The sequence below is a fragment of the Ascaphus truei genome, chromosome 15 (genome assembly GCF_040206685.1).
Source record: "Ascaphus truei isolate aAscTru1 chromosome 15, aAscTru1.hap1, whole genome shotgun sequence".
NCBI classification, from domain to species: Eukaryota; Metazoa; Chordata; class Amphibia; order Anura; family Ascaphidae; genus Ascaphus; species Ascaphus truei.
Window position 1 is genome coordinate 53,716,459 of NC_134497.1, and position 576,716 is coordinate 54,293,174.

General features: G+C 38.7%; 143 non-coding genes across 143 annotated transcripts; 71 read left to right on the forward strand and 72 right to left on the reverse strand.

Moving 5' to 3' along the window:
• Nucleotides 1–11,516: 11,516 nt before the first annotated feature.
• On the forward strand, nucleotides 11,517–11,599 carry TRNAL-UAA (transfer RNA leucine (anticodon UAA)). Its single transcript has one exon. It is a non-coding gene; the product is annotated as a tRNA-Leu (tRNA).
• Nucleotides 11,600–12,113: 514 nt separating this feature from the next.
• On the forward strand, nucleotides 12,114–12,195 carry TRNAS-CGA (transfer RNA serine (anticodon CGA)). The gene has a single exon. It is a non-coding gene; the product is annotated as a tRNA-Ser (tRNA).
• A 3,502-nt stretch (nucleotides 12,196–15,697) lies between these two features.
• On the forward strand, nucleotides 15,698–15,779 carry TRNAS-CGA (transfer RNA serine (anticodon CGA)). Its single transcript has one exon. It is a non-coding gene; the product is annotated as a tRNA-Ser (tRNA).
• A 3,319-nt stretch (nucleotides 15,780–19,098) lies between these two features.
• On the forward strand, nucleotides 19,099–19,181 carry TRNAL-UAA (transfer RNA leucine (anticodon UAA)). The gene has a single exon. It is a non-coding gene; the product is annotated as a tRNA-Leu (tRNA).
• Nucleotides 19,182–19,695: 514 nt separating this feature from the next.
• On the forward strand, nucleotides 19,696–19,777 carry TRNAS-CGA (transfer RNA serine (anticodon CGA)). The gene has a single exon. It is a non-coding gene; the product is annotated as a tRNA-Ser (tRNA).
• Nucleotides 19,778–23,096: 3,319 nt separating this feature from the next.
• On the forward strand, nucleotides 23,097–23,179 carry TRNAL-UAA (transfer RNA leucine (anticodon UAA)). The gene has a single exon. It is a non-coding gene; the product is annotated as a tRNA-Leu (tRNA).
• Nucleotides 23,180–23,693: 514 nt separating this feature from the next.
• TRNAS-CGA (transfer RNA serine (anticodon CGA)) lies at nucleotides 23,694–23,775 on the forward strand. The gene has a single exon. It is a non-coding gene; the product is annotated as a tRNA-Ser (tRNA).
• A 3,592-nt stretch (nucleotides 23,776–27,367) lies between these two features.
• TRNAS-CGA (transfer RNA serine (anticodon CGA)) lies at nucleotides 27,368–27,449 on the forward strand. The gene has a single exon. It is a non-coding gene; the product is annotated as a tRNA-Ser (tRNA).
• A 5,264-nt stretch (nucleotides 27,450–32,713) lies between these two features.
• Nucleotides 32,714–32,796, forward strand: TRNAL-UAA (transfer RNA leucine (anticodon UAA)). Its single transcript has one exon. It is a non-coding gene; the product is annotated as a tRNA-Leu (tRNA).
• Nucleotides 32,797–33,310: 514 nt separating this feature from the next.
• Nucleotides 33,311–33,392, forward strand: TRNAS-UGA (transfer RNA serine (anticodon UGA)). The gene has a single exon. It is a non-coding gene; the product is annotated as a tRNA-Ser (tRNA).
• A 3,322-nt stretch (nucleotides 33,393–36,714) lies between these two features.
• Nucleotides 36,715–36,797, forward strand: TRNAL-UAA (transfer RNA leucine (anticodon UAA)). The gene has a single exon. It is a non-coding gene; the product is annotated as a tRNA-Leu (tRNA).
• Nucleotides 36,798–37,311: 514 nt separating this feature from the next.
• On the forward strand, nucleotides 37,312–37,393 carry TRNAS-CGA (transfer RNA serine (anticodon CGA)). The gene has a single exon. It is a non-coding gene; the product is annotated as a tRNA-Ser (tRNA).
• Nucleotides 37,394–40,713: 3,320 nt separating this feature from the next.
• TRNAL-UAA (transfer RNA leucine (anticodon UAA)) lies at nucleotides 40,714–40,796 on the forward strand. The gene has a single exon. It is a non-coding gene; the product is annotated as a tRNA-Leu (tRNA).
• A 514-nt stretch (nucleotides 40,797–41,310) lies between these two features.
• On the forward strand, nucleotides 41,311–41,392 carry TRNAS-CGA (transfer RNA serine (anticodon CGA)). Its single transcript has one exon. It is a non-coding gene; the product is annotated as a tRNA-Ser (tRNA).
• A 3,322-nt stretch (nucleotides 41,393–44,714) lies between these two features.
• Nucleotides 44,715–44,797, forward strand: TRNAL-UAA (transfer RNA leucine (anticodon UAA)). Its single transcript has one exon. It is a non-coding gene; the product is annotated as a tRNA-Leu (tRNA).
• Nucleotides 44,798–45,311: 514 nt separating this feature from the next.
• Nucleotides 45,312–45,393, forward strand: TRNAS-CGA (transfer RNA serine (anticodon CGA)). The gene has a single exon. It is a non-coding gene; the product is annotated as a tRNA-Ser (tRNA).
• Nucleotides 45,394–48,712: 3,319 nt separating this feature from the next.
• Nucleotides 48,713–48,795, forward strand: TRNAL-UAA (transfer RNA leucine (anticodon UAA)). Its single transcript has one exon. It is a non-coding gene; the product is annotated as a tRNA-Leu (tRNA).
• Nucleotides 48,796–49,309: 514 nt separating this feature from the next.
• Nucleotides 49,310–49,391, forward strand: TRNAS-CGA (transfer RNA serine (anticodon CGA)). The gene has a single exon. It is a non-coding gene; the product is annotated as a tRNA-Ser (tRNA).
• A 3,319-nt stretch (nucleotides 49,392–52,710) lies between these two features.
• TRNAL-UAA (transfer RNA leucine (anticodon UAA)) lies at nucleotides 52,711–52,793 on the forward strand. The gene has a single exon. It is a non-coding gene; the product is annotated as a tRNA-Leu (tRNA).
• A 514-nt stretch (nucleotides 52,794–53,307) lies between these two features.
• TRNAS-CGA (transfer RNA serine (anticodon CGA)) lies at nucleotides 53,308–53,389 on the forward strand. The gene has a single exon. It is a non-coding gene; the product is annotated as a tRNA-Ser (tRNA).
• Nucleotides 53,390–56,706: 3,317 nt separating this feature from the next.
• Nucleotides 56,707–56,789, forward strand: TRNAL-UAA (transfer RNA leucine (anticodon UAA)). The gene has a single exon. It is a non-coding gene; the product is annotated as a tRNA-Leu (tRNA).
• Nucleotides 56,790–57,322: 533 nt separating this feature from the next.
• On the forward strand, nucleotides 57,323–57,403 carry TRNAS-CGA (transfer RNA serine (anticodon CGA)). Its single transcript has one exon. It is a non-coding gene; the product is annotated as a tRNA-Ser (tRNA).
• A 3,320-nt stretch (nucleotides 57,404–60,723) lies between these two features.
• On the forward strand, nucleotides 60,724–60,806 carry TRNAL-UAA (transfer RNA leucine (anticodon UAA)). Its single transcript has one exon. It is a non-coding gene; the product is annotated as a tRNA-Leu (tRNA).
• Nucleotides 60,807–61,320: 514 nt separating this feature from the next.
• On the forward strand, nucleotides 61,321–61,402 carry TRNAS-CGA (transfer RNA serine (anticodon CGA)). Its single transcript has one exon. It is a non-coding gene; the product is annotated as a tRNA-Ser (tRNA).
• A 3,320-nt stretch (nucleotides 61,403–64,722) lies between these two features.
• TRNAL-UAA (transfer RNA leucine (anticodon UAA)) lies at nucleotides 64,723–64,805 on the forward strand. The gene has a single exon. It is a non-coding gene; the product is annotated as a tRNA-Leu (tRNA).
• A 514-nt stretch (nucleotides 64,806–65,319) lies between these two features.
• TRNAS-CGA (transfer RNA serine (anticodon CGA)) lies at nucleotides 65,320–65,401 on the forward strand. The gene has a single exon. It is a non-coding gene; the product is annotated as a tRNA-Ser (tRNA).
• Nucleotides 65,402–104,567: 39,166 nt separating this feature from the next.
• Nucleotides 104,568–104,649, forward strand: TRNAS-AGA (transfer RNA serine (anticodon AGA)). Its single transcript has one exon. It is a non-coding gene; the product is annotated as a tRNA-Ser (tRNA).
• Nucleotides 104,650–106,690: 2,041 nt separating this feature from the next.
• On the forward strand, nucleotides 106,691–106,773 carry TRNAL-UAA (transfer RNA leucine (anticodon UAA)). The gene has a single exon. It is a non-coding gene; the product is annotated as a tRNA-Leu (tRNA).
• Nucleotides 106,774–115,185: 8,412 nt separating this feature from the next.
• Nucleotides 115,186–115,267, forward strand: TRNAS-AGA (transfer RNA serine (anticodon AGA)). Its single transcript has one exon. It is a non-coding gene; the product is annotated as a tRNA-Ser (tRNA).
• Nucleotides 115,268–117,996: 2,729 nt separating this feature from the next.
• Nucleotides 117,997–118,089, reverse strand: TRNAI-UAU (transfer RNA isoleucine (anticodon UAU)). The gene is given in 2 exon segments: nucleotides 117,997–118,032; nucleotides 118,052–118,089. It is a non-coding gene; the product is annotated as a tRNA-Ile (tRNA).
• Nucleotides 118,090–118,470: 381 nt separating this feature from the next.
• TRNAS-AGA (transfer RNA serine (anticodon AGA)) lies at nucleotides 118,471–118,552 on the forward strand. Its single transcript has one exon. It is a non-coding gene; the product is annotated as a tRNA-Ser (tRNA).
• Nucleotides 118,553–121,535: 2,983 nt separating this feature from the next.
• Nucleotides 121,536–121,617, forward strand: TRNAS-AGA (transfer RNA serine (anticodon AGA)). Its single transcript has one exon. It is a non-coding gene; the product is annotated as a tRNA-Ser (tRNA).
• A 2,983-nt stretch (nucleotides 121,618–124,600) lies between these two features.
• On the forward strand, nucleotides 124,601–124,682 carry TRNAS-AGA (transfer RNA serine (anticodon AGA)). Its single transcript has one exon. It is a non-coding gene; the product is annotated as a tRNA-Ser (tRNA).
• A 2,983-nt stretch (nucleotides 124,683–127,665) lies between these two features.
• Nucleotides 127,666–127,747, forward strand: TRNAS-AGA (transfer RNA serine (anticodon AGA)). Its single transcript has one exon. It is a non-coding gene; the product is annotated as a tRNA-Ser (tRNA).
• Nucleotides 127,748–130,214: 2,467 nt separating this feature from the next.
• TRNAI-UAU (transfer RNA isoleucine (anticodon UAU)) lies at nucleotides 130,215–130,307 on the reverse strand. The gene is given in 2 exon segments: nucleotides 130,215–130,250; nucleotides 130,270–130,307. It is a non-coding gene; the product is annotated as a tRNA-Ile (tRNA).
• A 381-nt stretch (nucleotides 130,308–130,688) lies between these two features.
• On the forward strand, nucleotides 130,689–130,770 carry TRNAS-AGA (transfer RNA serine (anticodon AGA)). The gene has a single exon. It is a non-coding gene; the product is annotated as a tRNA-Ser (tRNA).
• A 2,984-nt stretch (nucleotides 130,771–133,754) lies between these two features.
• TRNAS-AGA (transfer RNA serine (anticodon AGA)) lies at nucleotides 133,755–133,836 on the forward strand. Its single transcript has one exon. It is a non-coding gene; the product is annotated as a tRNA-Ser (tRNA).
• Nucleotides 133,837–136,303: 2,467 nt separating this feature from the next.
• Nucleotides 136,304–136,396, reverse strand: TRNAI-UAU (transfer RNA isoleucine (anticodon UAU)). The gene is given in 2 exon segments: nucleotides 136,304–136,339; nucleotides 136,359–136,396. It is a non-coding gene; the product is annotated as a tRNA-Ile (tRNA).
• Nucleotides 136,397–136,777: 381 nt separating this feature from the next.
• TRNAS-AGA (transfer RNA serine (anticodon AGA)) lies at nucleotides 136,778–136,859 on the forward strand. Its single transcript has one exon. It is a non-coding gene; the product is annotated as a tRNA-Ser (tRNA).
• Nucleotides 136,860–139,327: 2,468 nt separating this feature from the next.
• TRNAI-UAU (transfer RNA isoleucine (anticodon UAU)) lies at nucleotides 139,328–139,420 on the reverse strand. Its single transcript is given in 2 exon segments — nucleotides 139,328–139,363; nucleotides 139,383–139,420. It is a non-coding gene; the product is annotated as a tRNA-Ile (tRNA).
• A 381-nt stretch (nucleotides 139,421–139,801) lies between these two features.
• TRNAS-AGA (transfer RNA serine (anticodon AGA)) lies at nucleotides 139,802–139,883 on the forward strand. The gene has a single exon. It is a non-coding gene; the product is annotated as a tRNA-Ser (tRNA).
• A 2,467-nt stretch (nucleotides 139,884–142,350) lies between these two features.
• TRNAI-UAU (transfer RNA isoleucine (anticodon UAU)) lies at nucleotides 142,351–142,443 on the reverse strand. Its single transcript is given in 2 exon segments — nucleotides 142,351–142,386; nucleotides 142,406–142,443. It is a non-coding gene; the product is annotated as a tRNA-Ile (tRNA).
• Nucleotides 142,444–142,824: 381 nt separating this feature from the next.
• Nucleotides 142,825–142,906, forward strand: TRNAS-AGA (transfer RNA serine (anticodon AGA)). The gene has a single exon. It is a non-coding gene; the product is annotated as a tRNA-Ser (tRNA).
• Nucleotides 142,907–145,648: 2,742 nt separating this feature from the next.
• Nucleotides 145,649–145,741, reverse strand: TRNAI-UAU (transfer RNA isoleucine (anticodon UAU)). Its single transcript is given in 2 exon segments — nucleotides 145,649–145,684; nucleotides 145,704–145,741. It is a non-coding gene; the product is annotated as a tRNA-Ile (tRNA).
• Nucleotides 145,742–146,122: 381 nt separating this feature from the next.
• On the forward strand, nucleotides 146,123–146,204 carry TRNAS-AGA (transfer RNA serine (anticodon AGA)). Its single transcript has one exon. It is a non-coding gene; the product is annotated as a tRNA-Ser (tRNA).
• A 2,471-nt stretch (nucleotides 146,205–148,675) lies between these two features.
• Nucleotides 148,676–148,768, reverse strand: TRNAI-UAU (transfer RNA isoleucine (anticodon UAU)). Its single transcript is given in 2 exon segments — nucleotides 148,676–148,711; nucleotides 148,731–148,768. It is a non-coding gene; the product is annotated as a tRNA-Ile (tRNA).
• Nucleotides 148,769–153,104: 4,336 nt separating this feature from the next.
• On the reverse strand, nucleotides 153,105–153,197 carry TRNAI-UAU (transfer RNA isoleucine (anticodon UAU)). The gene is given in 2 exon segments: nucleotides 153,105–153,140; nucleotides 153,160–153,197. It is a non-coding gene; the product is annotated as a tRNA-Ile (tRNA).
• Nucleotides 153,198–153,575: 378 nt separating this feature from the next.
• Nucleotides 153,576–153,657, forward strand: TRNAS-AGA (transfer RNA serine (anticodon AGA)). The gene has a single exon. It is a non-coding gene; the product is annotated as a tRNA-Ser (tRNA).
• Nucleotides 153,658–156,125: 2,468 nt separating this feature from the next.
• On the reverse strand, nucleotides 156,126–156,218 carry TRNAI-UAU (transfer RNA isoleucine (anticodon UAU)). The gene is given in 2 exon segments: nucleotides 156,126–156,161; nucleotides 156,181–156,218. It is a non-coding gene; the product is annotated as a tRNA-Ile (tRNA).
• A 381-nt stretch (nucleotides 156,219–156,599) lies between these two features.
• TRNAS-AGA (transfer RNA serine (anticodon AGA)) lies at nucleotides 156,600–156,681 on the forward strand. The gene has a single exon. It is a non-coding gene; the product is annotated as a tRNA-Ser (tRNA).
• A 2,469-nt stretch (nucleotides 156,682–159,150) lies between these two features.
• On the reverse strand, nucleotides 159,151–159,243 carry TRNAI-UAU (transfer RNA isoleucine (anticodon UAU)). The gene is given in 2 exon segments: nucleotides 159,151–159,186; nucleotides 159,206–159,243. It is a non-coding gene; the product is annotated as a tRNA-Ile (tRNA).
• Nucleotides 159,244–159,624: 381 nt separating this feature from the next.
• Nucleotides 159,625–159,706, forward strand: TRNAS-AGA (transfer RNA serine (anticodon AGA)). The gene has a single exon. It is a non-coding gene; the product is annotated as a tRNA-Ser (tRNA).
• A 2,467-nt stretch (nucleotides 159,707–162,173) lies between these two features.
• Nucleotides 162,174–162,266, reverse strand: TRNAI-UAU (transfer RNA isoleucine (anticodon UAU)). The gene is given in 2 exon segments: nucleotides 162,174–162,209; nucleotides 162,229–162,266. It is a non-coding gene; the product is annotated as a tRNA-Ile (tRNA).
• Nucleotides 162,267–162,647: 381 nt separating this feature from the next.
• On the forward strand, nucleotides 162,648–162,729 carry TRNAS-AGA (transfer RNA serine (anticodon AGA)). The gene has a single exon. It is a non-coding gene; the product is annotated as a tRNA-Ser (tRNA).
• Nucleotides 162,730–165,198: 2,469 nt separating this feature from the next.
• On the reverse strand, nucleotides 165,199–165,291 carry TRNAI-UAU (transfer RNA isoleucine (anticodon UAU)). The gene is given in 2 exon segments: nucleotides 165,199–165,234; nucleotides 165,254–165,291. It is a non-coding gene; the product is annotated as a tRNA-Ile (tRNA).
• A 381-nt stretch (nucleotides 165,292–165,672) lies between these two features.
• On the forward strand, nucleotides 165,673–165,754 carry TRNAS-AGA (transfer RNA serine (anticodon AGA)). The gene has a single exon. It is a non-coding gene; the product is annotated as a tRNA-Ser (tRNA).
• Nucleotides 165,755–168,496: 2,742 nt separating this feature from the next.
• Nucleotides 168,497–168,589, reverse strand: TRNAI-UAU (transfer RNA isoleucine (anticodon UAU)). The gene is given in 2 exon segments: nucleotides 168,497–168,532; nucleotides 168,552–168,589. It is a non-coding gene; the product is annotated as a tRNA-Ile (tRNA).
• Nucleotides 168,590–168,970: 381 nt separating this feature from the next.
• Nucleotides 168,971–169,052, forward strand: TRNAS-AGA (transfer RNA serine (anticodon AGA)). The gene has a single exon. It is a non-coding gene; the product is annotated as a tRNA-Ser (tRNA).
• A 4,389-nt stretch (nucleotides 169,053–173,441) lies between these two features.
• On the reverse strand, nucleotides 173,442–173,534 carry TRNAI-UAU (transfer RNA isoleucine (anticodon UAU)). Its single transcript is given in 2 exon segments — nucleotides 173,442–173,477; nucleotides 173,497–173,534. It is a non-coding gene; the product is annotated as a tRNA-Ile (tRNA).
• A 381-nt stretch (nucleotides 173,535–173,915) lies between these two features.
• TRNAS-AGA (transfer RNA serine (anticodon AGA)) lies at nucleotides 173,916–173,997 on the forward strand. Its single transcript has one exon. It is a non-coding gene; the product is annotated as a tRNA-Ser (tRNA).
• A 3,881-nt stretch (nucleotides 173,998–177,878) lies between these two features.
• On the reverse strand, nucleotides 177,879–177,971 carry TRNAI-UAU (transfer RNA isoleucine (anticodon UAU)). Its single transcript is given in 2 exon segments — nucleotides 177,879–177,914; nucleotides 177,934–177,971. It is a non-coding gene; the product is annotated as a tRNA-Ile (tRNA).
• Nucleotides 177,972–180,410: 2,439 nt separating this feature from the next.
• On the reverse strand, nucleotides 180,411–180,503 carry TRNAI-UAU (transfer RNA isoleucine (anticodon UAU)). The gene is given in 2 exon segments: nucleotides 180,411–180,446; nucleotides 180,466–180,503. It is a non-coding gene; the product is annotated as a tRNA-Ile (tRNA).
• Nucleotides 180,504–180,884: 381 nt separating this feature from the next.
• TRNAS-AGA (transfer RNA serine (anticodon AGA)) lies at nucleotides 180,885–180,966 on the forward strand. Its single transcript has one exon. It is a non-coding gene; the product is annotated as a tRNA-Ser (tRNA).
• Nucleotides 180,967–183,707: 2,741 nt separating this feature from the next.
• On the reverse strand, nucleotides 183,708–183,800 carry TRNAI-UAU (transfer RNA isoleucine (anticodon UAU)). The gene is given in 2 exon segments: nucleotides 183,708–183,743; nucleotides 183,763–183,800. It is a non-coding gene; the product is annotated as a tRNA-Ile (tRNA).
• A 381-nt stretch (nucleotides 183,801–184,181) lies between these two features.
• Nucleotides 184,182–184,263, forward strand: TRNAS-AGA (transfer RNA serine (anticodon AGA)). The gene has a single exon. It is a non-coding gene; the product is annotated as a tRNA-Ser (tRNA).
• Nucleotides 184,264–187,004: 2,741 nt separating this feature from the next.
• TRNAI-UAU (transfer RNA isoleucine (anticodon UAU)) lies at nucleotides 187,005–187,097 on the reverse strand. Its single transcript is given in 2 exon segments — nucleotides 187,005–187,040; nucleotides 187,060–187,097. It is a non-coding gene; the product is annotated as a tRNA-Ile (tRNA).
• A 381-nt stretch (nucleotides 187,098–187,478) lies between these two features.
• TRNAS-AGA (transfer RNA serine (anticodon AGA)) lies at nucleotides 187,479–187,560 on the forward strand. The gene has a single exon. It is a non-coding gene; the product is annotated as a tRNA-Ser (tRNA).
• Nucleotides 187,561–191,376: 3,816 nt separating this feature from the next.
• On the forward strand, nucleotides 191,377–191,458 carry TRNAS-AGA (transfer RNA serine (anticodon AGA)). The gene has a single exon. It is a non-coding gene; the product is annotated as a tRNA-Ser (tRNA).
• Nucleotides 191,459–193,926: 2,468 nt separating this feature from the next.
• Nucleotides 193,927–194,019, reverse strand: TRNAI-UAU (transfer RNA isoleucine (anticodon UAU)). The gene is given in 2 exon segments: nucleotides 193,927–193,962; nucleotides 193,982–194,019. It is a non-coding gene; the product is annotated as a tRNA-Ile (tRNA).
• Nucleotides 194,020–194,400: 381 nt separating this feature from the next.
• Nucleotides 194,401–194,482, forward strand: TRNAS-AGA (transfer RNA serine (anticodon AGA)). Its single transcript has one exon. It is a non-coding gene; the product is annotated as a tRNA-Ser (tRNA).
• A 2,742-nt stretch (nucleotides 194,483–197,224) lies between these two features.
• On the reverse strand, nucleotides 197,225–197,317 carry TRNAI-UAU (transfer RNA isoleucine (anticodon UAU)). The gene is given in 2 exon segments: nucleotides 197,225–197,260; nucleotides 197,280–197,317. It is a non-coding gene; the product is annotated as a tRNA-Ile (tRNA).
• Nucleotides 197,318–197,698: 381 nt separating this feature from the next.
• Nucleotides 197,699–197,780, forward strand: TRNAS-AGA (transfer RNA serine (anticodon AGA)). Its single transcript has one exon. It is a non-coding gene; the product is annotated as a tRNA-Ser (tRNA).
• A 2,714-nt stretch (nucleotides 197,781–200,494) lies between these two features.
• Nucleotides 200,495–200,587, reverse strand: TRNAI-UAU (transfer RNA isoleucine (anticodon UAU)). The gene is given in 2 exon segments: nucleotides 200,495–200,530; nucleotides 200,550–200,587. It is a non-coding gene; the product is annotated as a tRNA-Ile (tRNA).
• A 381-nt stretch (nucleotides 200,588–200,968) lies between these two features.
• Nucleotides 200,969–201,050, forward strand: TRNAS-AGA (transfer RNA serine (anticodon AGA)). The gene has a single exon. It is a non-coding gene; the product is annotated as a tRNA-Ser (tRNA).
• A 2,941-nt stretch (nucleotides 201,051–203,991) lies between these two features.
• TRNAS-AGA (transfer RNA serine (anticodon AGA)) lies at nucleotides 203,992–204,073 on the forward strand. Its single transcript has one exon. It is a non-coding gene; the product is annotated as a tRNA-Ser (tRNA).
• Nucleotides 204,074–206,542: 2,469 nt separating this feature from the next.
• Nucleotides 206,543–206,635, reverse strand: TRNAI-UAU (transfer RNA isoleucine (anticodon UAU)). The gene is given in 2 exon segments: nucleotides 206,543–206,578; nucleotides 206,598–206,635. It is a non-coding gene; the product is annotated as a tRNA-Ile (tRNA).
• Nucleotides 206,636–207,016: 381 nt separating this feature from the next.
• On the forward strand, nucleotides 207,017–207,098 carry TRNAS-AGA (transfer RNA serine (anticodon AGA)). The gene has a single exon. It is a non-coding gene; the product is annotated as a tRNA-Ser (tRNA).
• A 2,468-nt stretch (nucleotides 207,099–209,566) lies between these two features.
• On the reverse strand, nucleotides 209,567–209,659 carry TRNAI-UAU (transfer RNA isoleucine (anticodon UAU)). Its single transcript is given in 2 exon segments — nucleotides 209,567–209,602; nucleotides 209,622–209,659. It is a non-coding gene; the product is annotated as a tRNA-Ile (tRNA).
• A 381-nt stretch (nucleotides 209,660–210,040) lies between these two features.
• Nucleotides 210,041–210,122, forward strand: TRNAS-AGA (transfer RNA serine (anticodon AGA)). Its single transcript has one exon. It is a non-coding gene; the product is annotated as a tRNA-Ser (tRNA).
• A 3,882-nt stretch (nucleotides 210,123–214,004) lies between these two features.
• On the reverse strand, nucleotides 214,005–214,097 carry TRNAI-UAU (transfer RNA isoleucine (anticodon UAU)). The gene is given in 2 exon segments: nucleotides 214,005–214,040; nucleotides 214,060–214,097. It is a non-coding gene; the product is annotated as a tRNA-Ile (tRNA).
• Nucleotides 214,098–215,995: 1,898 nt separating this feature from the next.
• On the reverse strand, nucleotides 215,996–216,088 carry TRNAI-UAU (transfer RNA isoleucine (anticodon UAU)). The gene is given in 2 exon segments: nucleotides 215,996–216,031; nucleotides 216,051–216,088. It is a non-coding gene; the product is annotated as a tRNA-Ile (tRNA).
• A 2,439-nt stretch (nucleotides 216,089–218,527) lies between these two features.
• Nucleotides 218,528–218,620, reverse strand: TRNAI-UAU (transfer RNA isoleucine (anticodon UAU)). Its single transcript is given in 2 exon segments — nucleotides 218,528–218,563; nucleotides 218,583–218,620. It is a non-coding gene; the product is annotated as a tRNA-Ile (tRNA).
• A 381-nt stretch (nucleotides 218,621–219,001) lies between these two features.
• Nucleotides 219,002–219,083, forward strand: TRNAS-AGA (transfer RNA serine (anticodon AGA)). Its single transcript has one exon. It is a non-coding gene; the product is annotated as a tRNA-Ser (tRNA).
• A 2,741-nt stretch (nucleotides 219,084–221,824) lies between these two features.
• Nucleotides 221,825–221,917, reverse strand: TRNAI-UAU (transfer RNA isoleucine (anticodon UAU)). The gene is given in 2 exon segments: nucleotides 221,825–221,860; nucleotides 221,880–221,917. It is a non-coding gene; the product is annotated as a tRNA-Ile (tRNA).
• A 381-nt stretch (nucleotides 221,918–222,298) lies between these two features.
• Nucleotides 222,299–222,380, forward strand: TRNAS-AGA (transfer RNA serine (anticodon AGA)). Its single transcript has one exon. It is a non-coding gene; the product is annotated as a tRNA-Ser (tRNA).
• A 2,468-nt stretch (nucleotides 222,381–224,848) lies between these two features.
• Nucleotides 224,849–224,941, reverse strand: TRNAI-UAU (transfer RNA isoleucine (anticodon UAU)). Its single transcript is given in 2 exon segments — nucleotides 224,849–224,884; nucleotides 224,904–224,941. It is a non-coding gene; the product is annotated as a tRNA-Ile (tRNA).
• Nucleotides 224,942–225,322: 381 nt separating this feature from the next.
• TRNAS-AGA (transfer RNA serine (anticodon AGA)) lies at nucleotides 225,323–225,404 on the forward strand. Its single transcript has one exon. It is a non-coding gene; the product is annotated as a tRNA-Ser (tRNA).
• Nucleotides 225,405–228,145: 2,741 nt separating this feature from the next.
• Nucleotides 228,146–228,238, reverse strand: TRNAI-UAU (transfer RNA isoleucine (anticodon UAU)). The gene is given in 2 exon segments: nucleotides 228,146–228,181; nucleotides 228,201–228,238. It is a non-coding gene; the product is annotated as a tRNA-Ile (tRNA).
• Nucleotides 228,239–228,619: 381 nt separating this feature from the next.
• TRNAS-AGA (transfer RNA serine (anticodon AGA)) lies at nucleotides 228,620–228,701 on the forward strand. Its single transcript has one exon. It is a non-coding gene; the product is annotated as a tRNA-Ser (tRNA).
• Nucleotides 228,702–231,442: 2,741 nt separating this feature from the next.
• Nucleotides 231,443–231,535, reverse strand: TRNAI-UAU (transfer RNA isoleucine (anticodon UAU)). Its single transcript is given in 2 exon segments — nucleotides 231,443–231,478; nucleotides 231,498–231,535. It is a non-coding gene; the product is annotated as a tRNA-Ile (tRNA).
• A 381-nt stretch (nucleotides 231,536–231,916) lies between these two features.
• TRNAS-AGA (transfer RNA serine (anticodon AGA)) lies at nucleotides 231,917–231,998 on the forward strand. Its single transcript has one exon. It is a non-coding gene; the product is annotated as a tRNA-Ser (tRNA).
• A 2,468-nt stretch (nucleotides 231,999–234,466) lies between these two features.
• Nucleotides 234,467–234,559, reverse strand: TRNAI-UAU (transfer RNA isoleucine (anticodon UAU)). Its single transcript is given in 2 exon segments — nucleotides 234,467–234,502; nucleotides 234,522–234,559. It is a non-coding gene; the product is annotated as a tRNA-Ile (tRNA).
• Nucleotides 234,560–234,940: 381 nt separating this feature from the next.
• Nucleotides 234,941–235,022, forward strand: TRNAS-AGA (transfer RNA serine (anticodon AGA)). Its single transcript has one exon. It is a non-coding gene; the product is annotated as a tRNA-Ser (tRNA).
• Nucleotides 235,023–237,490: 2,468 nt separating this feature from the next.
• Nucleotides 237,491–237,583, reverse strand: TRNAI-UAU (transfer RNA isoleucine (anticodon UAU)). The gene is given in 2 exon segments: nucleotides 237,491–237,526; nucleotides 237,546–237,583. It is a non-coding gene; the product is annotated as a tRNA-Ile (tRNA).
• A 381-nt stretch (nucleotides 237,584–237,964) lies between these two features.
• TRNAS-AGA (transfer RNA serine (anticodon AGA)) lies at nucleotides 237,965–238,046 on the forward strand. Its single transcript has one exon. It is a non-coding gene; the product is annotated as a tRNA-Ser (tRNA).
• Nucleotides 238,047–240,520: 2,474 nt separating this feature from the next.
• TRNAI-UAU (transfer RNA isoleucine (anticodon UAU)) lies at nucleotides 240,521–240,613 on the reverse strand. The gene is given in 2 exon segments: nucleotides 240,521–240,556; nucleotides 240,576–240,613. It is a non-coding gene; the product is annotated as a tRNA-Ile (tRNA).
• A 381-nt stretch (nucleotides 240,614–240,994) lies between these two features.
• TRNAS-AGA (transfer RNA serine (anticodon AGA)) lies at nucleotides 240,995–241,076 on the forward strand. The gene has a single exon. It is a non-coding gene; the product is annotated as a tRNA-Ser (tRNA).
• Nucleotides 241,077–243,817: 2,741 nt separating this feature from the next.
• On the reverse strand, nucleotides 243,818–243,910 carry TRNAI-UAU (transfer RNA isoleucine (anticodon UAU)). The gene is given in 2 exon segments: nucleotides 243,818–243,853; nucleotides 243,873–243,910. It is a non-coding gene; the product is annotated as a tRNA-Ile (tRNA).
• Nucleotides 243,911–267,561: 23,651 nt separating this feature from the next.
• Nucleotides 267,562–267,642, reverse strand: TRNAS-CGA (transfer RNA serine (anticodon CGA)). The gene has a single exon. It is a non-coding gene; the product is annotated as a tRNA-Ser (tRNA).
• A 5,099-nt stretch (nucleotides 267,643–272,741) lies between these two features.
• On the reverse strand, nucleotides 272,742–272,823 carry TRNAS-CGA (transfer RNA serine (anticodon CGA)). The gene has a single exon. It is a non-coding gene; the product is annotated as a tRNA-Ser (tRNA).
• Nucleotides 272,824–277,923: 5,100 nt separating this feature from the next.
• TRNAF-AAA (transfer RNA phenylalanine (anticodon AAA)) lies at nucleotides 277,924–278,005 on the reverse strand. Its single transcript has one exon. It is a non-coding gene; the product is annotated as a tRNA-Phe (tRNA).
• Nucleotides 278,006–296,598: 18,593 nt separating this feature from the next.
• On the reverse strand, nucleotides 296,599–296,681 carry TRNAL-UAA (transfer RNA leucine (anticodon UAA)). The gene has a single exon. It is a non-coding gene; the product is annotated as a tRNA-Leu (tRNA).
• Nucleotides 296,682–300,379: 3,698 nt separating this feature from the next.
• TRNAS-UGA (transfer RNA serine (anticodon UGA)) lies at nucleotides 300,380–300,461 on the reverse strand. Its single transcript has one exon. It is a non-coding gene; the product is annotated as a tRNA-Ser (tRNA).
• Nucleotides 300,462–311,868: 11,407 nt separating this feature from the next.
• Nucleotides 311,869–311,951, reverse strand: TRNAL-UAA (transfer RNA leucine (anticodon UAA)). The gene has a single exon. It is a non-coding gene; the product is annotated as a tRNA-Leu (tRNA).
• A 32,429-nt stretch (nucleotides 311,952–344,380) lies between these two features.
• Nucleotides 344,381–344,463, reverse strand: TRNAL-UAA (transfer RNA leucine (anticodon UAA)). Its single transcript has one exon. It is a non-coding gene; the product is annotated as a tRNA-Leu (tRNA).
• A 3,358-nt stretch (nucleotides 344,464–347,821) lies between these two features.
• TRNAS-CGA (transfer RNA serine (anticodon CGA)) lies at nucleotides 347,822–347,903 on the reverse strand. The gene has a single exon. It is a non-coding gene; the product is annotated as a tRNA-Ser (tRNA).
• A 513-nt stretch (nucleotides 347,904–348,416) lies between these two features.
• On the reverse strand, nucleotides 348,417–348,499 carry TRNAL-UAA (transfer RNA leucine (anticodon UAA)). Its single transcript has one exon. It is a non-coding gene; the product is annotated as a tRNA-Leu (tRNA).
• Nucleotides 348,500–351,819: 3,320 nt separating this feature from the next.
• Nucleotides 351,820–351,901, reverse strand: TRNAS-CGA (transfer RNA serine (anticodon CGA)). Its single transcript has one exon. It is a non-coding gene; the product is annotated as a tRNA-Ser (tRNA).
• Nucleotides 351,902–352,415: 514 nt separating this feature from the next.
• Nucleotides 352,416–352,498, reverse strand: TRNAL-UAA (transfer RNA leucine (anticodon UAA)). The gene has a single exon. It is a non-coding gene; the product is annotated as a tRNA-Leu (tRNA).
• A 3,750-nt stretch (nucleotides 352,499–356,248) lies between these two features.
• Nucleotides 356,249–356,330, reverse strand: TRNAS-CGA (transfer RNA serine (anticodon CGA)). Its single transcript has one exon. It is a non-coding gene; the product is annotated as a tRNA-Ser (tRNA).
• Nucleotides 356,331–356,843: 513 nt separating this feature from the next.
• On the reverse strand, nucleotides 356,844–356,926 carry TRNAL-UAA (transfer RNA leucine (anticodon UAA)). Its single transcript has one exon. It is a non-coding gene; the product is annotated as a tRNA-Leu (tRNA).
• Nucleotides 356,927–360,246: 3,320 nt separating this feature from the next.
• TRNAS-CGA (transfer RNA serine (anticodon CGA)) lies at nucleotides 360,247–360,328 on the reverse strand. The gene has a single exon. It is a non-coding gene; the product is annotated as a tRNA-Ser (tRNA).
• A 514-nt stretch (nucleotides 360,329–360,842) lies between these two features.
• On the reverse strand, nucleotides 360,843–360,925 carry TRNAL-UAA (transfer RNA leucine (anticodon UAA)). Its single transcript has one exon. It is a non-coding gene; the product is annotated as a tRNA-Leu (tRNA).
• A 3,751-nt stretch (nucleotides 360,926–364,676) lies between these two features.
• TRNAS-CGA (transfer RNA serine (anticodon CGA)) lies at nucleotides 364,677–364,758 on the reverse strand. The gene has a single exon. It is a non-coding gene; the product is annotated as a tRNA-Ser (tRNA).
• Nucleotides 364,759–365,272: 514 nt separating this feature from the next.
• On the reverse strand, nucleotides 365,273–365,355 carry TRNAL-UAA (transfer RNA leucine (anticodon UAA)). The gene has a single exon. It is a non-coding gene; the product is annotated as a tRNA-Leu (tRNA).
• A 3,315-nt stretch (nucleotides 365,356–368,670) lies between these two features.
• TRNAS-CGA (transfer RNA serine (anticodon CGA)) lies at nucleotides 368,671–368,752 on the reverse strand. Its single transcript has one exon. It is a non-coding gene; the product is annotated as a tRNA-Ser (tRNA).
• A 514-nt stretch (nucleotides 368,753–369,266) lies between these two features.
• On the reverse strand, nucleotides 369,267–369,349 carry TRNAL-UAA (transfer RNA leucine (anticodon UAA)). Its single transcript has one exon. It is a non-coding gene; the product is annotated as a tRNA-Leu (tRNA).
• A 3,750-nt stretch (nucleotides 369,350–373,099) lies between these two features.
• On the reverse strand, nucleotides 373,100–373,181 carry TRNAS-CGA (transfer RNA serine (anticodon CGA)). Its single transcript has one exon. It is a non-coding gene; the product is annotated as a tRNA-Ser (tRNA).
• A 513-nt stretch (nucleotides 373,182–373,694) lies between these two features.
• TRNAL-UAA (transfer RNA leucine (anticodon UAA)) lies at nucleotides 373,695–373,777 on the reverse strand. The gene has a single exon. It is a non-coding gene; the product is annotated as a tRNA-Leu (tRNA).
• A 5,205-nt stretch (nucleotides 373,778–378,982) lies between these two features.
• Nucleotides 378,983–379,064, reverse strand: TRNAS-AGA (transfer RNA serine (anticodon AGA)). Its single transcript has one exon. It is a non-coding gene; the product is annotated as a tRNA-Ser (tRNA).
• A 13,173-nt stretch (nucleotides 379,065–392,237) lies between these two features.
• TRNAL-UAA (transfer RNA leucine (anticodon UAA)) lies at nucleotides 392,238–392,314 on the reverse strand. Its single transcript has one exon. It is a non-coding gene; the product is annotated as a tRNA-Leu (tRNA).
• A 3,053-nt stretch (nucleotides 392,315–395,367) lies between these two features.
• On the reverse strand, nucleotides 395,368–395,449 carry TRNAS-CGA (transfer RNA serine (anticodon CGA)). The gene has a single exon. It is a non-coding gene; the product is annotated as a tRNA-Ser (tRNA).
• Nucleotides 395,450–395,962: 513 nt separating this feature from the next.
• TRNAL-UAA (transfer RNA leucine (anticodon UAA)) lies at nucleotides 395,963–396,045 on the reverse strand. Its single transcript has one exon. It is a non-coding gene; the product is annotated as a tRNA-Leu (tRNA).
• Nucleotides 396,046–399,233: 3,188 nt separating this feature from the next.
• Nucleotides 399,234–399,314, reverse strand: TRNAS-CGA (transfer RNA serine (anticodon CGA)). Its single transcript has one exon. It is a non-coding gene; the product is annotated as a tRNA-Ser (tRNA).
• Nucleotides 399,315–400,599: 1,285 nt separating this feature from the next.
• On the reverse strand, nucleotides 400,600–400,681 carry TRNAS-CGA (transfer RNA serine (anticodon CGA)). Its single transcript has one exon. It is a non-coding gene; the product is annotated as a tRNA-Ser (tRNA).
• A 2,040-nt stretch (nucleotides 400,682–402,721) lies between these two features.
• TRNAS-AGA (transfer RNA serine (anticodon AGA)) lies at nucleotides 402,722–402,803 on the reverse strand. Its single transcript has one exon. It is a non-coding gene; the product is annotated as a tRNA-Ser (tRNA).
• A 381-nt stretch (nucleotides 402,804–403,184) lies between these two features.
• TRNAI-UAU (transfer RNA isoleucine (anticodon UAU)) lies at nucleotides 403,185–403,277 on the forward strand. Its single transcript is given in 2 exon segments — nucleotides 403,185–403,222; nucleotides 403,242–403,277. It is a non-coding gene; the product is annotated as a tRNA-Ile (tRNA).
• Nucleotides 403,278–404,040: 763 nt separating this feature from the next.
• Nucleotides 404,041–404,122, reverse strand: TRNAS-CGA (transfer RNA serine (anticodon CGA)). The gene has a single exon. It is a non-coding gene; the product is annotated as a tRNA-Ser (tRNA).
• A 2,302-nt stretch (nucleotides 404,123–406,424) lies between these two features.
• On the reverse strand, nucleotides 406,425–406,506 carry TRNAS-AGA (transfer RNA serine (anticodon AGA)). Its single transcript has one exon. It is a non-coding gene; the product is annotated as a tRNA-Ser (tRNA).
• Nucleotides 406,507–406,887: 381 nt separating this feature from the next.
• TRNAI-UAU (transfer RNA isoleucine (anticodon UAU)) lies at nucleotides 406,888–406,980 on the forward strand. Its single transcript is given in 2 exon segments — nucleotides 406,888–406,925; nucleotides 406,945–406,980. It is a non-coding gene; the product is annotated as a tRNA-Ile (tRNA).
• A 2,742-nt stretch (nucleotides 406,981–409,722) lies between these two features.
• On the reverse strand, nucleotides 409,723–409,804 carry TRNAS-AGA (transfer RNA serine (anticodon AGA)). The gene has a single exon. It is a non-coding gene; the product is annotated as a tRNA-Ser (tRNA).
• Nucleotides 409,805–410,185: 381 nt separating this feature from the next.
• Nucleotides 410,186–410,278, forward strand: TRNAI-UAU (transfer RNA isoleucine (anticodon UAU)). The gene is given in 2 exon segments: nucleotides 410,186–410,223; nucleotides 410,243–410,278. It is a non-coding gene; the product is annotated as a tRNA-Ile (tRNA).
• Nucleotides 410,279–412,755: 2,477 nt separating this feature from the next.
• TRNAS-AGA (transfer RNA serine (anticodon AGA)) lies at nucleotides 412,756–412,837 on the reverse strand. The gene has a single exon. It is a non-coding gene; the product is annotated as a tRNA-Ser (tRNA).
• Nucleotides 412,838–421,766: 8,929 nt separating this feature from the next.
• On the reverse strand, nucleotides 421,767–421,848 carry TRNAS-AGA (transfer RNA serine (anticodon AGA)). The gene has a single exon. It is a non-coding gene; the product is annotated as a tRNA-Ser (tRNA).
• Nucleotides 421,849–422,228: 380 nt separating this feature from the next.
• On the forward strand, nucleotides 422,229–422,321 carry TRNAI-UAU (transfer RNA isoleucine (anticodon UAU)). Its single transcript is given in 2 exon segments — nucleotides 422,229–422,266; nucleotides 422,286–422,321. It is a non-coding gene; the product is annotated as a tRNA-Ile (tRNA).
• Nucleotides 422,322–424,519: 2,198 nt separating this feature from the next.
• Nucleotides 424,520–424,601, reverse strand: TRNAS-AGA (transfer RNA serine (anticodon AGA)). The gene has a single exon. It is a non-coding gene; the product is annotated as a tRNA-Ser (tRNA).
• A 13,863-nt stretch (nucleotides 424,602–438,464) lies between these two features.
• TRNAL-UAA (transfer RNA leucine (anticodon UAA)) lies at nucleotides 438,465–438,541 on the reverse strand. The gene has a single exon. It is a non-coding gene; the product is annotated as a tRNA-Leu (tRNA).
• Nucleotides 438,542–441,656: 3,115 nt separating this feature from the next.
• Nucleotides 441,657–441,738, reverse strand: TRNAS-CGA (transfer RNA serine (anticodon CGA)). Its single transcript has one exon. It is a non-coding gene; the product is annotated as a tRNA-Ser (tRNA).
• A 29,579-nt stretch (nucleotides 441,739–471,317) lies between these two features.
• On the forward strand, nucleotides 471,318–471,410 carry TRNAI-UAU (transfer RNA isoleucine (anticodon UAU)). The gene is given in 2 exon segments: nucleotides 471,318–471,355; nucleotides 471,375–471,410. It is a non-coding gene; the product is annotated as a tRNA-Ile (tRNA).
• A 986-nt stretch (nucleotides 471,411–472,396) lies between these two features.
• On the forward strand, nucleotides 472,397–472,479 carry TRNAL-UAA (transfer RNA leucine (anticodon UAA)). The gene has a single exon. It is a non-coding gene; the product is annotated as a tRNA-Leu (tRNA).
• An 18,062-nt stretch (nucleotides 472,480–490,541) lies between these two features.
• TRNAI-UAU (transfer RNA isoleucine (anticodon UAU)) lies at nucleotides 490,542–490,634 on the forward strand. The gene is given in 2 exon segments: nucleotides 490,542–490,579; nucleotides 490,599–490,634. It is a non-coding gene; the product is annotated as a tRNA-Ile (tRNA).
• Nucleotides 490,635–493,896: 3,262 nt separating this feature from the next.
• TRNAS-AGA (transfer RNA serine (anticodon AGA)) lies at nucleotides 493,897–493,978 on the reverse strand. The gene has a single exon. It is a non-coding gene; the product is annotated as a tRNA-Ser (tRNA).
• Nucleotides 493,979–535,333: 41,355 nt separating this feature from the next.
• Nucleotides 535,334–535,416, reverse strand: TRNAL-UAA (transfer RNA leucine (anticodon UAA)). The gene has a single exon. It is a non-coding gene; the product is annotated as a tRNA-Leu (tRNA).
• Nucleotides 535,417–576,716: the final 41,300 nt, after the last annotated feature.

The following is a 576,716-nucleotide window of genomic DNA, read 5'->3' on the forward strand; positions in this document are numbered from 1 at the left end:
TACATATTCCTTGGAAGGTGGAGAAGCGTGTTCTTCTGGGATACACATCCCTCTTAAGTATTGCATTTGTTTATTGCACTTAATTATATTAAGGTGTTTATTAGCGCCGGGACAAGTCATTTGGTTGCACTTACTGTACACAGGACATGCACAATTCCATTACCCGAGGGCCGCAAACAGGCCCGGTTTTCAAGGTTATCCTGAAAACTGGGCCTGTTTGTGGCCCTCGAGGACTGGAGTTGTGCAGGCCTGACTAACAGTTCTGTGCACCATCATACTGTAAATGTTTTGACTTTCTGTACTTTAATAAAGGAGATGTTGCGTTTTTTAAATTTTATAAATAATTTTTTTTTAATAACACATACTGTTGTGCTGTACATGTTTTGACTCTCTGTACTTTAATAAAGGAGATGTTGCGTGTTTTCACTTGTATTAATAAAGAAATGTTTTTCCTTACTGTACACAGGACCTGCACAATTCCATTACCCAAGGGCCGCAAACAGGCCCGGTTTTCAAGGTTATCCTGAAAACTGGGCCTGTTTGCGGCCCTCGAGGACTGGAGTTGTTCAGGCCTGTCTGACAGTTCTGTACACCATCCTACTGTAAATGTTTTGACTTTCTGTACTTTAATAAAGGAAATTTTGCGTTTTTTAAATTTTATGAATAAAGAATTTTTTTTAATAACACCATACTGTTGTGCTGTACATGTTTTGACTCTCTGTACTTTAATAAAGGAGCTGTTGCGTGTTTTAACTTGTATTAATAAAGAAATGTTTTCCTTACTGTACACAGGACCTGCACAATTCCATTACCCGAGGGCCGCAAACCGGCCCGGTTTTCAAGGTTATCCTGAAAACTGGGCCTGTTTGAGGCCCTCGAGGACTGGAGTTGTGCAGGCCTGACTGACTGTTCTGTGCACCATCATACTGTAAATGTTTTGACTTTCTGTACTTTAATAAAGGAGATGTTGCGTTTTTTAAATTTTATAAATAAATTTTTTTTTAATAACACCATACTGTTGTGCTGACTGTAAACCATACTAACATAATACATGTAGAATAAATGCATACTTTTTATTTTTACGGGTTTATTATACAGTATATTTTAAAAAAAGTATTGTATACGGTCTGAAAACATCAGCATACTGTTTCAGGTATTTTATCCTAATCAATAACAATGGCCACTAAACTGTAGATGTTTTTTTTTACTCAGATTCAGCAATGTGCAGGTATTGTAATACAAAGCGATATTATCCATCGAAATCCCTCCATTTGCCGTTTTCCGCATGAGATGACAACGTTTTCTTTTCTGAGGAACAAAAAAAAGTAAAAGTTTTACTGTAATGGTCAGTCATTCCCCTAAAGAAGTTCCCACAGTCAGTCCCACCAATAATTTTCTCGGGGGGCGTCTCCTGTTCACATGCGCATGCACCTACCGTCGATGTGATGACACGCATATGCGTTTCAAGAAGGTTCCAATGCGCATTCGCCTAGCTTTTCAGCAATTGTGCAGTATCTACTGTAGAAGCTGCTCAGCCAATGATATTGCTTACAGGAGAATCGCTTGACTTTTGAATCGCACTCATATTGATATTTTCAAAAAAAAAAAAAACAGAATAAAATACAGCAACATTACTCACTATAGACTTTCCCAATCAGCTGGCGCTGAGCCACTGCCAGTTCGGTATTCTTGATCATACACGTCGTTGACAGGTGACAGCGGGACTACTACACCTGTAGTCAGCTGATGAGGCTGGAAATCGCTTAGGTACATGCAAGCTTGCTCGAAACTGTACGTGAAATCTGGCTCAGGCTGCAGGTATCCGGGCAGGGACAGACAGCAAGGGTCGCCGGTCACCAGGTATTCACTGACGGTCGGACCGTTATTGGAAGCTGTCGCTGTTGCATTGCTTGCCAGCGACTGACATTTCTTAGTTGGTTTTAACACAACCTTTCACCTTTTGCCATCTCCATGATCATAGATACGGGAAAAACCTGGTGATACACACCAATACCCTCCAATAAAATCAGGATCAATACGAAAAAAACATGGATCGCTACATAACATTTTCCTTATTGCACGCTTCCACACATGAGCATCAGGCGGAAATTTGTAAAAGTCATAGTTTTCAATAAAATACTGATAAATTTGAACAACTGTTGCCATCTCATTATCTATTGCATTAATCGCGGCCCATATTAAATAAGCGTACGTTCTGTCGGGTTTTTGGAACACGGACTGCAGTTCTGCACTCATGGTGGGATTCTCAGGGCAATAACCAGACCAGAAAGTGTGCTTGTCTTTTTTTAATATGAAAAGTCTAAATTGATACATTATTGTAACTTCTTCCTTCAGTCTCAAGGCCTATTTACAATAGACCACTGTGGTATTTTTTAAACACCTGCAAGTCGACACATTACTGAAGCGCATGCGCATTACAATTCATGAATAGCTGCCATTTGGCGGATACTCGAAGAATTGCAACCAATTAAATCCGAACCATTATCAATAAACACATCAACCGCGCATCAACCGCGGGTGTGAATGCAACATGAATGCGGTATAAATGCAGTCAGAATGCGGCATGAACATGGTGAAGTGCGTGGCATTCGGAAAAAAATCCCGGAAAAAATTGGAGATGTTGGAGAATAAAAGGGGCCGCGGCTGTAATATTTTAAGAAATTAATCAAATGTAAACTTTATGGAATCTTTTGTGAAACAGAATGATTCTCATTAAGAACAAATGTACTTTCTGCTAGTATATCTGCCATATAAATTATTATTGGTAACCATTCAAATCTTCACCTGAATGAATAAAATGATTATGAATACAATCACTTCATTGCTTTTAATTACAGTTCAGCAAGAAGTACAAAAACTATATGTTCCTTTGTCCCTACACTATAATTAAGAGGGGTTTGTGTAAAAGACCAGACACTAGTTAATTCTTTAAACTAAAGTTAGTGTCATTTTCTATTGGTTTAGGAGATTTTGAAAAAATCAGGAAATAGTTTTCTATTTTTTTCCATGTAAATAGAATTAACACCATGCACTACATGTTACCAGTGGAACTTTTCTTCTGCTCCTTCTCTTTCTTCAATATTTCAATAAATGGTCTTGACAAAACAAAATAATAAAAATGATGACTCTTTGGTGGAAACTGCTTTGTCCTTGTTCTTCTTGCCCCAATTGCCCTCCGACTCTGCTCTTCTAATCTCTGACATCCAAGTTAGATCATTTTCCCTTTACTCCTTTTACATAGTTACATAGTTACATAGTAGATGAGGTTGAAAAAAGACGTACATCCAGCAAGTTCAACCTATGCTAAATTTAGACAACCGATACTTTATCCTATATCTATACTTACTTATTGTTACAGAGGTAGGCAACAAAGAAAACCCAGAGTCATATAATCCAATGATATCTCATAAGGGGAAAATAAATTCCTTCCGGAGTCCAAGAATTCTAGTGCAGTGTTATAACATTAAATCTATCTAAAAAGACTAACAATATGTGTATTATTGCCTAGACTTTCACATTCAATGTCATACATTATTCATTGGAAGTCAACTGATAAAAGCTCTGTGAAATAACAACACGAGTCTGAGGTTATATTTTGCAGAATAGACAAATAAGTTTATTGCTTGTGCGGTGCACACGCAGAGGAGAGTTTCAAAATAAAACCCTCCCAAAGACATGGTGCATACAGGCCTTATTTATACACAAAATACTAAACCCACGCCCCCTATACAAGGTTGCGTGTCGTCACTACGTAAGCGTAAAAGGTAAACAAATTATGCACACGAATACATTGAGTTGATGACATTATGGGATGTCTAAATGAGATGATTCAGCAATAATACTTTATTAAGCTGGTGACCTTTTCTCTACATACAGAACCCATCCCTATCAGTCTGGCCTTTTTCATAACATTGGCACTTTGCTCAAGGTTTTTCAGTTAGCTGCTTGGTTTATTCTCACTTGAAAGTTGAAAGCAAAAACCTCATTCAAAAACGTCCATCTCATAACCCGTTCACTCAGACAAAACCTAAGATGGATGCTGACTTAAAATGGTTGCATAGATCCCAGTGCTGTTATGTCAGACCCTCCCCTTACGTCAAATTCTCACTTTGTCACTCCCTCCTTTTTATTCTTAAAACATAGCTTTTGAGAATTAAGTTAATGATGATAGTCCAGGGATAACTCAGAGGACAAAGGTGCGTGCCCTTCACTGTCATAGTCTCGTAAGGCGCTGCGGCCAATATGTCTTTTGATGAATTGAATAACTGTGGTCGGCATCTTCTTTCTTCACGGTACTGCTGTTTTCTGGCATCTGTAAAGAGTGGCATCCGAATGGGGGAGGGGGTCGCACACCTGTGTTGATCATACCTTTGCAACACGTGACACACACATATAACAAGTAACACTCCCACACATCCAAGCATTCAAACGTTTTTGCTCCAAGTGATCTAAGCCATTCACCTAACCCCAAGGGTGATAATCTGTCACTTCCCTTTGTAACCCTCTTTTGAATCTTGTATTTCATCTAGTTCATGCTGCACATTGCTACACTGATCTGGAATAAAAACACAACATTGTCTTTAATCAAACACATACCCCTCCTTTTGAAGCTAAAACATAGTCTAAAGCAATTCTGTTTTGTAAGGCCATAAGGCTAATCTGAACCTGTTCTTGGTTTAATGATGAAATTAAAAACTGCAAAATTAAGGCTAGATCCTTCCTGTAAATTGTTATCTGACTAAACATACATTTTTACACAGGTTTCATTAGTTGGTGGAGACACTTCACCCATAAATTGATTCTTGTTCCTAGTGTGTGATACACCCTTTAAAGAGGTTCCCTTAAAAAATTGGGAAAATACAGAAATTATACACATAATACTAAAAACGTTATTTTATGCAAGCAACCTTTCTTTGGATATGCAGTTGCTAGATAAAAGAAATTTCATCTATCTCTATCATCATATTTTCAGAATCATCACAACATTCTATTACTGAGAATTGAGGGGGTTTGGTATCTGTGGAAGCGAATGCATGATCCTCACCCTGCACGCATTGTATACATCATTCACTCAGAATATCAGAACATACGATGTCTGCGATGGTCAACATGGCTGACTTATGATCCTTTCCTTGTGGCTGACACACGCCCCTGGGTGACCCCCTCCTTTCGGTGGAGGTGCAACACACTTCTGGATCAAAGTTTTGCTGCACATGACACATACATAGAGTGTGAAGAGTACTGCCAAAACACATACAAGAGCTTTCACAAGCCACGCTTCCAGGAAACCAATCCTCCCATCAAGTCTCAATTCTATATACACCTTAAATTTCTAACTTAACACACTCTAAAGAATAAAAATATTGAGTCTCTGAAAAAATGAAATGTTCTGATAAAACCTGGCCTTAGCCTGGTGTCTTATTTTCCTCGTTGGTTAACGGTTAGAGTTTTGACTCGGCAAGTCGTTAACTTGATGCGGCTGTGCTTTAGGTGACTTTTGTCTTTAGTTGCGCTGGAACGTTTGGTGGAGCTGGAACGAGCTTTACTGTACTTTGGGTCCAGGAAAATGACTCTGCCGCTTTAATTGCTGTATTGGTGATTACTTTAGGCCTTTTCACCTGAGATGAAAAGCATGCTTGCTCAGGAAATATGTGACTATTAACCCCATCTCGAGTAGGTGCACTTTCAACGTTGCCTAGAGAGACTCAAAAAATGTATTAGTTGATTGCTTATTGTTTTATTACCAATAACATGGTCCTTAATTCTTTCCTTGGACTGCTGATAGTCACAAGTCATCCCATATGTGTCTCATAGGGAGATAATTTATACCTAGGACTAAATTCTTGTATCAATGTGTTTACTCCTGTCTTAGCATCCACATATAGACAGAGGTATTCCCTATTAATGTTCCTAATTCATTCCTCAAATTAAAACTAAGTAGCCAATGTGAACCTGACTTTGATACAATCTAAGTTCCTGAAACTTTAGGGCCTCATCCCTTGCTAACCCACTTGTTTCAATAATTAATTATATCCTGTCTGCAGGCCATATCCCTAAGACCTGGGAAACTGCCAAAGTTTGTCCCAATCTTCAAAAGTGGGGACAAAAAACACTGTCTCAAACTACAGGCCAATATCCCTTTTCCCAATACTATCCACTGTTATGGAAAAATATTCCCTCCCAATTAAGCCATTATTTTACCCATACAAATTTCCTAGCCACTCCCTATCTGGCTTTTACCCCAAACACTCCACTGTAACGATTCTGTTAAAAAATTGAAATGCCTTCTACATAATGCATACCTTATTCACTTATGTAACTGCTTTTGCAACTATGTATCCCCTGTATTTAACCCTATACACAAGACACACCCACAAATGAGAGGTGACTCCCAAATTCACCACTTCCTGGCAAACCCATTCTAGATTACACAGCAATTTTTACAACAACCACTGCTTACGGACACCTTTGGAAAAAATAAATGGTTAATTCGTTATAACATACATCACATTCAGTTAATAGACAAATGATTTTGTATAAGACTTCACACTAATGTCTTGCTTTATATAATCTCTTTGCACAGTGCTGAGCACATGGTTAGCTTTATAATTTTAAAGACACTCTGCAAATTCATCTGACTAAAGAAAAAATATTTTCTATAAGACTTGTTTCCGGGCAAAGAGCCATTTTGTTTCTGGGCGTTTCGCCAATTGACCCTGAAAAGATAAGATAACGTTAAACCACGGCTTCTTCCTGAAAAATAATAATTATTGGATTGGAACTTTTGCTTGAAGTTTAAATACATGGAGCTTTATCCAGAGCCCTAAGAACTACATTTTTTTATGGCCTCTCAAAAATTAACCCACAGGCTTTTATATAGCTGAGGTTTATATAACTTCTTAACACACAAATAACTTCACACACTCATGCTATTTCCCTACACTCAGTTCTTTTTAATGCTTTCTGTTTTGAACTTTCATAGTTTCACTGACTTCATTCACTACAAATTTATGCTATCTTGTTGCAATTCTGTCCTTTCTCAAGCTACACACACCTATTTCTCTCCATTAGTCAACATTCACAAGTCTAACCCTCATTAACTCTTCCTTCATCTCACCTCAGGACTTTGCTGACTATTTTAAGCAAGAGGTTGAATCCATACACCAGAATATTCCCTCTTTTTCCTACACCGCTTCCTACTCTCTTCCTGCTTTCCTTGACTCTTTTTCCACTGTCTCAAAAGAGAATGTCACCATCACTGTAGATCTCCTCTTCTCCCTCTACTCTGCTACATTTCCATTCTCCTTAAAACATGTAATAGTTATACCATGACTCAAAAATAGCAAGCTTGACCTGACCTGTCTTTCTAACTACTGAACTTGTCTTGTATTCTCTTGCTTGCTCTATTTTCTCAACACCCATTCTCTCCTTAACCCTCTACAATCTGAGTTCTGCACTGCTCCCTCCACGGAGACAATTCTAACTAAAATAACTGATGACCTATATGCTGCCCCAGACAGAGGTCATTACACTCTGCTCCTATTACTCTCTGCAGCATTTGCCTCTGTGGACCACACTCTTCTCTTTTCTCTGTACACACTCTCTCTAATTGACCTAATAACATCTCTTGGGTTTAAATATCACCACTATGCTGACAACACCCTCATTTACTTTTCAACCCCTGACTTTACACCTGCCATACAACCCTAAGTTTCTGAATGTCTCTCTGTTATCTCATCCTGGAAGACCCTCTTTTGCCTTAAACTTAACATGGCAAAAACAGAGTTCCTCATACTTCCTCCCAAACCTGACCCTATTATCTCCTTCCACATTACTCTTGAATCTTCCATGCAGTAGCTCTAAGCACGCTGCTTAGGGGTCACTCCTTCAACTCCTCTCTCATATTCTCCTCTTTCATTCAAAACATTTCTATAACAGTCGTTTTTTCCTCCACAATATCACAAAGATACACCTGTTCCTCTGTTGCTCAACTATTAAAACTCTGATTCAGATCCTCATTCTCTCCCCTCTTGATAACTGTAATCCCCTGCTATCCCAGCTTCCTGACTTTCACCTGTCTTCCCTACTATCTCTCCCAAACGCTGCTGCCAGAATCACTCTACTCTTTAAACTCTGTATCTGCATTTCCCCTCCTGAAATTCCTCTCCTGGCTTCTAATCAAATTCTACTGTTTCTGTACGCTCTCTTTACCTACCAATTAGATTGTAAGTTCCTCAGAGCAGGGACTTCTCTTCCTTAATGTTACTTTTCTGTCTGGATCACTTAATCCATTACCTCTTACCTTTACCCTTTGCTAACTATATGATTACGACGTGCACCACTTCTGTGAAGCGTTGTGCATATTACTGGCATTATATACATGAAAACATACAATACAATATATACTTCAAACACTGCTTATGATCTTTTACCCACATTTTTGAACACAAAATATTCCCAAACATATCCTTATCCCATAGAAATAAAATTGAAATGTGTTTTTACTCGTTAAACACAATACAGAACACACACAATACAAAAAACTTCTCTCATACACAGCCAAACAACATCACAAAAATAAGAAACAAATAAAAGAAAGACATTTCTCCCCTATTACCACACAATTTCACCCTGCAACTATTAATAAAAGTTCTCTTCTCTTTCTTTATTCTCATAAATAACCTGACTTTAAAACTACTCTGATGCTCCGGAGCTTTCTGAGTTAAACTTTCGTATCTTAGCACATTCCTCGCGCTGGAGAAAAAAGTGGGGGCACGCTCTGTGCTGCTGCGATTTTGATTCTCTTTCTTGCAGACATTTGAGCAAAAAATATTCCTGTTTTCGTACGTACTTGCAAGTTTTTGGATGGTGATTTGTGCACACGTGATACTTAGCATGGTTTCTCTTTCACACAGGTAATCATTCAGGAAAAATTCATTAGGGTATCAAATCCATCTAACCACTCTCCATTAAGGGCGCAACAGTTTTACTTGCCGGCACCGAAACTTGAGTTTATATCAGGAAATGATTTATAACCACTTATTGCATGTGGGGAAATGGAAGGAAAAGCTTATACGTTCACAACTGATTTCTGCGGTGTCCACCAGCCGGTCACGCCATGCTTGACTTTTGCCACAAAAACCTCATAAAATCCAAAGATTTATACTACCACAGACACACAGGGATTACTGAAAGTTAGAAGGTTCCACTATGAGCCCTTGCGTTCGCATTCTTACGGATAAGAAAACCGGTGCGGCTACTCATAGTTTCACTCTTCCTTCAATAGTAATTTATTGCAAACAAACTTTTTTTCATTGGGGTGGCATGTTTTTCACTGGGACTTGCATGTGTATTTTCATTTGAACTTGCATGTATATTTTCATTGGCCAACAAAACATATTTATATTGTCTCTTCTTGTTCTCTGTATCCATTCTTTATTATTTTTGTCTGCATACACACAACCTCTAACGGCAAATTCTGAGAACTTTGGTTTCCCATTATTCTCCTCTTACAGTAATCAAATTTAATTGACCTGTACAATACTTCTTCGGTTACAGAAATCAAATTTAATTGACCTGTACAATACTCCTGATACAATAATCAGCGCAAGCTGATTACGTACAACTCTTTTGGCATGTTATTGTTCTGATTTTTTCACCATAACTATACCCAAGAAAACACTTGAATTACTTCAGCGGGTCCAACCCAGTCCTGATAAACCTAATAGTTTTATAACATGGATACAGATAAGACCTTCTAAACAGATATCCATAAATAAACTCACATGGTATGTTAATGACAAGACAGAGCAAATGTACAATCAGGGACCCTTCCTGCTCAGACAACAAAAATATTTATCACAACCCAGGACAGTCTGAAAAACAATCCCTTACGCATACAAACACTCACCTTTATCACCAAAACACCAAAAATTTTAATGGGACTCTCACCTTAATCCCAATAAAACTTAAAACTTAACACTTTAAAATGGATACAGGAACAGACAAATAAACTTATTTGACACTGCTAGGTTAACCCGTCAACACAGATTGAGACACCCTTCAAAACACATCTCTCTACACATCACTCAAAACAACTTTTAAACTCAGGCTTTCCTCAAAAGGTGCCTTTTACCTTGATTCTTACGAGCGCTCAGATTTGAGTGACCGAGGAGTGGTTTTTCCAGGTGCTCAGCTTCCGGTGTTTTTTGGGTTTCTATTCGGTGCGCCATCTGATAAAAGCTCTGTGAAATAACAACACGAGTCTGAGGTTATATTTTGCAGAATAGACAAATAAGTTTATTGCTTGTGCGGTGCACACGCAGAGGAGAGTTTCAAAATAAAACCCCCCCAAAGACATGGTGCATACAGGCATTATTTATACACAAAATACTAAACCCACACCCCCTATACAAGGTTGCGTGTCGTCACTACGTAAGCGTAAAAGGTAAACAAATTATGCACACGAATACATTGAGTTGATGACATTATGGGATGTCTAAATGAGATGATTCAGCAATAATACTTTATTAAGCTGGTGACCTTTTCTCTACATACAGAACCCATCCCTATCACTCTGGCCTTTTTCATAACATTGGCACTTTGCTCAAGGTTTTTCAGTTAGCTGCTTGGTTTATTCTCACTTGAAAGTTGAAAGCAAAAACCTCATTCAAAAACGTCCATCTCATAACCCGTTCACTCAGACAAAACCTAAGATGGATGCTGACTTAAAATGGTTGCATAGATCCCAGTGCTGTTATGTCAGACCCTCCCCTTACGTCAAATTCTCACTTTGTCACAACCATGGCCTTAAAAAATATCCCAACTTTATAAGATAACTCACCATGAAATGCTCCATGAAGGAAAACTATCTATAATAATCAAGAAGATTAAAAAATGGGTTAGGAGGCGCAAATTGTAATAAATGTATAATGCACTTCCCCTGACTGAGTAGAAGAAAGCTAGACATTTTGACTCCATTTATGATATGGGATCACTCTTTTACAAAAAGTAAATATGTAACCCTGTTCAGCATAATCTTGCTGTAAAAAAACTCTAGCATTTCCAGGAACAGGTGAAAAGGCTCCAGGAAGCACAGTTACTTAGCTATGTTGTTCTCCTTCCTCATATATGACTTTTAGGGACACACTGTACATTGCTGAAGTCCATTTTATCCAGATGACAAAATCTCTACGTCACCACCAGGATGGCTGAGTGGCTACGGTATTGGACTTAAGATCCAATGGACATATGTCTGCGTGGGATTAACAATATTGAATTCCTAATTCCTGGACATGTTTATATTGTTGATACTTTTGCCATAGTCCACATATTGATAGTTCATATTTGTCATCATTCATCTGTGAGTGTTACCCATATCCGCTCAAGAGCTTTGCCCTTGTTCTTCTTGCCCTAATTGCACTATGACTCTGCTCTTCTAATCTCTGACATTGCTGAAGTCCATTTTATCCAGATGACAAAATCTATATGTCACCACCAGGATGGCCGAGTGGTTAAGGCGTTGGATTTAAGATCCAATGGACATATGTCTGCGTGGGTTCAAACCCCACTCCTGGTATTGCTTTGTTTTGTCAATTAACAATATTGAATACCTCTTTCCTTGACATGTTTATTTTGTTGATACTTTTGCCACAGTCCACATATTGATAGTTCATATTTGTCATCATTCAAAAGTGAGTGTTACCCATATCCGCTCAAGATATTTGCCTTTGTTCTTTTTGCCCTAATTGCACTAAGACTCTGCTCTTCTAATCTCTGACATCCAAGTTAGATCATTTTCCCTTTACTCCTTTTAACCCCTAATCTTTTTTTTAATGCCCCAGATCTGTTTCATACTGGACATTGAATGTGTTTAACAAAAAGTATTTCTCGTCATTGTTCAAGAACCGAATAGCAGCTTCATTTTACAAAGATAATGTTGTTTAAACAATGTGTACAAACAAATCATGTATTTCTCTTTATGAAAATGTTCTCAAGGTCAGTTGGTTCATATTGGTCTTCATTCATTAGTGAGTGTTACCCAAATCCGTTCAAGAGCCAACTCTGTGACAGAAATCACAGTTTTCAGCTATGTAGTCATGGCCGAGTGGTTAAGGCGATGGATTCGAAATCCATTGGGGTTTCCTCGCGCAGGTTCAAATGCTGCTGACTACGTTTACATTTTTCAGCAGGGAAGTGTTTTTAAACCTTCACTGCACTTTTCATTTTGTTTTTATCTGCTTGTCAAAGCAATCTTTACTTACTGGAATATGTGGCACACAAAAGAAGAAAACACTGTGAATTCTTCAAACATTTCTCAAGTTATACATTTTAGGTTGCTGCTGACTGTAAAACATTTAATAAAGGACTCCATTTCAATCCATGCTTTGTTTTCTATAGATAAGTATCTCTATTCTGCAAGATATTGCTAAGAGGTCATGTGTGTGCAATACTTTGCACAACATATAATAGAGGAGAAATGGTTTAACCCTACAGAAATAACAATGTGACAAAGGATTGTGAGCACTTAAGTGTGAGAGTGAGGGATTTCTTCCACTTTATAATTACAGATAATATTTGACTTCTTCTTAATGACTGTGCTAAGTACTGCATGTATCACACTTCAGCACAAATAGCTTTTTGTTATGAAAAAGCATTTGTAATGTTTTATTGTTATCATTCACAAAAGCTAAGCAGGTCTTTCTAAACCTGTTGAAGGAATAAACAACTTAGCTTGAATTTGACTGAAAAATGGTCATTAATGTACTGTAATAATTGTAACTCCCTGAAGTTTACAGAAAATTAACAAATTAATTAAATGTAAACTTTATGGAATCTTTTGTGAAACAGAATGATTCTAATTAAGAACAAATGTACTTTCTGCTAGTATATCTGCCATATAAATTATTATTGGTAATCATTCAAATCTTCACCTGAATGAATGAAATGATTATGATAACAATCACTTCATTGCTTTTAATCACAGTTTAGCAAGAAGTACAAAAACTACATGTTCCTCTGTCCCTACACTATAATTAAGAGGGGTTTGTGTAAAAGACCAGACACTTGTTAATTCTTTAAACTAAAGATAGTGTCATTTTCTATTGGTTTAGGAGATTTTGAAAAAATCAGGATAAAGCTTTCTATTTTTTTTCCATGTAAATAGAATTAACACCATGCACTACATGTTACTTTTTGGTGGAAACTGCTTTGTCCTTGTTCTTCTTGCCCCAATTGCCCTCCGACTCTGCTCTTCTAATCTCTGACATCCAAGTTAGATCATTTTCCCTTTATTCTTTTTCATAGTTACATAGTAGATGAGGTTGAAACAAGACGTACGTCCATCAATTTTAACCTATGCTAAATTTAGACAACAGATACGTTATCCTATATCTATACTTACTTATTGTTCCAGAGGAAGGCAACAAAGAAAACCCAGAGTCATATAATCCAATGATATCTCATAAGGGAAAAAATAAATTCCTTCCTGACTTCAAGAATTGGCAATCGGATGAATCCTTGGATCAACATCCTTCCCAAGTATACTTATTTGGTATATATACCTTTCCTATCTAAAAAGATGTCAACCTGTTTTTGAACAAATCAATTGTATCTGCCATCACAGTCTCCATGGGTAATGAATGCCACATTTTTACTAAGTGCAGTATTGGCGGATCCGCTCATCCCCAGTTTATTTCCAACTTTTTGGGATTGGGCAATTTGGAGGTAAATTTGCCATTCTAGAGCCCCGAACAGCAGCAAGAAGCTGATCGGGGATCCTAGAATTGCACGAGTTTGAGAAACTGGCGATGTGCTGCGAAAAAAGGCTTCTCGCCAAACGTTTGGCGGATTTTTTTGTACGCCAAAAAAAAAAGGTGAATTTGATTATTTTCGCCAGGTTACCGCAGCTTCCTGAATATCTAGAGGCACTTTTGGCGGAAACCTGGCAAGAACTGATTTATCGGAGCTCTCTGCATAGGCCCCTAAGTCAGAAGCTGGGACGAAGTTATGAAAATAGAAGGTGGCAGTCACGGTTGGGTATTCTACCTGAAAAGAGTACCAAGAAGCCAGGGAGGATTTCCCAGTCAGGGTAAGCCTTTCAAAGAAGGTGCCCTGCACTTATTTGAGGCTAGTTTTCGACCCCAGACCCCTAGTAAGTGTGTAATACTTCTGTATATTTTATATTCATTGTTGTCCGTGAGTTTCACTCAAATAAACCCCATTTTATTCCACTATCTTGTTTTGCATATTGAATGATCCCTGAATGGTATAAAAAGTGTTAAAAGTGCTGGGCTCTTTTGACATTTGGCTAGACAATAAGATATCAGTACTGGAATACATTGTATATTTACATAACTTATATTTATACAGGCAGCAATATTATGTCAAAGGAAAATGTCATCTTTCTATCTATATGTAACTACTTCTTCAGTTACTGCTATGTACTGACCTTTTGTGGCTCTCTTAGTGGTTGTGGACAAAATAATGTATGCAGCTATCCCTGCCCATCTCAAACAGGAAAATACATCCTGCATGTTTGATATATATATATATGGTAAGGAAGAGTAGGCTTGGAAAGTGGAACTAATCAGTGCTTAGGGAAATCATAATTCTAGTGCAGTGTTATAACATTCAATCTATCTAAAAAGACTAACAATATGTATATTATTGCCTAGACTTTCACATTCAATGTCATACATTATTCATTGGAAGTCAACCATGGCCTTGAAAAATATCCCAACTTTATAAGATAACTCACCGTGAAATGCTCCATGAAGGAAATCTATCTATAATAATCAAGAAGATTAAAAGATGGGTTACGAGGTGCAAATTGTAATAAATGTATAATGCACTTCCCCTGACTGAGTAGAAGAAAGCTAGACATTTTGACTCCATTTATGATATGGGATCACTCTTTTACAAAAAGTAAATATGTAACCCTGTTCAGCATAATCTTGCTGCAAGAAACCTCTAGCATTTCCAGGAAAAGGTGAAAATGCTGCAGAAAGCACAGTCACTTAGCTATGTTGTTCTCATTCTTCATATATGACTTTTAAGGACATACAGTACATTGCTGAAGTCCATTTTATCCAGATGACAAAATCTCTATGTCACCACCAGGATGGCCGAGTGGCTAAGGTATTGGACTTAAGATCCAATGGACATATGTCTGCGTGGGATTAACAATATTGAATTCCTAATTCCTTGACATGTTTATTTTGTTGATACTTTTGCCACAGTCCACATATTGATAGTTCATATTTGTCATCATTCAAAAGTGAGTGTTACCCATATCCGCTCAAGATATTTGCCTTTGTTCTTTTTGCCCTAATTGCACTAAGACTCTGCTCTTCTAATCTCTGACATCCAAGTTAGATCATTTTCCCTTTACTCCTTTTAACCATTAATCTTTTTTTTAATGCCCCAGATCTGTTTCATACTGGACATTGAATGTGGTTAACAAAAAGTATTTCTCGTCATTGTTCAAGAACCGAATAGCAGCTTCATTTTACAAATATAATGTTGTTTAAACAATGTGTACAAACAAATCATGTATTTCTCTTTATGAAAATGTTCTCAAGGTCAGTTGGTTCATATTGGTCTTCATTCATTAGTGAGTGTTACCCATATCCGCTCAAGAGCCAACTGTGTGACAGAAATCAAAGATTTCAGCTATGTAGTCATGGCCGAGTGGTTAAGGCGATGGATTCGAAATCCATTGGGGTTTCCTCGCTCAGGTTCAAATCCTGCTGACTACGTTTACATTTTTCAGCTGGGAAGTGTTTTTAAACCTTCACTGCACTTTTCATTTTGTTTTTATCTGCTTGTCAAAGCAATCTTTACTTACTGGAATATGTGGCACTCAAAATAAGAAAACACTGTGAATTCTTCAAACATTTCCCAAGTTATATATTTTAGGTTGCTGCTGACTGTAAAACATTTAATAAAGGACTTCATTTCAATCCATGCTTTGTTTTCTATAGATAAGTATCTCTATTCTGCAAGATATTGCTAAGAGATCATGTGTGTGCAATACTTTGCACAACATATAATAGAGAAGAAATGGTTTAACCCTACAGAAATAACTTAATGTGACAAAGGATTGTGAGCACTTAACTGTGAGAGTGAGGGATTTCTTCCACTTTATAATTACAGATAATATTTGACTTCTTCTTAATGACTGTGCTAAGTACTGCATGTATCACACTTCAGCACAAATAGCTTTTTGTTATGAAAAAGCATTTGTAATGTTTTATTGTTATCATTCACAAAAGCTAAGCAGGGCTTTCTAAACCTGTTGAAGGAATAAACAACTTAGCTTGAATTTGACTGAAAAATGGTCATTAATGTACTGTAATAATTGTAACTCCCTGAAGTTTACAGAAAATTAACAAATTAATTAAATGTAAACTTTATGGAATCTTTTGTGAAACAGAATGATTCTAATTAAGAACAAATGTACTTTCTGCTAGTATATCTGCCATATAAATTATTATTGGTAATCATTCAAATCTTCACCTGAATGAATGAAATGATTATGATAACAATCACTTCATTGCTTTTAATCACAGTTTAGCAAGAAGTACAAAAACTATATGTTCCTTTGTCCCTACACTATAATTAAGAAGGGTTTGTGTAAAAGACCAGACACTTGTTAATTCTTTAAACTAAAGATAGTGTCATTTTCTATTGGTTTAGGAGATTTTGAAAAAATCAGGAAAAAGCTTTCTGTTTTTTTCCATGTAAATAGAATTAACACCATGCACTACATGTTACCAGTGGAACTTTTCTTCTGCTCCTTCTCTTTCTTCAATATTTTAATAAATGATTTTGAAAAAACAAAATAATAAAAACGATGACTTTTTGGTGGAAACTGCTTTGTCCTTGTTCTTCTTGCCCCAATTGCCCTCCGACTCTGCTCTTCTAATCTCTGACATCCAAGTTAGATCATTTTCCCTTTACTCCTTTTTCATAGTTACATAGTAGATGAGGTTGAAAAAAGACGTACGTCCATCAAGTTTAACCTATGCTAAATTTAGACAACAGATACGTTATCCTATATCTATACTTACTTATTGGTCCAGAGGAAGGCAACAAAGAAAACCCAGAGTCATATAATCCAATGATATCTCATAAGGGAAAAAATAAATTCCTTCCTGACTTCAAGAATTGGCAATCGGATGAATCCTTGGATCAACATCCTTCCCAAGTATACTTATTTGGTATATATACCTTTCCTATCTAAAAAGATGTCAACCTGTTTTTGAACAAATCAATTGTATCTGCCATCACAGTCTCCATGGGTAATGAATGCCACATTGTTACTAAGTGCAGTATTGGCGGATCCGCTCATCCCCAGTTTATTTCCAACTTTTTGTGATTGGGCAATTTGGAGGTAAATTTGCTATTCTAGAGCCCCGAACAGCAGCAAGAAGCTGATCGGGGATCCTAGAATTGCACGAGTTTGAGAAACTGGCGATGTGCTGCGAAAAAAGGCTTCTCGCCAAACGTTTGGCGGATTTTTTTGTACGCCAAAAAAAAAAGGCGAATTTGATTATTTTCGCCAGGTTACCACAGCTTCCTGAATATCTAGAGGCACTTTTGGCCGAAACCTGGCAAGAACTGGTTTATCGGAGCTCTCTGCATAGGCCCCTAAGTCAGAAGCTGGGACGAAGTTATGAAAATAGAAGGTGGCAGTCACGGTTGGGTATTCTACCTGAAAAGAGTACCAAGAAGCCAGGGAGGATTTCCCAGTCAGGGTAAGCCTTTCAAAGAGGGTGCCCTGCACTTATTTGAGGCTAGTTTTCGACCCCAGACCCCTAGTAAGTGTGTAATACTGCTGTGTATTTTATATTCATTGTTGTCCGTGAGTTTCACTCAAATAAACCCCATTTTATTCCACTATCTTGTTTTGCCTATTGAATGATCCCTGAATGGTATAAAAAGTGTTAAAAGTGCTGGGCTCTTTTGACATTTGGCTAGACAATAAGATATCAGTACTGGAATACATTGTATATTTGCATAACTTATATTTATACAGGCAGCAATATTATGTCAAAGGAAAATGTCATCTTTCTATCTATATGTAACTACTTCTTCAGTTACTGCTATGTACTGACCTTTGGTGGCTCTCTTAGTGGTTTTGGACAAAATACTGTATGCAGCTATCCCTGCCCATCTCAAACAGGAAAATACATCCTGCATGTTTGATATATATATATGGTAAGGAAGAGTAGGCTTGGAAAGTGGAACTAATCAGTGCTTAGGGAAATCATAATTCTAGTGCAGTGTTATAACATTCAATCTATCTAAAAAGACTAACAATATGTATATTATTGCCTAGACTTTCACATTCAATGTCATACATTATTCATTGGAAGTCAACCATGGCCTTGAAAAATATCCCAACTTTATAAGATAACTCACCGTGAAATGCTCCATGAAGGAAAACTATCTATAATAATCAAGAAGATTAAAAGATGGGTTACGAGGCGCAAATTGTAATAAATGTATAATGCACTCCCCCTGACTGAGTAGAAGAAAGCTAGACATTTTGACTCCATTTATGATATGGTATCACTCTTTTACAAAAAGTAAATATGTAATCCTGTTCAGCATAATCTTGCTGCAAAAAACCTCTAGCATTTCCAGGTAAAGGTGAAAATGCTGCAGAAAGCACAGTCACTTAGCTATGTTGTTCTCATTCTTCATATATGACTTTTAAGGGCATACTGTACATTGCTGAAGTACATTTTATCCAGATGACAAAATCTCTATGTCACCACCAGGATGGCCGAGTGGCTAAGGTATTGGATTTAAGATCCAATGGACATATGTCTGCGTGGGATTAACAATATTGAATTCCTAATTCCTGGACATGTTTATATTGTTGCTACTTTTGCCATAGTCCACATATTGATAGTTCATATTTGTCATCATTCATCTGTGAGTGTTACCCATATCCGCTCAAGAGCTTTGCCCTTGTTCTTCTTGCCCTAATTGCACTATGACTCTGCTCTTCTAATCTCTGACATTGCTGAAGTCCATTTAACCAGATGACAAAATCTATATGTCATCACCAGGATGGCCGAGTGGTTAAGGCGTTGGACTTAAGATCCAATGGACATATGTCTGCGTGGGTTCAAACCCCACTCCTGGTGTTGCTTTGTTTTGTCAACGAACAATATTGAATACCTCTTTCCTTGACATGTTTATTTTGTTGATACTTTTGCCACAGTCCACATATTGATAGTTCATATTTGTCATCATTCAAAAGTGAGTGTTACCCATATCCGCTCAAGAGATTTGCCTTTGTTCTTTTTGCCCTAATTGCACTAAGACTCTGCTCTTCTAATCTCTGACATCCAAGTTAGATAATTTTCCCTTTACTCCTTTTAACCCCTAATCTTTTTTTTAATGCCCCAGATCTGTTTCATACTGGACATTGAATGTGGTTAACAAAAAGTATTTCTCGTCATTGTTCAAGAACCGAATAGCAGCTTCATTTTACAAAGATAATGTTGTTTAAACAATGTGTACAAACAAATCATGTATTTCTCTTTATGAAAATGTTCTCAAGGTCAGTTGATTCATATTGGTCTTCATTCATTAGTGAGTGTTACCCAAATCCGTTCAAGAGCCAACTGTGTGACAGAAATCACAGTTTTCAGCTATGTAGTCATGGCTGAGTGATTAAGGCGATGGATTCGAAATCCATTGGGGTTTCCTCGCGCAGGTTCAAATCCGGCTGACTACGTTTACATTTTTCAGCTGGGAAGTGTTTTTAAACCTTCACTGCACTTTTCATTTTGTTTTTATCTGCTTGTCAAAGCAATCTTTACTTACTGGAATATGTGGCACACAAAAGAAGAAAACACTGTGAATTCTTCAAACATTTCCCAAGTTATACATTTTAGTTTGCTACTGACTGTAAAACATTTAATAAAGGACTCCATTTCAATCCATGCTTTGTTTTCTATAGATAAGTATCTCTATTCTGCAAGATATTGCTAAGAGGTCATGTGTGTGCAATACTTTGCACAACATATAATAGAGGAGAAATGGTTTAACCCTACAGAAATAACTTAACGTGACAAAGGATTGTGAGCACTTAAGTGTGAGAGTGAGGGATTTCTTCCACTTTATAATTACAGATAATATTTGACTTCTTCTTAATGACTGTGCTAAGTACTGCATGTATCACACTTCAGCACAAATAGCTTTTTGTTATGAAAAAACATTTGTAATGTTTTATTGTTATCATTCACAAAAGCTAAGCAGGGCTTTCTAAACCTGTTGAAGGAATAAACAACTTAGCTTGAATTTGACTGAAAAATGGTCATTAATGTACTGTAATAATTGTAACTCCCTGAAGTTTACAGAAAATTAACAAATTAATTAAATGTAAACTTTATGGAATCTTTTGTGAAACAGAATGATTCTAATTAAGAACAAATGTACTTTCTGCTAGTATATCTGCCATATAAATTATTATTGGTAATCATTCAAATCTTCACCTGAATGAATGAAATGATTATGATAACAATCACTTCATTGCTTTTAATCACAGTTTAGCAAGAAGTACAAAAACTACATGTTCCTTTGTCCCTACACTATAATTAAGAGGGGTTTGTGTAAAAGACCAGACACTTGTTAATTCTTTAAACTAAAGATAGTGTCATTTTCTATTGGTTTAGGAGATTTTGAAAAAATCAGGAAAAAGCTTTCTATTTTTTTTCCATGTAAATAGAATTAACACCATGCACTACATGTTACCAGTGGAACTTTTCTTCTGCTCCTTCTCTTTCTTCAATATTTTAATAAATGATTTTGAAAAAACAAAATAATAAAAACGATGACTTTTTGGTGGAAACTGCTTTGTCCTTGTTCTTCTTGCCCCAATTGCCCTCCGACTCTGCTCTTCTAATCTCTGACATCCAAGTTAGATCATTTTCCCTTTACTCCTTTTTCATAGTTACATAGTAGATGAGGTTGAAAAAAGACGTACATCCATCAAGTTTAACCTATGCTAAATTTAGACAACAGATACGTTATCCTATATCTATACTTACTTATTGTTCCAGAGGAAGGCAACAAAGAAAACCCAGAGTCATATAATCCAATGATATCTCATAAGGGAAAAAATAAATTCCTTCCTGACTTCAAGAATTGGCAATCGGATGAATCCTTGGATCAACATCCTTCCCAAGTATACTTATTTGGTATATATACCTTTCCTATCTAAAAAGATGTCAACCTGTTTTTGAACAAATCAATTGTATCTGCCATCACAGTCTCCATGGGTAATGAATGCCACATTTTTACTAAGTGCAGTATTGGCGGATCCGCTCATCCCCAGTTTATTTCCAACTTTTTGTGATTGGGCAATTTGGAGGTAAATTTGCTATTCTAGAGCCCCGAACAGCAGCAAGAAGCTGATCGGGGATCCTAGAATTGCACGAGTTTGAGAAACTGGCGATGTGCTGCGAAAAAAGGCTTCTCGCCAAACGTTTGGCGGATTTTTTTGTACGCCAAAAAAAAAGGCGAATTTGATTATTTTCGCCAGGTTACCACAGCTTCCTGAATATCTAGAGGCACTTTTGGCGGAAACCTGGCAAGAACTGGTTTATCGGAGCTCTCTGCATAGGCCCCTAAGTCAGAAGCTGGGACGAAGTTATGAAAATAGAAGGTGGCAGTCACGGTTGGGTATTCTACCTGAAAAGAGTACCAAGAAGCCAGGGAGGATTTCCCAGTCAGGGTAAGCCTTTCAAAGAGGGTGCCCTGCCCTTATTTGAGGCTAGTTTTCGACCCCAGACCCCTAGTAAGTGTGTAATACTGCTGTGTATTTTATATTCATTGTTGTCCGTGAGTTTCACTCAAATAAACCCCATTTTATTCCACTATCTTGTTTTGCCTATTGAATGATCCCTGAATGGTATAAAAAGTGTTAAAAGTGCTGGGCTCTTTTGACATTTGGCTAGACAATAAGATATCAGTACTGGAATACATTGTATATTTGCATAACTTATATTTATACAGGCAGCAATATTATGTCAAAGGAAAATGTCATCTTTCTATCTATATGTAACTACTTCTTCAGTTACTGCTATGTACTGACCTTTGGTGGCTCTCTTAGTGGTTTTGGACAAAATACTGTATGCAGCTATCCCTGCCCATCTCAAACAGGAAAATACATCCTGCATGTTTGATATATATATATGGTAAGGAAGAGTAGGCTTGGAAAGTGGAACTAATCAGTGCTTAGGGAAATCATAATTCTAGTGCAGTGTTATAACATTCAATCTATCTAAAAAGACTAACAATATGTATATTATTGCCTAGACTTTCACATTCAATGTCATACATTATTCATTGGAAGTCAACCATGGCCTTGAAAAATATCCCAACTTTATAAGATAACTCACCGTGAAATGCTCCATGAAGGAAAACTATCTATAATAATCAAGAAGATTAAAAGATGGGTTACGAGGCGCAAATTGTAATAAATGTATAATGCACTCCCCCTGACTGAGTAGAAGAAAGCTAGACATTTTGACTCCATTTATGATATGGTATCACTCTTTTACAAAAAGTAAATATGTAATCCTGTTCAGCATAATCTTGCTGCAAAAAACCTCTAGCATTTCCAGGTAAAGGTGAAAATGCTGCAGAAAGCACAGTCACTTAGCTATGTTGTTCTCATTCTTCATATATGACTTTTAAGGGCATACTGTACATTGCTGAAGTACATTTTATCCAGATGACAAAATCTCTATGTCACCACCAGGATGGCCGAGTGGCTAAGGTATTGGACTTAAGATCCAATGGACATATGTCTGCGTGGGATTAACAATATTGAATTCCTAATTCCTGGACATGTTTATATTGTTGCTACTTTTGCCATAGTCCACATATTGATAGTTCATATTTGTCATCATTCATCTGTGAGTGTTACCCATATCCGCTCAAGAGCTTTGCCCTTGTTCTTCTTGTCCTAATTGCACTATGACTCTGCTCTTCTAATCTCTGACATTGCTGAAGTCCATTTAACCAGATGACAAGATCTATATGTCATCACCAGGATGGCCGAGTGGTTAAGGCGTTGGACTTAAGATCCAATGGACATATGTCTGCGTGGGTTCAAACCCCACTCCTGGTATTGCTTTGTTTTGTCAACGAACAATATTGAATACCTCTTTCCTTGACATGTTTATTTTGTTGATACTTTTGCCACAGTCCACATATTGATAGTTCATATTTGTCATCATTCAAAAGTGAGTGTTACCCATATCCGCTCAAGAGATTTGCCTTTGTTCTTTTTGCCCTAATTGCACTAAGACTCTGCTCTTCTAATCTCTGACATCCAAGTTAGATCATTTTCCCTTTACTCCTTTTAACCCCTAATCTTTTTTTTAATGCCCCAGATCTGTTTCATACTGGACATTGAATGTGGTTAACAAAAAGTATTTCTCGTCATTGTTCAAGAACCGAATAGCAGCTTCATTTTACAAAGATAATGTTGTTTAAACAATGTGTACAAACAAATCATGTATTTCTCTTTATGAAATTGTTCTCAAGGTCAGTTGATTCATATTGGTCTTCATTCATTAGTGAGTGTTACCCAAATCCGTTCAAGAGCCAACTGTGTGACAGAAATCACAGTTTTCAGCTATGTAGTCATGGCCGAGTGGTTAAGGCGATGGATTCGAAATCCATCGGGGTTTCCTCGCGCAGGTTCAAATCCTGCTGACTATGTTTACATTTTTCAGCTGGGAAGTGTTTTTAAACCTTCACTGCACTTTTCATTTTGTTTTTATCTGCTTGTCAAAGCAATCTTTACTTACTGGAATATGTGGCACTCAAAATAAGAAAACACTGTGAATTCTTCAAACATTTCCCAAGTTATATATTTTAGGTTGCTGCTGACTGTAAAACATTTAATAAAGGACTTCATTTCAATCCATGCTTTGTTTTCTATAGATAAGTATCTCTATTCTGCAAGATATTGCTAAGAGATCATGTGTGTGCAATACTTTGCACAACATATAATAGAGAAGAAATGGTTTAACCCTACAGAAATAACTTAATGTGACAAAGGATTGTGAGCACTTAACTGTGAGAGTGAGGGATTTCTTCCACTTTATAATTACAGATAATATTTGACTTCTTCTTAATGACTGTGCTAAGTACTGCATGTATCACACTTCAGCACAAATAGCTTTTTGTTATGAAAAAGCATTTGTAATGTTTTATTGTTATCATTCACAAAAGCTAAGCAGGGCTTTCTAAACCTGTTGAAGGAATAAACAACTTAGCTTGAATTTGACTGAAAAATGGTCATTAATGTACTGTAATAATTGTAACTCCCTGAAGTTTACAGAAAATTAACAAATTAATTAAATGTAAACTTTATGGAATCTTTTGTGAAACAGAATGATTCTAATTAAGAACAAATGTACTTTCTGCTAGTATATCTGCCATATAAATTATTATTGGTAATCATTCAAATCTTCACCTGAATGAATGAAATGATTATGATAACAATCACTTCATTGCTTTTAATCACAGTTTAGCAAGAAGTACAAAAACTATATGTTCCTTTGTCCCTACACTATAATTAAGAGGGGTTTGTGTAAAAGACCAGACACTTGTTAATTCTTTAAACTAAAGATAGTGTCATTTTCTATTGGTTTAGGAGATTTTGAAAAAATCAGGAAAAAGCTTTCTATTTTTTTTCCATGTAAATAGAATTAACACCATGCACTACATGTTACCAGTGGAACTTTTCTTCTGCTCCTTCTCCTTCTCTTTCTTCAATATTTTAATAAATGATTTTGAAAAAACAAAATAATAAAAACGATGACTTTTTGGTGGAAACTGCTTTGTCCTTGTTCTTCTTGCCCCAATTGCCCTCCGACTCTGCTCTTCTAATCTCTGACATCCAAGTTAGATCATTTTCCCTTTACTCCTTTTTCATAGTTACATAGTAGATGAGGTTGAAAAACGACGTACGTCCATCAAGTTTAACCTATGCTAAATTTAGACAACAGATACGTTATCTTATATCTATACTTACTTATTGTTCCAGAGGAAGGCAACAAAGAAAACCCAGAGTCATATAATCCAATGATATCTCATAAGGGAAAAAATAAATTCCTTCCTGACTTCAAGAATTGGCAATCGGATGAATCCTTGGATCAACATCCTTCCCAAGTATACTTATTTGGTATATATACCTTTCCTATCTAAAAAGATGTCAACCTGTTTTTGAACAAATCAATTGTATCTGCCATCACAGTCTCCATGGGTAATGAATGCCACATTTTTACTAAGTGCAGTATTGGCGGATCCGCTCATCCCCAGTTTATTTCCAACTTTTTGTGATTGGGCAATTTGGAGGTAAATTTGCTATTCTAGAGCCCCGAACAGCAGCAAGAAGCTGATCGGGGATCCTAGAATTGCACGAGTTTGAGAAACTGGTGATGTGCTGCGAAAAAAGGCTTCTCGCCAAACGTTTGGCGGATTTTTTTGTACGCCAAAAAAAAAGGCGAATTTGATTATTTTCGCCAGGTTACCACAGCTTCCTGAATATCTAGAGGCACTTTTGGCGGAAACCTGGCAAGAACTGGTTTATCGGAGCTCTCTGCATAGGCCCCTAAGTCAGAAGCTGGGACGAAGTTATGAAAATAGAAGGTGGCAGTCACGGTTGGGTATTCTACCTGAAAAGAGTACCAAGAAGCCAGGGAGGATTTCCCAGTCAGGGTAAGCCTTTCAAAGAGGGTGCCCTGCACTTATTTGAGGCTAGTTTTCGACCCCAGACCCCTAGTAAGTGTGTAATACTGCTGTGTATTTTATATTCATTGTTGTCCGTGAGTTTCACTCAAATAAACCCCATTTTATTCCACTATCTTGTTTTGCCTATTGAATGATCCCTGAATGGTATAAAAAGTGTTAAAAGTGCTGGGCTCTTTTGACATTTGGCTAGACAATAAGATATCAGTACTGGAATACATTGTATATTTGCATAACTTATATTTATACAGGCAGCAATATTATGTCAAAGGAAAATGTCATCTTTCTATCTATATGTAACTACTTCTTCAGTTACTGCTATGTACTGACCTTTGGTGGCTCTCTTAGTGGTTTTGGACAAAATACTGTATGCAGCTATCCCTGCCCATCTCAAACAGGAAAATACATCCTGCATGTTTGATATATATATATGGTAAGGAAGAGTAGGCTTGGAAAGTGGAACTAATCAGTGCTTAGGGAAATCATAATTCTAGTGCAGTGTTATAACATTCAATCTATCTAAAAAGACTAACAATATGTATATTATTGCCTAGACGTTCACATTCAATGTCATACATTATTCATTGGAAGTCAACCATGGCCTTGAAAAATATCCCAACTTTATAAGATAACTCACCGTGAAATGCTCCATGAAGGAAATCTATCTATAATAATCAAGAAGATTAAAAGATGGGTTACGAGGTGCAAATTGTAATAAATGTATAATGCACTTCCCCTGACTGAGTAGAAGAAAGCTAGACATTTTGACTCCATTTATGATATGGGATCACTCTTTTACAAAAAGTAAATATGTAACCCTGTTCAGCATAATCTTGCTGCAAGAAACCTCTAGCATTTCCAGGAAAAGGTGAAAATGCTGCAGAAAGCACAGTCACTTAGCTATGTTGTTCTCATTCTTCATATATGACTTTTAAGGACATACAGTACATTGCTGAAGTCCATTTTATCCAGATGACAAAATCTCTATGTCACCACCAGGATGGCCGAGTGGCTAAGGTATTGGACTTAAGATCCAATGGACATATGTCTGCGTGGGATTAACAATATTGAATTCCTAATTCCTTGACATGTTTATTTTGTTGATACTTTTGCCACAGTCTACATATTGATAGTTCATATTTGTCATCATTCAAAAGTGAGTGTTACCCATATCCGCTCAAGATATTTGCCTTTGTTCTTTTTGCCCTAATTGCACTAAGACTCTGCTCTTCTAATCTCTGACATCCAAGTTAGATCATTTTCCCTTTACTCCTTTTAACCATTAATCTTTTTTTTAATGCCCCAGATCTGTTTCATACTGGACATTGAATGTGGTTAACAAAAAGTATTTCTCGTCATTGTTCAAGAACCGAATAGCAGCTTCATTTTACAAATATAATGTTGTTTAAACAATGTGTACAAACAAATCATGTATTTCTCTTTATGAAAATGTTCTCAAGGTCAGTTGGTTCATATTGGTCTTCATTCATTAGTGAGTGTTACCCATATCCGCTCAAGAGCCAACTGTGTGACAGAAATCAAAGATTTCAGCTATGTAGTCATGGCCGAGTGGTTAAGGCGATGGATTCGAAATCCATTGGGGTTTCCTCGTGCAGGTTCAAATCCTGCTGACTACGTTTACATTTTTCAGCTGGGAAGTGTTTTTAAACCTTCACTGCACTTTTCATTTTGTTTTTATCTGCTTGTCAAAGCAATCTTTACTTACTGGAATATGTGGCACTCAAAATAAGAAAACACTGTGAATTCTTCAAACATTTCCCAAGTTATATATTTTAGGTTGCTGCTGACTGTAAAACATTTAATAAAGGACTTCATTTCAATCCATGCTTTGTTTTCTATAGATAAGTATCTCTATTCTGCAAGATATTGCTAAGAGATCATGTGTGTGCAATACTTTGCACAACATATAATAGAGAAGAAATGGTTTAACCCTACAGAAATAACTTAATGTGACAAAGGATTGTGAGCACTTAACTGTGAGAGTGAGGGATTTCTTCCACTTTATAATTACAGATAATATTTGACTTCTTCTTAATGACTGTGCTAAGTACTGCATGTATCACACTTCAGCACAAATAGCTTTTTGTTATGAAAAGGCATTTGTAATGTTTTATTGTTATCATTCACAAAAGCTAAGCAGGGCTTTCTAAACTTGTTGAAGGAATAAACAACTTAGCTTGAATTTGACTGAAAAATGGTCATTAATGTACTGTAATAATTGTAACTCCCTGAAGTTTACAGAAAATTAACAAATTAATTAAATGTAAACTTTATGGAATCTTTTGTGAAACAGAATGATTCTAATTAAGAACAAATGTACTTTCTGCTAGTATATCTGCCATATAAATTATTATTGGTAATCATTCAAATCTTCACCTGAATGAATGAAATGATTATGATAACAATCACTTCATTGCTTTTAATCACAGTTTAGCAAGAAGTACAAAAACTATATGTTCCTTTGTCCCTACACTATAATTAAGAAGGGTTTGTGTAAAAGACCAGACACTTGTTAATTCTTTAAACTAAAGATAGTGTCATTTTCTATTGGTTTAGGAGATTTTGAAAAAATCAGGAAAAAGCTTTCTGTTTTTTTTCCATGTAAATAGAATTAACACCATGCACTACATGTTACCAGTGGAACTTTTCTTCTGCTCCTTCTCTTTCTTCAATATTTTAATAAATGATTTTGAAAAAACAAAATAATAAAAACGATGACTTTTTGGTGGAAACTGCTTTGTCCTTGTTCTTCTTGCCCCAATTGCCCTCCGACTCTGCTCTTCTAATCTCTGACATCCAAGTTAGATCATTTTCCCTTTACTCCTTTTTCATAGTTACATAGTAGATGAGGTTGAAAAAAGACGTACGTCCATCAAGTTTAACCTATGCTAAATTTAGACAACAGATACGTTATCCTATATCTATACTTACTTATTGTTCCAGAGGAAGGCAACAAAGAAAACCCAGAGTCATATAATCCAATGATATCTCATAAGGGAAAAAATAAATTCCTTCCTGACTTCAAGAATTGGCAATCGGATGAATCCTTGGATCAACATCCTTCCCAAGTATACTTATTTGGTATATATACCTTTCCTATCTAAAAAGATGTCAACCTGTTTTTGAACAAATCAATTGTATCTGCCATCACAGTCTCCATGGGTAATGAATGCCACATTTTTACTAAGTGCAGTATTGGCGGATCCGCTCATCCCCAGTTTATTTCCAACTTTTTGTGATTGGGCAATTTGGAGGTAAATTTGCTATTCTAGAGCCCCGAACAGCAGCAAGAAGCTGATCGGGGATCCTAGAATTGCACGAGTTTGAGAAACTGGCGATGTGCTGCGAAAAAAGGCTTCTCGCCAAACGTTTGGCGGATTTTTTTGTACGCCAAAAAAAAAAGGCGAATTTTATTATTTTCGCCAGGTTACCACAGCTTCCTGAATATCTAGAGGCACTTTTGGCGGAAACCTGGCAAGAACTGGTTTATCGGAGCTCTCTGCATAGGCCCCTAAGTCAGAACCTTTCCTCGCGCAGGTTCAAATCCGGCTGACTACGTTTACATTTTTCAGCTGGGAAGTGTTTTTAAACCTTCACTGCACTTTTCATTTTGTTTTTATCTGCTTGTCAAAGCAATCTTTACTTACTGGAATATGTGGCACTCAAAATAAGAAAACACTGTGAATTCTTCAAACATTTCCCAAGTTATATATTTTAGGTTGCTGCTGACTGTAAAACATTTAATAAAGGACTTCATTTCAATCCATGCTTTGTTTTCTATAGATAAGTATCTCTATTCTGCAAGATATTGCTAAGAGATCATGTGTGTGCAATACTTTGCACAACATATAATAGAGAAGAAATGGTTTAACCCTACAGAAATAACTTAATGTGACAAAGGATTGTGAGCACTTAACTGTGAGAGTGAGGGATTTCTTCCACTTTATAATTACAGATAATATTTGACTTCTTCTTAATGACTGTGCTAAGTACTGCATGTATCACACTTCAGCACAAATAGCTTTTTGTTATGAAAAGGCATTTGTAATGTTTTATTGTTATCATTCACAAAAGCTAAGCAGGGCTTTCTAAACCTGTTGAAGGAATAAACAACTTAGCTTGAATTTGACTGAAAAATGGTCATTAATGTACTGTAATAATTGTAACTCCCTGAAGTTTACAGAAAATTAACAAATTAATTAAATGTAAACTTTATGGAATCTTTTGTGAAACAGAATGATTCTAATTAAGAACAAATGTACTTTCTGCTAGTATATCTGCCATATAAATTATTATTGGTAATCATTCAAATCTTCACCTGAATGAATGAAATGATTATGATAACAATCACTTCATTGCTTTTAATCACAGTTTAGCAAGAAGTACAAAAACTATATGTTCCTTTGTCCCTACACTATAATTAAGAAGGGTTTGTGTAAAAGACCAGACACTTGTTAATTCTTTAAACTAAAGATAGTGTCATTTTCTATTGGTTTAGGAGATTTTGAAAAAATCAGGAAAAAGCTTTCTGTTTTTTTTCCATGTAAATAGAATTAACACCATGCACTACATGTTACCAGTGGAACTTTTCTTCTGCTCCTTCTCTTTCTTCAATATTTTAATAAATGATTTTGAAAAAACAAAATAATAAAAACGATGACTTTTTGGTGGAAACTGCTTTGTCCTTGTTCTTCTTGCCCCAATTGCCCTCCGACTCTGCTCTTCTAATCTCTGACATCCAAGTTAGATCATTTTCCCTTTACTCCTTTTTCATAGTTACATAGTAGATGAGGTTGAAAAAAGACGTACGTCCATCAAGTTTAACCTATGCTAAATTTAGACAACAGATACGTTATCCTATATCTATACTTACTTATTGTTCCAGAGGAAGGCAACAAAGAAAACCCAGAGTCATATAATCCAATGATATCTCATAAGGGAAAAAATAAATTCCTTCCTGACTTCAAGAATTGGCAATCGGATGAATCCTTGGATCAACATCCTTCCCAAGTATACTTATTTGGTATATATACCTTTCCTATCTAAAAAGATGTCAACCTGTTTTTGAACAAATCAATTGTATCTGCCATCACAGTCTCCATGGGTAATGAATGCCACATTTTTACTAAGTGCAGTATTGGCGGATCCGCTCATCCCCAGTTTATTTCCAACTTTTTGTGATTGGGCAATTTGGAGGTAAATTTGCTATTCTAGAGCCCCGAACAGCAGCAAGAAGCTGATCGGGGATCCTAGAATTGCACGAGTTTGAGAAACTGGCGATGTGCTGCGAAAAAAGGCTTCTCGCCAAACGTTTGGCGGATTTTTTTGTACGCCAAAAAAAAAAGGCGAATTTGATTATTTTCGCCAGGTTACCACAGCTTCCTGAATATCTAGAGGCACTTTTGGCGGAAACCTGGCAAGAACTGGTTTATCGGAGCTCTCTGCATAGGCCCCTAAGTCAGAAGCTGGGACGAAGTTATGAAAATAGAAGGTGGCAGTCACGGTTGGGTATTCTACCTGAAAAGAGTACCAAGAAGCCAGGGAGGATTTCCCAGTCAGGGTAAGCCTTTCAAAGAGGGTGCCCTGCACTTATTTGAGGCTAGTTTTCGACCCCAGACCCCTAGTAAGTGTGTAATACTGCTGTGTATTTTATATTCATTGTTGTCCGTGAGTTTCACTCAAATAAACCCCATTTTATTCCACTATCTTGTTTTGCCTATTGAATGATCCCTGAATGGTATAAAAAGTGTTAAAAGTGCTGGGCTCTTTTGACATTTGGCTAGACAATAAGATATCAGTACTGGAATACATTGTATATTTGCATAACTTATATTTATACAGGCAGCAATATTATGTCAAAGGAAAATGTCATCTTTCTTTCTATATGTAACTACTTCTTCAGTTACTGCTATGTACTGACCTTTGGTGGCTCTCTTAGTGGTTTTGGACAAAATACTGTATGCAGCTATCCCTGCCCATCTCAAACAGGAAAATACATCCTGCATGTTTGATATATATATATATGGTAAGGAAGAGTAGGCTTGGAAAGTGGAACTAATCAGTGCTTAGGGAAATCATAATTCTAGTGCAGTGTTATAACATTCAATCTATCTAAAAAGACTAACAATATGTATATTATTGCCTAGACTTTCACATTCAATGTCATACATTATTCATTGGAAGTCAACCATGGCCTTGAAAAATATCCCAACTTTATAAGATAACTCACCGTGAAATGCTCCATGAAGGAAAACTATCTATAATAATCAAGAAGATTAAAAGATGGGTTACGAGGCGCAAATTGTAATAAATGTATAATGCACTCCCCCTGACTGAGTAGAAGAAAGCTAGACATTTTGACTCCATTTATGATATGGTATCACTCTTTTACAAAAAGTAAATATGTAATCCTGTTCAGCATAATCTTGCTGCAAAAAACCTCTAGCATTTCCAGGTAAAGGTGAAAATGCTGCAGAAAGCACAGTCACTTAGCTATGTTGTTCTCATTCTTCATATATGACTTTTAAGGGCATACTGTACATTGCTGAAGTACATTTTATCCAGATGACAAAATCTCTATGTCACCACCAGGATGGCCGAGTGGCTAAGGTATTGGACTTAATATCCAATGGACATATGTCTGCGTGGGATTAACAATATTGAATTCCTAATTCCTGGACATGTTTATATTGTTGCTACTTTTGCCATAGTCCACATATTGATAGTTCATATTTGTCATCATTCATCTGTGAGTGTTACCCATATCCGCTCAAGAGCTTTGCCCTTGTTCTTCTTGCCCTAATTGCACTATGACTCTGCTCTTCTAATCTCTGACATTGCTGAAGTCCATTTAACCAGATGACAAAATCTATATGTCATCACCAGGATGGCTGAGTGGTTAAGGCGTTGGACTTAAGATCCAATGGACATATGTCTGCGTGGGTTCAAACCCCACTCCTGGTATTGCTTTGTTTTGTCAACGAACAATATTGAATACCTCTTTCCTTGACATGTTTATTTTGTTGATACTTTTGCCACAGTCCACATATTGATAGTTCATATTTGTCATCATTCAAAAGTGAGTGTTACCCATATCCGCTCAAGATATTTGCCTTTGTTCTTTTTGCCCTAATTGCACTAAGACTCTGCTCTTCTAATCTCTGACATCCAAGTTAGATCATTTTCCCTTTACTCCTTTTAACCATTAATCTTTTTTTTAATGCCCCAGATCTGTTTCATACTGGACATTGAATGTGGTTAACAAAAAGTATTTCTCGTCATTGTTCAAGAACCGAATAGCAGCTTCATTTTACAAAGATAATGTTGTTTAAACAATGTGTACAAACAAATCATGTATTTCTCTTTATGAAAATGTTCTCAAGGTCAGTTGATTCATATTGGTCTTCATTCATTAGTGAGTGTTACCCATATCCGCTCAAGAGCCAACTCTGTGACAGAAATCACAGTTTTCAGCTATGTAGTCATGGCCGAGTGGTTAAGGCGATGGATTTGAAATCCATTGGGGTTTCCTCGCGCAGGTTCAAATCCTGCTGACTACGTTTACATTTTTCAGCTGGGAAGTGTTTTTAAACCTTCACTGCACTTTTCATTTTGTTTTTATCTGCTTGTCAAAGCAATCTTTACTTACTGGAATATGTGGCACTCAAAATAAGAAAACACTGTGAATTCTTCAAACATTTCCCAAGTTATATATTTTAGGTTGCTGCTGACTGTAAAACATTTAATAAAGGACTTCATTTCAATCCATGCTTTGTTTTCTATAGATAAGTATCTCTATTCTGCAAGATATTGCTAAGAGATCATGTGTGTGCAATACTTTGCACAACATATAATAGAGAAGAAATGGTTTAACCCTACAGAAATAACTTAATGTGACAAAGGATTGTGAGCACTTAACTGTGAGAGTGAGGGATTTCTTCCACTTTATAATTACAGATAATATTTGACTTCTTCTTAATGACTGTGCTAAGTACTGCATGTATCACACTTCAGCACAAATAGCTTTTTGTTATGAAAAGGCATTTGTAATGTTTTATTGTTATCATTCACAAAAGCTAAGCAGGGCTTTCTAAACCTGTTGAAGGAATAAACAACTTAGCTTGAATTTGACTGAAAAATGGTCATTAATGTACTGTAATAATTGTAACTCCCTGAAGTTTACAGAAAATTAACAAATTAATTAAATGTAAACTTTATGGAATCTTTTGTGAAACAGAATGATTCTAATTAAGAACAAATGTACTTTCTGCTAGTATATCTGCCATATAAATTATTATTGGTAATCATTCAAATCTTCACCTGAATGAATGAAATGATTATGATAACAATCACTTCATTGCTTTTAATCACAGTTTAGCAAGAAGTACAAAAACTATATGTTCCTTTGTCCCTACACTATAATTAAGAAGGGTTTGTGTAAAAGACCAGACACTTGTTAATTCTTTAAACTAAAGATAGTGTCATTTTCTATTGGTTTAGGAGATTTTGAAAAAATCAGGAAAAAGCTTTCTGTTTTTTTTCCATGTAAATAGAATTAACACCATGCACTACATGTTACCAGTGGAACTTTTCTTCTGCTCCTTCTCTTTCTTCAATATTTTAATAAATGATTTTGAAAAAACAAAATAATAAAAACGATGACTTTTTGGTGGAAACTGCTTTGTCCTTGTTCTTCTTGCCCCAATTGCCCTCCGACTCTGCTCTTCTAATCTCTGACATCCAAGTTAGATCATTTTCCCTTTACTCCTTTTTCATAGTTACATAGTAGATGAGGTTGAAAAAAGACGTACGTCCATCAAGTTTAACCTATGCTAAATTTAGACAACAGATACGTTATCCTATATCTATACTTACTTATTGTTCCAGAGGAAGGCAACAAAGAAAACCCAGAGTCATATAATCCAATGATATCTCATAAGGGAAAAAATAAATTCCTTCCTGACTTCAAGAATTGGCAATCGGATGAATCCTTGGATCAACATCCTTCCCAAGTATACTTATTTGGTATATATACCTTTCCTATCTAAAAAGATGTCAACCTGTTTTTGAACAAATCAATTGTATCTGCCATCACAGTCTCCATGGGTAATGAATGCCACATTTTTACTAAGTGCAGTATTGGCGGATCCGCTCATCCCCAGTTTATTTCCAACTTTTTGTGATTGGGCAATTTGGAGGTAAATTTGCTATTCTAGAGCCCCGAACAGCAGCAAGAAGCTGATCGGGGATCCTAGAATTGCACGAGTTTGAGAAACTGGCGATGTGCTGCGAAAAAAGGCTTCTCGCCAAACGTTTGGCGGATTTTTTTGTACGCCAAAAAAAAAAGGCGAATTTGATTATTTTCGCCAGGTTACCACAGCTTCCTGAATATCTAGAGGCACTTTTGGCGGAAACCTGGCAAGAACTGGTTTATCGGAGCTCTCTGCATAGGCCCCTAAGTCAGAAGCTGGGACGAAGTTATGAAAATAGAAGGTGGCAGTCACGGTTGGGTATTCTACCTGAAAAGAGTACCAAGAAGCCAGGGAGGATTTCCCAGTCAGGGTAAGCCTTTCAAAGAGGGTGCCCTGCACTTATTTGAGGCTAGTTTTCGACCCCAGACCCCTAGTAAGTGTGTAATACTGCTGTGTATTTTATATTCATTGTTGTCCGTGAGTTTCACTCAAATAAACGCCATTTTATTCCACTATCTTGTTTTGCCTATTGAATGATCCCTGAATGGTATAAAAAGTGTTAAAAGTGCTGGGCTCTTTTGACATTTGGCTAGACAATAAGATATCAGTACTGGAATACATTGTATATTTGCATAACTTATATTTATACAGGCAGCAATATTATGTCAAAGGAAAATGTCATCTTTCTATCTATATGTAACTACTTCTTCAGTTACTGCTATGTACTGACCTTTGGTGGCTCTCTTAGTGGTTTTGGACAAAATACTGTATGCAGCTATCCCTGCCCATCTCAAACAGGAAAATACATCCTGCATGTTTGATATATATATATATGGTAAGGAAGAGTAGGCTTGGAAAGTGGAACTAATCAGTGCTTAGGGAAATCATAATTCTAGTGCAGTGTTATAACATTCAATCTATCTAAAAAGACTAACAATATGTATATTATTGCCTAGACTTTCACATTCAATGTCATACATTATTCATTGGAAGTCAACCATGGCCTTGAAAAATATCCCAACTTTATAAGATAACTCACCGTGAAATGCTCCATGAAGGAAAACTATCTATAATAATCAAGAAGATTAAAAGATGGGTTACGAGGCGCAAATTGTAATAAATGTATAATGCACTCCCCCTGACTGAGTAGAAGAAAGCTAGACATTTTGACTCCATTTATGATATGGTATCACTCTTTTACAAAAAGTAAATATGTAATCCTGTTCAGCATAATCTTGCTGCAAAAAACCTCTAGCATTTCCAGGTAAAGGTGAAAATGCTGCAGAAAGCACAGTCACTTAGCTATGTTGTTCTCATTCTTCATATATGACTTTTAAGGGCATACTGTACATTGCTGAAGTACATTTTATCCAGATGACAAAATCTCTATGTCACCACCAGGATGGCCGAGTGGCTAAGGTATTGGACTTAAGATCCAATGGACATATGTCTGCGTGGGATTAACAATATTGAATTCCTAATTCCTGGACATGTTTATATTGTTGCTACTTTTGCCATAGTCCACATATTGATAGTTCATATTTGTCATCATTCATCTGTGAGTGTTACCCATATCCGCTCAAGAGCTTTGCCCTTGTTCTTCTTGCCCTAATTGCACTATGACTCTGCTCTTCTAATCTCTGACATTGCTGAAGTCCATTTAACCAGATGACAAAATCTATATGTCATCACCAGGATGGCTGAGTGGTTAAGGCGTTGGACTTAAGATCCAATGGACATATGTCTGCGTGGGTTCAAACCCCACTCCTGGTATTGCTTTGTTTTGTCAACGAACAATATTGAATACCTCTTTCCTTGACATGTTTATTTTGTTGATACTTTTGCCACAGTCCACATATTGATAGTTCATATTTGTCATCATTCAAAAGTGAGTGTTACCCATATCCGCTCAAGAGATTTGCCTTTGTTCTTTTTGCCCTAATTGCACTAAGACTCTGCTCTTCTAATCTCTGACATCCAAGTTAGATAATTTTCCCTTTACTCCTTTTAACCCCTAATCTTTTTTTTAATGCCCCAGATCTATTTCATACTGGACATTGAATGTGGTTAACAAAAAGTATTTCTCGTCATTGTTCAAGAACCGAATAGCAGCTTCATTTTACAAAGATAATGTTGTTTAAACAATGTGTACAAACAAATCATGTATTTCTCTTTATGAAAATGTTCTCAAGGTCAGTTGATTCATATTGGTCTTCATTCATTAGTGAGTGTTACCCAAATCCGTACAAGAGCCAACTCTGTGACAGAAATCACAGTTTTCAGCTATGTAGTCATGGCCGAGTGGTTAAGGCAATGGATTCGAAATCCATTGGGGTTTCCTCGCGCAGGTTCAAATCCGGCTGACTACGTTTACATTTTTCAGCTGGGAAGTGTTTTTAAACCTTCACTGCACTTTTCATTTTGTTTTTATCTGCTTGTCAAAGCAATCTTTACTTACTGGAATATGTGGCACACAAAAGAAGAAAACACTGTGAATTCTTCAAACATTTCCCAAGTTATACATTTTAGGTTGCTACTGACTGTAAAACATTTAATAAAGGACTCCATTTCAATCCATGCTTTGTTTTCTATAGATAAGTATCTCTATTCTGCAAGATATTGCTAAGAGGTCATGTGTGTGCAATACTTTGCACAACATATAATAGAGGAGAAATGGTTTAACCCTACAGAAATAACTTAACGTGACAAAGGATTGTGAGCACTTAAGTGTGAGAGTGAGGGATTTCTTCCACTTTATAATTACAGATAATATTTGACTTCTTCTTAATGACTGTGCTAAGTACTGCATGTATCACACTTCAGCACAAATAGCTTTTTGTTATGAAAAAGCATTTGTAATGTTTTATTGTTATCATTCACAAAAGCTAAGCAGGGCTTTCTAAACCTGTTGAAGGAATAAACAACTTAGCTTGAATTTGACTGAAAAATGGTCATTAATGTACTGTAATAATTGTAACTCCCTGAAGTTTACAGAAAATTAACAAATTAATTAAATGTAAACTTTATGGAATCTTTTGTGAAACAGAATGATTCTAATTAAGAACAAATGTACTTTCTGCTAGTATATCTGCCATATAAATTATTATTGGTAATCATTCAAATCTTCACCTGAATGAATGAAATGATTATGATAACAATCACTTCATTGCTTTTAATCACAGTTTAGCAAGAAGTACAAAAACTATATGTTCCTTTGTCCCTACACTATAATTAAGAGGGGTTTGTGTAAAAGACCAGACACTTGTTAATTCTTTAAACTAAAGATAGTGTCATTTTCTATTGGTTTAGGAGATTTTGAAAAAATCAGGAAAAAGCTTTCTATTTTTTTTCCATGTAAATAGAATTAACACCATGCACTACATGTTACCAGTGGAACTTTTCTTCTGCTCCTTCTCTTTCTTCAATATTTTAATAAATGATTTTGAAAAAACAAAATAATAAAAACGATGACTTTTTGGTGGAAACTGCTTTGTCCTTGTTCTTCTTGCCCCAATTGCCCTCCGACTCTGCTCTTCTAATCTCTGACATCCAAGTTAGATCATTTTCCCTTTACTCCTTTTTCATAGTTACATAGTAGATGAGGTTGAAAAAAGACGTACATCCATCAAGTTTAACCTATGCTAAATTTAGACAACAGATACGTTATCCTATATCTATACTTACTTATTGTTCCAGAGGAAGGCAACAAAGAAAACCCAGAGTCATATAATCCAATGATATCTCATAAGGGAAAAAATAAATTCCTTCCTGACTTCAAGAATTGGCAATCGGATGAATCCTTGGATCAACATCCTTCCCAAGTATACTTATTTGGTATATATACCTTTCCTATCTAAAAAGATGTCAACCTGTTTTTGAACAAATCAATTGTATCTGCCATCACAGTCTCCATGGGTAATGAATGCCACATTTTTACTAAGTGCAGTATTGGCGGATCCGCTCATCCCCAGTTTATTTCCAACTTTTTGTGATTGGGCAATTTGGAGGTAAATTTGCTATTCTAGAGCCCCGAACAGCAGCAAGAAGCTGATCGGGGATCCTAGAATTGCACGAGTTTGAGAAACTGGCGATGTGCTGCGAAAAAAGGCTTCTCGCCAAACGTTTGGCGGATTTTTTTGTACGCCAAAAAAAAAAGGCGAATTTGATTATTTTCGCCAGGTTACCACAGCTTCCTGAATATCTAGAGGCACTTTTGGCGGAAACCTGGCAAGAACTGGTTTATCGGAGCTCTCTGCATAGGCCCCTAAGTCAGAAGCTGGGACGAAGTTATGAAAATAGAAGGTGGCAGTCACGGTTGGGTATTCTACCTGAAAAGAGTACCAAGAAGCCAGGGAGGATTTCCCAGTCAGGGTAAGCCTTTCAAAGAGGGTGCCCTGCACTTATTTGAGGCTAGTTTTCGACCCCAGACCCCTAGTAAGTGTGTAATACTGCTGTGTATTTTATATTCATTGTTGTCCGTGAGTTTCACTCAAATAAACCCCATTTTATTCCACTATCTTGTTTTGCCTATTGAATGATCCCTGAATGGTATAAAAAGTGTTAAAAGTGCTGGGCTCTTTTGACATTTGGCTAGACAATAAGATATCAGTACTGGAATACATTGTATATTTGCATAACTTATATTTATACAGGCAGCAATATTATGTCAAAGGAAAATGTCATCTTTCTATCTATATGTAACTACTTCTTCAGTTACTGCTATGTACTGACCTTTGGTGGCTCTCTTAGTGGTTTTGGACAAAATACTGTATGCAGCTATCCCTGCCCATCTCAAACAGGAAAATACATCCTGCATGTTTGATATATATATATGGTAAGGAAGAGTAGGCTTGGAAAGTGGAACTAATCAGTGCTTAGGGAAATCATAATTCTAGTGCAGTGTTATAACATTCAATCTATCTAAAAAGACTAACAATATGTATATTATTGCCTAGACTTTCACATTCAATGTCATACATTATTCATTGGAAGTCAACCATGGCCTTGAAAAATATCCCAACTTTATAAGATAACTCACCGTGAAATGCTCCATGAAGGAAAACTATCTATAATAATCAAGAAGATTAAAAGATGGGTTACGAGGCGCAAATTGTAATAAATGTATAATGCACTCCCCCTGACTGAGTAGAAGAAAGCTAGACATTTTGACTCCATTTATGATATGGTATCACTCTTTTACAAAAAGTAAATATGTAATCCTGTTCAGCATAATCTTGCTGCAAAAAACCTCTAGCATTTCCAGGTAAAGGTGAAAATGCTGCAGAAAGCACAGTCACTTAGCTATGTTGTTCTCATTCTTCATATATGACTTTTAAGGGCATACTGTACATTGCTGAAGTACATTTTATCCAGATGACAAAATCTCTATGTCACCACCAGGATGGCCGAGTGGCTAAGGTATTGGACTTAAGATCCAATGGACATATGTCTGCGTGGGATTAACAATATTGAATTCCTAATTCCTGGACATGTTTATATTGTTGCTACTTTTGCCATAGTCCACATATTGATAGTTCATATTTGTCATCATTCATCTGTGAGTGTTACCCATATCCGCTCAAGAGCTTTGCCCTTGTTCTTCTTGTCCTAATTGCACTATGACTCTGCTCTTCTAATCTCTGACATTGCTGAAGTCCATTTAACCAGATGACAAAATCTATATGTCATCACCAGGATGGCCGAGTGGTTAAGGCGTTGGACTTAAGATCCAATGGACATATGTCTGCGTGGGTTCAAACCCCACTCCTGGTATTGCTTTGTTTTGTCAACGAACAATATTGAATACCTCTTTCCTTGACATGTTTATTTTGTTGATACTTTTGCCACAGTCCACATATTGATAGTTCATATTTGTCATCATTCAAAAGTGAGTGTTACCCATATCCGCTCAAGAGATTTGCCTTTGTTCTTTTTGCCCTAATTGCACTAAGACTCTGCTCTTCTAATCTCTGACATCCAAGTTAGATCATTTTCCCTTTACTCCTTTTAACCCCTAATCTTTTTTTTAATGCCCCAGATCTGTTTCATACTGGACATTGAATGTGGTTAACAAAAAGTATTTCTCGTCATTGTTCAAGAACCGAATAGCAGCTTCATTTTACAAAGATAATGTTGTTTAAACAATGTGTACAAACAAATCATGTATTTCTCTTTATGAAATTGTTCTCAAGGTCAGTTGATTCATATTGGTCTTCATTCATTAGTGAGTGTTACCCAAATCCGTTCAAGAGCCAACTGTGTGACAGAAATCACAGTTTTCAGCTATGTAGTCATGGCCGAGTGGTTAAGGCGATGGATTCGAAATCCATTGGGGTTTCCTCGCGCAGGTTCAAATCCTGCTGACTACGTTTACATTTTTCAGCTGGGAAGTGTTTTTAAACCTTCACTGCACTTTTCATTTTGTTTTTATCTGCTTGTCAAAGCAATCTTTACTTACTGGAATATGTGGCACTCAAATTAAGAAAACACTGTGAATTCTTCAAACATTTCCCAAGTTATATATTTTAGGTTGCTGCTGACTGTAAAACATTTAATAAAGGACTTCATTTCAATCCATGCTTTGTTTTCTATAGATAAGTATCTCTATTCTGCAAGATATTGCTAAGAGATCATGTGTGTGCAATACTTTGCACAACATATAATAGAGAAGAAATGGTTTAACCCTACAGAAATAACTTAATGTGACAAAGGATTGTGAGCACTTAACTGTGAGAGTGAGGGATTTCTTCCACTTTATAATTACAGAAAATATTTGACTTCTTCTTAATGACTGTGCTAAGTACTGCATGTATCACACTTCAGCACAAATAGCTTTTTGTTATGAAAAAGCATTTGTAATGTTTTATTGTTATCATTCACAAAAGCTAAGCAGGGCTTTCTAAACCTGTTGAAGGAATAAACAACTTAGCTTGAATTTGACTGAAAAATGGTCATTAATGTACTGTAATAATTGTAACTCCCTGAAGTTTACAGAAAATTAACAAATTAATCAAATGTAAACTTTATGGAATCTTTTGTGAAACAGAATGATTCTAATTAAGAACAAATGTACTTTCTGCTAGTATATCTGCCATATAAATTATTATTGGTAATCATTCAAATCTTCACCTGAATGAATGAAATGATTATGATAACAATCACTTCATTGCTTTTAATCACAGTTTAGCAAGAAGTACAAAAACTATATGTTCCTTTGTCCCTACACTATAATTAAGAAGGGTTTGTGTAAAAGACCAGACACTTGTTAATTCTTTAAACTAAAGATAGTGTCATTTTCTATTGGTTTAGGAGATTTTGAAAAAATCAGGAAAAAGCTTTCTGTTTTTTTTCCATGTAAATAGAATTAACACCATGCACTACATGTTACCAGTGGAACTTTTCTTCTGCTCCTTCTCTTTCTTCAATATTTTAATAAATGATTTTGAAAAAACAAAATAATAAAAACGATGACTTTTTGGTGGAAACTGCTTTGTCCTTGTTCTTCTTGCCCCAATTGCCCTCCGACTCTGCTCTTCTAATCTCTGACATCCAAGTTAGATCATTTTCCCTTTACTCCTTTTTCATAGTTACATAGTAGATGAGGTTGAAAAAAGACGTACGTCCATCAAGTTTAACCTATGCTAAATGTAGACAACAGATACGTTATCCTATATCTATACTTACTTATTGTTCCAGAGGAAGGCAACAAAGAAAACCCAGAGTCATATAATCCAATGATATCTCATAAGGGAAAAAATAAATTCCTTCCTGACTTCAAGAATTGGCAATCGGATGAATCCTTGGATCAACATCCTTCCCAAGTATACTTATTTGGTATATATACCTTTCCTATCTAAAAAGATGTCAACCTGTTTTTGAACAAATCAATTGTATCTGCCATCACAGTCTCCATGGGTAATGAATGCCACATTTTTACTAAGTGCAGTATTGGCGGATCCGCTCATCCCCAGTTTATTTCCAACTTTTTGTGATTGGGCAATTTGGAGGTAAATTTGCTATTCTAGAGCCCCGAACAGCAGCAAGAAGCTGATTGGGTATCCTAGAATTGCACGAGTTTGAGAAACTGGCGATGTGCTGCGAAAAAAGGCTTCTCGCCAAACGTTTGGCGGATTTTTTTGTACGCCAAAAAAAAAAGGCGAATTTGATTATTTTCGCCAGGTTACCACAGCTTCCTGAATATCTAGAGGCACTTTTGGCGGAAACCTGGCAAGAACTGGTTTATCGGAGCTCTCTGCATAGGCCCCTAAGTCAGAAGCTGGGACGAAGTTATGAAAATAGAAGGTGGCAGTCACGGTTGGGTATTCTACCTGAAAAGAGTACCAAGAAGCCAGGGAGGATTTCCCAGTCAGGGTAAGCCTTTCAAAGAGGGTGCCCTGCACTTATTTGAGGCTAGTTTTCGACCCCAGACCCCTAGTAAGTGTGTAATACTGCTGTGTATTTTATATTCATTGTTGTCCGTGAGTTTCACTCAAATAAACCCCATTTTATTCCACTATCTTGTTTTGCCTATTGAATGATCCCTGAATGGTATAAAAAGTGTTAAAAGTGCTGGGCTCTTTTGACATTTGGCTAGACAATAAGATATCAGTACTGGAATACATTGTATATTTGCATAACTTATATTTATACAGGCAGCAATATTATGTCAAAGGAAAATGTCATCTTTCTATCTATATGTAACTACTTCTTCAGTTACTGCTATGTACTGACCTTTGGTGGCTCTCTTAGTGGTTTTGGACAAAATACTGTATGCAGCTATCCCTGCCCATCTCAAACAGGAAAATACATCCTGCATGTTTGATATATATATATATGGTAAGGAAGAGTAGGCTTGGAAAGTGGAACTAATCAGTGCTTAGGGAAATCATAATTCTAGTGCAGTGTTATAACATTCAATCTATCTAAAAAGACTAACAATATGTATATTATTGCCTAGACTTTCACATTCAATGTCATACATTATTCATTGGAAGTCAACCATGGCCTTGAAAAATATCCCAACTTTATAAGATAACTCACCGTGAAATGCTCCATGAAGGAAAACTATCTATAATAATCAAGAAGATTAAAAGATGGGTTACGAGGCGCAAATTGTAATAAATGTATAATGCACTCCCCCTGACTGAGTAGAAGAAAGCTAGACATTTTGACTCCATTTATGATATGGTATCACTCTTTTACAAAAAGTAAATATGTAATCCTGTTCAGCATAATCTTGCTGCAAAAAACCTCTAGCATTTCCAGGTAAAGGTGAAAATGCTGCAGAAAGCACAGTCACTTAGCTATGTTGTTCTCATTCTTCATATATGACTTTTAAGGGCATACTGTACATTGCTGAAGTACATTTTATCCAGATGACAAAATCTCTATGTCACCACCAGGATGGCTGAGTGGCTAAGGTATTGGACTTAAGATCCAATGGACATATGTCTGCGTGGGATTAACAATATTGAATTCCTAATTCCTGGACATGTTTATATTGTTGCTACTTTTGCCATAGTCCACATATTGATAGTTCATATTTGTCATCATTCATCTGTGAGTGTTACCCATATCCACTCAAGAGCTTTGCCCTTGTTCTTCTTGTCCTAATTGCACTATGACTCTGCTCTTCTAATCTCTGACATTGCTGAAGTCCATTTAACCAGATGACAAAATCTATATGTCATCACCAGGATGGCCGAGTGGTTAAGGCGTTGGACTTAAGATCCAATGGACATATGTCTGCGTGGGTTCAAACCCCACTCCTGGTATTGCTTTGTTTTGTCAACGAACAATATTGAATACCTCTTTCCTTGACATGTTTATTTTGTTGATACTTTTGCCACAGTCCACATATTGATAGTTCATATTTGTCATCATTCAAAAGTGAGTGTTACCCATATCCGCTCAAGAGATTTGCCTTTGTTCTTTTTGCCCTAATTGCACTAAGACTCTGCTCTTCTAATCTCTGACATCCAAGTTAGATCATTTTCCCTTTACTCCTTTTAACCCCTAATCTTTTTTTTAATGCCCCAGATCTGTTTCATACTGGACATTGAATGTGGTTAACAAAAAGTATTTCTCGTCATTGTTCAAGAACCGAATAGCAGCTTCATTTTACAAAGATAATGTTGTTTAAACAATGTGTACAAACAAATCATGTATTTCTCTTTATGAAATTGTTCTCAAGGTCAGTTGATTCATATTGGTCTTCATTCATTAGTGAGTGTTACCCAAATCCGTTCAAGAGCCAACTGTGTGACAGAAATCACAGTTTTCAGCTATGTAGTCATGGCCGAGTGGTTAAGGCGATGGATTCGAAATCCATTGGGGTTTCCTCGCGCAGGTTCAAATCCTGCTGACTACGTTTACATTTTTCAGCTGGGAAGTGTTTTTAAACCTTCACTGCACTTTTCATTTTGTTTTTATCTGCTTGTCAAAGCAATCTTTACTTACTGGAATATGTGGCACTCAAAATAAGAAAACACTGTGAATTCTTCAAACATTTCCCAAGTTATATATTTTAGGTTGCTGCTGACTGTAAAACATTTAATAAAGGACTTCATTTCAATCCATGCTTTGTTTTCTATAGATAAGTATCTCTATTCTGCAAGATATTGCTAAGAGATCATGTGTGTGCAATACTTTGCACAACATATAATAGAGAAGAAATGGTTTAACCCTACAGAAATAACTTAATGTGACAAAGGATTGTGAGCACTTAACTGTGAGAGTGAGGGATTTCTTCCACTTTATAATTACAGATAATATTTGACTTCTTCTTAATGACTGTGCTAAGTACTGCATGTATCACACTTCAGCACAAATAGCTTTTTGTTATGAAAAAGCATTTGTAATGTTTTATTGTTATCATTCACAAAAGCTAAGCAGGGCTTTCTAAACCTGTTGAAGGAATAAACAACTTAGCTTGAATTTGACTGAAAAATGGTCATTAATGTACTGTAATAATTGTAACTCCCTGAAGTTTACAGAAAATTAACAAATTAATTAAATGTAAACTTTATGGAATCTTTTGTGAAACAGAATGATTCTAATTAAGAACAAATGTACTTTCTGCTAGTATATCTGCCATATAAATTATTATTGGTAATCATTCAAATCTTCACCTGAATGAATGAAATGATTATGATAACAATCACTTCATTGCTTTTAATCACAGTTTAGCAAGAAGTACAAAAACTATATGTTCCTTTGTCCCTACACTATAATTAAGAGGGGTTTGTGTAAAAGACCAGAGACTTGTTAATTCTTTAAACTAAAGATAGTGTCATTTTCTATTGGTTTAGGAGATTTTGAAAAAATCAGGAAAAAGCTTTCTATTTTTTTTCCATGTAAATAGAATTAACACCATGCACTACATGTTACCAGTGGAACTTTTCTTCTGCTCCTTCTCTTTCTTCAATATTTTAATAAATGATTTTGAAAAAACAAAATAATAAAAACGATGACTTTTTGGTGGAAACTGCTTTGTCCTTGTTCTTCTTGCCCCAATTGCCCTCCGACTCTGCTCTTCTAATCTCTGACATCCAAGTTAGATCATTTTCCCTTTACTCCTTTTTCATAGTTACATAGTAGATGAGGTTGAAAAAAGACGTACGTCCATCAAGTTTAACCTATGCTAAATTTAGACAACAGATACGTTATCTTATATCTATACTTACTTATTGTTCCAGAGGAAGGCAACAAAGAAAACCCAGAGTCATATAATCCAATGATATCTCATAAGGGAAAAAATAAATTCCTTCCTGACTTCAAGAATTGGCAATCGGATGAATCCTTGGATCAACATCCTTCCCAAGTATACTTATTTGGTATATATACCTTTCCTATCTAAAAAGATGTCAACCTGTTTTTGAACAAATCAATTGTATCTGCCATCACAGTCTCCATGGGTAATGAATGCCACATTTTTACTAAGTGCAGTATTGGCGGATCCGCTCATCCCCAGTTTATTTCCAACTTTTTGTGATTGGGCAATTTGGAGGTAAATTTGCTATTCTAGAGCCCCGAACAGCAGCAAGAAGCTGATCGGGGATCCTAGAATTGCACGAGTTTGAGAAACTGGCGATGTGCTGCGAAAAAAGGCTTCTCGCCAAACGTTTGGCGGATTTTTTTGTACGCCAAAAAAAAAGGCGAATTTGATTATTTTCGCCAGGTTACCACAGCTTCCTGAATATCTAGAGGCACTTTTGGCGGAAACCTGGCAAGAACTGGTTTATCGGAGCTCTCTGCATAGGCCCCTAAGTCAGAAGCTGGGACGAAGTTATGAAAATAGAAGGTGGCAGTCACGGTTGGGTATTCTACCTGAAAAGAGTACCAAGAAGCCAGGGAGGATTTCCCAGTCAGGGTAAGCCTTTCAAAGAGGGTGCCCTGCACTTATTTGAGGCTAGTTTTCGACCCCAGACCCCTAGTAAGTGTGTAATACTGCTGTGTATTTTATATTCATTGTTGTCCGTGAGTTTCACTCAAATAAACCCCATTTTATTCCACTATCTTGTTTTGCCTATTGAATGATCCCTGAATGGTATAAAAAGTGTTAAAAGTGCTGGGCTCTTTTGACATTTGGCTAGACAATAAGATATCAGTACTGGAATACATTGTATATTTGCATAACTTATATTTATACAGGCAGCAATATTATGTCAAAGGAAAATGTCATCTTTCTATCTATATGTAACTACTTCTTCAGTTACTGCTATGTACTGACCTTTGGTGGCTCTCTTAGTGGTTTTGGACAAAATACTGTATGCAGCTATCCCTGCCCATCTCAAACAGGAAAATACATCCTGCATGTTTGATATATATATATGGTAAGGAAGAGTAGGCTTGGAAAGTGGAACTAATCAGTGCTTAGGGAAATCATAATTCTAGTGCAGTGTTATAACATTCAATCTATCTAAAAAGACTAACAATATGTATATTATTGCCTAGACTTTCACATTCAATGTCATACATTATTCATTGGAAGTCAACCATGGCCTTGAAAAATATCCCAACTTTATAAGATAACTCACCGTGAAATGCTCCATGAAGGAAAACTATCTATAATAATCAAGAAGATTAAAAGATGGGTTACGAGGCGCAAATTGTAATAAATGTATAATGCACTCCCCCTGACTGAGTAGAAGAAAGCTAGACATTTTGACTCCATTTATGATATGGTATCACTCTTTTACAAAAAGTAAATATGTAATCCTGTTCAGCATAATCTTGCTGCAAAAAACCTCTAGCATTTCCAGGTAAAGGTGAAAATGCTGCAGAAAGCACAGTCACTTAGCTATGTTGTTCTCATTCTTCATATATGACTTTTAAGGGCATACTGTACATTGCTGAAGTACATTTTATCCAGATGACAAAATCTCTATGTCACCACCAGGATGGCCGAGTGGCTAAGGTATTGGACTTAAGATCCAATGGACATATGTCTGCGTGGGATTAACAATATTGAATTCCTAATTCCTGGACATGTTTATATTGTTGCTACTATTGCCATAGTCCACATATTGATAGTTCATATTTGTCATCATTCATCTGTGAGTGTTACCCATATCCGCTCAAGAGCTTTGCCCTTGTTCTTCTTGCCCTAATTGCACTATGACTCTGCTCTTCTAATCTCTGACATTGCTGAAGTCCATTTAACCAGATGACAAAATCTATATGTCATCACCAGGATGGCCGAGTGGTTAAGGCGTTGGACTTAAGATCCAATGGACATATGTCTGCGTGGGTTCAAACCCCACTCCTGGTATTGCTTTGTTTTGTCAACGAACAATATTGAATACCTCTTTCCTTGACATGTTTATTTTGTTGATACTTTTGCCACAGTCCACATATTGATAGTTCATATTTGTCATCATTCAAAAGTGAGTGTTACCCATATCCGCTCAAGAGATTTGCCTTTGTTCTTTTTGCCCTAATTGCACTAAGACTCTGCTCTTCTAATCTCTGACATCCAAGTTAGATCATTTTCCCTTTACTCCTTTTAACCCCTAATCTTTTTTTTAATGCCCCAGATCTGTTTCATACTGGACATTGAATGTGGTTAACAAAAAGTATTTCTCGTCATTGTTCAAGAACCGAATAGCAGCTTCATTTTACAAAGATAATGTTGTTTAAACAATGTGTACAAACAAATCATGTATTTCTCTTTATGAAATTGTTCTCAAGGTCAGTTGATTCATATTGGTCTTCATTCATTAGTGAGTGTTACCCAAATCCGTTCAAGAGCCAACTGTGTGACAGAAATCACAGTTTTCAGCTATGTAGTCATGGCCGAGTGGTTAAGGCGATGGATTCGAAATCCATTGGGGTTTCCTCGCGCAGGTTCAAATCCTGCTGACTATGTTTACATTTTTCAGCTGGGAAGTGTTTTTAAACCTTCACTGCACTTTTCATTTTGTTTTTATCTGCTTGTCAAAGCAATCTTTACTTACTGGAATATGTGGCACTCAAAATAAGAAAACACTGTGAATTCTTCAAACATTTCCCAAGTTATATATTTTAGGTTGCTGCTGACTGTAAAACATTTAATAAAGGACTTCATTTCAATCCATGCTTTGTTTTCTATAGATAAGTATCTCTATTCTGCAAGATATTGCTAAGAGATCATGTGTGTGCAATACTTTGCACAACATATAATAGAGAAGAAATGGTTTAACCCTACAGAAATAACTTAATGTGACAAAGGATTGTGAGCACTTAACTGTGAGAGTGAGGGATTTCTTCCACTTTATAATTACAGATAATATTTGACTTCTTCTTAATGACTGTGCTAAGTACTGCATGTATCACACTTCAGCACAAATAGCTTTTTGTTATGAAAAAGCATTTGTAATGTTTTATTGTTATCATTCACAAAAGCTAAGCAGGGCTTTCTAAACCTGTTGAAGGAATAAACAACTTAGCTTGAATTTGACTGAAAAATGGTCATTAATGTACTGTAATAATTGTAACTCCCTGAAGTTTACAGAAAATTAACAAATTAATTAAATGTAAACTTTATGGAATCTTTTGTGAAACAGAATGATTCTAATTAAGAACAAATGTACTTTCTGCTAGTATATCTGCCATATAAATTATTATTGGTAATCATTCAAATCTTCACCTGAATGAATGAAATGATTATGATAACAATCACTTCATTGCTTTTAATCACAGTTTAGCAAGAAGTACAAAAACTATATGTTCCTTTGTCCCTACACTATAATTAAGAGGGGTTTGTGTAAAAGACCAGACACTTGTTAATTCTTTAAACTAAAGATAGTGTCATTTTCTATTGGTTTAGGAGATTTTGAAAAAATCAGGAAAAAGCTTTCTATTTTTTTTCCATGTAAATAGAATTAACACCATGCACTACATGTTACCAGTGGAACTTTTCTTCTGCTCCTTCTCTTTCTTCAATATTTTAATAAATGATTTTGAAAAAACAAAATAATAAAAACGATGACTTTTTGGTGGAAACTGCTTTGTCCTTGTTCTTCTTGCCCCAATTGCCCTCCGACTCTGCTCTTCTAATCTCTGACATCCAAGTTAGATCATTTTCCCTTTACTCCTTTTTCATAGTTACATAGTAGATGAGGTTGAAAAAAGACGTACGTCCATCAAGTTTAACCTATGCTAAATTTAGACAACAGATACGTTATCTTATATCTATACTTACTTATTGTTCCAGAGGAAGGCAACAAAGAAAACCCAGAGTCATATAATCCAATGATATCTCATAAGGGAAAAAATAAATTCCTTCCTGACTTCAAGAATTGGCAATCGGATGAATCCTTGGATCAACATCCTTCCCAAGTATACTTATTTGGTATATATACCTTTCCTATCTAAAAAGATGTCAACCTGTTTTTGAACAAATCAATTGTATCTGCCATCACAGTCTCCATGGGTAATGAATGCCACATTTTTACTAAGTGCAGTATTGGCGGATCCGCTCATCCCCAGTTTATTTCCAACTTTTTGTGATTGGGCAATTTGGAGGTAAATTTGCTATTCTAGAGCCCCGAACAGCAGCAAGAAGCTGATCGGGGATCCTAGAATTGCACGAGTTTGAGAAACTGGCGATGTGCTGCGAAAAAAGGCTTCTCGCCAAACGTTTGGCGGATTTTTTTGTACGCCAAAAAAAAAGGCGAATTTGATTATTTTCGCCAGGTTACCACAGCTTCCTGAATATCTAGAGGCACTTTTGGCGGAAACCTGGCAAGAACTGGTTTATCGGAGCTCTCTGCATAGGCCCCTAAGTCAGAAGCTGGGACGAAGTTATGAAAATAGAAGGTGGCAGTCACGGTTGGGTATTCTACCTGAAAAGAGTACCAAGAAGCCAGGGAGGATTTCCCAGTCAGGGTAAGCCTTTCAAAGAGGGTGCCCTGCACTTATTTGAGGCTAGTTTTCGACCCCAGACCCCTAGTAAGTGTGTAATACTGCTGTGTATTTTATATTCATTGTTGTCCGTGAGTTTCACTCAAATAAACCCCATTTTATTCCACTATCTTGTTTTGCCTATTGAATGATCCCTGAATGGTATAAAAAGTGTTAAAAGTGCTGGGCTCTTTTGACATTTGGCTAGACAATAAGATATCAGTACTGGAATACATTGTATATTTGCATAACTTATATTTATACAGGCAGCAATATTATGTCAAAGGAAAATGTCATCTTTCTATCTATATGTAACTACTTCTTCAGTTACTGCTATGTACTGACCTTTGGTGGCTCTCTTAGTGGTTTTGGACAAAATACTGTATGCAGCTATCCCTGCCCATCTCAAACAGGAAAATACATCCTGCATGTTTGATATATATATATGGTAAGGAAGAGTAGGCTTGGAAAGTGGAACTAATCAGTGCTTAGGGAAATCATAATTCTAGTGCAGTGTTATAACATTCAATCTATCTAAAAAGACTAACAATATGTATATTATTGCCTAGACTTTCACATTCAATGTCATACATTATTCATTGGAAGTCAACCATGGCCTTGAAAAATATCCCAACTTTATAAGATAACTCACCGTGAAATGCTCCATGAAGGAAAACTATCTATAATAATCAAGAAGATTAAAAGATGGGTTACGAGGCGCAAATTGTAATAAATGTATAATGCACTCCCCCTGACTGAGTAGAAGAAAGCTAGACATTTTGACTCCATTTATGATATGGTATCACTCTTTTACAAAAAGTAAATATGTAATCCTGTTCAGCATAATCTTGCTGCAAAAAACCTCTAGCATTTCCAGGTAAAGGTGAAAATGCTGCAGAAAGCACAGTCACTTAGCTATGTTGTTCTCATTCTTCATATATGACTTTTAAGGGCATACTGTACATTGCTGAAGTACATTTTATCCAGATGACAAAATCTCTATGTCACCACCAGGATGGCCGAGTGGCTAAGGTATTGGACTTAAGATCCAATGGACATATGTCTGCGTGGGATTAACAATATTGAATTCCTAATTCCTGGACATGTTTATATTGTTGCTACTATTGCCATAGTCCACATATTGATAGTTCATATTTGTCATCATTCATCTGTGAGTGTTACCCATATCCGCTCAAGAGCTTTGCCCTTGTTCTTCTTGCCCTAATTGCACTATGACTCTGCTCTTCTAATCTCTGACATTGCTGAAGTCCATTTAACCAGATGACAAAATCTATATGTCATCACCAGGATGGCCGAGTGGTTAAGGCGTTGAACTTAAGATCCAATGGACATATGTCTGCGTGGGTTCAAACCCCACTCCTGGTATTGCTTTGTTTTGTCAACGAACAATATTGAATACCTCTTTCCTTGACATGTTTATTTTGTTGATACTTTTGCCACAGTCCACATATTGATAGTTCATATTTGTCATCATTCAAAAGTGAGTGTTACCCATATCCGCTCAAGAGATTTGCCTTTGTTCTTTTTGCCCTAATTGCACTAAGACTCTGCTCTTCTAATCTCTGACATCCAAGTTAGATCATTTTCCCTTTACTCCTTTTAACCCCTAATCTTTTTTTTAATGCCCCAGATCTGTTTCATACTGGACATTGAATGTGGTTAACAAAAAGTATTTCTCGTCATTGTTCAAGAACCGAATAGCAGCTTCATTTTACAAAGATAATGTTGTTTAAACAATGTGTACAAACAAATCATGTATTTCTCTTTATGAAAATGTTCTCAAGGTCAGTTGATTCATATTGGTCTTCATTCATTAGTGAGTGTTACCCAAATCCGTTCAAGAGCCAACTCTGTGACAGAAATCACAGTTTTCAGCTATGTAGTCATGGCCGAGTGGTTAAGGCGATGGATTCGAAATCCATTGGGGTTTCCTCGCGCAGGTTCAAATCCGGCTGACTACGTTTACATTTTTCAGCTGGGAAGTGTTTTTAAACCTTCACTGCACTTTTCATTTTGTTTTTATCTGCTTGTCAAAGCAATCTTTACTTACTGGAATATGTGGCACACAAAAGAAGAAAACACTGTGAATTCTTCAAACATTTCCCAAGTTATACATTTTAGGTTGCTACTGACTGTAAAACATTTAATAAAGGACTCCATTTCAATCCATGCTTTGTTTTCTATAGATAAGTATCTCTATTCTGCAAGATATTGCTAAGAGGTCATGTGTGTGCAATACTTTGCACAACATATAATAGAGGAGAAATGGTTTAACCCTACAGAAATAACTTAACGTGACAAAGGATTGTGAGCACTTAAGTGTGAGAGTGAGGGATTTCTTCCACTTTATAATTACAGATAATATTTGACTTCTTCTTAATGACTGTGCTAAGTACTGCATGTATCACACTTCAGCACAAATAGCTTTTTGTTATGAAAAAGCATTTGTAATGTTTTATTGTTATCATTCACAAAAGCTAAGCAGGGCTTTCTAAACCTGTTGAAGGAATAAACAACTTAGCTTGAATTTGACTGAAAAATTGTCATTAATGTACTGTAATAATTGTAACTCCCTGAAGTTTACAGAAAATTAACAAATTAATTAAATGTAAACTTTATGGAATCTTTTGTGAAACAGAATGATTCTAATTAAGAACAAATGTACTTTCTGCTAGTATATCTGCCATATAAATTATTATTGGTAATCATTCAAATCTTCACCTGAATGAATGAAATGATTATGATAACAATCACTTCATTGCTTTTAATCACAGTTTAGCAAGAAGTACAAAAACTATATGTTCCTTTGTCCCTACACTATAATTAAGAGGGGTTTGTGTAAAAGACCAGACACTTGTTAATTCTTTAAACTAAAGATAGTGTCATTTTCTATTGGTTTAGGAGATTTTGAAAAAATCAGGAAAAAGCTTTCTATTTTTTTTCCATGTAAATAGAATTAACACCATGCACTACATGTTACCAGTGGAACTTTTCTTCTGCTCCTTCTCTTTCTTCAATATTTTAATAAATGATTTTGAAAAAACAAAATAATAAAAACGATGACTTTTTGGTGGAAACTGCTTTGTCCTTGTTCTTCTTGCCCCAATTGCCCTCCGACTCTGCTCTTCTAATCTCTGACATCCAAGTTAGATCATTTTCCCTTTACTCCTTTTTCATAGTTACATAGTAGATGAGGTTGAAAAAAGACGTACGTCCATCAAGTTTAACCTATGCTAAATTTAGACAACAGATACGTTATCCTATATCTATACTTACTTATTGTTCCAGAGGAAGGCAACAAAGAAAACCCAGAGTCATATAATCCAATGATATCTCATAAGGGAAAAAATAAATTCCTTCCTGACTTCAAGAATTGGCAATCGGATGAATCCTTGGATCAACATCCTTCCCAAGTATACTTATTTGGTATATATACCTTTCCTATCTAAAAAGATGTCAACCTGTTTTTGAACAAATCAATTGTATCTGCCATCACAGTCTCCATGGGTAATGAATGCCACATTTTTACTAAGTGCAGTATTGGCGGATCCGCTCATCCCCAGTTTATTTCCAACTTTTTGTGATTGGGCAATTTGGAGGTAAATTTGCTATTTTAGAGCCCCAAACAGCAGCAAGAAGCTGATCGGGGATCCTAGAATTGCACGAGTTTGAGAAACTGGCGATGTGCTGCGAAAAAAGGCTTCTCGCCAAACGTTTGGCGGATTTTTTTGTACGCCAAAAAAAGGCGAATTTGATTATTTTCGCCAGGTTACCACAGCTTCCTGAATATCTAGAGGCACTTTTGGCGGAAACCTGGCAAGAACTGGTTTATCGGAGCTCTCTGCATAGGCCCCTAAGTCAGAAGCTGGGACGAAGTTATGAAAATAGAAGGTGGCAGTCACGGTTGGGTATTCTACCTGAAAAGAGTACCAAGAAGCCAGGGAGGATTTCCCAGTCAGGGTAAGCCTTTCAAAGAGGGTGCCCTGCACTTATTTGAGGCTAGTTTTCGACCCCAGACCCCTAGTAAGTGTGTAATACTGCTGTGTATTTTATATTCATTGTTGTCCGTGAGTTTCACTCAAATAAACCCCATTTTATTCCACTATCTTGTTTTGCCTATTGAATGATCCCTGAATGGTATAAAAAGTGTTAAATGTGCTGGGCTCTTTTGACATTTGGCTAGACAATAAGATATCAGTACTGGAATACATTGTATATTTGCATAACTTATATTTATACAGGCAGCAATATTATGTCAAAGGAAAATGTCATCTTTCTATCTATATGTAACTACTTCTTCAGTTACTGCTATGTACTGACCTTTGGTGGCTCTCTTAGTGGTTTTGGACAAAATACTGTATGCAGCTATCCCTGCCCATCTCAAACAGGAAAATACATCCTGCATGTTTGATATATATATATGGTAAGGAAGAGTAGGCTTGGAAAGTGGAACTAATCAGTGCTTAGGGAAATCATAATTCTAGTGCAGTGTTATAACATTCAATCTATCTAAAAAGACTAACAATATGTATATTATTGCCTAGACTTTCACATTCAATGTCATACATTATTCATTGGAAGTCAACCATGGCCTTGAAAAATATCCCAACTTTATAAGATAACTCACCGTGAAATACTCCATGAAGGAAAACTATCTATAATAATCAAGAAGATTAAAAGATGGGTTACGAGGCGCAAATTGTAATAAATGTATAATGCACTCCCCCTGACTGAGTAGAAGAAAGCTAGACATTTTGACTCCATTTATGATATGGTATCACTCTTTTACAAAAAGTAAATATGTAATCCTGTTCAGCATAATCTTGCTGCAAAAAACCTCTAGCATTTCCAGGTAAAGGTGAAAATGCTGCAGAAAGCACAGTCACTTAGCTATGTTGTTCTCATTCTTCATATATGACTTTTAAGGGCATACTGTACATTGCTGAAGTACATTTTATCCAGATGACAAAATCTCTATGTCACCACCAGGATGGCCGAGTGGCTAAGGTATTGGACTTAAGATCCAATGGACATATGTCTGCGTGGGATTAACAATATTGAATTCCTAATTCCTGGACATGTTTATATTGTTGCTACTTTTGCCATAGTCCACATATTGATAGTTCATATTTGTCATCATTCATCTGTGAGTGTTACCCATATCCGCTCAAGAGCTTTGCCCTTGTTCTTCTTGCCCTAATTGCACTATGACTCTGCTCTTCTAATCTCTGACATTGCTGAAGTCCATTTAACCAGATGACAAAATCTATATGTCATCACCAGGATGGCCGAGTGGTTAAGGCGTTGGACTTAAGATCCAATGGACATATGTCTGCGTGGGTTCAAACCCCACTCCTGGTATTGCTTTGTTTTGTCAACGAACAATATTGATACCTCTTTCCTTGACATGTTTATTTTGTTGATACTTTTGCCACAGTCCACATATTGATAGTTCATATTTGTCATCATTCAAAAGTGAGTGTTACCCATATCCGCTCAAGAGATTTGCCTTTGTTCTTTTTGCCCTAATTGCACTAAGACTCTGCTCTTCTAATCTCTGACATCCAAGTTAGATAATTTTCCCTTTACTCCTTTTAACCCCTAATCTTTTTTTTAATGCCCCAGATCTGTTTCATACTGGACATTGAATGTGGTTAACAAAAAGTATTTCTCGTCATTGTTCAAGAACCGAATAGCAGCTTCATTTTACAAAGATAATGTTGTTTAAACAATGTGTACAAACAAATCATGTATTTCTCTTTATGAAAATGTATTTCTCTTTATGAAAATGTTCTCAAGGTCAGTTGATTCATATTGGTCTTCATTCATTAGTGAGTGTTACCCAAATCCGTTCAAGAGCCAACTCTGTGACAGAAATCACAGTTTTCAGCTATGTAGTCATGGCCGAGTGGTTAAGGCGATGGATTCGAAATCCATTGGGTTTCCTCGCGCAGGTTCAAATCCGGCTGACTACGTTTACATTTTTCAGCTGGGAAGTGTTTTTAAACCTTCACTGCACTTTTCATTTTGTTTTTATCTGCTTGTCAAAGCAATCTTTACTTACTGGAATATGTGGCACACAAAAGAAGAAAACACTGTGAATTCTTCAAACATTTCCCAAGTTATACATTTTAGGTTGCTACTGACTGTAAAACATTTAATAAAGGACTCCATTTCAATCCATGCTTTGTTTTCTATAGATAAGTATCTCTATTCTGCAAGATATTGCTAAGAGGTCATGTGTGTGCAATACTTTGCACAACATATAATAGAGGAGAAATGGTTTAACCCTACAGAAATAACTTAACGTGACAAAGGATTGTGAGCACTTAAGTGTGAGAGTGAGGGATTTCTTCCACTTTATAATTACAGATAATATTTGACTTCTTCTTAATGACTGTGCTAAGTACTGCATGTATCACACTTCAGCACAAATAGCTTTTTGTTATGAAAAAGCATTTGTAATGTTTTATTGTTATCATTCACAAAAGCTAAGCAGGGCTTTCTAAACCTGTTGAAGGAATAAACAACTTAGCTTGAATTTGACTGAAAAATGGTCATTAATGTACTGTAATAATTGTAACTCCCTGAAGTTTACAGAAAATTAACAAATTAATTAAATGTAAACTTTATGGAATCTTTTGTGAAACAGAATGATTCTAATTAAGAACAAATGTACTTTCTGCTAGTATATCTGCCATATAAATTATTATTGGTAATCATTCAAATCTTCACCTGAATGAATGAAATGATTATGATAACAATCACTTCATTGCTTTTAATCACAGTTTAGCAAGAAGTACAAAAACTATATGTTCCTTTGTCCCTACACTATAATTAAGAGGGGTTTGTGTAAAAGACCAGACACTTGTTAATTCTTTAAACTAAAGATAGTGTCATTTTCTATTGGTTTAGGAGATTTTGAAAAAATCAGGTAAAAGCTTTCTATTTTTTTTCCATGTAAATAGAATTAACACCATGCACTACATGTTACCAGTGGAACTTTTCTTCTGCTCCTTCTCTTTCTTCAATATTTTAATAAATGATTTTGAAAAAACAAAATAATAAAAACGATGACTTTTTGGTGGAAACTGCTTTGTCCTTGTTCTTCTTGCCCCAATTGCCCTCCGACTCTGCTCTTCTAATCTCTGACATCCAAGTTAGATCATTTTCCCTTTACTCCTTTTTCATAGTTACATAGTAGATGAGGTTGAAAAAAGACGTACGTCCATCAAGTTTAACCTATGCTAAATTTAGTCAACAGATACGTTATCTTATATCTATACTTACTTATTGTTCCAGAGGAAGGCAACAAAGAAAACCCAGAGTCATATAATCCAATGATATCTCATAAGGGAAAAAATAAATTCCTTCCTGACTTCAAGAATTGGCAATCGGATGAATCCTTGGATCAACATCCTTCCCAAGTATACTTATTTGGTATATATACCTTTCCTATCTAAAAAGATGTCAACCTGTTTTTGAACAAATCAATTGTATCTGCCATCACAGTCTCCATGGGTAATGAATGCCACATTTTTACTAAGTGCAGTATTGGCGGATCCGCTCATCCCCAGTTTATTTCCAACTTTTTGTGATTGGGCAATTTGGAGGTAAATTTGCTATTCTAGAGCCCCGAACAGCAGCAAGAAGCTGATCGGGGATCCTAGAATTGCACGAGTTTGAGAAACTGGCGATGTGCTGCGAAAAAAGGCTTCTCGCCAAACGTTTGGCGGATTTTTTTGTACGCCAAAAAAAAAAGGCGAATTTGATTATTTTCGCCAGGTTACCACAGCTTCCTGAATATCTAGAGGCACTTTTGGCGGAAACCTGGCAAGAACTGGTTTATCGGAGCTCTCTGCATAGGCCCCTAAGTCAGAAGCTGGGACGAAGTTATGAAAATAGAAGGTGGCAGTCACGGTTGGGTATTCTACCTGAAAAGAGTACCAAGAAGCCAGGGAGGATTTCCCAGTCAGGGTAAGCCTTTCAAAGAGGGTGCCCTGCACTTATTTGAGGCTAGTTTTCGACCCCAGACCCCTAGTAAGTGTGTAATACTGCTGTGTATTTTATATTCATTGTTGTCCGTGAGTTTCACTCAAATAAACCCCATTTTATTCCACTATCTTGTTTTGCCTATTGAATGATCCCTGAATGGTATAAAAAGTGTTAAAAGTGCTGGGCTCTTTTGACATTTGGCTAGACAATAAGATATCAGTACTGGAATACATTGTATATTTGCATAACTTATATTTATACAGGCAGCAATATTATGTCAAAGGAAAATGTCATCTTTCTATCTATATGTAACTACTTCTTCAGTTACTGCTATGTACTGACCTTTGGTGGCTCTCTTAGTGGTTTTGGACAAAATACTGTATGCAGCTATCCCTGCCCATCTCAAACAGGAAAATACATCCTGCATGTTTGATATATATATATGGTAAGGAAGAGTAGGCTTGGAAAGTGGAACTAATCAGTGCTTAGGGAAATCATAATTCTAGTGCAGTGTTATAACATTCAATCTATCTAAAAAGACTAACAATATGTATATTATTGCCTAGACTTTCACATTCAATGTCATACATTATTCATTGGAAGTCAACCATGGCCTTGAAAAATATCCCAACTTTATAAGATAACTCACCGTGAAATGCTCCATGAAGGAAAACTATCTATAATAATCAAGAAGATTAAAAGATGGGTTACGAGGCGCAAATTGTAATAAATGTATAATGCACTCCCCCTGACTGAGTAGAAGAAAGCTAGACATTTTGACTCCATTTATGATATGGTATCACTCTTTTACAAAAAGTAAATATGTAATCCTGTTCAGCATAATCTTGCTGCAAAAAACCTCTAGCATTTCCAGGTAAAGGTGAAAATGCTGCAGAAAGCACAGTCACTTAGCTATGTTGTTCTCATTCTTCATATATGACTTTTAAGGGCATACTGTACATTGCTGAAGTACATTTTATCCAGATGACAAAATCTCTATGTCACCACCAGGATGGCCGAGTGGCTAAGGTATTGGACTTAAGATCCAATGGACATATGTCTGCGTGGGATTAACAATATTGAATTCCTAATTCCTGGACATGTTTATATTGTTGCTACTTTTGCCATAGTCCACATATTGATAGTTCATATTTGTCATCATTCATCTGTGAGTGTTACCCATATCCGCTCAAGAGCTTTGCCCTTGTTCTTCTTGCCCTAATTGCACTATGACTCTGCTCTTCTAATCTCTGACATTGCTGAAGTCCATTTAACCAGATGACAAAATCTACATGTCATCACCAGGATGGCCGAGTGGTTAAGGCGTTGGACTTAAGATCCAATGGACATATGTCTGCGTGGGTTCAAACCCCACTCCTGGTATTGCTTTGTTTTGTCAACGAACAATATTGAATACCTCTTTCCTTGACATGTTTATTTTGTTGATACTTTTGCCACAGTCCACATATTGATAGTTCATATTTGTCATCATTCAAAAGTGAGTGTTACCCATATCCGCTCAAGAGATTTGCCTTTGTTCTTTTTGCCCTAATTGCACTAAGACTCTGCTCTTCTAATCTCTGACATCCAAGTTAGATAATTTTCCCTTTACTCCTTTTAACCCCTAATCTTTTTTTTAATGCCCCAGATCTGTTTCATACTGGACATTGAATGTGGTTAACAAAAAGTATTTCTCGTCATTGTTCAAGAACCGAATAGCAGCTTCATTTTACAAAGATAATGTTGTTTAAACAATGTGTACAAACAAATCATGTATTTCTCTTTATGAAATTGTTCTCAAGGTCAGTTGATTCATATTGGTCTTCATTCATTAGTGAGTGTTACCCAAATCCGTTCCAGAGCCGACTGTGTGACAGAAATCACAGTTTTCAGCTATGTAGTCATGGCCGAGTGGTTAAGGCGATGGATTCGAAATCCATTGGGGTTTCCTCGCGCAGGTTCAAATCCTGCTGACTACGTTTACATTTTTCAGCTGGGAAGTGTTTTTAAACCTTCACTGCACTTTTCATTTTGTTTTTATCTGCTTGTCAAAGCAATCTTTACTTACTGGAATATGTGGCACTCAAAATAAGAAAACACTGTGAATTCTTCAAACATTTCCCAAGTTATATATTTTAGGTTGCTGCTGACTGTAAAACATTTAATAAAGGACTTCATTTCAATCCATGCTTTGTTTTCTATAGATAAGTATCTCTATTCTGCAAGATATTGCTAAGAGATCATGTGTGTGCAATACTTTGCACAACATATAATAGAGAAGAAATGGTTTAACCCTACAGAAATAACTTAATGTGACAAAGGATTGTGAGCACTTAACTGTGAGAGTGAGGGATTTCTTCCACTTTATAATTACAGATAATATTTGACTTCTTCTTAATGACTGTGCTAAGTACTGCATGTATCACACTTCAGCACAAATAGCTTTTTGTTATGAAAAAGCATTTGTAATGTTTTATTGTTATCATTCACAAAAGCTAAGCAGGGCTTTCTAAACCTGTTGAAGGAATAAACAACTTAGCTTGAATTTGACTGATAAATGGTCATTAATGTACTGTAATAATTGTAACTCCCTGAAGTTTACAGAAAATTAACAAATTAATTAAATGTAAACTTTATGGAATCTTTTGTGAAACAGAATGATTCTAATTAAGAACAAATGTACTTTCTGCTAGTATATCTGCCATATAAATTATTATTGGTAATCATTCAAATCTTCACCTGAATGAATGAAATGATTATGATAACAATCACTTCATTGCTTTTAATCACAGTTTAGCAAGAAGTACAAAAACTATATGTTCCTTTGTCCCTACACTATAATTAAGAGGGGTTTGTGTAAAAGACCAGACACTTGTTAATTCTTTAAACTAAAGATAGTGTCATTTTCTATTGGTTTAGGAGATTTTGAAAAAATCAGGAAAAAGCTTTCTATTTTTTTTCCATTTAAATAGAATTAACACCATGCACTACATGTTACCAGTGGAACTTTTCTTCTGCTCCTTCTCTTTCTTCAATATTTTAATAAATGATTTTGAAAAAACAAAATAATAAAAACGATGACTTTTTGGTGGAAACTGCTTTGTCCTTGTTCTTCTTGCCCCAATTGCCCTCCGACTCTGCTCTTCTAATCTCTGACATCCAAGTTAGATCATTTTCCCTTTACTCCTTTTTCATAGTTACATAGTAGATGAGGTTGAAAAAAGACGTACGTCCATCAAGTTTAACCTATGCTAAATTTAGTCAACAGATACGTTATCTTATATCTATACTTACTTATTGTTCCAGAGGAAGGCAACAAAGAAAACCCAGAGTCATATAATCCAATGATATCTCATAAGGGAAAAAATAAATTCCTTCCTGACTTCAAGAATTGGCAATCGGATGAATCCTTGGATCAACATCCTTCCCAAGTATACTTATTTGGTATATATACCTTTCCTATCTAAAAAGATGTCAACCTGTTTTTGAACAAATCAATTGTATCTGCCATCACAGTCTCCATGGGTAATGAATGCCACATTTTTACTAAGTGCAGTATTGGCGGATCCGCTCATCCCCAGTTTATTTCCAACTTTTTGTGATTGGGCAATTTGGAGGTAAATTTGCTATTCTAGAGCCCCGAACAGCAGCAAGAAGCTGATCGGGGATCCTAGAATTGCACGAGTTTGAGAAACTGGCGATGTGCTGCGAAAAAAGGCTTCTCGCCAAACGTTTGGCGGATTTTTTTGTACGCCAAAAAAAAAAGGCGAATTTGATTATTTTCGCCAGGTTACCACAGCTTCCTGAATATCTAGAGGCACTTTTGGCGGAAACCTGGCAAGAACTGGTTTATCGGAGCTCTCTGCATAGGCCCCTAAGTCAGAAGCTGGGACGAAGTTATGAAAATAGAAGGTGGCAGTCACGGTTGGGTATTCTACCTGAAAAGAGTACCAAGAAGCCAGGGAGGATTTCCCAGTCAGGGTAAGCCTTTCAAAGAGGGTGCCCTGCACTTATTTGAGGCTAGTTTTCGACCCCAGACCCCTAGTAAGTGTGTAATACTGCTGTGTATTTTATATTCATTGTTGTCCGTGAGTTTCACTCAAATAAACCCAATTTTATTCCACTATCTTGTTTTGCCTATTGAATGATCCCTGAATGGTATAAAAAGTGTTAAAAGTGCTGGGCTCTTTTGACATTTGGCTAGACAATAAGATATCAGTACTGGAATACATTGTATATTTGCATAACTTATATTTATACAGGCAGCAATATTATGTCAAAGGAAAATGTCATCTTTCTATCTATATGTAACTACTTCTTCAGTTACTGCTATGTACTGACCTTTGGTGGCTCTCTTAGTGGTTTTGGACAAAATACTGTATGCAGCTATCCCTGCCCATCTCAAACAGGAAAATACATCCTGCATGTTTGATATATATATATGGTAAGGAAGAGTAGGCTTGGAAAGTGGAACTAATCAGTGCTTAGGGAAATCATAATTCTAGTGCAGTGTTATAACATTCAATCTATCTAAAAAGACTAACAATATGTATATTATTGCCTAGACTTTCACATTCAATGTCATACATTATTCATTGGAAGTCAACCATGGCCTTGAAAAATATCCCAACTTTATAAGATAACTCACCGTGAAATGCTCCATGAAGGAAAACTATCTATAATAATCAAGAAGATTAAAAGATGGGTTACGAGGCGCAAATTGTAATAAATGTATAATGCACTCCCCCTGACTGAGTAGAAGAAAGCTAGACATTTTGACTCCATTTATGATATGGTATCACTCTTTTACAAAAAGTAAATATGTAATCCTGTTCAGCATAATCTTGCTGCAAAAAACCTCTAGCATTTCCAGGTAAAGGTGAAAATGCTGCAGAAAGCACAGTCACTTAGCTATGTTGTTCTCATTCTTCATATATGACTTTTAAGGGCATACTGTACATTGCTGAAGTACATTTTATCCAGATGACAAAATCTCTATGTCACCACCAGGATGGCCGAGTGGCTAAGGTATTGGACTTAAGATCCAATGGACATATGTCTGCGTGGGATTAACAATATTGAATTCCTAATTCCTGGACATGTTTATATTGTTGCTACTTTTGCCATAGTCCACATATTGATAGTTCATATTTGTCATCATTCATCTGTGAGTGTTACCCATATCCGCTCAAGAGCTTTGCCCTTGTTCTTCTTGCCCTAATTGCACTATGACTCTGCTCTTCTAATCTCTGACATTGCTGAAGTCCATTTAACCAGATGACAAAATCTATATGTCATCACCAGGATGGCCGAGTGGTTAAGGCGTTGGACTTAAGATCCAATGGACATATGTCTGCGTGGGTTCAAACCCCACTCCTGGTATTGCTTTGTTTTGTCAACGAACAATATTGAATACCTCTTTCCTTGACATGTTTATTTTGTTGATACTTTTGCCACAGTCCACATATTGATAGTTCATATTTGTCATCATTCAAAAGTGAGTGTTACCCATATCCGCTCAAGAGATTTGCCTTTGTTCTTTTTGCCCTAATTGCACTAAGACTCTGCTCTTCTAATCTCTGACATCCAAGTTAGATAATTTTCCCTTTACTCCTTTTAACCCCTAATCTTTTTTTTAATGCCCCAGATCTGTTTCATACTGGACATTGAATGTGGTTAACAAAAAGTATTTCTCGTCATTGTTCAAGAACCGAATAGCAGCTTCATTTTACAAAGATAATGTTGTTTAAACAATGTGTACAAACAAATCATGTATTTCTCTTTATGAAATTGTTCTCAAGGTCAGTTGATTCATATTGGTCTTCATTCATTAGTGAGTGTTACCCAAATCCGTTCAAGAGCCAACTGTGTGACAGAAATCACAGTTTTCAGCTATGTAGTCATGGCCGAGTGGTTAAGGCGATGGATTCGAAATCCATTGGGGTTTCCTCGCGCAGGTTCAAATCCTGCTGACTACGTTTACATTTTTCAGCTGGGAAGTGTTTTTAAACCTTCACTGCACTTTTCATTTTGTTTTTATCTGCTTGTCAAAGCAATCTTTACTTACTGGAATATGTGGCACTCAAAATAAGAAAACACTGTGAATTCTTCAAACATTTCCCAAGTTATATATTTTAGGTTGCTGCTGACTGTAAAACATTTAATAAAGGACTTCATTTCAATCCATGCTTTGTTTTCTATAGATAAGTATCTCTATTCTGCAAGATATTGCTAAGAGATCATGTGTGTGCAATACTTTGCACAACATATAATAGAGAAGAAATGGTTTAACCCTACAGAAATAACTTAATGTGACAAAGGATTGTGAGCACTTAACTGTGAGAGTGAGGGATTTCTTCCACTTTATAATTACAGATAATATTTGACTTCTTCTTAATGACTGTGCTAAGTACTGCATGTATCACACTTCAGCACAAATAGCTTGTGTAAAACGCCACTGCGAACTGTTAGGTTTCGGTACTGGGTTAACTGGTGTGTTGTATGGTGAGACAGTTGGTTCTATCACTCCCTTTGTGAGTAACTCCTTAATGATCGGTTCAATACCTGCTTCCTTTTCTGCAGATAATGGATACTGTTTAATGTAAACCGGACTTACTCCTGGCTTTAGTGTAGCCTCATATGGTGTACATGAGATGAGACCTGGGTCAGTGTGAGAAGTAGCCCATACCCGTGGGTCAATGTCCTGTAATGATAAAGGTATGTCAGTAGAAAAAAGATTCCATTCTATATCCCATATCTCGTCAATAGGTAAATACTTGTCCTGTAATACAAGCTGCTGTCCTTGAGCCCATATGAAGGCTCCTTTGTCTGATGCAATGTAGACAGTCGTTGGTGTGATCCACACACCTTCAATGCGAGCAGACACATCTGAGTGTGCTTCAGGGTCATGCATCTCTGCTTCTGGATCATAGACAATACATGAAACAGGATTAGCAAATGTCATGCGTGTGTAAGGCATATCACCATGGATGGCGAAATCTGACAATTTGGTCAGTTGTTCAACTAATCTATCTGGCATTGTTAACCCTCGGACTTTGAGTCTGCCAGTGTCATGCTGAAAAAGAGAAAGATCATAATCATTGGGGGAGAGATGTGGAGAACTTACAATAATCCCCCCCTTGTCATCAATGCTTATGTCAATTTGCATTTTGGCCATGAGATCACGTCCTAATAAATTCACTGGACATTGTGGAATAACCCTGAAAGGGTGCTTCCAGTGTTTGTCAGACCTAGGATTTAATTGAACTGACAAAATGGGAGTGTTGTAACATTTAGTGAGAGTACCCTCAATACCCATAGAGGACTCGTCTGCTTGCTGCATTGGGCCCTTGTAAGAATGTTTATTAAGGCAAGAACGCGTTGCACCTGTGTCTACAAGAAAATCAGTTAATCTGCCATTGACATACAATGATAGTAATGGTATATCTAACCATCCATTAGACACAGAAACTTGTGGGCAGACGAGGGTTTCCGTCCTCGGGCATCCCTATTGGCTATAAGGCATCTCTTGGTTCCATGCAACATTATATTGAGGGCTGGAAACATTTTGGCCCTGATAATTGTGACTTTGTTGGGGCCTCTGAGTGTTTTGCTGCATGTTTCTGCTGCTATTCTGCTGATACTGTGGTTGGTTCTGCTGACCATAGCCTTGATGCTGCCTGTGATTTCCCTGACTTTGAAAATCCTGCTGCTGATAATTTTGTTGTTGGTTGTTACCCTGAGAAGGGGCCCAACATTCCTGTCTCCAGTGTCCCTGTTTCCCGCAGTTAAAACAAGTGCCTGGTCTGCGCTGGTTATTCCCTTGGGCTCCCCTACCCCTTCCTCTATTGTGACCTCCCCTGCCCCTGTAATGATTTCCTCTAGCATTCTGCACTGAGCCATCGTGAGCATGCATGACAGTTTCAGGCGGGGGAGGGGGTGGGGGCAACGGTGTACGATCTGGGAAAGCTCCTGCACCATCCTTAATGGCCAGGTCACCCATTATCTTATCGGGCGTCATTGTCTGCCAACCAGTCACAGTCATGTAAACAATCTGTCTATGTGTGTCGCATAAACCATTAAGTAAAGATTGTACATACAAAATGTTCATCTCGTCATCTGTTGCCTTAGGGTATTGCATACCTGCAGTATTAACCCATTCGTTCTTAAATCTGCGGCAAAAATCAGTAACTGACTCATCATCTTTCTGCTTAAGAGTCATAATCAGACCTACATTTTTCCTGGATCTGCCTTGCTCAAAAAAGTATGTCTCCAATAGTTCCCACATTTTGGCAATAACACCTGGATTATCCCAAACAAACTCACCTTCTGCTGGTGCACGGTCAGCAGAACTCAATACACTACTGAAGCTACCCCTCTTACCGGGTGCATCAAACTTCTTACTCAAGTATCTGTCAGCCTTAGACCAATCAATGTCAATGTGCCCTGTCAAACAATCTAGGCAAAATCTAATGTCACCCCCTGTAAATTGATAACCTTGACTTTTCTTTTTAAGGTATTTAATTGCACCACTTGGATTTTTAAAAGGATCCGGGCAGCCTTTAGCCCATGATTCCATTAATGTGGTGTCTACAGAGTGAATCAAGATATCATTTCCTAAAGTCATAAACGGCAATGCTAACTCAACCCCTGCTTCAGCACAATCCTGTCTGTCAGCTTGTTGTGCCGTTTGTAATGCCTGTCGTGTTCTATGTGATATGGGGGAATCCTGTTTCGGAGTATTATACATTCTGATTTCATCAGCGAGTTTAATTGAATCAGCTAAAGTGTCAGCTAACAATGATTCGTATTCGCGCTTCTGAGCGGTGCGAATTAAATCCTTCCTAGAAACATTTCTTGGTGTGAAAACAGATGATTGCGGTGTAGCTAGGACAGGTTTGGCATTACTATGTGCGGGAGTTAATTTTACGGCATGTGAATCATTGAACACGTCTTTAAATTCCTTGAGTTCCTCAGTCAGTACCCTTACAGAAGCACAGAATTCCTTAACTCTATCACTGCTGACCCCTGCAGCTGAATCAGATGTCACAGAAGCTGCTGAAACAGTGTTTTCTTTAAGTTTACTTAAAGGCAATCGGCTAGTGGGTGATGGTATGTCGGAATGAGATGAATCCGAACCAGAATCTTCCCCTTCACTCTCCCCGGAGACAGGGGGTGAACCATGAGAAGAAAGTCTTGTGGGGCTTACGACAGTGGGAAGCTGTCTTTTTGGGCTTTTTTTAGAGGGCGACTTATGATGCTCAGATTCAGAGCGGTGTACCACCTCTGATTCTGCATCGTTTCTCAACTCCACATAGGTGGATTGAGATGGCTGTGGGCAAATGTCATTACTCTCCTCCCTGCGTACGGGTGTAGTAGGTTTGTGGTGGCTTGCAGCATAGTGTGATAACACTGCCAACATGTTAGGATCAAAACTTGGAAATAGTGGCACAGGTGTGATAGGACTATACGGGGGTACTTGTAACATCACACAAGGCGGCGGTGGTGGGGGCAACACATCTGGAGGAAATAACTCCTGTGGGGGTGCATTAGGGGCTTGGGAATACATTGTAGTGAGATTATCGGGTGGTGGTGGCCAAATTGGCTCATCACATTTTGGGGCTTTGTTTCGTCTCGCCTCATCAATGTGAGGTGCAACTTTTACCCAAATGCGGCCACATAATGCCATATAATGCATGTCCCACTCGGGATCAGGCTGAAACCATAGCCATTCAGGATCTCCACCCAAACATAATCCTTTTATCATTGTCATATGATATGCGGCAAAACTACCTTCCCTCGGGAAAGGGTTGGACGATTGCATTCTCTCAGACCACCCAGCAATATTATCCACAAAAGGAACAGTGTAAAAATCTGACGTACATGCACTGACAAAATCTTTAGGCGTTTCTATGCCAGGGTTATATTCTCTGTTAATGATAAGTGTAACAGTCGGCTTCCTGCTGGGAGTTGTGCAAGCTATGTCAACAGATACATCGCTATTATTACAATCATTGTTTCCCTTAGGGCCACGTTTGGAGTTGGAAATTCCCATCATTCAGGCAATGCAAATCGTACTTGATTCACAAAACAAAAATCAAGCTCGGTTTTCACTGTAAAAAGGTATGGGCAACACAGCGTAATATCATGCACTTATATACTTAGCACTTATACACTTAGCACTTATATACTTAGCACTTATGTATACTTAGTACTTTATATGTCTTATATATCTTATCTTATATATATAACGACATGCCCATGCACAGAAAAAGAAAAAAAATCCCTTAAAAATCCCTTACAATCCTCCTCCCCCCTTAAAAAAAATACACTTTTCCCACAGACACTATAAGAGTTTTTCAAGCAGATACCCAACTATATCGCTTGTTCCTATCTCTCAACAGGGACTATAACCCTGTGTATATACTTCCGTCAAGGATTCATATAATCCTGACTTCACTTCGAGCCTTTACTCAAGTGTTTCTATGGTTTTTCCTTAACCTTGGATCATCCGGTGCAGCGGTAACTCTAAAAACTTCTAAAACCTTAAAACCTTATGGGCTCTTTGGGCAAGAAGACACAGACGGATAATATACAGATAAAATATATATCTTGTACACTTACCGCGAATGTGGCTTCTATCCCAACTTCCGACACCATGAAAATATTAGTGCCCTTTTGTATTCTCCAACGTCTTAGCGTGAAAATACACCGTCTGCCAGCCTTGGACGACTCCAACCTCCGGAGGATTTACCACACTCTTATAGCGCTGATGACCTGGGAAAACAAAATGGCGGACGAGCTCGGGAGAAGACAGTAATTGAGTCAGACAACCACCAAGGAAGCTTTGTCAGAAAACTGTTCTCTCTCATTTATTGAAGGTCTACAGCCGGTTTATATAGCCAACTTGAGCATAGAAAATAACACAGATATGAGAACATACTTCCCCTTTTACTTCACAGTCTGTCAGCAAAATGACAGTTAGACAATTTATGGTCTGAGAAAGGGGCTCAATAGAGTTAGGAGGCCGTTAAGGAAATGGCAGTATATTGTGAAATGCATTGTTGTGTAACTTATGCCCGGTACGGCTGAAGACAAGTTCCTGTTTTCCACAGGGCAAAAATAAGTCTGAATAAGTCTGAACAAACATAGTTCATCTAAAGATAATTAGGTGACAGGTCAAGTCACATTTCTCAGACCTGCCTGCACAGCACAATTACATATGGCATGTGATTAGTTCCTGAGACTTAAACGTTAGTTATAGAAAAATGGTTATCCAGCAATCAAAATGGAGTCCCCCCTTATATGCACATTTACACCCGCACAGGTTCAAATCCTGCTGACTACGTTTATCTTTTTCAGCTGTGAAGTGTTTTTAAAACGGAACTGCACTTTTCATTTAGTTTATATCTGTTTGTCAAACCAATCTTTACTTACTGGAATATGTGGCACACTAAAGAAGAAAATACTCTGAATTCTTCAAACATTTCCCAAGTTATACATTTTAGGGTGCTGCAGGCTGTAAAACATTTAATAAAGGACTCCATTTCAATCCATGCTTTGTTTTCTATAGATAAGTATCACTATGCTGCAAGATATTGCTAAGAGGTCATGTGTGTGCAATACTTTGCACAACATGTAATAGAGGAGAAATGGTTTAACCCTACAGAAATAACTTAATGTGCAAGGATTGTGAGCACTTAAGTGTGAGAGTGAGGGATTTCTTCCACATTATAATTACAGATAATATTTGACTTCTTCTTAATGACCGTGCTAAGCACAGCATGTATAGAGATGTGTACATTCTTAACAGTCTGCCAAAACTATATTATTTAAATATTTTGGGAATAATAAACTTTATAATTCAACTGCTTATCACACTTCAGCACAAATAGCTTTTTGTTATAATATGCATTTGTAATGTTTTTTGTTAGCATTCACAAAAGCTAAGCAGGGCTTTCTAAACCTGTTGAAGGAAAAAACAACTTAGCTTGAATTTGACTGACAAAATGGTAATTAATGTTCTGTAATAATTGTAACTCTCTGAAGTTTACAGAAAATTAACAAATTAATTAAATGTAAACTTTATGGAATCTTTTGTGAAACAGACTGATTCTCATTAAGAACAAATGTACTTTCTGCTAGTATATCTGCCATATAAATTATTATTGGTAATCATTCAAATCTTCACCTGAATTAATGAAATGATTATGAAAACAATCCCTTCATTGCTTTTAATTAAAGTTTAGCAAGAAGTATGAAAAACACATGTTCCTTTGTCCCTACACCATAATTAAGGGGGTTTTGTGTAGAAGACCAGACACTTGTTAATTCTTAATAATAATAAAAATGATAACTTTTTGGTGGAAACTGCTTTACCCTTGTTCTTCTTGCCCTAATTGCACTATGACTCTGCTCTTCTAATCTCTGACATCCAAGTTAGATCATTTTCCCTTTACTCCTTTTAACCCCTTATCTTTTTTTTCTGCCTCAGATCTGTATTTCTCGTCATTGTTCAAAAACCCAATAGCAGCAACATTTTACAAAGATAATGTTGTTTAAACGATGTGTACAAACAAGTCATGTAGTTCTCTTTATGAAAATGTTCTCAAGGTTATTTGGTTCATATTGGTCATCAATCATTAGTGTGTGTTACCCATATCCGCTCAAGAGCCATCTGTGTGACTGAATTCAGTGCTACCAGCTATGTAGTCATGGCCGAGTGGTTAAAACGATGGACTAGAAATCCATTGGGGTTTCCCTGCGCAGGTTCAAATCCTGCTGACTACGTTGACTTTTTCAGTGGGTAAGTGTTATTAAAAACTTCACTGCACTTTTCATTTTGTTTGTATCTGCTTGGCAAAGCAATCTTTACTTACTGGAATATGTGGCACACTAAAGAAGAAAACACTCTGAATTCTTCAAACATTTTCCAAGTTATACATTTTAGGGTGCTGCTGGCTGTAAAACATTTAATAAAGGACTCCATTTCAATAAATGCATTGTCTTCTATTGATAAGTATCTCTATGCTGCAACATAGTGCTAAGAGGTCATTTGTGTGCAATACTTTGCACAACAAAAAATAGAGGAGAAACGGTTTACCCCTACAGAAATAACTTAAGGTGACAAAGGATAGTGAGCACTTTAGTGTGAGAGTGAGGGAATTCTTCCACTTTATAATTACAGATAATATTTGACTTCTTCTTAATGACTGTGCTAAGTACTGCATGTATTGAGATGTGTACATTCTTTACAGTCTGCCAAAACTAAATTGTTTAAATATAATTGGAATAATCAATGTTATAGTTCAACTTATTATCACACTTCATCACAAAAAGCTTTTTTTTATGAAAAAGCATTTGTAATGTTTTATTGTTATCATTCACAAAAGCTAACCAGGGCTTTCTAAACCTGTTGAAGAAAAAAACAACATAGCTTGACTATTACTGAAAATGGTCATTCATGTACTGTAATAATTGTAACTCCCTGAAGTTTACAGAAAATTAAGAAATTAATTAAATGTAAACTTTATGGAATCTTTTGTGAAACAGAATGATTCTCATTAAGAACAAATGTACTTTCTGCTAGTATATCTGCCATATAAATTATTATTGGTAATTATTCAAAACTTCACCTGAATTAATGAAATGATTATGAAAACAATCCCTTCATTGCTTTTAATTAAATTTTAGCAAGAAGTACGAAAACCACATGTTCCTTTGTCCCTACACTATAATTAAGTGTGTTTTGTGTAGAAGACCAGACACTTGTTAATTCTTAATAATAATAAAAATTATAACTTTTTGGTGGAAACTGCTTTGCCCTTGTTCTTCTTGCCCTAATTGCACCATGACTCTGCTCTTCTAATCTCTGACATCCAAGTTAGATCATTTTCCCTTTACTCCTTTTAACCCCTTTTCTTTTTTTTCTGCCTCAGATCTGTTTCATACTGTACATTGAATGTGGTTAACAAAAAGTATTGTTTAAATATAATTGGAATAATCAATGTTATAGTTCAAATTGTTATCACACTTCATCACAAATAGCTTTTTGTTATGAAAAAGCATTTGTAATGTTTTATTGTTATCATTCACAAAAGCTAACCAGGGCTTTCTAAACCTGTTGAAGGAAAAAACAACTTAGCTTGAATTTGACTGAAAAATGGTCATTAGTGTACTGTAATAATTGTAACTCCCTGAAGTTTACAGAAAATTAACAAATTAATTAAATGTAAACTTTATGGAATCTTTTGTGATTCTCATTAAGAACAAATGTACTTTCTGCTAATATATCTGCCATATACATTATTATTGGTAATCATTCAAATCTTCACCTGAATGAATGAAATGATTATGATAACAATCACTTCATTGCTTTTAATCACAGTTTAGCAAGAAGTACAAAAACTACATGTTCCTTTATCCCTACACTATAATTAAGAGGGGTTTGTGTAAAAGACCAGACACTTGTTAATTCTTTAATCTAAAGATAGTGTCATTTTCTATTGGTTTAGGAGATTTTGAAAAAATCAGGAAAAAGCTTTCTATTTTTTTTCCATGTAAATAGAATTTACACCATGCACTGCATGTTACCTGTGGAACTTTTCTTCTGCTTCTTCTCTTTCTTCAATATTTTAATAAATGATTTTGAGAAAACAAAATAATAAAAACGATGACTTTTTGGTGGAAACTGCTTTGTCCTTGTTCTTCTTGCCCCAATTGCCCTCCGACTCTGCTCTTCTAATCTCTGACATCCAAGTTAGATCATTTTCCCTTTACTCCTTTTTCATAGTTACATAGTAGATGAGGTTTAAAAAAGACGTACGTCCATCAAGTTTAACCTATGCTCAATTTAGACAACAGATACTTTATCCTATATCTATACTTAACAAACACTACAAAACATACAATAAACATAAATGTCCTTGGCGCACTATCTGGTGAATAACCTGACAGTCAAAGAAGTCCAATTGGTCCTTGATGATAGGGATATTAAATCCGGAATCCAATCTTTTCTGGAGGTCCTTAGAGGTAGTTGAATCAAATCTGTGTTGATATAAAAGACAGAACAACCATTGCGCAGTACTTCTGGTCAAACTTCAACTCCCCCACCGTTGCCAGCTACTTACATAAAAATGATTATAAAAGGGCCTCAAAAGGTATCTTTCACTTCTTCCCCGTCACCTTAATTCTGCTATGTTGCCAGGTGGGATGACTCCTCTGATAAGAGGGAGGCCTCTCTCCAGCGTGATACCGGAAAATAAGGGAATAGGGCCAATGGTATGTTACCGTCACAATTTTAATACAATAAAAACAAGACTATAAATCAGTGCACTCACATGCTTATAGTCCCTATGTGCGTGGTACAATGTGCCGTCCGCTTGCGTGGCAGGATGCTGGGTTGCTGCAGATAGGGGTGAGATTCAGCGTGTGTCCCCGCTTCGTGGCCTCGATTCGGAGCGCCTCGTCTCACACCGATGACGTCACTGCTCAAGCTCCCCTTCTCCTCCGTGCATGCGTGGACGTAAGCAACGTAACACTGCTACAGAAACTCCACCCTACGCGCGTTTCGTGACTGCTGACGTCACTTCCTCAGGGGCAATGGAGTGTCCATGGTAGTAAGGGCTATTTAAACCCACCGGATTATCAATGTAGGGCTCCCATTGGATATAACCAAATTGGAAACCCCTGCTCATTACGTTGCACAATTTATCAATGTACAATCAAATGATATCATTAATACATGTAAATCAGATATTATAAGATTATAAAACCGCATCAGCACAAAATTAACTCAACAGAAGACAGGTAATTAATGTGTATGCTTATAAAATGAATTCGGAGGGGGTTAACCTATATTGCACAGGGGATTACCCTCTATTGCATCTAATAGAGAACTCAGAGGCAAGATGTTTATTGAGGTGGAGGAATATACTAGCAGATATCTAAACAATATTATATTGATCTATCCATTTTTTAAAAAGAAGCCAGATCAAACTCTATATTGAGTCCTTTTGGGGTCAGAGTTTTTAGAGTATATATCCAGAAGCTTTCGCGTCTGGATATCAGATTTATTTTATCGCCCCCTCTCCAATTTTGCTTTGGGCATTCAATTCCCTTACAGATTAACCCTGCTGGGTTCTGCCCATGCTTCAATCTAAAGTGGTTGGAGACACTATGTGTCTCCAAACCCCTCTTAATATTGAATACATGTTCTGCCAAGCGCCGCTTAAGTGGTCTACCTGTTCGCCCCACATATTGAAGCCCACATGGGCATTCTAACAGATAGACCACAAAAGGGCTCCTGCAAGTGATGAAAGACCTAATTGGGAATGATATACCTGTTATGTTTGATTTGAAGTCTTTACATTTTTGACCATATTTACAGCCTATACATTTATTACATAAAAAGTATCCATTGAGTTCCTTTAACCATGTTGTGTTCCGTGACTTTACCTGGTTGAATGGGCAACTTGGTGAAAGTTTTAATTTAAGGTTGTCAGCCTTTTTAAAAACTATCTGTGGATGCTGGGGTAATATATTTTTTAGCTTCGCATCACCAAGTAGGATACTCCAATGCTTTTTAATTATTGTTGTAATTTTATTTGCCATGCCATTATATTTCGTGATGAAAGGAATAAACTCTACCCCATCTTTTTTAATTATGGTCTTTTTATTCATTTGAATTAATTCCTCTCTATTTGTGTTTTTAGCTGCCTCTAGTGCCTTTTTTACCCTATTGTGGTTATATTCCCTTTCAAAGAACTTGGTTTTTAGTTCGTTGGCCTGTGTGTTAAATATTGCTTCCTGTGAGCAATTCCGTTTCGTTCGTAGAAACTGGCCTTTGGGAATATTATTTATCCATCTAGGATTATGATTACTCGATGCTAATAAGTAAGTGTTTGCATCTACTTTCTTATAAAAGGTCTTAGTTTCAATTAATCCATTTTCAATGAATAAGGTTAGGTCTAGAAAATCAATGGTGATTGGATTTATATTGAAGGTAAATTTTAAATTCATATTATTGTTGTTAAGATACTGTTGGAATTTACCCAAATCCACTTCATTACCACCCCAGATACATAGCACATCGTCGATATAGCGCCTCCATAGCACCAGGTCCGCCCCAAATGGGCTGTTGGAATGGATATAGTTTTCCTCCCACATGCCCATAAATATGTTGGCATAACTAGGGGCGAACCTGGTACCCATGGCAGTGCCACATACCTGGAGGTAGTAATCATTATCGTAATTGAAGAAGTTATGGGTAAGGATATATCTAATCCCTTCTATTATAAATTCCCTAAATCCCGATTCGAGACTATCATCATGCTCTAACACTCTCCTAATGGCCTCCACACCTTGGTCATGATTGATGACGGTGTATAGAGAGGTCACGTCACACGTGACCCATATATAATGATCCTCCCACTTAAGATCATTTACTATATTTAAAACATGGGTGGTATCTCGAAGATACGATGGTATTTGGGAGACATATTTTTGTAATGCAGAATCAATATACTGGGACAGATTTGAGGTCATCGACTTAATCCCAGAAATAATTGGGCGACCGGGGGGATTCCAGAGATCCTTGTGGATCTTTGGTATGAAATAGAATATTGGAATCCTTGGCTGTTCAATATCCAAGAATTCCAATTCCCCCTTTGTAATTATACCATCTGTGAATCCCTTATCTAAATATTTATTTAGGGCTAGCTTAAACTCAGCTGTTGGATTACCTGGCAGCTTTTGATAGGTCGTGGGATCACTGAGTATTCTCATGGACTCCTTTTTGTAATAAGCTGAGTCCATGATTACAATACCGCCCCCCTTGTCTGCTCCTTTGATTACGATTTGAGTATTACTCTCTAGGCTCTTAACAGCATCTATCTCTATTTTGGTCAAGTTGTGTTTATCAAACTTAAACTCGCTGGTGGCCTTTTCTAAATCCTGAATTACCAATTCGGTGAATGTCTCTATAAAATTACCCTTAACATGTTTAGGATAGAAAACTGAAGGTCTTTTAAATTTATTTGGTGGACTCACCTGAATGTTATTTGGATTATTGTTTGCCTGCATAACCTCTCTACTCACTGCATCTTTAAGAAAATATTTTTTGAGTGTTAGTCGTCTGACGAATTTTTGAGTATCTATATATAAATCAAACATGTTAGGTCCCTGGGAGGGGGCAAAATTGAGCCCCTTCGAAAGGACCCTCTCCTCAACTTCGGATATTTGTTGGCTGCTAATATTAAACACATTGCTGACCTCTACCTGTGGCTCGCTTGGTCTGACTTTTTTCTCTTTCCTCCTTCCTCCTCTTTTTCCTCTGAATCCTCTATTCTTTTGCGTCTCGCAGTTCGTGGGGTATCTTGTCTCCCTGTTGGATTGTCTGTCTCGCTGTTTCTCCTCGGGGGGAAGTCGTAATCCCTGTCGTGATCTAAAAAAGACGTTTGATGTTGATTATTTTCATGGTCCCTAGATGGTATATGGTAAGGTCTAAAGCCATTATTTGGTCTAAAAACATCATCATAACCTCTATGTCTTTCTTGTGGTCCTTCATGATAGTAGTCATGATGTCCATAACCTCCATGACCATTGGTATACCCTCCCTATGGTGGACCTTGGTATCTATAAGGTCCATTCCTATATGGTGCTTGTGGACGAGCTCCAAAAGAGGGGCGTTGTACTGCTCCCTTTTTATTAAGTGGTTTGGGTACTTGGTTACTATCTTTTTTAGATTTTTGTTCCTCCTTAGTTTTTGTTCCCTTGCTGACTGGGGTGGTTTTAACCTCCGCGGAGGTGATTTCTTCTACAATAAGGACTTTCTTCTCTGATTTCCAGTCCCTCTGTCTATTCTGTTCATAGTCTTTTTTATCCCGTATATATTTTTTCTGTTTTGTACTAATGACCTCCTTCTCTAGTTTTTCAATCCTTTGTGTAATTTTCTCATCCAATACTTTGTATTCTTTGAGTTCAGAGAAGTGGCTCAATTTACCTTGGATTTCTGTAATCTCTTTATCCAAAACATCTAGGGATCTAGTTCTATACTGAATAGACAGGTTCACTAAACCAAATGCACATGAGTCAAGGAGATGGTTCCACTCTTTCATGAATTCCTCATTCTCTGTCTCAAGTGTCGGTACTTTGAGGACCCTCAGTCCTCTCGGTATCCGTTTCTGTTCTAAATATTTTTTCAATGCTACTACTTCCCAGATCTGCCTCATTTCTTGCGTGAGGAGTTTTTCTACTTTATTAAATAGAGTGTCTAGAGTTTCAGTGTCAACATCAATATTTTCCACCTCTGTGTCCTCTGAAAAAATATTATCTAAATTACAACTGCGAAGTGCTCGACTAGAAAAAAGTGTCATTTTTAAATAATGGTTGGCTGCTGATATGTGTGATGGATAAAACAAGTGATGGTGATATTAAACTAAACTAAAACATATACTGAAGCGCTCAACCTATTAACCTAACTTAACTACCTACTTGTGATATATAAGTCTCTAATTATTATTTCCTCTATACATGAATTTATAATGAATATGAACTGAATCCTGCAATCTAATTATTAAACGGAGGAAGTGGCTGCCTATGGACGAGAATGACACACCTATCCACAAGGAATGCAAAATCAATACTGAACAAACACTACAAAACATACAATAAACATAAATGTCCTTGGCGCACTATCTGGTGAATAACCTGACAGTCAAAGAAGTCCAATTGGTCCTTGATGATAGGGATATTAAATCCGGAATCCAATCTTTTCTGGAGGTCCTTAGAGGTAGTTGAATCAAATCTGTGTTGATATAAAAGACAGAACAACCATTGCGCAGTACTTCTGGTCAAACTTCAACTCCCCCACCGTTGCCAGCTACTTACATAAAAATGATTATTAAAGGGCCTCAAAAGGTATCTTTCACTTCTTCCCCGTCACCTTAATTCTGCTATGTTGCCAGGTGGGATGACTCCTCTGATAAGAGGGAGGCCTCTCTCCAGCGTGATACCGGAAAATAAGGGAATTGGGCCAATGGTATGATACCGTCACAATTTTAATACAATAAAAACAAGACTATAAATCAGTGCACTCACATGCTTATAGTCCCTATGTGCGTGGTACAATGTGCCGTCCGCTTGCGTGGCAGGATGCTGGGTTGCTGCAGATAGGGGTGAGATTCAGCGTGTGTCCCCGCTTCGTGGCCTCGATTCGGAGCGCCTCGTCTCACACCGATGACGTCACTGCTCAAGCTCCCCTTCTCCTCCGTGCATGCGTGGACGTAAGCAACGTAACACTGCTACAGAAACTCCACCCTACGCGCGTTTCGTGACTGCTGACGTCACTTCCTCAGGGGCCATGGAGTGTCCATGGTAGTAAGGGCTATTTAAACCCACCGGATTATCAATGTAGGGCTCCCATTGGATATAACCAAATTGGAAACCCCTGCTCATTACGTTGCACAATTTATCAATGTACAATCAAATTATATCATTAATACATGTAAATCAGATATTATAAGATTATAAAACCGCATCAGCACAAAATTAACTCAACAGAAGACAGGTAATTAATGTGTATGCTTATAAAATGAATTCGGAGGGGGTTAACCTATATTGCACAGGGGATTACCCTCTATTGCATCTAATAGAGAACTCAGAGGAAAGATGTTTATTGAGGTGGAGGAATATACTAGCAGATATCTAAACAATATTATATTGATCTATCCATTTTTTTAAAAAGAAGCCAGATCAAACTCTATATTGAGTCCTTTTGGGGTCAGAGTTTTTAGAGTATATATCCAGAAGCTTTCGCGTCTGGATATCAGATTTATTTTATCTCCCCCTCTCCAATTTTGCTTTGGGCATTCAATTCCCTTACAGATTAACCCTGCTGGGTTCTGCCCATGCTTCAATCTAAAGTGGTTGGAGACACTATGTGTCTCCAAACCCCTCTTAATATTGAATACATGTTCTGCCAAGCGCCGCTTAAGTGGTCTACCTGTTCGCCCCACATATTGAAGCCCACATGGGCATTCTAACAGATAGACCACAAAAGGGCTCCTGCAAGTGATGAAAGACCTAATTGGGAATGATATACCTGTTATGTTTGATTTGAAGTCTTTACATTTTTGACCATATTTACAGCCTATACATTTATTACATAAAAAGTATCCATTGAGTTCCTTTAACCATGTTGTGTTCCGTGACTTTACCTGGTTGAATGGGCAACTTGGTGAAAGTTTTAATTTAAGGTTGTCAGCCTTTTTAAAAACTATCTGTGGATGCTGGGGTAATATATTTTTTAGCTTCGCATCACCAAGTAGGATACTCCAATGCTTTTTAATTATTGTTGTAATTTTATTTGCCATGCCATTATATTTCGTGATGAAAGGAATAAACTCTACCCCATCTTTTTTAATTATGGTCTTTTTATTCATTTGAATTAATTCCTCTCTATTTGTGTTTTTAGCTGCCTCTAGTGCCTTTTTTACCCTATTGTGGTTATATTCCCTTTCAAAGAACTTGGTTTTTAGTTCGTTGGCCTGTGTGTTAAATATTGCTTCCTGTGAGCAATTCCGTTTCGTTCGTAGAAACTGGCCTTTGGGAATATTATTTATCCATCTAGGATTATGATTACTCGATGCTAATAAGTAAGTGTTTGCATCTACTTTCTTATAAAAGGTCTTAGTTTCAATTAATCCATTTTCAATGAATAAGGTTAGGTCTAGAAAATCAATGGTGATTGGATTTATATTGAAGGTAAATTTTAAATTCATATTATTGTTGTTAAGATACTGTTGGAATTTACCCAAATCCACTTCATTACCACCCCAGATACATAGCACATCGTCGATATAGCGCCTCCATAGCACCAGGTCCGCCCCAAATGGGCTGTTGGAATGGATATAGTTTTCCTCCCACATGCCCATAAATATGTTGGCATAACTAGGGGCGAACCTGGAACCCATGGCAGTGCCACATACCTGGAGGTAGTAATCATTATCGTAATTGAAGAAGTTATGGGTAAGGATATATCTAATCCCTTCTATTATAAATTCCCTAAATCCCGATTCGAGACTATCATCATGCTCTAACACTCTCCTAATGGCCTCCACACCTTGGTCATGATTGATGACGGTGTATAGAGAGGTCACGTCACACGTGACCCATATATAATGATCCTCCCACTTAAGATCATTTACTATATTTAAAACATGGGTGGTATCTCGAAGATACGATGGTATTTGGGAGACATATTTTTGTAATGCAGAATCAATATACTGGGACAGATTTGAGGTCATCGACTTAATCCCAGAAATAATTGGGCGACCGGGGGGATTCCAGAGATCCTTGTGGATCTTTGGTATGAAATAGAATATTGGAATCCTTGGCTGTTCAATATCCAAGAATTCCAATTCCCCCTTTGTAATTATACCATCTGTGAATCCCTTATCTAAATATTTATTTAGGGCTAGCTTAAACTCAGCTGTTGGATTACCTGGCAGCTTTTGATAGGTCGTGGGATCACTGAGTATTCTCATGGACTCCTTTTTGTAATAAGCTGAGTCCATGATTACAATACCGCCCCCCTTGTCTGCTCCTTTGATTACGATTTGAGTATTACTCTCTAGGCTCTTAACAGCATCTATCTCTATTTTGGTCAAGTTGTGTTTATCAAACTTAAACTCGCTGGTGGCCTTTTCTAAATCCTGAATTACCAATTCGGTGAATGTCTCTATACTGCTGCGGCAGAGTTTATTCGAGCATTTGCCCGTTCTCTGCCGCAGCAGTAGCCTGGCGCGCGCCCGAGAGTGACGGGCGCGCGCCGAAGCAGCGGAAGAGCGCCCTCCGATCGGGGCGCTCTCCCTACCGCTGCCGGGTCCGCCGGGTCCCCCGGAACCCCCTGCCGCTGTCCCGCGATCGCGGGACACCAGGGCTCCCTCGGGGAGGCCCAATGACGCGCGGCACGCCGAGGGGCGGCCACTAGCAAGCCGGGAGATTTCCCGGCTTGCGGTACCGACCACACTCGAATAAAGTGTGTCGGTACTGTAAAATTACCCTTAACATGTTTAGGATAGAAAACTGAAGGTCTTTTAAATTTATTTGGTGGACTCACCTGAATGTTATTTGGATTATTGTTTGCCTGCATAACCTCTCTACTCACTGCATCTTTAAGAAAATATTTTTTGAGTGTTAGTCGTCTGACGAATTTTTGAGTATCTATATATAAATCAAACATGTTAGGTCCCTGGGAGGGGGCAAAATTGAGCCCCTTCGAAAGGACCCTCTCCTCAACTTCGGATATTTGTTGGCTGCTAATATTAAACACATTGCTGACCTCTACCTGTGGCTCGCTTGGTCTGACTTTTTTCTCTTTCCTCCTTCCTCCTCTTTTTCCTCTGAATCCTCTATTCTTTTGCGTCTCGCAGTTCGTGGGGTATCTTGTCTCCTTGTTGGATTGTCTGTCTCGCTGTTTCTCCTCGGGGGGAAGTCGTAATCCCTGTCGTGATCTAAAAAAGACGTTTGATGTTGATTATTCTCATGGTCCCTAGATGGTATATGGTAAGGTCTAAAGCCATTATTTGGTCTAAAAACATCATCATAACCTCTATGTCTTTCTTGTGGTCCTTCATGATAGTAGTCATGATGTCCATAACCTCCATGACCGTTGGTATACCCTCCCTATGGTGGACCTTGGTATCTATAAGGTCCATTCCTATATGGTGCTTGTGGACGAGCTCCAAAAGAGGGGCGTTGTACTGCTCCCTTTTTATTAAGTGGTTTGGGTACTTGGTTACTATCTTTTTTAGATTTTTGTTCCTCCTTAGTTTTTGTTCCCTTGCTGACTGGGGTGGTTTTAACCTCCGCGGAGGTGATTTCTTCTACAATAAGGACTTTCTTCTCTGATTTCCAGTCCCTCTGTCTATTCTGTTCATAGTCTTTTTTATCCCGTATATATTTTTTCTGTTTTGTACTAATGACCTCCTTCTCTAGTTTTTCAATCCTTTGTGTAATTTTCTCATCCAATACTTTGTATTCTTTGAGTTCAGAGAAGTGGCTCAATTTACCTTGGATTTCTGTAATCTCTTTATCCAAAACATCTAGGGATCTAGTTCTATACTGAATAGACAGGTTCACTAAACCAAATGCACATGAGTCAAGGAGATGGTTCCACTCTTTCATGAATTCCTCATTCTCTGTCTCAAGTGTCGGTACTTTGAGGACCCTCAGTCCTCTCGGTATCCGTTTCTGTTCTAAATATTTTTTCAATGCTACTACTTCCCAGATCTGCCTCATTTCTTGCGTGAGGAGTTTTTCTACTTTATTAAATAGAGTGTCTAGAGTTTCAGTGTCAACATCAATATTTTCCACCTCTGTGTCCTCTGAAAAAATATTATCTAAATTACAACTGCGAAGTGCTCGACTAGAAAAAAGTGTCATTTTTAAATAATGGTTGGCTGCTGATATGTGTGATGGATAAAACAAGTGATGGTGATATTAAACTAAACTAAAACATATACTGAAGCGCTCAACCTATTAACCTAACTTAACTACCTACTTGTGATATATAAGTCTCTAATTATTATTTCCTCTATACATGAATTTATAATGAATATGAACTGAATCCTGCAATCTAATTATTAAACGGAGGAAGTGGCTGCCTATGGACGAGAATGACACACCTATCCACAAGGAATGCAAAATCAATACTGAACAAACACTACAAAACATACAATAAACATAAATGTCCTTGGCGCACTATCTGGTGAATAACCTGACAGTCAAAGAAGTCCAATTGGTCCTTGATGATAGGGATATTAAATCCGGAATCCAATCTTTTCTGGAGGTCCTTAGAGGTAGTTGAATCAAATCTGTGTTGATATAAAAGACAGAACAACCATTGCGCAGTACTTCTGGTCAAACTTCAACTCCCCCACCGTTGCCAGCTACTTACATAAAAATGATTATAAAAGGGCCTCAAAAGGTATCTTTCACTTCTTCCCCGTCACCTTAATTCTGCTATGTTGCCAGGTGGGATGACTCCTCTGATAAGAGGGAGGCCTCTCTCCAGCGTGATACCGGAAAATAAGGGAATTGGGCCAATGGTATGATACCGTCACAATTTTAATACAATAAAAACAAGACTATAAATCAGTGCACTCACATGCTTATAGTCCCTATGTGCATGGTACAATGTGCCGTCCGCTTGCGTGGCAGGATGCTGGGTTGCTGCAGATAGGGGTGAGATTCAGCGTGTGTCCCCGCTTCGTGGCCTCGATTCGGAGTGCCTCGTCTCACACCGATGACGTCACTGCTCAAGCTCCCCTTCTCCTCCGTGCATGCGTGGACGTAAGCAACGTAACACTGCTACAGAAACTCCACACTACGCGCGTTTCGTGACTGCTGACGTCACTTCCTCAGGGGCAATGGAGTGTCCATGGTAGTAAGGGCTATTTAAACCCACCGGATTATCAATGTAGGGCTCCCATTGGATATAACCAAATTGGAAACCCCTGCTCATTACGTTGCACAATTTATCAATGTACAATCAAATGATATCATTAATACATGTAAATCTATACTTACTTATTATTCCAGAGGAAGGCAACAAAGAAAACCCAGAGTCATATAATCCAATGATATCTCATAAGGGAAAAAATTAATTCCTTCCTGACTTCAAGAATTGGCAATCGGATGAATCCTTGGATCAACATCCTTCCCAAGTATACTTATTTGGTATATATACCTTTCCTATCTAAAAAGATGTCAACCTGTTTTTGAACAAATCTATTGTATCTGCCATCACAGTCTCCATGGGTAATGAATGCCACATTTTTACTAAGTGCAGTATTGGCGGATCCGCTCATCCCCAGTTTATTTCCAACTTTTTGCGATGGGGCAATTTGGAAGTAAATTTGCCATTCTAGAGCGCCGAACAGCAGCAAGAAGCTGATCGGGGCTCCTAGAATTGCACGAGTTTGAGAAACTGGCGATGCGCTGCGAAAAAAGACTTCTCGCCAAACGTTTGGCGGATTTTTTTGTACGCCAGGTTACCGCAGCTTCCTGAATATCTAGAGGCACTTTTGGCAGAAACCTGGCAAGAACTGATTTTTCGGAGCTCTCTGCATAGGCCCCTAAGTCAGAAGCTGGGACGAAGTTCTGAAAATAGAAGGTGGCAGTCACGGTTGGGTATTCTACCTGAAAAGAGTACCAAGAAGCCAGGGAGGATTTCCCAGTCAGGGTAAGCCTTTCAAAGAAGGTGCCCTGCACTTATTTGAGGCTAGTTTTCGACCCCAGACCCCTAGTAAGTGTGTATTTCTTCTGTATATTTTATATTCATTGTTGTCCGTGAGTTTCACTCAAATAAACCCCATTTTATTCCACTATCTTGTTTTGCCTATTGAATGATCCCTGAAAGGTATCAAAGGTGTTAAAAGTGCTGGGCTCCCGTGACATTTGGCTAGACAATAAGATATTAGTACTGGAATACATTGTATATTTGCATAACTTACATTTATACAGGCAGCAATATTATGTCTTAGTGGTTGTGGACAAAATACTGTATGTAGCTATCCCCGCCCATCTCATACAGAAAAATACATCCTGTATGTTTGATATATATATATATATGGTAAGGAAGAGTAGGCTTGGAAAGTGGAACTAATCAGTGCTTAGGGAAATCATAATTCTAGTGCAGTGCTATAATAGTCAATCTTTCTAAAAAGACTAACAATATGTATACTATTATTGCCTAGACTTTCATATTCAATGTCATACATTATTCATTGGAAGTCAACCATGGCCTTGAAAAAATCCCAACTTTATAAGATAACTCACCGTGAAATGCTCCATGAAGGAAAACTATCTATAATAATCAAGAAGATTAAAAGATGGGTTTGGAGGCGCGAATTGTAATAAATGTATAATTCACTTCCCCTGACTCAGTAGAAGAAAGCTAGACATTTTGACTCCATTTATGATATGGGATCACTCTTTTACAAAAAGTAAATATGCAACCCTATTCTGCATAATCTTGATGCAAAAAACTCTAGCATTTCCAGGAACAGGTGAAAAGGCTGCAGAAAACACAGTCACTTAGCTATGTTGTTCTCATTCTTCATATATGACTTTTAAAGACATACTGTACATTGCTGAAGTCCATTTTATCCAGATGACAACATATCTATGTTACCACCAGGATGGCCGAGTAAGATCCAATGGACATATGTCTGCGTGGGTTCAAACCCCACTCCTGGTATTGCTTTGTTTTGTCAATTAAGAATATTGAATACCTGTTTCCTTGACATGTTTATTTTGTTGATACTTTTGCCACAGTCCACATATTGATAGTTCATATTTGTCATCATTCAAAAGTGAGTGTTACCCATATCCGCTCAAGAGCCATCTGTTTGACAGAATTTGGTAGTCATGGCCGAGTGGTTAAGGTGATAGATTTGAAATTCATTAGGGTTTCCCCGTGCAAGTTCCAATCCTGCTAACTTCATTGTCCTTTTTCAGTGGTAAAGTGTTATTAAAAACTTCACTGTAGCTGGACTTCCGGTGACGTCAGCCGGCATGGTTGCTTGAGGGAACAGCTCCCGAGACTCCCTGCCTAAAGGCAACTAGAACAAATAAAAAAAAACAATAAAAACAAATACCTTTTTGGGGACCCGACTGGGTAAACGCCTAGAGATGGCAAATAAACTCAAAAGAGCAGTGAATCAGCACATTGCTAAGTTCTGTGCGAGCATACAGAAACCGACGGGCCGAGGAACTGAACTCCCATGATGGAGCAGAAGAAAATTCTCAGGGGACTGATATGAACCCATGCAGGGTTGAGGGGGGGCTGCGGGAGACAGAAGAGACAGTAGAGGTTTCAAAAGCCTATTTGGAACAACTATTTGAACAATTTTCAACAAAATGAGGCACAACTTTCAAGAAGAACTACAAATGGCTATAACTGGGGTTAAAGCTGAAATAAAGGAATTGGCAGGGCGCACAGACAAGGTTGAAACCAGTCTGGAGTAGGTGATTTACTCCCAAACCGCTGCGGAGGACGAGATATGCCGCCTGGGAAATGAAATCAATTCCCTGAAGGAATCCATTGAGGATCACGAAAACAGAGATCGCCGCCAAAACATCTGGATCCGCAACAACCCTGAAGATATAAAAATGGAGAATCTAAAAACTTACCTGGAAGAACTGTTCCTGTCCCTGATCCCAGAGCTTGCCACCAGGGACTTAGAGATAGATCGCGCTCATAGAGCACTAGGTCCCCGCTCGGAGGATCCTAGAAGGAGAAGAGATGTCATCATACGGATGCACTCTTACTCCATAAAAGAAAAACTGGTGTCAGTGTGCAGAGAGAGAGGGGAAATCAATTTCCACAACAAAGCCCTTCAAGTGTATAATGATCTCTCCAGAGCCACCATACAACGAAGACGCAACATGAAGCTCCTAATAAAAATATTAAACATCCAAAAAATCCGATACAGGTGTGGATTTACGTTCAAAATTATCGTACAGCAGAACGGCAAGATTAGGTCAATCTCAAGACCAGAAGAAGCCCCTGCCTTTCTAAAATCACTTGGTCTGCCGGGGTTGGAAATCCTGGAAGAGGAGGAGGAGCCGAGTTCCCGCCACCCTGCGCTCCCGCATAGAGCTTCTGAGAGGATCGCCTCTCAGAGAGTCCCCAGAACCACGGAGTCTTAACAGCCAGGAACCAGAATAAGAACACCACCGCCCCCGGAGCTGCTTTGCCTCATCTATTACCTCCAGCCCCTTGAGTCCTGATAAAGAATCAGATGCCACCACCATAGCCTTGGGTCGCCCGGAATTGAGAGCCACATGAGAGCCCCCTTAACACCTCTCTATCTGGTCCCCATCCGGCTGGAGGGGAAGGGTTGCTCTTGCTTGTCTTGCTCCTGGCCTGCCCCCTCCTACCGTGGGCTCCCCTGGTGTCCTTCCCACCTTGCCCCTCTACTACTGGTCACATGGATGCTGCTCTGGATGGACGGTTGCCCCCCCCTTGGTGGCCCTTCCCCCACCCCCTCCTTGTCCGGTTCAAGTTGTGATTGCCGCATATCACTTGCTGTTCCTCCCGTGCTCCGGTCCCCCCACCCCCGTTCCTGACCCCTCCGCTCCTGCCCCCTCCACTAATACCATGTGCCTACTTGTCCTCTGGGGCCCAGCTTCTCTCCCCAATATTAGGGAGTGTCTTCCAGAGAGTGTCGAGGTGGCACCTACCGGTCGGCGCCCCCGGGGGGGGTTGTCTCCGTGGAGGATCTGTCTGCGCTCTATGCTCCCGGGGAGGAGGGGGGTTGGAAGTGCTCTCCTAACGAATCTCGGGACATTCGGGGGGCCCCGAGAAGGAGTACCCACAAATCTGCAAGGAGGGGGAGATATTAGGGCACCTGAGGGGAGGACACGTATCCTGAATCTCAATTGTCAGGTCTGTTTCTTTTCATACCTGGCCGGAAAATACCTTCAATGGCCTTTGGTTTTTTTCCCTGGGGGTTGTGCCCGAAGCTGACCATAAAAATCTCCCAGTGGAGACTGAGGTTTCCAAGGGGATCCCTCCTTGGGGGGGTGTAAATATAGGTTATGGGAATATTGAATTGAACCTCCTGTTTGTACATAGTTTTCACTGTTGATGTTTCTAAGGTTTTTAATTTATCTGCTCAGTACCTTCCTCCCCCCCTTCCTTCCCCCCTCCCCCCTTCCTTTTCACCCTCTTCCCCCCCTCCCCCCTCCCCCCCTTCCTTCCCACCTCCCCCCTCCCCCTTCCTTTACCCCCCTCCCCCTTCCTTTACCCCCCTCCCCCTTCCTTTACCCCCCTCCCCCTTCCTTTACCCCCCTCCCCACTCCCCCCTCCCCCCTTCCTTCCACCCCACCCCCCCTTCCCCACCCTTCCTTTCCCCCCTCCTCCCTTCCCCACTTCCTTTCCCACCTCCCCCCACCCTTCCTTTTCCCCCTCCCCCTTTCCTTTCCCCTCTCCCCCTTCCTTTCCCCCCTCACTCCTTCCTTTCCCCTTCCTTCTTCCCCTCCCACCCCTTCCTCCTGCCCTCCCCCTTCCTTCCCCCGCTTCCTTAATTCCCCCATTCCTTCCCCCCCTTACCTTCCCTTCCTTTGCTTCCCCCCATCCACCCATCCACCCATCCACCCTTCCTTCCTCCTCCTTTACTTCCCCCCCTCCTCCCCCTTCCTTCTTTCCTCCCCCCTTCCTTCCCCGCTCCCCCTTCCTCCCCCCCTTCCTTCCCCCCCTCCCCCCTTCCTTTTCACCCTCTTCCCCCCCTCCCCACCTCCCCCCCTTCCTTCCCACCTCCCCCCTCCCCCTTCCTTTACCCCCCTCCCCCTTCCTTTACCCCCCTCCCCCTTCCTTTACCCCCCTCCCCCTTCCTTTACCCTCCTCCCCACTCCCCCCTCCCCCCTTCCTTCCACCCCACCCCCCCTTCCCCACCCTTCCTTTCCCCCCTCCTCCCTTCCCCACTTCCTTTCCCACCTCCCCCCACCCTTCCTTTTCCCCCTCCCCTTTCCTTTCCCCTCTCCCCCTTCCTTTCCCCCCTCACTCCTTCCTTTCCCCTTCCTTCTTCCCCTCCCACCCCTTCCTCCCGCCCTCCCCCTTCCTTCCCCTGCTTCCTTAATTCCCCCATTCCTTCCCCCCCTTACCTTCCCTTCCTTTGCTTCCCCCCATCCACCCATCCACCCATCCACCCTTCCTTCCTCCTCCTTTACTTCCCCCCCTCCTCCCCCTTCCTTCCCCCCTCCCCCCTTCCTTCCCCGCTCCCCCTTCCTCCCCCCCTTCCTTCCCCCCCTCCCCCCTTCCTTTTCACCCTCTTCCCCCCTCCCCACCTCCCCCCCTTCCTTCCCACCTCCCCCCTCCCCCTTCCTTTACCCCCCTCCCCCTTCCTTTACCCCCCTCCCCCTTCCTTTACCCCCCTCCCCCTTCCTTTACCCTCCTCCCCACTCCCCCCTCCCCCCTTCCTTCCACCCCACCCCCCCTTCCCCACCCTTCCTTTCCCCCCTCCTCCCTTCCCCACTTCCTTTCCCACCTCCCCCCACCCTTCCTTTTCCCCCTCCCCCTTTCCTTTCCCCTCTCCCCCTTCCTTTCCCCCCTCACTCCTTCCTTTCCCCTTCCTTCTTCCCCTCCCACCCCTTCCTCCCGCCCTCCCCCTTCCTTCCCCCGCTTCCTTAATTCCCCCATTCCTTCCCCCCCCTTACCTTCCCTTCCTTTGCTTCCCCCCATCCACCCATCCACCCATCCACCCTTCCTTCCTCCTCCTTTACTTCCCCCCCTCCTCCCCCTTCCTTCCCCCCTCCCCCCTTCCTTCCCCGCTCCCCCTTCCTTACCCCCCTTCCTTCCCACCCTCTCCCCCTTCCTTCCCCCCTCTCCCCCTTCCTTCCCCCCCTCTCCCCCTTCCTTCCAGCCCTCCCCCTTCCTCCCCCCTTCCTTCCCCCCTCCCTCCCCTTCCTTCCCCCCCTTCCTCCCTCCCAATTAGGACAGTAGTTTTTATTAAGATCCCCCCGGAGGGGATAGTTGAGGGGAGGGGATGATGTACACAGAAGCTGCGGGAATGTGTATAAAATGGAAGTAAACTCCTTACTTGTATATAACCTCCTCTGCTGAAATAGCTAAAGTAACAAATGTATCTGCTGAAGACTGAGATAAAGGAAAACGGGTTTCTCCTCCCCCCTCCCCCCAATCCCTTTCCCACCCCCCCTCCATTCCTTTCCCACCCCCCCTCCATCCCTTTCCCACCCCTCCCTCCATCCATTTCCCACCCCCCCTCCACCCCTTTCCCACCCCCCCTACCTCCTTTCTCCTCCTCCCTACCCAACGAGGATAGTAGGTTTTAGTAAGATCCCCCCCGGAGGGGATAGTTGAGGGGAGGGGATGATGTACACAGAAGCTGCGGGAATGAATATAAAATGGAAGTAAACTGCTTACTTACCTTCTCTGCTGACATAGCTAATGTACTAAGTGTATCTGTTGAAGACTGATATAAATTAAAATGGGTTTCTCTTCCCCTCTCCCTCCTCTCCCTCCTCTCCCCTCCCCCCTCCCTACTCCTCCCATGTGTCCACAGAATACTAACGTACATAAAAGTATTAATAGAAAAAAAATGTATGATATTACTATTTGCAAGGTATACTGTGAATGCCCTGGGAATTTCATAACAATCCCCCTGCCCCTCCCCTCCCCGATGTCTCCACCCCCCCGCACTCCCCTGCCCCACCTCCCCCCCTGGCTTTCTTACGCCCCCACCCCATCCGACCCCTTTCCCCCCCCCGTGGTTTTGGCCTGCCTCCGCCCCTCCCCCTATGCCCCAATGTCCTGCCAAATCCCTATAAGGTTTAGGATTCAAGAGTTAAAAATACTCTCTCTAAGAAAGCTTAAATGGTTTTATTCACTTTATAAATCTGCAGGGGGGCAGGGATGTCTCCGTTGACCCACACCTGTGTGGACCACCTAGGAAGCTCTCACATGGGCAATAGGCCCAAAAACCTCCTCACTAGAGTGACGGAGGATACCAACACTGGATTTGTAAGGAACCCATTTTCATTCTGCTTCCCATCTCTCCCCTCCCCCCACTTGCTCCCAGCCTCCTCCCCCCCCCTTCCCTCCCCCCCAGGCATCCATATCTACCACTAGCGGGACTCTAAAAACAAGGAATGGAAAACCCCGGCATAAAAAGAGAACTACGACAATCGAGCCTCCACCCTGGGAAAGTGGATAAGCCCATACGTGCTCAAAAACATAGACATACATGGCTTCCCTAGATTCAATAAAATTAATATCTATGAATGTCAAGGGGCTCAACTCACACAGGAAAAGGAAAATCGCCCTTCAGGAGCTGAAAAAAACCAAGAGGGATATACTTTTCCTCCAAGAAACAAACTTTAATTCAAATACCCCCCCAAACTCATTCAAACATCTATATCCCCAAGCATATTATGCTTCCTACTCCGTGAAAATAAGAGGAGTAGCTATCCTATTCAAACATAATACTCCCTTTATAATGGAAAAAATAGTCAAAGACCTGGGAGGCAGGTTCCTTGTGATTCAGGGTTCCCTCTCAGGATCTCCTGTAACCCTATGTAACATATATGCTCTGAATGACCACCAAACTGAATTTTTGAAAGAGGTCCTAGAGTCTTTAGACCCGCTATCCCTCTCCTCACTGATTGTGGCAGGAGATTTTAATATGTCAAGTATCCCGGAAGTGGATAAATCAGACCCCTTGGAGTCTGGACACTCCAGAACTACTCTCAAAAAAGCGAAGGAGTTTAAAGAAATAATGCAAAGCTTCTCCCTGTTAGACATATGGAGAGCCCAGCACCCAGGTCAGCGGGACTATACGTTTTTCTCGGCCCCTCATCAGTCCTATTCGAGGATTGACTATTTTTTGGGTACCAAAAATATTCTCCAGGCATCCGCCCAGTCTAACATAGGATCTATATCCTGGTCGGACCATGCCCCTATCGAATTAGCGCTCTCCCTGCCCTTTAGCAAAAACAGTAAATATCCCTGGAAATTAAACGACTCTCTGTTAAATATGCAAGAAACAGAGAGCGTAATTAAACAAAAACTCAAAGAATATTTTCAACTAAACAAAGGCTCAGTGTCCTCCCCGACAACGCTCTGGGAGGCACACAAGGCCTCAATTAGAGGGGACCTTATTTCTATCGCAGCATATAAAAAAAAGAAAAAAGAAAACAATATAAAGTGGCAGAGGACAATTTGGCCAATATCGAACAAAAGCACAAACAGAACCCCTCAAATCCCAGCAATCCGTACCAAAACAGGAGCGACAACATACAAAGAAAAAGAAATAGCGAAAGAATTCTCAAATTTCTATACCAAACTATACAATCTAGATTCTAACCGAGGTGCACGAACAGGGTCTAAGGCAATATCAAAATATCTTAAACAATGCAACCTTCCAAAGCTATCAGAGGCAGATACGCAGACATTAAATAAAAATATCTCTCAGGAAGAACTTGCAGAAGTAATAAGCCAACTCAAAACTAATAAAACACGAGGCCCAGACGGCTTTTCCAACCTGTACTACAAAAAGTTCAAAACGGTGCTGTCCCCGTTTATCCTTGAAATGTTCAACACCTTTCTGGAAGGTGGGGAAATCCCAACCTCACTCTCAATGGCCAACCTAGTGATTATTCATAAAGAGGGCAGAGATCCTCTTCAATGTGGGAGTTATAGACCCATATCTCTGTTAAACTCAGATTTTAAAATCTTCAGCAAAATTATAGCGAATAGACTTACTCCAATCCTCCCAAAGCTTATACATTTGGACCAAGTGGGCTTTGTCTCAGGCAGATAAGCCTTGGACAACACCCGTAAGGTCATAGATATCGTGGACCATGTGCACCAGACCGGATCAAAAGCGATTCTATTAAGTTTAGACGATGAAAAGGTGTTTGATAGAATAAAGTGGGCATTTTTAGATCAGGCAATGTTACAATTTGGCTTCTCTGGCCCATTCCTAGATGGCATTAGAGCCCTCTACAGGACGCCCACTGCCTATGTTAACTCCCAGGAGGAGACTCGGATCCCATCAAAATGAAAAATGTTACTAGGCAAGGATGCCCACTGTCCCCTCTCCTCTTCGCATTATCGATCGAACCCCTGCTGGCAATAATCAGAGACGATATAAATATCCAGGGTATCCAGATAGGAGATACAAACTGCATGATCTCACTATTTGCTGATGATATAATACTATCACTAGCTAACCCCCTGATATCTCTTCCAAATTTACAATCTCAACTAGACCACTTTGGCCAGGTCTCAGGATACAAAATAAACAATGACAAGTCTGAAGCACTAAATTTAACGCTCCCTGCCCAAGAGGTCAAGCTCTTACAAGCAAACTTTAAATATAAATGGTCCAAAACACACATCAAATATTTAGGAATATACATAACAAACACATACAATTTATTATACCAATATAACTACCCACCTCTATTTGAAAAAATAAAAAAAGATCTTCAGACCTGGACCGACTATCAAATATCCTGGATCGGAAGGATAACAGCAGTGTAACAGGGGAGTTATCCCAGTTCAGGTAATGTATATCTAATCCAGCAGTGTGGTGGCTAACTGCTTCTAGTCAATTAACAAACACCACCTGCCGGATTAGATGCCTTAGAAAAGCCTGTCTTTTGAGACAGGAAGTGAGACTCTTTAGCTCACACCTGAGCTGAACTTGGAGACAAACAGTCTTGAGCCCTGCCAGAAGAAAAAGCAGAGCTGCTTTCAAGACACAGGGGAAACTTCTAAACCTGAATGCTGACACACCCTGAGGAAAAGGGAGCTGATCCAGGGACAGAGAAGATTTTCCCTCCAAACCACAAGGAACAGATAAGACTTTCATTTATGAAACTTCTTATATCTGCTTAATTCATGTTATATGTTTGGGGCTGGGAGACATGCTTATCTAAGGGAGTTGTGAACTGCATAGTATTTCACTAGAAATACTCCCAAGAGAATAGAAGCTTTGTTTACCCCTTGGTTGGATGGTTTCCTGATGTTAAGGAAACAGGCTCAATAAAAGGCCTATTTAATTTCACTATAATCAGTCTCCCTTGCATACCTCTGTGAGCGTCCACCTACATATGGTGTCCGAAGTGGGACGAGAGGAACTTTGAAGTTAGAAAGGACCGGAGATTTGTTCTGTGAAATTTTGTTATGCTTTTTGCCTACAAACAGTCTGAGCAACTTTAAAAAAAAAAAAAAAAAAAAAAAAAAATCTCATGCAGCAGAGATCAGAGTTAAAGTGATACACACCACTGCACTGAAACTTACAAAACCACGGATGGACTCTTTTCCCCAATCCCAAGAGGAGAGAGAGACTGCAGAAGCAGGTAAAACCTTATTTGTCTATCACAATAAAGTGTAATATGGTCATTGAAATAGGGGGTTTGCCTTCCAGCCATAGTCAGGGTTCAAGAAGTGAGTTAGCCCTTGAAAGGGATAGTCGTTTGTTATTTTCAAATGTTTAGCTGAAGCAGTGAATACAGATGGTGACCCATGAGCGGTACTGATTCTGCAAGTAAAGGCTGCCACACCGCATAGGACTACCAGTTGTGAATGGAGTATATGCAGAAAATGTGAAAATTGATGCAAGACTGTGCTGAAGCAGGGGAATTTTCAGTAAACAAGTGCTGAGGGTAAAATTGCCTACTAGAAAAAAAGGAATTGCTGAAAGTGTGAAGAGTGAATGTCATAATACCCAAAGTTGAGACTGAACTCAAACAGAAAATCACATTATTTGGCTGAAGCAGAGAGATTGCACCTAGCAAGTAAATGGTGTAAAGCAAACAGAAGTTTTTACCTAGCAACTACACATTCAGCATACCTAATGAGAGATTAAATCTAGCAAGTAAATGGTGTAAAGCAAATAGACGTTTTTACCTAGCAACTGCACATCTTGTATACCTGATAAGAGAAAATGCATGCACAGTGCTGCTGATATTGTAAAACTTACCCAAGAAAGAAAAAGTCTACAGAGATGCCTGTGAGAGCTACGACCTCTACAAGCAAAATATGCCCACCTGTAGGACTACCACAATTGGGGGTTCTAGCAAATACAGTGGCAACAGCTGCAATAGCGCCTCCTGAGGTCAGGAAAAAAATTACACCTGATAGCCTAAAAATGGAGGACAAGATGCAGCGTTCCTGTAATGAACCCTACCCCACGGAAGAGTGGCCCTTCCAGTCTAATAAAGAGGAAGACATCTCTCACAGGGAACCCAAACCGAGTCACAGCCACAAAACACCCCAAGAATGGTGGGGGTGCCTGAACTCGGCACGAACCGAAAAGAAAGCTCACTTTGATGACGAATATGATCAGCAGGAGAAAGAGCGGGAGCAGTGGATCACCGTATAATTCCGTCAGCTATTACAGTTGCAAGAAAAGCTGGATGGATCCAGTGACGCTGCTAACATTTCAATTGAAGATGGAGACCCCAGTATCCCTGAAGGGACAGTGTCATCCAAATCAAAAAGGCGGAAAAATAAAAGCGGTTCTTCACGTACCATGGAAGGAACAGACATGTCCGCAGATCCTGTGGAGGAAACGGGGGGCCGAGTTGCCCTGCAGCCTAGAGAAAATGGAGAATTCGTCCCGCGGTTAACCGAATATCCAGAGGGCCCAAAGCAGAAGTCGTGTACCCCAAAGAAGTGTCTGTCCGGTGCCAACAGTGAGGAACCCTCAACCAACCATCCCAGGGAAGCGGAGCCAGAACCAGTGAGTGTCGATCCCTTGGCCAGCCCTGAGGATGCCCTGAAAAATGCCAGGTGTGACTGTGATATACTCCGTGAACAATTGAAACAAAAGAAAGATGGTTACGCGGAGCTACTGAAAAATAACGTGAAGCTACAGGAACATGTGCTCGCAATGTACTCTGCAGCCAGGACAGAATTGGACGATCTCAAGACTGAGCTAGATACTGCAAATGCTACTATTTCCGCCATGGATGAAAAGCAGAGCCAATCTGATAAAATGATGACTCAGCTGAAGCGGAACTATGATGAGGCACTAAAGCAGATGACAGTCTTTCAGCAAGAGGTTCACACTCTTCGCATAGAGCTGAATGCCTCACAACAGGAGGTCAACAATGTCCGGACAGAGGTGGACGTATCTCAGAAAGAGTTTCAGACACTCAGCAGAGCACTGGATGCCTCACATCATGAGACCAACAGCTGCCGCACAGATCTGGAAGTTTCCAGAAAGGAACTACACAGTCTCACTGAGGAGCTGAACATATCTAAAGAAACTATTGTCAATCTTGATACAGATCTCAAAGTCTCTCAGAAGGAGCTTCAGACCCTCAACCTAGAGAAGGAAGTCTCACGCCAGGAGACTGTCATTCTCAAAGCAGATGTGCATAAATGGAAGGAGGACTGCAAAGAGGCTCTGAATAGTACAGAGACTGAAAAAGGAGAAAATTCAAGATAAAAAAGAGAGAACTTAATACTGAAAGAAGAACATTTTCAGTTGACAAACCAAGTCAAGGAAAAGAATGAAAAGCTGCACGAGCTTAAGGAAATAAATAGACTTTTGGAAGGTGAGAAGTTTGAAGCAGAGCACCGACTGTAGAACCAACTGCAAGGTCTGCGTATGCACCTCGAGGAGAAGCAGCGAACTCTGCAGGAAGAAAATCTGCAGGCTGTTAAAGAAATTCAAGTGCTGCAGGAACGTCTGATGACCCAGTATGTCCCCGCAAAGCAGCATGAGAAACTGAAGGCTACCCTGAGTGTCACCAAAGCATCACTAGAGGCCAAGCTTAGAACCCAGGTGACCCGGCACAAAAGGGAGCACAAGAAGGTCCAGAAACTAAAACAAGTAACTGTGGCCCGAGCAAAGAAATTCATAGTTCTTCACAATGCAATAAAAATGTGGAAGCAAGCTCAGAGAAAGCAAAGCGTGCAGATAAATTCCCTGAGAAGAGACTTGCAAGACGCATTCAAAAAACAGGGATCTCTCGCGGATTAGATTACAGTCCTACAAGGACAAGTATTGACCCTGACTAAGCGTCAGTATCCCACAGCCTCACAAACCCATGAAGACAAGGGTACAGTGAGAGCTGGGAATACCGCTCATCTGAAAGACAAGGTTGCAAAATTTGAACCACCTAAACAAGCACTAGCAAAACCTTCAGCCACCCAACAGGCAACAAAAGAAGGTACACGTGCTGAATCAAAATCAGAAGAATCCTTAGCTGATGAAGCTGAAAAGATGGGACATTCTCTGGAAGTGGGTGTGGAATTGCAACTTAACCCCAAAGAGGCTGAACTAGCAACCCCATTGAGTGGGAAAAGGGCAGAGAGACAGCTTCAAGAGCGGAAAACTCAAAGGGCTGTTTTTAAACGCTCTGCAACTGCTGCCATACAGTATGCCTACAATAAGACCAGCAACCGACGAGAGGGAAATCTCATGACCGCGCACATAGCAAAAAGACTATACTTAGAAAAAGTTCTCCTCGAGCGACTGAGGAGTGCTGATCTCAAGCACCTTCAGGAGGAGACACGAATAAACTGGAGAAAGGGCTCCAATCCCAGAAGGACTGAGGGTTCTCTTCCTCCATCCACTCTCATTCAAGTCACAGAAATAACAAGAATGAGAGTGGAAGGATGGGCTTTGGCCGTGGCAAGCCCGAGCTTCCCACAAACAGGGGAGGTATGTAACAGGGGAGTTATCCCTGTTCAGGTAATGTACCTCTAATCCAGCAGTGTGGTGGTTAACTGCTGGTAGTCAATTAACAAACACCACCTGCCTGATTATATGGCTTAGAAAAGCCTGTCTTTTGAGACAGAAAGTGAGACTCCTTAGCTCACACCTGAGCTGAACTTGGAGACAAACAGTCTTGAGCCCTGCCAGAAGAAACAGCAGAGCTGCTTTCAAGACACAGGGTAAACTTCTAAACCTGAATGCTGACACACCCTGAGGAAAAGGGAGCTGAACCAGGGACAGAGAAGATTTTCCCTCCAAACTACAAGGAACAGATAAGACTTTCATTTATGAGACTTCTTATATCTGCTTAATTCATGCTATATGTTTGGGGCTGGGAGACATGCTTATCTAAGGGAGTTGTGAACTGCATAGTATTTCACTAGAAATACTCGCAAGTGAATAGAAGCTTTGTTTACCCCTTGTTTGGATGGTTTCCTGATGTTAAGGAAACAGGCGCAATAAAAGGCTTATTTAATTTCACTATAATCAGTCTCCCTTGCATACCTCTGTGAGCGTCCGCCTACAAGCAGTAAAAATTAATATCTTGCCCAGGCTGTTATACTTCTCCAAAATCTCCCGATAAAAGTTCCGATCAGGGAGCTCAAAAATATTCAAAATAGAATCTTTAATATTAGAGGATATTCAGATAACCTTAAACTGCATTAGATGTACTGTTCCATTGGCTCACCCCACCTTCATTGCATTTTAATTCGCCACTTGATTAGGATTTATTATTTATTTAGGACATTTATTTTATTTGAGGACATCTCCCAATAAAGTTGCTTTTAATTATACTCACCTTACAATACTCAAGTACTACTGTGTTCTATATAAGGTTATTACATATATCTCTTACATCAGTATCATTGGCCAGTTGAGTGCTCCCACTATAGAGGTTCTTTATCTCCTTGTGTTTTGTACGCTCTGTAATGACAAGGAATCATTTTATAGGTACAGTACAGTTTCTTAAACAACACTTTAACCTCCTGTACTGTCCAGTACTAACCTCACATGTCCATATTTCCATCCAATTCTGCGTCTAATCTTCTTTATGCTGGTCTCGGATACAGTGAGATTGTGATTTTGCTGCATTGTGTATTTGACCCTTAAGGGACTCATCTCATCATTCTCTTCACTTATTTTGTCGACCAGAAAAGTTGTCTCCCTACAATGTACAGAAAAACAACAATCCGGTAAGTTACAGTGTAGAAGGCCACGAGTACAGCACATCATTTACAGTAAAAATAGTATAAAATGAGATAGATCTACACAATATATAGTTCTATTAATATGCAGCAATATAAGCTATAGATATACAGTATTATAAACTGTAATTATATAAATATACCGAAAAAATTATAAAATGAGAGATCTAAACAATATATAGTTCAATTAATATGCAGCAATATAAACAATAGATATACAGTATTATATACTGTAGTTATATAAATATACCGAAATAACTTTAAAATGAGAGATCTACACAATATATAGTTCAATTAATATGCAGCAATATAACAAAATAGATATACAGTATTATATACTGTAGTTATATAAATATACCAAAAAAACTATAAAATGAGAGATCTAAACAATATTTAGTTCAATTAATATGCAGTAATATAAACAATAGATATACAGTATTATATACTGTAGTTATATAAATATACCGAAATAACTATAAAATGAGATAGATCTACACAATATATAGTTCTATTAATATGCAGCAATATAAACAATACAACTACTGTATTAAATACTGTAGTTATATAAATATACCGAAATAACTATAAAATGAGATAGATCTACACAATATATAGTTCTATTAATTAGTTACCGTTGGTGTACTCGTGCGTTGTTTGGTTTTTCCGTGTGCATGTTAGCACACAGTGGTTGATGGCACAACTAGGCCAGAAGCAGCTAACCAGCGTTGGATATCTGCAATTCGTTGTCCGCTCATATACATTTCCCTAATTCTCATGCTTAGATCCTATGAAATCTTTTTAACAGGCATTTCTGCGAGTAGAAAGAAATACAAACACAAAAAATTATATTCCATGTTTAGTCGATGTGTATTCAATGTGCAGTGAATCCACAAAATGGATGGTGTATTTATACGTTAATTACTCACATTAGAGTACGCCGACTTTCAACACCTATACCTCGTCACCATGCATAAAAGGTTACACACTTTGCATAGCCCACCACTCGATGAACTTTATCTGAACTTGCCCTTGTCCAGATACTGCATTGTTCCATCTGCTTCCATGGATCAACCCCGATTCCATGGACGCAAGAAGCCACTCGCCTCTGCCGTGCCTATCACACAGAAAAAGCGAAAGGCAGCAGCCGTTTCCAAGCCAAGGCCAAAGCGACAGGCTAAGGCCAATAAAGAAAACCTTCTGCTGACCCCAAAGGCTAAGGGTTTTAATACACCTTATTATGTCAAGAAGAAATTCGGTGATGTACACTCAACGAAAAACAAATGGCAGCCAACCCATCGAACCCGCAGGCCACTTCCTCGTTTATTCTTCGACGACTCTGCCGACGCTCTCCCGGAAATCTACAGCCATACTTCTCCACTACTCATCCACGACGCTGCCGCCGCTCTCCCGGAAACCCACAGCCCATCTTCGCCACTGGTCTTCGATGACGCAGCCACTGGTGCCCCTAAAATCCACGGGTCACTTTCTCCATTACGCTTAGATGAATCTGCCGCTTCTCGCCCGGAAATCCACGGGTTGCTTTCTCCATCCCTCTTCGACGATGCTGCCGCATCTCTCCCGGAAATCCACAGGTCACCTCCTCCATCCTTCTTCGACGATGCTGCCGCTTCTCTCCTTGGAACCCCCATCTCATCCTCCGTAACACCCATCCACCCAGTTTTCCACAGCACGCCATGCACAAGAACCAGCTCGTTAGACCGCATGCTGAATGGGTTAAGTGTGGATATCCCCGGGAACTCTACTGTGCTGGTAAAGATAGATCTGCTTTTAGAGACCATGCTAAATATGGATCAACGGATGCAGAAGATGGATCAACGGATGGAGAAGATGGATCGACGGATGGAGAAGATAGAGACTGACATAGCGGGGATACATAATTTGCTTGGTGTTCATGCCCCTGTATCCCTGACGCTGAAGCAGGAGGGTGGCATGGATGTGATGAATAAAGCTTCCTCCCAGACAACCTACCCTCGCTCGCCGCCACAAGCACACCCGCTCACAGAAGAACACCCGCTTCCACAACCCAACCTACATATGCTTGCAAAATATACTGGACACCTAACAAGCTCCTACATATGCTTGCATTGATACGGTGCTCGACATCATCCTGCGCGAGCTGCAACCGACACTCAGGGAGAAGTATAGGGTGATGAGTGCTGGTTTACCCCAGAAGTATACCATGTTAATTTTTAAGAACCACGTGTCCTACTTTGAATTCTGCGGGTGGGTCTACAATGTGAACTACGAAGGAAATCGTGAAAAAAGGGTGCTTCCTGAAAATTTAAGAAGGACTATTGTGGAGGAATTGCGGCGCTATATTTCAATAACAGATCCTTTAATGAAAATCGTTCGAGACTCCATTAATGGCATTTTGCGCCATACAAGGCATCGGCCCTGGAAGGACAATCTGGTGGGGATCGAATTTGCGTGACTGTTCAACTTCTGTTTATTTTTTGTAAATGTTTTTGTAAATGTTTTGACTTTCTGTACTTTAATAAAGGAGATGTTGCGTTTTTTAACTTGTATTAATAAAGAAATGTTTTTCCTTACTGTACACAGGAACTGCACAATTCCAGTCCCAGAGGGCCTCAAACAGGCCCGTTTTTCAAGGTTGTCCTTAAAACCGGGGCTGTTTGTGGCCCTCGAGGACTGGAGTTGTACAGGCCTGACTGACTGTTCTGTACACCATCCTACTGTAAATGTTTTGACTTTCTGTACTTTAATAAAGGAGATGTTGCGTTTTTTAAATTTTATGAATACATATCCGCTCAAGAGTCATCTGTGTGACTGAATGCAGTGCCACCAGATACAGTAGCGACATACTTTATTAAAGTAAATGCCGGCGGCATGCCGGGATCTACCCCAGCTGCCGCCAGTCAGAAACGCGCGCCGCCGCGTTTCCCCCACGCACCCCCCCTCCACATCGCGCGCAATTACCCCCCCAAAGACACCCCGAACCCGGCTTCTACTCTGCCCCTCTGCTTCCCCGCACCCCCGCTTACCTAGATTTGAACTCCAGGGGTGTCGGGGAAGCCTGGGGAAGCCGGGGAAGACGGGGAAGCCGGGCGCGCTTGTGACCGTGACGTCACAGTGCGCCGCCACGCGCCGCGGCTACCCGCTTCCCAGCCTCATACAGCCAGCGGCATTTGCTCGAATAAGAGCTGCCGCTGCTGTATGTAGTCATGGCCGAGTTGTTAAGGTGATGGACTAGAAATCCATTGGAGTTTCCACGCGCAGGTTCAAATCCTGCTGACTACGTTGACTTTTTCAGTAGTTAAGTGTTATTAAAAACTTCACTGCACTTTTCATTTTGTTTGTATCTGCTTGGCAAAGCAATCTTTACTTACTGGAATATGTGGCACACTAAAGAAGAAAACACTCTGAATTCTTCAAACATTTTCCAAGTTATACATTTTAGGGTGCTGCTGGCTGTAAAACATTTAATAAAGGACTCCATTTCAATAAATGCATTGTCTTATATTGATAAGTATCTCTATGCTGCAACATAGTGCTATGAAGTCATTTGTGTGCAATACTTTGCACAACATAAAATAGAGGAGAAACGGTTTACCCCAATAGAAATAACTTAAGGTGACAAAGGATAGTAAGCACTTTCGTGTGAGAGTGAGGGAATTCTTCCACTTTATATTTACAGATAATATTTGACTTCTTCTTAATGGCTGTGCTAAGTACTGCATGTATTGAGATGTGTACATTCTTTACAGTCTGCCAAAACTATATTGTTTAAATATAATGGGAATAATCAATGTTATAGTTCAACTTCTTATCACACTTCATCACAAATAGCTTTTTATTATGAAAAAGCATTTGTAATGTTTTATTGTTATCATTCACAAAAGCTAACCAGGGCTTTCTAAACCTGTTGAAGAAAAAAACAACTTAGCTTGACTTTTACTGAAAATGGTAATTCATGTACTGTAATAATTGTAACTCCCTGAAGTTTACAGAAAATTAAGAAATTAATCAAATGTAAACTTTATGGAATCTTTTGTGAAACAGAATGATTCTCATTAAGAACAAATGTACTTTCTGCTAGTATATCTGCCATATAAATTATTATTGGTAATCATTCAAATCTTTACCTGAATTAATGAAATGATTATGAAAACAATCCCTTAATTGCTTTTAATTAAAGTTAAGCAGGAAGTACGAAACCCACATGTTCCTTTGTCCCTACACTATAATTAAGGGGGTTTTGTGTAGAAGACCAGACACTTGTTAATTCTTAATAATAATAATTATGATAACTTTTTGATGGAAACTGCTTTGCCCTTGTTCTTCTTGCCCTAATTGCACTATGACTCTGCTCTTCTAATCTCTGACATCCAAGTTAGATCATTTTCCCTTTACTCCTTTTAACCCCTTATATTTTTTTTCTGCCTCAGATCTGTTTCATACTGTACATTGAATGTGGTTAACAAAAAGTATTTCTCATCATTGTTCAAGAACCCAATAGCAGCTTCATTTTACAAAGATAATGTTGTTTAAACAATGTGTACAAACAAGTCATGTAGTTCCCTTTATGAAAATGATCTCAAGGTCAGTTGGTTCATATTGGTCATCATTCATAAGTGAGTGTTACCCATATCCACTCAAAAGCCATCTGTGTGACTGAATTCAGTGCTACCAGCTATGTAGTCATGGCCGAGTAGTTAAGGCGATGGACTAGAAATCCATTGGGGTTTCCCCACGCAGGTTCAAATCCTGCTGACTACGTTGACTTTTTCAGTGCTAAAAAAGTGATATTAAAAACTTCACTGTACTTTTGATTTTGTTTGTATCTGCTTGTCAAAGCAATCTTTACTTACTGGAATATGTGGCACACTAAAGAAGAAAACACTCTGAATTCTTCAAACATTTTCCAAGTTATACATTTTAGTGTGCTGCTGGCTGTAAAACATTTAATAAAAGACTCCATTTCAATAAATGCATTGTCTTCTATTGATAAGTATCTCTATGCTGCAACATAGTGCTAAGAGGTCATTTGTGTGCAATATTTGTACTAAGTGCAGTATTGGCGGATCCGCTCATCCCCAGTTTATTTCCAACTTTTTGTGATTGGGCAATTTGGAGGTAAATTTGCCATTTTAGAGCCCCGAACAGCAGCAAGAAGCTGATTGGGGCTCCTAGAATTGCACGAGTTTGAGAAACTGGCGATGTGCTGCGAAAAAAGGCTTCTCGCCAAACGTTTGGCGGATTTTTTTGTACGCCAAAAAAAAAGGCGAATTTGATTATTTTCGCCAGGTTACCGCAGCTTCCTGAATATCTAGAGGCACTTTTGGCGGAAACCTGGCAAGAACTAATTTATCGGAGCTCTCTGCATAGGCCCCTAAGTCAGAAGCTGGGACGAAGTTATGAAAATAGAAGGTGGCAGTCACGGTTGGGTATTCTACCTGAAAAGAGTACCAAGAAGCCAGGGAGGATTTCCCAGTCAGGGTAAGCCTTTCAAAGAAGGTGCCCTGCACTTATTTGAGGCTAGTTTTCGACCCCAGACCCCTAGTAAGTGTGTAATACTTCTGTATATTTTATATTCATTGTTGTCCGTGAGTTTCACTCAAATAAACCCCATTTTATTCCACTATCTTGTTTTGCCTATTGAATAATCCCTGAATGGTATAAAAGGTGTTAAAAGTGCTGGGCTCCCGTGACATTTGGCTAGACAATAAGATATTAGTACTGGAATACATTATATATTTGCATAACTTATATTTATACAGGCAGCAATATTATGTCAAAGGAAAATGTCATCTTTCTATCTATATGTAACTACTTCTTCAGTTACTGCTATGTACTGACCTTTGGTGGCTCTCTTAGTGGTTGTGGACAATATACTGTATGCAGCTATTCCCGCCCATCTCAAACAGGAAAATACATCCTGTATGTTTGATATATATATATATGGTAAGGAAGAGTAGGCTTGGAAAGTGGAACTAATCAGTGCTTAGGGAAATCATAATTCTAGTGCAGTGTTATAACATTCAATCTATCTAAAAAGACTAACAATATGTATATTATTGCCTAGACTTTCACATTCAATGTCATACATTATTCATTGGAAGTCAACCATGGCCTTGAAAAATATCCCAACTTTATAAGATAACTCACCGTGAAATGCTCCATGAAGGAAAACTATCTATAATAATCAAGAAGATTAAAAGATGGGTTACGAGGCGCAAATTGTAATAAATGTATAATGCACTTCCCCTGACTGAGTAGAAGAAAGCTAGACATTTTGACTCCATTTATGATATGGGATCACTCTTTTACAAAAAGTAAATATGTAACCCTGTTAAGCATAATCTTGATGCAAAAAACCTCTAGCATTTCCAGGAAAAGGTGAAAATGCTGCAGAAAGCACAGTCACTTAGCTATGTTGTTCTCATTCTTCATATATGACTTTTAAGGGCATACTGTACATTGCTGAAGTCCATTTTATCCAGATGACAAAATCTCTATGTCACCACCAGGATGGCCGAGTGGCTAAGGTATTGGACTTAAGATCCAATGGACATATGTCTGCGTGGGATTAACAATATTGAATTCCTAATTCCTGGACATGTTTATATTGTTGATACTTTTGCCATAGTCCCCATATTGATAGTTCATATTTGTCATCATTCATCTGTGAGTGTTACCCATATCCGCTCAAGAACTTTGCCCTTGTTCTTCTTGCCCTAATTGCACTATGACTCTGCTCTTCTAATCTCTGACATTGCTGAAGTCCATTTTATCCAGATGACAAAATCTATATGTCACCACCAGGATGGCCGAGTGGTTAAGGCGTTGGACTTAAGATCCAATGGACATATGTCTGCGTGGGCTCAAACCCCACTCCTGGTATTGCTTTGTTTTGTCAATTAAGAATATTGAATACCTCTTTCCCTGACATGTTTATTTTGTTGATACTTTTGCCACAGTCCACATATTGATAGTTCATATTTGTCATCATTCAAAAATGAGTGTTACCCATATCCGCTCAAGAGCCATCTGTTTGACAGAATTTGGTGGTATCAGCTATGTAGTCATGGCCGAGTGATTAAGGTAATAGATTTGAAATTCATTAGGGTTTCCCCGTGCAAGTTCCAATCCTGCTAACTTCATTGTCCTTTTTCAGTGGTAAAGTGTTATTAAAAACTTCACTGCAGCTGGACTTCCGGTGATGTCAGCTGGCATGGTTGCTTGAGGGAAGAGCTCCCGAGACTCCCTGCCTACAAACAAAAAAAACAATAAAAACAAATACCTTTTTGGGGACCCGACTGGGTAAACGCCAAGAGATGGCAAATTAACTCAAAAGAGCAGTGAATCAGCACATTGCTAAGTTCTGTGCGAGCATACAGAAACCGACGGGCCGAGGAACTGAAACCCTGAACTCCCAAGATGGCGCAGAAGAAAATTCTCAGGGGACTGATATGACCCCATGCGGGGCTGAGGGGGGGGGGGGGCTGCGGGAGACAGAAGAGACAATAGAGGTTTCAAAAGCCTATTTGGAACAACTATTTGAACAATTTTCAACAAAAATGAGGCACAACTTTCAAGAAGACCTACAAATGGCTATAACTGGGGTTAAAGCGGAAATAAAGGAAATGGCAGGGCGCACAGACTAGGTTGAAACAAGTCTGGAGGAGGTGATTTACTTCCAAACCTCTGCGGAGGATGAGATATGCCGCCTGGGATATGAAATCAATTCCCTGAAGGAATCCATTGAGGATCACGAAAACAGAGATCGCCGCAAAACATCCGGATCCGCAACATCCCTGAAGAAATAAAAATGGAGAATCTCAAAACTTACCTGGAAGAACTGTTCCTGTCCCTGATCCCAGAGCTTGCCACCAGGGTCTTAGAGATAGATCATGCTCATAGAGCACTAGGTCCCCGCTCGGAGGATCCTAGAAGGAGAAGAGATGTCATCATACGGATGCACTCTTACTCCATAAAAGAAAAACTGATGTCAGTGTGCAGAGAGAGAGGGGAAATCAATTTCTATAACAAAGCCCTTCAAATGTATAACGATCTCTCCAGAGCCACCATACAACGAAGATGCGACATGAAGCCCCTAATAAAAATATTAAACATCCAAAAAATCCGATACAGGTGGGGATTCCCGTTCAAATTAATCGTACAGCAGAACGGCAAGATTAGGTCAATCTCAAGATCAGAAGACGCCCCTGCCTTTCTAAAATCACTTGGTCTGCTGGGGCTGGAAATCCAGGTAGAAGAGGAGGAGGAGCCGAGTTCCCGCCACCCTGCGCTTCCGCATAGAGCTTCTGAGAGGATCGTCTCTCAGAGAGTCCACAGAACCACGGAGTCTTAACAGCCAGGAACCAGAATAAGAACACCACCGCCCCTGGAGCTGCTTTGCCTCATCTATTACCTCCAGCCCCTGGAGCCCTGATAAAGAATCAGATGCCACCACCATAGCCCTGGGCCACCCGGAATTGAGAGCCACATGAGATCACCCTTAACACCTCTCTATCTGGTCCCCATCCGGCTGGAGGGGAAGGGTTGCTCTTGCTTGTCTTGCTCCTGGCCTGCCCCCTCATACCGTGGGCTCCCCTGGTGTCCTTCCCACCTTGCCCCTCTACTACTGGTCACATGGATGCTGCTCTGGACGGATGGTCGCCCCCCCCCTTGGTGGCCCTTCCCCCACCCCCCTTGTCCGGTTCAAGTTGTGATCGCCGCATATCCCTTGCTGTCCCTCCCCTGCTCCTGTCCCCCCACACCCATTCCTGACCCCTCCGTGCAAGCCCCCTCTGCTAACACCCTGTCCCTACCTTGTACTCTGGGGCCCAGCTTCTCTCCCCGATATTAGGGAGTGTCTTCCGGAGAGTGTCGAGCTGGCACCTACCGGTTGGCACCCCCGGGGGGGGTTGTCTCCATGGAGGTTCTGTCTGCGCTCTATGCTCCTGAGGAGTAGGGGGGTCAAAAGAGCTCTCCTAATGCATCTCGGGACATTCGGGGGGCCCAGAGAAGGAGTACCCCCAAATCTGCAAGGAGGGGGAGATATTCGGGCACCTGAGGGGAGGACACCTATCCTGAATCTCAACTGTCAGGTCTGTTTCTTTTCATACCTGGCCAGAAAATACCTTCAATGGCCTTTGGTTTTTTTCCCTGGGGGTTGTGCCCGAAGCTGGCCCCCTCCCCCCCTCGTTCTCGCTCATTATCTTTCCCCCGCGCCGAGATCATGGACCGTCTCTGGACCATAAAAATCCCCCCTCCCCTCCATCCACTCCCCCCTTCCTTCCCACCTCCCCCCTCCCCCCTTACTTTCCCCCCTCCCCGCTCCTCCCCTGCCCCCCTTCCTTCCCCCCTCCCCCTTCCTTTCCCCCACTCCCCCCTTCCTTTCCCCCACTCCCCCCTTCCTCCCCCACCTTCCTTCCCCCTACCCTTTCCCCCCCTTCCCCCCCTTCCCCCCTTCCTTTCCCCCTACCCCCTACCCCCCTTCCTTCCCTCCCTCCCCCCTTCCTTCCCCCCCTTCCTTCCCCCCCTCCCCCACTTCCTTGCCCCCTCCCCCTTCCATCACCCTTCCTTCCCCCCCTCCCCCTTCCTTCCCCCCTTCCTTCCCCCCCTTACCTTAAACCCTCCCCCTTCCTTCCCCCCTTTCCTTCCCCTCATACCCCCTTCCTTCCCCCCTTCCTTCCTCCCCCTTTCCTTCCCCCCCTCCTCCCCCTTCCTTCCCCCCTCCCCCCCTTCATTCCCCCCTCCCCTTTCCTTCCCCCCCTCCCCCCTTCCTTCCCCCTCCCACCTTCCTCCCCCCTCCCCCTTCCTTCCCCCCTGCCCCCTTCCTTCCCCCCTCCCCCTTTCCTTCCCACCTCCCTCCATCCTTCCACCCTCCCACCTTCCTCCCCCCTTTCCTTCCCCCCTCTCCCCCTTCCTTTCCCCCTCTCCCCCTTCCATCCCCCCCTCTCTCCCTTCCTCCCCCACCTTCCTTCCCCCTCCCTCCCCTTCCTTCCCCCCTTCCTCCCTCCCAACATGACAGTAGTTTTTATTATGATCCCCCCGGAGGGGATAGTTGAGGGTAGGGGATGATGTACACAGAAGCTGCGGGAATGTGTATAAAATTGAAGTTTACTTGTATATAACCTCCTCTGCTGACATAGCTAAAGTAATAAATGTATCTGCTGAAGACTGAGATAAAGGAAAACGGGTTTCTCCTCCCCCCTCCCCCCAATCCCTTTCCCACCCCCCCTCCCAGGCATCCATATCTACCACTAGCGGGACTCTAAAAACAAGGAATGGAAACCCCGGCTTAAAAAGAGAACTACGACAATCGAGCCTCCACCCTGGGAAAGTTGATAAGCCCATTCGTGCTCACAAACATAGACATACATTGCTTCCCTAGATTCAATAAAATTAATATGTATGAATGTCAAGGGGCTCAACTCACACAGGAAAATGAAACTAGCCCTTCAGGAGCTGAAAAAAACCAAGGGGGATATACTTTTCCTCCAAGAAACACACTTTAATTCAGATACCCCCCCAAACTCATTCAAACATCTATATCCCCAAGCATATAATGCTTCCTACTCCGTGAAAAAAAGAGGAGTAGCTATCCTATTCAAATATAATAATCCCTATATAATGGAAAAAATAGTCAAAGACCCGGGAGGCAGGTTCCTTGTGATTCAGGGTTCCCTCTCAGGATCTCTTGTAACCCTATGTAACATATATGCTCCGAATGACCACCAAACGGAATTTTTGACAGAGGTCCTGGAGTCTATAGACCCGCTATCCCTCTCCTCACTGATTGTAGCAGGAGATTTTAATATGTCAAGTATCCCGGAAGTGGATAAATCAGACCCCTCGGAGTCTGGACACTCCAGAACTACTCTCAAAAAAGCGAAGGAGTTTAAAGAAATAATGCAAAGCTTCTCCCTGTTAGACATATGGAGAGCCCAGCACCCAGGTCAGCGGGACTATACGTTTTTCTCGGCCCCTCATCAGTCCTATTCGAGGATTTACTATTTCTTGGGTACCAAAAATATTCTCCAGGCATCCGCCCAGTCTAACATAGGATCTATATCCTTGTCGGACCATGCCCCTATCGAATTAGCGCTCTCATTGCCCTTAAGCAATAACAGTAAATATCCCTTGAAATTAAATGACTCTCTGTTAAATTTGCAAGAAACAGAGAGCGTAATTAAACAAAAACTCAAAGAATATTTTCTACTAAACAAAGGCTCAGTGTCCTCCCCGACAACGCTCTGGGAGGCACACAAGGCATCAATTAGATGGGACCTTATTTCTATCGCAGCATATATAAAAAAATTAAAAATAAAACAATATAAATTGGCAGAGGACAATTTGGCCAATATCGAACAAAAGCACAAACAGAACCCCTCAAAAAAACTATATAAATTATTAGAAAGTGTGAGGAGTCTGGGATCGCGGCGCCCGCGCCCTGGTTCCTCCTCGCCTTCGTTAACCCCAGCTGCCGAAATGCGTGCCCCTCGCTGGCGCCACTTACCTCCTGCTGCTCTGGGGGTTCCACGCCATCCCCGACGGTCTCTCGTTCCTACTAGCTCTTCCCTCTCCCATGCAGCTGCCATGTGTTCCGGCCGCGCGCGTGAACAGCTCGCGCTGGGTGAAGATAATTTATTCACTGCTCTAGCAGTGAAACCACGCCCCCAACAGAATAATAGGATCTCTGGCAAGAATAAGAGTCCTCACCTGCCTGCCAATCAAGTGGACCTATGCAGGATAGCTACACGCACTCCTCCAGGTATGTCTCCACCTCTGATTGGTCAGCCGCACTTTATAATGCCTGTCCTCCCTCTCACTCGTTGCTCGACATAGTTTCCACTAGGATTACTACTCTGGCATTCTCTCTCTTATTCTCTCAGGTTACGACTTGGCTTGGTGGACGTCTATCTCTGGCTCTCAACCCCTGCTTGGACAATGACCTTCCGGAATTCTCCAATCCCTGACCTTGGCTAAAATGGCAACGACGACGGCACATCTTCACCGGTACCGGCAAGTATTGCTAGCTAACATCACCTGGCCTGGCAATGCCTAATTCACCACACTCCGGACACGCTCCTTTTGCTGCGGGTGCATGCCCATATACGTTCCTCACCTCAGTAGAAGGGATGGGTCTGGTCTGTGGGCAACACCGGCGTAACATTATGTCGAGCCCACAAGACGCAGACCAGACAGATGTGGACTCTATGATGATGGCCATGTACCAACAAATCCAGGCCTTAACGGATCAAGTGGTTCACCTTTCCCAACAGGTACAGGACCTTTCTCTACAGGCACCACCTGAGGCTGCACCGCCGGCGCAGTCCGATTCAACATCCAATTTATCCTCAGCTCCGAAGATTCCGGCTCCGAAGCCCTACGCAGGGGACCCCCATGCTTGCCGTGGCTTTCTCAACCAATGTGAGATCCAGTTCGAGATGGCTCCACAGCTGTATTCTACTGGTCGGAAAAAGGTAGCTTATGTATACAGTCTGCTCACAGGTAATGCACTGGCATGGGCCTCCCCGATCTGTGAACTGCATCCTGATATTACTCGAGATTACGCAGCCTTCAGACGAGACTTTCGACAGGTCTTCGACACCCCCGCACGACAAGAGACTGCTTCTGATTCCCTGCTGCAGCTTACACAGGGACGTTGGCCTGTGGCCCAATACGACTTGGAATTCAGGACCATAGTAGCTGAGACTCGTTGGGGTCAGGAGGGCTTAGTCTCCATCTTCTGGAATGGCCTATCGGACTCCTTGAAGGATGAACTTGCTTCACAACCCAGACCAGGACTGCTGGAGGACCTCATCACCCTGGCTATTCGTATGGACCAGCGTCTTCAGGTACGTCGCGCTCAGCGTCAGCAACCCCGGGCTACGCCTTTCCGTACTTCCTTCTCCAGGTCCTCTTCTACCTCGAGACCCGTCTTCACCCCGCTTCCTGTGCTGGAAGCCCCAGAGCCGATGCAACTCAGAGTCCAGCAACCTCGGGCACCCTTACGACAATTTCGCTCAACCGGAGAGTCGTGCGATCATTGCAGATCTTCTCAGCAGCGTACCCTTGACCATCCACCATCTCTGAGAAATGACCAAACCCAGTGAGTACGAAGGGGCGCTTCCTGGGTGCTAAATCTCCTTGCCCCCTACCCAGAAGGGAACTCCCTAAAAGATTGACCATTCACACATTCCACAGCAGCATTTATCGATTCAGGCGCAGGAGGGAACTTCATGGACCAGACCTTTTCTGAACAAAATCAGATCCCACTTTCCAAGAAGAACTCCCCCGTTGCCTTGGTCGGGATTGATAATCGGCCACTCACTCCGGCATATATCTCCTTGGAGACCGGACCTATCACCCTTACTTCTTACTCTCACAAAGAGACTCTGGGCTTTGACGTGATTCATGCCCCGGGTACACCGATCACGCTTGGCCTGCCCTGGTTGCAGAAGCACAATCCGCTCATCGACTGCGGTCAAGGTCAGAAGAATCTTCTTTGTCTACGGAACGTCCGTCCTATCTACCAGCTAAAACATCCAATCCTCAGAGGGAGTTACCTTCCCCTTACGCAGAATTTTTGGATGTTTTTAGCAAGATGCAATCCGAGCTCCTAACTCCTCATCGTTCCTACGACAGTCTGATTGACCTGGTCCCTGGATACACCTTGCAAAAGGCCAAATCTTATCCTCTCTCGTTGCCCGAGATAGAAGCCATGGATGAGTATATTCGTGAGACTCTAAAGCGGGGCTTTATACGTCATTCCAACTCTCCCGCGGGGGCTGGATTCTTCTTCATCAAGAAGAAAGATGGTTCTCTCAGACCATGTATTGATTACCGGGGTCTGAACCATATTACGTTGAAGAATCATTATCCACTCCCACTCATCTCCGAACTCTTCGACAGACTTCAGGGGGCCAACCTCTTTACCAAACTTGACCTCCGTGGGGCATACAACCTCATCCATATCCGAGAGGGCGATGAATGGAAAACTGCCTTCAACACCCGTAGTGGGCACTACGAAAACCTAGTGATGCCCTTCGGTTTGTGCAATGCACCAGCAGATTTTCAGGACTTTATCAATGACATCTTTCGGGATGTCCTCAATCGTTTTGTGATTGTCTACCTGGATGACATCCTTATTTTTTCCCAAAACTTACAGGATCATATCATCCACACGAAGTTTGTGCTTTCACGCCTCCGAGAGAACCGGTTGTTTGCAAAAATGGAGAAATGCCTTTTTCACCAGTCTTCCACTTCCTTTCTTGGGTACATTATCTGCAACAGAGGCTTAGCCATGGACCCAGAAAAACTGAAAGCCATCGTGGATTGGCCACAACCCAATTCCCTCAAATCTATTCAGCGATTTTTAGGTTTTTCCAATTATTACCGGAAGTTTATTCGTAACTTTTCTACCATCATCGCTCCGATCATGGCACTGACCCAAAAAGGTGCAGACCCTTCATCTTGGTCACCTGAGGCAGCCACGGCTTTCAAAACACTGAAACAAGCCTTTGTCTCTACTCCCATCCTTCAACATCCGAACACTAATTTCCCATTCACCCTAGAGGTTGATGCTTCTGACTGTGGGGCTTGTGCGGTTCTGTCTCAGAAATTTTCTCCCCAGGACAAACTTCACCCTTGCGGGTTTTTTTCTAAAAAGTTTTCTATAGCGGAAAGAAATTATGACGTGGGCAATAGGGAACTTTTGGCCGTCAAACTGGCTCTTCAAAAATGGAGGCATCTTCTGGAAGGGTCAAAAGACTGGGCATCTCATCTTCCTTTTCTTCCGGATATCACCCTCAATACATTCAAACAATGCTATTGGTTGATGAAACAAAAAAGTATATGCTCCAGGTGAGGCTTGAACTCACAACCTCGGCATAGCTTAGTTAATCTATTGCGCCACTGGAGCACATGCCTGTAATGATCTATGTTCATCTTGACCCAAGTTTGCTCCAAATCTGCTCTTTTAATCTCTGACATCCAAGTTAGATCATTATCCCTTTACTCCTTTTAACCCCTTATCTTTTTTTTCTGCCTCAGATCTGTTTCATACTGTACATTGAATGTGGTTAACAAAAAGTATTTCTCGTCATTGTTCAAAAACCCAATAGCAGCAACATTTTACAAAGATAATGTTGTTTAAACAATGTGTACAAACAAGTCATGTATTTCTCTTTATGAAAATATTCTCAAGGTTATTTGGTTCATATTGGTCATCATTCAAAAGTGAGTGTTACCCATATCCACTCAAAAGCCATCTGTGTGACTGAATTCAGTGTTACCAGCTATGTAGTCATGGCCGAGTGGTTAAGGCGATGGACTAGAAATCCATTGGGGTTTCCCCGCGCAGGTTCAAATCCTGCTGACTACGTTGACTTTTTCAGTGGTTAAGTGTTATTAAAAACTTCACTGCACTTTTCATTTTGTTTGTATCTGCTTGGCAAAGCAATCTTTACTTACTGGAATATGTGGCACATTAAAGAAGAAAACACTCTGAATTCTTCAAACATTTCCCAAGTTATATATTTTAGGGTGCTGATGGCTGTAAAACATTTAATAAAGGACTCCATTTCAATAAATGCATTGTCTTCTATAAGTATCTCTATGCTGCAACATAGTGCTAAGAGGTCATTTGTGTGCAATACTTTGCACAACATAAAATAGAGGAGAAACGATTTACCCCTACAGAAAAAACTTAAGGTGACAGAGGATAATGAGCACTTTAGTGTGAGAGTGAGGGAATTCTTCCACTTTATATTTACAGATAATATTTGACTTCTTCATAATGACTGTGCTAAGTACTGCATGTATTGGGATGTGTACATTCTTTACAGTCTGCCAAAACTATATTGTTTAAATATAATGGGAATAATCAATGTTATAGTTCAACTGCTTATCACACTTCAGTATAAATAGCTTTTTGTTATGAAAAAACATTTGTAATGTTTTATTGTTATCATTCACAAAAGCTAAGCAGGGCTTTCTAAACCTGTTGAAGAAAAAAACAACTTAGCTTGAATTTTACTGAAAATGGTCATTAATGTATGTAATAATTGTACTATGACTTCCTGAAGTTTACAGAAAATTAAGACATTAATCAAATGTAAACTTTATGGAATCTTTTGTGAAACAGAATTATTCTCATTAAGAACAAATGTACTTCGTACTTTGATATTAAATTCAGAGACAGAACATTTTATATTAAAATCAGATTTAATGTTTTTGGGGCGTTCAATATGATCTTATAGGGGTTCTGTATGTTTTTGTCTTGCAGATAAAGAATATTGAATACCTAATTCTTGGACATGTTTATTTTGTTGATACTTTTGCCATAGTCTGCATATTCATAGTTCCCTCTAGATACCAAAGAGATCAATGTTGATATCCCTCCACCCTTTGTATGTCAAAATTGATCAAAAAACATGATTTTTTGTGTGAGTTGCAAAGTTCAAATGTGTTGGAATATTTTATTCTATGCTTAAGGCATTTAAAATATCTTTATCAAGCCTTGTTCCTTCATATTTACTTTCACTGTGTGTTACTCAAATATTCAATGTTGTTTTAGCATGTTATCCTTTAGCTTGCTATGTAATTGGCAAAAAAAAGAAGATTCTTTATTCCTCTTCTATGTTGTCATTTATGATTGCCCACTCTGATAAAGCATAAAGCATAAAGCACGTAAAACTGAAAGAAAAGATGGTCGTACATGCAAAACTTCTTTCAGCACTCTTGGTTTCTCCCACATACACGATCCACTCGCCGATAGCAATAAGATAATTTATTAAATTGAAGACTCTGGTGAAATAGCATGGGGTTGTGCTACAGTGAGGATTAACTCTTAAGTGGAATTTATACTTGTTTGGATTTAAAAACGTAGAAAAACATAAACCGCGGGTGACGCCGGCATGAATGCAACATGAAAGCGGTATGAATGCGGCATGAACGTGGTGAAGTGCGGTGAAGTGCGTGGCATTCGCAAAAAATTCCCGAAAAAAGTTGGAGATGTTGGAGAATAAAAGGGGCTGCGGCTGTATAGCAAAAAGATAATTTATTAAATTGAAGACTGGTGAAATAGCATGGGGTTGTGCTACAGTGAGGATTAACTCTTAAGAGGGATTTATACTTGTTTGGATTTAAAAACAAAACGTAGAAAAACATCAACTGCGGATGACGCAGGCATGAATGCAACATGAAAGCGGTATGAATGTGGCATGAACGTGGTGAAGTGCTGTGAAGTGCGTGGCATTCGGAAAAAATTCCCGAAAAAAGTTGGAGATGTTGGAGAATAAAAGGGGCTGCGGCTGTATAGCAAAAAGATAATTTATTAAATTGAAGACTGGTGAAATAGCATGGGGTTGTGCTACAGTGAGGATTAACTCTTAAGAGGGATTTATACTTGTTTGGATTTAAAAACAAAACGTAGAAAGCTTTTGTTCCACCACCGCCATTCAGATGCAAATTGTGTTTGAAAAAATATTTCTGGCTTGATTGAAAAGTAGAATGTGGCTTTGCTAGGGTGAATTTTAACTCTTACTGGGGTTTTGTATTGAGTTCAGATTTGTTTATTAATCATTCTCAGGAGGTAGGTGGAGGAAATGTAATAACTACAGATTATGAGAGAGGTGAGAAGTGGATTACATATGGTGAGCAAGATATAAATGTGAGAGGTGAATAGTTGGGGTAAGAAGGGGGGATAGGCTGACCCTTACTTAGTACAGATAGACAGGGTGCTCATTAAAGATAGCCTTTTTAGGATATATAAATCTGGAAAAATATGTATCCTCTAGACCCAAATAATGAGTAGCATTGGCTCCACTGGGGTATTTTGGTTTGAAAAAAGGAAGAATATGCTTGGAAAGCTCTCATTTTTAAAATGTTTTTAAATCATACATCATCAATTACAAATATCTTCTTGCCCACATTGAGACACCTATTGTATTTGACTGCTTTACATTCGCTCCAATGTAAGCCAAATAGGAAAATGAGGAAATGTTGTTTTTTATGTAAAAGATTACATTTAGCAATTTACATCCATAGGCCTTTTATTTAACATTGTATACATTCAAACAATGCTATTGCTTAATGAAACAAAAAAGGATATGTTCCAGGTGAGGCTTGAACTCACAACCTCGGTATAGCTTAGCACGTACTGCCATATAAGTACCGCGCGCTAACCGATTGCGCCACTGGAGCACATACCTGTAATTTTTCTATGTTCTTGTTGCCCCAATTGTCCTCCAAATCTGCTCTTTTAATCTCTGACATCCAAGTTAGATCATTTTCTCTTTACTCCTTTTAACCCCTTTTCTTTTTTTTCTGCCTCAGATCTGTTTCATACTGTACATTGAATGTGGTTAACAAAAAGTATTTCTCGTCATTGTTCAAAAACCCAATAGCAGCAACATTTTACAAAGATAATGTTGTTTAAACAATGTGTACAAACAAGTCATGTATTTCTCTTTATGAAAATATTCTCAAGGTTATTTGGTTCATATTGGTCATCATTCAAAAGTGAGTGTTACCCATATCCACTCAAAAGCCATCTGTGTGACTGAATTCAGTGCTACCAGCTATGTAGTCATGGCCGAGTGGTTAAGGCGATGGACTAGAAATCCATTGGGGTTTCCCCGCGCAGGTTCAAATCCTGCTGACTACGTTGACTTTTTCAGTGGTTAAGTGTTATTAAAAACTTCACTGCACTTTTCATTTTGTTTGTATCTGCTTGGCAAAGCAATCTTTACTTACTGGAATATGTGGCACATTAAAGAAGAAAACACTCTGAATTCTTCAAACATTTCCCAAGTTATACATTTTAGGGTGCTGATGGCTGTAAAACATTTAATAAAGGACTCCATTTCAATAAATGCATTGTCTTCTATTGATAAGTATCTCTATGCTGCAACATAGTGCTAAGAGGTCATTTGTGTGCAATACTTTGCACAACATAAAATAGAGGAGAAACGATTTACCCCTACAGAAAAAACTTAAGGTGACAGAGGATAATGAGCACTTTAGTGTGAGAGTGAGGGAATTCTTCCACTTTATATTTACAGATAATATTTGACTTCTTCATAATGACTGTGCTAAGTACTGCATGTATTGGGATGTGTACATTCTTTACAGTCTGCCAAAACTATATTGTTTAAATATAATGGGAATAATCAATGTTATAGTTCAACTGCTTATCACACTTCAGTATAAATAGCTTTTTGTTATGAAAAAACATTTGTAATGTTTTATTGTTATCATTCACAAAAGCTAAGCAGGGCTTTCTAAACCTGTTGAAGAAAAAAACAACTTAGCTTGAATTTTACTGAAAATGGTCATTAATGTATGTAATAATTGTACTATGACTTCCTGAAGTTTACAGAAAATTAAGACATTAATCAAATGTAAACTTTATGGAATCTTTTGTGAAACAGAATTATTCTCATTAAGAACAAATGTACTTCGTACTTTGATATTAAATTCAGAGACAGAACATTTTATATTAAAATCAGATTTAATGTTTTTGGGGCGTTCAATATGATCTTATAGGGGTTCTGTATGTTTTTGTCTTGCAGATAAAGAATATTGAATACCTAATTCTTGGACATGTTTATTTTGTTGATACTTTTGCCATAGTCTGCATATTCATAGTTCCCTCTAGATACCAAAGAGATCAATGTTGATATCCCTCCACCCTTTGTATGTCAAAATTGATCAAAAAACATGATTTTTTGAGTGAGTTGCAAAGTTCAAATGTGTTGGAATATTTTATTCTATGCTTAAGGCATTTAAAATATCTTTAATATTAACATCAAGCCTTGTTCCTTCATATTTACTTTCACTGTGTGTTACTCAAATATTCAATGTTGTTTTAGCATGTTATCCTTTAGCTTGCTATGTAATTGGCAAAAAAAAGAAGATTCTTTATTCCTCTTCTATGTTGTCATTTATGATTGCCCACTCTGATAAAGCATAAAGCATAAAGCACGTAAAACTGAAAGAAAAGATGGTCGTACATGCAAAACTTCTTTCAGCACTCTTGGTTTCTCCCACATACAAGATCCACTCGCCTATAGCAATAAGATAATTTATTAAATTGAAGACTCTGGTGAAATAGCATGGGGTTGTGCTACAGTGAGGATTAACTCTTAAGTGGAATTTATACTTGTTTGGATTTAAAAACGTAGAAAAACATAAACCGCGGGTGACGCCGGCATGAATGCAACATGAAAGCGGTATGAATGCGGCATGAACGTGGTGAAGTGCGGTGAAGTGCGTGGCATTCGGAAAAAATTCCCGAAAAAAGTTGGAGATGTTGGAGAATAAAAGGGGCTGCGGCTGTATAGCAAAAAGATAATTTATGAAATTGAAGACTGGTGAAATAGCATGGGGTTGTGCTACAGTGAGGATTAACTCTTAAGAGGGATTTATACTTGTTTGGATTTAAAAACAAAACGTAGAAAAACATCAACTGCGGGTGACGCAGGCATGAATGCAACATGAAAGCGGTATGAATGCGGCATGAACGTGGTGAAGTGCGGTGAAGTGCGTGGCATTCGGAAAAAATTCCCGAAAAAAGTTGGAGATGTTGGAGAATAAAAGGGGCTGCGGCTGTATAGCAAAAAGATAATTTATTAAATTGAAGACTGGTGAAATAGCATGGGGTTGTGCTACAGTGAGGATTAACTCTTAAGAGGGATTTATACTTGTTTGGATTTAAAAACAAAACGTAGAAAGCTTTTGTTCCTCCACCGCCATTCAGATGCAAATTGTGTTTGAAAAAATATTTCTGGCTTGATTGAAGAGTAGAATGTGGCTTTGCTAGGGTGAATTTTAACTCTTACTGGGGTTTTGTATTGAGTTCAGATTTGTTTATTAATCATTCTCAGGAGGTAGGTGGAGGAAATGTAATAACTATAGATTATGAGAGAGGTAAGAAGTGGATTACATATGGTGAGCAAGATATAAATGTGAGAGGTGAATAGTTGGGGTAAGAAGGGGGGATAGGCTGACCCTTACTTAGTACAGATAGACAGGGTGCTCATTAAAGATAGCCTTTTTAGGATATATAAATCTGGAAAAATATGTATCCTCTAGACCCAAATAATGAGTAGCATTGGCTCCACTGGGGTATTTTTGGTTTGAAAAAAGGAAGAATATGCTTGGAAAGCTCTCATTTTTAAAATGTTTTTAAATCATACATCATCAATTACAAATATCTTCTTGCCCACATTGAGACACCTATTGTATTTGACTGCTTTACATTCGCTCCAATGTAAGCCAAATAGGAAAATGAGGAAATGTTGTTTTTTATGTAAAAGATTACATTTAATCTCTGACATCCAAGTTAGATCATTTTCCCTTTACTCCTTTTAACCCCTTTTCTTTTTTTTCTGCCTCAGATCTGTTTCATACTGTACATTGAATGTGGTTAACAAAAAGTATTTCTCGTCATTGTTCAAAAACCCAATAGCAGCAACATTTTACAAAGATAATGTTGTTTAAACAATGTGTACAAACAAGTCATGTATTTCTCTTTATGAAAATATTCTCAAGGTTATTTGGTTCATATTGGTCATCATTCAAAAGTGAGTGTTACCCATATCCACTCAAAAGCCATCTGTGTGACTGAATTCAGTGCTACCAGCTATGTAGTCATGGCCGAGTGGTTAAGGCGATGGACTAGAAATCCATTGGGGTTTCCCCGCGCAGGTTCAAATCCTGCTGACTACATTGACTTTTTCAGTGGTTAAGTGTTATTAAAAACTTCACTGCACTTTTCATTTTGTTTGTATCTGCTTGGCAAAGCAATCTTTACTTACTGGAATATGTGGCACATTAAAGAAGAAAACACTCTGAATTCTTCAAACATTTCCCAAGTTATACATTTTAGGGTGCTGATGGCTGTAAAACATTTAATAAAGGACTCCATTTCAATAAATGCATTGTCTTCTATTGATAAGTATCTCTATGCTGCAACATAGTGCTAAGAGGTCATTTGTGTGCAATACTTTGCACAACATAAAATAGAGGAGAAACGATTTACCCCTACAGAAAAAACTTAAGGTGACAGAGGATAATGAGCACTTTAGTGTGAGAGTGAGGGAATTCTTCCACTTTATATTTACAGATAATATTTGACTTCTTCATAATGACTGTGCTAAGTACTGCATGTATTGGGATGTGTACATTCTTTACAGTCTGCCAAAACTATATTGTTTAAATATAATGGGAATAATCAATGTTATAGTTCAACTGCTTATCACACTTCAGTATAAATAGCTTTTTGTTATGAAAAAAAATTTGTAATGTTTTATTGTTATCATTCACAAAAGCTAAGCAGGGCTTTCTAAACCTGTTGAAGAAAAAAACAACTTAGCTTGAATTTTACTGAAAATGGTCATTAATGTATGTAATAATTGTACTATGACTTCCTGAAGTTTACAGAAAATTAAGACATTAATCAAATGTAAACTTTATGGAATCTTTTGTGAAACAGAATTATTCTCATTAAGAACAAATGTACTTCGTACTTTGATATTAAATTCAGAGACAGAACATTTTATATTAAAATCAGATTTAATGTTTTTGGGGCGTTCAATATGATCTTATAGGGGTTCTGTATGTTTTTGTCTTGCAGATAAAGAATATTGAATACCTAATTCTTGGACATGTTTATTTTGTTGATACTTTTGCCATAGTCTGCATATTCATAGTTCCCTCTAGATACCAAAGAGATCAATGTTGATATCCCTCCACCCTTTGTATGTCAAAATTGATCAAAAAACATGATTTTTTGAGTGAGTTGCAAAGTTCAAATGTGTTGGAATATTTTATTCTATGCTTAAGGCATTTAAAATATCTTTAATATTAACATCAAGCCTTGTTCCTTCATATTTACTTTCACTGTGTGTTACTCAAATATTCAATGTTGTTTTAGCATGTTATCCTTTAGCTTGCTATGTAATTGGCAAAAAAAAGAAGATTCTTTATTCCTCTTCTATGTTGTCATTTATGATTGCCCACTCTGATAAAGCATAAAGCATAAAGCACGTAAAACTGAAAGAAAAGATGGTCGTACATGCAAAACTTCTTTCAGCACTCTTGGTTTCTCCCACATACAAGATCCACTCGCCTATAGCAATAAGATAATTTATTAAATTGAAGACTCTGGTGAAATAGCATGGGGTTGTGCTACAGTGAGGATTAACTCTTAAGTGGAATTTATACTTGTTTGGATTTAAAAACGTAGAAAAACATAAACCGCGGGTGACGCCGGCATGAATGCAACATGAAAGCGGTATGAATGCGGCATGAACGTGGTGAAGTGCGGTGAAGTGCGTGGCATTCGGAAAAAATTCCCGAAAAAAGTTGGAGATGTTGGAGAATAAAAGGGGCTGCGGCTGTATAGCAAAAAGATAATTTATTAAATTGAAGACTGGTGAAATAGCATGGGGTTGTGCTACAGTGAGGATTAACTCTTAAGAGGGATTTATACTTGTTTGGATTTAAAAACAAAACGTAGAAAAACATCAACTGCGGGTGACGCAGGCATGAATGCAACATGAAAGCGGTATGAATGCGGCATGAACGTGGTGAAGTGCGGTGAAGTGCGTGGCATTCGGAAAAAATTCCCGAAAAAAGTTGGAGATGTTGGAGAATAAAAGGGGCTGCGGCTGTATAGCAAAAAGATAATTTATTAAATTGAAGACTGGTGAAATAGCATGGGGTTGTGCTACAGTGAGGATTAACTCTTAAGAGGGATTTATACTTGTTTGGATTTAAAAACAAAACGTAGAAAGCTTTTGTTCCTCCACCGCCATTCAGATGCAAATTGTGTTTGAAAAAATATTTCTGGCTTGATTGAAGAGTAGAATGTGGCTTTGCTAGGGTGAATTTTAACTCTTACTGGGGTTTTGTATTGAGTTCAGATTTGTTTATTAATCATTCTCAGGAGGTAGGTGGAGGAAATGTAATAACTATAGATTATGAGAGAGGTAAGAAGTGGATTACATATGGTGAGCAAGATATAAATGTGAGAGGTGAATAGTTGGGGTAAGAAGGGGGGATAGGCTGACCCTTACTTAGTACAGATAGACAGGGTGCTCATTAAAGATAGCCTTTTTAGGATATATAAATCTGGAAAAATATGTATCCTCTAGACCCAAATAATGAGTAGCATTGGCTCCACTGGGGTATTTTTGGTTTGAAAAAAGGAAGAATATGCTTGGAAAGCTCTCATTTTTAAAATGTTTTTAAATCATACATCATCAATTACAAATATCTTCTTGCCCACATTGAGACACCTATTGTATTTGACTGCTTTACATTCGCTCCAATGTAAGCCAAATAGGAAAATGAGGAAATGTTGTTTTTTATGTAAAAGATTACATTTAATCTCTGACATCCAAGTTAGATCATTTTCCCTTTACTCCTTTTAACCCCTTTTCTTTTTTTTCTGCCTCAGATCTGTTTCATACTGTACATTGAATGTGGTTAACAAAAAGTATTTCTCGTCATTGTTCAAAAACCCAATAGCAGCAACATTTTACAAAGATAATGTTGTTTAAACAATGTGTACAAACAAGTCATGTATTTCTCTTTATGAAAATATTCTCAAGGTTATTTGGTTCATATTGGTCATCATTCAAAAGTGAGTGTTACCCATATCCACTCAAAAGCCATCTGTGTGACTGAATTCAGTGCTACCAGCTATGTAGTCATGGCCGAGTGGTTAAGGCGATGGACTAGAAATCCATTGGGGTTTCCCCGCGCAGGTTCAAATCCTGCTGACTACGTTGACTTTTTCAGTGGTTAAGTGTTATTAAAAACTTCACTGCACTTTTCATTTTGTTTGTATCTGCTTGGCAAAGCAATCTTTACTTACTGGAATATGTGGCACATTAAAGAAGAAAACACTCTGAATTCTTCAAACATTTCCCAAGTTATACATTTTAGGGTGCTGATGGCTGTAAAACATTTAATAAAGGACTCCATTTCAATAAATGCATTGTCTTCTATTGATAAGTATCTCTATGCTGCAACATAGTGCTAAGAGGTCATTTGTGTGCAATACTTTGCACAACATAAAATAGAGGAGAAACGATTTACCCCTACAGAAAAAACTTAAGGTGACAGAGGATAATGAGCACTTTAGTGTGAGAGTGAGGGAATTCTTCCACTTTATATTTACAGATAATATTTGACTTCTTCATAATGACTGTGCTAAGTACTGCATGTATTGGGATGTGTACATTCTTTACAGTCTGCCAAAACTATATTGTTTAAATATAATGGGAATAATCAATGTTATAGTTCAACTGCTTATCACACTTCAGTATAAATAGCTTTTTGTTATGAAAAAACATTTGTAATGTTTTATTGTTATCATTCACAAAAGCTAAGCAGGGCTTTCTAAACCTGTTGAAGAAAAAAACAACTTAGCTTGAATTTTACTGAAAATGGTCATTAATGTATGTAATAATTGTACTATGACTTCCTGAAGTTTACAGAAAATTAAGACATTAATCAAATGTAAACTTTATGGAATCTTTTGTGAAACAGAATTATTCTCATTAAGAACAAATGTACTTCGTACTTTGATATTAAATTCAGAGACAGAACATTTTATATTAAAATCAGATTTAATGTTTTTGGGGCGTTCAATATGATCTTATAGGGGTTCTGTATGTTTTTGTCTTGCAGATAAAGAATATTGAATACCTAATTCTTGGACATGTTTATTTTGTTGATACTTTTGCCATAGTCTGCATATTCATAGTTCCCTCTAGATACCAAAGAGATCAATGTTGATATCCCTCCACCCTTTGTATGTCAAAATTGATCAAAAAACATGATTTTTTGAGTGAGTTGCAAAGTTCAAATGTGTTGGAATATTTTATTCTATGCTTAAGGCATTTAAAATATCTTTAATATTAACATCAAGCCTTGTTCCTTCATATTTACTTTCACTGTGTGTTACTCAAATATTCAATGTTGTTTTAGCATGTTATCCTTTAGCTTGCTATGTAATTGGCAAAAAAAAGAAGATTCTTTATTCCTCTTCTATGTTGTCATTTATGATTGCCCACTCTGATAAAGCATAAAGCATAAAGCACGTAAAACTGAAAGAAAAGATGGTCGTACATGCAAAACTTCTTTCAGCACTCTTGGTTTCTCCCACATACAAGATCCACTCGCCTATAGCAATAAGATAATTTATTAAATTGAAGACTCTGGTGAAATAGCATGGGGTTGTGCTACAGTGAGGATTAACTCTTAAGTGGAATTTATACTTGTTTGGATTTAAAAACGTAGAAAAACATAAACCGCGGGTGACGCCGGCATGAATGCAACATGAAAGCGGTATGAATGCGGCATGAACGTGGTGAAGTGCGGTGAAGTGCGTGGCATTCAGAAAAAATTCCCGAAAAAAGTTGGAGATGTTGGAGAATAAAAGGGGCTGCGGCTGTATAGCAAAAAGATAATTTATGAAATTGAAGACTGGTGAAATAGCATGGGGTTGTGCTACAGTGAGGATTAACTCTTAAGAGGGATTTATACTTGTTTGGATTTAAAAACAAAACGTAGAAAAACATCAACTGCGGGTGACGCAGGCATGAATGCAACATGAAAGCGGTATGAATGCGGCATGAACGTGGTGAAGTGCGGTGAAGTGCGTGGCATTCGGAAAAAATTCCCGAAAAAAGTTGGAGATGTTGGAGAATAAAAGGGGCTGCGGCTGTATAGCAAAAAGATAATTTATTAAATTGAAGACTGGTGAAATAGCATGGGGTTGTGCTACAGTGAGGATTAACTCTTAAGAGGGATTTATACTTGTTTGGATTTAAAAACAAAACGTAGAAAGCTTTTGTTCCTCCACCGCCATTCAGATGCAAATTGTGTTTGAAAAAATATTTCTGGCTTGATTGAAGAGTAGAATGTGGCTTTGCTAGGGTGAATTTTAACTCTTACTGGGGTTTTGTATTGAGTTCAGATTTGTTTATTAATCATTCTCAGGAGGTAGGTGGAGGAAATGTAATAACTATAGATTATGAGAGAGGTAAGAAGTGGATTACATATGGTGAGCAAGATATAAATGTGAGAGGTGAATAGTTGGGGTAAGAAGGGGGGATAGGCTGACCCTTACTTAGTACAGATAGACAGGGTGCTCATTAAAGATAGCCTTTTTAGGATATATAAATCTGGAAAAATATGTATCCTCTAGACCCAAATAATGAGTAGCATTGGCTCCACTGGGGTATTTTTGGTTTGAAAAAAGGAAGAATATGCTTGGAAAGCTCTCATTTTTAAAATGTTTTTAAATCATACATCATCAATTACAAATATCTTCTTGCCCACATTGAGACACCTATTGTATTTGACTGCTTTACATTCGCTCCAATGTAAGCCAAATAGGAAAATGAGGAAATGTTGTTTTTTATGTAAAAGATTACATTTAATCTCTGACATCCAAGTTAGATCATTTTCCCTTTACTCCTTTTAACCCCTTTTCTTTTTTTTCTGCCTCAGATCTGTTTCATACTGTACATTGAATGTGGTTAACAAAAAGTATTTCTCGTCATTGTTCAAAAACCCAATAGCAGCAACATTTTACAAAGATAATGTTGTTTAAACAATGTGTACAAACAAGTCATGTATTTCTCTTTATGAAAATATTCTCAAGGTTATTTGGTTCATATTGGTCATCATTCAAAAGTGAGTGTTACCCATATCCACTCAAAAGCCATCTGTGTGACTGAATTCAGTGCTACCAGCTATGTAGTCATGGCTGAGTGGTTAAGGCGATGGACTAGAAATCCATTGTGGTTTCCCCGCGCAGGTTCAAATCCTGCTGACTACGTTGACTTTTTCAGTGGTTAAGTGTTATTAAAAACTTCACTGCACTTTTCATTTTGTTTGTATCTGCTTGGCAAAGCAATCTTTACTTACTGGAATATGTGGCACATTAAAGAAGAAAACACTCTGAATTCTTCAAACATTTCCCAAGTTATACATTTTAGGGTGCTGATGGCTGTAAAACATTTAATAAAGGACTCCATTTCAATAAATGCATTGTCTTCTATTGATAAGTATCTCTATGCTGCAACATAGTGCTAAGAGGTCATTTGTGTGCAATACTTTGCACAACATAAAATAGAGGAGAAACGATTTACCCCTACAGAAAAACTTAAGGTGACAGAGGATAATGAGCACTTTAGTGTGAGAGTGAGGGAATTCTTCCACTTTATATTTACAGATAATATTTGACTTCTTCATAATGACTGTGCTAAGTACTGCATGTATTGGGATGTGTACATTCTTTACAGTCTGCCAAAACTATATTGTTTAAATATAATGGGAATAATCAATGTTATAGTTCAACTGCTTATCACACTTCAGTATAAATAGCTTTTTGTTATGAAAAAACATTTGTAATGTTTTATTGTTATCATTCACAAAAGCTAAGCAGGGCTTTCTAAACCTGTTGAAGAAAAAAACAACTTAGCTTGAATTTTACTGAAAATGGTCATTAATGTATGTAATAATTGTACTATGACTTCCTGAAGTTTACAGAAAATTAAGACATTAATCAAATGTAAACTTTATGGAATCTTTTGTGAAACAAAATTATTCTCATTAAGAACAAATGTACTTCGTACTTTGATATTAAATTCAGAGACAGAACATTTTATATTAAAATCAGATTTAATGTTTTTGGGGCGTTCAATATGATCTTATAGGGGTTCTGTATGTTTTTGTCTTGCAGATAAAGAATATTGAATACCTAATTCTTGGACATGTTTATTTTGTTGATACTTTTGCCATAGTCTGCATATTCATAGTTCCCTCTAGATACCAAAGAGATCAATGTTGATATCCCTCCACCCTTTGTATGTCAAAATTGATCAAAAAACATGATTTTTTGAGTGAGTTGCAAAGTTCAAATGTGTTGGAATATTTTATTCTATGCTTAAGGCATTTAAAATATCTTTAATATTAACATCAAGCCTTGTTCCTTCATATTTACTTTCACTGTGTGTTACTCAAATATTCAATGTTGTTTTAGCATGTTATCCTTTAGCTTGCTATGTAATTGGCAAAAAAAAGAAGATTCTTTATTCCTCTTCTATGTTGTCATTTATGATTGCCCACTCTGATAAAGCATAAAGCATAAAGCACGTAAAACTGAAAGAAAAGATGGTCGTACATGCAAAACTTCTTTCAGCACTCTTGGTTTCTCCCACATACAAGATCCACTCGCCTATAGCAATAAGATAATTTATTAAATTGAAGACTCTGGTGAAATAGCATGGGGTTGTGCTACAGTGAGGATTAACTCTTAAGTGGAATTTATACTTGTTTGGATTTAAAAACGTAGAAAAACATAAACCGCGGGTGACGCCGGCATGAATGCAACATGAAAGCGGTATGAATGCGGCATGAACGTGGTGAAGTGCGGTGAAGTGCGTGGCATTCGGAAAAAATTCCCGAAAAAAGTTGGAGATGTTGGAGAATAAAAGGGGCTGCGGCTGTATAGCAAAAAGATAATTTATTAAATTGAAGACTGGTGAAATAGCATGGGGTTGTGCTACAGTGAGGATTAACTCTTAAGAGGGATTTATACTTGTTTGGATTTAAAAACAAAACGTAGAAAGCTTTTGTTCCACCACCGCCATTCAGATGCAAATTGTGTTTGAAAAAATATTTCTGGCTTGATTGAAAAGTAGAATGTGGCTTTGCTAGGGTGAATTTTAACTCTTACTGGGGTTTTGTATTGAGTTCAGATTTGTTTATTAATCATTCTCAGGAGGTAGGTGGAGGAAATGTAATAACTACAGATTATGAGAGAGGTGAGAAGTGGATTACATATGGTGAGCAAGATATAAATGTGAGAGGTGAATAGTTGGGGTAAGAAGGGGGGATAGGCTGACCCTTACTTAGTACAGATAGACAGGGTGCTCATTAAAGATAGCCTTTTTAGGATATATAAATCTGGAAAAATATGTATCCTCTAGACCCAAATAATGAGTAGCATTGGCTCCACTGGGGTATTTTGGTTTGAAAAAAGGAAGAATATGCTTGGAAAGCTCTCATTTAAAAAAAAATTTAAATCATACATCATCAATTACAAATATCTTCTTGCCCACATTGAGACACCTATTGTATTTGACTGCATTACATTCGCTCCAATGTAAGCCAAATAGGAAAATGAGGAAATGTTGTTTTTTATGTAAAAGATTACATTTAGCAATTTACATCCATAGGCCTTTTATTTAACATTGTATACATTCAAACCATGTTATTGCTTGATGAAACAAAAAAGGATATGTTCCAGGTGAGGCTTGAACTCACAACCTCGGCATAGCTTAGCACGTACTGCCATATAAGTACCGCGCGCTAACCGATTGCGCCACTGGAGCACATGCCTGTAATTTTTCTATGTTCTTGTTGCCCCAATTGTCCTCCAAATCTGCTCTTTTAATCTCTGACATCCAAGTTAGATCATTTTCTCTTTACTCCTTTTAACCCCTTTTCTTTTTTTTCTGCCTCAGATCTGTTTCATACTGTACATTGAATGTGGTTAACAAAAAGTATTTCTCGTCATTGTTCAAAAACCCAATAGCAGCAACATTTTACAAAGATAATGTTGTTTAAACAATGTGTACAAACAAGTCATGTATTTCTCTTTATGAAAATATTCTCAAGGTTATTTGGTTCATATTGGTCATCATTCAAAAGTGAGTGTTACCCATATCCACTCAAAAGCCATCTGTGTGACTGAATTCAGTGCTACCAGCTATGTAGTCATGGCCGAGTGGTTAAGGCGATGGACTAGAAATCCATTGGGGTTTCCCCGCGCAGGTTCAAATCCTGCTGACTACGTTGACTTTTTCAGTGGTTAAGTGTTATTAAAAACTTCACTGCACTTTTCATTTTGTTTGTATCTGCTTGGCAAAGCAATCTTTACTTACTGGAATATGTGGCACATTAAAGAAGAAAACACTCTGAATTCTTCAAACATTTCCCAAGTTATACATTTTAGGGTGCTGATGGCTGTAAAACATTTAATAAAGGACTCCATTTCAATAAATGCATTGTCTTCTATTGATAAGTATCTCTATGCTGCAACATAGTGCTAAGAGGTCATTTGTGTGCAATACTTTGCACAACATAAAATAGAGGAGAAACGATTTACCCCTACAGAAAAAACTTAAGGTGACAGAGGATAATGAGCACTTTAGTGTGAGAGTGAGGGAATTCTTCCACTTTATATTTACAGATAATATTTGACTTCTTCATAATGACTGTGCTAAGTACTGCATGTATTGGGATGTGTACATTCTTTACAGTCTGCCAAAACTATATTGTTTAAATATAATGGGAATAATCAATGTTATAGTTCAACTGCTTATCACACTTCAGTATAAATAGCTTTTTGTTATGAAAAAACATTTGTAATGTTTTATTGTTATCATTCACAAAAGCTAAGCAGGGCTTTCTAAACCTGTTGAAGAAAAAAACAACTTAGCTTGAATTTTACTGAAAATGGTCATTAATGTATGTAATAATTGTACTATGACTTCCTGAAGTTTACAGAAAATTAAGACATTAATCAAATGTAAACTTTATGGAATCTTTTGTGAAACAGAATTATTCTCATTAAGAACAAATGTACTTCGTACTTTGATATTAAATTCAGAGACAGAACATTTTATATTAAAATCAGATTTAATGTTTTTGGGGCGTTCAATATGATCTTATAGGGGTTCTGTATGTTTTTGTCTTGCAGATAAAGAATATTGAATACCTAATTCTTGGACATGTTTATTTTGTTGATACTTTTGCCATAGTCTGCATATTCATAGTTCCCTCTAGATACCAAAGAGATCAATGTTGATATCCCTCCACCCTTTGTATGTCAAAATTGATCAAAAAACATGATTTTTTGAGTGAGTTGCAAAGTTCAAATGTGTTGGAATATTTTATTCTATGCTTAAGGCATTTAAAATATCTTTAATATTAACATCAAGCCTTGTTCCTTCATATTTACTTTCACTGTGTGTTACTCAAATATTCAATGTTGTTTTAGCATGTTATCCTTTAGCTTGCTATGTAATTGGCAAAAAAAAGAAGATTCTTTATTCCTCTTCTATGTTGTCATTTATGATTGCCCACTCTGATAAAGCATAAAGCATAAAGCACGTAAAACTGAAAGAAAAGATGGTCGTACATGCAAAACTTCTTTCAGCACTCTTGGTTTCTCCCACATACAAGATCCACTCGCCTATAGCAATAAGATAATTTATTAAATTGAAGACTCTGGTGAAATAGCATGGGGTTGTGCTACAGTGAGGATTAACTCTTAAGTGGAATTTATACTTGTTTGGATTTAAAAACGTAGAAAAACATAAACCGCGGGTGACGCCGGCATGAATGCAACATGAAAGCGGTATGAATGCGGCATGAACGTGGTGAAGTGCGGTGAAGTGCGTGGCATTCAGAAAAAATTCCCGAAAAAAGTTGGAGATGTTGGAGAATAAAAGGGGCTGCGGCTGTATAGCAAAAAGATAATTTATGAAATTGAAGACTGGTGAAATAGCATGGGGTTGTGCTACAGTGAGGATTAACTCTTAAGAGGGATTTATACTTGTTTGGATTTAAAAACAAAACGTAGAAAAACATCAACTGCGGGTGACGCAGGCATGAATGCAACATGAAAGCGGTATGAATGCGGCATGAACGTGGTGAAGTGCGGTGAAGTGCGTGGCATTCGGAAAAAATTCCCGAAAAAAGTTGGAGATGTTGGAGAATAAAAGGGGCTGCGGCTGTATAGCAAAAAGATAATTTATTAAATTGAAGACTGGTGAAATAGCATGGGGTTGTGCTACAGTGAGGATTAACTCTTAAGAGGGATTTATACTTGTTTGGATTTAAAAACAAAACGTAGAAAGCTTTTGTTCCTCCACCGCCATTCAGATGCAAATTGTGTTTGAAAAAATATTTCTGGCTTGATTGAAGAGTAGAATGTGGCTTTGCTAGGGTGAATTTTAACTCTTACTGGGGTTTTGTATTGAGTTCAGATTTGTTTATTAATCATTCTCAGGAGGTAGGTGGAGGAAATGTAATAACTATAGATTATGAGAGAGGTAAGAAGTGGATTACATATGGTGAGCAAGATATAAATGTGAGAGGTGAATAGTTGGGGTAAGAAGGGGGGATAGGCTGACCCTTACTTAGTACAGATAGACAGGGTGCTCATTAAAGATAGCCTTTTTAGGATATATAAATCTGGAAAAATATGTATCCTCTAGACCCAAATAATGAGTAGCATTGGCTCCACTGGGGTATTTTTGGTTTGAAAAAAGGAAGAATATGCTTGGAAAGCTCTCATTTTTAAAATGTTTTTAAATCATACATCATCAATTACAAATATCTTCTTGCCCACATTGAGACACCTATTGTATTTGACTGCTTTACATTCGCTCCAATGTAAGCCAAATAGGAAAATGAGGAAATGTTGTTTTTTTATGTAAAAGATTACATTTAATCTCTGACATCCAAGTTAGATCATTTTCCCTTTACTCCTTTTAACCCCTTTTCTTTTTTTTCTGCCTCAGATCTGTTTCATACTGTACATTGAATGTGGTTAACAAAAAGTATTTCTCGTCATTGTTCAAAAACCCAATAGCAGCAACATTTTACAAAGATAATGTTGTTTAAACAATGTGTACAAACAAGTCATGTATTTCTCTTTATGAAAATATTCTCAAGGTTATTTGGTTCATATTGGTCATCATTCAAAAGTGAGTGTTACCCATATCCACTCAAAAGCCATCTGTGTGACTGAATTCAGTGCTACCAGCTATGTAGTCATGGCCGAGTGGTTAAGGCGATGGACTAGAAATCCATTGGGGTTTCCCCGCGCAGGTTCAAATCCTGCTGACTACGTTGACTTTTTCAGTGGTTAAGTGTTATTAAAAACTTCACTGCACTTTTCATTTTGTTTGTATCTGCTTGGCAAAGCAATCTTTACTTACTGGAATATGTGGCACATTAAAGAAGAAAACACTCTGAATTCTTCAAACATTTCCCAAGTTATACATTTTAGGGTGCTGATGGCTGTAAAACATTTAATAAAGGACTCCATTTCAATAAATGCATTGTCTTCTATTGATAAGTATCTCTATGCTGCAACATAGTGCTAAGAGGTCATTTGTGTGCAATACTTTGCACAACATAAAATAGAGGAGAAACGATTTACCCCTACAGAAAAACTTAAGGTGACAGAGGATAATGAGCACTTTAGTGTGAGAGTGAGGGAATTCTTCCACTTTATATTTACAGATAATATTTGACTTCTTCATAATGACTGTGCTAAGTACTGCATGTATTGGGATGTGTACATTCTTTACAGTCTGCCAAAACTATATTGTTTAAATATAATGGGAATAATCAATGTTATAGTTCAACTGCTTATCACACTTCAGTATAAATAGCTTTTTGTTATGAAAAAACATTTGTAATGTTTTATTGTTATCATTCACAAAAGCTAAGCAGGGCTTTCTAAACCTGTTGAAGAAAAAAACAACTTAGCTTGAATTTTACTGAAAATGGTCATTAATGTATGTAATAATTGTACTATGACTTCCTGAAGTTTACAGAAAATTAAGACATTAATCAAATGTAAACTTTATGGAATCTTTTGTGAAACAAAATTATTCTCATTAAGAACAAATGTACTTCGTACTTTGATATTAAATTCAGAGACAGAACATTTTATATTAAAATCAGATTTAATGTTTTTGGGGCGTTCAATATGATCTTATAGGGGTTCTGTATGTTTTTGTCTTGCAGATAAAGAATATTGAATACCTAATTCTTGGACATGTTTATTTTGTTGATACTTTTGCCATAGTCTGCATATTCATAGTTCCCTCTAGATACCAAAGAGATCAATGTTGATATCCCTCCACCCTTTGTATGTCAAAATTGATCAAAAAACATGATTTTTTGAGTGAGTTGCAAAGTTCAAATGTGTTGGAATATTTTATTCTATGCTTAAGGCATTTAAAATATCTTTAATATTAACATCAAGCCTTGTTCCTTCATATTTACTTTCACTGTGTGTTACTCAAATATTCAATGTTGTTTTAGCATGTTATCCTTTAGCTTGCTATGTAATTGGCAAAAAAAAGAAGATTCTTTATTCCTCTTCTATGTTGTCATTTATGATTGCCCACTCTGATAAAGCATAAAGCATAAAGCACGTAAAACTGAAAGAAAAGATGGTCGTACATGCAAAACTTCTTTCAGCACTCTTGGTTTCTCCCACATACAAGATCCACTCGCCTATAGCAATAAGATAATTTATTAAATTGAAGACTCTGGTGAAATAGCATGGGGTTGTGCTACAGTGAGGATTAACTCTTAAGTGGAATTTATACTTGTTTGGATTTAAAAACGTAGAAAAACATAAACCGCGGGTGACGCCGGCATGAATGCAACATGAAAGCGGTATGAATGCGGCATGAACGTGGTGAAGTGCGGTGAAGTGCGTGGCATTCGGAAAAAAATCCCGAAAAAAGTTGGAGATGTTGGAGAATAAAAGGGGCTGCGGCTGTATAGCAAAAAGATAATTTATTAAATTGAAGACTGGTGAAATAGCATGGGGTTGTGCTACAGTGAGGATTAACTCTTAAGAGGGATTTATACTTGTTTGGATTTAAAAACAAAACGTAGAAAGCTTTTGTTCCACCACCGCCATTCAGATGCAAATTGTGTTTGAAAAAATATTTCTGGCTTGATTGAAAAGTAGAATGTGGCTTTGCTAGGGTGAATTTTAACTCTTACTGGGGTTTTGTATTGAGTTCAGATTTGTTTATTAATCATTCTCAGGAGGTAGGTGGAGGAAATGTAATAACTACAGATTATGAGAGAGGTGAGAAGTGGATTACATATGGTGAGCAAGATATAAATGTGAGAGGTGAATAGTTGGGGTAAGAAGGGGGGATAGGCTGACCCTTACTTAGTACAGATAGACAGGGTGCTCATTAAAGATAGCCTTTTTAGGATATATAAATCTGGAAAAATATGTATCCTCTAGACCCAAATAATGAGTAGCATTGGCTCCACTGGTGTATTTTGGTTTGAAAAAAGGAAGAATATGCTTGGAAAGCTCTCATTTAAAAAAAAATTTAAATCATACATCATCAATTACAAATATCTTCTTGCCCACATTGAGACACCTATTGTATTTGACTGCATTACATTCGCTCCAATGTAAGCCAAATAGGAAAATGAGGAAATGTTGTTTTTTATGTAAAAGATTACATTTAGCAATTTACATCCATAGGCCTTTTATTTAACATTGTATACATTCAAACAATGTTATTGCTTGATGAAACAAAAAAGGATATGTTCCAGGTGAGGCTTGAACTCACAACCTCGGCATAGCTTAGCACGTACTGCCATATAAGTACCGCGCGCTAACCGATTGCGCCACTGGAGCACATGCCTGTAATTTTTCTATGTTCTTGTTGCCCCAATTGTCCTCCAAATCTGCTCTTTTAATCTCTGACATCCAAGTTAGATCATTTTCTCTTTACTCCTTTTAACCCCTTTTCTTTTTTTTCTGCCTCAGATCTGTTTCATACTGTACATTGAATGTGGTTAACAAAAAGTATTTCTCGTCATTGTTCAAAAACCCAATAGCAGCAACATTTTACAAAGATAATGTTGTTTAAACAATGTGTACAAACAAGTCATGTATTTCTCTTTATGAAAATATTCTCAAGGTTATTTGGTTCATATTGGTCATCATTCAAAAGTGAGTGTTACCCATATCCACTCAAAAGCCATCTGTGTGACTGAATTCAGTGCTACCAGCTATGTAGTCATGGCCGAGTGGTTAAGGCGATGGACTAGAAATCCATTGTGGTTTCCCCGCGCAGGTTCAAATCCTGCTGACTACGTTGACTTTTTCAGTGGTTAAGTGTTATTAAAAACTTCACTGCACTTTTCATTTTGTTTGTATCTGCTTGGCAAAGCAATCTTTACTTACTGGAATATGTGGCACATTAAAGAAGAAAACACTCTGAATTCTTCAAACATTTCCCAAGTTATACATTTTAGGGTGCTGATGGCTGTAAAACATTTAATAAAGGACTCCATTTCAATAAATGCATTGTCTTCTATTGATAAGTATCTCTATGCTGCAACATAGTGCTAAGAGGTCATTTGTGTGCAATACTTTGCACAACATAAAATAGAGGAGAAACGATTTACCCCTACAGAAAAACTTAAGGTGACAGAGGATAATGAGCACTTTAGTGTGAGAGTGAGGGAATTCTTCCACTTTATATTTACAGATAATATTTGACTTCTTCATAATGACTGTGCTAAGTACTGCATGTATTGGGATGTGTACATTCTTTACAGTCTGCCAAAACTATATTGTTTAAATATAATGGGAATAATCAATGTTATAGTTCAACTGCTTATCACACTTCAGTATAAATAGCTTTTTGTTATGAAAAAACATTTGTAATGTTTTATTGTTATCATTCACAAAAGCTAAGCAGGGCTTTCTAAACCTGTTGAAGAAAAAAACAACTTAGCTTGAATTTTACTGAAAATGGTCATTAATGTATGTAATAATTGTACTATGACTTCCTGAAGTTTACAGAAAATTAAGACATTAATCAAATGTAAACTTTATGGAATCTTTTGTGAAACAAAATTATTCTCATTAAGAACAAATGTACTTCGTACTTTGATATTAAATTCAGAGACAGAACATTTTATATTAAAATCAGATTTAATGTTTTTGGGGCGTTCAATATGATCTTATAGGGGTTCTGTATGTTTTTGTCTTGCAGATAAAGAATATTGAATACCTAATTCTTGGACATGTTTATTTTGTTGATACTTTTGCCATAGTCTGCATATTCATAGTTCCCTCTAGATACCAAAGAGATCAATGTTGATATCCCTCCACCCTTTGTATGTCAAAATTGATCAAAATACATGATTTTTTTGAGTGAGTTGCAAAGTTCAAATGTGTTGGAATATTTTATTCTATGCTTAAGGCATTTAAAATATCTTTAATATTAACATCAAGCCTTGTTCCTTCATATTTACTTTCACTGTGTGTTACTCAAATATTCAATGTTGTTTTAGCATGTTATCCTTTAGCTTGCTATGTAATTGGCAAAAAAAAGAAGATTCTTTATTCCTCTTCTATGTTGTCATTTATGATTGCCCACTCTGATAAAGCATAAAGCATAAAGCACGTAAAACTGAAAGAAAAGATGGTCGTACATGCAAAACTTCTTTCAGCACTCTTGGTTTCTCCCACATACAAGATCCACTCGCCTATAGCAATAAGATAATTTATTAAATTGAAGACTCTGGTGAAATAGCATGGGGTTGTGCTACAGTGAGGATTAACTCTTAAGTGGAATTTATACTTGTTTGGATTTAAAAACGTAGAAAAACATAAACCGCGGGTGACGCCGGCATGAATGCAACATGAAAGCGGTATGAATGCGGCATGAACGTGGTGAAGTGCGGTGAAGTGCGTGGCATTCGGAAAAAATTCCCGAAAAAAGTTGGAGATGTTGGAGAATAAAAGGGGCTGTGGCTGTATAGCAAAAAGATAATTTATTAAATTGAAGACTGGTGAAATAGCATGGGGTTGTGCTACAGTGAGGATTAACTCTTAAGAGGGATTTATACTTGTTTGGATTTAAAAACAAAACGTAGAAAGCTTTTGTTCCACCACCGCCATTCAGATGCAAATTGTGTTTGAAAAAATATTTCTGGCTTGATTGAAAAGTAGAATGTGGCTTTGCTAGGGTGAATTTTAACTCTTACTGGGGTTTTGTATTGAGTTCAGATTTGTTTATTAATCATTCTCAGGAGGTAGGTGGAGGAAATGTAATAACTACAGATTATGAGAGAGGTGAGAAGTGGATTACATATGGTGAGCAAGATATAAATGTGAGAGGTGAATAGTTGGGGTAAGAAGGGGGGATAGGCTGACCCTTACTTAGTACAGATAGACAGGGTGCTCATTAAAGATAGCCTTTTTAGGATATATAAATCTGGAAAAATATGTATCCTCTAGACCCAAATAATGAGTAGCATTGGCTCCACTGGGGTATTTTGGTTTGAAAAAAGGAAGAATATGCTTGGAAAGCTCTCATTTAAAAAAAAATTTAAATCATACATCATCAATTACAAATATCTTCTTGCCCACATTGAGACACCTATTGTATTTGACTGCATTACATTCGCTCCAATGTAAGCCAAATAGGAAAATGAGGAAATGTTGTTTTTTATGTAAAAGATTACATTTAGCAATTTACATCCATAGGCCTTTTATTTAACATTGTATACATTCAAACAATGTTATTGCTTGATGAAACAAAAAAGGATATGTTCCAGGTGAGGCTTGAACTCACAACCTCGGCATAGCTTAGCACGTACTGCCATATAAGTACCGCGCGCTAACCGATTGCGCCACTGGAGCACATGCCTGTAATTTTTCTATGTTCTTGTTGCCCCAATTGTCCTCCAAATCTGCTCTTTTAATCTCTGACATCCAAGTTAGATCATTTTCTCTTTACTCCTTTTAACCCCTTTTCTTTTTTTTCTGCCTCAGATCTGTTTCATACTGTACATTGAATGTGGTTAACAAAAAGTATTTCTCGTCATTGTTCAAAAACCCAATAGCAGCAACATTTTACAAAGATAATGTTGTTTAAACAATGTGTACAAACAAGTCATGTATTTCTCTTTATGAAAATATTCTCAAGGTTATTTGGTTCATATTGGTCATCATTCAAAAGTGAGTGTTACCCATATCCACTCAAAAGCCATCTGTGTGACTGAATTCAGTGCTACCAGCTATGTAGTCATGGCCGAGTGGTTAAGGCGATGGACTAGAAATCCATTGGGGTTTCCCCGCGCAGGTTCAAATCCTGCTGACTACGTTGACTTTTTCAGTGGTTAAGTGTTATTAAAAACTTCACTGCACTTTTCATTTTGTTTGTATCTGCTTGGCAAAGCAATCTTTACTTACTGGAATATGTGGCACATTAAAGAAGAAAACACTCTGAATTCTTCAAACATTTCCCAAGTTATACATTTTAGGGTGCTGATGGCTGTAAAACATTTAATAAAGGACTCCATTTCAATAAATGCATTGTCTTCTATTGATAAGTATCTCTATGCTGCAACATAGTGCTAAGAGGTCATTTGTGTGCAATACTTTGCACAACATAAAATAGAGGAGAAACGATTTACCCCTACAGAAAAAACTTAAGGTGACAGAGGATAATGAGCACTTTAGTGTGAGAGTGAGGGAATTCTTCCACTTTATATTTACAGATAATATTTGACTTCTTCATAATGACTGTGCTAAGTACTGCATGTATTGGGATGTGTACATTCTTTACAGTCTGCCAAAACTATATTGTTTAAATATAATGGGAATAATCAATTTTATAGTTCAACTGCTTATCACACTTCAGTATAAATAGCTTTTTGTTATGAAAAAACATTTGTAATGTTTTATTGTTATCATTCACAAAAGCTAAGCAGGGCTTTCTAAACCTGTTGAAGAAAAAAACAACTTAGCTTGAATTTTACTGAAAATGGTCATTAATGTATGTAATAATTGTACTATGACTTCCTGAAGTTTACAGAAAATTAAGACATTAATCAAATGTAAACTTTATGGAATCTTTTGTGAAACAGAATTATTCTCATTAAGAACAAATGTACTTCGTACTTTGATATTAAATTCAGAGACAGAACATTTTATATTAAAATCAGATTTAATGTTTTTGGGGCGTTCAATATGATCTTATAGGGGTTCTGTATGTTTTTGTCTTGCAGATAAAGAATATTGAATACCTAATTCTTGGACATGTTTATTTTGTTGATACTTTTGCCATAGTCTGCATATTCATAGTTCCCTCTAGATACCAAAGAGATCAATGTTGATATCCCTCCACCCTTTGTATGTCAAAATTGATCAAAAAACATGATTTTTTGAGTGAGTTGCAAAGTTCAAATGTGTTGGAATATTTTATTCTATGCTTAAGGCATTTAAAATATCTTTAATATTAACATCAAGCCTTGTTCCTTCATATTTACTTTCACTGTGTGTTACTCAAATATTCAATGTTGTTTTAGCATGTTATCCTTTAGCTTGCTATGTAATTGGCAAAAAAAAGAAGATTCTTTATTCCTCTTCTATGTTGTCATTTATGATTGCCCACTCTGATAAAGCATAAAGCATAAAGCACGTAAAACTGAAAGAAAAGATGGTCGTACATGCAAAACTTCTTTCAGCACTCTTGGTTTCTCCCACATACAAGATCCACTCGCCTATAGCAATAAGATAATTTATTAAATTGAAGACTCTGGTGAAATAGCATGGGGTTGTGCTACAGTGAGGATTAACTCTTAAGTGGAATTTATACTTGTTTGGATTTAAAAACGTAGAAAAACATAAACCGCGGGTGACGCCGGCATGAATGCAACATGAAAGCGGTATGAATGCGGCATGAACGTGGTGAAGTGCGGTGAAGTGCGTGGCATTCGGAAAAAATTCCCGAAAAAGTTGGAGATGTTGGAGAATAAAAGGGGCTGCGGCTGTATAGCAAAAAGATAATTTATTAAATTGAAGACTGGTGAAATAGCATGGGGTTGTGCTACAGTGAGGATTAACTCTTAAGAGGGATTTATACTTGTTTGGATTTAAAAACAAAACGTAGAAAGCTTTTGTTCCACCACCGCCATTCAGATGCAAATTGTGTTTGAAAAAATATTTCTGGCTTGATTGAAAAGTAGAATGTGGCTTTGCTAGGGTGAATTTTAACTCTTACTGGGGTTTTGTATTGAGTTCAGATTTGTTTATTAATCATTCTCAGGAGGTAGGTGGAGGAAATGTAATAACTACAGATTATGAGAGAGGTGAGAAGTGGATTACATATGGTGAGCAAGATATAAATGTGAGAGGTGAATAGTTGGGGTAAGAAGGGGGGATAGGCTGACCCTTACTTAGTACAGATAGACAGGGTGCTCATTAAAGATAGCCTTTTTAGGATATATAAATCTGGAAAAATATGTATCCTCTAGACCCAAATAATGAGTAGCATTGGCTCCACTGGGGTATTTTGGTTTGAAAAAAGGAAGAATATGCTTGGAAAGCTCTCATTTAAAAAAATTTTTAAATCATACATCATCAATTACAAATATCTTCTTGCCCACATTGAGACACCTATTGTATTTGACTGCATTACATTCGCTCCAATGTAAGCCAAATAGGAAAATGAGGAAATGTTGTTTTTTATGTAAAAGATTACATTTAGCAATTTACATCCATAGGCCTTTTATTTAACATTGTATACATTCAAACAATGTTATTGCTTGATGAAACAAAAAAGGATATGTTCCAGGTGAGGCTTGAACTCACAACCTCGGCATAGCTTAGCACGTACTGCCATATAAGTACCGCGCGCTAACCGATTGCGCCACTGGAGCACATGCCTGTAATTTTTCTATGTTCTTGTTGCCCCAATTGTCCTCCAAATCTGCTCTTTTAATCTCTGACATCCAAGTTAGATCATTTTCTCTTTACTCCTTTTAACCCCTTTTCTTTTTTTTCTGCCTCAGATCTGTTTCATACTGTACATTGAATGTGGTTAACAAAAAGTATTTCTCGTCATTGTTCAAAAACCCAATAGCAGCAACATTTTACAAAGATAATGTTGTTTAAACAATGTGTACAAACAAGTCATGTATTTCTCTTTATGAAAATATTCTCAAGGTTATTTGGTTCATATTGGTCATCATTCAAAAGTGAGTGTTACCCATATCCACTCAAAAGCCATCTGTGTGACTGAATTCAGTGCTACCAGCTATGTAGTCATGGCCGAGTGGTTAAGGCGATGGACTAGAAATCCATTGGGGTTTCCCCGCGCAGGTTCAAATCCTGCTGACTACGTTGACTTTTTCAGTGGTTAAGTGTTATTAAAAACTTCACTGCACTTTTCATTTTGTTTGTATCTGCTTGGCAAAGCAATCTTTACTTACTGGAATATGTGGCACATTAAAGAAGAAAACACTCTGAATTCTTCAAACATTTCCCAAGTTATACATTTTAGGGTGCTGATGGCTGTAAAACATTTAATAAAGGACTCCATTTCAATAAATGCATTGTCTTCTATTGATAAGTATCTCTATGCTGCAACATAGTGCTAAGAGGTCATTTGTGTGCAATACTTTGCACAACATAAAATAGAGGAGAAACGATTTACCCCTACAGAAAAAACTTAAGGTGACAGAGGATAATGAGCACTTTAGTGTGAGAGTGAGGGAATTCTTCCACTTTATATTTACAGATAATATTTGACTTCTTCATAATGACTGTGCTAAGTACTGCATGTATTGGGATGTGTACATTCTTTACAGTCTGCCAAAACTATATTGTTTAAATATAATGGGAATAATCAATTTTATAGTTCAACTGCTTATCACACTTCAGTATAAATAGCTTTTTGTTATGAAAAAACATTTGTAATGTTTTATTGTTATCATTCACAAAAGCTAAGCAGGGCTTTCTAAACCTGTTGAAGAAAAAAACAACTTAGCTTGAATTTTACTGAAAATGGTCATTAATGTATGTAATAATTGTACTATGACTTCCTGAAGTTTACAGAAAATTAAGACATTAATCAAATGTAAACTTTATGGAATCTTTTGTGAAACAGAATTATTCTCATTAAGAACAAATGTACTTCGTACTTTGATATTAAATTCAGAGACAGAACATTTTATATTAAAATCAGATTTAATGTTTTTGGGGCGTTCAATATGATCTTATAGGGGTTCTGTATGTTTTTGTCTTGCAGATAAAGAATATTGAATACCTAATTCTTGGACATGTTTATTTTGTTGATACTTTTGCCATAGTCTGCATATTCATAGTTCCCTCTAGATACCAAAGAGATCAATGTTGATATCCCTCCACCCTTTGTATGTCAAAATTGATCAAAAAACATGATTTTTTGAGTGAGTTGCAAAGTTCAAATGTGTTGGAATATTTTATTCTATGCTTAAGGCATTTAAAATATCTTTAATATTAACATCAAGCCTTGTTCCTTCATATTTACTTTCACTGTGTGTTACTCAAATATTCAATGTTGTTTTAGCATGTTATCCTTTAGCTTGCTATGTAATTGGCAAAAAAAAGAAGATTCTTTATTCCTCTTCTATGTTGTCATTTATGATTGCCCACTCTGATAAAGCATAAAGCATAAAGCACGTAAAACTGAAAGAAAAGATGGTCGTACATGCAAAACTTCTTTCAGCACTCTTGGTTTCTCCAACATACACGATCCACTCGCCTATAGCAATAAGATAATTTATTAAATTGAAGACTCTGGTGAAATACCATGGGGTTGTGCTACAGTGAGGATTAACTCTTAAGTGGAATTTATACTTGTTTGGATTTAAAAACGTAGAAAAACATAAACCGCGGGTGACGCCGGCATGAATGCAACATGAAAGCGGTATGAATGCGGCATGAACGTGGTGAAGTGCGGTGAAGTGCGTGGCATTCGCAAAAAATTCCCGAAAAAAGTTGGAGATGTTGGAGAATAAAAGGGGCTGCGGCTGTATAGCAAAAAGATAATTTATTAAATTGAAGACTGGTGAAATAGCATGGGGTTGTGCTACAGTGAGGATTAACTCTTAAGAGGGATTTATACTTGTTTGGATTTAAAAACAAAACGTAGAAAAACATCAACTGCGGGTGACGCAGGCATGAATGCAACATGAAAGCGGTATGAATGCGGCATGAACGTGGTGAAGTGCGGTGAAGTGCGTGGCATTCGGAAAAAATTCCCGAAAAAAGTTGGAGATGTTGGGGAATAAAAGGGGCTGCGGCTGTATAGCAAAAAGATAATTTATTAAATTGAAGACTGGTGAAATAGCATGGGGTTGTGCTACAGTGAGGATTAACTCTTAAGAGGGATTTATACTTGTTTGGATTTAAAAACAAAACGTAGAAAGCTTTTGTTCCACCACCGCCATTCAGATGCAAATTGTGTTTGAAAAAATATTTCTGGCTTGATTGAAAAGTAGAATGTGGCTTTGCTAGGGTGAATTTTAACTCTTACTGGGGTTTTGTATTGAGTTCAGATTTGTTTATTAATCATTCTCAGGAGGTAGGTGGAGGAAATGTAATAACTACAGATTATGAGAGAGGTGAGAAGTGGATTACATATGGTGAGCAAGATATAAATGTGAGAGGTGAATAGTTGGGGTAAGAAGGGGGGATAGGCTGACCCTTACTTAGTACAGATAGACAGGGTGCTCATTAAAGATAGCCTTTTTAGGATATATAAATCTGGAAAAATATGTATCCTCTAGACCCAAATAATGAGTAGCATTGGCTCCACTGGGGTATTTTGGTTTGAAAAAAGGAAGAATATGCTTGGAAAGCTCTCATTTTTAAAATGTTTTTAAATCATACATCATCAATTACAAATATCTTCTTGCCCACATTGAGACACCTATTGTATTTGACTGCTTTACATTCGCTCCAATGTAAGCCAAATAGGAAAATGAGGAAATGTTGTTTTTTATGTAAAAGATTACATTTAGCAATTTACATCCATAGGCCTTTTATTTAACATTGTATACATTCAAACAATGCTATTGCTTGATGAAACAAAAAAGGATATGTTCCAGGTGAGGCTTGAACTCACAACCTCGGCATAGCTTAGCACGTACTGCCATATAAGTACCGCGCGCTAACCGATTGCGCCACTGGAGCACATGCCTGTAATTTTTCTATGTTCTTGTTGCCCCAATTGTCCTCCAAATCTGCTCTTTTAATCTCTGACATCCAAGTTAGATCATTTTCTCTTTACTCCTTTTAACCCCTTTTCTTTTTTTTCTGCCTCAGATCTGTTTCATACAGTACATTGAATGTGGTTAACAAAAAGTATTTCTCGTCATTGTTCAAAAACCCAATAGCAGCAACATTTTACAAAGATAATGTTGTTTAAACAATGTGTACAAACAAGTCATGTATTTCTCTTTATGAAAATATTCTCAAGGTTATTTGGTTCATATTGGTCATCATTCAAAAGTGAGTGTTACCCATATCCACTCAAAAGCCATCTGTGTGACTGAATTCAGTGCTACCAGCTATGTAGTCATGGCCGAGTGGTTAAGGCGATGGACTAGAAATCCATTGGGGTTTCCCCGCGCAGGTTCAAATCCTGCTGACTACGTTGACTTTTTCAGTGGTTAAGTGTTATTAAAAACTTCACTGCACTTTTCATTTTGTTTGTATCTGCTTGGCAAAGCAATCTTTACTTACTGGAATATGTGGCACATTAAAGAAGAAAACACTCTGAATTCTTCAAACATTTCCCAAGTTATACATTTTAGGGTGCTGATGGCTGTAAAACATTTAATAAAGGACTCCATTTCAATAAATGCATTGTCTTCTATTGATAAGTATCTCTATGCTGCAACATAGTGCTAAGAGGTCATTTGTGTGCAATACTTTGCACAACATAAAATAGAGGAGAAACGATTTACCCCTACAGAAAAAACTTAAGGTGACAGAGGATAATGAGCACTTTAGTGTGAGAGTGAGGGAATTCTTCCACTTTATATTTACAGATAATATTTGACTTCTTCATAATGACTGTGCTAAGTACTGCATGTATTGGGATGTGTACATTCTTTACAGTCTGCCAAAACTATATTGTTTAAATATAATGGGAATAATCAATGTTATAGTTCAACTGCTTATCACACTTCAGCACAAATAGCTTTTTGTTATGAAAAAACATTTGTAATGTTTTATTGTTTTCATTCACAAAAGCTAAGCAGGGATTTCTAAACCTGTTGAAGAAAAAAACAACTTAGCTTGAATTTTACTGAAAATGGTCATTAATGTATGTAATAATTGTACTATGACTTCCTGAAGTTTACAGAAAATTAAGACATTAATCAAATGTAAACTTTATGGAATATTTTGTGAAACAGAATTATTCTCATTAAGAACAAATGTACTTCGTACTTTCATATTAAATTCAGAGACAGAACATTTTATATTAAAATCAGATTTAATGTTTTTGGGGCGTTCAATATGATCTTATAGGGGTTCTGTATGTTTTTGTCTTGCAGATAAAGAATATTGAATACCTAATTCTTGGACATGTTTATTTTGTTGATACTTTTGCCATAGTCTGCATATTCATAGTTCCCTCTAGATACCAAAAAGAGATCAATGTTGATATCCCTCCACCCTTTGTATGTCAAAATTGATCAAAAAACATGATTTTTTTGAGTGAGTTGCAAAGTTCAAATGTGTTGGAATATTTTATTCTATGCTTAAGGCATTTAAAATATCTTTAATATTAACATCAAGCCTTGTTCCTTCATATTTACTTTCACTGTGTGTTACTCAAATATTCAATGTTGTTTTAGCATGTTATCCTTTAGCTTGCTATGTAATTGGCAAAAAAAAGAAGATTCTTTATTCCTCTTCTATGTTGTCATTTATGATTGCCCACTCTGATAAAGCATAAAGCATAAAGCACGTAAAACTGAAAGAAAAGATGGTCGTACATGCAAAACTTCTTTCAGCACTCTTGGTTTCTCCCACATACACGATCCACTCGCCTATAGCAATAAGATAATTTATTAAATTGAAGACTCTGGTGAAATACCATGGGGTTGTGCTACAGTGAGGATTAACTCTTAAGTGGAATTTATACTTGTTTGGATTTAAAAACATAGAAAAACATAAACCGCGGGTGACGCCGGCATGAATGCAACATGAAAGCGGTATGAATGCGGCATGAACGTGGTGAAGTGCGGTGAAGTGCGTGGCATTCGGAAAAAATTCCCGAAAAAAGTTGGAGATGTTGGAGAATAAAAGGGGCTGCGGCTGTATAGCAAAAAGATAATTTATTAAATTGAAGACTGGTGAAATAGCATGGGGTTGTGCTACAGTGAGGATTAACTCTTAAGAGGGATTTATACTTGTTTGGATTTAAAAACAAAATGTAGAAAGCTTTTGTTCCACCACCGCCATTCAGATGCAAATTGTGTTTGAAAAAATATTTCTGGCTTGATTGAAAAGTAGAATGTGGCTTTGCTAGGGTGAATTTTAACTCTTACTGGGGTTTTGTATTGAGTTCAGATTTGTTTATTAATCATTCTCAGGAGGTAGGTGGAGGAAATGTAATAACTACAGATTATGAGAGAGGTGAGAAGTGGATTACATATGGTGAGCAAGATATAAATGTGAGAGGTGAATAGTTGGGGTAAGAAGGGGGGATAAGCTGACCCTTACTTAGTACAGATAGACAGGGTGCTCATTAAAGATAGCCTTTTTAGGATATATAAATCTGGAAAAATATGTATCCTCTAGACCCAAATAATGAGTAGCATTGGCTCCACTGGGGTATTTTGGTTTGAAAAAAGGAAGAATATGCTTGGAAAGCTCTCATTTTTAAAAAAAATTAAATCATACATCATCAATTACAAATATCTTCTTGCCCACATTGAGACACCTATTGTATTTGACTGCTTTACATTCGCTCCAATGTAAGCCAAATAGGAAAATGAGGAAATGTTGTTTTTTATGTAAAAGATTACATTTAGCAATTTACATCCATAGGCCTTTTATTTAACATTGTATACATTCAAACAATGCTATTGCTTGATGAAACAAAAAAGGATATGTTCCAGATGAGGCTTGAACTCACAACCTCGGCATAGCTTAGCACGTACTGCCATATAAGTACCGCGCGCTAACCGATTGCGCCACTGGAGCACACGATTTACCCCTACATGTATGTAATAATTGTACTATGACTTCCTGAAGTTTACAGAAAATTAAGACATTAATCAAATGTAAACTTTATGGAATATTTTGTGAAACAGAATTATTCTCATTAAGAACAAATGTACTTCGTACTTTCATATTAAATTCAGAGACAGAACATTTTATATTAAAATCAGATTTAATGTTTTTGGGGCGTTCAATATGATCTTATAGGGGTTCTGTATGTTTTTGTCTTGCAGATAAAGAATATTGAATACCTAATTCTTGGACATGTTTATTTTGTTGATACTTTTGCCATAGTCTGCATATTCATAGTTCCCTCTAGATACCAAAAAGAGATCAATGTTGATATCCCTCCACCCTTTGTATGTCAAAATTGATCAAAAAACATGATTTTTTTGAGTGAGTTGCAAAGTTCAAATGTGTTGGAATATTTTATTCTATGCTTAAGGCATTTAAAATATCTTTAATATTAACATCAAGCCTTGTTCCTTCATATTTACTTTCACTGTGTGTTACTCAAATATTCAATGTTGTTTTAGCATGTTATCCTTTAGCTTGCTATGTAATTGGCAAAAAAAAGTAGATTCTTTATTCCTCTTCTATGTTGTCATTTATGATTGCCCACTCTGATAAAGCATAAAGCATAAAGCACGTAAAACTGAAAGAAAAGATGGTCGTACATGCAAAACTTCTTTCAGCACTCTTGGTTTCTCCCACATACACGATCCACTCGCCTATAGCAATAAGATAATTTATTAAATTGAAGACTCTGGTGAAATACCATGGGGTTGTGCTACAGTGAGGATTAACTCTTAAGTGGAATTTATACTTGTTTGGATTTAAAAACATAGAAAAACATAAACCGCGGGTGACGCCGGCATGAATGCAACATGAAAGCGGTATGAATGCGGCATGAACGTGGTGAAGTGCGGTGAAGTGCGTGGCATTCGGAAAAAATTCCCGAAAAAAGTTGGAGATGTTGGAGAATAAAAGGGGCTGCGGCTGTATAGCAAAAAGATAATTTATTAAATTGAAGACTGGTGAAATAGCATGGGGTTGTGCTACAGTGAGGATTAACTCTTAAGAGGGATTTATACTTGTTTGGATTTAAAAACAAAATGTAGAAAGCTTTTGTTCCACCACCGCCATTCAGATGCAAATTGTGTTTGAAAAAATATTTCTGGCTTGATTGAAAAGTAGAATGTGGCTTTGCTAGGGTGAATTTTAACTCTTACTGGGGTTTTGTATTGAGTTCAGATTTGTTTATTAATCATTCTCAGGAGGTAGGTGGAGGAAATGTAATAACTACAGATTATGAGAGAGGTGAGAAGTGGATTACATATGGTGAGCAAGATATAAATGTGAGAGGTGAATAGTTGGGGTAAGAAGGGGGGATAAGCTGACCCTTACTTAGTACAGATAGACAGGGTGCTCATTAAAGATAGCCTTTTTAGGATATATAAATCTGGAAAAATATGTATCCTCTAGACCCAAATAATGAGTAGCATTGGCTCCACTGGGGTATTTTGGTTTGAAAAAAGGAAGAATATGCTTGGAAAGCTCTCATTTTTAAAAAAAATTAAATCATACATCATCAATTACAAATATCTTCTTGCCCACATTGAGACACCTATTGTATTTGACTGCTTTACATTCGCTCCAATGTAAGCCAAATAGGAAAATGAGGAAATGTTGTTTTTTATGTAAAAGATTACATTTAGCAATTTACATCCATAGGCCTTTTATTTAACATTGTATACATTCAAACAATGCTATTGCTTGATGAAACAAAAAAGGATATGTTCCAGGTGAGGCTTGAACGCATAGCTTAGCACGTACTGCCATATAAGTACCGCGCGCTAACCGATTGCGCCACTGGAGCACACGATTTACCCCTACAGAAAAAACTTAAGGTGACAGAGGATAATGAGCACTTTAGTGTGAGATTGAGGGAATTCTTCCACTTTATATTTACAGATAATATTTGACTTCTTCATAATGACTGTGCTAAGTACTGCATGTATTGGGATGTGTACATTCTTTACAGTCAGCCAAAACTATATTGTTTAAATATAATGGGAATAATCAATGTTATAGTTCAACTGCTTATCACACTTCAGTATAAATAGCTTTTTGTTATGAAAAAACATTTGTAATGTTTTATTGTTATCATTCACAAAAGCTAAGCAGGGCTTTCTAAACCTGTTGAAGAAAAAAACAACTTAGCTTGAATTTTACTGAAAATGGTCATTAATGTATGTAATAATTGTACTATGACTTCCTGAAGTTTACAGAAAATTAAGACATTAATCAAATGTAAACTTTATGGAATCTTTTGTGAAACAGAATTATTCTCATTAAGAACAAATGTACTTCGTACTTTCATATTAAATTCAGAGACAGAACATTTTATATTAAAATCAGATTTAATGTTTTTGGGGCGTTCAATATGATCTTATAGGGGTTCTGTATGTTTTTGTCTTGCAGATAAAGAATATTGAATACCTAATTCTTGGACATGTTTATTTTGTTGATACTTTTGCCATAGTCTGCATATTCATAGTTCCCTCTAGATACCAAAGAGATCAATGTTGATATCCCTCCACCCTTTGTATGTCAAAATTGATCAAAAAACATGATTTTTTGAGTGAGTTGCAAAGTTCAAATGTGTTGGAATATTTTATTCTATGCTTAAGGCATTTAAAATATCTTTAATATTAACATCAAGCCTTGTTCCTTCATATTTACTTTCACTGTGTGTTACTCAAATATTCAATGTTGTTTTAGCATGTTATCCTTTAGCTTGCTATGTAATTGGCAAAAAAAAGAAGATTCTTTATTCCTCTTCTATGTTGTCATTTATGATTGCCCACTCTGATAAAGCATAAAGCATAAAGCACGTAAAACTGAAAGAAAAGATGGTCGTACATGCAAAACTTCTTTCAGCACTCTTGGTTTCTCCCACATACAAGATCCACTCGCCTATAGCAATAAGATAATTTATTAAATTGAAGACTCTGGTGAAATAGCATGGGGTTGTGCTACAGTGAGGATTAACTCTTAAGTGGAATTTATACTTGTTTGGATTTAAAAACGTAGAAAAACATAAACCGCGGGTGACGCCGGCATGAATGCAACATGAAAGCGGTATGAATGCGGCATGAACGTGGTGAAGTGCGGTGAAGTGCGTGGCATTCGGAAAAAATTCCCGAAAAAAGTTGGAGATGTTGGAGAATAAAAGGGGCTGCGGCTGTATAGCAAAAAGATAATTTATTAAATTGAAGACTGGTGAAATAGCATGGGGTTGTGCTACAGTGAGGATTAACTCTTAAGAGGGATTTATACTTGTTTGGATTTAAAAACAAAACGTAGAAAAACATCAACTGTGGGTGACGCAGGCATGAATGCAACATGAAAGCGGTATGAATGCGGCATGAACGTGGTGAAGTGCGGTGAAGTGCGTGGCATTCGGAAAAAATTCCCGAAAAAAGTTGGAGATGTTGGAGAATAAAAGGGGCTGCGGCTGTATAGCAAAAAGATAATTTATTAAATTGAAGACTGGTGAAATAGCATGGGGTTGTGCTACAGTGAGGATTAACTCTTAAGAGGGATTTATACTTGTTTGGATTTAAAAACAAAACGTAGAAAGCTTTTGTTCCACCACCGCCATTCAGATGCAAATTGTGTTTGAAAAAATATTTCTGGCTTGATTGAAAAGTAGAATGTGGCTTTGCTAGGGTGAATTTTAACTCTTACTGGGGTTTTGTATTGAGTTCAGATTTGTTTATTAATCATTCTCAGGAGGTAGGTGGAGGAAATGTAATAACTACAGATTATGAGAGAGGTGAGAAGTGGATTACATATGGTGAGCAAGATATAAATGTGAGAGGTGAATAGTTGGGGTAAGAAGGGGGGATAGGCTGACCCTTACTTAGTACAGATAGACAGGGTGCTCATTAAAGATAGCCTTTTTAGGATATATAAATCTGGAAAAATATGTATCCTCTAGACCCAAATAATGAGTAGCATTGGCTCCACTGGGGTATTTTGGTTTGAAAAAAGGAAGAATATGCTTGGAAAGCTCTCATTTTTAAAAACATTTAAATCATACATCATCAATTAAAAATATCTTCTTGCCCACATTGAGACACCTATTGTATTTGACTGCTTTACAATCGCTCCAATGTAAGCCAAATAGGAAAATGAGGAAATGTTGTTTTTTATGTAAAAGATTACATTTAGCAATTTACATCCATAGGCCTTTTATTTAACATTGTATACATTCAAACAATGCTATTGCTTGATGAAACAAAAAAGGATATGTTCCAGGTGAGGCTTGAACTCACAACCTCGGCATAGCTTAGCACGTACTGCCATATAAGTACCGCGCGCTAACCGATTGCGCCACTGGAGCACATGCCTGTAATTTTTCTATGTTCTTGTTGCCCCAATTGTCCTCCAAATCTGCTCTTTTAATCTCTGACATCCAAGTTAGATCATTTTCTCTTTACTCCTTTTAACCCCTTTTCTTTTTTTTCTGCCTCAGATCTGTTTCATACTGTGCATTGAATGTGGTTAACAAAAAGTATTTCTCGTCATTGTTCAAAAACCCAATAGCAGCAACATTTTACAAAGATAATGTTGTTTAAACAATGTGTACAAACAAGTCATGTATTTCTCTTTATGAAAATATTCTCAAGGTTATTTGGTTCATATTGGTCATCATTCAAAAGTGAGTGTTACCCATATCCACTCAAAAGCCATCTGTGTGACTGAATTCAGTGCTACCTATGTAGTCATGGCCGAGTGGTTAAGGCGATGGACTAGAAATCCATTGGGGTTTCCCCGCGCAGGTTCAAATCCTGCTGACTACGTTGACTTTTTCAGTGGTTAAGTGTTATTAAAAACTTCACTGCACTTTTCATTTTGTTTGTATCTGCTTGGCAAAGCAATCTTTACTTACTGGAATATGTGGCACATTAAAGAAGAAAACACTCTGAATTCTTCAAACATTTCCCAAGTTATACATTTTAGGGTACTGATGGCTGTAAAACATTTAATAAAGGACTCCATTTCAATAAATGCATTGTCTTCTATTGATAAGTATCTCTATGCTGCAACATAGTGCTAAGAGGTCATTTGTGTGCAATACTTTGCACAACATAAAATAGAGGAGAAACGATTTACCCCTACAGAAAAAACTTAAGGTGACAGAGGATAATGAGCACTTTAGTGTGAGAGTGAGGGAATTCTTCCACTTTATATTTACAGATAATATTTGACTTCTTCATAATGACTGTGCTAAGTACTGCATGTATTGGGATGTGTACATTCTTTACAGTCTGCCAAAACTATATTGTTTAAATATAATGGGAATAATCAATGTTATAGTTCAACTGCTTATCACACTTCAGTATAAATAGCTTTTTGTTATGAAAAAACATTTGTAATGTTTTATTGTTATCATTCACAAAAGCTAAGCAGGGCTTTCTAAACCTGTTGAAGAAAAAAACAACTTAGCTTGAATTTTACTGAAAATGGTCATTAATGTATGTAATAATTGTACTATGACTTCCTGAAGTTTACAGAAAATTAAGACATTAATCAAATGTAAACTTTATGGAATCTTTTGTGAAACAGAATTATTCTCATTAAGAACAAATGTACTTCGTACTTTCATATTAAATTCAGAGACAGAACATTTTATATTAAAATCAGATTTAATGTTTTTGGGGCGTTCAATATGATCTTATAGGGGTTCTGTATGTTTTTGTCTTGCAGATAAAGAATATTGAATACCTAATTCTTGGACATGTTTATTTTGTTGATACTTTTGCCATAGTCTGCATATTCATAGTTCCCTCTAGATACCAAAGAGATCAATGTTGATATCCCTCCACCCTTTGTATGTCAAAATTGATCAAAAAACATGATTTTTTGAGTGAGTTGCAAAGTTCAAATGTGTTGGAATATTTTATTCTATGCTTAAGGCATTTAAAATATCTTTAATATTAACATCAAGCCTTGTTCCTTCATATTTACTTTCACTGTGTGTTACTCAAATATTCAATGTTGTTTTAGCACGTTATCCTTTAGCTTGCTATGTAATTGGCAAAAAAAAGAAGATTCTTTATTCCTCTTCTATGTTGTCATTTATGATTGCCCACTCTGATAAAGCATAAAGCATAAAGCACGTAAAACTGAAAGAAAAGATGGTCGTACATGCAAAACTTCTTTCAGCACTCTTGGTTTCTCCCACATACAAGATCCACTCGCCTATAGCAATAAGATAATTTATTAAATTGAAGACTCTGGTGAAATAGCATGGGGTTGTGCTACAGTGAGGATTAACTCTTAAGTGGAATTTATACTTGTTTGGATTTAAAAACGTAGAAAAACATAAACCGCGGGTGACGCCGGCATGAATGCAACATGAAAGCGGTATGAATGCGGCATGAACGTGGTGAAGTGCGGTGAAGTGCGTGGCATTCGGAAAAAATTCCCGAAAAAAGTTGGAGATGTTGGAGAATAAAAGGGGCTGCGGCTGTATAGCAAAAAGATAATTTATTAAATTGAAGACTGGTGAAATAGCATGGGGTTGTGCTACAGTGAGGATTAACTCTTAAGAGGGATTTATACTTGTTTGGATTTAAAAACAAAACGTAGAAAGCTTTTGTTCCACCACCGCCATTCAGATGCAAATTGTGTTTGAAAAAATATTTCTGGCTTGATTGAAAAGTAGAATGTGGCTTTGCTAGGGTGAATTTTAACTCTTACTGGGGTTTTGTATTGAGTTCAGATTTGTTTATTAATCATTCTCAGGAGGTAGGTGGAGGAAATGTAATAACTACAGATTATGAGAGAGGTGAGATGTGGATTACATATGGTGAGCAAGATATAAATGTGAGAGGTGAATAGTTGGGGTAAGAAGGGGGGATAGGCTGACCCTTACTTAGTACAGATAGACAGGGTGTTCATTAAAGATAGCCTTTTTAGGATATATAAATCTGGAAAAATATGTATCCTCTAGACCCAAATAATGAGTAGCATTGGCTCCACTGGGGTATTTTGGTTTGAAAAAAGGAAGAATATGCTTGGAAAGCTCTCATTTTAAAAAAAATTTAAATCATACATCATCAATTAAAAATATCTTCTTGCCCACATTGAGACACCTATTGTATTTGACTGCTTTACAATCGCTCCAATGTAAGCCAAATAGGAAAATGAGGAAATGTTGTTTTTTATGTAAAAGATTACATTTAGCAATTTACATCCATAGGCCTTTTATTTAACATTGTATACATTCAAACAATGCTATTGCTTGATGAAACAAAAAAGGATATGTTCCAGGTGAGGCTTGAACTCACAACCTCGGCATAGCTTAGCACGTACTGCCATATAAGTACCGCGCGCTAACCGATTGCGCCACAGGAGCACATACCTGTAATTTTTCTATGTTCTTGTTGCCCCAATTGTCCTCCAAATCTGCTCTTTTAATCTCTGACATCCAAGTTAGATCATTTTCTCTTTACTCCTTTTAACCCCTTTTCTTTTTTTTCTGCCTCAGATCTGTTTCATACTGTACATTGAATGTGGTTAACAAAAAGTATTTCTCGTCATTGTTCAAAAACCCAATAGCAGCAACATTTTACAAAGATAATGTTGTTTAAACAATGTGTACAAACAAGTCATGTATTTCTCTTTATGAAAATATTCTCAAGGTTATTTGGTTCATATTGGTCATCATTCAAAAGTGAGTGTTACCCATATCCACTCAAAAGCCATCTGTGTGACTGAATTCAGTGCTACCAGCTATGTAGTCATGGCCGAGTGGTTAAGGCGATGGACTAGAAATCCATTGGGGTTTCCCCGCGCAGGTTCAAATCCTGCTGACTACGTTGACTTTTTCAGTGGTTAAGTGTTATTAAAAACTTCACTGCACTTTTCATTTTGTTTGTATCTGCTTGGCAAAGCAATCTTTACTTACTGGAATATGTGGCACATTAAAGAAGAAAACACTCTGAATTCTTCAAACATTTCCCAAGTTATACATTTTAGGGTGCTGATGGCTGTAAAACATTTAATAAAGGACTCCATTTCAATAAATGCATTGTCTTCTATTGATAAGTATCTCTATGCTGCAACATAGTGCTAAGAGGTCATTTGTGTGCAATACTTTGCACAACATAAAATAGAGGAGAAACGATTTACCCCTACAGAAAAAACTTAAGGTGACAGAGGATAATGAGCACTTTAGTGTGAGAGTGAGGGAATTCTTCCACTTTATATTTACAGATAATATTTGACTTCTTCATAATGACTGTGCTAAGTACTGCATGTATTGGGATGTGTACATTCTTTACAGTCTGCCAAAACTATATTGTTTAAATATAATGGGAATAATCAATGTTATAGTTCAACTGCTTATCACACTTCAGTATAAATAGCTTTTTGTTATGAAAAAACATTTGTAATGTTTTATTGTTATCATTCACAAAAGCTAAGCAGGGCTTTCTAAACCTGTTGAAGAAAAAAACAACTTAGCTTGAATTTTACTGAAAATGGTCATTAATGTATGTAATAATTGTACTATGACTTCCTGAAGTTTACAGAAAATTAAGACATTAATCAAATGTAAACTTTATGGAATCTTTTGTGAAACAGAATTATTCTCATTAAGAACAAATGTACTTCGTACTTTGATATTAAATTCAGAGACAGAACATTTTATATTAAAATCAGATTTAATGTTTTTGGGGCGTTCAATATGATCTTATAGGGGTTCTGTATGTTTTTGTCTTGCAGATAAAGAATATTGAATACCTAATTCTTGGACATGTTTATTTTGTTGATACTTTTGCCATAGTCTGCATATTCATAGTTCCCTCTAGATACCAAAGAGATCAATGTTGATATCCCTCCACCCTTTGTATGTCAAAATTGATCAAAAAACATGATTTTTTGAGTGAGTTGCAAAGTTCAAATGTGTTGGAATATTTTATTCTATGCTTAATGCATTTAAAATATCTTTAATATTAACATCAAGCCTTGTTCCTTCATATTTACTTTCACTGTGTGTTACTCAAATATTCAATGTTGTTTTAGCATGTTATCCTTTAGCTTGCTATGTAATTGGCAAAAAAAAGAAGATTCTTTATTCCTCTTCTATGTTGTCATTTATGATTGCCCACTCTGATAAAGCATAATGCATAAAGCACGTAAAACTGAAAGAAAAGATGGTCGTACATGCAAAACTTCTTTCAGCACTCTTGGTTTCTCCCACATACAAGATCCACTCGCCAATAGCAATAAGATAATTTATTAAATTGAAGACTCTGGTGAAATAGCATGGGGTTGTGCTACAGTGAGGATTAACTCTTAAGTGGAATTTATACTTGTTTGGATTTAAAAACGTAGAAAAACATAAACCGCGGGTGACGCCGGCATGAATGCAACATGAAAGCGGTATGAATGCGGCATGAACGTGGTGAAGTGCGGTGAAGTGCGTGGCATTCGGAAAAAATTCCCGAAAAAAGTTGGAGATGTTGGAGAATAAAAGGGGCTGCGGCTGTATAGCAAAAAGATAATTTATTAAATTGAAGACTGGTGAAATAGCATGGGGTTGTGCTACAGTGAGGATTAACTCTTAAGAGGGATTTATACTTGTTTGGATTTAAAAACAAAACGTAGAAAGCTTTTGTTCCACCACCGCCATTCAGATGCAAATTGTGTTTGAAAAAATATTTCTGGCTTGATTGAAGAGTAGAATGTGGCTTTGCTAGGGTGAATTTTAACTCTTACTGGGGTTTTGTATTGAGTTCAGATTTGTTTATTAATCATTCTCAGGAGGTAGGTGGAGGAAATGTAATAACTACAGATTATGAGAGAGGTGAGAAGTGGATTACATATGGTGAGCAAGATATAAATGTGAGAGGTGAATAGTTGGGGTAAGAAGGGGGGATAGGCTGACCCTTACTTAGTACAGATAGACAGGGTGCTCATTAAAGATAGCCTTTTTAGGATATATAAATCTGGAAAAATATGTATCCTCTAGACCCAAATAATGAGTAGCATTGGCTCCACTGGGGTATTTTGGTTTGAAAAAAGGAAGAATATGCTTGGAAAGCTCTCATTTTTAAAATGTTTTTAAATCATACATCATCAATTACAAATATCTTCTTGCCCACATTGAGACACCTATTGTATTTGACTGCTTTACATTCGCTCCAATGTAAGCCAAATAGGAAAATGAGGAAATGTTGTTTTTTATGTAAAAGATTACATTTAGCAATTTACATCCATAGGCCTTTTATTTAACATTGTATACATTCAAACAATGTTATTGCTTGATGAAACAAAAAAGGATATGTTCCAGGTGAGGCTTGAACTCACAACCTCGGCATAGCTTAGCACGTACTGCCATATAAGTACCGCGCACTAACCGATTGCGCCACTGGAGCACATGCCTGTAATTTTTCTATGTTCTTGTTGCCCCAATTGTCCTCCAAATCTGCTCTTTTAATCTCTGACATCCAAGTTAGATCATTTTCTCTTTACTCCTTTTAACCCCTTTTCTTTTTTTTCTGCCTCAGATCTGTTTCATACTGTACATTGAATGTGGTTAACAAAAAGTATTTCTCGTCATTGTTCAAAAACCCAATAGCAGCAACATTTTACAAAGATAATGTTGTTTAAACAATGTGTACAAACAAGTCATGTATTTCTCTTTATGAAAATATTCTCAAGGTTATTTGGTTCATATTGGTCATCATTCAAAAGTGAGTGTTACCCATATCCACTCAAAAGCCATCTGTGTGACTGAATTCAGTGCTACCAGCTATGTAGTCATGGCCGAGTGGTTAAGGCGATGGACTAGAAATCCATTGGGGTTTCCCCGCGCAGGTTCAAATCCTGCTGACTACGTTGACTTTTTCAGTGGTTAAGTGTTATTAAAAACTTCACTGCACTTTTCATTTTGTTTGTATCTGCTTGGCAAAGCAATCTTTACTTACTGGAATATGTGGCACATTAAAGAAGAAAACACTCTGAATTCTTCAAACATTTCCCAAGTTATACATTTTAGGGTGCTGATGGCTGTAAAACATTTAATAAAGGACTCCATTTCAATAAATGCATTGTCTTCTATTGATAAGTATCTCTATGCTGCAACATAGTGCTAAGAGGTCATTTGTGTGCAATACTTTGCACAACATAAAATAGAGGAGAAACGATTTACCCCTACAGAAAAAACTTAAGGTGACAGAGGATAATGAGCACTTTAGTGTGAGAGTGAGGGAATTCTTCCACTTTATATTTACAGATAATATTTGACTTCTTCATAATGACTGTGCTAAGTACTGCATGTATTGGGATGTGTACATTCTTTACAGTCTGCCAAAACTATATTGTTTAAATATAATGGGAATAATCAATTTTATAGTTCAACTGCTTATCACACTTCAGTATAAATAGCTTTTTGTTATGAAAAAACATTTGTAATGTTTTATTGTTATCATTCACAAAAGCTAAGCAGGGCTTTCTAAACCTGTTGAAGAAAAAAACAACTTAGCTTGAATTTTACTGAAAATGGTCATTAATGTATGTAATAATTGTACTATGACTTCCTGAAGTTTACAGAAAATTAAGACATTAATCAAATGTAAACTTTATGGAATCTTTTGTGAAACAGAATTATTCTCATTAAGAACAAATGTACTTCGTACTTTGATATTAAATTCAGAGACAGAACATTTTATATTAAAATTAGATTTAATGTTTTTGGGGCGTTCAATATGATCTTATAGGGGTTCTGTATGTTTTTGTCTTGCAGATAAAGAATATTGAATACCTAATTCTTGGACATGTTTATTTTGTTGATACTTTTGCCATAGTCTGCATATTCATAGTTCCCTCTAGATACCAAAGAGATCAATGTTGATATCCCTCCACCCTTTGTATGTCAAAATTGATCAAAAAACATGATTTTTTGAGTGAGTTGCAAAGTTCAAATGTGTTGGAATATTTTATTCTATGCTTAAGGCATTTAAAATATCTTTAATATTAACATCAAGCCTTGTTCCTTCATATTTACTTTCACTGTGTGTTACTCAAATATTCAATGTTGTTTTAGCATGTTATCCTTTAGCTTGCTATGTAATTGGCAAAAAAAAGAAGATTCTTTATTCCTCTTCTATGTTGTCATTTATGATTGCCCACTCTGATAAAGCATAAAGCATAAAGCACGTAAAACTGAAAGAAAAGATGGTCGTACATGCAAAACTTCTTTCAGCACTCTTGGTTTCTCCCACATACAAGATCCACTCGCCTATAGCAATAAGATAATTTATTAAATTGAAGACTCTGGTGAAATAGCATGGGGTTGTGCTACAGTGAGGATTAACTCTTAAGTGGAATTTATACTTGTTTGGATTTAAAAACGTAGAAAAACATAAACCGCGGGTGACGCCGGCATGAATGCAACATGAAAGCGGTATGAATGCGGCATGAACGTGGTGAAGTGCGGTGAAGTGCGTGGCATTCGGAAAAAATTCCCGAAAAAGTTGGAGATGTTGGAGAATAAAAGGGGCTGCGGCTGTATAGCAAAAAGATAATTTATTAAATTGAAGACTGGTGAAATAGCATGGGGTTGTGCTACAGTGAGGATTAACTCTTAAGAGGGATTTATACTTGTTTGGATTTAAAAACAAAACGTAGAAAGCTTTTGTTCCACCACCGCCATTCAGATGCAAATTGTGTTTGAAAAAATATTTCTGGCTTGATTGAAAAGTAGAATGTGGCTTTGCTAGGTTGAATTTTAACTCTTACTGGGGTTTTGTATTGAGTTCAGATTTGTTTATTAATCATTCTCAGGAGGTAGGTGGAGGAAATGTAATAACTACAGATTATGAGAGAGGTGAGAAGTGGATTACATATGGTGAGCAAGATATAAATGTGAGAGGTGAATAGTTGGGGTAAGAAGGGGGGATAGGCTGACCCTTACTTAGTACAGATAGACAGGGTGCTCATTAAAGATAGCCTTTTTAGGATATATAAATCTGGAAAAATATGTATCCTCTAGACCCAAATAATGAGTAGCATTGGCTCCACTGGGGTATTTTGGTTTGAAAAAAGGAAGAATATGCTTGGAAAGCTCTCATTTAAAAATTTTTTTAAATCATACATCATCAATTACAAATATCTTCTTGCCCACATTGAGACACCTATTGTATTTGACTGCATTACATTCGCTCCAATGTAAGCCAAATAGGAAAATGAGGAAATGTTGTTTTTTATGTAAAAGATTACATTTAGCAATTTACATCCATAGGCCTTTTATTTAACATTGTATACATTCAAACAATGTTATTGCTTGATGAAACAAAAAAGGATATGTTCCAGGTGAGGCTTGAACTCACAACCTCGGCATAGCTTAGCACGTACTGCCATATAAGTACCGCGCACTAACCGATTGCGCCACTGGAGCACATGCCTGTAATTTTTCTATGTTCTTGTTGCCCCAATTGTCCTCCAAATCTGCTCTTTTAATCTCTGACATCCAAGTTAGATCATTTTCTCTTTACTCCTTTTAACCCCTTTTCTTTTTTTTCTGCCTCAGATCTGTTTCATACTGTACATTGAATGTGGTTAACAAAAAGTATTTCTCGTCATTGTTCAAAAACCCAATAGCAGCAACATTTTACAAAGATAATGTTGTTTAAACAATGTGTACAAACAAGTCATGTATTTCTCTTTATGAAAATATTCTCAAGGTTATTTGGTTCATATTGGTCATCATTCAAAAGTGAGTGTTACCCATATCCACTCAAAAGCCATCTGTGTGACTGAATTCAGTGCTACCAGCTATGTAGTCATGGCCGAGTGGTTAAGGCGATGGACTAGAAATCCATTGGGGTTTCCCCGCGCAGGTTCAAATCCTGCTGACTACGTTGACTTTTTCAGTGGTTAAGTGTTATTAAAAACTTCACTGCACTTTTCATTTTGTTTGTATCTGCTTGGCAAAGCAATCTTTACTTACTGGAATATGTGGCACATTAAAGAAGAAAACACTCTGAATTCTTCAAACATTTCCCAAGTTATACATTTTAGGGTGCTGATGGCTGTAAAACATTTAATAAAGGACTCCATTTCAATAAATGCATTGTCTTCTATTGATAAGTATCTCTATGCTGCAACATAGTGCTAAGAGGTCATTTGTGTGCAATACTTTGCACAACATAAAATAGAGGAGAAACGATTTACCCCTACAGAAAAAACTTAAGGTGACAGAGGATAATGAGCACTTTAGTGTGAGAGTGAGGGAATTCTTCCACTTTATATTTACAGATAATATTTGACTTCTTCATAATGACTGTGCTAAGTACTGCATGTATTGGGATGTGTACATTCTTTACAGTCTGCCAAAACTATATTGTTTAAATATAATGGGAATAATCAATTTTATAGTTCAACTGCTTATCACACTTCAGTATAAATAGCTTTTTGTTATGAAAAAACATTTGTAATGTTTTATTGTTATCATTCACAAAAGCTAAGCAGGGCTTTCTAAACCTGTTGAAGAAAAAAACAACTTAGCTTGAATTTTACTGAAAATGGTCATTAATGTATGTAATAATTGTACTATGACTTCCTGAAGTTTACAGAAAATTAAGACATTAATCAAATGTAAACTTTATGGAATCTTTTGTGAAACAGAATTATTCTCATTAAGAACAAATGTACTTCGTACTTTGATATTAAATTCAGAGACAGAACATTTTATATTAAAATCAGATTTAATGTTTTTGGGGCGTTCAATATGATCTTATAGGGGTTCTGTATGTTTTTGTCTTGCAGATAAAGAATATTGAATACCTAATTCTTGGACATGTTTATTTTGTTGATACTTTTGCCATAGTCTGCATATTCATAGTTCCCTCTAGATACCAAAGAGATCAATGTTGATATCCCTCCACCCTTTGTATGTCAAAATTGATCAAAAAACATGATTTTTTGAGTGAGTTGCAAAGTTCAAATGTGTTGGAATATTTTATTCTATGCTTAAGGCATTTAAAATATCTTTAATATTAACATCAAGCCTTGTTCCTTCATATTTACTTTCACTGTGTGTTACTCAAATATTCAATGTTGTTTTAGCATGTTATCCTTTAGCTTGCTATGTAATTGGCAAAAAAAAGAAGATTCTTTATTCCTCTTCTATGTTGTCATTTATGATTGCCCACTCTGATAAAGCATAAAGCATAAAGCACGTAAAACTGAAAGAAAAGATGGTCGTACATGCAAAACTTCTTTCAGCACTCTTGGTTTCTCCCACATACAAGATCCACTCGCCTATAGCAATAAGATAATTTATTAAATTGAAGACTCTGGTGAAATAGCATGGGGTTGTGCTACAGTGAGGATTAACTCTTAAGTGGAATTTATACTTGTTTGGATTTAAAAACGTAGAAAAACATAAACCGCGGGTGATGCCGGCATGAATGCAACATGAAAGCGGTATGAATGCGGCATGAACGTGGTGAAGTGCGGTGAAGTGCGTGGCATTCGCAAAAAATTCCCGAAAAAAGTTGGAGATGTTGGAGAATAAAAGGGGCTGCGGCTGTATAGCAAAAAGATAATTTATTAAATTGAAGACTGGTGAAATAGCATGGGGTTGTGCTACAGTGAGGATTAACTCTTAAGAGGGATTTATACTTGTTTGGATTTAAAAACAAAACGTAGAAAGCTTTTGTTCCACCACCGCCATTCAGATGCAAATTGTGTTTGAAAAAATATTTCTGGCTTGATTGAAAAGTAGAATGTGGCTTTGCTAGGGTGAATTTTAACTCTTACTGGGGTTTTGTATTGAGTTCAGATTTGTTTATTAATCATTCTCAGGAGGTAGGTGGAGGAAATGTAATAACTACAGATTATGAGAGAGGTGAGAAGTGGATTACATATGGTGAGCAAGATATAAATGTGAGAGGTGAATAGTTGGGGTAAGAAGGGGGGATAGGCTGACCCTTACTTAGTACAGATAGACAGGGTGCTCATTAAAGATAGCCTTTTTAGGATATATAAATCTGGAAAAATATGTATCCTCTAGACCCAAATAATGAGTAGCATTGGCTCCACTGGGGTATTTTGGTTTGAAAAAAGGAAGAATAAGCTTGGAAAGCTCTCATTTTTAAAATGTTTTTAAATCATACATCATCAATTACAAATATCTTCTTGCCCACATTGAGACACCTATTGTATTTGACTGCTTTACATTCGCTCCAATGTAAGCCAAATAGGAAAATGAGGAAATGTTGTTTTTTATGTAAAAGATTACATTTAGCAATTTACATCCATAGGCCTTTTATTTAACATTGTATACATTCAAACAATGCTATTGCTTGATGAAACAAAGAAGGATATGTTCCAGGTGAGGCTTGAACTCACAACCTCGGCATAGCTTAGCACGTACTGCCATATAAGTACCGCGCGCTAACCGATTGCGCCACTGGAGCACATGCCTGTAATTTTTCTATGTTCTTGTTGCCCCAATTGTCCTCCAAATCTGCTCTTTTAATCTCTGACATCCAAGTTAGATCATTTTCTCTTTACTCCTTTTAACCCCTTTTCTTTTTTTTCTGCCTCAGATCTGTTTCATACTGTACATTGAATGTGGTTAACAAAAAGTATTTCTCGTCATTGTTCAAAAACCCAATAGCAGCAACATTTTACAAAGATAATGTTGTTTAAACAATGTGTACAAACAAGTCATGTATTTCTCTTTATGAAAATATTCTCAAGGTTATTTGGTTCATATTGGTCATCATTCAAAAGTGAGTGTTACCCATATCCACTCAAAAGCCATCTGTGTGACTGAATTCAGTGCTACCAGCTATGTAGTCATGGCCGAGTGGTTAAGGCGATGGACTAGAAATCCATTGGGGTTTCCCCGCGCAGGTTCAAATCCTGCTGACTACGTTGACTTTTTCAGTGGTTAAGTGTTATTAAAAACTTCACTGCACTTTTCATTTTGTTTGTATCTGCTTGGCAAAGCAATCTTTACTTACTGGAATATGTGGCACATTAAAGAAGAAAACACTCTGAATTCTTCAAACATTTCCCAAGTTATACATTTTAGGGTGCTGATGGCTGTAAAACATTTAATAAAGGACTCCATTTCAATAAATGCATTGTCTTCTATTGATAAGTATCTCTATGCTGCAACATAGTGCTAAGAGGTCATTTGTGTGCAATACTTTGCACAACATAAAATAGAGGAGAAACGATTTACCCCTACAGAAAAAACTTAAGGTGACAGAGGATAATGAGCACTTTAGTGTGAGAGTGAGGGAATTCTTCCACTTTATATTTACAGATAATATTTGACTTCTTCATAATAACTGTGCTAAGTACTGCATGTATTGGGATGTGTACATTCTTTACAGTCTGCCAAAACTATATTGTTTAAATATAATGGGAATAATCAATGTTATAGTTCAACTGCTTATCACACTTCAGCACAAATAGCTTTTTGTAATGAAAAAACATTTGTAATGTTTTATTGTTTTCATTCACAAAAGCTAAGCAGGGATTTCTAAACCTGTTGAAGAAAAAAACAACTTAGCTTGAATTTTACTGAAAATGGTCATTAATGTATGTAATAATTGTACTATGACTTCCTGAAGTTTACAGAAAATTAAGACATTAATCAAATGTAAACTTTATGGAATCTTTTGTGAAACAGAATTATTCTCATTAAGAACAAATGTACTTCGTACTTTGATATTAAATTCAGAGACAGAACATTTTATATTAAAATCAGATTTAATGTTTTTGGGGCGTTCAATATGATCTTATAGGGGTTCTGTATGTTTTTGTCTTGCAGATAAAGAATATTGAATACCTAATTCTTGGACATGTTTATTTTGTTGATACTTTTGCCATAGTCTGCATATTCATAGTTCCCTCTAGATACCAAAGAGGTCAATGTTGATATCCCTCCACCCTTTGTATGTCAAAATTGATCAAAATACATGATTTTTTGTGTAAGTTGCAAAGTTCAAATGTGTTGGAATATTTTATTCTATGCTTAAGGCATTTAAAATATCTTTAATATTAACATAAAGCCTTGTTCCTTCATATTTACTTTCACTGTGTGTTACTCAAATATTCAATGTTGTTTTAGCATGTTATCCTTTAGCTTGCTATGTAATTGGCAAAAAAAAGAAGATTCTTTATTCCTCTTCTATGTTGTCATTTATGATTGCCCACTCTGATAAAGCATAAAGCATAAAGCACGTAAAACTGAAAGAAAAGATGGTCGTACATGCAAAACTTCTTTCAGCACTCTTGGTTTCTCCCACATACACGATCCACTCGCCTATAGCAATAAGATAATTTATTAAATTGAAGACTCTGGTGAAATAGCATGGGGTTGTGCTACAGTGAGGATTAACTCTTAAGTGGAATTTATACTTGTTTGGATTTAAAAACGTAGAAAAACATAAACCGCGGGTGACGCCGGCATGAATGCAACATGAAAGCGGTATGAATGCGGCATGAACGTGGTGAAGTGCGGTGAAGTGCGTGGCATTCGGAAAAAAATCCCGAAAAAAGTTGGAGATGTTGGAGAATAAAAGGGGCTGCGGCTGTATAGCAAAAAGATAATTTATTAAATTGAAGACTGGTGAAATAGCATGGGGTTGTGCTACAGTGAGGATTAACTCTTAAGAGGGATTTATACTTGTTTGGATTTAAAAACAAAACGTAGAAAAACATCAACTGCGGGTGACGCAGGCATGAATGCAACATGAAAGCGGTATGAATGCGGCATGAACGTGGTGAAGTGCGGTGAAGTGCGTGGCATTCGGAAAAAATTCCCGAAAAAAGTTGGAGATGTTGGAGAATAAAAGGGGCTGCGGCTGTATAGCAAAAAGATAATTTATTAAATTGAAGACTGGTGAAATAGCATGGGGTTGTACTACAGTGAGTATTAACTCTTAAGAGGGATTTATACTTGTTTGGATTTAAAAACAAAACGTAGAAAGCTTTTGTTCCACCACCGCCATTCAGATGCAAATTGTGTTTGAAAAAATATTTCTGGCTTGATTGAAAAGTAGAATGTGGCTTTGCTAGGGTGAATTTTAACTCTTACTGGGGTTTTGTATTGAGTTCAGATTTGTTTATTAATCATTCTCAGGAGGTAGGTGGAGGAAATGTAATAACTACAGATTATGAGAGAGGTGAGAAGTGGATTACATATGGTGAGCAAGATATAAATGTGAGAGGTGAATAGTTGGGGTAAGAAGGGGGGATAGGCTGACCCTTACTTAGTACAGATAGACAGGGTGCTCATTAAAGATAGCCTTTTTAGGATATATAAATCTGGAAAAATATGTATCCTCTAGACCCAAATAATGAGTAGCATTGGCTCCACTGGGGTATTTTGGTTTGAAAAAAGGAAGAATATGCTTGGAAAGCTCTCATTTTTAAAATGTTTTTAAATCATACATCATCAATTACAAATATCTTCTTGCCCACATTGAGACACCTATTGTATTTGACTGCTTTACATTCGCTCCAATGTAAGCCAAATAGGAAAATGAGGAAATGTTGTTTTTTATGTAAAAGATTACATTTAGCAATTTACATCCATAGGCCTTTTATTTAACATTGTATACATTCAAACAATGCTATTGCTTGATGAAACAAAAAAGGATATGTTCCAGGTGAGGCTTGAACTCACAACCTCGGCATAGCTTAGCACGTACTGCCATATAAGTACCGCGCGCTAACCGATTGCGCCACTGGAGCACATGCCTGTAATTTTTCTATGTTCTTGTTGCCCCAATTGTCCTCCAAATCTGCTCTTTTAATCTCTGACATCCAAGTTAGATCATTTTCTCTTTACTCCTTTTAACCCCTTTTCTTTTTTTTCTGCCTCAGATCTGTTTCATACTGTACATTGAATGTGGTTAACAAAAAGTATTTCTCGTCATTGTTCAAAAACCCAATAGCAGCAACATTTTACAAAGATAATGTTGTTTAAACAATGTGTACAAACAAGTCATGTATTTCTCTTTATGAAAATATTCTCAAGGTTATTTGGTTCATATTGGTCATCATTCAAAAGTGAGTGTTACCCATATCCACTCAAAAGCCATCTGTGTGACTGAATTCAGTGCTACCAGCTATGTAGTCATGGCCGAGTGGTTAAGGCGATGGACTAGAAATCCATTGGGGTTTCCCCGCGCAGGTTCAAATCCTGCTGACTACGTTGAATTTTTCAGTGGTTAAGTGTTATTAAAAACTTCACTGCACTTTTCATTTTGTTTGTATCTGCTTGGCAAAGCAATCTTTACTTACTGGAATATGTGGCACATTAAAGAAGAAAACACTCTGAATTCTTCAAACATTTCCCAAGTTATACATTTTAGGGTGCTGATGGCTGTAAAACATTTAATAAAGGACTCCATTTCAATAAATGCATTGTCTTCTATTGATAAGTATCTCTATGCTGCAACATAGTGCTAAGAGGTCATTTGTGTGCAATACTTTGCACAACATAAAATAGAGGAGAAACGATTTACCCCTACAGAAAAAACTTAAGGTGACAGAGGATAATGAGCACTTTAGTGTGAGAGTGAGGGAATTCTTCCACTTTATATTTACAGATAATATTTGACTTCTTCATAATGACTGTGCTAAGTACTGCATGTATTGGGATGTGTACATTCTTTACAGTCTGCCAAAACTATATTGTTTAAATATAATGGGAATAATCAATGTTATAGTTCAACTGCTTATCACATAAATAGCTTTTTGTTATGAAAAAACATTTGTAATGTTTTATTGTTATCATTCACAAAAGCTAAGCAGGGCTTTCTAAACCTGTTGAAGAAAAAAACAACTTAGCTTGAATTTTACTGAAAATGGTCATTAATGTATGTAATAATTGTACTATGACTTCCTGAAGTTTACAGAAAATTAAGACATTAATCAAATGTAAACTTTATGGAATCTTTTGTGAAACAGAATTATTCTCATTAAGAACAAATGTACTTCGTACTTTGATATTAAATTCAGAGACAGAACATTTTATATTAAAATCAGATTTAATGTTTTTGGGGCGTTCAATATGATCTTATAGGGGTTCTGTATGTTTTTGTCTTGCAGATAAAGAATATTGAATACCTAATTCTTGGACATGTTTATTTTGTTGATACTTTTGCCATAGTCTGCATATTCATAGTTCCCTCTAGATACCAAAGAGATCAATGTTGATATCCCTCCACCCTTTGTATGTCAAAATTGATCAAAAAACATGATTTTTTGAGTGAGTTGCAAAGTTCAAATGTGTTGGAATATTTTATTCTATGCTTAAGGCATTTAAAATATCTTTAATATTAACATCAAGCCTTGTTCCTTCATATTTACTTTCACTGTGTGTTACTCAAATATTCAATGTTGTTTTAGCACGTTATCCTTTAGCTTGCTATGTAATTGGCAAAAAAAAGAAGATTCTTTATTCCTCTTCTATGTTGTCATTTATGATTGCCCACTCTGATAAAGCATAAAGCATAAAGCACGTAAAACTGAAAGAAAAGATGGTCGTACATGCAAAACTTCTTTCAGCACTCTTGGTTTCTCCCACATACAAGATCCACTCGCCTATAGCAATAAGATAATTTATTAAATTGAAGACTCTGGTGAAATAGCATGGGGTTGTGCTACAGTGAGGATTAACTCTTAAGTGGAATTTATACTTGTTTGGATTTAAAAACGTAGAAAAACATAAACCGCGGGTGACGCCGGCATGAATGCAACATGAAAGCGGTATGAATGCGGCATGAACGTGGTGAAGTGCGGTGAAGTGCGTGGCATTCGGAAAAAATTCCCGAAAAAAGTTGGAGATGTTGGAGAATAAAAGGGGCTGCGGCTGTATAGCAAAAAGATAATTTATTAAATTGAAGACTGGTGAAATAGCATGGGGTTGTGCTACAGTGAGGATTAACTCTTAAGAGGGATTTATACTTGTTTGGATTTAAAAACAAAACGTAGAAAGCTTTTGTTCCACCACCGCCATTCAGATGCAAATTGTGTTTGAAAAAATATTTCTGGCTTGATTGAAAAGTAGAATGTGGCTTTGCTAGGGTGAATTTTAACTCTTACTGGGGTTTTGTATTGAGTTCAGATTCGTTTATTAATCATTCTCAGGAGGTAGGTGGAGGAAATGTAATAACTACAGATTATGAGAGAGGTGAGAAGTGGATTACATATGGTGAGCAAGATATAAATGTGAGAGGTAAATAGTTGGGGTAAGAAGGGGGGATAGGCTGACCCTTACTTAGTACAGATAGACAGGGTGCTCATTAAAGATAGCCTTTTTAGCCATTTCAATAAATGCATTGTCTTCTATTGATAAGTATCTCTATGCTGCAACATAGTGCTAAGAGGTCATTTGTGTGCAATACTTTGCACAACATAAAATAGAGGAGAAACGATTTACCCCTACAGAAAAAACTTAAGGTGACAGAGGATAATGAGCACTTTAGTGTGAGAGTGAGGGAATTCTTCCACTTTATATTTACAGATAATATTTGACTTCTTCATAATGACTGTGCTAAGTACTGCATGTATTGGGATGTGTACATTCTTTACAGTCTGCCAAAACTATATTGTTTAAATATAATGGGAATAATCAATGTTATAGTTCAACTGCTTATCACACTTCAGTATAAATAGCTTTTTGTTATGAAAAAACATTTGTAATGTTTTATTGTTATCATTCACAAAAGCTAAGCAGGGCTTTCTAAACCTGTTGAAGAAAAAAACAACTTAGCTTGAATTTTACTGAAAATGGTCATTAATGTATGTAATAATTGTACTATGACTTCCTGAAGTTTACAGAAAATTAAGACATTAATCAAATGTAAACTTTATGGAATCTTTTGTGAAACAGAATTATTCTCATTAAGAACAAATGTACTACGTACTTTGATATTAAATTCAGAGACAGAACATTTTATATTAAAATCAGATTTAATGTTTTTGGGGCGTTCAATATGATCTTATAGGGGTTCTGTATGTTTTTGTCTTGCAGATAAAGAATATTGAATACCTAATTCTTGGACATGTTTATTTTGTTGATACTTTTGCCATAGTCTGCATATTCATAGTTCCCTCTAGATACCAAAGAGATCAATGTTGATATCCCTCCACCCTTTGTATGTCAAAATTGATCAAAAAACATGATTTTTTTGAGTGAGTTGCAAAGTTCAAATGTGTTGGAATATTTTATTCTATGCTTAAGGCATTTAAAATATCTTTAATATTAACATCAAGCCTTGTTCCTTCATATTTACTTTCACTGTGTGTTACTCAAATATTCAATGTTGTTTTAGCATGTTATCCTTTAGCTTGCTATGTAATTGGCAAAAAAAAGAAGATTCTTTATTCCTCTTCTATGTTGTCATTTATGATTGCCCACTCTGATAAAGCATAAAGCATAAAGCACGTAAAACTGAAAGAAAAGATGGTCGTACATGCAAAACTTCTTTCAGCACTCTTGGTTTCTCCCACATACAAGATCCACTCGCCTATAGCAATAAGATAATTTATTAAATTGAAGACTCTGGTGAAATAGCATGGGGTTGTGCTACAGTGAGGATTAACTCTTAAGTGGAATTTATACTTGTTTGGATTTAAAAACGTAGAAAAACATAAACCGCGGGTGACGCCGGCATGAATGCAACATGAAAGCGGTATGAATGCGGCATGAACGTGGTGAAGTGCGGTGAAGTGCGTGGCATTCGCAAAAAATTCCCGAAAAAAGTTGGAGATGTTGGAGAATAAAAGGGGCTGCGGCTGTATAGCAAAAAGATAATTTATTAAATTGAAGACTGGTGAAATAGCATGGGGTTGTGCTACAGTGAGGATTAACTCTTAAGAGGGATTTATACTTGTTTGGATTTAAAAACAAAACGTAGAAAGCTTTTGTTCCACCACCGCCATTCAGATGCAAATTGTGTTTGAAAAAATATTTCTGGCTTGATTGAAAAGTAGAATGTGGCTTTGCTAGGGTGAATTTTAACTCTTACTGGGGTTTTGTATTGAGTTCAGATTTGTTTATTAATCATTCTCAGGAGGTAGGTGGAGGAAATGTAATAACTACAGATTATGAGAGAGGTGAGAAGTGGATTACATATGGTGAGCAAGATATAAATGTGAGAGGTGAATAGTTGGGGTAAGAAGGGGGGATAGGCTGACCCTTACTTAGTACAGATAGACAGGGTGCTCATTAAAGATAGCCTTTTTAGGATATATAAATCTGGAAAAATATGTATCCTCTAGACCCAAATAATGAGTAGCATTGGCTCCACTGGGGTATTTTGGTTTGAAAAAAGGAAGAATAAGCTTGGAAAGCTCTCATTTTTAAAATGTTTTTAAATCATACATCATCAATTACAAATATCTTCTTGCCCACATTGAGACACCTATTGTATTTGACTGCTTTACATTCGCTCCAATGTAAGCCAAATAGGAAAATGAGGAAATGTTGTTTTTTATGTAAAAGATTACATTTAGCAATTTACATCCATAGGCCTTTTATTTAACATTGTATACATTCAAACAATGCTATTGCTTGATGAAACAAAGAAGGATATGTTCCAGGTGAGGCTTGAACTCACAACCTCGGCATAGCTTAGCACGTACTGCCATATAAGTACCGCGCGCTAACCGATTGCGCCACTGGAGCACATGCCTGTAATTTTTCTATGTTCTTGTTGCCCCAATTGTCCTCCAAATCTGCTCTTTTAATCTCTGACATCCAAGTTAGATCATTTTCTCTTTACTCCTTTTAACCCCTTTTCTTTTTTTTCTGCCTCAGATCTGTTTCATACTGTACATTGAATGTGGTTAACAAAAAGTATTTCTCGTCATTGTTCAAAAACCCAATAGCAGCAACATTTTACAAAGATAATGTTGTTTAAACAATGTGTACAAACAAGTCATGTATTTCTCTTTATGAAAATATTCTCAAGGTTATTTGGTTCATATTGGTCATCATTCAAAAGTGAGTGTTACCCATATCCACTCAAAAGCCATCTGTGTGACTGAATTCAGTGCTACCAGCTATGTAGTCATGGCCGAGTGGTTAAGGCGATGGACTAGAAATCCATTGGGGTTTCCCCGCGCAGGTTCAAATCCTGCTGACTACGTTGACTTTTTCAGTGGTTAAGTGTTATTAAAAACTTCACTGCACTTTTCATTTTGTTTGTATCTGCTTGGCAAAGCAATCTTTACTTACTGGAATATGTGGCACATTAAAGAAGAAAACACTCTGAATTCTTCAAACATTTCCCAAGTTATACATTTTAGGGTGCTGATGGCTGTAAAACATTTAATAAAGGACTCCATTTCAATAAATGCATTGTCTTCTATTGATAAGTATCTCTATGCTGCAACATAGTGCTAAGAGGTCATTTGTGTGCAATACTTTGCACAACATAAAATAGAGGAGAAACGATTTACCCCTACAGAAAAAACTTAAGGTGACAGAGGATAATGAGCACTTTAGTGTGAGAGTGAGGGAATTCTTCCACTTTATATTTACAGATAATATTTGACTTCTTCATAATGACTGTGCTAAGTACTGCATGTATTGGGATGTGTACATTCTTTACAGTCTGCCAAAACTATATTGTTTAAATATAATGGGAATAATCAATGTTATAGTTCAACTGCTTATCACACTTCAGCACAAATAGCTTTTTGTTATGAAAAAACATTTGTAATGTTTTATTGTTTTCATTCACAAAAGCTAAGCAGGGATTTCTAAACCTGTTGAAGAAAAAAACAACTTAGCTTGAATTTTACTGAAAATGGTCATTAATGTATGTAATAATTGTACTATGACTTCCTGAAGTTTACAGAAAATTAAGACATTAATCAAATGTAAACTTTATGGAATCTTTTGTGAAACAGAATTATTCTCATTAAGAACAAATGTACTTCGTACTTTGATATTAAATTCAGAGACAGAACATTTTATATTAAAATCAGATTTAATGTTTTTGGGGCGTTCAATATGATCTTATAGGGGTTCTGTATGTTTTTGTCTTGCAGATAAAGAATATTGAATACCTAATTCTTGGACATGTTTATTTTGTTGATACTTTTGCCATAGTCTGCATATTCATAGTTCTCTCTAGATACCAAAGAGATCAATGTTGATATCCCTCCACCCTTTGTATGTCAAAATTGATCAAAAAACATGATTTTTTGTGTGAGTTGCAAAGTTCAAATGTGTTGGAATATTTTATTCTATGCTTAAGGCATTTAAAATATCTTTAATATTAACATCAAGCCTTGTTCCTTCATATTTACTTTCACTGTGTGTTACTCAAATATTCAATGTTGTTTTAGCATGTTATCCTTTAGCTTGCTATGTAATTGGCAAAAAAAAGAAGATTCTTTATTCCTCTTCTATGTTGTCATTTATGATTGCCCACTCTGATAAAGCATAAAGCATAAAGCACGTAAAACTGAAAGAAAAGATGGTCGTACATGCAAAACTTCTTTCAGCACTCTTGGTTTCTCCCACATACACGATCCACTCGCCTATAGCAATAAGATAATTTATTAAATTGAAGACCCTGGTGAAATAGCATGGGGTTGTGCTACAGTGAGGATTAACTCTTAAGTGGAATTTATACTTGTTTGGATTTAAAAACGTAGAAAAACATAAACCGCGGGTGACGCCGGCATGAATGCAACATGAAAGCGGTATGAATGCGGCATGAACGTGGTGAAGTGCGGTGAAGTGCGTGGCATTCGCAAAAAATTCCCGAAAAAAGTTGGAGATGTTGGAGAATAAAAGGGGCTGCGGCTGTATAGCAAAAAGATAATTTATTAAATTGAAGACTGGTGAAATAGCATGGGGTTGTGCTACAGTGAGGATTAACTCTTAAGAGGATAATGAGCACTTTAGTGTGAGAGTGAGGGAATTCTTCCACTTTATATTTACAGATAATATTTGACTTCTTCATAATGACTGTGCCATATACTGCATGTATTGGGATGTGTACATTCTTTACAGTCTGCCAAAACTATATTGTTTAAATATAATGGGAATAATCAATGTTATAGTTCAACTGCTTATCACACTTCAGCACAAATAGCTTTTTGTTATGAAAAAACATTTGTAATGTTTTATTGTTTTCATTCACAAAAGCTAAGCAGGGATTTCTAAACCTGTTGAAGAAAAAAACAACTTAGCTTGAATTTTACTGAAAATGGTCATTAATGTATGTAATAATTGTACTATGACTTCCTGAAGTTTACAGAAAATTAAGACATTAATCAAATGTAAACTTTATGGAATCTTTTGTGAAACAGAATTATTCTCATTAAGAACAAATGTACTTCGTACTTTCATATTAAATTCAGAGACAGAACATTTTATATTAAAATCAGATTTAATGTTTTTGGGGCGTTCAATATGATCTTATAGGGGTTCTGTATGTTTTTGTCTTGCAGATAAAGAATATTGAATACCTAATTCTTGGACATGTTTATTTTGTTGATACTTTTGCCATAGTCTGCATATTCATAGTTCCCTCTAGATACCAAAGAGATCAATGTTGATATCCCTCCACCCTTTGTATGTCAAAATTGATCAAAAAACATGATTTTTTGAGTGAGTTGCAAAGTTCAAATGTGTTGGAATATTTTATTCTATGCTTAAGGCATTTAAAATATCTTTAATATTAACATCAAGCCTTGTTCCTTCATATTTACTTTCACTGTGTGTTACTCAAATATTCAATGTTGTTTTAGCATGGTATCCTTTAGCTTGCTATGTAATTGGCAAAAAAAAGAAGATTCTTTATTCCTCTTCTATGTTGTCATTTATGATTGCCCACTCTGATAAAGCATAAAGCATAAAGCACGTAAAACTGAAAGAAAAGATGGTCGTACATGCAAAACTTCTTTCAGCACTCTTGGTTTCTCCCACATACACGATCCACTCGCCTATAGCAATAAGATAATTTATTAAATTGAAGACTCTGGTGAAATAGCATGGGGTTGTGCTACAGTGAGGATTAACTCTTAAGTGGAATTTATACTTGTTTGGATTTAAAAACGTAGAAAAACATAAACCGCGGGTGACGCCGGCATGAATGCAACATGAAAGCGGTATGAATGCGGCATGAACGTGGTGAAGTGCGGTGAAGTGCGTGGCATTCGCAAAAAAATCCCGAAAAAAGTTGGAGATGTTGGAGAATAAAAGGGGCTGCGGCTGTATAGCAAAAAGATAATTTATTAAATTGAAGACTGGTGAAATAGCATGGGGTTGTGCTACAGTGAGGATTAACTCTTAAGAGGGATTTATACTTGTTTGGATTTAAAAACAAAATGTAGAAAGCTTTTGTTCCACCACCGCCATTCAGATGCAAATTGTGTTTGAAAAAATATTTCTGGCTTGATTGAAAAGTAGAATGTTTCTTTGCTAGGGTGAATTTTAACTCTTACTGGGGTTTTGTATTGAGTTCAGATTTGTTTATTAATCATTCTCAGGAGGTAGGTGGAGGAAATGTAATAACTACAGATTATGAGAGAGGTGAGAAGTGGATTACATATGGTGAGCAAGATATAAATGTGAGAGGTGAATAGTTGGGGTAAGAAGGGGGGATAAGCTGACCCTTACTTAGTACAGATAGACAGGGTGCTCATTAAAGATAGCCTTTTTAGGATATATAAATCTGGAAAAATATGTATCCTCTAGACCCAAATAATGAGTAGCATTGGCTCCACTGGGGTATTTTGGTTTGAAAAAAGGAAGAATATGCTTGGAAAGCTCTCATTTTAAAAAAAAATTAAATCATACATCATCAATTACAAATATCTTCTTGCCCACATTGAGACACCTATTGTATTTGACTGCTTTACATTCGCTCCAATGTAAGCCAAATAGGAAAATGAGGAAATGTTGTTTTTTATGTAAAAGATTACATTTAGCAATTTACATCCATAGGCCTTTTATTTAACATTGTATACATTCAAACAATGCTATTGCTTGATGAAACAAAAAAGGATATGTTCCAGGTGAGGCTTGAACTCACAACCTCGGCATAGCTTAGCACGTACTGCCATATAAGTACCGCGCGCTAACCGATTGCGCCACTGGAGCACACGATTTACCCCTACAGAAAAAACTTAAGGTGACAGAGGATAATGAGCACTTTAGTGTGAGATTGAGGGAATTCTTCCACTTTATATTTACAGAAAATATTTGACTTCTTCATAATGACTGTGCTAAGTACTGCATGTATTGGGATGTGTACATTCTTTACAGTCTGCCAAAACTATATTGTTTAAATATAATGGGAATAATCAATGTTATAGTTCAACTGCTTATCACACTTCAGCACAAATAGCTTTTTGTTATGAAAAAACATTTGTAATGTTTTATTGTTTTCATTCACAAAAGCTAAGCAGGGATTTCTAAACCTGTTGAAGAAAAAAACAACTTAGCTTGAATTTTACTGAAAATGGTCATTAATGTATGTAATAATTGTACTATGACTTCCTGAAGTTTACAGAAAATTAAGACATTAATCAAATGTAAACTTTATGGAATCTTTTGTGAAACAGAATTATTCTCATTAAGAACAAATGTACTTCGTACTTTCATATTAAATTCAGAGACAGAACATTTTATATTAAAATCAGATTTAATGTTTTTGGGGCGTTCAATATGATCTTATAGGGGTTCTGTATGTTTTTGTCTTGCAGATAAAGAATATTGAATACCTAATTCTTGGACATGTTTATTTTGTTGATACTTTTGCCATAGTCTGCATATTCATAGTTCCCTCTAGATACCAAAGAGATCAATGTTGATATCCCTCCACCCTTTGTATGTCAAAATTGATCAAAAAACATGATTTTTTGAGTGAGTTGCAAAGTTCAAATGTGTTGGAATATTTTATTCTATGCTTAAGGCATTTAAAATATCTTTAATATTAACATCAAGCCTTGTTCCTTCATATTTACTTTCACTGTGTGTTACTCAAATATTCAATGTTGTTTTAGCATGGTATCCTTTAGCTTGCTATGTAATTGGCAAAAAAAAGAAGATTCTTTATTCCTCTTCTATGTTGTCATTTATGATTGCCCACTCTGATAAAGCATAAAGCATAAAGCACGTAAAACTGAAAGAAAAGATGGTCGTACATGCAAAACTTCTTTCAGCACTCTTGGTTTCTCCCACATACACGATCCACTCGCCTATAGCAATAAGATAATTTATTAAATTGAAGACTCTGGTGAAATAGCATGGGGTTGTGCTACAGTGAGGATTAACTCTTAAGTGGAATTTATACTTGTTTGGATTTAAAAACGTAGAAAAACATAAACCGCGGGTGACGCCGGCATGAATGCAACATGAAAGCGGTATGAATGCGGCATGAACGTGGTGAAGTGCGGTGAAGTGCGTGGCATTCGCAAAAAAATCCCGAAAAAAGTTGGAGATGTTGGAGAATAAAAGGGGCTGCGGCTGTATAGCAAAAAGATAATTTATTAAATTGAAGACTGGTGAAATAGCATGGGGTTGTGCTACAGTGAGGATTAACTCTTAAGAGGGATTTATACTTGTTTGGATTTAAAAACAAAACGTAGAAAAACATCAACTGCGGGTGACGCAGGCATGAATGCAACATGAAAGCGGTATGAATGCGGCATGAACGTGGTGAAGTGTGGTGAAGTGCGTGGCATTCGGAAAAAATTCCCGAAAAAAGTTGGAGATGTTGGAGAATAAAAGGGGCTGCGGCTGTATAGCAAAAAGATAATTTATTAAATTGAAGACTGGTGAAATAGCATGGGGTTGTGCTACAGTGAGGATTAACTCTTAAGAGGGATTTATACTTGTTTGGATTTAAAAACAAAATGTAGAAAGCTTTTGTTCCACCACCGCCATTCAGATGCAAATTGTGTTTGAAAAAATATTTCTGGCTTGATTGAAAAGTAGAATGTGGCTTTGCTAGGGTGAATTTTAACTCTTAATGGGGTTTTGTATTGAGTTCAGATTTGTTTATTAATCATTCTCAGGAGGTAGGTGGAGGAAATGTAATAACTACAGATTATGAGAGAGGTGAGAAGTGGATTACATATGGCGAGCAAGATATAAATGTGAGAGGTGAATAGTTGGGGTAAGAAGGGGGGATAGGCTGACCCTTACTTAGTACAGATAGACAGGGTGCTCATTAAAGATAGCCTTTTTAGGATATATAAATCTGGAAAAATATGTATCCTCTAGACCCAAATAATGAGTAGCATTGGCTCCACTGGGGTATTTTGCTTTGAAAAAAGGAAGAATATGCTTGGACAGCTCTCATTTTTTAATTTTTTTAAATCATACATCATCAATTACAAATATCTTTTTGCCCACATTGAGACACCTATTGTATTTGACTGCTTTACATTCGCTCCAATGTAAGCCAAATAGGAAAATGACGAAAAGTTGTTTTTTATGTAAAAGATTACATTTAGCAATTTACATCCATAGGCCTTTTATTTAACATTGTATACATTCAAACAATGCTATTGCTTGATGAAACAAAAAAGGATATGTTCCAGGTGAGGCTTGAACTCACAACCTCGGCATAGCTTAGCACGTACTGCCATATAAGTACCGCGCGCTAACCGATTGCGCCACTGGAGCACATGCCTGTAATTTTTCTATGTTCTTGTTGCCCCAATTGTCCTCCAAATCTGCTCTTTTAATCTCTGACATCCAAGTTAGATCATTTTCTCTTTACTCCTTTTAACCCCTTTTCTTTTTTTTCTGCCTCAGATCTGTTTCATACTGTACATTGAATGTGGTTAACAAAAAGTATTTCTCGTCATTGTTCAAAAACCCAATAGCAGCAACATTTTACAAAGATAATGTTGTTTAAACAATGTGTACAAACAAGTCATGTATTTCTCTTTATGAAAATATTCTCAAGGTTATTTGGTTCATATTGGTCATCATTCAAAAGTGAGTGTTACCCATATCCACTCAAAAGCCATCTGTGTGACTGAATTCAGTGCTACCAGCTATGTAGTCATGGCCGAGTGGTTAAGGCGATGGACTAGAAATCCATTGGGGTTTCCCCGCGCAGGTTCAAATCCTGCTGACTACGTTGACTTTTTCAGTGGTTAAGTGTTATTAAAAACTTCACTGCACTTTTCATTTTGTTTGTATCTGCTTGGCAAAGCAATCTTTACTTACTGGAATATGTGGCACATTAAAGAAGAAAACACTCTGAATTCTTCAAACATTTCCCAAGTTATACATTTTAGGGTACTGATGGCTGTAAAACATTTAATAAAGGACTCCATTTCAATAAATGCATTGTCTTCTATTGATAAGTATCTCTATGCTGCAACATAGTGCTAAGAGGTCATTTGTGTGCAATACTTTGCACAACATAAAATAGAGGAGAAACGATTTACCCCTACAGAAAAAACTTAAGGTGACAGAGGATAATGAGCACTTTAGTGTGAGAGTGAGGGAATTCTTCCACTTTATATTTACAGATAATATTTGACTTCTTCATAATGACTGTGCTAAGTACTGCATGTATTGGGATGTGTACATTCTTTACAGTCTGCCAAAACTATATTGTTTAAATATAATGGGAATAATCAATGTTATAGTTCAACTGCTTATCACACTTCAGTATAAATAGCTTTTTGTTATGAAAAAACATTTGTAATGTTTTATTGTTATCATTCACAAAAGCTAAGCAGGGCTTTCTAAACCTGTTGAAGAAAAAAACAACTTAGCTTGAATTTTACTGAAAATGGTCATTAATGTATGTAATAATTGTACTATGACTTCCTGAAGTTTACAGAAAATTAAGACATTAATCAAATGTAAACTTTATGGAATCTTTTGTGAAACAGAATTATTCTCATTAAGAACAAATGTACTTCGTACTTTGATATTAAATTCAGAGACAGAACATTTTATATTAAAATCAGATTTAATGTTTTTGGGGCGTTCAATATGATCTTATAGGGGTTCTGTATGTTTTTGTCTTGCAGATAAAGAATATTGAATACCTAATTCTTGGACATGTTTATTTTGTTGATACTTTTGCCATAGTCTGCATATTCATAGTTCCCCCTAGATACCAAAGAGATCAATGTTGATATCCCTCCACCCTTTGTATGTTAAAATTGATCAAAAAACATGATTTTTTGAGTGAGTTGCAAAGTTCAAATGTGTTGGAATATTTTATTCTATGCTTAAGGCATTTAAAATATCTTTAATATTAACATCAAGCCTTGTTCCTTCATATTTACTTTCACTGTGTGTTACTCAAATATTCAATGTTGTTTTAGCATGTTATCCTTTAGCTTGCTATGTAATTGGCAAAAAAAAGAAGATTCTTTATTCCTCTTCTATGTTGTCATTTATGATTGCCCACTCTGATAAAGCATAAAGCATAAAGCACGTAAAACTGAAAGAAAAGATGGTCGTACATGCAAAACTTCTTTCAGCACTCTTGGTTTCTCCCACATACAAGATCCACTCGCCTATAGCAATAAGATAATTTATTAAATTGAAGACTCTGGTGAAATAGCATGGGGTTGTGCTACAGTGAGGATTAACTCTTAAGTGGAATTTATACTTGTTTGGATTTAAAAACGTAGAAAAACATAAACCGCGGGTGACGCCGGCATGAATGCAACATGAAAGCGGTATGAATGCGGCATGAACGTGGTGAAGTGCGGTGAAGTGCGTGGCATTCGGAAAAAATTCCCGAAAAAAGTTGGAGATGTTGGAGAATAAAAGGGGCTGCGGCTGTATAGCAAAAAGATAATTTATTAAATTGAAGACTGGTGAAATAGCATGGGGTTGTGCTACAGTGAGGATTAACTCTTAAGAGGGATTTATACTTGTTTGGATTTAAAAACAAAACGTAGAAAAACATCAACTGTGGGTGACGCAGGCATGAATGCAACATGAAAGCGGTATGAATGCGGCATGAACGTGGTGAAGTGCGGTGAAGTGCGTGGCATTCGGAAAAAATTCCCGAAAAAAGTTGGAGATGTTGGAGAATAAAAGGGGCTGCGGCTGTATAGCAAAAAGATAATTTATTAAATTGAAGACTGGTGAAATAGCATGGGGTTGTGCTACAGTGAGGATTAACTCTTAAGAGGGATTTATACTTGTTTGGATTTAAAAACAAAACGTAGAAAGCTTTTGTTCCACCACCGCCATTCAGATGCAAATTGTGTTTGAAAAAATATTTCTGGCTTGATTGAAAAGTAGAATGTGGCTTTGCTAGGGTGAATTTTAACTCTTACTGGGGTTTTGTATTGAGTTCAGATTTGTTTATTAATCATTCTCAGGAGGTAGGTGGAGGAAATGTAATAACTACAGATTATGAGAGAGGTGAGAAGTGGATTACATATGGTGAGCAAGATATAAATGTGAGAGGTGAATAGTTGGGGTAAGAAGGGGGGATAGGCTGACCCTTACTTAGTACAGATAGACAGGGTGCTCATTAAAGATAGCCTTTTTAGGATATATAAATCTGGAAAAATATGTATCCTCTAGACCCAAATAATGAGTAGCATTGGCTCCACTGGGGTATTTTGGTTTGAAAAAAGGAAGAATATGCTTGGAAAGCTCTCATTTTAAAAAAAATTTAAATCATACATCATCAATTAAAAATATCTTCTTGCCCACATTGAGACACCTATTGTATTTGACTGCTTTACAATCGCTCCAATGTAAGCCAAATAGGAAAATGAGGAAATGTTGTTTTTTATGTAAAAGATTACATTTAGCAATTTACATCCATAGGCCTTTTATTTAACATTGTATACATTCAAACAATGCTATTGCTTGATGAAACAAAAAAGGATATGTTCCAGGTGAGGCTTGAACTCACAACCTCGGCATAGCTTAGCACGTACTGCCATATAAGTACCGCGCGCTAACCGATTGCGCCACTGGAGCACATACCTGTAATTTTTCTATGTTCTTGTTGCCCCAATTGTCCTCCAAATCTGCTCTTTTAATCTCTGACATCCAAGTTAGATCATTTTCTCTTTACTCCTTTTAACCCCTTTTCTTTTTTTTCTGCCTCAGATCTGTTTCATACTGTACATTGAATGTGGTTAACAAAAAGTATTTCTCGTCATTGTTCAAAAACCCAATAGCAGCAACATTTTACAAAGATAATGTTGTTTAAACAATGTGTACAAACAAGTCATGTATTTCTCTTTATGAAAATATTCTCAAGGTTATTTGGTTCATATTGGTCATCATTCAAAAGTGAGTGTTACCCATATCCACTCAAAAGCCATCTGTGTGACTGAATTCAGTGCTACCAGCTATGTAGTCATGGCCGAGTGGTTAAGGCGATGGACTAGAAATCCATTGGGGTTTCCCCGCGCAGGTTCAAATCCTGCTGACTACGTTGACTTTTTCAGTGGTTAAGTGTTATTAAAAACTTCACTGCACTTTTCATTTTGTTTGTATCTGCTTGGCAAAGCAATCTTTACTTACTGGAATATGTGGCACATTAAAGAAGAAAACACTCTGAATTCTTCAAACATTTCCCAAGTTATACATTTTAGGGTACTGATGGCTGTAAAACATTTAATAAAGGACTCCATTTCAATAAATGCATTGTCTTCTATTGATAAGTATCTCTATGCTGCAACATAGTGCTAAGAGGTCATTTGTGTGCAATACTTTGCACAACATAAAATAGAGGAGAAACGATTTACCCCTACAGAAAAAACTTAAGGTGACAGAGGATAATGAGCACTTTAGTGTGAGAGTGAGGGAATTCTTCCACTTTATATTTACAGATAATATTTGACTTCTTCATAATGACTGTGCTAAGTACTGCATGTATTGGGATGTGTACATTCTTTACAGTCTGCCAAAACTATATTGTTTAAATATAATGGGAATAATCAATGTTATAATTCAACTGCTTATCACACTTCAGTATAAATAGCTTTTTGTTATGAAAAAACATTTGTAATGTTTTATTGTTATCATTCACAAAAGCTAAGCAGGGCTTTCTAAACCTGTTGAAGAAAAAAACAACTTAGCTTGAATTTTACTGAAAATGGTCATTAATGTATGTAATAATTGTACTATGACTTCCTGAAGTTTACAGAAAATTAAGACATTAATCAAATGTAAACTTTATGGAATCTTTTGTGAAACAGAATTATTCTCATTAAGAACAAATGTACTTCGTACTTTGATATTAAATTCAGAGACAGAACATTTTATATTAAAATCAGATTTAATGTTTTTGGGGCGTTCAATATGATCTTATAGGGGTTCTGTATGTTTTTGTCTTGCAGATAAAGAATATTGAATACCTAATTCTTGGACATGTTTATTTTGTTGATACTTTTGCCATAGTCTGCATATTCATAGTTCCCTCTAGATACCAAAGAGATCAATGTTGATATCCCTCCACCCTTTGTATGTCAAAATTGATCAAAAAACATGATTTTTTGAGTGAGTTGCAAAGTTCAAATGTGTTGGAATATTTTATTCTATGCTTAAGGCATTTAAAATATCTTTAATATTAACATCAAGCCTTGTTCCTTCATATTTACTTTCACTGTGTGTTACTCAAATATTCAATGTTGTTTTAGCACGTTATCCTTTAGCTTGCTATGTAATTGGCAAAAAAAAGAAGATTCTTTATTCCTCTTCTATGTTGTCATTTATGATTGCCCACTCTGATAAAGCATAAAGCATAAAGCACGTAAAACTGAAAGAAAAGATGGTCGTACATGCAAAACTTCTTTCAGCACTCTTGGTTTCTCCCACATACAAGATCCACTCGCCTATAGCAATAAGATAATTTATTAAATTGAAGACTCTGGTGAAATAGCATGGGGTTGTGCTACAGTGAGGATTAACTCTTAAGTGGAATTTATACTTGTTTGGATTTAAAAACGTAGAAAAACATAAACCGCGGGTGACGCCGGCATGAATGCAACATGAAAGCGGTATGAATGCGGCATGAACGTGGTGAAGTGCGGTGAAGTGCGTGGCATTCGGAAAAAAATCCCGAAAAAAGTTGGAGATGTTGGAGAATAAAAGGGGCTGCGGCTGTATAGCAAAAAGATAATTTATTAAATTGAAGACTGGTGAAATAGCATGGGGTTGTGCTACAGTGAGGATTAACTCTTAAGAGGGATTTATACTTGTTTGGATTTAAAAACAAAACGTAGAAAAACATCAACTGCGGGTGACGCAGGCATGAATGCAACATGAAAGCGGTATGAATGCGGCATGAACGTGGTGAAGTGCGGTGAAGTGCGTGGCATTCGGAAAAAATTCCCGAAAAAAGTTGGAGATGTTGGAGAATAAAAGGGGCTGCGGCTGTATAGCAAAAAGATAATTTATTAAATTGAAGACTGGTGAAATAGCATGGGGTTGTGCTACAGTGAGGATTAACTCTTAAGAGGGATTTATACTTGTTTGGATTTAAAAACAAAACGTAGAAAGCTTTTGTTCCACCACCGCCATTCAGATGCAAATTGTGTTTGAAAAAATATTTCTGGCTTGATTGAAAAGTAGAATGTGGCTTTGCTAGGGTGAATTTTAACTCTTACTGGGGTTTTGTATTGAGTTCAGATTTGTTTATTAATCATTCTCAGGAGGTAGGTGGAGGAAATGTAATAACTACAGATTATGAGAGAGGTGAGAAGTGGATTACATATGGTGAGCAAGATATAAATGTGAGAGGTGAATAGTTGGGGTAAGAAGGGGGGATAGGCTGACCCTTACTTAGTACAGATAGACAGGGTGCTCATTAAAGATAGCCTTTTTAGGATATATAAATCTGGAAAAATATGTATCCTCTAGACCCAAATAATGAGTAGCATTGGCTCCACTGGGGTATTTTGGTTTGAAAAAAGGAAGAATATGCTTGGAAAGCTCTCATTTTAAAAAAAATTTAAATCATACATCATCAATTAAAAATATCTTCTTGCCCACATTGAGACACCTATTGTATTTGACTGCTTTACAATCGCTCCAATGTAAGCCAAATAGGAAAATGAGGAAATGTTGTTTTTTATGTAAAAGATTACATTTAGCAATTTACATCCATAGGCCTTTTATTTAACATTGTATACATTCAAACAATGCTATTGCTTGATGAAACAAAAAAGGATATGTTCCAGGTGAGGCTTGAACTCACAACCTCGGCATAGCTTAGCACGTACTGCCATATAAGTACCGCGCGCTAACCGATTGCGCCACTGGAGCACATGCCTGTAATTTTTCTATGTTCTTGTTGCCCCAATTGTCCTCCAAATCTGCTCTTTTAATCTCTGACATCCAAGTTAGATCATTTTCTCTTTACTCCTTTTAACCCCTTTTCTTTTTTTTCTGCCTCAGATCTGTTTCATACTGTACATTGAATGTGGTTAACAAAAAGTATTTCTCGTCATTGTTCAAAAACCCAATAGCAGCAACATTTTACAAAGATAATGTTGTTTAAACAATGTGTACAAACAAGTCATGTATTTCTCTTTATGAAAATATTCTCAAGGTTATTTGGTTCATATTGGTCATCATTCAAAAGTGAGTGTTACCCATATCCACTCAAAAGCCATCTGTGTGACTGAATTCAGTGCTACCAGCTATGTAGTCATGGCCGAGTGGTTAAGGCGATGGACTAGAAATCCATTGGGGTTTCCCCGCGCAGGTTCAAATCCTGCTGACTACGTTGACTTTTTCAGTGGTTAAGTGTTATTAAACACTTCACTGCACTTTTCATTTTGTTTGTATCTGCTTGGCAAAGCAATCTTTACTTACTGGAATATGTGGCACATTAAAGAAGAAAACACTCTGAATTCTTCAAACATTTCCCAAGTTATACATTTTAGGGTGCTGATGGCTGTAAAACATTTAATAAAGGACTCCATTTCAATAAATGCATTGTCTTCTATTGATAAGTATCTCTATGCTGCAACATAGTGCTAAGAGGTCATTTGTGTGCAATACTTTGCACAACATAAAATAGAGGAGAAACGATTTACCCCTACAGAAAAAACTTAAGGTGACAGAGGATAATGAGCACTTTAGTGTGAGAGTGAGGGAATTCTTCCACTTTATATTTACAGATAATATTTGACTTCTTCATAATGACTGTGCTAAGTACTGCATGTATTGGGATGTGTACATTCTTTACAGTCTGCCAAAACTATATTGTTTAAATATAATGGGAATAATCAATGTTATAGTTCAACTGCTTATCACACTTCAGCACAAATAGCTTTTTGTTATGAAAAAACATTTGTAATGTTTTATTGTTTTCATTCACAAAAGCTAAGCAGAGATTTCTAAACCTGTTGAAGAAAAAAACAACTTAGCTTGAATTTTACTGAAAATGGTCATTAATGTATGTAATAATTGTACTATGACTTCCTGAAGTTTACAGAAAATTAAGACATTAATCAAATGTAAACTTTATGGAATCTTTTGTGAAACAGAATTATTCTCATTAAGAACAAATGTACTTCGTACTTTGATATTAAATTCAGAGACAGAACATTTTATATTAAAATCAGATTTAATGTTTTTGGGGCGTTCAATATGATCTTATAGGGGTTCTGTATGTTTTTGTCTTGCAGATAAAGAATATTGAATACCTAATTCTTGGACATGTTTATTTTGTTGATACTTTTGCCATAGTCTGCATATTCATAGTTCCCTCTAGATACCAAAGAGATCAATGTTGATATCCCTCCACCCTTTGTATGTCAAAATTGATCAAAAAACATGATTTTTTGTGTGAGTTGCAAAGTTCAAATGTGTTGGAATATTTTATTCTATGCTTAAGGCATTTAAAATATCTTTAATATTAACATCAAGCCTTGTTCCTTCATATTTACTTTCACTGTGTGTTACTCAAATATTCAATGTTGTTTTAGCATGTTATCCTTTAGCTTGCTATGTAATTGGCAAAAAAAAGAAGATTCTTTATTCCTCTTCTATGTTGTCATTTATGATTGCCCACTCTGATAAAGCATAAAGCATAAAGCACGTAAAACTGAAAGAAAAGATGGTCGTACATGCAAAACTTCTTTCAGCACTCTTGGTTTCTCCCACATACACGATCCACTCGCCTATAGCAATAAGATAATTTATTAAATTGAAGACTCTGGTGAAATACCATGGGGTTGTGCTACAGTGAGGATTAACTCTTAAGTGGAATTTATACTTGTTTGGATTTAAAAACGTAGAAAAACATAAACCGCGGGTGACGCCGGCATGAATGCAACATGAAAGCGGTATGAATGCGGCATGAACGTGGTGAAGTGCGGTGAAGTGCGTGGCATTCGCAAAAAATTCCCGAAAAAAGTTGGAGATGTTGGAGAATAAAAGGGGCTGCGGCTGTATAGCAAAAAGATAATTTATTAAATTGAAGACTGGTGAAATAGCATGGGGTTGTGCTACAGTGAGGATTAACTCTTAAGAGGGATTTATACTTGTTTGGATTTAAAAACAAAACGTAGAAAAACATCAACTGCGGATGACGCAGGCATGAATGCAACATGAAAGCGGTATGAATGTGGCATGAACGTGGTGAAGTGCGGTGAAGTGCGTGGCATTCGGAAAAAATTCCCGAAAAAAGTTGGAGATGTTGGAGAATAAAAGGGGCTGCGGCTGTATAGCAAAAAGATAATTTATTAAATTGAAGACTGGTGAAATAGCATGGGGTTGTGCTACAGTGAGGATTAACTCTTAAGAGGGATTTATACTTGTTTGGATTTAAAAACGTAGAAAAACATAAACCGCGGGTGACGCCGGCATGAATGCAACATGAAAGCGGTATGAATGCGGCATGAACGTGGTGAAGTGCGGTGAAGTGCGTGGCATTCGCAAAAAATTCCCGAAAAAAGTTGGAGATGTTGGAGAATAAAAGGGGCTGCGGCTGTATAGCAAAAAGATAATTTATTAAATTGAAGACTGGTGAAATAGCATGGGGTTGTGCTACAGTGAGGATTAACTCTTAAGAGGGATTTATACTTGTTTGGATTTAAAAACAAAACGTAGAAAAACATCAACTGCGGGTGACGCAGGCATGAATGCAACATGAAAGTGGTATGAATGCGGCATGAACGTGGTGAAGTGCGGTGAAGTGCGTGGCATTCGCAAAAAATTCCCGAAAAAAGTTGGAGATGTTGGGGCTGCGGCTGTATAGCAAAAAGATAATTTATTAAATTGAAGACTGGTGAAATAGCATGGGGTTGTGCTACAGTGAGGATTAACTCTTAAGAGGGATTTATACTTGTTTGGATTTAAAAACAAAACGTAGAAAGCTTTTGTTCCACCACCGCCATTCAGATGCAAATTGTGTTTGAAAAAATATTTCTGGCTTGATTGAAAAGTAGAATGTGGCTTTGCTAGGGTGAATTTTAACTCTTACTGGGGTTTTGTATTGAGTTCAGATTTGTTTATTAATCATTCTCAGGAGGTAGGTGGAGGAAATGTAATAACTACAGATTATGAGAGAGGTGAGAAGTGGATTACATATGGTGAGCAAGATATAAATGTGAGAGGTGAATAGTTGGGGTAAGAAGGGGGGATAGGCTGACCCTTACTTAGTACAGATAGACAGGGTGCTCATTAAAGATAGCCTTTTTAGGATATATAAATCTGGAAAAATATGTATCCTCTAGACCCAAATAATGAGTAGCATTGGCTCCACTGGGGTATTTTGGTTTGAAAAAAGGAAGAATATGCTTGGAAAGCTCTCATTTTTAAAATGTTTTTAAATCATACATCATCAATTACAAATATCTTCTTGCCCACATTGAGACACCTATTGTATTTGACTGCTTTACATTCGCTCCAATGTAAGCCAAATAGGAAAATGAGGAAATGTTGTTTTTTATGTAAAAGATTACATTTAGCAATTTACATCCATAGGCCTTTTATTTAACATTGTATACATTCAAACAATGCTATTGCTTGATGAAACAAAAAAGGATATGTTCCAGGTGAGGCTTGAACTCACAACCTGTTCCAGGTGAGGCATGAACCTCACCAGGTGAGGTGAGGATATGTTCCAGGTGAGGCATGAACTCACAACTGGCATAGCTTAGCACGTACTGCCATATAAGTACCGCGCGCTAACCGATTGCGCCACTGGAGCACATGCCTGTAATTTTTCTATGTTCTTGTTGCCCCAATTGTCCTCCAAATCTGCTCTTTTAATCTCTGACATCCAAGTTAGATCATTTTCTCTTTACTCCTTTTAACCCCTTTTCTTTTTTTTCTGCCTCAGATCTGTTTCATACTGTACATTGAATGTGGTTAACAAAAAGTATTTCTCGTCATTGTTCAAAAACCCAATAGCAGCAACATTTTACAAAGATAATGTTGTTTAAACAATGTGTACAAACAAGTCATGTATTTCTCTTTATGAAAATATTCTCAAGGTTATTTGGTTCATATTGGTCATCATTCAAAAGTGAGTGTTACCCATATCCACTCAAAAGCCATCTGTGTGACTGAATTCAGTGCTACCAGCTATGTAGTCATGGCCGAGTGGTTAAGGCGATGGACTAGAAATCCATTGGGGTTTCCCCGCGCAGGTTCAAATCCTGCTGACTACGTTGACTTTTTCAGTGGTTAAGTGTTATTAAACACTTCACTGCACTTTTCATTTTGTTTGTATCTGCTTGGCAAAGCAATCTTTACTTACTGGAATATGTGGCACATTAAAGAAGAAAACACTCTGAATTCTTCAAACATTTCCCAAGTTATACATTTTAGGGTGCTGATGGCTGTAAAACATTTAATAAAGGACTCCATTTCAATAAATGCATTGTCTTCTATTGATAAGTATCTCTATGCTGCAACATAGTGCTAAGAGGTCATTTGTGTGCAATACTTTGCACAACATAAAATAGAGGAGAAACGATTTACCCCTACAGAAAAAACTTAAGGTGACAGAGGATAATGAGCACTTTAGTGTGAGAGTGAGGGAATTCTTCCACTTTATATTTACAGATAATATTTGACTTCTTCATAATGACTGTGCTAAGTACTGCATGTATTGGGATGTGTACATTCTTTACAGTCTGCCAAAACTATATTGTTTAAATATAATGGGAATAATCAATGTTATAGTTCAACTGCTTATCACACTTCAGCACAAATAGCTTTTTGTTATGAAAAAACATTTGTAATGTTTTATTGTTTTCATTCACAAAAGCTAAGCAGGGATTTCTAAACCTGTTGAAGAAAAAAACAACTTAGCTTGAATTTTACTGAAAATGGTCATTAATGTATGTAATAATTGTACTATGACTTCCTGAAGTTTACAGAAAATTAAGACATTAATCAAATGTAAACTTTATGGAATCTTTTGTGAAACAGAATTATTCTCATTAAGAACAAATGTACTTCGTACTTTCATATTAAATTCAGAGACAGAACATTTTATATTAAAATCAGATTTAATGTTTTTGGGGCGTTCAATATGATCTTATAGGGGTTCTGTATGTTTTTGTCTTGCAGATAAAGAATATTGAATACCTAATTCTTGGACATGTTTATTTTGTTGATACTTTTGCCATAGTCTGCATATTCATAGTTCCCTCTAGATACCAAAGAGATCAATGTTGATATCCCTCCACCCTTTGTATGTCAAAATTGATCAAAAAACATGATTTTTTGAGTGAGTTGCAAAGTTCAAATGTGTTGGAATATTTTATTCTATGCTTAAGGCATTTAAAATATCTTTAATATTAACATCAAGCCTTGTTCCTTCATATTTACTTTCACTGTGTGTTACTCAAATATTCAATGTTGTTTTAGCATGGTATCCTTTAGCTTGCTATGTAATTGGCAAAAAAAAGAAGATTCTTTATTCCTCTTCTATGTTGTCATTTATGATTGCCCACTCTGATAAAGCATAAAGCATAAAGCACGTAAAACTGAAAGAAAAGATGGTCGTACATGCAAAACTTCTTTCAGCACTCTTGGTTTCTCCCACATACACGATCCACTCGCCTATAGCAATAAGATAATTTATTAAATTGAAGACTCTGGTGAAATAGCATGGGGTTGTGCTACAGTGAGGATTAACTCTTAAGTGGAATTTATACTTGTTTGGATTTAAAAACGTAGAAAAACATCAACTGCGGGTGACGCAGGCATGAATGCAACATGAAAGCGGTATGAATGCGGCATGAACGTGGTGAAGTGTGGTGAAGTGCGTGGCATTCGGAAAAAATTCCCGAAAAAAGTTGGAGATGTTGGAGAATAAAAGGGGCTGCGGCTGTATAGCAAAAAGATAATTTATTAAATTGAAGACTGGTGAAATAGCATGGGGTTGTGCTACAGTGAGGATTAACTCTTAAGAGGGATTTATACTTGTTTGGATTTAAAAACAAAATGTAGAAAGCTTTTGTTCCACCACCGCCATTCAGATGCAAATTGTGTTTGAAAAAATATTTCTGGCTTGATTGAAAAGTAGAATGTGGCTTTGCTAGGGTGAATTTTAACTCTTAATGGGGTTTTGTATTGTGTTCAGATTTGTTTATTAATCATTCTCAGGAGGTAGGTGGAGGAAATGTAATAACTACAGATTATGAGAGAGGTGAGAAGTGGATTACATATGGCGAGCAAGATATAAATGTGAGAGGTGAATAGTTGGGGTAAGAAGGGGGGATAGGCTGACCCTTACTTAGTACAGATAGACAGGGTGCTCATTAAAGATAGCCTTTTTAGGATATATAAATCTGGAAAAATATGTATCCTCTAGACCCAAATAATGAGTAGCATTGGCTCCACTGGGGTATTTTGCTTTGAAAAAAGGAAGAATATGCTTGGATAGCTCTCATTTTTTAATTTTTTTAAATCATACATCATCAATTACAAATATCTTTTTGCCCACATTGAGACACCTATTGTATTTGACTGCTTTACATTCGCTCCAATGTAAGCCAAATAGGAAAATGACGAAAAGTTGTTTTTTATGTAAAAGATTACATTTAGCAATTTACATCCATAGGCCTTTTATTTAACATTGTATACATTCAAACAATGCTATTGCTTGATGAAACAAAAAAGGATATGTTCCAGGTGAGGCTTGAACTCACAACCTCGGCATAGCTTAGCACGTACTGCCATATAAGTACCGCGCGCTAACCGATTGCGCCACTGGAGCACATGCCTGTAATTTTTCTATGTTCTTGTTGCCCCAATTGTCCTCCAAATCTGCTCTTTTAATCTCTGACATCCAAGTTAGATCATTTTCTCTTTACTCCTTTTAACCCCTTTTCTTTTTTTTCTGCCTCAGATCTGTTTCATACTGTACATTGAATGTGGTTAACAAAAAGTATTTCTCGTCATTGTTCAAAAACCCAATAGCAGCAACATTTTACAAAGATAATGTTGTTTAAACAATGTGTACAAACAAGTCATGTATTTCTCTTTATGAAAATATTCTCAAGGTTATTTGGTTCATATTGGTCATCATTCAAAAGTGAGTGTTACCCATATCCACTCAAAAGCCATCTGTGTGACTGAATTCAGTGCTACCAGCTATGTAGTCATGGCCGAGTGGTTAAGGCGATGGACTAGAAATCCATTGGGGTTTCCCCGCGCAGGTTCAAATCCTGCTGACTACGTTGACTTTTTCAGTGGTTAAGTGTTATTAAAAACTTCACTGCACTTTTCATTTTGTTTGTATCTGCTTGGCAAAGCAATCTTTACTTACTGGAATATGTGGCACATTAAAGAAGAAAACACTCTGAATTCTTCAAACATTTCCCAAGTTATACATTTTAGGGTGCTGATGGCTGTAAAACATTTAATAAAGGACTCCATTTCAATAAATGCATTGTCTTCTATTGATAAGTATCTCTATGCTGCAACATAGTGCTAAGAGGTCATTTGTGTGCAATACTTTGCACAACATAAAATAGAGGAGAAACGATTTACCCCTACAGAAAAAACTTAAGGTGACAGAGGATAATGAGCACTTTAGTGTGAGAGTGAGGGAATTCTTCCACTTTATATTTACAGATAATATTTGACTTCTTCATAATGACTGTGCTAAGTACTGCATGTATTGGGATGTGTACATTCTTTACAGTCTGCCAAAACTATATTGTTTAAATATAATGGGAATAATCAATGTTATAGTTCAACTGCTTATCACACTTCAGTATAAATAGCTTTTTGTTATGAAAAAACATTTGTAATGTTTTATTGTTATCATTCACAAAAGCTAAGCAGGGCTTTCTAAACCTGTTGAAGAAAAAAACAACTTAGCTTGAATTTTACTGAAAATGGTCATTAATGTATGTAATAATTGTACTATGACTTCCTGAAGTTTACAGAAAATTAAGACATTAATCAAATGTAAACTTTATGGAATCTTTTGTGAAACAGAATTATTCTCATTAAGAACAAATGTACTTCGTACTTTCATATTAAATTCAGAGACAGAACATTTTATATTAAAATCAGATTTAATGTTTTTGGGGCGTTCAATATGATCTTATAGGGGTTCTGTATGTTTTTGTCTTGCAGATAAAGAATATTGAATACCTAATTCTTGGACATGTTTATTTTGTTGATACTTTTGCCATAGTCTGCATATTCATAGTTCCCTCTAGATACCAAAGAGATCAATGTTGATATCCCTCCACCCTTTGTATGTCAAAATTGATCAAAAAACATGATTTTTTGTGTGAGTTGCAAAGTTCAAATGTGTTGGAATATTTTATTCTATGCTTAAGGCATTTAAAATATCTTTAATATTAACATCAAGCCTTGTTCCTTCATATTTACTTTCACTGTGTGTTACTCAAATATTCAGTGTTGTTTTAGCATGTTATCCTTTAGCTTGCTATGTAATTGGCAAAAAAAAGAAGATTCTTTATTCCTCTTCTATGTTGTCATTTATGATTGCCCACTCTGATAAAGCATAAAGCATAAAGCACGAAAAACTGAAAGAAAAGATGGTCGTACATGCAAAACTTCTTTCAGCACTCTTGGTTTCTCCCACATACAAGATCCACTCGCCTATAGCAATAAGATAATTTATTAAATTGAAGACTCTGGTGAAATAGCATGGGGTTGTGCTACAGTGAGGATTAACTCTTAAGTGGAATTTATACTTGTTTGGATTTAAAAACGTAGAAAAACATAAACCGCGGGTGACGCCGGCATGAATGCAACATGAAAGCGGTATGAATGCGGCATGAACGTGGTGAAGTGCGGTGAAGTGCGTGGCATTCGGAAAAAATTCCCGAAAAAAGTTGGAGATGTTGGAGAATAAAAGGGGCTGCGGCTGTATAGCAAAAAGATAATTTATTAAATTGAAGACTGGTGAAATAGCATGGGGTTGTGCTACAGTGAGGATTAACTCTTAAGAGGGATTTATACTTGTTTGGATTTAAAAACAAAACGTAGAAAAACATCAACTGCGGGTGACGCAGGCATGAATGCAACATGAAAGCGGTATGAATGCGGCATGAACGTGGTGAAGTGCGGTGAAGTGCGTGGCATTCGGAAAAAATTCCCGAAAAAAGTTGGAGATGTTGGAGAATAAAAGGGGCTGCGGCTGTATAGCAAAAAGATAATTTATTAAATTGAAGACTGGTGAAATAGCATGGGGTTGTGCTACAGTGAGGATTAACTCTTAAGAGGGATTTATACTTGTTTGGATTTAAAAACAAAACGTAGAAAGCTTTTGTTCCACCACCGCCATTCAGATGCAAATTGTGTTTGAAAAAATATTTCTGGCTTGATTGAAGAGTAGAATGTGGCTTTGCTAGGGTGAATTTTAACTCTTACTGGGGTTTTGTATTGAGTTCAGATTTGTTTATTAATCATTCTCAGGAGGTAGGTGGAGGAAATGTAATAACTACAGATTATGAGAGAGGTGAGAAGTGGATTACATATGGTGAGCAAGATATAAATGTGAGAGGTGAATAGTTGGGGTAAGAAGGGGGGATAGGCTGACCCTTACTTAGTACAGATAGACAGGGTGCTCATTAAAGATAGCCTTTTTAGGATATATAAATCTGGAAAAATATGTATCCTCTAGACCCAAATAATGAGTAGCATTGGCTCCACTGGGGTATTTTGGTTTGAAAAAAGGAAGAATATGCTTGGAAAGCTCTCATTTTTAAAATGTTTTTAAATCATACATCATCAATTACAAATATCTTCTTGCCCACATTGAGACACCTATTGTATTTGACTGCTTTACATTCGCTCCAATGTAAGCCAAATAGGAAAATGAGGAAATGTTGTTTTTTATGTAAAAGATTACATTTAGCAATTTACATCCATAGGCCTTTTTTTTAACATTGTATACATTCAAACAATGCTATTGCTTAATGAAACAAAAAAGGATATGTTCCAGGTGAGGCTTGAACTCACAACCTCGGTATAGCTTAGCACGTACTGCCATATAAGTACCGCGCGCTAACCGATTGCGCCACAGGAGCACATACCTGTAATTTTTCTATGTTCTTGTTGCCCCAATTGTCCTCCAAATCTGCTCTTTTAATCTCTGACATCCAAGTTAGATCATTTTCTCTTTACTCCTTTTAACCCCTTTTCTTTTTTTTCTGCCTCAGATCTGTTTCATACTGTACATTGAATGTGGTTAACAAAAAGTATTTCTCGTCATTGTTCAAAAACCCAATAGCAGCAACATTTTACAAAGATAATGTTGTTTAAACAATGTGTACAAACAAGTCATGTATTTCTCTTTATGAAAATATTCTCAAGGTTATTTGGTTCATATTGGTCATCATTCAAAAGTGAGTGTTACCCATATCCACTCAAAAGCCATCTGTGTGACTGAATTCAGTGCTACCAGCTATGTAGTCATGGCCGAGTGGTTAAGGCGATGGACTAGAAATCCATTGGGGTTTCTCCGCGCAGGTTCAAATCCTGCTGACTACGTTGACTTTTTCAGTGGTTAAGTGTTATTAAAAACTTCACTGCACTTTTCATTTTGTTTGTATCTGCTTGGCAAAGCAATCTTTACTTACTGGAATATGTGGCACATTAAAGAAGAAAACACTCTGAATTCTTCAAACATTTCCCAAGTTATACATTTTAGGGTGCTGATGGCTGTAAAACATTTAATAAAGGACTCCATTTCAATAAATGCATTGTCTTCTATTGATAAGTATCTCTATGCTGCAACATAGTGCTAAGAGGTCATTTGTGTGCAATACTTTGCACAACATAAAATAGAGGAGAAACGATTTACCCCTACAGAAAAAACTTAAGGTGACAGAGGATAATGAGCACTTTAGTGTGAGAGTGAGGGAATTCTTCCACTTTATATTTACAGATAATATTTGACTTCTTCATAATGACTGTGCTAAGTACTGCATGTATTGGGATGTGTACATTCTTTACAGTCTGCCAAAACTATATTGTTTAAATATAATGGGAATAATCAATGTTATAGTTCAACTGCTTATCACATAAATAGCTTTTTGTTATGAAAAAACATTTGTAATGTTTTATTGTTATCATTCACAAAAGCTAAGCAGGGATTTCTAAACCTGTTGAAGAAAAAAACAACTTAGCTTGAATTTTACTGAAAATGGTCATTAATGTATGTAATAATTGTACTATGACTTCCTGAAGTTTACAGAAAATTAAGACATTAATCAAATGTAAACTTTATGGAATCTTTTGTGAAACAGAATTATTCTCATTAAGAACAAATGTACTTCGTACTTTGATATTAAATTCAGAGACAGAACATTTTATATTAAAATCAGATTTAATGTTTTTGGGGCGTTCAATATGATCTTATAGGGGTTCTGTATGTTTTTGTCTTGCAGATAAAGAATATTGAATACCTAATTCTTGGACATGTTTATTTTGTTGATACTTTTGCCATAGTCTGCATATTCATAGTTCCCTCTAGATACCAAAGAGATCAATGTTGATATCCCTCCACCCTTTGTATGTCAAAATTGATCAAAAAACATGATTTTTTGAGTGAGTTGCAAAGTTCAAATGTGTTGGAATATTTTATTCTATGCTTAAGGCATTTAAAATATCTTTAATATTAACATCAAGCCTTGTTCCTTCATATTTACTTTCACTGTGTGTTACTCAAATATTCAATGTTGTTTTAGCATGTTATCCTTTAGCTTGCTATGTAATTGGCAAAAAAAAGAAGATTCTTTATTCCTCTTCTATGTTGTCATTTATGATTGCCCACTCTGATAAAGCATAATGCATAAAGCACGTAAAACTGAAAGAAAAGATGGTCGTACATGCAAAACTTCTTTCAGCACTCTTGGTTTCTCCCACATACAAGATCCACTCGCCAATAGCAATAAGATAATTTATTAAATTGAAGACTCTGGTGAAATAGCATGGGGTTGTGCTACAGTGAGGATTAACTCTTAAGTGGAATTTATACTTGTTTGGATTTAAAAACGTAGAAAAACATAAACCGCGGGTGACGCCGGCATGAATGCAACATGAAAGCGGTATGAATGCGGCATGAACGTGGTGAAGTGCGGTGAAGTGCGTGGCATTCGGAAAAAATTCCCGAAAAAAGTTGGAGATGTTGGAGAATAAAAGGGGCTGCGGCTGTATAGCAAAAAGATAATTTATTAAATTGAAGACTGGTGAAATAGCATGGGGTTGTGCTACAGTGAGGATTAACTCTTAAGAGGGATTTATACTTGTTTGGATTTAAAAACAAAACGTAGAAAAACATCAACTGCGGGTGACGCAGGCATGAATGCAACATGAAAACGGTATGAATGCGGCATGAACGTGGTGAAGTGCGGTGAAGTGCGTGGCATTCGGAAAAAATTCCCGAAAAAAGTTGGAGATGTTGGAGAATAAAAGGGGCTGCGGCTGTATAGCAAAAAGATAATTTATTAAATTGAAGACTGGTGAAATAGCATGGGGTTGTGCTACAGTGAGGATTAACTCTTAAGAGGGATTTATACTTGTTTGGATTTAAAAACAAAACGTAGAAAGCTTTTGTTCCACCACCGCCATTCAGATGCAAATTGTGTTTGAAAAAATATTTCTGGCTTGATTGAAGAGTAGAATGTGGCTTTGCTAGGGTGAATTTTAACTCTTACTGGGGTTTTGTATTGAGTTCAGATTTGTTTATTAATCATTCTCAGGAGGTAGGTGGAGGAAATGTAATAACTACAGATTATGAGAGAGGTGAGAAGTGGATTACATATGGTGAGCAAGATATAAATGTGAGAGGTGAATAGTTGGGGTAAGAAGGGGGGATAGGCTGACCCTTACTTAGTACAGATAGACAGGGTGCTCATTAAAGATAGCCTTTTTAGGATATATAAATCTGGAAAAATATGTATCCTCTAGACCCAAATAATGAGTAGCATTGGCTCCACTGGGGTATTTTGGTTTGAAAAAAGGAAGAATATGCTTGGAAAGCTCTCATTTTTAAAATGTTTTTAAATCATACATCATCAATTACAAATATCTTCTTGCCCACATTGAGACACCTATTGTATTTGACTGCTTTACATTCGCTCCAATGTAAGCCAAATAGGAAAATGAGGAAATGTTGTTTTTTATGTAAAAGATTACATTTAGCAATTTACATCCATAGGCCTTTTATTTAACAATGTATACATTCAAACAATGCTAGGATATGTTCCAGGTGAGGCTTGAACTCACAACCTCGGTATAGCTTAGCACGTACTGCCATATAAGTACCGCGCGCTAACCGATTGCGCCACTGGAGCACATACCTGTAATTTTTCTATGTTCTTGTTGCCCCAATTGTCCTCCAAATCTGCTCTTTTAATCTCTGACATCCAAGTTAGATCATTTTCTCTTTACTCCTTTTAACCCCTTTTCTTTTTTTTCTGCCTCAGATCTGTTTCATACTGTACATTGAATGTGGTTAACAAAAAGTATTTCTCGTCATTGTTCAAAAACCCAATAGCAGCAACATTTTACAAAGATAATGTTGTTTAAACAATGTGTACAAACAAGTCATGTATTTCTCTTTATGAAAATATTCTCAATGTTATTTGGTTCATATTGGTCATCATTCAAAAGTGAGTGTTACCCATATCCACTCAAAAGCCATCTGTGTGACTGAATTCAGTGCTACCAGCTATGTAGTCATGGCCGAGTGGTTAAGGCGATGGACTAGAAATCCATTGTGGTTTCCCCGCGCAGGTTCAAATCCTGCTGACTACGTTGACTTTTTCAGTGGTTAAGTGTTATTAAAAACTTCACTGCACTTTTCATTTTGTTTGTATCTGCTTGGCAAAGCAATCTTTACTTACTGGAATATGTGGCACATTAAAGAAGAAAACACTCTGAATTCTTCAAACATTTCCCAAGTTATACATTTTAGGGTGCTGATGGCTGTAAAACATTTAATAAAGGACTCCATTTCAATAAATGCATTGTCTTCTATTGATAAGTATCTCTATGCTGCAACATAGTGCTAAGAGGTCATTTGTGTGCAATACTTTGCACAACATAAAATAGAGGAGAAACGATTTACCCCTACAGAAAAACTTAAGGTGACAGAGGATAATGAGCACTTTAGTGTGAGAGTGAGGGAATTCTTCCACTTTATATTTACAGATAATATTTGACTTCTTCATAATGACTGTGCTAAGTACTGCATGTATTGGGATGTGTACATTCTTTACAGTCTGCCAAAACTATATTGTTTAAATATAATGGGAATAATCAATGTTATAGTTCAACTGCTTATCACACTTCAGTATAAATAGCTTTTTGTTATGAAAAAACATTTGTAATGTTTTATTGTTATCATTCACAAAAGCTAAGCAGGGCTTTCTAAACCTGTTGAAGAAAAAAACAACTTAGCTTGAATTTTACTGAAAATGGTCATTAATGTATGTAATAATTGTACTATGACTTCCTGAAGTTTACAGAAAATTAAGACATTAATCAAATGTAAACTTTATGGAATCTTTTGTGAAACAGAATTATTCTCATTAAGAACAAATGTACTTCGTACTTTGATATTAAATTCAGAGACAGAACATTTTATATTAAAATCAGATTTAATGTTTTTGGGGCGTTCAATATGATCTTATAGGGGTTCTGTATGTTTTTGTCTTGCAGATAAAGAATATTGAATACCTAATTCTTGGACATGTTTATTTTGTTGATACTTTTGCCATAGTCTGCATATTCATAGTTCCCTCTAGATACCAAAGAGATCAATGTTGATATCCCTCCACCCTTTGTATGTCAAAATTGATCAAAAAACATGATTTTTTGAGTGAGTTGCAAAGTTCAAATGTGTTGGAATATTTTATTCTATGCTTAAGGCATTTAAAATATCTTTAATATTAACATCAAGCCTTGTTCCTTCATATTTACTTTCACTGTGTGTTACTCAAATATTCAATGTTGTTTTAGCATGTTATCCTTTAGCTTGCTATGTAATTGGCAAAAAAAAGAAGATTCTTTATTCCTCTTCTATGTTGTCATTTATGATTGCCCACTCTGATAAAGCATAAAGCATAAAGCACGTAAAACTGAAAGAAAAGATGGTCGTACATGCAAAACTTCTTTCAGCACTCTTGGTTTCTCCCACATACAAGATCCACTCGCCTATAGCAATAAGATAATTTATTAAATTGAAGACTCTGGTGAAATAGCATGGGGTTGTGCTACAGTGAGGATTAACTCTTAAGTGGAATTTATACTTGTTTGGATTTAAAAACGTAGAAAAACATAAACCGCGGGTGACGCCGGCATGAATGCAACATGAAAGCGGTATGAATGCGGCATGAACGTGGTGAAGTGCGGTGAAGTGCGTGGCATTCGGAAAAAATTCCCGAAAAAAGTTGGAGATGTTGGAGAATAAAAGGGGCTGCGGCTGTATAGCAAAAAGATAATTTATTAAATTGAAGACTGGTGAAATAGCATGGGGTTGTGCTACAGTGAGGATTAACTCTTAAGAGGGATTTATACTTGTTTGGATTTAAAAACAAAACGTAGAAAGCTTTTGTTCCACCACCGCCATTCAGATGCAAATTGTGTTTGAAAAAATATTTCTGGCTTGATTGAAAAGTGGAATGTGGCTTTGCTAGGGTGAATTTTAACTCTTACTGGGGTTTTGTATTGAGTTCAGATTTGTTTATTAATCATTCTCAGGAGGTAGGTGGAGGAAATGTAATAACTACAGATTATGAGAGAGGTGAGAAGTGGATTACATATGGTGAGCAAGATATAAATGTGAGAGGTGAATAGTTGGGGTAAGAAGGGGGGATAGGCTGACCCTTACTTAGTACAGATAGACAGGGTGCTCATTAAAGATAGCCTTTTTAGGATATATAAATCTGGAAAAATATGTATCCTCTAGACCCAAATAATGAGTAGCATTGGCTCCACTGGGGTATTTTGGTTTGAAAAAAGGAAGAATATGCTTGGAAAGCTCTCATTTAAAAAAAAATTTAAATCATACATCATCAATTACAAATATCTTCTTGCCCACATTGAGACACCTATTGTATTTGACTGCATTACATTCGCTCCAATGTAAGCCAAATAGGAAAATGAGGAAATGTTGTTTTTTATGTAAAAGATTACATTTAGCAATTTACATCCATAGGCCTTTTATTTAACATTGTATACATTCAAACAATGTTATTGCTTGATGAAACAAAAAAGGATATGTTCCAGGTGAGGCTTGAACTCACAACCTCGGCATAGCTTAGCACGTACTGCCAGATAAGTACCGCGCATTAACCGATTGCGCCATTGGAGCACATGCCTGTAATTTTTCTATGTTCTTGTTGCCCCAATTGTCCTCCAAATCTGCTCTTTTAATCTCTGACATCCAAGTTAGATCATTTTCTCTTTACTCCTTTTAACCCCTTTTCTTTTTTTTCTGCCTCAGATCTGTTTCATACTGTACATTGAATGTGGTTAACAAAAAGTATTTCTCGTCATTGTTCAAAAACCCAATAGCAGCAACATTTTACAAAGATAATGTTGTTTAAACAATGTGTACAAACAAGTCATGTATTTCTCTTTATGAAAATATTCTCAAGGTTATTTGGTTCATATTGGTCATCATTCAAAAGTGAGTGTTACCCATATCCACTCAAAAGCCATCTGTGTGACTGAATTCAGTGCTACCAGCTATGTAGTCATGGCCGAGTGGTTAAGGCGATGGACTAGAAATCCATTGGGGTTTCCCCGCGCAGGTTCAAATCCTGCTGACTACGTTGACTTTTTCAGTGGTTAAGTGTTATTAAAAACTTCACTGCACTTTTCATTTTGTTTGTATCTGCTTGGCAAAGCAATCTTTACTTACTGGAATATGTGGCACATTAAAGAAGAAAACACTCTGAATTCTTCAAACATTTCCCAAGTTATACATTTTAGGGTGCTGATGGCTGTAAAACATTTAATAAAGGACTCCATTTCAATAAATGCATTGTCTTCTATTGATAAGTATCTCTATGCTGCAACATAGTGCTAAGAGGTCATTTGTGTGCAATACTTTGCACAACATAAAATAGAGGAGAAACGATTTACCCCTACAGAAAAAACTTAAGGTGACAGAGGATAATGAGCACTTTAGTGTGAGAGTGAGGGAATTCTTCCACTTTATATTTACAGATAATATTTGACTTCTTCATAATGACTGTGCTAAGTACTGCATGTATTGGGATGTGTACATTCTTTACAGTCTGCCAAAACTATATTGTTTAAATATAATGGGAATAATCAATTTTATAGTTCAACTGCTTATCACACTTCAGTATAAATAGCTTTTTGTTATGAAAAAACATTTGTAATGTTTTATTGTTATCATTCACAAAAGCTAAGCAGGGCTTTCTAAACCTGTTGAAGAAAAAAACAACTTAGCTTGAATTTTACTGAAAATGGTCATTAATGTATGTAATAATTGTACTATGACTTCCTGAAGTTTACAGAAAATTAAGACATTAATCAAATGTAAACTTTATGGAATCTTTTGTGAAACAGAATTATTCTCATTAAGAACAAATGTACTTCGTACTTTGATATTAAATTCAGAGACAGAACATTTTATATTAAAATTAGATTTAATGTTTTTGGGGCGTTCAATATGATCTTATAGGGGTTCTGTATGTTTTTGTCTTGCAGATAAAGAATATTGAATACCTAATTCTTGGACATGTTTATTTTGTTGATACTTTTGCCATAGTCTGCATATTCATAGTTCCCTCTAGATACCAAAGAGATCAATGTTGATATCCCTCCACCCTTTGTATGTCAAAATTGATCAAAAAACATGATTTTTTGAGTGAGTTGCAAAGTTCAAATGTGTTGGAATATTTTATTCTATGCTTAAGGCATTTAAAATATCTTTAATATTAACATCAAGCCTTGTTCCTTCATATTTACTTTCACTGTGTGTTACTCAAATATTCAATGTTGTTTTAGCATGTTATCCTTTAGCTTGCTATGTAATTGGCAAAAAAAAGAAGATTCTTTATTCCTCTTCTATGTTGTCATTTATGATTGCCCACTCTGATAAAGCATAAAGCATAAAGCACGTAAAACTGAAAGAAAAGATGGTCGTACATGCAAAACTTCTTTCAGCACTCTTGGTTTCTCCCACATACAAGATCCACTCGCCTATAGCAATAACATAATTTATTAAATTGAAGACTCTGGTGAAATAGCATGGGGTTGTGCTACAGTGAGGATTAACTCTTAAGTGGAATTTATACTTGTTTGGATTTAAAAACGTAGAAAAACATAAACCGCGGGTGACGCCGGCATGAATGCAACATGAAAGCGGTATGAATGCGGCATGAACGTGGTGAAGTGCGGTGAAGTGCGTGGCATTCGCAAAAAATTCCCGAAAAAAGTTGGAGATGTTGGAGAATAAAAGGGGCTGCGGCTGTATAGCAAAAAGATAATTTATTAAATTGAAGACTGGTGAAATAGCATGGGGTTGTGCTACAGTGAGGATTAACTCTTAAGAGGGATTTATACTTGTTTGGATTTAAAAACAAAACGTAGAAAGCTTTTGTTCCACCACCGCCATTCAGATGCAAATTGTGTTTGAAAAAATATTTCTGGCTTGATTGAAAAGTAGAATGTGGCTTTGCTAGGGTGAATTTTAACTCTTACTGGGGTTTTGTATTGAGTTCAGATTTGTTTATTAATCATTCTCAGGAGGTAGGTGGAGGAAATGTAATAACTACAGATTATGAGAGAGGTGAGAAGTGGATTACATATGGTGAGCAAGATATAAATGTTAGAGGTGAATAGTTGGGGTAAGAAGGGGGGATAGGCTGACCCTTACTTAGTACAGATAGACAGGGTGCTCATTAAAGATAGCCTTTTTAGGATATATAAATCTGGAAAAATATGTATCCTCTAGACCCAAATAATGAGTAGCATTGGCTCCACTGGGGTATTTTGGTTTGAAAAAAGGAAGAATATGCTTGGAAAGCTCTCATTTTTAAAATGTTTTTAAATCATACATCATCAATTACAAATATCTTCTTGCCCACATTGAGACACCTATTGTATTTGACTGCTTTACATTCGCTCCAATGTAAGCCAAATAGGAAAATGAGGAAATGTTGTTTTTTATGTAAAAGATTACATTTAGCAATTTACATCCATAGGCCTTTTATTTAACATTGTATACATTCAAACAATGCTATTGCTTGATGAAACAAAAAAGGATATGTTCCAGGTGAGGCTTGAACTCACAACCTCGGCATAGCTTAGCACGTACTGCCATATAATTACCGCGCGCTAACCGATTGCGCCACTGGAGCACATGCCTGTAATTTTTCTATGTTCTTGTTGCCCCAATTGTCCTCCAAATCTGCTCTTTTAATCTCTGACATCCAAGTTAGATCATTTTCTCTTTACTCCTTTTAACCCCTTTTCTTTTTTTTCTGCCTCAGATCTGTTTCATACTGTACATTGAATGTGGTTAACAAAAAGTATTTCTCGTCATTGTTCAAAAACCCAATAGCAGCAACATTTTACAAAGATAATGTTGTTTAAACAATGTGTACAAACAAGTCATGTATTTCTCTTTATGAAAATATTCTCAAGGTTATTTGGTTCATATTGGTCATCATTCAAAAGTGAGTGTTACCCATATCCACTCAAAAGCCATCTGTGTGACTGAATTCAGTGCTACCAGCTATGTAGTCATGGCCGAGTGGTTAAGGCGATGGACTAGAAATCCATTGGGGTTTCCCCGCGCAGGTTCAAATCCTGCTGACTACGTTGACTTTTTCAGTGGTTAAGTGTTATTAAAAACTTCACTGCACTTTTCATTTTGTTTGTATCTGCTTGGCAAAGCAATCTTTACTTACTGGAATATGTGGCACATTAAAGAAGAAAACACTCTGAATTCTTCAAACATTTCCCAAGTTATACATTTTAGGGTGCTGATGGCTGTAAAACATTTAATAAAGGACTCCATTTCAATAAATGCATTGTCTTCTATTGATAAGTATCTCTATGCTGCAACATAGTGCTAAGAGGTCATTTGTGTGCAATACTTTGCACAACATAAAATAGAGGAGAAACGATTTACCCCTACAGAAAAAACTTAAGGTGACAGAGGATAATGAGCACTTTAGTGTGAGAGTGAGGGAATTCTTCCACTTTATATTTACAGATAATATTTGACTTCTTCATAATGACTGTGCTAAGTACTGCATGTATTGGGATGTGTACATTCTTTACAGTCTGCCAAAACTATATTGTTTAAATATAATGGGAATAATCAATTTTATAGTTCAACTGCTTATCACACTTCAGTATAAATAGCTTTTTGTTATGAAAAAACATTTGTAATGTTTTATTGTTATCATTCACAAAAGCTAAGCAGGGCTTTCTAAACCTGTTGAAGAAAAAAACAACTTAGCTTGAATTTTACTGAAAATGGTCATTAATGTACGAAATAATTGTACTATGACTTCCTGAAGTTTACAGAAAATTAAGACATTAATCAAATGTAAACTTTATGGAATCTTTTGTGAAGCAGAATTATTCTCATTAAGAACAAATGTACTTCGTACTTTGATATTAAATTCAGAGACAGAACATTTTATATTAAAATCAGATTTAATGTTTTTGGGGCGTTCAATATGATCTTATAGGGGTTCTGTATGTTTTTGTCTTGCAGATAAAGAATATTGAATACCTAATTCTTGGACATGTTTATTTTGTTGATACTTTTGCCATAGTCTGCATATTCATAGTTCCCTCTAGATACCAAAGAGATCAATGTTGATATCCCTCCACCCTTTGTATGTCAAAATTGATCAAAAAACATGATTTTTTGAGTGAGTTGCAAAGTTCAAATGTGTTGGAATATTTTATTCTATGCTTAAGGCATTTAAAATATCTTTAATATTAACATCAAGCCTTGTTCCTTCATATTTACTTTCACTGTGTGTTACTCAAATATTCAATGTTGTTTTAGCATGTTATCCTTTAGCTTGCTATGTAATTGGCAAAAAAAAGAAGATTCTTTATTCCTCTTCTATGTTGTCATTTATGATTGCCCACTCTGATAAAGCATAAAGCATAAAGCACGTAAAACTGAAAGAAAAGATGGTCGTACATGCAAAACTTCTTTCAGCACTCTTGGTTTCTCCCACATACAAGATCCACTCGCCAATAGCAATAAGATAATTTATTAAATTGAAGACTCTGGTGAAATAGCATGGGGTTGTGCTACAGTGAGGATTAACTCTTAAGTGGAATTTATACTTGTTTGGATTTAAAAACGTAGAAAAACATAAACCGCGGGTGACGCCGGCATGAATGCAACATGAAAGCGGTATGAATGCGGCATGAACGTGGTGAAGTGCGGTGAAGTGCGTGGCATTCGGAAAAAAATCCCGAAAAAAGTTGGAGATGTTGGAGAATAAAAGGGGCTGCGGCTGTATAGCAAAAAGATAATTTATTAAATTGAAGACTGGTGAAATAGCATGGGGTTGTGCTACAGTGAGGATTAACTCTTAAGAGGGATTTATACTTGTTTGGATTTAAAAACAAAACGTAGAAAGCTTTTGTTCCACCACCGCCATTCAGATGCAAATTGTGTTTGAAAAAATATTTCTGGCTTGATTGAAAAGTAGAATGTGGCTTTGCTAGGGTGAATTTTAACTCTTACTGGGGTTTTGTATTGAGTTCAGATTTGTTTATTAATCATTCTCAGGAGGTAGGTGGAGGAAATGTAATAACTACAGATTATGAGAGAGGTGAGAAGTGGATTACATATGGTGAGCAAGATATAAATGTGAGAGGTGAATAGTTGGGGTAAGAAGGGGGGATAGGCTGACCCTTACTTAGTACAGATAGACAGGGTGCTCATTAAAGATAGCCTTTTTAGGATATATAAATCTGGAAAAATATGTATCCTCTAGACCCAAATAATGAGTAGCATTGGCTCCACTGGGGTATTTTGGTTTGAAAAAAGGAAGAATATGCTTGGAAAGCTCTCATTTTAAAAAAATTTTAAATCATACATCATCAATTACAAATATCTTCTTGCCCACATTGAGACACCTATTGTATTTGACTGCTTTACATTCGCTCCAATGTAAGCCAAATAGGAAAATGAGGAAATGTTGTTTTTTATGTAAAAGATTACATTTAGCAATTTACATCCATAGGCCTTTTATTTAACATTGTATACATTCAAACAATGCTATTGCTTGATGAAACATAAAAGGATATGTTCCAGGTGAGGCTTGAACTCACAACCTCGGCATAGCTTAGCACGTACTGCCATATAAGTACCGCGCGCTAACCGATTGCGCCACTGGAGCACATGCCTGTAATTTTTCTATGTTCTTGTTGCCCCAATTGTCCTCCAAATCTGCTCTTTTAATCTCTGACATCCAAGTTAGATCATTTTCTCTTTACTCCTTTTAACCCCTTTTCTTTTTTTTCTGCCTCAGATCTGTTTCATACTGTACATTGAATGTGGTTAACAAAAAGTATTTCTCGTCATTGTTCAAAACCCCAATAGCAGCAACATTTTACAAAGATAATGTTGTTTAAACAATGTGTACAAACAAGTCATGTATTTCTCTTTATGAAAATATTCTCAAGGTTATTTGGTTCATATTGGTCATCATTCAAAAGTGAGTGTTACCCATATCCACTCAAAAGCCATCTGTGTGACTGAATTCAGTGCTACCAGCTATGTAGTCATGGCCGAGTGGTTAAGGCGATGGACTAGAAATCCATTGGGGTTTCCCCGCGCAGGTTCAAATCCTGCTGACTACGTTGACTTTTTCAGTGGTTAAGTGTTATTAAAAACTTCACTGCACTTTTCATTTTGTTTGTATCTGCTTGGCAAAGCAATCTTTACTTACTGGAATATGTGGCACATTAAAGAAGAAAACACTCTGAATTCTTCAAACATTTCCCAAGTTATACATTTTAGGGTGCTGATGGCTGTAAAACATTTAATAAAGGACTCCATTTCAATAAATGCATTGTCTTCTCTTGATAAGTATCTCTATGCTGCAACATAGTGCTAAGAGGTCATTTGTGTGCAATACTTTGCACAACATAAAATAGAGGAGAAACGATTTACCCCTACAGAAAAAACTTAAGGTGACAGAGGATAATGAGCACTTTAGTGTGAGAGTGAGGGAATTCTTCCACTTTATATTTACAGATAATATTTGACTTCTTCATAATGACTGTGCTAAGTACTGCATGTATTGGGATGTGTACATTCTTTACAGTCTGCCAAAACTATATTGTTTAAATATAATGGGAATAATCAATGTTATAGTTCAACTGCTTATCACACTTCAGCACAAATAGCTTTTTGTTATGAAAAAACATTTGTAATGTTTTATTGTTTTCATTCACAAAAGCTAAGCAGGGATTTCTAAACCTGTTGAAGAAAAAAACAACTTAGCTTGAATTTTACTGAAAATGGTCATTAATGTATGTAATAATTGTACTATGACTTCCTGAAGTTTACAGAAAATTAAGACATTAATCAAATGTAAACTTTATGGAATCTTTTGTGAAACAGAATTATTCTCATTAAGAACAAATGTACTTCGTACTTTGATATTAAATTCAGAGACAGAACATTTTATATTAAAATCAGATTTAATGTTTTTGGGGCGTTCAATATGATCTTATAGGGGTTCTGTATGTTTTTGTCTTGCAGATAAAGAATATTGAATACCTAATTCTTGGACATGTTTATTTTGTTGATACTTTTGCCATAGTCTGCATATTCATAGTTCTCTCTAGATACCAAAGAGATCAATGTTGATATCCCTCCACCCTTTGTATGTCAAAATTGATCAAAAAACATGATTTTTTGTGTGAGTTGCAAAGTTCAAATGTGTTGGAATATTTTATTCTATGCTTAAGGCATTTAAAATATCTTTAATATTAACATCAAGCCTTGTTCCTTCATATTTACTTTCACTGTGTGTTACTCAAATATTCAATGTTGTTTTAGCATGTTATCCTTTAGCTTGCTATGTAATTGGCAAAAAAAAGAAGATTCTTTATTCCTCTTCTATGTTGTCATTTATGATTGCCCACTCTGATAAAGCATAAAGCATAAAGCACGTAAAACTGAAAGAAAAGATGGTCGTACATGCAAAACTTCTTTCAGCACTCTTGGTTTCTCCCACATACACGATCCACTCGCCTATAGCAATAAGATAATTTATTAAATTGAAGACTCTGGTGAAATAGCATGGGGTTGTGCTACAGTGAGGATTAACTCTTAAGTGGAATTTATACTTGTTTGGATTTAAAAACGTAGAAAAACATAAACCGCGGGTGACGCCGGCATGAATGCAACATGAAAGCGGTATGAATGCGGCATGAACGTGGTGAAGTGCGGTGAAGTGCGTGGCATTCGCAAAAAATTCCCGAAAAAAGTTGGAGATGTTGGAGAATAAAAGGGGCTGCGGCTGTATAGCAAAAAGATAATTTATTAAATTGAAGACTGGTGAAATAGCATGGGGTTGTGCTACAGTGAGGATTAACTCTTAAGAGGATAATGAGCACTTTAGTGTGAGAGTGAGGGAATTCTTCCACTTTATATTTACAGATAATATTTGACTTCTTCATAATGACTGTGCCATATACTGCATGTATTGGGATGTGTACATTCTTTACAGTCTGCCAAAACTATATTGTTTAAATATAATGGGAATAATCAATGTTATAGTTCAACTGCTTATCACACTTCAGCACAAATAGCTTTTTGTTATGAAAAAACATTTGTAATGTTTTATTGTTTTCATTCACAAAAGCTAAGCAGGGCTTTCTAAACCTGTTGAAGAAAAAAACAACTTAGCTTGAATTTTACTGAAAATGGTCATTAATGTATGTAATAATTGTACTATGACTTCCTGAAGTTTACAGAAAATTAAGACATTAATCAAATGTAAACTTTATGGAATATTTTGTGAAACAGAATTATTCTCATTAAGAACAAATGTACTTCGTACTTTCATATTAAATTCAGAGACAGAACATTTTATATTAAAATCAGATTTAATGTTTTTGGGGCGTTCAATATGATCTTATAGGGGTTCTGTATGTTTTTGTCTTGCAGATAAAGAATATTGAATACCTAATTCTTGGACATGTTTATTTTGTTGATACTTTTGCCATAGTCTGCATATTCATAGTTCCCTCTAGATACCAAAGAGATCAATGTTGATATCCCTCCACCCTTTGTATGTCAAAATTGATCAAAAAACATGATTTTTTTGAGTGAGTTGCAAAGTTCAAATGTGTTGGAATATTTTATTCTATGCTTAAGGCATTTAAAATATCTTTAATATTAACATCAAGCCTTGTTCCTTCATATTTACTTTCACTGTGTGTTACTCAAATATTCAATGTTGTTTTAGCATGTTATCCTTTAGCTTGCTATGTAATTGGCAAAAAAAAGAAGATTCTTTATTCCTCTTCTATGTTGTCATTTATGATTGCCCACTCTGATAAAGCATAAAGCATAAAGCACGTAAAACTGAAAGAAAAGATGGTCGTACATGCAAAACTTCTTTCAGCACTCTTGGTTTCTCCCACATACACGATCCACTCGCCTATAGCAATAAGATAATTTATTAAATTGAAGACTCTGGTGAAATACCATGGGGTTGTGCTACAGTGAGGATTAACTCTTAAGTGGAATTTATACTTGTTTGGATTTAAAAACATAGAAAAACATAAACCGCGGGTGACGCCGGCATGAATGCAACATGAAAGCGGTATGAATGCGGCATGAACGTGGTGAAGTGCGGTGAAGTGCGTGGCATTCGGAAAAAATTCCCGAAAAAAGTTGGAGATGTTGGAGAATAAAAGGGGCTGCGGCTGTATAGCAAAAAGATAATTTATTAAATTGAAGACTGGTGAAATAGCATGGGGTTGTGCTACAGTGAGGATTAACTCTTAAGAGGGATTTATACTTGTTTGGATTTAAAAACAAAATGTAGAAAGCTTTTGTTCCACCACCGCCATTCAGATGCAAATTGTGTTTGAAAAAATATTTCTGGCTTGATTGAAAAGTAGAATGTTTCTTTGCTAGGGTGAATTTTAACTCTTACTGGGGTTTTGTATTGAGTTCAGATTTGTTTATTAATCATTCTCAGGAGGTAGGTGGAGGAAATGTAATAACTACAGATTATGAGAGAGGTGAGAAGTGGATTGCATATGGTGAGCAAGATATAAATGTGAGAGGTGAATAGTTGGGGTAAGAAGGGGGGATAAGCTGACCCTTACTTAGTACAGATAGACAGGGTGCTCATTAAAGATAGCCTTTTTAGGATATATAAATCTGGAAAAATATGTATCCTCTAGACCCAAATAATGAGTAGCATTGGCTCCACTGGGGTATTTTGGTTTGAAAAAAGGAAGAATATGCTTGGAAAGCTCTCATTTTTAAAAAAAATTAAATCATACATCATCAATTACAAATATCTTCTTGCCCACATTGAGACACCTATTGTATTTGACTGCTTTACATTCGCTCCAATGTAAGCCAAATAGGAAAATGAGGAAATGTTGTTTTTTATGTAAAAGATTACATTTAGCAATTTACATCCATAGGCCTTTTATTTAACATTGTATACATTCAAACAATGCTATTGCTTGATGAAACAAAAAAGGATATGTTCCAGGTGAGGCTTGAACTCACAACCTCGGCATAGCTTAGCACGTTCTGCCATATAAGTACCGCGCGCTAACCGATTGCGCCACTGGAGCACACGATTTACCCCTACAGAAAAAACTTAAGGTGACAGAGGATAATGAGCACTTTAGTGTGAGATTGAGGGAATTCTTCCACTTTATATTTACAGATAATATTTGACTTCTTCATAATGACTGTGCTAAGTACTGCATGTATTGGGATGTGTACATTCTTTACAGTCTGCCAAAACTATATTGTTTAAATATAATGGGAATAATCAATGTTATAGTTCAACTGCTTATCACACTTCAGCACAAATAGCTTTTTGTTATGAAAAAACATTTGTAATGTTTTATTGTTTTCATTCACAAAAGCTAAGCAGGGATTTCTAAACCTGTTGAAGAAAAAAACAACTTAGCTTGAATTTTACTGAAAATGGTCATTAATGTATGTAATAATTGTACTATGACTTCCTGAAGTTTACAGAAAATTAAGACATTAATCAAATGTAAACTTTATGGAATCTTTTGTGAAACAGAATTATTCTCATTAAGAACAAATGTACTTCGTACTTTCATATTAAATTCAGAGACAGAACATTTTATATTAAAATCAGATTTAATGTTTTTGGGGCGTTCAATATGATCTTATAGGGGTTCTGTATGTTTTTGTCTTGCAGATAAAGAATATTGAATACCTAATTCTTGGACATGTTTATTTTGTTGATACTTTTGCCATAGTCTGCATATTCATAGTTCCCTCTAGATACCAAAGAGATCAATGTTGATATCCCTCCACCCTTTGTATGTCAAAATTGATCAAAAAACATGATTTTTTGAGTGAGTTGCAAAGTTCAAATGTGTTGGAATATTTTATTCTATGCTTAAGGCATTTAAAATATCTTTAATATTAACATCAAGCCTTGTTCCTTCATATTTACTTTCACTGTGTGTTACTCAAATATTCAATGTTGTTTTAGCATGGTATCCTTTAGCTTGCTATGTAATTGGCAAAAAAAAGAAGATTCTTTATTCCTCTTCTATGTTGTCATTTATGATTGCCCACTCTGATAAAGCATAAAGCATAAAGCACGTAAAACTGAAAGAAAAGATGGTCGTACATGCAAAACTTCTTTCAGCACTCTTGGTTTCTCCCACATACACGATCCACTCGCCTATAGCAATAAGATAATTTATTAAATTGAAGACTCTGGTGAAATAGCATGGGGTTGTGCTACAGTGAGGATTAACTCTTAAGAGGGATTTATACTTGTTTGGATTTAAAAACAAAATGTAGAAAGCTTTTGTTCCACCACCGCCATTCAGATGCAAATTGTGTTTGAAAAAATATTTCTGGCTTGATTGAAAAGTAGAATGTTTCTTTGCTAGGGTGAATTTTAACTCTTACTGGGGTTTTGTATTGAGTTCAGATTTGTTTATTAATCATTCTCAGGAGGTAGGTGGAGGAAATGTAATAACTACAGATTATGAGAGAGGTGAGAAGTGGATTACATATGGTGAGCAAGATATAAATGTGAGAGGTGAATAGTTGGGGTAAGAAGGGGGGATAAGCTGACCCTTACTTAGTACAGATAGACAGGGTGCTCATTAAAGATAGCCTTTTTAGGATATATAAATCTGGAAAAATATGTATCCTCTAGACCCAAATAATGAGTAGCATTGGCTCCACTGGGGTATTTTGGTTTGAAAAAAGGAAGAATATGCTTGGAAAGCTCTCATTTTTAAAAAAAATTAAATCATACATCATCAATTACAAATATCTTCTTGCCCACATTGAGACACCTATTGTATTTGACTGCTTTACATTCGCTCCAATGTAAGCCAAATAGGAAAATGAGGAAATGTTGTTTTTTATGTAAAAGATTACATTTAGCAATTTACATCCATAGGCCTTTTATTTAACATTGTATACATTCAAACAATGCTATTGCTTGATGAAACAAAAAAGGATATGTTCCAGGTGAGGCTTGAACTCACAACCTCGGCATAGCTTAGCACGTACTGCCATATAAGTACCGCGCGCTAACCGATTGCGCCACTGGAGCACACGATTTACCCCTACAGAAAAAACTTAAGGTGACAGAGGATAATGAGCACTTTAGTGTGAGATTGAGGGAATTCTTCCACTTTATATTTACAGATAATATTTGACTTCTTCATAATGACTGTGCTAAGTACTGCATGTATTGGGATGTGTACATTCTTTACAGTCTGCCAAAACTATATTGTTTAAATATAATGGGAATAATCAATGTTATAGTTCAACTGCTTATCACACTTCAGCACAAATAGCTTTTTGTTATGAAAAAACATTTGTAATGTTTTATTGTTTTCATTCACAAAAGCTAAGCAGGGATTTCTAAACCTGTTGAAGAAAAAAACAACTTAGCTTGAATTTTACTGAAAATGGTCATTAATGTATGTAATAATTGTACTATGACTTCCTGAAGTTTACAGAAAATTAAGACATTAATCAAATGTAAACTTTATGGAATCTTTTGTGAAACAGAATTATTCTCATTAAGAACAAATGTACTTCGTACTTTCATATTAAATTCAGAGACAGAACATTTTATATTAAAATCAGATTTAATGTTTTTGGGGCGTTCAATATGATCTTATAGGGGTTCTGTATGTTTTTGTCTTGCAGATAAAGAATATTGAATACCTAATTCTTGGACATGTTTATTTTGTTGATACTTTTGCCATAGTCTGCATATTCATAGTTCCCTCTAGATACCAAAGAGATCAATGTTGATATCCCTCCACCCTTTGTATGTCAAAATTGATCAAAAAACATGATTTTTTGAGTGAGTTGCAAAGTTCAAATGTGTTGGAATATTTTATTCTATGCTTAAGGCATTTAAAATATCTTTAATATTAACATCAAGCCTTGTTCCTTCATATTTACTTTCACTGTGTGTTACTCAAATATTCAATGTTGTTTTAGCATGGTATCCTTTAGCTTGCTATGTAATTGGCAAAAAAAAGAAGATTCTTTATTCCTCTTCTATGTTGTCATTTATGATTGCCCACTCTGATAAAGCATAAAGCATAAAGCACGTAAAACTGAAAGAAAAGATGGTCGTACATGCAAAACTTCTTTCAGCACTCTTGGTTTCTCCCACATACACGATCCACTCGCCGATAGCAATAAGATAATTTATTAAATTGAAGACTCTGGTGAAATAGCATGGGGTTGTGCTACAGTGAGGATTAACTCTTAAGTGGAATTTATACTTGTTTGGATTTAAAAACGTAGAAAAACATAAACCGCGGGTGATGCCGGCATGAATGCAACATGAAAGCGGTATGAATGCGGCATGAACGTGGTGAAGTGCGGTGAAGTGCGTGGCATTCGCAAAAAAATCCCGAAAAAAGTTGGAGATGTTGGAGAATAAAAGGGGCTGCGGCTGTATAGCAAAAAGATAATTTATTAAATTGAAGACTGGTGAAATAGCATGGGGTTGTGCTACAGTGAGGATTAACTCTTAAGAGGGATTTATACTTGTTTGGATTTAAAAACAAAACTTAGAAAAACATCAACTGCGGGTGACGCAGGCATGAATGCAACATGAAAGCGGTATGAATGCGGCATGAACGTGGTGAAGTGTGGTGAAGTGCGTGGCATTCGGAAAAAATTCCCGAAAAAAGTTGGAGATGTTGGAGAATAAAAGGGGCTGCGGCTGTATAGCAAAAAGATAATTTATTAAATTGAAGACTGGTGAAATAGCATGGGGTTGTGCTACAGTGAGGATTAACTCTTAAGAGGGATTTATACTTGTTTGGATTTAAAAACAAAATGTAGAAAGCTTTTGTTCCACCACCGCCATTCAGATGCAAATTGTGTTTGAAAAAATATTTCTGGCTTGATTGAAAAGTAGAATGTGGCTTTGCTAGGGTGAATTTTAACTCTTACTGGGGTTTTGTATTGAGTTCAGATTTGTTTATTAATCATTCTCAGGAGGTAGGTGGAGGAAATGTAATAACTACAGATTATGAGAGAGGTGAGAAGTGGATTACATATGGCGAGCAAGATATAAATGTGAGAGGTGAATAGTTGGGGTAAGAAGGGGGGATAGGCTGACCCTTACTTAGTACAGATAGACAGGGTGCTCATTAAAGATAGCCTTTTTAGGATATATAAATCTGGAAAAATATGTATCCTCTAGACCCAAATAATGAGTAGCATTGGCTCCACTGGGGTATTTTGCTTTGAAAAAAGGAAGAATATGCTTGGACAGCTCTCATTTTTTAATTTTTTTAAATCATACATCATCAATTACAAATATCTTTTTGCCCACATTGAGACACCTATTGTATTTGACTGCTTTACATTCGCTCCAATGTAAGCCAAATAGGAAAATGACGAAAAGTTGTTTTTTATGTAAAAGATTACATTTAGCAATTTACATCCATAGGCCTTTTATTTAACATTGTATACATTCAAACAATGCTATTGCTTGATGAAACAAAAAAGGATATGTTCCAGGTGAGGCTTGAACTCACAACCTCGGAATAGCTTAGCACGTACTGCCATATAAGTACCGCGCGCTAACCGATTGCGCCACTGGAGCACATGCCTGTAATTTTTCTATGTTCTTGTTGCCCCAATTGTCCTCCAAATCTGCTCTTTTAATCTCTGACATCCAAGTTAGATCATTTTCTCTTTACTCCTTTTAACCCCTTTTCTTTTTTTTCTGCCTCAGATCTGTTTCATACTGTACATTGAATGTGGTTAACAAAAAGTATTTCTCGTCATTGTTCAAAAACCCAATAGCAGCAACATTTTACAAAGATAATGTTGTTTAAACAATGTGTACAAACAAGTCATGTATTTCTCTTTATGAAAATATTCTCAAGGTTATTTGGTTCATATTGGTCATCATTCAAAAGTGAGTGTTACCCATATCCACTCAAAAGCCATCTGTGTGACTGAATTCAGTGCTACCAGCTATGTAGTCATGGCCGAGTGGTTAAGGCGATGGACTAGAAATCCATTGGGGTTTCCCCGCGCAGGTTCAAATCCTGCTGACTACGTTGACTTTTTCAGTGGTTAAGTGTTATTAAAAACTTCACTGCACTTTTCATTTTGTTTGTATCTGCTTGGCAAAGCAATCTTTACTTACTGGAATATGTGGCACATTAAAGAAGAAAACACTCTGAATTCTTCAAACATTTCCCAAGTTATACATTTTAGGGTACTGATGGCTGTAAAACATTTAATAAAGGACTCCATTTCAATAAATGCATTGTCTTCTATTGATAAGTATCTCTATGCTGCAACATAGTGCTAAGAGGTCATTTGTGTGCAATACTTTGCACAACATAAAATAGAGGAGAAACGATTTACCCCTACAGAAAAAACTTAAGGTGACAGAGGATAATGAGCACTTTAGTGTGAGAGTGAGGGAATTCTTCCACTTTATATTTACAGATAATATTTGACTTCTTCATAATGACTGTGCTAAGTACTGCATTTATTGGGATGTGTACATTCTTTACAGTCTGCCAAAACTATATTGTTTAAATATAATGGGAATAATCAATGTTATAGTTCAACTGCTTATCACACTTCAGTATAAATAGCTTTTTGTTATGAAAAAACATTTGTAATGTTTTATTGTTATCATTCACAAAAGCTAAGCAGGGCTTTCTAAACCTGTTGAAGAAAAAAACAACTTAGCTTGAATTTTACTGAAAATGGTCATTAATGTATGTAATAATTGTACTATGACTTCCTGAAGTTTACAGAAAATTAAGACATTAATCAAATGTAAACTTTATGGAATCTTTTGTGAAACAGAATTATTCTCATTAAGAACAAATGTACTTCGTACTTTCATATTAAATTCAGAGACAGAACATTTTATATTAAAATCAGATTTAATGTTTTTGGGGCGTTCAATATGATCTTATAGGGGTTCTGTATGTTTTTGTCTTGCAGATAAAGAATATTGAATACCTAATTCTTGGACATGTTTATTTTGTTGATACTTTTGCCATAGTCTGCATATTCATAGTTCCCTCTAGATACCAAAGAGATCAATGTTGATATCCCTCCACCCTTTGTATGTCAAAATTGATCAAAAAACATGATTTTTTGAGTGAGTTGCAAAGTTCAAATGTGTTGGAATATTTTATTCTATGCTTAAGGCATTTAAAATATCTTTAATATTAACATCAAGCCTTGTTCCTTCATATTTACTTTCACTGTGTGTTACTCAAATATTCAATGTTGTTTTAGCATGTTATCCTTTAGCTTGCTATGTAATTGGCAAAAAAAAGAAGATTCTTTATTCCTCTTCTATGTTGTCATTTATGATTGCCCACTCTGATAAAGCATAAAGCATAAAGCACGTAAAACTGAAAGAAAAGATGGTCGTACATGCAAAACTTCTTTCAGCACTCTTGGTTTCTCCCACATACAAGATCCACTCGCCTATAGCAATAAGATAATTTATTAAATTGAAGACTCTGGTGAAATAGCATGGGGTTGTGCTACAGTGAGGATTAACTCTTAAGTGGAATTTATACTTGTTTGGATTTAAAAACGTAGAAAAACATAAACCGCGGGTGACGCCGGCATGAATGCAACATGAAAGCGGTATGAATGCGGCATGAACGTGGTGAAGTGCGGTGAAGTGCGTGGCATTCGGAAAAAATTCCCGAAAAAAGTTGGAGATGTTGGAGAATAAAAGGGGCTGCGGCTGTATAGCAAAAAGATAATTTATTAAATTGAAGACTGGTGAAATAGCATGGGGTTGTGCTACAGTGAGGATTAACTCTTAAGAGGGATTTATACTTGTTTGGATTTAAAAACAAAACGTAGAAAAACATCAACTGTGGGTGACGCAGGCATGAATGCAACATGAAAGCGGTATGAATGCGGCATGAACGTGGTGAAGTGCGGTGAAGTGCGTGGCATTCGGAAAAAATTCCCGAAAAAAGTTGGAGATGTTGGAGAATAAAAGGGGCTGCGGCTGTATAGCAAAAAGATAATTTATTAAATTGAAGACTGGTGAAATAGCATGGGGTTGTGCTACAGTGAGGATTAACTCTTAAGAGGGATTTATACTTGTTTGGATTTAAAAACAAAACGTAGAAAGCTTTTGTTCCACCACCGCCATTCAGATGCAAATTGTGTTTGAAAAAATATTTCTGGCTTGATTGAAAAGTAGAATGTGGCTTTGCTAGGGTGAATTTTAACTCTTACTGGGGTTTTGTATTGAGTTCAGATTTGTTTATTAATCATTCTCAGGAGGTAGGTGGAGGAAATGTAATAACTACAGATTATGAGAGAGGTGAGAAGTGGATTACATATGGTGAGCAAGATATAAATGTGAGAGGTGAATAGTTGGGGTAAGAAGGGGGGATAGGCTGACCCTTACTTAGTACAGATAGACAGGGTGCTCATTAAAGATAGCCTTTTTAGGATATATAAATCTGGAAAAATATGTATCCTCTAGACCCAAATAATGAGTAGCATTGGCTCCACTGGGGTATTTTGGTTTGAAAAAAGGAAGAATATGCTTGGAAAGCTCTCATTTTAAAAAAAATTTAAATCATACATCATCAATTAAAAATATCTTCTTGCCCACATTGAGACACCTATTGTATTTGACTGCTTTACAATCGCTCCAATGTAAGCCAAATAGGAAAATGAGGAAATGTTGTTTTTAATGTAAAAGATTACATTTAGCAATTTACATCCATAGGCCTTTTATTTAACATTGTATACATTCAAACAATGCTATTGCTTGATGAAACAAAAAAGGATATGTTCCAGGTGAGGCTTGAACTCACAACCTCGGCATAGCTTAGCACGTACTGCCATATAAGTACCGCGCGCTAACCGATTGCGCCACTGGAGCACATAACTGTAATTTTTCTATGTTCTTGTTGCCCGAATTGTCCTCCAAATCTGCTCTTTTAATCTCTGACATCCAAGTTAGATCATTTTCTCTTTACTCCTTTTAACCCCTTTTCTTTTTTTTCTGCCTCAGATCTGTTTCATACTGTACATTGAATGTGGTTAACAAAAAGTATTTCTCGTCATTGTTCAAAAACCCAATAGCAGCAACATTTTACAAAGATAATGTTGTTTAAACAATGTGTACAAACAAGTCATGTATTTCTCTTTATGAAAATATTCTCAAGGTTATTTGGTTCATATTGGTCATCATTCAAAAGTGAGTGTTACCCATATCCACTCAAAAGCCATCTGTGTGACTGAATTCAGTGCTACCAGCTATGTAGTCATGGCCGAGTGGTTAAGGCGATGGACTAGAAATCCATTGGGGTTTTCCCGCGCAGGTTCAAATCCTGCTGACTACGTTGACTTTTTCAGTGGTTAAGTGTTATTAAAAACTTCACTGCACTTTTCATTTTGTTTGTATCTGCTTGGCAAAGCAATCTTTACTTACTGGAATATGTGGCACATTAAAGAAGAAAACACTCTGAATTCTTCAAACATTTCCCAAGTTATACATTTTAGGGTACTGATGGCTGTAAAACATTTAATAAAGGACTCCATTTCAATAAATGCATTGTCTTCTATTGATAAGTATCTCTATGCTGCAACATAGTGCTAAGAGGTCATTTGTGTGCAATACTTTGCACAACATAAAATAGAGGAGAAACGATTTACCCCTACAGAAAAAACTTAAGGTGACAGAGGATAATGAGCACTTTAGTGTGAGAGTGAGGGAATTCTTCCACTTTATATTTACAGATAATATTTGACTTCTTCATAATGACTGTGCTAAGTACTGCATGTATTGGGATGTGTACATTCTTTACAGTCTGCCAAAACTATATTGTTTAAATATAATGGGAATAATCAATGTTATAGTTCAACTGCTTATCACACTTCAGTATAAATAGCTTTTTGTTATGAAAAAACATTTGTAATGTTTTATTGTTATCATTCACAAAAGCTAAGCAGGGCTTTCTAAACCTGTTGAAGAAAAAAACAACTTAGCTTGAATTTTACTGAAAATGGTCATTAATGTATGTAATAATTGTACTATGACTTCCTGAAGTTTACAGAAAATTAAGACATTAATCAAATGTAAACTTTATGGAATCTTTTGTGAAACAGAATTATTCTCATTAAGAACAAATGTACTTCGTACTTTCATATTAAATTCAGAGACAGAACATTTTATATTAAAATCAGATTTAATGTTTTTGGGGCGTTCAATATGATCTTATAGGGGTTCTGTATGTTTTTGTCTTGCAGATAAAGAATATTGAATACCTAATTCTTGGACATGTTTATTTTGTTGATACTTTTGCCATAGTCTGCATATTCATAGTTCCCTCTAGATACCAAAGAGATCAATGTTGATATCCCTCCACCCTTTGTATGTCAAAATTGATCAAAAAACATGATTTTTTGAGTGAGTTGCAAAGTTCAAATGTGTTGGAATATTTTATTCTATGCTTAAGGCATTTAAAATATCTTTAATATTAACATCAAGCCTTGTTCCTTCATATTTACTTTCACTGTGTGTTACTCAAATATTCAATGTTGTTTTAGCACGTTATCCTTTAGCTTGCTATGTAATTGGCAAAAAAAAGAAGATTCTTTATTCCTCTTCTATGTTGTCATTTATGATTGCCCACTCTGATAAAGCATAAAGCATAAAGCACGTAAAACTGAAAGAAAAGATGGTCGTACATGCAAAACTTCTTTCAGCACTCTTGGTTTCTCCCACATACAAGATCCACTCGCCTATAGCAATAAGATAATTTATTAAATTGAAGACTCTGGTGAAATAGCATGGGGTTGTGCTACAGTGAGGATTAACTCTTAAGTGGAATTTATACTTGTTTGGATTTAAAAACGTAGAAAAACATAAACCGCGGGTGACGCCGGCATGAATGCAACATGAAAGCGGTATGAATGCGGCATGAACGTGGTGAAGTGCGGTGAAGTGCGTGGCATTCGGAAAAAATTCCCGAAAAAAGTTGGAGATGTTGGAGAATAAAAGGGGCTGCGGCTGTATAGCAAAAAGATAATTTATTAAATTGAAGACTGGTGAAATAGCATGGGGTTGTGCTACAGTGAGGATTAACTCTTAAGAGGGATTTATACTTGTTTGGATTTAAAAACAAAACGTAGAAAGCTTTTGTTCCACCACCGCCATTCAGATGCAAATTGTGTTTGAAAAAATATTTCTGGCTTGATTGAAAAGTAGAATGTGGCTTTGCTAGGGTGAATTTTAACTCTTACTGGGGTTTTGTATTGAGTTCAGATTTGTTTATTAATCATTCTCAGGAGGTAGGTGGAGGAAATGTAATAACTACAGATTATGAGAGAGGTGAGAAGTGGATTACATATGGTGAGCAAGATATAAATGTGAGAGGTGAATAGTTGGGGTAAGAAGGGGGGATAGGCTGACCCTTACTTAGTACAGATAGACAGGGTGCTCATTAAAGATAGCCTTTTTAGGATATATAAATCTGGAAAAATATGTATCCTCTAGACCCAAATAATGAGTAGCATTGGCTCCACTGGGGTATTTTGGTTTGAAAAAAGGAAGAATATGCTTGGAAAGCTCTCATTTTAAAAAATTTTTAAATCATACATCATCAATTAAAAATATCTTCTTGCCCACATTGAGACACCTATTGTATTTGACTGCTTTACAATCGCTCCAATGTAAGCCAAATAGGAAAATGAGGAAATGTTGTTTTTTATGTAAAAGATTACATTTAGCAATTTACATCCATAGGCCTTTTATTTAACATTGTATACATTCAAACAATGCTATTGCTTGATGAAACAAAAAAGGATATGTTCCAGGTGAGGCTTGAACTCACAACCTCGGCATAGCTTAGCACGTACTGCCATATAAGTACCGCGCGCTAACCGATTGCGCCACTGGAGCACATGCCTGTAATTTTTCTATGTTCTTGTTGCCCCAATTGTCCTCCAAATCTGCTCTTTTAATCTCTGACATCCAAGTTAGATCATTTTCTCTTTACTCCTTTTAACCCCTTTTCTTTTTTTTCTGCCTCAGATCTGTTTCATACTGTACATTGAATGTGGTTAACAAAAAGTATTTCTCGTCATTGTTCAAAAACCCAATAGCAGCAACATTTTACAAAGATAATGTTGTTTAAACAATGTGTACAAACAAGTCATGTATTTCTCTTTATGAAAATATTCTCAAGGTTATTTGGTTCATATTGGTCATCATTCAAAAGTGAGTGTTACCCATATCCACTCAAAAGCCATCTGTGTGACTGAATTCAGTGCTACCAGCTATGTAGTCATGGCCGAGTGGTTAAGGCGATGGACTAGAAATCCATTGGGGTTTCCCCGCGCAGGTTCAAATCCTGCTGACTACGTTGACTTTTTCAGTGGTTAAGTGTTATTAAAAACTTCACTGCACTTTTCATTTTGTTTGTATCTGCTTGGCAAAGCAATCTTTACTTACTGGAATATGTGGCACATTAAAGAAGAAAACACTCTGAATTCTTCAAACATTTCCCAAGTTATACATTTTAGGGTACTGATGGCTGTAAAACATTTAATAAAGGACTCCATTTCAATAAATGCATTGTCTTCTATTGATAAGTATCTCTATGCTGCAACATAGTGCTAAGAGGTCATTTGTGTGCAATACTTTGCACAACATAAAATAGAGGAGAAACGATTTACCCCTACAGAAAAAACTTAAGGTGACAGAGGATAATGAGCACTTTAGTGTGAGAGTGAGGGAATTCTTCCACTTTATATTTACAGATAATATTTGACTTCTTCATAATGACTGTGCTAAGTACTGCATTTATTGGGATGTGTACATTCTTTACAGTCTGCCAAAACTATATTGTTTAAATATAATGGGAATAATCAATGTTATAGTTCAACTGCTTATCACACTTCAGTATAAATAGCTTTTTGTTATGAAAAAACATTTGTAATGTTTTATTGTTATCATTCACAAAAGCTAAGCAGGGCTTTCTAAACCTGTTGAAGAAAAAAACAACTTAGCTTGAATTTTACTGAAAATGGTCATTAATGTATGTAATAATTGTACTATGACTTCCTGAAGTTTACAGAAAATTAAGACATTAATCAAATGTAAACTTTATGGAATCTTTTGTGAAACAGAATTATTCTCATTAAGAACAAATGTACTTCGTACTTTCATATTAAATTCAGAGACAGAACATTTTATATTAAAATCAGATTTAATGTTTTTGGGGCGTTCAATATGATCTTATAGGGGTTCTGTATGTTTTTGTCTTGCAGATAAAGAATATTGAATACCTAATTCTTGGACATGTTTATTTTGTTGATACTTTTGCCATAGTCTGCATATTCATAGTTCCCTCTAGATACCAAAGAGATCAATGTTGATATCCCTCCACCCTTTGTATGTCAAAATTGATCAAAAAACATGATTTTTTGAGTGAGTTGCAAAGTTCAAATGTGTTGGAATATTTTATTCTATGCTTAAGGCATTTAAAATATCTTTAATATTAACATCAAGCCTTGTTCCTTCATATTTACTTTCACTGTGTGTTACTCAAATATTCAATGTTGTTTTAGCATGTTATCCTTTAGCTTGCTATGTAATTGGCAAAAAAAAGAAGATTCTTTATTCCTCTTCTATGTTGTCATTTATGATTGCCCACTCTGATAAAGCATAAAGCATAAAGCACGTAAAACTGAAAGAAAAGATGGTCGTACATGCAAAACTTCTTTCAGCACTCTTGGTTTCTCCCACATACAAGATCCACTCGCCTATAGCAATAAGATAATTTATTAAATTGAAGACTCTGGTGAAATAGCATGGGGTTGTGCTACAGTGAGGATTAACTCTTAAGTGGAATTTATACTTGTTTGGATTTAAAAACGTAGAAAAACATAAACCGCGGGTGACGCCGGCATGAATGCAACATGAAAGCGGTATGAATGCGGCATGAACGTGGTGAAGTGCGGTGAAGTGCGTGGCATTCGGAAAAAATTCCCGAAAAAAGTTGGAGATGTTGGAGAATAAAAGGGGCTGCGGCTGTATAGCAAAAAGATAATTTATTAAATTGAAGACTGGTGAAATAGCATGGGGTTGTGCTACAGTGAGGATTAACTCTTAAGAGGGATTTATACTTGTTTGGATTTAAAAACAAAACGTAGAAAAACATCAACTGTGGGTGACGCAGGCATGAATGCAACATGAAAGCGGTATGAATGCGGCATGAACGTGGTGAAGTGCGGTGAAGTGCGTGGCATTCGGAAAAAATTCCCGAAAAAAGTTGGAGATGTTGGAGAATAAAAGGGGCTGCGGCTGTATAGCAAAAAGATAATTTATTAAATTGAAGACTGGTGAAATAGCATGGGGTTGTGCTACAGTGAGGATTAACTCTTAAGAGGGATTTATACTTGTTTGGATTTAAAAACAAAACGTAGAAAGCTTTTGTTCCACCACCGCCATTCAGATGCAAATTGTGTTTGAAAAAATATTTCTGGCTTGATTGAAAAGTAGAATGTGGCTTTGCTAGGGTGAATTTTAACTCTTACTGGGGTTTTGTATTGAGTTCAGATTTGTTTATTAATCATTCTCAGGAGGTAGGTGGAGGAAATGTAATAACTACAGATTATGAGAGAGGTGAGAAGTGGATTACATATGGTGAGCAAGATATAAATGTGAGAGGTGAATAGTTGGGGTAAGAAGGGGGGATAGGCTGACCCTTACTTAGTACAGATAGACAGGGTGCTCATTAAAGATAGCCTTTTTAGGATATATAAATCTGGAAAAATATGTATCCTCTAGACCCAAATAATGAGTAGCATTGGCTCCACTGGGGTATTTTGGTTTGAAAAAAGGAAGAATATGCTTGGAAAGCTCTCATTTTAAAAAAAATTTAAATCATACATCATCAATTAAAAATATCTTCTTGCCCACATTGAGACACCTATTGTATTTGACTGCTTTACAATCGCTCCAATGTAAGCCAAATAGGAAAATGAGGAAATGTTGTTTTTTATGTAAAAGATTACATTTAGCAATTTACATCCATAGGCCTTTTATTTAACATTGTATACATTCAAACAATGCTATTGCTTGATGAAACAAAAAAGGATATGTTCCAGGTGAGGCTTGAACTCACAACCTCGGCATAGCTTAGCACGTACTGCCATATAAGTACCGCGCGCTAACCGATTGCGCCACTGGAGCACATACCTGTAATTTTTCTATGTTCTTGTTGCCCGAATTGTCCTCCAAATCTGCTCTTTTAATCTCTGGCATCCAAGTTAGATCATTTTCTCTTTACTCCTTTTAACCCCTTTTCTTTTTTTTCTGCCTCAGATCTGTTTCATACTGTACATTGAATGTGGTTAACAAAAAGTATTTCTCGTCATTGTTCAAAAACCCAATAGCAGCAACATTTTACAAAGATAATGTTGTTTAAACAATGTGTACAAACAAGTCATGTATTTCTCTTTATGAAAATATTCTCAAGGTTATTTGGTTCATATTGGTCATCATTCAAAAGTGAGTGTTACCCATATCCACTCAAAAGCCATCTGTGTGACTGAATTCAGTGCTACCAGCTATGTAGTCATGGCCGAGTGGTTAAGGCGATGGACTAGAAATCCATTGGGGTTTTCCCGCGCAGGTTCAAATCCTGCTGACTACGTTGACTTTTTCAGTGGTTAAGTGTTATTAAAAACTTCACTGCACTTTTCATTTTGTTTGTATCTGCTTGGCAAAGCAATCTTTACTTACTGGAATATGTGGCACATTAAAGAAGAAAACACTCTGAATTCTTCAAACATTTCCCAAGTTATACATTTTAGGGTACTGATGGCTGTAAAACATTTAATAAAGGACTCCATTTCAATAAATGCATTGTCTTCTATTGATAAGTATCTCTATGCTGCAACATAGTGCTAAGAGGTCATTTGTGTGCAATACTTTGCACAACATAAAATAGAGGAGAAACGATTTACCCCTACAGAAAAAACTTAAGGTGACAGAGGATAATGAGCACTTTAGTGTGAGAGTGAGGGAATTCTTCCACTTTATATTTACAGATAATATTTGACTTCTTCATAATGACTGTGCTAAGTACTGCATGTATTGGGATGTGTACATTCTTTACAGTCTGCCAAAACTATATTGTTTAAATATAATGGGAATAATCAATGTTATAGTTCAACTGCTTATCACACTTCAGTATAAATAGCTTTTTGTTATGAAAAAACATTTGTAATGTTTTATTGTTATCATTCACAAAAGCTAAGCAGGGCTTTCTAAACCTGTTGAAGAAAAAAACAACTTAGCTTGAATTTTACTGAAAATGGTCATTAATGTATGTAATAATTGTACTATGACTTCCTGAAGTTTACAGAAAATTAAGACATTAATCAAATGTAAACTTTATGGAATCTTTTGTGAAACAGAATTATTCTCATTAAGAACAAATGTACTTCGTACTTTCATATTAAATTCAGAGACAGAACATTTTATATTAAAATCAGATTTAATGTTTTTGGGGCGTTCAATATGATCTTATAGGGGTTCTGTATGTTTTTGTCTTGCAGATAAAGAATATTGAATACCTAATTCTTGGACATGTTTATTTTGTTGATACTTTTGCCATAGTCTGCATATTCATAGTTCCCTCTAGATACCAAAGAGATCAATGTTGATATCCCTCCACCCTTTGTATGTCAAAATTGATCAAAAAACATGATTTTTTGAGTGAGTTGCAAAGTTCAAATGTGTTGGAATATTTTATTCTATGCTTAAGGCATTTAAAATATCTTTAATATTAACATCAAGCCTTGTTCCTTCATATTTACTTTCACTGTGTGTTACTCAAATATTCAATGTTGTTTTAGCACGTTATCCTTTAGCTTGCTATGTAATTGGCAAAAAAAAGAAGATTCTTTATTCCTCTTCTATGTTGTCATTTATGATTGCCCACTCTGATAAAGCATAAAGCATAAAGCACGTAAAACTGAAAGAAAAGATGGTCGTACATGCAAAACTTCTTTCAGCACTCTTGGTTTCTCCCACATACAAGATCCACTCGCCTATAGCAATAAGATAATTTATTAAATTGAAGACTCTGGTGAAATAGCATGGGGTTGTGCTACAGTGAGGATTAACTCTTAAGTGGAATTTATACTTGTTTGGATTTAAAAACGTAGAAAAACATAAACCGCGGGTGACGCCGGCATGAATGCAACATGAAAGCGGTATGAATGCGGCATGAACGTGGTGAAGTGCGGTGAAGTGCGTGGCATTCGGAAAAAATTCCCGAAAAAAGTTGGAGATGTTGGAGAATAAAAGGGGCTGCGGCTGTATAGCAAAAAGATAATTTATTAAATTGAAGACTGGTGAAATAGCATGGGGTTGTGCTACAGTGAGGATTAACTCTTAAGAGGGATTTATACTTGTTTGGATTTAAAAACAAAACGTAGAAAAACATCAACTGTGGGTGACGCAGGCATGAATGCAACATGAAAGCGGTATGAATGCGGCATGAACGTGGTGAAGTGCGGTGAAGTGCGTGGCATTCGGAAAAAATTCCCGAAAAAAGTTGGAGATGTTGGAGAATAAAAGGGGCTGCGGCTGTATAGCAAAAAGATAATTTATTAAATTGAAGACTGGTGAAATAGCATGGGGTTGTGCTACAGTGAGGATTAACTCTTAAGAGGGATTTATACTTGTTTGGATTTAAAAACAAAACGTAGAAAGCTTTTGTTCCACCACCGCCATTCAGATGCAAATTGTGTTTGAAAAAATATTTCTGGCTTGATTGAAAAGTAGAATGTGGCTTTGCTAGGGTGAATTTTAACTCTTACTGGGGTTTTGTATTGAGTTCAGATTTGTTTATTAATCATTCTCAGGAGGTAGGTGGAGGAAATGTAATAACTACAGATTATGAGAGAGGTGAGAAGTGGATTACATATGGTGAGCAAGATATAAATGTGAGAGGTGAATAGTTGGGGTAAGAAGGGGGGATAGGCTGACCCTTACTTAGTACAGATAGACAGGGTGCTCATTAAAGATAGCCTTTTTAGGATATATAAATCTGGAAAAATATGTATCCTCTAGACCCAAATAATGAGTAGCATTGGCTCCACTGGGGTATTTTGGTTTGAAAAAAGGAAGAATATGCTTGGAAAGCTCTCATTTTAAAAAAAATTTAAATCATACATCATCAATTAAAAATATCTTCTTGCCCACATTGAGACACCTATTGTATTTGACTGCTTTACAATCGCTCCAATGTAAGCCAAATAGGAAAATGAGGAAATGTTGTTTTTTATGTAAAAGATTACATTTAGCAATTTACATCCATAGGCCTTTTATTTAACATTGTATACATTCAAACAATGCTATTGCTTGATGAAACAAAAAAGGATATGTTCCAGGTGAGGCTTGAACTCACAACCTCGGCATAGCTTAGCACGTACTGCCATATAAGTACCGCGCGCTAACCGATTGCGCCACTGGAGCACATACCTGTAATTTTTCTATGTTCTTGTTGCCCGAATTGTCCTCCAAATCTGCTCTTTTAATCTCTGACATCCAAGTTAGATCATTTTCTCTTTACTCCTTTTAACCCCTTTTCTTTTTTTTCTGCCTCAGATCTGTTTCATACTGTACATTGAATGTGGTTAACAAAAAGTATTTCTCGTCATTGTTCAAAAACCCAATAGCAGCAACATTTTACAAAGATAATGTTGTTTAAACAATGTGTACAAACAAGTCATGTATTTCTCTTTATGAAAATATTCTCAAGGTTATTTGGTTCATATTGGTCATCATTCAAAAGTGAGTGTTACCCATATCCACTCAAAAGCCATCTGTGTGACTGAATTCAGTGCTACCAGCTATGTAGTCATGGCCGAGTGGTTAAGGCGATGGACTAGAAATCCATTGGGGTTTTCCCGCGCAGGTTCAAATCCTGCTGACTACGTTGACTTTTTCAGTGGTTAAGTGTTATTAAAAACTTCACTGCACTTTTCATTTTGTTTGTATCTGCTTGGCAAAGCAATCTTTACTTACTGGAATATGTGGCACATTAAAGAAGAAAACACTCTGAATTCTTCAAACATTTCCCAAGTTATACATTTTAGGGTACTGATGGCTGTAAAACATTTAATAAAGGACTCCATTTCAATAAATGCATTGTCTTCTATTGATAAGTATCTCTATGCTGCAACATAGTGCTAAGAGGTCATTTGTGTGCAATACTTTGCACAACATAAAATAGAGGAGAAACGATTTACCCCTACAGAAAAAACTTAAGGTGACAGAGGATAATGAGCACTTTAGTGTGAGAGTGAGGGAATTCTTCCACTTTATATTTACAGATAATATTTGACTTCTTCATAATGACTGTGCTAAGTACTGCATGTATTGGGATGTGTACATTCTTTACAGTCTGCCAAAACTATATTGTTTAAATATAATGGGAATAATCAATGTTATAGTTCAACTGCTTATCACACTTCAGTATAAATAGCTTTTTGTTATGAAAAAACATTTGTAATGTTTTATTGTTATCATTCACAAAAGCTAAGCAGGGCTTTCTAAACCTGTTGAAGAAAAAAACAACTTAGCTTGAATTTTACTGAAAATGGTCATTAATGTATGTAATAATTGTACTATGACTTCCTGAAGTTTACAGAAAATTAAGACATTAATCAAATGTAAACTTTATGGAATCTTTTGTGAAACAGAATTATTCTCATTAAGAACAAATGTACTTCGTACTTTCATATTAAATTCAGAGACAGAACATTTTATATTAAAATCAGATTTAATGTTTTTGGGGCGTTCAATATGATCTTATAGGGGTTCTGTATGTTTTTGTCTTGCAGATAAAGAATATTGAATACCTAATTCTTGGACATGTTTATTTTGTTGATACTTTTGCCATAGTCTGCATATTCATAGTTCCCTCTAGATACCAAAGAGATCAATGTTGATATCCCTCCACCCTTTGTATGTCAAAATTGATCAAAAAACATGATTTTTTGAGTGAGTTGCAAAGTTCAAATGTGTTGGAATATTTTATTCTATGCTTAAGGCATTTAAAATATCTTTAATATTAACATCAAGCCTTGTTCCTTCATATTTACTTTCACTGTGTGTTACTCAAATATTCAATGTTGTTTTAGCACGTTATCCTTTAGCTTGCTATGTAATTGGCAAAAAAAAGAAGATTCTTTATTCCTCTTCTATGTTGTCATTTATGATTGCCCACTCTGATAAAGCATAAAGCATAAAGCACGTAAAACTGAAAGAAAAGATGGTCGTACATGCAAAACTTCTTTCAGCACTCTTGGTTTCTCCCACATACAAGATCCACTCGCCTATAGCAATAAGATAATTTATTAAATTGAAGACTCTGGTGAAATAGCATGGGGTTGTGCTACAGTGAGGATTAACTCTTAAGTGGAATTTATACTTGTTTGGATTTAAAAACGTAGAAAAACATAAACCGCGGGTGACGCCGGCATGAATGCAACATGAAAGCGGTATGAATGCGGCATGAACGTGGTGAAGTGCGGTGAAGTGCGTGGCATTCGGAAAAAATTCCCGAAAAAAGTTGGAGATGTTGGAGAATAAAAGGGGCTGCGGCTGTATAGCAAAAAGATAATTTATTAAATTGAAGACTGGTGAAATAGCATGGGGTTGTGCTACAGTGAGGATTAACTCTTAAGAGGGATTTATACTTGTTTGGATTTAAAAACAAAACGTAGAAAGCTTTTGTTCCACCACCGCCATTCAGATGCAAATTGTGTTTGAAAAAATATTTCTGGCTTGATTGAAAAGTAGAATGTGGCTTTGCTAGGGTGAATTTTAACTCTTACTGGGGTTTTGTATTGAGTTCAGATTTGTTTATTAATCATTCTCAGGAGGTAGGTGGAGGAAATGTAATAACTACAGATTATGAGAGAGGTGAGAAGTGGATTACATATGGTGAGCAAGATATAAATGTGAGAGGTGAATAGTTGGGGTAAGAAGGGGGGATAGGCTGACCCTTACTTAGTACAGATAGACAGGGTGCTCATTAAAGATAGCCTTTTTAGGATATATAAATCTGGAAAAATATGTATCCTCTAGACCCAAATAATGAGTAGCATTGGCTCCACTGGGGTATTTTGGTTTGAAAAAAGGAAGAATATGCTTGGAAAGCTCTCATTTTAAAAAATTTTTAAATCATACATCATCAATTAAAAATATCTTCTTGCCCACATTGAGACACCTATTGTATTTGACTGCTTTACAATCGCTCCAATGTAAGCCAAATAGGAAAATGAGGAAATGTTGTTTTTTATGTAAAAGATTACATTTAGCAATTTACATCCATAGGCCTTTTATTTAACATTGTATACATTCAAACAATGCTATTGCTTGATGAAACAAAAAAGGATATGTTCCAGGTGAGGCTTGAACTCACAACCTCGGCATAGCTTAGCACGTACTGCCATATAAGTACCGCGCGCTAACCGATTGCGCCACTGGAGCACATGCCTGTAATTTTTCTATGTTCTTGTTGCCCCAATTGTCCTCCAAATCTGCTCTTTTAATCTCTGACATCCAAGTTAGATCATTTTCTCTTTACTCCTTTTAACCCCTTTTCTTTTTTTTCTGCCTCAGATCTGTTTCATACTGTACATTGAATGTGGTTAACAAAAAGTATTTCTCGTCATTGTTCAAAAACCCAATAGCAGCAACATTTTACAAAGATAATGTTGTTTAAACAATGTGTACAAACAAGTCATGTATTTCTCTTTATGAAAATATTCTCAAGGTTATTTGGTTCATATTGGTCATCATTCAAAAGTGAGTGTTACCCATATCCACTCAAAAGCCATCTGTGTGACTGAATTCAGTGCTACCAGCTATGTAGTCATGGCCGAGTGGTTAAGGCGATGGACTAGAAATCCATTGGGGTTTCCCCGCGCAGGTTCAAATCCTGCTGACTACGTTGACTTTTTCAGTGGTTAAGTGTTATTAAAAACTTCACTGCACTTTTCATTTTGTTTGTATCTGCTTGGCAAAGCAATCTTTACTTACTGGAATATGTGGCACATTAAAGAAGAAAACACTCTGAATTCTTCAAACATTTCCCAAGTTATACATTTTAGGGTGCTGATGGCTGTAAAACATTTAATAAAGGACTCCATTTCAATAAATGCATTGTCTTCTATTGATAAGTATCTCTATGCTGCAACATAGTGCTAAGAGGTCATTTGTGTGCAATACTTTGCACAACATAAAATAGAGGAGAAACGATTTACCCCTACAGAAAAAACTTAAGGTGACAGAGGATAATGAGCACTTTAGTGTGAGAGTGAGGGAATTCTTCCACTTTATATTTACAGATAATATTTGACTTCTTCATAATGACTGTGCTAAGTACTGCATGTATTGGGATGTGTACATTCTTTACAGTCTGCCAAAACTATATTGTTTAAATATAATGGGAATAATCAATGTTATAGTTCAACTGCTTATCACACTTCAGTATAAATAGCTTTTTGTTATGAAAAAACATTTGTAATGTTTTATTGTTATCATTCACAAAAGCTAAGCAGGGCTTTCTAAACCTGTTGAAGAAAAAAACAACTTAGCTTGAATTTTACTGAAAATGGTCATTAATGTATGTAATAATTGTACTATGACTTCCTGAAGTTTACAGAAAATTAAGACATTAATCAAATGTAAACTTTATGGAATCTTTTGTGAAACAGAATTATTCTCATTAAGAACAAATGTACTTCGTACTTTCATATTAAATTCAGAGACAGAACATTTTATATTAAAATCAGATTTAATGTTTTTGGGGCGTTCAATATGATCTTATAGGGGTTCTGTATGTTTTTGTCTTGCAGATAAAGAATATTGAATACCTAATTCTTGGACATGTTTATTTTGTTGATACTTTTGCCATAGTCTGCATATTCATAGTTCCCTCTAGATACCAAAGAGATCAATGTTGATATCCCTCCACCCTTTGTATGTCAAAATTGATCAAAAAACATGATTTTTTGAGTGAGTTGCAAAGTTCAAATGTGTTGGAATATTTTATTCTATGCTTAAGGCATTTAAAATATCTTTAATATTAACATCAAGCCTTGTTCCTTCATATTTACTTTCACTGTGTGTTACTCAAATATTCAATGTTGTTTTAGCACGTTATCCTTTAGCTTGCTATGTAATTGGCAAAAAAAAGAAGATTCTTTATTCCTCTTCTATGTTGTCATTTATGATTGCCCACTCTGATAAAGCATAAAGCATAAAGCACGTAAAACTGAAAGAAAAGATGGTCGTACATGCAAAACTTCTTTCAGCACTCTTGGTTTCTCCCACATACAAGATCCACTCGCCTATAGCAATAAGATAATTTATTAAATTGAAGACTCTGGTGAAATAGCATGGGGTTGTGCTACAGTGAGGATTAACTCTTAAGTGGAATTTATACTTGTTTGGATTTAAAAACGTAGAAAAACATAAACCGCGGGTGACGCCGGCATGAATGCAACATGAAAGCGGTATGAATGCGGCATGAACGTGGTGAAGTGCGGTGAAGTGCGTGGCATTCGGAAAAAATTCCCGAAAAAAGTTGGAGATGTTGGAGAATAAAAGGGGCTGCGGCTGTATAGCAAAAAGATAATTTATTAAATTGAAGACTGGTGAAATAGCATGGGGTTGTGCTACAGTGAGGATTAACTCTTAAGAGGGATTTATACTTGTTTGGATTTAAAAACAAAACGTAGAAAGCTTTTGTTCCACCACCGCCATTCAGATGCAAATTGTGTTTGAAAAAATATTTCTGGCTTGATTGAAAAGTAGAATGTGGCTTTGCTAGGGTGAATTTTAACTCTTACTGGGGTTTTGTATTGAGTTCAGATTTGTTTATTAATCATTCTCAGGAGGTAGGTGGAGGAAATGTAATAACTACAGATTATGAGAGAGGTGAGAAGTGGATTACATATGGTGAGCAAGATATAAATGTGAGAGGTGAATAGTTGGGGTAAGAAGGGGGGATAGGCTGACCCTTACTTAGTACAGATAGACAGGGTGCTCATTAAAGATAGCCTTTTTAGGATATATAAATCTGGAAAAATATGTATCCTCTAGACCCAAATAATGAGTAGCATTGGCTCCACTGGGGTATTTTGGTTTGAAAAAAGGAAGAATATGCTTGGAAAGCTCTCATTTTAAAAATTTTTTAAATCATACATCATCAATTAAAAATATCTTCTTGCCCACATTGAGACACCTATTGTATTTGACTGCTTTACAATCGCTCCAATGTAAGCCAAATAGGAAAATGAGGAAATGTTGTTTTTTATGTAAAAGATTACATTTAGCAATTTACATCCATAGGCCTTTTATTTAACATTGTATACATTCAAACAATGCTATTGCTTGATGAAACAAAAAAGGATATGTTCCAGGTGAGGCTTGAACTCACAACCTCGGCATAGCTTAGCACGTACTGCCATATAAGTACCGCGCGCTAACCGATTGCGCCACTGGAGCACATGCCTGTAATTTTTCTATGTTCTTGTTGCCCCAATTGTCCTCCAAATCTGCTCTTTTAATCTCTGACATCCAAGTTAGATCATTTTCTCTTTACTCCTTTTAACCCCTTTTCTTTTTTTTCTGCCTCAGATCTGTTTCATACTGTACATTGAATGTGGTTAACAAAAAGTATTTCTCGTCATTGTTCAAAAACCCAATAGCAGCAACATTTTACAAAGATAATGTTGTTTAAACAATGTGTACAAACAAGTCATGTATTTCTCTTTATGAAAATATTCTCAAGGTTATTTGGTTCATATTGGTCATCATTCAAAAGTGAGTGTTACCCATATCCACTCAAAAGCCATCTGTGTGACTGAATTCAGTGCTACCAGCTATGTAGTCATGGCCGAGTGGTTAAGGCGATGGACTAGAAATCCATTGGGGTTTCCCCGCGCAGGTTCAAATCCTGCTGACTACGTTGACTTTTTCAGTGGTTAAGTGTTATTAAAAACTTCACTGCACTTTTCATTTTGTTTGTATCTGCTTGGCAAAGCAATCTTTACTTACTGGAATATGTGGCACATTAAAGAAGAAAACACTCTGAATTCTTCAAACATTTCCCAAGTTATACATTTTAGGGTGCTGATGGCTGTAAAACATTTAATAAAGGACTCCATTTCAATAAATGCATTGTCTTCTATTGATAAGTATCTCTATGCTGCAACATAGTGCTAAGAGGTCATTTGTGTGCAATACTTTGCACAACATAAAATAGAGGAGAAACGATTTACCCCTACAGAAAAAACTTAAGGTGACAGAGGATAATGAGCACTTTAGTGTGAGAGTGAGGGAATTCTTCCACTTTATATTTACAGATAATATTTGACTTCTTCATAATGACTGTGCTAAGTACTGCATGTATTGGGATGTGTACATTCTTTACAGTCTGCCAAAACTATATTGTTTAAATATAATGGGAATAATCAATGTTATAGTTCAACTGCTTATCACACTTCAGTATAAATAGCTTTTTGTTATGAAAAAACATTTGTAATGTTTTATTGTTATCATTCACAAAAGCTAAGCAGGGCTTTCTAAACCTGTTGAAGAAAAAAACAACTTAGCTTGAATTTTACTGAAAATGGTCATTAATGTATGTAATAATTGTACTATGACTTCCTGAAGTTTACAGAAAATTAAGACATTAATCAAATGTAAACTTTATGGAATCTTTTGTGAAACAGAATTATTCTCATTAAGAACAAATGTACTTCGTACTTTGATATTAAATTCAGAGACAGAACATTTTATATTAAAATCAGATTTAATGTTTTTGGGGCGTTCAATATGATCTTATAGGGGTTCTGTATGTTTTTGTCTTGCTGATAAAGAATATTGAATACCTAATTCTTGGACATGTTTATTTTGTTGATACTTTTGCCATAGTCTGCATATTCATAGTTCCCTCTAGATACCAAAGAGATCAATGTTGATATCCCTCCACCCTTTGTATGTCAAAATTGATCAAAAAACATGATTTTTTGTGTGAGTTGCAAAGTTCAAATGTGTTGGAATATTTTATTCTATGCTTAAGGCATTTAAAATATCTTTAATATTAACATCAAGCCTTGTTCCTTCATATTTACTTTCACTGTGTGTTACTCAAATATTCAATGTTGTTTTAGCATGTTATCCTTTAGCTTGCTATGTAATTGGCAAAAAAAAGAAGATTCTTTATTCCTCTTCTATGTTGTCATTTATGATTGCCCACTCTGATAAAGCATAAAGCATAAAGCACGTAAAACTGAAAGAAAAGATGGTCGTACATGCAAAACTTCTTTCAGCACTCTTGGTTTCTCCCACATACACGATCCACTCGCCTATAGCAATAAGATAATTTATTAAATTGAAGACTCTGGTGAAATAGCATGGGGTTGTGCTACAGTGAGGATTAACTCTTAAGAGGGATTTAACCTTGTTTGGATTTAAAAACAAAACGTAGAAAAACATCAACTGCTGGTGACGCTGGCATGAATGCAACATGAAAGCGGTATGAATGCGGCATGAACGTGGTGAAGTGCGGTGAAGTGCGTGGCATTCGGAAAAAATTCCCGAAAAAAGTTGGAGATGTTGGAGAATAAAAGGGGCTGCGGCTGTATAGCAAAAAGATAATTTATTAAATTGAAGACTGGTGAAATAGCATGGGGTTGTGCTACAGTGAGGATTAACTCTTAAGAGGGATTTATACTTGTTTGGATTTAAAAACAAAACGTAGAAAGCTTTTGTTCCACCACCGCCATTCAGATGCAAATTGTGTTTGAAAAAATATTTCTGGCTTGATTGAAAAGTAGAATGTGGCTTTGCTAGGGTGAATTTTAACTCTTACTGGGGTTTTGTATTGAGTTCAGATTTGTTTATTAATCATTCTCAGGAGGTAGGTGGAGGAAATGTAATAACTACAGATTATGAGAGAGGTGAGAAGTGGATTACATATGGTGAGCAAGATATAAATGTGAGAGGTGAATAGTTGGGGTAAGAAGGGGGGATAGGCTGACCCTTACTTAGTACAGATAGACAGGGTGCTCATTAAAGATAGCCTTTTTAGGATATATAAATCTGGAAAAATATGTATCCTCTAGACCCAAATAATGAGTAGCATTGGCTCCACTGGGGTATTTTGGTTTGAAAAAAGGAAGAATATGCTTGGAAAGCTCTCATTTTTAAAATGTTTTTAAATCATACATCATCAATTACAAATATCTTCTTGCCCACATTGAGACACCTATTGTATTTGACTGCTTTACATTCGCTCCAATGTAAGCCAAATAGGAAAATGAGGAAATGTTGTTTTTTATGTAAAAGATTACATTTAGCAATTTACATCCATAGGCCTTTTATTTAACATTGTATACATTCAAACAATGCTATTGCTTGATGAAACAAAAAAGGATATGTTCCAGGTGAGGCTTGAACTCACAACCTCGGCATAGCTTAGCACGTACTGCCATATAAGTACCGCGCGCTAACCGATTGCGCCACTGGAGCACATGCCTGTAATTTTTCTATGTTCTTGTTGCCCCAATTGTCCTCCAAATCTGCTCTTTTAATCTCTGACATCCAAGTTAGATCATTTTCTCTTTACTCCTTTTAACCCCTTTTCTTTTTTTTCTGCCTCAGATCTGTTTCATACTGTACATTGAATGTGGTTAACAAAAAGTATTTCTCGTCATTGTTCAAAAACCCAATAGCAGCAACATTTTACAAAGATAATGTTGTTTAAACAATGTGTACAAACAAGTCATGTATTTCTCTTTATGAAAATATTCTCAAGGTTATTTGGTTCATATTGGTCATCATTCAAAAGTGAGTGTTACCCATATCCACTCAAAAGCCATCTGTGTGACTGAATTCAGTGCTACCAGCTATGTAGTCATGGCCGAGTGGTTAAGGCGATGGACTAGAAATCCATTGGGGTTTCCCCGCGCAGGTTCAAATCCTGCTGACTACGTTGACTTTTTCAGTGGTTAAGTGTTATTAAAAACTTCACTGCACTTTTCATTTTGTTTGTATCTGCTTGGCAAAGCAATCTTTACTTACTGGAATATGTGGCACATTAAAGAAGAAAACACTCTGAATTCTTCAAACATTTCCCAAGTTATACATTTTAGGGTGCTGATGGCTGTAAAACATTTAATAAAGGACTCCATTTCAATAAATGCATTGTCTTCTATTGATAAGTATCTCTATGCTGCAACATAGTGCTAAGTTGTCATTTGTGTGCAATACTTTGCACAACATAAAATAGAGGAGAAACGATTTACCCCTACAGAAAAAACTTAAGGTGACAGAGGATAATGAGCACTTTAGTGTGAGAGTGAGGGAATTCTTCCACTTTATATTTACAGATAATATTTGACTTCTTCATAATGACTGTGCTAAGTACTGCATGTATTGGGATGTGTACATTCTTTACAGTCTGCCAAAACTATATTGTTTAAATATAATGGGAATAATCAATGTTATAGTTCAACTGCTTATCACACTTCAGCACAAATAGCTTTTTGTTATGAAAAAACATTTGTAATGTTTTATTGTTTTCATTCACAAAAGCTAAGCAGGGATTTCTAAACCTGTTGAAGAAAAAAACAACTTAGCTTGAATTTTACTGAAAATGGTCATTAATGTATGTAATAATTGTACTATGACTTCCTGAAGTTTACAGAAAATTAAGACATTAATCAAATGTAAACTTTATGGAATCTTTTGTGAAACAGAATTATTCTCATTAAGAACAAATGTACTTCGTACTTTCATATTAAATTCAGAGACAGAACATTTTATATTAAAATCAGATTTAATGTTTTTGGGGCGTTCAATATGATCTTATAGGGGTTCTGTATGTTTTTGTCTTGCAGATAAAGAATATTGAATACCTAATTCTTGGACATGTTTATTTTGTTGATACTTTTGCCATAGTCTGCATATTCATAGTTCCCTCTAGATACCAAAGAGATCAATGTTGATATCCCTCCACCCTTTGTATGTCAAAATTGATCAAAAAACATGATTTTTTGAGTGAGTTGCAAAGTTCAAATGTGTTGGAATATTTTATTCTATGCTTAAGGCATTTAAAATATCTTTAATATTAACATCAAGCCTTGTTCCTTCATATTTACTTTCACTGTGTGTTACTCAAATATTCAATGTTGTTTTAGCATGTTATCCTTTAGCTTGCTATGTAATTGGCAAAAAAAAGAAGATTCTTTATTCCTCTTCTATGTTGTCATTTATGATTGCCCACTCTGATAAAGCATAAAGCATAAAGCACATAAAACTGAAAGAAAAGATGGTCGTACATGCAAAACTTCTTTCAGCACTCTTGGTTTCTCCCACATACACGATCCACTCGCCTATAGCAATAAGATAATTTATTAAATTGAAGACTCTGGTGAAATAGCATGGGGTTGTGCTACAGTGAGGATTAACTCTTAAGTGGAATTTATACTTGTTTGGATTTAAAAACGTAGAAAAACATAAACCGCGGGTGACGCCGGCATGAATGCAACATGAAAGCGGTATGAATGCGGCATGAACGTGGTGAAGTGCGGTGAAGTGCGTGGCATTCGGAAAAAAATCCCGAAAAAAGTTGGAGATGTTGGAGAATAAAAGGGGCTGCGGCTGTATAGCAAAAAGATAATTTATTAAATTGAAGACTGGTGAAATAGCATGGGGTTGTGCTACAGTGAGGATTAACTCTTAAGAGGGATTTATACTTGTTTGGATTTAAAAACAAAACGTAGAAAAACATCAACTGCGGGTGACGCAGGCATGAATGCAACATGAAAGCGGTATGAATGCGGCATGAACGTGGTGAAGTGCGGTGAAGTGCGTGGCATTCGGAAAAAATTCCCGAAAAAAGTTGGAGATGTTGGAGAATAAAAGGGGCTGCGGCTGTATAGCAAAAAGATAATTTATTAAATTGAAGACTGGTGAAATAGCATGGGGTTGTGCTACAGTGAGGATTAACTCTTAAGAGGGATTTATACTTGTTTGGATTTAAAAACAAAACGTAGAAAGCTTTTGTTCCACCACCGCCATTCAGATGCAAATTGTGTTTGAAAAAATATTTCTGGCTTGATTGAAAAGTAGAATGTGGCTTTGCTAGGGTGAATTTTAACTCTTACTGGGGTTTTGTATTGAGTTCAGATTTGTTTATTAATCATTCTCAGGAGGTAGGTGGAGGAAATGTAATAACTACAGATTATGAGAGAGGTGAGAAGTGGATTACATATGGTGAGCAAGATATAAATGTGAGAGGTGAATAGTTGGGGTAAGAAGGGGGGATAGGCTGACCCTTACTTAGTACAGATAGACAGGGTGCTCATTAAAGATAGCCTTTTTAGGATATATAAATCTGGAAAAATATGTATCCTCTAGACCCAAATAATGAGTAGCATTGGCTCCACTGGGGTATTTTGGTTTGAAAAAAGGAAGAATATGCTTGGAAAGCTCTCATTTTAAAAAATTTTTAAATCATACATCATCAATTACAAATATCTTCTTGCCCACATTGAGACACCTATTGTATTTGACTGCTTTACATTCGCTCCAATGTAAGCCAAATAGGAAAATGAGGAAATGTTGTTTTTTATGTAAAAGATTACATTTAGCAATTTACATCCATAGGCCTTTTATTTAACATTGTATACATTCAAACAATGCTATTGCTTGATGAAACAAAAAAGGATATGTTCCAGGTGAGGCTTGAACTCACAACCTCGGCATAGCTTAGCACGTACTGCCATATAAGTACCGCGCGCTAACCGATTGCGCCACTGGAGCACATGCCTGTAATTTTTCTATGTTCTTGTTGCCCCAATTGTCCTCCAAATCTGCTCTTTTAATCTCTGACATCCAAGTTAGATCATTTTCTCTTTACTCCTTTTAACCCCTTTTCTTTTTTTTCTGCCTCAGATCTGTTTCATACTGTACATTGAATGTGGTTAACAAAAAGTATTTCTCGTCATTGTTCAAAAACCCAATAGAAGCAACATTTTACAAAGATAATGTTGTTTAAACAATGTGTACAAACAAGTCATGTATTTCTCTTTATGAAAATATTCTCAAGGTTATTAAAAACTTCACTGCACTTTTCATTTTGTTTGTATCTGCTTGGCAAAGCAATCTTTACTTACTGGAATATGTGGCACACTAAAGAAGAAAACACTCTGAATTCTTCAAACATTTTCCAAGTTATACATTTTAGGGTGCTGATGGCTGTAAAACATTTAATAAAGGACTCCATTTCAATAAATGCATTGTCTTCTATTGATAAGTATCTCTATGCTGCAACATAGTGCTAAGAGGTCATTTGTGTGCAATAATTTGCACAGCATAAAATAGAAGAGAAACGATTTACCCCTACAGAAAACTTAAGGTGACAGAGGATAATGAGCACTTTAGTGTGAGAGTGAAGGAATTCTTCCACTTTATATTTACAGATAATATTTGACTTCTTCATAATGACTGTGCTAAGTACTGCATGTATTGGGATGTGTACATTCTTTACAGTCTGCCAAAACTATATATTTTAAATATAATGGGAATAATCAATGTTATAGTTCAACTGCGTATCACACTTCAGCACAAATAGCTTTTTGTTATGAAAAAGCATTTGTAATGTTTTATTGTTATCATTCACAAAAGCTAAGCAGGGCTTTCTAAACCTGTTGAAGAAAAAAACAACTTAGCTTGAATTTTACTGAAAATGGTCATTAATGTATGTAATAATTGTACTATGACTTCCTGAAGTTTACAGAAAATTAATACATTAATCAAATGTAAACTTTATGGAATCTTTTGTGAAACAGAATTATTCTCAATAAGAACAAATGTACTTCGTACTTTGATATTAAATTTAGAGACAGAACATTTTATATTAAAATCAGATTTAATGTTTTTGGGGCGTTCAATATGATCTTATAGGGGTTCTGTATGTTTTTGTCTTGCAGATAAAGAATATTGAATACCTAATTCTTGGACATGTTTATTTTGTTGATACTTTTGCCATAGTCTGCATATTCATAGTTCCCTCTAGATACCAAAGAGATCAATGTTGATATCCCTCCACCCTTTGTATGTCAAAATTGATCAAAAAACATGATTTTTTGAGTGAGTTGCAAAGTTCAAATGTGTTGGAATATTTTATTCTATGCTTAAGGCATTTAAAATATCTTTAATATTAACATCAAGCCTTGTTCCTTCATATTTACTTTCACTGTGTGTTACTCAAATATTCAATGTTGTTTTAGCATGTTATCCTTTATCTTGCTATGTAATTGGCAAAAAAAAGAAGATTCTTTATTCCTCTTCTATGTTGTCATTTATGATTGCCCACTCTGATAAAGCATAAAGCATAAAGCACGTAAAACTGAAAGAAAAGATGGTCGTACATGCAAAACTTCTTTCAGCACTCTTGGTTTCTCCCACATACAAGATCCACTCGCCTATAGCAATAAGATAATTTATTAAATTGAAGACTCTGGTGAAATAGCATGGGGTTGTGCTACAGTGAGGATTAACTCTTAAGAGGGATTTATACTTGTTTGGATTTAAAAACAAAACGTAGAAAGCTTTTGTTCCACCACCGCCATTCAGATGCAAATTGTGTTTGAATTTTTTTTTCTGGCTTGATTGAAAAGTAGAATGTGGCTTTGCTAGGGTGAATTTTAAATCTTAATGGAGTTTTGTATTGAGTTCAGATTTGTTTATTAATCATTCTCAGGAGGTAGGTGGAGGAAATGTAATAACTACAGATTATGAGAGAGGTGAGAAGTGGATTACATATGGTGAGCAAGATATAAATGTGAGAGGTGAATAGTTGGGGTAAGAAGGGGGGATAGGCTGACCCTTACTAAGTACAGATAGACACGATGCTCATTAAAGATAGCCTTTTTAGGATATATAAATCTGGAAATATGTATCCTCTAGACCTCAGGAACTGCAATTGGCATTAGATAGTGAGGCAGTTAAAGTGAGGTTTTTAAGTGATAAATACAGTTAGACTACAGTTTGACTAGAGGTGACTGGGGACTGCTTCTTTCTGCAAACTCTTAACTCAAGACAACAAACGATTCACCATGATCCAAAGGACAACACGCCCCCTCTGAGTGTGTTTCCGGAGACAGCTTGACGGACAGTTCCAGGAGAGCCGACGAGTCGCTTGGTGTGAAACGCTTCCGGTCACGGAGCGGAGGAGAGCCCTGGATGTCAGAAGTTTGAACGGAGCTGCAGCCGGTTACCAACCACTATTAAACCCCTGCTCATGATCTGTGGCAGTCCTGTAAGTAGGATTCCGGTTTTACCCACCGGATCCCACGTCTGCTACCTCATTGTTATTGTGTTTAATAAATTTATCTATTAGTAATAGTCAGCCTTGCTTGTTATATGTAGTGTTTGTTTTGTCTTGTTGGTCCTGCATGTTTAGTATTTGCATATTGCACTATTATGTGTACTTTTTGTTTATGCATTATGTTGACGGAGTCCACCTACTGAAGTCAAGCGGGGAAGATACCTCTATAGCTATCTACTATTTGAGACTCTTTCAGTGTTGGACATTTATTCCCATCTTTGGACTTATCGGCGCCGGTCTGTATTGTTTAATAATTAAAAATTAACATGGCATACTTCTGGGGTAAACCAGTACTCATCACCCTATACTTCTCCCTGAGTGCCGGTTGCAGCTCACGCAGGATGATGTCGGGCACCGTATCGATGCAAGCATATGTAGGTTGGGTTCTGGGAGCGGGTGTCCTTCTGTGAGCAGGTGTGCTTGTGGCGGTGGGCGAGGGTAGGTTGTCTGGGAGGAAGCTTTCCTCCTGTCTTGGTCGCCGTGTTGTCTCCTGGCGTGGTCTTGACGGGGTTGTCATGTTATCTTCCTCCTCAACGACATACATGTACACAAATTCTTCTGGTGGAGGGGGTGCACTTGGTGTTGGAAGGTGGTCGAAGGTCCCATTCATCACATCCATGCCACCCTCCTGCTCTGGCGTCGGGGATACAGGGGCATGAACACTGAGCAAATTATGTATCCCTGCTATGTCAGTCTCTATCTTCTCCATCCGTCGATCCATCATCTCCATCCGATGATACATCTTCTGCATCTGTTGATCCATATTTAGCATGGTCTCCAGAAGCAGATCTGTCTTTACCAGCACAGTAGAGTTCCTGGGGATATCCACACTTAAACCATTCAGCATGCGCCCCTCCCCCATGCACACACACAAGGCTCGCTCAAGGATTTGAAACTCTTATCGACAGACACCTCTCCAGAGTCATTCCGTTTCTAAAGCTTGCCATTGTGTTTTTAATCTGTCCCTAGCCGAGCATCACCTCTCTGTGCCTGCATGTAATCCTCTTTGGGATGGGAGCTACAGTACATAGCTGATGATTACTGCGCATGCATCTGTAAGTTCACCACAGCTTGCTTGCGAAGTTCAAGAGTGCGTGACCAAAAAAATATATATATATTTTTTTCTCCTCATTTCTTATTTTTATTTTCTCCACAAGCCTGCCTAAACCATCTTGATATTACGATATTCAATCTGTGCTGTAGCTTTTGACTGCGACACTGTGCGTTTGACTGCACATGGTTGATTTGTGTGTTTTTATGTATTTGGGGGTATAGGGATCAAATTATTATGATGACCTGCCTTTTGAAAATATGCCATTTCTTTGAACTGCAGTACAGCTAATCCTTCATGCAGCTGTACCCTGTACCACACTTCCCCACGCACACACACACAAGGCTCGCTCAAGGATTTGAACCTCTTATCGACAGACACCTCTCCAGAATCCATTCCGTTTCTAAAGCTTGCCATTGTGTTTTTAATCGTCAGTCCCTTGTCGAGCATCACCTCTCTGCGCCTGCGTGTCTAATTTTCCTATTGTTGGCTTTGAGTCACCTCTCTGTTAACCTCTTTGGGAAGGGAGCTAGCTGATGATTACTGCGCATGGCTCACCCATCCACCCCCCCAACCCTTTGAGGCTTTGTTACTGTAACGCTTTTAATAATCCCTTCTCGAATTTGATATGTAAATATGATTTGCACAGCACTGTGAAATTGAGAGTTAAAAAATCCATTATCTGATTCATGTTGTTGATGCAGTAAATTACCACCTTCTGGTGTAGGTGTGTGCAGGGGTTGGGGGGTTGTCAATGATTATGATTATCATGAATGTAAAGAAATATTTATTTTATTTTATCAGGGACAAAAAATACAAATATACAAATAATCATGAATAATTCAAAATGCAGTCTTTATTCAGTTCTTCTGTCAGATGGAAATTGAAGGGCGGTGGATAATCATGAATAATGCACATTGAAAATAATATTAATTAATAATATATAATATATAATAATATATATATATAATAATATAATTTTTTTCCGTCTTTATCTTCTTACTCATTCTGTGTACAGTACAGTAGTTCATTGAGTGAGGAGAGGTTTTGTGTACATTATGACTGCAGTTTAGATACTGAACACTTAACTGTACAAATAGTTAACAAACTTTACACGATACCCCCCCTCTCCACCAGTCCATCCTTTTTTTCTGAAAAGAAAAGAAAAATTAGTGCAGTTATGTGCATACTGTATTATGGCATTGTGTGCTGTATAATAATGTCAAACTAGTCTATACTGGAACTACTGTATACTGTGACGACTATTAAATACTTTGTAACCAGATGGCTGGTGCTGCTCTCTCAGGAAAGAAAAAAATTGAGCAGTTAGGTGCATACTGTGTTATGGCATTGTGTACTGTATAGCTACTCCATATTGGACAACATTATGCAGTTAGTACTGTCAAACCAATCTATACTGGAACTACTGTATACTGTGACTACTGTTAAATACTTTGTAACCAGATGGCTGGTGCTGCTCTCTCAGTGAAAAAAAAATCTGTGCCATACTTACCTGTACAGTACTATACTACCTTCCTGATGCTTGCCCATTACGCACGATCACAATGGGCAACACAGTCGCAATATGGTCAATATATTTATTGCATCGTTACACGGTGGGTACATCGTTCCAAAAACTCAGTATGCCTTGCGCCAACTCATTCTTTTTGGAGGGTTTCACGACTTTCGGATATGGTCCTTCAGCTGATGCAAGACCATTTCGATAGGATTGAAGTCTGGTGATCTGTCATTGGAGGGGGAAAAAAAGGACAATTAGTTAAAGAGGTAGAGTACACAGTAAAAACAGTGGGAAAAAATGAAACACGGTTACCGCACTTACTCCGCTGGCGTCTTCACCCAGTTGATACCGTGCTCAAGGATATGCGCTGTTGACGCGGTATGCTTCGGATCGTTGTCCTGGTAGAAACGGTGACCATCCGGGAACTCACTTGTGATGTATTCCACAATCTCAGGCACAATTTTCACTTGGAAGAAAGCTTTATTCATGATTCCTATAACAAGAAAAGAAAAGTGCTCAAAAAACTGCACACTAGTACAGTACAGTGCATAAGGCAAAAGCGTGTGACATACATTTTACTGTACTTTCAAAGATGACGATGCATCCTGGTCCACGCCTAGAGATGGCACCCCACACATGTATCTTCACTGGGTGTTTTGGATGCGGCTTCATAGATATGCAACCTTTTTTGTGGAATGCAAATTTTGCAAATCTCTCCAGCGAAACAGTAGACTCGTCAGTGAAGATGCAATCCTGGAAAGTTTCTCCGCTGTCGATCCATGCCTGGGCCTGGACCACTCTCTTGATCTTGTTAACGTCCCTTATCATAGGGTATGCTTTGTAATGACAAGGAATCATTTTATAGGTACAGTACAGTTTCTTAAACAACACTTTAACCTCCTGTACTGTCCAGTACTAACCTCACATGTCCATATTTCCATCCAATTCTGCGTTTAATCTTCTTTATGCTGGTCTCGGATACAGTGAGATTGTGATTTTGCTGCATTGTGTATTTGACCCTTAAGTCACTCATCTCATCATTCTCTTCACTTATTTTGTCGACCAGAAGAGTTGTCTCCCTACAATGTACAGAAAAACAACAATCCGGTAAGTTACAGTGCAGTAGGCCACAAGTACAGCACATCATTATAGTAAAAATAGTATAAAATGAGATAGATCTACACAATATATAGTTCTATTAATATGCAGCAATTTAAACAATAGATATACTGTATTAAATACTGTAGTTATATAAATATACCGAAATAACTATAAAATGAGATAGATCTACGCAATATATAGTTCTATTAATATGCAGCAATATAAACAATAGATATACTGTATTAAATACTGTAGTTATATAAATATACCGAAATAACTATAAAATGAGATAGATCTACACAATATATAGTTCTATTAATATGCAGCAATATAAACAATAGATATACTGTATTAAATACTGTAGTTATATAAATATACCGAAATAACTATAAAATGAGATAGATCTACACAATATATAGTTCTATTAATTAGTTACCGTTGGTGTACTCGTGCGTTGTTTGGTTTTTCCGTGTGCATGATAGCATACAGTGGTTGATGGCACAACTAGGCCAGAAGGAGCTAACCAGCGTTTGATATCTGCAATTCGTTGTCCGCTCGTGTACATTTCCTTAATTCCCATGCTGAGATCCTTTGAAATCTTTTTAACAGGCATTTCTGCGAGTAGAAAGAAATACAAACACAAGAATGTATATTACATGTTTAGTCGATGTGTATTCAATGTGCAGTGAATCCACAAAATGGAGGGTGTATTTATACGTTAATTACTCACATTAGAGTACGCTGACTTTCAACACCTGTACCTCGTCGCCATGCATAAAATGTTACACACTTTGCATAGCCCAACACTCGATGAACTTTATCGGAACTTGCCCTTGTCCAGATACTGCATTGTGCCATCTGCATTCCATGGATCAACCCCGATTCCATGGACGCAAGAAGCCACTCGCCTCTGCCGTGCCTATCACACAGAAAAAGCGAAAGGCGGCAGCCGTTTCCAAGCCAAGGGCAAAGCGACAGGCTAAGGACAATAAAGAAAACCTTCTGCTGACCCCAAAGGCTAAGGGTTTTAATACACCTTATTATGTCAAGAAGAAATTCGGTGATATACACTCAACGCAAAACAAATGGCAGCCAACCCATCTAACCCGCAGGCCACTTCCTCGTTTATGCTTCGACAACTCTGCCGCAGCTCTCCCGGAAATCTACAGCCATACTTCTCCACTACTCATCCACGACGCTGCCGCCGCTCTCCCGGAAACCCACAGCCCATCTTCGCCACTGGTCTTCGACGACGCTGCCACTGGTGCCCCTAAAATCCACGGGTCACTTTCTCCATTACGCTTAGATGAATCTGCCGCTTCTCGCCCGGAAATCCACAGGTCGCTTTCTCCATCCCTCTTCGACGACCCTGCCGCATCTCTCCCGGAAATCCACAGGTCACCTCTTCCATCCTTCTTCGATGACGCTGCCGCTTCTCTCCATTGAACACCCATCTCATCCTCCGTAGCACCCATCCACCCATTTTCCACAAAACGCCATGCACAAGAACCAGCTCGTTAGACCGCATGCTGAATGGGTTAAGTGTGGATATCCCCAGGAACTCTACTGTGCTGGTAAAGATAGATCTGCTTTTAGAGACTATGCTAAATATGGATCAACGGATGCAGAAGATGGATCAACGGATGGAGAAGATGGATCGACGGATGGAAAAGATAGAGACTGAAATAGCGGGGATACATAATTTGCTCGGTGTTCATGCCCCTGTATCCCCGACACCGGAGCAGGTGGGTGGCATGGATGTGATGAATGGGACCTTCGACCACCTTCCAACACCAAGTGCACCCCCTCCACCAGAAGAATTTGTGTACATGTATTCCGTTGAGGAGGAGGATAACATGACAACCCCGTCAAGACACGCCAGGAGACAGCACGGCGACCAAGACAGGAGGAAAGCTTCCTCCCAGATAACCTACCCTTGCTCGCCGCCACAAGCACACCCGCTCACAGAAGAACACCCGATTCCAGAACCCAACCTACATACGCTTGCATCGATACGGTGCCCGACATCATCCTGCGCGAGCTGCAACCGACACTCAGGGAGAAGTATAGGGTGATGAGTGCTGGTTTACCCCAGAAAAATACAATGTTAATTTTTAAGCACCACATGTCCTACTTGGTATTCTGCGGGTGGGTCTACAATGTAAACTACGAAGGAAATCGCGAAAAAAGGGCGCTTCCTGAAAATTTAAGAAGGACTATTGTGGAGGAATTGCGGCGCTATATTTCAATAACAGATCCTTTAATGAAAATCATTCGAGACTCCATTAATGGCATTTTGCGCCATACAAGGCATCGGCCCTGGAAGGACAATCTGGTGGGGATCGAATTTGCGTGACTGTTCAACTGTTGTTTATTTTTTGTAAATGTTTTTGTAAATGTTTTGACTTTCTGTACTTTAATAAAGGAGATGTTGCGTTTTTTAACTTGTATTAATAAAGAAATGTTTTTCCTTACTGTACACAGGACCTGCACAATTCCAGTCCCAGAGGTCCTCAAACAGGCCCGTTTTTCAAGGTGGTCCTTAAAACCAGGGCTGTTTGTGGCCCTCGAGGACTGGAGTTGTGCAGGCTTGACTGACTGTTCTGTACACCATCCTACTGTAAATGTTTTGACTTTCTGTACTTTAATAAAGGAGATGTTGCGTGTTTTGACTTGTATTAATAAAGAAATGTTTTTCCTTACTGTACACAGGACCTGCACAATTCCAGTCCCCGAGGGCCGCAAACAGGCCTTAAAACTGGGGCTGTTTGCGGCCCTCGAGGACTGTAGTTGTGTGCAGGCCTGACTGACTGTAAATGTTTTGACTTTCTGTACATAAATGTTTTCACTTGCAGTAAACCATACACCTGTTGATGTTTTGAATTGCTGTACACTTAAAATGTTTTTACATTGTATTTGTAAATAAATGTTTTTGTTCTTACTCCACCAATAAAAGAAAATGTTGATTTGTTTTAAATTGTTCCATTGTCTCCTTTTATTCTGTAACAAAATACAGTGTTTCTAGAACATACTGTACAGTACTGTCCAGGCATACTGTACTGTATACTGTAGGCATGCTCAGTACTGTACATCACAAGAGTATTAAAACAATACATGCTGTACGGGTATAGAATACACATATGTACTGGAATATATGTACTGTAGAATAAATGCATACTTTTTATTTTTCAGGTTTATTATACAGTATATATAAAAAAAGTATTGTATATGGTCTGAAAACAACAGCATACTGTTTCAGGTATTCTATACTAATCAATAACAATGGACACTAAACTGTAGACTCCGGTACTTGTTTTTTTTACTCAGATTCAGCAATGTGCAGGCATTGTAACACAAAGCGATATTATCTATCGAAATCCCTCCATTTGCCATTTTCCGCATGAGATGACACAGTTTTCTTTTCTGAGGAACAAAAAAAAAGTAAAAGTTTTACTGTAATGGTCAGTCAGTCCCCTAAAGAAGTTCCCACAGTCAGTTACACCAATAATTTTCTTGGGGGGTACCTCCTGTTCACATGCGCATGCGCCTACGGTCGATGTGATGACACGCATATGCGTTTCAAGAAGGTTCCAATGCGCATGCACCTAGCTTTTCACCAATTGTGCAGTATCTACTGTAGAAGCTGCTCAGCCAATGATATTGCTTACAGAAGAATCGCTTGACTTTTGAATCGCATTGATATTGATATTTCAAAAACAGAATAAAATACGGCAACATTACTCACCATAGACTTTGCCAATCAGCTGGCACGGAGCCACTGCCAGTCCCGTATTCTTGATCATACACGTTGTTGACAGGTGACAGCAGTACTACTACACCTGTAGTCAGCTGATGAGGCTGGAAATCGCTTAGGTATATGCAAGCTTGCTCGAATCTGTACGCGAAATCCGGCTCAGGCTGCAGGTATCCGGGCGGGGACAGACAGCAAGGGTTGCCGGTCACCAGGTTTTCACTGACGGTCGGACCGTTATTGGAAGCTGTCGCTGTCGCTGTCGCTCTCGCATTGCTTGCCAGCGACTGACATTTCTTAGTTGGTTTTAACACGACCTTTCTCCTTTTGCAGTCTCCATGATCATAGATACGGGAAAAACCCAGTGATACACACCAATAAAACAGATAATGCGCTCATTAGTGGTATATAAATGTTGAGTGATATTGTGAACAAATTAATATACAACCTTAATAGGGAGGTTTTATGCTGCAGTTTCTGGGGGATGGCTCAGCTGTCCAACTAATACAGAAAAAAGAAAAAAACAGCGCAAAAAAACCTCATGGTGTAGTATTTAAAGAATATTTATAGAATAAAAAAGGTGATTATTGCACGTACATCAGGATAAAGCATATAACAACAGGACATGTTTTGGACATGTTACCACTCTAGGAAACTGCTCCGTGTAGGCTCACTGTCTCTCTGGATGGTCCTCTTATCTTCAGTAACCGTCCCAGCAAGGGGTGCGCACCTCATTAGGAATTCACCCCACAGTGTGAGTCTCTGGTCTCCAGCGGGTCACTCGGCGGGAAGTTCAAACCTTTGTGAGGGATCTCCCGTCAGCTGTGATTGCAACAAGCGCTGTGTTCACACAGGCCGTTCCGGGTTGAGCTGCAGTCGTCCTGACGTCATCAGACGGCGTCCTTGTATCACTCCCGCCTGCTCGCGGATGGTGTAGGCGGTGAAAGTCCAAAAACATGTGCAGGAAATATGCTATATGTATAGACCACAATGGGTATTGATAAGAATAAAGATGGAACGCGCCCTCTCCTACGCGTTTCGTAATCGATACTTCTTCAGGGAACTTCCATGACTCGGCCATGACTCGGTCATGACTCGGCCATGACTCGGCCATGACTCGGCCATGACTCGGCAGCACCAAATTCAGTCACACAGATGGATCTTGAGCGGATATGTGTAAAAATCACATTTGAATGATGACAAATATGAACTATCAATATGTGGACTATGGCATAAGTATCAACGAAATAAACATGTCCAGGAATGAGGTATTCAATATTGTTAATCTGCATGAGAAACAAAGCAATACCAGGAGTGGGGTTTGAACTCTTGCAAGGTGTTGGATTTAAGAAGTCCATTGGATTTCTTAAGTCCAACACCTTAACCACTCGGCCATCCTGGTGGTGATTTAGAGATTTGATCATCTGGATTAAATGGACTTCAGCAATGTACAATGTGTCCTTAAAAGTCATATATGAAGAATGAGAACAACATAGCTAAGTGACTGTGCTTTCTGCAGCCTTTTCACCTGTTCCTGGAAATGCTAGAGTTTTTTTGCAGCAAGATTATGCTGAACAGGATTACATATTTACTTTTTGTAAAAGAGTGATCCCATATCATAAATGGAGTCAAAATGTCTAGCTTTCTTCTACTTAGTCAGGGGAAGTGCATTATACATTTATCACAATTTGCGCCTCCTAACCCATTTTTTAATCTTCTTGATTATTATAGATAGTTTTCCTTCATGGAGCATTTCACGGTGAGTAATCTCATAAAGTTAGGATATTTTTCAAGGCCATGGTTGACTTCCAATGAATAATGTATGACATTGAATGTGAAAGTCTAGGCAATAATATACATATTGTTAGTCTTTTTAGATAGATTGAATGTTATAACACTGCACTGATTAGTTCCACTTTCAAAGCCTACTCTTCCTTACCATATATATATATATATATATATCAAACATACAGGATATATTTTCCTGTATGAGAAAGGCGGGGATGGCTACATACAGTATATAGCAGTAACTGAAGAAGTAGTTACGTATAGATAAAAAGATGACTTTGTCCTTTGACATAATATTGCTGCCTGTATAAACCTAGGTTATGCAAATATACAATGTATTCCAATACTGATATCTTATTGTCTAGCCAAATGTCACGGGAGACCAGCACTTTTAACACCTTCTATACCTTTCAGGGATCTTTCAATAGGCAAAACAAGATAGTGGAATAAAATGGGGTTTATTTGAGTGAAACTCGTGGACAACAATGAATATAAAAAATACAGAAGAAATACAGACTTACTTCTGGACTGGGGTCGAAAACTAGTCTCAAATACGTGCAGGGCGCCTACTTTGATAGGCTTACTCTGACTGGGAAGTCCTCCCTGGCTTCCTGGTACTCTTTTCAGGTTAAATACCAAACCGTGACAGCCACCTTCTATTTTCAGAACTTGGTCCCAGCGTCTGACTCTGACTATGCAGAGAGCTCCGATAAATCAGTTCTCGCCAGGTTTCCTCCAAAAGTGCCTCTAGCTATTCAGGAAGCTGCGGTAACCTGGCGAAAAGAATCAAATTCGCCATTTATTTTTGGCGTACAAAAAAATCCGCCAACCGTTTTGCGAGAAGCCCTTTTTCGCATTGCATCGCCAGTATCTAAAACTCGTGCGATTCTAGGAGCCCCGATCAGCTTCTTGTTGCTGTTTGGGGCTCTAGAATGGCAAATTTACCTCCAAATTGACCCCGCCGCAAAAAGTTGGAAACAAATTGGGGATGAGCGGATCCGCCAATACTGCACTTAGTAAAAATGTGGAATTCATTACCCATGGAGACTGTGATGGCAGATAAAATATATTTGTTCACAAACAGGTTGACATCTTTTTAGATAGGAAAGGTATATATACCAAATAAGTATACTTGGGAAGGATGTTGATCCAAGGATTCATCCGATTGACAATTCTTGGAGTCAGGAAGGAATTTATTTTTCCCCTTATGAGATATCATTGGATTATATGACTCTGGGTTTTCTTTGTTGCCTTCCTGTGGATCAATAAGTAAGTATAGATATAGGATAAAGTATCTGTTGTCTAAATTGAGCATAGGTTAAACTTGATGGACGTACGTCTTTTTTAAACCTCATCTACTATGTAACTATGAAAAAGGAGTAAAGGGAAAATGATCTAACTTGGATGTCAGAGATTAGAAGAGCAGAGTAGGAGGGCAATTGGGGCAAGAAGAACAAGGACAAACCAGTTTCCACCAAAAAGTTATCAATTTTATTATTTTGTTTTGTCAAGACAATTTATTACTACTTTATTACTACTGTTTCGCTGGAGAGATTTGCCACCTTTGCATTCCACAAAAAAGGTTGCATATCTATGAAGCCGCGTCCAAGATACCCTGTGAAGATGCATGTGTGGGGTGCCATCTCTAGGCATGGACCAGGATGCATCGTCATCTTTGAAGGTACAGTAAAATGTATGTCACACGCTTTTGCCTTACGCACTGTACTGTACTAGTGTGCAGTTTTTTGAGCACTTTTCTTTTCTTGTTATAGGAATCATGAATAAAGCTTTCTTCCAAGAGAAAATTGTGCCTGAGATTGTGGAATACATCTCACGTGAGTTCCCGGATGGTCACCGTTTCTACCAGGACAACGATTTGAAGCAAACGCGTCAACAGTGCATATCCTTGAGCGCGGTATCAACTGGGTGAAGACGCCAGCGGAGTAAGTGCGGTAACCGTGTCTCATTTTTTTCCACTGTTTTTACTGTGTACTGTATTTCTTTAACTAATTGTCCTTTATCCCCTCTCCAATGACAGATCGCCAGACTTCAATCCTATCGAAATAGTCTGGCATCAGCTGAAGGACCATATCCGAAAGGTCGTGAAACCCTCCAAAAAGGATGAGTTGGCGCAAGGCATACTGAGTTTTTGGAACGATGTACTCACCGTGGAACGATGCAATAAATATATTGGCCATAGTGCGACTGTGTTGCCCATTGTGATCGTGCGTAATGGGCAAGCATCAGGAAGGTAGTATAGTACTGTACTGTAGTATTGTAAGTACAGTATTATACAGGTAAGTATGGCACCGATTTTTTCTTTCCTAGTAGTCAGAGTATACAGTAGTTGCAGTATAGAGTAATTTGACAGTACTATACAGCATACAATGCCATAATACAGTATGCACATAACTGCACTCATTTTTTGTTTTCTTGTTTTTTCAGAAAAAAAGGATGTACTGGGGGTGAGGGGGGGGGGTATTGTTTAAAGTTTGTGAACAGTTTGTATAGTTAAGTTTACAGTATCTAAACTGCAGTCATGATGTACACAAAACCTCTCCTCTCTCAATAAACTACTGTACTGTACACATAATGAGGAAGAAGATAAAGACGGATTTTTTTTATTAATATATATATATTATTATATATTATATATTATTAATTAATATTATTATCAATGTGCATTATTCATGATAATCCACGGGCCCTCAATTTCCATCTGACAGAAGAACTGAATAAAGACTGCATTTTGTATAATTCATGATTATTTTATATTTGTTTTTTGTTCCTGATAATATAAAAGAAATATTTCTTTACATTCATGATAATCATAATCATTGACAGCCCCCCCCCCACACCTACACCAAAGAAAAAGAATGACAAAAAGTGGTAATTTACTGCATCAACAACATGAATCAGATAATGTTTTTTTTAACTCTCAATTTCACAGTCCTGTGCAAATCAGATTTCCATATCAAATTCGAGAAGGGATTTTCAAAAGCGTTAACGTAAACAAAGCCTCATAGGGTTGGGGGGGTGGATGGGTGAGTCATGTGCAGTAATCATCAGCTAGCTCCCTTCCCAAAGAGGATTACAGAGAGGTGACTCTAAAACAACAATAGGAAAATTAGGCATGCAGGCGCAGAGAGGTGATGCTCGGTTAGGGACGGATTAAAAACACAATTGCAAGCTTTAGAAACAGAATGGCTCTGGAGAGGTGTCTGTCGATAAGAGTTTCAAATCCTTGAGCAAGCCTTGTGTGTGCGGGGGGGAGGGGGGTACAGTGTACAGCTGCATGAAAGATTAGCTATACTGCAATTCAAAGAAATGGCATATTTTCAAAAGGCAGGTCATCATAATAATTTGATCCCTACACCCCCAAATACAGTACATAAAAAGCACACAAATCAACCATGTGCAGTCAAACGCACAGTGTCACAGTCAAAAGCTACAGCACAGATTGAATATCGTCATATCAAGATGGTTTAGGCAGGCTTGTGGAGAAAATAAAAATAAAAAATCACTCTTGAACTTCGCAAGCAAGCAGGAATGTGATTGAAACCACAAAGAAACACATTCAAAGAAATGGTGTGGGAGAGGTGTACTGCACTGTAGAGAAGATAAGAAGTTGAAATACCCAGCAGTGCAGTAAATTATCCTGTGTGTGTGCGGGGGCGAGCGAGGGGAGAGAGCTGTATATGACAAAATGTGATACTGTTACAGTACTGTACACGCCTATGCGTTTCAACAATTTTCAAATGAGACATATACAGCACTGCAAATGCATGTATAAATATGCAAATTTACAATTACTGCACGTGCACACGCAGACTGTGTACTGACAAAGGTTGAACTGCTAAAGTATTAGACTTCGAAGACAACAGATCGCGAATGCCCCCCTGAGTTTTTAGACGGTATTGCAGTATTGCAGACAGCGATAATAAAATGCTAATATTACAAGCGCTAAAATACCGCAATACACTCCGGACAAAAAAAAAAGAAAATGCGTCTGTCCGCGGTTATCAGAGTTGAGCCGCTACAGCCGCACGAGGCTAAAGGCAGCTTCCACTGTATCTGTAATTAAAAAGTGGAAGAATTCCCTCACTCTCACACTAAAGTGCTCACTATCCTTTGTCACCTTAAGTTATTTCTGTAGGGGTAAACCGTTTCTCCTCTATTTTATGTTGTGCAAAGTATTGCACACAAATGACCTCTTAGCACTGTGTTGCAGCATAGAGATACTTATCAATAGAAGACAATGCATTTATTGAAATGGAGTCCTTTATTAAATGTTTGTCCACCTTAGCGCTCTCTCTACCTCTTCTAGTTGTATTTTTTTGAGCTCCATTCGAGCTCTTTCTAATAATTTATATAGTTTTTTTGAGGGGTTCTGTTTGTGCTTTTGTTCGATATTGGCCAAATTGTCCTCTGCCACTTTATATTGTTTTATTTTTTCTTTTCTTTTTTATGCTGCGATAGAAATAAGGTCCCCTCTAATTGAGGCCTTGTGTGCCTCCCAGAGCGTTGTCAGGGAGGACACTGAGCCTTTGTTTAGTCGAAAATATTCTTTGAGTTTTTGTTTAATTACGCTCTTTGTTTCTAGCGAATTTAACAGAGAGTCGTTTAATTTCCAGGGATATTTACTGTTTTTGCTAAAGGGCAGGGAGAGCGCTAATTCGATAGGGGCATGGTCCGACCAGGATATAGATCCTATGTTAGACTGGGCGGATGCCTGGAGAATATTTTTGGTACCCAAGAAATAGTCAATCCTCGAATAGGACTGATGAGGGGCTGAGAAAAACGTATATGAGGGGCCGAGAAAACCGCTGACCTGGGTGCTGGGCTCTCCATATGTCTAACAGGGAGAAGCTTTGCATTATTTCTTTAAACTCCTTCGCTTCTTTGAGAGTAGTTCTGGAGTGTCCAGACTCCGAGGGGTCTGATTTATCCACTTCCGGGATACTTGACATATTAAAATCTCCTGCTACAATCAGTGAGGAGAGGGATAGCAGGTCCAAAGACTCCAGGACCTCTGTCAAAAATTCAGTTTGGTGGTCATTCGGAGCATACATGTTACATAGGGTTACAGGAGATCCTGAGAGGGAACCCTGAATCACAAGGAACCTGCCTCCCGGGTCTTTGACTATTTTTTCCATTATAAAGGGAGTATTATGTTTGAATAGGATAGCTAAAAGTATATAAGTATATCCCCCTTGGTTTTTTTCAGCTCCTGAAGGGCTAGTTTCCTTTTCCTGTGTGAGTTGAGCCCCTTGACATTCATAGATATTAATTTTATTGAATCTAGGGAAGCCATGTATGTCTATGTTTGTGAGCACGTATGGGCTTATCCACTTTCCCAGGGTGGAGGCTCGATTGTCGTAGTTCTCTTTTTACGCTGGGGTTTCCATTCCTTCTTTTTAGAGTCCCGCTAGTGGTAGACATGAATGCCTGGGGGGGAGGGGAGGGAGGAGGCTGGGAGCAAGTGGGGGGAGGGGAGAGATGGGGAGCAGAATGAAAATGGGTTCCTTACAAACCCAGTGTTGGTATCCTCCATCACTCTAGTGAGGAGGTGTTTGGGCCTATTGCCCATGTGAGAGCTTCCTAGGTGGTCCGCACAGGTGTAAGTCAAGGGAGACGTCCCTGACCCCTGCAGATTTATAAAGTGATTAAAATCATTTAAGCTTTCTTGGAGAGAGTATTTTTAACTCTTGAATCCTAAACCTTATAGGGATTTGGCAGGACATTGGGGTGTAGGGGGAGGGGGGAGGCAAGCCAAAACCGCGGGGGGGGGAAAGGGGTCAGATGGGGGGGCATAAGAAAGCCAGGGGGGTGGGGAAGTGGGGCAGGGAAGTGCGAGGGGGGGTGGAGACATCGGGGATGGGGGGTCAGGGGGTTATTATGAAATTCCTAGGGCATTCACAGTATACCTTGCAAATAGTAATATCATACATTTTGTTATTATTAATACTTTTATGTACGTTAGTATTCTGTGGACACGTGAGGGGAGTAGGGAGGGGGGAAGGGGGGAGAAGGGAGGGGGGAAGAGAAACCCGTTTTCATTTATATCAGTCTTCAACAGATAAACTTAATACTTTAGCTATGTCAACAGAGAAAGTTATATACAAGTAAGCAGTTTACTTCCATTTTATATTCATTCCCGCAGCTTCTGTGTACATCATCCCCTCCCCTCAACTATCCCCTCCGGGGGTGATCTTAATAAAACCTACTATCCTCGTCGGGTAGGGAGGAGGAGAGAGGAGGTAGGGGGGTGGGAAAGGGATGGAAGGGGGGTGGGAAAGGGATGGAGGGGGGGGTGGGAAAGGGATGGAGGAGTGGGGTGGGAAAAGGATGAAGGGGGGGGGAGGAGAAGAAACCCATTTTCCTTTATCTCAGTCTTCAGCAGATACATTTATTACTTTAGCTATGTCAGCAGAGGAGGTTATATACAAGTAAACAGTTTACTTCCATTTTATACACATTCCCACAGCTTCTGTGTACATCATCCCCTCCCCTCAACTATCCCCTCCGGTGGGGATCTTAATAAAAACTACTGTCCTCGTTGGGAGGGAGGGAGGGGGGGAAGGAAGGGAGAGAGGGGGGAGGAAGGGGTAGAGGGGGGAAGGAAGGGTGAGAGGGGGAAGGAAGGGGGAGAGGGGGGAAGGAAGGGGGGAAGGAAGGGGGGGAAGGAAGGGTTGGAATGGGGGGAAGGAACAGGGGAGGGGGAAGGAAGGGGGGCAGGGGGGGGAAGGAAGGGGGGAGGGGGGGGGAAGGAAGGGCAGGGGGGAAGGAAGGGGGAGGGGGGAAGGAACGGGGTAGGGGGGAAGGAAGGGGAGGAGGGGGGAAGGAAAGGGGAGGAAGGGGGGAAGGAAAGATGGGGGAAGAAAGGGGGGAAGGAAGGGGGGATGGGGGGGAAGGAAAGTGAGGGAAGGAAGGGGAGGAAGGAAGGGGGGAAGGAAGGGCGGGAGGGGGGAAGGAAGTGGGGGAGGGGGGGAAGGAAGGTGGGGGAGAAGGAAGGGGAGGAGTGGGAGGAATCACCTCATCCTTTTTTGTTTCATCAACCAATAGCATTGTTTGAATGTATACAATGTTAAATAAAAGGCCTATGGATGTAAATTGCTAAATGTAATCTTTTACATAAAAAACAACATTTCCTCATTTTCCTATTTGGCTTACATTGCAGAGAATGTAAAGCAGTCAAATACAATAGGTGTCTCAATGTGGGCAAGAAGATATTGGTAATTGATGATGTATGATTAAAAAAAATTAAAAAATGAGAGCTGTCCAAGCATATTCTTCCTTTTTTCAAACCAAAATACACCAGTGGAGCCAATGCTACTCATTATTTGGGTGTAGAGGATACATATATTTCCAGATTTATATATCCTAAAAAGGCAATCTTTAATGAGCATAGTGTCTATCTGTACTAAGTAAGGTTCAGCCTATCCCCCCTTCTTATCCCAACTATTCACCTCGCACATTCATATCTTGCTCACCATATGTAATCCACTTCTCACCTCTCTCATAATCTGTAGTTATTACATTTCCTCCACCTACCTCCTGAGAATGATTAATAAACAAATCTGAACTCAATACAAAACCCCATTAAGAGTTAAAATTCACCCTAGCAAAGCCACATTCTACTTTTCAATCAAGCCAGAAATATTTTTTCAAACACAATTTGCATCTGAATGGCGGTGGTGGAACAAAAGCTTTCTATTTTTTGTTTTTAAATCCAAACAAGTATAAATCCCTCTTAAGAGTTAATCCTCACTGTAGCACAACCCCATGCTATTTCACCAGTCTTCAATTTAATAAATTATCTTTTTGCTATACAGCCGCAGCCCCTTTTATTCTCCAACATCTCCAACTTTTTTCGGGAATTTTTTCCGAATGCCACGCACTTCACCGCACTTCACCACGTTCATGCCGCATTCATACCGCTTTCATGTTGCATTCATGCCGGCGTCACCCGCGGTTTATGTTTTTCTACGTTTTTAAATCCAAACAAGTATAAATTCCACTTAAGAGTTAATCCTCACTGTAGCACAACCCCATGCTATTTCACCAGAGTCTTCAATTTAATAAATTATCTTATTGCTATAGGCGAGTGGATCTTGTATGTGGGAGAAACCAAGAGTGCTGAAAGAAGTTTTGCATGTACGACCATCTTTTCTTTCAGTTTTACGTGCTTTATGCTTTATGCTTTATCAGAGTGGGCAATCATAAATGACAACATAGAAGAGGAATAAAGATTCTTCTTTTTTTTGCCAATTACATAGCAAGCTAAAGGATAACATGCTAAAACAACATTGAATATTTGAGTAACACACAGTGAAAGTAAATATGAAGGAACAAGGCTTGATGTTAATATTAAAGATATTTTAAATGCCTTAAGCATAGAATAAAATATTCCAACACATTTGAACTTTGCAACTCGATCAATTTTTACATACAAAGGGTGGAGGGATACCAATATTGATCTTTTGGTTATCTAGAGGGAACTATGAATATGCAGACTATGGCAAAAGTATCAACAAAATAAACATGTCCAAGAATTAGGTATTCAATATTCTTAATCTGCAAGACAAAAACATACAGAATCCCTATAAGATCATATTGAACGCCCCAAAAACATTAAATCTGATTTTAATATAAAATGTTCTGTCTCTGAATTTAATATCAAAGTATGAAGTACATTTGTTCTTAATGAGAATAATTCTGTTTCACAAAAGATTCCATAAAGTTTACATTTGATTAATGTCTTAATTTTCTGTAAACTTCAGGAAGTCACAGTACAATTATTAGATACATTAATGACCATTTTCAGTAAAATTCAAGCTAAGTTGTTTTTTTCTTCAACAGGTTTAGAAAGCCCTGCTTAGCTTTTGTGAATGATAACAATAAAACATTACAAATGCTTTTTCATAACAAAAAGCTATTTGTGCTGAAGTGTGATAAGCAGTTGAACTATAACATTGATTATTCCCACTATATTTAAACAATATAGTTTTGGCAGATTGTAAAGAATGTTCACATCCCAATACATGCAGTATTTAGCACAGTCATTAAGATGAAGTCAAATATTATCTGTAAATATAAAGTGGAAGAATTCCCTCACTCTCACACTAAAGTGCTCATTATCCTCTGTCACCTTAAGTTTTTCTGTAGGGGTAAACCGTTTCTCCTCTATTTTATGTTGTGCAAAGTATTGCACACAAATGACCGCTTAGCACTATGTTGCAGCATAGAGATACTTATCAATAGAAAACAATGCATTTATTGAAATGGAGTCCTTTATTAAATGTTTTACAGCCAGCAGCACCCTAAAATGTATAACTTGGAAAATGTTTGATGAATTCAGAGTGTTTTCTTCTTTAGTGTTCCACATATTTCAGTAAGTAAAGACTGCATTGCCAAGCAGATACAAACAAAATGAAAAGTGCAGTGAAGTTTTTAATAACACTTAACCACTGAAAAAGTCAACGTAATCAGCACGATTTGAACCTGCGCGGGAAACACCAATGAATTTCTTGTCCAACGCCTTAACCACTCAGCCATGACTACATAGCTGGTAGCACTGTATTCAGTCACACAGATGGCTCTTGAGCGTATATGGGTAACACACACTAATGATTGATAACCAATATGAACCAAATAACCTTGAGAACATTTTCATATAGAGAAATACATGACTTGTTTGTACACATTGTTTAAACAACATTATCTTTGTAAAATGTTGTTGCTATTGGGTTTTTGAACAATGACGAGAAATACTTTTTGTTAACCACATTCAATGTACAGTATGAAACAGATCTGAGGCTGAAAAAAAAGAAAAGGGGTTAAAAGGAGTAAAGGGAAAATGATCTAACTTGGATGTCAGAGATTAAAGAGCAGATTTTGAGGACAATTGGGGCAAGAAGAACATAGATCATTACAGGCATGTGCTCCAGTCAGTCGGTCATCTGTCTCAAATAATGTCCCAGCGGTTCTATTGCTAGGTTAAATAACAGCATGGACAGCGGGCATCCTTGTCTCATCCCTCTATGGAGCGAGAAGGATTCTGATATACAGCGGGCCAATATAATCTTGGGTTTTGGTTTGTTATATAGGGTTTTCAAGACCGAGGTGATGTTCCCACTAAAACCAAACTTATCTAACACAAAGTGGACGTCGTCCAGAGTATGTTATCGAACGCCTTCTCGGCGTCTATAGCGACCACGGCAGCATTTTTTATCTTGAGCTTTTGTGCCCAAAGGATAGTCGAAATTACATTTCTAATATTTTTAACTCATGATCTTCCCTTTATAAATCCTGATTGGTCTGGGTGTATGATAGATGGTAGTATTTTTGACAATCTATCTGCTATTATTTTTGTAAATATCTTATTATCCTGGTTTATCAGGGATTTTGGCTTACAGTGGCGGCCAGCTTTATTCTAAAGCGGCTGCCACCACGGGAATTTTTAACCCGCGGATGGCACGTGGCTCTTTTCGGATCTTTTCGGACAGTTTCCAGTGCCTCGGGCGCTTTCAATGATAAGCGCCATTAGCGCTTATCTTTTGAAGCGGCCGCCTCGCGGAAAACTGTGGGAAACTCTGTTCAAATCGGAGAAAAGCACCGCATTTATCCCGGCAAGCTTTAGAATAAAGCTGGCCGGGACAGTATATGACTGTGGCAGAAGGGGGTCTTTCCCGGGCTTATAAATAATTTTTATATGGGCCATTTCACTTGAAGGTAGGGCGCCTTTCCCTTCTAGGATTAACTGGAATGTTGTTTTCAGTGGATTATTTATTTCTTCCTTGAGTATTTTATAGTACTCCCATGACAGACCGTCCGGTCCTGGGGCCTTAAAAGTCTTCAAATTACATATTGTGTCTTCAAGTTCTTTGGGTGTAATGGGGGCATTGATGCTCGCTAGTTGGTCTGCATTGATTTTTGGGATTGTAAGTTTCTCGAAGAACCTTTTTCTATTAGCTATATTGATAGATCCCTTCTTGTACAGTTTTTCATAATATTTTTTAAAAATGAAGCTTATTTTTTCTGCGTCTGTAGTTATTGCTCCCTTTAAATCTTTTATTTGCACAATAGGTTTTATGTTATTATACCCTCTCATGAGGTTCCCCAAGAGTCTTCCAGATTTGTTCCCGTGATTAAAGAATGTGGTATCTCTGATTGTGTTTTTCCTGATTTCTTGTTTTTCTATCCACATTTCACATGCCGCTTTCTTCTGCCAGTAGCTTTCTCTATTAATTTGGGAGTCCTTTGTCTTAAGCATTTTATAAGCTTGCCCTATCTCCTTACTTTCCAGATTGAAGCCTTTGTTGGCCTCCCTCTTGAACCTGCTGACGTATGAGATAACTTGGCCCCTCATGACTGCTTTAGAGGCTTCCCAAAACAATATTGGATCGGTTTGTGGGCTTCATTATCAATTTCAAACTCTCTCCACTTATTTTGTAGGAATTCCCTGAATTTTTCACTTTTTGCTAAATAGTTTGGTAATCTCCAAATGTTTGGGCTTCTCATGTCTATTATCATTATCCTTTGTCACCTTAAGTTATTTCTGTAGGGCTAAACCGTTTCACCACTATTTTATGTTGTACAAGTATTGCACACAAATGACCTCTTAGCACTATGTTGCAGCATAGAGATACTTATCAATAGAAGACAATGCATTTATTGTCCTTTATTAAATGTTTTACAGTCAGCAGCACCCTAAAATGTATAACTTGGAAAATGTTTGAAGAATTCAGAGTGTTTTCTTCTTTAGTGTGCCACATATTCCAGTAAGTAAAGATTGCTTTGCCAAGAAGATACAAACAAAATGAAAAGTGCTGTGAAGTTTTTAATAACACTTTACCACTGAAAAAGTCAACATAGTCAGCAGGATTTGAATCTGCACGGGAAAACCCCAATGGATTTCGAATCCATCGCCTAACCACTCGGCCATGACTACATAGTTGGTAGCACCGAATTCAGTCACACAGATGGCTTTTGAGTGATATGGGTAACACTCACTAATGAATGATGACCAATATGAACCAAATAACCTTGAGAATATTTTCATAAAGAGAAATACATGACTTGTTTGTACACATTGTTTAAACATCATTATATTTGTAAAATGTTGCTGCTATTGGGTTTTGGAACAATGACGAGAAAAACTTTTTGTTATCCACATTCAATGTACAGTATGAAACAGAACTGAGACAGAAAAAAAAGAAAAGGGGTTAAAAGGAGTAAAGGGAAAATGATCTAACTTGGATGTTAGAGATTAAAAGAGCAGATTTGGAGTACAATTGGGGCAAGAAGAACAAGAAACATTACAGGCATGTGATCCAGTGGCGCAATCGGTTAGCGTGCGGTACTTATATGTCAGTATGTGAAAACTATGCCGAGGTTGTGAGTTCAAGCCTTACCTGGAGCATATCCTTTTTTTGTTTCATCAACCAATAGCATTGTTTGAATGTATACAATTTTAAATAAAAGGCCTATGAATGTAAATTGTAAAATATAATCTTTTACTTAAAAAACAACATTTCCTCATTGATTAATAAACAAATCTAAACTCAATACAAACCCCCATTAAGAGTTAAAATTCACCATAGCAAAGAAACATTCTACCTTTCAATCAAGCCTGAAATATTTTTTCAAACATAATTTGCACCTGAATGGTGGGTGGAACAAAAGCTTTCTACTTTTTGGTTTTAAATCCAAAGAAGTATAAAACCCTCTTAAGAGTTGATCCGCACTGTTGCACAACCCCATGCTATTTCACCAGAGTCTTGAATTTAATAAATTATCTTATTGCTATAGGCGAGTGGATCTTGTATGTGGGGGAAACCAAGAGTGCTGAAAGAAGTTTTGCATGTACGACCACCTTTTCTTTCAGTTTTACTTGCTTTATGCTTTATCAGAGTGGGCAATCATAAATGACAACATAGAAGAGGAATAAAGAATCTTCTTTGTTTTGCCAATTAAAGCTAAAGGAAAACATGCTAAAACAACATTGAATATTTGAGTAACACACAGTTAAAGTAAATATGAAGGAACAAGGCTTGATGTTAATATTAAATATATTTTAAATGCCTTAGGTATGGAATAAAATATTCCAACACATTTGAACTTTGCAACTCACTCCACAAATCATGTTTTTGATCAATTTTGACATACAAAGGGTGGAGGGATACCAACATTGATCTCTTGGGTATCTAGAGGGACATTGATCTCTTGGGTATCTATAAGGACAAAGCAGTTTCAACCAAAAAGTCATAATTTTTATTATTTTGATTTGTCAAGACCATTTATTAAAATATTGAAGAAAGAGAAGGAGCAGAAGAAAAGTTCCACTGGTAACATGCAGTGCATGGTGTTAATTCTATTTACATGGAAAAAAATAGATAGCTTTTTCCTGATTTTTGTCAAAATCTCGTAAACCAATAGAAAATGACACCATCTTTAATTTAAAGAATTAACAAGTGTCTGGTCTTTTACACAAAACTCTCTTAATTATAGTGTAGGTACAGAGGAACATATAGTTTTTGTACTTCTTGCTAAACTGTAATTAAAAGCAATGAAGTGATTGTTTTCATAATCATTTTATTCATTCAGGTGAAGATTTGAATGGTTACCAATAATAATTTATATGGCAGATATACTAGCAGAAAGTACATTTGTTCGGATTTAATTGGTTGGAATTCTTCGCGTATCCGCCAGATGGCAGCTATTCATGAATTGTAATGCGCATGCGCTTCAGTAATGTGTCGACTTGCAGGTATTTAAAAATACCACAGTGGTCTATTGTAAATTGGCCTTGGGACTGAAGGAAGAAGTTACAATAATGTATCAATTTAGACTTTTCATATTAAAAAAAGACAAGCACACTTTCTGGTCTGGTTATTGTCCTGAGAATCCCGCCATGAGTGCAGAACTGCAGTCCATGTTCCAAAAACCCGACAGAACGTACGCTTATTTAATATGGGCCGCGATTAACGCAACAGATAATAAGATGGCAACAGTTGTTCAAATTTATCAGTATTTTATTGAAAACTATGACTTTTACAAAATTTCGCCAGATGCTCATATGTGGAAGCATAAAATAAGTAAAAAGTTATGTAGCATCCATGTTTTTTTCGTATTGTTCCCGATTTTATTGGAGGGTATTGGTGTGTATCACCGAGTTTTTCCCGTATCTATGATCATGGAGACGGCAAAAGGTGAAAGCTCGTGTTAAAACCAACTAAGCAACATCAGTCGCTGGCAAGCAATGCGACAGCGACAGCTTCCAATAACGGTCCGACCGTCAGTGAAAACCTGGTGACCGGCAACCCTTGCTGTCTGTCCTTGCCCGTATATCTGCAGCCTGAGCCGGATTTCGCGTACAGTTTCGAGCAAGCTTGCATGTACCTAAGCGATTTCCAGCCTAATCAGCTGACTACAGGTGTAGTAGTCCCACTGTCACCTGTCAATGACGTGTATGATCAAGAATACGGGACTGGCAGTGGCTCCGTGCCAGCTGATTGGCAAAGTCTATGGTGAGTAATGTTGCCGTATTTTATTCTGTTTTTAAAATATCAATATCAATGCGATTCAAAAGTCAAGCGATTCTTCTGTAAGCAATATCATTGGCTGAGCGGCTTCTAGAGTAGATACAGCACAATTGGTGACAAGGTAGGCGCATGCGCATTGGAACCTTCTTGAAACGCATATGCGTGTCATCACATCGATGGTAGGCGCATGCACATGTGAACAGGAGACGCCCCCGAGAAAATTATTGGTGGGACTGACTGTGAGAACTTCTTTAGGGGACTGACTCACTGACCATTACAGTAAAACTTTTACTTTTTTTTTGTTCCTCAGAAAAGAAAACTTTGTCATCTCATGTGGAAAACGGCAAATGGAGGGATTTCGATGGATAATATCGCTTTGTATTACAATACCTGCACATTGCTGAATCTGAGTAAAAAAAAAAACACGTACCGGAGTCTACAGTTTAGTGGCCGTTGTTATTGATTAGGATAGAATACCTGAAACAGTATGCTGATGTTTTCAGACCGTATACAATACTTTTTTATATATTCTGTATAATAAACCCGTAAAAATGAAAAGTATGCATTTATTCTACATGTATTATGTTAATATGGATTACAGTCAGCACAACAGTATGGTGTTATTAAAAAAAAATCTTTATTCATAAAATTTAAAAAATGCAACATCTCCTTTATTAAAGTACAGAAAGTCAAAACATTTACAGTAGGATGGTGTACAGAACAGTCAGTCAGGCCTGCACAACTCCAGTCCTCGAGGGCCGCAAACAGGCCCAGTTTTCAGGATAACCTTGAAATCTGGGCCTGTTTGCGGCCTTCGGTGACTGGAATTGTGCAGGTCCTGTGTACAGTAAGTAAAAACATTTATTAATTAATACAAGTTAAAACACGCAACATCTCCTTTATTAAAGAACAGAAAGTCAAAACATTTACAAAAACATTTACAAAAAATAAACAACAGTTGAACAGTCACGCAAATTCGATCCCCACCAGATTGTCCTTCCAGGGCCGATGCCTTGTATGGCGCAAAATGCCATTAATGGAGTCTCGAACGATTTTCATCCTATACTTCTCCCTGAGTGTCGGTTGCAGCTCGCGCAGGATGATGTCGGGCACCGTATCGATGCAAGCGTATGTAGGTTGGGTTCTGGAAGCGGGTGTTCTTCTGTGAGCGGGTGAGCTCGTGGCGGCGAGCGAGGGTAGATTGTCTGGGAGGAAGCTTTCCTCCTGTCTTGGTCGCCGTGTTGTCTCCTGGCGTGGTCTTGACGGGGTTGTCATGTTATCCTCCTCCTCAACGGCATACATGTACACAAATTCTTCTGGTGGAGGGGGTGCGCTTGGTGTTGGAAGGTGGTCGAAGGTCTCATTCATCACATCCATGCCATCCTCCTGCTCCGGCGTCAGGGATACAGGGGCATGAACACTAAGCAAATTATGTATCCCTGCTATGCCAGTCTCTATCTTCTCCATCCGTCGATCCATCTTCTCCATCAGATGATCCATCTTCTGCATCCGTTGATCCATATTTAGCATGGTCTCCAGAAGCAGATCTATCTTTACCAGCACAGTAGAGTTCCTGGGGCTATCCACACTTAACCCATTCAGCACAATTCCAGTCCCAGAGGGCCTCAAACAGGCCCATTTTTCAAGGTTGTCCTTAAAACCGGGGCTGTTTGCGGCCCTCGAGGACTGGAGTTGTGCAGGCCTGACTGTTCTGTACACCATCCTACTGTAAATATTGTATACGGTCTGAAAACAACAGCATACTGTTTCAGGTATTCTATCCTAATCAATAACAACGGCCACTAAACTGTAGACTCCGGTACTTGTTTTTTTTTACTCAGATTCAGCAATGTGCAGGCATTGTAACCAAAGCGATATTATCCATCGAAATCCCTCCATTTGCCGTTTTCCGCATGAGATGACAAAGTTTTCTTTTCTGAGGAACAAAAAAAAAGTAAATGTTTTACTGTAATGGTCAGTCAGTCCCCTAAAGAAGTTCCCACAGTCAGTTCCACCAATAATTTTCTTGGGGGGTATCTCCTGTTCACATGTGCATGTGCCTACCGTCGATGTGATGACACGCATATGCGTTTCAAGAAGGTTCCATGCACCTAGCTTTTCACCAATTGTGCAGTATCTACTGTAGAAGCTGCTCAGCCAATGATATTGCTTACAGGAGAATCGCTTGACTTTTGAATCGCATTGATATTGATATTTCAAAAACATAAACATATTGTACACAAATTACCTCTTAGCACTATGTTGTAGCATAGTGACATTTATCAATAGAAGACAATTCATCTATTGAAATTGAGTCCTTTATTAAATGTTTTATAGCCAGCAGCACCCTAAAATGTATAACTTGGAAAATGTTTGAAGAATTCAGTTTTTTCTTCTTTAGTGTGCCACATATTCCAGTAAGTAAAGATTGCTTTGCCAAGCAGATATAAACCAAATGGAAAGTGCTGTGAAGTTTTTAATAACACTTTACCACTGAAAAAGTCAACATAGTCAGCAGGATTTGAATCTGCACGGGGAAACCCCAATGGATTTCGAATCCATCGCCTTAACCACTCGGCCATGACTACATAGTTGGTAGCACCGAATTCAGTCACACAGATGGCTTTTGAGTGATATGGTGAACACTCACTAATGAATGATGACCAATATGAACCAAATAACCTTGAGAATATTTTCATAAAGAGAAATACATGACTTGTTTGTACACATTGTTTAAACATCATTATATTTGTAAAATGTTGCTGCTATTGGGTTTTGGAACAATGACGAGAAAAACTTTTTGTTATCCACATTCAATGTACAGTATGAAACAGAACTGAGACAGAAAAAAAAGAAAAGGGGTTAAAAGGAGTAAAGGGAAAATGATCTAACTTGGATGTTAGAGATTAAAAGAGCAGATTTGGAGTACAATTGGGGCAAGAAGAACAAGAAACATTACAGGCATGTGATCCAGTGGCGCAATCGGTTAGCGTGCGGTACTTATATGTCAGTATGTGAAAACTATGCCGAGGTTGTGAGTTCAAGCCTTACCTGGAGCATATCCTTTTTTTGTTTCATCAACCAATAGCATTGTTTGAATGTATACAATTTTAAATAAAAGGCCTATGAATGTAAATTGTAAAATATAATCTTTTACTTAAAAAACAACATTTCCTCATTGATTAATAAACAAATCTAAACTCAATACAAACCCCCATTAAGAGTTAAAATTCACCATAGCAAAGAAACATTCTACCTTTCAATCAAGCCTGAAATATTTTTTCAAACATAATTTGCACCTGAATGGTGGGTGGAACAAAAGCTTTCTACTTTTTGGTTTTAAATCCAAAGAAGTATAAAACCCTCTTAAGAGTTGATCCGCACTGTTGCACAACCCCATGCTATTTCACCAGAGTCTTGAATTTAATAAATTATCTTATTGCTATAGGCGAGTGGATCTTGTATGTGGGGGAAACCAAGAGTGCTGAAAGAAGTTTTGCATGTACGACCACCTTTTCTTTCAGTTTTACTTGCTTTATGCTTTATCAGAGTGGGCAATCATAAATGACAACATAGAAGAGGAATAAAGAATCTTCTTTGTTTTGCCAATTAAAGCTAAAGGAAAACATGCTAAAACAACATTGAATATTTGAGTAACACACAGTTAAAGTAAATATGAAGGAACAAGGCTTGATGTTAATATTAAATATATTTTAAATGCCTTAGGTATGGAATAAAATATTCCAACACATTTGAACTTTGCAACTCACTTCACAAATCATGTTTTTGATCAATTTTGACATACAAAGGGTGGAGGGATACCAACATTGATCTCTTGGGTATCTAGAGGGACATTGATCTCTTGGGTATCTATAAGGACAAAGCAGTTTCAACCAAAAAGTCATAATTTTTATTATTTTGATTTGTCAAGACCATTTATTAAAATATTGAAGAAAGAGAAGGAGCAGAAGAAAAGTTCCACTGGTAACATGCAGTGCATGGTGTTAATTCTATTTACATGGAAAAAAATAGATAGCTTTTTCCTGATTTTTGTCAAAATCTCGTAAACCAATAGAAAATGACACCATCTTTAATTTAAAGAATTAACAAGTGTCTGGTCTTTTACACAAAACTCTCTTAATTATAGTGTAGGTACAGAGGAACATATAGTTTTTGTACTTCTTGCTAAACTGTAATTAAAAGCAATGAAGTGATTGTTTTCATAATCATTTTATTCATTCAGGTGAAGATTTGAATGGTTACCAATAATAATTTATATGGCAGATATACTAGCAGAAAGTACATTTGTTCGGATTTAATTGGTTGGAATTCTTCGCGTATCCGCCAGATGGCAGCTATTCATGAATTGTAATGCGCATGCGCTTCAGTAATGTGTCGACTTGCAGGTATTTAAAAATACCACAGTGGTCTATTGTAAATTGGCCTTGGGACTGAAGGAAGAAGTTACAATAATGTATCAATTTAGACTTTTCATATTAAAAAAAGACAAGCACACTTTCTGGTCTGGTTATTGTCCTGAGAATCCCGCCATGAGTGCAGAACTGCAGTCCATGTTCCAAAAACCCGACAGAACGTACGCTTATTTAATATGGGCCGCGATTAACGCAACAGATAATAAGATGGCAACAGTTGTTCAAATTTATCAGTATTTTATTGAAAACTATGACTTTTACAAAATTTCGCCAGATGCTCATGTGTGGAAGCATAAAATAAGTAAAAAGTTATGTAGCATCCATGTTTTTTTCGTATTGTTCCCGATTTTATTGGAGGGTATTGGTGTGTATCACCGAGTTTTTCCCGTATCTATGATCATGGAGACGGCAAAAGGTGAAAGCTCGTGTTAAAACCAACTAAGAAACATCAGTCGCTGGCAAGCAATGCGACAGCGACAGCTTCCAATAACGGTCCGACCGTCAGTGAAAACCTGGTGACCGGCAACCCTTGCTGTCTGTCCTTGCCCGTATATCTGCAGCCTGAGCCGGATTTCGCGTACAGTTTCGAGCAAGCTTGCATGTACCTAAGCGATTTCCAGCCTAATCAGCTGACTACAGGTGTAGTAGTCCCACTGTCACCTGTCAATGACGTGTATGATCAAGAATACGGGACTGGCAGTGGCTCCGTGCCAGCTGATTGGCAAAGTCTATGGTGAGTAATGTTGCCGTATTTTATTCTGTTTTTAAAATATCAATATCAATGCGATTCAAAAGTCAAGCGATTCTTCTGTAAGCAATATCATTGGCTGAGCGGCTTCTAGAGTAGATACAGCACAATTGGTGACAAGGTAGGCGCATGCGCATTGGAACCTTCTTGAAACGCATATGCGTGTCATCACATCGATGGTAGGCGCATGCACATGTGAACAGGAGACGCCCCCCGAGAAAATTATTGGTGGGACTGACTGTGAGAACTTCTTTAGGGGACTGACTCACTGACCATTACAGTAAAACTTTTACTTTTTTTTTGTTCCTCAGAAAAGAAAACTTTGTCATCTCATGTGGAAAACGGCAAATGGAGGGATTTCGATGGATAATATCGCTTTGTATTACAATACCTGCAAATTGCTGAATCTGAGTAAAAAAAAAAACACTTACCGGAGTCTACAGTTTAGTGGCCGTTGTTATTGATTAGGATAGAATACCTGAAACAGTATGCTGATGTTTTCAGACCGTATACAATACTTTTTTATATATTCTGTATAATAAACCCGTAAAAATGAAAAGTATGCATTTATTCTACATGTATTATGTTAATATGGATTACAGTCAGCACAACAGTATGGTGTTATTAAAAAAAAATCTTTATTCATAAAATTTAAAAAATGCAACATCTCCTTTATTAAAGTACAGAAAGTCAAAACATTTACAGTAGGATGGTGTACAGAACAGTCAGTCAGGCCTGCACAACTCCAGTCCTCGAGGGCCGCAAACAGGCCCAGTTTTCAGGATAACCTTGAAATCTGGGCCTGTTTGCGGCCTTCGGTGACTGGAATTGTGCAGGTCCTGTGTACAGTAAGTAAAAACATTTATTAATTAATACAAGTTAAAACACGCAACATCTCCTTTATTAAAGAACAGAAAGTCAAAACATTTACAAAAACATTTACAAAAAATAAACAACAGTTGAACAGTCACGCAAATTCGATCCCCACCAGATTGTCCTTCCAGGGCCGATGCCTTGTATGGCGCAAAATGCCATTAATGGAGTCTCGAACGATTTTCATCCTATACTTCTCCCTGAGTGTCGGTTGCAGCTCGCGCAGGATGATGTCGGGCACCGTATCGATGCAAGCGTATGTAGGTTGGGTTCTGGAAGCGGGTGTTCTTCTGTGAGCGGGTGAGCTCGTGGCGGCGAGCGAGGGTAGATTGTCTGGGAGGAAGCTTTCCTCCTGTCTTGGTCGCCGTGTTGTCTCCTGGCGTGGTCTTGACGGGGTTGTCATGTTATCCTCCTCCTCAACGGCATACATGTACACAAATTCTTCTGGTGGAGGGGGTGCGCTTGGTGTTGGAAGGTGGTCGAAGGTCTCATTCATCACATCCATGCCATCCTCCTGCTCCGGCGTCAGGGATACAGGGGCATGAACACTAAGCAAATTATGTATCCCTGCTATGCCAGTCTCTATCTTCTCCATCCGTCGATCCATCTTCTCCATCAGATGATCCATCTTCTGCATCCGTTGATCCATATTTAGCATGGTCTCCAGAAGCAGATCTATCTTTACCAGCACAGTAGAGTTCCTGGGGCTATCCACACTTAACCCATTCAGCACAATTCCAGTCCCAGAGGGCCTCAAACAGGCCCATTTTTCAAGGTTGTCCTTAAAACCGGGGCTGTTTGCGGCCCTCGAGGACTGGAGTTGTGCAGGCCTGACTGTTCTGTACACCATCCTACTGTAAATATTGTATACGGTCTGAAAACAACAGCATACTGTTTCAGGTATTCTATCCTAATCAATAACAACGGCCACTAAACTGTAGACTCCGGTACTTGTTTTTTTTTACTCAGATTCAGCAATGTGCAGGCATTGTAACCAAAGCGATATTATCCATCGAAATCCCTCCATTTGCCGTTTTCCGCATGAGATGACAAAGTTTTCTTTTCTGAGGAACAAAAAAAAAGTAAAAGTTTTACTGTAATGGTCAGTCAGTCCCCTAAAGAAGTTCCCACAGTCAGTTCCACCAATAATTTTCTTGGGGGGTATCTCCTGTTCACATGCGCATGTGCCTACCGTCGATGTGATGACACGCATATGCGTTTCAAGAAGGTTCCATGCACCTAGCTTTTCACCAATTGTGCAGTATCTACTGTAGAAGCTGCTCAGCCAATGATATTGCTTACAGGAGAATCGCTTGACTTTTGTATCGCATTGATATTGATATTTCAAAAACATAAACATATTGTACACAAATTACCTCTTAGCACTATGTTGTAGCATAGTGACATTTATCAATAGAAGACAATGCATCTATTGAAATTGAGTCCTTTATTAAATGTTTTATAGCCAGCAGCACCCTAAAATGTATAACTTGGAAAATGTTTGAAGAATTCAGTTTTTTCTTCTTTAGTGTGCCACATATTCCAGTAAGTAAAGATTGCTTTGCCAAGCAGATATAAACCAAATGGAAAGTGCAGTGAAGTTTTTAATAACACTTTACCACTGAAATAGTCAACATAGTCAGCTGGATTTGAACCTGAGCGGGGAAACCCCAATGGATTTTTAGTCCATGGCCTTAACCACTCGGCCATGACTACATAGCTGGTAGCACCGAATTCAGTCACACAGATGGCTCTTGAGCGGATATGGGTAACACTCACTTTTGAATGATGGCAAATATGAACTATCAATATGGGGACTATGGCAAAAGTATCAATAAAATAAACATGTCCAGGAATGACGTATTCAATATTGTTAATCTGCAAGACAAACAAAGCAATACCAGGAGTGGGGTTTGAACCCACGCAGACATATGTCCAACACCTTAACCACTCGGCCATCCTGGTGGTGACTTAGAGCTTTGATAATCTAGATAAAATGGACTTCAGCAATGTACAGTATGTCCTTAAAAATCATATATGAAGAATGAGAACAACATAGCTAAGTGACTGTGCTTTCTGCAGCCTTTTCACCTGTTCCTGGAAACGCTAGAGTTTTTTTGCAGCAAGATTATGCTGAACATGATTACATATTTACTTATTGTAAAAGAGTGATCCCATATCATAAATGGAGTCAAAATGTCTAGCTTTCTTCTACTTAGTCAGGGGAAGTGCATTATACATTTATTACAATTTGCGCCTCCTAACCCATTTTTTAATCTTCTTGATTATTATAGATAGTTTTCCTTCATGGAGCATTTCACGGTGAGTTATCTTATAAAGTTGGGATATTTTTCAAGGCCATGGTTGACTTCCAATGAATAATGTATGACATTGAATGTGAAAGTCTAGGCAATAATATACATATTGTTAGTCTTTTTAAATAGATTGAATGTTATAACACTGCACTAGAATTATGATTTCCCTAAGCACTGATTAGTTCCACTTTCCAAGTCTACTCTTCCTTACCATATATATATATATATCAAACATACAGGATATATTTTATGCTACATTGAAGAAGTAGTTACGTATAGATAGAAAGATGACTTTGACATAATATTGCTGCCTGTATAAACCTAGGTTATGCAAATATACAATGTATTCCAGTACTGATATCTTATTGTCTAGCCAAATGTCACGGGAGCCCAGCACTTTTAACACCTTCTATACCTTTCAGGGATCATTCAATAGGCAAAACAAGATAGTGGAATAAAATGGGGTTTATTTGAGTGAAACTCGCTGACAACAATGAAAATGCAAAATAAAGAAGAAATACACACTTACTTGGGGACTGGGGTCTAAAACTAGTCTCAAATACGTGCAGGGCGCCTACTTTGAAAGGCTTACTCTGACTGGGAAGTCCTCCCTGGCTTCCTGGTACTCTTTTCAGGTAGAATACCAAACCGTGACTGCCACCTTCTATTTTCAGAACTTGGTCCCAGCGTCTGACTCTGACTAAGCAGAGAGCTCCGATAAATCATTTCTCGCCAGGTTTCCACCAAAAGTGCCTCTAGATATTAAGGAAGCTGCGGTAACCTGGTGAAAATAATCAAATTCGCCATTTATTTTAGCGTACAAAAAAATTCGCCAACCGTTTGGCGAGAAGCCCTTTTTTGCAGTGCATCGCCAGTATCTCAAACTCGTGCGATTCTAGGAGCCCCGATCAGCTTCTTGCTGCTGTTTGGGGCTCTAGAATGGCGAATTTACCTCCAAATTGCCCCGCTGCAAAAAGTTGGAACTAAACTGGGGATGAGCGGAACCACCAATACTGCACTTAGTAAAATTTTGTAATTCATTACCCATGGAGACTGTGATGGCAGATAAAATATATTTGTTCACAAACAGGTTGACATCTTTTTAGATAGGAAAGGTATATATACCAAATAAGTATACTTGGGAAGGATGTTGATCCAAGGATTCATCCGATTGACAATTCTTGGAGTCAGGAAGGAATTTATTTTTCCCTTTATGAGATATCATTGGATTATATGACTCTGGGTTTTCTTTGTTGCCTTCCTGTGGATCAATAAGTAAGAATAGATATAGGATAAAGTATCTGTTATCTAAATTTAGCATAGGTTAAACTTGATGGACGTACGTCTTTTTTCAACCTCATCTACTATGTAAGTATGTAACTATGTAAAAGGAGTAAAGGGAAAATGATCTAACTTGGATGTCAGAGATTAGAAGAGCAGAGTAGGAGGGCAATTGGGGCAAGAAGAACAAGGACAAACAAGTTTCCACCAAAAAGTCATCATTTTTATTATTTTGTTTTGTCAAGACAATTTATTACTACTTCATTACTACTGTTTCGCTTGAGAGATTTGCCACCTTTGCATTCCACAAAAAAGGTTGCATATCTATGATGCCGTGTACAAAACACCCAGTGAAGATGCATGTGTGGGGTGCCATCTCTAGGCATGGCCCAGGATGCATCATCATCTTTGAAGGTACAGTAAAATGTATGTCACACGCTTTTGCCTTATGCACTGTACAGTACGAGTGTGCAGTTTTTTGAGCACTTTTCTTTTCTTGTTATAGGAATCATGAATAAAGCTTTCTTCCAAGAGAAAATTGTGCCTGAGATTGTGGAATACATCACACGTGAGTTCCCGGATGGTCACTGTTTCTACCAGGACAACGATTTGAAGCACACGCGTCAACAGCGCATATCCTTGAGCATGGTATCAACTGGGTGAAGACGCCAGCGGAGTAAGTGCGGTAACCGTGTCTCATTTTTTTCCACTGTTTTTACTGTGTACTGTATTTCTTTAACTAATTGTCCTTTTTTCCCCTCTCCAATGACAGATCGCCATACTTCAATCCTTTAGAAATGGTCTGGCATCAGCTGAAGGACCATATCCAAAAAGTCGTGAAACCCTCAAAAAGGATGAGTTGGCGCAAGGCATACTAAGTTTTTGGAACGATGTACTCACCGTGGAACGATGCAATAAATATATTGACCATAGTGCGACTGTGTTGCCCATTGTGATCGTGCGTAATGGGCAAGCATCAGGAAGGTAGTATGGTATAGTACTGTACTGTAGTATTGTAAGTACAGTATGATACAGGTAAGTATGGCACCGATTTTTTCTTTCCTTGTAGTCAGAGTATACAGTAGTTCCAGTATAGAGTAATTTGACAGTACTATACAGCACACAATGCCATAATACAGTATGCACATAACTGCACTCATTTTTTTTTTGTCTTTTCAGAAAAAAAGGATGTACTGGGGGAGAGGGGGTGGTATCGTTTAAAGTTTTTGAACTGTTTGTACAGTTAAGTGTACAGTATCTAAACTGCAGTCATGATGTACACTAAACCTCTCCTCTCTCAATAAAGTACTGTACTGTACACAGAATGAGGAAGTAGATAAAGATGTAAAAAATTATATTACTGCACCGACACACTTTATTCGAGCAAATACCCAGTATGTACCTGGCAGATACCTGGAATGCGCCGCTCCTCACCTCTGACAAGCCCCGTTGCGTTTGCCTTCCCAGCCTGGGTTCATGCCTGGCTGACGGGCGGCTGATCTGTGAAATGATAATGATTAGGATTTAATAGGCTGCAATGCTTCGCGTGTCTACCAGATGGCATAAATTCATGAATTGTAATGCAGTATATATATATATACTGTGCAGTATTGCAGCCAGCGGGAATAAAATGCTTCAATCCCTGCCTGGAAAATACCTCAATGCACTCGGGCAGAAAACAGTCACAAACCTCAATACACCCGGGTATACCCGAATTCGTGGGACTAGCCGAGCTCGAATAAAGTGTGTCGCCAGTGTACTATATATATATATTATTATATATTATATATTATTAATTAATATTATTATCAATGTGCATTATTCATGATTATCCACCGGCCCTCAATTTCCATCTGACAGAAGACCTGAATAAAGACTGCATTTTGTATAATTAATAATTATTTTTATATTTGCTTTTTGTTCCTGATAAAATAAAAGAAATATTTCTTTACATTCATGATAATCATAATCATTGACAACCCCCCCCCCACACCTACACCAAAGAAAAAGAAAGAATGATAAAAAGTGGTAATTTACTGCATCAACAGCATGAATCAGATAATGTTTTTTTTAACTCTCAATTTCACAGTGCTGTGCAAATCAGATTTACATATCAAATTCGAGAAGGGATTTTCAAAAGCGTTACCGTAAATAAGCCTCACAGGGTTGGGGTGTTGGATGGGTGAGTCATGCGCAGTAATCATCAGCTAGCTCCCTTCCCAAAGAGGATTACAGAGAGGTGACTCTAAGACAACAATAGGAAAATTAGGCACGCAGGCGCAGAGAGGTGATACTCGGCTAAGGACGGATTAAAAACACAATGGCAAGCTTTATAAACGGAATGGCTCTGGAGAGGTGTCTGTCGATAATAGTTTCAAATCCTTGAGCGAACATTGTGTGTGTGCGTGGGAGAGGGGGGTACAGGGTACAGCTGCATGAAGGATTAGCTGTACTGCAGTTCAAAGAAATGGCATATTTCCAAAAGGCAGGTCATCATAATAATTTGACCCCTACTCCCCCAAATTCAGTACATAAAAAGCACACAAATCAACCATGTGCAGTCAAACGCACAGTGTCGCAGTCAAAAGCTACAGCACACATTGAATATCGTAATATCAAGATGGTTTATGCAGGCTTGTAGTGAAAATAAAAATAAAAAATGAGGTGAATTTTTTTTTTTTTTGGTCACTCACTCTTGAATTTCGCAAGCAAGCAGTGGCGAACTTACAGACGCATGCGCAGTAATCATCAGCTATTTACTGTAGCTCCCATCCCAAACAGGATTACACGCAGGCGCAGAGAGGTGATGTTTGGCTAGGGACGGATTAAAAACACAATGGCAAGCTTTAGAAACAGAATGGCTCTGGAGAGGTGTCTGTCGATAAGAGTTTCAAATCCTTGAGTGAGCCTTGTGTGTGTGCGGGGGGAGGGGGGTACAGGGTACAGCTGCATGAATGATTAGCTGTACTGCAGTTCAAAGAAATGGCATATTTTCAAAAGGCAGGTCATGATAATAATTTGATCCCTACACCCCCAAATACAGTACATAAAAAGCACACAAATCAACCATGTGCAGTCAAACGCACAGTGTCGCAGTCAAAAGCTACAGCACAGATTGAATATCGTCATATCAAGATGGTTTAGGCAGGCTTGTGGAGAAAATAAAAATAAAAAATCACTCTTGAACTTCGCAAGCAAGCAGGAATGTGATTGAAACCACAAAGAAACACATTCAAAGGAATGGTGTGGGAGAGGTGTACTGCACTGTAGAGAAGATATGAAGTTGAAATACCCTGCAGTGCAGCAAATTATCCTGAGTGTGTGCAGGGGCGAGCGAGGGGAGAGCGCTGTATATGCCAAAATGTGATACTGTTACAGTACTGTAAACGCGTATGCGTTTCAACAATTTTCAAATGAGACACACAGCACTGAAAATGCAAACGCCTCCCTGAATTTTTAGACGGTATTGCAGTATTGCAGAAAGCGATAATAAAATGCTAATATTACGAGCGCTAAAATACCGCAATACACTCCGGACAAAAAAAAAAGAAAATGCATCTTTCCGCGGTTATCAGAGTTGCACCGCTACAGCGGCACGAGGCTAAAGGCAGCTGCCACTGTATCTGTAATTATAAAGTGGAAGTATTCCCTCACTCTCACACTAAAGTGCTCATTATCCTTTGTCACCTTAAGTTATTTCTGTAGGGGTAAATCGTTTCTCTATTTTATGTTGTGCAAAGTATTACACACAAATGACCTCTTAGCACTATGTTGCAGCATAGAGATACTTATCAATAGAAGACAATGCATCTATTGAAATTGAGTCCTTTATTAAATGTTTTACAGCCTGCAGCACCCTAAAATGTATAACTTGGAAAATGTTTAAAGAATTCAGAGTGTTTTCTTCTTTAGTGTGCCTCATATTCCAGTAAGTAAAGATTGCTTTGCGAAGCAGATACAAACAAATTGAAAAGTGCAGTGAAGGTTTTTTTTTGTTTAAATCTTTTTTATTGTTTTCACAATACAGTAACATCTCTTTAAACATTGACTTACGTATCACAAGACTGTTGTTCAACTAAGCATTTGTGGATTTTTAACATAAAATACAGCATTTCTAGAACAAAGCGAGTACCATATCGATTTTGTAATTCAATCATGTGAGTCGTGCTTATGTACCTATGAAATAGGTAGATCTTGAGAAAAGGTAGAGAGAGAAGGAAGAGGGGAAGGCAAAGAGGGGGGATGGATGGGGGGGAGAGGGGAGGGGGTTTAAGTCTGTCTACTTGGGGTTCCTAAGTTTATGGAAGGAGTGTTTCCTTTCAGTATTGTGGTTGTTTTAGTCTAGGGACCAGGGTTCCCATATCTTATCAAATTTGTCAAGGGTGTGGTTTAATTGGACTGATAGTTTTTCCATTAGTTTAACGTAGTTAACTCTTAATATGACTGTACGTCTATATGGGCGGTGTATGTTTTTCCATGCAGCTGCTATGGATCATCGAGCCGCCGTTAATATAAATGATATAAGTTTGCTTACTGGAGATTGATGTTCCTCTATTGGTTTTGCTAACAGGAATGTCAGCGGGTCTATAGGCACTCTCAGTTCCGTGCTCTCGAGAATCAGGCCTTGTACCATGGTCCAGAATATCTGAATTCATGGGCAGTTCCACCAGATATGGACCATATCCCCTCTCATACCCCATCCTCTCCAGCAGAGATCTGGAGTTCCTGGGAAGATCTGGTTCAGTCTACTTGGGGTTAGGTACCATTGGAACAAAATTTTGTATATGTTTTCTTTTGTGACTGTGCAAATTGATGTTTTAGCTGCCGATTCCCAGATATCCCTCCAGTCTTCCCTATCTATGTCTATGTTTAGGTCTTCAGCCCATTTCTGCATATAATTGTGAGATTGGGGAGTTGCATGAGATGCTATCCCCGTTTATATCTCCGAGATCAAACCTCCTCTGTAAGGGCCTTCCATACATAATTTCTCAAAGTTCGTTAAGGTAGTAAATTTGTTTTTCTGAGACACCGTTTGGAGAAAGTGTCGGATCTGTAGATACAGTACCGACACACTTTATTGCAGTGTGGTCGGTACCGCAAGCCGGGAGATTTCCCGGCTTGCTAGTGGCCGCCCCTCGGCGTGCCGCGCGTCATAGACGCGCGGTCACGCGTCTTCGGGAGCCTGCGCCCCCTGCACGCGCGTCCAGGGCTCTCCGAGGGAGCCCTGGTGTCCCGCGATCTGCGGGACGGCGGCAGGGGGTTCCGGGGGACCCGGCGGACCCGGCAGCGGTAGGGAGAGCGCCCCGATCGGAGGGCGCTCTTCCGCTGCTTCGGCGCGTGCCCGTCACACTCGGGCGCGCGCCAGGCTACTGCTGCGGCCAAGAACGGGCAAATGCTCGAATAAACTTGGCCGCAGCAGTAGCTATATATTGGGAGGTTCTGTCTGTGGGGCTTTTGCTTTAACTCCTGACAGGAGAGGATCTCTCCTTCTTTAATGAGGTCTTTTGCTGCCAGTATGTCCATATTTCTGAGTTGCTCCACATATTTGGGGGAACACCCCGGCGGGAATCCAGGATGATGGACTATCGGGATCAGGCTTGAGGGGTGGTTGGAGAGGTCATATCTTTTTTTGCTTTTGGACCAAATGTCCCATGTGCACCTCATCGCCCCAAGTTTAAATCTTCCCGCTGGGCTCTCCCCTTCCCCGGAGCTCCATAGCTCCACCGCTAGAGTGGAAGGGCCCACATAGGAGGACTCGATCCCCAGCCAACCGCAAGTTGTTGGTTCACAGTTCCACATTACTGCTTGTTTTAGGTGGGCCGCATGGTAGTATTTGATGATATCTGGTACCCCCATCCCCCTCCCGATCTCAGTGCTAGCATTACCGATCTTGCAACCCGCGGTCTTTTGTGCTTCCAGATAAATTGAAAGATTCTATTTTGAATATTTTTGAGCTCCCTGATCGGAACTTTTATCGGGAGAGTTTGGAAGAAGTATAACAGCCTGGGCAAGATATTAATTTTTACTGCTTGTAGGCGGACGCTCACAGAGGTATGCAAGGGAGACTGATTATAGTGAAATTAAATAAGCCTTTTATTGCGTCTGTTTCCTTAACATCAGGAAACCATCCAAACAAGGGGTAAACAAAGCTTCTATTCACTTGGGAGTATTTCTAGTGAAATACTATGCAGTTCACAACTCCCTTAGATAAGCATGTCTCCCAGCCCCAAACATATAGCATGAATTAAGCAGATATAAGAAGTCTCATAAATGAAAGTCTTATCTGTTCCTTGTAGTTTGGAGGGAAAATCTTCTCTGTCCCTGGTTAAGCTCCCTTTTCCTCAGGGTGTGTCAGCATTCAGGTTTAGAAGTTTACCCTGTGTCTTGAAAGCAGCTCTGCTGTTTCTTCTGGCAGGGCTCAAGACTGTTTGTCTCCAAGTTCAGCTCAGGTGTGAGCTAAGGAGTCTCACTTTCTGTCTCAAAAGACAGGCTTTTCTAAGCCATCTAATCAGGCAGGTGGTGTTTGTTAATTGACTACCAGCAGTTAACCACCACACTGCTGGATTAGAGGTACATTACCTGAACAGGGATAACTCCCCTGTTACATACCTCCCCTGTTTGTGGGAAGCTTGGGCTTGCCACGGCCAAAGCCCATCCTTCCACTCTCATTCTTGTTATTTCTGTGACTTGAATGAGAGTGGATGGAGGAAGAGAACCCTCAGTCCTTCTGGGATTGGAGCCCTTTCTCCAGTTTATTCGTGTCTCCTCCTGAAGGTGCTTGAGATCAGCACTCCTCAGTCGCTCGAGGAGGATTTTTTCTAAGTATAGTCTTCTTACTATGTGCGCGGTCATGAGATTTCCCTCGCGTCGGTTGCTGGTCTTATTGTAGGCATACTGTATGGCAGCAGTTGCAGAGCGTTTAAAAACAGCCCTTTGAGTTTTCCGCTCTTGAAGCTGTCTCTCTGCCCTTTTCCCACTCAATGGGGTTGCTAGTTCAGCCTCTTTGGGGTTAAGTTGCAATTCCACACCCACTTCCAGAGAATGTCCCATCTTTTCAGCTTCATCAGCTAAGGATTCTTCTGGTTTTGATTCAGCACGTGTACCTTCTTTTGTTGCCTGTTGGGTGGCTGAAGGTTTTGCTAGTGCTTGTTTAGGTGGTTCAAATTTTGCAACCTTGTCTCTCAGATGAGCGGTATTCCCAGCTCTCACTGTACCCTTGTCTTCATGGGTTTTTGAGGCTGTGGGATACTGACGCTTAGTCAGGGTCAATACTTGTCCTTGTAGGACTGTAATCTCATCCGCGAGAGATCCCTGTTTTTTGAATGCGTCTTGCAAGTCTCTTCTCAGGGAATTTATCTGCACGCTTTGCTTTCTCTGAGCTTGCTTCCACATTTTTATTGCATTGTGAAGCACTATGAATTTCTTTGCTCGTGCCACAGTTACTTGTTTTAGTTTCTGGACCTTCTTGTGCTCCCTTTTGTGCCGGGTCACCTGGGTTCTAAGCTTGGCCTCTAGCGATGCTTTGGTGACGCTCAGGGTAGCCTTCAGTTTCTCATGCTGCTTTGCGGGGACATACTGGGTCATCAGACATTCCTGCAGCACTTGAATTTCTTTAACAGCCTGCAGATTTTCTTCCTGCAGAGTTCGCTGCTTCTCCTCGAGGTGCGTACGCAGACCTTGCAGTTGGTTCTGCAGTCGGTGCTCTGCTTCAAACTTCTCACCTTCCAAAAGTCTATTTATTTCCTTAAGCTCGTGCAGCTTTTCATTCTTTTCCTTGACTTGGTCTGTCAACTGAAAATGTTCTTCTTTCAGTTTTAAGTTCTCTCTTTTTTATCTTGAATTTTCTCCTTTTTCAGTCTCTGTACTATTCAGAGCCTATTTGCAGTCCTCCTTCCATTTATGCACATCTGCTTTGAGAATGACAGTCTCCTGGCGTGAGACTTCCTTCTCTAGGTTGAGGGTCTGAAGCTCCTTCTGAGAGACTTTGAGATCTGTATCAAGATTGACAATAGTTTCTTTAGATATGTTCAGCTCCTCAGTGAGACTGTGTAGTTCCTTTCTGGAAACTTCCAGATCTGTGCGGCAGCTGTTGGTCTCATGATGTGAGGCATCCAGTGCTCTGGTGAGTGTCTGAAACTCTTTCTGAGATACGTCCACCTCTGTCCGGACATTGTTGACCTCCTGTTGTGAGGCATTCAGCTCTATGCGAAGAGTGTGAACCTCTTGCTGAAAGACTGTCATCTGCTTTAGTGCCTCCTCATAGCTCCGCTTCAGCTGAGTCATCATTTTATCAGATTGGCTCTGCTTTTCATCCATGGCGGAAATAGTAGCATTTGCAGTATCTAGCTCAGTCTTGAGATCGTCCAATTCTGTCCTGGCTGCAGAGTACATTGCGAGCACATGTTCCTGTAGCTTCACGTTATTTTTCAGTAGCTCCGCGTAACCATCTTTCTTTTGTTTCAATTGTTCACGGAGTATATCACAGTCACACCTGGCATTTTTCAGGACATCCTCAGGGCTGGTCAAAAGATCGACACTAACTGTTTCTGGCTCCGCTTCCCTGGGATGGTTGGTTGAGGGTTCCTCACTGTTGGCACCGGACAGACACTTCTTTGGGGTACACGAATTCTGCTTTGGGCCCTCTGGATATTCGGTTAACCGCGGGACGAATTCTCCATTTTCTCTAGGCTGCAGGGCAACTCGGCCCCCCGTTTCCTCCACAGGATATGCGGACATGTCTGTTCCTTCCACGGTACGTGAAGAACCGCTTTTCTTTTTCCGCCTTTTTGATTTGGATGACACCGTCCCTTCAGGGATACTGGGGTCTCCATCTTCAATTGAAATGTTAGCAGCGTCACTGGATCCACCCAGCTTTTCTTGCAACTTTAATAGCTGACGGAAATATACGGTGATCCATTGCTCCCGCTCTTTCTCCTGCTGATCATATTCATCATCAAAGTGAGCGGTCTTTTCGGTTCGTGCCGAGTTCAGGCACCCCCACCTTTCTTGGGGTGTTTTGTGGGTGTGACTCGGTTTGGGTTCCCTGTGAGAGATGTCTTCCTCTTTATTAGACTGGAAGGGCCACTATTCCGTGGGGTAAGGTTCATTACAGGAACGCTGCATCTTGTCCTCCATTTTTAGGCTATCAGGTGTAATTTTTTTCCTGACCTCAGGAGGCGCTATTGCAGCTGTTGCCACTGTATTTGCTAGAACCCCCAATTGTGGTAGTCCTACAGGTGGGCATATTTTGCTTGTAGAGGTCGTAGCTCTCACAGGCATCTCTGTAGACTTTTTCTTTCTTGGGTAAGTTTTACAATATCAGCAGCACTGTGCATGCATTTTCTCTTATCAGGTATACAAGATGTGCAGTTGCTAGGTAAAAACATCTATTTGCTTTACACCATTTACTTGCTAGATTTAATCTCTCATTAGGTATGCTGAATGTGTAGTTGCTAGGTAAAAACTTCTGTTTGCTTTACACCATTTACTTGCTAGGTGCAATCTCTCTGCTTCAGCCAAATAATGTGATTTTCTGTTTGAGTTCAGTCTCAACTTTGGGTATTATGACATTCACTCTTCACACTTTCAGCAATTCCTTTTTTTCTAGTAGGCAATTTTACCCTCAGCACTTGTTTACTGAAAATTCCCCTGCTTCAGCACAGTCTTGCATCAATTTTCACATTTTCTGCATATACTCCATTCACAACTGGTAGTCCTATGCGGTGTGGCAGCCTTTACTTGCAGAATCAGTACCGCTCATGGGTCACCATCTGTATTCACTGCTTCAGCTAAACATTTGAAAATAACAAACGACTATCCCTTTCAAGGGCTAACTCACTTCTTGAACCCTGACTATGGCTGGAAGGCAAACCCCCTATTTCAATGACCATATTACACTTTATTGTGATAGGCAAATAAGGTTTTACCTGCTTCTGCAGTCTCTCTCTCCTCTTGGGATTGGGGAAAAGAGTCCATCCGTGGTTTTGTAAGTTTCAGTGCAGTGGTGTGTATCACTTTAACTCTGATCTCTGCTGCATGAGATTTTTTTTTTTTTTTTAAAGTTGCTCAGACTGTTTGTAGGCAAAAAGCATAACAAAATTTCACAGAACAAATCTCCGGTCCTTTCTAACTTCAAAGTTCCTCTCGTCCCACTTCGGACACCATATGTAGGTGGACGCTCACAGAGGTATGCAAGGGAGACTGATTATAGTGAAATTAAATAAGCCTTTTATTGCGCCTGTTTCCTTAACATCAGGAAACCATCCAACCAAGGGGTAAACAAAGCTTCTATTCTCTTGGGAGTATTTCTAGTGAAATACTATGCAGTTCACAACTCCCTTAGATAAGCATGTCTCCCAGCCCCAAACATATAACATGAATTAAGCAGATATAAGAAGTTTCATAAATGAAAGTCTTATCTGTTCCTTGTGGTTTGGAGGGAAAATCTTCTCTGTCCCTGGATCAGCTCCCTTTTCCTCAGGGTGTGTCAGCATTCAGGTTTAGAAGTTTCCCCTGTGTCTTGAAAGCAGCTCTGCTTTTTCTTCTGGCAGGGCTCAAGACTGTTTGTCTCCAAGTTCAGCTCAGGTGTGTGCTAAAGAGTCTCACTTCCTGTCTCAAAAGACAGGCTTTTCTAAGGCATCTAATCCGGCAGGTGGTGTTTGTTAATTGACTAGCAGCAGTTAACCACCACACTGCTGGATTAGATATACATTACCTGAACTGGGATAACTCCACTGTTACACTGCTGTTATCCTTCCGATCCAGGATATTTGATAGTCGGTCCAGGTCTGAAGATCTTTTTTTATTTTTTCAAATAGAGGTGGGTAGTTATATTGGTATAATAAATTGTATGTGTTTGTTATGTATATTCCTAAATATTTGATGTGTGTTTGGGACCATTTATATTTAAAGTTTGCTTGTAAGAGCTTGACCTCTTGGGCAGGGAGCGTTAAATTTAGTGCTTCAGACTTGTCATTGTTTATTTTGTATCCTGAGACCTGGCCAAAGTAGTCTAGTTGAGATTGTAAATTTGGAAGAGATATCAGTGGGTTAGCTAGTGATAGTATTATATCATCAGCAAATAGTGAGATCATGCAGTTTTTATCTCCTATCTGGATACCCTGGATATTTATATCGTCTCTGATTATTGCCAGCAGGGGTTCGATCGATAATGCGAAGAGGAGAGGGGACAGTGGGCATCCTTGCCTAGTAACATTTTTCATTTTGATGGGATCCGAGTCTCCTCCTGGGAGTTAACATAGGCAGTGGGCGTCCTGTAGAGGGCTCTAATGCCATCTCGGAATGGGCCATAGAAGCCAAATTGTAACATTGCCTGATCTAAAAATGCCCACTTTATTCTATCAAACACCTTTTCAGCGTCTAAACTTAATAGAATCGCTTTTGATCCGGTCTGGTGCACATGGTCCACGATATCTATGACCTTACGGGTGTTGTCCGAGGCTTGTCTGCCTGAGACAAAGCCCACTTGGTCCAAATGTATAAGCTTTGGGAGGATTGGAGTAAGTCTATTCGCTATAATTTTGCTGAAGATTTTAAAATCTGAGTTTAACAGAGATATGGGTCTATAACTCCCACATTGAAGAGGATCTCTGCCCTCTTTATGAATAATCGCTAGGTTGGCCATTGAGAGTGAGGTTGGGAATTCCCCACCTTCCAGAAAGGTGTTGAACATTTCAAGGATAAACGGGGACAGCACCGTTTTGAACTTTTTGTAGTACAGGTTGGAAAAGCCGTCTGGGCCTCGTGTTTTATTAGTTTTGAGTTGGCTTATTACTTCTGCAAGTTCTTCCTGAGAGATTTTTTTATTTAATGTCTGCGTATCTGCCTCTGATAGCTTTGGAAGGTTGCATTGTTTAAGATATTTTGATATTGCCTTAGACCCTGTACGTGCACCTCGGTTAGAATCTAGATTGTATAGTTTGGTATAGAAATTTGAGAATTCTTTCGCTATTTCTTTTTCTTTGTATGTTGTCGCTCCTGTTTTGGTACGGATTGCTGGGATTTGAGATTTAACTCTCAGACCTCTTAATTTATTAGCTAGGAGCCTGTCAGCCTTATTGCCCTTATCGTAGAACCGTTGGTTTGTCCACCTTAGCGCTCTCTCTACCTCTTCTAGTTGTATTTTTTGGAGCTCCATTCGAGCTCTTTCTAATAATTTATATAGTTTTTTGAGGGGTTCTGTTTGTGCTTTTGTTCGATATTGGCCAAATTGTCCTCTGCCACTTTATATTGTTTTCTTTTTTCTTTTTTTTATATGCTGCGATAGAAATAAGGTCCCCTCTAATTGAGGCCTTGTGTGCCTCCCAGAGCGTTGTCGGGGAGGACACTGAGCCTTTGTTTAGTCGAAAATATTCTTTGAGTTTTTGTTTAATTACGCTCTCTGTTTCTTGCAAATTTAACAGAGAGTCGTTTAATTTCCAGGGATATTTACTGTTTTTGCTAAAGGGCAGGGAGAGCGCTAATTCGATAGGGGCATGGTCCGACCAGGATATAGATCCTATGTTAGACTGGGCGGATGCCAGGAGAATATTTTTGGTACCCCAAAAATAGTCAATCCTCGAATAGGACTGATGAGGGGCCGAGAAAAACGTATAGTCCCGCTGACCTGGGTGCTGGGCTCTCCATATGTCTAACAGGGAGAAGCTTTGCATTATTTCTTTAAACTCCTTCGCTTTTTTGAGAGTAGTTCTGGAGTGTCCAGACTCTGAGGGGTCTGATTTATCCACTTCCGGGATACTTGACATATTAAAATCTCCTGCTACAATCAGTGAGGAGAGGGAGAGCGGGTCTAAAGACTCTAGGACCTCTTTCAAAAATTCAGTTTGGTGGTCATTCGGAGCATATATGTTACATAGGGTTACAGGAGATCCTGAGAGGGAACCCTGAATCACAAGGAACCTGCCTCCCAGGTCTTTGACTATTTTTTCCATTATAAAGGGAGTATTATGTTTGAATAGGATAGCTACTCCTCTTATTTTCACGAAGTAGGAAGCATAATATGCTTGGGGATATAGATGTTTGAATGAGTTTGGGGGGGGTATTTGAATTAAAGTGTGTTTCTTGGAGGAAAAGTATATCCCTCTTGGTTTTTTTCAGCTCCTGAAGGGCGATTTTCCTTTTCCTGTGTGAGTTGAGCCCCTTGACATTCATAGATATTAATTTTATTGAATCTAGGGAAGCCATGTATGTCTATGTTTGTGAGCACGTATGGGCTTATCCACTTTCCCAGGGTGGAGGCTCGATTGTCGTAGTTCTCTTTTTATGCCGGGGTTTTCCATTCCTTGTTTTTAGAGTCCCGCTAGTGGTAGATATGGATGCCTGGGGGGGAGGGAAGGGGGGGGGAGGAGGCTGGGAGCAAGTGGGGGGAGGGGAGAGATGGGAAGCAGAATGAAAATGGGTTCCTTACAAATCCAGTGTTGGTATCCTCCGTCACTCTAGTGAGGAGGTTTTTGGGCCTATTGCCCATGTGAGAGCTTCCTAGGTGGTCCACACAGGTGTGGGTCAAGGGAGACGTCCCTGACCCCCTGCAGATTTATAAAGTGAATAAAACCATTTAAGCTTTCTTTGAGAGAGTATTTTTAACTCTTGAATCCTAAACCTTATAGGGATTTGGCAGGACATTGGGGCGTAGGGGGAGGGGTGGATGCAGGCCAAAACCACGGGGGGGGAGGAAGGGGGAGGGCTGGAAGGAAGGGGGAGAGGGGGGGAAGGAAGGGTGGAGGGGGGAAGGAAGGGGGAGAGGGGTGGAAGGAATGGGGGTAAGGAAGGGGGAGCGGGGAAGGAAGGGGGGAGGGGGGAAGGAAGGGGGAGGAGGGGGGAAGTAAAGGAGGAGGAAGGAAGGGGGGATGGGGGGATTGGGGGATGGGGGGAAGCAAAGGAAGGGAAGGCAAGGGGGGGAAGGAATGGGGGAATTAAGGAAGCGGGGGAAGGAAGGGGGAGGGGCGGGAGGAAGGGGTGGGAGGGGAAGAAGGAAGGGGAAAGGAAGGAGTGAGGGGGGAAAAGGAAGGGGGAGAGGGGAAAGGAAGGGGGAAAGGGAAGTGTGGGGGGAGGAGGGAAAGGAAGTGGGGAAGGGGGGAGGGGGGAAAGGAAGGGTGGGGAAGGGGGGGTGGGGTGGAAGGAAGGGGGGAGGGGGGAGTGGGTTTGGGGGGTAAAGGAAGGGGGAGGGGGGTAAAGGAAGGGGGAGGGGGGAGGTGGGAAGGAAGGGGGGGAGGGGGGATGAGGGTGAAAAGGAAGGGGGAGGGGGGGAAGGAAGGGGGGGAGGAAGGTACTGAGCAGATAAATTAAAAACCTTAGAAACATCAACAGTGAAAACTATGTACAAACAGGAGGTTCAATTCAATATTCCCATAACCTATATTTACACCCCCCCAAGGAGGGATCCCCTTGGAAACCTCAGTATCCACAGAGAGATTTTTATGGTCAGCTTCGGGCACAACCCCCAGGGAAAAAAAACAAAGGCCAATGAAGGTATTTTCCGGCCAGGTATGAAAAGAAACAGACCTGACAATTGAGATTTAGGATACGTGTCCTCCCCTCAGGTGCCCTAATATCTCCCCCTCCTTTCAGATTTGTGGGTACTCCTTCTCGGGGCCCCCAGAATGTCCCGATATTCGTTAGGAGAGCACTTCCAACCCCCCTCCTCCCCGGGAGCATAGAGTGCAGACAGATCCTCCACGGAGACAACCCCCCCCCGGGGGCGCCGACCGGTAGGTGCCACCTCGACACTCTCCGGAAGACACTCCCTAATATTGGGGAGAGAATCTGGGCCCCAGAGGACAAGTAGGGACATGGTATTAGTGGAGGGGGCAGGAGCGGAGGGGTCAGGAACGGGGGTGGGGGGACCGGAGCAGGGGAGGAACAGCAAGGGATATGCGGCAATCACAAATTGAACCGGACAAGGGGGGGTGGGGGAAGGGCCACCAAGGGGGGGGGCGACCGTCCGTCCAGTGCAGCATCCATGTGACCGGTAGTAGAGGGGCAAGGCGGGAAGGACACCAGGGGAGCCCACGGTAGGAGGGGGCAGGCCAGGAGCAAGCCAAGCAAGAGCAACCCTTCCCCTCCAGCTGGATGGGGACCAGATAGAGAGGTGTTAAGGGGGCGCTCATGTGGCTCTCAATTCCGGGCGGCCCAAGGCTATGGTGGTGGCATGTGATTCTTTATCAGGACTCCAGGGGCTGGAGGTAATAGATGAGGCAAAGCAGCTCCGGGGGCGGTGGTTTTCTTATTCTGGTTCCTGGCTGTTAAGACTCCGTGGTTCTGGGGACTCTCTGAGAGGCGATCCTCTCAGAAGCTCTATGCGGGAGCGCAGGGTGGCGGGAACTCGGCTCCTCCTCCTCTTCCAGGATTTCCAGCCCCGGCAGACCAAGTGATTTTAGAAAGGCTGGGGCTTCTTCTGGTCTTGAGATTGACCTAATCTTGCCGTTCTGCTGTACGATAATTTTGAACGTAAATCCACACCTGTATCGGATTTTTTGGATGTTTAATATTTTTATTAGGGGCTTCATGTTGCGTCTTCATTGTATGGTGGCTCTGGAGAGATCATTATACACTTGAAGGGCTTTGTTGTGGAAATTGATTTCCCCTCTCTCTCTGCACACTGACACCAGTTTTTCTTTTATGGAGTAAGAGTGCATCCGTATGATGACATCTCTTCTCCTTCTAGGATCCTCCGAGCGGGAACCTAGTGCTCTATGAGAGCGATATATCTCTAAGTCCCTGGTGGCAAGCTCTGGGATCAGGGACAGGAACAGTTCTTCCAGGTAAGTTTTGAGATTCTCCATTTTTATTTCTTCAGGGATGTTGCGGATCCAGATGTTTTGGCGGCGATCTCTGTTTTCGTGATCCTCAATGGATTCCTTCAGGGAATTGATTTCATTTCCCAGGCGGCATATCTCGTCCTCCGCAGCGTTTTGGGAGTAAATCACCTACTCCAGACTGGTTTCAACCTTGTCTGTGCGCCCTGCCAATTCCTTTATTTCAGCTTTAACCCCAGTTATAGCCATTTGTAGTTCTTCTTGAAAGTTGTGCCTCATTTTGTTGAAAATTGTTCAAATAGTTGTTCCAAATAGGCTTTTGAAACCTCTACTGTCTCTTCTGTCTCCCGCAGCCCGCCCTCAGCCCCGCATGGGTTCATATCAGTCCCCTGAGAATTTTCTTCTGCTCCATCTTGGGAGTTCAGTTCCTCGGCCCGTCGGTTTCTGTATGCTCGCACAGAACTTAGCAATGTGCTGATTCACTGCTCTTTTGAGTTTATTTGCCATCTCTAGGCGTTTAGCCAGTTGGGTCCCCAAAAAGGTATTTGTTTTTATTGTTTTTTTTATTTGTTCTAGTTGCCTTTAAGCAGGGAGTCTCGGGAGCTGTTCCCTCAAGCAACCATGCCGGCTGACGTCACCGGAAGTCCAGCTGCAGTGAAGTTTTTAATAACACTTTACCACTGAAAAAGGACAATGAAGTTAGCAGGATTGGAACTTGCACGGGGAAACCCTAATGAATTTCAAATCTATCACCTTAACCACTCGGCCATGACTACCAAATTCTGTCAAACAGATGGCTCTTGAGCGGATATGGGTAACACTCACTTTTGAATGATGACAAATATGAACTATCAATATGTGGACTATGGCAAAAGTATCAACAAAATAAACATGTCAAGGAAAGAGGTATTCAATATTCTTAATTGACAAAACAAAGCAATACCAGGAGTGGGGTTTGAACCCACGCAGACATATATCCATTGGATCTTAAGTCCAACGCCTTAACCACTCGGCCATCCTGGTGGTGACATATAGATTTTGTCATCTGGATAAAATGGACTTCAGCAATGTACAGTATGTCCTTAAAAGTCATATATGAAGAATGAGAACAACATAGCTAAGTGACTGTGTTTTCTGCAGCCTTTTCACCTTTTCCTGGAAATGCTAGAGTTTTTTGCATCAAGATTATGCTGAACAGGGTTGCATATTTACTTTTTGTAAAAGAGTGATCCCATATCATAAATGGAGTCAAAATGCCTAGCTTTCTTCTACTCAGTCAGGGGAAGTGCATTATACATTTATTACAATTTGCGCCTCCAAACCCATTTTATAATCTTCTTGATTATTATAGATAGTTTTCCTTCATGGAGCATTTCACGGTGAGTTATCTTATAAAGTTGGTATTTTTTCAAGGCCATGGTTGACTTCGAATGAATAATGTATGACATTGAATATGAAAGTCTAGGCAATAGTATACATATTGTTAGTCTTTTTAGAAAGATTGACTATTATAACACTGCACTAGAATTATGATTTCCCTAAGCACTGATTAGTTCCACTTTCCAAGCCTACTCTTCCTTGATATATATATATCAAACATACAGGATGTATTTTTCTGTATGAGATGGGCGGGGATAGCTACATACAGTATTTTGTCCACAACCACTAAGACATAATATTGCTGCCTGTATAAATGTAAGTTATGCAAATATACAATGTATTCCAGTACTAATATCTTATTGTCTAGCCAAATGTCACGGGAGCCTAGCACTTTTAACACCTTTTATACCTTTCAGGGATCATTCAATAGGCAAAACAAGATAGTGGAATAAAATGGGGTTTATTTGAGTGAAACTCACGGACAACAATGAATATAAAATATACAGTAGAAATACACACTTACTAGGGGTCTGGGGTCGAAAACAAGCCTCAAATAAGTGCAGGGTGCCTTCTTTGAAAGGCTTACCCTGACTGGGAAGTCCTCCCTGGCTTTCTGGTACTCTTTTCAGGTAGAATACCCAACCGTGACTGCCACCTTCTATTTTTATAACTTCGTCCCAGCTTCTGACTTAGGGGCCTATGCAGAGAGCTCCGATAAATCAGTTCTTGCCAGGTTTCCGCCAAAAGTGCCTCTAGATATTCAGGAAGCTGCGGTAACCTGGCGTACAAAAAAATCCGCCAAACGTTTGGCGAGAAGCCTTTTTTCGCAGCGCATCGCCAGTTTCTAAAACTCGTGCAATTCTAGGAGCCCCGATCAGCTTCTTGCTGCTGTTCGGCGCTCTAGAATGGCAAATTTACCTCCAAATTGCCCCATCGCAAAAAGTTGGAAATAAACTGGGGATGAGCGGATCCGCCAATACTGCACTTAGTAAAAATGTGGCATTCATTACCCATGGAGACTGTGATGGCAGATACAATAGATTTGTTCAAAAACAGGTTGACATCTTTTTAGATAGGAAAGGTATATATACCAAATAAGTATACTTGGGAAGGATGTTGATCCAAGGATTCATCCGATTGCCAATTCTTGAAGTCAGGAAGGAATTTATTTTTTCCCTTATGAGATATCATTGGATTATATGACTCTGTGTTTTCTTTGTTGCCTTCCTCTGGAATAATAAGTAAGTATAGATATAGGATAAAGTATCTGTTGTCTAAATTGAGCATAGGTTAAACTTGATGGACGTACGTCTTTTTTAAACCTCATCTACTATGTAACTATGAAAAAGGAGTAAAGGGGAAATGATCTAACTTGGATGTCAGAGATTAGAAGAGCAGAGTCGGAGGGCAATTGGGGCAAGAAGACCAAGGACAAAGCAGTTTCCACCAAAAAGTCATCGTTTTTATTATTTTGTTTTCTCAAAATCATTTATTAAAATATTGAAGAAAGAGAAGAAGCAGAAGAAAAGTTCCACTGGTAACATGCAGTGCATGGTGTTAATTCTATTTACATGGAAAAAAATTAGAAAGCTTTTTCCTGATTTTTTCAAAATCTCCTAAACCAATAGAAAATGACACTATCTTTAGTTTAAAGAATTAACAAGTGTCTGGTCTTTTACACAAACCCCTCTTAATTATAGTGTAGGGACAAAGGAACATGTAGTTTTTGTACTTCTTGCTAAACTGTGATTAAAAGCAATGAAGTGATTGTTATCATAATCATTTCATTCATTCAGGTGAAGATTTGAATTATTACCAATAATAATGTATATGGCAGATATATTAGCAGAAAGTACATTTGTTCTTAATGAGAATCACAAAAGATTCCATAAAGTTTACATTTAATTAATTTGTTAATTTTCTGTAAACTTCAGGGAGTTACAATTATTACAGTACATTAATGACCATTTTTCAGTCAAATTCAAGCTAAGTTGTTTTTTCCTTCAACAGGTTTAGAAAGCCCTGGTTAGCTTTTGTGAATGATAACAATAAAACATTACAAATTCTTTTTCATAACAAAAAGCTATTTGTGATGAAGTGTGATAACAATTTGAACTATAACATTGATTATTCCAATTATATTTAAACAATACTTGTTGTTAACCACATTCAATGTACAGTATGAAACAGATCTGAGGCAGAAAAAAAAGAAAAGGGGTTAAAAGGAGTAAAGGGAAAATGATCTAACTTGGATGTCAGAGATTAGAAGAGCAGAGTCATAGTGCAATTAGGGCAAGAAGAACAAGGGCAAAGCAGTTTCCACCAAAAAGTTATCATTTTTATTATTATTAAGAATTAACAAGTGTCTGGTCTTCTACACAAAACCCCCTTAATTATGGTGTAGGGACAAAGGAACATGTGGTTTTCGTACTTCTTGCTAAACTTTAATTAAAAGCAATGAAGGGATTGTTTTCATAATCATTTCATTAATTCAGGTGAAGATTTGAATGATTACCAATAATAATTTATATGTCAGATATACTAGCAGAAAGTACATTTGTTCTTAATGAGAATCAGTCTGTTTCACAAAAGATTCCATAAAGTTTACATTTGATTAATTTGTTAATTTTCTGTAAACTTCAGAGAGTTACAATTATTACAGTACATTAATGACCATTTTTTCAGTCAAATTCAAGCTAAGTTGTTTTTTCCTTCAACAGGTTTAGAAAGCACTGCTTAGCTTTTGTGAATGATAATAAAAAAACATTACAAATGCATATTATAACAAAAAGCTATTTGTGCTGAAGTGTGATAAGCAGTTGAATTATAAAGTTTATTATTCCCAATATATTTAAATAATATAGTTTTGGCAGACTGTTAAGAATGTACACATCTCTATACATGCTGTGCTTAGCACGGTCATTAAGAAGAAGTCAAATATTATCTGTAATTATAATGTGGAAGAAATCCCTCACTCTCACACTTAAGTGCTCACAATCCTTTGTCACATTAAGTTATTTCTGTAGGGTTAAACCATTTCTCCTCTATTATATGTTGTGCAAAGTATTGCACACACATGACCTCTTAGCAATATCTTGCAGCATAGTGATACTTATCTATAGAAAACAAAGCATGGATTGAAATGGAGTCCTTTATTAAATGTTTTAGAGCCTGCAGCACCCTAAAATGTATAACTTGGGAAATGTTTGAAGAATTCAGAGTATTTTCTTCTTTAGTGTGCCACATATTCCAGTAAGTAAAGATTGGTTTGACAAGCAGATATAAACTAAATGAAAAGTGCAGTTCCGTTTTAAAAACACTTCACAGCTGAAAAAGATAAACGTAGTCAGCAGGATTTGAACCTGTGTGTGGAAACCTCAATGGATTTCAAATCCATCGCCTTAACCACTCGGCCATGACTACATAGCTGAAAACTCTGTGACACAGTTGGCTCTTGAACGGATTTGGGTAACACTCACTTATGAATGATGACCAATATGAACCAACTGACCTTGAGATCATTTTCTTAAAGAGAAATGCCACACACTTCACCGCACTTCACCACGTTCATGCAGCATTCGTACTTCATTTATACCGCATTCATATTGCATTCACATTCGCGGTTTATGCGCGGTTGATGTGTTTATTGATAATGGTTCGATGTTAATTGGTTGCAATTCTTCGCGTATCCGCCAGATGGCAGCTATTCATGAATGGTAATGAGCATGCGCTTCAGTAATGTGTCAACTTGCAGGTGTTTAAAATCTATTGTAAATTGGCCTTGGGACTGAAGGAAGAAGTTACAATAATGTATCAATTTAGACTTTTCATATTAAAAAAAGACAAGCACACTTTCTGGTCTGGTTATTGTCCTGAGAATCCCGCCATGAGTGCAGAACTGCAGTCCGTGTTCCAAAAACCCGACAGAACGTACGCTTATTTAATATGGGCCGCGATTAATGCAACAGATAATAAGATGGCAACAGTTGTTCAAATTTATCAGTATTTTATTGAAAACTATGACTTTTACAAAATTACGCCAGATGCTCCTGTGTGGAAGCGTAAAATAAGTAAAAAGTTATGTAGCGATCCATGTTTTGTCCGTATTGATCCCGATTTTATTGGAGGGTATTGGTGTGTATCACCGGGTTTTTCCCGTATCTATGATAATGGAGACGGCAAAAGGCGAAAGGTCGTGTTAAAACCAACTAAGAAACATCAGTCGCTGGCAAGCAATGCGACAGCGACAGCTTCCAATAACGGTCCGACCGTCAGTGAAAACCTGGTGACCGGCAACCCTTGCTGTCTGTCCTTGCCCGTATACCTGCAGCCTGAGCCGGATTTCACGTACAGTTTCGAGCAAGCTTGCATGTACCTAAGCGATTTCCAGCCTAATCAGTTGACTACAGGTGTAGTAGTCCCACTGTCACCTGTCAACGATGTGTATGATCAAGAATACGGGACTGGCAGTTACTCAGCGCCAGCTGATTAGGAAAGTCTATGGTGAGTAATCTTGCCGTATTTTATTCTGTTTTTTTTATTTTGAAAATATCAATGAGTGCGATTCAAAAGTCAAGCGATTCTCCTGTAAGCAATATCATTGGCTGAGCGGCTTCTACAGTAGATACAGCACAATTGGTGAAAAGCTAGGCGCATGCGCATTGGAACCTTCTTGAAATGAATATCATCTCATGCGGAAAACGGCAAATGGAGGGATTTCGATGGATAATATCGCTTTGTATTACAATACTTGCACATTGCTGAATCTGAGTAAAAAAAAACACGTACCGGTGTCTACAGTTTAGTGGCCGTTGTTATTGATTAGGATAGAATATCTGAAACATTATGCTGATGTTTTCAGACCGTATACAATACTTTTTTATATATACTGTATAATAAACCCGTAAAAATAAAAAGTATGCTTTTATTCTACATGTATTATGTTAGTATGGTTTACAGTCAGCACAACAGTATGTGTTATTAAAAAAAAATGTATTCATAAAATTTAAAAAACGCAACATCTCCTTTATTAAAGTACAGAAAGTCAAAACATTTACAGTAGGATGGTGTACAGAACAGTCAGTCAGGCCTGCACAACTCCAGTCCTCGAGGGCCGCAAACAGCCCCGGTTTTAAGGCCTGTTTGCGGCCCTCGGGGACTGGAATTGTACAGGTCCTGTGTACAGTAAGGAAAAACATTTCTTTATTAATACAAGTTAAAACACGCAACATCTCCTTTATTAAAGTACAAAAAGTCAAAACATGTACAGCACAACAGTATGGTGTTATTAAAAAAAAATATTTCTTCATAAAATTTAAAAAACGCAACATCACCTTTATTAAAGTACAGAAAGTCAAAAGATTTACAGTAGGATGGTGTACAGAACAGTCAGTCAGGCCTGCACAACTCCAGTCCTCGAAGGCCGCAAACAGGCCCAGTTTTCAGGATAACCTTGAAAACCGAGCCTGATTGTGGCCCTCAGGGACTGGAATTGTGCAGGTCCTGTGTACAGTAAGTAAAAACATTTCTTAATTAATACAAGTTAAAACACACAACATCTCCTTTATTAAAGTACAGAAAGTCAAAACATTTACAAAAACATTTACAAAAAATAAAAATAAACAACAGTTGAACAGTCACGCAAATGCGATCCCCACCAGATTGTCCTTACAGGGCCGATGCCTTGTATGGTGCAAAATGCCATTAATGGAGTCTCAAACGATTTTCATTAAAGGATCTGTTATTGACAAAATAGTGCCGCAATTCCTCCACAATAGTCCTTCTTAAATTTTCAGGAAGCGCACTTTTTTCGTGATTTCCTTCGTAGTTCACTTTGTAGACCCACCTGCAGTACACCAAGTAGGACACGTGGTGCTTAAAAATTAACATGGCATACTTCTGGGGTAAACCAGCACTCATCACCCTATACTTCTCTCTGAGTGCCGGTTGCAGCTCGTGCAGGATGATGTCGGGCACCGTATCGATGCAAGCGTATGTAGGTTGGGTTCTGGGAGCAGGTGTTCTTCTGTGAGCGGGTGTGCTTGTGGTGGTGGGCGAGGGTAGGTTGTCTGGAAGGAAGCTTTCCTCCTGTCTTGGTCACCGTGCTGTCTCCTGGCGTGGTCTTGACGGGGTTGTCATGTTATCCTCCTCCTCAACGGCATACATGTACACAAATTCTTCTGGTGGAGGGTGTGCGCTTAGTGTTGGAAGGTGGTCGAAGGTCCCATTCATCACATCCATGCCACACTCCTGCTCCGGCATCGGGGATACAGGGGCATGAACACTGAGCAAATTATGTATCCCCGCTATGTCAGTCTCTATCTTCTCCATCCGTCGATTCATCTTCTCCATCCGATGATCCATCTTCTGCATCCGTTGATCCATATTTAGCATGGTCTCCAGAAGCAGATCTATCTTTACCAGCACAGTAAAGTTCCTGGGGATATCCACACTTAACCCATTCAGCATGTGCCCCTCCCCCACGCACACGCAAGGCTCGCTCAAGGATTTGAAACTCTTATTGACAGACACCTCTCCAGAGCCATTCCATTTCTAAAGCTTGCCATTGTGTTTTTAATCCATCCCTAGCCAAGCATCACCTCTCTGCGCCTGCATGTAATCCTCGTTGGGATACAGTATATAGCTGATGATTACTGTGCATGCATCTGTAAGTTCACCACTGCTTGCTTTCGAAGTTCAAGAGTGAGTGACCAAAAAAAATATATTTTTTTTTTCTCCTCATTTTTTATTTTTATTTTCTCCACAAGCCTGCCTAAACCATCTTGATATTACGATATTCAATCTGTGCTGTAGCTTTTGACTGCGACACTATGTGTTTGACTGCACATGGTTGATTTGTGTGTTTTTATGTATTTGGGAGTGTAGGGATCAAATTATTATTATGACCTGCCTTTTGAAAATATGCAAGTTCTTTAAACTGCAGTACAGCTAATCCTTCATGCATCTGTACCCTGTACCCTGTACCCCCCTCCCCCATGCACACACACAAGGCTCGCTCAAGGATTTGAACCTCTTATCGACAGACACCTCTCCAGAATACATTCTGTTTCTAAAGCTTGCCATTGTGTTTTTAATCATCAGTTATTTGTCGAGCATCACCTCTCTGCGCCTGCGTGCCTAATTTTCCCATTGTTGGCTTTGAGTCACCTCTCTGTAATCCTCTTTGGGAAGGGAGCTAACTGATGATTACTGCGCATGACTCACCCATCCACCCCCCCAACCCTTTGAGGCTTTGTTACGGTAACGCTTTTGATAATCCCTTCTCGAATTTGATATGTAAATCTGATTTGCACAGCACTGTGAAATTGAGAGTTAAAAAATCCATTATCTGATTCATGTTGTTGATGCAGTAAATTACCACTTTTTGGTGTAGGTGTGTGCGGGGGTTGGGGGGTTGTCAATGATTATGATTATCATGAATGTAAAGAAATATTTATTTTATTTTATCAGGGACATAAAATACAAATATACAAATAATCATGAATAATAAAAAATGCAGTCTTTATTCAGTTCTTATGTCAGATGGACATTGAGGGCCGGTGGATAATCATAAATAATGCACATTGAAAATAATATTAATTAATAATATATAATATATAATATATATATATATATATATATATATATATATATATATATATATATATATATATATATATATATATATATATATAATATATTTTCCGTCTTTATCTTCTTCCTCATTCTGTGTACAGTACAGTAGTTCATTGAGTGAGGAGAGGTTTTGTGTACATTATGACTGCAGTTTAGATACTGTACACTTAACTGTACAAACAGTTCACAAACTTTACACGATACCCCCCCCTATCCCCCAGTCCATCCTTTTTTTCTGAAAAGACAAGAAAACAAAAAATTAGTGCAGTTATGTGCATACTGTATTATGGTAATGTGTGCTGTATAATACTGTCAAACTAGTCTATACTGGAACTACTGTATACTGTGACTACTGTTAAATACTTTGTAACCAGATGGCTGGTGCTGCTCTCTCAGGAAAGAAAAAAATTGAGCAGTTATGTGCATACTGTGTTATGGCATTGTGTACTGCATAGCTACTCCATATTGCACAACATTATGCAGTTAGTACTGTCAAACCAATCTATACTGGAACTACTGTATACTGTGACTACTGTTAAATACTTTGTAACCATATGGCTGGTGCTGCTCTCTCAGGTAAAAAATCTGTGCCATACTTACCTGTATCATACTGTACTTACAATACTACAGTACAGTACTATACCATACTACCTTCCTGATGCTTGCCCATTACGCACGATCACATTGGGCAACACAGTCGCAATATGGTCAATATATTTATTGCATCATTACACGGTGAGTACATCGTTCCAAAAACTCAGTATGCCTTCCGCCAACTCATCCTTTTTGGAGGGTTTCACAACTTTCGGATATGGTCCTTGAGCTGATGCCAGACCATTTCGATAGGATTGAAGTCTGGCGATCTGTCATTGGAGGGGAAAAAAAGGACAATTAGTTAAAGAGATACAGTACACAGTAAAAACAGTGGGAAAAAATGAAACACGGTTACCGCACTTACTCCGCTGGTATCTTCACCCAGTTGATACCGCGCTCAAGGATATGCGCTGTTGACGCGGTGTGCTTCTGATCGGTGTCCTGGTAGAAACGGTGACCATCCGGGAACTCACGTGTGATGTATTCCACAATCTCAGGCACAATTTTCTCTTGGAAGAAAGCTTTATTCATGATTCCTATAACAAGAAAAGAAAAGTGCTCAAAAACTGCACACTAGTACAGTACAGTGCATAAGGCAAAAGCGTGTGACATACATTTTACTGTACCTTCAAAGATGATGATGTAAGTCAGGATATGTCAGTGCAATGGTGTCAGTCTCCTACTTGGAGCTGTTTTAATGTAGTGTCAGTAGTCTCCTGGTTCTGTGTGTATAGACCTTAGTATTTGGTTACTTAATCCAGTTTTTACAGTCAGTGAGCTTTTCATCCCTGTTATCCATGATATGTGTCTTCACAGGGCTTATGCTGTGAACTCACCAACAACATTGCTGTGAGTGTCAGCTTTACCACTCACAGTATTTGCACCTCACTATATTGACATTTATTACTGAAGTGCTCAATGTTAAAAATCCTAGCAGGCTGTTTGGATATTTATTCCTTTATTAGCTCGCTGACTTGTATATATATATATATTTACCACCGGGTCTCACAGTTGTTCCAGAGGGGTTAATACCCTGACTTACATCATCTCATGTCCTCTATATCCCACCAAGATTAGATTGTTAATTGGGGTAGTATAATCATATATCTGATGACATGGATGCTTGATAGTGTTGATTTAATTTATTTTTAATTCACGTTACACAATTCTTTGGTAATATATGTTTTAAGTAAATCTATTAAAAGTTCATTTTTACACTCAGTGGTGTGCAGTTTAGTGAATTCTTTTAGGGGCACAATCACTTTGTGTTTCCCTTCCCCCTTTTTCTGATTCACTTTTCAGTTCACAGTTTGAACCCACTATTTGATTACCTAACATACACGTATTTAATTACATTATTCAATTAGTATGGTCCTGTGATCACTCCCTATCCCTCTCCTGGTGGTTCATTGTGTATTTGACCTATAAGGCACTCATCTCATCATTCTCTTCACTTATTTTGTCGACCAGAAGAGTTGTCTCCCTACAATGTACAGAAAAACAACAATCCGGTAAGTTACAGTGCAGTAGGCCACAAGTACAGCACATAATTTACAGTAAAAATAGTATCAAATTAGATAGATCTACACAATATATAGTTCAATTATTATGCAGCAATATAAACAATAGATATACTGTATTATATACTGTAGTTATATAAATATACCGAAAAAACTATAAAATGAGAGATCTACACAATATATAGTTCAATTAATATGCAGCAATATAAACAATAGATATACAGTATTATATACTGTAGTTATATAAATATACCGAAATAACTATAAAATGAGAGATCTACGCAATATATAGTTCTATTAATATGAAGCAATATAAACAATAGATATACTGTATTAAATACTGTAGTTATATAAATATACCGAAATAACTATAAAATGAGATAGATCTACACAATATATAGTTCTATTAATATGCAGCAATATAAAAATTGATATACTGTATTAAATACTGTAGTTATGTAAATGGCAGCCAACCCATCGTACCCGCAGGCCACTTCCTCGTTTATGCTTCGACGACTCTGCCGCCGCTCTCCCGGAAATCTACAGCCATACTTCTCCACTAACTCATCCACGACACTTCCGCCGCTCTCCCGGAAACCGACAGCCAATCTTCGCCACTGGTCTTCGACGACGCTGCCACTGGTGCCCCTAAAATCCACGGGTCACTTTCTCCATTACGCTTAGATGAATCTGCCGCTTCTTGCCCGGAAATCCACAGGTCGCTTTCTCCATCCCTCTTCGACGACGCTGCTGCTTCTCTCCATGGAACCCCCATCTCATCCTCCGTAGCACCCATCCACCCCGTTCTCCACAGCACGCCATGCACAAGAACCAGCTCGTTAGACCGCATGCTGAATGGGTTAAGTGTGGATATCCCCGGGAATTCTACTGTGCTGGTAAAGATAGATCTGCTTTTAGAGACCATGCTAAATATGGATCAACGGATGCAGAAGATGGATCAACTGATGGAGAAGATGGATCGACGGATGGAGAAGATAGAGACTAACATAGCGGGGATACATAATTTGCTCGGTGTTCATGCCCCTGTATCCCCGACACCGGAGCAGGAGGGTGGCATGGGTGTGATGATTGGGACCTTCAACCACCTTCCAACACCAAGTGCACCCCCTCCACCAAAAGAATTTGTGTACATGTATGCCGTTGAGGAGGAGGATAACATGACAACCCCGTCAAGACCACGCCAGAAGACAACACGGCGAGCAAGACAGGAGGAAAGCTTCCTCCCAGACAACCTATCCTCTCTCGCCGCCACAAGCACACCCGCTCACAGAAGAACACCCGCTCACAGAACCCAACCTACATACGCTTGCATCGATACAGTGCCCGACATCATCCTGCGCGAGCTGCAACTGACACTCAGGGAGAAGTATAGGGTGATGAGTGCTGGTTTACCCCAGAAGTATGCCATGTTAATTTTTAAGCACCACGTGTCCTACTTGGTGTACTGCGGGTGGGTCTACAAAGTGAACTACGAAGGAAATACCGAAAAAAGTGTGCTTACTGAAAATTTAAGAAGGACTATTGTGGAGGAATTGCGGCGCTATTTTTCAATAACAGATCCTTTAATGAAAATCGTTCGGGACTCCATTAATGGTATTTTGCGCCATACAAGGCATCGGCCCTGGAAGGACAATCTGGTGGGGATCGAATTTGCGTGACTGTTCAACTGTTGTTTATTTTTTGTAAATGTTTTTGTAAATGTTTTGACTTTCTGTACTTTAATAAAGGAAATGTTGCGTTTTTTAACTTGTATTAATAAAGAAATGTTTTTACTTACTGTAGACAGGACCTGCACAATTCCAGTCCCAGAGGGCCGCAAACAGGCCCGTTTTTCAAGGTTGTCCTTAAAACCGGGGCTGTTTGCGGCCCTCGAGGACTGGAGTTGAGCAGGCCTGACTGACTGTTCTGTACACCATCCTACTGTAAATGTTTTGACTTTCTGTACTTTAATAAAGGTGAAGTTGCATTTTTTACATTTTATGAAGAAATATATATTTTTAATAACACCATACTGTTGTGCTACATGTTTTGACTTTATGTACTTTAATAAAGGAGATGTTGCGTGTTTTAACTTGTATTAATAAAGAAATGTTTTTCCTTATTGTACACAGGACCTGTACAATTCCTGTCCACGAGGGCTGCAAACAGGCCTTAAAACCGAGGCTGTTTGCGGCCCCAGAGGACTGGAGTTGTGTGCAGGCCTGACTGTCTGTAAATGTTTTGACTTTCTGTACATAAATGTTTTCACTAGCAGTAAACCATACACCTGTTGATGTTTTGAATTGCTGTACACTTAAAATGTTTTTACATTGTATTTGTAAATAAATGTTTTTGTACTTACTCCACCAATGAAAGAAAATGTTGATTTATTTTAAATTATTCCATTGTCTCCATTTATTCTGTAACAAAATACAGTGTTTCTAGAACATACTGTACAGTACTGTCCAGGCATACTGTACTGTATACTGTAGGCATGCTCAGTACTGTACATCACAAGAGTATTAAAACAATACATGCTGTACGGGTATAGAATACACATATGTACTGGAATATATGTACTGTAGAATAAATGCATACTTTTTATTTTTCGGGTTCATTATACAGTATATATAAAAAAAGTATTGTATACGGTCTGAAAACAACAGCATACTGTTTCAGGTATTCTATCCTAATCAATTACAATGGCCACTAAACTGTAGACTCCGGTACCTGTTTTCTTTTACTCAGATTCAGCAATGTGCAGGCATTGTAACACAAAGCGATATTATCCATCGAAATCCCTCCATTTGTAATTTTCCGCATGAGATGACAAAGTTTTCTTTTCTGAGGAACAAAAAAAAAGTAAAAGTTTTACTGTAATGGTCAGTCAGTCCCTTAAAGAAGTTCCCACAGTCAGTTCCACCAATAATTTTCTTGGGGGGTATCTCCTGTTCACATGCGCATGCGCCTACTGTCGATGTGATGATACGCATATGCGTTTCAAGAAGGTTCCAATGCGCATGCACCTAGCTTTTCACCAATTGTGCAGTATCTACTGTAGAAGCTGCTCAACCAATGATATTGCTTACAGGAGAATCGCTTGACTTTTGAATCACATTGATATTGATATTTCAAAAACAGAATAAAATACGGCAACATTACTCACCATAGACTTTGCCAATCAGTTGGCACGGAGCCACTGCCAGTCCCGTATTCTTGATCATACATGTCGTTGACAGGTGACTGCAAGACTACTACACCTGTAGTCAGCTGATGAGGCTGGAAATCGCTTAGGTATATGCAAGCGTGCTCGAATCTGTACACGAAATCCGGCTCAGACTGCAGGTATCCGGGCAGGGACAGACAGCAAGGGTTGCCGGTCACCAGGTTTTCACTGACGGTCGGACCGTTATTGGAAGCTGTCACTGTCGCTGTCGCTCTCGCATTGCTTGCCAGCGACTGACGTTTCTTAGTTGGTTTTAACACGACCTTTCGTTTTTTGCAGTCTCCATGATCATAGATACGGGAAAAATCCAGTGATACACACCAATACCCTCCAATAACATCGGGATCAATATGAAAAAAACATGGATCGCCACATATCTTTTTCCTTATTGCATGCTTCCACACATGAGCATCTGGCGAAAATTTGTATAAGTCATAGTTTTCGATAAAATACTGATAAATTTGAACAACTGTTGCCATCTTATCATCTGTTGCATTAATCACGGCCCATATTAAATAAGCGTACGTTCTGTCGGGTTTTTGGAACACGGACTGCAGTTGTGCACTCATGGCGAGACTCTCAGGACAATAACCAGACCAGAAACTGTGCTTTTCTTTTTTTTAATATGTAAAGCCTAAATTGATATATTATTGTAACTTCTTCAGTCCCAAAGCCAATTTACAATGGACCACTGTGGTATTCTTTTAAACACCTGCAAGTCAACACATTACTGAAGCGCATGCGCATTACAATTCATGAATATCTGCCATCTGGCGGATACGCAAAGAATTACAACCAATTAAATCCGAACCATTATCAATAAACACATCAACCGCACATCAACCGCGGGTGTGAATGCAACATGAATGCGGTATAAATGCGGACAGAATGCGGCATGAACGTGGTGAAGTGCAGTGAAGTGCGTGGCATTCGGAAAAAAATCCTAAAAAAAAATCGGAGATGTTGGAGAATAAAAGAGGCGGTGGCTGTATTTAAACAATATAGTTTTGGCAGACTGTAAAGAATGTGAAAAAGAAAAAATGTGAACAAGCGCTAAAGATTAAAACACCAATGTGGCAAATAAAAATACAAAATATAATGGCTGCCTAGTAATACTGTCAGTACTAAAAGAAAATACTTGGAAACAAAGAAAAAAACCTGGCGCCAAAAGTTCAATGGATAATCCTGTACTCCTCAGGGGATCAGCACACTTGCTTGACAGGCCATGTAAGGGAAAAAACACAAAGAGACACAGATCATAGTGCAACTCTGCAGGGTTAAAACAGGTCTACACTACACATACAACATAGAGAATCCTAGTGACTATAAAAATACTATTTATTAAATAAAAAGAACTATGCCATAAAATGGTACCTAAGACTGTAAAGAATGTACACATCTCAATACATGCAGTACTTAGCACAGTCACCCTAAAATGTATAACTTGGAAAATGTTTGAAGAATTCAGAGTGTTTTCTTCTTTAGTGTGCCACATATTCCAGTAAGTAAAGATTGCTTTGCCAAGCAGATACAAACCAAACGATAAGTGCAGTGAAGTTTTTAATAACACTTAATACCACTGAAAAAGTCAACGTAATCAGCTGGATTTGAACCGGCGTTGGGGAACCCAATGGATTTCTAGTCCATCACCTTAACCCCTCGGCCATGACTACATAGCTGGTAGCACAGAATTCAGTCACACAGATGGCTCTTGAGCGTATATGGGTAACACTCACTTTTGAATGATGACAAATATGAACTATCAATATGTGGACTATGGCAAAAGTATCAACAAAATAAACATGTCCAGGAATAATGTATTCAATATTGTTAATCTGCAAGACAAACAAAGCAATACCAGGAGTGGGGTTTGAACCCACGCAGACATATGTCCATTGGATCTTAAGTCCAACGCCTTAACCACTCGGCCATCCTGGTGGTGACTTAGAGTTTTGATCATCACCCACGCAGACATATGTCCATTGGATCTTAAGTCCAACGCCTTAACCACTCGGCCATCCTGGTGGTGACTTAGAGTTTTGATCATCACCCACGCAGACATATGTCCATTGGATCTTAAGTCCAACGCCTTAACCACTCAGCCATCCTGGTGGTGACTTAGAGTTTTGATCATCTGGATAAAATGGACTTCAGCAATGTACACTATGGGCCTCATGCAGTAAGCGTTGATAAGGATTTTTTCGGCATTTTATAGCCAAAATTGGGTTTGAGATTCAGTAAGCGCCGATAAGTGCTTGATTTCGCCAGTTTTCGTAGCCGATTATTTTGTTATGGCCAGTCGGCTGCCAATAAGCCTGTTTTCGCCACTGATCGCCACTTTTTTTAATTCGGCTGGATTCAAGTACCAAAATCAGCTTATCGGGGCTGATCGGCACTACGAAATTGAGATGTTATGGCCAATTTCTCCCGCCAACTAAAGTTGGCAGGTTGGAGGGGAGAACGATCGCTAAGGCTGCCGGAACGGCACTTAGAAAAAAAACTCTTCTGTACATCAATGGAAGTCAATGGAGCGGGGACGTATAACAGTATAGTACTGTTTACGTTTCATTGCTCACAATACAAACGTCATTTGCATTACAGTGTGGGGGGCATTACCTGCATTGTGTCATGGCTGACGTGTATTATTTGCATAACATTGTACTTTTACATGTTTTCAGCATTTGCGTGTCACATTACTCATCATGTGATGATGTGTCAAGGGAAAATACTATACTCAACTCTTAAAGGAGAACCTCACATCATATCACACATTTTAATGAATTGAGCGACAATTGTTTACATGATGTCACACATGTCACACATACACCGTATATTCATGTTCCTTTACATTACACAATGCTTGTAATGTGTGACGCATCTTTAAACGTTCATGTACATCTTTATTCTCATGTTTACATCTAGGTTTGGTCCTCCCTATTTTCATGACGTCACTTATTGGACGCGCAATCACATTGCATGTTTACATTATAACCGTTGCATTACAAGCACTTCAACCTAACTTATACACACATGTACAGTAATTCATCATTGTGACATCTTGTAAACTCATTCTATAGCAACTATCCTCCTTACAGAAATGCATGCATATGCACACGACTATTCATTGTTGTCAACATGTGACAATAACATGGCTAATTACACATGTTACACCAAACTTTTCCCACGTCAATCTCAGCCTTTTTGTCTAATTACATGACTGACTGTTGCGTTCAGAAGTGTTACATGCATTGCACATTAAACTATTTATTTTCAAGCAATCTTTGTACAAAGCTTCACGTCACATCATTGGCAAATATCATCATTCCCTGCAGAATACACACAACAAATACTTCTAAGAACAACTGCACACAGCTTGGCACAGAAGTACTTTATTATGTTAATGTAACACCTTGCATTTTACTATGTCACCTGACATCATCACATACCTATTTAAAGGACGCCCATTACCTGCTCATTCACAGCTACTCATTTCAAAATGTTGCGATTGTTTAGGAGACGGAGGAACATTCTTTTCTGACATGCTTGCTGATCAAGAGAATGATATAGGGCAAGGGAGGGACAGACCGAGGGACAGTGACAGGGACAGGCACGCGGATATGACAGGGACAGGGAGAGGGACAGGCCGAGGGACAGGTAGAGGGACAGGAGATCAGAGGAGAAGACAGAGGAGACAAGTTGTGCCTCGTCTGCGTGTGTACAGGGAGAGAACCCTGTTAGATGGGATGAGTGAGGAGGAGATAGTAAGTTGCTATCGTTTGAGTTCAGCAGCAATCTTATCTCTTTATGAGGAGATAAGGGGAGATTTAGATTTTTTCACAGCCAGAGGTCGTGTAGTCCCTGGGCTTGTTAAAATGTTGTGCTCATTACATTATCTTGCTTCCGCGTCATTCCAGACAACTGTGGGCATAGTGGGCGGGGTCTCGCAATCTACATTCTTGCGGGCCTTGACCCAGTTTCTCTATGCACTCAATAGACGCGCTAGGAATTATATTCATTTTCCTACAGAGGCGACAGAGTGGCTGGAAGTCAGGACTGGCTTTTATAATATAGCAGGGATACCATGTGTGCTGGGTGCAATCGATTGCACACATGTTGCTTTGATTGCACCTAGTCAGAGTGAGCATGTGTACCGCAATCGTAAGCACTACCATTCACTCAATGTACAGGTGGTATGTGATGCCACGATGAGGATAATGCATGTGGTACCCAAATTCCCTGGTTCCAGTCACGATTCCTCTATCCTGAGGAACTCTTCAGTCTTCCATGCGTTCGAAGAGGGACATTTTGAACATGGTTGGCTGCTGGGTGAGTACAGATTTAGATGTTCTAACACAAAACACATTTTTCTTTAGGAATGTTGGCATTGTAGAATTTGATCACTAATGTCAGCTTATGTGTGCTCCATTCATTATAGGTGACTCAGGATACGGAATTAGGCCGTGGCTCTTGACTCCGGTGTTAAACCCTCAAACTGAAGCAAATGAGAGGTACAATGCAGCCCATATATCTACAAGATCTGTTATAGAGAGGACATTTGGCCTACTCAAGACCAGATTTAGGTGTCTGGACAGAACTGGTGGGGCTCTTCTATACAAGCCTCAAAAAGTGTCTGATATTATCCTTGCCTGTTGCATTTTGCACAATGTTGCACTCAGGCACAATGTACAATCAGACCTAGCTGAGCCTTTGGTAGACGAGCATCCCACCCATGTAGCTGCTGAAAATGAACAAACAGCCAGTGGTGGCCAGACACGCCAGAATCTCATCAATTCATTTTTTTCTTGTAAGTAAAAACATATATGTTCCAAGTTCTACTTTTATAGTTTTATTATGTTATATTAACAATAATGTTTTTTTTATATAACCTTCTGTTAGGACACAGATGAATATGGGTTGCATACCTTTCTTTTCTCTGCTGTGTGCACAAAGGGATGTGGCACCGGTATGTTATTGTTGCACAGGTTATATAATCCCTCTTCAATTGTACATTAGTTGTGTGTATGTGAATGCGTGTATGCACTAATATTTTAGCATTGTGTTGTTCCTTATGCTAAGACAATACACCTATTATGCCCATAGTCATTCATGCTTCTAGTATGCTTACATACAATGTTATTGGTGCAGTGTAACATGTACATCCATATGATGTGTACACCAGGCTGATTTACATTTTGAATGTGATTAAATATACATGGTGTTGCACATTTAACACCAAATACACACTTTGCTGTGTTGTTTACGGTACTGAAGATGGCATGTCAATGTTTGCAATTTATATATTGTTCCTTTGCATTATAGGTATATCTCCAGTATGACTGATCATGGTATGTATATTTGCTGACATCTCTCATAAGATGTGCCTACCTCAATCTTCCTATAATTATTTGAAGTAAAAACCCAACATATTGGTTTAAAGACAAATGTAACATACATGTACTTTCTGTATCATGTATATGCATTTAGCTACTCTTGAGGTTTCATGTACATTGTATTAGAAAATGATTACTCACATTTCATCACATTTTATGTATGTTTCCTTATAAATTCCATTAATGTAATATAGAGGTGTTTGGAGAAAAGGGGATAACTGTACTTATTTGTTTACTTACTGGAGCTCATTCATCACGGATGAAATTGACTGATCATAACACTCCATGCATGAATGCCTGTAATCACAACAATGCGTAGTACATCTTATATTTAGCAATGTAGGTGTTTATTAATGCTAGGAATTAATAGTCAACATTAATTTAAATTTGTGACATGTGTATGTATAAGTCACACGTGTGTGGATGTGTCCTACATGTACCAAGTGTAAAACTGTTAACAGAAACCACAATTTTGTCGCAAATGTTACTGTAATTTTGCATTTCTAATTTCCCACTATGACAATGTTGGTAATATTTTTGGAATGTCAATCACGTCACTTCATCATTATCATGATGATAATTATCAAGTATTCTGACAATTGTAACGTCAATCACGTGCACATTAGCATAGACACACTTTTTAAGACAACTGTTTGTGTCTGTATCAATTTGTGTAGGATCCATGTATAACACCGACAAATGATAACAGCAGCTTTATTATGGTAGCTTATATCATCATATTGACTGTACTATTTATTTTTAGAACGTTTAATAAACACAGTAAACTATAGTTAGTTAGGTTAATGAAATATACACAGAAACGTACTTCATTACATGATGTTGATGTAATATTCAGAACATCATGCATTGTAGGGGACCACAACATCTAGCCAATAACATTATTTGCTACAGTCCCAAACCATTTTATCAACATACCCATGTAACAAGAGATTTTTAATAAGAAATGGCAAGTTGGTTGTAAGTGTCCTTTACATTGGGAGAAGGAGTGGCTCAGTGAGTAAAGACACACACTGGCACTGAGAGTTTGATGCAGGGGAGTTCTGGTTCAAATCCCGGTGTCGGCTCCTTGTGACCTTGGCCAAGTCACTTTATCTCCCTATGCCTCAGGCGGCAAAAAATAAATTGTACGCTCCACGGGCCAGGGACCTCAGCCTGAAAAATGTGTCTGTAAAGCGCTGCGTACAACTAGCAGCGCTATACATGAACATGCTCATATTATTATTATTGTTACATAGTTTCAACAGTCATACGTTCCATTACACAATAGAATACACAAATGTGTTAGCAGAGTGGGAATGGTTGTTATATATAAAACACACCATGCCATAAAATGCTAGTAGTAATTAAAGAACACTCAATAAAAATTCATGAGGCACTCTTTTGCAACATCATTATGTTAATTAAGTGCTTATGCAATATAGGCATAAGGGTATCACATTTTTAATTGTTTGTTAATAAGCGCTGCAAGCAATATAAAATTAGTTCCATATGTAGTATAGTAGTCGGTGGCTCCTCCTCACAATCATCTCATATAAAGGTAGACTCTTCTGAAATCATACATTGATCCGATTGTATCTTCCCCGACATCTCTGAAATACAGCAAACACATGATGGTCAAAAATGGCACCTTACTATATATGTATCCGTGACAACGCGTTACACAGCTCTATATGATTGTGTACATACACACGTCAGTCACTTATATGTTAGAAGTACAAGTGTACATCAGTATGTAATTTTTCTTTAAATTTGTAGCAGGCATAACTATGTATAGGAAGTGAACGTTGCCTGTATACTGACAAATGTGCGCGCACATCTTAGTGTGCGCACGCACTTCACGGTTGGGTCGACTAACTGTTAGCGCATGCGCAAAACAATGCGTACGTTGTGCCTTCAATACATGTTGAAAATACCAGTAAACATAAAATTTTTATTTCAAATACAATGAAGACGAAACTACATTCGTTATAAACGAGTACATCTGTATTATTTTTAAACAGACGTGTTTGGACAGAAAGCACGGCCGATAACACAATGCGCAAATGCAATACGTGTGACGTCATGTTAAGCCAGCGTGAAACGCACGCTAACACTCCTCCCACTCAATTAACATTCGGCTAACGCCCAGTGTACGCCCCCAGTGTATGACACACTGCAGTTACCGTAACTATAACAAAACAACACAGCCAATAGGCTTTGAGGCGCGCACGTCGCTTGGGGGCGGGACTTACATCCGTAATCCTTTTTAAGGATGCCTTGGCCCATGACAAGGGTCCCAAGTCATACGTGGTGGACCCGGTTTTTTATTTTGTAGATGTTGCATGATAACAAAACAGGTATGTGTTAGAGTTATGAGAAAATGTTGCTAATATGTTTAAAGGGATAGGAAAGTACCTATATTTATTCCGTCAGCAATGTGTACTACTCTTTCAGGTTCTACTATATTGTAATAGAAAACAATTTGTTTGCGATCGATACATGTTATGCAGTCTGCAATGTTACGCTGTATCCACGCATTGAAAGTGAAAATGGTGGTTACAAAAAATAAATAAAAATAAACGCAGAGTCAACGCATAACGATTGTTATATTTACCATTCTTCTAGAATTAACTCTTCGTCTGCCTGCAACTGGTCGCTACAGAAAAGCAAGGCATTTGCATCCACGCTTGACCCAAACGCTGAATCCAGTATGACACACATCTCCTCCATGAAGCGCTCATAGGAATCGCCACTGCTTTCTTCAAACAATTGGTCCGGAGGTAGGTTCATTTCTTCGGGTACCCATTCCAATGCATTTTCAGCTGAAAGGCTTGGTACATAATCATAGTCTGCATCATTTTAACTAAGTGTCTATATGTATATATATATATATCTCTCTCATAAATATATATATATATATATATAACAATATGTCTGTAAAACCAAACTTTAAATGTGTGTGTGTGTATATTACAACTTTTAAGGGCTTATATGTAAAGAGGGATTTTTATATTGCTGTGATTTATTTAAAGGTTAACATAATAGAGGCTTACACTTGTATGGCCTATTGCATTGACCTGTATGGTAAATGTGATTTACCATCAAAAAATGTTTTATTTTTATTTAGAAGGGCTGTAGTGTTAAAACCAATAAAATATATATATATATATATATATATATATATATATATATATATATATAGAGGTATCAGTACCGTGTTAGCCGAGCTTCAATAATCAAAAAATAAATAGATGATACCGTTCTGTGGCTAACGAAATGCTTTTATTTGTGCGAGCTTTGTGTATCTCGAAAGCTCGCACAAATAAAAGCATTTCGTTAGCCACAGAACGGTATCAACTATTTATTTTTTGATTTTATATATATATATATATATATATATATATATATATATATATATATAATACAGGAGTACACACAACATATTGATGCCAGTAAGTATCCCTTGTATGAAACCTATTTAAATGGTGATAAACATGAGTGAATTAAGTAATAAAAATGTGTTTAAGCCCAATACTGTTATAGGCTCACAGGTAGTATAGTTCACAAACATTAGGCCTGTATTATTAAAATACTGTGTTTACACAAGTAAGCATGAAGTGTATGTTTTTTGTAAATACATCTATACCAGTTTAGATAGTACTATATATACACACACACACACACACACACACACACACACACACACACACACACACACACACACACACACACACACACACACACACACACACACACACACACACACACACACACACACACACACACACAGTGTGTGTGTGTGTGTGTGTGTGTGTGTGTGTGTGTGTGTGTGTGTGTGTGTGTGTGTGTGTGTGTGTGTGTGTGTGTGTGTGTGTGTGTGTGTGTGTGTGTGTGTGTGTGTGTGTGTGTGTGTGTGTGTGTGTGTGTGTGTGTGTGTGTGTGCATATATCCATACATACTACATATATATTAGTATAAATTCAGAGATGTTCTTGAAACAAGAACACATAAATGATTAAAGGACAACATTACAATGGCCAGCAAAGGTAAGTAATATTTAACACAAAATCCTGCTGTACACGTACAAGAAAGATGTTTGCAGTTAAATAGGTGTGTTTTTAATTGCATGTGCATAATATGTACATGCAATGATTACATCAAGTAACACACCCAAATGCAATGTTTTGCTGCAAAGTCAATGGCAGCTTCTCTAAACTTAGCAACTGGCTCCTGGTGGACCATTACTGAATACACGATTCATACATCAATATTAATAACACTATTCATTAATTAGGACTGTTAACATTTCCAAAACTTCACGTGTACAAGAACATACTTGAAAGTTTGGAAACAACACAGTCTTCAGCATACATACAATATTAATTAGATAATCTGAAGTCAACAAAACAAGGCCAAAGACATATTTAGTGAATTATAACATTTATTTATTTTTGTTCCTTTTGAGAGCGAGTAACAGGCCTGCTTGTTGTCTCTTGTATTTTCCTTTTTCGTTTTGCAACAACTTTAGCCACAACAGAGCCACTTTGAGTGGCCTCTGGCACTTCACGGCCAGGGCTTGTGGCCAGTGACTCACCTACAGGGCTTTTGGGCAGTGACTCACCTACAGGGCTTTAGGGCAGTGACTGTTCACCGACAGGGCTTTTGGGCAGTGACTCACCTACAGGGCTTGTGGGCAGTGACTGTTCACCAACAGGGCTTTTGGCCAGTGACTCACCGACAGGACTTGTGCCCACTGACACATGTGAGCAAGTTGGTAGACACTGCACAAGTGATGGTTGGTCTGTTTCATGTGTGTCTTTTTTTGTTTGTGTCCAAAAACTGGTCAGTAGTAACTGCTTGTGCTGTTTTGTTTTTGTCGCCTCCTTTGTAGGTGTCAGCTCCTGATTTTGTACAGATGGCAGCGGTAGGATGTCGTCAGGAACCTGCACAGCAATGTCTGCTACTTGACCGGTAACATTCGGACCTGGGGAATGAAGATAAGATGCATGTGGTGAAAAATTACCAGCATGTAAAGATCCTGCCTGTGAGGTGTTGAAGTTTAAATGTAGTACAGTAGTCATTCTCAAGTAATTTGCTTGGGTTTGCTGAACAACTAATGCTTCGAATGAGGTGTTGATTTTTTGCAACTGTTTAGGCACTTCAATGAAACTCTGTGGAGATGTGCCAATTATGATATCGTTTCTTCCTGCAGTGCAATCATCCTTTCCAGCACTGTCATCAGATCAGAATGGCGACGATTTTCTGCTTCCACAATGTTTTCCTCAGAAGCTACAATTGCATCGTATGTGGTAGTTGATGGACAATTTGGCGGTAAAACTGTTTCAATTGGAACCTCTTCATGCTCACTTGATTGTATTTCTGTGTCTATGGCGGTGGCATCATCATCATCATCTTCATCATCATGTTCTAAAAATAAATGTACACATTATTAAATGGCATGTTAATCTCTGCTGTGTTACTATGTAATTATACTGTGTCATAAGTAACAACTAACATGTTTCCATACGTTTTATAACCTCACATTAAAAACTACCTTGACTTACGAATAATGTTTGGACTCAGTATGAAATATGAATGAATGAAAACTTGCTGTAAACGCAGAACTCCTACATGATAGTTAACATCACTAACACAATACATGTTGCCTTACACTTCATTTTCACTGACACAAAGTAATCCTATTTAAAGAACATGTGCAAAACAAATAATGAACATGACAACATAACATATAGAAGTGCACATATTATATGGCCACCAACTGATACACTCACCTTCTAGGTGTGTTGAGCTGCATGACCCAGGTGAAGACACTTGTTCCGTCTCAGGTGACACATGTCCTCCAGGGGCAACAATATATAACAATAACATTAGTTTTACATTTACATGTGTAAATATTGAACAAACAGTTATTGTATGTTCTGTATTTATGAGTACCTAACAGCATCAGTTCCTTAACCGAAAATGTGTGTGTGAAAGTGAACATAAATAGTTGTAATAACAATGTACATGCCTGTGTACTTAGAACTTTTGAGTTCCCTAACATACAACATACTATGTTTCTGCAGTAATGCGTGAGGATAAATAGATTAAAATTGTACATAAAAATCATATGTTGTGTAGTGATATCAGTATCATAATGTACATAACTATCATGAGATGAACATTCACAATGTTTATCATGAAGGTGGTCATATTGCAAAAAGTTTTGTTTTTGGTACAGGATATGTGTGGTACATTAATAGAAGATGTGGCACACCTGAATGTGGCTGTCACTCAACAAGACAAGACATGCAGTGTGTGATAATGTGTCGTTGATAGTAGTTCAACTATAGATATGAGTGAACTAATGTGTGACGTACGCTTTGATAACTAATGAGTTGTTGGGGCATTTAGTAGCTAGAGTTACGCTTTCAAATGAGTGTGATTAACTTCAGTTGTGCTAGTCAGGTTGTAAGAACGGTATTCCCTTCCCATAAAAAGCCTAATCAGCCAGACCTTTCAATTACTTCAAACAGGTGAAAATGGTGTGAACTAAGTTGACCCTAAGATGACCCTGTAATTTGTGTTTGTGCTGAACCCCACCCCCTCTGTTGAAATGTATGCTGTAATGAGATATTCATTGCAGCTGGTTTAACACAATGTTAGAGGAGCTAAATAGTCGTCTGCAGTGTTTAAGTTATGAACACAATGACATAACATATGCAACGTGTGCCTCATTATGCTGTCTGTATATGACATAAAGCACAAATGGACCTTTTCATAAACAACTATAGATGTGTTAGTGCAAGTGATCTTTGTAGGCCGTTGCATGCAATATATTTGATGCATGCTTAGAATAGGCAGTAATGTCGTGTTTGTAGGAGTAAAATAAATAAAATACACAATAATATTATACATATTTATGTTCTGTACCTGTAGCTAGTAATAATTTCTCATTAGCATGTGTTACACATGTGTACTACCCTGTTGTTCCCCATCTTCGCCCACCATCAATTGCTTCCACTGCAGCAATGCATTTTGGGAATTCACATGTAAATGACCACGCTATGGCACGTGCTATATTAGTTACTGCTTTTAGTAGGACTACAACATATATGTCTATTTTGAGATATATATATATATACAGAATCAGACATATACATATATAGATGCAGGTATGCTTATATTGTGAAGACAGTATAAAAAGCAGCGGAAATATGCAAAATAACTGTAAGCAACGACACGCCTAGTACAGTAATATTTCTCACCTGGTGGAAATTGTGAGGGATAAATTCCAATATCACGGTCACCAGCCAAGCCCTCGACGACGACGGGAAGTAATTTTGCCCGAAGCAGCTCCTCCAATGGAGTTAATATCAGACGTTGTGGTGTCGGCCCACCTCCAGTGCCAGTAGCATGCACGCGTTGGTCTTGTATTTTCCTTTTTAATTTTGACCTAATATCGTCAAATCTCTTGTGACAATTGCGCTAGTCCCTGACATGATTCCCACACGCATTGACACCAATGACTATTGTGTCCCACATTTCTTTTTTGCTTGATGAACTTGTCCGCCCTTGAAAAATATATAAAATATATGAGGTCAATTAATAATAATACAAGCACCAGTTTCCTACACTGCTAGCTGTTCCAAGAGAAAGCAAACATGCTGTTTTAGGTGTAATATGTGAAGCACATGAGCATTCACTACTAAACCTATACATGTAAGCAAGGTTGCATTAATATTGTATGCAGTTCTCGCAAATTGAACGCCTGAGTTTTGTTGTCCTTGTAACGCATGATAAAAAGCTGTTTTTCCACACTAATTAACATAGAAAGATATTCTGTACCCATATTTGCATATGAACAAAACTCAGATGACCTAGGATCACATGTATTTGAAGAATAAATGTCAAGGTACACTTACCTAATAAATGTCCATAGATACTGTCATAGTGCTCCAGAATCCCAGTGACAAGAGCTCTATTTTCCTGGTCATTGAAGCGAGGATTACGTGGCTTCTCCACACGTTTCTTCCGAGCAGGTTTAGGCTCAGAGCTTGCCTGGTGCTGACTGGACTCTCCTTCTTCCAATGGAAGAGACTCCAAAAGCTGGCCACCAGCAAGCACGCCACCACCAGACACCCCATCAGCAACTGCGCCACCAGCAGCACTCCCAGCACCAGCACTCCCACTCCCAGCAACAGCACTCGCACTCCTAGCACCAGCACTCCCACTCCCAGCAACAGCACTCGCACTCCTAGCACCAGCACTCCCACTCCCAGCAACAGCACTCCCACTCTCAGCAACAGCACTCCCACTCCCAGCACCAGCACTCCCACTCCCAGAAACAGCACTCCCACTCCCAGCAACAGCACTCACACTCCCAGCAACACCACTCGCAGCAACAGCACTCCCAGCAACAGCACTCGCACTCCCAGCAAAAGCACTCGCACTCCTAGCAACATCACTCCCCTGAACAGTACGTTCACTCCGACACGTACTCGCACGAGTAGCACTCCCACTCCCACCAGAATCACTCTTCCCACGCTTTGCGGGCATACTTACAGCACTCACAAAAAACAGAAAACAAATGTACAGCCAATCATACGAAACACTTCCACATATAAAACAAGACAAAGATGTAAACAAAACAACAAAGGACAAAGCTCTCACAATACACAACAAGTCTCTCAGTCAATATGCAAATCTTAAATCACCCAGCTCTGTGCGTCTCTCTCTCTCTCACTCCCAACAACACAGAGAATGATTAACAGTACACGTTGCCTTTAAATATGGCGCGCTATCCAATACATGCTTGGTTCGCCTGATTCAGCAAGATTTGTGATTGGGCAACCTAACAGCACCCCGCCACGCACGCCGATACACCTGTGTGTGATCGGCAAATCATCGTGAGAGTGGGCGGATATGTTTTCATCTTGATTTTGAATGTATTCGGCACTTACTGCATACGGAGAGGAAAAATCGCCAATAACATGACTAATCGGTAAGCTTGCCGATTTCACATAATCGTCGCTTACTGCATGAGGCCCTATGTCCTTAAAAGTCATATATGACGAATGAGAACAACATAGCTAAGTGACTGTGCTTTCTGCAGCCTTTTCACCTGTTCCTGGAAATGCTAGATTTTTTTTGCAGCAAGATTATGCTGAACAGGGTTACATATTTACTTTTTGTAAAAGAGTGATCCCATATCATAAATGGAGTCAAAATGTCTAGCTTTCTTCTACTCAGTCAGGGGAAGTGCATTATACATTTATTACCATTTGCGCCTCCTAACCCATTTTTTAATCTTCTTGGTTATTATAGATAGTTTTCCTTCATGGAGCATTTAACGGTGAGTTATCTTATAAAGTTGGGATATTTTTCAAGGCCATGGGTGACTTCCAATGAATAATGTATGACATTGAATGTGAAAGTCTAGGCAATAGTATACATATTGTTAGTCTTTTTAGAAAGATAGACTATTATAACACTGCACTAGAATTATGATTTCCCTAAGCACTGATTAGTTCCACTTTCCAAGCCTACTCTTCCTTACCATATATATATATATATATATATATCAAACATACAGGATGTATTTTTCTGTATGAGATGGGCGGGGATAGCTACATACAGTATTTTGTCCACAACCACTAAGAGAGCCACCAAAGGTCAGTACATAGCAGTAACTGAAGAAGTAGTTACATATAGATAGAAAGATGACTTTGTCCTTTGACATAATATTGCTGCCTGTATAAACCTAGGTTATGCAAATATGCAATGTATTCCAGTACTAATATCTTATTGTCTAGCCAAATGTCACGGGAGCCCAGCACTTTTAGCACCTTCTATACCTTTCAGGGATCATTCAATAGGCAAAACAAGATAGTGGAATAAAATGGGGTTTATTTGAGTGAAACTAGCGGACAACAATGAATATACAAAATACAGAAGAAATACACACTTACTTGGGGTCTGGGGTCGAGAACTAGTCTCAAATACGTGCAGGGCACCTACTTTGAAAGGCTTACGCTGACTGGGAAGTCCTCCCTGGCTTCCTGGTATTTTTTTCAGATAGAATATCAAACCGTGACTGCCACCTTCTATTTTCATAATTTGGTCCCAGGGTTTGACTTAGGGGCCTATGCAGAGAGCTCTGATAAATCAGTTCTCGCCAGGTTTCCACCAAAAGTGCCTCTAGCTATTAAGGAAGCTGCGGTAACCTGGCGAAAATAATCAAATTTTTCGCAGTGCATCGCCAGTATCTCAAACTCGTGCGATTCTAGGAGCCCCGTTCAGCTTCTTGCTGCTGTTTGGGGCACTAGAATGGCGAATTTACCTCCAAATTGCCCCGCCGCAAAAAGTTGGAAATAAACTGGGGATGAGTAGATCCGCCAATACTGCACTTAGTAAAAATGTGGAATTCATTACCCATGGAGACTGTGATGGCAGATACAATAGATTTGTTCACAAACTGGTTGACATCTTTTTAGATAGGAAAGGTATATATACCAAATAAGTATACTTGGGAAGGATGTTGGTCCAAGGATTCATCCAATTCTTGGAGTCAGGAAGGAATTTATTTTTCCCCTTATGAGATATCATTGGATTATAAGACTCTGGGTTTTCTTTGTTGCCTTCCTGTGGATCAATAAGTAAGTATAGATATAGGATAAAGTATCTGTTGTCTAAATTTAGCATAGGTTAAACTTGATAGACGTACGTCTTTTTTCAACCTCATCTACTATGTAACTATGTAACTATATAAAAGGAGTAAAGGGAAAATGATCTAACTTGAATGTCAGAGATTAGAAGAGCAGAGTAGGAGGGCAATTGGGGCAAGAAGAACAAGGACAAAGCAGTTTCCACCAAAAAGTCATCATTTTTATTATTTTGTTTTGTCAAGACCATTTATTACTACTTTATTACTACTGTTTCGCAGGAGAGATTTGCCACCTTTGCATTCCACAAAAAAGGTCGCAAATCTATGAAGCCGCGTCCAAAACACCCAGTGAAGATGCATGTGTGGGGTGCCATCTCTAGGCATGGACCAGGATGCATCGTCATCTTTGAAGGTACAGTAAAATGTATGTCACATGCTTTTGCCTTACGCACTGTACTGTACTAGTGTGCAGTTTTTTGAGCACTTTTCTTTTCTTGTTATAGGAATCATGAATAAAGCTTTCTTCCAAGAGAAAATTGTGCCTGAGATTGTGGAATACATCTCATGTGAGTTCCCGGATGGTCACCATTTCTACCAGGACAACAATTTGAAGCACACGCGTGAACAGCGCATATCATTGAGCGTGGTATCAACTGGGTGAAGACGCCAGCGGAGTAAGTGCGGTAACCGTGTCTCATTTTTTTCCACTGTTTTTACTGTGTACTGTATTTCTTTAACTAATTGTCCTTTTTTCCCCCCTCCAATGACAGATCGCCAGACTTCAATCCTATCGAAATGGTCTGGCATCAGCTGAAGGACCTTTTCCGAAAAGTCGTGAAACCCTACAAAAAGGATGAGTTGGCGCAAGGCATACTGAGTATTTGGAACGATGTACTCACCGTGGAACGATGCAATAAATATATTGACCATAGTGCGACTGTGTTGCCCAATGTGATCGCGCGTAATGGGCAAGCATCAGGAAGGTAGTATGGTATAGCACTGTACTGTAGTATTGTAAGTACAGTATGATTCAGGTAAGTATGGCACCGATTTTTTCTTTCCTAGTAGTCAGAGTATACAGTAGTTCCAGTATACACTAATTTGACAGTACTATACAGCACACAATGCCATAATACAGTATGCACTTAACTGCACTCATTTTTTTGTTTTCTTGTCTTTTCAGAAAAAAAGGATGTACTGGGGGAGAGGGGGGGTATCGTTTAAAGTTTGTGAACTGTTTGTACAGTTAAGTGTACAGTATCTAAACTGCAGTCATGATGTACACAAAACCTCTCCTCTCTCAATAAACTACTGTACTGTACACAGAATGAGGAAGAAGATAAAGACGGAAAAAATTATATTACTAAATATATATATTATTATATATTATATATTATTAATTAATATTATTATCAATGTGCATTATTAATGATTATACATCGGCCCTCAATTTCCATCTGACAGAAGAACTGAATAAAGACTGCATTTTGTATAATTCATGATTATTTTTATATTTGTTTTTTGTTCCTGAAAAAATAAAATAAATATTTATTTACATTCATGATAATCATAATCATTGACAACCCCCCCCCCACACCTACACCAAAGAAAAAGAAAAATTACAAAAAGTGGTAATTTACTGCATCAACAACATGAATCAGATAATATTTTTTTTAACTCTCAATTTCACAGTGCTGTGCAAATCAGATTTACATATCAAATTCGAGAAGGGATTTTCAAAAGCGTTACTGTAAACAAAGCCTCAATGGGTTGGGGTGGTGGATGGGTGAGTCATGTGCAGTAATCATCAGCTAGCTCCCTTCCCAAAGAGGATTACAGAGAGGTGACTCTAAGACAACAATAGGAAAATTAGCACACAGGCGCAGAGAGGTGATGCTCGGCTAGGGATGGATTAAAAACACAATGGCAAGCTTTAGAAACAGAATGGCTCTGGAGAGGTGTCTGTCTATAAGAGTTTCAAATCCTTGAGCGAGCCTGCATGAAGGATTAGCTGTACTGCAGTTCAAAGAAATGGCATATTTTCAAAAGGTAGGTCATCATAATAATTTGATACCTACACCCCCAAATACAGTACATAAATAGCACAAAAATCAACCATATGCAGTCAAACGCACAGTGTCGCAGTCAAAAGCTACAGCACAGATTGAATATCATCATATCAAGATGGTTTAGGCAGGCTTGTGGAGAAAATAAAAATAAAAAATCACTCTTGAACTTCGCAAGCAAGCAGGAATGTGATTGAAACCACAAAGAAACACATTCAAAGGAATGGTGTGGGAGAGGTGTACTGCACTTTAGAGAAGATAAGAAGTTGAAATACCCTGCAGTGCAGTAAATTATCCTGTGTGTGTGAGGGGGCGAGCGAGGGGAGAGCGCTGTATATGCCAAAATGTGATACTGTTACAGTACTGTACACGCCTATGCGTTTCAACAATTTTCAAATGAGACATACAGCATTGCAAATGCATGTATAAATATGCAAATTTACAATTACTGCACGTGCACACGCAGACTGTGTATTGACGTAGGTTGAACTGCTAAAGTATTAGACTTCGAAGACAACAGCTCGCGAACGCCCCCCTGAGTTTTAGACGGTATTGCAATATTGCAGACAGCGATAATAAAATGCTAATATTACGAGCGCTAAAATACCGCAATACACTCCGGACAAAAAAAAAAGAAAATGCATCTGTCCGCGGTTATCAGAGTTGCGCCGCTACAGCCGCACGAGGCTAAAGGCAGCTGCCACTATATCTGTAATTATAAAGTGGAAGTATTCCCTCACTCTCACACTAAAGTGTGCACTATCCTTTGTCACCTTAAGTTATTTCTGTAGGGGTAAACTGTTTCTCCTCTATTTTATGTTGTGCAAAGTATTTCACACAAATTACCTCTTAGCACTGTGTTCCAGCATAGAGATACTTATCAATAGAAGACAAAGCATCTATTGAAATGGAGTCCTTTATTAAATGTTTTACAGACTGCAGCACCCTAAAATGTATAACTTGGATTATGTTTAAAGAATTCAGAGTGTTTTCTTCTTTAGTGTGCCACATTTTCCAGTAAGTAAAGATTGCTTTGCCAAGCAGATACAAACAAATTGAAAAGTGCAGTGAAGTTTTTTTTTTGTTTCAATCTTTTTTTATTGTTTTCACAATACAGTAACATCTTTTTAAATATTGACATACGTATCACAAAACTGTTGTTCAACTAAGCATTTGTGGATTTTTAACATAAATTAAAATACAGCATTTCTAGAATAAAGCGAGTACCATATCGAATTTGTAATCCAATCATGTGAGTCGTGCTTATGTACCTATGAAATAGGTAGATCTTGAGAAATGGTAGAGAGAGAAGGAAGAGGGGAAGACAAAGAGGGGGAGGTGGATGGGGGGAGAGGAGGGGTAGGTCTATCTACTTGGGGTTCCTAAATTTATGGAAGGAGTGTTTCCTTTCAGTATTGTGGTTGTTTTAGTCTAGGGACCAGGATTCTCATATCTTTTCAAATTTGTCAAGGGTGTGGTTTAATTGAGCTGATAGTTTTTCCATTAGTTTAACGTAGTTAACTCTTAATATGACTGTACGTGTAGAAGGGGGTGTATGTTTTTCCATGCGGCTGCTATGGAGCATCGAGCCGCCGTTAATATAAATAATATAAGTTTGCTTACTGGGGATTGAAGTTCCTCTATTGGTTTTGCTAACAGGAATGTCAGCGGGTCTATAGGCACTCTCAGTTCCGTGCTCTCGAGAATCAGGCCTTGTACCATGGTCCAGAATATCTGAATTCGTGGGCAGTTCCACCAGATATGGACCATGTCCCCTCTCATACCACATCCTCTCCAGCAGAGATCTGGAGTTCCTGGGAAGATATGGTTCAGTCTACTCGGGGTTAGGTACCATTGGAACAAAATTTTGTATATGTTTTCTTTTGTGACTGTGCAAATTGATGTTTTAGCTGCCGATTCCCAGATATCCCTCCAGTCTTCCCTATCTATGTCTATGTTTAGGTCTTCAGCCCATTTCCACATATAATTGTGAGGTTGGGGAGTTGCATGAGATGCTATCCCCGTGTATATCTCCGAGATCAAACCTCCTCTGTAAGGGCCTTCCATACATAATTTCTCAAAGTTCGTTAAGGTAGTAAATTTGTTTTTCTGAGACACCTTTTGGAGAAAGTGTCGGATCTGTAGATAGCTATATATTGGGAGGTTCTGTCTGTGGGGCTTTTGCTTTAACTCCTGATAGGAGAGGATCTCTCCTTCTTTAATGAGGTCTTTTGCTGCCAGTATGTCCATATTTCTGAGTTGCTCCACATATTTGGGGGAACACCCCGGTGGGAACCCAGGATTATGGACTATCGTGTTCAGGCTTGAGGGGTGGTTGGAGAGGTCATATCTTTTTTTGCTTTTGGACCAAATGTCCCATGTGCACCTCATTGCCCCAAGTTTAAATCTTCCCACGGGGCTCTCCCCCTCCCCGGAGCTCCATAGCTCCACCGCTAGAGTGGAAGGGCCCACATAGGAGGACTCGTTCCCCAGCCAACCGCAAGTTGTTGGTTCACAGTTCCACATTGCTGCTTGTTTTAGGTGGGAAGCATGGTAGTATTTGATGATATCTGGTACCCCCATACCCCCTCCCGATCTCAGTGCTAGCATTACCGATCTTGCAACCCACGGTCTTTTGTGCTTCCAGATAAATTGAAAGTTTCTATTTTGAATATTCTTGAGCTCCCTGATCGGAACATTTATCGGGAGAGTTTGGAGAAGTATAACAGCCTGGGCAAGATATTAATTTTTACTGCTTGTAGGCGGACGCTCACAGAGGTATGCAAGGGAGACTGATTATAGTGAAATTAAATAAGCCTTTTATTGCGCCTGTTTCCTTAACATCAGGAAACCATCCAACCAAGGGGTAAACAAAGCTTCTATTCACTTGGGAGTATTTCTAGTGAAATAATATGCAGTTCACAACTCCCTTATATAAGCATGTCTCCCAGCCCCAAACATATAGCATGAATTAAGCAGATATAAGAAGTCTCATAATTGAAAGTCTTATCTGTTCCTTGTGATTTGGAGGGAAAATCTTCTCTGTCCCTGGTTCAGCTCCCTTTTCCTCAGAGTGTGTCAGCATTCAGGTTTAGAAGTTTACCCTGTGTCTTGAAAGCAGCTCTGCTGTTTCTTCTGGCAGGGCTCAAGACTGTTTTTCTCCAAGTTCAGCTCAGGTGTGAGATAAGGAGTCTCACTTCCTGTCTCAAAAGACAGGCTTTTCTAAGCCATCTAATTAGGCAGGTGGTTTTGTTAATTGACTACCAGCAGTTAACCACCACACTGCTGGATTAGAGGTACATTACCTGAACAGGGATAACTCCCCTGTTACATACCTCCCCTGTTTGTGGGAAGCTCGGGCTTGCCACGGCCAAAGCCCATCCTTCCACTCTCATTCTAGATATCTCTGTGACTTGAATGAGAGTGGATGGAGGAAGAGAACCCTCAGTGCTGCTGGGATTGAAGCCCTTTCTCCAGTTTATTCGTGTCTCCTCCTGAAGGTGCTTGAGATCAGCACTCCTCAGTCGCTCGAGGAGGACTTTTTCTAAGTATAGTCTTTTTGCTACGTGTGCGGCCATGAGATTTCCCTCGCTTCGGGTGCTCATCTTATCGTAGGCATACTGTATGGCAGCAGTTGCAGAGCGTTTAAAAACAGCCCTTTGAGATTTCCGCTCTTGAATCTGTCTCTCTGCCCTTTTCCCACTCAATGGGGTTGCTAGTTCAGCCTCTTTGGGGTTAAGTTGCAATTCCACACCCACTTCCAGAGAATGTCCCATCTTTTCAGCTTCATCAGCTAAGGATTCTTCTGGTTTTGATTCAGCACGTGTACCTTATTTTGTTGCCTGTTGGGTGGCTGAAGGTTTTGCTAGTGCTTGTTTAGGTGGTACAAATTTTGCAACCTTGTCTTTCAGATGAGCGGTATTCCCAGCTCTCACTGTACCCTTGTCTTCATGGGTTTTTGAGGCTGTGGGATACTGATGCTAAGTCAGGGTCAATACTTGTCCCTGTAGGACTGTAATCTCATCCGCGAGAGATCCCTGTTTTTTGAGTACGTCTTGCAAATTTCTTCTCAGGGAATTTATCTGCACGCTTTGCTTTCTCTGAGCTTGCTTCCACATTTTATTGCATTGTGAAGCACTATGAATATCTTTGCTCGGGCCACAGTTACTTGTTTTAGTTTCTGGAGCTTCTTGTGCTCCCTTTTGTGCCGGGTCACCTGGGTTCTAAGCTTGGCCTCTAGCGATGCTTTGGTGACGCTCAGGGTAGCCTTCAGTTTCTCATGCTGCTTTGCGGGGACATACTGGGTCATCAGACGTTCCTGCAGCACTTGAATTTCTTTAACAGCCTGCAGATATTCTTCCTGCAGAGTTCGCTGCTTCTCCTCAAGGTGCGTACGCAGACCTTGCAGTTGGTTCTGCAGTCGGTGCTCTGCTTCAAACTTCTCACCTTCCAAAAGTCTATTTATTTCCTTAAGCTCGTGCAGCTTTTCATTCTTTTCCTTGACTTTGTGACAAAAAGAAAAGAGGTTGGGGCGCTCCCTATTTGTATAGGCTTGTGATGTTGCCTGTGTGGTAGTGTGTAACCAAAGAAAGGGTAGTGTATACTTGCCCTTGTTGTTTTCTGCAGCTGGACCAGTAGAGAAGATAAAGCCCGGAATCTTCTTGTAGTTGCAGTGGAGGTGGAGGGTTGGTCAGCGCACGGGATTTTGCTCAAACGTAGAGATAAGAGGATAGGAAGATATGGAACACGGTATTAGTGTTTTAGTAATCGAACGGTACAATACAGCCAAAAGAACTTTGGAATTAAAAATGTATGAAAAATATATTTTTAAAATAGCTTAAAACTCTTTGGAATTAAAGAACCTTGGTAATTAAAAGTAAAAATATATAAATATATAAATATATGAAAAAATATATTTCTAAAATAGCTTAAAAATAGATTAGAAAATCCTTAAATAAAATCCTTAAATAAAATGTAAATGGAATTGTGTGTTTTTTTATGAACAGAAGCAGAATATGTGCTATATGTGGATGACTAACAGGGTGTGTTTACATAGCCTGTTGTTGGTCTGAGGTAAAAAGGGGATAATGGGGCTGGTTAGCAGAGTTTAATGTGCAGTCTTTCCTTCACGGAATGCTGCTAAAAACAATAACTTTCTCACCCTCCTGGTGGTGGCAGTACGTGAGTTGCTTCTCTCCCGGGGGCCCAAATAGGAAGAAAAGGGCCGAACTCGGTGAGTAAGCAAAATAGAATTTATTAGGTACAGAAAACAAAGTCAAAATAACACTCACAGTACAGCTTTAAAACAGCCCAGCATCAGCCTGATCGTCTGGTGATATTCCTCTCACCAGTACAGCTCCCGTGGTCGCGTCCGATGGCGGGACCGGAAGAGGAGGTCTTACCGGATGTCAGCAGGCTGGCTGGGTCCTTCAATCAATGGGCTCCGGCAGGGAACAACTAGTTTCGCAATAATGCTTCGTCAGATTCCTTTTCCTTGACTTTGTCTGTCAACTGAAAATTTTCTTCTTTCAGTTTTAAGTTCACTCTTTATAATCGTGAATTTTCTCCTTTTTCAGTCTCTGTATTATACAGGGCCTCTTTGCAGTCCTCCTTCCATTTATGCACATCTGCTTTGAGAATGACAGTCTCCTGGCGTGAGACTTCCTTCTCTAGGTTGAGGGTCTGAAGCTCCTTCTGAGAGACTTTGAGATCTTTGAGATCTGTATCAAGATTGACAATAGTTTCTTTAGATATGTCCAGCTCCTCAGTGAGACTGTGTAGTTCCTTTCGGGAAACTTCCAGATCTGTGCGGCAGCTGTTGGTCTCATGATGTGAGGCATCCAGTGCTCTGCGGAGTGTCTGAAACTCTTTCTGAGATACGTCCACCTCTGTCCGGACATTGTTGACCTCCTGTTGTGAGGCATTCAGCTCTACGTGAAGAGTGTGAACCGCTTGCTGAAAGACTGTCATCTGCTTTAGTGCCTCCTCATACTTCCGCTTCAGCTGAGTCATCATTTTATCAGATTGGCTCTGCTTTTCATCCATGGCGGAAATAGTAGCATTTGCAGTATCTAGCTCAGTCTTGAGATCGTCCAATTCTGTCCTGGCTGCAGAGTACATTGCGAGCACATGTTCCTGTAGCTTCACGTTATTTTTCAGTAGCTCCGCGTAACCATCTTTCTTTTGTTTCAATTGTTCACAGAATATATCACAGTCACACCTGGCATTTTTCAGGGCATCCTCAGGGCTGGTCAAGGGATCGACACTCACTGGTTCTGGCTCCGCTTCCCTGGGATGGTTGGTTGAGGGTTCCTCACTGTTGGAAATGGACAGACACTTCTTTGGGGTACACGACGTCTGCTTTGTGCCCTTTGGATAGTCGGTTAACCGCGGGACGAATTCTCCATTTTCTCTAGGCTACAGGGCAACTCGGCCCCCCTTTTCCTCCACAGGATCTGCGGACATGTCTGTTCCTTCCACGGTAAGTGAAGAACCGCTTTTCGTTTTCTTTTTCCGCCTTTTTGATTTGGATGACACCGTCCCTTCAGGGATACTGGGGTCTCCATCTTCAATTGAAATGTTAGCAGCGTCACTGGATCCACCCAGCTTTTCTTGCAACTGTAATAGCTGACGGAAATATTCGGTGATCCACTGCTCCCGCTCTTTCTCCTGCTGATCATATTCATCATCAAAGGGAGCGGTCTTTTCGGTTCGTGCCGAGTTCAGGCACCCCCACCTTTCTTGGGGTGTTTTGTGGGTGTGACTGGGTTTGGGTTCCCTGTAAGAGATGTCTTCCTCTTTATTGGACTGGAAGGGCCACTCTTCCGTGAGGTAGGGTTTATTACAGGAACGCTGCATCTTGTCCTCCATTTTTAGGCTATCAGGTGTAATTTTCTCCCTGACCTCAGGAGGCGCTATTGCAGCTGTTGCCACTGTATTTGCTAGAACCCCCAATTGTGGTAGTCCTACAGGTGGGCATATTTTGCTTGTAGAGGTTGTAGATCTCACAGGCATCTCTGTAGACTTTTTCTTTCTTGGGTAAGTTTTACAATATCAGCAGCACTGTGCATGGATTTTCTCTTATCAGGTATACAAGATGTGCAGTTGCTAGGTAAAAACGTCTATTTGCTTTACACCATTTACTTGCTAGATTTAATCTCTCATTAGGTATGCTGAATGTGTAGTTGCTAGGTAAAAACTTCTGTTTGCTTTACACCATTTACTTGCTAGGTGCAATCTCTCTGCTTCAGCCAAATAATGTGATTTTCTGTTTGAGTTCAGTCTCAACTTTGGGTATTATGACATTCACTCTTCACACTTTGGGATACCTTTTACACAGTTCAGCAATTCCTTTTTTTCTAGTAGGCAATTTTACCCTCAGCACTTGTTTACTGAAAATTCCCCTGCTTCAGCACAGTCTTGCATCAATTTTCACATTTTTCTGCATATACTCCATTCACAACTGGTAGTCCTATGCAGTGTGGCAGCCTTTACGTGCAGAATCAGTACCGCTCATGGGTCACCATCTGTATTCACTGCTTCAGCTAAACATGTGAAAATAACAAACGACTATCCCTTTCAAGGGCTATCTCACTTCTTGAACCCTGACTATGGCTGGAAGGCAAACCCCCTATTTCAGCAGTCTCTCTCTCTCTCCTCTTGGGATTGGGGAAAAGAGTCCATCTGTGGTTTTGTAAGTTTCAGTGCAGTGGTGTGTATCACTTTAACTCTGATCTCTGCTGCATGAGATTTTTTTTTTTTTTTTTTTAAAGTTGCTCAGACTGTTTGTAGGCAAAAAGCATAAAAAAGTTTCACAGAACAAATCTCCGGTCCTTTCTAACTTCAAATACCACCTCTCATCCCACTTCGGACACCATATGTAGGCGGACGCTCACAGAGGTATGCAAGGGAGACTGATTATAGTGAAATTAAATAAGCCTTTTATTGCGCCTGTTTCCTTAACATCAGGAAACCATCCAAACAAGGGGTAAACAAAGCTTCTATTCACTTGGGAGTATTTCTAGTGAAATACTATGCAGTTCACAACTCCCTTAGATAAGCATGTCTCCCAGCCCCAAACATATAGCATGAATTAAGCAGATATAAGAAGTCTCAAAAATGAAATTCTTATCTGTTCCTTAAATAAAAAAGAAATAAAAAAAGAAATAAAAAACCCTGCGACCTCCCCACACGTGGACTTCGTCTCACATTGACACATGCGATTCTACATCTGCCGTCCTGTGAGTGTTATTCAGATTTTAACCCACTGGAGCGGCGTATCAGCAACCTGTCCTACTTTTTATTTTCAGTTATAATAAATTAACTTTTTTTACTAGCTTTGCTTTAATGTTGTCTGTCTAGTTGTGTCTGTCTGTTTTGTCCCCCTGTGGCAGCCAGCTTGCATTTTTTGTCTGTGTAATCTGTTTAGCTGTGTTGCACTACTTTCTCTCTTCTTTTATTTCATGTTCCACATCCCCTGCATGAATTCCTAATGGAGCACTCAAAGATTCAGTGACTGTAACACATCCTGGAATTGGGACTATTTCCACTGGACTTCCATCCTTTTTGGACTGATCAGGCGCCGGTATCTTTTTTTAATTATGTTGTTCATCTGATTGTACTATCAGTTTCACCAGGCTGCCTTTCCACCAATAGGGTTCACCCCCTTAACAGGGTACATTGTTATTCCCATTAGCGCTTTTTTACATCACTTTTTTCCCTTATCTGTTCCTTGTGGTTTGGAGGGAAAATCTTCTCTGTCCCTGGTTCAGCTCCCTTTTCCTCAGGGTGTGTCAGCATTCAGGTTTAGAAGTTTCCCCTGTGTCTTGAAAGCAGCTCTGCTGTTTCTTCTGGCAGGGCTCAAGACTGTTTGTCTCCAAGTTCAGCTCAGGTGTGAGACAAGGAGCCTCACTTCCTGTCTCAAAAGACAGGCTTTTCTAAGCCATCTAATCCGGCAGGTGGTGTTTGTTAATTGACTACCAGCAGTTAACCACCATACTGCTGGATTAGAGGTACATTACCTGAACTGGGATAACTCCCCTGTTACACTGCTGTTATCCTTCCGATCCAGGATATTTGATAGTCGATCCAGGTCTGAAGATCTTTTTTTATTTTTTCAAATAGAGGTGGGTAGTTATATTGGTATAATAAATTATATGTATTTGTTATGTATATTCCTAAATATTTGATGTGTGTTTGGGACCATTTATATTTAAAGTTTGCTTGTAAGAGCTTGACCTCTTGGGCAGGGAATGTTAAATTTAGTGCTTCAGACTTGTCATTGTTTATTTTGTATCCTGAGACCTGGCCAAAGTAGTCTAGTTGAGATTGTAAATTTGGAAGAGATATCAGTGGGTTAGCTAGTGATAGTATTATATCATCTGCAAATAGAGATCTTGCAGTTTGTATCGCCTATCTGGATACCCTGGATATTTATATCGTCTCTGATTATTGCCGCCTGGGGTTCGATAGATAATGCAAAGAGGAGAGGGGACAGTGGGCATCCTTGCCTAGTAACATTTTAAATTGTGATGGGATCCGAGTCTCCTCCTGGGAGTTTAACATAGGCAGTGGGAGTTCTGTAGAGGGCTCTAATGCCATCTCGGAATGGGCCATAGAAGCCAAATTGTAACATTGCCTGATCTAAAAATGCCCACTTTATTCTATCAAACACCTTTTCAGCGTCTAAACTTAATAGAATCGCTTTTGATCCGGTCCGGTGCACATGGTCCACGATATCTATGACCTTATGGGTGTTGTCCAAGGCTTGTCTGCCTGAGACAAAGCCCACTTGGTCCAAATGTATAAGCTTTGGGAGGATTGGAGTAAATTTATTCGCTATAATTTTGCTGAAGTTTTTCAAATCTGAGTTTAACAGAGATATGGGTCTATAACTCCCACATTGAAGAGGATCTCTGCCCTCTTTATGAATAATCACTAGGTTGGCCATTGAGAGTGAGGTCGGGATTTCCCCACCTTCCAGAAAGGTGTTGAACATTTCAAGGATAAACGGGGACAGCACCGCTTTGAATTTTTTGTAGTACAGGTTGGAAAAGCCGTCTGGGCCTGGTGTTTTATTAGTTTTGAGTTTGGCTTATTACTTCTGCAAGTTCTTCCTGAGAGATTTTTTTATTTAATGTCTGTGTATCTGCCTCTGATAGCTTTGGAAGGTTGCATTGTTTAAGATATTTTGATATTGCCTTAGACCCTGTACGTTCACCTCGGTTAGAATCTAGATTGTATAGTTTGGTATAGAAATTTGAAAATTCTTTCGCAATTTCTTTTTCTTTGTATGTTGTCGCTCCTGTTTTGGTACGGATTGCTGGGATTTGAGATTTAACTCTCAGACCTCTTAATTTATTAGCTAGGAGCCTGTCAGCCTTATTGCCCTTATCGTAGAACCGTTGGTTTGTCCACCTTAGCGCTCTCTCTACCTCTTCTAGTTGTATTTTTTTGAGCTCCATTCAAGCTCTTTCTAATAATTTATATAGTTTTTTTGAGGGGTTCTGTTTGTGCTTTTGTTCGATATTGGCCAAATTGTCCTCTGCCACTTTATATTGTTTTTTAAAAATTTTTTTTATATGCTGCGATAGAAATAATGTCCCCTCTAATTGAGGCCTTGTGTGCCTCCTAGAGCATTGTCAGGAGGACACTGAGCCTTTGTTTAGTCGAAAATATTCTTTGAGTTTTTGTTTAATTACGCTCTCTGTTTCTTGCAAATTTAACAGAGAGTCGTTTAATTTCCAGGGATATTTACTGTTTTTGCTAAAGGGTAGGGAGAGCGCTAATTCGATAGGGGCATGGTCCGACCAGGATATAGATCCTATGTTAGACTGGGCGGATGCCTGGAGAATATTTTTGGTACCCAAGAAATAGTCAATCCTCGAATAGGACTGATGAGTGGCCGAGAAAAACGTATAGTCCCGCTGACCTGGGTGCTGGGCTCTCCATATGTCTAACAGGGAGAAGCTTTGCATTATTTCTTTAAACTCCTTCACTTTTTTGAGAGTAGTTCTGGAGTGTCCAGACTCCGAGGGGTCTGATTTATCCACTTCCGGGATACTTGACATATTAAAATCTCCTGCTACAATCAGTGAGGAGAGGGAGAGCGGGTCCAAAGACTCCAGGACCTCTGTCAAAAATTCAGTTTGGTGGTCATTCGGAGCATATATGTTACATAGGGTTACAGGAGATCCTGAGAGGGAACCCTGAATCACAAGGAACCTGCCTCCCGGGTCTTTGACTATTTTTTCCATTATAAAGGGAGTATTATGTTTGAATAGGATAGCTACTCCTCTTTTTTTCACGGAGTAGGAAGCATAATATGCTTGGGGATATAGATGTTTGATTGAGTTTGGGGGGGATTTGAATTAAAGTGTGTTTCTTGGAGGAAAAGTATATCCCCCTTGGTTTTTTTCAGCTCCTGAAGGGCTAGTTTCCTTTTCCTGTGTGAATTGAGCCCCTTGACATTCATAGATATTAATTTTATTGAATCTAGGGAAGCCATGTATGTCTATGTTTGTGAGCACGTATGGGCTTATCCACTTTCCCAGGGTGGAGGCTCGATTGTCGTAGTTCTCTTTTTATGCCGTGGTTTCCATTCCTTGTTTTTAGAGTCCCGCTAGTGGTAGATATGGATGCCTGGGGGGGAGGGAAGGGGGGGTTGAAGCTGGGAGCAAGTGGGGGGAGGGGAGAGATGGGAGCAGAATGAAAATGGGTTCCTTACAAACCCAGTGTTGGTATCCTCCGTCACTCTAGTGAGGAGGTGTTTGGGCCTATTGCCCATGTGAGAGCTTCCTAGGTGGTCCGCACAGGTGTGGGTAAAGGGAGATGTCCCTGACCCCCTGCAGATTTATAAAGTGAATAAAACCATTTAAGCTTTCTTGGAGTGAGTATTTTTAACTCTTGAATCCTAAACCTTATAGGGATTTGGCAGGACATTGGGGCATAGGGGGAGGGGGGAGGCAGGCCAAAACCGCTGGGGGGGGGGGGTGGAAAGGGGTCGGATGGGGGGGGGGCATTCAAAGTATACCTTGCAAATAGTAATATCATACATTTTGTTTTGATTAATACTTTTATGTACGTTAGTATTCTGTGGACACGTGGGGGGAGTAGGGAGGGGGGGAGGGGGGATAAGGGAGGGGGGAAGAGAAACCCGTTTTCATTTATATCAGTCTTCAACAGATACACTTAATACTTTAGCTATGTCAGCAGAGAAGGTTAAATACAAGTAAGGAGTTTACTTCCATTTTATATTCATTCCCGCAGCTTCTGTGTACATCATCCCCTCCCCTCAACTATCCCCTCCGGGGGGGATCTTAATAAAACCTACTATCCTCGTCGGGTAGGGAGGAGGAGAGAGGAGGTAGAGGGGGGTTGGGAAAGGGATGGAGGGGGGGTGGGAAAGGGATGGAGGGGGGTGGGAAAGGTATGGACGGGGGTGTGGGAAAGGATTGGGGGAGGGGGGAGGAGAAACCGTTTTCCTTTATCTCAGTCTTCAGCAGATACATTTATTACTTTAGCTATGTCAGCAGAGGAGGTTATATACAAGTAAACAGTTTTCTTCCATTTTATACACATTCCCGCAGCTTCTGTGTACATCATCCCCTCCCCTCAACTATCCCCTCCAAGGGGGGATCTTAATAAAAACTACTGACCTCGTTGGGAGGGAGGAAGTGGGGGAAGGAAGGGGGAGAGGAGGGGGATGGAAGTGTGAGAGGGGGGGAAGGAAGGGGGAGAGGGGGGGAAGGAAGGGGGGAGGGGGGAAGGAAGGGGGGGCAGGGGGGAAGGAAGGGGGAGGGGGGAAGGAAGGGGGGTAGGAGAGGAAGGAAGGGGGAGGGAGGAAAGGAAGGGGGAGGGGGAAAGGAAAGGGGAGGGGGGAAAGAAGGGTGGAGGGGGTAAAGGAAGGGGGAGGAGGGGGAAGGAAATTGGGGGGAAGGAAGGGGGAAGGAAGGGGGGGAGAGGGGGAAGGATAGGGGGGGAGGGAGGGGAGAGGGGGATAGTAAGGGGGGGAAGGAAGGGGGGAAGGAAAGGGGAGGGGGGAAAGGAAGGGGGAAAGAAGGGGAGGAGGGTGGAAGGAAGGGGGTGAAGGAAGGGGGGAGGGGGAAGGAAGGGGGAAGAAAGGGGGGAGGGGGTAAGGAAGGGGGGAAGGGGGGAAAGGAAGGGGGAGGGGGGAAGGAAGAGGGATGGGGGAAGGAAGGGGGAGGGGGGAGGGTGGAAAGGATGGGGGGAAGGAAGGGGGAGGAGGGGGGGAAGGAAGGGGAAATGAAGGGGGGAGGGGGGAAAGGAAGGGGGAGGAGGGAAAGGAATGGTGGGGGGAGGTGGGGAAGGAAGCTGGAAGGGGGGAGGGGGGGTAAGGGGGAAGGGGGAAAGGAAGGGTGGGGAAGGGGGGAAGGGGGGAAGGGGGAAGGAAGGAGGGAGGGGGGAAGGCAGGGGGAGGGGGAAGGAAGTGGGGGAGAGGGGGAAGGAAGGGGAAAGGAAGGGGGTAATGGGGGAAAGGAAGGGGGAGGGGGAAAGGAAGGGGGGTGATAGGAAGGGTGGGGGGATGTGGGAAAGGAAGGGGGAGGAGAAAAGGAAAGGTGGGGAAGGGGGGAGGGGGAGAAGGAAGGGGGGATGGGGAAGGAAGGGGGGGAGTGGGTGAAAGGAAGGGGGGAGGAAGGGGGGAGGGGAGGAGGGGGGGGAAAGGAAGGGGGGATGGGGGAGGTGGGAAGGAAGGAGGGGAGGGGGAGGAGGGGAAGGGGGTGGAAAGGAAGGGGGAGGGGGGTTAGGAATGGGGGGAGGAAGGTACTGAGCAGATAAATTAAAAACCTTAGAAACATCAACAGTGAAAACTATGTACAAACATTAGGTTCAATTCAATATTCCCATAACCTATATTTACCCCCCCCAGAGGGATCCCCTTGGAAACCTCAGCCTCCGCTGGGAGATTTTTATGGTCCAGAGACGGTCCATGATCTCGGCATGGGGGAAAGGTAATGAGTGAGAATGAGGGGGGGATGGGGGCCAGCTTCTGGCACAAGCCCCAGGGAAAAAAAACAAAGGCCATTGAAGGTATTTTCTGGCCAGGTATGAAAAGAAACAGACCTGACAGTTGAGATTCAGGATAGGTGTCCTCCCCTCAGGTGCCCGAATATCTCCCCCTCTTTGCAGATTTGGGGGTACTCCTTCTCGGGGCACCCCGAATGTCCCGAGATTAGTTAGGAGAGCTCTTCCGACCCCCTCCTCCTCGGGAGCATAGAGCGTAGACAGATCCTCCATGGAGACAACCCCCCCCACTGGGGGCGCCGACCGGTAGGTACCAGCTCAACACTCTCCGGAAGACACTCCCTAATATCGGGGAGAGAAGCTGGGCCCCAGAGGACAAGGTAGGGACAGGTATTAGCGGAGGAGGCAGGAGTGGAGGGGTCAGGAACGGGGGTGGGGGGACAGGAGCAGGGGAGGGACAGCAAGGGATATGTGGCGATCGCGACTTGAACCGGACAAGGGGGGGTGGGGGAAGGGCCACCAAGGGGGGGGGGCGACCGTCCATCCAGAGAAGCATCCATGTGACCGGTAGTAGAGGGGCAAGGCAGGAAGGACACCAGGGGAGCCCACAGTAGGAGGGGGCAGGCCAGGAGCAAGCCAAGCAAGAGCAACCCTTCCCCTCCAGCCGGATGGGGACCAGATAGAGAGGTGTTAAGGGTGCTCTCATGTGGCTCTCAATTCCGGGCGGCCCAAGGCTATGGTGGTGGCGTCTGATTCTTTATCAGGACTCCAGGGGCTGGAGGTAATAGATGAGGCAAAGCAGCTCCGGGGGCGGGGGTGTTCTTATCCTTGTTCTGGGGACTCTCTGAGAGGCGAACCTCTCTGAAGCTCTATGCGAGAACGCAGGGTGGCGGGAACTCGGCTCCTCCTCCTCTTCCTGGATTTCTAGCCCCGGCAGACCAAGTGATTTTAGAAAGGCAGGGGCGTCTTCTGGTCTTGAGATTGACCTAATCTTGCCGTTCTGCTGTACGATCAATTTGAACGGGAATCCCCACCTGTATCGGATTTTTTGGATGTTTAATATTTTTATTAGGGGCTTCATGTCGCGTCTTCGTTGTATGGTGGCTCTGGAGAGATCGTTATACACTAGAAGGGCTTCGTTGTGGAAATTGATTTCCCCTCTCTCTCTGCACACTGACATCAGTTTTTCTTTTATGGAGTAAGAGTGCATCCGTATGATGACATCTCTTCTCCTTCTAGGATCAACCGAGCGGGGACCTAGTGCTCTATGAGCGCGAACTATCTCTAAGTCCCTGGTGGCAAGCTCTGGGATCAGGGACAGGAACAGTTCTTCCAGGTAAGTTTTGAGATTCTCCATTTTTATTTCTTCAGGGATGTTGCGGATCCAGATGTTTTGGCGGCGATCTCTGTTTTCGTGATCCTCAATGGATTCCTTCAGGGAATTGATTTCATATCCCAGGCGGCATACCGCAGCGGTTTGGGAGTAAATCACCTCCTCCAGACTGGTTTCAACCTTGTCTGCCAATTCCTTTATTTCAGCTTTAACCACAGTTATAGCCATTTGTAGGTCTTCTTGAAAGTTGTGCCTCATTTTTGTTGAAAATTGTTCAAATAGTTGTTCCAAATAGGCTTTTGAAACCTCTATTGTCTCTTCTGTCTCCCGCAGGCCCCCCCCTCAGCCCCGCATGGGGTCATATCAGTCCCCTGAGAATTTTTTTCTGCGCCATCTTGGGAGTTCAGGGTTTCAGTTCCTCGGCCCGTCGGTTTCTGTATGCTAGCACAGAACTTAGCAATGTCTTGATTCACTGCTCTTTTGAGTTTATTTGCCATCTCTAGGCGATTACCCAGTCGGGTCCCCAAAAAGGTATTTGTTTTTATTGTTTTTTTTGCTTGTTCTAGTTGCTTTTAGGCAGGGAGTCTCGGGAGCTCTTCCCTCAAGCAACCATGCCGGCTGACGTCACCGGAAGTCCAGCTGCAGTGAAGATTTAATAACACTTTACCACTGCAAAAGGACAATGAAGTTAGCAGGATTGGAACTTGCACGGGGAAACCCTAATGAATTTCAAATCTATCACCTTAACCACTCGGCCATGACTACCAAATTCTGTCAAACAGATGGCTCTTGAGCGGATATGGGTAACACTCACTTTTGAATGATGACAAATATGAACTATCAATATGTGGATTGTGGCAAAAGTATCAACAAAATAAACATGTCAAGGAAAGAGATATTCAATATTGTTAATTGACAAAACAAAGCAATACCAGGAGTGGGGTTTGAACCCACGCAGACATATGTCCATTGGATCTTAAGTCCAACACCTTAACCACTCGGCCATCCTGGTGGTGACATATAGATTGTGTCATCTGGATAAAATAAACTTCAGCAATGTCAGAGATTAGAAGAGCAGAGTCATAGTGCAATTAGGGCAAGAAGAACAAGGGCAAAGCTCTTGAGCGGATATGGGTAACACTCACAGATGAATGATGACAAATATGAACTATCAATATGTGGACTATGGCAAAAGTATCAACAATATAAACATGTGCATGAATTAGGAATTCAATATTGTTAATCCCACGCAGACATATGTCCATTGGATCTTAAGTCCAATACCTTAGCCACTCGGCCATCCTGGTGGTGACATAAAGATTTTGTCACCTGGATAAAATGGACTTCAGCAATGTACAGTATGCCCTTAAAAGTCATATATGAAGAATGAGAACAACATAGCTAAGTGACTGTGCTTTCTGCAGCATTTTCACCTGTTCCTGGAAATGCTAGAGTTTTTTTGCAGCAAGATAATGCTGAACAGGGTTACATATTTACTTTCTGTAAAAGAGTGATCCCATATCATAAATGGAGTCAAAATGTCTAGCTTTCTTCTACTCAGTCAGGGGAAGTGCATTATACATTTATTACAATTTGCGCCTCGTAACCCATCTTTTAATCTTCTTGATTATTATAGATAGTTTTCCTTCATGGAGCATTTCATGGTGAGTTATCTTATAAAGTTGGGATATTTTTCAAAGCCATGGTTGACTTCCAATGAATAATGTATGACATTGAATGTGAAAGTCTAGGCAATAATATACATATTGTTAGTCTTTTTAGAAAGATTGACTATTATAACACTGCACTAGAATTATGATTTCCCTAAGCACTGATTAGTTCCACTTTCCAAGCCTACTCTTCCTTACCATATATATATATATCAAACATACAGGATGTATTTTCCTGTTTGAGATGGGCGGGGATAGCTGCATACAGTATTTTGTCCACAACCACTAAGAGAGCCACCAAAGGTCAGTACATAGCAGTAACTGAAGAAGTAGTTACATATAGATAGAAAGATGACATTTTCCTTTGACATAATATTGCTGCCTGTATAAATATAAGTTATGCAAATATACAATGTATTCCAGTACTGATATCTTATTGTCTAGCCAAATGTCACGGGAGCCCAGCACTTTTAACAATTTTTATACCATTCAGGGATCATTCAATAGGCAAAACAAGATAGTGGAATAAAATGGGGTTTATTTGAGTGAAACTCACGGACAACAATGAATATAAAATATACAGAAGTATTACACACTTACTAGGGGTCTGGGGTCGAAAACTAGCCTCAAATAAGTGCAGGGCACCTTCTTTGAAAGGCTTACCCTGACAGGGAAATCCTCCCTGGCTTCTTGGTACTCTTTTCAGGTAGAATACCCAACCATGACTGCCGCCTTCTATTTTCATAACTTCGTCCCAGCGTCTGACTTAGGGGCCTATGCAGAGAGCTCCGATAAATCAGTTCTTGCCAGGTTTCCGCCAAAAGTGCCTCTAGATATTCAGGAAGCTGCGGTAACCTGGCGAAAATAATCAAATTCGCCTTTTTTTTTGGCGTACAAAAAAATCCGCCAACCGTTTGGCGAGAAGCCTTTTTTTGCAGCACATCGCCAGTATCTCAAACTCGTGCAATTCTAGGAGCCCCGATCAGCTTCTTGCTGCTGTTCGGGGCTCTAGAATGGCAAATTTACCTCCAAATTGCCCAATCGCAAAAAGTTGGAAATAAACTGGGGATGAGCGGATCCGCCAATACTGCACTTAGTAAAAATGTGGCATTCATTACCCATGGAGACTGTGATGGCAGATACAATTGATTTGTTCAAAAACAGGTTGACATCTTTTTAGATAGGAAAGGTATATATACCAAATAAGTATACTTGGGAAGGATGTTGATCCAAGGATTCATCCGATTGCCAATTCTTGGAGTCAGGAAGGAATTTATTTTTTCCCTTATGAGATATCATTGGATTATATGACTCTGGGTTTTCTTTGTTGCCTTCCTCTGGGACAATAAGTAAGTATAGATATAGGATAACGTATCTGTTGTCTAAATTTAGCATAGGTTAAACTTGATGGACGTACGTCTTTTTTCAACCTCATCTACTATGTAACTATGAAAAAGGAGTAAAGGGAAAATGATCTAACTTGGATGTCAGAGATTAGAAGAGCAGAGTCGGAGGGCAATTGGGGCAAGAAGAACAAGGACAAAGCAGTTTCCACCAAAAAGTCATCGTTTTTATTATTTTGTTTTGTCAAAATCATTTATTAAAATATTGAAGAAAGAGAAGGAGCAGAAGAAAAGTTCCACTGGTAACATGTAGTGCATGGTGTTAATTCTATTTACATGGAAAAAAAATAGAAAGCTTTTTCCTGATTTTTTCAAAATCTCCTAAACCAATAGAAAATGACACTATCTTTAGTTTAAAGAATTAACAAGTGTCTGGTCTTTTACACAAACCCCTCTTAATTATAGTGTAGGGACAAAGGAACATGTAGTTTTTGTACTTCTTGCTAAACTGTGATTAAAAGCAATTAAGTGATAAAATACAAGTTATAAAAAAAAAAAGCAATGAAGTGATTGTTATCATAATCATTACATTCATTCAGGTGAAGATTTGAATGATTACCAATAATAATTTATATGGCAGATATACTAGCAGAAAGTACATTTGTTCTTAATTAGAATCATTCTGTTTCACAAAAGATTCCATAAAGTTTACATTTAATTAATTTGTTAATTTTCTGTAAACTTCAGGGAGTTTCAAATTATTACAGTACATTAATGACAATTTTTCAGTCAAATTCAAGCTAAGTTGTTTATTCCTTCAACAGGTTTAGAAAGCCCTGCTTAGCTTTTGTGAATGATAACAATAAAACATTACAAATGCTTTTTCATAACAAAAAGCTATTTGTGCTGAAGTGTGATACATGCAGTACTTAGCACAGTCATTAAGAAGAAGTCAAATATTATCTGTAATTATAAAGTGGAAGAAATCCCTCACTCTCACACTTAAGTGCTCACAATCCTTTGTCACATTAAGTTATTTCTGTAGGGTTAAACCATTTCTCCTCTATTATATGTTGTGCAAAGTATTGCACACACATGACCTCTTAGCAATATCTTGCAGAATAGAGATACTTATCTATAGAAAACAAAGCATGGATTGAAATGGAGTCCTTTATTAAATGTTTTACAGTCAGCAGCAACCTAAAATGTATAACTTGGGAAATGTTTGAAGAATTCACAGTGTTTTCTTTTGTGTGCCACATATTCCAGTAAGTAAAGATTGCTTTGACAAGCAGATAAAAACAAAATGAAAAGTGCAGTGAAGTTTTAAAAACACTTCACAGCTGAAAAATGTAAACGTAGTCAGCAGGATTTGAACCTGCGCGAGGAAACCCCAATGGAATTCGAATCCATCGCCTTAACCACTCGGCCATGACTACATAGCTGAAAACTGTGATTTCTGACACACAGTTGGCTCTTGAACGGATTTGGGTAACACTCACTAATGAATGAAGACCAATATGAACCAACTGACCTTGAGAACATTTTCATAAAGAGAAATACATGATTTGTTTGTACACATTGTTTAAACAACATTATCTTTGTAAAATGAAGCTGCTATTCGGTTCTTGAACAATGACGAGAAATACTTTTTGTTAACCACATTCAATGTCCAGTATGAAACAGATCTGAGGCATTCAAAAAAAGATTAGGGGTTAAAAGGAGTAAAGGGAAAATGATCTAACTTGGATGTCAGAGATTAGAAGAGCAGAGTCTTAGTGCAATTAGGGCAAAAAGAACAAGGGCAAATCTCTTGAGCGGATATGGGTAACACTCACTTTTGAATGATGACAAATATGAACTATCAATATGTGGACTGTGGCAAAAGTATCAAAAAATAAACATGTCAAGGAAAGAGGTATTCAATATTGTTAATTGACAAAACAAAGCAATACCAGGAGTGGGGTTTGAACCCACTCAGACATATGTCCATTGGATCTTAAGTCCAACGCCTTACTCACTCGGCCATCCTGGTGGTGACATATAGATTTTGTCATCTGGATAAAATGGACTTCAGCAATGTCAGAGATTAGAAGAGCAGAGTCATAGTGCAATTAGGGCAAGAAGAACAAGGGCAAAGCTCTTGAGCGGATATGGGTAACACTCACAGATGAATGACGACAATAATGAACTATCAATATGTGGACTATGGCAAAAGTATCAACAATATAAACATGTCCAGGAATTAGGAATTCAATATTGTTAATCCCACGCAGACATATGTCCATTGGATCTTAAGTCCAATACCTTAGCCACTCGGCCATCCTGGTGGTGACATGAAGATTTTGTCATCTGGATAAAATGGACTTCAGCAATGTACAGTATGCCCTTAAAAGTCATATATGAAGAATGAGAACAACATAGCTAAGTGACTGTGCTTTCTGCAGCATTTTCACCTTTTCCTGGAAATGCTAGAGGTTTTTTGCAGCAAGATTATGCTGAACAGGGTTACATATTTACTTTTTGTAAAAGAGTGATCCCATTTCATAAATGGAGTCAAAATGTCTAGCTTTCTTCTACTCAGTCAGGGGAAGTGCATTATACATTTATTACAATTTGCGCCTCGTAACCCATCTTTTAATCTTCTTGATTATTATAGATAGTTTTCCTTCATGGAGCATTTCACGGTGAGTTATCTTATAAAGTTGGGATATTTTTCAAGGCCATGGTTGACTTCCAATGAATAATGTATGACATTGAATGTGAAAGTCTAGGCAATAATATATATATTGTTAGTCTTTTTAGATAGATTGAATGTTATAGCACTGCACTAGAATTATGATTTCCCTAAGCACTGATTAGTTCCACATTCCAAGCCTACTCTTCCTTACCATATATATATATATCAAACATGCAGGATGTATTTTCCTGTTTGAGATGGGCAGGGATAGCTGCATACAGTATTTTGTCCACAACCACTAAGAGAGCCACCAAAGGTCAGTACATAGCAGTAACTGAAGAAGTAGTTACATATAGATAGAAAGATGAAATTTTCCTTTGACATAATATTGCTGCCTGTATAAATATAAGTTATGCAAATATACAATGTATTCCAGTACTGATATCTTATTGTCTAGCCAAATGTCACAGGAGCCCAGCACTTTTAACACTTTTTATACCATTCAAGGATCATTCAATAGGCAAAACAAGATAGTGGTATAAAATGGGGTTTATTTGAGTGAAACTCACGGACAACAATGAATATAAAATATACAGAAGTATTACACACTTACTAGGGGTCTGGGGTCGAAAACTAGCCTCAAATAAGTGCAGGGCACCTTCTTTGAAAGGCTTACCCTGACTGGGAAATCCTCCCTGGCTTCTTGGTACTCTTTTCAGGTAGAATACCCAACCGTGACTGCCACCTTCTATTTTCATAACTTCGTCCCAGCTTCTGACTTAGGGGCCTATGCAGAGAGCTCCGATAAATCAGTTCTTGCCAGGTTTCCGCCAAAAGTGCCTCTAGATATTCAGGAAGCTGCGGTAACCTGGCGAAAATAATCAAATTCGCCTTTTTTTTTTTGGCGTACAAAAAAATCCGCCAAACGTTTGGCGAGAAGCCTTTTTTCGCAGCACATCGCCAGATTCTCAAACTCGTGCAATTCTAGGATCCCCGATCAGCTTCTTGCTGCTGTTCGGGGCTCTAGAATGGCAAATTTACCTCCAAATTGCCCAATCACAAAAAGTTGGAAATAAACTGGGGATGAGCGGATCCGCCAATACTGCACTTAGTAAAAATGTGGCATTCATTACCCATGGAGACTGTGATGGCAGATACAATTGATTTGTTCAAAAACAGGTTGACATCTTTTTAGATAGGAAAGGTATATATACCAAATAAGTATACTTGGGAAGGATGTTGATCCAAGGATTCATCCGATTGCCAATTCTTGAAGTCAGGAAGGAATTTAATTTTTCCCTTATAAGATATCATTGGATTATATGACTCTGGGTTTTCTTTGTTGCCTTCCTCTGGAACAATAAGTAAGTATAGATATAGGATAACGTATCTGTTGTCTAAATTTAGCATAGGTTAAACTTGATGGACGTACGTCTTTTTTCAACCTCATCTACTATGTAACTATGAAAAAGGAGTAAAGGGAAAATGATCTAACTTGGATGTCAGAGATTAGAAGAGCAGAGTCGGAGGGCAATTGGGGCAAGAAGAACAAGGACAAAGCAGTTTCCACCAAAAAGTCATCGTTTTTATTATTTTGTTTTGTCAAAATCATTTATTAAAATATTGAAGAAAGAGAAGGAGCAGAAGAAAAGTTCCACTGGTAACATGTAGTGCATGGTGTTAATTCTATTTACATGGAAAAAAATAGAAAGCTTTTTCCTGATTTTTTCAAAATCTCCTAAACCAATAGAAAATGACACTATCTTTAGTTTAAAGAATTAACAAGTGTCTGTTTTTTTACACAAACCCCTCTTAATTATAGTGTAGGGACAAAGGAACATGTAGTTTTTGTACTTCTTGCTAAACTGTGATTAAAAGCAATGAAGTGATTGTTATCATAATCATTTCATTCATTCAGGTGAAGATTTGAATGATTACCAATAATAATTTATATGGCAGATATACTAGCAGAAAGTACATTTGTTCTTAATTAGAATCATTCTGTTTCACAAAAGATTCCATAAAATTTACATTTAATTAATTTGTTAATTTTCTGTAAACTGCAGGGAGTTACAATTATTACAGTACATTAATGACCATTTTTCAGTCAAATTCAAGCTAAGTTGTTTATTCCTTCAACAGGTTTAGAAAGCCCTGCTTAGCTTTTGTGAATGATAACAATAAAACATTACAAATGCTTTTTCATAACAAAAAGCTATTTGTGCTGAAGTGTGATACATGCAGTACTTAGCACAGTCATTAAGAAGAAGTCAAATATTATCTGTAATTATAAAGTGGAAGAAATCCCTCACTCTCACACTTAAGTGCTCACAATCCTTTGTCACATTAAGTTATTTCTGTAGGGTTAAACCATTTCTCCTCCATTATATGTTGTGCAAAGTATTGCACACACATGACCTCTTAGCAATATCTTGCAGAATAGAGATACTTATCTATAGAAAACAAAGCATGGATTGAAATGGAGTCCTTTATTAAATGTTTTACAGTCAGCAGCAACCTAAAATGTATAACTTGGGAAATGTTTGAAGAATTCACAGTGTTTTCTTTTGTGTGCCACATATTCCAGTAAGTAAAGATTGCTTTGACAAGCAGATAAAAACAAAATGAAAAGTGCAGTGAAGTTTTAAAAACACTTCACAGCTGAAAAATGTAAACGTAGTCAGCAGGATTTGAACCTGCGCGAGGAAACCCCAATGGAATTCGAATCCATCGCCTTAACCACTCGGCCATGACAACATAGCTGAAAACTGTGATTTCTGTCACACAGTTGGCTCTTGAACGGATTTGGGTAACACTCACTAATGAATGAAGACCAATATGAACCAACTGACCTTGAGAACATTTTCATAAAGAGAAATACATGATTTGTTTGTACACATTGTTTAAACAACATTATCTTTGTAAAATGAAGCTGCTATTCGGTTCTTGAACAATGACGAGAAATACTTTTTGTTAACCACATTCAATGTTCAGTAGGAAACAGATCTGAGGCATTAAAAAAAAGATTAGGGGTTAAAAGGAGTAAAGGGAAAATGATCTAACTTGAATGTCAGAGATTAGAAGAGCAGAGTCGTATTGCAATTAGGGCAATAAGAACAAGGGCAAATCTCTTGAGCGGATATGGGTAACACTCACTTTTTAATGATGACAAATATGAACTATCAATATGTGGACTGTGGCAAAAGTATCAACAAAATAAACATGTCAAGGAAAGAGGTATTCAATATTGTTAATTGACAAAACATAGCAATACCAGGAGTGGGGTTCGAACCCACTCAGACATATGTCCATTGGATCTTAAGTCCAACGCCTTAACCACTCGGCCATCCTGGTGGTGACATATAGATTTTGTCATCTGGATAAAATGGACTTCAGCAATGTCAGAGATTAGAAGAGCAGAGTCATAGTGCAATTAGGGCAAGAAGAACAAGGGCAAAGCTCTTGAGCGGATATGGGTAACACTCACAGATGAATGATGACAAATATGAACTATCAATATGTGGACTATGGCAAAAGTATCAACAATATAAACATGTCCAGGAATTAGGAATTCAATATTGTTAATCCCACGCAGACATATGTCCATTGGATCTTAAGTCCAATACCTTAGCCACTCGGCCATCCTGGTGGTGACATGAAGATTTTGTCATCTGGATAAAATGGACTTCAGCAATGTACAGTATGCCCTTAAAAGTCATATATGAAGAATGAGAACAACATAGCTAAGTGACTGTGCTTTCTGCAGCATTTTCACCTTTTCCTGGAAATGCTAGAGTTTTTTTGCAGCAAGATTATGCTGAACAGGGTTACATATTTACTTTTTGTAAAAGAGTGATCCCATATCATAAATGGAGTCAAAATGTCTAGCTTTCTTCTACTCAGTCAGGGGAAGTGCATTATACATTTATTACAATTTGCGCCTCGTAACCCATCTTTTAATCTTCTTGATTATTATAGATAGTTTTCCTTCATGGAGCATTTCACGGTGAGTTATCTTACTGCACCGGCACACTTTATTCGAGCAAATACCCAGTATGTACCTGGCAGATACCTGGAATGCGCCGCTCCTCACCTCTGACAAGCCCCGTTACGTTTGCCTTCCCAGCCTGGGTTCATGCCTGGCTGACGGGCGGCTGATCTGTTAAATGATAATGATTAGGATTTAATAGGCTGCAATGCTTCGCGTGTCTACCAGATGGCATAAATTCATGAATTGTAATGCAGTATATATAAATATATACTGTGCAGTATTGCAGCCAGCGGGAATAAAATGCTTCAATCCCTGCCTGGAAAATACCTCAATGCACTCGGGCAGAAAACAGTCACAAACCTCAATACACCCGGGTATACCCGAATTCGGGGGACTAGCCGAGCTCGAATAAAGTGTGTCGCCAGTGTATAAAGTTGGGATATTTTTCAAGGCCATGGTTGACTTCCAATGAATAATGTATGACATTGAATGTGAAAGTCTAGGCAATAATATACATATTGTTAGTCTTTTTAGATAGATTGAATGTTATAACACTGCACTAGAATTATGATTTCCCTAAGCACTGATTAGTTCCACTTTCCAAGCCTACTCTTCCTTACCATATATATATATATCAAACATACAGGATGTATATTCCTGTTTGAGATGGGCGGGGATAGCTGCATACAGTATTTTGTCCACAACCACTAAGAGAGCCACCAAAGGTCAGTACATAGCAGTAACTGAAGAAGTAGTTACATATAGATAGAAAGATGACATTTTCCTTTGACATAATATTGCTGCCTGTATAAATATAAGTTATGCAAATATACAATGTATTCCAGTACTGATATCTTATTGTCTAGCCAAATGTCATGGGAGCCCAGCACTTTTAACACTTTTTATACCATTCAGGGATCATTCAATAGGCAAAACAAGATAATGGAATAAAATGGGGTTTATTTGAGTGAAACTCACGGACAACAATGAATATAAAATATACAGAAGTATTACACACTTACTAGGGGTCTGGGGTCGAAAACTAGCCTCAAATAAGTGCAGGGCACCTTCTTTGAAAGGCTTACCCTGACAGGGAAATCCTCCCTGGCTTCTTGGTACTCTTTTCAGGTAGAATACCCAACCGTGACTGCCACCTTCTATTTTCATAACTTCGTCCCAGCGTCTGACTTAGGGGCCTATGCAGAGAGCTCCGATAAATCAGTTCTTGCCAGGTTTCCGCCAAAAGTGCCTCTAGATATGCAGGAAGCTGCGGTAACCTGGCAAAAATAATCAAATTCGCCTTTTTTTTTGGCGAGAAGACAAAAGTTTGTCGAGAAGCCTTTTTTCGCAGCACATCCCCAGTTTCTCAAACTCGTGCAATTCTAGGAGCCCCGATAAGCTTCTTGCTGCTGTTCGGGGCTCTAGAATGGCAAATTTACCTCCAAATTGCCCAATCACAAAAGGTTGGAAATAAACTGCGGATGAGCGGATCCGCCAATACTGCACTTAGTAAAAATGTGGCATTCATTACCCATGGAGACTGTGATGGCAGATACAATTGATTTGTTCAAAAACAGGCTGACATCTTTTTAGATAGGAAAGGTATATATACCAAATAAGTATACTTGGGAAGGATGTTGATCCAAGGATTCATCCGATTGCCAATTCTTGGAGTCAGGAAGGAATTTATTTTTTCCCTTATGAGATATCATTGGATTATATGACTCTGGGTTTTCTTTGTTGCCTTCCTCTGGGACAATAAGTAAGTATAGATATAGGATAACGTATCTGTTGTCTAAATTTAGCATAGGTTAAACTTGATGGACGTACGTCTTTTTTCAACCTCATCTACTATGTAACTATGAAAAAGGAGTAAAGGGAAAATGATCTAACTTGGATGTCAGAGATTAGAAGAGCAGAGTCGGAGGGCAATTGGGGCAAGAAGAACAAGGACAAAGCAGTTTCCACCAAAAAGTCATCGTTTTTATTATTTTGTTTTGTCAAAATCATTTATTAAAATATTGAAGAAAGAGAAGGAGCAGAAGAAAAGTTCCACTGGTAACATGTAGTGCATGGTGTTAATTCTATTTACATGGAAAAAAAATAGAAAGCTTTTTCCTGATTTTTTCAAAATCTCCTAAACCAATAGAAAATGACACTATCTTTAGTTTAAAGAATTAACAAGTGTCTGTTTTTTTACACAAACCCCTCTTAATTATAGTGTAGGGACAAAGGAACATGTAGTTTTTGTACTTCTTGCTAAACTGTGATTAAAAGCAATTAAGTGATAAAATACAAGTTATAAAAAAAAAAAGCAATGAAGTGATTGTTATCATAATCATTACATTCATTCAGGTGAAGATTTGAATGATTACCAATAATAATTTATATGGCAGATATACTAGCAGAAAGTACATTTGTTCTTAATTAGAATCATTCTGTTTCACAAAAGATTCCATAAAGTTTACATTTAATTAATTTGTTAATTTTCTGTAAACTTCAGGGAGTTTCAAATTATTACAGTACATTAATGACAATTTTTCAGTCAAATTCAAGCTAAGTTGTTTATTCCTTCAACAGGTTTAGAAAGCCCTGCTTAGCTTTTGTGAATGATAACAATAAAACATTACAAATGCTTTTTCATAACAAAAAGCTATTTGTGCTGAAGTGTGATACATGCAGTACTTAGCACAGTCATTAAGAAGAAGTCAAATATTATCTGTAATTATAAAGTGGAAGAAATCCCTCACTCTCACACTTAAGTGCTCACAATCCTTTGTCACATTAAGTTATTTCTGTAGGGTTAAACCATTTCTCCTCTATTATATGTTGTGCAAAGTATTGCACACACATGACCTCTTAGCAATATCTTGCAGAATAGAGATACTTATCTATAGAAAACAAAGCATGGATTGAAATGGAGTCCTTTATTAAATGTTTTACAGTCAGCAGCAACCTAAAATGTATAACTTGGGAAATGTTTGAAGAATTCACAGTGTTTTCTTTTGTGTGCCACATATTCCAGTAAGTAAAGATTGCTTTGACAAGCAGATAAAAACAAAATGAAAAGTGCAGTGAAGTTTTAAAAACACTTCACAGCTGAAAAATGTAAACGTAGTCAGCAGGATTTGAACCTGCGCGAGGAAACCCCAATGGAATTCGAATCCATCGCCTTAACCACTCGGCCATGACTACATAGCTGAAAACTGTGATTTCTGACACACAGTTGGCTCTTGAACGGATTTGGGTAACACTCACTAATGAATGAAGACCAATATGAACCAACTGACCTTGAGAACATTTTCATAAAGAGAAATACATGATTTGTTTGTACACATTGTTTAAACAACATTATCTTTGTAAAATGAAGCTGCTATTCGGTTCTTGAACAATGACGAGAAATACTTTTTGTTAACCACATTCAATGTCCAGTATGAAACAGATCTGAGGCATTCAAAAAAAGATTAGGGGTTAAAAGGAGTAAAGGGAAAATGATCTAACTTGGATGTCAGAGATTAGAAGAGCAGAGTCTTAGTGCAATTAGGGCAAAAAGAACAAGGGCAAATCTCTTGAGCGGATATGGGTAACACTCACTTTTGAATGATGACAAATATGAACTATCAATATGTGGACTGTGGCAAAAGTATCAAAAAATAAACATGTCAAGGAAAGAGGTATTCAATATTGTTAATTGACAAAACAAAGCAATACCAGGAGTGGGGTTTGAACCCACTCAGACATATGTCCATTGGATCTTAAGTCCAACGCCTTACTCACTCGGCCATCCTGGTGGTGACATATAGATTTTGTCATCTGGATAAAATGGACTTCAGCAATGTCAGAGATTAGAAGAGCAGAGTCATAGTGCAATTAGGGCAAGAAGAACAAGGGCAAAGCTCTTGAGCGGATATGGGTAACACTCACAGATGAATGACGACAATAATGAACTATCAATATGTGGACTATGGCAAAAGTATCAACAATATAAACATGTCCAGGAATTAGGAATTCAATATTGTTAATCCCACGCAGACATATGTCCATTGGATCTTAAGTCCAATACCTTAGCCACTCGGCCATCCTGGTGGTGACATGAAGATTTTGTCATCTGGATAAAATGGACTTCAGCAATGTACAGTATGCCCTTAAAAGTCATATATGAAGAATGAGAACAACATAGCTAAGTGACTGTGCTTTCTGCAGCATTTTCACCTTTTCCTGGAAATGCTAGAGGTTTTTTGCAGCAAGATTATGCTGAACAGGGTTACATATTTACTTTTTGTAAAAGAGTGATCCCATTTCATAAATGGAGTCAAAATGTCTAGCTTTCTTCTACTCAGTCAGGGGAAGTGCATTATACATTTATTACAATTTGCGCCTCGTAACCCATCTTTTAATCTTCTTGATTATTATAGATAGTTTTCCTTCATGGAGCATTTCACGGTGAGTTATCTTATAAAGTTGGGATATTTTTCAAGGCCATGGTTGACTTCCAATGAATAATGTATGACATTGAATGTGAAAGTCTAGGCAATAATATATATATTGTTAGTCTTTTTAGATAGATTGAATGTTATAGCACTGCACTAGAATTATGATTTCCCTAAGCACTGATTAGTTCCACATTCCAAGCCTACTCTTCCTTACCATATATATATATATCAAACATGCAGGATGTATTTTCCTGTTTGAGATGGGCAGGGATAGCTGCATACAGTATTTTGTCCACAACCACTAAGAGAGCCACCAAAGGTCAGTACATAGCAGTAACTGAAGAAGTAGTTACATATAGATAGAAAGATGAAATTTTCCTTTGACATAATATTGCTGCCTGTATAAATATAAGTTATGCAAATATACAATGTATTCCAGTACTGATATCTTATTGTCTAGCCAAATGTCATAGGAGCCCAGCACTTTTAACACTTTTTATACCATTCAAGGATCATTCAATAGGCAAAACAAGATAGTGGTATAAAATGGGGTTTATTTGAGTGAAACTCACGGACAACAATGAATATAAAATATACAGAAGTATTACACACTTACTAGGGGTCTGGGGTCGAAAACTAGCCTCAAATAAGTGCAGGGCACCTTCTTTGAAAGGCTTACCCTGACTGGGAAATCCTCCCTGGCTTCTTGGTACTCTTTTCAGGTAGAATACCCAACCGTGACTGCCACCTTCTATTTTCATAACTTCGTCCCAGCTTCTGACTTAGGGGCCTATGCAGAGAGCTCCGATAAATCAGTTCTTGCCAGGTTTCCGCCAAAAGTGCCTCTAGATATTCAGGAAGCTGCGGTAACCTGGCGAAAATAATCAAATTCGCCTTTTTTTTTTTGGCGTACAAAAAAATCCGCCAAACGTTTGGCGAGAAGCCTTTTTTCGCAGCACATCGCCAGATTCTCAAACTCGTGCAATTCTAGGATCCCCGATCAGCTTCTTGCTGCTGTTCGGGGCTCTAGAATGGCAAATTTACCTCCAAATTGCCCAATCACAAAAAGTTGGAAATAAACTGGGGATGAGCGGATCCGCCAATACTGCACTTAGTAAAAATGTGGCATTCATTACCCATGGAGACTGTGATGGCAGATACAATTGATTTGTTCAAAAACAGGTTGACATCTTTTTAGATAGGAAAGGTATATATACCAAATAAGTATACTTGGGAAGGATGTTGATCCAAGGATTCATCCGATTGCCAATTCTTGAAGTCAGGAAGGAATTTAATTTTTCCCTTATAAGATATCATTGGATTATATGACTCTGGGTTTTCTTTGTTGCCTTCCTCTGGAACAATAAGTAAGTATAGATATAGGATAACGTATCTGTTGTCTAAATTTAGCATAGGTTAAACTTGATGGACGTACGTCTTTTTTCAACCTCATCTACTATGTAACTATGAAAAAGGAGTAAAGGGAAAATGATCTAACTTGGATGTCAGAGATTAGAAGAGCAGAGTCGGAGGGCAATTGGGGCAAGAAGAACAAGGACAAAGCAGTTTCCACCAAAAAGTCATCGTTTTTATTATTTTGTTTTGTCAAAATCATTTATTAAAATATTGAAGAAAGAGAAGGAGCAGAAGAAAAGTTCCACTGGTAACATGTAGTGCATGGTGTTAATTCTATTTACATGGAAAAAAATAGAAAGCTTTTTCCTGATTTTTTCAAAATCTCCTAAACCAATAGAAAATGACACTATCTTTAGTTTAAAGAATTAACAAGTGTCTGTTTTTTTACACAAACCCCTCTTAATTATAGTGTAGGGACAAAGGAACATGTAGTTTTTGTACTTCTTGCTAAACTGTGATTAAAAGCAATGAAGTGATTGTTATCATAATCATTTCATTCATTCAGGTGAAGATTTGAATGATTACCAATAATAATTTATATGGCAGATATACTAGCAGAAAGTACATTTGTTCTTAATTAGAATCATTCTGTTTCACAAAAGATTCCATAAAATTTACATTTAATTAATTTGTTAATTTTCTGTAAACTGCAGGGAGTTACAATTATTACAGTACATTAATGACCATTTTTCAGTCAAATTCAAGCTAAGTTGTTTATTCCTTCAACAGGTTTAGAAAGCCCTGCTTAGCTTTTGTGAATGATAACAATAAAACATTACAAATGCTTTTTCATAACAAAAAGCTATTTGTGCTGAAGTGTGATACATGCAGTACTTAGCACAGTCATTAAGAAGAAGTCAAATATTATCTGTAATTATAAAGTGGAAGAAATCCCTCACTCTCACACTTAAGTGCTCACAATCCTTTGTCACATTAAGTTATTTCTGTAGGGTTAAACCATTTCTCCTCCATTATATGTTGTGCAAAGTATTGCACACACATGACCTCTTAGCAATATCTTGCAGAATAGAGATACTTATCTATAGAAAACAAAGCATGGATTGAAATGGAGTCCTTTATTAAATGTTTTACAGTCAGCAGCAACCTAAAATGTATAACTTGGGAAATGTTTGAAGAATTCACAGTGTTTTCTTTTGTGTGCCACATATTCCAGTAAGTAAAGATTGCTTTGACAAGCAGATAAAAACAAAATGAAAAGTGCAGTGAAGTTTTAAAAACACTTCACAGCTGAAAAATGTAAACGTAGTCAGCAGGATTTGAACCTGCGCGAGGAAACCCCAATGGAATTCGAATCCATCGCCTTAACCACTCGGCCATGACTACATAGCTGAAAACTGTGATTTCTGTCACACAGTTGGCTCTTGAACGGATTTGGGTAACACTCACTAATGAATGAAGACCAATATGAACCAACTGACCTTGAGAACATTTTCATAAAGAGAAATACATGATTTGTTTGTACACATTGTTTAAACAACATTATCTTTGTAAAATGAAGCTGCTATTCGGTTCTTGAACAATGACGAGAAATACTTTTTGTTAACCACATTCAATGTTCAGTAGGAAACAGATCTGAGGCATTAAAAAAAAGATTAGGGGTTAAAAGGAGTAAAGGGAAAATGATCTAACTTGAATGTCAGAGATTAGAAGAGCAGAGTCGTATTGCAATTAGGGCAATAAGAACAAGGGCAAATCTCTTGAGCGGATATGGGTAACACTCACTTTTTAATGATGACAAATATGAACTATCAATATGTGGACTGTGGCAAAAGTATCAACAAAATAAACATGTCAAGGAAAGAGGTATTCAATATTGTTAATTGACAAAACATAGCAATACCAGGAGTGGGGTTCGAACCCACTCAGACATATGTCCATTGGATCTTAAGTCCAACGCCTTAACCACTCGGCCATCCTGGTGGCGACATATAGATTTTGTCATCTGGATAAAATGGACTTCAGCAATGTCAGAGATTAGAAGAGCAGAGTCATAGTGCAATTAGGGCAAGAAGAACAAGGGCAAAGCTCTTGAGCGGATATGGGTAACACTCACAGATGAATGATGACAAATATGAACTATCAATATGTGGACTATGGCAAAAGTATCAACAATATAAACATGTCCAGGAATTAGGAATTCAATATTGTTAATCCCACGCAGACATATGTCCATTGGATCTTAAGTCCAATACCTTAGCCACTCGGCCATCCTGGTGGTGACATGAAGATTTTGTCATCTGGATAAAATGGACTTCAGCAATGTACAGTATGCCCTTAAAAGTCATATATGAAGAATGAGAACAACATAGCTAAGTGACTGTGCTTTCTGCAGCATTTTCACCTTTTCCTGGAAATGCTAGAGTTTTTTTGCAGCAAGATTATGCTGAACAGGGTTACATATTTACTTTTTGTAAAAGAGTGATCCCATATCATAAATGGAGTCAAAATGTCTAGCTTTCTTCTACTCAGTCAGGGGAAGTGCATTATACATTTATTACAATTTGCGCCTCGTAACCCATCTTTTAATCTTCTTGATTATTATAGATAGTTTTCCTTCATGGAGCATTTCACGGTGAGTTATCTTACTGCACCGGCACACTTTATTCGAGCAAATACCCAGTATGTACCTGGCAGATACCTGGAATGCGCCGCTCCTCACCTCTGACAAGCCCCGTTACGTTTGCCTTCCCAGCCTGGGTTCATGCCTGGCTGACGGGCGGCTGATCTGTTAAATGATAATGATTAGGATTTAATAGGCTGCAATGCTTCGCGTGTCTACCAGATGGCATAAATTCATGAATTGTAATGCAGTATATATAAATATATACTGTGCAGTATTGCAGCCAGCGGGAATAAAATGCTTCAATCCCTGCCTGGAAAATACCTCAATGCACTCGGGCAGAAAACAGTCACAAACCTCAATACACCCGGGTATACCCGAATTCGGGGGACTAGCCGAGCTCGAATAAAGTGTGTCGCCAGTGTATAAAGTTGGGATATTTTTCAAGGCCATGGTTGACTTCCAATGAATAATGTATGACATTGAATGTGAAAGTCTAGGCAATAATATACATATTGTTAGTCTTTTTAGATAGATTGAATGTTATAACACTGCACTAGAATTATGATTTCCCTAAGCACTGATTAGTTCCACTTTCCAAGCCTACTCTTCCTTACCATATATATATATATCAAACATACAGGATGTATATTCCTGTTTGAGATGGGCGGGGATAGCTGCATACAGTATTTTGTCCACAACCACTAAGAGAGCCACCAAAGGTCAGTACATAGCAGTAACTGAAGAAGTAGTTACATATAGATAGAAAGATGACATTTTCCTTTGACATAATATTGCTGCCTGTATAAATATAAGTTATGCAAATATACAATGTATTCCAGTACTGATATCTTATTGTCTAGCCAAATGTCATGGGAGCCCAGCACTTTTAACACTTTTTATACCATTCAGGGATCATTCAATAGGCAAAACAAGATAATGGAATAAAATGGGGTTTATTTGAGTGAAACTCACGGACAACAATGAATATAAAATATACAGAAGTATTACACACTTACTAGGGGTCTGGGGTCGAAAACTAGCCTCAAATAAGTGCAGGGCACCTTCTTTGAAAGGCTTACCCTGACAGGGAAATCCTCCCTGGCTTCTTGGTACTCTTTTCAGGTAGAATACCCAACCGTGACTGCCACCTTCTATTTTCATAACTTCGTCCCAGCGTCTGACTTAGGGGCCTATGCAGAGAGCTCCGATAAATCAGTTCTTGCCAGGTTTCCGCCAAAAGTGCCTCTAGATATGCAGGAAGCTGCGGTAACCTGGCAAAAATAATCAAATTCGCCTTTTTTTTTGGCGAGAAGACAAAAGTTTGTCGAGAAGCCTTTTTTCGCAGCACATCCCCAGTTTCTCAAACTCGTGCAATTCTAGGAGCCCCGATAAGCTTCTTGCTGCTGTTCGGGGCTCTAGAATGGCAAATTTACCTCCAAATTGCCCAATCACAAAAGGTTGGAAATAAACTGCGGATGAGCGGATCCGCCAATACTGCACTTAGTAAAAATGTGGCATTCATTACCCATGGAGACTGTGATGGCAGATACAATTGATTTGTTCAAAAACAGGCTGACATCTTTTTAGATAGGAAAGGTATATATACCAAATAAGTATACTTGGGAAGGATGTTGATCCAAGGATTCATCCGATTGCCAATTCTTGGAGTCAGGAAGGAATTTATTTTTTCCCTTATGAGATATCATTGGATTATATGACTCTGGGTTTTCTTTGTTGCCTTCCTCTGGGACAATAAGTAAGTATAGATATAGGATAACGTATCTGTTGTCTAAATTTAGCATAGGTTAAACTTGATGGACGTACGTCTTTTTTCAACCTCATCTACTATGTAACTATGAAAAAGGAGTAAAGGGAAAATGATCTAACTTGGATGTCAGAGATTAGAAGAGCAGAGTCGGAGGGCAATTGGGGCAAGAAGAACAAGGACAAAGCAGTTTCCACCAAAAAGTCATCGTTTTTATTATTTTGTTTTGTCAAAATCATTTATTAAAATATTGAAGAAAGAGAAGGAGCAGAAGAAAAGTTCCACTGGTAACATGTAGTGCATGGTGTTAATTCTATTTACATGGAAAAAAAATAGAAAGCTTTTTCCTGATTTTTTCAAAATCTCCTAAACCAATAGAAAATGACACTATCTTTAGTTTAAAGAATTAACAAGTGTCTGGTCTTTTACACAAACCCCTCTTAATTATAGTGTAGGGACAAAGGAACATGTAGTTTTTGTACTTCTTGCTAAACTGTGATTAAAAGCAATTAAGTGATAAAATACAAGTTATAAAAAAAAAAAAGCAATGAAGTGATTGTTATCATAATCATTACATTCATTCAGGTGAAGATTTGAATGATTACCAATAATAATTTATATGGCAGATATACTAGCAGAAAGTACATTTGTTCTTAATTAGAATCATTCTGTTTCACAAAAGATTCCATAAAGTTTACATTTAATTAATTTGTTAATTTTCTGTAAACTTCAGGGAGTTTCAAATTATTACAGTACATTAATGACAATTTTTCAGTCAAATTCAAGCTAAGTTGTTTATTCCTTCAACAGGTTTAGAAAGCCCTGCTTAGCTTTTGTGAATGATAACAATAAAACATTACAAATGCTTTTTCATAACAAAAAGCTATTTGTGCTGAAGTGTGATACATGCAGTACTTAGCACAGTCATTAAGAAGAAGTCAAATATTATCTGTAATTATAAAGTGGAACAAATCCCTCACTCTCACACTTAAGTGCTCACAATCCTTTGTCACATTAAGTTATTTCTGTAGGGTTAAACCATTTCTCCTCTATTATATGTTGTGCAAAGTATTGCGCACACATGACCTCTTAGCAATATCTTGCAGAATAGAGATACTTATCTATAGAAAACAAAGCATGGATTGAAATGGAGTCCTTTATTAAATGTTTTACAGTCAGCAGCAACCTAAAATGTATAACTTGGGAAATGTTTGAAGAATTCACAGTGTTTTCTTTTGTGTGCCACATATTCCAGTAAGTAAAGATTGCTTTGACAAGCAGATAAAAACAAAATGAAAAGTGCAGTGAAGTTTTAAAAACACTTCACAGCTGAAAAATGTAAACGTAGTCAGCAGGATTTGAACCTGCGCGAGGAAACCCCAATGGAATTCGAATCCATCGCCTTAACCACTCGGCCATGACTACATAGCTGAAAACTGTGATTTCTGTCACACAGTTGGCTCTTGAACGGATTTGGGTAACACTCACTAATGAATGAAGACCAATATGAACCAACTGACCTTGAGAACATTTTCATAAAGAGAAATACATGATTTGTTTGTACACATTGTTTAAACAACATTATCTTTGTAAAATGAAGCTGCTATTCGGTTCTTGAACAATGACGAGAAATACTTTTTGTTAACCACATTCAATGTCCAGTATGAAACAGATCTGAGGCATTCAAAAAAAGATTAGGGGTTAAAAGGAGTAAAGGGAAAATGATCTAACTTGGATGTCAGAGATTAGAAGAGCAGAGTCTTAGTGCAATTAGGGCAAAAAGAACAAGGGCAAATCTCTTGAGCGGATATGGGTAACACTCACTTTTGAATGATGACAAATATGAACTATCAATATGTGGACTGTGGCAAAAGTATCAACAAAATAAACATGTCAAGGAAAGAGGTATTCAATATTGTTAATTGACAAAACAAAGCAATACCAGGAGTGGGGTTTGAACCCACTCAGACATATGTCCATTGGATCTTAAGTCCAACGCCTTAATCACTCGGCCATCCTGGTGGTGACATATATATTTTGTCATCTGGATAAAATGGACTTCAGCAATGTCAGAGATTCGAAGAGCAGAGTCAGTGCAATTAGGGCAAGAAGAACAAGGGCAAAGCTCTTGAGCGGATATGGGTAACACTCACAGATGAATGACGACAATAATGAACTATCAATATGTGGACTATGGCAAAAGTATCAACAATATAAACATGTCCAGGAATTAGGAATTCAATATTGTTAATCCCACGCAGACATATGTCCATTGGATCTTAAGTCCAATACCTTAGCCACTCGGCCATCCTGGTGGTGACATGAAGATTTTGTCATCTGGATAAAATGGACTTCAGCAATGTACAGTATGCCCTTAAAAGTCATATATGAAGAATGAGAACAACATAGCTAAGTGACTGTGCTTTCTGCAGCATTTTCACCTTTTCCTGGAAATGCTAGAGGTTTTTTGCAGCAAGATTATGCTGAACAGGGTTACATATTTACTTTTGTAAAAGAGTGATCCCATTTCAAAAATGGAGTCAAAATGTCTAGCTTTCTTCTACTCTGTCAGGGGAAGTGCATTATACATTGATTACAATTTGCGCCTCGTAACCCATCTTTTAATCTTCTTGATTATTATAGATAGTTTTCCTTCATGGAGCATTTCACGGTGAGTTATCTTATAAAGTTGGGATATTTTTCAAGGCCATGGTTGACTTCCAATGAATAATGTATGACATTGAATGTGAAAGTCTAGGCAATAATATATATATTGTTAGTCTTTTTAGATAGATTGAATGTTATAGCACTGCACTAGAATTATGATTTCCCTAAGCACTGATTAGTTCCACATTCCAAGCCTACTCTTCCTTACCATATATATATATATCAAACATGCAGGATGTATTTTCCTGTTTGAGATGGGCAGGGATAGCTGCATACAGTATTTTGTCCACAACCACTAAGAGAGCCACCAAAGGTCAGTACATAGCAGTAACTGAAGAAGTAGTTACATATAGATAGAAAGATGACATTTTCCTTTGACATAATATTGCTGCCTGTATAAATATAAGTTATGCAAATATACAATGTATTCCAGTACTGATATCTTATTGTCTAGCCAAATGTCACAGGAGCCCAGCACTTTTAACACTTTTTATACCATTCAAGGATCATTCAATAGGCAAAACAAGATAGTGGTATAAAATGGGGTTTATTTGAGTGAAACTCACGGACAACAATGAATATAAAATATACAGAAGTATTACACACTTACTAGGGGTCTGGGGTCGAAAACTAGCCTCAAATAAGTGCAGGGCACCTTCTTTGAAAGGCTTACCCTGACTGGGAAATCCTCCCTGGCTTCTTGGTACTCTTTTCAGGTAGAATACCCAACCGTGACTGCCACCTTCTATTTTCATAACTTCGTCCCAGCTTCTGACTTGGGGCCTATGCAGAGAGCTCCGATAAATCAGTTCTTGCCAGGTTTCCGCCAAAAGTGCCTCTAGATATTCAGGAAGCTGCGGTAACCTGGCGAAAATAATCAAATTCGCCTTTTTTTTTTGGCGTACAAAAAAATCCGCCAAACGTTTGGCGAGAAGCCTTTTTTCGCAGCACATCGCCAGATTCTCAAACTCGTGCAATTCTAGGATCCCCGATCAGCTTCTTGCTGCTGTTCGGGGCTCTAGAATGGCAAATTTACCTCCAAATTGCCCAATCACAAAAAGTTGGAAATAAACTGGGGATGAGCGGATCCGCCAATACTGCACTTAGTAAAAATGTGGCATTCATTACCCATGGAGACTGTGATGGCAGATACAATTGATTTGTTCAAAAACAGGTTGACATCTTTTTAGATAGGAAAGGTATATATACCAAATAAGTATACTTGGGAAGGATGTTGATCCAAGGATTCATCCGATTGCCAATTCTTGAAGTCAGGAAGGAATTAAATTTTTCCCTTATAAGATATCATTGGATTATATGACTCTGGGTTTTCTTTGTTGCCTTCCTCTGGAACAATAAGTAAGTATAGATATAGGATAACGTATCTGTTGTCTAAATTTAGCATAGGTTAAACTTGATGGACGTACGTCTTTTTTCAACCTCATCTACTATGTAACTATGAAAAAGGAGTAAAGGGAAAATGATCTAACTTGGATGTCAGAGATTAGAAGAGCAGAGTCGGAGGGCAATTGGGGCAAGAAGAACAAGGACAAAGCAGTTTCCACCAAAAAGTCATCGTTTTTATTATTTTGTTTTGTCAAAATCATTTATTAAAATATTGAAGAAAGAGAAGGAGCAGAAGAAAAGTTCCACTGGTAACATGTAGTGCATGGTGTTAATTCTATTTACATGGAAAAAAATAGAAAGCTTTTTCCTGATTTTTTCAAAATCTCCTAAACCAATAGAAAATGACACTATCTTTAGTTTAAAGAATTAACAAGTGTCTGTTTTTTTACACAAACCCCTCTTAATTATAGTGTAGGGACAAAGGAACATGTAGTTTGTGTACTTCTTGCTAAACTGTGATTAAAAGCAATGAAGTGATTGTTATCATAATCATTTCATTCATTCAGGTGAAGATTTGAATGATTACCAATAATAATTTATATGGCAGATATACTAGCAGAAAGTACATTTGTTCTTAATTAGAATCATTCTGTTTCACAAAAGATTCCATAAAATTTACATTTAATTAATTTGTTAATTTTCTGTAAACTGCAGGGAGTTACAATTATTACAGTACATTAATGACCATTTTTCAGTCAAATTCAAGCTAAGTTGTTTATTCCTTCAACAGGTTTAGAAAGCCCTGCTTAGCTTTTGTGAATGATAACAATAAAACATTACAAATGCTTTTTCATAACAAAAAGCTATTTGTGCTGAAGTGTGATACATGCAGTACTTAGCACAGTCATTAAGAAGAAGTCAAATATTATCTGTAATTATAAAGTGGAAGAAATCCCTCACTCTCACACTTAAGTGCTCACAATCCTTTGTCACATTAAGTTATTTCTGTAGGGTTAAACCATTTCTCCTCCATTATATGTTGTGCAAAGTATTGCACACACATGACCTCTTAGCAATATCTTGCAGAATAGAGATACTTATCTATAGAAAACAAAGCATGGATTGAAATGGAGTCCTTTATTAAATGTTTTACAGTCAGCAGCAACCTAAAATGTATAACTTGGGAAATGTTTGAAGAATTCACAGTGTTTTCTTTTGTGTGCCACATATTCCAGTAAGTAAAGATTGCTTTGACAAGCAGATAAAAACAAAATGAAAAGTGCAGTGAAGTTTTAAAAACACTTCACAGCTGAAAAATGTAAACGTAGTCAGCAGGATTTGAACCTGCGCGAGGAAACCCCAATGGAATTCGAATCCATCGCCTTAACCACTCGGCCATGACAACATAGCTGAAAACTGTGATTTCTGTCACACAGTTGGCTCTTGAACGGATTTGGGTAACCCTCACTAATGAATGAAGACCAATATGAACCAACTGACCTTGAGAACATTTTCATAAAGAGAAATACATGATTTGTTTGTACACATTGTTTAAACAACATTATCTTTGTAAAATGAAGCTGCTATTCGGTTCTTGAACAATGACGAGAAATACTTTTTGTTAACCACATTCAATGTTCAGTAGGAAACAGATCTGAGGCATTAAAAAAAAGATTAGGGGTTAAAAGGAGTAAAGGGAAAATGATCTAACTTGAATGTCAGAGATTAGAAGAGCAGAGTCGTATTGCAATTAGGGCAATAAGAACAAGGGCAAATCTCTTGAGCGGATATGGGTAACACTCACTTTTTAATGATGACAAATATGAACTATCAATATGTGGACTGTGGCAAAAGTATCAACAAAATAAACATGTCAAGGAAAGAGGTATTCAATATTGTTAATTGACAAAACATAGCAATACCAGGAGTGGGGTTCGAACCCACTCAGACATATGTCCATTGGATCTTAAGTCCAACGCCTTAACCACTCGGCCATCCTGGTGGTGACATATAGATTTTGTCATCTGGATAAAATGGACTTCAGCAATGTCAGAGATTAGAAGAGCAGAGTCATAGTGCAATTAGGGCAAGAAGAACAAGGGCAAAGCTCTTGAGCGGATATGGGTAACACTCACAGATGAATGATGACAAATATGAACTATCAATATGTGGACTATGGCAAAAGTATCAACAATATAAACATGTCCAGGAATTAGGAATTCAATATTGTTAATCCCACGCAGACATATGTCCATTGGATCTTAAGTCCAATACCTTAGCCACTCGGCCATCCTGGTGGTGACATGAAGATTTTGTCATCTGGATAAAATGGACTTCAGCAATGTACAGTATGCCCTTAAAAGTCATATATGAAGAATGAGAACAACATAGCTAAGTGACTGTGCTTTCTGCAGCATTTTCACCTTTTCCTGGAAATGCTAGAGTTTTTTGCAGCAAGATTATGCTGAACAGGGTTACATATTTACTTTTTGTAAAAGAGTGATCCCATATCATAAATGGAGTCAAAATGTCTAGCTTTCTTCTACTCAGTCAGGGGAAGTGCATTATACATTTATTACAATTTGCGCCTCGTAACCCATCTTTTAATCTTCTTGATTATTATAGATAGTTTTCCTTCATGGAGCATTTCACGGTGAGTTATCTTACTGCACCGGCACACTTTATTCGAGCAAATACCCAGTATGTACCTGGCAGATACCTGGAATGCGCCGCTCCTCACCTCTGACAAGCCCCGTTACGTTTGCCTTCCCAGCCTGGGTTCATGCCTGGCTGACGGGCGGCTGATCTGTTAAATGATAATGATTAGGATTTAATAGGCTGCAATGCTTCGCGTGTCTACCAGATGGCATAAATTCATGAATTGTAATGCAGTATATATAAATATATACTGTGCAGTATTGCAGCCAGCGGGAATAAAATGCTTCAATCCCTGCCTGGAAAATACCTCAATGCACTCGGGCAGAAAACAGTCACAAACCTCAATACACCCGGGTATACCCGAATTCGGGGGACTAGCCGAGCTCGAATAAAGTGTGTCGCCAGTGTATAAAGTTGGGATATTTTTCAAGGCCATGGTTGACTTCCAATGAATAATGTATGACATTGAATGTGAAAGTCTAGGCAATAATATACATATTGTTAGTCTTTTTAGATAGATTGAATGTTATAACACTGCACTAGAATTATGATTTCCCTAAGCACTGATTAGTTCCACTTTCCAAGCCTACTCTTCCTTACCATATATATATATATCAAACATACAGGATGTATATTCCTGTTTGAGATGGGCGGGGATAGCTGCATACAGTATTTTGTCCACAACCACTAAGAGAGCCACCAAAGGTCAGTACATAGCAGTAACTGAAGAAGTAGTTACATATAGATAGAAAGATGACATTTTCCTTTGACATAATATTGCTGCCTGTATAAATATAAGTTATGCAAATATACAATGTATTCCAGTACTGATATCTTATTGTCTAGCCAAATGTCATGGGAGCCCAGCACTTTTAACACTTTTTATACCATTCAGGGATCATTCAATAGGCAAAACAAGATAATGGAATAAAATGGGGTTTATTTGAGTGAAACTCACGGACAACAATGAATATAAAATATACAGAAGTATTACACACTTACTAGGGGTCTGGGGTCGAAAACTAGCCTCAAATAAGTGCAGGGCACCTTCTTTGAAAGGCTTACCCTGACAGGGAAATCCTCCCTGGCTTCTTGGTACTCTTTTCAGGTAGAATACCCAACCGTGACTGCCACCTTCTATTTTCATAACTTCGTCCCAGCGTCTGACTTAGGGGCCTATGCAGAGAGCTCCGATAAATCAGTTCTTGCCAGGTTTCCGCCAAAAGTGCCTCTAGATATGCAGGAAGCTGCGGTAACCTGGCAAAAATAATCAAATTCGCCTTTTTTTTTGGCGAGAAGACAAAAGTTTGTCGAGAAGCCTTTTTTCGCAGCACATCCCCAGTTTCTCAAACTCGTGCAATTCTAGGAGCCCCGATAAGCTTCTTGCTGCTGTTCGGGGCTCTAGAATGGCAAATTTACCTCCAAATTGCCCAATCACAAAAGGTTGGAAATAAACTGCGGATGAGCGGATCCGCCAATACTGCACTTAGTAAAAATGTGGCATTCATTACCCATGGAGACTGTGATGGCAGATACAATTGATTTGTTCAAAAACAGGCTGACATCTTTTTAGATAGGAAAGGTATATATACCAAATAAGTATACTTGGGAAGGATGTTGATCCAAGGATTCATCCGATTGCCAATTCTTGGAGTCAGGAAGGAATTTATTTTTTCCCTTATGAGATATCATTGGATTATATGACTCTGGGTTTTCTTTGTTGCCTTCCTCTGGGACAATAAGTAAGTATAGATATAGGATAACGTATCTGTTGTCTAAATTTAGCATAGGTTAAACTTGATGGACGTACGTCTTTTTTCAACCTCATCTACTATGTAACTATGAAAAAGGAGTAAAGGGAAAATGATCTAACTTGGATGTCAGAGATTAGAAGAGCAGAGTCGGAGGGCAATTGGGGCAAGAAGAACAAGGACAAAGCAGTTTCCACCAAAAAGTCATCGTTTTTATTATTTTGTTTTCTCAAAATCATTTATTAAAATATTGAAGAAAGAGAAGGAGCAGAAGAAAAGTTCCACTGGTAACATGTAGTGCATGGTGTTAATTCTATTTACATGGAAAAAAAATAGAAAGCTTTTTCCTGATTTTTTCAAAATCTCCTAAACCAATAGAAAATGACACTATCTTTAGTTTAAAGAATTAACAAGTGTCTGGTCTTTTACACAAACCCCTCTTAATTATAGTGTAGGGACAAAGGAACGTGTAGTTTTTGTACTTCTTGCTAAACTGTGATTAAAAGCAATTAAGTGATAAAATACAAGTTATAAAAAAAAAAAAGCAATGAAGTGATTGTTATCATAATCATTACATTCATTCAGGTGAAGATTTGAATGATTACCAATAATAATTTATATGGCAGATATACTAGCAGAAAGTACATTTGTTCTTAATTAGAATCATTCTGTTTCACAAAAGATTCCATAAAGTTTACATTTAATTAATTTGTTAATTTTCTGTAAACTTCAGGGAGTTTCAAATTATTACAGTACATTAATGACAATTTTTCAGTCAAATTCAAGCTAAGTTGTTTATTCCTTCAACAGGTTTAGAAAGCCCTGCTTAGCTTTTGTGAATGATAACAATAAAACATTACAAATGCTTTTTCATAACAAAAAGCTATTTGTGCTGAAGTGTGATACATGCAGTACTTAGCACAGTCATTAAGAAGAAGTCAAATATTATCTGTAATTATAAAGTGGAACAAATCCCTCACTCTCACACTTAAGTGCTCACAATCCTTTGTCACATTAAGTTATTTCTGTAGGGTTAAACCATTTCTCCTCTATTATATGTTGTGCAAAGTATTGCGCACACATGACCTCTTAGCAATATCTTGCAGAATAGAGATACTTATCTATAGAAAACAAAGCATGGATTGAAATGGAGTCCTTTATTAAATGTTTTACAGTCAGCAGCAACCTAAAATGTATAACTTGGGAAATGTTTGAAGAATTCACAGTGTTTTCTTTTGTGTGCCACATATTCCAGTAAGTAAAGATTGCTTTGACAAGCAGATAAAAACAAAATGAAAAGTGCAGTGAAGTTTTAAAAACACTTCACAGCTGAAAAATGTAAACGTAGTCAGCAGGATTTGAACCTGCGCGAGGAAACCCCAATGGAATTCGAATCCATCGCCTTAACCACTCGGCCATGACTACATAGCTGAAAACTGTGATTTCTGTCACACAGTTGGCTCTTGAACGGATTTGGGTAACACTCACTAATGAATGAAGACCAATATGAACCAACTGACCTTGAGAACATTTTCATAAAGAGAAATACATGATTTGTTTGTACACATTGTTTAAACAACATTATCTTTGTAAAATGAAGCTGCTATTCGGTTCTTGAACAATGACGAGAAATACTTTTTGTTAACCACATTCAATGTCCAGTATGAAACAGATCTGAGGCATTCAAAAAAAGATTAGGGGTTAAAAGGAGTAAAGGGAAAATGATCTAACTTGGATGTCAGAGATTAGAAGAGCAGAGTCTTAGTGCAATTAGGGCAAAAAGAACAAGGGCAAATCTCTTGAGCGGATATGGGTAACACTCACTTTTGAATGATGACAAATATGAACTATCAATATGTGGACTGTGGCAAAAGTATCAAAAAATAAACATGTCAAGGAAAGAGGTATTCAATATTGTTAATTGACAAAACAAAGCAATACCAGGAGTGGGGTTTGAACCCACTCAGACATATGTCCATTGGATCTTAAGTCCAACGCCTTAATCACTCGGCCATCCTGGTGGTGACATATATATTTTGTCATCTGGATAAAATGGACTTCAGCAATGTCAGAGATTCGAAGAGCAGAGTCATAGTGCAATTAGGGCAAGAAGAACAAGGGCAAAGCTCTTGAGCGGATATGGGTAACACTCACAGATGAATGACGACAATAATGAACTATCAATATGTGGACTATGGCAAAAGTATCAACAATATAAACATGTCCAGGAATTAGGAATTCAATATTGTTAATCCCACGCAGACATATGTCCATTGGATCTTAAGTCCAATACCTTAGCCACTCGGCCATCCTGGTGGTGACATGAAGATTTTGTCATCTGGATAAAATGGACTTCAGCAATGTACAGTATGCCCTTAAAAGTCATATATGAAGAATGAGAACAACATAGCTAAGTGACTGTGCTTTCTGCAGCATTTTCACCTTTTCCTGGAAATGCTAGAGGTTTTTTGCAGCAAGATTATGCTGAACAGGGTTACATATTTACTTTTTGTAAAAGAGTGATCCCATTTCATAAATGGAGTCAAAATGTCTAGCTTTCTTCTACTCAGTCAGGGGAAGTGCATTATACATTTATTACAATTTGCGCCTCGTAACCCATCTTTTAATCTTCTTGATTATTATAGATAGTTTTCCTTCATGGAGCATTTCACGGTGAGTTATCTTATAAAGTTGGGATATTTTTCAAGGCCATGGTTGACTTCCAATGAATAATGTATGACATTGAATGTGAAAGTCTAGGCAATAATATATATATTGTTAGTCTTTTTAGATAGATTGAATGTTATAGCACTGCACTAGAATTATGATTTCCCTAAGCACTGATTAGTTCCACATTCCAAGCCTACTCTTCCTTACCATATATATATATATCAAACATGCAGGATGTATTTTCCTGTTTGAGATGGGCAGGGATAGCTGCATACAGTATTTTGTCCACAACCACTAAGAGAGCCACCAAAGGTCAGTACATAGCAGTAACTGAAGAAGTAGTTACATATAGATAGAAAGATGACATTTTCCTTTGACATAATATTGCTGCCTGTATAAATATAAGTTATGCAAATATACAATGTATTCCAGTACTGATATCTTATTGTCTACCCAAATGTCACAGGAGCCCAGCACTTTTAACACTTTTTATACCATTCAGGGATCATTCAATAGGCAAAACAAGATAGTGGAATAAAATGGGGTTTATTTGAGTGAAACTCACGGACAACAATGAATATAAAATATACAGAAGTATTACACACTTACTAGGGGTCTGAGGTCGAAAACTAGCCTCAAATAAGTGCAGGGCACCTTCTTTGAAAGGCTTACCCTGACTGGGAAATCCTCCCTGGCTTCTTGGTACTCTAGATATTCAGGAAGCTGCGGTAACCTGGCGAAAATAATCAAATTCGCCTTTTTTTTTTTGGCGTACAAAAAAATCCGCCAAACGTTTGGCGAGAAGCCTTTTTTCGCAGCACATCGCCAGATTCTCAAACTCGTGCAATTCTAGGATCCCCGATCAGCTTCTTGCTGCTGTTCGGGGCTCTAAAATAGCAAATTTACCTCCAAATTGCCCAATCACAAAAAGTTGGAAATAAACTGGGGATGAGCGGATCCGCCAATACTGCACTTAGTAAAAATGTGGCATTCATTACCCATGGAGACTGTGATGGCAGATACAATTGATTTGTTCAAAAACAGGTTGACATCTTTTTAGATAGGAAAGGTATATATACCAAATAAGTATACTTGGGAAGGATGTTGATCCAAGGATTCATCCGATTGCCAATTCTTGAAGTCAGGAAGGAATTTATTTTTTCCCTTATAAGATATCATTGGATTATATGACTCTGGGTTTTCTTTGTTGCCTTCCTCTGGAACAATAAGTAAGTATAGATATAGGATAACGTATCTGTTGTCTAAATTTAGCATAGGTTAAACTTGATGGACGTACGTCTTTTTTCAACCTCATCTACTATGTAACTATGAAAAAGGAGTAAAGGGAAAATGATCTAACTTGGATGTCAGAGATTAGAAGAGCAGAGTCGGAGGGCAATTGGGGCAAGAAGAACAAGGACAAAGCAGTTTCCACCAAAAAGTCATCGTTTTTATTATTTTGTTTTGTCAAAATCATTTATTAAAATATTGAAGAAAGAGAAGGAGCAGAAGAAAAGTTCCACTGGTAACATGTAGTGCATGGTGTTAATTCTATTTACATGGAAAAAAATAGAAAGCTTTTTCCTGATTTTTTCAAAATCTCCTAAACCAATAGAAAATGACACTATCTTTAGTTTAAAGAATTAACAAGTGTCTGTTTTTTTACACAAACCCCTCTTAATTATAGTGTAGGGACAAAGGAACATGTAGTTTTTGTACTTCTTGCTAAACTGTGATTAAAAGCAATGAAGTGATTGTTATCATAATCATTTCATTCATTCAGGTGAAGATTTGAATGATTACCAATAATAATTTATATGGCAGATATACTAGCAGAAAGTACATTTGTTCTTAATTAGAATCATTCTGTTTCACAAAAGATTCCATAAAATTTACATTTAATTAATTTGTTAATTTTCTGTAAACTTCAGGGAGTTACAATTATTACAGTACATTAATGACCATTTTTCAGTCAAATTCAAGCTAAGTTGTTTATTCCTTCAACAGGTTTAGAAAGCCCTGCTTAGCTTTTGTGAATGATAACAATAAAACATTACAAATGCTTTTTCATAACAAAAAGCTATTTGTGCTGAAGTGTGATACATGCAGTACTTAGCACAGTCATTAAGAAGAAGTCAAATATTATCTGTAATTATAAAGTGGAAGAAATCCCTCACTCTCACACTTAAGTGCTCACAATCCTTTGTCACATTAAGTTATTTCTGTAGGGTTAAACCATTTCTCCTCCATTATATGTTGTGCAAAGTATTGCACACACATGACCTCTTAGCAATATCTTGCAGAATAGAGATACTTATCTATAGAAAACAAAGCATGGATTGAAATGGAGTCCTTTATTAAATGTTTTACAGTCAGCAGCAACCTAAAATGTATAACTTGGGAAATGTTTGAAGAATTCACAGTGTTTTCTTCTTTAGTGTGCCACATATTCCAGTAAGTAAAGATTGCTTTGACAAGCAGATAAAAACAAAATGAAAAGTGCAGTGAAGTTTTAAAAACACTTCACAGCTGAAAAATGTAAACGTAGTCAGCAGGATTTGAACCTGCGCGAGAAAACCCCAATGGATTTCGCACTTTTAACACTTTTTATACCATTCAGGGATCATTCAATAGGCAAAACAAGATAATGGAATAAAATGGGGTTTATTTGAGTGAAACTCACGGACAACAATGAATATAAAATATACAGAAGTATTACACACTTACTAGGGGTCTGGGGTCGAAAACTAGCCTCAAATAAGTGCAGGGCACCTTCTTTGAAAGGCTTACCCTGACAGGGAAATCCTCCCTGGCTTCTTGGTACTCTTTTCAGGTAGAATACCCAACCGTGACTGCCACCTTCTATTTTCATAACTTCGTCCCAGCGTCTGACTTAGGGGCCTATGCAGAGAGCTCCGATAAATCAGTTCTTGCCAGGTTTCCGCCAAAAGTGCCTCTAGATATGCAGGAAGCTGCGGTAACCTGGCAAAAATAATCAATTTCGCCTTTTTTTTTTGGCGAGAAGACAAAAGTTTGTCGAGAAGCCTTTTTTCGCAGCACATCCCCAGTTTCTCAAACTCGTGCAATTCTAGGAGCCCCAATAAGCTTCTTGCTGCTGTTCGGGGCTCTAGAATGGCAAATTTACCTCCAAATTGCCCAATCACAAAAAGTTGGAAATAAACTGGGGATGAGCGGATCCGCCAATACTGCACTTAGTAAAAATGTGGCATTCATTACCCATGGAGACTGTGATGGCAGATACAATTGATTTGTTCAAAAACAGGCTGACATCTTTTTAGATAGGAAAGGTATATATACCAAATAAGTATACTTGGGAAGGATGTTGATCCAAGGATTCATCCGATTGCCAATTCTTGAAGTCAGGAAGGAATTTATTTTTTCCCTTATGAGATATCATTGGATTATATGACTCAGGGTTTTCTTTGTTGCCTTCCTCTGGAACAATAACTAAGTATATATATAGGATAACGTATCTGTTGTCTAAATTTAGCATAGGTTAAACTTGATGGACGTACGTCTTTTTTCAACCTCATCTACTATGTAACTATGAAAAAGGAGTAAAGGGAATATGATCTAACTTGGATGTCAGAGATTAGAAGAGCAGAGTCGGAGGGCAATTGGGGCAAGAAGAACAAGGACAAAGCAGTTTCCACCAAAAAGTCATCGTTTTTATTATTTTGTTTTGTCAAAATCATTTATTAAAATATTGAAGAAAGAGAAGGAGCAGAAGAAAAGTTCCACTGGTAACATGTAGTGCATGGTGTTAATTCTATTTACTTTAATTTGAATGATTACCAATAATAATTTATATGGCAGATATACTAGCAGAAAGAACATTTGTTCTTAATTAGAATCATTCTGTTTCACAAAAGATTCCATAAAGTTTACATTTAATTAATTTGTTAATTTTCTGTAAACTTCAGGGAGTTACAATTATTACAGTACATTAATGACCATTTTTCAGTCAAATTCAAGCTAAGTTGTTTATTCCTTCAACAGGTTTAGAAAGCCCTGCTTAGCTTTTGTGAATGATAACAATAAAACATTACAAATGCTTTTTCATAACAAAAAGCTATTTGTGCAGAAGTGTGATACATGCAGTACTTAGCACAGTCATTAAGAAGAAGTCAAATATTATCTGTAATTATAAAGTGGAAGAAATCCCTCACTCTCACACTTAAGTGCTCACAATCCTTTGTCACATTAAGTTATTTCTGTAGGGTTAAACCATTTCTCCTCTATTATATGTTGTGCAAAGTATTGCACACACATGACCTCTTAGCAATATCTTGCAGAATAGAGATACTTATCTATAGAAAACAAAGCATGGATTGAAATGGAGTCCTTTATTAAATGTTTTACAGCCATCAGTACCCTAAAATGTATAACTTGGGAAATGTTTGAAGAATTCAGAGTGTTTTCTTCTTTAATGTGCCACATATTCCAGTAAGTAAAGATTGCTTTGCCAAGCAGATACAAACAAAATGAAAAGTGCAGTGAAGTTTTTAATAACACTTAACCACTGAAAAAGTCAACGTAGTCAGCAGGATTTGAACCTGCGCGGGGAAACCCCAATGGATTTCTAGTCCATCGCCTTAACCACTCGGCCATGACTACATAGCTGGTAGCACTGAATTCAGTCACACAGATGGCTTTTGAGTGGATATGGGTAACACTCACTTTTGAATGATGACCAATATGAACCAACTAACCTTGAGAAAATTTTCATAAAGAGAAATACATGATTTGTTTGTACACATTGTTTAAACAACATTATCTTTGTAAAATGAAGCTGCTATTCGGTTCTTGAACAATGACGAGAAATACTTTTTGTTAACCACATTCAATGTTCAGTATGACACAGATCTGACGCATTAAAAAAAAGATTAGGGGTTAAAAGGAGTAAAGGGAAAATGAGCTAACTTGGATGTCAGAGATTAGAAGAGCAGAGTCGTATTGCAATTAGGGCAATAAGAACAAGGGCAAATCTCTTGAGCGGATATGGGTAACACTCACTTTTTAATGATGACAAATATGAACTATCAATATGTGGACTATGGCAAAAGTATCAACAATATAAACATGTCCAGTGATAATATATATATTTCAGGGGTAACTCCATTTTGTCTACTGTATAACCATTTTATGCTAACACTGCCATTCTGCTTTTGTCACATGAATTAACTAACCTTTTTCCAACTACCCTTTTTTTATGAATGTAATGTTGGCTGAACTTCTGAACTGAAATAGGAAGTATTGACCAAATAAGGCACAAACGGGAACTTATGTACGGTCTCAGCAATTTAATCTTGAATCATGTGATGTACGGGAGTTTCCAAATAAATGATTTAATATCTTGTTATGTCTAACATAAGCACAAAATAAGGGAAATAGAAATTGGCATATAATCACCTTTGTTTTCGCTTGGCTATATAATCTGACTGAAATCGCCTAATAAACAGGAGAGATTTTTGACCACACATTGGTGTCAGACTCAATTATTTCTCCTCCGAACGTTCGATTACTTTTCCAGGGCTGTAACAGTGGGAAATCCTTCGAAGGTGTTCGATCCGATGTACTGGAGATGATCCCTACCTTACGGACGTAGAGGATTTCAATTATTAAGATCTGGTGTCAGAAGTGGGATAAGGCGTCAACGGCTGGGTAAGTACAAGATACATTTATATCTGTATATTATCCTCCCGGTGTCCCTTATCTAGAGCCCTATTATAGATTACCTCCGTACTGGATGAATTAGACTATATGGTTAATAGATAAAACCACAGCCAAGGATATAAAGAGTGATTCCGGGCTGAGTCAAGGATATAAAGAGTGAATCCTAACTGAGTATAGTGCCAGGGTGAGTCCCTGCTAATAGATATCTGTGTGAATATCAGGAAATACTCTTACAGCGACTGTGGAAACGTATACCCATTTTTGTGGGGAAAATTGTTACATTGATATTATATATGTGCATGTATTTTAAGTATATAAGACATATCTTTAAAGTATAAGAGAATTGTACTGTATAAATGATAGGTATGTCCTGTCTGTATAATGGGCAAGTAGCAGGTATAGAATCCTGTCTACTAAGCAGATGTTTAAGACACCGCTGTAAAACAAGGGGTTAAATTATAAAGTTCTGTCTGTATACTGGACTGTCTTTTGGGACCCTATATCAGTATATTTAGATAAGGTTATATTGCATTAAGATACGTTTTCATTATAAGCTAATTATGGGTAATAAAGTAAAATATTGTCTGGAAGTGAGCCTGAAAAAAAAAAAAAAAAAGTACAAGACTAACAATAACAATAAGAAATGTGTTAAAACAGATAAGGAATGTGCTGCAGCCTGTGTCAAAATTGCATCTTTTAAGTGCTGCCAACTGATTTTTTTTTATATATATACAGTACCGACACACTTTATTGCAGTGTGGTCGGTACCGCAAGCCGGGATATTTCCCGGCTTGCTTGTGGATGCCCCTCGGCGTGCCGCGTGCCTGCGCCCCCTGCACGCGCGTCCAGGGCTCCCCGAGGGAGCCCTGGTGTCCCGCGATCTGCGGGACGGCGGCAGGGGGTTCCGGGAGACCCGACGGACCCGGTAGCGGTAGGGAGAGCGCCCCGATCGGAGGGCGCTCTTCCGCTGCTTCGGCGCGCGCCCGTCACACTCGGGCGCGCGCCAGGCTACTGCTGCGGCCAAGAACGGGCAAATTCTCGAATAAACTTGGCCGCAGCAGTAACTCTCAAAATGCATATTTTCCCCCTGCCCCTATGGCATCGGGATAATTACCATTTCCATAGGTAGCCCCAATTTACCCCAGTGTCCCTGTTCTTAAGAAAAAAAAAAAAAACCCTGAGCCCTTAACCTTTCCTAGGTCACAGGCTCTGAGGCAGTCTCCGATAAAAGAAGTTCTTATGGCTTCATGGGGAACCCGAAGCAATAGGCTCCCTAGACCACTCCCTATTGATATGCCTGCCAGGCAGATCAGTACGGATGGGGAAGAGACGGACTCTAGGCAGGAATGAACCCCTGTCAGGGACCGTTCACGGGACAGGGAAAAGTCACAGGATTTATCAGAATCAGATACTGACATTGTGGCACAGGCATATGCAGGTCTGTCAAACAACGCTTAAAAAAAAAAAAAAAAAAAGAGTAGGGAAGCTTAGAAAGCAAGGGAAAAGAAAGGACAGGAAGTGCTATAATTGTAAAGGGACAGGATATTTTGCCAGTAATTGCAAACCAGCCCCTAAGAAGAGAACCAGAGAATTTTTTTAGTAGAATATTCTTGTCTAAATTCAGACGGGTCTTTCCCGCCGGTATTGAGAATCTCAAGTATTGTAAATCTTAGTGGAAAATATGTTTTGTGTGTAAATTTAAGGTAGGAAAATTAGTTTTTCCCCAGAATGTTTTATTAAATTTTATAAATATGGTAAAAAGGTTGATTGAGTAATCCCTGTGTGCTTGTATATATACAATTTTATCTAGGTACTTGCAAGTGTTTCTGAAATAAGAACATAATTAATTGCTCATGTTAAGTTTAAATTTTAAAGGTGAGAAACACCCCCACTATAACGCAAACTAATCAATAATGGGAAAGGGAGAGTTTCACTGGTTATTGAGAGAAGGACAAATAATGGGCAAATGTGAGAAAAAGAAAAAAAAAATTATAATTCAGCCCGGTCACTGGTATATTTTGAGGATTTATTCGTTCTGGCCAGACGATGATTTCTTAAAACCAGAAAGACATCCTTTTCCAACTTCTCTATTTCCATGTCAAGAGAGAGAGAGGGAGAGAGAGAATCAGAATAGCAGCCCAGACAGCCCCCCTTCTCCAGTTGAAAAAAATGTGCGGAGATACATTTGAGACACAAAAGTTAACCGAAGCTCTGTAGCTATAAATTAGGTTTAACTGTTTTATTAATATAGTTTGCGGACAGGATCAAACAATTTTGCATTGCCTTGACTTGATAATTTTTATTGTATTATTTTTGTTTCTTTTGTGTGTCACATTTTATTCTGTAATCAGGCCGTGTAAGGAGCTGCATTTTTAAGATGTCCCAAATTATATTGCAATGTAATTAACAGGTTTTTTCTTATCTGTTTTGTTCCAAGGTTTTGGCAGGATGCCCAGAAAGTTATTTCAAGCTTGTTCCAATCCGAAAAAAAAAAAAAAAGTTTTTAAATCTGTGTCTATAATTTCTTATATTACAGGATGTTTCTGTAAGAAGACAATAGCTGCTTATATTTATATTCAGTAGTGTTTTCAGGGTTTTTAATGCAAATTTTATACCCAAAGGATTCAGGTTAGTTTAGCTACAGATCGAGCAACAATAGTTAGTTACTTTTTGAATGCTGTTATCCTTTCTGTAATATTGTTCACATATAAAAAATTATGTGAACAAAGGAGGGGTATTATTGCTGTTTATCATATAGCTGTCTATGCCCAGAAGTTAGATGGTTTAGTGCCCGGGATAAACGAAATCTGAAATTATTATTATTTTATTTTTAAGAATAATGCTGAGTGCCTTTTAAGGTTGGCAGTGTGCTCGGCACTTTTCAAAGAAATTATATTACAAGTGATTAGTTTGGAGTTCTATACAGAATTATTTTAGCCATTTTTCTTTTGGTTTGGCAATAGCTGAGGTACCAATTTTAATGAATTTAGATTGTAGCAAAGTCAAGACCACAGTGACTGTTTAGTAAAACAATTAGTAAGTATTGTATGCAACTAATATATTTTTGAGTCTCTCTAGGCACATGTCAAAGTTGAAAATGCACCTACGAGAGATGGGTTAATGGTCAAGCATTTCCTACGCAAGAACGTTCTTCATCCCAGATGAAAAGGCGCTACTACTACTATTAAAAGTACTACTCATCACCATTACAGCAAATAAAATGGCAGAGGTCTCTTTTTGGATCCACGTTACGCATATGAAACTTATCCCAGCACCACCCACAGATGCTTCAATCTACACCGTATCCAAAGTGGAAAAGCCTAGAGACACAGCCAAAATTCCAGGCCTCAACATATGAACTTTGAACTTTTTAATAATCTTTTTTCTTTACAGGTTTTGTTATTTTAATTATAAATGTATAGTCTATTAGGTTTGTGTAAATAGTGTGCACACAAAGACGATAGGGTAGGAACAGGTATATTTTGTTTAGTAATTGTTATTTTGTTTTTATTGATTTGTTTATAGCATTTATGCACACCTTCTGTCACACAATGGAATCCTAGTAAACAAAGCCCATATTTTATATATAATGTAACCCAATGTACTATCTATATTCAATAGGTTGCACCCCAGGAAAAATGAGTGTTATATTTAACCCCTTGAGAAAAAGACAATATGATATAAGACATTTGTAGAACCATCTATAAGAAATTGGTTACGAAGGGTGTAGAAATACGAGTTTGCCCTAGGGAAGTTATTGACTCTGTGATAGGAGGACAGATAGAATATTAGCCTGCAACTAGAATAGTTTATGTTATTTGGGGAAAATAGTCCAGTGTTTAAAGGTAGAGATGACGGATGGGATTTGTTGGGACTTGGTGGTTGGATTAGTTCTCTGGAAGCGAAGCTATTGGATGCTTTTGTGTGTGTCTGTCCTACTCATCACTCTCTATGTATGTGTCATATGCAGTAAACTTTGATCCAGAAGTGCGTTGCACCCCCACTGACGCTATGCCTCTTTTCGGTGATGTCAGCAGTCCCCAAGAAGAAGAGACCGAGAAGAAATCAACTGGCCGAAAAAGAATGACAAGGCACAATTGGACAATCTCCTGGTCCAGCAGGACTATGCAATGGTGAACTGTTCTTTAAATAGACTGTCTCTAAAGAATAAGAGGGGACTAAGAAGATTGGATATGAGGCTATGAGGAAAGTGGGAGGTCACCCAGAGGCGTGTGTCAGCCACAAGGAAAGGATCATGTCAGCCATTTTTTACCATAGCAGCTATTTTGCTGTTTTGCCATTCTGAATAAATGCAGTATGAAAGATGCGTGCAAGATGGATATTTGTGCAATCGCTCCCGGTAGAAATTAGCCCCCACCAATTTTCACAAATTTTAGCCGCCATAATGTGCTAGTTGTTATAGAAGAGCAGTGTGAATAGTAATTTAGAAATTGGTAATAGGTTTTGTAGTAATAGTCAACCTGGTAAACAGAAAAGATATTATACCAGCCACACCGATATATATCTCTCTACAAACAAGAACTCCTGTGGCCATATATATATTTTTATTTTCTTCGGACCCCCAAAACCTGCACCACTATTTCAGTACGACAAAGTATATCAACAATATCAAAAACAATATAGTAGTTGTTACTGTAGGTTATGGACCCATGACAGAATGAGGGAAAGAGAATTGTTTTGGGACTGATATTTATCGTTTGCATGTTTGCAATATTAGTTGTTATTATTACATGCTGCAAGTTCATGTGTTCAGCTTTATGTAAACTTATGATGCCATCTGTTGTCAGTTAATCACACATATGCTGCCCTGAATATTAACGCCCCTGTTTCTGGTCCCGCAACCATGGCCTACCATTCCAGACTCTTACCCACTAGTGTCCCGACCCCTTCAGTAGATTATCCTTTATTAGATTATGAGAATATGCAATTTGATTTCCAGACTTCCGCAGTTTAGAGGTTGTCATGGTGATGACAAAAGGAGGGACTGATAATATATATATTTCAGGGGTAACTCCATTTTGTCTACTGTATAACCATTTTATGCTAACACTGCCATTCTGCTTTTGTCACATGAATTAACTAACCTTTTTCCAACTACCCTTTTTTTATGAATGTAATGTTGGCAGAACTTCTGAACTGAAATAGGAAGTATTGACCAAATAAGGCACAAACGGGAACTTATGTACGGTCTCAGCAATTTAATCTTGAATCATGTGATGTACGGGAGTTTCCAAATAAATGATTTAATATCTTGTTATGTCTAACATAAGCACAAAATTAGGGAAATAGAAATTGGCATATAATCACCTTTGTTTTCGCTTGGCTATATAATCTGACTGAAATCGCCTAATAAACAGGAGAGATTTTTGACCACACATTGGTGTCAGACTCAATTATTTCTCCTCCGAACGTTCGATTACTGTTCCAGGGCTGTAACAGTGGGAAATCCTTCGAAGGTGTTCGATCCGATGTACTGGAGATGATCCCTACCTTACGGACGTAGAGGATTTCAATTATTAAGATCCAGGAATGAGGAATTCAATATAGTTAATCACACGCAGACATATGTCCATTGGATCTTAAGTCCAATACCGTAGCCACTCGGCCATCCTGGTGGTGACGTAGAGATTTTGTCATCTGGATAAAATGGACTTCAGCAATGTACAGTGTGTCCCTAAAAGTCATATATGAGTAATGTGAACAACATAGCTAAGTAACTGTGCTTCCTGGAGCCTTTTCACCTGTTCCTGGAAATGCTAGAGTTTTTTTGCAGCAAGATTATGCTGAACAGGGTTACATATTTACTTTTTGTAAAAGAGTGATCCCATATCATAAATGGAGTCAAAATGTCTAGCTTTCTTTTACTCAGTCAGGGGAAGTGCATTATACATTTATTACAATTTGCGCCTCCTAACCCATTTTTTAATCTTCTTGATTATTATACATAGTTTTCTTTCATGGAGCATTTCATGGTGAGTTATCTTATAAAGTTGGGATATTTTTTAAGGCCATGGTTGACTTCCAATGAATAATGTATGACATTGAATGTAAAAGTCTAGGCAATAATACACATATTGTTAGTCTTTTTAGATAGATTTAATGTTATAACACTGCACTAGAATTCTTGGACTCCGGAAGGAATTTATTTTCCCCTTATGAGATATCATTGGATTATATGACTCTGGGTTTTCTTTGTTGCCTTCCTCTGTAACAATAAGTAAGTATAGATATAGGATAAAGTATCGGTTGTCTAAATTTAGCATAGGTTGAACTTGCTGGATGTACGTCTTTTTTCAACCTCATCTACTATGTAACTATGTAACTATGTAAAAGGAGTAAAGGGAAAATGATCTAACTTGGATGTCAGAGATTAGAAGAGCAGAGTCGGAGGGCAATTGGGGCAAGAAGAACAAGGACAAAGCAGTTACCACCAAAGAGTCATGATTTTTATTATTTTGTTTTGTCAAGACCATTTATTAAAATATTGAAGAAAGAGAAGAGCAGAAGAAAAGTTCCACTGGTAACATGTAGTGCATGGTGTTAATTCTATTTACATGGAAAAAAATAGAAAGCTATTTCCTGATTTTTTCAAAATCTCCTAAACCAATAGAAAATGACAGTAACTTTAGTTTAAAGAATTAACTAGTGTCTGGTCTTTTACACAAACCCCTCTTAATTATAGTGTAGGGACAAAGGAACATATAGTTTTTGTACTTCTTGCTGAACTGTAATTAAAAGCAATGAAGTGATTGTATTCATAATCATTTTATTCATTCAGGTGAAGATTTGAATGGTTACCAATAATAATTTATATGGCAGATATACTAGCAGAAAGTACATTTGTTCTTAATGAGAATCATTCTGTTTCACAAAAGATTCCATAAAGTTTACATTTGATTAATTTCTTAAAATATTACAGCCGCGGCCCCTTTTATTCTCCAACATCTCCAATTTTTTCCGGGATTTTTTTCTGAATGCCACGCACTTCACCATGTTCATGCCGCATTCTGACTGCATTTATACCGCATTCATGTTGCATTCACACCCGCGGTTGATGCGCGGTTGATGTGTTTATTGATAATGGTTCGGATTTAATTGGTTGCAATTCTTCGAGTATCCGCCAAATGGCAGCTATTCATGAATTGTAATGCGCATGCGCTTCAGTAATGTGTCGACTTGCAGGTGTTTAAAAAATACCACAGTGGTCTATTGTAAATAGGCCTTGAGACTGAAGGAAGAAGTTACAATAATGTATCAATTTAGACTTTTCATATTAAAAAAAGACAAGCACACTTTCTGGTCTGGTTATTGCCCTGAGAATCCCACCATGAGTGCAGAACTGCAGTCCGTGTTCCAAAAACCCGACAGAACGTACGCTTATTTAATATGGGCCGCGATTAATGCAACAGATAATGAGATGGCAACAGTTGTTCAAATTTATCAGTGTTTTATTGAAAACTATGACTTTTACAAATTTCCGCCTGATGCTCATGTGTGGAAGCGTGCAATAAGGAAAATGTTATGTAGCGATCCATGTTTTTTTCGTATTGATCCTGATTTTATTGGAGGGTATTGGTGTGTATCACCAGGTTTTTCCCGTATCTATGATCATGGAGATGGCAAAAGGCGAAAGGTCGTGTTAAAACCAACTAAGAAATGTCAGTCGCTGGCAAGCAATGCAACAGCGACAGCTTCCAATAACAGTCCGACCGTCAGTGAATACCTGGTGACGGCAACCCTTGCTGTCTGTCCTCGCCCGTATACCTGCAGCCTAAGCCGGATTTCACGTACAGTTTCGAGCAAGCTTGCATGTACCTAAGCGATTTTCAGCCTCATCAGCTGACTACAGGTGTAGTAGTCCCGCTGTCACCTGTCAACGACGTGTATGATCAAGAATACCGGACTGGCAGTGGCTCAGCGCCAGCTGATTGGGAAAGTCTATGGTGAGTAATGTTGCTGTATTTTATTCTGTTTTTTTTATTTTGAAAATATCAATATGAGTGCGATTCAAAAGTCAAGCGATTCTCCTGTAAGCAATATCATTGGCTGAGCAGCTTCTACAGTAGATACTGCACAATTGCTGAAAAGCAAGGCGCATGCGCATTGGAACCTTCTTGAAACACATATGCGTGTCATCACATCGACGGTAGGTGCATGCGCATGTGAACAGGAGACGCCCCCCGAGAAAATTATTGGTGGGACTGACTGTGGGAACTTCTTTAGGGGAATGACTGACCATTACAGTAAAACTTTTACTTTTTTTTTGTTCCTCAGAAAAGAAAACGTTGTTATCTCATGCGGAAAACGGCAAATGGAGGGATTTCGATGGATAATATCGCTTTGTATTACAATACCTGCACATTGCGGAATCTGAGTAAAAAAAAACATCTACAGTTTAGTGGCCGTTGTTATTGATTAGGATAAAATACCTGAAACAGTATGCTGTTGTTTTCAGACCGTATACAATACTTTTTTAAAAATATACTGTATAATAAACCCGTAAAAATAAAAAGTATGCATTTATTCTACATGTATTATGTTAGTATGGTTTACAGTCAGCACAACAGTATGGTGTTATTAAAAAATAAAATTATTTATAAAATTTAAAAAACGCAACATCTCCTTTATTAAAGTACAGAAAGTCAAAACATTTACAGTATGATGGTGCACAGAACAGTCAGTCAGGCCTGCACAACTCCAGTCCTCGAGGGCCTCAAACAGGCCCAGTTTTCAGGATAACCTTGAAAACCGGGCCTGTTTGCGGCCAGCGGGTAATGGAATTGTGCAGGTCCTGAGTACAGTAAGGAAAACATTTCTTTATTAATACAAGTTAAAAAACGCAACAGCTCCTTTATTAAAGTACAGAGAGTCAAAACATGTACAGCACAACAGTATGGTGTTATTAAAAAAAATTCTTTATTCATAAAATTTAAAAAATGCAAAATCTCCTTTATTAAAGTACAGAAAGTCAAAACATTTACAGTAGGATGGTGTACAGAACTGTCAGACAGGCCTGCACAACTCCAGTCCTCGAGGGCCGCAAACAGGCCCAGTTTTCAGGATAACCTTGGAAACCGGGCCTGTTTGCGGCCCTTGGGTAATGGAATTGTGCAGGTCCTGTGTACAGTAAGGAAAAACATTTCTTTATTAATACAAGTGAAAACACGCAACATCTCCTTTATTAAAGTACAGAGAGTCAAAACATGTACAGCACAACAGTATGGTGTTATTAAAAAAAAAATATTTATAAAATTTAAAAAACGCAACATCTCCTTTATTAAAGTACAGAAAGTCAAAACATTTACAGTATGATGGTGCACAGAACTGTTAGTCAGGCCTGCACAACTCCAGTACTCGAGGGCCGCAAACAGGCCCAGTTTTCAGGATAACCTTTAAAACCGGGCCTGTTTGCGGCCCTCGGGTAATGGAATTGTGCATGTCCTGTGTACAGTAAGGAAAACATTTCTTTATTAATACAAGTTAAAACACGCAACATCTCCTTTATTAAAGTACAGAGAGTCAAAACATGTACAGCACAACAGTATGGTGTTATTAAAAAAAATTCTTTATTCATAAAATTTAAAAACGCAAAATCTCCTTTATTAAAGTACAGAAAGTCAAAACATTTACAGTAGGATGGTGTACAGAACTGTCAGACAGGCCTGCACAACTCCAGTCCTCGAGGGCCGCAAACAGGCCTGGTTTTCAGGATAAACTTGAAAACCGGGCCTGTTTATGGCCCTCCGGGACTGGAATTAGGCAGGTCCTGTGTACAGTAAGTAAAAACATTTCTTAATTAATACAAGTTAAAACACGCAACATCTCCTTTTTTAAAATACAGAAAGTCAAAACATTTACAAAAACATTTACAAAAAATAAACAACAGTTGAACAGCCACGCAAATGCGATCCCCACCAGATTGTCCTTCCAGGGCCGATGCCTTGTATGGCGCAAAATGCCATTAATGGAATCTCGAACGATTTTCATTAAAGGCTCTGTTATTGAAAAATAGTGCCGCAATTCCTCCACAATAGTCCTTCTTAAATTTTCATGAAGCACCCTTTTTTCGTGATTTAACATGGCATACTTCTGGGGTAAACCAGCACTCATCACCCTATACTTCTCCCTGAGTGCCGGTTGCAGCTCACGCAGGATGATGTCGGGCACCGTATCGATGCAAGCGTATGTAGGTTGGGTTCTGGGAGTGGGTGTTCTTCTGTGAGCGGGTGTGCTTGTGGCGGTGCGCGAGGGTAGGTTGTCTGGGAGGAAGCTTTCCTCCTGTCTTCTCCATCCGTCGATCCATCTTCTCCATCTGTTGATCCATCTTCTGCAACCGCACAGTGTCGCAGTCAAAAGCTACAGCACAGATTGAATATCATAATATCAAGATGGTTTAGGCAGGCTTGTGGAGAAAATAAAAATATTAAATGAGGAGAATTTTTTTTTTTTGGTCACTCACTCTTGAACTTCGCAAGCAAGTAGTGGTGAAGTTACAGATGCATGCGCAGTAATCATCAGCTATGTTCTGTAGATCCCATCCCAAAGAGGATTACACGCAGGCACAGAGAGTTGATGCTCGGCTAGGGACGGATTAAAAACACAATGGCAAGCTTTAGAAACGGAATGGCTCTGGAGAGGTGTCTGTCGATAAGAGTTTCAAATCCTTGAGCGAACCTTGTGTTTGTGCATGGGGGAGGGGGGTACAGGGTACAGCTGCATGAAGGATTAGCTGTACTGCAGTTCAAAGAAATGGCATATTTTCAAAAGGCAGGTCATCATAATAATTTGATCCCTACACCCCCAAATACAGTACATAAAAAGCACACAAATCAACCATGTGCAGTCAAACGTAAAATCAAGATGGTTTAGGCAGGCTTGTGGAGAAAATAAAAATAAAAAATCACTCTTGAACTTCGCAAGTAAACAGGAATGTGATTGAAACCACAAAGAAACACATTCAAAGGAATGGTGTGGGAGAGGTATACTGCACTGTAGAGAAGATAAGAAGTTGAAATACCCTTTAGTGCAGTAAATTATCCTGTGTGTATGCGGGGGCGAGCGAGGGGAGAGCGCTGTATATGCCAAAATGTGATACTGTTACAGTACTGTACATGCCTATGCGTTTCAACAATTTTCAAATGAGACATACAGCACTGCAAATGCATGTATATATATGCAAAATTACAATTACTGCGCGCGCACTCGCATACTGACGTAAGTTGAACTGCTAAAGTATTAGACTTCGAAGACAACAGCTCGTGAATGCCCCCATGAGTTTTTAGACGGTATTGTATATTGCAGACAGCGATAATAAAATTCTAATATTACGAGCGCAAAAATACCGTAATACACTACGGACAAAAAAAAACAAAATGCATCTGTCCGCGGTTATCAGAGGTGTGCCACTACGGCCGCATGAGGCTAAAGGCAGCCACCACTGTATCTGTAATTATAAAGTGGAAGAATTCCCTTACTCTCACACTAAAGTGCTCACTATCCTTTGTCACCTTAAGTTATTTCTGTAGGGGTAAACCATTTCTCCTCTATTTTATGTTGTGCAAAGTATTGCACACAAATGACCTCTTAGCACTGTGTTGCAGCATAGAGATACTTATCAATAGAAGACAATTGAAATTGAGTCCTTTATTAAATGTTTTTTACAGCTTGCAGCACCCTAAAATATATAACTTGGAAATTTTTGAAGAATTCAGAGTGTTTTCTTCTTTAGTGTGCCACATATTCCAGTAAGTAAAGATTGCTTTGCCAAGCAGATACAAACAAATGAAAAGTGCAGTGAATTTTATAATAAAACTTTGCCACTGAAAAAGAACAACAAAGCTAGCAGGATTGGAACTTGCACGGGGAAACTCTAATTAATTTTAAATCTATCACCTTAACCACTCGACCATGACTACATAGCTGATGCCACCAAATTCTGTCAAACAGATGGCTCTTGAGCGGATAGGGGTAACACTCACTTTTGAATGATGACAAATATGAACTATCAATATGATGACTATGGCAAAAGTATCAACAAAATAAACATGTCCTGGAAAGAGGTATTCAATATTGTTAATTGACAAAACATAGCAATACCAGGAGCATGGTTTGAACCCACACAGATCCATTGGATTTTAAGTCCAACGCCTTAACCACTCGGCCATCCTGGTGGTAGATTTTGTCATCTGGATAAAATGGACTTCCGCAATGTACAGTAAGTCCTTAAACGTCATATATGAAGAATGAGAACAACATAGCTAAGTGACTGTGCTTTCTGCCACCTTATCACCTGTTCCTGGAAATGCTAGAGTTTTTTTGCAGCAAGATTATGCTGAAAAGGGTTACATATTTACTTTTTGTAAAAGAGTGATCCCATATCATAAATGGACTCAAAATGTCTAGCTTTCTTCTTCTCAGTCAGGGTAAGTGCATTATACATTTATTACAATTTGTGCCTCGTAACCCATCTTTTAATCTTCTTGATTATTATAGATAGTTTTCCTTCATGGAGAATTTCACGGTGAGTTATCTTATAAAGTTGGGATATTTTTCAAGGCCATGGTTGACTTCCAATGAATAATGTATGACATTGAATGGGAAAGTCTTGGCAATAATACACATATTATTAGTCTTTTTAGATAGATTGAATGTTTTAACACTGTACAAGAATTATAATTTCCCTAAGCACTGATTAGTTCTACTTTCCAAGCCTACTCTTCCTTACCAAATATATATATCAAACATACAGGATATATTTTCCTGTATGAGAAGGGCGGGGATAGCTACATACAGTATTTTGTCCACAACCACTAAGAGAGCCACCAAAGGTCAGTACATAGCAGTAACTGAAGAAGTAGTTACGTATAGATAGAAAGATGACTTTTTCCTTTGACAAAATATTGCTGCCTGTATAAATCTAAGTTATGCAAATATACAATGTATTCCAGTACTAATATCTTATTGTCTAGCCAAATGTCACGGGAGCCCAGACCCTTTTAACACCTTTTATACCTTTCACGGATCATTCAATAGGCAAAACAAGATAGTGGAATAAATATGGTTTATTTGAGTGAAACTCACGGACAACAATGAATAACCAAAATACAAAAGAAATACACACTTACTAGGGGTCTGGGGTCAAAGAATAGCCTCAAATATGTGCAGAGCGCCTGCTTTGAAAGGCTTACCCTGACTGGGAAATTCTCCCTGGCTTCTTGGTACTCTTTTCAGGTAGAATACCCAACCGTGACTGCTACATTCTATTTTCAGAACTTGGTCCCAGCTTCTGACTTAGGGGCCTATGCAGAGAGCACCGATAAATCAGTTCTTTCCAGGTTTCCACCAAAAGTGCCTCTAGCTATTCAGGAAGCTGCGCTAACCTGGCGAAAATAATCAAATTCGCCTTTTTTTTGGCGTACAAAAAAATCCGCCAAACCTTTGGCGAGAAGCCCTTCTTCACAGAGCATCGCCAGTTTCTCAAACTCGTGCGATTCTAGGAGCCCCGATCAGCTTCTTGCTGCTGTTCAGGGCTCTAGAATGGCGAATTTACCTCCAAATTGCACAGTCGCAAAAAGTTGGAAATAAAATGGGGATGAGCGGATCCGCCAATACTGCAATTAGTAAAAATGTGGCATTCATTACCCATGGAGACTGTGATGGCAGATACAATAATTTGTTCAAAATCAGGTTGACATCTTTTTAGATAGAAAAGGTATATATACCAAATAAGTATATTTGGGAAGGATGTTGATCCAAGGATTCATCCGATTGCCAATTCTTGGAGTCAGGAAGGAATTTATTTTTTCCCTTATGAGATATCATTGGATTATATGACTCTGGGTTTTCTTTGTTGCCTTCCTCTGGGACAATAAGTAAGTATAGATATAGGATAACGTATCTGTTGTCTAAATTTAGCATAGGTTAAACTTGATGGACGTACGTCTTTTTTCAACCTCATCTACTATGTAACTATGAAAAAGGAGTAAAGGGAAAATGATCTAACTTGGATGTCAGAGATTAGAAGAGCAGAGTCGGAGGGCAATTGGGGCAAGAAGAACAAGGACAAAGTAGTTTCCACCAAAAAGTCATCGTTTTTATTATTTTGTTTTGTCAAAATCATTTATTAAAATATTGAAGAAAGAGAAGGAGCAGAAGAAAAGTTCCACTGGTAACATGTAGTGCATGGTGTTAATTCTATTTACATGGAAAAAAAATAGAAAGCTTTTTCCTGATTTTTTCAAAATCTCCTAAACCAATAGAAAATGACACTATCTTTAGTTTAAAGAATTAACAAGTGTCTGGTCTTTTACACAAACCCCTCTTAATTATAGTGTAGGGACAAAGGAACATGTAGTTTTTGTACTTCTTGCTAAACTGTGATTAAAAGCAATTAAGTGATAAAATACAAGTTATAAAAAAAAAAAAGCAATGAAGTGATTGTTATCATAATCATTACATTCATTCAGGTGAAGATTTGAATGATTACCAATAATAATTTATATGGCAGATATACTAGCAGAAAGTACATTTGTTCTTAATTAGAATCATTCTGTTTCACAAAAGATTCCATAAAGTTTACATTTAATTAATTTGTTAATTTTCTGTAAACTTCAGGGAGTTTCAAATTATTACAGTACATTAATGACAATTTTTCAGTCAAATTCAAGCTAAGTTGTTTATTCCTTCAACAGGTTTAGAAAGCCCTGCTTAGCTTTTGTGAATGATAACAATAAAACATTACAAATGCTTTTTCATAACAAAAAGCTATTTGTGCTGAAGTGTGATACATGCAGTACTTAGCACAGTCATTAAGAAGAAGTCAAATATTATCTGTAATTATAAAGTGGAACAAATCCCTCACTCTCACACTTAAGTGCTCACAATCCTTTGTCACATTAAGTTATTTCTGTAGGGTTAAACCATTTCTCCTCTATTATATGTTGTGCAAAGTATTGCGCACACATGACCTCTTAGCAATATCTTGCAGAATAGAGATACTTATCTATAGAAAACAAAGCATGGATTGAAATGGCGTCCTTTATTAAATGTTTTACAGTCAGCAGCAACCTAAAATGTATAACTTGGGAAATGTTTGAAGAATTCACAGTGTTTTCTTTTGTGTGCCACATATTCCAGTAAGTAAAGATTGCTTTGACAAGCAGATAAAAACAAAATGAAAAGTGCAGTGAAGTTTTAAAAACACTTCACAGCTGAAAAATGTAAACGTAGTCAGCAGGATTTGAACCTGCGCGAGGAAACCCCAATGGAATTCGAATCCATCACCTTAACCACTCGGCCATGACTACATAGCTGAAAACTGTGATTTCTGTCACACAGTTGGCTCTTGAACGGATTTGGGTAACACTCACTAATGAATGAAGACCAATATGAACCAACTGACCTTGAGAACATTTTCATAAAGAGAAATACATGATTTGTTTGTACACATTGTTTAAACAACATTATCTTTGTAAAATGAAGCTGCTATTCGGTTCTTGAACAATGACGAGAAATACTTTTTGTTAACCACATTCAATGTCCAGTATGAAACAGATCTGAGGCATTCAAAAAAAGATTAGGGGTTAAAAGGAGTAAAGGGAAAATGATCTAACTTGGATGTCAGAGATTAGAAGAGCAGAGTCTTAGTGCAATTAGGGCAAAAAGAACAAGGGCAAATCTCTTGAGCGGATATGGGTAACACTCACTTTTGAATGATGACAAATATGAACTATCAATATGTGGACTGTGGCAAAAGTATCAAAAAATAAACATGTCAAGGAAAGAGGTATTCAATATTGTTAATTGACAAAACAAAGCAATACCAGGAGTGGGGTTTGAACCCACTCAGACATATGTCCATTGGATCTTAAGTCCAACGCCTTAATCACTCGGCCATCCTGGTGGTGACATATATATTTTGTCATCTGGATAAAATGGACTTCAGCAATGTCAGAGATTCGAAGAGCAGAGTCATAGTGCAATTAGGGCAAGAAGAACAAGGGCAAAGCTCTTGAGCGGATATGGGTAACACTCACAGATGAATGACGACAATAATGAACTATCAATATGTGGACTATGGCAAAAGTATCAACAATATAAACATGTCCAGGAATTAGGAATTCAATATTGTTAATCCCACGCAGACATATGTCCATTGGATCTTAAGTCCAATACCTTAGCCACTCGGCCATCCTGGTGGTGACATGAAGATTTTGTCATCTGGATAAAATGGACTTCAGCAATGTACAGTATGCCCTTAAAAGTCATATATGAAGAATGAGAACAACATAGCTAAGTGACTGTGCTTTCTGCAGCATTTTCACCTTTTCCTGGAAATGCTAGAGGTTTTTTGCAGCAAGATTATGCTGAACAGGGTTACATATTTACTTTTTGTAAAAGAGTGATCCCATTTCATAAATGGAGTCAAAATGTCTAGCTTTCTTCTACTCAGTCAGGGGAAGTGCATTATACATTTATTACAATTTGCGCCTCGTAACCCATCTTTTAATCTTCTTGATTATTATAGATAGTTTTCCTTCATGGAGCATTTCACGGTGAGTTATCTTATAAAGTTGGGATATTTTTCAAGGCCATGGTTGACTTCCAATGAATAATGTATGACATTGAATGTGAAAGTCTAGGCAATAATATATATATTGTTAGTCTTTTTAGATAGATTGAATGTTATAGCACTGCACTAGAATTATGATTTCCCTAAGCACTGATTAGTTCCACATTCCAAGCCTACTCTTCCTTACCATATATATATATATCAAACATGCAGGATGTATTTTCCTGTTTGAGATGGGCAGGGATAGCTGCATACAGTATTTTGTCCACAACCACTAAGAGAGCCACCAAAGGTCAGTACATAGCAGTAACTGAAGAAGTAGTTACATATAGATAGAAAGATGAAATTTTCCTTTGACATAATATTGCTGCCTGTATAAATATAAGTTATGCAAATATACAATGTATTCCAGTACTGATATCTTATTGTCTAGCCAAATGTCACAGGAGCCCAGCACTGAAACTCACGGACAACAATGAATATAAAATACACAGAAGTATTACACACTTACTAGGGGTCTGGGGTCGAAAACTAGCCTCAAATAAGTGCAGGGCACCTTCTTTGAAAGGCTTACCCTGACTGGGAAATCCTCCCTGGCTTCTTGGTACTCTTTTCAGGTAGAATACCCAACCGTGACTGCCACCTTCTATTTTCATAACTTCGTCCCAGCTTCTGACTTAGGGGCCTATGCAGAGAGCTCCGATAAATCAGCTCTTGCCAGGTTTCCACCAAAAGTGCCTCTAGATATTCAGGAAGCTGCGGTAACCTGGCGAAAATAATCAAATTCGCCTTTTTTTTTTTGGCGTACAAAAAAATCCGCCAAACGTTTGGCGAGAAGCCTTTTTTCGCAGCACATCGCCAGATTCTCAAACTCGTGCAATTCTAGGATCCCCGATCAGCTTCTTGCTGCTGTTCGGGGCTCTAGAATGGCAAATTTACCTCCAAATTGCCCAATCACAAAAAGTTGGAAATAAACTGGGGATGAGCGGATCCGCCAATACTGCACTTAGTAAAAATGTGGCATTCATTACCCATGGAGACTGTGATGGCAGATACAATTGATTTGTTCAAAAACAGGTTGACATCTTTTTAGATAGGAAAGGTATATATACCAAATAAGTATACTTGGGAAGGATGTTGATCCAAGGATTCATCCGATTGCCAATTCTTGAAGTCAGGAAGGAATTTATTTTTTCCCTTATAAGATATCATTGGATTATATGACTCTGGGTTTTCTTTGTTGCCTTCCTCTGGATCAATAAGTAAGTATAGATATAGGATAAAGTATCTGTTGTCTAAATTTAGCATAGGTTAAACTTGATGGACGTACGTCTTTTTTCAACCTCCTCTACTATGTAACTATGTAACTATGTAAAAGGAGTAAAGGGAAAATTATCTAACTTGGATGTCAGAGATTAGAAGAGCAGAGTCGGAGGGCAATTGGGGCAAGAAGAACAAAGAAAAAGCAGTTTCCACCAAAAAGTCATCGTTTTTATTATTTTGTTTTCTCAAAATCATTTATTAAAATATTGAAGAAAGAGAAGGAGCAAATGAAAAGTTCCACTGGTAACATGCAGTGCATGGTGTTAATTCTATTTACATGGGGAAAAAAAATAGAAAGCTTTTTCCTGATTTTTTCAAAATCTCCTAAACCAATAGAAAATGACACTATCATTAGTTTAAAGAATGAACAAGTGTCTGGTCTTTTACACAAACCCCTCTTAATTATAGTGTATGGACAAAGGAACATGTAGTTTTTGTACTTCTTGCTAAACTGTGATTAAAAGCAATGAAGTGATTGTTTTCATAATCATTTCATTCATTCAGGTGAAGATTTGAATGATTACCAATAATAATTTATATGGCAGATATACTAGCAGAAAGTACATTTGTCCTTAATGAGAATCATTCAGTTTCACAAAAGATTCCATAAAGTTTACCTTTAATTAATTTGTTAATTTTCTGTAAACTTCAGAGAATTACAAATATTACACTACATTAATTATAAAGTTTATTATTCCCAATATATTTAAATAATATAGTTTTGGCAGAATGTAAAGAATGTACACATCCCAATACATGGTGTACTTAGCACACTCATTAAGAAGAAGTCAAATATTATCTGTAATTATAAAGTGGAAGAATTTCCTCACTCTCACACTAAAGTGCTCACTATCCTTTGTCACCTTAAGTTATTTCTGTAGGGGTAAACCGTTTCTCCTCTATTTTATATTGTGCAAAGTATTGCACACATATGACCTCTTAGCACTATGTTGCAGCATAGAGATACTTATCAATATAAGACAATGCATTTATTGAAATGGAGTCCTTTATTAAATGTTTTACAGCCAGCAGCACCCTAAAATGTATAACTTGGAAAATGTTTGAAGAATTCAGAGTGTTTTCTTCTTTAGTGTGCCACATATTCCAGTAAGTAAAGATTGCTTTGACAAGCAGATAAAAACAAAATGAAAAGTACAGTTCCGTTTTAAAAATACTTCACAGCTGAAATAGACAAAGGAAGTCAGCAGGATTTGAACCTGCGCGGTAAACCCCAACGGATTTCGAATCCATCGTCTTAACCACTCGGCCATGACTACATAGCTGAAAATTCTGATTTCTGTCACACAGTTGGCTCTTGAACGGATTTGGGTAACACTCACTTATGAATGATGACCAATATGAACCAACTGACCTTGAGAACATTTTCATAAAGTGAAATACATTACTTGTTTGTACACATTGATTAAACAACATTATCTTTGTAAAATGAAGCTGCTATTGGGTTCTTGAACAATGACGAGAAATACTTTTTGTTAACCACATTCAATGTACAGTATGAAACAGATCTGAGGAACAAAAAAAAGATAAGGGGTTAAAAGGAGTAAAGGGAAAATGATCTAACAAGTGTCTGGTCTTCTACACAAAACCCCCTTAATTATAGTGTAGGGACAAAGGAACATGTGGTTTTCGTACTTCTTGCTAAACTTTAATTAAAAGGAATGAAGGGATTGTTTTCATAATCATTTCATTAATTCAAGTGAAGATTTGAATGATTACCAATAATAATTAATATGGCAGATATACTAGAAGAAAGTACATTTGTTCTTAATGAGAGTCTTTCTGTTTCACAAAAGATTCCATAAAGTTTACATTTAATTAATTTGTTAATTTTCTGTAAACTTCAGAGAGTTACAATTATTACAGTACTTTAATGACCACTTTTTCAGTCAAATTCAAGCTAAGTTGTTTTTTCTTTCAACAGGTTTAGAAAGCCCTGCTTAGCTTTTGTGAATGATAACAAAAAACATTACAAATGCATATTATAAAAAAAAGCTAATTATGCTGAAGTGTGATAAGCAGTTGAATTATAAAGTTTATTATTCCCAATATATTTAAATAATATAGTTTTGGCAGACTGTTAAGAATGTACACATCTCAATACATGCTGTACTTAGCACAGTCATTAAGAAGAAGTCAAATATTATCTGTAATTATAAAGTGGAAGAAATCCCTCACTTTCACACTAAAGTGCTCACTATCCTTTGTCACATTAAGTTATTTCTGTAGGGTTAAACCATTTCTCCTCTATTATATGTTATGCAAAGTATTGCACACACATGACCTCTTAGCAATATCTTGCAGCATAGTGATACTTATCAATATAAAACAAAGCATGGATTGAAATGGAGTCCTTTATTAAATGTTTTACCGCCAGCAGCACCCTAAAATGTATAACTTGGGAAATGTTTGAAGAATTCACAGTGTTTTCTTCTTTAGTGTGCCACATATTCCAGTAAGTAAAGATTGCTTTGACAAGCAGATAAAAACAAAATGAAAAGTACAGTTCCGTTTTAAAAACACTTCACAGCTGAAAAAGATAAACGTAGTCAGCAGGATTTGAACCTGCGCGGGGAAACCCCAATGGATTTCGAATCCATCGCCTTAACCACTCGGCCATGACTACATAGCTGAAAACTCTGATTTCTGTCACACAGTTGGCTCTTGAACGGATTTGTGTAACACTCACTAATGAATGATGACCAATATGAACCAACTGACCTTGAGAACATTTTCATATAGAGAAATACATGACTTGTTTGAACACATTGTTCAAACAACATTATCTTTGTAAAATGTTGCTGCTATTTTGAACAATGACGAGAAATACTTTTTGTTAACCACATTCAATGTACAGTATGAAACAGATCTGAGGCAGAAAAAAAAGAAAAGGGGTTAAAAGGAGTAATTGGAAAGTGATCTAACTTGGATGTCAGAGATTAAAAGAGCAGATTTGGAGGACAATTGGGGCAAGAAGAACATAGATCATTACAGGCATGTGCTCCAGTGAGTCAATCATCTGTCTCAAATATTGTCCCAGCGGTTCTATTGCTAGGTTAAATAACCTTTCTAATATTTTTTACTCCTGATCTTCCCTTTATAAAACCCGATTGGTGTGGGTGTATGATAGGTGGTAGTATTTTTGACAATCCATCTGCTATTATTTTGGTAAATATCTTAATATCCTGGTTTATCAGGGATTTTGGCCTACAGTGGCGGCCAACTTTATTCTAAAGTGGCTGCCACCACGGGAATTTTTAACCCACGGATGGCGCGCAGCTCTTTTCGGACGGTTTCCAGCGCCTCGGGTGCTCTCAATGATAAGCGCCATTGGCGCTTATCTTTTGAAGCGGACGCCGCGTGGAAAACTGCGGGAAACTCCGTTCAAATTGGAGAAAAGCCCCGCATTTATCCCGGCAAGCTTTAGAATAAAGCTGGCCGGGACACTATATGACTCTGGCAGAAGGGGGTCTTTCCCGGGTTTATGAATAATTTTTATATGGGCCATTTCACTTGAAGGTAGGGTGCCTTTCCCTTCTAGGATTAACTGGAATGTTGTTTTCAGTGGATTATTTATTTCTTACTTGAGTATTTTATAGTATTCCCATGACAGACCGTCTGGTCCTGGGGCCTTAAAAGTCTTCAAATTACCTATAGTGTCTTCAAGTTCTTTGGCTGTAATGGGGGCATTGATGCTCGCTAGTTGGTCTGCATTGATTTTTGGGATTGTAAGTTTCTCAAAGAACCTTTTTCTATTAGCTATATTGATAGATCCCTTCTCGTATAGTTTTTCATAATATTTTTTAAAAATGAAGCTTATTTTTTCTGCGTCTGTAGTTATTGCTCCCTTTAAATCTTTTATTTGCACACTAGGTTTTATGTTATTATACCCTCTCATGAGGTTCCCCAATAGTCTACCAGATTTGTTCCCGTTATTAAAGAATGTGGTCTCTCTGATTGTGTTTTTCCTGATTTCTTGTTTTTCTATCCACATTTCACATGCCGCTTTCTTCTGCCAGTAGCTTTCTCTATTGATTTGGGAGTCCTTTGTCTTAAGCATTTTATAAGCTTGCCCTAGCTCCTTACTTTCCAGATTGAAGCCTTTGTTGGCCTCCCTCTTGAACCTGCTGACGTATTAGATAATTTGGCCCCTCATGACAGCTTTAGAGGCTTCCCAAAACAATATTGGATCGGTTTGTGGGCTTCATTATCAATTTCAAACTCTCTCCACTTATTTTGTAGGAATTCCCTGAATTTTTCACTTTTTGCTAAATAGTTTGGTAATCTCCAAATGTTTTGGCTTCTCGTGTCTATTATCATTATCCTTTGTCACCTTAAGTTATTTCTGTAGGGGTAAACCATTTCTCCACTATTTTATGTTGTGCAAAGTATTGCACACAAATGATCTCTTAGCACTATGTTGCAGCATAGAGATACTTATCAATAGAAGACAATGCATTTATTGAAATGGAGTCCTTTATTAAATGTTTTACAGCCATCAGCACCCTAAAATGTATAACTTGGGAAATGTTTGAAGAATTCAGAGTGTTTTCTTCTTTAAAGTGCCACATATTCCAGTAAGTAAAGATTGCTTTGCCAAGCAGATACAAACAAAATGAAAAGTGCAGTGAAGTTTTTAATAACACTTAACCACTGAAAAAGTCAACGTAGTCAGCAGGATTTGAACCTGCGCGGGGAAACCCCAATGGATTTCTAGTCCATCGCCTTAACCACTCGGCCATGACTACATAGCTGGTAGCACCTAATTCAGTCACAGAGATGGCTTTTGAGTGGATATGGGTAACACTCACTTTTGAATGATGACCAATATGAACCAACTGACCTTGAGAACATTTTCATAAAGTGAAATACATGACTTGTTTGTACACATCGATTAAACAACATTATCTTTGTAAAATGAAGCTGCTATTGGGTTCTTGAACAATGACGAGAAATACTTTTTGTTAACCACATTCAATGTACAGTATGAAACAGATCTGAGGCAGAAAAAAAAGAAAAGGGGTTAAAAGGAGTAAAGAGAAAATGATCTAACTTGGATGTCAGAGATTAAAAGAGCAGATTTGGAGGACAATTGGGGCAACAAGAACATAGAAAAATTACGGGCATGTGCTCCAGTGGCACAATCGGTTAGCGCGCGGTACTTATATGGCAGTACGTGCTAAGCTATGCCGAGGTTGTGAGTTCAAGCCTCACCTGGAACATATCCTTTTTTGTTTCATCAAGCAATAGCATTGTTTGAATGTATACAAGAACAACAAAAACTTCAGAGAGTTACAATTATTACAGTACATTAATGACCACTTTTTCAGTCAAATTCAAGCTAAGTTGTTTTTTCTTTCAACAGGTTTAGAAAGCCCTGCTTAGCTTTTGTGAATGATAACAAAAAACATTACAAATGCATATTATAAAAAAAAGCTAATTGTGCTGAAGTGTGATAAGCAGTTGAATTATAAAGTTTATTATTCCCAATATATTTAAATAATATAGTTTTGGCAGACTGTTAAGAATGTACACATCTCAATACATGCTGTACTTAGCACAGTCATTAAGAAGAAGTCAAATATTATCTGTAATTATAAAGTGGAAGAAATCCCTCACTTTCACACTAAAGTGCTCACTATCCTTTGTCACATTAAGTTATTTCTGTAGGGTTAAACCATTTCTCCTCTATTATATGTTATGCAAAGTATTGCACATACATGACCTCTTAGCAATATCTTGCAGCATAGTGATACTTATCAATATAAAACAAAGCATGGATTGAAATGGAGTCCTTTATTAAATGTTTTACAGCCAGCAGCACCCTAAAATGTATAACTTGGGAAATGTTTGAAGAATTCACAGTGTTTTCTTCTTTAGTGTGCCACATATTCCAGTAAGTAAAGATTGCTTTGACAAGCAGATAAAAACAAAATGAAAAGTACAGTTCCGTTTTAAAAACACTTCACAGCTGAAAAAGATAAACGTAGTCAGCAGGATTTGAACCTGCGCGGGGAAACCCCAATGGATTTCGAATCCATCGCCTTAACCACTCGGCCATGACTACATAGCTGAAAACTCTGATTTCTGTCACACAGTTGGCTCTTGAACGGATTTGTGTAACACTCACTAATGAATGATGACCAATATGAACCAACTGACCTTGAGAACATTTTCATATAGAGAAATACATGACTTGTTTGAACACATTGTTCAAACAACATTATCTTTGTAAAATGTTGCTGCTATTTTGAACAATGACGAGAAATACTTTTTGTTAACCACATTCAATGTACAGTATGAAACAGATCTGAGGCAGAAAAAAAAGAAAAGGGGTTAAAAGGAGTAATTGGAAAGTGATCTAACTTGGATGTCAGAGATTAAAAGAGCAGATTTGGAGGACAATTGGGGCAAGAAGAACATAGATCATTACAGGCATGTGCTCCAGTGAGTCAATCATCTGTCTCAAATATTGTCCCAGCGGTTCTATTGCTAGGTTAAATAACAGTGGGGACAGCAGGCAGCCTTGTCTCATCCTTCTATGGAGCGAGAAGGATTCTGATATACAGCGGGCCGATATAATCTTGGCTTTAAGTTTGTTATATAGGGTTTTCAAGACCGAGGTGATGTTCCCACTAAAACCAAACTTATCTAACACAAAGTGGACATGGTCCAGAGTATGTTATCAAACGCCTTCTCGGCGTCTATAGCGACCACGGCAGCATTTTTTATCTTCAGCTTTTGTGCCCAAAGGATAGACGAAATGACCTTTCTAATATTTTTTACTCCTGATCTTCCCTTTATAAAACCCGATTGGTGTGGGTGTATGATAGGTGGTAGTATTTTTGACAATCCATCTGCTATTATTTTGGTAAATATCTTAATATCCTGGTTTATCAGGGATTTTGGCCTACAGTGGCGGCCAACTTTATTCTAAAGTGGCTGCCACCACGGGAATTTTTAACCCACGGATGGCGCGCAGCTCTTTTCGGACGGTTTCCAGCGCCTCGGGTGCTCTCAATGATAAGCGCCATTGGCGCTTATCTTTTGAAGCGGACGCCGCGTGGAAAACTGCGGGAAACTCCGTTCAAATTGGAGAAAAGCCCCGCATTTATCCCGGCAAGCTTTAGAATAAAGCTGGCCGGGACACTATATGACTCTGGCAGAAGGGGGTCTTTCCCGGGTTTATGAATAATTTTTATATGGGCCATTTCACTTGAAGGTAGGGTGCCTTTCCCTTCTAGGATTAACTGGAATGTTGTTTTCAGTGGATTATTTATTTCTTACTTGAGTATTTTATAGTATTCCCATGACAGACCGTCTGGTCCTGGGGCCTTAAAAGTCTTCAAATTACCTATAGTGTCTTCAAGTTCTTTGGCTGTAATGGGGGCATTGATGCTCGCTAGTTGGTCTGCATTGATTTTTGGGATTGTAAGTTTCTCAAAGAACCTTTTTCTATTAGCTATATTGATAGATCCCTTCTCGTATAGTTTTTCATAATATTTTTTAAAAATTAAGCTTATTTTTTCTGCGTCTGTAGTTATTGCTCCCTTTAAATCTTTTATTTGCACACTAGGTTTTATGTTATTATACCCTCTCATGAGGTTCCCCAATAGTCTACCAGATTTGTTCCCGTTATTAAAGAATGTGGTCTCTCTGATTGTGTTTTTCCTGATTTCTTGTTTTTCTATCCACATTTCACATGCCGCTTTCTTCTGCCAGTAGCTTTCTCTATTGATTTGGGAGTCCTTTGTCTTAAGCATTTTATAAGCTTGCCCTAGCTCCTTACTTTCCAGATTGAAGCCTTTGTTGGCCTCCCTCTTGAACCTGCTGACGTATTAGATAATTTGGCCACTCATGACAGCTTTAGAGGCTTCCCAAAACAATATTGGATCGGTTTGTGGGCTTCATTATCAATTTCAAACTCTCTCCACTTATTTTGTAGGAATTCCCTGAATTTTTCACTTTTTGCTAAATAGTTTGGTAATCTCCAAATGTTTTGGCTTCTCGTGTCTATTATCATTATCCTTTGTCACCTTAAGTTATTTCTGTAGGGGTAAACCGTTTCTCCACTATTTTATGTTGTGCAAAGTATTGCACACAAATGATCTCTTAGCACTATGTTGCAGCATAGAGATACTTATCAATAGAAGACAATGCATTTATTGAAATGGAGTCCTTTATTAAATGTTTTACAGCCATCAGCACCCTAAAATGTATAACTTGGGAAATGTTTGAAGAATTCAGAGTGTTTTCTTCTTTAATGTGCCACATATTCCAGTAAGTAAAGATTGCTTTGCCAAGCAGATACAAACAAAATGAAAAGTGCAGTGAAGTTTTTAATAACACTTAACCACTGAAAAAGTCAACGTAGTCAGCAGGATTTGAACCTGCGCGGGGAAACCCCAATGGATTTCTAGTCCATCGCCTTAACCACTCGGCCATGACTACATAGCTGGTAGCACCTCATTCAGTCACACAGATGGCTTTTGAGTGGATATGGGTAACACTCACTTTTGAATGATGACCAATATGAACCAAATAACCTTGAGAATATTTTCATAAAGAGAAATACATGACTTGTTTGTACACATTGTTTAAACAACATTATCTTTGTAAAAGGTTGCTGCTATTGGGTTTTTGAACAATGACGAGAAATACTTTTTGTTAACCACATGCAATGTACAGTATGAAACAGATCTGAGGCAGAAAAAAAAGAAAAGGGGTTAAAAGGAGTAAAGAGAAAATGATCTAACTTGGATGTCAGAGATTAAAAGAGCAGATTTGTAGGACAATTGGGGCAACGAGAACATAGAAAAATTACAGGCATGTGCTCCAGTGGCGCAATCGGTTAGCGCGCGGTACTTATATGGCAGTACGTGCTAAGCTATGCCGAGGTTGTGAGTTCAAGCCTCACCTGGAACATATCCTTTTTTGTTTCATCAAGCAATAGCATTGTTTGAATGTATACAATGTTAATCTATGGATGTAAATTGCTAAATGTAATCTTTTACATAAAAAACAACATTTCCTCATTTTCCTATTTGGCTTACATTGGAGCGAATGTAAAGCAGTCAAATACAATAGGTGTCTCAATGTGGGCAAGAAGATATTTGTAATTGATGATGTATGATTTAAATTTTTTTTAAAATGAGAGCTTTCCAAGCATATTCTTCCTTTTTTCAAACCAAAATACCCCAGTGGAGCCAATGCTACTCATTATTTGGGTCTAGAGGATACATATTTTTCCAGATTTATATATCCTAAAAAGGCTATCTTTAATGAGCACCCTGTCTATCTGTACTAAGTAAGGGTCAGCCTATCCCCCCTTCTTACCCCAACTATTCACCTCTCACATTTATATCTTGCTCACCATATGTAATCCACTTCTCACCTCTCTCATAATCTGTAGTTATTACATTTCCTCCACCTACCTCCTGAGAATGATTAATAAACAAATCTGAACTCAATACAAAACCCCAGTAAGAGTTAAAATTCACCCTAGCAAAGCCACATTCTACTTTTCAATCAAGCCAGAAATATTTTTTCAAACACAATTTGCATCTGAATGGCGGTGGTGGAACAAAAGCTTTCTACGTTTTGTTTTTAAATCCAAACAAGTATAAATCCCTCTTAAGAGTTAATCCTCACTGTAGCACAACCCCATGCTATTTCACCAGTCTTCAATTTAATAAATTATCTTTTTGCTATACAGCCGCAGCCCCTTTTATTCTCCAACATCTCCAACTTTTTTCGGGAATTTTTTCCGAATGACCGCACTTCACCGCACTTCACCGCACTTCACCACGTTCATGCCGCATTCATACCGCTTTCATGTTGCATTCATGCCTGCGTCACCCGCAGTTGATGTTTTTCTACGTTTTGTTTTTAAATCCAAACAAGTATAAATCCCTCTTAAGAGTTAATCCTCACTGTAGCACAAACCCATGCTATTTCACCAGTCTTCAATTTAATAAATTATCTTTTTGCTATACAGCCGCAGCCCCTTTTATTCTCCAACATCTCCAACTTTTTTCGGGAATTTTTTCCGAATGCCACGCACTTCACCGCACTTCACCACGTTCATGCCGCATTCATACCGCTTTCATGTTGCATTCATGCCGGCGTCACCCGCGGTTTATGTTTTTCTACGTTTTTAAATCCAAACAAGTATAAATTCCACTTAAGAGTTAATCCTCACTGTAGCACAACCCCATGCTATTTCACCAGAGTCTTCAATTTAATAAATTATCTTATTGCTATAGGCGAGTGGATCTTGTATGTGGGAGAAACCAAGAGTGCTGAAAGAAGTTTTGCATGTACGACCATCTTTTCTTTCAGTTTTACGTGCTTTATGCTTTATGCTTTATCAGAGTGGGCAATCATAAATGACAACATAGAAGAGGAATAAAGAATCTTCTTTTTTTTGCCAATTACATAGCAAGCTAAAGGATAACATGCTAAAACAACATTGAATATTTGAGTAACACACAGTGAAAGTAAATATGAAGGAACAAGGCTTGATGTTAATATTAAAGATATTTTAAATGCCTTAAGCATAGAATAAAATATTCCAACACATTTGAACTTTGCAACTCACTCAAGAAATCATGTTTTTTGATCAATTTTGACATACAAAGGGTGGAGGGATATCAACATTGATCTCTTTGGTATCTAGAGGGAACTATGAATATGCAGACTATGGCAAAAGTATCAACAAAATAAACATGTCCAAGAATTAGGTATTCAATATTCTTTATCTGCAAGACAAAAACATACAGAACCCCTATAAGATCATATTGAACGCCCCAAAAACATTAAATCTGATTTTAATATAAAATGTTCTGTCTCTGAATTTAATATCAAAGTACGAAGTACATTTGTTCTTAATGAGAATAATTCTGTTTCACAAAAGATTCCATAAAGTTTACATTTGATTAATGTCTTAATTTTCTGTAAACTTCAGGAAGTCATAGTACAATTATTACATACATTAATGACCATTTTCAGTAAAATTCAAGCTAAGTTGTTTTTTTCTTCAACAGGTTTAGAAAGCCCTGCTTAGCTTTTGTGAATGATAACAATAAAACATTACAAATGTTTTTTCATAACAAAAAGCTATTTATACTGAAGTGTGATAAGCAGTTGAACTATAACATTGATTATTCCCATTATATTTAAACAATATAGTTTTGGCAGACTGTAAAGAATGTACACATCCCAATACATGCAGTACTTAGCACAGTCATTATGAAGAAGTCAAATATTATCTGTAAATATAAAGTGGAAGAATTCCCTCACTCTCACACTAAAGTGCTCATTATCCTCTGTCACCTTAAGTTTTTTCTGTAGGGGTAAATCGTTTCTCCTCTATTTTATGTTGTGCAAAGTATTGCACACAAATGACCTCTTAGCACTATGTTGCAGCATAGAGATACTTATCAATAGAAGACAATGCATTTATTGAAATGGAGTCCTTTATTAAATGTTTTACAGCCATCAGCACCCTAAAATGTATAACTTGGGAAATGTTTGAAGAATTCAGAGTGTTTTCTTCTTTAATGTGCCACATATTCCAGTAAGTAAAGATTGCTTTGCCAAGCAGATACAAACAAAATGAAAAGTGCAATGAAGTTTTTAATAACACTTAACCACTGAAAAAGTCAACATAGTCAGCAGGATTTGAACCTGCGCGGGGAAACCCCAATGGATTTCTAGTCCATCGCCTTAACCACTCGGCCATGACTACATAGCTGGTAGCACTGAATTCAGTCACACAGATGGCTTTTGACTGGATATGGGTAACACTCACTTTTGAATGATGACCAATATGAACCAAATAACCTTGAGAATATTTTCATAAAGAGAAATACATGACTTGTTTGTACACATTGTTTAAACAACATTATCTTTGTAAAATGTTGCTGCTATTGGGTTTTTGAACAATGACGAGAAATACTTTTTGTTAACCACATTCAATGTACAGTATGAAACAGATCTGAGGCAGAAAAAAAAGAAAAGGGGTTAAAAGGAGTAAAGAGAAAATGATCTAACTTGGATGTCAGAGATTAAAAGAGCAGATTTGGAGGACAATTGGGGCAACAAGAACATAGAAAAATTACAGGCATGTGCTCCAGTGGCGCAATCGGTTAGTGCGCGGTACTTATATGGCAGTACGTGCTAAGCTATGCCGAGGTTGTGAGTTCAAGCCTCACCTGGAACATATCCTTTTTTGTTTCATCAAGCAATATCATTGTTTGAATGTATACAATGTTAAATAAAAGGCCTATGGATGTAAATTGCTAAATGTAATCTTTTACATAAAAAACAACATTTCCTCATTTTCCTATTTGGCTTACATTGGAGCGAATGTAAAGCAGTCAAATACAATAGGTGTCTCAATGTGGGCAAGAAGATATTTGTAATTGATGATGTATGATTTAATTTTTTTTTTAAATGAGAGCTTTCCAAGCATATTCTTCCTTTTTTCAAACCAAAATACACCAGTGGAGCCAATGCTACTCATTATTTGGGTCTAGAGGATACATATTTTTCCAGATTTATATATCCTAAAAAGGCTATCTTTAATGAGCACCCTGTCTATCTGTACTAAGTAAGGGTCAGCCTATCCCCCCTTCTTAACTCTACTATTCACCTCTCACATTTATATCTTGCTCACCATATGTAATCCACTTCTCACCTCTCTCATAATCTGTAGTTATTACATTTCCTCCACCTACCTCCTGAGAATGATTAATAAACAAATCTGAACTCAATACAAAACCCCAGTAAGAGTTAAAATTCACCCTAGCAAAGCCACATTCTACTTTTCAATCAAGCCAGAAATATTTTTTCAAAACAATTTGCATCTGAATGGCGGTGGTGGAACAAAAGCTTTCTACATTTTGTTTTTAAATCCAAACAAGTATAAATCCCTCTTAAGAGTTAATCCTCACTGTAGCACAACCCCATGCTATTTCACCAGTCTTCAATTTAATAAATTATCTTTTTGCTATACAGCCGCAGCCCCTTTTATTCTCCAACATCTCCAACTTTTTTCGGGAATTTTTTCCAAATTCCACGCACTTCACCGCACTTCACCATGTTCATGCCGCATTCATGCCGCATTCATACCGCTTTCATGTTGCATTCATGCCGGCGTCACCCGCGGTTTATGTTTTTCTACGTTTTTAAATCCAAACAAGTATAAATCCCACTTAAGAGTTAATCCTCACTGTAGCACAACCCCATGCTATTTCACCAGAGTCTTCAATTTAATAAATTATATTATTGCTATAGGCGAGTGGATCTTGTATGTGGGAGAAACCAAGAGTGCTGAAAGAAGTTTTGCATGTACGACCATCTTTTCTTTCAGTTTTACGTGCTTTATGCTTTATGCTTTATCAGAGTGGGCAATCATAAATGACAACATAGAAGAGGAATAAAGAATCTTCTTTTTTTGCCAATTACATAGCAAGCTAAAGGATAACATGCTAAAACAACATTGAATATTTGAGTAACACACAGTGAAAGTAAATATGAAGGAACAAGGCTTGATGTTAATATTAAAGATATTTTAAATGCCTTAAGCATAGAATAAAATATTCCAACACATTTGAACTTTGCAACTCACTCAAGAAATCATGTTTTTTGATCAATTTTGACATACAAAGGGTGGAGGGATATCAACATTGATCTCTTTGGTATCTAGAGGGAACTATGAATATGCAGACTATGGCAAAAGTATCAACAAAATAAACATGTCCAAGAATTAGGTATTCAATATTCTTTATCTGCAAGACAAAAACATACAGAACCCCTATAAGATCATATTGAACGCCCCAAAAACATTAAATCTGATTTTAATATAAAATGTTCTGTCTCTGAATTTAATATCAAAGTACGAAGTACATTTGTTCTTAATGAGAATAATTCTGTTTCACAAAAGATTCCATAAAGTTTACATTTGATTAATGTCTTAATTTTCTGTAAACTTCAGGAAGTCATAGTACAATTATTACATACATTAATGACCATTTTCAGTAAAATTCAAGCTAAGTTGTTTTTTTCTTCAACAGGTTTAGAAAGCCCTGCTTAGCTTTTGTGAATGATAACAATAAAACATTACAAATGTTTTTTCATAACAAAAAGCTATTTATACTGAAGTGTGATAAGCAGTTGAACTATAACATTGATTATTCCCATTATATTTAAACAATATAGTTTTGGCAGACTGTAAAGAATGTACACATCCCAATACATGCAGTACTTAGCACAGTCATTATGAAGAAGTCAAATATTATCTGTAAATATAAAGTGGAAGAATTCCCTCACTCTCACACTAAAGTGCTCATTATCCTCTGTCACCTTAAGTTTTTTCTGTAGGGGTAAATCGTTTCTCCTCTATTTTATGTTGTGCAAAGTATTGCACACAAATGACCTCTTAGCACTATGTTGCAGCATAGAGATACTTATCAATAGAAGACAATGCATTTATTGAAATGGAGTCCTTTATTAAATGTTTTACAGCCATCAGCACCCTAAAATGTATAACTTGGGAAATGTTTGAAGAATTCAGAGTGTTTTCTTCTTTAATGTGCCACATATTCCAGTAAGTAAAGATTGCTTTGCCAAGCAGATACAAACAAAATGAAAAGTGCAGTGAAGTTTTTAATAACACTTAACCACTGAAAAAGTCAACGTAGTCAGCAGGATTTGAACCTGCGCGGGGAAACCCCAATGGATTTCTAGTCCATCGCCTTAACCACTCGGCCATGACTACATAGCTGGTAGCACTGAATTCAGTCACACAGATGGCTTTTGACTGGATATGGGTAACACTCACTTTTGAATGATGACCAATATGAACCAAATAACCTTGAGAATATTTTCATAAAGAGAAATACATGACTTGTTTGTACACATTGTTTAAACAACATTATCTTTGTAAAATGTTGCTGCTATTGGGTTTTTGAACAATGACGAGAAATACTTTTTGTTAACCACATTCAATGTACAGTATGAAACAGATCTGAGGCAGAAAAAAAAGAAAAGGGGTTAAAAGGAGTAAAGAGAAAATGATCTAACTTGGATGTCAGAGATTAAAAGAGCAGATTTGGAGGACAATTGGGGCAACAAGAACATTGAAAAATTACAGGCATGTGCTCCAGTGGTGCAATCGGTTAGCGCGCGGTACTTATATGGCAGTACGTGCTAAGCTATGCCAAGGTTGTGAGTTCAAGCCTCACCTGGAACATATCCTTTTTTGTTTCATCAAGCAATATCATTGTTTGAATGTATACAATGTTAAATAAAAGGCCTATGGATGTAAATTGCTAAATGTAATCTTTTACATAAAAAACAACATTTCCTCATTTTCCTATTTGGCTTACATTGGAGCGAATGTAAAGCAGTCAAATACAATAGGTGTCTCAATGTGGGCAAGAAGATATTTGTAATTGATGATGTATGATTTAATTTTTTTTTTAAATGAGAGCTTTCCAAGCATATTCTTCCTTTTTTCAAACCAAAATACACCAGTGGAGCCAATGCTACTCATTATTTGGGTCTAGAGGATACATATTTTTCCAGATTTATATATCCTAAAAAGGCTATCTTTAATGAGCACCCTGTCTATCTGTACTAAGTAAGGGTCAGCCTATCCCCCCTTCTTAACCCTACTATTCACCTCTCACATTTATATCTTGCTCACCATATGTAATCCACTTCTCACCTCTCTCATAATCTGTAGTTATTACATTTCCTCCACCTACCTCCTGAGAATGATTAATAAACAAATCTGAACTCAATACAAAACCCCAGTAAGAGTTAAAATTCACCCTAGCAAAGCCACATTCTACTTTTCAATCAAGCCAGAAATATTTTTTCAAAACAATTTGCATCTGAATGGCGGTGGTGGAACAAAAGCTTTCTACATTTTGTTTTTAAATCCAAACAAGTATAAATCCCTCTTAAGAGTTAATCCTCACTGTAGCACAACCCCATGCTATTTCACCAGTCTTCAATTTAATAAATTATCTTTTTGCTATACAGCCGCAGCCCCTTTTATTCTCCAACATCTCCAACTTTTTTCGGGAATTTTTTCCGAATTCCACGCACTTCACCGCACTTCACCATGTTCATGCCGCATTCATGCCGCATTCATACCGCTTTCATGTTGCATTCATGCCGGCGTCACCCGCGGTTTATGTTTTTCTACGTTTTTAAATCCAAACAAGTATAAATCCCATTTAAGAGTTAATCCTCACTGTAGCAACAACCCCATGCTATTTCACCAGAGTCTTCAATTTAATAAATTATCTTATTGCTATAGGCGAGTGGATCTTGTATGTGGGAGAAACCAAGAGTGCTGAAAGAAGTTTTGCATGTACGACCATCTTTTCTTTCAGTTTTACGTGCTTTATGCTTTATGCTTTATCAGAGTGGGCAATCATAAATGACAACATAGAAGAGGAATAAAGAATCTTCTTTTTTTTGCCAATTACATAGCAAGCTAAAGGATAACATGCTAAAACAACATTGAATATTTGAGTAACACACAGTGAAATGTTAATATTAAAGATATTTTAAATGCCTTAAGCATAGAATAAAATATTCCAACACATTTGAACTTTGCAACTCACTCCAAAAATTATGTTTTTGATCAATTTTGACATACAAAGGGTGGAGGGATATCAACATTGATCTCTTGGGTATCTAGAGGGAACTATGAATATGCAAACTATGGCAAAAGTATCAACAAGATAAACATGTCCAAGAATTAGGTATTCAATATTCTTAATCTGCAAGACAAAAACATACAGAACCCATATAAAATCATATTGAACGCCCAAAAACATTAAATCTGATTTTAATATAAAATGTTCTGTCTCTGAATTTAATATCATAGTACAAAGTACATTTGTTCTTAATGAGAATAATTCTGTTTCACAAAAGATTCCATAAAGTTTACATTTGATTATTGTCTTAATTTTCTGTAAACTTCAGGAAGTCATAGTACAATTATTACATACATTAATGACCATTTTCAGTAAAATTCAAGCTAAGTTGTTTTTTTCTTCAACAGGTTTAGAAAGCCCTGCTTAGCTTTTGTGAATGATAACAATAAAACATTACAAATGCTTTTTCATAACAAAAAGCTATTTGTGCTGAAGTGTGATAAGCAGTTGAACTATAACATTGATTATTCCCATTATATTTAAACAATATAGTTTTGGCAGACAGTAAAGAATGTACACATCACAATACATGCAGTACTTAGCGCAGTGTTAATAAATATTTATCCTCTACTTCGGTATACGTAGGGATCTTCTCCAGTACTCGGATAGAATTATTCTCTTTACACCTCCGGAGGACTTTCCTCACTGTTACGGCGCTGGAAAGGTAGACGAGTGTCTCGGAGGAGAAATAATTGAGTCTGACAGCATTGAGCGTTGTCAAAAACCTCTCCTGTTTATTATACCATTACAGTCAGGTTATATTGGCGAGCGAAAGCAAAAAGCGAATACATGCCAAGTTCTATTTCCCTTATTTTATGCATACCCTAGATATATCAGATAGAAAATCATTTATTTGGAAACTCCCGCACATCTCATGATTCAAGATTAAATTGCTGAGACCGTACATAATTTCCCGTTTGTGCCTTATTTGGTCAATACTTCCTTTTACAGTTCATAAGTGCAGCCAACATTAGATATGAAAAAGGGGTAGTTAATATCACTAAAAAGCATAATGGCAGTGTTAGCATAAATGATTATACAGCAGTCAAAATGGAGTACCCCCTGATATATACATTATCAGTCCCTCCTTTTGTCATAACAATGACAACTCCAAGGTTGCGGGGGTCTCGTACTGGATTTGCATATTATCATAATCCACTAAAGGATAATCCACTAAAGGTATCGGGACACTAGTGGATGGTATTCTAGAGTCGTAGGTTATGGTTGCGGGACCAGGAATAGGGGCGTTAATGTTCAGTGAAGCATACGTGTGGCTAACTGACTTAACAGATGGCATCATAAGTTTACATAAAGCTGAACACATGAACTTGCAGCATGTAATAATAACAACTAATATTACAAACATGCAAACGATAAATATCAGTCCCAAAACAATTCTCTTCCCTCATTCTGTCATGGGTCCATAACCTAACAACTACTATATTGTTTTTGATATTGTTGATATACTTTGTCGTACTGAACTAGTGGTGCAGGTTTTGGGGGTCAGAAGAAAATAAAAATATATATATGGCCACAGGAGTTCTTGTTTGTAGAGAGATATATATCGGTGTGGCTGGAATAATATCTTTTCTGTTTACCAAGTTGACTATTACGACAAAACCCATTACCACTTTCTAAATTACTATTCACACTGCTCTTCTATAACTACTAGCACATTATGGCGGCTAAAATTTCTGAAAATTGGTGGGGGCTAATTTCTACCAGGAGTGATTGCACAAATATCCATCTTGCACGCATCTTTCATACTGCATTTATTCGGAATGGCAAAACAGCAAAATGGCTTCTATGGTCAAAAATGGCTGACTTATGATCCTTTCCTTGTGACTGACACACGCCTCTGGGTGACCTCCCACTATCCTCATAGCCTCATATCCAATCTTCTTAGTCCCCTCTTATTCTTTAGAGACAGTCTATTTAAAGAACAGTTAACCATTGCATAGTCATGCTGGACCAGGAGATTGTCCAATTGTGCCTTGTCATTCCTTTTCGGCCATTATATCGGCCCAGTTGATTTCTTCTCGGTCTCTTCTTCTGGGGGATTGCTGACATCACCGAAAAGAGGCATAGCATCGGTGGGGGTACAACGTACTTCTGGATCAAAGTTTACTGCATATGACACATACATAGAGAGTGATGAGTAGTACAGACACACATACAAAAGCATCCAATAGCTTCGCTTCCAGAGAACTAATCCAACCACCAAGTCCCAACAAATCCCATCCGTCATCTCTACCTTTAAACACTGGAACTACTTTTCCCAAATACCATGACCTGTTCTAGTTGCAGGGTAATATTCTATCCGTCCTTCTATCACAGAGTCAATAACTTCCCTAGGGAAAACTTGTATTTCTACACCCTTCGTAACCAATTTCTTATAGATGGTTCTACAAATGTCTTATATCATATTGTCCTTTTCTCAAGGGGTTAAATATAACACTCATTTTCCTGGGGTGCAACCTATTGAATATAGATAGTACATTGGGTTACATTATACATACAATATGGGCTTTGTTTACCAGGATTCCATTGTGTGACAAAAGGTGTGCATAAATGCTATAAACAAATCAATAAAAAGAAAATAACAATTACTAAACAAAATATACCTGTTCCTACCCTATCGTCGTTGTGTGCACACTATTTACACAAAACTAATAGACTATACATTTATAATTAAAATAACAAAACCTGTAAAGAAAAAAAGATTATTAAAAAGTTCAAAGTTCATGTGTTGAGGCCTGTAATTTTGGCTGTGTCTCTAGACTTTTCCACTTTGGCTATGGGGTAGATTGAAGCAACTGTGGGTGGTGCTGGGATAAGTTTCATATGCGTAACGTGGATCCAAAAAGAGACCTCTGCCACTTTATTTGCTGTTGTGGTGATGAGTAGTACTTTTAATAGTATTAGTAGGGACTTTTCATCTGGGATGAAGAACGTTCTTGCGTAGGAAATTCTTGACTATTAACCCATTTCTCGTAGGTGCACTTTCAACTTTGACATGTGCCTAGAGAGACTCAAAAATATATTAGTTGCATACAATACTTACTAATTGTTTTACTAAACAGTCACTGTGGACTTGACTTTGCTACAATTTAAATTCATTAAAATTGGTGCCTCAGCTATTGTCAAACCAAAAGAAAAAATGGCTAAAATAATTCTGTATAGAACTCCAAACTAATTACTTGTAATATAATTTCTTTGAAAAGTGCCGAGCGCACTGCCAACCTTAAAAGGCACTCAGCATTATTCTTAAAAAAAAATAATAATAATTTCAGATTTCGTTTATCCCGGGCCCTAAGCCATCTAACTTCTGGGCATAGACAGCTATATGATAAACAGCAATAACACAAACAGCAATAACACCCCTCTTTTGTTCACATCATTGTTTTTATATGTGAACAATATTACCGAAAGGATAACAGCATTCAAAACATAACTAACTATTGTTGCTCGATCAGTAGCAAAACTAACCTGAAACCTTTGGGTATAACATTTGCATTAAAAACCCTGAAAACACTACTGAATATAAATATAATCAGCTATTGTCTTCTGACAGAAACATCCTGTAATATAAGAAATTATAGACACAGATTTAAAAACTTTTTTTTTTTTCCGGATTGTAACAAGCTTGAAATAACTTTCTGGGCATCCTGCCAAAACCTTGGAACAAAACAGATAAGAAAAAAAACCTGTTAATTACATTGCAATATTGTTTGGGACATCTTAAAAATGCAGCTGCGCACATGGCCTGATTACAGAATAAAATGTGACACACAAAAGAAACAAAAATAATACAACAAAAATTACCAAGACAAGGCAATGCAAAACTGTTTGATCCTGCCCGCAAACTATATTAATAAAACAGTTAAACCTAATTTGTAGCTACAGAGCTTCGGTTAACTTTCGTGTCTCAAATGTATCTCCGCACATTTTTTTTAACTGGAGATGGGGTGCTGTCTGGGCTGCTATTCTGATTCTCTCTCTCCCTCTCTCTCTCTTGACATGGAAATAGAGAAGTTGGAAAAGGATGTCTTTCTGGTTTTAAGAAATCATCGTCTGACCAGAACGAATAAATCCTCAAAATATACCATTGACCGGGCTGAATTATAAAATTTCTTTTTTCTCACATTTGCCCATTCCTTGTCCTTCTCTCAATAACCAGTGAAACTCTCCCTTTCCCATTATTGATTAGTTTGTGTTATAGTGGGGGTGTTTCTCACCTTTAAAGTTTAAACTTAACATGAGCAATTAATTATATTCTTATTTCAGAAACACTTGCAAGTACCTAGATAATAATTTTGTATATATACAATAAACTGACATTCATATTATTCAATGCACATAAAACTTTCACATAGTTAGGATTCACTCAGATTATACAAGCACACAGGGATTACTCAATCAACCTTTTTACCATATTTATAAAATTTAATAAAACATTCTGGGGAAAAAACTAATTTTCCTACCTTGAATTTACACACAAAACATATTTTCCACTAAGATTTACAATACTTGAGATTCTCAATACCGGCGGGATAGACCCGTCTGAATTTAGACAAAAATATTCTACTAAAAAAATTCTCTGGTTCTCTTCTTAGGGTCTGGTTTGCAATTACTGGCAAAATATCCTGTCTCTTTACAATTATAGCACTTCCTGTCCTTTCTTTTCCTTTGATTTCTTAGCTTCCCTGCTCCTTATTTTTTTATTTTTTTTTAGCGTTGTTTGACAGACCTGCAAATGCCTGTGCCACAATGTCAGTATCTGATTCTGATTCATCCTGTGACTTTTCCCTGTCCCGTGAACGGTCCCTGACAGGGGTTCATTCCTGCCTAGAGTCTGTCTCTTCCCCATCAATACCGATCTGCCTGGCAGACATATCAATAGGGAGTGGTCTAGGGAGCCTATTGATTCGAGTTCCCCATGAAGCCATAAGAACTTCTTTATCGGAGACTGCCTCAGAGCCTGTGACCTAGGAAAGGTTAAGGGCTCAGGATTTTTTTTAGAACAGGGACACTGGGGTAAATTGGGGCTACCTATGGAAATGGTAATTGTACCGATGCCATAGGGGCAGGGGGCAAATATGCATTTTGAGAGTAATATATAAAAAAAAATCAGTTGGCAGCACTTAAAAGATGCAATTTTGACACAGGCTGCAGCACATTCCTTATCAGTTTTAACACATTTCTTGTTGTTATTGTTAGTCCTATACTTTTATTTTTGTCAGGCTCACTTCCAGACAATATTTTACTTTATTACCCATATTAGCTTATAAAGAAAACTTATCTTAATGCAATATAACATTATCTAAATATACTGATATAGGGTCCCAAATGACAGTCCAGTATACAGACAGAACTTTATAATTTAACCCCCTGTTTTACAGCAGGGACTTAAACATCTGCTTTGTAGAAAGGATTCTATACCTGCTACTTGCCCATTATACAGACAGAACTCTTTTACCTTCTGTTTTTTTTTTGTTTCCATTCGGCTACGTTTGCTGTTAGACATCCCTTTCATTTACACAGTACAATTCTCTTATAACTTCTTAGCTAAAATATCTTTTATATATGTATATATGCAAGCAAGCACAGCACAGTAAAAATATGGGCAAACGGCGTCCTTATGCACTTTTAAAGATATGTATTATATATCTAAAATACATGCACATGCACAGCAATATTCCCCCCAATTTTGTTTTACGTTTCCACAGTCGCCGTAAGAGTATTTCCTGATATTCACAGATATCACTTATTCCTGTATTTCAGCAGGGACTCACCCTGTCACTATACTCAGCCAGGATTCACCCTTTTTATCCGTGGCTCATATGAGTCCGTAACTCATATGTGGTTTTAACTATTAACCATATCTCTTCCAGTATGGAGGTAATGTATAATAGGGCTCTAGATAAGGGACACCGGGAGGATAATATACAGATAAAAATGATATCTTGTACTTACCCAACCGTTGACGCCTTTCCCACTTTCTGACACCAGATTGTTAATAAATATTTATCCTCTACTTCGGTATACGTAGGGATCTTCTCCAGTACTCGGATAGAATTATTCTCTTTACACCTCCGGAGGACTTTCCTCACTGTTATGGCGCTGGAAAGGTAGACGAGCGGCTCGGAGGAGAAATAATTGAGTCTGACAGCAATGAGCGTTGTCAAAAACCTCTCCTGTTTATTATACCATTACAGTCAGGTTATATAAGTGAGTGAAAACAAAAAGCGAATACATGCCAAGTTCTATTTCCCTTATTTTATGCTTACCCTAGATATATCAGATAGAAAATCATTTATTTGGAAACTCCCGCACATCTCATGATTCAAGATTAAATTGCTGAGACCGTACATAATTTCCCGTTTGTGCCTTATTTGGTTAATACTTCCTTTTACAGTTCATAAGTGCAGCCAACATTAGATATGAAAAAGGGGTAGTTAATATCACTAAAAAGCATAATGGCAGTGTTAGCATAAATGATTATACAGCAGTCAAAATGGAGTACCCCCTGATATATACATTATCACACAGTCCTTATGAAGAAGTAAAATATTATCTGTAAATATAAAGTGGAAGAATTCCCTCACTCTCACACTAAAGTGCTCATTATCCTCTGTCACCTTAAGTTTTTTCTGTAGGGGTAAATCGTTTCTCTATTTTATGTTGTGCAAAGTATTAGCACACAAATGAACTCTTAGCACTATGTTGCAGCATAGAGATACTTATCAATAGAAGACAATGCATTTATTGAAATGGAGTCCTTTATTAAATATTTTACAGCCAGCAGCACCCTAAAATGTATAACTTGGGAAATGTTTGAAGAATTCAGAGTGTTTTCTTCTTTAGTGTGCCACATATTCCAGTAAGTAAAGATTGCTTTGCCAAACAGATACAAACAAAATGAAAAGTGCAGTGAAGTTTTTAATAACACTTAACCACTGAAAAAGTCAATGTAGTCAGCAGGATTTGAACCTGCACGGGGAAACCCCAATGGATTTCTAGTCCATAGCCTTAACCACTCGGCCATGACTACATAGCTGGTAGCATTGAATTCAGTCACACAGATGGCTTTTGAGTGGATATGGGTAACACTCACTTTTGAATGATGACCAATATGAACCAAATAACCTTGAGAATATTTTCATAAAGAGAAATACATGACTTGTTTGTACACATTGTTTAAACAACATTATCTTTGTAAAATGTTGCTGCTATTGGGTTTTTGAACAATGACGAGAAATACTTTTTGTTAACCACATTCAATGTACAGTATGAAACAGATCTGAGGCAGAAAAAAAAGAAAAGGGGTTAAAAGGAGTAAAGGGAAAATGATCTAACTTGGATGTCAGAGATTAAAAGAGCAGATTTGGAGGGCAATTGGGGCAAGAAGAACATAGATCATTACAGGCATGTGCTCCAGTGGCGCAATCGGTTAGCGTGTGGTACTTATATGGCAGTATGTGCTAAGCTATGCCGGGGTTGTGAGTTCAAGCCTCACCTGGAACATATCCTTTTATGTTTCATCAAGCAATAGCATTGTTTGAATGTATACAATGTTAAATAAAAGGCCTATGGATGTAAATTGCTAAATGTTATCTTTTACATAAAAAACAACATTTCCTCTTTTTCCTATTTGGCTTACATTGGAGCGCATGTAAAGCAGTCAAATACAATAGGTGTCTCAATGTGGCCAAGAAGATATTTGTAATTGATGATGTATGATTTAAAAAAATTAAAAAATGAGAGCTGTCCAAGCATATTCTTCCTTTTTTCAAACCAAAATACCCCAATGGAGCCAATGCTACTCATTATTTGGGCAAAGCCACATTCTACTTTTCAATCAAGCCAGAAATATTTTTTCAAACACAATTTGCATCTGAATGGCGGTGGTGGAACAAAAGCTTTCTACGTTTTGTTTTTAAATCCAAACAAGTATAAATCCCTCTTAAGAGTTAATCCTCACTGTAGCACAACCCCATGCTATTTCACCAGAGTCTTCAATTTAATAAATTATCTTTTTGCTATACAGCCGCAGCCCCTTTTATTCTCCAACATCTCCAACTTTTTTCGGGATTTTTTTCCGAATGCCACGCACTTCACCGCACTTCACCACGTTCATGCCGCATTCATACCGCTTTCATGTTGCATTCATGCCGGCGTCACCCGCGGTTGATGTTTTTCTACGTTTTGTTTTTAAATCCAAACAAGTATAAATCCCACTTAAGAGTTAATCCTCACTGTAGCACAACCCCATGCTATTTCACCAGAGTTTTCAATTTAATAAATTATCTTATTGCTATAGGCGAGAGGATCTTGTATGTGGGAGAAACCAAGAGTGCTGAAAGAAGTTTTGCATGTACGACCATCTTTTCTTTCAGTTTTACGTGCTTTATGCTTTATGCTTTATCAGAGTGGGCAATCATAAATGACAACATAGAAGAGGAATAAAGAATCTTCTTTTTTTTGCCAATTACATAGCAAGCTAAAGGATAACATGCTAAAAAAACATTGAATATTTGAGTAACACACAGTGAAAGTAAATATGAAGGAACAAGGCTTGATGTTAATATTAAAGATATTTTAAATGCCTTAAGCATAGAATAAAATATTCCAACACATTTGAACTTTGCAACTCACTCAAAAAATCATGTTTTTTGATCAATTTTGACATACAAAGGGTGGAGGGATATCAACATTGATCTCTTGGGTATCTAGAGGGAACTATGAATATGAAGACTATGGCAAAAGTATCAACAAAATAAAAATGTCCAAGAATTAGGTATTCAATATGCTTAATCTGCAAGACAAAAACATACAGAACCACTATAAGATCATATTGAACGCCCCAAAAACATTAAATCTGATTTTAATATAAAATGTCCTGTCTCTGAATTTAATATCAAAGTACGAAGTACATTTGTTCTTACTGAGAATAATTCTGTTTCACAAAAGATTCCATAAAGTTTACATTTGATTAATGTCTTAATTTTCTGTAAACTTCAGGAAGTCATAGTACAATTATTACATACATTAATGACCATTTTCAGTAAAATTCAAGCTAAGTTGTTTTTTTCTTCAACAGTTTTAGAAAGCCCTGCTTAGCTTTTGTGAATGATAAGAATAAAACATTACAAATGCTTTTTCATAACAAAAAGCTATTTGTGCTGAAGTGTGATAAGCAGTTGAACTATAACATTGATTATTCCCATTATATTTAAACAATATAGTTTTGGCAGACTGTAAAGAATGTACACATCCCAATACATGCAGTACTTAGCACAGTCATTATGAAGAAGTCAAATATTATCTGTAAATATAAAGTGGAAGAATTCCCTCACTCTCACACTAAAGTGCTCATTATCCTCTGTCACCTTATGTTTTTTCTGTAGGGGTAAACCGTTTCTCCTGTATTTTATGTTGTGCAAAGTATTGCACACAAATGACCTCTTAGCACTATGTTGCAGCATAGAGATACTTATCAATAGAAGACAATGCATTTATTGAAATGGAGTCCTTTATTAAATGTTTTACAGCCAGCAGCACCCTAAAATGTATAACTTGGGAAATGTTTGAAGAATTCAGAGTCTTTTCTTCTTTCGTGTGCCACATATTCCAGTAAGTAAAGATTGCTTTGCCAAGCAGATACAAACAAAATGAAAAGTGCAGTGAAGTTTTTAATAACACTTAACCACTGAAAAAGTCAACGTAGTCAGCAGGATTTGAACCTGCGCGGGGAAACCCCAATGCATTTCTAGTGCATCGCCTTAACCACTCGGCCATGACTACATAGTTGGTAGCACTGATTTCAGTCACACAGATGGCTTTTGAGTGGATATGGGTAACTCTCACTAATGAATGATGACCAATATGAACCAAATAACCTTGAGAATATTTTCATAAAGTGAAATACATGACTTGTTTGTACACATTGTTTAAACAACATTATATTTGTAAAATGTTGCTGCTATTGGGATTTCGAACATTGACGAGATATACTTTTTGTTATCCACATTCAATGTACAGTATGAAACAGATCTGAGACAGAAAAAAAAGAAAAGGGGTTAGAAGGAGTAATGGGAAAATTATCTAATTTGGTTGTCAGAGATTAAAAGAACCGAGTTGGAGGACGATTGGGGCAAGAAGAAAATGAAACTTTACAGGCATGTGATCCAGTGCCGCAATAGGTTAGCGTGTGGTAGTTATATGTCAGTATGTGCTAAACTATGCCGAGGTTGTGAGTTCAAGCCTCACCTGGAGCATACCCTTTTATTGTTTCAACAACCAATAGCATTGTTTGAATGTATACAATGTTAAATAAAAGGCCTATGAATTTAAATTGTAAAATATAATCTTTTACTTAAAAAGCAACATTTCCTCATTGATTAATAAACAAATCTAAACTCAATACAAACCCCCATTAAGACGTAAAATTCACCCTAGCAAAGCCACATTCTACCTTTCAATCAAGCCTGAAATATTTTTTCAAACATAATTTGCACCTGAATGGTGGTGGTGGAACAAAAGCTTTCTACTTTTTGTTTTTAAATCCAAACAAGTATAAATCCCTCTTAAGAGTTGATCCTCACTGTAGCAAACCCCATGCTATTTCACCAGAGTCTTCAATTTAATAAATTATCTTATTGCTATAGGCGAGTGGATCTTGTATGTGGGAGAAACCAAGAGTGCTGAAAGAAGTTTTGCATGAACGACCACCTTTTCTTTCAGTTTTACTTTCTTTAAGCTTTATCAGAGTGGGCAATCATAAATGACAACATAGAAGAGGAATAAAGAATCTTCATTTTTTTGCCAATTAAAGCTAAAGGAAAACATGCTAAAACAACATTGAATATTTGAGTAACACAGTTAAAGTAAATATGTAGGAACAAGGCTTGATGTTAATATTAAATATATTTTAAATGCCTTAAGCATAGAATAAAATATTCCAACACCTTTGAACTTTGCAACTCACTCCACAAATCATGTTTTTTGATCAGTTTTGACAATCAAAGGGTGGAGGGATACCAACATTGATCTCTTGGGTATCTAGAGGGACATTAATCTCTTGGGTATCTATAAGGACAAAGCAGTTTCCACCAAAAAGTCATAATTTTTATTATTTTGATTTGTCAAGACCATTTATTAAAATATTGAAGAAAGAGAAGGAGCAGAAGAAAAGTTCCACTGGTAACATGCAGTGCATGGTGTTAATTCTATTTACATGGGGAAAAAAATAGAAAGCTATTTCCTGATTTTTTCAAAATCTCCTAAACCAATAGAAAATGACACTATCTTTAGTTTAAAGATTAACAAGTGTCTGGTCTTTTACACAAACCCCTCTTAATTATAGTGTAGGGACAAAGGAACATATAGTTTTTGTACTTCTTGCTGAACTGTAATTAAATGCAATGAATTGATTGTTTTCATAATCATTTTATTCATTCAGGTGAAGATTTGAATGGTTACCAATAATAATTTATATGGCAGATATACTAGCAGAAAGTACATTTGTTCTTAATGAGAATCATTATGTTTCACAAAAGATTCCATAAAGTTTACATTTGATTAATTTCTTAAAATTTTACAGCCGCGGCCCCTATTATTCTCCAATATCTCCAATTTTTTCCGGGATTTTTTTCCGAATGCCACGCACTTCACCGCACCACCACATTCATGCCGCATTCTGACTGCATTTATACCGCATTCATGTTGCATTCACACCCGCGGTTGATGCGCGGTTGATGTGTTTATTGATAATGGTTCGGATTTAATTGGTTGCAATTCTTCGAGTATCCGCCAAATGGCAGATATTCATGAATTGTAATGCGCATGCGCTTCAGTAATGTGTCGACTTGCAGGTGTTTAAAAAATACCACAGTGGTCTATTGTAAATTGGCCTTGGGACTGTTGGAAGAAGTTACAATAATGTATCAATTTAGACTTTTTATATTAAAAAAAATACAAGCACACTTTCTGGTCATTGTCCTGAAAATCCCGCCATGAGTGCAGAATTGCATTCCGTGTTCCAAAAACCCGCTTATTTAATATAGGCCGCGATTAATGCAACAGATAATAAGATGGCAACAGTTGTTCAAATTTATCAGTATTTTATCGAAAACTATGACTTTTACAAATTTTCGCCTGATGCTCATGTCTGGAAGCGTGCAATAAGGAAAATGTTATGTAGCGATCCATGTTTTTTTCGTATTGATCCTGATTTTTTTGGAGGGTATTGGTGTGTATCACCAGGTTTTTCCCATATCTATGATCATGGAGATGGCAAAAGGCGAAAGGTCGTGTTAAAACCAACTAAGAAACGTCAGTCGCTTGCAAGCAATGTGACAGCGACAGCTTCCAATAATGGTCCGACCGTCAGTGAAAACCTGGTGACCGGCAACCCTTGCTGTCTGTCCTCGCCCGTATACCTGCAGCCTGAGCCAGATTTCACGTACAGTTTTGAGCAAGCTTGCATGTACCTAAGCGATTTCCAGCCTCATCAGCTGACTACAGGTGTAGTAGTCCCGCTGACACCTGTCAACGACGTGTATGATCAAGAATACCGGACTGGCAGTGGCTCAGCGCCAGCTGATTGGGAAAGTCTATGGTGAGTAATGTTGCCGTATTTTATTCTGTTTTTTTTATTTTGAAAATATCAATATGAGTGCGATTGAAAATTCAAGCGATTCTCCTGTAAGCAATATCATTGGCTGAGTAGCTTCTACAGTAGATACTGCACAATGGGTGAAAAGCTAGGCGCATGCGCATTGGAACCTTCTTGAAACGCATATGCGTGTCATCACATCGACGGTAGGCGCATGCGCATGTGAACAGGAGACGCCCCTCGAGAAAATGGGAACTTCTTTAGGGGACTGACTGACTGACCATTACAGTAAAACTTTTACTTTTTTTTGTTCCTCAGAAAAGAAAACTTTGTCATCTTATGCGGAAAACGGCAAATTGAGGGATTTCGAAGGATAATATTGCTTTGTATTACAATACCTGCAAATTGCTGAATCTGAGTAAAAAAAAAAAATGTAAAGTCTACAGTTTAGTGGCCGTTGTTATTAATTAGGATAGAATACCTGAAACAATATGATGATGTTTTCAGACCGTATACAATACTTTTTTAAAAATATACTGTAAAATAAACCCGTAAAAATAAAAAGTATGCATTTATTCTGCATGTATTATGTTAGTATGGTTTACAGTCAGCACAACAGAATGGTGTTATTAAAAAAAAAAAATTATTCATAAAATTTAAAAAATGCAACATCTCCTTTATTAAAGTACAAAAATTCAAAATGTTTACAGTAGGATGGTGTACAGAACTGTCAGTCAGGCTTGCACAACTCCAGTCCTCGAGGGCCGCAAACAGGCCCAGTTTTCAGGATAACCTTGAAAACCGGGCCTGTTTGCGGCCCTCGGGTAATGGAATTGTGCAGGTCCTGTGTACAGTAAGGAAAAACATTTCTTTATTAATACAAGTTAAAACACGCAACATCTCCTTTATTAAAGTACAGAGAGTCAAAACATTTACAGTAGGATGGTGTACAGAACTGTCAGTCAGGCCTGCACAACTCCAGTCCTCGAGGGCCGCAAACAGGCCCGGTTTTCAGGATAACCTTGAAAACCGGGCCTGTTTGCGGCCCTGCGGGACTGGTATTGAGCATGTCCTGTGTACAGTAAGTAAAAACATTTCTTAATTAATACAAGTTAAAACACGCAACATCTCCTTTATTAAAGTACAGAGAGTCAAAACATGTACAGCACAACAGTATGGTGTTATTAAAAAAAAATCTTTATTCATAACATTTAAAAAACGCAACATCTCCTTTATTAAAGTACAGAAAGTCAAAACATTTACAGTAGGATGGTGTACAGAACTGTCAGTCAGGCCTGCACAACTCCAGTCCTCGAGGGCCGCAAACAGGCCCAGTTTTCAGGATAACCTTGAAAACCGGGCCTGTTTGCGGCCCTGCGGGACTGGTATTGAGCATGTCCTGTGTACAGTAAGTAAAAACATTTCTTAATTAATACAAGTTAAAACACGCAACATCTCCTTTATTAAAGTACAGAAAGTCAAAACATTTACAAAAACATTTACAAAAAATAAACAACAGTTGAACAGTCACGCAAATGCAATCCCCACCAGATTGTCCTTCCAGGGCCGATGCCTTGTATGGCGCAAAATGCCATTAATGGAGTCTCGAACGATTTTCATTAAAGGATCTGTTATTGAAAAAAAGCGCCGCAATTCCTCCACAATAGTCCTTAAATTTTTAGGAAGCGCCCTTTTTTCGCGATTTCCTTCGTAGTTCACTTTGTAGACCCACCCGCAGTACACCAAGTAGGACACGTGGTGCTTAAAAATTAATATGGCATACTTCTGGGGTAAACCAGCACTCATCACCCTATACTTCTCACTGAGTGCCGGTTGTAGCTCGCGCAGGATGATGTCGGGCACCGTATCGATACAAGTGTATGTAGGTTGGGTTCTGGGAGTGGGTATTCTTCTGTGAGCTGGTGTGCTTGTGGCGGTGGGCGAGGGTAGGTTGTCTGGGAGGAAGCTTTCCTCCTGTCTTGGTCACCAAGTTGTCTCCTGGCATGTTCTTGACGTGGTTGTCATGTTATCCTCCTCCTCAACGGCATACATGTACGCAAATTCTTCTGGTGAAGGGGGTGCGCTTGGTGTTGGAAGGCGGTCGAAGGTCCCATTCATCACATCCATGCAACACTCCTACTCCGGTGTTGGGGATACAGGGGCATGAACACCGAGCAAATTATGTATCCCCGCTATGTCAGTCTCTATCTTCTCCATCCGTCGATCCATCTTCTCCATCTGTTTATCCATCTTCTGCATCCGCACAGTGTCGCAGTCAAAAGCTACAGCACAGAGTGAATATCATAATATCAAGATGGTTTAGGCAGGCTTGTGGAGAAAATAAAAATAAAAAATGAGAATTTTTTTTTTTTTGGTCACTCACTCTTGAACTTCGCATGCAAGTAGTGGTGAAGTTACAGATGCATGTGCAGTAATCATCAGCTATGTACTGTAGCTCCCATACCAAAGAGGATTACACGCAGGCGCAGAGAGGTGATGCTCGGTTAGGGACGGATTAAAAACACAATGGCAAGCTTTAGAAACGGAATGGCTCTGGAGAGGTGTCTGATGATAAGAGTTTCAAATCCTTGAGCGAGCCTTGTGTGTGTGCGTGGGGGAGGGGGGTACAGGGTACAGCTGCATGAAGGATTAGCTGTACTGCAGTTCAAAGAAATGGCATATTTTCAAAAGGCAGGTCATCATAATAATTTGATCACTACACCCCCAAATACAGTACATAAAAAGCACACAAATCAACCATGTGCAGTTAAACGTAAAATCAAGATGGTTTAGGCAGGCTTGTGGAGAAAATAAAAATAAAAAATCACTCTTGAACTTCGCAAGTAAGCAGGAATGTGATTGAAACCACAAAGAAACACTTTCAAAGGAATGGTGTGGGAGAGGTATACTGTACTGTAGAGAAGATAAGAAGTTGAAATACCCTGCAGTGCAGTAAATTATCCTGTGTGTGCGGGGGCGAGCGAGGGGAGAGCGCTGTATATGCCAAAATGTGATACTGTTACAGTACTGTACACGCCCCTGCGTTTCAACAATTTTCAAATGAGACATACTGCACTGCAAATGCATGTATAAATATGCAAATTTACAATTACTGTGCGCGCACTCGCATACTGTGTACTGACGTAGGTTGAACTGCTAAAGTATTAGACTTCGAAGACAACAGCTCGTGAACGCCCCCCTGAGATTTTAGACGGTATTGTAGTATTGCAGACAGCGATAATAAAATGCTAATATTACGAGCGCTAAATTACCGCAATACACTCCGGACAAAAAAAAGGAAATGCATCTGTCCGCATTTATCAGAGTTGCGCCACTACGGCCGCACGAGGCTAAAGGCAGCCGCCACTGTATCTGTAATTATAAAGTGGAAGAATTCCCTTACTCTCACACTAAAGTGTTCACTATCCTTTATTCACCTTAAGTTATTTCTGAAGGGGTAAACCATTTCTCCTCTATTTTATGTTGTGCAAAGTATTGCACACAAATGACCTCTTAGCACTGTGTTGCAGCATAGAGATACTTATCAATAGAAGACAATGCATCTATTGAAATGGAGTCCTTTATTAAATGTTTTACAGCCAGCAGCACCCTAAAATGTATAACTTGGGGGAGGCGCATGCGCGAAGGACACGGAGATGGCAGCTTAAGTTTCTAGCTCCGTGCCGCGCATAACAGAAATACTTTAAAAACACCCCAAAAAATAAATTCTCGCAAACCAAAAGTAGCAGGCACCCCCTCTGAATACCCCAGGATGGCCCCAAAAAAACCTGGCACCCAGAAAAAGCTGAAATCGGCAGATGTTCGGGCTTATTTTGGCGGAGCGAGCACAAGCGGGGGCCTGGAAGAAATGGCGCCATCTTCAAACCCGGACACAGACACGGAGTTAGAAGGTGAGGAAGAGGGCCCCAGCAATCAAGCTTTGTTGCCTGTTAGGAGATGCGACTTTGAGAGGTTGTACAACGACCTCAAGTCACTCCTACAGGCCGAAATTATAGAAGTTAAACGAGATGTAGTAAAGTTGGGCACGAGAACGGATGACCTGGAGAGAAAGGTGGACCAGACAATAAAGGTGGTTAAAAAGACTGACAAAAAAACGGGGGACCTGCAGCGGCAGATAGATGAATTGCGGGAGCGGCAGGAAGACGCAGAGAACAGGGACAGACGGAATAATCTGCGGAACCGGGGGGTCACAGAGGAGGTGGGAGACTGCAACGAACACTTCACCAGATGGAAGGAGACCCTCCTCCCCGACCTTAACAGGGACGCCCTGGCCCTAGATAGATGCCACAGGGCCCTCCGGGCGCGCCCGGTACAAAACGAGCAACCGCAGGACATAATTATCCGGCTGCACTTTTTCACAATGAAAGAGGCCATACTGTGACAAACTCGGCCCCTGACGTCAGTGGACTTTGAGGGCAACAAGATGCTTGTGTTCCAAGACCTGTCCCCTGTCACACTACTCAGGCGCCGCAGCCTGTTCCCCTTCACAAAGGTCCTCCGCGACCAAAACGTGCGGTACAGATGGCCTTTTCCGTTCGGGTTACAAGTGACAAGGAACGGGAGGGCATTCACTATGAAAGACCCCACGGAGGGCCCGGAGTTCCTGGCAAAGCTGGGCCTAAGGGATGCCCCGCGCAGGTGGTGGACGAGGCAGCGGCGCTAGAACCAGAGTGGAGTGGAGGGAATGGCTCACCAAAAGCAAAGGGAAAAAAGCGTTGAGAAGCAGCGCTGGTAGCCCCACAAAGGCGCACGGTTGTGCTCATTCAAAGTTCTATAGTTGTGGCCAAAGTTACAAGGTCCGGTTGTTATCCCCTGAAACTGCCCGCCTAAGTGGACATAATGCCCGCCTAGTAAGAACCTACGGTGCCCCAGCCCTGCATCAGAATCTGTATGGCCCGCCTCAGGATCCTCGGAGAGACAAGTGCCAGCGATGGGTCTAAGGACAATCACAGCCATTAAGACCATTGCCGAAGAAAAGCCATGCCCTGAGAGATAGACAAAAGCATAATCCCTGCAAAATAAATTGCTTTGAGCTTACCTGCAAGTGGCGGAAGATGGCGGCGGAGCTAAAGCATGGTGAGTGCCAGCGTGAGGCGCAGATAGCGGAAGGACTCCAACGGCGGGAAGAGAGAACACGCACCACCTCCTCCTCGTGGCAGAGCATCTTCCAAAATGGCGACCGGAAACAGGAAACCGGAAACTCACCCCAGCCGGAACCACGAAGATCGACGCCATCTTGGAGGAGGCAGCAGCAGCGGAACCCGATGATGTCATCACCTGGAGACTCAACGCGCCGGAACTCCCTCAAGATCCAGGGACGCTGCACCGGATGGTCACACGGAGCTAGCCGCCGCAGATTAGTATCAGGGAAATTAGGAAGGCGAGGAAAGAAAGATGGTAGAAGGAAGGGGGGACAGAGTAGAAAAGCAGGGGGAAGTGGTGAAAGAGGAAGGAGGAGGACAAATAGAGTGACGAACAGAAGCAGGCTACAGGGGAAGAAAGCGAGTTGAGGAGGAGGTGACACGGTAGGGGGAAGTAAGTTACAGAATAGGAGGGGAAAGGACGGTAAGCAAGTAGAGAGAGAGAAGGGGTCAGGGAGCAGTGGAGCAAAGATGGGGAGGTGGATAGAGTAGGGAGCAGGAAGTAGAGAGTATAAGGAAGTCTGAAGTTGGCAGGGGGAAGTGAGCGTGAAACAATCAAATAGCTGTCAGAGAGTTTTAAAAGTAGGGAGGACTAGGCTCAGAGAAGGGCGAGGCAGGGTTAGGGCAGCGAAGACAGAGAGCATTCGCGGGTTGAAAATCCATAGGCTAGACTACGGCGGGCAGCCGGACAAAGGAGATGGTGGACACGCCTGGCGAGACATGTAAGGGGGGAAACCCCAGTTTTCATTCAGGTGTAAAAGGGAGCGCGGACACGGGGTGGGAGCCGGATGGTCTACCCCGGAGTCGGCATGAGCCTCAATGGGGTCGGGAAGGGGGAGGGACCCCCAGAACCGACTAAAGTCCTTTGGGAAGAGGGGAGGGGGCGAGGTCTGGGACTTGCTAATGCCTCTATCCGAAAGGCATTGGAATGGGCTGTGGGACAGGGAAGTCTTGGAGCCGATACCATAGTTTTATATGTATACATGTATTTGTGTTGTGGTCTTTTTGTTGTAACCCTTGATGTGCTTTCCCTCTGTGTCACTTTCCCCCCCCACGTACCCCGCCCCCCTAGCAAGGCGCAGAAGAAAAGCTGCAGAGGACAGAAGGAGACAAAGTGCGGGTACTCCATGTCGTCCAGAGGACCCAGAATGGCCCAGGACTACTCCGGCGGAATAAGGTCACAAATAAAATATTATGAATAACGAGGTCCGATGTATCTCTCACAACATTAAAGGTTTTAACGGTCCAGCGAAGCGCAGGCTAGCCCTCAGAGATTACAAGCGACTTAAAGCCGATTTCCTCTTTCTCCAAGAGACACACTTCTCCAGAGACAGTTACCCTAAATTTTTAGACAAAGAATTCCAGGTAGTACACTTAGCATCCGCTCAAGTGAAATAGAGGGGGGTAGCAATAGCCATACACAACAGGATAGATTTCACAATCGAGAAGAAGGTGTCGGATAGAGAGGGCAGATTTCTAATCTTGGTGGGATCAATCCAAGGGAAACCGCTTACGTTAGCATCAGTTTATGCACCCTGTGAAACCTCAGCGGATTTCTTTTCCCTTTTCTTCCGTAAACTACAAAAGGAGGCAAAGGGAAACATGATCATAGCGGGTGATTTCAACAGGACACTGAATCCCAAGCTGGACCGATGCACGGCCGCTAGCCTCCCCCCTAAGTTAGATGTTCAGCAAATCACACAAGGGTTAAAAGATTGCCAACTGGTAGATATATGGCGAGAACAGCATCACCAAAGTAGAGATTATACCTTCTTCTCCCACCCCAAGAACCGATACAGCCGGCTAGACTACTTCCTCGTATCCAATAGATTGGTCCCAGTGGTCTCCCACATGGGGATCCACGATATTTCGTGGTCGAACAACGCACCCATTGAGCTGCGGTGCACGTTAAATTTATTAGACAGACCTGGAGCAAACTGGAGGCTAAACGAGCTGTTATTAAAAATCCCTGACATTCAGAGAGAAGTCGGTGAGAGGATCACAGATTTCTTCTCGGAGAACATGGGGAGTGTCTCGTCCGACACCACTCTATGGGAGGCCCACAAGGCGACTCTCAGAGGCACCCTCATGTGCCTAGCTGCTAGGCGCCGGAGGGACCAGGAGAAACAGATAAAAGTCCTCCAAGACAAACTAGCGACCCTAACAAGGGAGCACAAGCTCTCTAGGAATAAAGACACTCTAAGTGCACTAGCAGAGATCAAACAACAGTTGAATATAAAACTGGCCTCCCGGGCAGAAAAGGAGATGAGCTGGTCGAGGCGTAGGTACTTTGAGAAAGCGAACAAGCCGGACACCCTATTAGCAAATCGACTTCAAAACAAAATTCCTAATTATCATATACAAACTATACGCACACAGGGGGGTGAGCTTACTTCAAATCCTAAACGGATCGTAGCGGAGTTCAAAAGCTACTACGAGACGCTATACGATGGGGGTAAGGTCACACACAATCAAAAGACGAGAGATACTCTCAGGGAATTCTTAAAAGAAGCCAAATTACCGACCTTGAGCAGGATGGAGAAGGAAGCGTTACAGATGGACTTCTCTTTAGAAGAGTTAACGGCTGTTGTAAAGTCACTTAAGCCTGCCAAGGCGCCCTGTCCAGATGGTTTTTCCAACTTATACTATAAAAAATACCTGAAAATATTAGCCCCACATCTATTGAAGCTATTTAATTCTATTCTACACGGGGCCTCGTTCCCAGCTCAAATGCTTCAGGCGTCTATCTCCCTGATCCATAAACCTGGCAAGGACCCGGCAGACTGTAAGAGCTACCGGCCCATCTCGCTGATAAATTCGGATGTGAAAATTTACTCCAAATTACTAGCTAATAGAGTGGGTATCGTCCTACCCAGGTTAGTTCATCCAGATCAGGTGTGGTTCATCGGAGGAAGGCAAGCGGCAGACAATACCAGACGGATAATAGATTTGGTGGATTTGGCACAGAAACAGAGCATCCCGTCAATGGTATTAAGTCTGGACGCTGAAACAGCCTTCGATAGAATCGATTGGCCCTACTTGAGGGGGACGCTTGGGGCATTCGGCTTTGAGGGACGCCTCCTGGAGGCCATCATAGCACTCTACGAGGGGCCAACGGCAAGGGTGAGACACCAGGGGTTCCCATCAGAGCAATTTCCAATCAAAAGCGGCACGCGCCAGGGGTGCCCGTTGTCCCCCTTGCTGTTCGCCCTATGCGTGGAACCCTTGGTGGCGCATATCAGAAACAACCCGGATGTTATGGGCATAGCTGTAAAAGGGCAATCACACAAGGTGGCGCTCTACGCAGATGATGTGATCCTGACATTATCACAACCTCTCACCTCCCTGCCCAACGTCTTCTCAATTCTGGGGTCCTTTAAACAAATTTCGGGGTTCAAAATTAATCAGACCAAGTCGGAAGCCCTCAATATAAATTTACCCAAACCAGTAGAAAAACTAATTGGACTCAATTTTAATTTTAAATGGCAACCCTCTATGATCAAATATTTAGGGGTATATATCACAAAAGAGTATAAGGCTTTATATAAAGCAAATTATCCCAGGTTGTTTCGGACTCTTCGAGAGGATCTCCGGAGATGGGCGGAGTGCAGTATCTCGTGGATAGGCCGTATTCATAGCGTTAAGATGAATCTCCTGCCACGAGTGCTGTATCTTTTCCAGGCCCTCCCGATCCCCCTGATAAAAGATGATATCCTCTCGCTTCAGTCCTTAATAACAAAGTTTATCTGGAATAAGTAAAGCCCACGAATTAGCAAAGCGATCTTAAGGAGGCCGACCTTGAGAGGAGGGTTGGGGGTGCCATGCTTGTTCGCTTACTACAATGCAGCCCAGTTGAGCCAGATGGTGCAGTGGCACACAGACCCGAACCTTCGGAGGTGGGTAGCACTAGAACAAGAATGCTGCTCACCAGTGGATATTAAGAACCTAATTTGGTTGCCCAAAAAAAGCCGGGCCACTATGCGGACTCCTCTACAGACCATGGTCAGCTCCTTGAAGGTCTGGGACGCGGTTAAGTTCAAGTGTCATCTCACATCCCTGAACTCACTGATGACTCCCATTTGGGGGAACCCAAACTTTGCTCCAGGTATGGATAACGCTATTTTCTTAAAATGGATTCAAGCAGGGTATCTCCGCCTAAACGATCTGGAGGGCAGGCAATACATCAAAACATTTGATCATATTAAAGAGGAGAAAAACATTCCAAACACTGAATTCTTTAGATACCTCCAGATCAGGGCCTTCTACAATGAAGCCCCAATCCCGCCCCGGAGAACAAATTTTGAGCAGCTCTGTCCAAGAGATACGGACACAAGGGGACTAACATCTAGAATGTACAGGGAAGTAGTGTGCCCAGAGACGGACGACCACCCCAAACGTACCTATATGAGGCAGTGGGAAGCAGACCTAGGGGAGACTTTAGAAGACGAGGACTGGGATAGGATCCTGCAGGCGGCGGCCAAAAGCTCCATCTGCACCACATTAAAGGAGAACGCGTATAAAGTCCTGATGAGGTGGTATTACACGCCCGCTAAATTATCTAAATTTGTCAAAGGCTACTCCCCGCTCTGCCCTAAACAGTGCGGAGAGAGAGCGGACTTATTCCATATGCTGTGGTCTTGTACAAAGGTGATCCCGATTTGGGAGGAAATTAAAGATTGGCTTCAAAGACTGCTAGAAATGGAGATCCCCTTAGACCCGTGGCTGTTCCTATTGGGCAGACGAGTCGAGGGGCTATCAAACGCCACACACAAATTGATCACACACCTGGCCAAAGCCACTAGGTGCGAGATCGCAGCAGTATGAAAAAACAACCGGAGATTCCAATTATCCCCAAGATAAGAAATAGAATTTGGTTTGTTTGCCGGATGGAACAGTTGACGAGTTTGGTCAACGACACCGGCTCAAATTTTCTAAAAGTCTGGGACCGCTGGCACAGACGGACATCCCGGGAATAGATATCACCACAATTCTGCAATGATAAGTGAGAAATGCGTTCTCCGGTAATGAAAGGGATCCAGGACAATTTAGCGACAGAGCACCCAGATGCTGAGAGGCATTCAGGTCACTATGGGCCCCGAGAACAGGAGGCAGCCAGAGAGGCACCAGTAGGAGAAAGGGGATCTCGGTGAGAGAAGCCTACGCTAAAAGTAGACCCACGGCGTCCTACGGGAAGATGATAGGTGGAACACACCTTGAGCCTTACCATACCCCCCTCCTCTCCCACCCCCACCCCCCCTTTTTTTTTTTTTTTTTTTTTCTTTCCCTTCACCCCTAGCTAGTTGGTGTGTCTTGTCTCCCTGTTCGTCTTGTGAGTCCAGTATGTCCAGTTTATGGTTGATTATATAAAAAGAAAAAGAGAAAACTAAATGCGGTGATGTCACGGTGAACAATCGATGGTGTTACCATGTATGATGTATTTCATCCAATAAAATCAAAGTTATAAAAAAAAAAATAATGTATAACTTGGAAAATGTTTGAAGAATTCAGAGTGTTTTCTTCTTTAGTGTGTCACATATTCCAGTAAGTAAAGATTGCTTTGCCAAGCAGATACAAACAAACTGAAAAGTGCAGTGAAGTTTATAATAACAATTTACCACTGAAAAAGAACAACGAAGTTAGCAGGATTGGAACTTGCATGGGGAAACTCTAATGAATTTTAAATCTATCACCTTAACCACTCGGCCATGACTACATAGCTAATGGCACCAAATTCTGTCAAACATATGGCTCGAGCGGATATGGGTAACACTCACTTTTGAATGATGACAAATATGAACTATCAATATGTGGACTATGGCAAAAGTATCAACAAAATAAACATGTCCTGGAAAGAGGTATTCAATATTGTTAATTGACAAAACTAAGCCGTACCAGGAGCAGGATTTGAACCCACACAGATCCATTGGATTTTAAGTCCAACGCCTTAACCACTCGGCCATCCTGGTGGTGACATATAGATTTTGTCATCTGCATAAAATGGACTTCCGCAATGTACAGTAAGTCCTTAAACATCATATATGAAGAATGAGAACAACATACCTAAGTGACTGTGCTTTCTGCAGCCTTTTCACCTGTTCCTGAAAATGCTAGAGTTTTTTTGCAGCAAGATTATGCTGAACATGGTTACATATTTACTTTTTGTAAAAGAGTGATCCCATATCATAAATGGAGTCAAAATGTCTAGCTTTCTTCTTCTCAGTCAGAGGAAAAGCATTATACATTTATTACAATTTACGCCTCCTAACCCATCTTTTAATCTTCTTGATAATTATAGATAGTTTTCTTTCATGGAGAATCTCACGGTGAGTTATCTTATAAAGTTGGGATATTTTTCAAGGCCATGGTTGACTTCCAATGAGTAATGTATGACATTGAATGTGAAAGTCTAGGCAACAATACACATATTGCTAGTCTTTTTAGATAGATTGAATGTTTTTACACTGTACAAGAATTATGATTTCCCTAAGCACTGATTAGTTCTACTTTCCAAGCCTACTCTTCCTTACCATATATATATATATCAAACATACAGGATATATTTTCCTCTATGAGAAGGGCGGGGATAGCTACATACAGTATTTTGTCCACAACCACTAAGAGAGCCACCAAAGGTCAGTACATAGCAGCAACTGAAGAAGTAGTTACATATACATAGAAAGATGACTTTTTCCTATGACAAAATATTGCTGCCTGTATAAATCTAAGTTATGCAAATATACAATGTATTCCAGTACTAATATCTTATTGTCTAGCCAAATGTCACGGGAGCCCAGCACTTTTATCACCTTTTATACCTTTCAGGGATCATTCAAAAGGCAAAACAAGATAGTGGAATAAAATGGGGTTTATTTGAGTGAAACGCACGGACAACAATGAATAACCAAAATAAAGAAGAAATACACACTTACTAGGGGTCTCGGGTCGAAAACTAGCCTCAAATACATGCAGAGCGCCTGCTTTGAAAGGCTTACTCTGACTGGGAAATCCTCCCTGGCTTCCTGGTACTCTTTTCAGGTATAATACCCAACCATGACTGCTACCTTCTATTTTCAGAACTTGGTCCCAGCTTCTGACTTAGGAGCCTATGCAGAGAGCTCCGATAAATCAGTTCTCGCCAGGTTTCCACCAAAAGTGCCTCTAGCTATTCAGGAAGCTGTGGTAACCTGGCAAAAATAACCATATTCGCCTTTTTTTTTGGTGTACAAAAAAATCCACCAAATCTTTGGCGAGAAGCCCTTTTTCACAGCGCATCGCCAGTTTCTCAAACTCGTGCGATTCTAGGAGCCCCGATCAGCTTCTTGCTGCTGTTCGGGGCTCTAGAATGGCGAATTTACCTCCAAATTGCACAGTCGCAAAAAGTTGGAAATAAACTGGGGATGAGCGGATCCACCAATACTGCCATTAGTAAAAATGTGGAATTCATTACCCATGGAGACTGTGATGGCAGATACAATACATTTCTTCAAAAACAGGTTGACATCTTTTTAGATAGAAAAGGTATATATACCAAATAAGTATATTTGGGAAGGATGTTGATCCAATAATTCATCCAATTGCCAATTCTTATAGTCAGGGAGGAATTTATTTTTCCCCTTATGAGATATCATTGGATTATATGACTCTGGGTTTCTTTGTTGTCTTCCTCTGGATCAATAAGTAAGTATAGATATAGGATAAAGTATCTGTTGTCTAAATTTAGCATAGGTTGAACTTGATGGACGTACGTTTTTTTTCAACCTCATCTACTATGTAACTATGTAACTATGTAGAAGGAGTAAAGGGAAAATGATCTAACTTGGATGTCAGAGATTAGAAGAGCAGAGTCGGAGGGCAATCGGTGCAAGAAGAACAAGGACAAAGCAGTTTCCACCAAAAAGTCATCGTTTTTATTATTTTGTTTTGTCAAAATCATTTATTAAAATATTGAAGAAAGAGAAGGAGCAGAAGAAAAGTTCCACTGGTAACATGCAGTGCATGGTGTTAATTCTATATAGATCAGGAAAAATAGAAAAAAAATTCCTGATTTTTTCAAAATCTCCTAAACCAATAGAAAATTACACTATCTTTAGTTTAAAGAATTAACAAGTGTCTGGTCTTTTACACAAACCCCTCTTAATTATAGTGTAGGGACAAAGGAACATGTAGTTTTTGTACTTCTTGCTAAACTGTGATTAAAAGCAATGAAGTGATTGTTATCATAATCATTTCATTCATTCAGGTGAAGATTTGAATGATTACCAATAATAATTTATATGGCAGATATACTAGCAGAAAGTACATTTGTTCTTAATTAGAATCATTCTGTTTCACAAAAGATTCCATAAAATGTACATTTAATTAATTTGTTAATTTTCTGTAAACTTCAGGGAGTTACAATTATTACAGTACATGAATGACCATTTCAAGTAAAAGTCAAGCTAAGTTGTTTTTTTCTTCAACAGGTTTAGAAAGCCCTGCTTAGCTTTTGTGAATGATAACAATAAAACATTACAAATGCTTTTTCATAACAAAAAGCTATTTGTGATAAAGTGTGATAATAAGTTGAACTATAACATTGATTATTCCCATTATATTTAAACAATATAGTTTTGGCAGACTGTAAAGAATGTACGCATCCCAATAAATGCAGTACTTAGCACAGTCATTAAGAAGAAGTCAAATATTATCTGTAATTATAAAGTGGAAGAATTCCCTCACTCTCACACTAAAGTGCTCACTATCCTTTTTCACCTTAAGTTATTTCTGTAGGGGTAAACCATTTCTCTATTTTATGTTGTGCAAAGTATTGCACACAAATTACCTCTTAGCACTGTGATGTAGCATAGAGATACTTATCAATATAAGACAATGCATTTATTGAAATGGAGTCCTTTATTAAATGTTTTACAGCCAGCAGCACCCTAAAATGTATAACTTGGAAAATGTTTGAAGAATTCAGAGTGTTTTCTTCTTTAGTATGCCACATATTCCAGTAATTAAAGATTGCTTTGCCAAGCAGATACAAACAAAATGAAAAGTGCAGTGAAGTTTTTAAAAACACTTAACCACTGAAAAAGTCAACGTAGTTAGCAGGATTTGAACCTGCGCGGGGAAACCCAAATGGATTTCGAATCCATCGCCTTAACCACTCAGCCATGACTACATAGCTGAAAACTCTGATTTCTGTCACACAGATGGCTCTTGAACGGATTTGGGTAACACTCACTTATGAATGATGACCAATATGAACCAACTGACCTTGAGATCATTTTCATAAAGAGAAATACATGACTTGTTTGTACACATTGTTTAAACAACATTATCTTTGTAAAATGTTGCTGCTATTGGGTTCTTGAACAATGACGAGAAATACTTTTTGTTAACCACATTCAATGTACAGTATGAAACAGATCTGAGGCAGAAAAAAAAGATAAGGGGTTAAAAGGAGTAAAGGGAAAATGATCTAACTTGGATGTCAGAGATTAGAAGAGCACAGTCATAGTGCAATTATGACAAGAATAACAAGGGCAAAGCAGTTTCCACCAAAAAGTTATTATTTTTATTATTAAAGCAAAGATTAGTGGGACCGCATCACCATGTATAACAAGAGAATTGTGTAAAGTGAGAGGTACTCTGGAGGATATGGTTATAGTATTAACAGTTTTGATCAAAGGCGATCAGAAAGGTTCCCCCTCTATTGAGCACTCAATCCTGGAAAGTCTAAAGTGGACTGAAAATCGCCCTGTAGTCATTACTACAAAAAACTGGTAAGTTGCCCATTATCACCGCGGAAATCAAAAATAATAAAATTTTATTAATTCTACATAGAAAATGTTAAAAACACATATACATTGTTAAAATCACCGTGCTGTGTGGCTAATGAGTAAGTAGTCCTTATATAGAGCAATAGTAATTGTATGCCTCTATATTCTCATGTGACATCCAATAATCATCTACTAATGTAGTATGGCTACGTGCATATAGGTATTGATAATATATACAACGCCTATCAAATTAGGCTAGTGTAATGTTGTGGCGTGTGATCTGAAAATATGCTATTGCATAAGTGGTTAATCACATAAACCTAAGTGGCAGAGTACATATCAGAATAAGAGGTCAAGATCTCTCATGTTATACCTCTATCAGAGAGTACTTCAATGCAATGCTGTTGCAAAATCAATTGTTGGATTGAAGCTAGATTATCACTCCATTATATCATAAGGTGTTTGAATTGCAGCTATGAGTTAAATGCAATATGAGGTATTTCTTATCTTTGCAGCTAACAGCGATATAATAGACTGCTACAATGATAACCAATTGCTTCTTGCATATATAGGGAGTACCCCTGTATCACCGCATGTACAGTAATGTGACCACAATAGCCGATAGGGCCAACCATAAGCCACTATCCTAGAGACACAACCAAAATTACATGGAGGAATCCCTCACAAATAGAGATGTATGTTGATACAAATCAGTAACCAACACTGCCACAGTATACAAGCCTGCTCGTAGCCCAACCGATAGGATGTCGCCACTTGGAGTGACGTCACGAAAGTAACGCCCTACGTTCCCGACGCAACGTTTCACGTGTTCACCACGTTTCTTCAGGGGAGGAGGGATAAGAACATGTCCCCGTCGGTGAATGTTTTATACTCACAGAGGAGTATCTGGTTGGGCTCACTGCCTATGATAGGTGGAGCCTTAACCAATTAGCTACACGCATGTCCTAGGGCGTGGATACTAACATGTGTCCATAACTCATTGTTTTGCTTTTTAGGACTAATCGATATTGTCCATACAATGGTATTTGAAGGCAAGCTAAGTGGGACTAAAGGGGAGGGTTGTTAGTATGGAGCATTGTGTAAGGGTATGTATTGGCTTACTCCTGATTCAGATGGTAATAAATTTATCCAAACAAATGTGTGTGTTGTCTGATTGTTATGCTAAAACCTGTCCTGTTTGTTGATATCGGGTCCCATGCATACTGGGATGGTTGCACGATTCCATATGTCGGGTTGTTATTACTAACATTCTAAAGTTATATAATATTAGATAAATTAAATGCTAACCGGCATAGTGCATTCAAATGTCTGAACGGGCAAGCAATGTGCGACTGAAGGGGAAGGTTGTTAGTGTGGAGCATTAGCTAAGGTAAGTATTAGTTGACTCCTGGTTCAGATTGTAATAAATATTTTAACAGCACATATGTACGTTGTCTGATTATTATGTTAAAACCTGTCCTGTTTATTGGTGTCATGTCTCAAAAATGCTGAGATGGTTGCGAGATTATCAATACAGGGTTATTTTTATTCTCAATCTAAGGTTACATAATATTCAAATAATTAAATGCTATATATTTAATGTGCTTATATCATTAATAGGTGCATCTCCTAAAAACCTCTGTGACTACCTTCTAGGTGATAATTTGATATGCTGGGAGCATGCATTGTTGTGCTGGGTGATGGCACATGTGATGCCATCACCCAGCACAACAATGCATGCTCCCAGCATATCAAATTATCACCTAGAAGGTAGTCACAGAGGTTTTTAGGAGATGCACCTATTAATGATATAAGCACATTATATATATAGCATTTAATTATTTGAATATTATGTAACCTTAGATTGAGAATAAAAATAACCCTGTATTGATAATCTCGCAACCATCTCAGCATTTTTGAGACATGACACCAATAAACAGGACAGGTTTTAGCATAATAATCAGACAACATACATATGTGCTGTTAAAATATTTATTACAATCTGAAACAGGAGTCAACTAATACTTACCTTAGCTAATGCTCCACACTAACAACCTTCCCCTTCAGTCGCACATTGCTTGCCCATTCACACATTTGAATGCACTATGCCGGCTAGCATTTAATTTAATTTATCTAATATTATATTACTTTAGAATGTTAGTAATAACAACCCGACATATGGAATCGTGCAACCATCCCAGTATGCATGGGACCCGATATCAACAAACAGGACAGGTTTTAGCATAACAATCAGACAGCACACACATTTGTTTGGATATATTTATTACCATCTGAATCAGGAGTTAGCCAATACATACCCTTACACAATGCTCCATACTAACAACCCTCCCCTTTAGTCCCACTTAGCTTGCCTTCACATACAATTGTATGGACAATGTCGATTAGTCCTAAAAAGCAAAACAATGAGTTATGGAAACATGTTAGTATCCACGCCCTAGGACATGCGTGTAGCTAATTGGTTAAGGCTCCACTTATCATAGGCAGTGAGCCCAACCAGATACTCCTCTGTGAGTATAAAACATTCACCGACGGAGACATGTTCTTATCCCTCCTCCCCTGAAGAAACATGGTGAACACGTGAAACGTTGCGTCGGGAACGTAGGGCGTCACTTTCGTGACGTCACTCCAAGTGGCGACATCCTATCAGGTACGGCTACGAGCAGGCTTGTATACTGTGGCAGTGTTGGTTACTGATTTGTACCAACATACATCTCTATTTGTGAGGGATTCCTCCATGTAATTTTGGTTGTGTCTCTAGGATAGTGGCTTATGGTTGGCCCTATCGGCTATTGTGGTCACATTACTGTACATGCGATGATACTGGGGTACTCCCTATATATGCAAGAGCAATTGGTTATCATTGTAGCAGTCTATTATATCGCTGTTAGCTGCAAAGATAAGAAATACCTCATTTTGCATTTAACTCATAGCTGCAATTCAAACACTTCATGATATAATGGAGTGATAATCTAGCTTCAATCCAACAATTGATTTTGCAACAGCATTGCATTGAAGTACTCTCTGATAGAGGTATAACATGAGAGATCTTGACCTGTTATTCTGATATGTACTCTGCCACTTAGGTTTATGTGATTAACCACTTATGCAATAGCATATTTTCAGATCACACGCCACAACATCACACTAGCCTAATTTGATTGGCGTTGTATATATTATCAATACCTATATGCACGTAGCCATACTACATTAGTAGATGATTATTGGATGTCACATGAGAATATAGAGGCATGCAATTACTATTGCTCTATATAAGGACTGCTTACTCATTAGCCACACAGCACGGGGATTTTAACAATGTACATGTGTTTTTAACATTTTCTATGTAGAATTAATAAAATTTTATTATTTTTGATTTCCGCGGTGATAATGGGCAACTTACCAGTTTTTTGTAGTAATGACTACAGGGCGATTTTCAGTCCACTTTAGACTTTCCAGGATTGAGTGCTCAATAGAGGGGGAACCTTTCTGATCGCCTTTGATCAAAACTGTTAATATCATTTTTATTATTATTAAGAATTAACAAGTGTCTGGTCTTCTACACAAACCCCCCTTAATTATAGTGTAGGGACAAAGGAACATGTAGTTTTCGTACATCTTGCTAAACTTTAATTAAAAGCAATGAAGGGATTGTTTTCATAATAATTTCATTAATTCAGGTGAAGACTTGAATGATTACCAATAATAAATTATATGGCAGATATACTAGCAGAAAGTATATTTGTTCTTAATGAGAATCATTCTGTTTCACAAAAGATTCCATAAAGTTTACATTAAATTAATTTGTTAATTTTCTGTAAATGTCAGAGAGTTACAATTATTACAGTACATTAATGACCATTTTTTCAGTCAAATTCAAGCTAAGTTGTATTTTCCTTCAACAGGTTTAGAAAGCCCTGCTAAGCTTTTGTGAATGATAACAATAAAACATTACAAATGCTTTTTCATAACAAAAAGCTCTTTGTGATGAAGTGTGATAATTAGTTGAACTACTGTATAACATTGATTATTCCCACTATATTTAAACAATATAGTTTTGGCAGACTGTAAAGACTGTACACATCTCAATACTTCTGCGACCAACTTTATTCTAACAAATACCCGGTTTGTCCCTGGCTGGTTCCTGGAATGTGACACTTTTCACCCGGAACATGCCGGGCTCCTTTTGCCTTCCCAGTAAGGGGTCATGCCCGGCTGATGCGCGGCTGATGTGTTAATTTATAAAGGTTCAGGATTTAAAAGGCTGCAATGCTTCGCGTGTCCGCCACATGGCATAAAATCATGAATTGTAATGCAGTATATATATATACAGTATATATATATATATATATATATATATATACTGTATAACAACAACCCCTATAACCCCTAACATACAGTACTGTACACATACAGTACTGTATATGCACATCACTAATACTATGGGCCGGCGGGGGAGAGATGTGTTTGCAGCAGAGAGAGATCCGCTGCTCTCTCTGCGCAAACATCGGCACATTAAAAATTATTTAAAATACATTTTTATTCATAGTGTACATGTGCAGGGGGTCTCGGGAGCTGAACCGTGTTGGTTTCAGGTCCGGGGACCCCCTGCTCCCCGAGATACAGGCCCCTTTATGAGGTGCCAGTATCCCTCTGTGTTTAAAGGTCCCGATCACTTGACCGCGGCCTGTAAACAAAGCAGAGGGATACCGGCACTCCCTAAAGGGGCCTGTATCTCGGGGAGCAGGGGGTCCCCGGACCTGAAACCAAAACTTTTCTGCTCCGGAGACCCTCTGCACATCTACAGTATGAATAAAACACACACATCAATAAAGAATCGTTCTTTACCTTAGCGGCTATGTGCTATGGTAACGAAGCAGCATTTCTGTATTTTAATAATATTGTACAGTGAGCAGGGGGTTCCCTGAGCCAGAAATTAATGCTCAGGGACCCCCTGCTCCTGCACAATATTATTAAAAATACAGAAATGCTGCTTCATTACCTTAGCGTATAGCCGCTTAGGCAATGAAGGGGTTAGCCCACCGTGCCCGCTTTATTGTGGGTAGCGGGGGTGGGTGAAGGGGGTATTTGGCCCTTGGTGTGAGTTTAGGACTTGCGGGGGGGTTGCGGGTGCACTTAACCCCTTCACAACCGTAGCAGTTAATACCGCTACGGTCATGAAGGGGTTAACCCCACCCGCTACCCCCGCAAGCCCTAAACAGCCACCGTTGGGGCTAATACCCCCTTCACCCACTCCTGCTACCAACAATAAAAAAAACTCACACACAGCAGCCACCCAAAAAATAAATAAATAAATCTAAATAAATAAATAAATCAATATAAATAAATACATTTAAAATACATTTTTATTTATAGTGTAGATGTGCAGGGGGAGCTGAACCGCGTTGGTTTCAGGTCCGGGGACCCCCTGTTCCCCGAGATACAGCCCCCTTTATGAGGTGCCGGTATGCCTCTGCGTTTAAAGGTCCCGATCACGTGACCGCGGCCTGTAAAGCAAGCAGAGGGATACCGGCACCCCCTAAAGGGGCCTGTATCTCAGGGAGCATGGGGTCCCCGGACCTGAAACAAACGCTTTTCAGCTCCGGAGACCTTCTGCACATCTACACTGTGAATAAAAAACAAATATAAATAAAAACTCATTCCTTACCTTAGCGGCTATGTGCTATGGTAATGAAGCAGCATTTCTGTATTTTAATAATATTGTACAGTGAGCATGGGGTTCCCTGAGCCAGAAATTGATGTTCATGGAACCCCCTGCTCCTGCAGAATATTATTAAAAATACAGCAATGCTGCTTCATTACCTTAGCTGATAGCCGCTAAGGCAATGAAGGCAGAATAGCATGTTTATTGGGGACATTTGATTTGCCCCCAATAAACATTGCAATAAACAAAATACAGTACACCCCCTGTGTATTTAAAATACATAAACAATAAATACATGACATACATATTTTTATTGTGTGTTTTAAATCTGCCTGCCTTCACTGTAATCTATGTAAAAATCCCTCCCCCTATTGTGTGTTTTAAACCTCCCTGCCTTCACTGTAATCTATGTAAAAAACCCTCCCCCTATTGTGTGTTAAGCTTCCCTGCCTTCACTGTAATCTATGTAAAAAAAACCTCCCCCTATTGTGTGTTAAGCTTCCCTGCCTTCACTGTAATCTATGTAAAAAAAACCTCCCCCTATTGTGTGTTGTAAACCTCCCTGCCTTCACTGTAATCTATGTAAAAAACCCTCCCCCTATTGTGTCTGCTAAGCTTCCCTGCTTTGACTAATCTGTGTAAATCCCCCTCCCCCTATTGTGTCAGTTAAATCTGCCTGGCCTGTGTTTCTGTGAGTGCAGTGGTACTGTATGTAAACGTGGGGAGGGGGATCCCGTGTAAATAAACACACCCACACCCACTACCCACGGCCCCTCCGCTGCTTGCTGCAAAACAGAGGAAAAAATTAAAACATACTAAGTAATGTCCCCTAACCCCTTAATCACCATAGCGGTTATTAACATCTACAGTCATTAAGGGGTTAACCCACCCTCACCCACCACTCGGGATGCCTACATACCCTCCCACACTAACCCCCCCTGTGAGGCCTAACCACCCACCCACTACCCACAAGGGAGGCCTACCCACATACCGTTGGGGAAACACCCCCCCACCCCAGTACCCACAATAAAAACAATACACAGCCCCACAATAGACATCATTCTATTTATTAAATACATTACCCACCCCCTGTGCCCCCCCATAAATACAAGATTTATTCTTTTACATACAGGGTTCATAACGCAGCCCCACTCGAGTCCCCGGTGGGCTGGCGGGGCACCTGGACAGACCTACAGTTTACCAGCAGCCCTTTTTACACAGGTTCTGGAGGCCTGCTGGTGGGTCCTGCCAGCACCATGGCCCCCAGGTGGTCTCCTTGGGTCACCGTGGGCCACAATTGGGTCCCCACGGTAGGCCCGCGGATGTCTGGGAGCCCCGGGTCAGACCCACAGGTGTCTGCGGGGCCTCGGGTGGTTCTTTTGGGGGTCTGGGGAACTCACGAGTGCTCACTACGGGTCCGCGGTGCCCCCACAGAAGTGGGACCACACATCATCATCCCCGCACCTTCGGGTCTACGGTGCCCCCACAGAAGTGGGACCACACATCTTCAACCCCGCAGACTACGGGTCGGCGGTGCCCCCACAGATGTGAGACCACTGCTTCATCCCCGCATGTGTCACCTGTGGAACCACCAGCCTGATACCCTTGGGATACCCGAGGATACCCACAGGTGGTCTCCAGAGGTCCCACGCAGAACCACGGAACCAACCCTGAATGTAAAAAAAATAAACCTGGCCTATACATTCAATACATACACCCTCCCCCCCAACACCGACAGTACAATAATGTGCAAAATAACTATTATCCAGATATGGATAATAGATTAATTGCCCATTATTAAAAACATTAACTAGCATATACAAATAAATAAAGTACTACTGACCTCATCAATATGAAGTGTCCGTCGCCAGAAAAATCCTTGTCTTGCCCACAACATACATAGCAAATACAAAGCCAATACATTGCAATTACATTTAGATATCAATTAACCCCTTAAACACCTTGTCAGATAATAACCGCAAAGGTGATTAAGGGGTTAAGCCACAGTGGCCCGATACCCACCCTTCACCCATGAATTTGTACAGTGGCTTCATCATGCAACTATATATATATATACTGTATATATATACAGAGAGAGAGAGAGAGAGAGAGAGATACAGTATATATATATATATATATATATATATATATATATATATATATATATATATATATATATATATATATATATATACAGTATATACACGCACATGATGAACCAATATACAAATACATGTAGAAGGGTTATCAAAACCACACTGTCCTACAAATAACACTGCTCCATAGAACTTCTCCATAGACACACTACATTAAAATCAATTTCCTTTAATAATCCCAACTGATATTACAATCTAAATCATCACAATCCAATGAAAAGTCAATGAAACACCTCACATTCCAATATAAATGATGCATAAAATCTATGCACCATATACATTCTGCAAATGAATCAACCAAGTAAACAAAAATCAATTAGCAATCATTATTTACATCCCTAAACAATTCACACTCCATCCCGAACAATGAAACAATTAACTAATTCACGCCTGGAGCAGAACAATTTTGCCTGTGAAAAAATACAGTACCGACCAGAATACAACCTTTAAAACCAAGGCAACACACAATACAATACCAACGATTACATCTATCTAATTTTAAAATACTTTAAACTCACAATAAAGCATAGCAGCATAGACAAATTAATTTAAAACACATCAAATCAAGCTTTAAAAACAACATAATTTCTTACCCTGTATGTATATATCTCTCTAGACATATATACATACATACATACATACTGTGGCAAGAAATTATATACCACATCTATCTAATTTTAAAATACTTTAAACTCACAATAAAGCATAGCAGCATAGACAAATTAATTTAAAACACATCAAATCAAGCTTTTAAAATAACATCACTTCTAACCCTGTATGTATATATCTCTCTAGACATATATACATACATACATACAGTGGCAAGAAATAATATACCACAAAAAAAAAATACACATGTTAAAAAACCTTTTGAAAAAATTAACAAGTTAAATAAAATACATTTCTTTAGTTCACTTACCATTACTTGCCCCCACTGATTCCCGTTGCGCACCTTACTCACGAACCAATCCACCAGGCACAAGAACCCATAAAATAATAAACCATAAAAAAATAAACTTTAAGCTAAAAATCCAAATCAATCCACGGGTCTTCTAATTGTAATCCATCTTCATCTGTATTCTTCTTTCTTCTACCTTCTTCCGGGCGGGGCAGGGACTTCTTTCCGTCTTCGGCCACACCCTGGCATTTTTTCTTCTCCGGAGGTCCTTCCTCCGCGGCGTCTGGCTTCAAAATGAGACGACATAGGCTTTTAAAGGCCTATGATGTCACATTTTTCGTCATGGTTCCCACGGTCCTGATTGGGCCATGAAAACCATGTGTTTTGGCCGATAAAAAAAAATGATGACGTCACTTAAAGGGAATGAAAGCACAGCCAATCAGAATGGCTTTGCTTCAATTGCCTTTAAGATGACGTCATTAAAAGACACATGGCCGTCCACACATGGTACGCTAGCCAATCAGAGCGTGGGAACTCCATCCCTACTCTGATTGGCTCTAGTATACCATGTGACAGAGGCTTGGGGGAGAAAGGATGTGACGTCAATGAAAACCTGTCACATGGTACTAGAGCTAATCAGAGTAGGGATAGAGTTCCCACGCTCTGATTGGCTACCGTACCATGTGTGGACGGCCATGTGTGTTTTAATGACGTCATCTTAAAGGCAATTGAAGCAAAGCCATTCTGATTGGCTGTGCTTTCATTCCCTTTAAGTGACGTCATCATTTTTTTTTTATCGACCAAAACACATGGTTTTCACGGCCCAATCAGGACCGTGGGAACCATGACGAAAAATGTGACATCATAGGCCTTTAAAAGCCTATGTCGTCTCATTTTGAAGCCAGACGCCGTGGAGGAAGGACCTCCGGAGAAGAAAAAAGGCCAGGGCGTGGCCGAAGACGGAAAGAAGACCTCGCCCCGCCCCGCCCGGAAGAAGATAGAAGAAAGAAGAATACAGATGAAGATGGATTACAATTAGAAGACCCGTGGATTGATTTGGATTTTTAGCTTAAAGTTTATTTTTTTATGGTTTATTATTTTATGGGTTCCTGTGCCTGGTGGATTGGTTCGTGAGTAAGGTGCGCAACGGGAGTCGGTGGGGGCAAGTAATGGTAAGTGTACTAAAGAAATGTATTTTATTTAACTTGTTAATTTTTTCAAAAGGTTTTTTAACATGTGTATTTTTTTTTTGTGGTATATAATTTCTTGCCACAGTATGTATGTATGTATGTATATATGTCTAGAGAGATATATACATACAGGGTAAGAAATTATGTTGTTTTTAAAGCTTGATTTGATGTGTTTTAAATTAATTTGTCTATGCTGCTATGCTTTATTGTGTGTTTAAAGTATTTTAAAATTAGATAGATGTAATCGTTGATATTGTATTGTGTGTTGCCTTGGTTTTAAAGGTTGTATTCTGGTCGGTACTGTATTTTTTCACAGGCTAAATTGTTCTGCTCCAGGCGTGAATTAGTTAATTGTTTCATTGTTCGGGATGGAGTGTGAATGGTTTAGGGATGTAAATAATGATTACTAATTGATTTTTGTTTACTTGGTTGATTCATTTGAGAAGTGATGTTGTTTTAAAAGCTTGATTTGAGGTGTTTTAAATTAATTTGTCTATGCTGCTATGCTTTATTGTGAGTTTAAAGTATTTTAAAATTAGATAGATGTAATCGTTGGTATTGTATTGTGTGTTGCCTTGGTTTTAAAGGTTGTATTCTGGTCGGTACTGTATTTTTTCACAGGCTAAATTGTTCTGCTCCAGGCGTGAATTAGTTAATTGTTTCATTGTTCGGGATGGAGTGTGAAATGTTTAGGGATATAAATAATGATTGCTAATTGATTTTTGTTTACTTGGTTGATTCATTTGCAGAATGTATATGGTGCATAGATTTTATGCATCATTTATATTGGAATGTGAGGTGTTTCATTGACTTTTCATTGGATTGTGATGATTTAGATTGTAAAATCAGTTGGGATTATTAAAGGATATTGATTTTAATGTAGTGTGTCTATGGAGAAGTTCTATGGAGCAGTGTTATTTGTAGGACAGTATGGTTTTGATAACCCTTCTACATGTATTTGTATATTGGTTCATCATGTGTGTGTATATACTGTATATATATATATATATATATATATATATATATATATACTGTATCTCTCTCTCTCTCTCTCTCTCTCTCTCTCTCTCTCTCTCTCTCTCTCTCTCTCTCTGTATATATATACAGTATATATATAGTTGCATGATGAAGCCACTGTACAAATTCATGGGTGAAGGGTGGGTATCGGGCCACTGTGGCTTAACCCCTTAATCACCTTTGCAGTTATTATCTGATAAAGTGTTTAAGGGGTTAATTGATATCTGAATGTAATTGCAATGTATTGGCTTTGTATTTGCTATGTATGTTGTGGGCAAGACAAGGATTTTGCTGGCGACGGACACTTCGTATTGATGAGGTCAGTAGTACTTTATTTATTTGTATATGCTAGTTAATGTTTTTAATAATGGGCAATTAATCTATTATCCATATCTGGATAATAGTTATTTTGCACATTATTGTACTGTCGGTGTTGGGGGGGAGGGTGTATGTATTGAATGTATAGGCCAGGTATATTTTTTTTACATTCAGGGTTGGTTCCGTGGATCTGTGTGGGACCTCTGGAGACCACCTGTGGGTATCCTCGGGTATCCCAAGGGTATCAGGCTGGTGGTTCCACGGGTGAAACATGCGGGGATGAAGCGGTGGTCTCACATCTGGGGGGGCAGCGCCGACCCGTAGTCTGCGGGGATGATGATGTGTGGTCCCACTTCTGTGGGGGCACCGTGGACCCGTAGTGAGCACTCGTGAGTTCCCCAGACCCCCAAAAGAACCACCCGAGGCCCCGCAGACACCTGTGGGTCTGACCCGGGGCTCCCAGACATCCGCGGGCCTACTGTGGGGACCCAATTGTGGCCCACGGTGACCCAAGGAGACCACCTGGGGGCCATGGTGCTGGTGGGACCCACCAGCAGGCCTCCAGAACCTGTGTAAAAAGGGCTGCTGGTAAACTATTGGTCTGTCCAGGTGCCCCGCCAGCCCACCGGGAACTCGCGTGGGGCTGCGTTATGAACCCTGTATGTAAAAGAATAAATCTTGTATTTATGGGGGCGGCACAGGGGGTGGGTAATGTATTTAATAAATAGAATGATGTTTATTGTGGGGCACTGTATTTTGTTTATTGTGGGTACTGGGGGTGGGGGGGGGGTGTTTCCCCAACGGTATGTGGGTAGGCCTCCCTTGTGGGTACTGGGTGGTTAGGCCTCACGGGGGGGTTAGTGTGGGAGGGTATGTAGGCATCCCGAGTGGTGGGTGAGGGTGGGTTAACCCCTTAATGACTGTAGATGTTAATAACCGCTATGGTGATTAAGGGGTTAGGGGACATTACTTTGTATGTTTTAATTTTTGTCTCTGTTTTGCAGCAAGCAGCGGAGGGGCCGTGGGTAGTGGGTAGTGGGTGTGGGTGTGGTTATTTACACGGGATCCCCCTCCCCAAATTTACATACAGTACACTGCACTCACAGAAACACAGGCCAGGCAGATTTAACTGACACAATAGGGGGAGGGGGGCTTACACAGATTAGTCAAAGCAGGGAAGTTTAGCAGACACAATAAGGGGAGGGTTTTTTACATAGATTACAGTGAAGGCAGGGAGGTTTAAAACGCACAATAGGGGGAGGGGTTTTTACATAGATTACAGTGAAGGCAGGGAAGCTTCACACACAATAGGGGGAGGGTTTTTTACATAGATTAGTGAAGGCAGGGAAGTTTAAAACACACAATAAGGGGAGGGTTTTTTACATAGATTACAGTGAAGGCAGGGAGGTTTAAAACACACATTAAAAATATGTATGTAATGTATTTATTGTTTATTCTGCCTTAACCCTTCATTAGTGAAAAAAATGTGATTGCAACGGCGCTTACTTATAACAATGTCCTAAAAAAGTGAAATATGTGTAACAATGTGTTTAGAAGCAAATGACAGAAATAATATCTATAAATTCAATTACAACGTGAACTGTGATCTATTAGTTAATCATGTGATAAATCCACCACCCAGTGTAAAAGGTGCTAATAGAAAAGCTAATCAAAACCCTTGTAAAGACTGTTCTCTTAGTCTTTTTGATTGCAGAATTCCTGAAAGATTCAGGGGAGCGCCAATGTTCACGTGATTATATGAAAAAGAAAAATAACGGCAACATAGTGTGATACAGTCTCAATTCTTTCTTTCTAGTGAAAAAGGTAATCCACTCAAAATTTTCCTTTCAAAAATCAGGCATTACAGAAACACTCCTCTCTCTGTTTAGAGCAATGAACATGGATATCCACAGGTGTAGACCCCTTTCACTTTTTCTCCACCACCGCACGAATACCCAGAAATAATAAGAAATACCAAAATTGCGCAATAACGTCTTAAAATGTATTGGAGATCATCACAGATAAAACATATGGCTATGCACTCACATAAGGAATAATAGGTACAGTCATTGTACGAAATCCTGATAGATAAAGCAATTCACCGGTACACAGCTCTGCTTCTCTGCTCCCATCAACGTCACATCCGGTTGACACAGGGCTGTGGGCGGAAGTGCTGTAAGGGGGATCTCCGGCTGCCAGGACTTCGCAACTGTGACTTGCACAGACTGGATGCTGAACACAGGATTCTACGCGTTTCGTCAGTACGACTTCTTCAGGAATCTAGTTGCCCTATCACTGCTTAGCATATTTATAGGCACAGAACTTGTGAATTAATTAATCACTTAATTGCAATCGATATGATAAAAACTTGATGGTAATCGATGGTAATTGTTACGCAACTACTCATTACATAGTAGTGCTCCAAAAAAATTATTATAACACACAATGGTATAAAAATGACAATCTATTTAATAAACATGAATGTTACATAATTAAAAACATTTAAGAAATTTTCATTAAAAAGATTTTTAATACAAAATCTACTACTAGTAAAATAATTTAATATTGACATACATTACTACATTAATCTAATGATTCAAACCTGGGGGGGAGATAGAAAAAGCAAAATGAGTACTTTATAAAAAATAGTGCAGACAATCAATACAGCAAGCAGAAGAGATGCTTATCACAAAAAAGCTCCTATGTCAATGCTGACATTTAACCCCTCTGGAACCAGCGTTTGGAGTCTATGGATCTAGTATGTTTCACGCTGGGCCAGAAGGGTTAATCTGTCACCACCTCTCCAGTGAACAGGGACATGCTCTATTCCTTTATATGTTACCAGTGTAGGATCTGAATGGTGGTAAATGCCAAAATGTTTGGACACACAATGGGTTAACAAATTTTTCTTAATATTCCCCATGTGTTCCAATATGCGGACTTTAAGGGGTCGTGATGTTCTCCCCACATATTGTAGGCCGCATGGGCACTCCAATATATACACTACATATGAGTATTTACAATTTATATACTGGTTGATCTTAAACATTTCATTCGTTATATTTGATTTAAAAGTAAATTTTTCCGCACTTTTTTGAACACAGGCTTTGCACGAAATGCAACTGTAAAAACCAATTGGTTTATTTAACCAAGAACCACTATCTTTTTTCCTTTTCATGGTAGTGGGGGCAAGCAGACTTTTCAGATTGGGCGCTTTTTTAAAAATGACACAAGATTTCTCTGGAATGTGGCCACGTAATACAGGGTCATTCATAAGTACGTGCCAGTGTTTAGATATTATTTTCTTAATCTGAGCAGACTCTCTATTGAATTCCGTAATAAAAGACATACCATATTTCATATTGTTGGTTACATTTTTTCTTTTACTTGTTGTAATTTTGGGCTGAATGATATCACCTCTTGGTACTGATTCTAATTTCTGTATAGCTTTATTTATAATATTTTCTCCATATTTACGTTCCCTGAATTTTTCAATTAATATCTCAGATTGTTCTAAGTACATATTTGCATCTGTGCAGTTCTGTTTGATGCGTCTCAGTTGGCCATATGGGATGTTATGTATCCAGTTCTTATCGTGACAACTTGTCTCCAGGATAAAATTATTTGCATCAACTGGTTTAAAGTGTGTTTTCGTATTTATTCTCCCTTCTTTTACATATATTACTAAGTCAAGGAACACAATTTTGTTTGGACTAGTGACTGAGGTAAATTTAATGTTCTGATTATTTTCATTCAATCCAATCAGGAAGGAGTCAAGAGATGATTGATCTCACTGCCATACAATCACCACATCGTCAATGAAGCGCCGCCAGAGGACCAAATTCGCCCCGAGCCCATGCTGGGGCCAGATGGAATTATGTTCCCAGTGGCCCATAAATAAATTAGCATAGCTAGGGGCAAATTTGGTCCCTATGGCGGTCCCACGTAACTGTAGATAGTTCGTGTCATTAAAACTAAAATAGTTCTTCTCCAGAATAAATCTAATGGATTTTAGAAGAAAGTCAACCTGCTCCATCAACAACGATTCATCATTACTTAAATAGAATTCTACTGCATTACAACCATCATCATGTGAAATTGAGGTGTAAAGAGAACTAACATCAGCAGTAGCTAGTAAAAAATTATCTTGCCATTCAATGGTGTCTAGAATTCGGATTATATCTGCTGAATCCCTGATGTGTGATCTTAAATCTTTAACATATTTCTGTAAGAAATGATCTATGTATTCTGAAAGGTTGCTTGTCAAAGAGTCTATACCAGAAATTATTGGTCTTCCTGGCGGGCGGGAAATACATTTATGCAGTTTGGGGAGGAAATAGAACAGTGGAAGTTTGGGATTCTCATTCATCAGGTACTTAAATTCATTGCTGTTCAAAACCTGAAGTTCTTTCCCCATTTCCAACAGGCCCCTTAGTTCTCTTTGAAAATCATGTGTGGGGCTTTTTTCTAATATTTTATAAGTATCCTTTTCTCCCAATAGTCTATTTGCTTCCTCCATGTAATAACTTTTATTTAAAATTACCACTCCCTCCCCCCTTTATCTGCCTGCTTGATGACAATATCTTCTCTATCCTGTAGTTCTTTAAGTGCATCTCTTTCTCTTTTACTTAAATTGTTTTTAAACTTTGTTTTAGAACTAATGTCCACAAGATTCTTAAAGTCATTATTGATTAGTTGATAGTACACATTAAGAAAGTCCCCCTTCTCCTGACTGGGATAAAATTTTGACTTTGGTTTCAAATTTGTATGAATGTATCCCTGATTACCACTGACAATGGGTAGTATTGCGTTTGACTTATCAATATTCAATTTTTCAGATTCCAGACCCAAAAAGTGTCTCTTTACTGTCATTTTTCTTATGAATTTATTCGCATCTATAAAAAGTTTAAAATTGTTAGGTCCTATTGTTGGTGCAAATGTTAGTCCCTTTTTAATCACATTTTCCTGAAAATCAGTTAATACAATATTACTCAAATTAAAAATGTTATTTTTATTTTTATTTGTACTCTCTTTTGCTGTTTTCTTTAAAACCTTCTTCCTTCTCCCTCGTTTCCCTCTCTTAGTTTTCTCCTTTTGAGTGCAGTGGGAGATTCTGACATTTCCAGGGGAGCAAATCTGTTCTCCGTTACCCAGAAATGTGAAGGCTCCCTGTCCCCTAAAAAATGGACATTCTCTTCCTTTCTGGGATTTTCTTTGAAAGGAAAATTGTGAGTGGATTACCTTTTTCACTAGAAAGAAAGAATTGAGACTGTATCACACTTTGGGGCCTATGCAGAGAGCAGCGAATTTTAAAAATGGCGAATTTAGTAAAAAGTAGCTTTTTTGGAGAGTTTTATTCTCCATATGCAGAAAAGTGCGAATTCTGCTATGTTTAACATGGATGCGTGTGGCGAGTTTAAATTGGCGAGATGCGCGCTTCAGAAACGTGTAAAAACAAATTCGCGCCATTTTTTTCCCATTGCAATGGCCGCGAGCGGCAGCTTCTTGCCAATTTTTTCTGGCGAGGCAAAAAGGAGACAATCGCGCCATTTTATTGGCGCGAACAGCCGCTAGATGCCGTTCGCGGCTCTCTGCATTAGGATATTTTTAAAACTGGCGAGATTGAGGTTCTCGCCAGCCGCGAGGCGAGTTTTACAAATAGAAAAGAAAAATTGGCGCGTTTTTCGGAACTCGCCATTTTCTGCTGTTTTCTGCGCGATTTTCTCCAAAAAATGGCGAATTTCGAAATAGCGCTGCTCTCTGCATAGGCCCCTATGTTGCCTTTATTTTTATTTTTATTTTTCATATAATCACGTGAACATTGGCGCTCCCCTGAATCTTTGAGGAATTCTGCAATCAAAAAGACTAAGAGAACAGTCTTTACAAGGGTTTTGAGTAGCTTTTCTATTAGCACTTTTTACACTGGGTGGTGGATTTATCACATGATTAACTAATAGATCACAGTTCACGTTGTAATTGAATTTATAGATATTATTTCTGTCATTTGCTTCTAAACACATTGTTACACATATTTCACTTTTTTAGGACATTGTTATAAGTAAGCGCCGATGCATCACATTTTTTTCACTATTGTCTGTGTTCTTGGTATTGTTTTGGCTGCACTTAATTATCCCAATTGCAATGGGGAGTCCAAAAATGAATATCTTCACTAAAAGATTATTAAGAAATGCGAATACAGAACATCTAGCATGTGAAATACCAGTAGATCTAAATGAGAAAGATACTATTGATTTTGAGTTTACTAAATTGGAGCTATTGCTGTTTAAAGATTCAAGGAAGTGGCTTGATATGGTGTATATTGAAAAATGCATGGTGTAAAAGGATCCCTAGGGGATTAAGGATAAAGAAAAAACCTTCATTTGATCTTGATGATAGTAGCTTTATGAAAACATGGAATGATATAATTGACACAGCATCTTTTGATTTAATGAGGTTGATTTTAACACAACATAAAAAGAGAATGGAACAATTAGACCAAGACATTAATATTATTAAGGAGAAATTAGATCCCTTCACAGACCACCCAGTATTTAAAACCAATGATGGAATACTCCAAAAGAGATTAGAATCTCTAGAAAAGGATATTGTAGCTAATAAAGAGAAAAAATTCCAGAGAGTTGAAGAGGATTACCGTAAGGGTAACCAAAGAAATTGGAATGCAAATAGGTCATTTGAGAGAAAAAAATCTTTTAGTGAAAAGGAAAAAGAAAATTTCCATCAGGAGAAAACTCAGAATTCATTTAAACCAGATTCTAACTTTCGAACTGAATCCAATCCACATAAGGTTGATCACACTAAGGACACTAGGTCACAAGAGAAAGCTAGTAACACTAGAGAAATAGCACAGTCACATTACTCTAAAGATGAGAGATATATGAACAGTTACCCAAAGGAGAAAAGGGAAGAAAGATTTAGACATACAGAACACCCAAAAGAAAATCCCAGAAAGGAAGAGAATGTCCATTTTTTAGGGGACAGGGAGCCTTCACATTTCTGGGTAACGGAGAACAGATTTGCTCCCCTGGAAATGTCAGAATCTCCCACTGCACTCAAAAGGAGAAAACTAAGAGAGGGAAACGAGGGAGAAGGAAGAAGGTTTTAAAGAAAACAGCAAAAGAGAGTACAAATAAAAATAAAAATAACATTTTTAATTTGAGTAATATTGTATTAACTGATTTTCAGGAAAATGTGATTAAAAAGGGACTAACATTTGCACCAACAATAGGACCTAACAATTTTAAACTTTTTATAGATGCGAATAAATTCATAAGAAAAATGACAGTAAAGAGACACTTTTTGGGTCTGGAATCTGAAAAATTGAATATTGATAAGTCAAACGCAATACTACCCATTGTCAGTGGTAATCAGGGATACATTCATACAAATTTGAAACCAAAGTCAAAATTTTATCCCAGTCAGGAGAAGGGGGACTTTCTTAATGTGTACTATCAACTAATCAATAATGACTTTAAGAATCTTGTGGACATTAGTTCTAAAACAAAGTTTAAAAACAATTTAAGTAAAAGAGAAAGAGATGCACTTAAAGAACTACAGGATAGAGAAGATATTGTCATCAAGCAGGCAGATAAAGGGGGGGGGGGAGTGGTAATTTTAAATAAAAGTTATTACATGGAGGAAGCAAATAGACTATTGGGAGAAAAGGATACTTATAAAATATTAGAAAAAAGCCCCACACATGATTTTCAAAGAGAACTAAGGGGCCTGTTGGAAATGGGGAAAGAACTTCAGGTTTTGAACAGCAATGAATTTAAGTACCTGATGAATGAGAATCCCAAACTTCCACTGTTCTATTTCCTCCCCAAACTGCATAAATGTATTTCCCGCCCGCCAGGAAGACCAATAATTTCTGGTATAGACTCTTTGACAAGCAACCTTTCAGAATACATAGATCATTTCTTACAGAAATATGTTAAAGATTTAAGATCACACATCAGGGATTCAGCAGATATAATCCAAATTCTAGACACCATTGAATGGCAAGATAATTTTTTACTAGCTACTGCTGATGTTAGTTCTCTTTACACCTCAATTTCACATGATGATGGTTGTAATGCAGTAGAATTCTATATAAGTAATGATGAATCGTTGTTGATGGAGCAGGTTGACTTTCTTCTAAAATCCATTAGATTTATTCTGGAGAAGAACTATTTTAGTTTTAATGACACGAACTATCTACAGTTATGTGGGACCGCCATGGGGACCAAATTTGCCCCTAGCTATGCTAATTTATTTATGGGCCACTGAGAACATAATTCCATCTGGCCCCAGCATGGGCTCGGGGCGAATTTGGTCCTCTGGCGGCGCTTCATTGACGATGTGGTGATTGTATGGCAGTGAGATCAATCATCTCTTGACTCCTTCCTGATTGGATTGAATGAAAATAATCAGAACATTAAATTTACCTCAGTCACTAGTCCAAACGAAATTGTGTTCCTTGACTTAGTAATATATGTAAAAGAAGGGAGAATAAATACGAAAACACACTTTAAACCAGTTGATGCAAATAATTTTATCCTGGAGACAAGTTGTCACGATAAGAACTGGATACATAACATCCCATATGGCCAACTGAGACGCATCAAACAGAACTGCACAGATGCAAATATGTACTTAGAACAATCTGAGATATCAATTGAAAAATTCAGGGAACGTAAATATGGAGAAAATATTATAAATAAAGCTATACAGAAATTAGAATCAGTACCAAGAGGTGATATCATTCAGCCCAAAATTACAACAAGTAAAAGAAAAAATGTAACCAACAATATGAAATATGGTATGTCTTTTATTACGGAATTCAATAGAGAGTCTGCTCAGATTAAGAAAATAATATCTAAACACTGGCACGTACTTATGAATGACCCTGTATTACGTGGCCACATTCCAGAGAAACCTTGTGTCATTTTTAAAAAAGCGCCCAATCTGAAAAGTCTGCTTGCCCCCACTACCATGAAAAGGAAAAAAGATAGTGGTTCTTGGTTAAATAAACCAATTGGTTTTTACGGTTGCATTTCGTGCAAAGCCTGTGTTCAAAAAAGTGCGGAAAAATTTACTTTTAAATCAAATATAACGAATGAAATGTTTAAGATCAACCAGTATATAAATTGTAAATACTCATATGTAGTGTATATATTGGAGTGCCCATGCGGCCTACAATATGTGGGGAGAACATCACGACCCCTTAAAGTCCGCATATTGGAACACATGGGGAATATTAAGAAAAATTTGTTAACCCATTGTGTGTCCAAACATTTTGGCATTTACCACCATTCAGATCCTACACTGGTAACATATAAAGGAATAGAGCATGTCCCTGTTCACTGGAGAGGTGGTGACAGATTAACCCTTCTGGCCCAGCGTGAAACATACTGGATCCATAGACTCCAAACGCTGGTTCCAGAGGGGTTAAATGTCAGCATTGACATAGGAGCTTTTTTGTGATAAGCATCTCTTCTGCTTGCTGTATTGATTGTCTGCACTATTTTTTATAAAGTACTCATTTTGCTTTTTCTATCTCCCCCCCAGGTTTGAATCATTAGATTAATGTAGTAATGTATGTCAATATTAAATTATTTTACTAGTAGTAGATTTTGTATTAAAAAACTTTTTAATGAAAATTTCTTAAATGTTTTTAATTATGTAACATTCATGTTTATTAAATAGATTGTCATTTTTATACCATTGTGTGTTATAATAATTTTTTTGGAGCACTACTATGTAATGAGTAGTTGCGTAACAATTACCATCAATTACCATCAAGTTTTTATCATATCGATTGCAATTAAGTGATTAATTAATTCACAAGTTCTGTGCCTATAAATATGCTAAGCAGTGATAGGGCAACTAGATTCCTGAAGAAGTCGTACTGACGAAACGCGTAGAATCCTGTGTTCAGCATCCAGTCTGTGCAAGTCACAGTTGCGAAGTCCTGGCAGCCGGAGATCCCCCTTACAGCACTTCCGCCCACAGCCCTGTGTCAACCGGATGGGACGTTGATGGGAGCAGAGAAGCAGAGGGAAGAAACACACTGTGTACCGGTGAATTGCTTTATCTATCAGGATTTCGTACAATGACTGTACCTATTATTCCTTATGTGAGTGCATAGCCATATGTTTTATCTGTGATGATCTCCAATACATTTTAAGACGTTATTGCGCAATTTTGGTATTTTTTCTTATTTCTGGGTATTCGTGCGGTGGTGGAGAAAAAGTGAAAGGGGTCTACACCTGTGGATATCCATGTTCATTGCTCTAAACAGAGAGAGGAGTGTCTCTGTAATGCCTGATTTTTTAAAGGAATATTGTGAGTGGATTACCTTTTTCACTAGAAAGAAAGAATTGAGACTGTATCACACTATGTTGGCTTAATCCTTCATTGCCTTAGTGGCTATACGCTATGGTAATGAAGCAGCATTTCTGTATTTTTAATAAAATTGTGCAGGAGCAGGGGGTCCCTAAGCATTAATTTCTGGCTCAGGGAACCCCATGTTCACTGTACAATATTATTAAAATACAGAAATGCTGCTTCATTACCATAGCACATAGCTGCTAAGGTAAAGAACGATTCTTTATTTATATATGTGTTTTATTTATACTGTACATGTGCAGAGGGTCTCCGGAGCAGAACCGCTGTGGTTTTAGATCCGGGGAACCCCTGCTCCCCGAGATACATGCCCCTTTATGGGTGCCGGTATCCCTCTGCTTGGTTTACAGGTCGCGGTCACGTGATTGGGACCTTGAAACGCAGAGGGATACCGGCACCTCATAAAGGGGGCTGTATCTCAGGGAGCAGGGGGTCCCCCGACCTGAAACCAACACGGTTCAGCTCCGGAGAACCCCTGCACATCTACACTATAAATACAAATGTATTTCAAATGTATTTATTTATAGTCATTTATTTATTTAGATTTTTTTTTTTTTTTTTTGGGTGGCTGCTGTGTGTGATTTTTTTTTATTGTGGGTAGCGGGAGTGGGTGAAGGGGGTATTAGCCCCAACGATGGTTGTTTAGGGCTTGCGGGGGGTAGCGGGAGGGCATAACCCCTTCATGACCGTAGCAGTATTAACTGCTATGGCCGTGAAGGGGTTAAGTGCACCCGCAACCCCCCCGCAAGTCCTAAACTCACACCAAGGGCCAAATACCCCCTTCACCCACCCCCGCTACCCACAATAAAGCGGGCACGGTGAGTTAACCCCTTCATTGCCTTAGCGGCTATACGCTATGGTAATGTAGCAGCATTTCTGTATTTTTAATAATATTGTGCAGGAGCAGGGGGTTCCTTGAGCATTAATTTCTGGCTCAGGGAACCCCCTGCTCACTGTACTATATTATTAAAATACAAAAATGCTGCTTCGTTACCATAGCACAAAGCCACTAAGATAAGGAACGAGTGTTTATTTATATATGTGTTTTATTCATACTGTAGATGTGCAGAGGGTCTCCGGAGCAGAACCACTGTGGTGTTAGGTCCGGGGACCCCCTGGTGCCTGAGATACAGGCCCCTTTAGGGGTTGCCGGTATCCCTCTGCTTGGTTTACAGGTCGCGGTCACGTGATCGGGACCTTTAAACGCAGAGGGATACCGGCACCTCATAAAGGGGGCTGTATCTCAGGGAGCAGGGGGTCCCCCGACCTGAAACCAACGCGGTTCAGCTCCGGAGACCCCCTGCACATGTACTCTATGAATAAAAAAGTACAGTACTGTATGTTAGGGGTTATAGGGGACGGCTTTAAAGACAACAGCTCGCAAACGCCCCCATGCGTTTTTACACGGCATTGCAGTATTGCAGCCAGCGGGAATAAAATTCTTAAATCACAGCTGCGAAAATAACGCTATATACCCCGGGAGAAAACGACACAAAACCGCACATCACCGGGATCTTCTGAAATTCGCGGAGCTAGCCAAGTAAGAATAAAGTTGGCCGCCACTGTACATGCAGTACTTAGCACAGTCATTAAGAAGAAGTCAAATATTATCTGTAATTATAAAGTGGAAGAATTCCCAGACTCTCACACTAAAGTGCTCACTATCCTTTGTCACCTGAAGTTATTTCTGTAGGGGTAAACCGTTTCTCCTCTATTTTATGTTGTGCAAAGTATTGCACACAAATGACCTCTTAGCACTATGTTGCAGCATAGAGATACTTATCAATAGAAGACAATGCATTTATTGAAATGGAGACCATTATTAAATGTTTTACAGCCAGCAGCACCCTAAAATGTATAACTTGATGAATTCAGAGTGTTTTCTTCTTTAGTGTGCACATATTCCAGTAAGTAAAGTTTGCTTTGCCAAGCAGATACAAACAAAATGAAAAGTGCAGTGAAGTTTTTATTTTATTTATATATCTTTTTTTTCAGGTGTATACATTTACAAGTCATACAGATAGATACATGTATTGGTGTTCCCGCCGCGTTATATGCATATTTATACACACATACATTAATACATATACACATAAACACACATACACATATATATCACATAAGATACAGAGAGAGAAACAGCATATATTTGATATCGTTTTCCGCTATATGGGATCTTGGTATGTGTCACCTAATTTTTTCTTTTTCCTTTATAACTCAGACTCCTAGAAGCCCTGAACACTCCCTCAAACATGGGAGCACTTATTAAACAAATCGCCAATAGGGGTTAACATTGTTTGGGTCTTCTCTACATATTATGTTTACTGTGTTTAATTTAATCTTTGTCTTTAGATAGTGGATTTTAATGAAGTTGTTTTATTTCTATCTTTGAGGGGGGGTCTAATTTCGGGGGTTTCACTCTTTCTTTTGTTTCTCAAGGAATTTAGTCTGGTCCTTTGTTGGGAAGGATGCTATGATTAGGTCCCATTTGTTTTGGAATTTATTCCCTGGATTATTTCCTCTCTGGTCTTTATTAATTGTATCTATGGTAATGAGCTTGATTAGTAGGGATTTAATTAATTCCATGCTTGGGGCGTCTGGTTCCAGCCATTTCATCATGATAGCCTTCCTAGCAGTTAGGAGGATCATCTCTGTTGGAAGGAGTGCTTTGTTATTCCTATTTATCCTAATTTGCCATGGTTCCGTGTTGGTGAATTACTTGGGTAGCGGGTGTTTTCCCCAGTCCACCTTTGTCACTGTCTTGAGAAATGTTAATATCTGATCCCAAAACATAGAGATCTTCTCACAATCCCAGAAGCAGTGTTTGAGGTTAGCCCTCTCTTGTCTACATTTGGGACATTTTGTGGTGTCTACTTCTACATTTTCACCTGTCACATGAAAGGAATGTATGCTCTATGCACTATTTTGAATTGCATCTCTCTCCAGCTTTCAGAGACTATTATTTTATGAATTCTATTATATCCCACCACCAAATATTCCATTGTCTGCACTTCCTTGAAATCTTGTTGCCAGGCGTTTAAATTTTTGCTGTTATTTTTCTCCATTTCCTGTCTCTGGTTAATTTATACATTTCTGCTAAGGAGTGTTTGGGGGTCCTATCTTGCATAAAGTAGCTGTCAAAGGCGTTGTGTTTCAGAATATGTCTTTTATAGTCGTGGAGGCTTCTGCCATAGTTTAACAGTTGAATGTATGAGTATATTTGGTTCTCAGGGAGATCATACTTAGTAGCTACTTCCTGATAAGACATAAAGTCCTGTTTCTCTGTGCTTATAATATGGCCCAGGCATTTAATCCCTTTTTTATCCCATATATAGAAGTTTTTGTTGTCTTTCCCCGGTGGGAATCTATGGTTTCCTAGGATAGATAGAAATCTAGAGGAAGAATAAGATAGGTTGAGCTTTTTCGTTATTGCTCTCCATGTCATAACTGTGTCTCTAATTAGTATATTTGACCTGAATTCCTGGGGTAATTTTTTCCATTCTGTATGGAGAATCTCGGGTAATGAATACTGGTCAGAGAATTGCTTCTCAATTTCTGGAGAGGAATAAAACTCATTGTCTAGTATCCAGTCTCCTACGTGTCTCAGAAGGCACAACAAGTTGTAATCTCTAATATTTGGGATATTTGTTCCTCCCATTTCCTTTGGCATCTGTTGTTTGTTTAGGGCTATTCTTGTTCTCTTCCCATTCCATATAAAATTATTTATCCCCTTGTTTAATTCTTTTACGTCTTTCTGTTTAAGTAAGAGGGGCAGGGTCTGTAATGGGTACAGTAGTCTTTCAAAAGATATCATTTTAATAACACATATCTTTTCAAAGAGGGACAGTGGGAAGGTCATCCATGCCCTCAGCTCCTCTAGAATCTTTTTAATAACCGGTTTAATATTATTTTCGTATAGTTTTGTCAAATCTGCTTCTAAATTTATCCCTTGATATTTTATTGGGGCTTTAGTTATCTTGATCGGTATTTTAGCTACATCGCTGGTTCCCATTATCTTGTTTATGTATAAAAGTTCCGTTTCGGAGACATTGATTTTGAAGCCCGCAAATGACAAAAAAATTGATATGATTTTGAGTATTTTCTCTACCGATCTCTCTGGGTTTGCCAGGAACAGTAAGATATCGTCAGCAAATATTGCTAATCTCAGATCTATTTTGCCCATCCTTTTGCCCTCGAATTCGGTCATCTGTCTCAAATAGTGTCCCAGCGGTTCTATTGCTAGGTTAAATAACAGCGGGGACAGCGGGCAGCCTTGTCTCATCCCTCTATGGAGCGAGAAGGATTCTGATATAAAGAGGGCCGATATAATCTTGGCTTTTGGTTTGTTATATAGGGTTTTCAAGACCGAGGTGATGTTCCCACTAAAACCAAACTTATCTAGCACAAAGTGGACGTGGTCCAGAGTATGTTATTGAACGCATTCTCGACGTCTATAGCGACCATGGCAGCCTTTTTTATCTTGAGCTTTTGTGCCCAAGGGATAGCCGAAATGACCTTTCTAATATTTTTAACTCCTGATCTTCCCTTTATAAAACCCGATTGGTCTTGGTGTATGATAGATGGTAGTATTTTTGACAATCTATCTGCTTTTATTTTTGTAAATATCTTAATATCCTGGTTTATCAGGGATTGTGGCCTACAGTGGCGGCCAGCTTTATTCTAAAGTGGCTGCCACCACGGGAATTTTTAACCCGCGGACGGCACGCGGTTGTTTTCGGCTCTTTTCAGCCGGTTTCCAGCGCCTCGGGCGCTTTCAATGATAAGCGCCATTAGCGCTTATCTTTTGAAGCGGCCGCCGCGCGGAAAACTGCTGGAAACTCCGTTCAAATCGTAGAAAAGCCCCGCATTTCTCCCGGCAAGCTTTAAAATAAAGCTGGCCGGGACAGTATATGACTCTGGCAGAAGGGGGTCTTTCCCGGGTATATGAATAATTTTTATATGGGCCATTTCACTTGAAGGTAGAGCACCTTTCCCTTCTAGGATTAACTGGAATGTTGTTTTCAGTGGATTATTTATTTCTTCCTTGAGTATTTTATAGTACTCCCATGACAGACTGTCCGGTCCTTGGGCCTTAAAAGTCTTCAAATTACCTATAGTGTCTTCAAGTTCTTTGGGTGTAATGGGGGCATTGATGCTCGCTTGTTGGTCTGCATTGATTTTTGGGAATGTAAATTTCTCGAAGAACCTTTTTCTATTAGCTATATTGATAGATCCCTTCTCGTATAGTTTTTCATAATATTTTTTAAAAATGAAGCTTATTTTTTCTGCGTCTGTAGTTATTGCTCCCTTTAAATCTTTTATTTGCACAATAGGTTTTATGTTATTATACCCTCTCATGAGGGTTTTTTCTGATTTCTTGTTTTTCTATCCACATTTCACATGCCGCTTTCTTCTGCCAGTAGCTTTCTCTATTAATTTGGGAGTCCTTTGTCTTAAGCATTTTATAAGCTTGCCCTATCTCCTTAGGCCTCGGTCCCGCTGCGCTCGTTGGCGCGGGCGGCAATGTAGCGAGTTCCCCACCAGCAGGGGAATCCTCGCGAGCCGGTCCCGGTCCCCACTGGCTGCACAGCTGACTACACGCTGTGGCGTGTCAGCCGCTGGAGACACCAGAGAATGGTGTTTCCTAGCGTTGACGCGTGACGTGTGTGGCTGTGAGCCAATGGGGAGGGGAGGCTTCGGGAGGAGGAGAGGCTTCGGGGAGCGGGGAGGAGTGTGGAGTGAAAGCAGGTGAGTGCCTCTCTGTGTGTGTGTCTGAGTGCGTGCGTGCGTGCCTGTCTGTGTGTGTATGTGTGTGCCCGAGTGCGTGAGTGCCTGCCTCTGTCTGTCTGTGTGTGTGTGTGTGTATGAGTGCGTGAGTGCCTGCCTCTGTGTGTGTGTGTGTGTGTGTGTGTGTGTGTGTATGAGTGCGTGAGTGCCTGCCTGTGTGTGCGCGCGTGTGTGTGTATGAGTGCGTGAGTGCCTGCCTGTGTGTGTGTGCGCGTGTGTGTGTGTGTGTATGAATGAGTGCCTGCGTGTGTGTGTTTAAACTTACTTTCCAGCTCCAGCCCGAGTCCGGGGGGGGAGAGTAGCGGGTCCCTCCACTCAAGCCACGCCCCCCCTCCCTGTCAATCCGCCCACCACCCGCCCACCTCCCGCTCCGGCTCCCGCTCCCTACAGACCGCATATCGCGGTCTGTGTATCTCAGCGCACCGCATGTCAGCAGTGCGGGTGCGCTGACTCTGGGAGCGGGGCCTTAGCCTTACTTTCCAGATTGAAGACTTTGTTGGCCTCCCTCTTGAACCTGCTGACGTATGAGATAATTTGGCCCCTCATGACTGCTTTAGAGGCTTCCCAAAACAATATTGGATCGGTTTGTGGGCTTCATTATCAATTTCAAACTCTCTCCACTTATTTTGTAGGAATTCCCTGAATTTTTCACTTTTTGCTAAATAGTTTGGTAATCTCCAAATGTTTGGGCTTCTCATGTCTATTATCATTATCCTTTGTTACCTTAAGTTATTTCTGTAGGGGTAAACCGTTTCTCCTGTATTTTATGTTGTGCAAAGTATTGCACACAAATGACCTCTTAGCACTATGTTGCAGCATAGAGATACTTATCAATAGAAGACAATGCATTTATTGAAATGGAGTCCTTTATTAAATGTTTTACAGCCAGCAGCACCCTAAAATGAATAACTTGGAAAATGTTTGAAGAATTCATAGTGTTTTCTTCTTTAGTGTGCCACATATTCCAGTAAGTAAAGATTGCTTTGCAAAGCAGATACAAACAAAATGAAAAGTGCAGTGAAGTTTTTTATAACACTTTACCATTGAAAAAGTCAACATAGTCAGCAGGATTTGAACCTGTGCGGGGAAACCCCAATAGATTTCTAGTCCATCACCTTAACCACTCGGCCATGACTACATAGCAGGTAGCACTGAATTCAGTCACACAGATGGCTTTTGAGTGGATATGGGTAACACTAACTTTTGATATGAACCAAATAACAAATATGAACCAAATAACCTTGAGAATATTTTCATAAAGAGAAATACATGACTTGTTTGTACACATTGCTTAAGCAACATTATCTTTGTAAAATGTTGCTGCTATTGGGTTTTTGAACAATGACGAGAAATACTTTTTGTTAACCACATTCAATGTACAGTATGAAACAGATCTGAGGCAGAAAAAAAAGAAAAGGGGTTAAAAGGAGTAAAGGGAAAATGATCTAACTTGGATGTCAGAGATTAAAAGAGCAGATTTGGAGGACAATTGGGGCAAGAAGAACATAGTTCATTACAGGCATGTGCTCCAGTGGCGCAGTTGGTTAGCGCGCTGTAATTATATGGCAGTATGTGCTAAGCTATGCAGAGGTTGTGAGTTCAAGCCTCACCTGGAGCATATCCTTTTTTTGTTTCAAGAACATAAAAATATTGAAGAAACTTCAATGGATTTCTAGCGATTTTCACTCAAATAAACCCCATTTTATTCCACTATCTTGTTTTGCCTATTGAATGATCCCTGAAAGGTATAAAAGATGTTAAAAATGCTGGGCTACCGTGACATTTGGCTAGACAATAAGATATTAGTCCTGGAATACATTGTATATTTGCATAACTTAGATTTATACAGGCAGCAATATTATGTCAAAGGAAAATATCATCTTTCTATCTATACGTAACTACTTCTTCAGTTACTGCTATGTACTGACCTTTGGTGGCTCTCTTAGTGGTTGTGGACAAAATACTGTATGTAGCTATCCCCGCCCTTCTCATATAGGAAAATACATCCTGTATGTTTGATATATATATATATATATATATATGGTAAGGAAGAGTAGGCTTGGATAGTGGAACTTCTCAGTGCTTAGGGAAATCATAATTCTAGTGCAGTGTTATAACATTCAATCTATCTAAAAAGACTAACAATATGTATATTATTGCCTAGACTTTCACATTCAATGTCATACATTATTCATTGGAAGTCAACCATGGCCTTGATAAATATCCCAACTTTATAAGATAACTCACCAGGAAATGCTCCATAAAGGAAAACTATCTATAATAATCAAGAAGATTAAAAGATGGGTTAGGAGGCGCAAATTGTAATAAATGTATAATGCACTTCCCCTGACTGAGTAGAAGAAAGCTAGACATTTTGACTCCATTTATGAAATGGGATCACTCTTTTACAAAAAGTAAATATGTAAGCCTGTTCAGCAAAATCTTGCTGCAAAAAAACTCTAGCATTTCCAGGAACAGGTGAAAAGGCTGCAGAAAGCACAGTCACTTAGCTATGTTGTTCTCATTCTTCATATATGACTTTTAAGGACATACAGTACATTGCTGAAGTCCATTTTATCCAGATGACAACATATTTATCTCCCCACCAGGATGGCCGAGTGGTTAAGGCGTTGGACTTAAGATCCAATGGACATATGTTTGCGTGGGTTCAAACCCCACTCCTGGTATTGATTTGTTTTGTAATTTAACAATATTGAATACCTCTTTCCTTGACATGTTTATTTTGTTGATACTTTTGCCATAGTCCACATATTGATAGTTCATATTTGTCATCATTCAAAAGTGAGTGCTACCCATATCCGCTCAAGAGCCATCTGTTTGACAGAATTTGGTGTTATCAGCTATGTAGTCATGGCCGAGTGGTTAAGGTGATAGATTTGAAATTCATTAGGGTTTCCCCGTGCAAGTTCCCATCCTGCTAACTTCATTGTCCTTTTTCAGAGGTAAAGTGTTATTAAAAACTTCACTGCAGCTGGACTTCCGGTGACATCAGCCGGCATGGTTGCATGAGGGAAGAGCTCCCGAGACTCCCTGCCTAAAAGCAACTAGAACAAGCAAAAAAAACAATAAAAACAAATACCTTTCGGGGACTCGACTAGGTAAACGCCTAGAGATGGCAAATAAACTCAAAAGAGCAGTGTATCCGGACATTGCTAAGTTCTGTGCGAGCATACAGAAACCGACGGGCCGAGGAACTGAAACCCTGAACTCCCAAGATGGCGCAGAAGAAAATTCTCAGGGGACTGATATGAACCCGTGCGGGGCTGAGGTAGGGCTGCGGGAGACAGAAGAGACAGTAGAGGTTTCAAAAAGCCTATTTGGAAAAACTATTTGAACAATTTTTAACAAAAATGAGCCGCAACTTTCAAGAAGACCTACAAATGGCTTCCTTTCCCCCCTCCCCCCTTCCATTCCCCTTCCTTCCCCCCCTCCCCCACTTCCTTTCCCCCCCTTCCTTCCCCCACTTTCCTTCCCCCCATCCCCCCTTCCTTCACCCCTTCCTTCCCCCATCTTTCCTTCCCCCCTTCCTCCCCCTTCCTTCCCCCCCTCCTCCCCTTCCTTCCCCCCCTACCCCGTTCCTTCCCCCCCTCCCCCTTCCTTGCCCCCCTGCCATTACTTCCCCCCCTCCCCCTTCCTTGCCCCCCCTGCCCCCCTTCTTTCCCCCTCCCCTGTTCCTTCCCCCCATTCCAACCCTTCCTTCCCCCCTTCCTTCCCCCCCTCTCCCGCTTCCTTCCCCCCTCTCACCTTTCCTTCCCCCCTCTACCCCTTCCTCCCCCCTCTCTCCCTTCCTTCCCCCCCTTCCTCCCTCCCAACGTGACATTAGTTTTTATTAAGATCCCCCCGGAGGGGATAGTTGAGGGGAGGGGATGATGTACACAGAAGCTGCAGGAATGTGTATAAAATGGAAGTAAACTGTTTACTTGTATATAACCTCCTCTGCTGACATAGCTAAAGTAACAAATGTATCTGCTGAAGACTGAGATAAAGGAAAATGGGTTTCTTCTCCTCCCCTCCCCCAATCCCTTTCCCCCCCCCCCCTCCATCCCTTTCCCACTCCCCCCTCCATCCCTTTCCCACCCCCCCTCCATCCCTTTCCCACCCCCCTTCCATCCCTTTCCCACCCCCCCTACCTCCTCTCTCCTCCTCCCTACCCGTCGAGGATAGTAGGTTTTATTAAGATCCCCCCCGGAGGGGATAGTTGAGGGGAGGGGATGATGTACACAGAAGCTGCGTGAATTAATATAAAATGGAAGTAAACTGCTTACTTGTATATAACTTTCTCTGTTGACATAGCTAAAGTATTAAGTGTATCTGTTGAAGACTAATATAAATGAAAACGGGTTTCTCTTCCCCCCTCTCTTCTCCCCCCTCCCCCCCTCCCTACTCCCCTCATGTGTCCACAGAATACTAACGTACATAAAAGTATTAATAATAACAAAATGTATGATATTACTATTTGCAAGGTATACTGTGAATGCCCTAGGAATTTCATAATAACCCCCTGACCCCCCCTCCCCGATATCTCCACCCCCCCCTCGCATTTCACTGCCCCACCTTCCCCACCCCCCCTGGCTTTCTTACGCCCCCCCATCCGACCCCTTTTCCCCCCCCCACCCATGGTTTTGGCCTGCCCCCCCCCTCCCCCTACACCCCAATGTCCTGCCAAATCCCTATAAGGTTTAGGATTCAAGAGTTAAAAATACTCTCTCCAAGAAAGCTTAAATGGTTTTAATCACTTTATAAATCTGCAGGGGGTCAGGGACGTCTCCCTTGACTCACAACTTTGCAGACCACCTAGGAAGCTCTCACATGGGCAACAGGCAAACACCTCCTCACTAGAGTGACGGAGGATACCAACACTGGGTTTGTAAGGAACCCATTTTCATTCTGCTCCCCATCTCTCCCCTCCCCCCACTTGCTCCCAGCCTCCTCCCTCTCCCTCCCCTCCCCCCTAGCAATCCATGTCTACCACTAGTGGGACTCTAAAAACAAGGAATGGAAACTCCAGCATAAAAAGAGAACTACGACAATCGAGCCTCCACCCTGGGAAAGTGGATAAGCCCATACGTGCTCACAAACATAGACATACATGGCTTCCCTAGATTCAATAAAATTAATATCTATGAATGTCAAGGGGCTCAACTCACACAGGAAAAGGAAACTAGCCCTTCAGGAGCTGAAAAAAACCAAGGGGGATATACTTTTCCTCCAAGAAACACACTTTAATTCAAATACATCCCCAAACTCATTCAAACATCTATATCCCCAAGCATATTATGCTTCCTACTCCGTGAAAAAAAGAGGAGTAGCTATCCTATTCAAACATAATACTCCCTTTATAATGGAAAAAATAGTCAAAGACCCGGGAGGCAGGTTCCTTGTGATTCAGGGTTCCCTCTCAGGATCTCCTGTAACCCTATGTAACATGTATGCTCTGAATGACCAACAAACTGAATTTTTGACAGAGGTCCTGGAGTCTTTGGACCTGCTATCCCTCTCCTCACTGATTGTAGCAGGAGATTGTAATATGTCAAGTATCCCGGAAGTGGATAAATCAGACCCCTCGGAGTCTGGACACTCCAGAACTACTCTCAAAAAAGCGAAGGAGTTTAAAGAAATAATGCAAAGCTTCTCCCTGTTAGACATATGGAAAGCCCAACACCCAGGTCAGCGGTTATCTCGGCCCCTCATATACGTTTTTCTCGGCCCCTCATCAGTCCTATTCGAGGATTGACTATTTCTTGGGTACCAAAAATATTCTCCAGGCATCCGCCCAGTCTAACATAGGATCTATATCCTTGTCGGACCATGCCCCTATCGAATTAGCGCTCTCCCTGCCCTTTAGCAAAAACAGTAAATATCGCTGGAAATTAAACGACTCTCTGTTAAATTCGCAAGAAACAGAGAGCGTAATTAAACAAAAACTCAAAGAATATTTTCGACTAAACAAAGGCTCAGTGTCCTCCCCGACAACGCTCTGGGAGGCACACAAGGCCTCAATTAGAGGGGACCTTATTTCTATCGCAGCATATAAAAAAAAGGAAAAATAAAACAATATAAAGTGGCAGAGGACAATTTGGCCAATATCGAACAAAAGCACAAACAGAACCCCTCCAAAAAACTATATAAATTATTAGAAAGAGCTCGAATGGAGCTCAAAAAAATACAACTAGAAGAGGTAGAGAGAGCACTAAGGTGGACAAACATTTAATAAAGGACTCCATTTCAATAGATGCATTGTCTTCTATTGATAAGTATCTCTATGCTGCAACACAGTGCTAAGAGGTCATTTGTGTGCAATACTTTGCACAACATAAAATAGAGGAGAAATGGTTTACCCCTACAGAAATAACTTAAGGTGACAAAGGATAGTGAGCACTTTAGTGTGAGAGTGAGGGAATTCTTCCACTTTATAATTACAGATAATATTTGACTTCTTCTTAATGACTGTGCTAAGTACTGCATGTATTGAGATGTGTACATTCTTTACAGTCTGCCAAAACTATATTGTTTAAATACAGCCGCGGCCCCTTTTATTCTCCAACATCTCCGATTTTTTTCGGGATTTTTTTCCGAATGCCACGCACTTCACTGCACTTCACCACGTTCATGACGCATTCTGACCGCATTTATACCGCATTCATGTTGCATTCACACCCGCGGTTGGTGCGCGGTTGATGTGTTTATTGATAATGGTTCGGATTTAATTGGTTGCAATTCTTTGCGTATCCGCCAGATGGCAGATATTCATGAATTGTAATGCGCATGCGCTTCAGTAATGTGTCGACTTGCAGGTGTTTAAAAGAATACCACAGTGGTTCATTGTAAATTGGCCTTGGGACTGAAGAAGTTACAATAATGTATCAATTTAGGCTCTCCATATTGAAAAAAGACAAGCACAGTTTCTGGTCTGGTTATTGTCCTGAGAGTCTCGCCATGAGTGCACAACTGCAGTCCGTGTTCCAAAAACCCGACAGAACGTACGCTTATTTAATTTGGGCCGTGATTAATGCAACAGATGATAAGATGGCAACAGTTCAAATTTATCAGTATTTTATCGAAAACTATGACTTTTACAAATTTTCGCCAGTTGCTCATGTGTGGAAGCGTGCAATAAGGAAAAAGTTATGTAGCGATCCCTGTTTTTTTTGTATTGTTCCCGATGTTATTGGAGGGTATTGGTGTGTATCACTGGGTTTTTCCCGTATCTATGATCATGGAGACTGCAAAAGGAGAAAGGTCGTGTTAAAACCAACTAAGAAATGTCAGTCGCTGGCAAGCAATGCGAGAGCGACAGCGACAGCGACAGCTTCCAATAACGGTCCGACCGTCAGTGAAAACCTGGTGACCGGCAACCCTTGCTGTCTGTCCCCGCCCGGATACCTGCAGCCTGAGCCGGATTTCGCGTACAGATTCGAGCAAGCTTGCATATACCTAAGCGATTTCCAGCCTCATCAGCTGACTACAGGTGTAGTAGTACTGCTGTCACCTGTCAACAACGTGTCTGATCAAGAATACGGGACTGGCAGTGGCTCCGTGCCAGCTGATTGGCAAAGTCTACGGTGAGTAATGTTGCCGTATTTTATTCTGTTTTTGAAATATCAATATCAATGCGATTCAAAAGTCAAGCGATTCTCCTGTAAGCAATATCATTGGCTGAGCAGCTTCTACAGTAGATACTGCACAATTGGTGAAAAGCTAGGTGCATGCGCATTGGAACCTTCTTGAAACGCATATGCGTGTAATCACATCGACCATAGGTGCATGCGCATGTGAACAGGAGATACCCCCCAAGAAAATTATTGGTGTAACTGACTGTGGGAACTTCTTTAGGGGACTGACTGACCATTACAGTAAAACTTTTACTTTTTTTTTGTTCCTCAGAAAAGAAAACTGTGTCATCTCATGCGGAAAATGGCAAATGGAGGGATTTCGATAGATAATATCGCTTTGTGTTACATTGCCTGCACAATGCTGAATCTGAGTAAAAAAAACAAGTACCGGAGTCTACAGTTTAGTGTCCGTTGTTATTGATTAGTATAGAATACCTGAAACAGTATGCTGTTGTTTTCAGACCATATACAATACTTTTTTTTATATATACTGTATAATAAACCTGAAAAATAAAAAGTATGCATTTATTCTACAGTACATATATTCCAGTACATATGTGTATTCTATACCCGTACAGCATGTATTGTTTTAATACTCTTGTGATGTACAGTACTGAGCATGCCTACAGTATACAGTACAGTATGCCTGGACAGTACTGTACAGTATGTTCTAGAAACACTGTATTTTGTTACAGAATAAAAGGAGACAATGGAACAATTTAAAACAAATCAACATTTTCTTTTATTGGTGGAGTAAGAACAAAAACATTTTTTTACAAATACAATGTAAAAACATTTTAAGTGTACAGCAATTCAAAACATCAACAGGTGTATGGTTTACTGCTAGTGAAAACATTTATGTACAGAAAGTCAAAACATTTACAGTCAGTCAGGCCTGCACACAACTCCAGTCCTCGAGGGCCGCAAACATTCCCGGTTTTAAGGCCTTTTTGCGGCCCTCGTGGACTGGAATTGTGCAGGTCCTGTGTACAGTAAGGAAAAACATTTCTTTATTATTACAAGTCAAAACACGCAACATCTCCTTTATTAAAGTACATATAGTCAAAACATGTACAGCACAACAGTATGGTGTTATTAAAAAACAATATTTCTTCATAAATTTTAAAAAACGCAACATCTCCTTTATTAAAGTACAGAAAGTCAAAACATTTACAGTAGGATGGTGTACAGAACAGTCAGTCAGGCCTGCACAACTCCAGTCCTCGAGGGCCGCAAACAGCCCTGGTAGTAAGGACAACCTTGAAAAACGGGCCTGTTTGAGGCCCTCTGGGACTGGAATTGTGCAGGTCCTGTGTACAGTAAGGAAAAACATTTCTTTATTAATACAAGTTAAAAAACGCAACATCTCCTTTATTAAAGTACAGAAAGTCAAAACATTTACAAAAACATTTACAAAAAATAAACAACAGTTGAACAGTCACGCAAGTTCGATCCCCACCAGATTGTCCTTCCAGGGTCGATGCCTTGTATGGCGCAAAATGCCATTAATGCAGTCTCGAACGATTTTCATTAAAGGATCTGTTATTGAAATTTAGCGCCGCAATTCCTCCACAATAGTCCTTCTTAAATTTTCAGGAAGCGCCCTTTCTTCGTGATTTCCTCCATAGTTTACATTGTAGACCCACCCGCAGAATACCAAGTAGGACACGTGGTGATAAAAAATTAACATGGTATTTTTCTGGGGTAAACCAGCACTCATCACCCTATACTTCTCCCTGAGTGTCGGTTGCAGCTCGCGCAGGATGATGTCGGGCACCGTATCGATGCAAGCGTATGTAGGTTGGGTTCTGGAAGTGGGTGTTCTTCTGTGAGTGGGTGTGCTTGTGGCGGCGAGCAAGGGTAGGTTGTCTGGGAGGAAGCTTTCCTCCTGTCTTGGTCGCCGTGCTGTCTCCTGGTGTGGTCTTGACGGGGTTGTCATGTTATCCTCCTCCTCAACGGCATACATGTACACAAATTCTTCTGGTGGAGGGGGTGCACTTGGTGCTGGAAGGTGGTCGAAGGTCCCCTTCATCACATCCATGCCACCCTCCTGCTCCGGTGTCGGGGATACAGGGGCATGAACACCGAGCAAATTATGTATCCCCGCTATGTCAGTCTCTATCTTCTCCATCCGTCGATCCATCTTCTCCATCCGTTGATCCATCTTCTGCATCCGTTGATCCATATTTAGCATAGTCTCTAAAAGCAGATCTATCTTTACCAGCACAGTAGAGTTCCCGGGGATATCCACACTTAGCCCATTCAGCATGCGGTCTAACGAGCTGGTCCTTGTGCATGGCGTGTTGTGGAAAAATGGGTGGATGGGTGCTACGGAGGATGAGATGGGGGTTCAATGGAGAGAAGCAGCAGCGTCGTCGAAGTAGGATGGAGAAAGCGACCTGTGCATTTCCGGGCGAGAAGCGGCAGATTCATCTAAGCGTAATGGAGAAAGTGACCCGTGGATTTTAGGGGCACCAGTGGCAGCGTCGTCGAAGACCAGTGGCGAAGATGGGCTGTGGGTTTCCGGGAGAGCGGCGGCAGTGTCGTGGATGAGTAGTGGAGAAGTATGGCTGTAGATTTCCGGGAGAGCTGCGGCAGAGTCGTCGAAGCATAAACGAGGAAGTGGCCTGCGGGTTAGATGGGTTGGCTGCCATTTGTTTTGCGTTGAGTGAACATCACCGAATTTCTTCTTGACATAATAAGGTGTATTAAAACCCTTAGCCTTTGGGGTCAGCAGAAGGTTTTCTTTATTGTCCTTAGCCTGTCGCTTTGCCCTTGGCTTGGAAACGGCTGCCGCCTTTCGCTTTTTCTGTGTGATAGGCACGGCAGAGGCGAGTGGCTTCTTGCGTCCATGGAATCGGGGTTGATCCATGGAAGCAGATGGCACAATGCAGTATCTGGACAAGGGCAAGTTCAGATAAAGTTCATCGAGTGGTGGGCTATGCAAAGTGTGTAACATTTTATGCATGGCGACGAGGTACAGGTGTTGAAAGTCGGCGTACTCTAATGTGAGTAATTAACGTATAAATACACCATCCATTTTGTGGATTTACTGCACATTGAATACACATCGACTAAACATGGAATATACATTCTTGTGTTTGTATTTCTTTCTACTCGCAGAAATGCCTGTTAAAAATATTTCAAAGGATCTCAGCATGAGAATTAGGGAAATGTACATGAGCGGACAACGAATTGCAGATATCCAATGCTGGTTAGCTGCTTCTGGCCTAGTTGTGCCATCAACCACTGTGTGCTATCATGCACACGGAAAAACCAAACAACGCACGAGTACACCAACGGTAACTAATTAATAGAACTATATATTGTGTAGATCTATCTCATTTTATAGTTATTTCGGTATATTTATATAACTACAGTATTTAATACAGTATATCTATTGTTTATATTGCTGCATATTAATAGAACTATATATTGTGTAGATCTATCTCATTTTATAGTTATTTCGGTATATTTATATAACTACAGTATTTAATACAGTATATCTATTGTTTATATTGCTGCATATTAATAGAACTATATATTGCGTAGATCTATCTCATTTTATAGTTATTTCGGTATATTTATATAACTACTGTATATAATATTGTATATCTATTGTTTATATTGCTGCATATTAATTGAACTATATATTGTGTTGATCTCTCATTTTATAGTTTTTTCGGTATATTTATATAACTACAGTATATAATACTGTATATCTATTGTTTATATTGCTGCATATTAATTGAACTATATATTGTGTAGATCTCTCATTTTATAGTTATTTCGGTATATTTATATAACTACAGTATATAATACAGTATATCTATTGTTTATATTGCTGCATATTAATAGAACTATATATTGTGTAGATCTATCTCATTTTATACTATTTTTACTGTAAATGATGTGCTGTATTTGTGGCCTACTGCACTGTAACTTACCGGATGGTTGTTTTTCTGTACATTGTAGGGAGACAACTCTTCTGGTCGACAAAATAAGTGAAGAGAATGATGAGATGAGTGGCTTAAGGGTCAAATACACAATCCAGAAAAATCACAATCTCACTGTATCCGAGACCAGCATAAAGAAGATTAAACGCAGAATTGGATGGAAATATGGACATGTGAGGTTAGTACTGGACAGTACAGGAGGTTAAAGTGTTGTTTAAGAAACTGTACTGTACCTATAAAATGATTCCTTGTCATTACAGAGCGTACCCTATGATAAGGGACGTTAACAAGATGAAGAGAGTGGTCCAGGCCCAGGCATGGATCGACAGCGGAGAAACTTTCCAGGATTGCATCTTCACTGACGAGTCTACTGTTTCGCTGGAGAGATTTGCCACCTTTGCATTCCACAAAAAAGGTTGCATATCTATGAAGCCGCATCCAAAACATCCAGTGAAGATGCATGTGTGGGGTGCCATCTCTAGGCGTGGACCAGGATTCATCGTCATCTTTGAAAGTACAGTAAAATGTATGTCACACGCTTTTGCCTTATGCACTGTACTGTACTAGTGTGCAGTTTTTTGAGCACTTTTCTTTTCTTGTTATAGGAATCATGAATAAAGCTTTCTTCCAAGTGAAAATTGTGCCTGAGATTGTGGAATACATCACACGTGAGTTCCCGGATGGTCACCGTTTCTACCAGGACAACGATCCGAAGCACACCGCGTCAACAGCGCATATCCTTGAGCACGGTATCATCTGGGTGAAGACGCCAGCGGAGTAAGTGCGGTAACCGTGTTTAATTTTTTCCCACTGTTTTTACTGTGTACTCTATCTCTTTAACTAATTGTCCTTTTTTCCCCCTCCAATGACAGATCACCAGACTTCAATCCTATCAAAATGGTCTGGCATCAGCTGAAGGACCATATCCAAAAGTCGTGAAACCCTCCAAAAAGAATGAGTTGGCGCAAGGCATACTGAGTTTTTGGAACGATGTACCCACCGTGTAACGATGCAATAAATATATTGACCATATTGCGACTGTGTTGCCCATTGTGATCGTGCGTAATGGGCAAGCATCAGGAAGGTAGTATAGTACTGTACAAGTAAGTATGGCACAGATTTTTTTTTCCCTGAGAGAGCAGCACCAGCCATCTGGTTACAAAATATTTAAAAGTAGTCACAGTATACAGTAGTTCCAGTATAGATTAGTTTGACAGTACTAACTGCATAATGTTGTCCAATATGGAGTAGCTATACAGTACACAATGCCATAACACAGTATGCACCTAACTGCTCAATTTTTTTCTTTCCTGAGAGAGCAGCACCAGCCATCTGGTTACAAAGTATTTAATAGTCGTCACAGTATACAGTAGTTCCAGTATAGACTAGTTTAACATTATTATACAGCACACAATGCCATAATACAGTATGCACATAACTGCACTAATTTTTCTTGTCTTTTCAGAAAAAAAGGATGGACTGGGGGGGAGAGGGGGTATCGTGTAAAGTTTGTTAACTGTTTGTACAGTTAAGTGTACAGTATCTAAACTGCAGTCATAATGTACACAAAACCTCTCCTCACTCAATGAACTACTGTACTGTACACAGAATGAATAAGAAGATAAAGACGGAAAAAAATTATATTATTATATATATATATTATTATATATTATATATTATTCATTAATATTATTTTCAATGTGCATTATTCATGATTATCCACCGGCCCTCAATTTCCATCTTGGAAAAATAATATCAATGTGGCGCTCTAAAATTATATTCCTATTTAAAGAAGTGCATATAAAATAATTAAGGTGATACTAATACAAACATGTGAATGCCGCTTAACCCAGAGGGGGGGTCGTTCTCTCGATCCCGTGGACGTGGAAGAAGTGAAGATCATCGGGAAGCGCAAAGTCATGCAAAACAGAAACACATTTCCTGATGGTGCAGTATTGTGATGAAAATAAAAAAAATTTAAAGTGCGGTGTGCTAAGTACTCACAAGTGTATGGTGAGTGTTGTTCCCATAAAGGTATCTTTCAGGGACAGCCTGTCTACCCGTGGTAGAGGTGGGTCAGTGTATCTAGGTGGATACTGAGGACCTTAGGTAAAAAATGAGGAAACAGACATAGTGCAGACTGTACGAAATATCTATTAAAATTGGTAAGTGGATGTACAATACACTCACAATGTATAAAAGAATAACAAGCGTTTAGATCACATATTGGATCTCTGTGCAAAGCAGCTGTATCAGTCCCCCCTTCGCCTCGGCGTGCGTTTCACTGGTGCGTCTCACCCAAACCGGAAACCGGAAGTGACGTCATCTGCGCTTGGCTCTCTGGGGAACTTCGATCCTTTAGTGGTCTTCTCTCATCAGGGTTCACTCTACGCGTTTCTCCGTATTGCGGTTTCATCAGGAGTGTAATCTGACATGTTCTAAGAGACTATTTATAGGCTGTGCTAGAGTCCCATTGGCTTACATTAAGTATGGTAATCAAATAGCATAGCAGCAGCAGACTTGTAGTTAACAACAATTAAGACTCACATCACACATATATGAGTCTTCCAAAATGACATAAAAATTACATAAAATTACATAAAAATTAAGTACATATGTTTTAATAAAAACTAAATGGCAAACATCTAAAAATACATAGATTAAAATATAAAACTTAAATATGAATCGCCTCATTACAGCTAAGATAAGCAATTAACCTCTTAATGGACTGAGCTAAATGCAAGTATTTGCTAGTGATAGTAAAATTTAGCATCTAGTGGGAAAGAAGAGAGACATGTTAGAGTCAAAGAAATGGTTTTATATCGAACTCTAGATTTAAGCCTTGAGGATGAATCGTTTTTAGCTCGAACATCCAAAAGGACTCCCTTTTAATTAAATTTAAATCTCTATTGCCCCCCCTCCAGTGGGGCAACACTTGTTCAATAGCTTTAAATGTAAAGCTAGCAGGATTAGAGTTATGTTTTAATAAAAAATGGTTTGACACGCTGTGGGTTGTGATTTTACGTTTTATGTTACCCAAATGCTCTAATATGCGCGTTCTAAGCGGACGTGTGGTTTTGCCAATATACTGTAAACCGCATTCACATTCTGCGAGGTAAATAACAAAACTTGTTCTACAGTTCAAATGCTGCTTAATAGTATAAGATTTTTGTGTTGTGTTTGATTTGAAACTGTGTGAAATTTTAGAACTGTGTTGGCAGGCAGTGCACATTCTGCAGTCATAAAATCCTAAAGGTGGATCTAACCACGTGTGTTTTTTTGTGGGTATATTTCTTAAGGCACTGGGTGACAGATAGTTTTTAATATTTGGTGCTTTCTTATATACCATTTTTACTTTGTCAGCCAGATGTTTCCCCAAAACTGGGTCATTTTTAAGTATCGGCCAATGGGTGTTGAGAATTTTATTAATTTTGCTGGCATCCTTATTATACTGCGTGACAAAGGGCACTTTTATGGTGCCATCATCAATAGATGTTTTGGGGGCAGGTATTAGCATGGATTCTCTAGGGGTACCCTTCGCTCTAGCTAATGCTCGGTCTACCACATTTTTGTTGTAATTTCTCTCGCTAAACCTTCTGGATAAAACTGTGGATTGCTCCTCAAATATATGGTTCTCAGTGCAGTTGCGCTTGAGTCTACGATACTGCCCATACGGTATGTTTTCTATCCATTTATTGAGATGGCAGCTGGACTGGAGGATGTAGTTATTTGCATCCACCTCCTTAAAACAAAAAACTACATCCTCCAATCCAGCTGCCATCTCAATAAATGGATAGAAAACATACCGTATGGGCAGTATCGTAGACTCAAGCGCAACTGCACTGAGAACCATATATTTGAGGAGCAATCCACAGTTTTATCCAGAAGGTTTAGCGAGAGAAATTACAACAAAAATGTGGTAGACCGAGCATTAGCTAGAGCGAAGGGTACCCCTAGAGAATCCATGCTAATACCTGCCCCCAAAACATCTATTGATGATGGCACCATAAAAGTGCCCTTTGTCACGCAGTATAATAAGGATGCCAGCAAAATTAATAAAATTCTCAACACCCATTGGCCGATACTTAAAAATGACCCAGTTTTGGGGAAACATCTGGCTGACAAAGTAAAAATGGTATATAAGAAAGCACCAAATATTAAAAACTATCTGTCACCCAGTGCCTTAAGAAATATACCCACAAAAAAACACACGTGGTTAGATCCACCTTTAGGATTTTATGACTGCAGAATGTGCACTGCCTGCCAACACAATTCTAAAATTTCACACAGTTTCAAATCAAACACAACACAAAAATCTTATACTATTAAGCAGCATTTGAACTGTAGAACAAGTTTTGTTATTTACCTCGCAGAATGTGAATGCGGTTTACAGTATATTGGCAAAACCACACGTCCGCTTAGAACGCGCATATTAGAGCATTTGGGTAACATAAAACGTAAAATCACAACCCACAGCGTGTCAAACCATTTTTTATTAAAACATAACTCTAATCCTGCTAGCTTTACATTTAAAGCTATTGAACAAGTGTTGCCCCACTGGAGGGGGGGCAATAGAGATTTAAATTTAATTAAAAGGGAGTCCTTTTGGATGTTCGAGCTAAAAACGATTCATCCTCAAGGCTTAAATCTAGAGTTCGATATAAAACCATTTCTTTGACTCTAACATGTCTCTCTTCTTTCCCACTAGATGCTAAATTTTACTATCACTAGCAAATACTTGCATTTAGCTCAGTCCATTAAGAGGTTACTTGCTTATCTTAGCTGTAATGAGGCGATTCATATTTAAGTTTTATATTTTAATCTATGTATTTTTAGATGTTTGCCATTTAGTTTTTATTAAAACATATGTACTTAATTTTTATGTAATTTTATGTAATTTTTATGTCATTTTGGAAGACTCATATATGTGTGATGTGAGTCTTAATTGTTGTTAACTACAAGTCTGCTGCTGCTATGCTATTTGATTACCATACTTAATGTAAGCCAATGGGACTCTAGCACAGCCTATAAATAGTCTCTTAGAACATGTCAGATTACACTCCTGATGAAACCGCAATACGGAGAAACGCGTAGAGTGAACCCTGATGAGAGAAGACCACTAAAGGATCGAAGTTCCCCAGAGAGCCAAGCGCAGATGACGTCACTTCCGGTTTCCGGTTTGGGTGAGACGCACCAGTGAAACGCACGCCGAGGCGAAGGGGGGACTGATACAGCTGCTTTGCACAGAGATCCAATATGTGATCTAAACGCTTGTTATTCTTTTATACATTGTGAGTGTATTGTACATCCACTTACCAATTTTAATAGATATTTCGTACAGTCTGCACTATGTCTGTTTCCTCATTTTTTACCTAAGGTCCTCAGTATCCACCTAGATACACTGACCCACCTCTACCACGGGTAGACAGGCTGTCCCTGAAAGATACCTTTATGGGAACAACACTCACCATACACTTGTGAGTACTTAGCACACCGCACTTTAAATTTTTTTTATTTTCATCACAATACTGCACCATCAGGAAATGTGTTTCTGTTTTGCATGACTTTGCGCTTCCCGATGATCTTCACTTCCTCAATTTCCATCTGACAGAAGAACCGAATAAAGACTGCATTTTGTATTATTCATGATTATTTGCATATTTGTATTTTTTGTCCCTGATAAAATAAAATAAATATTTCTTTACATTCATGATAATCATAATCATTGACAACCCCCCAACCCCCGCACACACCTACACCAAAAGGTGGTAATTTACTGCATCAACAACATGAATCAGATAATGGATTTTTTAACTCTCAATTTCACAGTGCTGTGCAAATCAGATTTACATATCAAGGGCCTTATGCAGAGAGCATAGAATTTTAAAATTGGCGAATTTCATAAAAAGTAGCTTTTTTGGAGAGTTTTATTCTCCATATGCAGAAAAGTGCGAATTCTGCTATGTTTAACATGGATGCGTGTGGCGAGTTTAAATTGGCGAGATGCGCGCTTCAGAAACGTGTAAAAACAAATTTGCGCCTTTTTTTCCCCTTTACTATAGGCGGCGAGCGCCATCTTGCCATCTTTTCCTGGCGCGGCAAAAATGCGCGAATCGCGGCATTTTTTGGCGCGAACAGCCGCTTTATGCCGTTCGCACCTCTCTGCATTCGGAGAGTTTTAAAAATGGCGAGATGGAGGTTCTCGCCAGCCGCGAGGCGAGTTTTAGCAATTGAAAAAACAAAATGGCGCGTTTTTCGGAACTCGCCATTTTCTGCCGGTTTCTGCGCGAAATTGTACAAAAAATGGCGAATTTCGAAATAACGATGCTCTCTGCATAAGGCCCCAAATTCGAGAAGGGATTATCAAAAGCGTTACCGTAACAAAGCCTCAAAGGGTTGGGGGGGTGGATGGGTGAGCCATGCGCAGTAATCATCAGCTAGCTCCCTTCCCAAAGAGGATAACAGAGGGTGACTCAAAGCCAACAATAGGAAAATTAGGCACGCAGGCGCAGAGAGGTGATGCTCGACAAGGGACTGACGATTAAAAACACAATGGCAAGCTTTAGAAACGGAATGGATTCTGGAGAGGTGTCTGTCGATAAGAGGTTCAAATCCTTGAGCGAGCCTTGTGTGTGTGCGTGGGGAAGGGGGGTACAGGGTACAGCTGCATGAAGGATTAGCTGTACTGCAGTTCAAAGAAATCAGAAAAAGGGGGGAAGGAAAACACAAAATGGATGTGTCTCCTAAAAGAATTCACTATACTGCACACCTACTTAATTTAAAATTTAACTTTTAATATATTTACATAAAACATATGTTACCAAAACGTCGTGTATTGTGCATTAAAAATAAATTAAATTGACAATACCTAGCGTCTGTGTCAGTGAATGTGCGTTGGAATGGTCTCAAACAACAATTTGTAGTAGAGACTACAGGACACAGAACGCTAATAGTCAGGGTATAAACCCCTCTGGGGCACCTATGAGATCAGGTACACGTGTAATTATAAATATAACTTACAAACTCAGTGACTAAATATGTCGTGAAAATACAGCAGTCCTGCTTGGATTTATAAACCACAGAGCACTTAGGGATGTCAGTTACAAATGTATTACTATCCAATATATATGAAAGTGCTGCTGAGAGTATAGTGATGGAGGGTAAATGATTCACAGCATAGTAAAGCAATTGTTCACAGCAATTGTTCACAGCATTTTGTTAACAATGTTAAATAAAAGGCCTATGGATGTAAATTGCTAAATGTAATCTTTTACATAAAAAACAACATTTCCTCATTTTCCTATTTGGCTTACATTGGAGCGAATGTAAAGCAGTCAAATACAATAGGTGTCTCAATGTGGGCAAGAAGATATTTGTAATTGATGATGTATGATTTAAAAAAAATAAAAAATGAGAGCTGTCCAAGCATATTCTTCCTTTTTTCAAACCAAAATACCCCAGTGGAGCCAATGCTACTCATTATTTGGGTCTAGAGGATACATATATTTCCAGATCTATATATCCTAAAAAGGCTATCTTTAATTAGCATCCTGTCTAACTGTACTAAGTAAGGGTCAGCCTATCCCCCCTTCTTACCCCAACTATTCACCTCTCACATTTATATCTTGCTCACCATATGTAATCCACTTCTCACCTCTCTCATAATCTGTAGTTATTACATTTCCTCCACCTACCTCCTGAGAATGATTAATAAACAAATCTGAACTCAATACAAAACCCCATTAAGAGTTAAAATTCACCCTAGCAAAGCCACATTCTACTTTTCAATCAAGCCAGAAATATTTTTTCAAACACAATTTGCATCTGAATGGCGGTGGTGGAACAAAAGCTTTCTACGTTTTGTTTTTAAATCCAAACAAGTATAAATCCCTCTTAAGAGTTAATCCTCACTGTAGCACAACCCCATGCTATTTCACCAGAGTCTTCAATTTAATAAATTATATTTTTGCTATACAGCCGCAGCCCCTTTTATTCTCCAACATCTCCAACTTTTTTCGGGAATTTTTTCCGAATGCCACGCACTTCACCGCACTTCACCACGTTCATGCCGCATTCATACCGCTTTCATTTTGCATTCATGCCGGCGTCACCCGCGGTTGATGTTTTTCTACGTTTTTAAATCCAAACAAGTATAAATTCCACTTAAGTGTTAATCCTCACTGTAGCACAACCCCATGCTATTTCACCAGAGTCTTCAATTTAATAAATTATCTTATTGCTATAGGCGAGTGGATCTTGTATGTGGGAGAAACCAAGAGTGCTGAAAGAAGTTTTGCATGTACGACCATCTTTTCTTTCAGTTAAACGTGCTTTATGCTTTATGCTTTATCAGAGTGGGCAATCATAAATGACAACATAGAAGAGGAATAAAGAATCTTCTTTTTTTGCCAATTACAAAGCAAGCTAAAGGATAACATGCTAAAACAACATTGAATATTTTAATAACACACAGTGAAAGTAAATATGAAGGAACAAGGCTTGATGTTAATATTAAAGATATTTTAAATGCCTTAAGCATAGAATAAAATATTCCAACACATTTGAACTTTGCAACTCACTCAAAAAATCATGTTTTTTGATCAATTTTGACATACAAAGGGTGGAGGGATATCAACATTGATCTCTTGGGTATCTAGAGGGAACTATGAATATGCAGACTATGGCAAAAGTATCAACAAAATAAAAATGTCCAAGAATTAGGTATTCAATATTCTTAATCTGCTAAACAAAAACATACAGGACCCCTATAAGATCATATTGAACGCCCCAAAAACATTAAATCTGATTTTAATATAAAATGTTCTGTCTCTGAACTTTTGATATGAACCAAATAACAAATATGAACCAAATAACCTTGAGAATATTTTCATAAAGAGAAATACATGACTTGTTTGTACACATTGTTTAAGCAACATTATCTTTGTAAAATGTTGCTGCTATTGGGTTTTTGAACAATGACGAGAAATAATTTTTGTTAACCACATTCAATGTACAGTATGAAACAGATCTGAGGCAGAAAAAAAAGAAAAGGGGTTAAAAGGAGGAAAGGGAAAATGATCTTACTTGGATGTCAGAGATTAAAAGAGTAGATTTGGAGGACAATTGGGGCAAGAAGAACATAGATCATCACAGGCATGTGCTCCAGTGGCGCAATCGGTTAGCACGCGGTACTTATATGGCAGTACGTGCTAAGCTATGCCGAGGTTGTGAGTTCAAGCCTCACCTGGAACATATCCTTTTTTGTTTCATCAAGCATTGTTTGAATGTATACAATGTTAAATAAAAGGCCTATGGATGTAAATTGCTAAATGTAATCTTTTACATAAAAACAACATTTCCTCATTTTCCTATTTGGCTTACATTGGAGCGAATGTAAAGCAGTGTCTCAATGTGGGCAAGAAGATATTTGTAATTGATGATGTATGATTTAAAAAAATTAAAAAATGAGAGCTGTCCAAGCATATTCTTCCTTTTTTCAAACCAAAATACCCCAGTGGAGCCAATGCTACTCATTATTTGGGTCTAGAGGATACATATTTTTCCAGATTTATATATCCTAAAAAGGCTATCTTTAATGAGCACCCTGTCTATCTGTACTAAGTAAGGGTCAGCCTATCCCCCCTTCTTACCCCAACTATTCACCTCTCACATTTATATCTTGCTCACCATATATAATCCACTTCTCACCTCTCTCATAATCTGTAGTTATTCCATTTCCTCCACCTACCTCCTGAGAATGATTAATAAACAAATCTGAACTCAATACAAAACCCCAGTAAGAGTTAAAATTCACCCTAGCAAAGCCACATTCTACTTTTCAATCAAGCCAGAAATATTTTTTCAAACACAATTTGCATCTGAATGGCGGTGGTGGAACAAAAGCTTTCTACGTTTTGTTTTTAAATCCAAACAAGTATAAATCCCTCTTAAGAGTTAATCCTCACTGTAGCAAATCCCATGCTATTTCACCAGAGTCTTCAATTTAATAAATAATTTTTTTGCTATACAGCCGCAGCCCCTTTTATTCTCCAACATCTCCAACTTTTTTTGGGTTTTTTTCCGAATGCCACGCACTTCACCGCACTTCACCACGTTCATGCTGCATTCATACCGCTTTCATGTTGCATTCATGCCGGCGTCACCCGCGGTTGATGTTTTTCTACGTTTTTAAAAAAAATCCAAACAAGTATAAATCCCACATAAGAGTTAATCCTCACTGTAGCACAACCCCATGCTATTTCACCAGAGTCTTCAATTTAATAAATTATCTTATTGCTATAGGCGAGTGGATCTTGTATGTGGGAGAAACCAAGAGTGCTGAAAGAAGTTTTGCATGTACGACAATCTTTTCTTTCAGTTTTACGTGCTTTATGCTTTATGCTTTATCAGAGTGGGCAATCTTAAATGACAACATAGAAGAGGAATAAAGAATCTTCTTTTTTTTGCCAATTACATAGCAAGCTAAAGGATAACATGCTAAAACAACATTGAATATTTGAGTAACACACAGTGAAAGTAAATATGAAGGAACAAGGCTTGATGTTAATATTAAAGATATTTTAAATGCCTTAAGCATAGAATAAAATATTCCAACACATTTGAACTTTGCAACTCACTCAAAAAATCATGTTTTTTGATCAATTTTGACATACAAAGGGTGGAGGTATATCAACATTGATCTCTTGGGTATCTAGAGGGAACTATGAATATGCAGACTATGGCAAAAGTATCAACAAAATAAACATGTCCAAGAATTAGGTATTCAATATTCTTAATCTGCAAGACAAAAACATACAGAACCCCTATAAGATCATATTGAACGCCCCAAAAACATTAAATCTGTTTTTAATATAAAATGTTCTGTCTCTGAATTTAATATCAAAGTACGAAGTACATTTGTTCTTAATGAGAATAATTCTGTTTCACAAAAAATTCCATAAAGTTTACATTTGATTAATGTCTTAATTTTCTGTAAACTTCAGGAAGTCATAGTACAGGCATACCCCGCATTAACGTACGCAATGGGACCGGAGCATGTATGTAAAGCGAAAATGTACTTAAAGTGAAGCACTACCTTTTCCCACTTACCGATGCATGTACTGTACTGCAATCGTCATATACGTGCACAACTGATGTAAATAACGCATTTGTAACAGGCTCTATAGTCTCCCCGCTTGCGCACAGCTTCGGTACAGGTAGGGAGCCGGTATTGCTGTTCAGGACGCGATGACAGGCGCATGCATTAGCTGGCGTTTGCCTATTGGGCGATATGTACTTACTCGCGAGTGTACTTAATGTGAGTGTACTTAAAGTGGGGTATGCCTGTACAATTATTACATACATTAATGACCATTTTCAGTAAAATTCAAGCTACGTTGTTTTTGTCTTCAACAGGTTTAGAAAGCCCTGCTTAGCTTTTGTGAATGATAACAATAAAACATTACAAATGCTTTTTCATAACAAAAAGCTATTTGTGCTGAAGTGTGATAAGCAGTTGAACTATAACATTGATTATTCCCATTATATTTAAACAATATAGTTTTGGCAGACTGTAAAGAATGTACACATCCCAATACATGCAGTACTTAGCACAGTCATTATGAAGAAGTCAAATATTATCTGTAAATATAAAGTGGAAGACTTCCCTCACTCTCACACTAAAGTGCTCATTATCCTCTGTCACCTTAAGGGCCTCATGCAGAGAGCAGTGCTAATAGCAATATCGCCATTTTCCGGCGAAAATCGAGCTAAAAGCAGCAGAAAAAGGCAAGTTTTAAAAAAAATGCGCCATTTTTTTTTTCTTGAAATTCGCCGCGCGGCTGGAGAGATCCTAATCTCTCCAGTGTTTTTTTCTGCCGTATGCAGAGAGCCGCGAACGCCATCTAGTGGCTTTTCGCGCCCAAAAAATGGCGCGATTTTCAACTTTTTTCCTCTCCACCAAGCAGCTGGCGCTCCGCGGCCGGTGGAGGAGAAAAAAAAAATCGATTTTTTCCCCACTAGTTTCAACAGCGCTTATAGCGCTGGTTGAAACTCTCCATATGCAGAAAGGATTGTAAATGCAGTTTTATGCCCTTTCTGCATATGGAGAAAAAAACTCTCCAATAAAGCTAAAAAAAATTCCCCTCTCCAATTCTAAATAGCGCTGCTCTCTGCATGAGGCCCTAAGTTTTTTCTGTAGGGGTAAATCGTTTCTCCTCTATTTTATGTTGTGCAAAGTATTGCACACAAATGATCTCTTAGCACTATGTTGCAGCATAGAGATACTTATCAATAGAAGACAATGCATTTATTGAAATGGAGTCCTTTATTAAATGTTTTACAGCCATCAGCACCCTAAAATGTATAACTTGGGAAATGTTTGAAGAATTCAGAGTGTTTTCTTCTTTAATGTGCCACATATTCCAGTAAGTAAAGATTGCTTTGCCAAGCAGATACAAACAAAATGAAAAGTGCAGTGAAGTTTTTAATAACACTTTACCTCTGAAAAAGTCAACGTAGTCAGCAGGATTTGAACCTGCGCGGGGAAACCCCAATGGATTTCTAGTCCATCGCCTTAACCACTCGGCCATGACTACATAGCTGGTAGCACTGAATTCAGTCACACAGATGGCTTTTGAGTGGATATGGGTAACACTCACTTTTGAATGATGACCAATATGAACCAAATAACCTTGAGAATATTTTCATAAAGAGAAATACATGACTTGTTTGTACACATTGTTTAAACAACATTATCTTTGTAAAATGTTGCTGCTATTGGGTTTTTGAACAATGACGAGAAATACTTTTTTTTAACCACATTCAATGTACAGTATGAAACAGATCTGAGGCAGAAAAAAAAGAAAAGGGGTTAAAAGGAGTAAAGGGAAAATGATCTAACTTGGATGTCAGAGATTAAAAGAGCAGATTTGGAGGACAATTGGGGCAAGAAGAACATAGTTCATTACAGGCATGTGCTCCAGTGGCGCAGTTGGTTAGCGCACTGTAATTATATGGCAGTATGTGCTAAGCTATGCTGAGGTTGTGAGTTCAAGCCTCACCTGAAGCATATCCTTTTTTTGTTTCATCAACATTAAAATATTGAAGAAAGAGTAGGAGCAGAAGAAAAGTTCCACTGGTAACATGCAGTGCATGTTGTTAATTCTATTTACATGGAGAAAAATAGAAAGCTTTTTCCTGATTTTTTCAAAATCTCCTAAACCAATAGAAAATGACACTATCTTTAGTTTAAAGAATTAACATGTGTCTGGTATTTTACACAAAACCCTCTTAATTATAGTTTAGGGACAAAGGAACATATAGTTTTTGTACTTCTTGCTAAAGCAATGAAGTGATTGTTTTCATAATCATTTTATTCATTCAGGTGAAGATTTGAATGGTTACCAATAATAATTTATATGGCAGATATACTAGCAGAAAGTACATTTGTTCTTAATGAGAATCATTCTGTTTTACAAATACATGTAAAGAATGTACACATCTCAATACAAGCAGTACTTAGCACAGTCATTAAGAAGAAGTCAAATATTACAGCCGCGGCCCCTTTTTATTCTCCAACATCTCCAAATTTTTCCGGGATTTTTTTCCGAATGCCACGCCCTTCACCGCACTTTACCATGTTCATGCCGCATTCTGACTGCATTTATACCGCATTCATGTTGCATTCACACCCGCGGTTGATGCGCGGTTGATGTGTTTATTGATAATGGTTCGGATTTAATTGGTTGCAATTCTTCACGTATCCGCCAGATGGCAGCTATTCATGAATTGTAATGCGCATGCGCTTCAGTAATGTGTCAACTTGCAGGTGTTTAAAAAATACCAGAGTGGTCTATTGTAAATTGGCCTTGGGACTGAAGGAAGAAGTTACAATAATGTATCAATTTAGACTTTTCATATTAAAAAAAGACAAGCACACTTTCTGGTCTGGTTATTGTCCTGAGAATCCCGCCATGAGTGCAGAATTGCAGTCCGTGTTCCAAAAACCCGACAGAACGTACGCTTACTTAATATGGGCCGCGATTAATGCAACAGATAATAAGATGGCAACAGTTGTTCAAATTTATCAGTATTTTATTGAAAACTATGATTTTTACAAAATTTCGCCAGATGCTCCTGTGTGGAAGCGTAAAATAAGTAAAAAGTTATGTAGCGATCCATGTTTTTTTTGTATTGATCCCGATTTTATTGGAGGGTATTGGTGTGTATCACCGGGTTTTTCCTGTATCTATGATCATGGAGACGGCAAAAGGTGAAAGGTCGTGTTAAAACCAACTAAGAAACGTCAGTCGCTGGCAAGCAATGCGACAGCGACAGCTTCCAATAACGGTCCGACGTCAGTGAAAACCTGGTGACGGGCAACCCTTGCTGTCTGTCCTTGCCCTTATACCTGCAGCCTGAGCCGGATTTCGCATACAGTTTTGAGCAAGCTTGCATGTACCTAAGCGATTTCCAGCCTAATCAGCTGACTACAGGTGTAGTAGTCCCCCTGTCATCTGTCAACGACATGTATGATCAAGAATACGGGACTGGCAGTGGCTCAGCGCCAGCTGAATGTGAAAGTATATGGTGAGTAATGTTGCCGTATTTTATTCTATTTTTTTTATTTTGAAAATATCAATATGAGTGCGATTCAAAAGTCAAGTGATTCTCCTGTAAGCAATATCATTGGCTGAGCGGCTTCTACAGTAGATACAGCACAATTGGTGAAAAGCTAGACGGATGCGCATTACAACCTTCTTGAAACGCATATCATCTCATGCGGAAAACGGCAAATGGAGGCATTTCGATGGATAATATCGCTTTGTATTACAATACCTGCACATTGCTGAATCTGAGTAAAAAAAAACACGTACCGGTGTCTACAGTTTAGTGGCCCTTGTTATTGATTATGATAGAATACCTGAAAAAGTATGCTGATGTTTTCAGACCGTATATAATACTTTTTAATATATACTGTTTAATAAACCCATAAAAATGAAAAGTATGCATTTATTCTACATGTATTATGTTAGTATGGTTTACAGTCAGCACAACAGTATGGTGTTATTAAAAAAAAATGTATTCATAAAATTTAAAAAACGCAACATCTCTTTTATTAAACTACAGAAAGTCAAAACATATACAGTAGGATGGTGTACAGAACAGTCAGTCAGGCCTGCACAACTCCAGTCCTCGAGGGCCGCAAACAGGCCCAGTTTTCAGGATAACCTTGAAATCCGGGCCTGTTTGCGGCCCTCGGGGACTGGAATTGTGCAGGTCCTGTGTACAGTAAGGAAAAACATTTCTTAATTAATACAAGTTAAAACACGCAACATCTCCTTTATTAAAGTACAGAAAGTCAAAACATTTACAAAAACATTTACAAAAAATAAACAATAGTTGAACAGTCACGCAAATGCGATCCCAACCAGATTGTCCTTCGAGGGCCGATGCCTTGTATGGCGCAAAATGCCATTAATGGAGTCTCGAACGATTTTCATTAAAGGATCTGTTATTGAAAAATAGCGCCGCAATTCCTCCACAATAGTCCTTCTTAAATTTTCAGGAAGTGCACTTTTTTCGTGATTTCCTTCGTAGTTCACTTTGTAGACCCACCCGCAGTACACCCAGTAGGACACGTGGTGCTTAAAAATGAACATGGCATACTTCTGGGGTAAACCAGCACTCATCACCCTATACTTCTCCCTGAGTGCCGGTTGCAGCTCACGCAGGATGATGTCGGGCAACGTATCGATGCAAGCAAATGTAGGTTGGGTTCTGGGAGCGGGTGTTCTTCTGTGAGCGGGTGTGCTTGTGGCGGTGGGTGAGGGTAGGTTGTCTGGAAGGAAGCTTTCCTCCTGTCTTGGTCGCTGTGTTGTCTCCTGGCATGGTCTTGACGGGGTTGTCATGTTATCCTCCTCCTCAACGGCATACATGTACACAAATTCTTCTGGTGGAGGGGGTGCGCTTGGTGTTGGAAGGTGGTCAAAGGTCCCATTCATCACATCCATGCCACCCTCCTGCTCCGGCGTCGGGGATACAGGGGCAAGAACACCGAGCAAAAAATGTATCCCTGCTATGTCAGTCTCTATCTTCTCCATCCGTCGATCCATCTTCTGCATCCGTTGATCCATATTTAGCATGGTCTCCAGAAGCAGATCTATCTTTACCAGCACAGTAGAGTTCCTGGGGATATTCACACTTAACCATTCAGCATGCGCCCCTCCCCCACGCACACACACAAGGCTCGCTCAAGGATTTGAAACTCTTATTGACAGACACCTCTCCAGAGCCATTGCGTTTCTAAAGCTTGCCATTGTGTTTTTAATCCGTCCCTAGCCGAGCATCACCTCTCTGCGCCTGCATGTAATCCTCTTTGGGATGGAAGCTACAGTACATAGCTGATGATTACTGCGCATGCATCTGTAAGTTCACCACTGCTTGCTTGCGAAGTTCAAGAGAAGTGACCAAAAAACAAATATATATATTTTTTCTCCTCATTTTTTATTTTTATTTTCTTCACAAGCCTGCCTAAACCATCTTGATATTACGATATTCAATCTGTGCTGTAGCTTTTGACTGCGACACTATGCGTTTGACTGCACATGGTTGCTGTGTGTGTTTTTATGTATTTGGGGGTGTAGGGATCAAATTATTATGATGACCTGCCTTTTGAAAATATGCCATTTCTTTGAACTGCAGTATAGCTAATCCTTCATGCAGCTGTACCCTGTACCCCCCACGCACACACACAAGGCTCGCTCAAGGATTTGAACCTCTTATCGACAGACACCTCTCCAGAATCCATTCCGTTTCTAAAGTTTGCCATTGTGTTTTTTATCGTCAGTCCCTTGTCGAACATCACCTCTCTGCGTCTGCGTGCCTAATTTTCCTATTGTTGGCTTTGAGTCACCTCTCTGTAATCCTCTTTGGGAAGGGAGCTAGCTGATGATTACTGCGCATGACTCACCCATCCACCCCCCCAACCCTTTGAGGCTTTGATAATCCCTTCTCAAATTTGATATGTAAATCTGATTTTCACAGCACTGTGAAATTGAGAGTTAAAAAATCCATTATCTCATTCATGTTGTTGATGCAGTAAATTACCACTTTTTGGTGTAGGTGTGTGCGGGGGTTGGGGGGTTGTCAATGATTATGATTATCATGAATGTAAAGAAATATTTATTTTATTTTATCAGGGACAACAAATACAAATATAAAAATAATCATGAATAATACAAAATGCAGTCTTTATTCAGTTCTTCTGTCAGATGGAAATTGAGGGCCGTTGGATAATTATAAATAATGCACATTGAAAATAATATTAATTATTAATATATAATAATATATATATATAGTAATATAATTTTTTTCGTCTTTATCTTCTTCCACATTCTGTGTACAGTACAGTAGTTCATTGAGTGAGGAGAGGTTTTGTGTACATTATAACTGCAGTTTAGATACTGTACACTTATCTGTACAAACAGTTCACAAATTTTACACGAAACCCCCCCTCTCCCCCAGTCCATCCTTTTTTTCTGTAAAAGACAAGAAAACAAAAAATGGCTGGTGCTGCTCTCTCAGGGAAAAAAAATCTGTGCCATACTTACCTGTATCATACTGTACTTACAATACTACAGTACAGTACTATACTACCTTCCTGATGCTTGCCCATTACGCACGATCACAATGGGCAACACAGTCGCAATATGGTCAATATATTTATTGCATCGTTACACGGTGAGTACATCGTTCCAAAAACTCAGTATGCCTTCCGCCAACTCATCCTTTTTGGAGGGTTTCATGACTTTCGGATATGGTCCTTCAGCTGATCCCAGACCATTTCGATAGGATTGAAGTCTGGCGATCTGTCATTGGAGGGGGAAAAAAAGGACAATTAGTTAAAGAGATTCAGTACACAGTAAAAACAGTGGGAAAAAATGAAACACGGTTACCGCACTTACTCCGCTGGCGTCTACACCCAGTTGATACCGCGCTCAAGGATATGCGCTGTTGACGCGGTGTGCTTCGGATCGTTGTCCTGGTAGAAACGGTGACCATCCGGGAACTCACGTGTGATGTATTCACAATCTCTGGGACAATTTTCTCTTGGAAGAAAGCTTTATTCATGATTCCTATAACAAGAAAAGAAAAGTGCTCAAAAAACTGCACACTATTACAGTACAGTGCATAAGGCAAAAGCGTGTGACATACATTTTACTGTATCTTCAAAGATGACGATGCATCCTGGTCCACGCCTAGAGATGGAACCCCACACATGCATCTTCACTGGGTGTTTTGGACACGGCTTCATAGATATGTAAACTTTTTTGTGGAATGCAAAGGTGGCAAATCTCTCCAGCAAAACAGTAGACTCGTCAGTGAAGATGCAATCCTGGAAAGTTTCTCCGCTGTCGATCCATGCCTGGGCCTGGACCACTCTCTTGATCTTGTTAATGTCCCTTATCATAGGGTATGCTCTGTAATGACAAGGAATCATTTCATAGGTACAGTACAGTTTCTTAAACAACACTTTAACCTCCTGTACAGTCCAGTACTAACCTCACATGTCCATATTTCCATCCAATTCTGCGTCTAATCTACTATATGCTTGTCTCGGATATAGTGAGATTGTGATTTTGCTGCATTGTGTATTTGAATCAGAAAAAGGGGGAAGGTAAACACAAAGTGATTGTGCCCCTAAAAGAATTCACTAAACTGCACACCACAGAGTGTAAAAATTTACTTTTAATAGATTTACTTAAAACATATATTACCAAAGAATTGTGTAACGTGAATTAAAAATAAATTAAATCAACACTATCAAGCATCCATGTCATCAGATATATGATTATACTACCCCAATTAACAATCTAATCTTGGTGGGATATAGTGGACATGAGATGATGTAAGTCAGGGTATTAACCCAATTCTTTGGTAATATATGTTTTAAGTAAATTAAAAGTTATTTTTTACACTCAGTGGTGTGCAGTTTAGTGAATTCTTTTAGGGGCACAATCACTTTTTGTTTCCCTTCCCCCTTTTTCTGATTCACTTTTCAGTTCACAGTTTGCACCCACTATTTGATTACCTAACATACACGTATTTAATTACATTATTCAATTAGTATGGTCCTGTGCTCACTCCCTATCCCTCTCCTGGTGGTTCATTGTGTATTTGACCTATAAGGCACTCATCTCATCATTCTCTTCACTTATTTTGTCGACCAGAAGAGTTGTCTCCCTACAATGTAGAGAAAAACAACAATCCGGTAAGTTACAGTGCAGTAGGCCACAAGTACAGCACATCATTTACAGTAAAAATAGTATAAAATGAGATAGATCTACACAATATATTGTTCTATTAATATGCAGCAATATAAACAATAGATATACTGTATTATATACTGTAGTTATATAAATATACTGAAAAAATTATAAAATGAGAGATCTACACAATATATAGTTCAATTAATATGCAGCAATTTAAACAATAGATATACAGTATTATATACTGTAGTTATATAAATATACCGAAATAACTATAAAATTAGATAGATCTACGCAATATATAGTTCTATTAAAATGCAGCAATATAAACAATAGATATACTGTATTAAATACTGTAGTTATATAAATATACCGAAATAACTATAAAATGAGATAGATCTACACAATATATTGTTCTATTAATTAGTTACCGTTGGTGTACTCGTGCGTTGTTTGGTTTTTCCGTGTGCATGATAGCACACAGTGGTTGATGGCACAACTAGGCCAGAAGCAGCTAACCAGCGTTGGATATCTGCAATTCATTGTCCGCTCATGTACATTTCCCTAATTCTCATGCTGAGATCCTTTGAAATCTTTTTAACAGGCATTTCTGCAAATAGAAAAAAATACAAACACAAGAATGTATATTCGATGTTTAGTCGATGTGTATTCAATGTGCAGTGAATCCATAAAATGGATGGTGTATTTATACGTTAATTACTCACATTAGAGTACGCCGACTTTCAACACCTGTACCTTGTCGCCATGCATAAAAGGTTTCACACATTGCATAGCCCACCACTCGATGGACTTTATCTGAACTTGCCCTTGTCCAGATACAGCATTGTGCCATCTGCTTCCATGGATCAACCCCGATTCCATGGACTCTAGAAGCCACTCGCCTCTGCCGTGCCTATCACACAGAAAAAGCGAAAGGCGGCAGCCGTTTCCAAGCCAAGGCCAAAGTGACAGGCTAAGGCCAATAAAGAAAACCTTATGCTGACCCCAAAGGCTAAGGGTTTTAATACACCTTATTATGTCAAGAAGAAATTTGGTGATGTACACTCAATGCAAAACAAATGGCAGCCAACCCATCGAACCCGCAGGCCACTTCCACGTTTATGCTTCGACGACTCTGCCGCCGCTCTCCCGGAAATCTACAGCCATACTTCTCCACTACTCATCCACGACGCTTCCGCCACTCTCCCAGAAACCCACAGCCCATCTTCGCCACTGGTCTTCGACGACGCTGCCACTGGTGCCCCTAAAATCCACGGGTCACTTTCTCCATTACGCTTAGATGAATTTTCCGCTTCTCGCCCGGAAATCCACAGGTCGCTTTCTCCATCCCTCTTCGACGACGCTGCCGCATCTCTCCCGGAAATCCACAGGTCACCTCCTCCATCCTTCTTCACCGACGCTGCCGCTTCTCTCCATGGAACCCCCATCTCATCCTCCGTAGCACACATCCACCCAGTTTTCCACAGCATGCCATGCACAAGAACAAGCTCGTTAGACCGCATGCTGAATGGGCTAAGTGTGGATATCCCCGGGAACTCTACTGTGCTGGTAAAGATAGATCTGCTTTTAGAGACCATGCTAAATATGGATCAACGGATGCAGAAGATGGATCAACGGATGGAGAAGATGGATCGACGGATGGAGAAGATAGAGACTGACATAGCGGGGATACATAATTTGCTCGGTGTTCATGCACCTGTATCCCCGACACCGGAGCAGGAGGGTGGCATGGGTGTGATGAATGGGACCTTCAACCACCTTCCAACACCAAGTGCACCCCCTCCACCAGAAGAATTTGTGTACATGTATGCCGTTGAGGAGGAGGATAACATGACAACCCCGTCAAGATCACGCCAGAAGACAACACGACGACCAAGACAGGAGGAAAGCTTCCTCCCAGACAACATACCCTCGCTCGCCGCCACAAGCACACCCACTCACAGAAGAACACCCACTACCAGAACCCAACCTACATACGCTTGCATCGATACGGTGCCCGACATCATCCTGCGCGAGCTGCAACCGACACTCAAGGAGAAGTATAGGGTGATGAGTGCAGGTTTACCCCAGAAGTATGCCATGTTAATTTTTAAGCACCATGTGTCCTACTTGGTATTCTGCGGGTGGGTAGACCATTGTAGACAATGTGAACTACGAAGGAAATCGCGAAAAAAGGGCGCTTCCTGAAAATTTAAGAAGGACTATTGTGGAGGAATTGCGGCGCTATATATCAATAACAGATCCTTTAATGAAAATCGTTCGAGACTCCATTAATGGCATTTTGCGCCATACAAGGCATCGGCCCTGGAATCTGGTGTGGATCGAATTTGCGTGACTGTTCAACTGTTGTTTATTTTTTGTAAATGTTTTTGTAAATGTCTTTACTTTCTGTACTTTAATAAAGGAGATGTTGCGTTTTTTAAATTTTATGAAGAAATATTTTTTTTTAATAACACCATACTGTTGTACTGTACATGTTTTTACTTTCTGTACTTTAATAAAGGAGATGTTGCGTGTTTTAACTTGTATTAATAAAGAAATGTTTTTCCTTACTGTACACAGACCTGCACAATTCCAGTCCCCGAGGGCCGCAAACAGGCCTTAAAACCGGGGCTATTTGCGGCCCTCGAGGACTGGAGTTGTGTGCAGGCCTGACTGACAGTAAATGTTTTGACTTTCTGTACATAAATGTTTTCACTAGCAGTAAACCATACACCTGTTGATGTTTTGAATTGCCGTACACTTAAAATGTTTTTACATTGTATTTGTAAATAAATGTTTTTGTACTTACTAGACCAATAAAAGAAAATGTTGATTTGTTTTAAATTGTTCATTGTCTCCTTTTATACTGTAACAAAATACAGTGTTTCTAGAACATACTGTACAGTACTGTCCAGGCATACTGTACTGTATACTGTAGGCATGCTCAGTACTGTACATCACAAGAGTATTAAAACAATACATGCTGTACGGGTATAGAATACACATATGTACTGGAATATATGTACTATAGAATAAATGCATACTTTTTATTTTTCTGGTTTATTATACAGTATAGTATATATAAAAAAGTATTGTATACGGTCTGAAAACAACAGCATACTGTTTCAGGTATTCTATCCTAATCAATAACAACGGCCACTAAACTGTAGACTCCGGTACTTGTTTTTTTTTACTCAGATTCAGCAATATGCAGGCATTGTAACACAAAGCGATATTATCCATTGAAATCCCTCCATTTGTCGTTTTCCGCATGAGATGACAAAGTTTTCTTTTCTGAGGAACAAAAAAAAAGTAAAAGTTTTACTGTAATGGTCAGTCAGTCCCCTAAAGAAGTTCCCACAGTCAGTTCCACCAATAATTTTCTTGGGGGGTATCTCCTGTTCACATGCGCATGCACCTACTGTCGATGTGATGACACGCATATGCGTTTCAAGAAGGTTCCAATGCGCATGCACCAATTGTGCAGTATCTACTGTAGAAGCTGCTCAGCCAATGATATTGCTTACAGGAGAATCGCTTGACTTTTGAATCGCATTGATATTGATATTTCAAAAACAGAATAAAATACGGCAACATTACTCACCATAGACTTTGCCAATCAGCTGGCACGGAGCCACTGCCAGTCCCATATTCTTGATCATACATGTCGTTGACAGGTGACAGCAGGACTACTACACCTGTAGTCAGCTGATGAGGCTGGAAATTGCTTAGGTACTGTATATGCAAGCTTGCTCGAATCTGTACGCAAAATCTGGCTCAGGCTGCAGATATCCGGGCGGGGACAGACAGCAAGGGTTGCCGGTCACCAGGTTTTCACTGACGGTCGGACCGTTATTGGAAGCAGTCGCTGTCGCTCTCGCATTGCTTGCCAGCGACTGACGTTTCTTAGTTGGTTTTAACACGACCTTTCGCTTTTTGCAGTCTCCATGATCATAGATACGGGAAAAACCCAGTGATACACACAAATACCCTCCAATAACATCGGGATCAATACGAAAAAAACATGGATCGCTACATAACATTTTCCTTATTGCACGCTTCCACACATGAGCATCTGGCGAAAATTGGTAAAAGTCATAGTTTTCGATAAAATACTGATAAATTTAAACAACTGTTGCCATCTTATCATCTGTTGCATTAATCACGGCCCATATTAAATAAGCGTACGTTCTGTCGGGTTTTTGGAACACGGACTGCAGTTGTGCACTCATGGCGAGACTCTCAGGACAATAACCAGACCAGAAACTGTGCTTGTCTTTTTTTAATATGAAAAGCCTAAATTGATACATTATTGTAACTTCTTCAGTCCCAAGGCCAATTTATAAGGGACCACTGTGGTATTCTTTTAAACACCTGCAAGTCGACACATTACTGAAGCGCATGCGCATTACAATTCATGAAAATCTGCCATCTGGCGGATACGCAAAGAATTGCAACCAATTAAATCCGAACCATTATCAATAAACAATATCAACCGCGCATGAACCGCGGGTGTGAATGCAACATGAATGCAGTATAAATACGATCAGAATGCGGCATGAACGTGGTGAAGTGCAGTGAAGTACGTGGCATTCGGAAAAAAATCCTGAAAAAAATCGGAGATGTTGGAGAATAAAAGGGGCCGCGGCTGTATTTAAACAATATAGTTTTGGCAGACTGTAAAGAATGTACACATCTTAATACATGCAGTACTTAGCACAGTAATTAAGAAGAAGTCAAATATTATCTGTAATTATAAAGTGGAAGAATTCCCTCACTCTCACACTAAAGTGCTCACTATCCTTTGTCACCTTAAGTTATTTCTGTAGGGGTAAACCATTTCTCCTCTATTTTATTTTGTGCAAAGTATTGCACACAAATGACCTCTTAGCACTATGTTGCAGCATAGAGATACTTATCAATAGAAGACAATGCATTTATTGAAATGGAGTCCTTTATTAAATGTTTTATAACCAACAGAACCCTAAAATGTATAACTTGGAAAATGTTTGAAGAATTCAGAGTGTTTTCTTCTTTAGTGTGCCACATATTCCAGTAAGTAAAGTTTGCTTTGCCAAGCAGATACAAACCAAATGAAAAGTGCAGTGAAGTTTTTAATAACACTTTACCACTGAAAAAGTCAATGTAGTCAGCTGGATTTGAACCGGCGCGGAAACCCCAATGGATTTCTAGTCCATCACGTTAACCACTCGGCCATGACTACATAGCTGGTAGCACAGAATTCAGTCACACAGATGGCTCTTGAGCGGATATGGGTAACACTCACTTTTGAATGATGACAAATATGAACTATCAATATGTGGACTATGGCAAAAGTATCAACAAAATAAACATGTCCAGGAATAAGGTATTCAATATTGTTAATCTGCAAGACAAACAAAGCAATGGGGTTTGAACCCACGCAGACATATGGCCATTGGCTCTTAAGTCCAATGCCTTAACCACTCAGCCATCCTGGTGGTGACTTAGAGCTTTGATCATCTGGATAAAATGGACTTCAGCAATGTACAGTATGTCCTTAAAAGTCATATATGAAGAATGAGAACAACATGGCTAAGTGACTGTGCTTTCTGCAGCCTTTTCACCTGTTCCTGGAAATTCTAGAGTTTTTTTGCAGCAAGAATATGCTGAACAGGATTACATATTTACTTTTTGTAAAAGAGTGATCCCATATCATAAATGGAGTCAAAATGTCTAGCTTTCTTCTACTCAGTCAGGGGAAGTGCATTAAACATTTATTACAATTTGCGCCTCCTAACCCATTTTTTAATCTTCTTGATTATTATAGATAGTTTTCCTTCATGGAGCATTTCACGGTGAGTTATCTTATAAAGTTGGGATTTTTTTCAAGGCCATGGTTGACTTCCAATGAATAATGTATGACATTGAATGTTAAAGTCTAGGCAATAATATACAAATTGTTAGTCTTTTTAGATAGATTGAATGTTATAACACTGCACTAGAATTATGATTTCCCCAAGCACTGATTAGTTCCACTTTCCAAGCCTACTCTTCCTTACCAGGTAGTTTGTGTCTGGGATGTGATCCCAATAATCAGGGCTCAGCTATCCTGTAGACTTGTATATGGATATATATCAAATCACAGCAGTAGATAATCCAGACACACGAGCATAAATAAAGGCTATATGAGACTCACTATAATGGTATCAGCTTGGAGGTGTACTAGTAATGCTGGTGGAGTCACACAGATCTCCATATATACCATAAAGGTACTGTATGTGCCCCCAGAAAAACAAAAGTACATACCATATTGCGTAGTCTGTGTGAGTGCCTCAGTAGAATAACTGCTCGGTCAATGATTGGTGCGTGTGTCATGCCAGCTGCATGAGTAGAGAGACATCTATCTTTAATAAAGGGACTTAGGTCCTGAAACGCGTCAGAGTGTTTTTTGTACTCCCTATGACCACCTAATAAATTGTTTTTATTTTGCCAAACTGGTTTGCAGCCCCCACTATTTGCACTGCTGTGCTCCGCCACCAGACCCCACGGGACCACACTCTCTCTACTCTTCCTTACCATATATATATATATATATATATATATATATATATATATATATATATATATATATATATATATATATATTTGCTTTCCTGTGGAGGGTTTTTGTCACTTTTTTACTCACCATAACTTAACTCAGTATTATGGTTTAGCCTATCCCATAGCCTCTCTTGCATTCCCAGTAAAATCAACCCCACACTGATGAGACCCATCAAGGTCAAAACAGCTGTCTGTGGGTGGTTTTCTGGGTATGCACCTTAACCCTGGCTGTGCTCAAAGCTGTGACCATGCAGCAAGCTTAAGCCTATAGGGAACCATGTTAAAAATGGTTATTGAGGCAAAAAGTGACACTGTGTGCTCATTTGAATGTCATTTCCCAGAATCCCTTGCTGCAGTGGAAGTGCTGTATGCTGGGTGATAATGGGGAAAGGCAGGGTTGCAGACCTGCCTGAGACATGCAGATGAGCATACAGTTATATTTGCATATTTGCTTTCCTGTGGAGGGTTTTTGTCACTTTTTTACTCACCATAACTTAACTGAGTATTATGGTTATATATATATAGATATATATATATATATATATATATATATATATATATATATATATATATATATATCTCAAACATACAGGATATATTTTCCTGTATGAGAAGGGTGGGGATGGCTACATACAGTATTTTGTCCACAACCACTAAGAGAGCCACCAAAGGTCAGTACATAGCAGTAACTGAAGAAGTAGTTACATATAGATAGAAAGATGACTTTGTCCTTTGACATAATATTGCTGCCTGTATAAACCTAGGTTATGAAAATATACAATGTATTCCAGTACTAATATCTTATTGTCTAGCCAAATGTCACAGGAGCCCAGCACTTTTAACACCTTCTATACCTTTCAGGGATCATTCAATAGGCAAAACAAGATAGTGGAATAAAATGGGGTTTATTTGAGTGAAACTCACGGACAACAATGAATATACAAAATACAGAAGAAATACCCACTTACTTGGGGTCTGGGATCGAAAACTAGCCTCAAATACGTGCAGTGCACCTACTTTGAAAGGCTTACTCTGACTGGGAAGTCCTCCCTGGCTTCCTGGTACTCTTTTCAGGTAGAATAGCAAACCGTGACTGCCACCTTCTATTTTCAGAACTTGGTCCCAGCGTCTGACTTAGGGGCCTATGCAGAGAGCTCCGATAAATCAGTTCTCGCCAAGTTTCCACCAAAACTGCCTCTAGCTATTCAGGAAGCTGCGGTAACCTGGCGAAAATAATCAAATTCGCCATTTATTTTTGGCGTACTAAAAAATCCGCCAACCGTTTGGCGAGAAGCCCTTTTTCGCAGTGCATCGCCAGTATCTCAAACTCATGCGATTCTAGGAGCCCCGATCAGCTTCTTGCTGCTGTTTGGGGCTCTAGAATGGCGAATTTACCTCCAAAAGTAATTTGTTATCAGAATGATCTAAAGGAACTTCTTCTTTAGGCACTTACACAAGGCATCATTTCTAAAATGGAATTTAAGTTTTTATTTAATTCTCATCCACGTACACCTATTTTTTATCATTTGCCAAAGGTGCACAAGTCCTTGGTCAATCCCCCTGGCAGGCCCATTGTGTCCGGGGTGGAGTCAATGACGTCGAGCCTATCCCAATATGTTGATTACCATCTTCAACCCTTTGTAGCTAAGCTCAGGTCACATATTAGGGATACGCTCCACGTCATTGATTTCACCTCGAATATAAAGAGGAAATCCACCTACTTATGGGCCACGTGTGATGTGGCCTCTTTGTATACCTGTATCGACCATGCCAGGGGTATTGAAGCATTGAAATATTGGCTAGACAGGGATTTGTGCATTCCGAGGAAACATAAGGATTTTATTTTGGATAGTGTTAAATTTATTTTAAATCACAATAATTTTTTGTTTGAAGAGATTTTTTATCTACAGATCTGTGGAACGGCCATGGGAACGAGGTTTGCCCCTAGCTATGCAAATCTCTTCATTGGTTTTTGGGAGGAGAGATTTGTGTGGCAAAATGAACATCTTGGGGCGGGCCTCGTGTACTATGGCCGTTTAATAGATGATATTATTTTGATTTGGGATGGACAGGAGGCTGAATTATTTGACATCCTAAAGTCACTTGATAATAATCCCTTGGGATTGAAATTCACGTTCAATATAGATGCAGTCTCCATAGTTTTTCTGGATCTAGTACTCACTTTTGATGGGGATTTTAATATTATCCCATCCACCCATTTCAAAGAAGTTTCTGTTAATAATTCCGTACATTCGTCCAGTAACCACCACAAACAGTGGCTACAAAATATTCTTCTTGGGCAGTTTCACCGGATTAGGAGAAACTGCTCCAGAGATATCGACTTTGTTCAGCAGTCGAAACAGCTCAGTCTCAAATTCCATAATAAAGACTATAATGATAAATTAGTCTCTGAGTCCTTTAGGAAAGTTCATTCCTTAGATAGATCACGAATGATCCATGAATCTAGGAACAGACAGCAGGGATCTCGTCTGGGATATAACTCACCGGTGATTGATAGGAATACTGAGAATTCCAGTTTAAGATTTGTAATTACCTACAATCAGTCCTTTAAAGCCATTCATAGGATTGTTAGCAGCCACTGGGGAGTTCTCAGATGTGATCCCCATTTGAAGGGCATTCTTCCTGACCGGGCGTCAATTGTCTACAGGAAGGTCAGAAGTATGAAGAGTATTTTAGCTCCCACTAGACTTAGATCAGGGATTACATCAGATAAATCTGCTACCAGTGGTCCAAATGGTAACCACAGATGTGGACGAGGTAGGTGTATCACCTGTAGACATTTGAAGACCCATTCCGAGTTTAGTTCTCCCAATAGAGATATTATCTACCAGGTAAGGAATTTTATAAATTGTCAGAGCTCTTTTATAGTGTATTGCATCCAGTGTGGTTGCGGTAAATGTTATATTGGCCGCACCACACGACCTCTCTGCACCCGGTTCCTGGAGCATAGGAGAAGTGTCATAAAGGGAACAATCTCTAATAGCATTTCCCGACACTTTAAATCTGTACATAATCAGGACCCCCTATCAATGACAGTTATGGGCCTAGAACACATTTCACCCTGTGCTCTGGGGGGCGATCGGTTTAAGATCTTGTGCAGACAGGAAGCTTATTGGATCCATTGGTGACAATTGGTTTGGGGCCATTATTTAATATGGAATTTAGTCTAGTGTTAATTTTAATTTTAATTATATTGTCTCTGGGAGTATATGTATATGTATGAATGTGTGTTATTGTTATACATTTAGGGGTGTTTTTTTACCTCATTTGTGATGGTTATCAATCTGATACATTCATACATGTGCATATATCTGGGTATCAGTAAAGCGTATTTGAGCCATTTAGGCTGATAGGTGACTGTTTTGTTAATGCTATTAATCTTTTCTATTGGAATTTATTTTTAAAAAGATTTTTCATTTGTACATTTTCTTGCTTGCATTATCTGTATTATCTATATACTTTGTTTGTATAGCAGTGTTTATTAATTTTCTTTATCACATATCTGTATATGTATATTTTTACTACGTGCATTTGTAATGATTAGTTCATGTTGCTCCGCTGCTCTACAAACAAGTAATTTTATTGTATTTTTATTCTAATCCACTTCACCTCTGTTTGTTTATGTTTTTTGGACAATTTAGGGTTATTATTATTATGTATACACCAGGTGCAAATTATATATATTTTTCATTTAAATATTTTATATCAGCTATTAAAAATCCATTTTAAACTATTCATATATAATATGAATTTTAATTGAATACTATATTGGTTCTCTATAAATTCCTTCCTGTTATATTTATTTATTTAGCTTTATTATCCATATCCTGTTCTTGTGCCAGATATATTGATATATGATATATCTTATATAGTAATGCCTATTCTAACCAGAACATCAAGGGTTAAACATTTGTTCATTTAAGGGTTGCTAAGCAACGAACTGGCTATAAGTACACAGGACTGTAGTCAATCCAGTATCAGCCCTTTGAGAAAGTCGCCCGTTGGTGACGAAATGCATCAGGGACTCTGATAGCGCAATTATGTCATTACGACGCTGCGCACGCGCACGAGGCCGCATCAAGCGTGGGATACATACGGCGGCCATTCAGAGTGGAGAGGCGATTTTCTGATACCTCGTGGACTTTATCTAGTCGGCAAACATCACCCCTGGTATCCGGTGAGCTACGATTTCTTCACGCAGCCCTGAGGAAGTCTATAAGTGCGGACGTTTGCAGCAAAGATACCGGATGGTGGTGATTTTATCACAAATTGCCTAAATATCATTTTATTCTTGTGAGTGCGTTTCTTCCCCCCCCCCTTCCCTTCCCCTTTTAATATTAAATACACAGTTTCATGCAATGGGGCGTGCGCTCTCTCTCTTTTCTTATATATATATCAAACATACAGGATATATTTTCCTGTATGAGAAGGGCGGGGATGGCTACATACATACATTTGCCATCTTTCAATCTATATACTATCTATCAAATTGCCCCGCCGCAAAAAGTTGGAAATAAACTGGGGATGAGCGGATCCGCCAATACTGCACTTAGTAAAAATGTGGCATTCATTACCCATGGAGACTGTGATGGCAGATACAATATATTTGTTCACAAACAGGTTGACATCTTTTTAGATAGGAAAGGTATATATACCAAATAAGTATACTTGGGAAGGATGTTGAGTCATCAATTTTATTATTTTGTTTTGTCAAACAATTTATTACTACTTTATTACTACTGTTTCGCTGGAGAGATTTGCCACCTTTGCATTCCACAAAAAAGGTTGCATATCTATGAAGCCGTGTCCAAAACACCCAGTGAAGATGCATGTGTGGGGTGCCATCTCTAGGCATGGATCAGGATGCATCATCATCCTTGAAGGTACAGTAAAATGTATGTTACACGCTTTTGCCGTACGCACTGTACTGTACTAGTGTGCAGTTTTTTGAGCACTTTTCTTGTTATAGAAATCATGAATAAAGCTTTCTTCCAAGAGAAAATTGTGCCTGAGATTGTGGAATACATCACACGTGAGTTCCCGGATGGTCACCGTTTCTACCAAGACAACGATTTGAAGCACACGCGTCAACAGCACATATCCTTGAGCGCGGTATCAACTGGGTGAAGACGCTAGCGGAGTAAGTGCGGTAACCGTGTCTCATTTTTTTCCACTGTTTTTACTGTGCACTGTATTTCTTTAACTAATTGTCCTTTTTCCCCCCCCTCCAATGACAGATCGCCAGACTTCAATCCTATTGAAATGGTCTGGCATCAGCTGAAGGACCATATCCGAAAAGTCGTGAAACCCTCAAAAAGGATGAGTTGGCGCAAGGCATACTGAGTTTTTGGAACGATGTACTCACCGTGGAACGATGCAATAAATATATTGACCATAGTGCGACTGTGTTGCCCATTGTGATCGCGCGTAATGGGCAAGCATCAGGAAGTTGGTATGGTATAGTACTGTACTGTAGTATTGTAAGTACAGTATGATACAGGTAAGTATGGCACCGATTTTATCTTTCCTAGTAGTCAGAGTATACAGTAGTTCCAGTATAGACTAATTTGACAGTGCTATACAGCACACAATGCCATAATACAGTATGTATTAGTTCCCCTGAAGAAGCATGCACACGAAACGCGTTGGGTGTTTTTAGAGATCATTTGAAAGAGAGCACCAAAGGACCAGGTCACAGCACCCAGTCACAGTTCGAGCAAACGGTGTAGACGTGCGGTACAGGAGAAAGCGGCGGCGAGTAGCTCCACCTAGCGAGTGACGTCACGGCTGACGAGAAATCTCGCGAGGTTTGGCCTGCAGGGACGCTGAGCCCGAGAGCAACCGGAGGAAGCGCCGGCGGCCATTACAGCAGCACCACGTGCCGAGGACAAGCTGATTAAAGAACTCCACAGTATACACACATGCTTGAACCCTTCTGAATTGCTGTAAGTAGGATTCCAGTTTTACCACACTGGATCCTAGACCTGCTCCAAAGCTTCTCTTGTTTTTAGTATTGTCTAAATAAATCTCTGTTTATTGTCAGCCTTTCTGATAGTGTTGTTTGTCATGTATGTCCTGTTTGTATGAGTTATATGTTATGTAGATTGCAGTGTCACGCTATGATCTTTCTTTTTATCTCCCTTGCATGATACCACGTGTGCTGTTGCGGAGCTTGCAGTCCCTCTGCCGGATCAGCATTTTTGTGCAAAGTGAGGGTGAAGGAAAACGGCGCTAACTCTATTAGTGTGCACTGGTGTTTATACAGTGGGTTAATAATAAAATCAAATACTTATACAACTTTGTGGCGTGATTCAATAACGTGTGAAACAATAAATAAGTTCAAACCCCCTGCTCAAAACCCAGCTGGTGGGGACTGGTTTCACTAGTCCCACAATTCTTCACTCTCCAACTGCAATCCAGGGGGAGCATAAAGGGAAATAGAACAAAAAACAAAAAAACAATCTAAGTGCAGACAGTTTTTTGAAGGGGTGTATACATTTGTGTTGTCTCGGCTCTTATGTGTTGCCTACTTACAAGATGTAAGTCAAAAACGAGCGGTTTTGACACACAATGGTCTCTGCTAGGAAGATTTCTTAACCAGGTGTAGGGATCTCCAACTCTCAGCTCAGCAACAGTGTATATGTAAAAGAAATAGTACCATAGTGCAGACCAGTAACAATAAAAAACTCGACTTTATAGGGTAAAAATAAACACTTACAATAAAAACAATTGGTTAAGGCATGTATCACATTGATAGTGATTGAGGAGAGAAAATGGTTAGCTCCAGGCTCACCCGCCTCCTCCGGTGTGACTGTGTATGGACCACCGCTCTTAGTGACCTTTCACCTCCGCTGGTGTTCGCTGTCTCGCTGGTCTCGTCCCATCAGAAATGCCCTCTTCAGTGGGCTAATCTGCTACCTTAGCTGGGTGCATGCAGGTGCTGCAGAGGACTCAGACTCCAGCTCTCTCACCGATCGATGGTCCCGCCTTGCTTCCTCCGATACGTCACTTCCGCTTGGTCTATTGCGTCACATCCGGTCGCGGCTGTAAGGGTGTCAGCTCCCAGATCTCTCCTCTCTTCTCACAGGGTAGCTAGCACTCTACGCGTTTCGCCAGGTGTGTGGCTTCCTCAGGAGTGCCACACACCTGGCGAAACGCGTAGAGTGCTAGCTACCCTGTGAGAAGAGAGGAGAGATCTGGGAGCTGACACCCTTACAGCCGCGACCGGATGTGACGCAATAGACCAAGCGGAAGTGACGTATCGGAGGAAGCAAGGCGGGACCATCGATCGGTGAGAGAGCTGGAGTCTGAGTCCTCTGCAGCACCTGCATGCACCCAGCTAAGGTAGCAGATTAGCCCACTGAAGAGGGCATTTCTGATGGGACGAGACCAGCGAGACAGCGAACACCAGCGGAGGTGAAAGGTCACTAAGAGCGGTGGTCCATACACAGTCACACCGGAGGAGGCGGGTGAGCCTGGAGCTAACCATTTTCTCTCCTCAATCACTATCAATGTGATACATGCCTTAACCAATTGTTTTTATTGTAAGTGTTTATTTTTACCCTATAAAGTCGAGTTTTTTATTGTTACTGGTCTGCACTATGGTACTATTTCTTTTACATATACACTGTTGCTGAGCTGAGAGTTGGAGATCCCTACACCTGGTTAAGAAATCTTCCTAGCAGAGACCATTGTGTGTCAAAACCGCTCGTTTTTGACTTACATCTTGTAAGTAGGCAACACATAAGAGCCGAGACAACACAAATGTATACACCCCTTCAAAAAACTGTCTGCACTTAGATTGTTTTTTTGTTTTTTGTTCTATTTCCCTTTATGCTCCCCCTGGATTGCAGTTGGAGGATCAGCATTTTTGGACACTGCAGCACATCTTTGGACTCATTTCAGTTTTGGACATTGAGGCGCCGGTCTGTATTGTTATCTTAAACTGCAGTCATGATGTACACAAAACCTCTCCTCTCTCAATAAACTACTGTACTGTACACAGAATGAGGAAGAAGATAAAGACGGAATAAATTATATTACAATATATATATATTATTATATATTATATATTATTAATTAATATTATTATCAATGTGCATTATTCATGATTATCCACCGGCCCTCAATTTCCATCTGACAGAAGAACTGAATAAAGACTGCATTTTGTATATATCATGATTATTTTTATATTTGTTTTTTTTTCCTGATAAAATAAAAGAAATATTTCTTTACATTCATGATAATCATAATCATTGACAACCCCCCCCCCCACACCTACACCAAAGAAAAAGAAAGAATGACAAAAAGTGGTAATTTATTGTATCAACAACATGAATCAGATAATGTTTTTTTAACTCTCAATTTCACAGTGCTGTGCAAATCAGATTTACATATCAAATTCGAGAAGGGATTTTCAAAAGCGTTACCGTAAACAAAGCCTCAAAGGGTTTTGGGGGTGGATGGGTGAGTCATGTGCAGTAAACATCAGCTAGCTCCCTTCCCAAAGAGGATTACAGAGAGGTGACTCTAAGACAACAATAGGAAAATTAGGGATGCAGGCACAGAGAGGTGATGCTCGGCTAGGTCACTCTTGAATTTCGCAAGCAAGCAGTGGTGAACTTACAGACGCATGCGCAGTAATCATCAGCTATGTACTGTAGCTCCCATCCCAAAGAGGATTACACGCAGGTGCAGAGAGGTGATGCTCGGCTAGGGACGGATCAAAAGCACAATGGCAAGCTTTGAAACAGAATGGCTCTGGAGAGGTGTCTGTCGATAAGAGTTTCAAATCCTTGAGCGAGCCTTGTGTGTGTGCGGAGGGGAGGGGGGTACAGGGTACAGCTGCATGAATGATTAGCTGTACTGCAGTTCAACGAAATGGCATATTTTCAAAAGGCAGGTCATCATAATAATTTGATCCCTACACCCCCAAATACAGTACATAAAAAGCACACAAATCAACCATGTGCAGTCAAACGCACAGTGTCGCAGTCAAAAGCTACAGCACAGATTGAATATCATCATATCAAGATGGTTTAGGCAGGCTTGTGGTGAAAATAAAAATAAAAAATCAATCTTGAACTTCGCAAGCAAGCAGGAATGTGATTGAAACCACAAAGAAACACATTCAAAGGAATGATGTGGGAGAGGTGTACTGAACTGTAGAGAAGATAAGAAGTTGAAATACCCTGCAGTGCAGTAAATTATCCTGTGTGTGTGCGGGGGCGAGCAAGGGGAGAGTGATGTATATGCCAAAATGTGATACTGTTACAGTACTGTACACGCCTATGCGTTTCAACAATTTTCAAATGAGACATACAGCACTGCAAATGCATATTTAAATATGTAAATTTTCAATTACTGCACGTGCACATGCAGACTGTGTACTGACATAGGTTGAACTGCTAAAGTATTAGACTTTGAAGACAACAGCTCGCGAACGCCCCCCTGAGTTTTTAGATGGTATTGCAGTATTGCAGACAGCGATAATAAAATGCTAATATTACGAGCGCTAAAATACCGCAATGCACTCCGGACAAAAAAAAAGAAAATGCATCTGTCCGCGGTTATCAGAGTTGCGCCGCTACAGCCGCACGAGGCTAAAGGCAGCTGCCACTGTATCTGTAATTATAAAGTTGAAGAATTCCCTCACTCTCACACTAAAGTGCTCACTATCCTTTGTCACCTTAAGTTATTTCTGTAGGGGTAAACCGTTTCTCCTCTATTTTATGTTGTGCAAAGTATTGCACACAAATGACCTCTTAGCACTGTGTTGCAGCATAGAGATACTTATCAATAGAAGACAATGCATCTATTGAAATGGAGTCCTTTATTAAATGTTTTTCAGCCTGCAGCCCCCTAAAATGTATAACTAGGAAAATGTTTGAAGAATTCAGAGTGTTTTCTTCTTTAGTGTGCCACATATTCCAGTGAGTAAAGATTGCTTTGCCAAGCAGATACAAACAAATTGAAAAGTGCAGTGAAGGTTTTTTTTTTGTTTCAATCTTTTTTTATTGTTTTCACAATACAGTAACATCTCTTTAAACATTGACTTACGTATCACAAGACTGTTGTTCAACTAAGCATTTGTGGATTTTTAACATAAATTAAAATACAGCATTTCTAGAACAAAGCGAGTACCATATCGATTTTGTAATCCAATCATGTGAGTCGTGCTTATGTACCTATGAAATAGGTAGATATTGAGAAATAGTAGAGAGAGAAGGAAGAGGGGAAGACAAAGAGGGGGGGTGGATGGGGGGGGAGACGGGGGGGTGGGTTAGGTCTGTCTACTTGGGGTTCCTAAGTTTATGGAAGGAGTGTTTCCTTTCAGTATTGTGGTTGTTTTAGTCTAGGGACCAGGGTTCCCATATCTTATCAAATTTGTCAAGGGTGTGGTTTAATTGGGCTGACAGTTTTTCCATTAGTTTAACGTAGTTAACTCTTAATATGACTGTACGTCTAGATGGGGGGTGTATGTTTTTCCATGCAGCTGCTATGGAGCATCGATCCGCCGTTAATATAAATGATATAAGTTTGCTTACTGGGGATTGAAGTTCCTCTATTGGTTTTGCTAACAGGAATGTCAGCGGGTCTATAGGTACTCTTAGTTCCGTGCTCTCGAGAATCAGGCCTTGTATCATGGTCCAGAATATCTGAATTCGTGGGCAGTTCCACCAGATATGGACCATGTCCCCTCTCATATCACATCCTCTCCAGCAGAGATCTGGAGTTCCTGGGAAGATATGGTTCAGTCTACTTGGGGTTAGGTACCATTGGAACAAAACTTTGTATATGTTTTCTTTTGTGACTGTGCAAATTGATGTTTCAGGTGCCGATTCCCAGATATCCCTCCAGTCTTCCCTATCTATGTCTATGTTTAGGTCTTCAGCCCATTTCCGCATATAATTGTGAGGTTGGGGAGTTGCATGAGATGCTATCCCCGTGTATATCTCCGAGATCAAACCTCCTCTGTAAGGGCCTTCCATACATAATTTCTCAAAGTTCGTTAAGGTAGTAAATTTGTTTTTCTGAGACACCTTTTGGAGAAAGTATCGGATCTGTAGATAGCTATATATTGGGAGGTTCTGTCTGTGGGGCTTTTGCTTTAACTCCTGATAGGAGAGGATCTCTCCTTCTTTAATGAGGTCTTTTGCTGCCAGTACATCCATATTTCTGAGTTGCTGCACATATTTGGGGGAACACCCCGGCGGGAACCCAGGATTATGAACTATCGGGATCAGGCTTGAGGGGTGGTTGGAGAGGTCATATCTTTTTTTGCTTTTGGACCAAATGTCCCATGTGCACCTCATTGCCCCAAGTTTAAATCTTCCCGCGGGGCTCTCCCCCTCCCCGGAGCTCCAAAGCTCCACCGCTAGAGTGGAAGGGCCCACATAGGAGGACTCGATCCCCAGCCAACCGCAAGTTGTTGGTTCACAGTTCCACATTACTGCTTGTTTTAGGTGGGCCGCATGGTAGTATTTGATGATATCTGGTACCCCCATACCCCCTCCCGATCTCAGTGCTTGCATTACCAATCTTGCAACCCGCTGTCTTTTGTGTTTACAGATAAATTGAAAGATTCTATTTTGAATATTTTTGAGCTCACTGATTGGAACTTTTATCGGGAGAGTTTGGAAGAAATATAACAGCCTGGGCAAGATATTCATTTTTACTGCTTGTAGGCGGACGCTCACAGAGGTATGCAAGGGAGACTGATTATAGTGAAATTAAATAAGCCTTTTATTGTGCCTGTTTCCTTAACATCACAAACCATCCAAACATGGGGTAAACAAAGCTTCTATTCACTTGGGAGTATTTCTAGTGAAATACTATGCAGTTCACAACTCCCTTAGATAAGCATGTCTCACAGCCACAAACATATAGCATGAATTAAGCAGATATAAGAAGTCTAATAAATGAAAGTCTTATCTGTTCCTTGTGGTTTGGAGGGAAAATCTTCTCTGTCCCTGGTTCAGCTCCCTTTTCCTCAGGGTGTGTTAGCATTCAGGTTTAGAAGTTTCTCCTGTGTCTTGAAAGCAGCTCTGCTGTTTCTTCTGGCAGGGCTCAAAACTGTTTGTCTCCAAGTTCAGCTCAGGTGTGAGCTAAGGAGTCTCACTTCCTGTCTCAAAAGACAGGCTTTTCTAAGGCATCTAATCCGGCAGGTGGTGTTTGTTAATTGACTAGCAGCAGTTAACCACCACACTGCTGGATTAGATATACATTACCTGAACTGGGATAACTCCACTGTTACACTGCTGTTATCCTTCCGATCCAGGATATTTGATAGTCGGTCCAGGTCTGAAGATCTTTTTTTATTTTTTCAAATAGAGGTGGATAGTTATATTGGTATAATAAATTGTATGTGTTTGTTATGTATATTCCTAAATATTTGATGTGTGTTTGGGACCATTTATATTTAAAGTTTGCTTGTAAGAGCTTGACCTCTTGGGCAGGGAGCGTTAAATTTAGTGCTTCAGACTTGTCATTGTTTATTTTGTATCCTGAGACCTGGCCAAAGTGGTCTAGTTGAGATTGTAAATTTGGAAGAGATATCAGTGGGTTAGCTAGTGATAGTATTATATCATCAGCAAATAGTGAGATCATGCAGTTTGTATCTCCTATCTGGATACCCTGGATATTTATATCGTCTCTGATTATTGCCAGCAGGGGTTCGATCGATAATGCGAAGAGGAGAGGGGACAGTGGGCATCCTTGCCTAGTAACATTTTTCATTTTGATGGGATCCGAGTCTCCTCCTGGGAGTTAACATAGGCAGTGGGCGTCCTGTAGAGGGCTCAAATGCCATCTCGGAATGGGCCATAGAAGCCAAATTGCAACATTTCCTGATCTAAAAATGCCACCCTCGGTTGCGACCTGATCGTCGGATCCAGACACACACCCCAGAAGGGCGCCTAAGCCCAAACGCCTGTCGTCCAAAGACCAGGCGAAACCACCTTAGGACCAAAACTGGCCCTACTTCTATCTTATCTCCACCTGCTGGCCCTGTACCAGCAGTTCTTTACCCCTCTGCCCCCCCCTCCCCCCCCTGTCCCCCTCCCAAATGGCAAACTCAGTACATCCCCCCGGGATGGAAGCCCAGCCCATTAGGCGGTCTACGTCGCAAAGGGACGCTAGGACATAAAAACAAGGTCTCCCCTAGTGGGAAAGGAGAGACCCCAAGATCCCGAACAACTAAAAACCAACAATGACCACCAAGGCCCCAATTAAAGTCTGCTCCTTAAATGTTAAGGGATTACAAAACAACCGAAAAAGAAGACTAGCTCTCATGGACATGAAAAAATCAGGGGGGGACATCATATTCTTACAGGAGACCCACTTCACATCGCAGGACCCCCCAAATTTATTCAAATTTTTTTTCCCAATGTGCTTTTTTGCATATTTCAATAGTAAGAAAAGAGGTGTAGCTATCCTAATCAGACAAGGCACCCCATTCAATCTCGTTAAAACAGTAGCGGATCCAGAGGGTAGATTCCTAATGGTATATGGCTCCCTCGCGGGCTCGACAATTGTCCTAATCAATGTATACGCCCCAAATGAGAACCAAACGGAATTCTTACAAACCGTTCTCGAAGGCGTTGACCCGGGATATCTGTCATCGATAATAGTGGGTGGAGACCTAAACATGGTTTTAAACCCCACCGAGGACAGATCAACCACAGCGGGCCCCTCCCGTACAACCCACTCCCAGATCAAGGGGAAAAGGTTTAGGGACATCCTGAGCGAGTTCTCACTGGTGGACGTTTGGAGAATCCAACATCAGGGCCAGAGAGACTACACATTCTACTCAGCACCTCACCAGACTTACTCTCGAATAGACCACTTTTTGACCACTAAAAATGTGATGGCGGCAGCCATAGAATCAGACATTGGCTCAATCACATGGTCAGATCATGCCCCGATCACTATGACACTGTCAGTCCCCTTTGAAAAAACAACAACCTATTCATGGAGACTGAACGATTCTCTACTAAATCACCCAGAGATTGAGAGAGAGATAAGATCCTCACTCAAGGACTATTTCTCCCTCAACATGGGAACAGTCTCCTCTCCAGCAATCCTTTGGGAAGCCCATAAGGCAACCATCAGAGGGAAATTTATTTCCATCGCATCCCATAGGAAAAAAGCCCGCCAAGCGCTAATCAAAGAACTTACAGACAGCATAAAGGTAATAGAGCACGCGCATAAAGCGAACCCATCAAAAAAAGTATACAAAACATTAATAGAAGCTAGAACAAAACTTAGGCACTTGAATTTCTTTAACAGCCTGCAGATTTTCTTCCTGCAGAGTTCGCTGCTTCTCCTCGAGGTGCGTACGCAGACCTTGCAGTTGGTTCTGCAGTCGGTGCTCTGCTTCAAACTTCTCACCTTCCAAAAGTCTATTTATTTCCTTAAGCTCGTGCAGCTTTTCATTCTTTTCCTTGACTTCGTCTGTCAACTGAAAATGTTCTTCTTTCAGTTTTAAGTTCTCTCTTTTTAATCTTGAATTTTCTCCTTTTTCAGTCTCTGTACTATTCAGGGCCTCTTTGCAGTCCTCCTTCCATTTACGCACATCTGCTTTGAGAATGACAGTCTCCTGGCGTGAGACTTCCTTCTCTAGGTTGAGAGTCTGAAGCTCTTTCTGAGAGACTTTGAGATCTGTATCAAGATTGACAATAGTTTCTTTAGCAATGTCCAGCTCCTCAGTGAGACTGTGTAGTTCCTTTCGGGAAACTTCCAGATCTGTGCGGCAGCTGTTGGTCTCAAGATATGAGGCATTCAGTGCTCTGTGGAGTGTCTGAAACTCTTTCTGAGATACGTCCATCTCTGTCCGGACATTGTTGACCTCCTGTTGTGAGGCATTCAGCTCTACGCGAAGAGTGTGAACCTCTTGCTGAAAGACTGTCATCTGCTTTAGTGCCTCCTCATACTTCCACTTCAGCTGAGTCATCATTTTATCAGATTGGCTCTGCTTTTCATCCATGGCGGAAATAGTAGCATTTGCAGTATCTAGCTCAGTCTTGAGATCGTCCAATTCTGTCCTGGCTGCAGAGTACATTGCGAGCACATGTTCCTGTAGCTTCACGTTATTTTTCAGTAGCTCCGCGTAACCATCTTTCTTTTGTTTCAATTGTTCACGGAGTATATCACAGTCACGCCTGGCATTTTTCAGGGCATCCGCAGGGCTGGTCAAGGGATCGACACTCACTGGTTCTGGCTCCGCTTTCCTGGGATGGTTGGTTGAGGGTTCCTCACTGTTGGCACCGGACAACCACTTCTTAGGGATTCACGACTTCTGCTTTGGGCCCTCTGGATATTCGGTTAACCGCGGGACGAATTCTCCATTTTCTCTAGGCTGCAGGGCAACTCGGCCCCCCTTTTCCTCCACAAAATCTGTGGACGTGTCTGTTCCTTCCACGGTACGTGAAGAACCGCTTTTCTTTTTCCGCCTTTTTGATTTGGATGACACCGTCCCTTCAGGGATACTGGGGTCTCCATCTTCATTTGAAATTTTAGCAGCGTCACTGGATCCACCCAGCTTTTCTTGCAACTGTAATAGCTGCTGGAGATATTCGGGGATCCACTGCTCCCGCCCCTTCTCCTGCTGATCATATTCGTGATCAAAGGGAGCGGTCTTTTTTTTCGTGCTGAGTTCAGGCACCCCCACGTTTCTTGGGGTATTTTGTGGTTGTGACTCGGTTTGGGTTCCCTGTAAGATATGTCTTCCTCTTTATTGGACTGGAAGGGCCACTCTTCCGTGGGGTAGGGTTCATTACAGGAACGCTGCATCTTGTCCTCCATTTTTAGGCTATCAGGTGTAATTTTCTTCCTGACCTCAGGAGGTGCTATTGCAGCTGTTGCCACTGTATTTGCTAGAACCCCCAATTATGGTAATCCTACAGGTGGGCCTATTTTGCTTGTAGAGGTCGTAGCTCTCACAGGCACCTCTGTAGACTTTTTCTTTCTTGAGTAAGTTTTACAATATCAGCAGTACTGTGCATGCATTTTCTCTTATCAGGTATACAAGATGTGCAGTTGCTAGGTAAAAACGTCTATTTGCTTTACACCATTTACTTGATAGGTGTAATCTCTCATTAGGTATGCTGAATGTGTAGTTGCTAGGTAAAAACTTCTGTTTGCTTTACACCATTTACTTGCTAGGTCCAATCTCTCTGCTTCAGCCAAATAATGTGATTTTCTGTTTGACTTCAGTCTTCACACTTTGAGATACCTTTTACACAGTTCAGCAATTCCTTTTTTTCTAGTAGGCAATTTTACCCTCAGCACTTGTTTACTGAAAATTCCCCTGCTTCAGCACAGTCTTGCATCAATTTTCAAATTTTTCTGCATATACTCCATTCACAACTGGTAGTCCTATGTGCTGTGGCAGCCTTTTCTTGCAGAATCAGTACCGCTCATGGGTCACCATCTGTATTCACTGCTTCAGCTAAACATTTGAAAATAACAAACGACTATCCCTTTCAAGGGCTAACTCACTTCTTGAACCCTGACTATGGCTGGAAGGCAAACCCCCTATTTCAATGACCATATTACACTTTATTGTGATAGGCAAATAAGGTTTTACCTGCTTCAGCAGTCTCTCTCTCTCTCCTCTTGGGATTGGGGAAAAGAGTCCATCTGTGGTTTTGTAAGTTTCAGTGCAGTGGTGTGTATCACTTTAACTCTGATCTCTGCTGCATGAGATTTTTTTTTAAAGTTGCTCAGACTGTTTGTAGGCAAAAAGCATAAAAAAAATTTACAGAACAAATCTCTGGTCCTTTCTAACTTTAAATACCACCTCTCGTCCCACTTCGGACACCATATGTAGGCGGACGCTCACAGAGGTATGCAAGGGAGACTGATTATAGTGAAATTAAATTAGCCTTTTATTGCGCCTGTTTCCTTAACATCTGGATTATAAAATATATATATATATATATAACACTCTGGATTATAGGTACATTACCTGAACAGGGATAACTCCCCTGTTACACTGCTGTTATCCTTCTGATCCAGGATATTTGATAGTCGGTCCAGGTCTAAAGATCTTTTTTTATTTTTTCAAATAGAGGTGGGTAGTTATATTGGTATAATAAATTGTATGTGTTTGTTATGTATATTCCTAAATATTTGATGTGTGTTTGGGACCATTTATATTTAAAGTTTGCTTGTAAGAGCTTGACCTCTTGGGCAGGGAGCGTTACATTTAGTGCTTCAGACTTGTCATTGTTTATTTTGTATCCTGAGACCTGGCCAAAGTAGTCTAGTTGAGATTGTAAATTTGGAAGAGATATCAGTGGGTTAGCTAGTGATAGTATTATAATCTCTGCAAATAGTGAGATCTTGCAGTTTGTATCTCCTATCTGGATACCCTGGATATTTATATCGTCTCTGATTATTGCCGCCAGGGGTTCGATCGATAATGCGAAGAGGAGAGAGGACAGTGGGCATCCTTGCCTAGTAACATTTTTAATTTTGATGGGATCCGAGTCTCCTCCTGGGAGTTTAACATAGGCAGTGGGCGTCCTGTAGAGGGCTCTAACGCCCTCTAGGAATGGGCCTGAGAAGCCAAATTTTAACATTGCCTGATCTAAAAATGCCCACTTTATTCTATCAAACGCCTTTTCAGCGTCTAAACTTAATCGAATCACTTTTGATCCGGTCCGGTGCACATGGTCCACGATATCTATGACCTTACGAGTGTTGTCCGAGGCTTGTCTGCCTGAGACAAAGCCCACTTGGTCCAAATGTATAAGCTTTGGGAGGATTGGAGTAAGTCTATTCGCTAAAATTTTGCTGAAGATTTTCATATCTGAGTTTAACAGAGATATGGGTCTATAACTCCCACATTGAAGAGGATCTCTGCCCTCATTATGAATAATCGCTAGGTTGGCCATTGAGAGTGAGGTTGGGATTTCCCCACCTTCCAGAAAGGTGTTAAACATTTCAAGGATAAACGGGGACAGCACCGCTTTGAACTTTTTGTAGTACAGGTTGGAAAAGCCGTCTGGGCCTGGTGTTTTAATAGTTTTGAGTTGGCTTATTACTTATGCAAGTTCTTCCTGAGAGATTTTTTTTATTTAATGTCTGCGTATCTGCCTCTGATAGCTTTGGAAGGTTGCATTGTTTAAGATATTTTGATATTGCCTTAGACCCTGTACGTGCACCTCGGTTAGAATCTAGATTGTATAGTTTGGTATAGAAATTTGTGAACTATTTTGCTATTTCTTTCTCTTTCTATGTTGTCGCTCCTGTTTTTTTACGGATTGCTGGGATTTGAGATTTAACTCTCAGACCTCTTAATTTATTAGCTAGGAGTCTGTCAGCCTTATTGCCCTTATCGTTGAACCGTTGGTTTGTCCACCTTAGCGCTCTCTCTACCTCTTCTAGTTGTATTTTTTTTTAGCTCCATTCGAGCTCTTTCTAATAATTTATATTGTTTTTTTGAGGGGTTCTGTTTGTGTTTTTGTTCGATATTGGCCAAATTGTCCTCTGCCACTTTATATTGTTTAATTTTTTTTTTTAATATGCTGTGATAGCAATATGGTCCCCTCTAATTGAGGCCTTGTGTGCCTCCCAGAGCGTTGTCGGGGGAGAACACTGAGCCTTTGTTTAGTCAAAAATATTCTTTGAGTTTTTGTTTAATTACGCTCTCTGTTTCTTGTGAATTTAACAGAGAGTCGTTTAATTTCCAGGGATATTTACTGTTTTTGCTAAAGGGCAGGGAGAGCGCTAATTCGATAGGGGCATGGTCCGACCAGGATATAGATCCTATGTTAGACTGGGCGGATGCATGGAGAATATTTTTGGTACCCAAGAAATAGTTAATCCTCGAATAGGACTGATGAGGGGCCGAGAAAAATGTATAGTCCCGCTGACCTGGGTGCTGGGCTCTCCATATGTCTAACAGGGAGAAGCTTTGCATTATTTCTTTAAACTCCTTCGCTTTTTTGAGAGTAGTTCTGGAGTGTCCAGACTCCGAGGGGTCTGATTTATCCACTTCCGGGATACTTGACATATTAAAATCTCCTGCTACAATCAGTGAGGAGAGGGATAGCGTGTCCAAAGACTCCAGGACCTCTGTCAAAAATTCAGTTTGGTGGTCATTCGGAGCATACATGTTACATAGGGTTACAGGAGATCCCTCGAGGGAACCCTGAATCACAAGGAACCTGCCTCCCGGGTCTTTGACTATTTTTTCCATTATAAAGGGAGTATTATGTTTGAATAGGATAGCTACTCCTCTTATTTTCACGGAGTAGGAAGCATAATATGCTTGGGGATATAGATGTTTGAATGAGTTTGGGGGGGTATTTGAATTAAAGTGTGTTTCTTGGAGGAAAATTATATCCCCCTTGGTTTTTTTCAGCTCCTGAAGGGCTAGTTTCCTTTTCCTGTGTGAGTTGAGCCCATTGACACTCATACATATTAATTTTATTGAATCTAGGGAAGCCATGTATGTCTATGTTTGTGAGCACGTATGGGCTTATCCACTTTCCCAGGGTGGAGGCTTGATTGTCGTAGCTCTCTTTTTATGCTGGGGTTTCCATTCCTTGTTTTTAGAGTCCCGCTAGTGGTAGATATGGATGCCTGGGGGGGAGGGGAGGGGTTGAGTGGAAGCTGGGAGCAAGTGGGGGAGGGGAGAGATGGGAAGCAGAATGAAAATGGGTTCCTTACAAACCCAGTTTTGGTATCCTCCGTCACACTAGTGAGGAGGTGTTTGGGCCTATTGCCCATGTGAGAGCTTCCTAGGTGGTCTGCACAGGTGTGGGTCAAGGGAGACATCCCTGACCCCCTGCAGATTTATAAAGTGAATAAAACAATTTATGCTTTCTTGGAGAGAGTATATTTAACTCTTGAATCCTAAACCGTTAAGGGATTTGGCAGGACATTGGGGCATAGGGGGAGGGGTGGAGGCAGGCCAAAACCGCGGGGGGGGAAGGGGTCGGATGGGGAGGGGTGTAAGAAAGCCAGGGGGTGGGGAAGTTGGGGCAGGGGAGTGCGGGGGGGGGGTGGAGACATCGGGGAGGGGGGGTCATGGTTTTTTTATGAAATTCCTAGGGCATTCACAGTATACCTTGCAAATAGTAATATCATTTTGTTTTTATTAATACTTTTATGTACGTTAGTTTTCTGTGGACACGTGGAGGGAGTAGGGAGGGGGGGAGGGGGGGAGGCGGGAGGGGGGGAACAGATACACTTAATACTTTAGCTATGTCAACAGAGAAGGTTATATACAAGTAAGCAGTTTACTTCCATTTTATATTCATTCCCGCAGCTTCTGTGTACATCATCCCCTCCACTCAACTATCCCCTCCGATGGGATCTTAATAAAACCTACTATTCTCATTGGGTAGGGAGGAGGAAAGAGGAGGTAGGGGGGGTGGGAAATGGATGGAGGGGGGGTGGGAAAGGGATGGAGGGGGGAGGTGGGAAAGGGATGGAGGGGGGAGGGGGGTGGGAAAGGGATTGGGGGAGGGGGAGGAGAAACCCGTTTTCCTTTATCTCAGTCTTCAGCAGATACATTTATTACTTTAGCTATGTCAGCAGAGGCGGTTATATACAAGTAAACAGTTTACTTCCATTTTATACACATTCCCGCAGCTTCTGTGTACATCATCCCCTCCCCTCAACTATCTCCTCCGGGGGGATCTTAATAAAAACTCCTCGTTGGTGGGAGGAAGGGGGGGAAGGAAGGGGGAGGGGGGGGATGGAAGGATGATAGGGGGGGAAGTAAGGGGGAGAGGGGGGGAAGGAAGGGGGAGGGGGAAGGAAGGGGGGCAGGGGGGGAATGAAGGGGGAGGGGGAAGGAAGGGGGAGGGGGGGAAGGAAAAGCGGAGGGGGGAAGGAAGGTGGGAGGGGGGAAGGAAGGGGGGAGGGGGGAAGGAAGGGGGAGGAGGGGGGAAGGGAATGGGGGAAGGAAGGGGGGAAGGAAGGGGGGATGGGGGGAAGGAAAGGAGGGGGAAGGAAGAGGGGGAGGGGGCGAAGGTAAGGGGGTGGAAGAAAGGGGGGCAGGAAGGGGGAAGGGGGGAGGAAGGGGGGGAAAGAAGGGGAGGAGGGGGGAAGGAAGGGGGGGAAGGAAGGGGGAGGGGGGAAGGAAGGGTATAAAGGAAGAGGGGGAAGGAAGGGGGGAAGGAAGGGGGGAGGAGGGAAGGAAGGGGGGAGGGGGGGAAAGGAAGGGGGGAGGGGGGGAAGGTAGGGGTAGAGGGGGGAGGAGGGGAGGGGGGAGGGAGGGGGGGGAGGGGGGGAAAGGAAGGGGGAGGGGGAGGTGGGAAGGAAGGGGGGGAGGAGGGTAGGGGGTGGAAAGGAAGGGGGGAGGGGGAGAAGGAAGGGGGGAGGAAGGTACTGAGCAGATAATTAAAAACCTTAGAAACATCAACAGTGAAAACTATGTACAAACAGGAGGTTCAATTCAATATTCCCATAACCTATATTTACACCTCCCAGAGGGATCCCCTTGGAATCCTCAGTCTCCGCTGGGAGATTTTTATGGTCCAGAGACGGTCCATGATCTCGGCACGGGGGAAAGGTAATGAGCGAGAACGAGGGGGAGGGGGACTAGCTTCGGGCACAACCCCCAGGGAAAAAAAACAAAGGCCATTGAAGGTATTTTCTGGCCAGGTATGACTAGAAACAGACCTGACAGTTGAGATTCAGGATAGGTGTCCTCACCTCAGGAACCGGAATATCTCCCCCTCCTTGCAGATTTGGGGGTACTCCTTCTCGGGGCACCCCGAATGTCTAGAGATTCGTTAGGAGAGCTCTTCCGACCCCCTCCTCCTCGGGAGCATAGAGCGTAGACAGATCCTCCACGAAGACAACCCCCCCCACAGGGGGCGCCGACCGGTAGGTGCCAGCTCGACACTCTCCGGAAGACACTCCCTAATATCGAGGATAGAAGCTGATCCCCAGAGGACAAGGTAGGGACAGGGTATTAGCGGAGGGGGCAGGAGTGGAGGGGTCAGGAATGGGGGTGGGGGGACAGGAGCAGGGGAGGGACAGCAAGGGATATGCGGCGATCGTGACTTGAACCAGACAATGGGGGGTGGGGGAAGGGCCACCAAGGGGGGGGGGTGACCGTCTGTCCAGAGCAGCATCCATGTGACCGGTAGTAGAGGGGCAAGGCGGGATGGACACCAGGGGAGCCCACGGTAGGAGAGGGCAGGCCAGGAGCAAGCCAAGCAAAACCAACCCTTCCCCTCCAGCCAGATGGGGACCGGATAGAGAGGTGTTAAGGGTGCTCTCATGTGGCTCTCAATTCCGGGCGGCCCATGGCTATGGTGGTGGCGTCTGATTCTTTATCAGGACTCCAGGGGCTGGAGGTAATAGATGAGGCAAAGCAGCTCCCTCAGCCTTTGCTCTTAAGCAGAAATGCTTTTAAGTAGAAATATTTAAAGTAGTATGGAGGTTTAAAAAAGGAAGATGGGATCATTGATCTGCTTCTCATCTCATCTCTTGTCTTGTCTTTTCTCAGGTAAAAACATCTCAAATTGTCTGTCTGTCCTGCAATCATCATACCCTGCTGTCTATTTAGTTCAATTTAGGTAAAAACATCTCAAATTGTCTGTCTGTCCTGCAATCATCCTACCCTGCTGTCTATTTAGTTCAATTTAGGTAAAAACATCTCAAATTGTCTGTCTGTCCTGCAATCATCCTACCCTGCTGGCTATTTAGTTCTATTTAGGTAAAAACATCTCAAATTGTCTGTCTGTAAATCATCCCCCTACTGTCTTAATTTAATTCATCTTTCACACTTGTGCAAGACAACAACCACCTTTGAAAAACCATTTGCTTAAACTACCCTCACATGTGCTAATTAAGTTTGTTGTACCAACCAGGTGACTTTCTAAATGTATATAAGTAAACTCACAACAGCCATTGCTGCCTGCAGCCTTTGCTCTTTAGCAGAAATGCTTTTAAGTAGAAATCTTTAAAGTAGTATGGAAGTTTAAAAAAGGAAGTTCAAAAAGAAGTGGAAAAAGTGGACACAATCTACTGCTTCTGATTCCTGCATTTGATCTACGCTGGAAAGGAGGATATCATCCCAGACTGCACATCTCAACACATTACTATTGCTGTGATGCCGCCTTTACTTTTTATATTTGCTGTAACCTCACTTATTTTCAAATTATGCACTTCCTTCCACCAGCCTCATCATGTCTCTAACTCTATTCATATTTCGCCATCTCTCCTTACTTCACCACTACTCAGTTCACATGAACTCCTCTCTTACCTGCACCCTCTGTCACCACACAGCTATACCTCCTGCACTAAAACACACCCCTACAAATCATCCTCACACATTCTCTTTCTGTCCATGCTTCTCCTCCTTGCTTCTGGGGATATCTCTCCCAATCCTGGTCCCTGCCTTATTTCTACTTGCTCTCGTCCTCGTCTTCCACATGCAACCTCTACTCCTTCTGGTGTTAACCCCTCCAACCTCATACATATCCCCTGCCACCCTCCCTCCTCTCTCCCTTTCTCCTGTGCCCTTTGGAATGCCTTCTCCCTTTCTAACAAGTTCCTCTCTGTGCATGACTTCTTTCTCTCTCACTCCCTGCTCCTATTTGCCATAACTGAGACCTGGCTCACTCAGACTGACTCTGCTCTGGAAGCTGCCCTCTCCTATGGTGGCCTTTCCTTCTCCCACACTCTGCGCCCTGGTGGCAGGGGTGGAGGCGTGAGGCTCCTGCTCTCCTCTCTCTGCCACTACCGAACAGTTTCTATTCCCCCCTCTCTTGCTTTTCCCTCCTTTGAAGTTCACACAGTCCAGATCTTCTCTCCTCTCGAGGTCCATGTGGCGGTCATCTATCACCCACCTTCCTCTACTCATCCCCCTTCTGCCTTTCTCTCTCACTTTGAATCCTGGCTCTCTTTCTTCCTCTCCTCAGAGACTCCCCTGTTCTTCTCCTTGGGGACTTCAATTGCCACATTGATGACCCCTCTCTCCCTTGGGCTTCCCGCTTTCTTTCTCTAACCTCTTCTTTTGGCCTTCAACAGTGGACCGCAGCAAGCACCCACAAGGATGGACACTACTTAGACCTGGTTTTCACTAAAAACTTCTCTCTCTCCAACTTCACCATCTCCCCTTTTCCTCTCTCTGACCATCACCTCATCTCATTTTCTCTCTCTCACTTCTCTCCATCTCCATCTCCATCTTGCCCTCATTTTTGCAGAAACCTGCGCTCTATTAACCTACCAGCTCTTGATTCCACTTTACGCTTCTCCCTCTCCTCTCTCAGTTCTGCTTCAGACCCTGACAACCTGGTCAGGAACTACAACTCTGCCTTATCTTCCTCTCTTGATCTTCATGCCCCGCTTTCTCTCTGCCATCCTCGCCCTTCTAACCCCAGACCCTGGCTAAACTCCCACACACGCATGCTGCGTTCCTCCACTCGTTCCTCTGAATGCCTCTGGAGGAAATCTCATACACTCACAGACTTCATTCACTACAAATTTATGCTATCCTGTTTCAACTCTGCCCTCTCTCAAGCTAAACAAACCTACTTTTCATCACTAATCAACCCACACAAGTCTAACCCACGCCATCTCTTTTCTGTCTTTGACTCTCTACTCAGACCACCCTCAGCTGCCTCCTCTTCTTCCCCCATCTCACCTCAGGACTTTGCTGACTTTTTTAAGGAAATGTGGGGTCCATACGGCAGAACATCCCATCTGTTGCCTCCTCCCATCCCACAATGCTTCCCAACTCTCCTCCTGCCTTTCTTGACATTTTTTCTGCTATCTCGGAGGAGGATGTGTCACTGCTGATCTCCTCTTCTCCCTCTACCACTTGCCCTCTTGATCCCATTCCCTCCCATCTCCTAAAACCTCTTGCTCCTTCTATAATCCCTATGCTCACACAGATCTTTAACTCTTCCCTCTACTCTGGTACCTTTCCATCATCCTTCAAGCATGCAACAGTCATTCGATTACTCAAAAACAGCAAGCTTGACCCTACCTGTCCTTCTAACTATCGACCTGTCTCCCTCCTGCCTTTTGCCTCCAAACTCCTTGAACGTCTTGTATTCTCTCGATTGCTACATTTTCTCAACACCTATTCTGTCCTAGACCCTCTACAATCTGGCTTCCGCACTGCTCACTCTACTGAAACAGCCCTCACTAAAATAACTGACGACCTCCACGCTGCCAAAGACAGAGGTCATTACACTCTGCTCATATTACTCGACCTCTCTGCAGCATTCGACACCGTGGACCACCCTCTTTTCCTTCACATTATCCATACACTAGGTATTCAGAACAAAGCTTTATCCTGGATCTCCTCTTACCTCTCCCATCGTACCTTCAGTTTCTCTTTTGCTAACACCTCCTCCTCCTCTATTGATCTCTCTGTGGGGGTACCCCAGGGCTCTGTCCTGGGACCCCTTCTCTTTTCTCTCTACACAATCTCTCAAGGTGACCTAATCACATCTTTTGGGTTTAAATATCACCTCTATGCTGATGACACACAAATTTACCTTTCAACCCCTGACCTTACACCTGCTATACAGACCAAAGTTTCTGAATGCCTTTCTGGAATATGATCCTGGATGGCCATCCGCCGACTGAAACTTAACATGGCAAAAACAGAGCTCCTTATACTTCCTCCCAAACCTGGCCCTACTACCTCCTTCCACATTGCTATTGGAAATACGATCATTCACCCAGTAGCCCATGCACGCTGCCTAGGGGTTACACTTGATTCCTCACTCTCATTCTCCTCTCATATGCAAAACGTTTCTAAAACTTGTCGCTTTTTCCTCTGCAATATCACAAAGATACGCCCTTTCCTCTGTTACTCAACTGCTAAAACTCTGACTCAGGCCCTCATTCTCTCACGTCTCGATTACTGCAACCTCCTGCTGTTCGGCCTTCCTACCTCTCACCTGTCTCCCCTACAATCTATCCTAAATGCTGCTGCCAGAATCACTCTACTCTTTCCTACATCTGTCTCCGCATCTTCCCTCCTGAAATCCCTCTCCTGGCTTCCGATTAAATCATGTATATCACACTCAATTCTCCTGCTCACTTTTAAAGCTTTACATTCTTCTGCCCCTCCTTACATCTCAGCCCTAATTTCTCGCTATGCACCATCCCGACCCTTGCGTTCTTCTCAAGGATGTCTTCTTTCTACCCCCTTTGTATCTAAAGCTCTCTCCTGCCTTAAACCTTTCTCACTTTCTGCCCCACACCTCTGGAATGCCCTTCCCCTCAATAGCCCCCTCGCTATCCACCTTTAAGACTCACCTTAAGACACATCTGCTTAAAGAAGCATTTGAGTAGCACTGGATAATCATGGACACATGACACATAAAGCTTGGCCCCCTGCAGACGCACTTACTAGTATTCCCTCCTACTGTCTCTGTACGTTCTCCCTACCTACCAATTAGATTGTTAGCTCCTCGGAGCAGGGACTCCTTCCTTAATGTTACTTTTACAGTATGTCTGAAGCACTTATTCCCATGATCTGTTATTTATATTATTTGTTATTTATATGATATGTATTACTACTGTGAAGCGCTAAGTACATTTATGGCGCTATATAAATAAAGACTTACAATACAATACAATACAATACAAGCTCCGGGGGCGGTGGTGTTCTTATTCTGGTTCCTGGCTGTTAAGACTCCGTGGTTCTGGGGACTCTCTGAGAGGCGATCCTCTCAGAAGCTCTATGCGGGAGCGCAGGGTGGTGGGAACTCGGCTCCTCCTCCTCTTCTCCCTGGATTTCCAGCCCCGGCAAATCAAGTCATTTTAGAAAGGCAGGGGCGTCTTCTGGTCTTGAGATTGACCTAATCTTGCCGTTCTGCTGTACGATTAATTTGAACGGGAATCCCCACCTGTATCGGATTTTTTTGATGTTTAATATTTTTATTAGGGGCTTCATGTCGCGTCTTCGTTGTATGGTGGCTCTGGAGAGATCGTTATACACTTGAAGGGCTTTGTTGTGGAACTTGATTTCCCCTCTCTCTCTGCACACTGACATCAGTTATTCTGTTATGGAGTAAGAGTGCATCCGTATGATGACATCTCTTCTCCTTCTAGGATCCTCCGAGCGGGGACCTAGTGCTCTATGAGCGCGATCTATCTCTAAGTCCCTGGTGGCAAGCTCTGGGATCAGGGACAGGAACAGTTCTTCCAGGTAAGATTTGAGATTCTCCATTTTTATTTCTTCAGGGATGTTGCGGATCCGGATGTTTTGGCGGCGATCTCTGTTTTCGTGATCCTCAATGGATTCCTACAGGGAATTGATTTCATATCCCAGGCGACATATCTCGTCCTCCACAGCGGTTTGGGAGTAAATCACCTCCTCCAGACTGGTTTCAACCTTGTCTGTGCGCCCTGCCAATTCCTTTATTTCAGCTTTAACCCTATTTATAGCCATTTGTAGGTCTTCTTGAAAGTTGTGCCTCATTTTTGTTGAAAATTGTTCAAATAGTTGTTCCAAATAGTCTCTTCTGTCTCCCGCAGCCCCGCATGGGTTCATATCAGTCCCCTGAGAATTTTCTTCTGCGCCATCTTGGGAGTTCAGGGTTTACAGTTCCTCGGCCCGTCGGTTTCTGTATGCTCGCACAGAACTTAGCAATGTCCTGATTCACTGCTCTTTTGAGTTTATTTGCCATCTCTAGGCGTTTACCCAGTCGGATCCCCGAAAAGGTATTTGTTTTTATTGTTTTTTTTTCTTGTTCTAGTTGCTTTTAGGCAGGGAGTCTCGGGAGCTCTTTCCTCAAGCAACCATGCCGGCTGGCGTCACCGGAAGTCCAGCTGCAGTGAAGTTTTTATTAACACTTTACCACTGAAAAAGGACAATGAAGTTAGCAGGATTGGAACTTGCACGGGGAAACACCTAATTAATTTCAAATCTATCACCTTAACCATTCGGCCATGACTACATAGCTGATACCACCAAATTCTGTCAAACAGGTGGCTCTTGAGCGGATATGGGTAACACTCACGTTTGAATGATTACAAATATGAACTATCAATATGTGGACTATGGCAAAAGTATCAACAAAATAAACATGTCAAGGAAAGAGGTATTCAATATTGTTAATTGACAAAACAAAGCAATACCAGGAGTGGGGTTTGAACCATCGCAGACATATGTCCATTGGATCTTAAGTCCAACGCCTTAACCACTCGGCCATCCTGGTGGTGACAAAGATATGTTGTCATCTGGATAAAATGGACTTCAGCAATGTACAGTATGTCCGTAAAAGTCATATATGAAGAATGAGAACAACATAGCTAAGTGACTGTGCTTTCTGCAGTCTTTTCACCTGTTCCTGGAAATGCTAGAGTTTTTTTGCAGCAAGATTATGCTGAACAGGGTTACATATTTAGCTTTCTTCTACTCAGTCTGGGGAAGTGCATTATACATTTATTACAATTTGCGCCTCCTAACCCATCTTTTTATCTTCTTCATTATTATAGATAGTTTTCCTTCATGGAGCATTTCACGGTGAGTTATCTTATAAAGTTGGGATATTTTTCAAGGCCATGGTTGACTTCCAATGAATAATGTATGACATTGAATGTGAAAGTCTAGGCAATAATATACATATTGTTAGTCTTTTTAGATCGATTGAATGTTATAACACTGCACTAGAATTATGATTTCCCTAAGCACTGATTAGTTCCACATTCCAAGCCTACTCTTCCTTACCATATATATATATATCAAACATACAGAATGTATTTTCCTGTATGAGATGGGCGGGGATAGCTACATACAGTATTTTGTCCACAACTACTAAGAGAGCCACCAAAGGTCAGTACATAGTAGTAACTGAAGAAGTAGTTATGTATAGATAGAGAGATGACATTTTCCTTTGACATAATATTGCTGCCTGTATAAATCTAAGTTATGCAAATATACAATGTATTCCAGTACTAATATCTTATTGTCTAGCCAAATGTCATGGGAGCCCAGCACTTTTAACACCTTTTATACCAATCAGGGATCATTCAATAGGCAAAACAAGGTAGTGGAATAAAATGGGGTTTATTTGAGTGAAACTCACGGACAACAACAAATATAAAATATACAGAAGAAATACACACTTAATAGGGGTCTGGGGTCGAAAACTAGCCTCAAATAAGTGCAGGGCGCCTTCTTTGAAAGGCTTACCCTGACTGGGAAATCCTCCCTGGCTTCTTGGTACTCTTTTCAGGTAGAATACCCAACCGTGACTGCAACCTTCTATTTTCAGAACTTGGTCCCAGCTTCTGACTTAGGGGCCTATGCAGAGAGCTCCGATAAATCAGTTCTTGCCAGGTTTCCGCCAAAAGTGCCTCTAGATATTCAGGAAGCTGCGGTAACCTGGCGAAAATAATCAAATTCGCCTTTTTTTTTTGGCGTACAAAAAAATCCGCCAAACGTTTGGCGTGAAGCCTTTTTTCGCAGCGCATCGGGGCTCTAGAATGGCAAATTTACCTCCAAATTGCCCCATCGCAAAAAGTTGGAAATAAACTGGGGATGAGCAGATCCGCCAATACTGCACTTAGTAAAAATGTGGCATTCATTACCCATGGAGACTGTGATGGCAGATACAATAGATTTGTTCACAAACAGGTTGACATCTTTTTAGATAGGAAAGATATATATACCAAATAAGTATACTTGGGAAGGATGTTGATCCAAGGATTCATCCGATTGCCAATTCTTGAAGTCAGGAAGGAATTTATTTTTTCCCTTATGAGATATCATTGGATTATATGACTCTAGGTTTTCTTTGTTGCCTTCCTCTGGATCAATATGTAAGTATAGATATAGGATAAAGTATCTGTTGTCTAAATTTAGCATAGGTTAAACTTGATGGACGTACGTCTTTTTTCAACCTCATCTACTATGAAAGTATGTAACTATGTAAAAGGAGTAAAGGGAAAATGATCTAACTTGGATGTCAGAGATTAGAAGAGCAGAGTCGGAGGGCAATCGGGGCAAGAAGAACAAGGACAAAGTAGTTTCCACCAAAAAGTCATTGTTTTTATTATTTTGTTTTGTCAAAATCATTTATTAAAATATTGAAGAAAGAGAAGGAGCAGAAGAAAAGTTCCACTGGTAACATGCAATGCATGGTGTTAATTCTATTTACATGGAAAACAAATAGAAAACAAAAAAGCTTTTTCCTGATTTTTTCAAAATCTCCTAAACCAATAGGAAATTAAACTATCTTTAGTTTAAAGAATTAACAAGTGTCTGGTCTTTTACACAAACCCCTCTTAATTATAGTGTAGGGACAAAGGAACATGTAATTTTTGTACTTCTTGCTAAACTGTGATTAAAAGCAATGAAGTGATTGTTTTCATAATCATTTCATTCATTCAGGTGAAGATTTGAATGATTACCAATAATAATTTATATGCAGATATACTAGCAGAAAGTACATTTGTTCTTAATGAGAATCATTCAGTTTCACAAAAGATTCCATAAAGTTTACATTTAATTAATTTGTTAATTTTCTGTAAACTTCAGGGAGTTACAATTATTACAGTACATTAATGACCATTTTTCAGACAAATTCAAGCTAAGTTGTTTTTTTTCTTCAACAGGTTTAGAAAGCCCTGCTTAGCTTTTGTGATTGATAACAATAAAACATCACAAATGCTTTTTCATAACAAAAAGCTATTTGTGATGAAGTGTGATAATAAGTTGAACTATAACATTGATTATTCCCATTATATTTAAACAATATAGTTTTGGCAGACTGTACAGAATGTACACATCTCAATACATGCAGTACTTAGCACAGTCATTATGAAGAAGCCAAATATTATCTGTAAATATAAAGTGGAAGAATTCCCTCACTCTCACACTAAAGTGCTCACTATCCTTTGTCACCTTAAGTTTTTTCTGTAGGGGTAAACCGTTTCTCCTCTATTTTATGTTGTGCAAAGTATTGCACAAAAATGACCTCTTAGCACTATGTTGCAGCATAGAGATACTTATCAATAGAAGACAATGCATTTATTGAAATTGAGTCCTTTATTAAATGTTTTACAGCCAGCAGCACCCTAAAATGTATAACTTGGGAAATGTTTGAAGAATTCAGAGTGTTTTCTTCTTTAGTGTGTCACATATTCCAGTAAGTAAAGATTGCTTTGCCAAGCAGATACAAACAAAATGAAAAGTGCAGTGAAGTTTTTAATAACACTTAACCACTGAAAAAGTCAACGTAGTCAGCAGGATTTGAACCTGCGTGGGGAAACCCCAATTGATGTCTAGTCCATCGCCTTAACCACTCGGCCATGACTATACAGCTGGTAGAACTGACTTCAGTCACACAGATGGCTTTTGGGTGAATATGGGTAACACTAACTTTTGAATGATGGCAAATATGAACCAAATAAACTTGAGAATATTTTCATAAAGAGAAATACATGACTTGTTTGTACACATTGTTTAAACAACATTATATTTGTAAAATGTTGCTGCTATTGAGATTTGGAACAATGACGAGAAATACTTTTTGTTATCCACATTCAATGTACAGTATGAAACATATCTGAGACAGAAAAAAAATGAAAAGGGGTTAAAAGGAGTAATGGGAAAATGATCTAACTTTGTTGTCAGAGATTAAAAGACCAGAGTTGGAGGACATTTGGGGCAAGAATAACATGAAACTTTACAGGCATGTGATCTAGTGGCGCAATAGGTTAGTGCGTGGTACTTATATGTCAGTATGTGCTAAAACTATGCCAAGGTTGTGAATTCAAGCCTCACCTGGAGCATATCCTTTTATTGTTTCATCAACCAATAGCATTAACCCCCATTAAGAGTTAAAAATCACCCTAGCAAAGCCACATTCTACTTTTCAATCAAGCTTGAAATCTTTTTTCAAAAATAATTTGCACCTGAATGGTGGTGGTGGAACTAAAGCTTTCTACTTTTTGTTTTTAAATCCAAACGGGTATAAATCCCTCTTAAAAGTTCATCTTCACTGTAGCAAAATCCCATGCTATTTCACCAGAATCTTCAATTTAATAAATTATCTTATTGCTATAGGCGAGTGGTTCTTGTATGTCGGAGAAACCAAGAGTGCTGAAAGAAGTTTTGCATGTACGACCACCTTTTCTTTCAGTTTTACTTGCTTTATGCTTTATCAGAGTGGGCAATCATAATTGACAACATAGAAAAGGAATAAAGAATATTATTTTTTCTTGCCAATTATAGCTTAAGGAAAACATGCTAAAACAACATTGAATATTGGTGTAACACACAGTTAATATAAATATGAAGGAACAAGGCTTGATGTTAATATTAAATATATTTTAAATGCCTTAAGCATAGAATAATATATTCCAACACATTTGAACTTTGCAACTCACTCCACAAATCATGTTTTTTTGATCAATTTTGACATACAAAGGGTGGAGGTATACCAACATTGATCTCTTGGGTATCTAGAGGGACACTGATCTCTTGGGTATTTATAAGGACAAAGCAGTTTCCACCAAAAAGTCATAATTTTTATTATTTTGATTTGTCAAGACCATTTATTAAAATATTGAAGAAAGAGAAGGAGCAGAAGAAAAGTTCCACTGGTAACATGCAGTGCATGGTGTTAATTCTATTTACATGGAAAAAAATAGAAAGCTTTTTACTGATTTTTTCAAAATCTCCTAAACCAATAGATAATGACACTATCTTTAGTTTAAAGAATTAACAAGTGTCTGGTCTTTTACACAAAACCCTGTAATTATAGTGTAGGGACAAAGGAACATATAGTTTTTGTACTTCTTGCTAAACTGTAATTAAAAGCAATGAAGTGATTGTTTTCATAATCATTTTATTCATTCAGGTGAAGATTTGAATGGTTACCAATAATAATTTATATGGCAGATATACTAGCAGAAAGTACATTTGTTCTTAATGAGAATCATTCTGTTTTACAAATACATGTAAAGAATGTCCACATCTCAATACATGCAGTACTTAGCACAGTCATTAAGAAGAAGTCAAATATTACAGCCGCGGCCCCTTTTATTCTCCAACATCTCCAATTTTTTCCGGGATTTTTTTCCGAATGCCACGCACTTCATCACACTTTACCATGTTCATGCCGCATTCTGACTGCATTTATACTGTATTCATGTGTCATTCACACCCGCGGTTGATGCGCGGTTGATGTGTTTATGGATAATATTTCGGATTTCATTGGTTGCAATTCTTCGCGTATCCGCCAGATGGCAGCTATTCATGAATTGTAATGCGCATGCGCTTCAGTAATGTGTCGACTTGCAGGTGTTTAAAAAATACCACAGTGGTCTATTGTAAATTGGCCTTGGGACTGAAGGAAGAAGTTACAATAATGTATCAATTTAGACTTTTCATATTAAAAAAAGACAAGCACACTTTCTGGTCTGGTTATTGTCCTGAGAATCCTGCCATGAGTGCAGAACTGCAGTCTGTGTTACAAAAACCCGACAGAACGTACGCTTACTTAATATGGGCCGCGATTAATGCAACAGATAATAAGATGGCAACAGTTGTTCAAATTTATCAGTATTTTATTGAAAACTATGACTTTTACAAAATTTCGCCAGATGCTCCTGTGTAGAAGCATAAAATAAGTAAAAAGTTATGTAGCGATCCATGTTATTTTCTTATTGATCCCGATTTTATTGGAGGGTATTGGTGTGTATCACCGGGTTTTTCCCGTATCTATGATCATGTAGACGGCAAAAGGTGAAAGGTCGTGTTAAAACCAACTAAGAAACGTCAGTCGCTGGCAAGCAATGCGACAGCGACAGCTTCCAATAACGGTCCGACGTCAGTGAAAACCTGGTGACCGGCAACCCTTGCTGTCTGTCCTTGCCCGTATACCTGCAGCCTGAGCCGGATTTCGCGTACAGTTTTGAGCAAGCTTGCATGTACCTAAGCGATTTCCAGCCTAATCAGCTGACTAGAGGTATAGTAGTCCCCCTGTCATCTGTCAACGACATGTATGACCAAGAATACGGGACTGGCAGTGGCTCAGCGCCAGCTGAATGTGAAAGTATATGGTGAGTAATGTTGCCGTATTTTATTCTATATTTTTTATTTTGAAAATATCAATATGAGTGCGATTCAAAAGTCAAGTGATTCTCCTTTAAGCAATATCATTGGCTGAGCGGCTTCTACAGTAGATACAGCACAATTGGTGAATAGCTAGGCGCACGCATTGGAACCTTCTTGAAACGCATATGCGTGTCATCACATCGACGGTAGGAGCATGCGCATGTGAACAGGAGACGCCCCCCGAGAAAATTATTGGTGGGACTGACTGTGGGAACTTCTTTAGGGGACTCACTGACTAACCATTACAGTAAAACTTTTACTTTTTTTTTGTTCCTCAGAAAAGAAAACTTTGTCATCTCATGTGGAAAACGGCAAATGGAGGGATTTCGATGGATAATATCGCTTTGTATTACAATACCTGCACATTGCTGAATCTGAGTTAAAAAAAACATGTACCGGAGTCTACAGTTTAGTGGCCGTTGTTATTGATTAGGATAGAATACCTGAAACAGTATGCTGATGTTTTCAGACCGTATACAATACTTGTTTATATATTCTGTATAATAAACCCGTAAAAATAAAAAGTATGCATTTATTCTACATGTATTATGTTAGTATGGTTTACAGTCAGCATAACAGTATGGTGTTATTAAAAAAAAATTCTTTATAAATAAAATGTAAAAAAACTCAACATCTCCTTTATTAAAGTACAGAAAGTCAAAACATTTACAGTAGGATGCTGTACAGAACAGTCAGTCAGGCCTACACAACTCCAGTCCTAGAGGGCCGCAAACAGGCCCAGTTTTCAGGATAACCTTGAAAAACGGGCCTGTTTGCGGCCCTCGGGGACTGGAATTGTGCAGGTCCTGTGTACAGTAAGTAAAAACATTTCTTAATTAATACAAGTTAAAACACGCAACATCTCCTTTATTAAAGTACAGAAAATCAAAACATTTACCAAAACATTTACAAAAAAAAACCAACAGTTGAACAGTCACGCAAATGCGATCCCCACCAGATTGTCCTTCCAGGGCCGATGCCTTGTATGGCGCAAAATGCCATTAATGGAGTCTCGAACGATTTTCATTAAAGGATCTGTTATAAAAAAATAGCGCCGCAATGCCTCCACAATAGTCCTTCTTAAATTTTCAGGAAGTGCACTTTTTTCGTGATTTCCTTCGTAGTTCACTTTGTAGACCCACCCGCAGTACACCCAGTAGGACACGTGGTGCTTAAAAATTAACATGGCATACTTATTAGTAAACCAGCACTCATCACCCTATACTTCTCCCTGGGTGCCGGTTGCAGCTCGCGCAGGATGATGTCGGGCTCCGTATCGATGCAAGCGTATGTAGATTGGGTTCTGGGAGCGGGTGTTCTTCTGTGAGCGGGTGTGCTTGTGGCGGTGGGCGATGGTAGGTTGTCTGGGAGGAAGCTTTCCTCCTGTCTTGGTCGCCGTGTTCTCTCCTGGCGTGGTCTTGACGGGGTTGTCATGTTATCCTCCTCCTCAACGGCATACATGTACACAAATTCTTCTGGTGGAGGGGGTGCACTTGGTGTTGGAAGGTGGTCGAAGGTCCCATTCATCACATCCATGCCACCCTCCTGCTCCGGCGTCAGGGATACAGGGGCATGAACACCGAGCAAATTATGTATCCCTGCTATGTCAGTCTCTATCTTCTCCATCCGTCGATCCATCTTCTCCATCCGATGATCCATCTTCTGCATCCGTTGATCCCTATTTAGCATGGTCTCCAGAAGCAGATCTATCTTTACCAGCACAGTAGAGTTCCTGGGGATATCCACACTTTACCCATTCAGCATGTGCCCCTCCCACACGCACACACACAAGGCTCGCTCATGGATTTGAAACTCTTATCGACAGACACCTCTCCAGAGCCATTCTGTTTCTAAAGCTTGCCATTGTGTTTTTAATCCGTCCCTAGCCGAGCATCACCTCTCTGCACCTGCATGTAATCCTCTTTGGGATGGGAGCTACAGTACATAGCTGATGATTACTGCGCATATCTGTAAGTTCACCACAGCTTGCTTGCGAGGTTCAAGAGTGAGTGACCAAAAAAAAATATAATTTTTTTTCTCCTCATTTTTTATTTTTATTTTCTCCACAAGCCTGCCTAAAACATCTTGATATTACGATATTCAATCTGTGCTGTAGCTTTTGACTGCGACACTGTGCGTTTGACTGCACATGGTTGATTTGTGTGTTTTTATGTATTTGGGGGTGTAGGGATCAAATTATTATGATGAACTGCCTTTTAAAAATATGCAATTTCTTTGAACTGCAGTACAGCTAATCCTTCATGCAGCTGTACCCTGTACCCCCCTCCCCCACGCACACACACAAGGCTCGCTCAAGGATTTGAACCTCTTATCGACAGACACCTCTCCAGAATCCATTCCGTTTCTAAAGCTTGCCATTGTGTTTTTAATCGGCCAGTCCCTTGTCGAGCATCACCTCTCTGCGCCTGCGTGCCTAATTTTCCTATTGTTGGCTTTGAGTCACCTCTCTGTTATCTTCTTTGGGAAGGGAGCTAGCTGATGATTACTGCGCATGGCTCACCCATCCACCCCCCCAACCCTTTGAGGCTTTGTTACGGTAACGCTTTTTATAATCCCTTCTCGAATTTGATATGTAAATCTGATTTGCACAGCACTGTGAAATTGAGAGTTAAAAAATCCATTATCTGATTCATATTGTTGATGCAGTAAATTACCACTTTTTGGTGTAGGTGTGTGCGGGTGTTGGGGGGGTTGTCAATGATTATGATTATCATGAATGTAAAGAAATATTTATTTTATTTTATCAGGGACAAAAAATACAAATATTCAAATAATCATGAATCTTACAAAATGCAGTCTTTATTCAGTTCTTCTGTCAGATGGAAATTGAGGGCCGGTGGATAATCATGAATAATGCACATTGAAAATAATATTAATTAATAATATATAATATATAATAATATATATATATAGTAATATAATTTTTTCCGTCTTTGGGGCCTATGCAGAGAGCAGCGAATTTTCGAAATTCGCCATTTTTTGGAGATAATCGCGCAGAAAACAGCAGAAAATGGAGATTTCCGAAAAACGCGCCAATTTTTATTTTCTATTTGTAAAACTCGCCTCGCGGCTGGCGAAAACCTCAATCTCGCCAGTTTTACAAATATCCTAATGCAGAGAGCCGCGAACGGCATCTAGCGGCTGTTCGCGCCAATAAAATGGCGCTATTGTCTCCTTTTTCCCTCGCCAGAAAAAATTGGCAAGAAGCGGCCGCTCGCGGCCATTGCAAAGGGAAAAAAAAAGGCGCGCATTTGTTTTTACAAGTTTCTGAAGCGCGCATCTCGCCAATTTAAACTCGCCAGACGCATCCATGTTAAACATAGCAGAATTCGCACTTTTCTGCATATGGAGAATAAAACTCTCCAAAAAAGCTACTTTTTAATAAATTCGCCATTTTTCAAATTCGCTGCTCTCTGCATAGGCCCCTGAATCTTCTTCCTCATTCTGTGTACAGTACAGTAGTACATTGAGTGAGGAGAGGTTTTGTGTACATTATGACAGCAGTTTAGATACTGTACACTTAACTGTACAAACAGTTCACAAACTTTACACGATACTCCCCCTCTCCCCCAGTCCATCCTTTTTTTCTGAAAAGACAAGAAAACAAAAAATTAGTGCAGTTATGTGCATACTGTATTATGGCATTGTCTGCTGTATAATACTGTCAAACTAGTCTATACTGGAACTATTGTATACTGTGACTACTGTTAAATACTTTGTAACCAGATGGCTGGTGCTGCTCTCTCAGGAAATAAAACAATTGAGCAGTTAGGTGCATACTGTGTTAAGGCATTGTGTACTGTATTGCTACTCCATATTGACTACTGTTAAATACTTTGTAACCAGATGGCTGCTGCTGCCTTCTCAGGGGAAAAAAAATCTGTGCCATACTTACCTGTACAGTACTATACTACCTTCCTGATGCTTGCCCATTACGCACGATCACAATGGGCAACACAGTCGCAATATGGTCAATATATTTATTGCATCGTTACACGGTGGGTTCATTGTTCCAAAAACTCAGTATGCCTTGCGCCAACTCATCCTTTTTGGATGGTCCTTCAGCTGATGCCAGACCATTTCGATAGGATTGAAGTCTGGCGATCTGTCATTGGAGGGGGAAAAAAAGGACAATTAGTTAAAGAGATACAGTACACAGTAAAAACAGTGGGAAAAAATGAAACACGGTTACCGCACTTACTCCGCTGGCATCTTCACCCAGTTGAAACCACGCTCAAGGATATGTGCTGTTGACGCGGTGTGCTTCGGATCGTTGTCCTGGTAGAAACGGTGACCATCCGGGAACTCACGTGTGATGTATTCCACAATCTCAGGCACAATTTTCAATTGGAAGAAAGCTTTATTCTTGATTCCTATAACAAGAAAAGAAAAGTGCTCAAAAAACTGCACACTAGTACAGTACAGTGCAAAAGGCAAAAGCGTGTGACATACATTTTACTGTACCTTCAAAGATGACGATGCATCCTGGTCCAAGCCTAGAGATGGCAACCCCCACACATGCATCTTCACTGGGTGTTTTGGACGCGGCTTCATAGATATACAACCTTTTTTGTGGAATGCAAAAGTGGCAAATCTCTCCAGCGAAACAGTAGACTCGTCAGTGAAGATGCAATCCTGGAAAGTTTCTCCGCTGTCGATCCATGCCTGGGCCTGGACCACTCTCTTTATCTTGTTAACGTCCCTTATCATAGGGTACGCTCTGTAAGGACAATGAATCATTTTATAGGTACTGCTGCGGCCAAGTTTATTCGAGCATTTGAACGTTCTTGGCCGCAGCAGTAGCCTGGCGCGCGCCCGAGTGTTACGGGCGCGCGCCGAAGCAGAGGAAGAGCGCCCTCCGATCGGGGCGCTCTCCCTACCGCTACCGGGTCTGCCGGGTCCCCCGGAACCCCCTGCCGCCGTCCCGCAGATCGAGGGACACCAGGGCTCCCTCGGGGAGCCCTGGACGCGCGTGCAGGGGGCGCAGGCTCCCGAAGACGCGTGACCGCGCGTCTATGACGCGCGGCACGCCGAGGGGCAGCCACAAGCAAGCCGGGAAATATCCCGGCTTGCGGTACCGGCCACACTTTAATAAAGTGTGTCGGTAGTGTACAGTACAGTTTCTTAAACAACACTTTAACCTCCTGTACTGTCCAGTACTAACCTCACATGTCCATATTTCCATCCAATTCTGCGTCTAAACTTCTTTATGCTGGTCTCGGATACAGTGAGATTGTGATTTTGCTGCATTGTGTATTTGACCCTTAAGGCACCCATCTCATCATTCTCTTCACTTATTTTGTCCACCAGAAGAGTTGTCTCCCTACAATGTACAGAAAAACAACAATCCGGTAAGTTACAGTGCAGTAGGCCACAAGTACAGCACATCATTTACAGTAAAAATAGTATAAAATGAGATTGATCTACACAATATATAGTTCTATTAATATGCAGCAATATAAACAATAGATATACTGTATTAAATACTGTAGTTATATAAATTTACCGAAATAACTATAAAATGAGATAGATCTACACAATATATAGTTCTATTAATTAGTTACCGTTGGTGTACTTGTGCGTTATTTGGTTTTTCCATGTGCATGATAGCACACAGTGGTTGATGGCACAACTAGGCCAGAAGCAGCTAACCAGCGTTGGATATCTGCAATTCGTTGTCCGCTCATGTACATTTCCCTATTTCTCATGCTGAGATCCTTTGAAATATTTTTAACAGGCATTTCTGCGAGTAGAAAGAAATACAAACACAAGAATGTATATTCGATGTTTAGTCGATGTGTATTCAATGTGCAGTGAATCCACAAAATGGATAGTGTATTTATACGTTAATGACTCACATTAGAGTACACCAACTTTCAACACCTGTACCTCGTCGCCATGCATAAAAGGTTACACACTTTGCATAGCCCACCACTCGATGAACTTTATCTGAACATTCCCTTGTCCAGATACTGCATTGTGCCATCTGCTTCCATGGATCAACCCCGATTCCATGGATGCAAGAAGCCACTCGCCTCTGCCGTGCCTATCACACAGAAAAAGCAAAAGGCGGCAGCCGTTTCCAAGCCAAGGCCAAAACGACAGGCTAAGGCCAATAAAGAAAACCTTCTGCTGACCCCAAAGGCTAAGGGTTTTAATACACCTTATTATGTCAAGAAGAAATTCGGTGATGTACACTCAACGCAAAATAAATGGCAGTCAACCCATCTAACCCGCAGGCCACTTCCTCGTTTATGCTTCGACGACTCTGCCGCCGGTCTCCCGGAAATCTATAGAAATACTTCTCCACTATTCATTCACGACGCTGCCACCGCTCTCCCAGAAACCCACAGCCCATCTTCGCCACTGGTCTTCGACGACGCTGCCACTGGTGCCCCTAAAATCCACGGGTCACTTTCTCCATTACCCTTAGATGAATCTGCCGCTTCTCGCCCAGAAATCCACAGGTCACCTCCTTCATCCTTCTTCAACGACGCTGCCGCTTCTCTCCATGGAACCCCCATCTCATCCTCCGTAGCACCCATCCACCCAGTATTCCACAGCACACCATGCACAAGAACCAGCTCGTTAGACCGCATGCTGAATGGGTTAAGTGTGGATATCCCCGGGAACTCTACTGTGCTGGTAAAGATAGATCTGCTTTTAGAGACCATGCTAAATATGGATCAACGGATGCAGAAGATGGATCAACGGAGGGAGAAGATGGATCGACGGATGGAGAAGATAGAGACTGACATAGCTGGGATACATAATTTGCTTGGTGTTCATGTCCCTGTATCCCCGACACCGGAGCAGGAGGGTGGCATGGATGTGATGAATGGGACCATCGACCACCTTCCAACACCAAGCGCACCCCCTCCACCAGAAGAATTTGTGTACATGTATGCCGTTGAGGAGGAGGATAACATGACAACCCCGTCAAGACCACGCAAGGGGACAACACGGTGACCAAGACAGGAGGAAAGCTTCCTCCCAGACAACCTACCATCGCTCGCCGCCACAAGCACACCCGCTCACAGAAGAACACCCACTACCAGAACCCAACCTACATACGCTTGCATCGATACGGTGCCCGACATCATCCTGCGCGAGCTGCAACCGACACTCAGGGAGAAGTATAGGGTGATGAGTGCTGGTTTACCCCAGAAGTATACCATGTTAATTTTTAAGCACCACGTGTCCTACTTGGTATTCTGCGTGTGGGTCTACAATGTGAACTACGAAGGAAATCGCGAAAAAAGGGCGTTTCCTGAAAATTTAAGAAGGACTATTGTGGAGGAATTGCGGCGCTATATTTCAATAACAGATCCTTTAATGAAAATCGTTTGAGACACCATTAATGGCATTTTGCGCCATACAAGGCATCGGCCCTGGAAGGACAATCTGGTGGGGATCTAATTTGCGTGACTGTTCAACTGTTGTTTATTTTTTGTAAATGTTTTTGTAAATGTTTTGACTTTCTGTACTTTAATAAAGGAGATGTTGCGTTTTTTAACTTGTATTTATAAAGAAATTTTTTTCCTTACTGTACACAGGACCTGCACAATTCCAGTCCCAGAGGGCCTCAAACAGGCCCGTTTTTCAAGGTTGTCCTTAAAACCAGGGCTGTTTGCGGCCCTCGAGGACTGGAGTTGTGCAGGCCTGACTGACTGTTCTGTACACAATCCTACTGTAAATGTTTTGTATTGTATTGTACATCAGAAGAGTATTAAAACAATACATGCTGTATGGGTATAGGTATGTGTATAGAATACACATATGTGCTGGAATATATGTACTGTAGAATAAATGCATACTTTTTATTTTTCGGGTTTATTATACAGTATATATAAAAAAAAGTATTGTATACCGTCTGAAAACAACAGCATACTGTTTCAGGTATTCTATCCTAATCAATAACAACGGCCACTAAACTGGTGACTCCGGTACTTGTTTTTTTTTACTCAGATTCAGCAATGTGCAGGCATTGTAACACAAAGCGATATTATCCATCGAAATCCCTCCATTTGCCATTTTCCACATGAGATGACAAAGTTTTCTTTTCCGAGGAACAAAAAAAAAGTAAAAGTTTTACTGTAATGGTCAGTCACTCCCCTAAAGAAGTTCCCACAGTCAGTTTCACCAATAATTTTCTTGGGGGGTATCTCCTGTTCACATGCGCATGTGCCTACCGTCGAAGTGATGACAAGCATACAGAGGCGGCACACTTTATTCGAAGTGGGCTGGAGCCGCAAGCCGGGAGGTGTCCCGGCTTGCTTGTTGCTTTCCCTCGGCATGCCGCGCCTCATTGATGCGTGGTCACGCTTCATCGGGAGCGTGCGCGCTCAGCGCGTGTGCCCAGGGCTCCCCGAGGAAGCCCTGGGTTGTTCTTAATGTGGGGGTTGCAGTGGGGGGCTCCGGGGTACCCGGCGGACCCGGAGAGGTGAGGGGGAAGCCCCAATCGGAGGACCGATCCTCCGAGGCTCCGGCGCGCACCCGGGACACCTCGGCGTGCACCCAGTTTCTGTTGCGGCCGAGACCGGGTAAAGCTTCTAATAAACTCGGCCGCAACAGTATGCGTTTCAAGAAGGTTCCAATGCGCATGCACCTAGCTTTTCACCAATTGTGCAGTATCTACTGTAGAAGCTGCTCAGCCAATGATATTGCTTACAGGAGAATCGCTTGACTTTTGAATCGCATTGATATTGATACTGTATTTCAAAAACAGAATAAAATACGGCAACATTACTCACCATAGACTTTGCCAATCAGCTGGAACGGAGCCACTGCCAGTCCCGTATTCTTGATCATACAAGTCGTTGACAGGTGACAGCAGGACTACTACACCTGTAGTCAGCTGATGAGGCTGGAAATCGCTTAGGTATATGCAAGCTTGCTCGAATCTGTACTTGAAATCCGGCTCAGGCTGCAGGTATCCGTGCGGGGACAGACAGCAAGGGTTGCCAGTCACCAGGTTTTCACTGACGGTCCGACCGTTATTGGAAGCTGTCGCTGTCGCTCTCGCATTGCTTGCCAGCGACTTATGTTTCTTAGTGTGTTTTAACACGACCTTTCGCCTTTTGCGGTCTCCATGATCATAGATATGGGAAAAACCCAGTGATACACACCAATACCCTCCAATACCATCGGGATCAATACGAAAAAAACATGGATCGCTACATAACTTTTTCCTTATTTTATGCTTCCACACATGAGCATCTGGCGAAAATTTGTAAAAGTCATAGTTTTCGATAAAATACTGATAAATTTGAACAACTGTTGCCATCTTATCATCTGTTGCATTAATCACGGCCCATATTAAATAAGCGTACGTTCTGTCGGGTTTTTGGAACACGGACTGCAGTTGTGCACTCATGGCGAGACTCTCAGGACAATAACCAGACCAGAAACTGTGCTTGTCTTTTTTTAATATGAAGAGCCTAAATTGATACATTATTGTAACTTCTTCAGTCCCAAGGCCAATTTACAATGGACCACTGTGGTATTCTTTTAAACACCTGCAAGTCAACACATTACTGAAGCGCATGCGCATTACAATTCATGAATATCTGCCATCTGGCAGAAACGCAAAGAATTGCAACCAATTAAATCCGAACCATTATCAATAAACACATCAACCGCGCATCAACCGCGGGTGTGAATACAACATGAATGCGGTATAAATGCGGTCAGAATGCGGTATGAACGTGGTGAAGTGCAGTGAAGTGCGTGGCATTCGGAAAAAAATTCCGAAAAAAATCAGAGGTGTTGGAGAATAAAAGGGGCCGCGGCTGTATTTAAACAATATAGTTTTGGCAGACTGTAAAGAATGTACACATCCCAATACATGCAGTACTTAGCAAAGTCTTTAAGAAGAAGTCAAATATTATCTGTAATTATAAAGTGGAAGAATTCCCTCACTCTCACACTAAAGTGCTCACTATACTTTGTCACCTTAAGTTATTTCTGTAGGGGTAAACCATTTATCCTCTTTTTTATTTTGTGCAAAGTATTGTACACAAATGACCTCTTAGCACTGTGTTGCAGCATAATGACACTTATCAATAGAAGACAATGCATCTATTGAAATGGAGTCCTTTATTAAATGTTTTATAGCCAGCAGCACTCTAAAATGTATAACTTGGAAAATGTTTGAAGAATTCAGAGTGTTTTCTTCTTTAGTGTGCCACATATTCCAGTAAGTAAAGATTGCTTTGCCAAGCAGATACAAATCAAATGAAAAGTGCAGTGACGTTTTTAATAACACATTTTACCACTGAAAAAGTCAACGTAGTCAGCTGGATTTTAAACTGCGCGGGGAAACCCCAATGGATTTCTAGTCCATCGCCTTAACCACTCGGCCATGACTACATAGCTGGTAGCACGGAATTCAGTCACAAAGATGGCTCTTGAGCGGATATGGGTAACGCTCACATTTGAATGATGACAAATATGAACTATCAATATGTGGACTATGGCAAAAGTATCAACAAAATAAACATGTCCTGGAATGAAATATTCAATATTGTTAATCTGCAAGACAAACAAAGCAATACCAGGAGTGAGGTTTGAACCCACGCAGACATATTTCCAACACCTTAACCACTCAGCCATCCTGGTGGTTTCTTAGAGCTCTGATCATCTGGATAAAATGGATTTCAGCAATGTACAATATGTCCTTAAAAGTCATATATGAAGAATGAGAACAACATAGCTAAGTGACTGTGCTTTCTGCAGCCATTTCACCTGTTCCTGGAAATGCTAGAGTTTTTTTGCAGCAAGATTATGCTGAACAGGATTACATATTTACTTTTTGTAAAAGAGTGATCCCATATCATAAATGGAGTCAAAATGTCTAGCTTTCTTCTACTTAGTCAGGGAAAGTGCATTATACATTTATTACAATTTGCGCCTCCTAACCAATTTTTTAATCTTCTTGATTATTATAGATAGTTTTCCTTCATGGAGCATTTGACGGTGAGTTATCTTATAAAGTTGGGATATTTTTCAAGGCCATGGTTGACTTCCAATGAATAATGTATGACATTAAATGTGAAAGTCTAGGCAATAATATACATATTGTTAGTCTTTTTAGATAGATTGAATGTTATAACACTGCACTAGAATTATGATTTCCCTAAGCACTGATTAGTTCCACTTTCCAAGCCTACTCTTCCTTACCACATATATATATATATATATATATATATATATATATATATATATATATATATATAAATATATATATATATATATATATATATATATTTATATATATATATATATATATATATATATATATATATATATATATAGTGACATAGTCCAAAGATGTTAGGCAGCTTTCTGCCCCGTGTTAGGTCAGAAAGTTCAGAAATAGTTTAAAATGATCCATTCCACCGCTTCACATTAACTCAGACTGGTGTATGAAAATCCAGACCGCAGATTACAGTGGGTCTAGTTCTCCCTCACCTGCTCTCCTAATCACTTACACAGGTATTTAGAACAGAGAGGTTTGCATTTCACTCTCTCTCCTTAGAGCCTGGAGGCTGGGGGTATCGTTGCTCCCCTGTTTCCAGTTTCAGGGTGGACGACCCCTCCAAGTATCACAGTACCAGAGGATTTGCCTGGACACTTGGGACCGTGTTCCCATCTCGAACAGATAAGACAAAACAAATGTTTATTGCTGTTGCTAAAAGACTGTGCTGTATCTAGTGACCCTAAATGAGAGGGCATTGTTTTAAGCCGGGGAACCAGGTTAGTTGCCCAGTTAGTTCATAGTTAGAGGCTTATTCTGATGTGTAGTTAGTTCCCTGAAAGGGATTGGATTTTTTTATATGATTTGGTTTTTATTTCTTAAAAGTGACACTGTGTGAAATGCTGTAACACTGATATGAGTAAACCGCTGAAGGTTAAATGTCTGAGTACCTCCTGCCTACACATGTTAAAGCGGCAGTACCTTACTTGGATGAAAATAAAGCAGGCAGAAGCCTGAGTTAAGCAACATAATACTTTGCATGTTCCTGTTTGTTGTATAAATAACCCTAGAAGACTGTGTCGGGAAGAACCCAGACAGACGTCAGCGCTACAAAAGAGGGGCGTTTGTCACATATGGTGGAGAATGCGGGTCGACACTAAAGTCTGTGGGTTTGCAAATAAATGCGGGGGTTTAAAATGGTCGCCCAGCTGAAGTAAAATACAGATGCTATGAGTGAAGTCTGTCCCACTGTGTATATCAGTTGTGCTTCTAGCATACACAGAGAATGTACGAAGTGTGGATGCAATAGCACCCCGAACCCAAACAGAAAACCAAAATGTTTTGTGAAGAAATATTTTTTTGCATCTAGCAAGTGCTGTTTGTAAAGCTAATGCCTTTTGATGAAGTGAGTGAATTTGCAGCTAGCAAGTGCTGTATGTAAGTTGCTGAAGTGAGTGAAATTGCAGCTAGCAAATTGTCCCTGCCGGGTTTCTAAAATGGCCAAAATGAAATGTTTGTTTTGTAATGTACATAATCATGAAAAACAGTGTCCCTTCAGGCCATATGATGATGATGACGACGACTCGTATGGGGCCCCTGGAGAAGAGCCGTACCCACAGATGAATTTAGTATGCTGGGCCTGAAATAAAGTAGGTCACATGGAAGATGTGTGCCCCAAAATTTTCAAAGACAAACAGCTGCAAAAACAAGCAACGCCCTATGAGTGCAAGCAAGATGTGGAAGCTGATACCAGTGAGTGTGTACCCAGTACCACTGATATCTCTGGAGATAATAAAGCAAAAAGAAAGAAGAAGAAAAAGAAAACTGTTCCTCAAGTCACAGGGGAAGTGACCGAGCCACTGGAACCTGCGCTGTCAGGACATGCGTCAGAAAGGCGCCGAGATGTGCTGCAGACCGGAGTGACCGGCATAATTGTCACGGGAACAGTGGCAAAGGAAAAGGAGAAACAAAGGGAAGCTGAATCCTTGAACCAGGATAAAGAGGCTTTGGTTTCTGCACTCCAAGCTGCCCGCCCTGATTATGAAGTTCTGTGGCAGGATTTGGTGAAGGAGCGAGAATGTTGGAAGAAGGAGCAAGAATCTAACAATAAGGTGCGAGAAGCGAACGCCGAGTTACAGAGGTGTATACTTCTAGCTTTGCAGGAGTACGAGGCTTTGAAGAAAACAGAGTCTCTCTTACGGAGTGAGCTGGAAGAGGTGACGACTAGGCTGGAAAAGGCCAACACCGTAATTGCCACCATGGATGAAAAACAGAGTAAGTCTGACAAATCGCTTGCTATCCTAAAACAGAAATACGGGAAGGCTCTACAAGAGGTCCACGCACTCAGCACAGAGGTGCAAAACTCACGCCTGGAGGGCCATGGTCTGAACACAGAGCTGGGAATGTTGAAGCAAACCCATGAGATTGCCCTAAGTGAGTTAGAGACTGTAAAGCAAGAAAATGAGAGTCTGAAATTGGAAAATTCAGATTTGACTGACCAAGCAGAAAAAGTAAAGAAACAATTGACTCAGGAAAAATTAGAAGTGCAGGAAGCACTACAGAATGCATTGATGCACACTCAGAGCCAGCACCAGGAAGAAATGGACGCTCTGAGAACAGAATTGCGACATGTATGCACAAAACAGAATTCTCTCGTGGAGGAACTTAACGTTTTGAACATGGAGAAAAGCATTAGAATAATTCAGAAGCACTGCAAAGCTCTTATCCAAGGAAGAAGGGAAAGAGAAAATTATCGGCATAAACGCGCCGCAACTATCATCCTACAGGCTGCCTACAGAGGGATGAAAATTCATCAGTTCAATCGCCGGAATAAAGCAGCCTGTGTTCTTCAATCATTCTACCGTGCCTGCATGGTACGAAACAGATTCCTCATTATGAAAGGAGCAACTATAAAAATCCAGTCTCTGACTAGGATGACACAGAACAGGATTCGCTATCAAACCCTGAGAAATGCGTCACTGGTTATCCAGCGCTACTTCCGCCTGAATAAATGTAGGCCTCAGGAAAGAGAGGCCCAAGACTACATGCCTGCCGACTGTAAAGGTAAAATGCCACAGGATACAGCCGGAGTTAGTGAGAGCTCCATCAATGTGAAGGTGCTCCAGGTAATCAGTGCTTCATCTTCTAAGTACCATATAATTGCCCCAAAGGGAAAATCCCAAATCTCTGAGAGTGATGGTCGTGAGAAAATACATGGCAGTAAGAAGTACCATAAAGGTTCAAAGGTTGCAAAGCAAAAGCGACGAAGGTCAACGCTGGCCTTGAATTTTTCCGGATCTCGCCACTCTGGGCCACAATATAAAGACAAAGACTATCCGGCCCCAGAGTTCCGTCAGAAGCTAAAGAAACAGTCCAGTCATTTGCAGGTTGCAGCGGGTGTTGAAATGAAGTCAGAAGATGTAATGGACTGGAAGTCAAGAAAAAAAAAAAGGAAAAATATTTGGGAATGACCGATTTTTATGTTATATGAGTGGACTATGTCACTTAACTTTGCAAATAAGCTAGTGTAGTTATGCTATATTAGGCCTCTAGAATAAGCATTTTGAAATATTGCAATGTTATATTGGTTCTCTGTGTTGAAAATGTAGCTAAACTACAAATTACTATACAGGGTTGATGGCCCTTAAGATTACAAGGCTGTAGTTTATTAAAAAAAATATTTATATATATATATTGGTAGCTTACAATATAGGAAAAAATGCCCTTTCCGTTGGTAAATATATAATGAGGTTCATATTCTAGAGTAGAAAAACCCAGGGAGGTAATAGAAACTGTCTGGGGTTGTGAGTATATTTAGCATATCCTGGGTTATAAGAATGTGTAGTGGAGGTGGAGGGTTGGTCAGCGCACGGTATTTTGCTCAAACGTAGAGACAAGAGGATAGGAAGATATGGAACACGGTATTAGTGTTTTAGTAATCGAACGGTACAATACAGCCAAAAGAACTTTGGAATTAAAAATGTATGAAAAATATATTTTTAAAATAGCTTAAAACTCTTTGGAATTAAAGAACCTTGGTAATTAAAAGTAAATATATGAAAAAATATATTCTAAAATAGCTTAAAAATCCTTAAATAAAATCCTTAAATAAAATGTAAATGGAATTGTGTGTTTTTTTTGTGAACAGAAGCAGAATATGTGCTATATGTGGATGACTAACAGGGTGTGTTTATATAGCCTGTTGTTGGTCTGAGGTAAAAAGGGGATAATGGGGCTGGTTAGCAGAGTTTAATGCGCAGTCTTTCCTTCACGGAATGCTGCTAAAAACAATAGCTTTCTCACCCTCCTGGTGGAGGCAGTACGTGAGTTGCTTCTCTCCCGGGGGCCCAAATAGGAAGAAAAGGGCCGAACTCGGTGAGTGAGCAAAATAGAATTTATTAGGTACAGAAAACAAAGTCAAAATAACACTCACGGTACAGCTTTAAAACAGCCCAGCATCAGCCTGATCGTCCGGTGATATTCCTCTCACCAGTACAGCTCCCGTGGTCGCGTCCGACGGCGGGACCGGAAGAGGAGGTCTTACCGGATGTCAGCAGGCTGGCTGGGTCCTTTAATCAATGGGCTCCGGCAAGGAACAACTAGTTTCGCAATAATGCTTCGTCAGATTCCTGCCGGATGCCCTGTATCTTCCCTCTTTATAGGCAAATACCTAATTGATGATTGGATTGGTCATCAATTGATCGTGGGGTCAAATCCCCAATGAACCATACTGAAAATATATCCAAGTTCCATACATCTTTAAATTACTGATCATTTAATCAGTTTGCGAGACAGCACACTCATTAGAGTAATATCCCTCCATGCTTGAGGAGTCTGACCAATGAGGGATATCTAGCTGCTTGCTATTCACACACTTTACTACACAGTGACGTTCAACTGTGAGTTTCTGATACAGAGGCTAGTGTTATTGTGTTAATGTGTACTGTGTACTGTAACTAACTCTACTCACCACAGCGCCTATACCTTATGTAATAGACCAACACTCTTGGGTCTAGAGGTAGATTTACTTATATATATAGCACTTCTGTGCCTGTGCTGTATACATCCCCTTTCATATATATTGCTATATTTCACCTTTTTGCTGATCCACCACGTTTTCAACTCCCCTTAAGAGATTTTAGATTAGCTGTAAATTCACTGTTCATTGTTTTGTGTATTCAATAAGTATCAACTAAGTAATTAATAAATAATTTTTTGTTTTGTATTTTAACCTCCTATACCCATATGGCTTAGTATATTTGAATTATCAGTGTACATATATTATCACTCAGGTTTATTAATTTAGTTGAGTGCAACCTATGGGAATGCTTTCTCTTGGTCATCTCTGACCATATCCTATCCATTAGTTCACAGTTCCATGCACCGCTTTTTACTTTGATATGGATTATTAAGGTGAGCAGTGTTTTTTCCATTCCCCACTTTTATATATAAAACATACAGTATATATTTTCCTGTATGAGAAGTGCGGGGATGGCTACATACAGTATTTTTTCCACAACCACTAAGAGAGCCACCAAAGGGCAGTACATTGCAGTAACTGAAAAAGTAGTTACGTATAGATAGAAAGATGACTTTGTCCTTTGACATAATATTGCTGCCTGTATAAACCTAGGTTATGGAAATATACAATGTATTCCAGTACTGATATCTTATTATCTAGCAAAATGTCACGGGAGCCCAGCACTTTTAACACCTTCTATACCTTTCAGGGATCATTCAATAGGCAAAACAAGATAGTGGAATAAAATGGGGTTTATTTGAGTGAAACTCACGGACAACAATGAATATACAAAATACAGAAGAAATACACACTTACTTGGGGTCTGGGGTCGAATACTAGCCTCAAATACGTGCAGGGCGCCTACTTTGAAAGGCTTACTCTGACTGGGAAGTCCTCCCTGGCTTCCTGGTACTCTTTTCAGGTAGAATACCCAACCGTGACAGCCACCTTCTATTTTCAGAACTTGGTCCCAGCGTCTGACTCTGACTATGCAGAGAGCTCCGATAAATCAGTTCTTGCCAGGTTTCCACCAAAAGTGCTTCTAGCTATTCAGGAAGCTGCGGTAACCTGGTGAAAATAATCAAATTCGCCATTTATTTTTGGCGTACAAAAAAATCCGCCAACCGTTTGGCGAGATGCCCTTTTTCGCAGTGCATCGCCGGTATCTAAAACTCGTGCGATTCTAGGAGCCCCGATCAGCTTCTTGCTGCTGTTTGGGGCTCTAGAATGGCGAATTTACCTCCAAATTGCCCCGCCGCAAAAAGTTGGAAATAAACTGGGGATGAGCGGATCCGCCAATACTGCACTTAGTAAAAATATGGAATTCATTACCCATGGAGACTGTGATTGCAGATACAATATATTTGTTCACAAACAGGTTGACATCTTTTTAGATAGGAAAGGTATATATACCAAATAAGTATAAACAAAAAACAAAATTGTGCGCTACTACCTAACTACCTATAAAGTTTAAATGTATAAATATATACAGTGCAGTGACTATACCATCAATTTAGTGATAAAAAATTTATAAAAAATTAAACCACAACTCCCACAGTGAGATAATTATACATTAAATAATAAGTGCCACATAACCGTGTTGGGGATAATGGCGTCTGCAGCTGTAAACGCAGGGGTGGCTCAGCACCCCACACACACTAAGAGAATGGAAACAAAAGAAAACAGCGCACAACGCCAAATAGTGAAGCAAATTCAACAATATATTATAGAATTAAAAAGGGGGTAATATATCTGCGTACATGAAAAAAGTTGGTAAAAGGCATGTAGTGTGTATCACACTGTTTACCACTCGGCAGCTGTTAACTGTAGAATCGGGTGCTTGCTTCCCTCTGCTGATGCAGCTCAGTTGATTCTGGGGCAGGACGTCAGTCTTTCACTCCCAAGGGGATTACCCTTCATGCAGCCAGGTTTAGCAGCTGGTACTGGGGTTCGGTGAAATCGCTCCTGCTTCCTGGCCAATATGGAGCTGCTCCTGTACCTCGGCAGGTGTATCCTCTGCACAGAGGTTAAAACGCAGCTTGCTGGGGTGCCCTCAGCGTGCCACGATGCCGCTCCGTCGCGGGACGCTGTGTAATGACGTCACTGTCTACACAGCAGTGGTGGATTCAATAGGGAAGTTTGAACAGTCTTACAAAGTCTCTCACAAGTGTCCAAAACAGCACACAGGATGAAATAAAAACAGGACAGGCCAATACATAGACAAAGGCCAATGTAAGCAGATATAAGGCAATAGAATGTTACATCCAACTAGTTTCGTAGAATTAACTACTTCTTCAGGGAATAATTAGGCCATTAAACAGAGGTCTTAAATACCTCACATAGATACCTTATTGGTCAACCAATTAGGGATAGACCAATCATCTATAATAGGTAATGGTCTGCGTGATAGGGAAGATGTGTAGTTTACTTTTAAAACAACAACTTTATTAACAAAAACAAAAAACAAAACAATACCTATTTAATATAAACTTACATATAGACAAAACCTAGCATAAATAATTAAAAACATGCTGGAATAAAAGAAACACAATATTAGTCGACTTAAAATAGACACCATCATTACTTGCATAAAAAGATGTAACTAGAAAAAAGCGTAGGATAAAGAAAGGAAAACAGAGATACAGAGATAAATGATACATCCCCTAGGTACAGAGGGGTGGTGAGCTAAAGATTCAATAAAGTGCCCAAATATCCACATCCTCATTTAACCCCTTAGGGGACATAGTATCTAACTTATGTATCCAATATGTCTCTTTAGAAGACAATGTTTTAACTCTGTCCCCTCCTCTTCTATTTACAGGAATCAACTGAATCCCCTTAAAAGTGAGACTTGACGGATCTTTATTATGGTGTATCAGGAAGTGTCTAGATACACTATGTTTTTCAAAACCATTTTTAATATTTCTGACATGTTCCTGAATCCGAACTTTAAGGCTGCGTTTGGTTCTGCCTACATATTGATACCCACACGCACATTCCAATAGGTATACAATATGTGTAGAGGTACATAGAATAAAGTCATCAATATTAAAAACTTCCTTCGTTACTTGTGAATAAAAAGTGTGTTTGTCAGGATGTTGGTATTTACAAATCGTGCAATTACCACAGATATAGTTGCCTTTTGGTTTAGGCCCTAGCCAGTTCTTTTTCGATGTAGTATTGCTCTTATTTATAAAAACATCACTAGGAGCTAACAAGTTTTTGATATTTTTTGCTCTCCTGTAAATAAACCGTGGTTTGACGTCAAGATGTGATCCCAAAATGGGATCATTGCACAATATACCCCAGTGTTTGTTAAAAAACCTTTTCAATGTCTCTATGAACCGAATTAAAGTCTGTAATGAAAGCCACATTAAGAGTGTCCTTTTTTGTGTTTTGACCTTCTTTATTTTTAATCGTGGATCTATTTTGAACTAACATATCCTTACGATCCATATTACGTACCCTTATGATCTCTCTTTCTAGAAGTTCCTTAGGATATCCCCTCTCTCTAAATCTCCAAAATAATTTGTTAGCCTGTTGGTTGAAAACCTCTAAACTACTACAGTTACGTCTGAGTCTCACAAATTGCCCCCCTGGTATGTTGTTTATCCATGTCTTTTTGTGATTACTATTCGCCATCAGCACATTGCTGATATCCACCTCCTTAAAGAAGGTCTCAGTCTCCACGGTGTCATCCATTTTGGAAGTTAATCTTAAGTCCAAAAAGTCTATCTGGGTGGCATCCACCTTGTGTGTGAACTCAAGGTTGTAGTCATTCCTATTAAGGTTGGCTATAAATGCACTGGCTGAATCGTAATCACCATCCCACACACACAGGATGTCGTCTATGTAGCGTCTCCACACAACGACATTCCTGTGGTATGGTTGGTCGGGCATGATAAACTGAGACTCCCACCTTCCCACGTACAGGTTTGCGAAGCTGGGGGCAAACCTAGTACCCATTGCAGTTCCGCAAACCTGTAGGTAGAAAGTGGAGAGAAACAGAAAATAATTATGTTTCAATATGAAACTGATAGACTCTAGAATAAATTCCCTATTTAATGGATGCAGATCAGAGTCTGATTCCAGAAAGGAATTAACAGCATCCAACCCTTTCTGGTGAGGTATATTAGTATACAGGGATTTTATGTCACATGTAATCCATACATATGAACTTTTCCATTCAAAATCTTTAAATAAGTTTAGAACTGCTGTAAAGTCCTTCAGATAAGAGGTTAATTTTCCAACATACGGTTGGAGAAAAAAATCCACATATTGACTAAGGTTGGCTGACATAGATTGTATACCTGACACAATTGAGCGTCCAGGTGGGTCAACCAGAGCCTTATGAATTTTCGGCAGGTGGTAGAATATGGGTATCCTAGGAAATTCAGAAAATAGAAAAGCAAACTCTGTTGTGTTGATGACGGACAGGGCTACTGCGTTGTCTAATAGTGCTTTAAGCACCCTTAGATATTCAGCTGTAGGGTCCTTAGGTAATTTTACATAGGACGATGTATCGTTGAGAAGCCTTAGAGCTTCTTTTTCGTAGTCACACCTATTTTGGACTACTACGCCCCCACCTTTATCTGCCTGTCTTATAATGAGGCTTTCGTCACCACGCAAAGTTTTAAGGGCTAAGGACTCACTTGCACTGAGGTTGTGTTTAATATCACCTGACTTAAAATTACTAGATAAAATGTTAAAATCATTGATGACCATATTAAAAAATGTATCAATATGATGACCCTTGGAATGTGCGGGATAAAACTTGGATTGTGTTTTAAAATCAGTATGTTTGATTTTAACTTCCGTATCTATATTACTCACAGAAACCATTGCAGCCTTGTCAGAAACAAGATCCCTATCTTGTTTCAGAAAATGTCTCTTTAGGGTAATATTGCGAATGAACTTATGTAGATCTTTGAACAGCTGGAAGGAGCTGGGTCCACAAGTTTTGGAGAAACTCAAACCCCTTCCAAGTACGTTCAATTGATCCTTGTTCAAAGCTGTTGAGGAGAGATTAAAGACCGTTCTAATGTTTTAAAATGATCCTTAACTGTGAGCTCTGATGGTTCCTTAGTGTGTGTGGGGTGCAGAGCCACCCCTGTGTTTACAGCTGCAGACGCCATTATCCCCAACACGGTTATGTGGCACTTATTATTTAATGTATAATTATCTCACTGTGGGAGTTGTGGTTTAATTTTTTATAAATTTTTTATCACTAAATTGATGGTATAGTCACTGCACTGTATATATTTATACATTTAAACTTTATAGGTAGTTAGGTAGTAGCGCACAGTTTTGTTTTTTGTTTTTACTGTCTCTGCTCTTCACTGCTGCTGCACATCTAATTATCACTAATCACTGTTACTCTAATTTATATATTTATTTGGTCTGCGTACATTAGTAGTTTTACAATATGGTTTGGAGCTTGATTAACTGTAGGGAGAAAAGGGAGGAACATTTTAAACTCCTCTTTACTGAGGAAGTGCTACATGGTCAGCATAAGGAACCATCAGAGCTCACAGTTAAGGATCATTTTAAAACATTAGAACGGTTATTGCTTACAGAAGGTAAACATTGGCTTGAGACTAAGACCCTACAGAGTTATCTGGATGTGGGTAGAATACCAAGAGGACTTAGGTTCTCAAAAAGCCCAACCTTCGGTAAGGATAACCCCAAGTTCATGCAGGAGTGGAATAGAATACAGGATGAGTGTTCTAATGACCTCATCAGGCTAATAATTTATGAAAGGAATCGTGAGATCAAAGATCTAGAAAAGGAGATCTTGAAAGCGATTAAGGCACTAGAACCGATAGTGATAGATACTGATTGCTCAGAGATTGAGCATGATTTAAAAGTCAAATTAGAGTATGAGGAAGATGAACTTTTAAAAACGAAACACAATAAATTTTTAAGAGACAAACTAGATTATCAGCAAGGGAGACAAAGGGACTGGGCTAAAAAGGATAGAGGAAGAGTAGTAGGTGATGAATATATCCCCCATAAAAAAGGAAGAGTGGGATCTGCACACTCAAAGAGCAGACAACAAAATTACCACACCTATGAACAAAGGAGAGAGAGCAGAACCAGTAAAAATGACCGATCAGACAGAGATCGCTCATGCTCTAATCATGGTAATGGGTATCGTAATCCCAACTATAAAGGGAAAAATTACATTGAGGGCTTTAGATATAGCTCAAGGCCACAGGGCCAACATAGGAATTTTGAATATGAGCATAAAGACCCTCATCCAAGAACAACTAAATACTCACCCAGGATCTCCCCTAGATATTCACCTAAACGCCCTGCTAGACCGGAACCCACTACAGATTCACCTTCTTTTTTAGATTTGGTAAGAACCAGACTAGAAAGGAAGGTGAACACAGTAAAAGATATACAGAATACCCATCAAGAGAAAAGAAAGAAAAGGGTTACATCAGACGAGGAACACGAGGAGGGACCAGAGCACAAAAGAAGAGAGTACTCTTGGGAAAGAACACCGTAGTAAACCAAGGGGTCTTTAATCTCTCCTCAACAGCTTTGAACAAGGATCAATTGAACGTACTTGGAAGGGGTTTGAGTTTCTCCAAAACTTGTGGACCCAGCTCCTTCCAGCTGTTCAAAGATCTACATAAGTTCACTCGCAATATTACCCTAAAGAGACATTTTCTGAAACAAGATAGGGATCTTGTTTCTGACAAGGCTGCAATGGTTTCTGTGAGTAATATAGATACGGAAGTTAAAATCAAAAATACTGATTTTAAAACACAATCCAAGTTTTATCCCGCACATTCCAAGGGTCATCATATTGATACATTTTTTAATATGGTCATCAATGATTTTAACATTTTATCTAGTAATTTTAAGTCAGGTGATATTAAACACAACCTCAGTGCAAGTGAGCCCTTAGCCCTTAAAACTTTGCGTGATGACGAAAGCCTCATTATAAGACAGGCAGATAAAGGTGGGGGCGTAGTAGTCCAAAATAGGTGAAACTACGAAAAAGAAGCTCTAAGGCTTCTCAACGATACATCGTCCTATGTAAAATTACCTAAGGACCCTACAGCTGAATATCTAAGGGTGCTTAGAGCACTATTAGACAACGCAGTAGCCCTGTCCGTCATCAACACTACAGAGTTTGCTTTTCTATTTTCTGAATTTCCTAGGATACCCATATTCTACCACCTGCCGAAAATTCATAAGGCTCTGGTTGACCCACCTGGACGCCCAATTGTGTCAGGTATACAATCTATGTCAGCCAACCTTAGTCAATATGTGGATTTTTTTCTCCAACCGTATGTTGGAAAATTAACCTCTTATCTGAAGGACTCTACAGCAGTTCTAAACTTATTTAAAGATTTAGAATGGAAAAGTTCATATGTATGGATTACATGTGACATAAAATCCCTGTATACTAATATACCTCACCAGAAAGGGTTGGATGCTGTTAATTCCTTTCTGGAATCAGACTCTGATCTGCATCCATTAAATAGGGAATTTATTCTAGAGTCTATCAGTTTCATATTGAAACATAATTATTTTCTGTTTCTCTCCACTTTCTACCTACAGGTTTGCGGAACTGCAATGGGTACTAGGTTTGCCCCCAGCTTCGCAAACCTGTACGTGGGAAGGTGGGAGTCTCAGTTTATCATGCCCGACCAACCATACCACAGGAATGTCGTTGTGTGGAGACGCTACATAGACGACATCCTGTGTGTGTGGGATGGTGATTACGATTCAGCCAGTGCATTTATAGCCAACCTTAATAGGAATGACTACAACCTTGAGTTCACACACAAGGTGGATGCCACCCAGATAGACTTTTTGGACTTAAGATTAACTTCCAAAATGGATGACACCGTGGAGACTGAGACCTTCTTTAAGGAGGTGGATATCAGCAATGTGCTGATGGCGAATAGTAATCACAAAAAGACATGGATAAACAACATACCAGGGGGGCAATTTGTGAGACTCAGACGTAACTGTAGTAGTTTAGAGGTTTTCAACCAACAGGCTAACAAATTATTTTGGAGATTTAGAGAGAGGGGATATCCTAAGGAACTTCTAGAAAGAGAGATCATAAGGGTACGTAATATGGATCTTAAGGATATGTTAGTTCAAAATAGATCCACGATTAAAAATAAAGAAGGTCAAAACACAAAAAAGGACACTCTTAATGTGGCTTTCATTACAGACTTTATTTTGGTTCATAGAGACATTGAAAAGGTTTTTAACAAACACTGGGGTATATTGTGCAATGATCCCATTTTGGGATCACATCTTGACGTCAAACCACGGTTTATTTACAGGAGAGCAAAAAATATCAAAAACTTGTTAGCTCCTAGTGATGTCTTTATAAGTAAGAGCAATACTACATCGAAAAAGAACTGGCTAGGGCCTAAACCAAAAGGCAACTATATCTGTGGTAATTGCACGATTTGTAAATACCAACATCCTGACAAACACACTTTTTATTCACAAGTAACGAAGGAAGTTTTTAATATTGATGACTTTATTCTATGTACCTCTACACATATTGTATACCTATTGGAATGTGCGTGTGGGTATCAATATGTAGGCAGAACCAAACGCAGCCTTAAAGTTCGGATTCAGGAACATGTCAGAAATATTAAAAATGGTTTTGAAAAACATAGTGTATCTAGACACTTCCTGATACACCATAATAAAGATCCGTCAAGTCTCACTTTTAAGGGGATTCAGTTGATTCCTGTAAATAGAAGAGGAGGGGACAGAGTTAAAACATTGTCTTCTAAAGAGACATATTGGATACATAAGTTAGATACTATGTCCCCTAAGGGGTTAAATGAGGATGTGGATATTTGGGCACTTTATTGAATCTTTAGCTCACCACCCCTCTGTACCTAGGGGATGTATCATTTATCTCTGTATCTCTGTTTTCCTTTCTTTATCCTACGCTTTTTTCTAGTTACATCTTTTTATGCAAGTAATGATGGTGTCTATTTTAAGTCGACTAATATTGTGTTTCTTTTATTCCAGCATGTTTTTAATTATTTATGCTGGGTTTTGTCTATATGTAAGTTTATATTAAATAGGTATTGTTTTGTTTTTTGTTTTTGTTAATAAAGTTGTTGTTTTAAAAGTAAACTACACATCTTCCCTATCACGGAGACCATTACCTATTATAGATGATTGGTCTATCCCTAATTGGTTGACCAATAAGGTATCTATGTGAGGTATTTAAGACCTCTGGGTAATGGCCTAATTATTCCCTGAAGAAATAGTTAATTCTACGAAACTAGTTGGATGTAACATTCTATTGCCTTATATCTGCTTACATTGGCCTTTGTCTATGTATTGGCCTGTCCTGTTTTTATTTCATCCTGTGTGCTGTTTTGGACACTTGTGAGAGACTTTGTAAGACTGTTCAAACTTCCCTATTGAATCCACAACTGCTGTGTAGACAGTGACGTCATTACACAGCGTCCCGCGACGGAGCGGCATCGTGGCACGCTGAGGGCACCCCAGCAAGTTGCGTTTTAACCTCTGTGCAGAGGATACACCTGCCGAGGTACAGGAACAGCTCCATATCGGCCAGGAAGCAGGAGCGATTTCACCGAGCCCCAGTACCAGCTGCTGAACCTGGCTGCATGAAGGGTAATCCCCTTGGGAGTGAAAGACTGACGTCCTGCCCCAGAATCAACTGAGCTGCATCAGCAGAGGGAAGCAAGCACCCGATTCTACAGTTAACAGCTGCCGAGTGGTAAACAGTGTGATAAACACTACATGCCTTTTACCAACTTTTTTCATGTACGCAGATATATTACCCCCTTTTTAATTCTATAATATATTGTTGAATTTGCTTCACTATTTGGCGTTGTGCGCTGTTTTCTTTTGTTACCAAATAAGTATACTTGGGAAGGATGTTGATCCAAGGATTCATCCGATTGCCCATTCTTGGAGTCAGGAAGGAATTTATTTTTACCCTTATGAGATATCATTGGCTTATATGACTTTGGGTTTTCTTTGTTGCCTTCCTGTGGATCAATAAGTAAGTATAGATATAGGATAAAGTATCTGTTGTCTAAATTTAGCATAGGCTAAACTTGAAGGATGTACGTCTTTTTTCAACCTCATCTACTATGTAACTATGTAACTATGTAAAAGGAGTAAACGGAAAATGATCTAACTTGGATGTCAGAGATTAAAAGAGCAGAGTAGGAGGGCAATTGGGGCAAGAAGAACAAGGACAAAGCAGTTTCCACCAAAAAGTCATCATTTTTATTATTTTGTTTTGTCAAGACCATTTATTACTACTTTATCACTACTGTTTCGCTGGAGAGATTTGCCACCTTTGCATTCCACAAAAAATATCGCATATCTATGAAGCCGCGTCCAAAACACCCAGTGAAGATGCAGGTGTTTGTGCCATATCAAGGCATGGACCAGGATGCATCGTCATCTTTGAAGGTACAGTAAAATGTATGTCACACGCTTTTGCCTTACGCACTGTACTGTACTAGTGTGCAGTTTTTTGAGCACTTTTCTTTTCTTGTTATAGGAATCATGAATAAAGCTTTCTTCCAAGAGAAAATTGAGCCTGAGATTGTGGAATACATCACACGTGAGTTCCCGAATGGTCACCGTTTCTACCAGGACAACGATTTGAAGCACACGCGTCAACAGCGCATATCCTTGAGCGCGGTATCAACTGGGTGAAGACGCCAGCGGAGTAAGTGCGGTAACCGTGTGTCATTTTTTTCCACTGTTTTTACTGTGTACTGTATTTCTTTAACTAATTGTCCTTTTTTCCCCCCTCCAATGACAGATCGCCAGACTTCAATTCTATCGAAATGGTCTGGCATCAGCTGAAGGACCATATCCGAAAAGTCGTAAAAACCCTCCAAAAAGGATGAGTTGGCGCAAGGAATACTGAGTTTTTGGAACGATGTACTCACCGGGGAACGATGCAATAAATATATTGACCATAGTGCGACTGTGTTGCCCATTGTGATCGCGCGTAATGGGCAAGCATCAGGAAGGTAGTATGGTATAATACTTAACTGTAGTATTGTAAGTACAGTATGATACAGGTAAGTATGGCACCGATTTTTTCTTTCCTAGTAGTCAGAGTATACAGTAGTTCCAGTATAGACTAATTTGACAGTACTATACAGCACACAATGCCATAATACAGTATGCACATAACTGCACTCATTTTTTTTCTTGTCTTTTCAGAAAAAAAGGATGTACTGGGGGAGAGGGGGGTATGGTTTAAAGTTTGTGAACTGTTTGTACAGTTAAGTGTACAGTATCTAAACTGCAGTCATGATGTACACAAAACCTCTCCTCTCTCAATAAACTACTGTACTGTACACAGAATGATATACACAGGTCAAGAAGATTCTTAACCCCTTAGGTGCTCAGTAGAGAATAGCGGGTGGTGCTGTAAGCCTTAGAGAGGTAGTCATATAGAAATCATACCACACAGCTGTATAGAAACAGCATGAAAATATAACCTGATGTCTCTCCCAGCGGCTGGCTCAGAATGAGCTCCAAAACGCCGATATAGAAAGACTTACGGTTGATGAATGTGTGGTGTGGAGGATGAAATGATGATCCTCTAAGCCTTCAATCCGTCTGCAGCGTTGACCCCGAAGTAATGGTCTTGGCATCCGTAGGGAGCATGGATGTGTCCGCCGCCAACCCTCCTGCACCAAGCTGGTCGCAGGGGGCGGTCACGTGACCGGCGGCTCAGGCGTCGCTGCAAAATGACGGGGAGAGGCGTGGGATCAGCGTGTAGGCGCAGCACCAACCCGGCGAAAGGAAGGGGGGGTAGGGGGGGAGGGGAGAGGTAGAGGGGGGGGGGAAGGGTAAAGAAGGGGGGGGAAGGGTAAAGAAGGGGGGAGGGGGGAGGGGAGAGGGAGGGTAATGAAGGGGGGGAGGGGAAGGGGGGAAAGGGGAAACAAGGAGGCCAACAGTAGAGACCAAAAAATAATCCTTTAAACATCATTTAGTCCATGGGGTTCTAGTGCGTTGAGACAAAAAATCCATGACATTTCTTTTCTATTAAGACTATTAAGCCTATTGCCTCCTCTAGCATGAGTGGGAATATGCTCCACTCCATGGAATTTAAAGTTTTTTAGTCCACCTTTCGGACATGTACAAAAATGTTTCGATACTGGATGGAGTAGATCTTTTTTGGTAATGAGTCTCAAATGTTCAGAGATTCTGACATGTAAGGGTCTGATTGTCCTGCCAACATACTTGCTATTGCAACCACAAATGATAACATAAATAACATAACTTGTATGGCAGTTAATAAACGTATTTATCCTGTGTTTTTTCTTAGGGAAAGTGGTTTGTATGCGTTTCATGGGTAATGCATATTTGCAGCATTTACAAAGGCCACATTTGTGGAAACCTTTAGGTATGTTTTTTAAATGAGATTGTTTGGCGGACTGAAAAAGGCTCTTACTGTAGATATACTTGAAGCAAGTGTGTTAGCTTTTTTAAAAGCGAATTTAGGTCCAGAACCAGTGTAAGCTCTCAGGTCTGGATCTAATTTGAGAACCTCCCAATGTTTAGACACTATCTTTCTGATTTGGGATACTTGCTTACTATATTTTGTAATAAACAATGGATTGTTTGTAAATTCCTGTTCCTTATTTTGTGTCTTGTGTTTAATCAGAATATCACGGTCTGAGAGATTGGCGTTCTCAAATGCCAGACTGACGTCCTTATCACAATATCCCCTAGACAAAAACCTAGTCTTTAATGTTTCTGAATGCATCAAGAAAGTATCTTGATTGGAACAAATGCATTTATACCGCAGAAATTGACCCTTTGGTATACCTCGAATGAGTGTCTTAGGGTGACTGCTGGTCGCATGTAGATAGGGATTCTTTGCATGAGGTTTAGTGTAGATATCGGTTTGGATACCTAGGATAGGGTCACCATGGATTGTCACATCTAGATAGTTGATAATATTAGTGTCTGTTAGAAAAGTGAATTGAAGATTGATATCATTGCAACTAATGTAATCAAAAAAATTGTTAAAAGTGGATAGGTCCCCATCCCAAATGAAAATCAGATCGTCGATAAATCTTTTATAAAACACAATATGTGAATGAAATGGATTAGTGCTACTGTAGATATGAGTGAGTTCCCATAAGCCCATAAAAAGATTCGCATATGAGGGTGCAAAGGAAGTCCCCATAGCGGTGCCCTGTTTTTGAAGAAAATATTGTGAATCAAACAAAAAATAATTGTGAGTTAATAGAAATAAAATAGAATCATTAATAAAAGTGATTTGTGCTGGTGAAAGTGTCGAAGATTCAAGGTAGTGAAAAATGGCCCGAAGGCCATGCTCATGTTTAATGATAGTGTATAGAGATGTGACATCCATGGTGACCCATCTGTATCCTGTTTTCCATTCAATATTTTGTAAGGCCCTCAACAGGGCCGTCGTATCTTCAATGAATGACGGTAATTTGCGTACAATGGGTTGCAGAAATTTGTCTACATAGCGTGAAACACCATCTCCCAAAGATCCAATACTGGCGACAATAGGTCGGCCAGGAGGATGGTGAAGTGATTTATGGATCTTTGGGAGATGGTGGAACACTGGTACAATTGGAAATTCACACCTCAAAAAATCCCTTTCTTTCTTTCTCAGTACGTATAGTGCATCACCTAGTTCTAGGAGTTCATTAAGTTCTTTAAGGAACTTCAGTGTAGGATCAAAATGTAACTTAACATAGAAATTGGTGTCACTTAGCAATCTGAGGGCTTCCTCTTGGTACTGTATGGAGGATTGGACCACTATTGCGCCCCCTTTATCAGCATTTTTTATGATAATTGATTTATCATTTTTCAATAGATCTAAATCATGTCTTTCTTGTTTGGTAAGATTGTCATGGCTGTGGCAGGGATGAGAGAAAAGATAGCCCTCAGCTAGTAATCTCAAATCCCTGTCCACAAGTTTCTCAAATGTGGAAATGCATGATCCCTTGGTATTGTAAGGAATAAATGTAGATCGCTTCTTTAGAAGTGAATCTGTATGGCCAAAGAAAGGGGGGTCAATAGTGGTCTCTGTACATCCCTCCTCAAACAATGATAACATGTCAGTTTCACAAGCTTGTTCTGCAAAGGAGATAAAATTTTCAACATCAAGATTAGATTGCACATTTGATTGATTTATACTGTTCACAGATATTTGACTTGTAGTATTCTTGGCAAACCCTTCCCCCCCCCTTCTTTACCCTTCCCCCCCCCCCCCTCTACCTCTCCCCTCCCCCCTCCCCCCCTTCCTTTCTTCTCCTCTCTCTCATCCATTTGCTATCTAGGTGTATTCAACATTATATCTGTAATGGTTATAGACGTATTTCAACACGTGCTCTGTTTTTAATTATGCATTTGACATGAGGATTGTATGACAGATCGTATTACTTACAGAACTCAATAGTGATATTTATGCCTGTATATGCAACTATACTGTATGATATTGTTTATTGTATGTAATTTGCTGTGCTTACTCCTGTCATGCTATTGTATTGTGTTTTAACCTTTTGTGTTCCTTGTGGTGTTTTTGTCAATCAGGTAACCTGCTGTCCACCTGATTGGGGTGGTTAGACAGGTGTACCAGTTTGCACTCACTATTTAAGGAGGATCTTTTCAGCTGCCAGGTCACTCTTTGATAAAGGTCCCACGGACCGAAATGCATCAGAGGACCTGTCAGCATGATGTCTGATTAAAGTCTATTTTTAATTCACCTCAGCCTCTCCTCGTCTATTGCTGTGCTGCTGTCTACCTGTCCCGTTGGGGGAAGATTTTCTCTGTACACAGAATGAGGAAGAAGATAAAGATGGAAAAAATTATATTACTATATATATATATTATTATATATTATATATTATTAATTAATATTCTTATCAATGTGCATTATTCATGATTATCCACCGGCCCTCAATTTCCATCTGACAGAAGAACTGAATAAAGACTGCATTTTGTATAATTCATAATTATTTTTATATTTGTTTTTTGTTCCTGATAAAATAAAATAAATATTTATTTACATTCATGATAATCATAATCATTGACAACCCCCCCACACCTACACCAAACAAATAGAAAGAATGACAAAAAGTGGTAATTTACTGCATCAACAACATGAATCAGATAATGTTTTTTTAACACTCAATTTCACAGTGCTGTGCAAATCAGATTTACATATCAAATTCGAGAAGGGATTTTCAAAAGAGTTACCGTAAACAAAGCCTCAAAGGATTGGGGGGGGTGGATGGGTGAGTCATGCGCAGTAATCATCAGCTAACTCCCTTCCCAAAGAGGATTACAGAGAGGTGACTCAAAGCCAACAATAGGAAAATTAGGCACGCAGGCGCAGAGAGGTGATGCTCGGCTAGGGACGGATTAAAAACACAGTTGTAAGCTTTAGAAACAGGATGGCTCTGGAGAGGTGTCTGTCGATAAGAGTTTCAAATCCTTGAGCGAGCCTTGTGTGTGTGCGGGGGGAGGGGGATACAGGGTACAGCTGAATGAATGATTAGCTGTACTGCAGTTCAAAGAAATGGCATATTTTCAAAAGGCAGGTCATCATAATAATTTGATCCCTACACCCCCAAATACAGTACATAAAAAGCACACAAATCAACCATGTGTAGTCAAACGTACAGTGTCGCAGTCAAAAGCTACAGCACAGATTGAATATCGTCATATTAAGATGATTTAGGCAGGCTTGTGGAGAAAATAAAAATAAAAAATCACTCTTGAACCTCGCAAGCAAGCAGGAATGTGATTGAAACCACAAAGAAACACATTCAAAGGAATGGTGTGGGAGAGGTGTACTGCAATGTAGAGAAGATAAGAAGTTGAAATACCCTGCAGTGCAGTAAATTATCCTGTGTGTGTGCGGGGGCGAGCGAGGGGAGAGCGCTGTATATGCCAAAATGTGATACTGTTACAGTACTGTACATGCCTATGCGTTTCAACAATTTTCAAATGAGACATACAGCACTGCAAATGCATGTATAAATATGCAAATTTACAATTACTGCACGTGCACACGCAGACTGTGTACTGACGTAGGTTGAACTGCTAAAGTATTAGACTTCGAAGACAACAGCTCGTGAACGCCCCCCTCAGTTTTTAGACGGTATTGCAGTATTGCAGACAGCGATAATAAAATGCTAATATTACGAGCGCTAAAATACCGCACTCCGGACAAAAAAAAAAGAAAATGCATTTGTCCGCAGTTATCAGAGTTGCGCCGCTGCAGCCACACAAGGCTAAAGGCAGCTGCCACTGTATCTGTAATTATAAAGTGGATGAATTCCCTCACTCTCACACTAAAGTGCTCACTATCCTTTGTCACCTTAAGTTATTTCTGTGTTCCATTTCTCCTCTATTTTATGTTGTACAAAGTATTGCACACAAATGACCTCTTAGCACTGTGTTGCAGCATAGAGATACTTATCAATAGAAGACAATGCATCTATTGAAATGGAGTCCTTTATTAAATGTTTTACAGCCTGCAGCACCCGTAAAATGTATAACTTGGAAAATATTTGAAGAATTCAGAGTGTTTTCTTCTTTAGTGTGCCACATTTTCAAGTAAGTAAATATTGCTTTGCCAAGCAGATACAAACAAATTGAAAAGTGCAGTGAAGTTTTTTTTTGTTTCAATCTTTTAGATTGTTTTCACAATACAGTAACATCTCTTTAAACATTTAAACATTGACTTACGTATCACAAGACTGTTGTTCAACTAATAATTTGTGGATTTTTAATATAAATTAAAATACAGCATTTCTAGAACAAAGCGAGTACCATATCGATTTTGTAATCCAATCATGTGAGTCGTGCTTATGTAGGTAGATCTTGAGAAATGGTAGAGAGAGAAGGAAGAGGGGAAGACAAAGAGGGGGGGTGGATGGGGGGGAGAGGGGGGAGTTTAGGTCTGTCTACTTGGGGTTCGTAAGTACACTACCGACACACTTAATCCGAGCAGGGCTAGTTCCGCAAGCCGGGGGATGCCCCGGCTTGCTAGCCCCACTCCCTCGGCGTGCCGCGCGTCACCGATGCGCGGTCACGCGTCATCGGGTGCCAGCGCCCCCTGCACGCGCATACAGGGCTCCCCGAGAGAGCCCTGGTGTCCCGCGATGTGGGGGCCGGCGGCAGGGGGTTCCGGGGGACCCGGCGGACCCGGCAGCGGGAGGGAGAGCGCCCCGATCGGAGGGCGCTCTTCCGCTGCTTCGGCGTGCACCCGGCACCCTCCGGCGCGCGCCAGGTTACTGCTGCGGCTGAGAACGGGCAAATGCTCAAATAAACTCGGCCGCAGCAGTATATGGAAGGAGTGTTTCCTTTCAGTATTGTGGTTGTTTTAGTCTAGGGACCAGGGTTCCCATATCTTATCAAATTTGTCACGGGTGTGGTTTAATTGGGCTGATAGTTTTTCCATTAGTTTAACGTAGCTAACTCTTAATATGACTGTACGTCTAAATGATGGGTGTATGTTTTTCCATGCGGCTGCTATGGAGCATCGAGCCGCCGTTAATATAAATGATATAAGTTTGCTTACTGGGGATTGAAGTTCCTCTATTGGTTTTGCTAACAGGAATGTCAGCGGGTCTATAGGCACTCTCAGTTCCGTGCTCTCGAGAATCAGGCCTTGTACCATGGTCCAGAATATCTGAATTTGTGGGCAGTTCCACTAGATATGGACCATGTCCCCTCTCATACCACATCCTCTCCAGCAGAGATCTGGAGTTCCTGGGAAGATCTGGTTCAGTCTACTCGGGGTTAGGTACCACTGGAACAAAATTTTGTATATGTTTTCTTTTGTGACTGTGCAAATTGATGTTTTAGCTGCCGATTCCCAGATATCCCTCCAGTCTTGCCTATCTATGTCTATGTTTAGGTCTTCAGCCCATTTCCGCATATAATTGTGAGGTTGGGGAGTTGCATGAGATGCTATCCCCGTGTATATCTCCGAGATCAAACCTCCTCTGTAAGGGCCTTCCATACATAATTTCTCAAAGTTTGTTAAGGTAGTAAATTAGTTTTTCTGAGACACCGTTTGGAGAAAGTGTCAGATCTGTAGATAGCTATATATTGGGAGGTTCTATCTGGGGGCTTTTGCTTTAACTCCTGATAGGAGAGGACCTCTCCTTCTTTAATGAGGTCTTTTGCTGCCAGTATGTCCATATTTCTGAGTTGCTCCACATATTTGGGGGAACACCCCAGCGGGAACCCAGGATTATGGACTATCGGGATCAGGCTTGAGGGGTGGTTGGAGAGGTCATATCTTTTTTTGCTTTTGGACCAAATGTCCCATGTGCACCTCATCGCCCCAAGATTAAATCTTCCCGCGGGGCTCTCCCCCTCCCCGGAGCTCCATAGCTCCACTGCTAGAGTGGGAAGGCCCACACAGGAGGACTCGATCCCCAGCCAACCGCAAGTTGTTGGTTCACAGTTCCCCATTACTGCTTGTTTTAGGTGGCCCGCATGGTAGTATTTGATGATATCTGGTACCCCCATACCCGCTCCCGATCTCAGTGCTAGCATTACCGATCTTGCAACCCGCGGTCTTTTGTGCTTCCAGATAAATTGAAAGATTCTATTTTGAATATTTTTGAGCTCCCTGATCGGAACTTTTATCGGGAGAGTTTCGAAGAAGTATAACAGCCTGGGCCAGATATTCATTTTTACTGCTTGTAGGCGGACGCTCACAGAGGTATGCAAGGGAGACTGAGTATAGTGAAATTAAATAAGCCTTTTATTGCGCCTGTTTCCTTAACATCAGGAAACCATCCAAACAAGGGGTAAACAAAGCTTCTATTCACTTGGGAGTATTTCTAGTGAAATACTATGCAGTTCACAACTCCATTAGATAAGCATGTCTCCCAGCCCCAAACATATAGCATGAATTAAGCAGATATAAGAAGTCTCATAAATGAAAGTCTTATCTGTTCCTTGTGGTTTGGAGGGAAAATCTTCTCTGTCCCTGGTTCAGCTCCCTTTTCCTCAGGGTGTGTCAGCATTCAGGTTTAGAAGTTTCCCCTGTGTCTTGAAAGCAGCTCTGCTGTTTCTTCTGGCAGGGCTCAAGACTCTTTGTCTCCAAGTTCAGCTCAGGTGTGAGCTAAGGAGTCTCACTTCCTGTCTCAAAAGACAGGCTTTTCTAAGCCATCTAATCAGGCAGGTGGTGTTTGTTAATTGACTACCAGCAGTTAACCACCACACTGCTGGATTAGAGGTACATTACCTGAACAGGGATAACTCCCCTGTTACATACCTCACCTGTTTGTGGGAAGCTCAGGCTTGCCACGGCCAAAGCCCATCCTTCCACTCTCATTCTAGAATTCTC